General features: G+C 35.4%; 37 protein-coding genes, 2 long non-coding RNA genes, 2 other non-coding genes and 1 pseudogene across 71 annotated transcripts in view; 22 read left to right on the top strand and 20 right to left on the bottom strand.

The window, feature by feature from the left end:
* The first annotated feature begins 7,182 nt into the window (after positions 1-7,182).
* LOC127793741 (glucose-1-phosphate adenylyltransferase large subunit 1-like) lies at positions 7,183-12,223 on the top strand. The gene is made up of 15 exons (XM_052324478.1): positions 7,183-7,513; positions 7,666-7,905; positions 8,213-8,335; positions 8,583-8,753; positions 9,121-9,213; positions 9,302-9,385; positions 9,477-9,532; positions 9,889-9,982; positions 10,335-10,520; positions 10,733-10,813; positions 10,991-11,077; positions 11,170-11,274; positions 11,429-11,535; positions 11,639-11,699; positions 11,804-12,223. Exons 2-15 carry the CDS (start codon positions 7,669-7,671, stop codon positions 11,903-11,905), a joined length of 1,587 nt encoding a protein of 528 aa, XP_052180438.1. The 5' UTR covers positions 7,183-7,513; positions 7,666-7,668; the 3' UTR covers positions 11,906-12,223.
* Positions 12,224-12,996: 773 nt separating this feature from the next.
* LOC127793563 (SNF1-related protein kinase regulatory subunit gamma-1-like) lies at positions 12,997-18,883 on the top strand. Of its 6 annotated transcripts, none has more exons than XM_052324320.1 (11): positions 12,997-13,581; positions 13,673-13,750; positions 14,733-14,833; positions 15,193-15,308; positions 16,131-16,341; positions 16,452-16,636; positions 17,200-17,292; positions 17,543-17,701; positions 17,825-17,907; positions 18,009-18,200; positions 18,356-18,883. In XM_052324320.1, the coding sequence occupies exons 4-11, from the start codon at positions 15,225-15,227 to the stop codon at positions 18,741-18,743; spliced, it is 1,395 nt and encodes a 464-aa protein (XP_052180280.1). In that variant the 5' UTR covers positions 12,997-13,581; positions 13,673-13,750; positions 14,733-14,833; positions 15,193-15,224; the 3' UTR covers positions 18,744-18,883. The 6 variants fall into 6 exon arrangements, with proteins under 6 accessions (XP_052180280.1, XP_052180285.1, XP_052180283.1 ...); XM_052324325.1 differs by having other exon boundaries at positions 16,060-16,341; positions 16,471-16,636; XM_052324323.1 differs by having other exon boundaries at positions 16,060-16,341.
* A 2,104-nt stretch (positions 18,884-20,987) lies between these two features.
* Positions 20,988-30,321, top strand: LOC127803283 (protein RER1A-like). The gene is made up of 4 exons (XM_052339399.1): positions 20,988-21,159; positions 21,628-22,056; positions 29,769-29,949; positions 30,087-30,321. Exons 2-4 carry the CDS (start codon positions 21,707-21,709, stop codon positions 30,138-30,140), a joined length of 585 nt encoding a protein of 194 aa, XP_052195359.1. The 5' UTR covers positions 20,988-21,159; positions 21,628-21,706; the 3' UTR covers positions 30,141-30,321.
* Positions 30,322-33,207: 2,886 nt separating this feature from the next.
* Positions 33,208-36,005, bottom strand: LOC127803265 (probable pinoresinol-lariciresinol reductase 3). 2 transcript variants are annotated; one of them, XM_052339368.1, is made up of 5 exons: positions 35,820-36,005; positions 35,589-35,723; positions 34,774-35,011; positions 34,495-34,698; positions 33,208-33,626 (listed from the first exon to the last, which is right to left on the bottom strand). In XM_052339368.1, exons 1-5 carry the CDS (start codon positions 36,003-36,005, stop codon positions 33,460-33,462), a joined length of 930 nt encoding a protein of 309 aa, XP_052195328.1. In that variant the 3' UTR covers positions 33,208-33,459. The 2 variants fall into 2 exon arrangements, with proteins under 2 accessions (XP_052195328.1, XP_052195336.1); XM_052339376.1 differs by having other exon boundaries at positions 33,480-33,626; positions 34,452-34,698.
* Positions 36,006-36,023: 18 nt separating this feature from the next.
* On the top strand, positions 36,024-38,718 carry LOC127803277 (syntaxin-112-like). The gene is made up of 4 exons (XM_052339386.1): positions 36,024-36,838; positions 36,962-37,352; positions 37,483-37,568; positions 37,649-38,718. The coding sequence occupies exon 4, from the start codon at positions 37,673-37,675 to the stop codon at positions 38,504-38,506; it is 834 nt and encodes a 277-aa protein (XP_052195346.1). The 5' UTR covers positions 36,024-36,838; positions 36,962-37,352; positions 37,483-37,568; positions 37,649-37,672; the 3' UTR covers positions 38,507-38,718.
* A 4,229-nt stretch (positions 38,719-42,947) lies between these two features.
* On the top strand, positions 42,948-44,527 carry LOC127803291 (protein RADIALIS-like 3). The gene is made up of 2 exons (XM_052339411.1): positions 42,948-44,005; positions 44,295-44,527. The coding sequence occupies exons 1-2, from the start codon at positions 43,740-43,742 to the stop codon at positions 44,320-44,322; spliced, it is 294 nt and encodes a 97-aa protein (XP_052195371.1). The 5' UTR covers positions 42,948-43,739; the 3' UTR covers positions 44,323-44,527.
* A 4,797-nt stretch (positions 44,528-49,324) lies between these two features.
* LOC127798527 (transcription factor RADIALIS-like) lies at positions 49,325-51,230 on the bottom strand. Its single transcript, XM_052332150.1, has 2 exons — positions 50,769-51,230; positions 49,325-49,623 (listed from the first exon to the last, which is right to left on the bottom strand). The coding sequence occupies exon 1, from the start codon at positions 51,028-51,030 to the stop codon at positions 50,776-50,778; it is 255 nt and encodes an 84-aa protein (XP_052188110.1). The 5' UTR covers positions 51,031-51,230; the 3' UTR covers positions 49,325-49,623; positions 50,769-50,775.
* A 15,202-nt stretch (positions 51,231-66,432) lies between these two features.
* On the bottom strand, positions 66,433-67,487 carry LOC127786860 (glycine-rich RNA-binding protein GRP2A-like). 2 transcript variants are annotated; one of them, XM_052314568.1, is made up of 2 exons: positions 67,300-67,487; positions 66,433-67,015 (listed from the first exon to the last, which is right to left on the bottom strand). In XM_052314568.1, exons 1-2 carry the CDS (start codon positions 67,408-67,410, stop codon positions 66,659-66,661), a joined length of 468 nt encoding a protein of 155 aa, XP_052170528.1. In that variant the 5' UTR covers positions 67,411-67,487; the 3' UTR covers positions 66,433-66,658. The 2 variants fall into 2 exon arrangements, with proteins under 2 accessions (XP_052170528.1, XP_052170537.1); XM_052314577.1 differs by having other exon boundaries at positions 67,148-67,319.
* A 6,624-nt stretch (positions 67,488-74,111) lies between these two features.
* TRNAQ-CUG (transfer RNA glutamine (anticodon CUG)) lies at positions 74,112-74,183 on the bottom strand. Its single transcript has one exon. It is a non-coding gene; the product is annotated as a tRNA-Gln (tRNA).
* A 668-nt stretch (positions 74,184-74,851) lies between these two features.
* On the bottom strand, positions 74,852-84,427 carry LOC127807188 (uncharacterized). 3 transcript variants are annotated; one of them, XM_052344860.1, is made up of 4 exons: positions 84,235-84,427; positions 75,834-75,963; positions 75,617-75,741; positions 74,852-75,520 (listed from the first exon to the last, which is right to left on the bottom strand). In XM_052344860.1, exons 1-4 carry the CDS (start codon positions 84,415-84,417, stop codon positions 75,287-75,289), a joined length of 672 nt encoding a protein of 223 aa, XP_052200820.1. In that variant the 5' UTR covers positions 84,418-84,427; the 3' UTR covers positions 74,852-75,286. The 3 variants fall into 3 exon arrangements, with proteins under 3 accessions (XP_052200820.1, XP_052200837.1, XP_052200827.1); XM_052344877.1 differs by having other exon boundaries at positions 75,834-75,946; positions 84,235-84,402; XM_052344867.1 differs by having other exon boundaries at positions 75,834-75,958; positions 84,235-84,401.
* An 891-nt stretch (positions 84,428-85,318) lies between these two features.
* On the bottom strand, positions 85,319-90,837 carry LOC127807206 (NADH dehydrogenase [ubiquinone] iron-sulfur protein 8, mitochondrial). The gene is made up of 8 exons (XM_052344885.1): positions 90,652-90,837; positions 89,640-89,736; positions 86,685-86,738; positions 86,499-86,590; positions 86,299-86,412; positions 85,924-85,991; positions 85,730-85,841; positions 85,319-85,619 (listed from the first exon to the last, which is right to left on the bottom strand). Exons 1-8 carry the CDS (start codon positions 90,703-90,705, stop codon positions 85,524-85,526), a joined length of 687 nt encoding a protein of 228 aa, XP_052200845.1. The 5' UTR covers positions 90,706-90,837; the 3' UTR covers positions 85,319-85,523.
* Positions 90,838-92,828: 1,991 nt separating this feature from the next.
* LOC127806141 (protein NONRESPONDING TO OXYLIPINS 2, mitochondrial) lies at positions 92,829-94,940 on the top strand. Of its 2 annotated transcripts, none has more exons than XM_052343236.1 (3): positions 92,829-93,056; positions 93,147-93,265; positions 94,554-94,940. In XM_052343236.1, exons 1-3 carry the CDS (start codon positions 92,899-92,901, stop codon positions 94,571-94,573), a joined length of 297 nt encoding a protein of 98 aa, XP_052199196.1. In that variant the 5' UTR covers positions 92,829-92,898; the 3' UTR covers positions 94,574-94,940. The 2 variants fall into 2 exon arrangements, with proteins under 2 accessions (XP_052199196.1, XP_052199189.1); XM_052343229.1 differs by lacking the exon at positions 94,554-94,940 and adding an exon at positions 93,748-94,017 and having other exon boundaries at positions 92,832-93,056.
* Positions 94,941-95,820: 880 nt separating this feature from the next.
* Positions 95,821-106,491, bottom strand: LOC127806134 (BTB/POZ domain-containing protein At3g05675-like). 2 transcript variants are annotated; one of them, XM_052343215.1, is made up of 3 exons: positions 105,206-106,491; positions 104,942-105,012; positions 96,243-96,391 (listed from the first exon to the last, which is right to left on the bottom strand). In XM_052343215.1, exons 1-3 carry the CDS (start codon positions 106,406-106,408, stop codon positions 96,388-96,390), a joined length of 1,278 nt encoding a protein of 425 aa, XP_052199175.1. In that variant the 5' UTR covers positions 106,409-106,491; the 3' UTR covers positions 96,243-96,387. The 2 variants fall into 2 exon arrangements, with proteins under 2 accessions (XP_052199165.1, XP_052199175.1); XM_052343205.1 differs by lacking the exon at positions 104,942-105,012 and having other exon boundaries at positions 95,821-96,391.
* A 16,072-nt stretch (positions 106,492-122,563) lies between these two features.
* On the top strand, positions 122,564-127,240 carry LOC127795025 (probable receptor-like serine/threonine-protein kinase At4g34500). Its single transcript, XM_052326429.1, has 7 exons — positions 122,564-123,369; positions 124,219-124,323; positions 124,427-124,549; positions 125,115-125,285; positions 125,411-125,540; positions 125,641-125,850; positions 126,522-127,240. Exons 1-7 carry the CDS (start codon positions 122,768-122,770, stop codon positions 126,642-126,644), a joined length of 1,464 nt encoding a protein of 487 aa, XP_052182389.1. The 5' UTR covers positions 122,564-122,767; the 3' UTR covers positions 126,645-127,240.
* Positions 127,241-131,321: 4,081 nt separating this feature from the next.
* Positions 131,322-138,391, top strand: LOC127797634 (cyclase-associated protein 1-like). The gene is made up of 10 exons (XM_052330710.1): positions 131,322-131,774; positions 132,415-132,583; positions 132,670-132,734; positions 133,703-134,012; positions 134,089-134,236; positions 134,329-134,438; positions 134,593-134,648; positions 134,751-134,807; positions 135,023-135,166; positions 138,007-138,391. The coding sequence occupies exons 1-10, from the start codon at positions 131,505-131,507 to the stop codon at positions 138,091-138,093; spliced, it is 1,416 nt and encodes a 471-aa protein (XP_052186670.1). The 5' UTR covers positions 131,322-131,504; the 3' UTR covers positions 138,094-138,391.
* Positions 138,392-138,864: 473 nt separating this feature from the next.
* Positions 138,865-138,936, top strand: TRNAE-UUC (transfer RNA glutamic acid (anticodon UUC)). The gene has a single exon. It is a non-coding gene; the product is annotated as a tRNA-Glu (tRNA).
* Positions 138,937-140,574: 1,638 nt separating this feature from the next.
* LOC127788142 (guanine nucleotide-binding protein subunit beta-2) lies at positions 140,575-147,448 on the top strand. Its single transcript, XM_052316254.1, has 6 exons — positions 140,575-140,942; positions 141,074-141,168; positions 143,724-144,148; positions 145,065-145,422; positions 145,999-146,112; positions 147,107-147,448. Exons 1-6 carry the CDS (start codon positions 140,837-140,839, stop codon positions 147,140-147,142), a joined length of 1,134 nt encoding a protein of 377 aa, XP_052172214.1. The 5' UTR covers positions 140,575-140,836; the 3' UTR covers positions 147,143-147,448.
* Positions 147,449-149,514: 2,066 nt separating this feature from the next.
* On the bottom strand, positions 149,515-152,595 carry LOC127793575 (proline-rich receptor-like protein kinase PERK7). Its single transcript, XM_052324349.1, has 8 exons — positions 151,995-152,595; positions 151,232-151,786; positions 150,939-151,025; positions 150,544-150,614; positions 150,348-150,424; positions 150,104-150,245; positions 149,825-149,986; positions 149,515-149,742 (listed from the first exon to the last, which is right to left on the bottom strand). Exons 1-8 carry the CDS (start codon positions 152,593-152,595, stop codon positions 149,515-149,517), a joined length of 1,923 nt encoding a protein of 640 aa, XP_052180309.1.
* A 1,421-nt stretch (positions 152,596-154,016) lies between these two features.
* Positions 154,017-223,209, top strand: LOC127788462 (ras-related protein Rab7). Of its 2 annotated transcripts, XM_052316757.1 has the most exons (8): positions 154,017-154,258; positions 174,797-174,910; positions 175,157-175,183; positions 175,313-175,412; positions 178,819-178,965; positions 179,490-179,570; positions 179,690-179,835; positions 180,961-181,301. In XM_052316757.1, exons 2-8 carry the CDS (start codon positions 174,858-174,860, stop codon positions 181,025-181,027), a joined length of 621 nt encoding a protein of 206 aa, XP_052172717.1. In that variant the 5' UTR covers positions 154,017-154,258; positions 174,797-174,857; the 3' UTR covers positions 181,028-181,301. The 2 variants fall into 2 exon arrangements, with proteins under 2 accessions (XP_052172717.1, XP_052172710.1); XM_052316750.1 differs by lacking the exons at positions 154,017-154,258; positions 180,961-181,301 and adding an exon at positions 223,097-223,209.
* Positions 154,220-171,006, top strand: LOC127788453 (ras-related protein Rab7-like). 3 transcript variants are annotated; one of them, XM_052316734.1, is made up of 8 exons: positions 154,220-154,369; positions 154,618-154,644; positions 154,773-154,872; positions 166,908-167,054; positions 167,596-167,676; positions 167,798-167,943; positions 169,064-169,152; positions 169,434-171,006. In XM_052316734.1, the coding sequence occupies exons 1-7, from the start codon at positions 154,317-154,319 to the stop codon at positions 169,128-169,130; spliced, it is 621 nt and encodes a 206-aa protein (XP_052172694.1). In that variant the 5' UTR covers positions 154,220-154,316; the 3' UTR covers positions 169,131-169,152; positions 169,434-171,006. The 3 variants fall into 3 exon arrangements, with proteins under 3 accessions (XP_052172694.1, XP_052172685.1, XP_052172705.1); XM_052316725.1 differs by lacking the exon at positions 169,434-171,006 and having other exon boundaries at positions 169,064-169,377; XM_052316745.1 differs by lacking the exons at positions 169,064-169,152; positions 169,434-171,006 and adding an exon at positions 168,585-168,609.
* Positions 181,683-183,251, bottom strand: LOC127788440 (uncharacterized). Its single transcript, XM_052316698.1, has 2 exons — positions 183,061-183,251; positions 181,683-182,914 (listed from the first exon to the last, which is right to left on the bottom strand). The coding sequence occupies exons 1-2, from the start codon at positions 183,100-183,102 to the stop codon at positions 182,093-182,095; spliced, it is 864 nt and encodes a 287-aa protein (XP_052172658.1). The 5' UTR covers positions 183,103-183,251; the 3' UTR covers positions 181,683-182,092.
* LOC127788418 (BURP domain-containing protein BNM2A-like) lies at positions 187,528-262,318 on the top strand. 4 transcript variants are annotated; one of them, XM_052316669.1, is made up of 3 exons: positions 187,528-187,682; positions 187,775-188,035; positions 261,562-262,318. In XM_052316669.1, exons 1-3 carry the CDS (start codon positions 187,617-187,619, stop codon positions 262,162-262,164), a joined length of 930 nt encoding a protein of 309 aa, XP_052172629.1. In that variant the 5' UTR covers positions 187,528-187,616; the 3' UTR covers positions 262,165-262,318. The 4 variants fall into 4 exon arrangements, with proteins under 4 accessions (XP_052172629.1, XP_052172638.1, XP_052172615.1 ...); XM_052316678.1 differs by having other exon boundaries at positions 187,775-188,554; positions 262,081-262,318; XM_052316655.1 differs by lacking the exons at positions 187,528-187,682; positions 187,775-188,035 and adding exons at positions 210,045-210,448; positions 210,541-210,884 and having other exon boundaries at positions 261,645-262,318.
* LOC127788433 (uncharacterized) lies at positions 202,078-203,518 on the bottom strand. The gene is made up of 2 exons (XM_052316688.1): positions 203,408-203,518; positions 202,078-203,229 (listed from the first exon to the last, which is right to left on the bottom strand). The coding sequence occupies exons 1-2, from the start codon at positions 203,447-203,449 to the stop codon at positions 202,309-202,311; spliced, it is 963 nt and encodes a 320-aa protein (XP_052172648.1). The 5' UTR covers positions 203,450-203,518; the 3' UTR covers positions 202,078-202,308.
* LOC127788473 (uncharacterized) lies at positions 211,778-264,476 on the bottom strand. 3 transcript variants are annotated; one of them, XM_052316790.1, is made up of 2 exons: positions 264,372-264,414; positions 211,778-212,562 (listed from the first exon to the last, which is right to left on the bottom strand). In XM_052316790.1, the coding sequence occupies exons 1-2, from the start codon at positions 264,405-264,407 to the stop codon at positions 212,257-212,259; spliced, it is 342 nt and encodes a 113-aa protein (XP_052172750.1). In that variant the 5' UTR covers positions 264,408-264,414; the 3' UTR covers positions 211,778-212,256. The 3 variants fall into 3 exon arrangements, with proteins under 3 accessions (XP_052172750.1, XP_052172730.1, XP_052172741.1); XM_052316770.1 differs by lacking the exon at positions 264,372-264,414 and adding an exon at positions 212,660-212,777 and having other exon boundaries at positions 211,784-212,562; XM_052316781.1 differs by lacking the exon at positions 211,778-212,562 and adding an exon at positions 263,800-264,274 and having other exon boundaries at positions 264,372-264,476.
* On the top strand, positions 226,978-228,630 carry LOC127788478 (uncharacterized). The gene is made up of 3 exons (XR_008020401.1): positions 226,978-227,706; positions 227,915-228,017; positions 228,400-228,630. It is a non-coding gene; the product is annotated as an uncharacterized LOC127788478 (long non-coding RNA).
* On the bottom strand, positions 241,531-251,821 carry LOC127799760 (thylakoid lumenal 19 kDa protein, chloroplastic-like; annotated as a pseudogene).
* Positions 254,112-255,226, bottom strand: LOC127788447 (organ-specific protein S2-like). The gene is made up of 2 exons (XM_052316711.1): positions 255,120-255,226; positions 254,112-254,943 (listed from the first exon to the last, which is right to left on the bottom strand). Exons 1-2 carry the CDS (start codon positions 255,159-255,161, stop codon positions 254,317-254,319), a joined length of 669 nt encoding a protein of 222 aa, XP_052172671.1. The 5' UTR covers positions 255,162-255,226; the 3' UTR covers positions 254,112-254,316.
* A 12,966-nt stretch (positions 264,477-277,442) lies between the features above and the next one.
* Positions 277,443-278,326, top strand: LOC127788181 (uncharacterized). Its single transcript, XR_008020297.1, has 2 exons — positions 277,443-277,691; positions 277,930-278,326. It is a non-coding gene; the product is annotated as an uncharacterized LOC127788181 (long non-coding RNA).
* A 445-nt stretch (positions 278,327-278,771) lies between these two features.
* On the bottom strand, positions 278,772-280,288 carry LOC127788135 (uncharacterized). The gene has a single exon (XM_052316247.1). It carries the CDS (start codon positions 279,914-279,916, stop codon positions 279,386-279,388), a length of 531 nt encoding a protein of 176 aa, XP_052172207.1. The 5' UTR covers positions 279,917-280,288; the 3' UTR covers positions 278,772-279,385.
* Positions 280,289-280,664: 376 nt separating this feature from the next.
* LOC127793569 (BURP domain protein USPL1-like) lies at positions 280,665-281,425 on the top strand (the record flags this gene model as incomplete). Its single annotated transcript, XM_052324336.1, is given in 2 exon segments — positions 280,665-280,860; positions 280,863-281,425. Coding segments are annotated over 2 exon segments (759 nt in total), but the record flags the coding sequence as incomplete, so codon positions are not given.
* Positions 281,426-285,719: 4,294 nt separating this feature from the next.
* On the top strand, positions 285,720-286,415 carry LOC127793562 (uncharacterized). Its single transcript, XM_052324324.1, has one exon. The coding sequence runs from the start codon at positions 285,720-285,722 to the stop codon at positions 286,413-286,415; it is 696 nt and encodes a 231-aa protein (XP_052180284.1).
* Positions 286,416-296,662: 10,247 nt separating this feature from the next.
* LOC127805532 (phosphatidylinositol 4-kinase alpha 1) lies at positions 296,663-344,961 on the top strand. Its single transcript, XM_052342294.1, has 26 exons — positions 296,663-298,104; positions 298,212-298,553; positions 298,645-298,806; positions 299,815-299,985; positions 300,148-300,306; positions 300,406-300,533; positions 300,718-301,024; positions 310,282-310,450; positions 310,658-310,875; positions 322,383-322,541; positions 322,736-322,918; positions 323,536-324,069; positions 324,169-324,528; positions 326,443-326,657; positions 327,824-328,007; positions 328,155-328,291; positions 328,419-328,572; positions 330,641-330,907; positions 332,631-332,708; positions 332,807-332,848; positions 339,734-339,906; positions 339,994-340,189; positions 340,550-340,690; positions 343,321-343,529; positions 343,829-343,990; positions 344,077-344,961. Exons 1-26 carry the CDS (start codon positions 297,106-297,108, stop codon positions 344,333-344,335), a joined length of 6,108 nt encoding a protein of 2,035 aa, XP_052198254.1. The 5' UTR covers positions 296,663-297,105; the 3' UTR covers positions 344,336-344,961.
* Positions 344,962-346,926: 1,965 nt separating this feature from the next.
* Positions 346,927-363,706, top strand: LOC127805511 (putative polyol transporter 1). Of its 2 annotated transcripts, XM_052342276.1 has the most exons (4): positions 346,927-347,067; positions 361,442-361,576; positions 361,799-362,161; positions 362,362-363,706. In XM_052342276.1, exons 2-4 carry the CDS (start codon positions 361,447-361,449, stop codon positions 363,465-363,467), a joined length of 1,599 nt encoding a protein of 532 aa, XP_052198236.1. In that variant the 5' UTR covers positions 346,927-347,067; positions 361,442-361,446; the 3' UTR covers positions 363,468-363,706. The 2 variants fall into 2 exon arrangements, with proteins under 2 accessions (XP_052198236.1, XP_052198242.1); XM_052342282.1 differs by lacking the exon at positions 346,927-347,067 and having other exon boundaries at positions 361,346-361,576; positions 361,687-362,161.
* On the top strand, positions 347,043-349,349 carry LOC127805525 (putative polyol transporter 1). The gene is made up of 3 exons (XM_052342290.1): positions 347,043-347,205; positions 347,423-347,785; positions 347,987-349,349. Exons 1-3 carry the CDS (start codon positions 347,076-347,078, stop codon positions 349,036-349,038), a joined length of 1,545 nt encoding a protein of 514 aa, XP_052198250.1. The 5' UTR covers positions 347,043-347,075; the 3' UTR covers positions 349,039-349,349.
* Positions 363,707-365,085: 1,379 nt separating the features above from the next.
* LOC127793551 (putative polyol transporter 1) lies at positions 365,086-367,245 on the bottom strand. The gene is made up of 3 exons (XM_052324311.1): positions 367,101-367,245; positions 366,440-366,802; positions 365,086-366,221 (listed from the first exon to the last, which is right to left on the bottom strand). The coding sequence occupies exons 1-3, from the start codon at positions 367,243-367,245 to the stop codon at positions 365,086-365,088; spliced, it is 1,644 nt and encodes a 547-aa protein (XP_052180271.1).
* Positions 367,246-374,179: 6,934 nt separating this feature from the next.
* LOC127801825 (polyol transporter 5-like) lies at positions 374,180-452,059 on the bottom strand. Its single transcript, XM_052337264.1, has 4 exons — positions 451,626-452,059; positions 376,234-376,618; positions 375,689-376,051; positions 374,180-375,580 (listed from the first exon to the last, which is right to left on the bottom strand). The coding sequence occupies exons 2-4, from the start codon at positions 376,385-376,387 to the stop codon at positions 374,499-374,501; spliced, it is 1,599 nt and encodes a 532-aa protein (XP_052193224.1). The 5' UTR covers positions 376,388-376,618; positions 451,626-452,059; the 3' UTR covers positions 374,180-374,498.
* LOC127801850 (uncharacterized) lies at positions 384,163-458,953 on the top strand. 3 transcript variants are annotated; one of them, XM_052337327.1, is made up of 4 exons: positions 384,163-384,577; positions 452,470-453,414; positions 453,558-453,615; positions 457,207-458,953. In XM_052337327.1, exons 2-4 carry the CDS (start codon positions 453,370-453,372, stop codon positions 457,464-457,466), a joined length of 363 nt encoding a protein of 120 aa, XP_052193287.1. In that variant the 5' UTR covers positions 384,163-384,577; positions 452,470-453,369; the 3' UTR covers positions 457,467-458,953. The 3 variants fall into 3 exon arrangements, with proteins under 3 accessions (XP_052193287.1, XP_052193304.1, XP_052193297.1); XM_052337344.1 differs by lacking the exons at positions 384,163-384,577; positions 452,470-453,414 and adding an exon at positions 385,124-385,318; XM_052337337.1 differs by lacking the exons at positions 384,163-384,577; positions 452,470-453,414; positions 453,558-453,615 and adding exons at positions 385,125-385,318; positions 385,462-385,519.
* On the bottom strand, positions 449,247-451,569 carry LOC127801817 (polyol transporter 5-like). The gene is made up of 3 exons (XM_052337251.1): positions 451,357-451,569; positions 450,641-451,003; positions 449,247-450,531 (listed from the first exon to the last, which is right to left on the bottom strand). Exons 1-3 carry the CDS (start codon positions 451,508-451,510, stop codon positions 449,450-449,452), a joined length of 1,599 nt encoding a protein of 532 aa, XP_052193211.1. The 5' UTR covers positions 451,511-451,569; the 3' UTR covers positions 449,247-449,449.
* Positions 458,954-473,647: 14,694 nt separating the features above from the next.
* On the bottom strand, positions 473,648-475,920 carry LOC127801812 (polyol transporter 5-like). The gene is made up of 3 exons (XM_052337239.1): positions 475,626-475,920; positions 475,077-475,439; positions 473,648-474,967 (listed from the first exon to the last, which is right to left on the bottom strand). The coding sequence occupies exons 1-3, from the start codon at positions 475,777-475,779 to the stop codon at positions 473,886-473,888; spliced, it is 1,599 nt and encodes a 532-aa protein (XP_052193199.1). The 5' UTR covers positions 475,780-475,920; the 3' UTR covers positions 473,648-473,885.
* Positions 475,921-487,238: 11,318 nt separating this feature from the next.
* On the top strand, positions 487,239-500,516 carry LOC127801833 (pseudouridine kinase). 7 transcript variants are annotated; one of them, XM_052337277.1, is made up of 11 exons: positions 487,245-487,458; positions 487,602-487,727; positions 487,937-488,039; positions 489,818-489,865; positions 491,181-491,278; positions 491,366-491,480; positions 492,472-492,554; positions 492,815-493,379; positions 494,680-494,775; positions 494,890-494,963; positions 500,370-500,516. In XM_052337277.1, the coding sequence occupies exons 1-11, from the start codon at positions 487,414-487,416 to the stop codon at positions 500,409-500,411; spliced, it is 1,395 nt and encodes a 464-aa protein (XP_052193237.1). In that variant the 5' UTR covers positions 487,245-487,413; the 3' UTR covers positions 500,412-500,516. The 7 variants fall into 7 exon arrangements, 4 of the variants coding, with proteins under 4 accessions (XP_052193265.1, XP_052193274.1, XP_052193237.1 ...); XR_008023196.1 differs by having other exon boundaries at positions 487,248-487,458; positions 494,876-494,963; positions 500,370-500,467; XR_008023197.1 differs by having other exon boundaries at positions 487,255-487,458; positions 494,250-494,775; positions 494,876-494,963; positions 500,370-500,467.
* Positions 500,517-504,456: 3,940 nt separating this feature from the next.
* LOC127795350 (aspartyl protease AED3-like) lies at positions 504,457-506,654 on the bottom strand. Its single transcript, XM_052326971.1, has 3 exons — positions 506,016-506,654; positions 505,185-505,659; positions 504,457-505,077 (listed from the first exon to the last, which is right to left on the bottom strand). The coding sequence occupies exons 1-3, from the start codon at positions 506,487-506,489 to the stop codon at positions 504,719-504,721; spliced, it is 1,308 nt and encodes a 435-aa protein (XP_052182931.1). The 5' UTR covers positions 506,490-506,654; the 3' UTR covers positions 504,457-504,718.
* Positions 506,655-508,669: 2,015 nt separating this feature from the next.
* Positions 508,670-512,810, bottom strand: part of LOC127813975 (hydroxyproline O-arabinosyltransferase RDN2) — a 6,902-nt gene continuing 2,761 nt past the window's right edge. For all 3 annotated transcript variants that reach the window (XM_052355164.1, XM_052355173.1, XM_052355181.1), the window contains exons 6-9: positions 512,673-512,742; positions 512,466-512,537; positions 512,240-512,353; positions 508,670-509,333 (exon numbers count right to left, since the gene is read on the bottom strand). In XM_052355164.1, coding sequence (XP_052211124.1) covers positions 509,259-509,333; positions 512,240-512,353; positions 512,466-512,537; positions 512,673-512,742 — 331 coding nt within the window. In that variant the 3' untranslated portion in view covers positions 508,670-509,258. The remainder of the gene's footprint in view (positions 509,334-512,239; positions 512,354-512,465; positions 512,538-512,672; positions 512,743-512,810) is intronic.

The following is a 512,810-nucleotide window of genomic DNA, read 5'->3' as shown; positions in this document are numbered from 1 at the left end:
ATTAATTACAACAATAATTAAACAAGGCGGCAATTGCTTTGTCCCTTGCAGTGATCTAAATTCCAAGTAAGGATATGGAGACGACTTTTATACCCAAATAAAAATTGATACTTTTGTGCACAAAGTTTGGTGCGTGTAGTTTGTTAGTTATTACGTGTTTGGTAAATTTATTTAAAATTCGAAACTTTATAATTGTAAATTCTCATTGACAAAAAAAGAAATATTTACCTTACTTTAGCAATGGGATGATTTAAAAACATCATCTTTTGAATTTAAAATTATAAATATATTAATAGTTTCGTTGGTATTTTGGATGTCGCACGATATATAATTTACGCCTTTAAGAAAAGTCAATGTATTACGGATAAGTCTTTTAATGGGATTAAATTTTGACTAGGTGTGTTATGAGACAAAAAAAAAAAAAAATGTGTTGCTTTTAAGTCCCTTTAGGTTGTTTTTTAACAAAGTGAATTTAAGCCAATTTTTTTATTTTTCATTAAAGAAAAAAAGAGATCAAATTTTATATAGAAGAATACTAGTGAGAGAAGCTTATATGAGAAGAGCCAATGAATAAAAAGAAAAAATTAACCAAAAAAAATAGAATGAGATAAAAAAAAATTTGCAAAATATTTTTTTGTGTGTGATGTAAAATGATATAATTATAAATAAAATAATTGATGAATCTATTTCGTCAATTAAATTAATAGTTAAGACTTTTACTATTCGTTCTCCCACTTCTAAATATCGTATCTTTACCTTATTTTTAAAATTATAATTTAATTTAAACTTTCATTTGTCTCCTAATATTTGAATATCATATATCTATCCCATTTTTTTAGATATTATTTATCAACATCAATACATTAAATAATATAAAAAATATATTACATAAAACTAAAAATATAGTATACACTATTCATATTATATATTAAATATTACATATTTGATACGGCTTGGAATCTGTGCACATAATAGTACAGAAATGTCGGGGAATGATTCGGTTCGGTTCGGTGTCAGGGGGAGGGGAGGTACGGGTTCTCGGTCCTCCTCACGTCAATGTTCTCTTCTCTTCTCTCACAAAGGAAAAAGATAATATTCCAAAACACCAATTCTTTTTTTCTTTTAATGTTTTTTAAAGCTATCTTATGTCGATTGATTCGCATGCCCACGGCTGAATACCGTGGATTGAAGGATGATTGACTCAGATCCACCTGCTTATTCGATCTTCTCTATCCTACTTTTATTCTCATCTTCCCTTTTTTTATAATTTATTTTCTCAAAAATAAGAATACAATTAAGAAAAATAAAAATTAACTTTTACCAACAGTTGTCAAAAGACTTTAAATGCAATTAAGATACATTTATAGTTAGGAGTGTGCAAAAATTCAAATAACTCGAACTAGTTGAATTATTTCACTCGATTCGATTCGCTTCGATTATTTTTGATAAACGATTCGATTCGATTATTAATTTTTCAAAAAATTAGAGTGTCGGTTCAATTCGATTATTGCATTATAAATAACCACAAAAATCGAACCAACTTGTTTGACCCCCCGCATTACACCCTTCCCCAAAACCCGGCACTCAGCCCAACCCCCTGACCCTTTACACCCGAATCCCTAATCTCACCTATGAGAGAATCGATTCAACCCTAATTCCTTTCCTCGTCGTTCGTCGAAAGACTCAAGAACCAATCGATGTCGCCCCCCAACACCCAACCCAACCTTCTTGTACTCGAATCCCACCCGAGAGAGCAAATTGAAACCCTAAGTCCCTAACCTTCGCCATCGTCGTCGGAACCAATCGTTGTTGCAGTCGGCTTCTAAATTGTCACCCATCCTATCGACACCGATAGGTATAGACCCGACACCATTGCCCCTTCATTCCTTCTCCTTGGAACAATCATATTCAGAACACAAAGGGAAAGAAGAGATACAGTATCAAAGCTTTTGTCCGCTTCAATTCCTTAATTGATTTAGACTTTAAGATTAATAGGTACATATATGTGTATATATAAATAGTTGTACACTGCATATATAGATAAATGATATGTATTGCAAGATATATTTTGTATAACTTTTGAGTGAATGATTGTAGAAATCAACTAATGCTATTTTATTATTAACCATGAATGAAATTTATCCAATTTTTCTTCAATTTTAGATTTGGATGCAAATGCTTCTGAAATAAAATAAACATTGATATTTTAGATTGATATTGTGGATTGATGCTCTACGTTTATATTCATATATGTGTGTTTAGATTAATTGATGTTGTGTGTTTGGATGTTGTGCGTTCCAATTTATTCTATTTGAATTTGGATAGATAACTTGTTTTCAGTTCAGTATATTGGTTATTATGTTAATTAGTTTGATTTTTTTGACAATTATATCGGTTCAGTTACCAAAAATTCAAATTCGAGTAGTTCAATTTCAGTTAGTGAATAGGTTCGGCCGGTTCGATTTTATGTCTAAGTTTGGTTAGGTATTTTTGGTTAAATTCGGTTCGATTATAATCGAATGTATACCTCGGTATTTTATTTTTAATATTTTTATTAATAATAAAAATATTTTAAAAGTTAAAAAGAGAAGTCAGCCTGAATAGTCAACCGTGATTTTCTTTAATATTTTAAAAATTAATTGTTCAAATACTTTTTGTCATTGACGGGAAACAAATGAGTTGTGACCAATAAATAATATTTATAAGACTAATCCAGATATCTTTTAATGCTTGACAATTAATTTGTTAAATGTTGAACATAAAATAGCTAGTGTGACACAATGTTTCCTAATACCAAGAATATGGTATTTTGACAAATAGTTTCATTAAAAGAAAATATGCAATTTATTTATTTTATTTTTTTTTATGATTCAGGTGTTCAAATTTTACTTGCCTAGTTATGAAGGAGATCAATTTTCCTTTTGATTCGGCCTTCGAATAAATCAAATGTGGTTGTAAGGTTATACACTCTCAAGCAGACACATTTAATTTCTACAAAATTGAAATTTTTGTTTTCACTAGAAGTTAATCTTTTACCATTTTTAAAAAAAATTAAAAATTTTATCACTTGTATAATGTACTAAGGCGAAATTTATTTATTTTTCTCCAGGTGAGGTTGGAAATGACTTGCAGACGAAATCGGACGATTGATTGGGCCTTCTCGATACAGAAATCAGCCTGTAAATAAAGAGGACGAAGATCCAAACAAACACGGTGGGCCCAGGCCCACAGAATTGGTCAAGCCCAATAACACTTGTGGTCTACATCTTATATGTAACCTTGTCGCAGGAAAGAAAACACTCCTCTCTCACTCCCAGAAAAGAATCTATATTTTATGAAATTTAAGATTAAAAAATGATTTTTTTTTTTTTTTTTTTACTTTTCTTGGGGTTTATTTATTTTGCAAATATCTTCTCATGGATCTTTTTTTGTTTTTATGTGAGAAATCTTGTAATTATAGTCAAATAAAATAATGAAATAAAAACAAGGGGCATGGGGGGGGGGGGGGGGGGGAATCATTGGCGACACGTGTACGGTCGTGCCTGGAATACGGAATTATCTCCGGTTTGTCGCTACATGCCTGGATGAACAGGGCGGACATATTGAACGGTTCCCGAGAGGTCTTCGCCCCATACATCCTCCGACAACTGGTTTCATTTTACAATGATTTCATTCCACCCTCACTCAATCAGTAAATCTTCTCATCATCCATCCTCTCAGCTCGATCTGATTTAGTCTCCACAACGTAGGCCCCACCCTCGCTATGTCAGCCAACCCATCGTCGCCACCAACTTTGTTTTCTGCGGTGCATTGTCCATCGTCCATCGTCCACTTGAAAAATGAAAATCTTATAATAAAGAATCATGCTCAATATATATTATTTTTTTATGTGTAAAAGAATATTATGATCAAAATATCTCTTATTTTTATGTATCTCATTAGGGACATTTTTATTATTAGTACACTTTTGTATAATTTAAAATATACACAAAAATACCCCCACGGACATAGTCCAACGATTGAGACCGTACATGTGTTGGTCTCCAAAAATCTTAAATTTTAACTGTTATATAGTCAGTTACAGGTTCCGTATTCGTGTTCGAATCTTATTGCTGGGTTCCGTGATTTACCTTTACTACTACAGAAATGTTGGGGCTGAGCTGCGGGACCCTTAAAGTGAGGGATTTCACCTTTTGATCCCAACATGTACACAAAAATATAGTAATAGTATTATTCTATAACAAATATTAGAGGATTGTTTAAATTGAAAAATTAATTTGGATCCATCCATCCATCTAGTTTTGGATTTATCGAAATTTGATATACTTAACAGTTCATACTTCATACTTTTATTTTAACCGGCTTTAAACAAAATCAAAAACTGATTAAAAAATAAATAATATTATTTAATAACAATATATAATATTATTAAATTATAAAATAATGTATTCATGTTTAGATTTTTTTTGTTTAAATAATATATATATATAAATTTTAAAGTTTAATATTAAAAACAAAAAAATATTTATGACTAATTAAAACTGAATCCTTGATTAATTAATTAATTTGGTCTTTTGATATGAAATTTTTAAAATTTTTAATCTTAATTTAATTTAATCTAAAACAAATCTAGACCAAATCAATAATCCTAGCTAGTGGCAAGTAAAAAATGAAAGTATCTTCAATATATATATGTATTTTGTTAATCATTTGTAATTTGTGTTCTAAATTTTAGTGGTGTCGGTCGGCCAAATATTAAAACGTGGGGCCCACAGAGAAGAAGCAAATTAAAGACATATAGTCTATTCAGGCCAAGTGGGTGTGAAGGAAAATCAATCGTATGGATAATAATAATAATAATATATTAAAATGTACAAGAAAATAAAAATAATGGGTAAGATTTGATTATCTTTATCACTAAGTAGTTGGTGGATGCTTCATTTTCCATAACCTTCTATGTATTAATTTTTTTTATATTTTTGATAAAAATGATTTTGTATGTATATAATGAAACTCAAGGAGATGATTTCAACTTGATTACTGAAGAGACATGACAATATGTACGGGGTGGATATTTAAAGGAATATAATAATAATAATAATTGATTAATTAATTAATATTTGATTTCTTCTAAAAACTTTTCTGTAGTCTGATCAGAGTTAGACATTACACATAACATATAGGCTTAGTTTGGCTAGGTTTTTTTTTAAGAGTGTTTAAGTTGCCTAGTATTTAAGTTATGTAATAGCATTTAAGTTGAGTAATGTTTAAATTGACAACGTGTTTGGATAAATATGTTTTTAAATTATTAGTGTAAAGTTATGTATTTGATTTATAAAAGCTGATAAACTGTTAAAATTTGATAAAAGACTAAAATAGACGTGACATTGAATAATATAAATAAAATTTAAAAAATATAATTTGTTTTAAAAAAAATTAATTGATATCCAATTGCTAAAATACTTACAATTAAATGTTAATAAATTATAAAATAATTTTAAAAATATATAATTTTTTTACTTTATGTATAAATTTAAATTTAATTCATAAAAAATTCAATATATATGTTAAAATATTATATAAAATTATTTATTTTATTTTATCAATACATAAAATTATTGAAATTGGAAGAGGGCAATTTAAAAGCAAGAGGACGCAACAGCAAACGCGACAGAGGAGAGCTCGGGCGACAGCAACAATGATGGCCGTTTTGGAATCAAGAGGCGACGATGGCAGTTTGCAAGCATAGATGACAACTTGTGGCGCTAGAGGCAATGGTAGCGATGGGCAACGGTGGCGATCATTGTGGGAGGAGATTCGGCAATGGAGGAGGCACAGATTCTTTGGGATAAGAGAGCTTCGTTGAAGGAGAAGATGGGGTCGGGAGATAAGAAGTGTAAATATTAAAATTGAAAGAGAGCAAAATAGTTATTTCTTTGGTCAACTCTAGAAGTTCTCACAAGTTTTTCTATAAAAGTTAATGTCTCAAAGCTTTCTTTAAACACTAATATAAAAGCGTTTAAGTTGGGGAGATTTTAAACTCTTGATAAATTTAAATAAATAATTAAATAAATTTTATAACTTAAACTTTGTACTAACAACTTATAAGCGATTAAATCACATTCACAGACGAAGCCATAATATCTTTGTATTTCGTCAAAACACGCGCGCGCGTATGAAATATGAATCATGTAGTACGTAAGAAGTAGCTGAATGAATGATTGCAGAAAAGCAATAGACGGCGTACACGTGTGCGGCCAAAGAGTATTGATGAGCCAGTCCTCCTTTTACTACCGTAAACAGATCATGACAATAATTAAGAAGCCTCAGAATTTGTCAAATGAAAATCATTCAGCATTAACGCTTCACAATCACAGTTATCAAAATGAAAGAAAATGCTTCACAATCCAATTGGTCGTCCAATTTCAGCCAGGTAAATTTCGCTTGGTTTGGATCATTTTTACAAATATTCCTTTTTTATTTTTATTAATTTTGAGTCATTGTATATACTTTAATTAATTGCTTTTATTTTTTTAGCAGCCCCAGCCCAATTCATTAGATCAAAAATCCTAATAATTAAATTGCCTTTAATGATATATTTAAATATATAATAAATAATGAAAATAAATCGTCAGAGCCAGCCAATAATACTGATTAAAAATAAAATTATAAGATTCAACAGTACTAACTCTTAAGACTTAACTCTTTAAAAGAATAATAATAAACTATATATATAACAATTCACAATTAATATTAATTAAAAGTAGCCATGCATAGAAAGTGTCTCAAAAATAATTCTAAACAACGGGCCGAGGAGTTCTGTAGAACATAGATATATAGATAGTATCGTACCATAGAAATAATTCAAAATTTTATCATTAAAAATAATATTATAATATGCCTAAATGTACAAGTTTCTTTAAGCTCATAATTAAGATTTTAAATTTATCTGGGTAATAATAATCATAATATATATTCTTAATTATTATTTTCTTTATTTTTTGTAGTATAGTATTATAATAATATTCCAGTCCCATACCGTACCCTTCAATATACTGCTCTATGTAACATGATCATTAGTGCATGGGCACATGCACGAAATGCATGCATGCATGCAGAAATTTATGTATATATGAATCCCATATAAATAAATTATACTCTGAAACCTGAAACAGAAAGGTGCTCAATTCATTGCTCAAAAATAATAATGGTTCTTGTTGTCTATATATATGTTTGGAGCGTCCGCATCATATATATAATATGATAGTGTTATATAAGTACCAATATTGCCAACCGCCACCTTCAACTTCAATTCGATCAGCTCTTCACTCGATCTCTTCAATTTCAGACTTCTTTGTGGTATAATATTTGAGCCTTCTCCTATCTGCGGAAATTTTGGTGGTCAAAGCTTCAACACTCATCCAGTACTAGTCAGTCCCCTTCTGTCTTCCCGAGATCTATGCTGCTTTCATCTTCATCATTTCAGGTTGATTAATATTAATCTCATCAACGCGTGAGTTCTCTTAAACCCTTCTCAGCTTCCCTGATTTAATTAGCTCTCAGTTTCTCTGTAATGCATATATATGCTTTGGGGTCTACTAACTGGGATTAATTTATTTTCTTACCGATTGTTGGTTTAACTGAGTATTGGTGAATCAACTGCAGGTAATGGATTCTTGCTGTGCAACTTTGAGGGCCAATTCCTCTTTGGGAAAACTGAGCAAACGTTGCCTCGGCGATGGAGATTATGGGTTTTGCGGGGAGAAAGTAAGAGGGAGTCTGAAGAACAACAATCTTTGGGTTAATCAGTTGGCAAAAGGTTTGAGCATTGAGAAAAGAGCTAGGAATATCAGACCTAGGGTTTCTTGCTCTGTCATTACTTCAGACCATAGCGAAGAAACGTTGGTGAGTTGCTTTCCTTTCTTGAATGGGTAATTGTAATTCCATTCAAATAGGAATTTTGTATAAATTTGGTATGTGGCCATTTTGTATTCATTCCTATCCCATCATAACCACACAAAAATGCCAGGGTCCGTTTTCTACGTAAAATTTCTTGTAAGGATATCATTTTCCCTTCTAAATCAGAGAAAGGGTTGGATGTTTAGGTGAACACTCCTCAGTGCATCTGTTTTGGAATTTGGTGGGGGTGAAATTGGTTGAAAGTGCTTGATGAATATGAAAAAATCTCATTTATGTTTTGCTTTGATGTTAGACCATTGAAAAGCCCCGACTTGAGAGACGAAGAGCCGACCCGAAAAATGTGGCTGCAATCATATTGGGAGGAGGTGCAGGGACTCATCTCTTTCCTCTTACACGTAGAACTGCAACACCTGCTGTAAGAAACTATTCTTGGTTCATCTGCCGAATTATATGACATTATGGCTATTTGGTTCTATACATACAGTTTAAGTCTTCTATTAGAATTACAAGAATTGTGATTTGGCCTGTCAGAAAAGTAGCCCCATTCAGAAGCTAGATTTTCTGATATGGTTCATTGATTATCCAAATGTTGACATGAATTTTTTACCCTTATACAAGGGTTTGGGATTTTCTCATGCCATGAGATGGTATTCAATCTGCAGGTTCCAGTTGGAGGATGCTATAGGCTTATTGACATACCGATGAGCAACAGCATCAACAGCGGCATAAACAAGATTTTTGTATTGACCCAGTTCAACTCTGCTCCCCTCAACCGTCATATTGCTCGGACATATCATGGAAATGGTGTTAACTTTGGGGATGGTTTTGTGGAGGTGCAAGCCCTTAACTGCTCTGTTATTTAGAGATATCGGTATAGAAGTGACATCCCACCCAGTGGCATTAAGGCTTGTGATTGTTGTTGTTCAATCAAGAAGTGATGCCCTTCCTGTGTTGGGATGATTTAGTTGGATAAAACAGTTGAAAAAAACACATTATAAATAAACCTCAAATGAACTTTTCTTGAGGATACATGCAAAAATTTTCTGTGCACACAGAGCGTAAATTGTAGCTGATGGCTGCTTCTTTTTTTCCTCAGCCCTATAAGTGAATAGCCTATAAATCATGCAGAAGAAAGCACATGTTATGATATCCATCTCTTACACCAATTAATCGGCTTCTAAATCTACTCTGTAAAAACAGGTTTTGGCAGCAACGCAAACACCAGGGGAAGCAGGCATGAGGTGGTTCCAAGGGACCGCAGATGCTGTAAGGCAATTTACTTGGGTGTTTGAGGTGAGCTGAATTAATGGATCTTAAGAAGTTACTTCATCCTCTTCCCAACTTGATATAAGAATCTCATGAGTTTTATTTATACCTGCAGGATGCCAGAAACAAGGACATTGACAATATACTAATCCTGTCTGGCGATCATCTTTATCACATGGACTATATGGACTTGGTGCAGGTAGACATTCAGTGATTTTTCAAAGGAGTATTTTTTCATTTTTTTTGCAGTTCAATTTTGCTAATGCATATTGCATGTATTGAACTGACAGAATCACGAGGATAGAAAGGCTGATATTACAGTTTCATGTGTTCCGGTGGGGGATAGGTAAGTCCAGTCTTCTGCTTATCCTTCTTATGAGTTCAAAATTAGATGCATATTGGTTTGTTGTTGTTTTTAGACAGAAAAACACCTCACTCTATTATTGAGATTGTACAAATTTATACTCAAATGATAACTGCTTATATGGTGGCAGTTACACACAAGAAAAAACTGTTATTTAGAAAATAAATAATTATATAATGAATGAAAAACTGTTCTTATAGTTTGCCTAACTACCTGTCTTTATTTCTTGTACATGGTTTTCTACAGTTTTGCTTTTGGAGCCATTTTGAAAGCTCAATTTGATTTAGACCTCATAAATTATAGATTTTAATATAAAGTCGAATTTCACTATTTTCCAGCCGTGCCTCTGATTTTGGATTGACGAAGATAGACCGCAGTGGGCGAATAATCCAATTTGCTGAGAAACCCAAGGGTGCTGATCTCAAAGCAATGGCAAGTTTATTAATCTTTGAATGAGTTATGCTTCATTCAGTTTCCCGGTTAGCATATGAAATTATTAAGCAATGAGGCTGCTCGATCAGTTTAAGAACCAACCCTACTTAAATCCACATGCCACAATTTCAGTGCTAAGATATGCACCATCACTGTATTGCTTACGAAATGTTTGGTAGAAGACGAGGACTAATTCACGATTATATATGCCTATTTCTAGATACTAGAGGCTATCACTATCTGTTAGTCCAGTCTTCTGCTTCTCTCGTTGTTAGACTAATTTTACTTTGCAGTACTGTCTAGATATTTAGAACCCTTTCGACAAATGATATTAGTTTCCTTGACGTTGCAGAGAGTAGATACCACTCTCCTAGGGCTGTCTCCTCAAGATGCTGCAAATGCTCCTTACATCGCTTCAATGGGAGTCTATGTATTTAGGACAGAGATCTTGCTAAAGCTTCTGAGGTGGAGATACCCTACGTCCAATGACTTCGGATCAGAAATCATTCCCGCAGCCGTGATGGAGCATGACGTCCAAGTAAGAAAATACTCTAGAGCTTCGATATTCTTCCATAAAAGATAAAACTTGCTCTGCTCTTGATCCACAAGGAGTGGTTGGTGTTGGATTCACAGCACCTTACTCTGAACCTTTCCCTTTTCGTTCTTAAATTTATGTTTTACTCTTTGCATGCATTGTACTGTATTACTAAGTGATGAGGTGCTTTAATTCTGATGATCTTATTTTGTCAGGCATATATGTTCAGAGACTATTGGGAGGACATTGGAACGCTAAAATGTTTCTTTGATGCTAACTTGGCCCTTACAGACAAGGTCAATTTCACCATTTTTGCTTCTCATATCCCTTTTTGTTCCCCATTTTTGGAACTGATTCAACAAATCTATGTCATGAAATGTAGCGGTCGGCAAGTAACTTTTTCTTATTTTTCAACTACTTATCTCCTATTTAATTTGGTTCTAACACTCCTAAGTTACTTATCCTTTTTACAGTCTCCAAAATTCGAATTTTATGATCCAAAGACACCTTTTTACACGTCCCCTCGGTTCTTACCACCAACCAAAATTGACAAATGCCAGGTGCACTACTTTTCTAGCGATTTTTACCTTATCTTTTCTCCTTTGAAGTGTCTTGCATCTGAGGTTAATTTCAGTTTTTTTGGGTTTTGCAGATTAAGGAGTCAATAATCTCACATGGATGTTTCTTGAGAGAATGTAGAGTTGAACACTCGATTGTGGGTGAACGTTCACGCTTGGACTCTGGCGTTGAGCTTAAGGTTGGAATATAATACCCCCTTAAATACCTATTTTTAACACAACGAAGCCAACTTACAAGTAGATAGATAAAAGAAGATCAGATCAGTGGTTCTCTTTCGAAGAATTTAAGAAAATGCAAAACGGCTTCACTCTCTCTGTAATTCCTTCTTGCAGGATACCTTGATGATGGGGGCAGACTACTATCAAACAGAATCCGAAATCGCATCTCTGTTGGCAGAGGGTAAGGTTCCAATCGGCATTGGAAGGAATACAAAAATAAGGTAAGTGCTTGACCGAAAGAAAACTCATATAAGTTTCAACGGGGAGTTAGTGAATCGCCTTCTGACAAACTATTCCATCCTCTCTTGTTGTCTTAATGCGAAGAAATTGCATCATCGACAAGAACGCAAAGATCGGCGCAGATGTGGTCATCAGGAACAAAGATGTGCGTAAAATCCTTATCCATGCTTGTGATCTGCTTAACCATTTCTATTTCTCCTCTCTCTCTTTGGGGATCAATTCATTTTTAAACGATATGCCATGTCTCAGGGCGTCCAAGAAGCAGACCGACCAGAGGAAGGATTTTACATCCGGTCTGGGATCACCGTCATATTAGAGAAGGCGACAATCGAAAATGGCACGTTTATATAGGTGGACTTTGAAGCTGCCATGCCAAGGAGGTTTTGGAGGAGACAGTTCACTGGAAGGTGATCAAAGCCCGACACTCTGTTCCAGCATGTATGATGGAAAAGCTTCCAACGAACTTTGAGCGTAAAGAAAAAGGAAGCATAAAAGGGGGGCTGGGCTGATGGCTGAGGACAGTTCGAGGCTGCACAGCTGCTTGCTTTTCTTCTTCCCTTGTAGAGAATTCCTTTTTCAACAACTTTTTTAAGTGTCTCAACTGAAGCTTTTATTAAACTCTACTTACTGTAATAAATAATGTTATTATCTATCTTTGTATTTGGACAATATCGGCCCAATCTCAACCCGATTTTGGCTCTACATTAGTCTGCAGCAGTAATATTATCGTTACACGATGGGTACTCTCACGTGTTCTTCAAATTTTATCCTAATTAATGAGGATTTCATCCTTGTTAATGATAAATTCTATCTACATTTAATAAAGGTCTCGTCGGTACTATGTCATCGCCAAGGAGTCCCGTCAACGTCGGATATTTAGTTTCATTACTCTACAACACCTGATATAAGTATGCATGTAATAAGATCTCTCATTTTTTTATATAAACTAATTCTGTCGAGAATTAATGTATATTTTTTTTCAGTCTATCGATAATTAATCATTGTCAGAGTATTTATAGGTTTCAGTTACCCAAAGAATCTTACTCCCTGTCCCTGCAACATGTTTTGGCCAACTTTTGGAAGAGAATTTGTGGAGGAAGAAGCAATGAAGACAGCTCTCTTGCCATTTTTCAAGCCTTTTAAGCCACAGAACATCAGTTAAACCATCGACTGTTAAGATGTTTACACGCATACTGTAGACTTTTTTCTTAAGCTTCAATTGTTTGAACTTAAGATGTTTTACGTTGAAAATCATATTTTAAATGCATACAAATATTAGTTTTCACTTGTATATAATAAAAAATATATATATATATAATATCTATATAATAAAACAGAATGATTTTTGAAAATGTCTTTTGATTCTACGGCTGAGATGAATTTCAGTGTAAATGAATGACTTAAATCAACTTTCACATTTCACTTTCCCGCTCAGTCTACCCTCTACCTGCGCTCCTCTCTCTCTCTTTCTCTCCCCCATAGCCGCCCAAACTTCTCTCTCTCTCTCTCAGTCACCCGTTCGCGCCACCGCCGTCGCCGTCACCCCGCCACCGCTGCTTGCCCTTTCATAGCCTGCAGTATCGCCCACCGTTGCCTCCCCTCGCATCGCCATCGTCCCTCCCTCCGCCGCTCGCACAGCCGTCGCCCCCACCACCGGCCATAGACCGCACGGTTGCCCCCCCACCCCCGTCGTCGCCCCGATCCGCCAACATCCCCGACTCGCGAGGTTCAGCCATGGCCGCCCTCTTCCTCTATTTTTCTGATATATACATATATATCTGTGTTTGTGCATATATGTATGTGTTTTTATTCACCCATTTTCTCTCTCTCTCTCCCCCATAGCCGCCCAAACTTCACCCGTTCTCTCTCTCTCTCTCTCTCACCCTCCATTTCCGAGCACAGCCAGATTCGGCTACCAGCAGCGGCGGCGGCTTCAGCAACGGAAACGGCGGCTGTGGCTCCCTCCTCTAGCATCCGGAGACCGGCCGCTGTCGAGAGCTCGCGCTTCGTCATGCCTCTCTCTCCAGGTTTCCATCTCTACCTTTCTCCAGTTTTTGTATATGTATTCTGTTTCTGGCTCTGTTTTTTATCTCTGCCAGTGGCTTTGTTTTGCTGCAGCGTTTCAAGTCAGCTATTAGGGCAACTGGAAGCTTTTCGTGCCTTCTGGACCACCGGCACACCCACGGCGAAGAATGGGTTTGTGCCACAACTTAGCTAAAGGCTCTTATTTGCTCTAAATTGGCAATAAGCTTTATATTAAACACTTACATATTGACTGTTGCGCATAATCTTTGGCTCTTGGAATGTTGGTATATCAGCGCATCTTATGGCTGCTCCTTATGCTTCTATTTCATTTTACTGCCTCTTTTTCTACTTTAATTTTCCCTTTTTGTTTTGTGAGCAGCATAACCCTGAACCTGGCATTTAAACTATTGCCAGAAATAGACAATATAACCTTGGTCCATACTTCACATATATTTGGTATGAAATAGTTACTGTTTCAAATACTCGAGGAGCTTGATAAGCATGTATTTGTCTGTATCTTTTTTTCCCTCCCTGCTCTGCTTTTTCCTTTTTATTTTGCTTTTATTCAAAGATATTGAAAGTGAATATCATGGAATGTGGATGAATTTGGTGCCTGATCAGCCATCATTGATTTACGCCATGACATGTTTGAGGTCAGTAATTTTATTTTTAAAAGTATAATTGGATTGACCATGTTATGCTTTGCATGATACAAGGAGACGGGAAGTATAACTCCATTTCTGCTAAACTTAAATGTATGGCGTTGGAAAAAAGATTAATCAGGCAATGCCCAATCTGGACATGGGATGCAGAATAGGTTACACGGAAAATATTTCTATTTTATATCCATTTGTAACAATCTGTTGAGCTATTGAGGATAATTGTCACACTACCGGAGGCATTTCATAATTGCCAGTTTTTTTTCCCATTTCGTTTTTCAATTCTGATTTGTGTTATTTGATTCTGGTTGAATTCAGTTCATTTAGCTTATGGTATCTATCTGTTGCTAGGGTATGGAATTATATGAGGAATGCATATTTGTCCGCTTAATAGATTTCTGTAAATGTCCGCTTATTTGTAGTTAGTTTTAGAAGTTTAGAAGAATATAACATTTACAGTCTTGAATTTTGTGTCATTGTATGGATGGGTGCAGATTTCGTTTTGATGATTTAGTGTCTTCTTCTTCTGCCTCCCAACTCAAGCCGTTGGTTAAGAATTTTAATAAGTCGGAGTCCACTCCTAATTATTCTCAAGGTTACTTTCCCCTCTTTTCTAGGGTTTCTTTTTCTTCGTTTATGATTGATCGTCGTTTACTCTGTTTTCAGTCATATTCGTTTTATTTTCTAATTCAAGCTTATTGTTGGGTCATGTCAATTGTTTGATCAGATTATTCTCTCTTTTTTGTTGCCGGCTGGGGGAGGTTTAGTATTTGAATTTAAAAAAAAAAAAGAAATAATACCCAATGATCGATTATTTCCTTATGAATAGGATTGCAATTTTCGTGGGCATTGTATAATCTTCTTCTTTTTGTTTTTTTAGTTTTTGTCAATTTTGGTTTTTGTATGTGATGTGCCCTACGCTGATGAGATGAGATTATGTTGTTGATGATGCAGAAGAAGATGTGCATTTGGGGGTTGCACATTAGATGTGCAAGGCTGGAAATTATAAGCAAGCTCTGGAGCACTGCAATGCTATTTATGAGAGCAACCCACTGCATTTATATTATCAGGTCTCTTAACCTTTTGCATTTTTAATTAGTTTCCAAAACCCAATTTTCTCTTTTCATGGTGTTGCCTAAGTTCTAGAAAGTGATCAACTTCTTTTCTTCAGTTTATTTTCTATCTTTTTATGCAATGCTTTCTTAATATTCCATTTAGTTTGCTCGGACTACAGTTTCTAATGTAATTTATTGTTCATTCAATAATGAAGAAGGATAAATGAAAATCTTATATGTGCAAGCCATTATGTGGACAGATGTCTATTGTATGGAGAGAGGGAGATGCAGGGTTTAGTAGAGAACTAACTAACAAAAGCAGCAGGCTATTAAGTATCAATTAGCCTCAATTAAGGGAACTATAACTAATGTTGTTGTCAATCTTCAATTTTAACACACAACTACTTCTTAGAATTGAGCCACACTTTAAAAGTGCTATGGAAACATGGCAAATGCTTGGAAGGTAGTGTTATACCTAATATAAGTGTTATTATGCTTCGTACAAATAGGCTGAGTTCTTTTTATTATAAAACGTTAATAAGTATACAATAACTTACTTTTATATTTTGATTTGCAATATTGGTGAACATTATAAATTTTATATATTTGTTTTTTATTTAAGTTTTGTAGAGCATTTTAACATAATATGTACAAATTATAACTACATTTTAATCTTAATATTATTTATACCGTGTCTTTAGGCACTGGTATACGCTAGTATATATATATTGTACCAATTGTAAATTAAGGGTATTATTTTTCTTAGGGGAAAATACTAGAAGAATAGGAACTGCCAAATCTGAATGATCCAAACCAACTGGGTGGAAAAATATGCAGAAGCAGAGAGATGATGGATTCGAGAAATGCAGAGAAACGAGGGAGGAAGCACAAGGCGGTGGAACCGCAACGGGGCGACTAATCTCCGATCAGCACCACCACAAAGGCGGAAACAACCCCGCAATGGCGGCGGAGTCGGCCACCGCCCTCCAAGCCTTCCTCGATCGCATTCCCATCAACTCCATCACCGGCCTCAACAACTCTTCAACCGGTGCTTATATATTCATTCTTATTCGTACAGATATTCATTTATTGGATTTCTGTTCCTAAATCTACCTCTTCAATTTCTTCTTCTTCTTTGCTTTTATTTGCATTGCGAAGTGTTGGATCTTAAAACCAGGGACTGTTTGGGAGATGCAATACGTTTGTTGTACGAGAAGAATGTTTTTGGCGCTGCCATAGCAGACGATGGACTGGAGGAGGAAGAGACCACCATTGGCCGGAGACAAGCCGATCGCTATATTGGATTCATTGATTTTTCTAGAATGGTGCTCTGGTCTCTTCGGGTAACTTTTTTCCAAATTGCTCTAAATTGATCGCCATGACGAACTATGGAAATGGTACTTTTCTTGAATTTTGGAAAATCATGCTGGTCCCCCAAGTGAATGATAACAAGACAAGACAGTTTGCGTGAATGTATTCGCAAAACGTTTTGTATGATCTTTTATAGGTATCTTTCCATGATCTTTTCAACAATTCCAGGCCTCCATGGGGAGAAATATTCAATAATAACTAATACAAAACAATTATACAGTATCGTGTTAGGGTAATATCACAGTTCAATATACGTTGTCATTATTCAAGTATGAACATATGAAAGCGGGTAGTTTTTGATAAATTTTAAAATTAAAATAAAGTTTGTTCTCGCGTCATCTCCGTTGACATGTATTCACAATTGAAGTTAATAATAATGTATGATTAGAACGTGATATCATATTAACATGGTGATGTAACATCAAGTTGTATTGAGTATTTTCTCCTCAAGAGCATAAATTGTGAGTTGTCTGGGATGTTGTTATTAAAAATTGGAGGACTCTAATATTAAACTTACCCTAAACTGATTTCCCAGGAATGTGAGAAAACTGATACTTTGGCGGATGATAAGAACAGCAATGGTTTCTTCTCCATGCTAGAACATAATCCCCATATTGCCAAAATTCAGGTACACTTTTCCTCTTTTGGTTGGAATGATAATTTAACAATATATCCACTACCAAATGCAGAAGCTAGATATGTTCCTTCTAGCAATATGTTGCAATATTAGGAGTAACATCAAAATGCTTCAACGGCCTGTTTGTTCTCTGCTGTTGTGGGAATTTTGTATAACCTGACTTTGAATGTGAATAAATTCACTATCTGCTCTGTATTTTCTTGCCTCTAGCTACCATTATGCTAATTGCTCTCCCGAGCAGGTTGGTGATCTAGCCAAGTCATTCCTTTGGGATCCCTTCCTCCCCGTGCGTTCAAGCGATTCCTTATTCCATGTTCTGTTGCTTCTTTCCAAACATCGGCTACATTTTGTGCCAGTTACCGAACCTTCCAGTACGAGGCTTATTGGCTTTGTCACTCAGGTAGTTCAATCTTATCTGCATGCAGTTCCGTATACGAATCGACTTTAATTGCCCTATCCTATCCCTTGAAAGGACATACAAATGCAAGAAAAGAAGGAATAACTGATAGTATACTTCTGGCAGAATGCAGTTATCTCGCTGCTCCTCCAGTCGTCTGGACTCGAATGGTTCGATAATATTGCAGACATGGGTCTATCAGATATCCGGTTGGTACCTGCAGGTTTATTTCATTACAGAAACTTGGACAAGTCCATCTAGTAGCTGCCATGCACACACTGTTTTAAATCATCTTTTATTGTCTGTCTAGCTTTGAAAATGAGGAGCATGCTGTTTTTGTATATGGAGACCAAAGCATTGCAGAGACAATGCACATCCTGTGGGAAAGCCGAATAGGTGCAGCTGCAGTGATGGAAAGGGGGACTAAGAGACTCATCGGGTCCTTGAGCAACAGTGATCTATATATTTTCCTGGACAACAATGATGTTTTTAACAACAGAAAGTAAATTGTTTTCGATTTTACTCTCTTTACAGCAATTACACTGTAAAGAATTCTAACTCGCAAATCATCTCTGTGTGACCACCCCATTTTGTATGACCGTTCTTTCATTCTTCTAGATTCTTGACTAAAAGTAAGCATGCTCGACTCTATTACAGGAGCCTGACAGCTCAGGAACTTATTCGCATGCAAGGCAAGAAGGCAGATTCTGATCCCAGCATTGAGCAAGACCTCGGGGCTTCTCTTCCAACCGGGGTTCTCAATCTGAGAAACAACAGCCTTCCAAGGATTGATTCGCCGGTAACAATCAGGAAAACTGACACTCTCAAGCAAGCCATGGAGAGGTTGACAATTACAAATTGCAGCTTCTGTTTTATAGTGGATGAATTGAGGCAAGTACAAGGTGTGCTTACTCTCAAGGACATTATCTCTCAGTTTGCTCCACCCTGTATAGATTCCAGGATCAATGGAGGAGGGTTTTTTGACACTGCATTGGAACAGACTGGGTGCCACATTGAAGCAGGAACCATGATCTGTGATCACTGATATGTTCTCCAGCTCTTGACCTTTGCTCTTTCATGGGGCTTTGATCAGTTAAGTGAATGCATTCTTGCGTTTGTGTGTAGAGATAAGGCAAAAAACAGAGACTTATTTCCTGTTACATGAAAGAATATGCATATTGCTTTTGTTTGATCTATCACCACTCACTCTTCTCACTCCTTTTTGCTATAAAGTTCTCATTATAGAATTGTGAAAAACAATCTTTTTTCTAAAAATAATGGTAAGGTTTAGGCAGAAAAATTAATGGTAAGATTATGTTTAAAAATCAAATTGTGTCTCAAATCTTGTGAAATGAGAGACTCGTGCTTTAATAATATCTTATGTCATTTACTATTTTTTATACATTTATTTTTTGTAGGTAAATCTATGTAAATGACCCAAAGCCATTAAATTTTTTTTGGGAAAATTAAAATTATTTTTATTAAATAATAGAAAACATTGTATTAATTAATTTGTTATTCATTTTTATTGAAAAATCACATGCATTATTATATAATACAATTTTTTTAAATTCAATAATACCACAAATTATTATTATCTCAAAATTTTGTTGACAAACGAAAAGTTAAAAGTATAAACAAACTTATAATATGCAAAATTATAAATAGCACACTGATATGCATGTACATGTTAAATTATATCTCCATATATATATTCATTTATAATTGTAAATCTTAAAAAATCATGGGCTCTGCTGGGTCGCCTAACCCTAGACATGCAGCGTGACTCAGACCAACCCATACTTAATTGAACATTGGCAGTCGCTTCACATTTACAATTAAAAGCATTAAACAATATCATCCTTCTATTTCTAGCCATTTTTTTAAAAAATAAGGCTCCATTTTTTTTATTGTTTTTAATTTATTTTTAATTTTTAATTTTCTAAAATAATGAAAACACGTTCTCTTTACTGTTTTTAAAAATATATTTTTGAAAATAAAAAAATTTATAAAAAAAACTCAAAATAACAAAAAGTTATTTTAAATGTTTTCATCTAAAACAAACTTTAAATTCAAAATACATTTATTTATTTATTCATATTTTATTATTGTAATGAAAAAAATATTAAAAAAATCATTAACTTTAAAAAAATATTTTTAATAATATATTAACATTAAATATTTTTAATTTACTGAATAATCAAATTTATTAAATAAAATATTATTAAAAAATTATTTTCAAAATTTCAAAGAGAACACATTTTCTAATTTTTATTTTGAGAAATATGTTTTCAAAATGACAAAGAGAACGCGTTTTCAATTTTCTAAAAACAGATTACCAAAATAGAAAACTGAAAACGAATTCAAAAGTCAAAACTAAAAATTGAAAAGTAAAGAAAACGCAGTCTAAAATTCATAACAACAGTAGCAGCCAAATAAGTAATGAATGAAAACTCTTAACATCATTCTGCAAATGTAATTTTGTATAACTCGAAATTTACGCGAAATTTGAGTTTTAAGTTAAATAATGAGTTTGGGTAAAAATAAATTGACACAAAATTAAGAAGAAAATAATTGTGTTAAATAAATAATAACTCTTGAAATACGTTACATTATTATTAAAAAGGTTAATCATATTACCTATACACATTTAAACATTTAATGTGTATGTGTATCTCGTTTAACTCAAGTAATCTATTTAACTTATAATAAATAAATAAATAAAACATAATTAAAATAATAATATAAAAATAAGATATAACTTTGATGCTGCTTTTGTATTGGCTTTGTAATTGTTAATTTGTTTTATTTTTTATGTTAAATTACATTTTATACTAGAAATATATATATATATATATATATTATAAATTAGTCTTATATAGATTAATTGTGTGACGTGATGTTATTATAAATTAGTCTTATACTGATACAAAAACTAAGGATTTTGACAAGAATAAATGGACAATTTATATTATATTATTAGGGAAAGATCCTTTTATCCATAAAATTATTTATAAATACTTGATCAATAAAAGGTCAGTGACTGTCTTAAATTCTAGTGAAAATATTAATATGCAGAGTTTAATTTAGTCAAAGAAATAGAAAATAAAAAATAAAAATAAATAAATTCGAGATATAAATAAACTCACTCATACATTAAATATAAATAACAAAATTTCCACGAAAATTAAGGAGTAAAAAGACGAAAATGTACAGAGGGGGTCATAAAGCATATTCTTGGAGCGTTGAATCGATTCAATTGAATACATACATGCCAAGCGGGCAGTGGGCATACAAAATTACAAAGCAGCGTTATCAACCACTGTTCAGTTTCGAACCCACGTTTATTCTCTCTCTCTCTCTCTCTCTCCAAATCAGATCTCTCTCTCTCCCTCTCTTCGGTTTTGGTCGCCGACAACCCCTCCCTCGACAATCTCTCGCTGGTTGAACAGTCGTCGGAGGTAAGCTTCACTCGACCCTAATTTAGCAATCGATTGATCTCTTCTCAAGTAAAAATCCCCAATCTCTGCAGTTACAGGTTTATTTCTGCATTTATCTATGCATACATTTACGACGGGGGATTAGCGTTTCTTGATGGATCCGTTTTCTGAAATTCTTTGTATTTTTTAGTATTGGGGTTTTCCGTTTTCCTGGCACACAACAAGAAATGGCAATAAGAAACGGCGTCGAATGGTAATAGTGAAAGAAGAAAAGTAAACAAAACAAGGTCTAAACGATATCTTGATATTTTCTTTGGTGTTTGAACAAATGGAACTTTGATAACCTAGCCCAATAGCAGGATTTCGGGAGTCTGAAAATAAAATCGATTTAGCGAGCTAGATTCCATGCCACTTCATGTCTTCAATTTATTGCTCTATTTTTAGCTACCAACAGAGTAAAACTCACAGAGCATATCCGGTGTTTGTTAGGGGGCTATTCATAACTCTACGCGCTTTGAGTTGATTGAAGACTTTGATTGGATCTGTCAGACCTTGGATCTTGTTTTGAATGGCCGGGGTCGGAGGCAATGGTGCCTCAGCAGCTGCACCTCTAAATCAATGGAGGCATGATGGATGGAAGCTTTTCCAGTACTATTTGGATAAAACTACTCCCCACGCTGTCTATAGATGGATTGGAACGTTTGTTGTGGCATCCCTCTATGCTCTGCGGGTTTTTTACATTGAAGGGTTTTACATTATCACATATGGTGTGGGTATCTATATATTAAATTTGTTGATTGGGTTTTTGTCGCCTCTTGTTGACCCTGAACTGGAGCATTCTGATGGGCCAATATTACCGACAACAGATTCAGATGAATTCAAGCCTTTCATTCGGCGCCTTCCAGAGTTCAAATTCTGGTAATTATATGTTGTTATGTTGCATATGATGTTTGTGGTGACTTTGACCTTTGTGATTTTATTCTGCTATAGAGATCTTTCCTCATTTCTCTACATGTTTAGATATGCTCCTTTAGGAGTTGTTTCTATTTCATTCAGTTTTCAATTTCTTAATCCAGGAACAGTTGTCTTATTTTCTTTCTCTGCCTGAACTATAGCATTTTACTTTTTGGTGGTAATGCATTTAACTTGAGCCAATTTCTGCTATTTTTTGTTCTCTTATTCATCAATTAGTGTTTGCTAGAGCATTGCTCTATTGATACCTTTTATTTTCTGCTTATCTGCTACTTTTTGCTGATTCTTGTTTCTCCCTGCCATTTATTCTTTTATCCTAACTTGCATTTTTTTATATGGTTCCTGTTATTTCTGTCATGCTACATCATCTGGTCATTGCCCCTGCCCTTCCTTGATTTGGGTCTGGAACTGGTGGGGTTAGCTTTTTAGGTGTCCGGTTCAGGGTTGGCAAAAGGGTTCCCTGTCCTATCACCACCTCATGTTCTTGCCACTGCATACACTTAGCTTTGAGCTGAAGGTTTTCTTGACTGTCATGGTCTTGAGGTCTTCTAGGTTTCCAAAATGGATGGATATTTCTTATTTCACTAAACAATGACCAATGACACATATTGTACAATTTTGCAGTTGTCTTTGTTTTTATCTGCTCTCATGCACTTTCTTTTCTATTTTCTGTTGTAAATAGTTTAGAAGTAAGCAGTAGGACAATTGTGGGTCGATCTGGTATTGCACTAGAAAATTTAAGTTTATAAAGAGTCTTTGTTTCATGTTTCTGGCCTACTATGATTACTGCATCATTGCTGCTTTGATGTTATGGCTTGTGCCATCAAAACTGCTGAATTCATTCACATCAAGCAGCATGGGGTGTTCTTGGAAGGCTTGATAATGTCTCCAGCTGCAGTTAGCAACTGCAGCTGGGGTTCATACTTTTGACTCTCTAGTCAGTGTTATCCACACCTCTTGTAGCACTTAACAGGTTTGCTTGACATCTGTCCTCATTGTTTTTTTTTTTTTTGGGGGGGGGGGGGGGTGTCATGACCCAAGGGTCTCTTTTGTAATTTTTTTTAAATTCTTGCAAGTAGCCGTGTAACTAACTGATCTGTTGTGGGGGATGAGGACTGTCATACCTCATGTGTAGGCTGTAACCGCCTATGCATGGCCTATAAAAGGCTTATATGCATGAGGATGGGGATTCATTCATGATAATAACATTGAATTCTTTCCCTCTCATTTCTTTCTCTTAATTCTCCCTCCAAATTCTCTCTCTCTTTCCCTCCCTTTTCCCTTTCTCTTTATCTCTTAAACATTGGAAATTCAAGTCTAAATCCAGAGACTTGACAATTGGTATTAGAGCTAGTTGTCCTATGCTGTGACTCTGAATTAGTGGTTGATCATTGGAGGCGACTTGGACGACGGAATTCGGAATGGCTAAGGGAACACAAACGAAGCAACTGGAGAATAGGATGGAAGCGATGGAGTTCGGTCTGACACAAACGCAAGAAGCAGTGACTCAGAGCCGAGAGGAGGTTTGATCCATTAGAGAAGAATTGCGGGAAGACATGGCGGCTTCCCGAGAAGGTGTGATGAGAGAATTGGCCCGGCAAAGGGAGTCAATGGAGCAACGGATTAGCAGTGTGATCAACATGTTGTCCGTGCTTCCTCAATTCAGGCTACCTCCTGAATTTCCTTCCCGATCAGCACCAGAGATGGGAACTTTGGGGCAGGGGATACTTCCTAGGTCTCCAGGAGCGAGAGAGGTTGATAATGTACACATTGAGGAGATATGCGATCAAGTAAAGGATCTTAATTCCCCTAGAGTTAATCATGGGCTCGTACCGAGGCTGGAGGTACCTCTGTTTGAAGGATTTAAACCAAGATGGTGGATCCGGAGGTGTAATAGATACTTCTAATTTTACAGTATCCTTGAGAATTAGCGGATCACGTTAGCTTCGGCTTATCTTAAAGACGTAGCCAATTGTTGGTGCCAAGGTTGGTCGAGATTTAGAGGTATGGGGGCGAGATGGATAGACTTTGCAGAAGAGATGTGTGTGAGGTTTGGGGAGAGAAATATGGCTGATGTAATTGAAGAATTTAATAAGTTGAGGTAGGAGGGAAATGTAACTGAGTACCAAGAGAAGTTTGAGGAGTTGGGATCACTCATGTGGAGTGCTTAACCCACTTAACCGACCAATACTTCGTGTCCTGCTTTATCAGTGGCCTCAAAGACGAATTAAAATCAATGGTGAAGATGATGATGCCAGCCACGATGAGGGAGGCAGCAGAAAAGGCAAGGCTTCAAGAGCTGACGCTTGAAGCCATTTTTAAAAGGAACAAGTCCTTGGCTAAGTCGTCTACTGTGGGAGAGCCCTTCAGTGGGGGTAATTCGAAGGCTATGGTGCCAGTAGTCACCATAGGGGGTCAAAAAGGGGGATTCCATGTAGGGGCAAACAAGAGCACCACTCTAGACCAGAGGAGGATGCTAGGATTATGTTTCAGGTGTGGGGAGAAATATAGCCCAGGAGATAATTGTTTAAGATGGAAGGTGGAGAAGGGAATGAAGAAGAAGAGTCGGATATGGTGGAAGAAGAAGACGAGGAGAAAGAAGAGCATCCATCAGAAACACTGGAGGAAGAACAAGGACCAGAAGGTGGGGAGATCTCCTTCCACGCCCTGAAAGAGGGACCAATGGGAAAGTTCATAAAGTCATGGGCCAGCTGGGGAAAAAGAAATTCATGGTACTAATAAATAGTGGTAGTACCCATAGTTTCCTCAACGAAGCTACAACCAAGGAATTGGGATGTAAGTTGACCCACACTAACCCCTTGACAATAACTATATCCAACAGGCATAAGATGTATAGTCACTGCAAATGTGCGGGTTTCACTTGGATGATGCAGGGTAACGAGTTTAAAGGTGATCTGAGGATCTTAGAGCTGGGCGGTTGTGATATTGTACTAGGGGTGGATTGGATGAGGATGGTTAGCCCCTTAACCTTCGATTTCAACAAGCTAGAAGTCACATTAAAAATAGGCTGCAAACGGTTAACCTTGGTGGGAAGTTTGGAACAAGGGGAGTGCAAAATGATCAAGGGAGACAAGCTACAGAAGTTGTTGATAAAGAAAAGGGGACATATATCTCAATTATACTCAATACATGTCATCGAAGGAGAAGGAGCAGGTCAAACAGAGGAGTACCTACCAGAAAAGAAGGAAGCATCCCACGCCACCCAACAAGATGTAACTACTTTAGATAGCTTGCATGTACTAATGGAAAACTTTAAGGACCTCTTCCAAGAACCTAACTCCCTACCACCCCAAAGGCCTTTGGATCATGCTATACCCCTTAAATCTCATACCACCCCAGTTAATATTAGAGCCTATCGATACTCTCCTACATAAAAGGTAGAGATTGAAAAACAGATCTCTAGCATGCTAGCCACTTCGTTTATACAACCTAGCCAAAGTTCCTTTGCATCCCCTGTTTTATTGGTTAAAAAGAAGGATGGGACTTGGAGATTTTGTGTGGATTACCGCCAACTCAACTCACACACCATCAAAAACAAATTTCCCATTCCCCTCATTGATGATCTACTAGACGAATTGGCCGAGGCCAAGGTTTTTCTAAGCTGGACCTGAGATTCGGATACCATCAGATCTGGATGAAACCAGCAAACATCCCAAAAACTGCATTTCGCACTCAATAGGGACTCTATGAATTTGTTGTTATGCCCTTTGGGCTTACCAATGCCCCAGCCACATTCCAAGCCCTTATGAACCAGATATTTGCTCCCTATCTTCGAAAATTTATTTTAGTCTTCTTTGATGATATCCTCATATATAGCCCAAACCAAGACCAACACCTAAACCACCTTAAAACCGCATTTGAGGTCCTTAGAGCTAACCATTTGTATGTCAAGCTATCCAAATGTATTTTTGCCAAAAATGAGATAAGCTACTTGGGGCACATAATTTCAGGAGAAGGAGTCAAAACCGATCCCAACAAAGTCACAGCAATGGTGAAGTGGCCTAGACCCCAAATAGTGAGAGAATTAAGGGGATTCTTGAGATTAACAGGTTACTATCGCAAGTTCATCAAGCACTACGGATTGATTAGCAAACCCTTGACGAATTTGCTCAAGAAGGAAAGATTTTGCTGGAACCCCCAAGTAGAAGCAACATTCTTAAATCTAAAGAATGCTATGACACAAGCCCCTGTATTAGCCCTGCCAGACTTCAACAAACAATTTGTGGTGGAGACTGGTGCATGTGAAAAGGGGGTTGGGGCAGCCTTAACGCAAGAAGGGAGACCTATCGCGTACATAAGCCAAACTTTGGGGCCTAAGCACTAGGGATGGAGTGTATATGATAAAGAGTTGTTGGCAGTGTTGAAGGCAGTGGATAAATGGAGAGACTATCTAGAGAGCAATCTATTTATAATCAAGACAGACCATGAGAGCCTAAGATTTTTCTCCCAACAGAGGCTACAATCTCAGTTACAAAGAAAAGGGGTGTCTAAACTAATGGGGTTGGACTACACTATCATTTATCGGAAGGGTAAAGAAAATGTAGTAGCTAACGCACTGTCCAGGAGAGAAGTCAAAGAAAATGAGGGCTATTGTTATGGAATAATTGCAATAGTATCGGAATGGGTAAAGGAGGTGAAGCAGAGTTATGAAAACACAGGGTGGGTGTAGTCCCTCTTAACCAAATTGATGGTGCAAACAGGGGAAGAAAAAGGCTACTCCCTATCAAATGGCCTCCTCAGATTCCAAGGACGCCTAGTGATAGGGGATGACAGGGAGTTGAAGATGAAGATTCTGGAATCCCTACACTGCTCACCCCTAGGGGGTCACTTAGGTATCTGGGCTACCTATCACAAAATAAGTCAATTGTTCTTTTGGTCGAGGCAAAAGAAGGATGTAGTAGATTTTGTACTAGCATGTGAACACATGTCAGCAGTGCAAACATGAGCAAGTACCCTACCTGGGCCTACTACAACCTTTGGGAGTATCGAAGCAAGCATGGGAAGATATCTCCATGGACTTTGTGGAGGGCCTACCCAAGTCCGAAGGTAAGGATGTAATACTAGTGATCGTTGACAGATTGACAAAGTTTGGGCACTTCCTCAGTCTAACTCACCCTTTTTCGGCACAAGAAGTGGCCTAGGTGTTCCTCAGTGGTCAAATTGCATGGAGTTCCAAAGACCATTGTGTCCGACAGGAATGGGATCTTTACCAGCCATTTCTGGCAGGAACTCTTCAAGAAATTTGGAGTAGGACTGCACCTGTCAATTGTTTACCACCCTCAATCCGATGGTCAAACGGAGAGGATGAATCAATGCCTAGAAACCTATTTGAAGTGCATGTGCTTCACCAAACCAAAGAGCTAGATCAAATGGTTACCACTGGCCCAATGCTGGTATAACTCCTATTTCCACAGCACAATCAAGAGAAGCCCTTTCGAAGCAATGTTTGGATACAAGCCACCTCTCCTACTGGCTATAGCAAGTGGGTCATCTAATCTAGCGACGGTGGAGTACTACTTACAGCAGAGATAGGAAATGCTATCGACCCTAAAAATGGAGCTAACTAATGCCCAAAACCAAATGAAGCAGGTTGCAGACAGAAAAAGGAGTGATAGAGAACTTGAGGTGGGGGACAAGGTGTTTTTGAAAGTGAAAAGATTCCTGCAACAACCCTTCACGACCACTCCAATATTCAAGCTCAATCCCAAATATTTTGGGTCCTATGTCATAGAAGCTAAAGTAGGGAAGGTAGCTTACAAATTGAAACTACCAGAAGGGATACAGGTGCATCCCGTGTTCCATGTGTCTCTACTAAAGAGGTCCATCGAACCAGGAGCACCCACAAGTCAGCAGCTACCAGAGGTCGAAGATGAATTGGAGGAGTAGAGAGAGCCCTGGGCTATACTAGACTAGAGGGTGGTTTACCAAGGCACAACTCCTCTCATCCAAGTTTTGGTCCAGTGGTCACACCTTCAACTAGACCATACCACTTGGGAATACCTATCCGAATTACTAAAAAAGTTCCCCAAAACGGCAAGCCTACTTTGAAGATTTCTTGAGGACAAGAATGCTATTGAAGGGCAGAGGAGTGTCATGACCCAAGGGTCTTTTTTATAATTTTTTAAAATTCTTGCAAGTAGTCGTGTAACTAACTAATCTGTTGTGGGGTTTGAGGACTGTCATACCTCACGTGTAAGCTGTAACCGCCTATGCATGGCCTATAAAAGGCTTATATGCATGAGGATGGGGATTCATTCATGATAATAACATTGAATTCTTTCCCTCTCATTTCTTTCTCTTAATTCTCCCTCCAAATTCTCTCTCTCTTTCCCTCCCTTTTCCCTTTCACTTTATCTCTTAAACATTGGAAATTCAAGTCTCGATCCAGTGACTTGACAAAGGGAGTGGGAGGTTTCAATCTTTATGCTTCCAAATTTTACTTAAGATGTGGTTTATCAAGAGAATTTTGCCCTCAACCTGTTATCCGTGTGTTCTACACGTTTGTCACGACATAGATAATAGTTAGACATGACTTTCCACAAATGCATGTTTTATGCTCAGTAGGTTTGCACTAGCCATCAAACCAGTTAAGTTTTCTGTTCCTTAGTGTTCAATGGTTCATGCAGTGCCACTTGATAGATTACTGTAACAGTACTTTATGTACATTTGATGGGTAAGTTTTGATTTAAAAAGATGGTTGAAGCTGTGCTTATATAAGAAAATGGTTTGCAGTATTTCTTTAATTTTTAGTTTGTTTATTATGTACATTACATGTGTATTTTTCACCATAAAAGTAACCAAATTGGCAGCTAGGTGGTTTCAAACCAACCAAACATAATGCCTGGGCTCAAGTCTTGTTGCCAGATTTGTTGGTCGTCTTTAACATAGGACACAAAGAATATAATAAAGGCCAAAATTGTCAAGTCCATATTTTGAGCAAAAGCATCAGTTTCTGCTTTGGAGTTTCAGGAACACCGCAGCTTTGTTTGTTTGTTCATAAATTTTTCCTTCACTATTGTGTCTCTTTTTGGGTGATTGGCTCTTTGCTCTGAATTAATGATTTGTTTTGTTATCTAGGATTCAGTTTTTGTGTAGGACAGATTACAGATGTTTGAACTAGTGATATTGATGTTTCAAGAGAAATCTGCTGGTTCGCATTCTAGCCAGGAGGTTTCTGTGATCTATTAACATGACATTGGACATGTGACTTCAGTTGGTTCTGGCATCTGGTCCCATACGTCAGAACCAGACAATAAGTACATAGAGCCTTTGTAATTGTAGTGATTGCTTCATCAATTATTACTTAGCTCTTATATGAAGGACATTAAGTACAGATTGTTTTCCTAAGTAGACCAATAATATAAATATCCCTGCGTAGAATCCTTTTTATTTGTTAACTCAACTAGCTGTCAGCTCATATGGTTCACAGGGTTGTGCATCAACAGCTCCCAGGAATTTGGCTGTGTTAACTTGTATGTTTTTTCTTTTTGGCCAGTTGATGAAGTGCAGACCATTTGATTGATACAACTAAATCTCATCTGAAATGAGACTTTTTCTTGTGGCAACTGAACTAGGTTGTTTCTCATTGTGTGCAAGCATGGAGGATAATTTTCTTCTTTCCTCTTACATGGTTATAGGTACTCCATCACCAAGGCCTTCTGTGTAGCATTTGTCATGACCTTCTTCTCCATGTTTGATGTCCCTGTATTTTGGCCTATATTACTGTGCTACTGGATCGTTCTGTTTATCCTCACAATGAAGCGCCAAATCGTGCACATGATCAAATACAGATACATCCCATTCAGTATTGGGAAGCAGGTGAACTTTCAATTTCTTTTCCCATGTCTGCTGCTAGTACTGTTGTCAATTTTTGTTAGGTTGCAACCGTACATTCTCCATTAGTTATTTCTGATCTGGTTTTAAACTTTTCTCTGCTTTCCCTTTTCTTTTGACAGAAGTACAGCCGCAAGAAATCTTCTGCAAGTAGCAGTGGCTCCCGAGCAGACTGAAGCTTTTGCTGCCTTTGTAACTAGACTTAATGTGAAGGTTGCGGGGAGAAAACAAAACAGTTGAAACTTTCATTTCTTTAGTTTTATTGTAAGCAATGTGTAATTTACCTAATTATGTATTCTACACCAAGTAGTTGCGAACATATAGTAAAGTTTATCCTCACTTCTTTTCCTACCATAATGTTGTATACATAGTAAAATTTGTTTATACGCATCCTATGATAACATGACATGACATGATTCTGTTTTGCAGTGGCTGGCAATTTTAATTGGCTTGAATTTAGCAGAAATATCTCTCTAAGTGTTGCAGTGGCATAAAAAGGTTTTTAAAGACTCGATTCAACTGGAAGTTCATGCCAAATTTCAGGTATATTAATTGAACGAATTGATTGCCTATAGAAGATTTAGTACGATGAGATCCCACCCACCTAGTGAAATTAGAACGTGTGATTAATGCTGCTGTTGTTTGTGGTATGGTCAGATCTGTCACGTTTGAAAATCTAGAGAATTTCTTCTGTTCATTTTGTTTACAACTTCTAAATATCACCTGAAATTTGGTTAATTCATTTTGATGTGTTATAGATGAATATTAGTAAGTAGTAACATCTTTCTAGGTTGGCGTACTTCTAATATTTGTCCTCTTTAGTTCCTTTTTTTTTTTTTTCTTCTTCTAAAAATGTATATGTTACTTCTTTTTCCCACTCATTGGCATTGGCCTCCGTGATTGTTAAACTTTGTAATTATTTTAGAAACCAATGTGTTGTAGCTTCTTTTTTTTTTTTTTACTTTTTGTTGAAGTGTATGTGTTGCTATATTTTGAAATCTAGTAATTTTAATATATGCTTTGATATTTTTAGATACGCTAGACTAATAGATACTCTATGGCACAGTGAACAAACAAGTTTTAGAATTAAGAACAAAACTAAAAAGAATTTTGTGAAAAGCTCTTGTGTGCATAATGTGGGTTATAAAATACAAATTTATGTGGTTTAAGTATACCAAGTCAAAGTGGGATGTTTAGAGCCTCGTTGGTATTGTTTGTTTCACAATATAACGTTGTGTGTTGTGTTTTTATTGTTGCTCCAAGTTTGTTGATAGATAAAAACTTACTTTGGTAGTTGAATGTGGATTGCATAGTTAACATTTTACTGAACTATTTTTAAACTAACATTTCATTTGAAACAACCAAAGGAAAGTTATAAACAAAAAAGTCCATAATGGAAGCTGAACATTTAAAAAAATGACATAGAAATGTGTTAAAAATTGTTTTCCAATTTGAACTACTTTACATTCAAATAAATAGCCTAAATTATTATTCATCCATATGATAAATAAACAAATGAAGTGCGTTTAATTAAAAATGAATTATTTTATAAATAAAAGTAGTATAAAATAACTAATTAATTAAAATTTTTATAAGAATAACTAATTAATAAAAGTAGTATAAAATTTTTATAAGAATTAATTAAAAATAGGGAGTTATGAAAAATTACATAATTGTGAAGAGAAAGATATTATAAAAGTATAAGAAAATGGTCGGTTCACCATAAAGTTATTTTGCTCTTTTAACTTAAAAAAATAAAATAGTGTCAAAATAGGGCTTAAGCGTCTTATTGCTGCTGTTGTTTTTGAAAAATCTAAAAATCCCATTTTTGTAAAACTAATTATAAAAGTTTTAACTTGAATTGTGTGAAAATGATTTTGTACATTGATTAAAAATATGCTACAGCATAATTATGTCCTATACCACTTATGGTGTCATTTATTCTTTCCAACAACCACATCTTCCCTTCTTTAAAAGTCTAGACCCATTTAGGGTGCCGTGTTGAGCCCATCCCCTAGATTTTTATTTTTTTGGTCCCGGTTCCCACTATATTTTTGAGTCGTTTCAACAATAATACGCAGCGAAATTGCATCATTGCCTGCTTTTCAGTGTTTTCTTTAATCTCATTTTAAAAGTGTTGGGACTACAAAAATTCTAACATTATCTATTATTTTTAATCCTCGTTTGTTTAACATTTGAATTATTTGATCTAATAAGATTCGGGTGATATTTCTGTTTATGTTTTTTATTAATTAATTTATTCATTAAAGTAATATTTATTAATTAAAATATAATATAAAAAAAACAATCTTAAATAAATTTATTTAATATTTTACAGATAAATATAAATTACTCATATACCGTTATATAAAATCCTCACTCATTTCTGTTCACATGTTCATATTTTTTCTCGCCACCAAATTTTTCTTCGTTTATCAATTTCTTCATCTTCTTCCTCATCGTCTTCCCCTTCACTTTGTCCCCTTACTTCGCCAATCTTTTCCCTTCGCTTCACCTATACCATTTGACAACGCTAATCTTCTCCTTTGGCTTCATCGTCCAGCCACTCTTCTTTCAAGCTTTTAAATCTTCTTTCCCCTTTCTTTTCCTCTTTGATTTTTTAAATTATTCTATTTAATTTTATATTTTATTATCTAATATGAAAATATATTTTGATAATTTTTAATAATAAAAATATTTTATTTTATTATTATAATTCCATCAATAATTATTTCTAAATTTTTTAAAATATAAAATACTTTTTTATTTTTATTTTTTAACAATTCACATTAATTACAGAACACTATTTTAATCATAAATTTATTATCAATGTTAAGATATAATTTGAATGAATTTAGTAATTGAGATATTTTGATAAAAAATCTTTATCTAGATATTTATTATATATATATTTAACAAATATATATAAAAAATATAATTCTCAATTATTTTAAAAAATTTAAAAAACAATTTGATATAAATTTTAAAATATTTCTCAATCTTATCTTAACTATTCCATATCTTATACCAAAAAACATTCCGATCTTGTCTTGATACTCGCTTATTTTACTCATTTTAATAAACACTATCTCAGTTAATGACTTTATTATTCTTTCTCAACCGAATATATATATATATATATATATCCTTTTGTGATTTGCACATGATAAATGATTTTTTACAATCTGCAACAGATTTAGTTTTTAAAAAATAACAGAATAATGAAAAATAAGCACCATTAGGTTTCAACACTAATATCTAATGTGATTCAAACATTTTTGGGCCGAAGTACAGTGTAAAGCGCGAACACACTATATATAATTATATATTTCATCGAAGGTCCAGGTTTGTGTGCTTTTCGTGCAGTGAGGGATAAAGCATAAACTAGAAGAGGGATTGCAGTTGTGTTCGAATCCATGAATGGGAAAAAGGCAAATAAAAGAAAATGAAGACAAACAGTCTATAATTAGTTCAAGAAGAAGTGAGAGTAAGATCTTACAATAGGGTGTCCAAAAACTCGCTTATGGTAACGTATTTCTGGTTTGGATACAGCCTTGTCCCATCCACGCCACCAGGTGACTCCGTATCAAAGTATGTTTGGTCTCCTTTCACAAAAGCACAATATATGAAAACCATGTCCAAGTTTTCTGGATAGGGAGTCTCTGGAAAGCAACAAGCAAGCTCATCTTAGTACACAAGCCTTGGAACTAATTTCCAAGAATTAGGTAAAAGAAGAAAACTAGAGTTTGTGACTAGGCCAACAAAGTTACAAAATGAAAATTTGGTACAGCATAATTTGTGAGCTATTGCCCCTGCCCATTCAGTTTAACCTATTCACATTTGAAAAGTATTGACTGCAAGTTTTGTATCAATGGCCTAAAATAAAAAAATAAAAAAAAGGAACATAAAATAAAGAAAAGAATGGCAGTTTCTTCTTTGTAAATTAAACTAACAGTTGTCTTTTCTCTACATAAATTGAGAGTTTCCATAATTGAATGGCTGTAGTTAGTAGTCTGCACAGAGTCTGTTGTCAAAACAGAATGTTCAGCATTCACAGATAGTTGTCCAAAGAAAGTAGGAGTGAGATACCAACCAGACCAACCCCAAGCAGTGAGAAAATGTGCAGTCAAGATCTTTTAAATCAATCCTGTGCAGTTACCATCCTGTATTTCTGAATAGCATGTAGAAAAACCATATAAAAATGGACAAACTCTGCCCTTTTGTTTTTTGGTTGAGAAGATCTTTTAAATCAATGGAGATATTTTCTCAAGTCTTAAATACTATTGATAGAAAAGCTAGTAGAGCATCATTTTTTTGTCATAATTTGTTGTAAAACTACTTTCGTGTAAAGTATGGGAGGATAAGGCTATGTAAAAAGACCACACTTTCTCGAGTATTGTAAAATGGAAACTCTCATGCACTAGAAATACCCAATTTTTATTTTTTTTATTAGTTTTAGGGTTTTAGTTCTAAGTAAAAGTTGATACCTGTGTGGACAGTAGGTGTGAATCATCCGACCTACTTACAAACCTTTAATTTTCTTGAGAAGTTCCTCTTCTGAGACAAAGATCTTCTCAAGCTTCTTCCCAATCTTATTCTGCCAAACATCGACCAGCTCATTCATGGAATAAACATTTCCCTGGGGCCTCAGGTGGACAACTTTATTCAGTGTTCGTGGATCATCAGCCGCATTGATGGTAAAGGCAGCAACATCGCTTTCCTTCATGAAAACACCTGCACCAGATCAAATAAAAAGGAATTAAGTTCCAAAAATGAAATGAAGATGAGATAACTGAGGATTAAAGAGACCTTTAACATTTCCATCTCCAAATATCATCACTTTGTCTCTAGGAGGAGTCTTTAAGCCTGGTTGAACTAGTGATGGAAGTAAGTAGCTCGCGAAGAAGTTACAGCATATGCAGGTGTAGGGAATGCCTTCAGCTTCTACAATGCGCCGAATTTCCGCTTTCCTTGCATAGAAATTGTAGTCCAAGCCAGATATTCTAGTTTTATCTGGATCTGTTCCAAATTCAGATGGAATGAATCTCTGCAACAATTGACACGGATAGTTGCCTCACTCGCCAGAAACATCAATAGTGCACAATTGGGCACTTCCATTGCATCCAATATAAATGTTTCTGTCCTTAAAACTAATAGCTTCAAATACAGAATTCAAATTATTTCTAGAACTCTCTTCATATTCCAATGCAAACATGAATACATAACATGACCACTTCATAAGAAGGTTAACCAAAAATGATCGGGAACATTATTTGGATCTTGTGTAAAACCAAAAAAAATGCTATGTTCTGAACTAGGATATATAAATATGATGGCATTCCAAAGGATATAAATAGCAATAGATAGAAATAACCGGAGGTCCAGAATGGCAAGGTTAAGGCTTGTGATTGTTGTTGTTATCGTGCATTTTGTACTAGGAATGATATATTTTTGTTGCAGGGACGCTCTTAAGTCAAAACAGAAAAGCACTTCGACTGTTCCTTATCACACTTGGGGAAGTACAATTCTCTTATGCTACAGTAGCTCCTAAACTTCAATCAACGAAAAAATTCTAATTACAATCCATTCACAGAGCAAGAACAAGATCAGATTAGCATGCTGACCTTGACACCGCCGGCTTCCTTTATAGCAGCAATGAGAGGCTTCTGGTCGAGCACCTGCCTAGACGCAACGGCGCAAATGACGACGTCGACTTGCCGGACAGCTTCGACGAGCGAAATTTGATCTTCTAGCGATCCCTGAGATTCAAGAATTGAGGAAAACTGAAAGTATAGGAAGAAGAGAGATGGTGAAATTGCAGAGATGTGTAAGGGTGAGAGAACTGGGGACGGGACCTTGAGGAGAACGGCGCCGGAAGTGGATAGGACTTGGAGCTTGCTGGATTTGTGAGGATCGGAGAAGGCGGAGTCTCGGACAAGGGCGAAGGTGGGATGGGCGGCTTCGAGGCTGGCTTTGGCTAATTCGAACCCTAGACGTCCGCTCGCTCCCACTATCAGTATCCTGGTCTTCTTCTCCTCCATCGTTTCTAATTTTCAACTCTTTTCTGCTCCGGCTGCTTTCTCAAGTAGGCTTTTAAAGGTTTTTTTTTTCCCGAAAGTTTTTTTTTATTTAATTATTATTATTTTTTAAAAAATAAAATATATTTATTACATTCATACTAATTAATAAAAAATAAACGATGTTTTGTAATAGTTTATTAATTAATAAAATTATTTTTAAATTAAAAATAAGCTTGAACAGTAATTAACATTTCGTCAATAAAATTATAAAATATCTATATAAAAAAATGTGTAATCACCATTTTTTTTTCCCTTGGCTAATAAATAGGCTACAGGGCAGAAACACGCACCTTCAAGTGCGAGTTAACACATTTTTTTTAATTATTTTTATTAAAAATATAATAGAAATTTCGGACTTTCTTTATGTTAGATTCTCTAATCAATTAAAATGTGCTAATCACAAAACTGTAGCTAAACACCAAATAAAGCTTTGGCAAGTGACATCTCTAACTATGAAGGAAAATATTATATTTATGAATAATTTCTTTAAATAATTTTCAAAAAATTACAATAATTTAATAATAATAATAATAAATTTATTATAAAGCTAAACAAATTTTTTTTATATCATATTAATGTATAAAAATTATTTAATGTACCAGTAATATCAAATATGCGTATATATTGGAGTGCATAACATGTGAGAGAATAAATTATATTTTATTTTTAAATTTATGAATACTATAAATCACAATATGTATACTATATACTTGACAACATGCATGTTACATTAAATAATTTCTGTCAAGAGTTTAAGCAAAGGGATCGTTTACATTATTGATGGTACCAAACAGGTATTTTCTCTTGCATGTCAAGAAGATATTTGGAGCCCACTGTGTTAGTTATGGGCTCAAGTTTCTCTTCCATTGTTTGATAACACACTGTATAAGACCGATATTTTCTGTTCCATGCTTCAGATGTTACCCGCTACTATTAATGGGCCATCTGATGAAGCCCATGATGTTAGCCGCTAGCTGGACTGGTGGGCCTGGCAGGAAAACCCCGCGAGCCCAATATTATTCAGCATTTTAAACGGCTAGAAAACTGAAAAGGTGTGATTATGTCGAGAGTAACGGCTCCCTGTGAATAGCACTTCAAGTGTTTGAATTTGGAAACAGAACAGGCGAGAAAACCCACCGCCAAAGGCGTCGCTTCTCATCAACTATGGAATTTAAGTTGCAGAGATAAGAGGCCTTTCTCTCTATGACCCTCTTCTGTCAACCCCTTCGAATCTCTCTCTGCTTCTTCTTCTTCTATCATCATCAATCCATCAACATTTGCCCTAGCCAGAGGCCCCTGTTCTTCAAGGTCCGTTTCTCATCTTTTAACTTCTTTCTCTCAAATTCTCTTTTCTTTTTTCCTTTCTAGAAACTATCCTTCTTCCGATTTGGGTTTGTGGATTTGTTTAATGATCTGTCATCTTTTACTTGATTTATAGGCCTTTTCTTGAAGAGTTTCAATAATTTCCGAATAGATCTAATTCCAGAATCAACAGAACCAGATTTATCTTTTAGCGAATTCCTGGTATAGATTTTCCCCTTTGTTAATGAAATTCAACCTGTCTTGAATTTGAAAGAACTACCTTTAAATTTATTCATATGCAGGTGATACTTGGCACGGTTGTGAAGATGAATGATCTTATGACAAAATCATTTCTTAGTTACGTCGAATTGAAGAAACAGGCCATGAAAGATCTCGAAGCAGGGCCGGACATCGAGACGGGTCAACTCGACCCGGCTGATGAGCGAAACCTATCGCAGTTCTTCGAAGAAGTGGCTGCAGTCAAGGCTGACATGGAAGAGATCACCAGTCTCCTTCTTGATCTCCAAGACCTAAATAAAGAAACCAAATCCACCCACAGTGCCAAAGTTCTTCGGGGCCTCAGAGACCGAATCAGGTCTGACATGGTCACTGTTCTTCGAAAGGCGAGGATCATCAAGACTAGACTGGAATTGCTTGATCAATCCAATGTGGAAAACCGGAGAATTCACAGAGAAGGAAGCCCCATTGATCGAACAAGAATGTCGGTGACCAATGGTCTGAGAATCAAACTGAGAAACATGATGAACGACTTCCAGTCTTTGAGGAAAAAGATTGGTCCAGAGCATAGAGAACCAGGAGAGGAAGTGATCGAAGAAATGGTGAAAAATGGGGATTTGGAGGGGAAGAAGACGGATTTGGTCATGGAGAATGAGGAAACAGAGAAGTCTCTGAAGGAGATACGGAGGAGTTTGGCTGAGCTCCACCAAATCTTTCTTGACATGGCGGTCCTCGTTGAGACACAGGGCGAAAAGATTAACGATGTTGAAGAGAATGTGGCCATTGGCAGAGCTTATACGGGTAGTGGGACAAAGGAGCTTGTTCAGGCTGGGAAGATGGAGAAGAAGAGGAAGTGGGCATGCTGGATTGGTATTGTATTTCTGGTGCTGTTTCTAGCGTGCCTTGTTTTAGTTTTGACCTGAAACTTTGTTGGGCTTTCCTTTTTTGTTTTCAATTGGGTTGTGTTTGTGAAGGTCTGTTTTTGATTGAGTTCAGTGATCTGTGATGGGTAAGGGTTTTCTGCTCTCTCTTGTAGATGTGATTTTGGGGTGATGTGTTGGATTGTTTGTTCCTGTTATCTTACACTGTGTTTCTGTAATTTGAATAAGGTAATGCAAGTAACTAATGATACTTTGGTCGCTTAATTTCTCACCTGTGATTTGGATTGTGCCTTCCATTGAGATTATCACCATCAATTAAATTTTTCTAGATTTTACTCAATTATGATGATTCGCATAAATTAACGCTTATTTTTTAGACAAATTTTAAATAAATCACAAGATGTGTAAAGATTTCAAGTTAAGTCTTTAATTTACACCTTTCAATAGTTAGGTATATTATTTAATTTTATAAATTTAAAATTTATCATTAATTAACATTTTTAAATAAAAATCTTTGATATTACAACTTGATATTATAACCAATTCAAAATAATTATAAAATAGATATGGGCCAGAAAAATATTTTGAGATTTATCTGGATAAAGATTGAAATATAAATTTTTCACCTAATAAAAACATTAAGAACTAAACAAAAGAAATTTGTTACAAATCAATGTATCTTTAATTTATTAAAAGTGAATTATTTAATCTCTCATAAACGAAGAAGAACTAACAACTAAGGCCAACTCCAATGGGGGCAAAATCTGCTCGCCAAGCTAAAAATTGGGGAGTCAAGACGAGAAAATAAATTCCAACAACAATGCTCGCAATAGCTGTTTTTTCTCATAAAAAATTTGGCAAACTTGAAAAGGCTAGTCATAGTTGATGATTGAAATCTTAGTAGCCCTCCTTACCATTTCTCTTTCTCCCCCCTCCCAAAATAGACATCAAAGCCTATCAAATATGGCAAAGGCAAAATCGGCCGAAGAAGAGACGTTGAAGAAATGGCAACAACAAATCTGGAGGAGACGAGTTGCAGACATTAGATCTAGCATGCTACAGCAACGACGACGAGCAGAACGAGGAGTGGTGACCGCGTCTTCTTCGATGAGTCTCAAACTCGAGCCTAGTTTTTGATTTTGTATATTTTGTATTTATTTTTATATTTGATGAATGATATTATGCGTTTGTGTATTTAGTTATTGATTTATATATTTGATTATTAATTTTGTATATGTGCGCATTTGATTATTTTGTATATTTAATTATAAATTTGTGTATTTAATTATTAATTTTATATATATTTGTATCTAATTTTATGTATTTGATTATAATGTAATTTGTATATTTGATAATAGTAGTGAAAATTATGTAGGATAAAATAAATAGAATTAAAATTTATTAATAAATAAATGAAATAAGGAGTGAAATAGAGTTTAGAATAAGAAGTGTGGTTGAAGTAGACTTAATTTTTTAGATAAATTAGAATAAAAAATAAATTATTTATAATATAATAAACAACAAAATATGAATTATTATTGGAGAATAGACACTTCACATAAAACTTGTTAGTTTCACATACTTGTAAACTGTTGGAGAATATCACAAGGTTGAAACGGTCATTTCCATGATTACAATAAGAGTGCGTTTGATAGAGATGAAAAATGATGGTAGAATTCATTTTTCATTTAAATTTCAGGAAATTCTATCAAACAACTTTTCAATTTCATGGAATTCGAATTTCATTTTAGTTCAAAAAGTAAAAATTTTTTTTGAAATCAAGAAATTGAAATTCCTAGAGATTGGGGTGAGAATTAAAATTCCATGAAATTGAAATTATACTCTCATTTTTTATCTCTATCAAACGCACCCTAATTGTGTTGCTGAGCTAGTGATTGTTGTCGAAGCTGCCTCTCAGCTTGTCGATGTTCGTACCATCTTCTGCGAGATTTACTCGTGTCTTATTGTAGTGTAGCATGTGGGGCAAATTGGAATACACTCATTTACTTCATAACCAATATTATTATTATTTATCGATGTCAAATAAAAATTATGTTATATTAAAAATTTTAAACAATTATGCAAGATGTAATAATTATTTTATTAAATCTATAAATTTAGACTACTGAGATAATAGCCTAACAACATATAGTAACTGCTAGTGAGTTAAAGAATATTGAATTTTGAGTCCCATCATTGTCATCATACCATTACTAATTATGTTTAAAGATAAATTACATTTAAAACACTTTAGATTTCTGAAAAAGACATTTTTTTCATCGGTGGACCCAAACTTGTATTTGTTACGTGGTTTCCTCTTCACTTGGTTTAAGTTTATTTTTAGTTAAAAAAATAGTAGGTCAAAGTGTCAAGCCTGAGATTCCATATTCGCATTGGGCTGGATCTTATCTAGTAGATAAAGGCCACTTAATCTGCTTATCATGAATAAGTGTAAAGAAGTGGTGGTCAAGCGAGTCTCATTTTTTTTCTTTTTGCATAGTCTCTATTCACCTCTCATTTGGTATTATCTATATATGTATCTATAGATATAGATACACACTTATTCTATAATTAGACAAACACCAAATTTAGTGTTAAAACTTCAAAGCATTTTGATTTTCTAAAAATACCATTTATATATATATTTCCCTTATCCATATATAGGCCTATTTTTGTCTTTTCTTTGTCCTGCTAAATTATAATGGATTTAAAACGATCTTGTCATTGTATTAATATTGATTTTTATATTTAAAATTTTATTTATTTTTTAATTTATATGTACACATAAAGATAAATCAACGTCTCTCTTGTACGTATATATCATTTTTTAAATAAAATTTGTTAGAGATAATATCTCACCATTATGTAATATAAAGGATACTCACATCATTTCATATCCATTTAATTAATTAGTTGAATTATTATTTAAGATATTTATTTATAATAACATATCATGTCTAATTTTTTTAAATAAACATATCCAACCTAATTTATAGAGGTAGTTACATTTATTGCACATGACACGTCAATTGGATTGCTGTGCCAACTATACAGATGATGACAATTATTGCAGAGAAAAGAAAACAAATTATACATAAAATTGATCTGCAATTTTACTAATGCATGGTGAAGTCAAATTCTTTTGTTAAAATTTCATTCTAATGTCTCAAATATATATGTATACACATATGTTCTCAGAATTTATGGCTAGTCTCTCAAGCATACCATCTTGACGTTTATTCACACCATATTATAGGATTTGGTGTACACTATTTTACTTTTTTTATTATTATTATTATATTCAGAATAGATAAAGTTAATTGTCCATTCAATCAAGTAATTCGTACCCCTCTTCACTGGCAAAGCGACATAAAGTAAAGATAATTTCATTTCCTTCGAACTCTAATCATTCTTGCATTTTCTTCATAATGTAATTAGTAATAGAACTCTTGTAGAGTGACAGTTGATCAACATCTACAACGTACGGTCAAAGTTTCAAGCCTATTGCCTCTTGTTATTGACTGATTCACTGTTCGTTAATTCAAAGTCAGTATTCTCCAAGAAAATTTAGCAACATCATTCCAATTATTTAATCGGGCAACTTAATTCCTGAACGTTCAACTAATAAATTAAGCAAAGATATTTGCCCAACTTTAATCTTTCCACCCCCAGCAGGCACATTCCGCAAATATCCCAGGCTTTTGGAGGATATATATATGTTGATGAGATGATTTGCTGATTCGTTTTCCACCGGCTTATCGCCCACTATGAACAATGATTGCCGAAAGACACCCCAATAGAAGATATTCGAAGGAAGCTCAAGACCCCATATCCCTTGTGCTTGATTGTACGCGCAAGTAGCTACGAAAGAGATTAGAATAGGCTGGACCATGCATGGATGAGTGGTGGAGTTATTAGGTTCTTCAAGAGTCACTGTCCCTAGCTTTATATGTGTATCTGACCACCCACGGAATAATGGAACAACTAGTAAAGGGGAGCCGATCACCATAAAATAGCTAAAGCCATGCGATGCCGATGCGAGATTTGGACCCGGATTCTCGAAAGCGCGTCCACATACAGATTTATGACATCAATGGTAGCGATCTCTCATCATGAGCTCCAACCTAATGGCAAGGGGCCGGCCTTCCAAGTTCCAACTTGTTAACAAGCTAGGACCACTCCCCTGATACCACAATTTGCTTTGCCCCTTTCCTGTTTTCCATAACCATAAAAAGGGTATTACGTAATGGTATATGTACAAATAATTAAAAATTTGCATATCACAGGAATAATATATGTACACAAGTGTGCTCATCTTTAAAGAGATTTGAACTCTTTATCACAAAAGAGATCATCGTAACTTTTTATCATCCACCAACTCTGGAGGTGCATTCATGTATCTATTATTGTTACTAAATGTGAAGTCCAGTTATGAAAAGAACTCGAAAGGATCATATCTTTGAGAAAAAAAGGAGACATATCTGCTGTCTGTACTTTTTAATTTCCAGACTGCAAAGGACTCACAATAAGACAAGTGAATGCAACTGTGCGTTACAGAGTTACAGTAGTTTGAGGTAGCCAGCTATATAGCTATGGCTAGAAGCCTGAAACCCGCAGGAGCCACTTTTGGACTGTAATGCTCAGAAAAAGATCTGAAGCTCCAATTCCAACTATCTCAGATCAGTTCTGGGCACACTATAAGCTGCTCATTGGCTGCTCCTTTGAACCCAAAACACGTGATGACGTCACCTCCCTGCTAGGGCTTGTGTCTGTTGCTTCAGAGAAACACTACACTACAAGTAAGCAAGGCGCCAATAGATGCTGCCAACAACTTGAATCAGATTTTTTTTAACCGTTACAGTGATACCACCACCAATACATACTCAATGTATTATGTAATATATTGTAATACGTGACAGTGTGTGATTGAATTGTGATATAATGTCAACGATACAAGACATGAAAGATGAGGGTTGCATCTGTTGGTATGGATGTAGAGACGCTGATTCCCTGGCCTCGTTGCTTTTTGCTTTGTCTTAGCTCCATCTTGTGGTGGCGAAGGAGACGGGTCACAATTCAGTGCCTCCACCTTTAGCCAAATATAGAGATTCGCCAACTGGCTCGAACCTGTCCTGTTTCATCTTTCCCCTATCGCTTCTTCACTACCTATTAAGCACTCCTGCTCCTTCCTCCTCCTCCATCAATATACATATATATATATATATAAGCTGTGATCTGCAGGCTTCTGTATGTGAAATATACAAGGCGATCAACAATGGCGTCGAGCTCGCTTAGTTCAAGAAGGCCATCGTCATGGACGCCGCAGCAGAACAAGCTGTTTGAGCAGGCGCTGGCTTATTATGACAAGGACACGCCGGACCGGTGGCACAACATAGCCAGGGCGGTCGGTGGCGGCAAGTCGGCCGAGGAAGTGAAGCTGCACTACGACATACTTCTCGAGGATCTCCGGCGGATCGAGTCCGGCCGGGTCCCCATCCCCAATTACAGGTCCGCAGCCATTAATTCCGATGAGGAACAGAGGTACGTATATACTGCGCGCCCTAATTCCCTTCTCAATTGTTCCCCCATTCATTCTTGACCGTTAGCCATCTATCTAAATTCTAATGGCACTTGAAACGGGATAAGATAAGGACATCAATTAATTTTTGTGACATTCACGTACCAAAAATTAGACACGCAAACATTTTGTATAATTTGAAATCTAAGAAGCTCCTTTGGGTTGGGTCAATTTAATTTAGATTCAAAGCTATATATCAACAATAATAAAAATTAAATTTAGGTTCTGGTTTTGGTTTTGGTTGTTTTACAGGCTTCTCAGGTTCCTCAGGCTGCAATGATGGAAGAGGAGATCCAGGCAGCCTCCTCTACTACTGTTTGTTCAAAAGTCTCTAGGGAATTATTAAAATATACATATATATGTTGTCTATATCTGAATTAATATCCAAATCAATCTGTAACTTTGTAAGGTCTTTTGTCCGCGTGTCTGTTTCATCCACTCTACTCTTTATAAATTGTGTACTTTATTAGCCAAGCCTTAAGTTATATGTGTGTACGGAATTTATTTTCAACTTTCTCTTTTCTCGAATAATGTATTGAGATGAGAGCTATGAGTGCAGTGGTGCAATTTTTCCTTTTTTAATCCGCGAATCTTGTCAACTTTCGACGACCAAACATGCAAACCGGATTGGAACAAGAAGTGGTTGATGAATTAGCCCAATAATATAATAATAGTTTTTAAATTTCGAAATGTTATTTGGACACCACTAAACGACATTTAGTGTTACACTTGTGACTTGACAATAAAATGTTATATATTTACTTTCAAATAACATGACTACCGTGGTAACAAATAGCAATTACCGCGTTGACAGTAGATCGAATAGTAGGCCATTATAGTCATTTCCTGTTACGCTAATTCCCTGCTTCAACCTTGTATAATCTTTTTGTTTATTTTTAATTACTTGTATGGCCACATTTATTAAATGTCTTAATTAATAGGTAAACTTTTGTTGTCTTTTAACCGTCACAAAATTATGTTCCGTACTGTTGTGAACAACTTTCACTTAAATTCTTGGAACAATTAGGATTGTTAAGCGCGCAGTTATGTCAAACATAACTAATAGTCGAGAGACATTATCTTAAATGCAGTGAGATCGATGGAAGCATAACATTGCAACAAATATCAAAGATTATATATATATATATGATAAATTGATGAAAAATAAATATTAAAACCCATGAAAAGAATTGATAATAAATTTTGGATCATTTACCCTAAATAAAATAATGTCATATTATTATTATTATATAATTATATCATATATTTTGGCCCGGAGCCTCTATATATCCACAATCCCATCCACTTTTGGAGGAATGACTCCCTTTATCTCCTCCCCTTTCTTTCTTTTTTTGAACGGTGAATGAATCTTTAGAAAAAGGAAAAGAAAAAAATGAATCGGGTTATCCCTCCCCTTTTCTACTTTTGAATGGTGAATCTTAAAAAATTAATTAAATTATTTATTTATATGAATGTATTAACTTATATTGAGGCCACCACAGTAGTGCTCCAAGTGGTTCGGGCATGAAACGGGTATGGGGTTCGAGTCTCCTCTTATATTGAGTTAAATAACATAAATGATTATTAAATTTTACACTTACGAGTTCAGGGTCCTTCCTATTTATTGGATTAAATAATATAGATGATCACTGAATTTTAATTTAATATATAATTTTATAATTATAGTTAAAAAAAAGGTAACAAAATGTTTGCATGGCTAATAACATGGACAACTAAATAATATAAATTGTCATTGAATTTTATACTAAAATATAAAAAAATTATTAAATTTTGTATTAAAGTATAAAAATATTACTGAACTTTGTACGAAAGTATAAAAAATATTAGTATTTCGTTAGTCTCTTTTAACGATAATTGACGATAGTTATAAAATTATATATTAAATTAAACTTTAGTAATCTTTTAGGTACAAATTAAAATTTAATAACTCTTTTTATATCTTAATATAAATTTTAGTAACCATTTATTTTATTTAATTCCTATATTGTCAATGTTGCCTTCTTTGGAACTCAACACAAACAACATAGCAAGAAAAACCCTTGCACAATTGTGTGGACAATTATGAGTAAAAGTGCACTCAAACTTAAGTCGGTTGGATGAAACTCTTATGATTTTTATGTTATTTATAAAAGGATCACTATAATTTACAATATCTCTCTCTCTCTCCTTCTTTTTTTTTTTCGTCATAGTTGAGTCTAAAGGCGGATTCTTGAAACAAAAGTCTCACTTCCAGATTTTGTTTAGATCTCTTTCAAACAAAAGCTTGTAAAGCTTTGTTGATTTTATCTCTTGGAATAAGTCGTCACTCTTCACTCTCCAATTCTTTTCACACAAAACGGCCCGTTGTCTCTCTTGAATTTCATTTATGGATCTCATCTTTTAATTTTAAAGTCTAACTCTAGATATTGAATTCTAGTTGCCGTAGTGGAGAAAGAAAGAGAGAGTTTGTAATCAAAATTAAGGGTTTTTCTGTAAAAAATAAAAGTATCACGGAACATAAATGGAATTTGTACTCCAACTCTCCTTAATGTTACTGGTGGAAGGAATTTTTATACCAAATAAATTAAATTTATCAAATTTTTAAAATTATTTTTAAATCACATGAAATCTTTCCTGTTAATGACTTTATTAACAAAAGATTTACCCGCAATTTATCATTTAATTTTACTATAAAAATAATTTGGTATAGTTTATGGCATGTTTGGTATTATCGGAATTATTACGTTCTCCATATGGGCAGGGGCGGAGCCACATGAACAGTTGCCCCCATTGGGCTAGATTTTTTTTTTTAAATTTTATTTTTTATAATAATTTATAATTAAAAATAAAAAAAATATATTATATTTTATTACTAGAAATAAAAAATATATATAAGTATTGAAGTCAATAGTAACCATCACAACATTTTTTATAATTTGCTCATATATATATATTTTTTTTACAATGATGAAGCATATAAAACTAAGTATTACAGAAAATTGTGAAGCGAATAAAACAAGTATGAAAAAAATTTATATTGAAGAAAATAAATAAACTAACAAAGCAAGTATTGAGTAAATTGATGTTACACAACTTACTATAGATTCCGGATTAAGAACTATAATAATGGATTATAATGTTAATTTTCAAGATCAAATTAGAAGAGTCTACTTGCAAAGAGGTCTGTGTTAGCCTCGAAATCAAGATGATTCATTACAGTTTGGTTCAATGAATTTGGTGATTGGTTGGAATATAGTATAAGTAAAGATGTCGCATTTTACTTATACTGTTATCTTTTTAAAACAAATAATAGAGAACAAGCAAATGGTGATTCTTTCATGAGAGAAGGGTTCAGTAATTTAAAAAAAGATAGACTTTAAATTCATATTAGAAATGCTAATAGTGTATACAATTAATCTCAAAACAACTATGAAACTTTAATAAATCAAGAGTAAAATATTGAGATAGTTTTCTTCAAATAGTTAGAACAAATACTGTGTGATTATTGAATTCGTCTAAATGTATTAATTGATTATGTTCGACTTTTTCTACGGCAAGAACTAATATTTTGTGGCCATGACGAGTCTAAAGATTTAAATAATTAATGTAACTTTTTTGAACAATTGTAATTTCTAGCATGAGAAGTTATAAAGAATAATTGTAAAAAATATATATATTTTTTAATATTATCACTATTATCCTATTTTTAAAATTATATTTTTTATATTTAAATTCGCTCCCATTGAACTAAAATTCTGGCTTCGTTCTTGTATATCGGGCAAATGTTGTGTTTGCCCGACACAGATAAAATTAGAAGGAAAGGGCGGGCAACATAATTTGGTATGGTTTATGGCATGTTTAGTTTTACCGAAATTGTTATGTTGTTCGCATTGAATAATATAACGTTTGCTCAACAAAAACAAAATTAGAGAAAATGCGTGGACAATATAATTTGATATAATTTATGACATATTTGATATTATTAAAATTATTATATTGTCCGTGTCAAGCAGTATGACATTTTCCCGACATTAGTATCAAAGTTCAAAAGTTCCAAGTGTAGCTATCTTCAAAGTATAATTATTTAATTTTTGGCACTGCAACTTGTAGTGAGTGTGACTCACAATTATTAAAAAATTATTTATTTTTTATAATCATTAATTTTCTTTATAAGCAAGTTATTTTCTATTATAACCTAATGCTTTTTATATTTTAATGTATTTTTTAGTCAATAACATTTAACATATTCACAACTTTAATAGTAAAATATTAATTAAATATCTATTACTTTTAATATTAAGTACAATACCAAACTGTATTATCAAATATTAATTTTATTAATATTATTTTTATAACACGATATAATAAAATATAATACAAAATTACTAAATAGACTCTTTAGCAAATTGTAAATTAAATTATAATTTATTTTTAAAACTTTTTTCGGATCTGATCTGACTAAAACAAAGAGCGCACACCCTTTTAAGATGTTCAACCTCAGCTCATATTTTCTATATATATAATTTTTAAAAATTGAAGTTATAACAAAAGTTTTTATTGCAATTAAAGTCGTCATTTCAATTTGTTAGGCCCATGACAGCAGGGCCCTTCCCCACATGAGTAATTAGCATTTATCTTCTTCATACGCTGGTGGGTTCATAAGGCTTAATATCATTTAAAGTTCTTGCTTGAGAAATATTATTCCTTTTCAAACTTTGATATCACCAATAATAATTATAACATAACAAGTAATTAATTTAAAAAGGATGTGTCTTTTGCAATATTTGTCAATAACAAAGCTATGTATATTTATATGTTATTCCAAGCGAAAAAAGAAAAAGCTACATTATATGAAAGTTTAAAAGAAATGATATATTCTTCATTTATTTATTTATTGAAAAAATGGAAGATTTATTCAAATGAAAACAAAACAATTTCCCGCCTTCTTGAATTTCATTTTCACTGAGATAATCACTGTAACCTTCCTCTCTTCTCCATGTATATATATATGTAAATTTTCTAAGCGCTTTATCTCCGAAGCTCAGTTTTCTTCTCACGATTCAAGAGGCTCCAGGAGCCAACATTGATTTTCGAGGTCAGAGCTCGTTAAACCCTAAATCTATGTTTTATTTCACTTCGATTTGTTTGTTTTAACAATATATTCCAATTTCTGTTTATTGTCTTTTGTTTCATCATTTCGATTCTTTGTTTAACTGTATTTCAGTTTCTCATTCACTTTCAATTTCGATTTCATCCGAAAATTGTTCAAGGAACACACTATCAAGTTCAAACGCACACATGAATATATCATTCCGTAGAGAACTGATAATGATATAGAACTGACATTACATGGAACATAATAAAAAGATCAACAGTTGATCATTCGATATCTTTATTTTTACTTCATGGAACGCAAACACACCATTTCAGAAGCTAAATAGTTGTCGACTAGAATAGGATAATAGATCAGAATCATCTGATGTGAATCTTGAATTACTATTCGTATGCAGAAGATAAGTGCTGCTTTATTGTATACGGTACAATTGAGGTTGTAATCCATTGCAGCTCAAGATTTGTCCTCCTGCATATTAGAAATATTATTACCAGGTGTCAGAAAAATCATGAATTAAACTCAAAATTGTGGTTAGTTACTGTTGTCGACACGCAATCATAAACACTAGTGGCTCCATTGTTGAAAATTAGACGATGGAGCGACAGCAGAAGATTCCATTAATTACTGATGAAAACACAATAAATGCTTCGTATTATAAGCTCGAAGGCAACTGGAAATGGCAATGACTGGGGTCTACGGTCGCATTAGGAGAACGTCATTGTTACAGCATAAACTATCAAAACATTCAAAACCAGTACATAACATTTTTGATACGCGAATATAAATTGTGTTGCTTTTTTTGAAACGGAAGGAGTGCATAACAGCATATAAGTGCACCATTTTCGTCAAGTATTCTATAAAATTATGCTTCTATACAGTTGCTAGCTACACAAACTACAAAATCCAAATTTCTAAATTTCTAAAATATATATAATTTTGCTTGCATTATTGTATATTTTATGATCGCATGTTATATAATTCGCCTGCAATTCTATAGGTAGAGAATTATGAAAATAGGCTCATGCATGGGAAGGTATGCTCTAGGCAAATCTAGTTCTTCCCAAATTCAATAACCACGTAAGCTTTGTGCAATGACTTGCCCTATATAAACACGAAATATATATGTATAAAAATTATATACATACTAATGTTGAATTATATATAAGCCTGTTATTTTAGAGGAAATGATATCGATGCATGGTTTTTATACATTTTTGTCATATAAAATGCCACAGCAGCTGTACTAGCATATCAATAGGATGGGTCTGGATATGCAGGCTATAGATTTATGTAATAGAAGTGAAAATGTTTGACCAGGACTAGTGGACTTGAGATAAGCTGGACACCTCGGAAGTAAAGATGGGCTCATGAGCCACTAGAATTTAGAAGGGATCATAAAATATTAAACAGTTTATAAAGTTTACAAAGAAAGAGAACAAGGCAGGCCAAGAAACTCAAGGGTGGACGTGAAATTATGTACTACGTGGTGACTACTTTTCATGGGCCACTTTATAGTTAGTTCTACCAAAGTAGCTAAGGACTCTTTTTCTGGTAATTTCTAAGTGTTCCAGGTGTTATTTATGCTACTAGGCTAGAGGCTTTCGGTAAACTACCTTTCTTCTAGTTTCCTTGGCCACTCCCTCCAGTGGTCCTGTACTTCGGAAAAGGCACTTGTCCCTGCTCGATATGCTTGACGTCCTCCACAAGGATCTCGTAATGCCTCTTCACTTCCTCAGCTGTCTTCCCACCAACAGCCCTGGCAATATTGTACCAACGGTCAGGGGTGTCTTTGTCATACACAGCCAGAGCCTTTTCAAAGGCTTTGTTCTCCTTTGCAGTCCAGGAACTCGAGCCACGGGAGGACATTGATGCCATAGCTATTGTTTGGAGAATAAGATGGGAAGGAGTACTATATCGATAATGTTTGCTAAGCTACGATGCAGAATAACAGGGAAGAAGAATTGGTGAAGTGGCAAATGAAAAGGTGTAGAAATGAATATGGAAAAGCTGGGGGCAAAAGAATAGCGAAGGATGAAGAGTCAACACTGAAAAGGGAAGACTCAAGTCAAGGGCTGATATGTGCGAAGTGGTGGCGATGCCTGCTATTTATAAGCTCCAGGAGTAGAGGGGGCTAGGTGGGGTCTCGGCCAGTTGGCCTTGGAAACTTGCAAAATCGTAGAATTTCCATGATTTGTCTCCTTAAGAACCACAAAATGGAGGAGGACAAAGAAGCACAACAAGGTAAAAGAATCAGCATCTCCCAAAATCATTCCCTTCCTATCCGTTGTGAAAATGTGAATCTTTTCATTTTTTGTTTTGTTTTGTTTAGATGTTAGATTTCGTAAAATTTTCCTTATTAAGATATAAACACGTGAGTTTTTATATTGAGAAATTTTACGAAACTGTTCTGTGAAAAGCGCAAATTATGTAAATATCAATATATTTGGAACACTGGTTCCTCAAATTCTCAAACTCTTTCGGCAAGTCAATTAACAAAATTTGTTGATTGGTTATAGGCTTCTTAACCAATAGACATTAAGAGGTTTCATTGGGTTAGAGCGGTAGGGGATAAGGATGCCCCTTCAGGAAAAAAAAAAATGATATTGAGATTTCACAATCTGTAACAATTATCTTCTTCCCAGAATTAGGTGGCCCAATTAAATGACTGTAAACGATCTCCGGGGTTGCCAAAATCCAATCTTAATAGTTTGGCACTTGAATAGGAAAACAATAGATCATGGCGTTCTCTTCATTAGATGTGATCTTACGTGTTTACCTCGTCCTGAACAACATTCCAAATTTCCTAGCTGGAATATGAGTCCTTACAATCATTATGTGATGCTTTTCTATGATGAAAGATCAACAGTTCAACACGTGCTGCCTACTCTTCCTCAGTCCTTTGCTGAACCTGATGTCCTTCAGAAAGAGGAGTCGTAGCAGATGCAATTAGTTTTCCCTCCAACTGGTGTTTTGTCGTCGGGCACAAAAGTCACTTGTTCTCCGCGGTGTAGAAAATGCTCGTTGCCCCCCGTAACCATCTAGAGTCTTAACAATTACAACGTTACTGTGACTTTTGAAACTAAATTTTAGGTTTGCATATTATCTGATTTTATAAAAGTTGCATGAACTCTGCCTTCTAGCCTTTGCAGTTGATTTGTCAAATTCATGGTTCTGCTTAACGTCAGTCTGAAGTACGAGCGGCTCTTCTTGTTTGTTAATGTTTATTGTTTATTCATTTTCTTCATGGTCGCTTATCTACTATATTGAAACTGAGCATAAGTGCAAACAACAAAAAAACTGTGCTATACATGTTCATAATCCATCAGAACCAAATCGGAATACAGGTCTTAGTTTGGTTGTTGATATTTACTTTACTGTACTTTTTAGAACCATGGTTCTGGTTCCTTCGTTAAGGCACCAGAAAACACAAAAAGTTGATATTAGGGAAATAACAGCGGGAACCCTTTTTTCTTAACCGATGAAACTGGGTCCTTTCATCCTCGAGAATAGATATAGCACATAAAAACAATGTACCATGGCACCAATGTAACAAGCAAATCCATGAATGATATGTTCTCTTGGTTTTTTGGCTATACGTCAAGTCATCATTAACATGGTTAGTTGTAGTAGCCAACTTGTTCTTTAATTATAGCTCATTATAGGATAGGGGAACCATTCTTTTCAATTAACTTTCGTCAGTTTCAAGTGAAGGAAGTGATTAGATTTTTACTTCTATTGACTGCTCATTGGTTGAGCTGGGATTTCACATAAATCTTTTCACCTTCTCACTTGTTTTTTATTTAATCCGACAATGATATACTTGCTAATATTAGGTTACTTGTGGAATACCAAACTGTAATGATGTTATGTATTCTTTCTAGGCCTGGATGCAAATTCAAGTCGGTCCACTTTGTTGACTTTACCATCTGCTCCTTTGCCTTTTGCCTTTTGGAATCTTTAACTCTCATGGAAGAAGAAAATGCTTTGTCACTTTTGGACAGGGCCTTTATTTATTTCCTTTTTCTTTTTGCTATTGCCCCCAATACAAGTTGCTATAAAAGCTATTTCTGCCTGTCGCCTCCTCTTCTGTATCCAGGATAGTTTGTGGCTATGAGGATACTTATATAGTCTTGCAATTGGTCAACAAACCACCTTAATAAGAAGATTCTATGTTAATTTTTGCAAATTTGGCAAGGCAGTTGCTCTCTTGGCACTTGGAATATATGCTACTTACAAAAGAATCCTGTGTCTTAGCCCCCGCGGCCAAGCTAAAAAAAAAAAAAGAAAAAAAGACTACATTAGCACAATGCATTTTTTTTCCTTTTATGTGTGTAGCCGTCTGCTGGACTGTCTTGGAGGCCAGCCACATCATCTTGGTTAGGTTTCTCAGATAGCAGTAAGGAGAACCATATTCATATTCCAAAATATGCTCATTGGAGGAGCGTCTAAATGGAGGAATGGACACAATTTCTTGGAGGAACCTCTAAATATCTGTCTTGGAATGATATCAAAATCTCTTTAAGAGCATCTGATTTCCAAGGGTTGGCGTGCGATACCTATGGCTTTAGGCTGCAAGTGGATAGCTAGGGTAGTCCCAACCTATGGCTCTATATTAGATAAAATCTTGCAAGTAGGCGTCAATCTAGTCCATTTTCTTGTACAATCAATGTACCAAATTCCTTAAAATGAAAAGGTAAAAGGATGAAGTTGGGGTCTAAGAAGCCTCCAGTAATAGAAAAATGCAGGCTGCTTCTCTTTTCGGTAATGTTGCATTTAGGATCTTGTTCTTGTCAATGAGGGTGAAAGCAATATTATTTTTCATTATCCAGCTTGCAACAAACCTATTCCTGGAGAAGAATATAGTTGTCTCTGCTCCTATATACATTGATATTTTATTTTGTATTGGCATGCTTACCTGTTAAATTAACCAATTTCATTCACTTTAGTTACGTAATGAACCATGAAAGAAAATTCTTTTGACTTGTTCTCATATTATTTTTTACTTAATTTTTCTTCATAATCTTAAACATGTGTTTGTAGAGGGAAAGTTTTGAAAATTCTACCATTACTGTTCCAAGATGAAAACTTCTATGCATACTGTAAACCATTCGCTATGAGAAACTACAGCACAATTAGAAAAATTAAGTACCTGTGGTCCTTATAGTCAAGTTGGCACAAGTCATGTCAATGGGGATATAGCCACACGCTAGTGGGGCTGGTGATCATTAGTTGAAAATTACTTCTGCAACTTTTTAGGAATCTGTACGAAGAAAAGTGAAGCTTTGAGAAATGAGATACAACTTCCTACTGATACGTGGAATCCTTATCATCCAATCTCTCTCGTCTGGAAAGTGACATATGTGTTTTCCTTCCTTTCCCGTTTCTTGAGGTCTTCTGCGGGTGGTCCTTCCCTAGTTGGGCACCTTGGATCGTTAATGGTCCAAGGCCATTATTTTGTTTGTGGATTACTAGAAGTTAACATAAATTATGCCTTTAAAATGCTATCAGAAACATTTTTGATATGCAACAAACCTGGAACCACATATCTGACTTTATGGACAGGATATAGAAGTCGGCTACCCGGATATGGCCCTACATTGCAAGTGAAAGCGTAGAATCTGTTTTTAGTCTGAACGATGAGATAAAAAAATGAAATTTGCAAAATAGGGATTTAATTGCTGGATTTAGTAGCATGGGGGAGAAGGTTCTCTTAAGGCATTTTATTCCATGCGGAATAAGCATGGGAACTTGCTGTTTATGTGAATTAGTGCAATTAAGACCTCCAGCCAAATGACAAGCAGTTTTTATTGCTTGTCTTAACTTTTCCTTTATTATATAATTGTTGCACATTTGATTTCACGGGAGCAGTTTGAAGCCATAAATAGAATAGCTTCTAGTTGATAATGCATATGTGGCATATGTCAAGTGTAAAAGATATGGCACTGAATTGGACACGAGCCATCTGGAAAAAGAAAAAAATGAAAATCAGGGATAATAACTGAATGAACACGTACGTTTCTCCATCCCCAATCAGAAATCCTCTCTTGTGGCTGTGCCAATGAAGTTCTTACTCCAAGTTGTTGAAAGATCATGCTCACGTTAATGGACCAGAGCCCAGAGTTTGGCTAGGAATTCAAAATGAGTTAAAATTTGTCAACTACATTTAATCTACCACAGGCTTATCCCCCGTACTAGTATCGTAAGGTTAGAGAAGATTCAGTGCACGATGCCAAGATATCGTTGAGGTATGGATTCTCCTGTCTTTGTGCTGTTGTGTTGTCATTGTCTGAAAAGACCAATATGAAATTGACGTTTCTTTTCTATTACTCTGCTGCATGATCATACAAATCATTGTTTTCTTTTCCTTTCTTTCTTTAGGATTCTCTTATTTCAGTGTCGGGCTATTAACAGAATACCCTTTTTCACTACTTGGGAATAACTAAACCATTAGGCTGTAAGTCTTTACATAATCTTAAAATGACAGCCACATTTCATTTTAACTCCTATGGAATTGTTGGAGGCTGGGATAGTGGAAGCCCTTGGGGTGAAAACTATCTCTAGAAACAGATGATTGAAGTTCATGCAAGAACACCTTTGCTTTCAGTTTTTGGCTATGAGAAATCATGATTTTATTCTAAATGCAATTCAATTTTGTCTGCTAACTTTAAGATATCGTTTCCTTTATAACTCAATCCATTTGAGTAGTGTTTTATATTTGTATTGAAAAATAGTAGTATTATTGCCATGTATAGCAACTCTTGCTATTTTTTTTTTAATTCTTCACATAGAGTAGACTAGAGTTCCTTTTTATATCCAAATAAAACCTGATTTCCATGGTTTACAGTTCATGACATTAAACTGCAGTTGGTTTCAGAAATCCTTTCTTCTTATGAATACAGATCCCCAAAAGATAGAAAAATACAATATGGAAAAACCAAGTGTTCCTATCCCCATGAGGTCCTGGACTGTCGTCTCCAATATAAGATCCAAACAGTTTAGAAATTCTAGCCATCTCACTCTAAAGAAAAAACTTATAGAAATCAAGGAAGTTGATCCTTGAAGATATTTTACTTTTTACTTTCATATTCTTTGGATCAAATCAATTCAAACCATTTACTAGCTGTGAGATCTGAAATGTAAATGTTCCTCTTGCCTTGTGTTTCTCCTAGTTGTCATGTCATATGCAGATCAAATTTGAGGTATTCTTGTTGATAGAGTACAGAATGCTGGTTTAAATTGCACTGAAATGAAAACAGAAAACAAATATGTGAAGTCATTTGTTTTTAGATTAGTTTTTGTTCTTAGTATTCCCTTTGGGAAGTCTGTTAGCATATTTTTCATTTTGTAATTTGTATTAGTTAGTTTGTTTCAAAGCTGCCCGGAAAATGGTTAAATCCGGTCAGGATAAGGGCAGTTAGTTGTAACTGCCTTGCCCGCCTTTATGCTTTATAAATAGGGGCTGAGAGGGCTCGGTTGTGGGTGTGAGATCTCAGGATTATCTTGTAAGGGTTGTGCGGGTGAGCTAGGCTGAGAGATTTTGTATTTCTCTTGGGATTTCTTCTCTTGGTAGTCTAGGGTTTTAGACTAAGGGAAAAGAGAGGGTTTCCTAGTTCATATAGTTACTGTAAAGTTGCCAAGATAGTGGAGATTTCATGGGCCTAAGGCAATCTGGATGTAGGTCTCTTTTTGGAGACTGAACCAGGATAAAATCTTGTTTCTCTTGTTGTGTTTTATTGCTGTGTTCTATTCCTATTTTTGTTTTTCCTATCGAGTGATTGTGTGTTTATTGTTTGGGGGTATAATCAGTGAGTCTTGAGGGGTAGTTTGCTGTAAGAGTGTTGCGATCTTAAGGACTACAATTTGGTATCAGAGCTCCAGGGATCATCTCCAGCAACTCTATCAAGATTTTCAAGATTCTCAAGAAACCAGAATCAGCTTTGGTAGGCGATTATGGCACCCTCATCGGCCACCCGATATGATGTGGAGAAGTTCGACGGCAGCAATGATTTTGGTCTCTGGCGGATCAAAATGGAAGCCCTGCTGTGCAGTCTCAGATTGGAAAAAGCAATCGAACAAGAGGTAACTACCGAGGGAAGCTCTGAAGGTAAGGATCCTAAAACCATATCTTTAGAGGATAAGGAAATTAACAAGAAAGCATTCAGTATGCTTATCTTGAGTCTTGGAGACAAAGTTCTCCGAGAAGTTTCAAAATTAAAAATAGCCACCAAAATCTGGATGAAATTGGAGTCTCTTTATTTAAAGAAGACTTTATCCAGTAGGCTATATTTAAAGGCCAAATTCTTCACATATAAGATGCAAGAAAACCAGAAGCTTCAAGAGCATCTTGATGAATTCAATAAGCTATGTCTTGACTTAGAGAATATAGGAGTAAACTATGAGGATGAAGACAGACAACTAGGAGAAACACAAGATTTGGCAAAACTGTAGCAAAAATGGCCTAAAATTCAAAGGAGAAACAGGGGCCATATCAGTAGCAAAGGGGTCACTTGTCTGCATGAAATCTAAACTGCAAAATGGAATTTATATCTTATAAGCCTCCACCTTAAGTGGTGAGGTTGCAGCAGTAAGTAGCAAATCCCAAGATTTGGCAAAACTGTGGCATCTAAGAATGTCACATATAAGTGAGCAAGGGCTCAAGGAGTTAGCTAAACAAGGGATCTTAGAAAATAACCAAGTCTCAATTTTGTCCAAATATGAGTCTTGCATCTATGGGAAGGCAACAAAACTTAGGTTTAATAAGACTGTCATTCACTCATCTAAGTCTATCTTAGATTATATACACTCGGACTTGTGGGGACCAGTCCAAACCCCAACCCATGGAGGTTTTAGATATTTCCTTTCTATCATAGATGATTATTCTAGAATGTTGTGGGTTTATGTGCTAAAAACTAAAGATCAAACTTATGGGACCTTTAGAAATTGGAAGACAATGGTAGAAGCTCAAATGGGCAAGAAAATTAAAACCATTAGGACAGATAATGGATTGGAATTCTGCAATAAGGAATTCAATGAAATGTGCAAAGAAAATGGCATAATTAGGCACTTAACAGTGCCTGAAAATTCCCAGCAAAACGGGGTGGCTGAGAGAATGAACCGGACAATTTTAGAAATGGTAAGATGTATGTTATTCCACGCTCATTTGCCAAAAAATTTCTGGGGAGAAGCAGTATCCACTGCAGTCCATATTCTCAACTGAACCCCATCTAAAGCCATAGATTTGCAAACTCCTTATGAGAAATGGATAGGTCACAAGCCTAGCCTTTCTCACCTTAGAGTATTTGGGTGCTTAGCCTATGCTCATGTGAAGCAAGGCAAGCTTGAACCCAGGGCTAAGAAATGTCTCTTTATAGGTTACCCAACTGGTGTGAAGGGATATAAACTATGGAACCTTGAACAAGAAGGACCTAGGACAATAATCTCAAGGGATGTGACATTTGATGAGTCAACTACTATGAGTCTAAGCAAAAATGAAACCCAGAAGGACCTAAATAGAAATGAGGACTTTATGAAGATAGATATTCAAGGTATAGAGTTTGAAATAATTGAAATAGAGCCTGAACTAGATCTGGGCCCAAATGATCAAGTCCAAGAAGAAGATCGGGATGCTGAAACCTCTCAATATGAGGAAGAAGAAGCCGACAGTGATGCTGATTCTAGCATTGGTGATCAGCTAAATCCAAACAGGTATAGTGTGGCTAGAGATAGGCAGCTTAGAGTCCGCAGGCCACCTCTTAGGTTTGGCTTCTCAGATTTAGTAGCCTATGCCTTACATAGTGCCTCCAAAATTTCTGATGAAGAGCCTCAATCCTATGACCAAGCTATAGCATCTAAGGATTCCCAAAAATGGATAGAAGCCATGAAATCATAAATATCTTCCCTTAAGAAAAACCAAACCTGGGAACTGGTAGAAAAACCAAAAGGGAAAAGGATTGTAAGCTGCAAATGGCTCTACAAAATAAAAGAAGGAGCTGATGAAAATTCTAAGCCTAGATTCAAAGCTAGGCTAGTTGCTAGAGGGTTTACTCAAGTCCAAGGGGTTGATTACAATGAAGTTTTCTCCCCAGTTGTAAGGCATACATCAATAAGGGTTTTGCTGGCCATCACTGCCCAATTAGACTTGAAATTGGAGCATATGGATGTTACTACAGCTTTCCTTCATGGAAAGCTGGAAGAAAAGATATATATGAACCAACCTAGAGGTTTTGAAGTTAAGGATAAAGTGGAGAAAGTTTGTTTTCTAAAAAAGTCTCTCTATGGGCTCAAACAATCTCCTAGGCAATGGTATCGTCAATTTGATACTGTTATGATAGGTCAAGGATATTCAAGATGTTCCTATGACTGCTATGTGTATCTTAAGCACATATCTCCTAGCATTTCAATATACTTACTGTTATACGTGGATGACATGCTTATTGCAAGTCAATCCCATAGAGAAATTCAGCAACTTAAGCAGAAATTAAAGGCTGAATTTGAAATGAAGGAGCTAGGTGAGGCTAGAAAGATTCTAGGGATGGAAATCTCTAGGGATAGACAGCATAGAAAAATTTTCTTATCCCAAAAATCCTATATAGAAAAATTGCTATCTAGGTTTGGTATGACTGTTTCAAAACTAGTGAGTGTGCCGTTTGCACCTCATTTCAAATTATCTTCAAATCAATCCCCTAAAGATGAGGTGGAGAGAAGAGAAATGGAGAAAATTCCATACTCAAATGCTGTTGGCAGCCTGATGTATGGAATGGTGTGTACCCGCCCCGATCTAGCTCATGCAATGAGTGTAGTCAGCCGCTTCATGGCAAACCCCAGTAGATCCCATTGGATGGCTGTAAAATGGATGCTTAGATACCTAAGGGGCACTAGCAAGAATGTATTGTCCTATGGTGGAGCTAAGATAGGAGAAAATCCTAGTATTTTAGGCTTTTCGGATGCAGATTATGCTGCTGATCTTGATAAACGTAGGTCCACAACTGGTTATGTTTTTAAGTTGTGGAATTCCTCTATTAGTTGGAAATCTAGCCTCCAACATGTGGTAGCTTTATCCACTACCGAGGCAGAATATATAGCTGTTGCTGATGCAATTAAATAGGCTATATGGCTTAAGGGGCTAGTAGGAGAGCTTCTAGGTTTAGAGGTTAAAGTCACCTTGATGTGTGATAGTCAAAGTGCTATACATTTGTCAAAGAACCAGGCTCACCATGAGAGGACAAAACACATAGACATTAGGTATCATTTCGTTAGGGATATTATTGAAAATAAACTTGTTGATCTAATCAAAGTTGCAGGTGAAAATAATGCTGCAGATATATTTACTAAAGTTGTTCCAGTTTCAAAGCTTCAGCATCAAATCAAGCAGCTAAATTTTATTCCAGATCAGAATTGAAGATGGAGCAGGTGTGCAGGAAGCTAAAGTGCAGTGAATCTAATTCAAATGGGTGGAGAATTGTGAAGTCATTTGTTTTTAGATTAGTTTCTGTTCTTAGTATTCCTTTTGGGAAGTCTGTTAGCATATTTTTCATTTTGTAATTTGTATTAGTTAGTTTGTTTCAAAGCTGCTCGAAAAATGGTTAAATCCGGTCAGGATAAGGGCAGTTAGTTGTAACTGTCTTACCTGCCTTTATGCTTTATAAATAGGGGCTGAGAGGACTCGGTTGTGGGTGTGAGATCTCAGGATTATCTTGTAAGGGTTGTGCGAGTGAGCTAGGCTGAGAGATTTTGTATTTCTCTTGGGATTTCTTCTCTTGGTAGTCTAGGGTTTTAGACTAAGGGAAAAGAGAGGGTTTCCTAGTTCATGTAATTGCTGTAAAGTTGTCAAGATAGTGGAGATTTCATGGGCCTAAGGCAGTCTGGATGTAGGTCTCTTTTTGGAGACTGAACTAGGATAAAATCTTGTTTCTCTTGTTGTGTTCTATTGCTGTGTTATATTTCTATTTTTGTTCTTCCTATCGAGTGATTGTGTGTTTATTGTTTGGAGGTATAATCAGTGAGTCTTGAGGGATAGTTTGCCGTAAGAGTGTTGCGATCTTAAGGACTACAAAATACGATACGAAATGAAAATAAAAATAGGGCACATCTTTTTTTAAAAAAAGTAAGAAATGGAAATGTGGAGAAAAACATAAATAAAAAAAATATAAGGGTTATTTTGTAAATATAATTTCTAATATAGAAAATTATAAAAACTAGTTATTTAATCTAAAAATAATCATAAATTTCATAATGTATTTAAATAAATTCTAAAAAAATTAAAAATTTTGAGTTAAAGATAGAAAAAATTTCATCTCTATTCTTGGATGAAAATGAGTTTTTAAATTGAAAATGTATTTTTAATATTTTTTATATTACAAAATAGCCACAAAACTTTTTAAAGTTGCAAAAATAGCCTACAAATATTTCTTGACATTTTAAAAATAAAAATATTTTAAAAATACCAAAACAACGCTCCCACAAATTTGGTATCCTATTTGACATGTATCTTATGAAAGGTCCAATCGTATAACTAATTCTGAGCATTGAAGTCCTGTATCAATTGTTTTCATGTTTCCTCATTTGATTCATCAGCCAATGGTTTGCATGTTTAGCAACAGGAAACTGCTGGCAGTTCAGAAAGACTATTATCGCAAGTGAAATAATTTCACAAAATTCCATTCTAATTGATGATTATGCAAAAAGCATTTGTTAAGTTCAAAGCCAAATTCAGGCCGTTCTGACAAGACACAAAACCTTGTTTTGATTTTTGCTTCGACCTAATTAATGGTACATGATTACTGATTTGAAGGCCTGTTCTGAAACTGAGGTACAGGCGAATTGTACTCGGCAAATGTGGAAGAGGGAGAAATTATTTTGTACCTCCGAAACACCACTTCGGCAAACCACGTTGTCCCAAATCAAATATTTGTTGGCAACTGGTTGCAGGGAGTAGATGAACTGATAAAAGAAAAATTATTGAGATATTATTTTTGTGTCTTCAAGTTCTATGTTCGAGTTCTGCCTAGAAAATAATTCAGTAGATAAAGAGTAATTTTAAAAATAAAAAATACTTGTTATCCTCACGTTTGTGGTTGTGTTAGGGATCGAAATCTACCTGTTAGATTCTCTAATTTACCTCTCTTACTGAAATCGTGAAGCCGAACAGTGGGGGGCGCTCGTGATGGTATGTTAACCAAAAATATTTGCTACCAAATGTAAATAGTGAGGGTAATTCTATAAATTTCCTTTTGATCAAGAATATTTTGATTTTTTAGGCACTACAAGTGCAATTTATGGATTTATCCTCATAATTAAACTCTGAAGTCAAATCACTTGGGATTATCACTCTTATATGATCTCTTGTTGTTCGTGTTCTTGATTTTGACAGAGAAAATCAATTATTGACGAGTCTTTAATTCTTGCTTAGACCGAGTATCAAACTCGTAATTTATTAATATTAATCTCAATTAATCACTTATTTGTCACTTGACTTATATCCCGATCTAGAGATAAATCACTTTGTCGTTGAGGTATCGCCATTTGTTGTTGAAGTGGAGGATCGGCCGTACAAAATAATTGTATAATGCGTTCGGAGCTTGGAACCTATTTAAAGTTATGAACCTAAGCTACACTTTGGGATCGAAAAAGTGAAATCCCTCACCTTAAGGGTCCCCTGCAGTTATTTCTACAGAGAGGTAAATTACGAAATCTATTAGTGAGATTCGAATACGGACCTATGACTGGTTATATAACAATTAGAATCCTAGACTTTTTGAAATTAACACATGTACGATCTCAACTGCTGAATTATACCTGTGGGGGAAATCTAAGCTACACTTGGTTCTCCCTCTGGTTGTGCAGGTAAAAGCTTAATCAAACTCCCACCACCCTTGCTGAAAATTGAGATTTTGGGCCCCCAGTTTTACAATTTCCTGATCTTTACAACCAGTAGCCACATATGGCTAAGAGTAATACTATGAAAACTTTCCACATTAATCACAAATTCATGTTATCATATTTGAATGTATTAGGCGAAGAGGATTCTTTATTGAATTTTCTCTATTGAATTTATTGTCACTGAATATAATAACGTAAACAAATAAAATTCAGGAGACATAACAGTACACGAGTCAGTAGAAGGGAAGAAGTGAAAATGAACATAATAAAAAGTGAATGAAAGAGAGTTCTCTTCATTTGAGAGAGGTAATAGTGAGGGAGCAAATGGAAGAAAAATCAAATTTTGTCTGCACTGTAGTTATTTGTTGTTTAATATGTTTTTTATTTCATCCTTCTATTACTTTACATTTCACTTCACTCTTTTTTTTATTCTATTTACTAATCACTATATCTCAAAACAATGGGCCCTAAGTCTCAAAGAAAGGACAAAAGGATCATTATTCGACCTAAACGCCCAAATTGGAATTTGTATATACCGCAGTTACGGAAATTTAAATATTGGGTTTGGGTATGAACAGCCCAAATTGGATGCCCATTAGGTTTGGGCAGACGTGTTGTGCGCCAATAATAACAACCATTGGCCCGCACTTCATATTCCTTCGAGAGAGAGCTATAAGACATTTTAAATAATTGGTAGTCTGGTAGAGACCTTGGGCCGCTCTAATGCATATATCTATTGTGCTTTTATTGGTTTCTTTCTTCAAATTCGATCCTGAAAAGATATAGAGAGTCCATTACACTAGATCTTACATGGTCTTTGGAAAATTTAAGTGATTTTATTTCTTGCACGGACTTGTTAAATTACTTAGTCCAAATAAATTAAATTTGAATTATAAAAAAATTAATGTAACTCTAATAATTTGTGTGAAAATGGTCAAAATTATAATAAGTCTAGGTAAAACTTAAAAGTAGAACTAATTTTGATTTAAGAGAAGAGTTTTAATAAAAGTGAATTATAACACTCTTTAAAAATATATTCAAACGATAAGAATTTTTTTTAAAAGCAAGGTGTATTTTTATTTGGGCTGTGCAAACATCTCGTAAGAGCAAAAATATTTTAGTTTAGTGGCAGGATAGAGGCCCTGAGAATCATAAATCTGAAATTTAATTGTAAGCTTAGTTGATATGTTGTAAGCTCGTTACAGATATGTCTAATACTTAGAATGGATAATAATTAAAAAAAAAAACAATTAGATTGTGGTCTAGAATAAGTATCAAATATTGTGAACTTTATTTATATTCTTTTATGTTGTTTATAACCTCTTTCTGTGCCTTTTTGGGTTTAAGGGATAAGGATTAATAAAATTGTTATTGAAATCTAATAGAATATTGTTAAATTTATGTGCTATATATGAATATTACCTACTGCTATGAGCTAAAATAGTTTCTAATTACATTATGCTTAGACTTCATAAACGAGGTAAGATGTTGGGCAATATTATCTAATATATGTCTCTGAAGTATAGGTTTAGCGATTAAATAAGTAATATGTCAATATTAATTCGGTAGGTTGCGAATTCGATTATTGCCTTATATAAGAATCAAAGGCCTAACTTGTAATTTATCTTCTTAACGTAATCAATGGTACAATACCAGAAATTACGCAAGAACGGTCATTTCAAAATTACTTAGTATATGCCATGTCTTTATCTAGTTTTATCTCTTTACAAATTCATAAAAAATTAAAAAAAAAGACTTACTAGGAAAGGTTTAGCAAAATTGAAAACGATGATAGTGTTAGATTAGGAAGTATATCTTTTATAATTAGGAATAGTAATAGAAGGGGTCAAGGAGTGAGAAATGGCATCTCCGACTGCAAAACTCATCTCCAAATCTAAATTCAATTAAGGGAAAAAAATTAATTCCAATTTCATTCCCTCTGACTATTTAATACGCTTCATAATCCATTTCAATTTTATCCAAATATATATGTGATCAAAATAATATTAAATTAAAAATTACAGTGTCTAAAATAAGATTATATTATATTTTTTAAGATGATGGAGAGTCTGTCCTTATCTCGATTCAATTCAAATTCAGTCTTTATATTTTATATTTTTAAAATTAAAAAAAAATGAAAAACCCACCGACCCACTTGAACCTAAGACTTTTGGGCAAAGAAAGATATATAAGGCGGATGGACGGACACCTTCGTATGAAATGAGGACGGGGTCGGAAACCGTAGATATAGTTATATCAATGAAAAGGAAAACCAACAAAGAGGAAAATACGACAAATTACAAGTAGATATATATATAATCATTATGGCTACCAAACACCATTCAAGTGAAGGCACGTGTACTAAAGGACCAACAACTTATGGAATCTCATTTTGCGAAAGAAAGAGATGCCGTAGAAAGAATACACTCTTCCAATGGTGAATAATTTAGTATTATTATGCAGTTATTAGATAAAGACATTTTTTTTAATACATTTTTTATATTATATAATTATCTTTTATGTTGTTGGGGAACACTTACATCTTTATATGCTACTATAGAGTTTTCTTGTTTCTCGACATCTGATTTATTATTTTTTTTATTTGAAAATATTATTTTAAGAGGTATCTTTTAATTGATAAAAAAGGGGTATATGAAAAAAATAAATCACAAATTTTTAAAAGTGATGCCACACCAATTAATTCTTCTACACAAAAAGGGTAACAAAGTTTGGGCTTATAATAAACGCACGGGAAATAGAAATGATTTCTCTACTCTAATGGATTTCTTCTACATTCAATCTATTTGGGGGAGAGGGAGGAGACGCATCTACAAATCTACCCAACGATATAGGCATATTTTATGAACTCATGAATTTAACTCCATTATATATTGGACCAAATATTGATAAATTATTCTCAGGTAATATTATTGAATAAAAAATTAATCTTCAACAGTAGTTGACCTAGAATAGAAATGCAGTGTCATTTTAGGTAAATAATTTAAGCGGAAAAATTAATGTACAAAATCTTTAAATTAAATTGAGTACATATATATATATATAAAAACTAAATATCAGCTACTCGGTAAAAATAATAATAAAAAACTAAATATATTTCCCCGTAAATACCAAAACGTGATAAAAACAAGATAAAGAGTAGAAACGGCCCACATTATTTACCTACATTACGAAATCTGAGCCGATTCCGTGAAAGCCTAGTCCTGGAGAAGAGACCATCGCCAAATTGAAACGCAACCCGAATCCTTTCTAAACGCAAAACTTCTAAAGAAAACAATTATCTGGCGTCTCTGTCTCGCCATTCATACCCGTGTCTCGTTGTCATAAAAAACATGTAGCGGACCCATGCCTTTCAGAACAAGGCCGATTTGAAGCCTGAACTTCTGTAAACCCTAAACTTTTATTATCGAACTTTTGTAAATGAAATCAATACATAAGGGTCTCACAGCGAACAACCAGCGGTCAAAAAAGGATAGTAACCACGCGCAACCAAACACAGAAACTTCAATCACAATCAAACATAAGCAACCCCCCACCCCAACCCCCTTGAAACTACCACTAAACCCTAATCTACCCCCACCCCCTTCATTCTGAGAAAGCTTCAGCCCTAACTCCTCCAGTTTCCTTCGGCAGCGCCGCCTCCCCTGGAGTAGCGGGAACCTCCTCTGTTCCCGTACCCACGGTCACGCCCGCTACCGTATCCGCCGCCGCCACCTCCGCCATATCCACCGTTCCCTCCGTATCCACCGCCACCGTAGCCTCCACCACCGCGGTTGTAGCCACCTTCACGACGGCCGCCGCCACCGCCGCCGCTTCCGCGGGACTGCGCCTCGTTGACGGTGATATTGCGGCCGTCGAGCTCCTGGCCGTTCATTCCTTCGATGGCGTCCCTCATCGATTGCTCGTTGTTGAAGGTCACGAATCCGAACCCTCTGGATCTGCCTGTCTCACGGTCATTGATGATCTGAGCGACAGCAAACCACAAAAATCCGATCAGATCCGTTATTAAAACAGGAAGGAGAGATATATTAAGAATTGAACTGAAACTGAAAAGCGATCGATCTCCATCTTTTGAGAAAGAGGAAGATGAACGTACCGTTTCAGGGATCAATAAAAGTAACATATAGAGAGTAGTAGTAACAGAGAACAGTAAAACCAGACAGAGTAGTAGTAACACAGAGAACAGATCAGCCGTCAACAAAGCCGAATCGGATCGGATCCGATCTCTGCGACGTGGATGTAACGGACCTTCGATTCGATGACTTCACCGAACTGAGAAAAGGCCCTCTCCAGGGCATGATCGTCGGTGGCCCAAGCGAGCCCTCCGACGAAGCACCTATACTCCACCTCGGCCGCCATGATTTAGAGAGACAGAAACCCTAGAACCAGTTGACACTAGGAAGAAGAGGGCTAGGACGAGGACGAAGAGCTTTCCCATAGCGCGTTTATATAGATGCGATGCGCCCTAGTTTTACCCTAGGGTTCAGTTAAGTTGAACCGCGTGCGCACTGCGCCACTGCCATTTATGGCTTAACCATAGTTGGGATAGGCTTGTTTCGGCCTCGTTTGGCTGGACTTGCTAGTTATTCCTTTCCGTTCCACTCCCCAGGGTGAACTGAACTCTAATATATAATTATATTGGAAGGGAAGGATCCAAATGTCCACCTTCCAATCCATTGGATTAAATTTAATTTTAATATTATTATTAAAATAAAAATAAAATGAGTATGTTGTCCATTCTCTCTCTCTTTTTTTTTTTTTTTTTTTAAGTATAGACCCATATATAATTAATTAAACACCATAATAAAGAATGTTAAAAGAAAAAAACTAACTAATGAACGAGTCTCCAAATTTGTTAAAAATAGCGTATTATATTTTTATTTTTATTTTTCAACCCAACACATCACCAAGACTTATAATAATATGTCTAGGGCGGCCTTCTCAATCAATCTCATTGTTATTGGCACTAAACTAAATTAATATAATCTCAAACGTATAATAAAGTATCATTATTATTATTATTACTACTAACTACTAGTATGGTTAATTAGTTAAGATTAAGAGGATGCATTGCAGGCCAAGTGGATCGGCGTAACCAAACACGGGGCCCCCCTTCCCTAACCCGGGTTAAAGAACACTGTGGAGCGAGAGATATTTTAAAACCGCGGGTCCCACGCTCACGTGATATGCTTTGATAGCGGTGGATGCGTCGAGGCTGGGGAGGAGATTTTTTTCGCTCTTTTTAAAAGTCATAGTAAACGAAGAAGAGCAAGGAGAAGATGATGATGATGATGATGATGGAGAAGAGGGGGAGTAGTTGGATTCGGATCTTTCCAATCAAAATATCTTAGCGTGTCTTATTACGCCTTTGCCCTTCACTCACATTATTATTGCTCCATGCCCAGAAGCTTCCCAGCTCATGCGGAGGCTACTTTACGCCCATGAGATAATCACGTTCATTTCTCTACGTCACCGGTTTTTAAGATTGTTTATATTTTCTATATATTATATATTATAAAATAAATATTAATTAGTGTCTTTATAAAAAGTGTTATTAGTGTAATTTTTGAAATATAATAAATATATTATTTTTAATTTAAACATTTTTAATAATTAATAATATTACAAATCAAGATGCATTTATCATTATTATCTAATAACATTATTAAAAAATATATTATATAAATAAAAAAAATCCCTACCAAATACTATAACACTTTATTTTTTCATACGTGCTATAACTTGAGATGATTTTGGAATAATAAATTTTTTCTTTCAAAACAATTATCAAACTATATTATTTCTCATATTTATCTTAAAATTTTCATAATCTATCTCGAGAGAGAATAAACATCAAACAGAAGTTAGAATTAAATCTTAATTTTAATATTAACTATAAATAAGTTCATATATCATCATTTCTCAAACGTTAATTATAAATCAAATCTTACATCATGGTCTTTCAAAACGTTCAAAGTTCAAAGTAACAGAACTTAAATATACGGGCTACATATCATACATTCAATTCATCATACACTTTGTTAAGTGTCATTTTATGCCTCATTCATTCTCGTTTCCATTATATTCTCAATCTGAAACGTTTGAATATTTCAGAGGTAAAACCCAAATTAAATGATAAATCATCTAAGTAAGGGGTACAAAAATATATTTTTATGTATGAATGCAATATGCAAAATATCATCATTCAGTTCTAGTTTGAGTCGACCGCACCCAACTGTTGTTCCCCATTTTTACAATCTCCTTACAAGACCGAGATGTATGGGTGCACCCTTGAAGAGTAGCGGTGTCAGTTCATAATCTGAAACCTTATGCAATGTATGACCAATAATATCACCGAGAATGTATACACATTTCATCATCAATACATGTAAATGCAATCTACATGATGCATAGCATATCAAGACAAGTCAATATGATAAAATTGTTCACATAAAATTAGATTTCGAAAAAATCATTTATAGGGGGTAAGACCACTTACCTCGAACGCATCTCACAATATCTTGATTCTGGTGCCAGGCTTCTAAAATACTCAATTTGGAACCTCAACATACCCTAGCCATTATATTTATTCAATAAATATCAATATTCCATTTTTTCTAATTTCATCTATTTCTTCATATTTTTCCTCAATAAATCCAAACTAAATATTTCTCTCTAACAATTCATAAAATAACTTTTCTGATTTTCTAGGAAATTTTACTTATCTTAACTTAACCTATCAAGCTTACTCGGTATGCGTGTCTTGACCTCGAACTACTTGTCCGATCTCAATTATCGTACTGAACCTTGAAATTTGCACGAGTCACTTCATCTCAATCCTAAAGGCAGTCTATCCATCACTTTATTCCATCAAACATCAAAAATCTATTTTTTCTTAATTTTCTATCATTTTTTCTCACTAATATTCTAAAATAAATATCTACACAAATAATCCCCTAAAAATATTCTAAGCATTTTACAAAAAAATTGAAAAATACCTCATAGGCACCCGCCTCCACGCGCCGCCCATGGACTAGGCGAGTGAAACTAGTGCGTGAAGGCCACACTTTGACCTTCTTCTCAAGCGACGGCACATCGACGATGCGGGATTTTTGCACCTCGATGATCCTCTCCCTTGGTTGATCCTAATGATGCGACTTGCTGCTCGAAACAAGCTCCAGAGATGCCTAAATTGGAGGTTTAAAGCCTTGACCAGATCGCCCGCCTTCCTTTTCTAACGAGCTTTGAGACTAGCTCGATTTTACTCATTTGCTCACCAAATTCTCCATAATTGATCTACTATCTCAAAGGATCAAAAGCCCTTCGATTTGAAGCTCCAAACTTGCAAAACCCTTAGCCACACGAGCTTTATTTATAGGTGAAATTGCTCCTCGAAACGCCCATGGCTGCCTAACTCAATGCCTTAAACGCTTTTTGTAACATCTTGCATCGAGCGATAGGAATAATCAAAACAAATTACCCTGATGGATCTACGCGAACTTCTCAGGAGTGCCCCATCCTTGAGCTTCCCCAGCTCAAGCATGCTTAACCCTAGAGTTTTTTACCTACATTCAACCCAAAAGGTATCCAACTGATGTTGTTTCCTTCTTTACTTATTCTCAATATATATTACTTTTCTCTGGGCTCTTGGGGTATTACATTCTCCCCCCTTGAGCACATGATGTCCTCATCATGCGACCTTACAACTGGTCCCAGATTTTCTCCCCTTTAGGGGCTGTCATCCTAGAAGCCTGCTAGGAGTCGTTCCCTGTTCAAGCATTCACGCCCCAGCATCACTCATCTCCTTCATCGAATCGCCTTCACTAAGGGTCGGCTCTGATACCACCCGTAACATCCCGCATCGAGCGATAGAAAGAATCGGAACAACTTATCCTGATAGACCTACGCGAACTTCCTAGGGGATCACCATCTTGAGCTTCCCCAACTTAAGCACGCTTAACCTTCGAGTTTTTTGTCTACATTCATTTCAAAAGTTATTCAACTAGTGTTGTTTCATTCCTTACTTATCCTCGATATATACTACCATTCTCTAAGCTCTTGGGGTATTACACTTCTACCTGCCCTCGGATGACCCAAAAGTATCGACAACCAACCTCGAAAGCCCATTTACAGGGCGTCGACATTCCAACCAAGCCATGGTCGTAAATCTTGAAATTCGGCCACTCTCATGCTCGTCGTCAGTTAAGGCTTGGTCCTTGAGCTTCCCCAACCAGTCTCCTTGAGATCCCAATGGTCAGATGCGCCGATCAGCAATCGGCAGAGGCTGGTCGGCCATGACAGCTTTATCTTTCTGGCTTATTGCACTTTTGCCCCTCCAATTTGACCTTTTACACTTTATCCATTTTCATCTCCAAAGATTCTAGAAAATCATCCTTTTGACCTTATCGGGCAATTTTAAGAAATTACACTTAGGTCTGAATTTACGTTTTGACCGCAAACCCTATCGCTTCAACCCTAAACCACCGAAAGGTTATTCCTCGCACAAAATCGGAGCCCTCTTAGGATTCCATTGACTTCCCGAAAGTCTTCTACGATAATTCAATTTTTCAACCTATATTATAACTGTATCGAAAACTATCTCGATTTCGATTTCTTTTAATACCATAAATCTTATCTCGAAACACTTATCGAGACCATATCATTTTCCATAGACATTTACACTCTGAGACATTCACTACAGTCGATTCAGTACTATAATTGTAAAAAATTATACTTAAACCCTTAATTTCACATATGACACAAGTTAAAATTACTCTTAAGCCCTTTAAAAAATTTGAGATATTACAAATACACTATTTATATTATATATTATATAGTAAGTTGTTTATATTATACAATAATAATATACAACATAACAAACTCACAATAAGACTAACTCCATTGCCAAATTACTCACCAAGCGAAATAAATAGCAAGCCAATCAAAATTGCCTACCTCCAACGTTGCTCGCCATCGCCAAATTGGCTCACCAAACTTTTGTCAAACCCCAATTCCCTCGCTAGATTTGATGATTGATTTTGGCAAGCCAACATCACTATCTCTCCTTCACAACGATCATCTCAATGTCAGAAGAGAGTTAATCAGAAGCGATGGAAGAGAAAATTAGTCAAAGAAGACAAGTAATAGACGTGACGAAACATATGCAAACATAGTAATAACAAGCAACAGACCAAGCAAGACGACAACCACCAAATCCAGTTGCACGAGCAGTTTGTTTGACGATAGGCAGGAACACATTTGAGTTTGTGATTTTAGTGATTTTTTTTTATTTGTGTATTCGATAAGTAATATTATGTATTTAATTATTAATTTTTATGTTTAATTATTGATTTTGTGTATCTGTGTATTTGATTATTGATTTTATGTATGTGTATATTTTATTGTTTTGTGTATTTAATTGTTAATTTTGTGTATGTGTGTATCTGATTAATTTGTGTTTTTAATTATTTATTTTACCTATGTGTGTATCTGATTAATTTATGTATTTAATTATTAGTTTTGTGTATGATTATATTTGATTATTTTGTATATTAAGTCTTTAAAGATAATTTCATAATTAGATTAATTGAATTTTCAAACAAAATATGACCAGCTATCTAAAATATTTATTATTAAATTATAAAATAAATAATAAATTTTAATAGTGGTAAAAATTATAGATAATATAACATAAGTAGACTTCAAGTTTAAATAGAGAGCAGAACAATGAGTCTGGTTAGATTAATTATAATTTTTTTGGATAAAATTAAAATAGAAAAAGAATTGTTTATAATAATAATAATTTATAATAATATATAATAGGAGCAGGAGCGTGGTGACGTCAGCCTAATAGTAAAAGAAGAATTTCTGCTGGGTGGGGTGGGGGTGGGTGACGTCGGGCAGACAGGGGAGGGGGGTGGAGCCCACGCGCTCTCTCTCTCTCTCTCTGATTTTACCTATCTGCGTCGAGCAAACGTTATGGGGTGATGGGACTCCTTCAATCAAAAAGCAACAGCGTGCAGGCCGGGCAACGTTGTCTTGTCTTGTGGCGTTGCCAATATCTCCGTTGAAGTAGGACTTGATTTTGTTTTTCTTTTTTTATTACAATTTAATTATTATGGAGTGACATTTTGATTTACATGTTTAAATTTTAAAAAAAATATTTTTAAATTCTATCTATACTCCCATGTGTATATAAGACAAAAATAAAATAGAATCGTGATACCTCATCAGCAGCAGCAGCAGCAGCAAAATACACATTTGCATTTATCTATCTGACCCAAATTTGCTGGGAAATCATATTTTTGTACAATTTTTATGGAGAAGAAGTAAAGGTGATGTTTTTGTACTTATAAATTATTTTAGGAGGTATTTTCTTTATTAATTGAAGTCATCAGTACATTGATTTGTTTTTTTGTTTTTTTGTTTTTGGGTTCGTATTGGGTGTATGGTTGTCATAATTTGTTGTGTTTATTGTTCAGGCATAGTCCCATATATCGTGTAGAATTCAAGTAAAAAGATTGTGATATTTTCTATGCTATGAACTTCAATTCACTGGTGGATTACTCAATCAACCAAGCCTGGCACTGGCAGCTTGGGAAGTGGGAACCTTTAATTGCAAATTCTATAGTTTACAGGTGTAGAACAGCAAGGCAGGCATGGCAAGAGCCAGAAATCTGCTGCTTAACAGTAACAGGTTCAGCAAAGCAGGAAAGAAACCATGACTAAACAAACAGGGAGGGAGGGAGGGAGGTTGTTAAGGAAATACAGACTTAATAGTCCTTATATTTTTGCTCTAACTTTTAATATTTTGAATAATTAAAGCAGTCACTATTCTCACCATCCATCTGGGTCAATCTCTTCCACAAAGAAATAAGCATTACTAATGTAGAAAAAGTCTTATTATTTCGTCAAGGCGTAATTATGATTTTGAGTTGATTCTTTTGTTAATATTTTTTTAATAATTAGCTGGCTGTCCATTTGTGCCGTGTGCCCCGGTTCCTTTTTATTATGTTTCTTCTGCAGTTAAAACAAAATAAAAAATGGATGCAAAAAAATCAAGGTCCCACCGAGATTTGAACTCGGGTTACTGGATTCAGAGTCCAATGTCCTGACCACTAGACCATGGGACCGCTTGGTATAAGGCCTTCTCATGGTTATTTATATCATATTAATCTTTCCCTCTAAAGTTATGAACTAACGAATTATATCAGAAAAAAAAAAAAAAAGATCATACTATTTTGCATGAAGGCCACTTGCTAGTGGGTTTACAAGAAAGTTGAACAGATAATTTTGTCCCTCTTACTCTTGTCTCAATGACCATTTTACTTTTTTCTATACTCTCTCTCCTCCTTTCTCTCATCTCCTTCCCTTTTAGCACCATCCGCCACAACCTGCCTCGCTCTTGCCGCTCACTGCTCACCGCCTGCCACTCATCTCTCGTTTGGCCGACCACTGCCTTGCCTCTCGCTTGATCAACTGCCACCTCAAGTGACGAGGAAGCCAGACAAAGATGCAGTAAGTATTGAGTGACGGTCGATCAAGCGAAAGGCAAGGCGATGGTCGGCCAGGTGAGGTAGCAGCAAGTGTGAGGCAACAACAATGGTAGCAACGAGATAAAGATTGTGAGAGGCAATACTGAAGGGGAAAGGGGAGAAAGAGAGAGAGAGAGAAGAGAAAATCGCAAATTTATCGCAATAAATTCTCACTTTATCGCGAGAATATCATCCTGTAAACTTACATATAAAACTGTTTCTATACAAATAACATTAACCAACAAATTAACATGCAAGACCAACCATGGATGACAAAGATAAATTCTATTTTAAATGTAATGTATTTATAATTTACATAACAACACATTAACATGGCGTCTCTATTCCGATATTCCTTAAATCTTTCTTAAGCCCAGACCCCAAAAAAACAAAGGCAGCCTCATCCATCTTGAAGAGAGTCTGATCTGAACAGGCAACGGGGCATATGCCACAACACTAAAGCTTTTCAACTGCCTAGCTGGCTAATCTAGGCAGAGAACCTAGTTTCTTTATTATCATAACATCATTTGGTTAAATATGGATATGGTGTGGGAAAAAATTATACCATCCCCCCACCAGAGAAAGGCTCTTATCACAATTTGCCTACAAAATTCAGGCTGCACCTTTGAGTGCCATAAACTCAGCCAGGTTAAGGTTGGTTACAGTGAAAATCTAATTCCAGACGAAAACGGAAAGAAAATTCAGGCAGCTGTCTTCATCTCATTAACTCCAGCAGTTGAGTAGACAGGATGGAGCATATGGCCATCCTTGGGCTCGACGTGCACCCACTTGCGCCCGCTCAGTTTGTGGCGTTCAAATTTGACGAGGCCTTCTTTCAATGCATACAGGGTGTGATCCTTTCCCATTCCAACATAATCACCTGGATGAAAGCGGGTTCCTCTTTGGCGAACAATGATATTCCCGGGTATTACTTTCTGCATGATAATGAGAATGCAAGTGAGCTTGGCAAAACAAACTTATGTATTGGTTCGGGGGCAAAATGCCATCTAAAGAGGCATCCACTCACTCACCTCACCCCCAAATTTCTTCACTCCAAGATTCTTTGGTTTGGAGTCCCGCCCGTTCTTTGTGGATCCGGCTGTCTTTTTAGTAGCCCATCGCCTGAATGTCAAGCTAAGCCCTCCTCCAGTTACATCTAATTAAGACCAATAAACATGTTACACACAGAAATCCCACCAATATTGAAATAGGAGTTCAATTCTCAACAAAGTAACAGGAAGAATTTACCACTTGCACTGCTGTACACAGTAACGGTTTTAACCAGCTCACTGAGATTCGATCTTCTACAAAGTGAAGTCACAAAATTCATTGTGTAACTTTCTTGTATGAGGAGATTGGGCCTGAAAGGTACACTAAGCTACATAATATTATTGAAGAATCCAACACTCTGGAATGCAGAAATAACCAAGGCTCTTTATTTTACAGCTAAAGCTGTTTAAGCAAGAAATTCATGAAAAATAACTTATAATCTCACTCATCTTGTTACTTCTTTATTTATTATTTGTTCACGAAACTATATCATTGTCTTCTATTCCTCAGGGTTCTAGGACACCTAATTTTCGTTTCTTACATTGTCCCCCTTCTTAACTTGAGCTTATCCAGTTAAGCGTTAGGATCAAAACTTGACTATTTCTTCATCAAACCACCTTGATATTTCAGAAAAAAGGAAAATGGGAAGGAGGGGAGGAGGGAGGGGGGGGGGGGGGGGTGTTCCTCTTACCAGTCATACTTCTGTCAACCTGTGAACTATGTGATTAAAATGCTCAAAAGTGGCAAAATATAAACAAAGCATCAAATTTTAATTTTGGTAGGTTAGGTACATGGATTCTGGCGCACCAATCATCTTTATCCATGAACATCTCTCCTGTAAGGTATTATAATGCATGTGATAGTTAAGTGCTTCTCACCAAAACTCCCACTGTCTTGATCTAACTTTTTTCCTGAAAACTTCTTATATTCCATCCATTCTTGTTTGGGGGAGCATCTATCAATATTTTTGTTATAGAACTAAACTACCTTAATTGCAGCACACGTATCATATCTTCAAGAGAAACCACACCAAACTTTATAAAGGATATCATTATTCCTAGTTCTATCCTTTTTTGTAGGGTGCGCATCTAACATGCTCCTCATGGTTACATTCATATTTTGCACACATTGGTGCTTCACTGCCCAACATTCCATGCCAAACAGCAGAACTAGTCTTAATATTGTGAGTAATATCTTCAATAATCTCACCTTATTTTTGAACAATTGACCCGAGATAACCAAACTAGTTTATTCTTTTTTGTTTTGGAATGACTTAATGTTTTAATCTCAACAAAAATCACCTATACTTCTATTTTAATTAAACTTACATTTTATATATTTAATTTTCAATATGCTCAACTGAACTCTTTGTATTCTAAGATGTCCTTTCATATCTCAAGCTTAATGTTCACACTTTTTTTTGTCTTATTCACCAAAACAATGTTATCTGCAAATAACATATACCAAGGCACCTGTTATTAGATGTTTTTAGTGAATTCATCAACCACTAGAGCAAAGAGGAAAGGGCTGAGTAAACATGAATTCACTAGCACACATTTATACTAAATGAGACAAGACTTAATACCTTGTAAACTTTGAATATATTTATATATATTGATGGTTATTACCATTTAATAGTTGTGTTTCATAGAATTGCAACGCATCCAATAAACAATGCAAATGATGATAATATCTATTTTATTTTCTTCACCACCATCATATATGCCGTTAAATTATCTGGACCCCAACATTACAACCATAATCATCACCACCTAAAAAGATAAGAATATTATTTTTGCAAAATAGATATGCAACAGCCTATTAGAGAATGTGATTGTTTCACTTACTTGCTCTTTTCTTAATTGTATAAAACAAAATCAAGTAATGGATCAAATTCATTTTCTAGAAACCCTCAATCAACTAATGCAAGTTAGTGAATGGATACATAGGCATATTATTCTTTTTGCCTTTGGGTAAGTGCACGAAAATATCAATTTTAGTTCTATCATATAGATAAATGAGAAAAGATGATTAATTTGCCTATTTGTAAGGGTAAGGCTATACGTATAAAAAAAATTAAAAATGACCTTCCCCTAACTCACAAAGCAAGAAGCCTTGTACATTTGGGACGTGCTGTATCTCCTTCAAATGTTATGCATCAACATAAGCTCAAGGGGAGCTAAAAGTAGAAAGATACAAGCTGATAAATTTATATATACACTTTATAGATACTGCTATGACAAAAGTAGGGCAACAATATGACTCTAGAATAGCACAAAATTATAAACTAATGACTTACAGATATCATCAGGGGCACACATTGTCATGTACCTAGGAGTATAGGAGGGTCAATACTGTAATAGGAATATAATAAAGGGGATAACCTTGTAATAGGTTTATAATAACTATTAGGATATATTGTTAGCAAGTGGTTAGGCTGTTAAAAGTCAATGACGCCTATATAAGGCTGTTGTTAGGAGTTTGTTGGACATGCTTGAATTGATTAAATGAATTTCTAATTCTCTCTCTACAATTCTCTACAATCTCCCTCTCATTCTCTCTCTATTTCTCTTCCCCATTTCTCTCTATATTCTTTCCCAATTTCTATCCATTTCTTCCTCCCAGCATTATGTTCTTAATTCTATTTATCAGCTCCTTCCAATTGTCATTCCAATCCTAGGCTAAATCCTAGGGTTGTGACAAATGGTATCAGAGCATCGTTCCTCAGTTGTAATTTCAATCTATTCTTGATCGGAATCGAAGACGAGCAAGCCAAGAGGATTCGTGATTAGAGCAAACGACTGGTACGGGAGATTCGCTGAAGTTGGCGACACGGATAGCACCAGAGGCAACGCAAACTGAGGAGCCTTCGCGAGTGGTGTCGAAGTCCATCGAAAGTGATCCAGCAACAGATTCGGAATGGGCAACGCAAGATGTTGACGAACAACAACGAATTTTAATAAGTATTGCTCGGAATTGGCGTGCTAGGGAGAGGTCGACGGTGATACCAAGTGGAATTTGAAGTCCAAATTAGAGTAGCGCAGCAGGTATGGGAAGCTGAGGTATAAGTGATCACAGCTTGTGATCTGGAAGAGTTGTTCGACTTTTCTTGGAAGCGAACAAAAGGTTGACGCTCAGCCGCGAATCGCAGTAAGTTTGTTTAAAGTGGATGGGTGAAGCAACTTAAACGGAATTGGAAGCCAAGTCGTAAGCTACTGCAACCATTGAATTCTTAATTCCGCAGAATTTCGTTGGTTGCATCACAGTCGCTCAAGGAGGGCGAGCAGCCCAGACGATTCTAGTGAGGAAACTTCGGCGATCTGGCAGAATTGATTCCGACGCACAAGGGGAAATGAATCCGGCGCACAAAGAGGTGAGGGCGACTGATGTTTGAGGCTTGGAATTGGAAGACGGCTTGGCCAGTTGATTCCGACGCAAGAAGCTTGACTCTCGAAATTTGAAGGCGATTACGAAAACCAGGATCAGCAGGCGATCTAGACCAGTTCCGTGACTTCGGCGATCTCAGTTGTGAAGGTGACCACTGGAGCGATTGATTCACACTTCGGATGGAGATCTAGGGAACTCTAGAAGGCCGATCAAATTGCAATAAGTGTGCAATTTCTTATGCTGCTAAAATAGACTTACCTTGAAGCATAATAGTGGCTGCAATTTGCCACTTATTGGATCAATTTTAGAGGTGATTGGGTGAGGCAGTTACAAAAGGGAAGCGTGTGGATTTAGGATGGACAGTGCTTCGATTTCGTGGCTTGTGGCTTGTCCAACTCACCAAATTTTTGCCATGACGGGCAAAGCCTGCATGAGATCATGGGAGCCTAACTTACAGCAAAAGAATGCTGCATTTTCAGCTGGAGGTAGACATCAAGGGAAGTTTGGCCAGGAGCCTTATGCATGGGAAAAGAAGTTGGAGAAGGGAATCAACCAATCAGACAAGATAACAAGAAGTGTGGTACATGAATCGAACAAGGAATTCGACTAGATGCTACACGACTAGAATTCTTTGAGGATTATCATGGGAGTTTTAATAAAGAGGATTTCCTTAACATAGAGCAGTCGAAGGAGTACAACTACAAGTTTCCAGCAGAATTCTTCGACAAACTGAGAAGGAATGTTGTAGATGATCATTATGAAAATTCTAACCAAAAGAGGATGGATTCTGACAACCATTTAGTAGGAGTGAATCCCAATAAGCTAAAAGAAGGAGATGTTGCTGATGTGGAGGAGAAAAATGTTGAGAGTGAGCTTAAGAAAAATTCTTATGAATGAGACGAAGATGTTGCAGAATTACCGACAAGGGCAGATGGTTTAATTGTTGGGGAACCTCAATACAATGATAGGAATTACAGCATTGAGGCATCAAAGCCTGGTTATCATGACTCTGTTGGACCTCCTTCATTATCTTGTCAGAAGCTTGGTGTGAAAATGGATGGAAGAATAGGAACAGAAGACAAAAATTCAGTTCCTTCATTGGCCCTAGGAAACCGAGGTCAATGGAATCCCAGATAGTGAAGTTCTTTAAACTTTCTGATTTAGGTAGCCATCCTATTGGTGTTGCAACGTCTCACTATGAGGAAGAGGAACCTTTTGAATCTCTTGAGGGAATTGAGGCACAAACTATTGGAAAACCTTCCCCTAATGGCGATGACTTACTGTCAGGGGTGACTGATGGGGTTGACTTACTAGAAATGATACTAAAGATTTGGATTTTTTTGGCAGTGTTGGAGAATTGGACTTGGGAAAGGATAGCTTCCCTTATTGTCATTTTGGAGGATCTATTAGTTTGATTTATGGAGAACATCCTCAGGGGGAACAACCATCTCGAACTCTATTCATAAGAAACATAGACGACAATGTTGAGGACTCTAAGCTTCGGTCTGCTATTCAAGCACTCAAATTTTAATTTGAAGCCATTGAGGTCAATCAAGTTTCCCCTATTGAAGTGCTAGTCCAAGTTATGCCGGTGATGATTCTTGGAATCCGAAGAACAAAGAAGAAAAGGCCTAGAAGGAGAAAGAGGGAAAAAGAGATTGAACAGAAAATGAAGGTGGGAGTGGGATGAAGAAAGAGCAGCTCAACGATAATAAGTTTCTTGGGGACAAGAAACATTTTAAGGCGGGAGGAATTGTCATGCACCTAGGAGTATAGGAGAGTCAATGTTGTAATAGGAATATAATAAAAGGGGTAACCTTGTAATAGGTTTATAATAATTGTTAGGATATATTGTTAGCAAGTGGTTAGATTGTTAGAAGTCAATGACGCCTATATAAGGCTGTTGTTAGAAGTTTGTTGGACATGCTTGAATTGATTAAATGAATTTCTAATTCTCTCTTTACAATTCTCGACAATCTCCCTCTCATTTTCTCTCTATTTCTCTTCCCCATTTCTCTCTATATTCTTTCCCAATTTCTATCCATTTCTTCCTCCCAACATTTTGTTCTTAATTCTATTCATCACCTCCTTCCAATTGTCATTCCAATCTTAGGCTAAACCCTAGGGTTGTGACAAATGGTATCAGAGCATCATTCCTCGGCTGTGACAAATGGTATCAGGGGCACACATATGTACCGAGTCAATATGAGTTGCAAAACTCTAAACTAATTCTACATCATTTTCTATGCTAACAGCAATGTCTCTAGAGATATAGTGAATTTTAAACAAAAATAAAACAACATAAATAATGGTAGAGTAATATCCTTCACAGCTGCAATAGATCCCTATATATGATAATTGAATACTTCAACTACAAATTAACATCAATCATGATGCCAAACTAGATTGCATTAAAATGGAAATAGGAAATGGGAACGTTTCCCAAACGAAAATGGGGAAACAATATTTTTCAAAAAAGTAAGAAACAAAAATAGAGAAAAAAGCATAAATAAAAAAACATAAAGACTTTTTTTGTAAATATAATTTTCAATATAAAAAAGTATTACTCAATCCAAAAATAAATATAAATTACATAACACATTTTTTGGGAAAAAATAATGAGGGAATTATCTAGGAAAGCAGGGAAAAAAAAATAGGGCAACCTCAAATCAACAACCCTAGCACGAAATGGTTCCAAATCACTTTGAAAAATTATAACAACACAATCATATTATCACAATGAAAGCAAAATCATTAGCTTATGGACAAAAATCATCGAATCAGAGTTGTGAATCGACGACAGCACCAAGCACGGAGTTGTGAACCGTTTTGTGTTGGACGGAAACGGCGGCACCGAGCACGAAAACCTCAATTCGTATAGATGCGACACTAAGCAATCGATGGCGAGGGGAAACCGAGCAATCAGAGTTGGAAACGCAACCACTGGGGGTGACAGTGGCTAATGGGAGTCGAGTGTCGAGTAAGTCAACATGTCTGGGGTTTTGTTGGACAATGCAAGGGGAATCATTCAAAGTTGATCTTAGATTACTTAAATTGGGAGGTTGCCAAATAGTTTTGAGAGTAGACTGGATGAGAGAGGTCAGCCCCATCAGCTTTGACTTTAACAAAATGAAGGTTACGCTGGCAAGGGGAGATAGGAGAATTACGTTACAAGGAAGTGTGGAGACGGGGGTGTGCAAACTAATCAGAGGAAAAATGTTGCACAAGTTATTTAAGTGCAAGATATCTCAGGTGGCACAACTCTTTACAATTGAGGCCTATGATGATCAGGAAGAACAAGGAGGCCAATGTCTAATGACCGACAGTTTCCCAGCTACCACACAATGGAAGGCACATGAATTGTCTTCTCTTGATGCACTACTTATTGAGCTTAGGGACTTGTTTGTAGAACCTAATAGCCTACCCCCTAAAAGACCCTTTGATCACACAATTCCCCTACAGCCAAATACAGAACCAGTCAATATCAGATCGTATAGATACCCTTCGAAATTGAAAACTGAGATTGAAACATTGGTCAAAGAAATGTTGGACCAATCCTTGATCCGCCCCAGCAAAAGCCCTTTTGCATCTCCCATCCTTTTAGTTAAGAAAAATGATGGAACCTGACGATTCTGCATTGATTACTGCCAACTTAACAACATCACCATTAAAAACAAATTCTCTATTCCTATCATTGAAAACCTACTCGATGAACTAACCCATGCCTCAGTGTTTTCTAAGCTTGACCTAAGATCTGGATGAACCCCACTAACATTCATAAGATTGCTTTTAAAACTTACCGTGGGCATTATGAATTCACCGTAATGTCTTTCGGTTTAACCAATGCACTCGCAACTTTCCAAGCTCTTATAAATCATATCTTTGAACCCTACCTCCGCAAATTCGTGTTGGTATTCTTGGACGATATCTTAATCTACAGCCCCTCCTTCACCAAGCACTTAGAACACCTTAGGATTGCATTCCAAGTCCTTAGACTCAATCGGTTGTGCATAAAAAAGTCCAAATGTACCTTTGCTCAGACGCAAGTGGAGTATTTGGGATATGTGATCTCTAGTGCTAGGGTTAGCACTGATCCCAAGAAGATATCTGCTATGTTATCATGGCCTAGACCAAGGAATGTCAGGTCACTGAGGGGATTCTTGGGATTGACCGACTACTATAGGTGGTTCGTAAGGAATTATGGAGTTATAAGAAAGCTTGTTGAATATAGGACCTAACACCACACAAGAAACCCCACTCTCTCACAACTAGCACTCACCCGATAGAACCAGAAATAGAATAACACAAGTTAGAAGAAAAACAAAGCAATAACAGAAAAATAAATGAGACAAGAGACTTATCCTGGTTCAGGCATGAATATGCCTTACATCTAGACAGTCGAAGCCTTTTAGAAATCCACTAGAAAGTAATCAAGATTACAGCACTCCCTCTCACACAACTGGCTATGAATCAATAGCCTCCCTCCGAGAATACAAGGACCGAGCAAGGGTTCTCTCTCAATACTCTCTATAATCTGTGCAAGATGATTCGAAAAAATGAATGCTGGAATTACCCACCCAGAGCCTATCCACCTCTATTTATAAGAGCTAAAGGCGGTTACAAGTTAAGGACCTAAATGCAAATTTAAAGAAATAAAAGGACTACCGATACTAACTCTAAAGAAGTTAGTTCCATTACATTTTAAACTCATAAAACATAAAATACAAACTTATTTCTAACTACATTTAAAATCCTCTACGGAGAATTGATGCTAACTCATGCAAATCCTAACAAAGCCATTATCTGACCTATTGAAGAAAGACAGCTTTAAGTGGGATGAAGAGGCAGAAGCTGCATTTGGGAACCATAAACAAGCCACGAGTGAGGTTCCTATACTCGGCATCCCTGACTTCAACAAACCATTTACCTTCCAGCCACGACAATTCCTAACTAAATGCAGTAGTCAAATAGGTAAATAGGCAAATGCAGTTGACGGGAAAGGTGAAATTTTCTCAAACCCAAATAGTGCAAGAAGACACAAAAGTTCGCAGGAAAATCACTTAACTTAAAACTTGCTGAAAAAAAGGCAGAGACTTCAACAACAAATCAAGCATAAACAGGTAAAAAAAATATGGCCGAAAAGCATAAAAACCGCAAGCCTAATATCTAGATTTAGCTGTCAATCGAGAGAATCAAAGAAGAGAAAACATACCAGTTGTACAGATCCGGGCTCGAATGAAGCAAATCTAGAAGTTCTGGGGGCTAAAACCTGAATCAGAGGGAGCGAGGGCGAGGGCGAGCGAGGGCGAGAGAGAGGCAGAGGGAGAGGGCGAGGGCGAGGTCGTGAGGGGGAGGAGAAGGGTTTGCAGGGAGGTGGGGGTGGGCTGGAAAACATTGGGCGGATCTGAATTGAGGTTGGACTGGGCTGAATTAAAATTGGGCAAAAAAAAATATCTTTTAAATTTAAATTTTTGTGAGCTGCTTTACACATAAATCAGCCCCTGGTAAAGCAAAATTAAAACAACTAAAGTAGAGGCCAAATTTTCCAACCACCCAATCAGACTAAATTTTACCTTTGATACAGAATTGCTGCTATATGCCATTATCAGCAGTTTCTATTTACCAATTGCCTGTCTCTACATGAACTAAACAATCGATCAATTATTATCAAAACTAAATAAACAAATAGATAAAAATATCGTTAGATTTTTGTAATTGCATTCAACGTTTTCAGTAGCTCATAAATGTATTTTTAATGTTTACTAGGCAGTTGGCAGTTGTTTCCTTCGTACCATTTTAAATTTTACTTTCTAGCTTTTATTTTCATTTCTAAAAATAACATTTAATTCCTTGTTTTCGCTCAGAAGTTTTCACGTCTCCCAAAAAAAAAAAAAAAAATCACTACTTTTATTTTACTATGATTTTCTTTGGTTTCCCACCACCTAAAAGTCACCCCAAGGGGGATGTGGAGACAAAAAAAGTAGACGAAGAAAAATAAGTTACACAAATAATGGGGGCAAAATTTAAAAAAAAAAAGACAAATCATAATTATCAAACAATGTATAAAGGTTTCATTTAAAAAAAAATGAAAACAAAGCCTGAACACTACCAAAAAATAAAAACACAAAAATTGAAATATATACCAAATAAGCTTTGTAAATTGTTGATACGTTTTGGCTAAGAAAACCATGCAAAATCATTTTCAGTACTAAATGATGAGCAAAATGCTGAAATCTTTACAATGTGTGATAAGGCATGGAACTACAAAAACCATGCAAACACCAAAAGAATGCATAGAGGAAGGAACTGGTTCAAAATCCAAATAAAAGAGTGCTCCCATAACCAGAGTAGAAAGGACAATCACCAAAAACATAAAATTCTCATACACAGATAGATTTGATCTACTACTTATTCATCAGATTTCTCTTAGAATTTGAGAAAACACAACTGCACGCCAGGCAGGAATTACTGGAACTCATAATGATTAGAGTGAGTGAGGAATCAACGGTAGAGGCTTTCAGATCTCAGGTTCTCTGCAATTTCAGTTTCCCATCGGTCTCCATTCTCAAGCAGCTTCTCCTTATCATAGAGAAGCTCCTGCATGCAACGAGGAGACGGTATACGTACATAAATGAGATGCTGATGCTTACAAGTTACAAAGAAGAGCAAATGAGACTTTTTATTGAATGGTAAAGGCTTGCACAAACCTCGTGAGTCTCTGTTGCAAATTCGAAATTGGGTCCTTCAACAATGGCATCGACAGGGCATGCCTCTTGGCAGAAGCCACAATAGATGCATTTTGTCATGTCAATGTCATACCTAAGGGATTCAAACTAGTGAGATACACGTAAAGATACATGCATACAGAGAGAGAGTAGATCTACCGATAAAGATCATTTACCTGGTTGTTCTACGGCTTCCATCTTCACGTTCCTCAGCCTCGATCGTGATGGCTTGAGCTGGACAAATCTGTCGCAAAGTTAACATTCATAAGACAAATGCAACCTAGCATAACCAAATTTGAAATACATTGAGTGCTTCACTCATAACAGTTTACATATCCTAATTCCACAAATGGATTCCACTGTTTTCCCTTAAGCCAAAATGATTTAAAGCTGAAGGACATTATATATCTCATTTATACGATCAGCCCAGTGGCCACAACTAATTTCAACGTAGTCATTACAAATTGGAAAAATGGCATAGTAGGAAAATCAAATTTCAAGTTAAACATGTTATTTAGTATAAGAAGTTGACAGTTAAAATCAACACTTACAGCTTCACAGAGTTTACAGGCAATGCACCGCTCCTCCCCGGTCGGATAACGTCGGAGTGCATGTTCACCACGGAATCGAGGACTCAAAGGCCCTTTCTCAAATGGATAATTGATCTGTGTAACAAAGAAACATTAAATTTCAAGCCTTCCAGAACTTATTAGCATTATGCAGGACAATGGAGTATTCAAAGAGCACCTACAGTAACTTTTGGTTCAAAGAAGTACTTCAGTGTCAACATCAGACCGCGGACCATTTCAGTGAGGAATAATGTATTTATGCTTTGTTCAAACACTGCGGTTATCAGTGACATTAGGTACTTTTTATTGCATCCAGAAGAAAACATATTAGAAAGCAAATGGCAACATAACTTGTCAAAGATCATTACCAGAATTCCAATCCTTAGAGATCTCTTTTGACAATTTCTCTCTTTCTTCATCATCTGCAGTTCAATGACAAGGGTAAAAGAATATAAAAAATTAAGTAATGAATCATCAAAATATGTTTTTAAATATACAATTAATTCCATCAGGACTCTGAAAGCAACAACCTGCTAGAGTACTATGCAACACTATATTAAAGCTGCATTAAAGACCAGCATTGGTAATATCCCTTTCTAGTAATATGCTAGAAAAAGTAACTTAGAAGACCAAGGTACAGTGGTACTGTATTAAATATAACATGCATGTTGTGTTACCAATTTATACTGGTTCTAAGTTTTGATTTACGAATTTCAATTTTTTAAACATTTCCTACGTCAGCAATTGCCCCTATTAGTCACTTTTCAAGTTCTGATTTACAATTTGAGTTCTCAAACTTTTCCTATCTTAGCAATTCCCATGTGGCAGTAGTTTTACAAGAGTACATGCATCTATGCATACTTTCATGCAAGTATTAGAGAATTAGGACCTCTTTTATGCAAAAATACAAATGAATGGCTTCATATGCAATAGAAAAAAGAATGATAGAACAAGTCTTGTTACCTTAAGTGCGGTTGAAGCTGTATAATATGACTACTTTGCAGAAATATGTTTGTTATAAATTTATTTTGGAATCATTTTGTGTATATGCTATAATTATATGTGTATTCATTTCAGTGAAACTAGCTTCTCATGCCCATCATAACCACTGGTGATCTGATCTACCAAAATTACATTCAGTGGACACTTTAAGCATTAGGAAGCCCTCTCATAATTTGAACACCACATTGTGAAACTGACATGATGATTGGAAGTTCTGGTATGATCTCTATTACCTTGTGGGGCTAGGGAAGAAAACAAGTTGTACATCAAGCAAGGGTTAAATCCTTTCTATAATGAGCAAAACTACAAATATAAAATTTTCAATGAGACTGAGTGCAAATGATCCACATTGAATGCTACAAGACCACATTATTAGGCTAAATATCTTTATATGCATATGCTCATGTTTAGCAAAATATTGCATATGTATCATGCCAGATCAAAAGAGCATTCTCCATCATGTGGCAAAGGCCACAATCATCTTTGATACTAAAACTTCTAAGCAGTAAACTGGAAGTTAATCAGTAGTACATGCCACTGGGAAAAATAATAACTGCCTGATAGCACACTTCAATTCACCATTTTACCCGTAGGAAGAGTAAGAATTCTCTGAAGAATATGTAGCTACAATATGGGCAACCGTCGCTATCCAACAAAGTGAATATGCTCAATAAAATGACCCTTTAATGAAATTAAAGACATCCATGCACATGTAGAAGCATAGTTGTCAAAGGCACAAGGTGCACGGAGGTGCAAATCGGTGCACCTCATCACCATTGAGGCGCAGCACCATGCTTGAGGTGTGTGCCTCATGCAAGACGCAGGGCACACAAGGTGCATGAGGTGCATGCCTTGTATCTATTTGCCATCTTGGATCTTATTTCTTTTTTATTTGATTGCATATTATTGTATATCAGTGACAAATGAACCTAGTGGTGTAAGTTGGAGGTAAGCTAGATCTCCTCCTTGCCAGGATCCTTTGGCAGTGATGCTCCCTCGTTGGAGAACTACTTGACTGCATTTGCCTTCGCTTTTCTTTCTTTCTTCTAATTTGTTTTGCAATTTAGAAGAAACTAATTCTTTGTTGTGTGTTCTAATCTATTTTTTTTCTATCTTCTAATCAGTGTTCTAAAAGGCGGCCACCGTCTCTCATGGACTTGTTGCTTTCTCTCTCTCATTGCCGCCAACCATCTCTTCGCCATTCTCTCCCTGCCGGTTTTTGCTCTTCTTCCTCCAGCATGTATGGCCATCATCTGGGTTTGCAATTCTTCTTCCTCCGATACAAAAAATTGCTACTTGTTGCAGCAACAGAAAAAAAGCAACCGTGCACACGCTTTGTTATTTTGCTCTTATTCATCTTTCTTATTTGTCTATGTTGTATTTTTGCCGTTGGTTTTGTTATTTTTGTTGTCTTTGTTTGATTCTATTGTTTGTAACATCTATAAGTTGTGTTTCACAAAATCTAAACCCTAAACTTAATAATCTATGTTAATGTTTCATAAAGTCGTTAGCTAATTATCTATTTTAATTCAATGTCAATTACTCAATACTAAAGAAAAAAAAAAGTCAAACTTCTTGAACCTAGAACTAATCTAGCAGTTTGTTTTCTCAAGTTTAATTTCATTATTTCACTTGTCTTTCCAACTTTGATTTATCTAAAAATAACATTAAATTACATCAAAAAGTTATAAAAAAAAAACGACGACAATTTTCCTAGTCCCCGCCTAGGCGCTAGCGCCCCAGTCTGGCGCCCAACCTAGTGCCTAGCGCGTTTTAGAACACTATTTCTAATTTTTGTTGTAATTTAGAAAAAACTAATTGCTAAGAAACAAATGCTTTCATTTTTTTTCTCTCTCTTCTAATTTCTTTTGCAATTTAAAAGAAACTAATTGTATAAGAAATTAATTAAATTTCTGTAACTGTTTTTGTTGTGTATTCTGCTATAATTTTTTTTTCTTTCTTATAATTGCAAAAGAAATTAGAAGAAACTAATAATTTTCCTCTAATTGTTTTTTGCAATGTGTTTTGCTATAATTTTTTCTTTCCACTAATCTCTTTTGCAGTTAGAAGAAACTAATTATTTTTCTACAATTACATTTTTGTAGGATTGGTTATTTGTCATTTATGATTTTATGAATTTGCATCTACCTCCTTATAATCATTTTGAATAAATGTGCACCTCATGCGCCTGAGGCTCACGCTTTGCCTTGCGCCTCACACCTAAGCCCCAGGCACTAATTTGTGACTCAGTGTACCTTGTGCCTTTAACAACTATGTGTAGAAGACAAGAGAATGAACAAACTTGTGAGCAAAGCACTAACCTTTATCAGTGGAAAATGAGTGTTTGGTTGCAAATGATCGTGTAGCAAATGCCATCCCATAATGATTTGGACTCTGCAAGGCTTGTCCTGCCAAGATCTATATATTTTTTTGACGAGCAAGGAAGAGAAGTTACCAATCAACACTAGAATGCAGAAGTAGATAGCATCTTAGCATATCATTTGCAGTGATAGTGACAAACGTGAAGGTGAAGATCATCATGACAAATAGAGGCGCAAGCACACAATAACCATAGTATATATGAAACTAAAAGCATTAGCAGCAGGAACAATCATATTAAGTAGTTCACTAAATATTCTTTCCATTCATATGCCATGGTAATCAGCTTAACAAATTCCACAATCCTCTATGTATATATGCAGTTTTCAGTTCATACAAATTTTTAGCACTTCATGCTCTTACAACAATGACAGGATAATCAGATTTCCAGACATATATCATCCATCTTTGGTTCCTTGATAGGCCAAACAAACTCAGGTGCAAGCAATAATTAGCATTTGGCAAATGGACAATGCTTAGACACATCCACCGCACACTGGTTCCCAGTTCACGGAGCGAAAGAAAAGGGAAAGAGAGAAAGAACATAGGAAATAGATATGGCGGAGAGTAACCCGAAATTTCTTTCTTTCAATAAAATGAATGTGTAATAATTAAAGCCGATACAGCCAATTTCACTTGCAAATCGAATATCAAACATCTATTCAGAAAAATAACCCGATGCAAATCAATACATACAGGTAACGAACTTAATCGAAATCGGACGGAAGACTATGGAAACCCTATGCCTACAAAAGCTTTCAAGCCCTAAAGAAGCCAAACCTAAACTCAACGTTAACAGATTTGACAGGGATTCGGTCAGAAAAAACAAAAAATTATGAGGCAAAGTTCAAATTTTAAGAGGCTTCGATCTGGAAATACTGACAAAAATCTATTGCATGTTCCGAAATCACTCAAAATCAAACATATAAATTATATAGACGGAGAACAACTTACAAGCTGACGAGAACGAAGAGCAGATAGTGACTTCCGAGCTAAGATGGCTGCCATTGATGAGCGATGGAAGGTCCTGAACCTGAGTGAGATTTGGAACAGGGCAAGGAGGCCTTTATTCCCACGAAGAAGTCGAAGCGGAAGTCGGCGAGAAATCTCTCGGCCTCAATGGCCCAAATGGAAACAGCACAGCAGTAAATTAAAAATTAATAATGCAATTTATGTTTATAGATGTGTTGTTAATTTTTTTACAAAAAATTTAGGAATTTGTTATAAAAGAATAAAATATTTTAACTATATAGAAAAAATGTGGTATCTATTCTATCGAAAATATTCTATTACCATGTCGAACCTCAAGAAGAGAATAGAATCCAATTACATTCCTTATTAATATGTATCGAGCAACATAAATTACATAATTGTTTTCTGGCATAGATAATAAAATATTTTTTCTATTCTATTATATAAAAAATGTCAAAATTTACCTTCATTTGTTAATAATTTTTAATTAATTATTTTCGTATTAATTTATTTTTATTATTAAACACTTAATATATTTTTATTTAAAATCATCTATTTTGATGTGCATAACAAATGTCATCTCGCTGATATTTATTTTAGGCTTAATATATAATTTAGTTCTTGAACTAATCAAAAAAATAGCTTTAAGAATGTCAATTAAATTGTGCTCATTGTTCATCTTTAGACAAAATAATTTATACATTTTTAGTCATTGACTTAACCGAGATTAACTGAGACGTTAACTTTGCCACGTCACTCTTCAGTACTTCCACGTCACCACGACTTAATGTATTTTTTAGTTATTGAACTAATAAAAAAATGACTTTAAAGATATCAACTAAATTGTGCTCACTATTCATCATTGGATAAAAAAAATTTATACACTTTTAGTCCTTGACTTAACCGACGTTATCTGAGAGGTTAATTTTGACTCATCACGCTACCACGTCACTCATAATATCCACATCTATTGTCCATATTTAAAAAAAAAAAAAAAACAACAACAATGTCTCCACAGTTGGGCTCCCAGACCACGGCCATGGGAAGGTTGGGTTCCTCGACCCAGTCGTGGCTAGGACCGGGAACCTAATGGTCAGGCAACTGGCCGCCATGGCCGTCAGTTGTTGGGGGTCGGGGAACCCCAAAACCTTGGTCCCCGACCCCTAGCCATTCCCTGATTGCTAGGTTTAAGGTCCCCGACCCCTAATTGTTCTAAGGGATCGGCAATGGCTGAATCGACGACGAGTGCAGAGGCAATGGTGGTCCAAAACGAGCAGAGAAGGAGAAAGGGGAAAATGGCTCCCCATGGCCGCCAACAGCCATGGCTGAGTGTGTGTTGAAGTTGTTTTTTAATAGAAATATGGATAGCAAACGTGAATATTATGAGTGACGTGGTAGTGAGGTGGCAGCGTGACGAGATAAAATTAACGTCGGTTAAATTAGGAACTAAAAGTGTATAAAATTATTTTGTTATGTGATAAATAATGAGCACAATTTAGTTGAAATCCTTAAAATCATTTTCTTTATTAGTCCAGGGACTAAAAAATACATTAAGCTGTGGTGACGTGGCAGTGCTGAGGAGTGACGTGTCGATGACGTGGCAGCGTGACGAGTCAAAGTTAACGTCGGTTAAGTCATGGACTAAAAGTGTATAAATTATTTTATCTAGGGATGAACAGTGAACACAATTTAGTTGATATCCTTAAAGTCATTTTTTTTATTAGTTCAAGGACTAAATTATGTATTAAGCCTTTATTTTATTGATTGATTAAATAATTTATCATCAATTAATAAAATTATTTGATTATTAAAATAAAAATAAAATAAATACACTTTATTTAAAAATAAAATGTCATTATTACTATTTAATCATTATCAATAATTAATATTATTTTGGTGTATTTAGATAAATATTATATTCACAAATAAATTTAAAAAATAACTCTTACATTTAAAGTTACACAGCACACATAATTAATTTCATAATAGTAATACATAAAATTAATAATAAATCTACTTATAAATATAAAGTATTATTAATTTCAGATAAATTTATTATAAATTATACTTACATGTTAATTTAATAAAGTTTAAATACGTATGAACAAAAAAGTAACTATCCCTTGTTTTTTCCATGATTTGCTTAGTGGGGATAAATATATCCATTGGAGGACTAGGGTTTAAGCGCTTAGTGAAGATCTCAACGCAATTCCAAGCCCTGAGAGAGGGATGGCGTCGGCGTGCCGATCAGCTCTGGTGGCCGGTGCTCGTTCGGCGGCAGCCAGACCAAAAGCGCTACTTCCCAAAACCCTATTATCTCCGAAACCCACTCCCTCTTCCTCTCCTTTCTCTTCTTCCACGAGAACCAGCCCTTCCGCTGCGTTGAGGTAAGACCGAACTCCTATGTATGTATGTATATGAATGTGCATGCGCGTTTATATTTGTATTTTATGGAAGTGGTTGGATTGGGTTTTCAGGATTGCTGCAGTGCTGGGAAGCGTGGAGACGATGATGCCGCTTCACAGCGCGATTGCTTCAGCTCGTCTCAGATCTAGCATCGCCGTTGATTCCACCTGCTGGAGCTGGCTTTCTCAAGGTTGATTTTCCTCTTTTTTTCCTTTTCCCCCCTGAAAAAAGGGGAATCTTTTTGCATTATTTATTGAGTAATGGAACAGGGTTTAGGTTAACTAAATTGCTCTGTCATCTACCAAAAGCATCTGATGTGAATATTACAAGTCCCGCGTCTTGTTGCTGTAGTTGACTGTTATCTGTTAATGTGGATCTGCTTCATGCTGCCGTCAATGGAGTGTTAATCTTTTTAGCCTGTCATTTATGTTATTCAAAACTATTTGACTTTGTTTAATTCCTGTCGATGTGAATCGAGCATGGATTTTTTACTCTGCAACGTTTGAATTTGAATCAAAAGGTTGAGTATAGTTATCAGTATTTGGTTGTTTAAATGCTTTATATGTTTTTTCAGGCATTCACTAAAATTCACTTTGTTACATGTAATAGTGGGTCGCTCAATTATTCTTGTACAATTGGGTATTCTGACTAGTTTTCTACTTGTTGGTATAGGGCTTGCAACACCGTTGTGACAAGGTTTACTGGATTTATACATGGCAATAAGTGGTTAGGTTTTGATTCCATATCATTTCAAGAAGAGAAATGTCCTTCAAGTTTAGAATTTTATTACTTTAAATCCTGCAGCTTGTGTAAACCCCCTTTTTTTCTCAAGTTATTGAGTAATTCATTTACTTGAACCGTTAGCTGACATTTCAATGTAAGTTTCCTATGAAACTTTTTGACACTGCCGTTATGTTATGAAAGACATCTATATTTAGTTTCCTCAGACTATTCAAATTTGAGTATCGCCCTGTGCTCATCTTAAAAATTCCATCAATTAGTATTGTTTTTGCAGTGTCTTTGCTGGTTGTTTTCTTTTTGAGAGTCGTCACAAAGAGGTGTAACATGAATGATCAGATTTTGTTTCCCAGTTGTTTGTGCGAGTAACTTCTTTCATCTCATTTGTGGTAATAATTCTTTGTTGAGCGAACTGTAATTAGAACTATAATCTGTATGATGTTCAAAATGTAGTACACAGACCAATGTGGCCCAAAAGTACAAGTTAAAATAAACATGATGTGTCCTGTCTCCAATGGATAGACTGCCCAGCAGAAGGCTTGACGGCCTTTTTCCACTCCTATCTGTTACTTATCCCCTTCTCATCTCTTCTGCCTTGGTGATCTCTCTCCTGGGTCAATTAAATTTATGAGGCACTATTTTCATTCCTCGCCATGTCAACAAACTTTGATATTGGATTTTAAATGACACAGTTCTTCCACTGATTATTATTTGTGTGTTTGTTTGTTCACGTACCCTAGACTTTGCTGTTCCTCGGTGATGAAGACTCCAAGTTGCAATCACTTCAAACCGAATCAGCTTGCATTTTGAATGGCCCCTGGTCTCTTCTCCATCTTCTTTGTTAACTATTTGCTTTTTGGTTCAACAGTAAAGAACTAAAGATTGTTATAATTATAGCCACGGGTTTTAGAAGCTAGGACCCACCCACACCCAGCCCTTCATGTATTTCAAGCTGATTGCTGTATTCCTAATCCTTTTGCCTGAATGGAAAGAGGGGCCCCATGGATATGAAAGTGGAGAAATTGAAACTGGTAGAAATTGTTGAATTTCTGGTGTCTAGATGGAAAATGTATGCTGGTGTCTGAACTTGGTCCCTCACCCTCACGCTACAGAAGACGGGAATTTGGGACTTTGTTACATTGAAACAAATGCAGAAAATAAAAAATATTTCCCAAACAATTAATAGGTTTTTTTAATAAACTGATTTCTGCCAGAGCTGAAATGTCATAATCGCTTGGTGTTTTGTTGTTAATATATTCTTATTTATAGAAAAAAGAAATATCATAATAGCAATATCAAACATGTATTCATTAAAAAATCTAATTAAGCTTTTTTAAGAGAATGGAAAATGTTTTTTTTTTCCCTAATATTTCTTAATTTAAAAAGCTATGTATTACTAATAGTTTTGGTTTGAAAGGAATATGCACCAAATGGCAACAAATGCACACAAATCTATATATGAATTTGTCTTAACGTCCAAGTCATATATCTTGTTCTATTTTGTGAGTTTCTATTTTACAATCAAAAAAATTCTAGAGGACGTGATTATAAATTGGTTTCAAGTCTTGTGTTTTGGATTTCCTTCTCTCAAGTCTTAATCTTTTCCTTTTGCTGATTTCGAAAATTACCATGATACCAAAAGTAGAAATAGACACAATAATCGAGTTATTTTTACGATTTTTTAGAATTGTCCATTCCGGAAGCAACAAAATAGAAACATAATCCACAACCAAACCATTCCTTCAATCTGTTTGGATCTATGTTTTATTTTTGTTCCTCATTTGTTTTCTAGCTAAGCAATTAAAGTAACAAGTTCACGTAGCTTTGACTCCTGAAGAACCATATTCCTCCAGGCAGACACGCTTCTTTAAAGCAACGGCGTCACGATAAACGCCTATCTACAACTGTACGTATATCCTTCATCCTATTTGGCGCTGTGATATCATTTATTAACATGCTGTCGCAATTCAATTATATATTAGTCATTATTTAAATCATAAATGCATAACAAGTGTAAAATCTAATCTTTAATTGAACAATAACCATCCACTCTAATATATTCACAATCTAAGTATAAAACACATAATTAGACTGGGACACTAAATTAGCACACACGATAACATGACAGAAGAGATCCCCGGGCTAATAGAACAAGACTGAATTTACACTAAGGGGGGCGACCCCAGGAGGTTTATGGGCACAATTGTCAGCTTCACAAGCAAAACGATGATGGTTAATGTGCACAATGTTTGATAGAAAGTGCCAGTTTACGGTAGAAGAGAAGAATTGTTATGTTTGATGATGATCATTCATCGGGGCGGGGGCGATGAGTTGCACGGCGGAACCAGGTATTGAAGGCAGTTACCAAGTGAGGGCAGTCTTCAACACTTCGAGTTGAGAAGCTGAGGCACTGCTGCAACAACCCCTGTGCATCAGATATGGGCAGCGTAGAGATGATTCTCAGGAATGTTTCTTCAAGCTCCAGATATAGTGATTTCTGGCTGTGTAGCATCGGGGACATATTTTCTTTGCACACAATCAGCACCGGCAGCCAATAATTTACGAGTTTCATCCTTACCTGAGGCATGAAACAGCAAGGACGTTAGACAACTAAACCACCCAATTCAATTTCACAGGAAAATGAATCCTCCTCTTTACAGTCATGAGTGCAGAATTGGATCCTTCAATGAAAAGCAATGGATCAAAGTTCCAGGTAGATGCACTTGTGTCATCATGGTCCCTTGACAACGGGAAAATTATTTACAAGATATAAGAAAGTCATGTCTAGAGTGAAAACTCCTCAGGAGAAGTCTTCTTATGCCATTCTTTTTTTGTTGTTTGCACAAATGCACAGAGAAGCAAATGCTGAATTACTCCATTCTTCTGCTTGTGTTCCTATACTACCAAAACCAACAGCAGAGACAGCTATAACATATTATAATGAGCCATGTTTTCACTAGAATTGTTTTTAAAGAACAAAAAGCCCAAAAATAGCTTACAAGTAAAGAAAAAGGACAAAGATTGCTACACTATCAAACATAATAAATAATCATCCATCCGTGTCCATTAGAAGGGAGTAAGGTGCTAATTGAGCAAGAAACAAAACACATAGACTGCAAGAACTTCAAGTTAAAAGCATGCATATGTATGAATTTGAAGCACAATAGTGCACAAATCAAGAAAGATGCAAGTCAAGATGTAGAGAATGTGAGCGAAGAGGATAAGATAAGATGGATGCACAATCCTTTCAGAATGAATACAAGACAGGAATGCGCTCCAATCCTTTGAGAAAAATGCAAATAAAACAACAGAGCTGGCAATTTTGGCCAGAGACTAGCTAACTTGCCCGATATAAGAAATTGAATGTCTGGTTCTTTTGCTAAAGGCTTAAAAGAGGGAAAAAATGCCAGCGACTTCTAGGTGAAAAACAGGCATCATTAAGGCTATCTATGGAGTGAGGGGATGGAAGGGGGATGTATCATCACCCAAGGATATAGTAATAATTAGATAATAGATGAATTTCCTTTTAGTTGTATTGATTAATTTCCTTTTAGTTGTAGTGGTTTGTACCTAAAGGACAAATGCCTCCACAACTGTACTAATTTGAATATTTGGCAGCCCTATTGGTGCCAAAGCTTAGCTCCTAGATCAATATATAAGGCTGATCCAATCTCATTCAAGGCATAGAAGAATATTTTTGAATGAAATCTGATTTTTATCTCTCAACTTCCCTCTCTTTCTATCGGTTCTCCCTAATCTCCCTTTCTGTTTCTGTTCTTCCCAAATTCCCTCCCATTTCTTCTGATCTAACTTCCCCAATTCCTTATAATTACTTTTTAAAACCTGTCATGAACCCTAGGTCCATGATAGGAGGGAGTTCCGTTCCTTTTCCTAATTAAATATCCAAAAAGAGGAAGGTAACTTCACCCTCCTTTCCTTTCCTTCCCTTTCTTCTATAAATGCTTTCTTCCTCCCCCCTCTAGAACTCCCAAACATAGCCTAAGCTGACTAAGGCCCCGTCTGTTGCAGCTTAATTAAAGAAATTATAGCTTATAACTTCTTAGATTATAGCTTCTAAAACTTAGAATAAATTGTGAACCTGTTTGCTGCAGCTTCTTAGAAGTTGTAGTTAAGCAGTTGTGGTGTTTGATACCATAAGCTGTAAAATAACTTATTTTTATATAATTGTCCATAATACCCTTAGTAGTTATAGAATGATAATTTAAAAATTAATTAGTGTATATGTATAAGTTTCAAGTATTATAAAAAAATTAATTAAAGTATAGAGAGAGAGGAAGAGATTTGAAAATGGAGATGGCGGTGGAGAAGAAAAACCCATGATTGCGTAGACAATAGGGTAATTCTTTGCTAAAAATAAGGGCAAAATTGTCATAAAAATGTAATTATTTAAGCAGAAGTTGTAAAAACTGGGGTACCCCAGCTTTGAAAAAGCCAGCTTCTACCCCTTCTAAAAGCTAATAGAAACTATAAGTTAAAATTCTATAAGCTAAAACAAACACTACATCTCAACTTTTTTGAAGCTAGAAATTAGAAGTTACAGCTTTTAAGCTGTAACAAACAGGGCCTAACTGTTTCAATGTTTACTAACTTCTCTTACCACATACATTATTCCATTTTTGAAGCACAATCTAGGTAACAGACGGACTATATAACCTTTAGGCCATGGGTCAAGCATCCCTAGTTCCTGCTTCCTTGGAGACAACTGGATCATGTATATAAGACAAGCCAGCTGAGCACTGAGCATGACTCACTTTGATCTCTTTACTTTGTCTTGTTTTATTTATTTATTTGGGCGAGTCACTTGAAAGTTTTGTATGCCCTACAATGCCAATAAATAGTCACTTGAAAGTTTTGTCATGATAATAGAATTTGAAATTCATTTCTTATATGCATATTTAAGGGTACTATTTATTTAAATGTCATAGTGAATGATATTTTGTCTTGAGATTGCAAGGTATGAAATCATACAAGTAATAGAGATTATTAATGGAGAGAACATGATTTTATTTTCCTTATAATGTTGAAATTGTTCACAGTCTATGAACATTATAGGGCAAGATGTTCATTCAAAAGGTGGGTCACATGTTGTAGTACGATAAGTGATAGAAAGATGTGTTTCGGTCACTAGGTAGAGACCCTTAGTAACATGTGAGTATTTGTAAAAACAAATATTGGATGGGTCTCTTGACCTTCGAAGTGCAGAAACGGCTCGGAGATACTATTTCGATGTTTCCAAACCATTTCTCGTTTCAAAAATGCAAAAAACAGCCAAGAAACGATTTTTGGACTGTTTCTGTAAATTGCGAAACGTTTCGGAGCCGTTTCGCAATTTACAGAATTTTTTGGAAACACGTTTCTGCCTGGAAACACAATTCTGGCGATTGCCATCAGCCCGCACACGAATCCCAAAGTCCCTTCTTTCTTGATTCTTCTTCTTCTTCTCCTCCTTCCCTGATTTTAGTCAGTTTTCTGCTTCTTCTCCCTCCAATTGTTCCCTCTCTTTCAGAGAAATCCTCGCCGTTCCCTCGCTTCCAGTTCCATTGCCAGTAGTTCCTTCTCGCCCCTGTTGCTTCCTGTTTGGTTCATTCGCCGACGATTGTCAACGCCGCTTGCTTCTAGTTTCCAGTTCTAGCTCCTTCGCTATCAGACGCCAGTCGTTCCTTCTCTAAGTAACCCTCCCTCTCTGTTCATGCATTAACTCTTTGTTGTTGATAGAAAATCCTCAATTTTGCTGATTATTTGTCACACATATACTTAATTATATTCTAATGAATTTGTTGATATGCATTAACTCTTTGTTGTTGATAGAAAATTAGTATTGAATTCCCCACCCATCTTGTGATTCTGCAGTTATTTTTTTGGGCATTGGCAACTAATGGAGTGCATGAAGTCCAATACGTTATATTTTTATATACCAATGACCAATTCCATTTAACCACATGTCTAAATTTCCTTTTCTTCTAGATAGTCTTTCATGTTCATTCAAGATATGGTATTTTGTGAATTTTGCATATTGGACCAAATGTGACAGTTGCAGTTTGATAGAATTATCTAACCCCGTTACCATAACTCAAATATTTGTAAATTGTAGTGAACTAAGAAGATTATTGTTGTACCACTTAGAATGAGGGGAATTCAAAAGTTTTTCTTTTCATTCTTTCTGAAGTAAGATTCTCTCGGGAGGGAGGTTATTTCGAGATAATGGTGTTCTCCGGTGAGTAGACTCTTTAAATCGACCATAATCCTTTTTGGAAAGAGGTTCTCTCCGAAATATAAAATCATTTCCGAAGAGAGCTTCTCTCCGAACTACGTAGAATCCTCTCTAGGCTACTCTCTCCAAACTAAATAGAAACCTTTCCGAAGAGAGTTTGTCTCCAGAATAGTAACTCTGATCTCACATGATGTAAGCCGCGTGCCTCTTGGGATTCGGGATATGTGCCCTATAAATACCCAACTACAAAACTCAGAAGGGAGATCATTTTTTCGGCATTCGGTAAATTGGAGAGACTAAGAGTATTCTTACTATTTTCTTTCAGGTAATTAATTGCTTGCTTCAGGTACTAACTTAGCATCGGAGGGTCTTCGCAAGTGAGTATCCCCCGCGAGACTTCTAATCCCTTTTGTTGGTGTTAACAGCAATACGAAGAGAGCCAATCAAAGTATTATTCCTTCTCGAGAGGATCGTATCCTTTCTGGAAGCCAAATCAATCCTTCCTGAGAGACTCACCAATTCTCAACGAATGCCACCGACACACCTTCCCGAAAGAGCTTCATCCTTCCCGAAAGCCATTCACACCTTCCTGGAAGAGCTTCATCCTTCCCGGAAGAATACTATCTCTTCCCAGAAGCCTCACATCTTAAGACACACCCTTTCCTGATATACATTCTTTCCGGAGACTCATTTCTTCCGAGTGAATCATTTCTTTCAGGAGACTAATTTCTTTCGGGAGACCATGTCTCTCAGGAGACTCATCCTGCATTCTTAACAAGCATTGTCAATCCAGAGATCATTCCCACGTTACAAATCTTGATTGTTATACTTAGGTAACAACAATTATAAAATTAATTTTGCAACTCATAGGAAACTTTGACGTAATGGTGTCAACTCATGAGTTGGTAAACAATGAATAAGACCTAATTGATTATTAAGCCACCGAAAAATTTCAGTGTGAATCAATTGGACAAGCTATAGCCATAAACTTCAGTAGGTGGAAAGCAATTAAACTTTAAGATAAATTTGAATGGATACCAAAGCATCTCCATGCACTTCATTGATCCAATAACACTCATCATATGTCTCTTGATTATTTTTTAAATTCCTAGCTGCACGTATATTCTTCAAAGCAAGATTGAGTGTATGGACAACACAAGGAGTCTAATAAATATGTGGAAACACACCTTCAATGATTTCCCCAGCTCCCTTGCAATTAGCAGCATTATCAATAATGATCTGTACAACTTTTTGGTCACCAACTTCATCTATTACCTCTTTCATCAAATTAGCAATAAATTGTTTATCCTTTACTTCACCTAAACAATTCACATATTTAATAAACATTGGACCACTTTCAGAAACAACCATAAAATTGATCGAGGGCCTTCTTTGTGGGTTGCTCCAACCATCAGTAGCAATGTTAACACCTTTTTTCCAACCTAGTGTTTTTAATAGGTTCCAATAGTTTTTCAACATTTGCCTTTTTTTTGCTGAAGTAATGTGGTCCTCAACTTATTATAATCCAGAGGCACATAACCACCCAATGGAAACGAAGCAGCAATGAATAAGAACTCAAATAATATGAATTTCTAGGAAGATTAAAAATCAAACCCTCAGTATATAACATTCTAGCAATCTCTCTAATTGTGCTCTAGTTTGCATGTCAAAAGCCCTAGCAATAGGTGAATCGAAGGCTTTTCTCTTCTTTAATTGTTCTAAAACTCTTGGTTCATGTACAAACAAAGAAGGGCCCAAATAAACACTACTAGTCGGTAATGGAACTTGCTTATGTTGTAAATTTGACAATCTTTCTGCAACTTCTCCTTCAACTTTTTCCATCTCAAATATAATTTCAGGCCTCACTTTTTTACAAGAAGCAATCCCTTTCCCACTGAGATTTAATAGATGAGCCCTAACTCTTGTGTATGTCCAAAATTTTTGTAAACTACCAAAGTTACAAGTCCATTTCCAACTACCCCCTCCTTCTCCCATTTTCTGAATTTTAGTCACATATTTCCATAATGGACTATCTTCTTCATCCTTATTTTTTTATGCAATAGTGTTGCTAGATACTGAACTTGAAGTTGAATGAGCCATATGACCTATGAGATTTAAAAAGCACTAGATGATATGGAACTAATAAGTGTCATCCCAGTTCAACCTTCAGTAAGATTGCCAATAAATTTCCTTGGTATCCATTTAAATTTATCCTCAAGTTTAATTGCTTTCCACCTACTAAGTTTATGGTTGTAGCTTGTCCAATTGATTCACACTGAAATTTTTCGGTGGCTTCATAATCAATTAGGTCTTATACATCATTTACCAACTCATGAGTTGACACCATTACGTTAAAGTTTCCTATGAGCTGCAAAATTAATTTTATAATCTTTTCAGTTCACTACAATTTAGGAATATTTGAGTTCTGGTAACGAGGTTAGATAATTCTATTAAACTACAACTGTCACATTTGGTCCAATATGCAGAATTCACAAAATACCATTTCAAGAATGAACATGAAAGACTATCTAGAAGAAAATAAAATTTAGGCATGTGGTTAAATGGAATTGGTCATTGGTATATAAATGTATATAAAAATATAACGTATTGAACTTCATGCACTTCATCAGTTGCCAATGCCCAAAAAAATAATTGTAGAATCATAAGATGGGTGGAGAATTCAATACTCATTAGAATATAGTTGAGTATATGTGTGACAAATAATCAGCAAAATTGAGGATTTTTTTATCAACAACAAAGAGTTAATGCATGAAGAGAGAAGAGGGGTTACTTAGAGAATGAACGACAGGCGTCCAACGGGGAGGGAGCTGGAATTGGAAGCAAGCGACGCTGACAATCGTCGGCAAATGAACTGGAATGAGAAGCGACAGAGGCAAGAAAGAATGACCGGCAACGGAATTGGAAGCGAGGGAGTGAGGGAACAACGAGGATTTCTTCGAAAGAGAGGGAACGACGACGAGGGAGAAGAAGAATCGCTGGAAGAAGAAAGAGGAGGAGAAGAAGAAGAAAGTAGACTGAAATCAAGGAAAGAGGAAAAGGAGGAGGAGGAGGAAGAGGAGGAGAAGAAGAATAAGAAGAATCAAGAAAGAAGGGACTTCGGGATTCGTGCATGGGCTGACAACAATCGTCGAAATCGCGTTTCCAAATAATTATGTAAATTGCAAAACGGCTTCGGAACGTTTCGCAATTTGCAGAAACGGCCCGAAAATCATTTCTTGGTTGTTTTTTGCGTTTTCGAAACGGGAAACGGTTCGGAAACACTGAAACGGCATCTCCAAGCCGTTTCCATGTTTCAGAGGCTGGTGGAAGAATTAATATGTAGAAAAAGGTATCACAAGTGAATCTCTATTCCTCTAGCTAAAATTATAAGCCCATCAATGGGCATGATTGGAATCATCAAATTAGTATGGGCAACTTTTAAATAATGGAAAAGATCCAAGGTCCCACACTTCATGCCCTAGTCCCTACCTATATAAACACTAGTAATAAGTTACAAGTTAGAATTTTTTGTTTTCCTAGCCATAAAAACATGAGAAACCCATCAGTTCCAAGACAAGTGAGATGGGATCAAAGGCATTACGTGTGAGTTTTTGGAGGATTTTGCAATTCTCTAAACCCTAATGTGATTAGGGAGACTGAAAGTTCTTCATCACTTTCTACAAATGTAAGCACTAGAAAGACAGACTTGTCCATGGATATGGAGAGATGATGAAAGTAAACTCCTAAAACTGTAATGCGTTGGGATCCCAAAAGAATGTCCAAAAGGAGAACAATATCAGCTTGCTGTCCATGGGTAACTTTCCATAAGGATGTTAGCTTATTGATTATAGCAAGTGCCAGACTCATGGGAAAACTGGTTCCTGCCAAGATGGTATTCCTGACCAACATCTGGCATTTGTGTTGGGCAGATAAAAGGAACAGGAATAGACAAGGCTGATCTCACAATGTTACAATGTGAATTGTGGAATTAGTCCCCATCTTTATCAAATGACCAACAGTTTGTTGCTTACAAATCTGCCACAGAAAGATGAGATGCAGGGTTAGTGACACATGCCAGTTAATGCAAGTTAGCACACTCCAAAAGTCAATATTGAAATCTTGCCCCGGACAGAAATTTGATCCATTGGCCCTCCAACTACCTTTCTTAGACTGTCTCCCCCTGATTTATCAACCTGCCAATGTTCTTTCTTTAAAAATAAATTGTACCAGTTAAACCTCATTGATGGAAAAGATCCTTAATATGCAAGCCTAATGCACCTTTCAAATCTCAAAACAGACAAAATGCTTCATAGATTTTGTGCACTATTGATGTAATCAGCTAGTACTAATGCCCTCAGTAAAGCAAAAAGGGCACCTATTAAATCAAACAGTAATTGGAACAGCATTTCATGATATCAACAATTAATCCATAGAATAATTCAACTAAGAACGTCAGTTATCTTTAGTTACTTAGATAACAGACTTTGTTTCTGTAATTGTTAAATATCGCAACCTGCTCTGATATTAGGCAACACAAGAATTGAAATGCATTCTGATCCTAATTTCACATCCAGCTCAACCAAAAAATTCCTAGAGGTCTGACCTAATCAGTTCGCCACATATCTCCCACCAATCCTTTTTGTTCTAACTGCACACAAGTCTGAATATGCAATATTTGTCCTAATATTTCTCGAATTATCATTCTGGTTTTTCTTTAAAATTCAAGCAAGCAAATATATACATGGCCTGCAAAGTGATGAAGAGCGCAATGAGTCTAGGAGAGCATAGCACTGAAAAACTAGGATGGTAATATATCAGTTAGCAGTGATTCTGTAATCACCCAACAAATGACAAGGTTATGGAATCAAAATTCACTTCAAAAGAGAAAGCACTAACCAAGCAACACAACTTGCCAGCCCTGAGTCCTGAATCAAACAGTCAAGTGTAGAATAATGCAGCAAGTAGACCTCGAATTAAGAAGAATAGTTACAAACATGTATCTTCTAAATCATTTCATTCTCTCAGATTCTAGTGAGCTTATTAAAGTTAAAGGAAAAGCACGCTCAATTCGGAAAATAAGCATCAAATCTTATGAAAATCCATTAAGCAATAAAGGTTTGGACTGAAACAATAAATGTTTTTAAAGTTCAAAAGCAGAACCTCTCTAGCAGCCAAAATGGTTCCAGCTGCGACAGCGTTGGCAAGCTTAAACGTGCAGCGAAGCACAACAGCAGGAAGTCCAGGTACAATATTCCTCCAGGCGTCATCCCGTAATGCCCTCTGCAAATCCGCTGTGAACGAAGCCTGGTTGCTCCACTCCTTCACGGCAGTATCTGCTAACCCCAGTTCAATCATCCTGTCCACCAACCATAACATATGCCTCCCATTCGTCATTGCAGTATGCAAATTCAATCTCTGGATCGCCTCTGTCTCGTTATAGTCCCCCCTAAAAGCAGGACTCGAGTACTCCTCCAAAGACTCTTTCACGACCTTCAGACTCTTCTCAAAAGCCAGATCCAACACTCTCTTCGCCGATTCCTTCGAGGAAAAATCTCTCAAGAGCTTCGCAACAAAAGCTTTCGCGAAGGCCATGTTCGGGTGGTTGTGAATTGCCGTCAGAATCAGCCCCTTAAGCATTTCCTCGGCCGAATCATTTTTAGGAGAAACCCTAGCGAGAAGCTCCCGAGACTCTTCATCATTGAGAAAGGGCACCAAACTCAGAACTCTCTTCTCTTCCTCTTCGCTCCACGGTACCGCCTCCAAGAACCGAACGCAAAAGCTAACACAATCCTCGAATAGTAGTTCGAGGGCCACGGGAAGTATCGAGAGAGCCGTCGAAACGCTATTAATCATGCTCGAGAAATCATTCGTGTAAAGAAGCCTGAGAACAAGCAAATGATTGTCGATCGATCCAGAAGTCGACGAAATCCCCAAATTTAACCGGTAAATTTTCCTAGAGCTGTCAGAGTCCAGAACACCTGAGTCTCTGTGCCACCGCTCGGAGAACAACGCGGCGAAGTATTTCGATTCGCGAAGTACATCCGAGTGTAGGAAGATCTGGACGTCGGAATCGTCCGAGAAGGACTCGGAATCGTCGGAGACGAAGGACGAGGATTGGTCGAGGTAGAAGAGACGGAGAACAACGTCGGAAGTGGAGGGATCGTTGAATCCACCGGATGCGGCTGCGAGAGAAGAGGAGGGGAGTAGTGAGTGAGAGGTGGAGCGGCGGAGACCTGGCGGTTTGCGGGAGGCCTCGGCAATGGTTCCATCGGAACGGGATGAATCGATGGCGGCGAGGCGGCTGTTGCTCCCCACCCGCTGCCTCTTCATCGGCGCGCCACCGCCATTGCCACCTGTTGTCATTCCTGAGAAAGCTTGGGTTTGAATCAGAGAAGAAGAAAGCACGGGTTCACCTCTTTCTCCGAACTCTTATCTAATTCCTGATATAACGAGTAACGACGGCCATTCCCAGGAACCGGCCATTAATTATTTAGGGTAATATTAATTTTGAATTTTAAATTTTTATTATATAATTAAGTATCTCTTTTAATTTTTTATTAAATTTTATTAAAAACTAATATTATATGTATTAACATAAAATTCAGCATTACCTGATTGTGAAATTTATATTAATTTTATTATTGAATTAGTTCTTTTTATTATTATATATTAGATTAATTTTCATTAATAGAATTTGATAAAAATTAAAAGAAATATTGAATTGTAATGAAAAATAAAATTTAGTAATTGTGATAATAAAAATTAAAATATAATGATTAATTTATTACGAGTACAACGTTTAAGGATTTGTAATGTAATATATCTTTTATTTTAAATAATATTAAAATGGTTAAAAATTATTAAATACAACTTATTTTTTGGAATTATATATGTATTATATTTCTTTTAGGTCTATATTAAATAAAAAATATTTGGATTTGAAGATAATATATAATAAATATACATTATCTAATAACAATTGCATTTAATATTTGAAATATTTTAAAATATGTGGTATTTATGGTTAAAAGTTAATAATATTTATTTTGAATTACACCAAATATTTTAAGTCAAAAAAGGTAAAATTCTCGTTGGATCATAATTTTTACACACATATTTTGGGACAAACAATGATAGAGATATTTGATATACTCAGAACCAAATATCTTTAATCAGCAATAAAAAGCCAAATCCCAGGAGACAAACTCAAACCTTAAAATTGCGATATTGTAAAATAAATAATTGATTATGATTTAATAATTTTAAAAATTATTTAAAATGGTGTGATTTGAATTTTACAGGCTAATAAACTACCCAATCACCATTCTAAATAAATTATATTTTTATGACTTAAATTTTATATTTAGTTGCAAAATTATGATTTTAATTAATTATCAAGTAAAACTATAAATTTATAATTGATAGTTTAATAATTTTTTATTAAAGAAAACACATATTTTTCTAAGATGATATTTTCCTTGCGGGAATTTTTGCTTTCAATCCCTTAATTTTGTTAAAAAGGATAAATTACGGGATGTGTCTCGAAAATATTAAGGTTCAAACTCGCAATTCATTGAAATAATACCGACATATCACGGTCCGTTCTTTACCATCTAAATTATATCGAAGGCAAAACACATGTTTTCTTATATTTTATATTGAATGAATAGTAGCTTCACGTGGGTTACTAACAATGAATTGTTGTGACTATGTGAAGGAAAATATATAAAATAAAACAATAGAAAGGCCTCATGATTTTTTTAAAATTTAAAGAAAAATATGTTACCGAAGACTTTTTTATTTTTAAATTTTAAAAAAGTTAAAACTGAAAATTATACAAAATGGACAATATAGCCTGAATAATTTAAGAGTTGAATCGGTTAGCGGCCCGACTCAAGCCCTGACCTTAATCCATACAGAAATGTTTGTTCCCACTTCCCACACCTCAATTCCCAATAAATTGGATAGTGTGCATTCCCGAGGAACATGTAAATTACAATCCAAATTCACAAATGCTACATTTGCATTGCATTGCATTGTGCATCATATAAGGTTATTAGTAATAATCTACAAATTCTGTAAAATTATATTATATATATATAAAAAATATATGTGTGAATTTTTATGGATGTCTTAATCTTAATGATAAAAAGAGAGGTAATATTTGTATTTTGCTTATATTGCTAAAATACCGCTATGGTCGATAATATTGTCAACTAAATACAATTAAAATAAAATTAAATTTAACTTCACTCTAATTGAAGAAAAAAACTAAAAATAAAGAGAAAAAAAAAAAAGGCACATTTGCAGCCCAAGTGGGTTAACAACCGAAACCTCCCCTTGCTAGTTCCAAATAGAACCTAGTGGTAGAGGGAGAGAGGTAGAAAAGAAAAGACTTAAAAGAAAAATAAAATGATTCATCACCTTCACCAAACTTTAAGTCATTGACCACCAGTAGCTCCTTTGTGTTTGCCAACCAACGGAACCCCTTGTTACTGAGAAAGAAAGACAGAGAAATGTGATAATTATGATAATTATGACTTAATTGATTAATTTATTTATTATTAAATTTTTTAATTTAATCATAATTTTGATTTTGAATTTAACTGTAATTAGAATATTATCAAATTCAATTTTATATAAAATTTATTTCATTTGAATGAATATTCCAATGCGTTATTTTCTGATCAGGATATGTACATCCATAGATGATTTTAACTCTATAAATAAGTATCATGGTCACATAAAATTTAACATAGTGTGTGTATTAATATCACTTTTATAGTACCATTTTTGTGTTACCAAACTTTTGTATTATAAATAGGTACTTAGGTCACATGAAATTTTTTTCAATTTGGGTTTTTTACATAAAATTACTAGGGTAAATATTAAATAAAAAATAAAAATTAAAATTATTGTACATTTGTTTCCTTTCTCTTAACATTTTATGTAAAACAAAACGATATGAGTAAAATTATATATTTCAATATTAGACACAGTAATTTACTGATTCCTTTGTGAAGTTAAAGATGTACTTAGCATAGAAAACGAACATATAGAATGACAGGTAACCATTGTTCGTTTTTGTGCCGATTGAGAATCTTCAGTTATTGTTTCTCATTTCAGGCGAGTGAGATCGCGATGAATTGGTATTAAAAAAAATTGTCTTAATTGAACACATTATTCGAATCCATCTTATTCTCGTTGTAAGCATTAAAATTCAAATTATGACTTTTCATTTTTTTCACGCTCTCGTCGTGTACGTTGGGCTAACGCAACTTTTGATATTACATTATCATTTTGTGCCTAAAATGAAAATATTTTATTATTTGTGCAAAATTAAACTATCTTCTTATTTATTTCCTTTCTCTTAATTTTGTTTTATATTTTATTTGTTTTATGCATTTAATAGTGTTATCTTTATTTTGCACATGTATTAATGCAAAATAAAAATAAATAAATTTTAAAAACACATACAAATAATAATAGAAAGTTATAGAAAAATGATAGAAAGTTACGATCATTCTATAAAAATAACATAAAACAACAAATTTATTTTATACCCTTATACACTCATACCACTTGACATGTATTTGTCATTCTCTTGTCAGAAAGAATGATCTTTTCTCATCGCAAGTGTTGCCCCAATTAGTATGCAGAACATGACTTTTGATTCTTTTCACTTTCTCGTTGTGCACGTTGGGCTAATGCAACTTTTGATAACACATTATCATTATATGCCTAAAATGAAAATATTATATAAGTAGATGCATAAAATGTGAAGATTATCCCCTCTCTTACTTTGCTTACATCAAGAATTTTTTCTTCTTTTTAACTGACTTTTTCTCTTCACTCGATTGAGTTGTTAATTATATAAGAAGCAATGCAGGCATTGATGAAATTTAAAAAGGGAGGAAAAAATAATTTAAAAACACATAATGCACAGAAAACTGCAAACTCACTATGCACTACGTTGAAAATATATTGAAGGTAACTATTAGATAATTGGGTAGGTAAAATGTGAATATTAGCATGTAATGTTTTTTACACGCTAATATTCTTTCTGTTATATTCAATTTTATCTTTGTCTTTTTCTTCTTTCTTTCAAAAGTTTCTAACATGTTGTATAAATGCTAACTTTAACATGCTTCAAGAAAACATTTCACATTCAATGAAAAATAACTTTTAAAAAATGTACATAAAAAAGAGTATTAAGGTCATATAATCTATATAAAAAAAGAAATCTATATAATCTCAAAAAATAAAGTTTTAAAAATTGTTGAGAAACCATACCACAGAAAGTGCATTTTTCTTTCCTTTGCTAAAAGGGATGGACTTTGACGTTGCTTTGTCTTTTTCCTTTGTCTTTGTCTATAAAAAATAAGTATAATATATTAAGAAATTATTTTTAAAATGATCAGAACATGAAAATAAGTATAATATATTAAGAAATTATTTTTAAAATAATCAAAAAATGCAAGTAACTTTTAGGCTTACCTCACGAATGCAAATAATATTAAGGTCACGCTCATCGCGGATAACAATATTAATACTTCTTTCTTGAAGAAATCAAACCTATATATACAAACACTTTAGAGTGATAAACCAAACTTTATACACATAAATAAGAAAATTAATAAACGGAGTTAATATTACGGTTTGGTATAAATCTCCATCCACCTATAAAATATAAGCAAAAAAACATTTTATTAGAAGAAAATTAGATATGATAAGTTTTTTTTTTTTTAAAAAAGAGGCCTTGTATTATAATAAGTGTACTTAAATTTATATGAAGAAAAAAAAAAAACTTACTTGACCAAAAATAATGATATTATCAATAACTATTGTACTTCAACCTAATTATATTTGATTATATAATTTTAAATACAAAGATGCAAAAAAATAGCAATATTAAAAGTTAACACGGATTTCAATGACAATTAAATGTTATTTTAAGGTTAATCGAATGTTTAGAATAGATATATTTTAACAATCATATTAAAATAATAAAATTAAAATTAAAGTAGAATAATTGAATTAAATTTCCTAACTGACTTCAATTTTATAGGCATGAAGGTCCAAACACAAATTTATGCCAAAAAAACAAATTCAACAAATATACACAACAAAAAAAACCTAAAATTTCTTGTCATATTAAATGTTAAACTACTAAATCTCTTAAATTATTCTTTTAATTAGAAACTCTATATATTCAAAAAAAATTAAAATTCATGAAAGTTTTTCACGTGAACAATATTTGTATATGTGTGTGATAAAGTTATTTAAAGTTATTTTATGTGTGTGATAAAGATATTTCACATAAACAACTAACCCGTGTGTCTATGATTGAAAAATAATTATTTTAATTTTGCATCCAGTGGATCATTCTCTGTCCACTTGCTTTCCTGCATACACACATATAGATACATCTATATACACACGCAGACAAACACACACACATTTCACTCACACATTCTCTCTCTCTTTCAAACTGCTGCGAGCACAATCCCATCCCTGTCCTCTTACCTCTCGAGCAAACCCACCCACCCTCCCCGCTCTCTCACTCTCACTCTCCCTTGCGCCATTACCTATCTATCTCTCTCGCCTACGCAAACTCACTTTCTCCCCCATCTCTGTTTCTATCACCTCTCGGGCAAACCCGCCCACCCACCATCCCATTTTTTCTCACTATCACTCTCTTATTCATCTCCACCCTCCCTTCTTTCTCGCTCTCACTCTCGCCGGTCACCCCACCGACTTCCCCTCCCCCCCACCGCGACCCAACAACTTCCATCCCCACCCAGTCCATGCCTCTCAATACAAAACTATGTGAACATGACAAAAAAATATAACTAACCGAAAAACTGTGTGTATACAACTAACCCAACACAGAGAAGGAGACGCAGAAACAGAGAGAGAAATGAGGTATCTACAATATATACAACTAACCCAACGCAGAGAGGGAGATGCAAAAACAAAGAGAGAGAAACAGAGAGAGAGAAATGATGAGAGACTTACTGTAAGGCGATGACGTATATTCTATATATACAATATATACAGCTAACCTAACACAGAGAGGGAGATGCAAAAACAGAGAGAAAGAAATAGAGAGAAATAAAGGATGAGAGACTTACTGCAAGGCGATGGCGATGGCGAGCGGCGACGAGAGGGAGAGAGAGAAATAATGAGAGTGAGAAAAAGAAAGAGAGAGGGCTGAGACTGTGAAAAAGATAGAAATTGGCAGGGGGAGGGGGCGTTTGGTTTGCGTGGGCATATATTCTCAGCCATTGACTTTTTATGTAAAATTGATCTCAGCCTTCCAGATGACATCTATCAACATATTTTTGAAAACAATTGTGTCTTATTATATAGATGTGTTCATTTGTGTGGTTGTTAGTTTATTTTTGATCCAATTTCGTAACAAAAAAGTATTAGAGCTGCTGGATCAAACTATCAACCTCTTATAGATCCCAGCATTGGATTTAAAAAATTTTAGTATCATTATTATCTTTCTCAACTGGTCATAGGTTACCCATCCCTAGCCACTGGTCGTCAATTGTCCACGCCTCTGCTATCAAAGTCGTTCGATCGTCTACAGACATGATCGTCTGACCTCGCAATTGTTGTCCGCATCATCGTCGATCTTTATGCGTGTGGTCGTCGTCATCCTCTTGGCCACCTCTGTTTTAATCAATCGTCACCTTCACTGATCCTAATACTCATGGCCACCTCGCCTCATAGATTACCTTTGCCACTATTACCAACAATTGTTTGCCTCTTACTATCAATATCTCAGCTGTCGACTGCCGGCCATCAACCCTTTTGTCATCTATTTCTCCTTTGCCACCAATCACTTAAAAGTTCACTACCTTGCCTGCAAGCTCCTACCATTGAAGAAGCTTCAACAAACCCAGATCTGGTTCTGATCTGACTCGCTTCAGATCCGACCAATCAAATCCAATAGATTTAGATATTTTTTTTTTTTTTTTGGGAGGGGGGGAAATGTGGCCCAGATTCAATATTTTGATATGTTTTCAGTTGGGTTTATTATTTAAATTATTTTGATATTATTCGAGGTTATTTGATGGCTACGTTGAAATACGATATTCCTTTGTTATGCTAGAATATCATATTTTCACTATGACAAGTTAAGATACATGCAATTTTGACACATATGGATTTAGACGATGCACTTTTAGGCTTTGAAAACATGCCAAAATCATGGAATACTACAGAAAAATAGCGTAAGGATTGTAATGTCTTGTCTCATATATATCTACATTTATTGAATCAAATTTTGTAGGATGTTTTGAAAGAATAAATTGATATTGCTCTATGGTCGAAATTAGGACAGTTGTGTATGACAAAAAGCTTAACCAGTAAATTGTATTTGAAACAAATACTATATTTTTATTGAATGACTGAAGATACGTCTATTAAGAGTTATTTAACAGTTTTTAAAGAAATTATTTCTGATTTAGAAATATGGAGATTAAATGTAATGATGAGAATTTGGGTTTAATTTTGTTATGTTCTCTACTGGCCTCGTATTCAACTTTTAGAGATATCATACTCTATAATCAGGATACTCTCACCCTAAATGAAGTTTATGATACTTTAGAAAGAAAAAATTGATAAACAATTATTGGAGACTTTTGAGAATCAAGGGGAGGGTTTATTGATTGGAGAAAAAACACAAGATAAAAATTCTGGTGGTAGAGCGAAAAGTAAATCCAAATCCAAAAATAAAGAAAAAGTTTGTAATTATTGTAAGAAAAAAGAACCCATAAAAAATGAATGTTATAAGCTACAGAACAAATTTAAGAGACATGAAGCTAACTAGAAAGGAAAACAATCCAAAATTTTCAGTAAAACCAATATTGTTGAAAATAACAATAATTATGGGGAACTTATGGGTATCTAATGAGGTTATTCAACCTAGTGAATATTGGATCACTGACATAATATGCATATTTCATAAGTCTCTTAATAAAAATTGATTTTCGACATATAAAATTTTGAATTATGGTGATGTGTTGATGAATAATAATTCTTCTTGTAAAATTGTTAACATTGGAATAGTTAAAATTAAGATATTTAATGGCATTATTCAAACTTTAACTGAGATAAGACATATTTCTGATCTCAATAGAAATCTTATTTTTTTGAGTACTCTTAATTTGAATGGGTACAAGTTCACTGGTGAATGTGGAGTTATTAACGTCAGCAGAAGTGCTCTTGTTGTGATGAAAGGTATAAAACAACATGGTCGATTATATGTTCTACAACGTTCTACCATTACAAATGATGCTTATATTTCTACTTCTTATTTATCTGATACCGATATCACTCAGATATAGCATATCCGTCTTGGACATATGAGTGAAATAGGTACGGCTGAATTTAGTAACAAATGACTTCTTAAAGGGCAGAGTACTGAAAAATTGGAGTTTTGTGAGCACTATATATTCGGTAAGCAAAAACAGACCAGATTTACTAAAGCCATTCACAATATAAAAGGTATATTAGACTATATCCATTATGATCTCTAGGGTGTGACTAGAGTACCCTCTCCATGTGGTGCCAAATACTTGTTGACTTTCATCGATAATTTTTCTATAAAAGTCTGGGTATTCTTCTTGAAATAAAAGACTGATGTTTTTGCTATTTTTAAGCAGTGAAAAATTATGATTGAAAAACAGACTAACAGATAGATTAAGTGTCTCCACACAGATAATTGTTTATAATTTTATTCACATGAATTTAATGATTTATGTAAGAAAAAATGAATTATAAAGCATTTAACAGCTCCAGGTACACTACAACAAAATGACGTAATCGCGTGAATAAATAGAACCTTGATAGAAAAGGTACGATGTATGCTATCTAATTCTGATTTATCTAAATCTTTTTGGGGCAAACCTATTTGTATGACATATTTTTTGGTTAATCGGTCTCCTTCGTTCACTATTGACAATAAAACTCCATAAGAGTTTTGGTTCGGTACTCTTGCTGTAATATGCCCCCCCCCCAAAAAAAATAAAATAATAATAATAAAAATAATAAAAGTGTAAACTAAATTTAGTTAATTAATTTAAATTAATTAATTTGTGTTAAAATTTGAGGCGGTGCGCGTGTGTTGGTGTGCTAAACATCAAATGTGTCTCTCATTGAAGCTTCTGGCCGAATGAAGAAACAAAGGAATGAGGGAGATGGCCGAATCGGCCAAGGCAGCTACTAGTGGCCGAGAGATCAGGTGAGAGAGAGAGAGAGAGAGAGATAGAAGAAGAGAGTGGCTGGCGGCCATGGCAACGATGCGGCAGCAGTCGGTGGGGAGCGACGCGAGCAGCGGCAGTGGTAGTAGGCGCGGTGGCACGCGGAGGCGGGCGAGGGCGGCGTTGGTCGAGGCGGCGGCCGATGGAGCTCAGTCGCGCCACTGGTGCGCTGGTTGCAGGAAGAAGAAGAATGAGGTAGCAGCCGCGGGGAAGAAAGGAAGAAGAAGGAGAAGAAGAAAAGAAGAAGAAAAATGAAAGGAATGGAGAAGAAGAAGCTAGGTGCGCAGGAGTAGGGACGCAGAGAAGAAGAAGAACAAGAAGAAAAGGAAAAGAAAAAAAGAAGAAAGAGAAGAAAAGAAAAATAAGTGAAAAAAAATAATAGAATTTTGGGAGTTTTCGGCAAAGGAAGTGATCAGGTATGTAGGTAAAAATTAGTAGAAGTGTGATATGTTTAAAATTATAAATTTTGCGCGATTAGCATTAATTAATTAATTTGGGTCTTGGTTGTGTTATTTGTTAGGAAATGATTTAATTTGCATCGGGAGCTCGAGTGAGGTCAGAATCAGCTGGTTTCAGGCAAGCTGTCAACCCTCTCTTCTTGATCTTTAATTCCCATGAAAAACCCCGTGATTTCTTGTATTTTATCACATCCCTTACTCTAATTTGACACTTAGCCTTATTTGTTGAATTATTATTCATTTGTTTTAATTTAAATTAAATCCGAGACTTTTAGAATTTTATTCGTTGTGTGCCTATGAGGGTTTGTACCACCCCCACTCCTTTTGGGAATGATGCTAAACCAGCCTGAGAATTAGGTTCCTAGACGTGCGGGTTTATTTATGATTTTATCGGATTTATTTACAGTTTTCTCGGATTTATTTATGGTTTGGTTAGAGCTATCGAGCAGTATGGCAGGGGTCGGTTGTTGGTGACGTTTGGGTAGACTATTGTACGGCCTTGAAGTGGACCGTCGGGTAGACACTCCTTGTCACTGGCCGTTGACCGGTGCCGAGCACTGCTGACTAACTCTGCCAGTATGTGATTTACTGCACGTTTAGATTTATTATATTGTTGTTCATGACTTGATATGCACATGGGTATGAGTTGCATATTGGGATATTCATTTACTGAGTGTGCTTGGACACGGGCATGCTAGCTTGGTTAGGTTGCATCCAGCAAGGGCATATGCATCGCGTGTGGTTTACCATGTGGGCGGAGCATGGCCTGTTGCCTGGATGTATGGGCGCCTTGTATCACGTTGATGCTCACTACGTCATTGCATTTTTATGTGCATTGCATGACTACTGGTAGTTATTAGTTCTCGGACTGGAGTACCGTTCCGAGGGAGCCTATGGCTCGGTTGTCGGGAGTACCGACGGGGACGGGCGATTGGAGTACCGACCCGGGATCGCACGCGCAGGTTTGTGGAGGTATTTGTTGCCTTTCAGGGCAGCGGCAGGTTGGTATGGGACTTGGGTGTCGTGTGTCTTGTGTGGGCCCCAAGGACCAGTATGTACTTTTATTATGCCTTACTATTGTGTTGTAGCGTCTCATGCCTTGTGTGTACCTGGGGGTTTATTTTGGGGAGAGTTTTCTGGTTATGTTCAGCCTTCAGCCTTTCTTTTCTTTATGCTTGCTGAGTCTCTCGACTCACTTTGCTTTCCATCATTCCAGGTAGTGCCAGCGTGGGCCATGGTAAGGGGGTCAGCTCTAGTGGCAGAGTCGGTGCGGTGTACAAGCAGTCCCGTCAATCCCTATCCACTTTGATGTCTAAGTAGAATTTACTTTATTATTTTGTACTGTGCCAGGTCTTTCCTCGAGTCTCGTGTATGTCGGCACAAGAGTCTGTGTTTATTTATTTATCATGTGACCGTTGTGATAGCGGGGTACCCGTAGTGCATGCATATATTTAGCTTTGTTTCCGTTGTTCTTATTTTCATGTATGCATGCCAGGGTGATTCTTGTCTTATGTTTTATTCTTTTTCTCCTCCCGTAGGCGCTCCCGTTCGGGTAGTCCGGGTGGTCGGGGATATCCGGGCAGGGGTGCTTACACTTGCAAATTATTCTGATTGAAAATTATTTGGATATCTTGTATTTGTTTGTGTCGATAATGGTAAACTAGAACCAAGGTCTAAATAATGTCTATTCCTTGGTTATAAGTCTGGTGTTAAGGGTTATAAATTATAGAAGTCAAAAGTGCCTAAAGTTGTGATAAGTATAAATGTTATCTTTGATGAAATTGTTATTGTTGGTCCCTTAGGGTATGGTCACTCAAGATGAGGGATGAATTGAGTGATTAATTTTTTTTTCAATTTTAATAAATATTATTGATTAATGATTTTATTGAAAAATATATATTTGATAAATATAATAAATTATAGTTGAGATTAATAATAAATGTAAGTCACAAAATATAAAAATAAATACAATGAGGTATAAGACAATTTATAGTGGTTCAGTATCTTCACATACACCTAGTTCACTCTCCCAATATCTAACCACCATTGGGTTCCACTAAAATAATTTCACCAAGATTTCCACACTAGCTCATATTGGAAACTAAATACACACCTAGATTACAACGGGTTCTAGGCAACCACTACACCAAGATTTTCTCTTTAACTTATCTTGAAAACTAGATTCACCTAAATTTTAACGGATCTAGGAAACATATACAATTCTCAATAATAATTTAAATGTTTACAAATAATTTTTCCACACTTGGACACAAATAAACAATTAGAACAAATTATATAAAGCAATAATATTTAAATAAATTTGTAACCTCAAATGGAGAAGTTCGGATTTGTCGTAGAAAACTTGAAGAACTTTTCTCCTCTTGCATTGTGGCTCTTCGGTGGATGTGGAATAATATTTCAAGAGTCTTGGATTGTTTGGATGTTTTGCTTGAGAGCATTTGAGAGCTTTCGGATGCTTTGGATATACAATGGAAATATTTAAATTCTCAAAAAATGAGTTTGATGGGGTATTTATAAGTATTTTAGGCACTAAATAAATGGTTAATATGAAATTTAAAATTCAAAAAATGTTTAAACTTTCGTAAACAATAAGAAAACATGTCTCACATTTAAATCAAAATAAATTTACTTTTTGTATGAGAAATCAAAATTTGAAAATTCAAATATAAACTTTTGAGACATAAATGATTAAAACAAGAAAACATGTCTAAAATCAATCTCCTTTAATTCAAATAAATTTATTTTTGTATAAGTAAGAGAAAACATGTCTAAAAACAATTCTCCTTTAAATCAAGATTTGAAAATTCAAATATAAGCTCTTGTGACATAAATGATTAAAACAATAAAACATGTCTAAAAGTAATTCTCCTTTAATTCAAAATAAATTTACTTTTTGTATGAGTAAGAGAAAACATGTTTCAAAATAATTCTTCTTTAATTCAAAATTAATTTACTTTATGCATGAGTAAGAAATGCATTTATCAAGATATGAAAATTTAAACATAAACTTTTGAGACATAAATTATCAAAACAAGGAAACATGTCTAAAGACAATCTATCTTTAATTCAAAATAAATTTATTCTTTGTACCCATTTTTAATTCAAAATAAATTTATATTTTGCATGAATAAAAAATAAATTTATATTATAAAAATATTTTTGTTAATCATCAAAACTTAATTAATATGAGCAAGTTGGCTCAATAGTTATGATTCATGGTTCGTTTGCAACAGAATCTAACCTTATAGGTAACTAGAGTTCTGATATTCAGGTGAAGTTTGAAATCAATAACAGTCAAACATTCGAGCCATCATCATTTTAGACTAAGTCAAGCCTGAAAGAAAGTGTCAGTCCATCATATTGTTGTATTGCTAAGGATAAACCCAGAAGAAATATCAAACACCTTCAAAGATATGTTGAAACTAATCTCATTGCATATGCTTTGAATGTGACTAAAGATATTGACTACAGCGAAGAGTCTTCCACTTATTTTGAAGCAGTTAGTTGTGCTGAATTTGGGAGATGGATTATGGTAATGCATGAAGAGATGGAATTCTTACACAAAAAATGATATTTGAAAATTAATGAAACTACCTGAGTATAAGAAAGCAATTAAATGCAATTGGATATTCAAGGGAAAAAAAGATACACTAGGAGTCAAAAAGGCAATGTACAAAGCTAGATTTGCAGCGAAATGGTATAGTCAGGTTCTAGGTGTGGACTTCATAGATATATTTTTCCTAATTATGAAATACAGTTTCATCTGGACATTACTTGGTATTGTAACTATTCAAGATCTTGAACTGGAACAGTTGAATGTTAAGACAACGTTCTTATATGGAGAATGTGAACGAGGATGTCTATATGCAACAACCATATGGTTTTGAAGTTTCAAGTAAAGAAGACTATGCGTGCTTGTTGAAAAAATCTCTATATGGTCTGAAACATTTTCATTGGCAATGGTATAAAAGGTTTGTTTCCTTTATGATTAAGCACGATTTTGATAGATGTAGTTATGACAGTTGTGTCTATTTTAAAAGGAACAAGAACAGATCTTTCATATATCTAATTTTATTTGTTGATAATATGCTAGAAGCATCGAAAGATAAAGACGAGATAAGGAGATTGAAAGCTCAGTTCAACAAAGAATTTGAGATAAAAGAATTGGGAGCAACGAATAAGATACTTGGAATGCAAATTTCAAAAGATATGAAGACAGATAAATTGTATATAAGTCAAAAGGGATATGTTGAGAAAGTTTTGACTAAATTCAATATGTTAAAGACTAAACTTGTGAGTACTTCGTTGGCTGCACATCTTAAGTTTTCATCGAGTTTATCTCCTTAGTCAAATGATGAAATTGACAAGATGTTGAAAATTTTATACTCTAATGCAGTGAGTTGTTTTATGCATGTTATGATTTATACACATCTTGATTTGGTTCATGCAATAAGCATGATTAGTAGATACATGTTAACTCTAATAAAGAACATTAGAAAACGGTATAATGGATTCTCTGACAACCCATGAACACCAATTGGTTCGTTGAAACCACTTAGTAAGTGAAGAAGGAACTCGTCAACAATATGTACCAAGGGAACCATTGCCATTGAATTTTAAAAAAATCTAATCAATCACCTTTTTACTTCTTGTCAGAAATCTCTACTATTTACTGGACTTGCTTATTTTTCTACCATCATCGTTATTTTACACCAAAGATAAAAGAGCCACCAGATCTCTTTGTCTTGTTAGATTTGTTCTAAATTTTTCGTTATAAAGCCCTTTTGCTGCCACTTCTTGCATTTTGCCTTTCTTGTATCATTTTATATCCTTGTCACAACCAAAAATGGTAGACAAAGATGGCATCATCAAATCAAACAATGGCTCAAATAATCATTAATATTTGTGTTATCACTTAACATATCATTTACAGATTTAAAAGAAAATATTAACTCAAATAATCATTAATATAGTTTTTAAAGTGTCTCACATGATTAATGTATTATGCATTCACATCAACCAAATTAAGAGTCACCATGATGTGTCCCTCCCCCACATGATATTCGGAATACTTAAAAAACTCACTTTCAACCCATAATTTGATAATTTATCACAAGAAAGGATATGAGTAGACTTTTTAATTTTTATCCTTATTTTATAATGATCTGCAATGATTTATGCCACCTAATTATGTATATAGTTTTTTTATATTTATCCATTGTTATATTAGATTTAAGGGTAATGCAACGGTTATTTTGTAATAAGAATATTTATTATATTATTATATTTTAAATTTTTAAATAATTTTATTATTTAACAATAAATTTATTGTGTTCTAAAATATTAAATTAACTAATAATGTGTAATAAACATATTTTATTAAAGAGTTTAAGGTACTTGTTAAAGTACATTTAATACGCTTTATCTTTAATATCAAATAGTTTTATTAATTAATAATAAATACATTATAAAATTAGCAGTGGTGATCGTATAATATATATTTAATGTTATTTACATGGCCACCAACTATAGCTTAAATGTTTAATGAACGATTTGAATTGACCACCAAACCGAGGCTGACACTGACCCCACACCTTAATTTTTGATCCTTGGCCCTGCCTTTGTGTGAAGCAACTCCAAAGCACTTTACCTTATTTGCAGAAACTCATGACAAATTCTTCAACTAATCATTAATGCCCTCGTGTGGGTTTCCGCGACACACTTACTCCCCATTAAGTGTAAATTCCAATGGCCCCCCATTTTCTTACATAATTTACAAAATCCCCCGCCTATAAAACAAGATTTTACATCAAAATTGAATGCAGGATTTTGGGCAATTTTCTCAGGACCCACGCGGCATTTGTACTTTATTACATTGCAAGAAATGTATTTATTTTCATAAAGAGGGATTTAGTGAGAAGTTTTCTCAGTTTTTCAAATAATTGGCGACTCAATTTTAGCACTTCAAATAATATTTTATACTAATATATTATTACATTTTATAACCCATGTAAGTAGAATCTTGGAAGCTAAAACTAAGCATTATTATTATTGTATATTGATTGGACATATTATAATTTTCACTTTACAAACCATTTACCAATTTTGTTTTCATAAATTTTCTTGCAGAAGTTTACTTATTTCTCAATATTATTAGGTGACCTATTTATTTTCAACATGCAAGTGTAAGGTAACTAAGTGAAAAGTCAAAAATTACCGACACTGTCGTGTGTTCTAAGATAAAGACTCATTGACCATTTTCAAGCTTAGATGATTATCCCTTATTTCTCAAGTTCCCATATTTTCGTTCCTCACCCTTCCATTTCAATTTTTTCTTGCTAATTATTATTATTATTATTATTATTATTATTATTATTATTTTGCTAAGTTGCCATGTGATTGGCCTTTATTTTATTGGGTCGACTGATTAATTGTTATTTTTCATGAAAAACACTAATAACTTGATTCAATTATCATTAATTATTTTATAAATTAATTATGAATAATTAATCCTATAAAATAATCCAAAATAATAACACCAGTACATAAAATGTTCAATCATCGTGATGGTAACGTAAAAGGCATATTAAATATTTTATAACAAAAAAAAAACTATTAATTTAAAGTTAAACTAAGTCATGCAATTAAATATTATTGTCATTAATTATAGATGTAGCCTGTAGTAGGGGGCTTCTCGTAATATCATCCTCCCGCTCTACTTTTTGTCTCGCTCTTGTGCGCTTTTTCGTTTTATATCCGTTGAAGGCCCGCTGTCCGTCAAAAAAGCTCCAACATCGGCCTTTTTCCATTTTGCTGAGAGATTTTAGCGTTAAGCCAGGGATACTCCTTCTGCTACCACTGCAGTCTCAGCTTCTCAGTCACTCAACGCTCTCTCTCTCTCTCTCTCTCTCTCTCTCTCTCTCAAGCCTCTTGCAGAAATGCAGATTGCGTAGGTTTCTGCGGAAACAATGGCGGTTTCCGGCCAAGATGCCGGCGGCGGCGGAAGCTCAGGGAGATCCGTCTTTCACAGTCTGGCCTCCAAAACGCCAATTATGGGGCTGAAACTCTACGTCCTGATCGGAATATGCTTTGCGTGCATAATCGTAGTCTTTTTCCTGGTTTTCCTTCGTCTTCGTTCGAATCGAAACTCGAGACGGCGAGGGACGCTGGTTAAGCACGGTTCGGGGTTGTTACCTCTGGTCTCGGAGGAGATCATCCAAATCAAGGGATCGGATCTAGCGGAGAAGGGGAAAATCGATGGACATGAGAAGGAGAGAGGTGCGAATGTCAGGGCGAAGTTGGGGAAAGTGATTGGGGTTGAGATCGGGAAAGGGAGTTCAGGAAGCAACGTCTCCGGCGGGAGCCAAAGCGAAACGACGTCGTCGTCGGCGGTGTCGGCCGACGGACCGAACATCGGGTGGGGCCGGTGGTACAGCTTAAAGGAGCTGGAGGTGGCGACACGAGGATTTTCGGATGAGAATGTGATCGGTGAAGGCGGTTACGGGATTGTATACAGAGGGGTTTTACAGGATGGCTCGGTGGTTGCGGTGAAGAATCTTCTAAATAACAAGTAAGCAAACTTCAATTGCAGCTACATTGTTTTCGTGCTTAATTTTCTTGTTTAGAATTTTCTTTTTTGGTTCCTTTGGTTATGGTGTATATCAACTGGTACGAAATTTGTAGACTAACAGGTCTTCAAGCAGAGATTATCAGAGCTTGGTCGATCTGGAACATGTCGGCGTCGTAAATGACTTTGCTTTCTTGCTAGCTAGCTTGTTGAGGAAAAGTAAAGGATGATTCCTTTGTTCTTTCTTCCTTTTTGTTCTTTCTCATCATCTTCTTTTGACTCTCTTTCTCTCTCTCTCTCTCTCCCCTTTGATTGAATGAATTTTTTTATTTTCCATTATGTACAACTCTCTCTCTCTCTCTCTCTCTACTATGCCTAGCTTTACGTATTAGCTCTGATTTGGTGGTGGATTCAAACACTTTTGATTTTTTTCCCATCTCCCCTTTGATTGAATCACTTTTTTTATCTTCCATTATGTACAGCACTCTCTATCTCGGGAACTCAGTCACATTTTGATTGGACTGTTGAAGTAAGCCATTAGTTATTAACTTATTATGCCGCTTGAAAATAGTCAATCTTACTTCTAATTCTCTGGTAACACTGGAAAACGAGGGACTGAAAATCTTACTTTTATTGCTACATTTTATTAACTTAAATGAGCACATTCATATAAAATTAATGAGACGTTGGGCAACGTTCTCATGGTTAAGAAGTTGGCGTTGTTGTATGCTGAGGTGAATTTGTAGTCAAATAAAATATGATCAAGATTCCGTAGAGTTGCAGTTCTCTTCTAAGAAAAAAAATCCTAATTTGTGGTGCTTTACTTACATTCTATAACCATCTTATATAAAGGGGTCAGGCAGAGAAGGAGTTCAAGGTGGAAGTGGAAGCAATTGGAAAAGTGAGGCACAAGAATCTGGTGGGTCTTATTGGGTATTGTGCAGACGGTGCTAGAAGGTAATTTTCATAATCCCGTTTGCTTCCTATTGTCTACAGAAAATGTGTAAAGAATTCCTTATTATTCTTCTAATGGTGTTGCAACTTAAAACTGCCCAATCAGGTCGCTTGTGTACGAGTACGTTGACAATGGCAACCTGGAGCAATGGCTACATGGTGATGTAGGGCCCGTTAGTCCTCTCACTTGGGATGTTCGGATGAGGATTGCAGTTGGGACGGCAAAAGGGTGGGTTTCATTTTATTGGTGTTAGATTTTTACTTGAGAATGAGTAGTTAAAACTGAAATATGGTTGTTTCTAGTGCTCGTTAACATGCATTTAACCAACCAGTTTGAAGAATAACTGAAAGGATTTTCAATGAGGGATATTTGAATTTAGTTTCATCTTGAAAGGCCTGATTGCAATTTACTAATTGTGTTAAGTTCATGACATATGGGGTTCAAACCCAAACTGCCTTCCAGTTCCCTCTCCAATGCGGCTCCCACCCAAAAGAAAAAGATGATTAAAACAGAAAAAAAAAATATAGTTTTACTCATTGCATCATTCATCAAATGCTGATAGTTTTACTTATTGCATCGTTCATCAAATGCTGTCTTAGTCTTTGATTTTCTGGTTGTGTGGATGTTGACAATGAGAGTAAATCTATCATGTCTTATCTTTCTGTTGTTTTCAAGTAAATTTTATCTTCACTTCCTTTGTTAGATTCTTCCTTTGTCACTTATCTCACAGACAACTGTTCTGTTCTCTTTTGCCTGATCTGCATGTACTTAATATGTCCTGTTCCTATGACAGACTAGCCTATTTACATGAAGGACTAGAACCCAAAGTTGTGCATCGTGATGTGAAATCTAGTAATATTCTTCTGGATAGAAAATGGAATGCTAAAGTGTCAGATTTTGGACTGGCTAAGCTTTTGGGACCCGAGAAGAGTTATGTGACTACGAGAGTAATGGGAACATTCGGGTTTGTTTGTTTCTTTTTTCCCCATAACTCTTGTATATTCAACTTGTCAGTTGCTTCTAGTTGAAGGTGAATAAGACATTTATCAGTCTGTAATATTATTTGCTTATCTCATTTTGCTGCTGCAGCTATGTCTCTCCAGAATATGCAAGTACAGGTATGCTCAATGAGTGGAGCGATGTGTATAGTTTTGGGGTTCTGCTTATGGAATTAATCACAGGAAAGAGCCCAGTTGATTATTCAAGAGCACCTGGAGAGGTGGAAACAAGTTTCCTTTTGTTCATTCCTATCCCAGTTCCTCTTGGGTATTGATATTGACTATATAGCATCATTATCCGTTTCCTTTTCTTGCCTATAGATGAACTTGGTTGATTGGTTCAAAGGAATGGTCGCAAATCGGCGTGGGGAGGAGATGTTGGACCCCCTGATTCGAGTGCAGCCTTCTCCAAGAGCATTGAAGAGAGTGTTGTTGGTCTGCCTTCGCTGTGTGGATTTGGATGCTAAAAAACGACCAAAGATGGGGCAAATAATACACATGCTGGAGGGTGATGAGTTTCCTTTTCGATCTGTAAGTCTTGTTCCGATGCTCTTGTTATGGATTATATTTGATTAGTGTTCTAAACCTTGGTCTGAACAGTTCCGTGACATATTATTGAGCTTGTTATTCAGTCCTAATCTGACACATCGTAAGAAGTACTTTCATGATCAAGCATGAGGCAGGGTCTATCTTGTTAGAGGTGTTAAGATTTTCAATTATTCATAAAGATGACTATTACGGGACAAAACATTGTTAGATGTGGTTACAACAGTAATTTCTTATAATACTTGGTTGAGGCTCAAATTTGAACTTGCAACACCGAAAATTGTAGTATCAATTGATGCTAATTTTGGATATAATTTTCTTACATCTATATAAGAGAGAGCATTTGGGAAAGGGAATTTGATTTGAGCTACCCTGAAAATATTTCACTAGTTAGGAAGAAGGCTTTTGTGGTTAGCAACAGAGCAGTCTTCTGTTAGTATTTCATTATCCTTGTATATATATTCAAATAATGAAAAACTCAAATATCAGTGCTTTTTCCTCATCCATTTGATTGTAATTATCCGGCACAAGAAATTAGATAGAAACTCTTCGTCTTTTCCGTCTCAAGATAAAAACCAAAAAAAATTCCGTAGCAGTTACCAATGCATTTCCACTTTCTCTATTTCTTCCAGCTAAAATCGATTCATATTGCATAGGAACCTCGGACAACCAGAGAAACAGCTCCTCTGCGTTCCCATGCGACTGTTGTTACTGGCAAAGTCTCACGTGCATCCAAGGATGAAGCGGGCGGTGACGGGCTGAGATCAAAATGGAGATAAGTATTTTCTGCTCAAGAAATGCTGCATGGAAAGGTAAAATATTTTTGTAGCGTGTACATAATTTTACATGGATCTACGGAGCGGAATCACATTGTTGCTTATCATTTGTGCTTGAACACAATTGTTGGTTGTCCAATAAGTTGAACTTCATCTTCAAGTCTTACACTTAGCCCTTGTATATTGCTGATTCCCACTATTGACTATTCCCATGATATGTGAAGTATATTTAACAACACAAACCTAAAAGCCCCTTTAGTTGCGGTTTACTACATGACTTCAAATTCTCCATGTGTTATAACTAACTCTTAATTTAAAATCTTTAACTTGATTGAAGGTAAAAAAGAATTGACAAAATTGTTTGTTTTTTTCCTAAGTTACAAAAAATTAGTTACATATTGTTTGTTAGGCAAATTTAAGTTCCTGTTGTAGCATGCCTTTGTAATTTTCATTATTGGTGACCATTCTATTCTATCCATTTTTTGTTGTAATATTTCTGATGGTATTTATTAGGTGCTTTCTCTTTGTGTTATTAAATCATATAAAAAAATTTATCTTCCAATTGAAATTTATTCTATCGATATGTTTATTAAGGGAGCAATTTTACTGGAAGTCTGGAACCTTCATTTCTCATGCAGAATACCATGCTACCCTCAAAATAATCTCAAGGATATTTGCTTTAAGGCTTTTTATTTTTATTTTGTTTTATCCCTTTATTTTCAATGTATGTTTTTACTTTTTATTTTTTATTAAAAAATAAAAACTAACCATTAAATTTGATAATATTGTTTTTCAAAATTTTAAAAATAAAAACTAAAATGACACTCAATATAAGTGGTTGTATATCTTATCAGATAATTAAATACATACAAATTATTTTATATTGACAAAAATTTGCATCCCCTTTGTAGGGTTTAAGTCTATGAATAAAGTATAGCTAGTTCGTGACTAAATTTAGGTAGATGAAGAGTGTGGAAATAAAATATCAGTAAAAAAATATATTTTGTTATTTTTATTTTTTAAAATAAAAATTGTATTCATCAATGTAGTAAATGAAGTTTTCTGTTTATTTTTTCAGTAAGTGAATGAAAATAGAAAATTGAAAATGACCCTAGATTCAAATGGGCTATTAAAGTAAGGCATTGGTTGATTGTTAGAAAGATGTTTTTTTATTATTCCTCATAAATAAGAGGGTAAATTGTAACTACATCTTATAGTTTGTGGTGTTCGTAAAGAGATTATGTGATTTAAAAATATTTTTAAAGTTTTTGTAGTTTTTTTTGCTTAGATAATTTTTTGTCAATTTAAAAATATTTTTGGATGAAATATTAATTTGAGAAAAAATTAAATTATAAAGGCATCTAAAAACATTTATAAACTTCAGATATTTAAAAATGAATCTAAATGAATTGTTTGAATGAAATTTATGCGGAAGTTAATGACATTTAGAGATATTTTTAAATTACAGAATTTAAAATTTTATCTAAATGAGTTTTTTTGAATAAAAAATAAGTTGATGAAATTTAGAGATATTTTTAAATCATGTAGATTTAAAAATTTATCTAAATAAGTTATTTGAATTAAAAAAGTAAGTCAAAGGCATATTGAGGTATTTTTAAACTAGGAGGGATCTTTTTGTAAATAACTCAAATCAAGTGAGGTGTAGGTGTAATTTATGTTAAATAATTTGTTCTTGTGTTTTTGAAATAGAAAATATCAATTTTAGGTCAACTAAAATTAATATTAATTGTACTTATAATAAAAATGAAAAAATGAATTTTAAAACTGATTGATAAAAAATAATATTAAGATATTTAAAATATTAATATTACTTAAAAATATAAATATACAATTTGAATGCATTTTAACCTATTTAACTAATTTGAACACATTTTTTTAGTTTTTACTTTTTAAGATAAGAAAAGAGTTCTTTATTTCAACAGTTGAAATTTGAAAAAAGCTTTTCTGAATTTGTTGCGTGAAAAAAATATGACATTTTTTGGTTAAATTATAAACAAAGTCCCTTAAGTTTAGCTTAATTACAAGTAGTGCCTCCCATTTTAAAGATAAGAGTGGTTGTTCATGTTCTTAAAATATATAATAGGATAAATAGACCCCATTTTTTAAAAGACTCTTTACTTTCTCTCCTTCTCATTTTTTATAAAATGTATTTTAGTGACATAAATACATTTTCTATTATATAAATATAAACATATGTTAGCCCCGAGGTTGAGTCGCATGGCTCAATGGTGAAACTTAATTGCTTGTCGGCCACCCCCAACCAATTGTGTACGGGTTCAATTCCTTGAGTGTTTGGCCTTTTGTGATTTATTTTTTTTACCAGAATCAAGAGATTGAGCTATTGAGACTCTCGTGATGAAGGTCGAGTCGCATGGCTCAATGGTGAAACTTAATTGCTTGTCGAGCACCCCCAACCAGTTGTGCACGGGTTCAATTTCTTGAGTGTTTGACATTTCGTGATTTATTTTTTTTACCAGAATCAAGAGATTTGAGCAATTGAGACTCCCGTGATCATCCATATATATATATATATATATATAGAAACTTATGTTCTAAAGTATAAATATAAACTAATATATATAATATAAAAAAATTATATATAATAAAATATTTAAAAAATATATTTTTAAACTATAACTATTTTCAAATTATATAAATATCTAAAAGAAATAAAAACAGTAAATTTAATATTGGCCACTATTAATCGTTAAAATTGATAATTATTTATTGATAAGAGAAAATAGAAGCTAAATTTATTGAAGTTAAAAGAAGGATAATTTTATTCGGAGAAAGTAACTTATTTTTGTGTGTGGCTTTAATTATTGTATCTATAAAAAGTTCATATTCTTTTTTCGGATGATTCAGTTCTGGATGAATGTACCATTTTGTCCTTTCTTTCATCTTATGTCCATATTAATTTGCATTAGTCTTATGCAAGATTTTTTTATCTATAATAAGATAGATAATAAATAATGCATATAATAATAAAAATAAAAACCCTGCATATGTGCTGTACTTTCTGTAATCATAAATCTTTTAAGAAATTATATATGGTCATTGTAATATATACTTTGTAATGTAAATTTAGAGAAAGAGGAGCTAGACAGACAAAGAAGAGATATAACTATTAAATTGTCTTTTACCGAGTTTTTAGGGGCATGACAAGTCTGTAATTTTTGAAGATGCAGCAATATTATGTGTAATTTTTTTTAATTTAATGACGGTTGAGTGTGGTAATTCTCAAGAATACCAGCCCAATGGCTCGATAAGGTGGATTTGACTAAGCAGTTTAACCACTTATAAGCTATTCAATATTTTTTCTTAAAGTGTTTGGTAACACTAAATAGTTTAAAAATTACACTGTTTAAACACTAATAGAATAGCATTTGAAAAAAGCTTCTATCCCCCAACTTTTGCAAATATGTTATCACTAGTTTATTATATTGATTGAGTCATTTATTATTTTTGTCCTACAATATTTTTAATATTTACATCCATTGTCGTTGCTATTATAACGTTATCTCTTTTTCTTCATTACTATCTATTCTCCCATCTTCCCTTCGCATTTGGCATTATGGTCGTTACCACCGTCGCCCCTCTTCCATTACCATCGTCGCTTAGCTCGGCCACCGCAAATTGCCTTATGTTAATGGGTTCCTTCCTTGGTTGCAACATTGTCGCCTCAAGTCACCCAACGTCGTCACATCTCCTTCTTCTCTAGATTGATAGTCACCTTGTGGGTCTCATCGGTCACACCATTATCGTCTCATGTTTTTGTCGCAAGTCGTCGGGATTCATCTCCAGATCGGGCATCACCTTTATCATTGTTTGGTGGGTCTCATCTTTGGTCACGCCATCTCCGTCTCTGCTTTTAGATCCATCGCCACAAGCTGTTCGTCGCCATTATCGTCTCTTACTACTTCTTTCCTCAAGATTGCTCATCGTAGTTGTTAGTCTCTTTCATTGTTGTCGTCTCCTGTCACCTCATTTATAATTTTGTTTTACTAACCAATTTGTATATATGTGTGAGATAATTAAATTTCAATTCAAATATCATGTGTGATCTAATTTTGAATTTTATAATTATTAATTTTTATTATTATCAATTATTGTATCTTATCTAATCTTGTAATTTTATAATATATAACAAATTTATAGAGGAAATAAATATATATTTAAGTATTAATATTTATTTATATATTTATACTTGATATGTATTGATAAAATATAAAATTTTAAAAAATTATATAATGTCTCAACTTATATATTAAAGATTTGTATGAATTAAATTTAATTTTAAACATAAAATATTATATTAATATATTTTTTAAATAATTATATATAATTTATCAACCGTATTTTATTATACATTAATTTATAAATTTTGTTTGTATTAAAAATTAATATATTTATAAATTTATAATTTTAAATTTTTTTGTTAAGTTCTATAATTTATCTAATTTTATAAATTAATTACATAATTATTAATTTATAATTTAAAAATATATTTATTTAAAAATGTTATTAATTTAAATATTATTTAACTTAAAAACTTTAAATAACTTAAAAGTTGGGTAAGTTAAAGGCTCCTTTAAAAAAAAAAAGGGTTAGCCAAACAGGCCTGCGGAGCGGAATATGGATGGATCTGATAAACGTCAGTCTTACCGTACAGCGGTACAGGTGTCACGGAACGCCATAAACCGCCAAAGTTTACTCTACAACTGACACGTGGCACCCCGCCAAATGTCATGATTTTCTCACATTCACCACGCTTCCACTGAAACGGACGTATAAGAATTAAGAACGAACCAAAACGAGGCATCGGAAAACTCCATATTAGCAATGGAGGAGAAACTGATAGAGAGGCTTGAATCGGCGGTGGTGCGGCTGGAGGCGCTGTCGGCCGGAGGGGCGGTTCCTCAGCAGGGTGGCGGGGATGCCGCCGCGCTGGATCTGTCGATTGTGGCTTTCGACGATCTCGTGGCACAACGCCTTGGTAGGGTTTTGGCTGCTGCGGAGAAGGTTGGGGGACAGGTTTTGGACGTGACCAAGGTTCTGGCCGATGCGTTCTCTGCTCAGCGGGAGCTCCTTATCACGGTCAAGCGGACGCAGGTTAGTTTCTGTTTGAATTCTGTTTTTGCCGGTTATGACAGAATTTGTGTTTGTGTGTGCATTATTCAGATTCTTGCAGTTTAATTTGTGCCATGCTCGTGCCACAGTTGGTCTTGAGGTGTTGAGACTTAAAAGTCCATGTTTGTGATTGATTAATGATGTGTTGATCAACAGTACATTCTTAAGAATGCCATTCTGAATGCTTGTGTTAATTTAGCACGAAATTATTACGAGTATTGGTTGACTTGGCTTTACAATAGATTTTCGAATTGGTTTCATATGTCTTTTAAAGGTTCTTCTCTTATTCTGGAGTTTCTTTTATAATTGATGTAAATTAATTATGGAGACGAACTACTGAGATATAACTGATATATATATATATGTATGTATATATAAATGGAATAGTGTTATTGTCATTAAGACAGGTTATTTCTGATAAATATTGGTGAGTAATTGATGATGTGATTGTTGTTGGGCACGAGCTGAGGCTAAAAGCAATGGGTAATTGATGGAATCTTGTTGCTGTGGCTGAGTTAAAATGTTTATAAAGGAACAAGTTTCGCTTCTGCTATTATATTGTTCCGTCATGTATCTGCAGTGCTAGTAATGCAATAGTGAACGTGATCCTCTTCATTTGCAGAAACCAGACATTGCAGGTTTGGCCGAGTTTCTCAAGCCACTAAATGAAGTGATACTTAAAGCCAACTCAATGACTGAAGGAAGGCGATCAGATTTTTTTAACCACTTGAAAGCTGCTTCTGAAAGTCTTGCAGCTCTAGCCTGGATTGCATATACTGGAAAAAATTGTGGTGAGAGACATTTTTAACCGTAAACACTGAAAAAATATATAATTTTTGGTACATGTTGGTTCCTCAGTCATCTTTCCCTTTTCAAGGTATGAGCATGCCTATTGCACACGTTGAAGAAAGTTGGCAGGCTGCAGAATTTTACAATAACAAGGTAGTTCAAATGTCAGCTGCAAGTTATAGCTCTCTACAGAGCATGCCATTTATAAAAGAAGTACAATATTTTCCTTCCTATTGAACTGGATGAGGCAAGAAAAACTGAAATGCAATAACATATAGTCTTTTTATCCAAGGTTATACTTCAACCAATCCCTTTCTGTTTCATGTTTCTTTTTATTGCTTCTTCTTATTATTTTTAATCCAAGTTCCCCGTGTAAACTAATTTTGGGAAGAAGAAATTGTGTTTGTGTTGATGGATGAGACGGTGAATTCCCATGATTCCTCCATTTCAAACTTCTGGTTCCTTTTGTCTTCGTGTAATGCCTCATAATATATCTCTGTTTGAAAGGCACTTTGTGATTTTACTTCATAAGACTTTTAAATTGGATATATTAATTAACAAAATCTACTTCTAACCAAGTGACTTTGCATTTTTAATAATAAAAAATAGGAGTAGTTCTGGGTGTCTGTCTGCAAACGCATTAGATGATCTCTTCAGAATAAGCTTTATTGCTGGAGAGATTTTATGCATTAGCCAGCAGTTAGTGACTTCCAGTTATAGTTCCCGGGAATGGTTATCCCAATAACAAAAAATGAACTTCCACTTCCCTCCATTTTGGATGCTACAGAATTTTGACAAGTAAATTATTAGTATAGTTGTACTACTGGAGCATTGGTAAATGAAGCTTTCAATGACACTTTGGTATAAAACTGGGGCTAGAAAATAGAGGGTAAATGAAGGAAACAATACAACTAGGGATTGTATATCTGATATATTGATTTTTGCCTTTTCACACTTGATGCTTCCATCTGTCCTTGGAATTATACCATAAGAAAATTTGCATGTAATCACAAACATGTTTCCTGTTTTCAATGAGAATGTGATACCACTTTGTAGATAGCAATTTGGATAAACTGTAATCTATTGATTAGTCTATTATTCTTTCTTTTGTTGTTTTGCAGATTCTTGTTGAGTTCAAAAATAAAGACCCGAGTAATGTGGAGTGGGCCAAAGCTATGAAGGAGCTCTATGTGCCAGGTTTGAGGGATTATGTGAAGAGTCACTATCCTTTGGGCCCTGTTTGGAGTGCCACTGGTAAAAAAATTGTTTCTGCCCCAACAAAAACTACTATGCCAAGCACTCCCGCACCTCCATCCACTCCACCTTCATCACTTTTTACTTCACAATCTCGTCAGTCTTCATCATCACACTCAAAGGAGGGGATGGCTGCTGTTTTTCAAGAAATTAATTCGGGAAAGTCAGTGACTGCAGGTAGTTATTATTTCTTAACAATTTTCTCTTCTTCCAAATGTTCATTGTGTGTTTCAATTGATTTCTTTCCTCCTAGGTTTGAGAAAGGTCACAGATGACATGAAATCTAAGAACCGCACAGATAGGAGTGGCGTTGTTTGTGCTAGTAAGAAAGAAAGTCATGTCAATTCTCCTTCTTTGTCTAAAGTGGGATCTCCAAAACTAGAGCTCCAATTGGGTCGTAAGTGAGTGCATTTTCATGCTTTAATATGCTGCATCAATAACATAAGAGTTTTATTTTAAATTTCTTATTGTTACTACATTGTACATCATGCAGGTGGGTGGTTGAGAATCAAACTGGAAGGAAGGATTTAGTGATTGATGATTGTGATGCAAAGCAGTCAATTTATGTTTTTGGATGCAGAGATTCTGTTTTGCAGATCCAAGGTTTTTTGTTTTTGTTTTTAATCTTATATGTACTTGATTGTTATTATTATTGTTTTAAGTATTATATTTGCTACCAATCAATAGATAGTGTCTTCAAGTAGGATTTCTGTTCAGGAAGTAGGTAGTAGCTTATTGAAAGTCTACCAATGTGCAGGGAAGGTCAACAACATAACAGTTGATAAATGCACCAAGATGGGTGTTGTATTCACAGTCAGTATGAAAATAGACATAGATATGTATATATTTATCTATGCTTCTGTATTATAAGCAGAAGGTAAGGAATATGGCTCACTTAATTCAACTTGAAAACAGGATGTTGTGTCTGCTTTTGAGATTGTGAATTGCAGTAGTCTTGAGGTGCAGTGCCAGGTACCAACTTCTCCCTGTTTATATCTGAGTTCTTGAAAAATCTTCCTGATATTGATCATTCTGTTATCTTGAAGTCCATAATTATGTATTAACTTCCAATTGCATTATGCCTTAATGGTCCATAGAGAATTAGAATTCAGTTGGCACTGGAATGGCCACATAATGTCTGCCATATCACAATAATCCAAGTTAATAATTTTTTATGGCTTTTCCAGGGTTCAGCTCCAACAATTACAGTGGATAATACAGGTGGCTGTCAATTATATCTGAGCAAAGATTCTTTGGAGACATCTATAACGACAGCCAAATCAAGTGAAATCAATGTCTTCATACCTGGTGCTAGGCCAGATGATGATTGGGTATGCTTACATTAAAATTTTCCCAGTTACAACTCTTTCAAGATTATACTAGAAATCTAAAAATAGAGAGAACATATTCTTGTGGTAGTTGCTTGCAATGGTTTATACCTTAATATCAACTATACCTCTTTGAATCCAAGACTATAAAAATATCTACCACGATCATGATAACTAAACATGGGCCAGTCACATATTTTGGCAAGAAATATAAATTTGGGAATCATGATATTTCCTTTTTTGGTTTTATCATCAAAGAAAATACATTGAACATGATGCCATGACTGGAACTAGGATTTATGGAAGGAAAAGCAAATGAAATGAAAATCAACAATCCCATATGCTAATCAGTATTTTTGTCTTCTTTTGATATTTCTTTATGTGATCGTAACATCCCTTTGAAGCTAAAAGAGAAGTTTTATCGGATGACTATAAAAGCATTTTTGTTGTATGGTTCAAAATGTTAGGTAGTTAAATGCCAATATGTGCGTAGGCTGAGGTGAGAATTTTATGGATGTGAGAGATCATAGAGGAAAAATAAGAAACAAAATCCTATGCAATAAAGTTAGGAACACCTACTGAAGATAAGAAGTTAGTCATGCTGAAAATGGTTTGGACAAGTGAGAAGGCCAAAATTGTGGATGAAATGGAGGAACTTTGTAACAAATTGGGAGAGTTAGAGCAATGAAAAACTTGGCAAGAAACCCTTCCACTTGGCATAGAATATATGGCAAGGATATGGTCATGGACAGAAATGACTGGATGTCTATATTTCATGTATCTAACCCCACCTGGTGGAGTTAAGGCTTGTGTTGTTGTTGTACATATTCTTCTATGTTGAAAAATTCTACTTCCAAACATAGGGTTGTTAATACCTCTTTGCAAAAAAAATGAAAAATGTTGACAAGCTCTTAGCAAAAAAAAAAAACGTTATTTTTACATAAAAAATATTTAGAAAAATGTTTATGCTTAAAAAATATTTTACATAATCTTTTTAATGTAAAAAGCTATTCTATGTTACAAAAGCCAGATGCTAGAAGACAATATTTGTATGTATACGTGTGATTCTTTACCAAAATAACAAGATTTTTGTTTCATTTTATATGAATTTTTTTACAAAATTATGTCTATATAATATTAATACTGTTTTTATGTCTGATTTTTTTTTCTTTAAAACTTTATGTTTTTAACATATAGACATTGATAGTTGAAAGGATGTTTGATTACAAAAAAATTAGCCAAGTCGGGTACACATTATTTATGGCATGGATCTAGATTGGACCATGGATTTGTGAGATCTGGTCCAAAATTCAAATAGATCTTGACCAGATTATTTCCTCATCGGATCTGGATTGGATTTGTCCTGGATTGGACTATTGAAAGGCCTAGCTTGAATGTTCTTCCATTCAATACTTAAATTTAAGAAGAAGCAGGCCTAGTTTTGCTGTTTAATCTTACAGTACATATTCTTTTATGCGAGTTATTCTAAACTTTTTGACATTGATAAAGATAAGCTTCACAGCTCACAAGTTTGAAATATCAGATTAATGGAATGGTTATATACAATTGTTAATCTTTTGTTGGGAGGTTGTCTTCTGCTTCATCCTCTAAACTTGCCTCATATTTTGTTCATCGTTTGCCACTTCTATTCCATTTTTTTTCTATTCAATATTTTATTGCCCATGTGTTACTTATCATTAAATTGGTGATACTGATGCTGACAGTAGGTAGCATCTCAAGGATCCTTAACTAATTGGGAACATATGTACCATCTCAAGGGGAGTGGTTAATAAATTGAGACATTTACATTTTGGGAAGATGGATGTTAAAGTGAGCTTTGTCCCTTTTCTAGATTGTGAATTCTAGTTTTGCATAGTGTTATTAGGTCTCTGGGCAGTTCTAGGACATTAAGGGCCATTCCTGTCTGATTAGCCAAGTGACCTAAACTTGACTGGAGGATAGGGAACTACTGTATGTCTAGCTGGGGAGATGTTTGATGGCTTTGAGCAAATACTCTCGGTTGAACCCTTTTCAAAGACTAAATTGTTTTCCTTGACAGTTTAATTGAGTTTTTTGAGTGATTGTACTGAAAGGAGACCGATTAGTCTCCAAATACACTTATTAGGAAGGCAAGTAAAGCTAAGAAAGGAAAAATGATCAGCTTCAGAACTTGGTTCCCCCTTACAAGCAACTCCTTGAACAAAATGGTGACGTTACTCTTTACCAAGGAAGTATTTGGGTGTGGGGTCTCTTTTCTGCCTGTTTTCGCTCAATTAGATGCAGTGATGTCCTTTCTCAGTGTATCTCAATTTTATGAACTTTGAGAAAAGAAGTACATTCTAGAATTTCTTGATGAGCTTGCAGCCCTAAGAACCCCCAAGGAAGAATTCCTACGCTAAGCCTAGTTTTTGTGTGCCAATATTTTGTTTATGATCTGTAGGACCAAGGACAAATACAAGTGCCCACAAACCCCCGAAAATTAGTCTTTACTCGGAAGTTTCACAGGACATGGATTTGAACATTGTGCTAGTTACGGTTTTCTGCATACACTCAATATTTTTGTTTTGGAAGCACATCTACTTTTGATGACACCAGTTATACTCCCTTGCCAGTCAAATGAAAGGCTCTTTCAAGTTGGTCAACTTCTTCAACCTTATCTGATTAAGTTCTTTTGTGGCAATGCTCAAAACATGGATAATTACAGAGTGATAAAATTTTGTGGCCATTGCTCCCACTTGGTTATCATCTTTGGTAAAACCACTAATTAATCAACATTGGTTGGTATAAACTAAACCGAAACTAGAAGGGGGCAATAATTATTGCTATCCTTTCTTGTTCTACAGGGGGAACATGCATTGCCACAGCAGTTTATTCACGTATACAAAGATGGCCAGTTTGTAACTACTCCGCTCTCCCACTCTGGAGCCTAATGCTGGAAAACTCTTCACATTCAACTGCAGTGGGAAACTCGAGACTTCATGGGAAAGATGGCATAAATATCCAAGCCCATGCTTGATTCTACTGTTTAGCTTTTTCGTGTTTCTATTATGGTACGTGTTTGTTCTCCGATCAATGTGTTATCTTTTCTGAGGAGACCACAAATGGAAAACAATGGTTTACAGGGCGCAGAATTTTTTTTGGCAATTTGGATCAATTGTTGTTCATTTGTGCATTATTTATTAATCAATGACATAACATTGTTACTGAATTAACATGTTTTTGCAGTTTTTATTAAAGTGCCAATATAATGTTTCAATGTGGTATAATATTTAAATATTTAAATCTGTTAGTGTAACCACATGTGAACAAAAGAACATTATATTTATAACGGTGTAAACCCAGTACGTTTATATACTGGTAATAGAGAAACTAATAAAGCTCTAGAAGTAGAACTAGTAATAAATTATGTTAGGCTACCCACTAAAATGCATTTATAATGTCCTAATATGTTGGTGAAACAAAATTTCAACAAGAAGATATTTAACTATAATGGAAAACAGTTTGATTGTTCTACGCCACACAAGCCAATACAACACGACTCAATATTCACCAGTTTGCACTGTTTGTTTTTGAGTCCTTTTTGACAGCTAGGTTTATTAGGCGATAGTATTTTGAAGAATTACGGGGTGGACAATATAAAGTTAAACAATCATAAATATATTGATTTATAAAAACGTTTGAAAGAGTACGAGTAATACCCATCCGTTATCGTCCAGCGGTTAGGATATCTGGCTTTCACCCAGGAGACCCGGGTTCGATTCCCGGTAACGGAAATTTTGCTTTTTTTTGCATGTTGTACGCAGTTCTTTTAGCGTAACATTCCAGTCACATAAATATTTATTTTATTTTTTTCTAACCTTATAAGAGTCAAATATGCTCTATAATTGCTCTTAGGACATAGGATAAATGACTGATAAGTGATACGCTGAGTTAATATAGTAGATTACGAGTTTGATATTTAGTTTAGGCAATAGCTAAAGGCTCGTCTGCGTTTTATCTCATCTGTCGAAATCGAAAGCATAAATGACGAGGGACTGTGTAAGGCAATAATCTTAAATATGTTATATAATTTTTGCTAATAATCAAAAATATAATTTTTTTTTTACAAAAACTTATAATTATTACTTTTCAATAATATGTTGAGTTGAGTGAACTCAAATACATATAATGAAGAGCGGAGAAGCCAAGTGAGACGCAATTGCTCCCATTGGGCCAAATTTTATATTTTTTAAAATTTTATATTATCTTTAATTCAAGTTCAATTCTCAAAATCAATCTAAAATTATTGTGTAAAATCTTAGCCTAAATAGGCTAAATGGCCCAAATCCAGTAACTCTTAAATTCTAATCCATTTCATTTCAAATTTATCTTATTTTTTACTTTCTTTCTTGATTTTTACCTAATTTTTTTTTCTTTTCATTACTATGCTTCAGTTGAAATAATATTTTTTATAATGAATATTATAAAGAATCAACAGTGTAATAGAATTAGAGATCAATAGATGAATGATAATTTAATTGTGTGTGTTAAAAATAATATATTTAATAAAATTAATAATGAAATCGTTATGAAAAATTATAAGAAACAATTATAAAGAGTTTTTATATTTTTATATTATTATTATTATCTTTTTTTTGAAATTATGTTTTTTATATTTAAATTCACCTCTATTGAATTAAAATTTTAGTTCTGTCCCTAATAATAACTACTAACAAATTATATATTTTTAAAAAATAAAATAAATTTGTTAAGTTGTGATTGAGCTTATAAATTTAAAAAAAAAAAGAGAGAGAAAAGAGTATATAATTGAAGTGTTGGACCATTTCAATTCATCAGTTTTAACTCCAAATTCCAAGTGAAACAGGAGATGGCATGGCAAACGAGGTTGTCGACTTAGCCATAGCTGAGTGGTAAAGAGGGGGAGTTGTAAAAGTAATGTTGGAGTTTGCCAGCATGGTATTAATTTTTGGGGGAAGAAATTTTTTTTTTTTTGGAAAGGTCTTTAGTAAGTGCCAGTAAATACAGTTTAAAAAAACAAAAAACCTAACCACCCAAACACATATTTAATTTATCTCTTTCGTGATAGTTCTAGGGCGAGCTGAGTGATAGCGTGTAATTAAAAAAAAAAAAAAAAAAGACCCCACCAATGCTAAATGTTATGACTGATGAAGGTCATTACGCCTAGGTGGCAGCATATCATTAGCTGTGCTGCCTTGCCTCATGTGTGAGATGGCAGCACAGCCAATTATGTATTGCCACCTAAGCGTCATGACTGCCATCAGTCAGTCATGACACTTAGATTATTCGACCTAACAAGACCCAGGTGTTGCGTCAACTATGCTTGCCTGACCACTAGGACCCACAAACCAGCGTGTCGCACTCGCACTCCCTCCATCAGCTCCTCACCTGCCACGTCACCCACCCCACCCCATCTGGATCTCTCTCTCTCTCTACAATCTGTACTTCGTCCCTGTTCGATATTCCAATTATCTAACCCTAATCACACAGCCTTTCTCTGAGCTGAAATTCAATTTGTTCCTCGGTTTCATGCGTGTGTATGTATCTGTATTCAGTGCCGGAGCACGGGCTAGGGCTCAAACCGAGCTGATCGCCGACATCTGATGGCCGCCCGTCTTTAGCAGGTTTTTTATTTATTTTTATTTTTTTTCGAGGATGTCCGTAGCAGAGCTGAAGGATCGGCACGCGGCCGCCACCGAGACTGTCAATGCTCTCAGAGAGCGTTTGAAGCAGAAGCGTCTTCTTCTTCTCGACACTGATGGTTTGCAATTCGGATCTCTCGTGGCTTTATACGTTTCTATGCTTTGTCAATCGGTTGATTGTATGTATTAGGTTTGCTCAGATCTGTTGTTGTGTTTTTGTTTATTTGTTTTTCCCGGAACGAATTTTCAGTGGCGGGGTATGCGAGGTCACAAGGTAAGACTCCGGTCAGCTTCGGCCCCACGGATCTTGTTTGCTGTAGGACACTGCAGGGACACACGGGGAAGGTAGGGTTTTGCATTTTCTCCTGGAATTCAAAATTCTGTGTGTGAATGTTTTACAGGATATAGTGAGTGATTTGCGATTTTCTATCTGTGCTTTGATTTTGGCTGTTTCCTATTTGTGCAAACGATTGATTATACTTGAAACATATAATTAGCTGGCGAAGAAGAAGATTCTGGGAATGAGTATGCTAACAGATTTAATCTATTCATTCATTTAAAGACCTGTAGTTTCTTCATGGTTAAAGTTTGACATGGGGTATTTGAATTAGTGGCAGAGTAAAAAAAGGGTAAATTTTTAACTTTTTGTTTTTTGTTTTCAAAATCTCTGAGAGCGTCAATCCTAGAATTAAGATAACAGATTATGCAGCAGTATGTGGCACGCATCACTTAGGGTGCTTTGCAGCAGTATGTTGAGGTTTTCCAATTTTTATCAGCTAAGTTCCACTACAGTTTTGTCCATCATTTATTTTTTAGATAGGAAAATATTTGAGCTTAATGTTAGAGATATTATTAGAGATATGATTAGATTAGGGGGAAATTATTGCATAATTTGCTCCCCAATTTTGTTCCTTGATTTACTCTCATTTCCTTATTTTATTCATTAGCTTATGTATAATTAGATATCACTTATTGTATACTCTGAATCATATTGTATTCAATTTCTCTATTATGTTCCTCCAATTTGAACATGGTATCAGAGTGTCAAGGTTGATTTTTTCTGAGTTTCGTGTTTGAAGACACGAGACTGATTCTAGGCAAAACTCATTGTTGATCCTCCGTTCATCCCATTCTCCGTTGCTGCCATCTGCCAGTCCTGTTGCTGATTTGAGAGACCAGATCTACTGGTGTACCACTGATCTGTCACCGATCATTTTCCAGTGTTGCTTCTCTGTGTCCTTTTTATATCTGTTCTAGCCACAATCCTCCTATGGCATTGTTTGTCATGGTATTCTGCTACCATTTGATGTTCTCCCTTTGATCTCCACCTTGATCACAATTCACCTGTGGTAGTATTTTGATTGTATTCTAATACCATTATCTTAATCTCCGTTTTAACGGTATTTTGACACCATTCTCTTGATTTCCATTTAATGTTATTCTGGTACCATTCTCTTGGTCTCTGTTCTCATGGTATTCTGGCACCATTCTTCTGGTCTCTGTTTTGTTCTCCAATTCTCTCACTAATCTCCTGTGGCAATATTTTATTGTTGATCAATTGTTCTTGATTTCTGAACCAAGTCAATTCTCCTTGGTTTCTAGATTTTTTTTTTCTGTTTTTTTTTTTTTTTCTCATTCTCTGTTCTAAAACTTATCACAGAATTTGTTCCCCTTATTTTGTTCCTTGATTTGCTCTCATTTCTTTAATTTGTTCGTTAGCTTATCTATAAATAGATCTCACTTATTGTTACCTTCGAAGTATATTGAATACATTTTCTCTATTGTGTTTCTCCAATTTTAACACTTAAATAAGTGAAGAAAGTATATGAACAACATAGGAGCAAGAATCTGTTATAAAAGGAGGAAGAAAGTAGAAGTATGCCTGGGCTATGGAGAAGTAAAAAGGTGATACAAGATGAAAGGCGAGTCCTTATAATTTCAAATGTAGTCCTCCTCAGGTGGCGTAAATATGATCCTAAAACATTCCTTGACAAGGAAGAAAAAAGGGTTCCCTATCACTCCTACTGAAAGCTTAGTGTTTAATCATTAGTAATTTCCTTGTTCCCTGTTCTTTGGTTTTGACTCAACCTTTGCATTCTTTCTCCTTCCATTCTCTATCCAATGATAGGCAAGACTACAATGCCTGGGTAAACATCCTGTTTACCAAACAAGACATCTAGAATGTCACTTAACCTTTCCCCTCCTGTAGCCAAAGTGATAGCGGATGAATGAAATGGAGGTGGGGATGTTATGATGGATGTGAGAAGATAAAATTAAAAATGAGGCTATTCATAATAAGGTCGGAGTGGTTCATGCTGAAGATATGTGAGACATGATTAAAATAGTTTGGTTATGTGAGAAGAAAATCAATTGAGGCTCCTACGCATGGATGGAATAGAACAAGTCTTTAGCAAAAGAGGTAGAAGAAGACTTAGAAAAACTTGTTGGGAGAATCTTATTATAATATGAGTTGTAAGAGCCTTACAAAAGATAAGGCCATAGATAGAAATAATAGGTGGGCTAGAATTCATATAGCCAACCCTACATGGTGGGATTAAGGCTTGATATGTTGTTATTGTTTTTCTTTTTTTCAATTGAAGTGTGTTATCATTTAGTCAATGTCCCTGCTAGTCTTTGCTTCTGTTTGATTGGTGAAAATGTAGTGTGATTTCCATAGAAGGAATGTCTAAATGAAATTGACAAGATGTAAATTGTACTCCTGTTGTTTATACCTTACTTAAATATGGGTTGGTAAGCTTTTAATCTCTTCTGCGTTGTTGTTTCTTGACATTATATTTACTCATTAGAAAACATGTGAAAATAATAAATGATTTAACATGGTAACGTTATTCATGATGAAGTCATAATGTGGGGCTTAAATCTCATGAGACATATTGCAGGTTTATTCATTAGACTGGACTCTTGAAAAGAATCGTATTGTCAGTGCCTCTCAGGATGGGAGGCTAATAGTGTGGAATGCTCTAACAAGCCAGAAAACTCATGCTATAAAGTTACCTTGTGCATGGGTCATGACATGTGCTTTCTCTCCAACTGGGCAATCTGTTGCCTGTGGTGGCCTTGATAGTGTCTGCTCCATCTTCAACCTCAACTCTCCTACTGATAAGGATGGGAATCTACCTGTATCAAGAATGCTTAGTGGGCACAAGGGTTATGTTTCTTGTTGTCAGTATGTTCCAGATGAAGATACTCATCTGATAACAAGTTCTGGTGATCATACATGTGTTTTATGGGATATAACTACGGGCCTGAGAACGTCTGTTTTTGGAGGTGAATTTCAATCAGGCCATACTGCTGATGTGCTAAGGTATTTTTTTTCTGAGTTCTACATTGATATTGGTGTGATATCATTTTTTTCTTGATAGAAATGCTTCTACAATATGCTTATGAAAGAATCTTCCAAAACTGAAACCTTTCTTTGTATTACAGCATGATTGAGGAACATTCATATGTAGATGAGTTGCATTTTCAATCTTATATATTTTTGCTAGATCTTATTGAATTTGATGTGAGCTGTCATTTGAAAGTTTTTGTTTTGTGAAGGGAGGTGAACAATCAGTTTTCTGTGGGGCAGATAGATGGCATATAGTAAAGTATTGTCTGGCTGCCTTACATTGATGGCCTATCCCTTTTTTTCTCCTTTTTATATTTTTGGTTTTCTTAATTGGAGCTGCAGAGTCCAAACTTGATTGTTTATGCACCCTGTCAAAATAATGCCAATAGTACCAGCGATTTCCCAAGAACTGCTTATCCAACAATGTTTTCTGCCACTACCATGCCAGAGTGCTTTGAGTAATACATCAGTTAAAAATGACAGCTATTTGCTTCCGTTCATGGCCTTGAAAGTAGAACAGGATAGAAGTCAAGGCCCTGGTATGTGCAGTATATTTTATAAACCTTAAAATGACCGCATTCCGCAGATGCTCTGGTGATTATTCATTGTTCTATTTCTTTCAACTTGATTAAGCCTTTTGCCACCAAGCTAAATCTTTGATACCCCCTTTGATTTATAATCCAGTCCATAAGCTGGTCACAATAAGTTTCACCTTTCAATTATCCATGGAAACAGTGCTGGTGTTTTAAAAAATTTCCCTGAAAATAGAATGTGATTTGGCTGATGATTTTTTGCTTCAGATGTGTTGCATCTCTTTGTTGATAATTATATAGCTTCTGATGAAAAAGCATAATAGTTTGTTTCTTAAATTTTATCGTCATTTTTGCAGTGTCTCTATATGTGGTTCAAGCTCAAGAATGTTCGTGTCTGGTTCTTGTGATGCAACTGCTCGATTATGGGACACTCGTGTTGCTAGTCGAGCAGTGAGGACTTTTCATGGTCATGAGGGTGATGTTAATACTGTGAAGTTCTTCCCAGATGGCAATAGATTTGGAACTGGTTCAGATGATGGAACTTGCAGGTTGTTTGACATTAGGACAGGGCATCAGCTCCAAGTATACTGTCAGCAGCATGATGATAATGAAATTCCTCCTGTGACTTCACTTGCTTTCTCCATATCTGGCCGGCTTCTCTTTGCTGGGTACACCAATGGAGATTGCTATGTATGGGATACTTTACTTGCTAAGGTAAATGATTCTTCCATCATAGGTACAATGTTCGTGCATTTACTTTTGTGCAAAGATACCCTGGCATTCCACTGGTCAATGTAGTCAATGAAAGATTTTTCTTCATGCCTATATATTCCTTGGAAAACATTTCAGTGTGTTCTTTCCTTAGTTCGTTACCATGTGTGCATGGTTTGCATTGTTGCAACTTCAAGATTCCTCTTGTTGAAGTGCTTGGTCATACTTCTGTTTGAATTTATGAGGATGGGTTATGAGTGAACAGTAACAATATTTAGGACCTTTGAAGTGGCAACAAGAGTTTTTGAATTTCCTTTACTGTGGGTTAGAGGTATGTTCCTGCAAAACAGATTTTTCTTGGGAAAGTGTGCAAAATCAATCTTTATTATATATGACACAGAAATTGTGCTTCTTTGTTCGTTTTCCCAATGCAAAATTACCCTACTTATTCAAGAAGCAGGCAATGAATGAATGAATAAATGAAATAAACAATTGAGAGCCTAGCATTTCCATGAATTATCTCGCTTTCCTCTTGGGTCTGTGCGTGTTTGCGATACTTTTCTTTATGTGCTTCTACAGGTGGTTTTGAACTTGGGGACTCTTCAGAACTCACACGAAGGTCGGATCAGCTGTTTAGGTTTGTCAGCTGATGGAAGTGCCTTGTGTACAGGAAGTTGGGATACAAATCTTAAGGTGCATCTATTTTCTTCACTGTCAATATTCATTAGCCTGATATATTGTTGATGTGATTGATAAAAAGATATTGGATTATTTCTTCATTTATATAATATGTGTTGACCTGTGGCTTGACTCAGTTATGTGTTGCTTGATGAATCCATGCAGAAAAGAAACAAAAACTTAAAATAAAGTGTGAATTTGAAGTTCCTTGATGAAATGGATTTGCGTAAGCAAGCCCCAAGATGGGTTCACCTCTACACAAGCAATTGTAGCTACATTTGAATTGAAAAAACTTTATTTGAAATTTCAGCATCAGCCTGCTCTAAATTTTATCACCAGGCATGACAGAAAGTGAATTCTTCCAGTTGAAGTCAAGTCACTCCAGTTAGATGGGGCTTTCCGTCTTGACTGCATTTTAGGTATTTGAGGAGAAAACAGAAAAGAAAGTTACCTTAAAACTAATAAAATAGGATTTTTGAGTAATTATGGCCCTCCCATTATCAAAATGGCTGTGGCGCTATAGAGAATTGACAGTTTAAATGAAATGTGCCAAAATAGCCAGAAATTTAGTATATCAAGCAATGGGTTACTCGACCTTACAAACTTATGATATATAGAGGTGGAGAATTGGTAGTTCACTGAACAACCTCAGCGCGTTCACTGTCTGAATGATCATGTGCATATTGCGGCCAATTTGAAATTATATGCAGTTGACCTCTTACTAATGCATATTGCAACGTTGGTAGCCACTTCAAGATTGCTCCTTTGTGACCTTAGGTTTGAGTTGTGAACACAGCCTATTTGTAAAAAAAAAAAAAAAAAACGAAGGGAAGGCTGAGTACACATACGACCCTCCCTAACTCTCTACAAAGTGGGAAGTGTTGTAAACTGAGAATTCCCTTCCTCTTGGCTCTCGGAGTGAGTGTATGTTGACAATTTCTTTATACGCTAATACTGTAATGGAAACCGTATTTCTTCTTGTTTGGTTTACGTCTCTTTTTGGTTGCAGATTTGGGCTTTTGGTGGGCATAGAAGGGTGGCCTGAAGGTGAAGAGTTGGCGAAGTTGTCTTAGCAATTAACATGAGAAGCCCATGGTTGTTGTCTTCTTTACCATTTTTCAGTAATTGCTTTCTTATCTTCCATTTGTAAAAACCCTTTGTATCTCGTCAATTTACTCCCTTCTGAAACCATAATCATATACTGTTTGTTCTTGAAATACAATTTAGGGTAGGGTAATAGTCTTTGACAAGTTTGATAGGACAACAAACTTGTTCTTTTTTATTTTTATTTTTTTGTTCTTTTTCTTTTCCCCCTGAGCTACATGTTCTTTTCATTTGCCCTTTTCTTCTTCTTCTTCTTATTGTTGTCATTTTATTTTTATTTTTATTTTTATTTTCTTGGTTATCCATTAGAAGCTCCACCACCCCATCTATCAGGCTGTTGCATTAATTAAACTTATAATATGCATAATAATTTATAAATTGTAAATATTAGATAAACATTTAGAAATTTTTATATGGGTTTGCCTCGAGAATATATAGGAGGTCATTGTAACCCACCTCTTTTTAGTAGTCTTAACTCTTGATCGTTGTGTCTTCAAAACTTACTAGCTTGTTATTTTGTGGCAATGAGCTAACTTTTAGAGAGATAAAAGTGGTTGGATGAGTATTTTGGCCATCTTGTGCAGTTGTCTTTAAGGAGGACTATCCAAGAGTTCTTGGAAAATTTGAGTAGGATTATAAAAATTCAATTTATGATAAAAATCTCTTGCAAAACAATAAGAGAAAAATAACTTAGTTACGTTGTATTTTGGGCATATTTTTCAATTTTCTCAAGTAAAAGGAAAGTGTATTGTACATAAAATTTTAAGATTGTTAACTTGTAAAAAATTAGAAAATATCTCTATAGACATAAAAAAATTAAAAACTATATTTAAAATGGTATTTTTTTTTTCTAAATTAGAGTATAAGAAAATAAATTTTCTTATTTTTAAAATTTGTACTATACTTTAAAAACATTTTAATGATGTTTTTTAAAATAAATATACTTTTTTAATTCGAGTCTCACTTTGAATATTGTCAACAACAGTTTTTTTTTTTTTTTTTTTTTTTTTAGTGTTTTATTTACACTCACCTAGTCATTCATCATAACTTTCTCTCTTTTTTCTTGTTGTCCTTTATTGTTTGCCACTGCATAGTGAACAAAACTAACATTTCTCTTGCTATTCTCGTCTTTGCCTCTGTCACTACAATGGAGCCCTTTGCCACTGTGACAACAAGCACCGATCAACAATGTCTTCCTGATCGCTCGTCGTCCTTTTCTCTTAACTAGCACCATTGTGTTTCCCTTTGTCATTCTGGTGGTAACAATTATGTTATTTCTATCAATTCATCTTGACCATTCACCTCTTCTCTCTTGTTATCTTTACATATCTTTTTTTACTTGATGTTGAACACATTCTTTTATAATTTTTAAAATTAATTTTATATTTAATAAAAATAAACGTGTTTTTCATACGGATGAAAAACAAAAAATATTATTCACAAATAAACAAACTATCATATTTTGACACGATTTTTAAATTGTTGTGCAGGAAAAATAAAAATAATGTGTTCCAAAGCTTATATACCTATTGAATGGGTTGGGCCATTGATTGAAGTGGATAATAATAATTGGCCCAGAAGGGTTTACTTCCCAACTGGACTTAAAGATACACAGTCTTACTGGATCGGTTGTATTTTGCACCATCTCCGCGTCACCTCGCTGCTATGTTCCTGTGGCTGTGGGTAGACTAAATAAAAGTGACTTTATCTCAGGAGGATCAAAAAAGAAAAACAAAAGAAAATGGTGATAGAGGTGGACGAGGAAGCCTGCAAAGAAGAGAGTGAGAGGGCTTGTTCACATGGACTGAATCAACAAAACGCATTTCCCTTCCAAATAAGCCACATAGGAAAGAGAGAATCAATTTACTTCTCCATATATTGTGTGTGTGTGTGTATATACACATGTATACGTTGATATATCAGTAAACAGTAAATACAACATAATCGAACAATGAGTACTTGTTAGGAAACATCAAATAAATTAAAAACAAAAAAGAAGCAATGCTATATATATATATATATATATATATATATATATGAAACATAATGATTCAATATATCCTGCGATGATCTTGAATTCTTCTTAAACAGTGCAATGGGCGACGATGTGATCCACCTGAGCAATTAGTCCTCCAAACTGCTGGCAGTGAATGTTTCTGTCCAAAAGTTATCATCATCATCATCTTCATCTTATTCTTCTTCATCAAAATGATGCTTCTTCTGGGCAAGTTCACATGCTTCCTCATCAAATTGGCTCTCAAATTAATTAGGGCTTTAATTGTTGTCTGTGGACTTCTAATTTATTGCGCCGGCCTAGCTGCGAGGGGAAGGATTGGCCAGGAACTCTCCGGTGACGGCGTGCTCGCTGCTGGTGAATTCCTGGCTCGACATCATGCTCTTATTCCTAACCCTCTTCGCTTCCACGCCGCCGTAAGAACCGTCGACGAAGCTGCCGGTTGACCCGAAGACTGAGTTGCTGCCAGTTTTCATACCCTCGTTCAAGTCCTCCAGCGACGCGTCGCCTTCCAGCGCCCGTACAATCTGCCCCGTCAAATGTTGTCGTTATAACTCGATCGTATTATACTTGAATACGTACATGTGTGACGGGACGGGGGTTACGCACCTGACTCATCTTGGGGCGTCGCCGGGCGGAATGGCGAATGCAAGCGGCGGCGGAGGCCACCATGCGCAGCATCTCCTGAGGATTGTAGTTGCCCTCTAGAGTTGGATCCACCAGCTCGTCAAAGCTACCGCCATCAGCTACTTGGTTTAGAATCGGCCTGGCCTGTTCATTGCAAAGCCACGAAATCATTGGACTAATTAATTAATTGAGAATTATATATATATAGCCAGTGAAGGGATGGTTTTCGCAAGGTAAGGACTGATGAGGATCGATTGTTACCCAGTCAACTAAGCTGTCGTCGTCGCTGTGGATGTCGACGGGACGCTTTCCGGTGATCAGTTCCAGGAGCACAATGCCGAAGGAGTAAACATCGGATTTCTCTGTGAGCTTGCCACTCGATGCGTATTCCGGTGCCAAGTACCTGCAATATTCACACACAAACGACATATATATATATATAAGTGCAAATTATGAGTAGTGTAGTGTGAAGAAAAAATTAGAAAGAATATTGTGAGCTTATTACCCGAAAGTTCCCATAATACGTGTTGAAACATGAGTGTGGTTGTCATTGGAAAGCTTGGCCAACCCGAAATCTGCGACCTGATCATATATTATTATATATAAGGAACATTTGAACATCAAACATCAATATTATGTATGGGGGCTCTTTCCTTTTACTTTATTTGGCAAACGAAGAAGAAATTTTGAAGAATACGTACCTTGGCTTCGAAGTGTTCATCAAGAAGAATATTTGCAGCTTTGATGTCTCTATGGATAATGCGAGGGTGGCCTTCAAGCATTCCAAACCCACAGTTTTAATTCATTTGCCATGGAAAGAGAGAGAGAGAGAGAGAGAAGCAACTATATATATATATTATATATATTGTCTCTAACGTGTCAAAACTAGCACAAATTTTTTGTTGCACCAAATTAATGATTTGCTCTCAACTAATCATTATCAAATTAAAAGGTAATCTCTTTAATTAAGATGCACTCTCAACTGATCATGGGGTGATCAATATTTCTATAAAAATATAAAATTTGTTTTCAATATATATATAAAAAAATAAAAAATAAATTACATTTAAACTCCATTTAATTTTGAACAACTTACAATCTTCGTGGAGGTAAGCAAACCCTTTAGCCGATCCCAACGCGATCTTGAGCCTAGTTTGGAAGTCCATGATCGCGTGGCCCTTCCCTGCAAATTTACACCAATATATAAAAACACTTACCAAAATTATTTGGAAAAATAATAATCCCTTGAAATTTTGATCAAATGTCAATATTGTTTATAATTAGAAAAGTATTCTTGTCACGCACCAATTAGAAAAATAATATTTGGAAGGAAGAATGTTGCGAAATTGAGACTGGAATATGTATGTATGTATATATATATATATATACCATGGAGATGATGCTCAAGGGTGTTGTTAGGAACAAATTCATAAACCAGCATTCTCTGAGAATCCAGAATGCAGTAACCCTCAAGCGATACCAGGTGGCGATGGTGGACACGACTGATGATCTCCACCTCCGCCTGAAACTCCCTCTCACCTTGCCCACTGCCCGCTTTCAGGCTCTTCACGGCGATTTCTTTCCCACTGGGTAGCACCCCTTTGTGCACGTACCCGAATCCGCCTTGCCCCAGCAAGTTCTCCCTCGCAAACCCTCTGGTCGCCGCCGCTAGGTCCTCATACATGAATGTGCTCTTGTTGAACCCCACCAGTGCCACGGATGGGTGCGGTGGCGGCATCGGTGCGTGGTGCGCCCCCGAGAAGCCAGTCGAACTCATCTCGCCGCTCATCATCGCCGGCGGTGGCGGGGAAGGTATGGACTGCCATTGGTCTGTTGACATGTAGCCGCCGGGCCCGGGCGGGGGAGGTACATTGTAGGGGCCGTCCTTGCCGTTCCCTTGTGTATTCCAGTTCCCATATTGCTCGTTGTTGTAATAGCCATTAGCTGCTTTTTATTAATTAGCAAAAAAAAAAAAATAGCTATGATCATCCATGAATCTTCCGTTTATATATATATATATATAATTGTTCTCTACATAAAATTTTCCATGTTTGGTCATTTTTGAGTGTGATTGTTGTATCGATCTTATTCTTATGTATGTTCGCTTCTTTGGTGCGATTCGAATCTAAAAGTTTACATGGGAAAGTCTTACTTTTGTTTGGACGAGGAGGACGCTCGTTGTAGTAGTGCATATGTTGTCCCTTTCTCTTCTTCTTTCTACAGCAGCAGCAGAACACCAAGAGTATCATGACAACGAGCAGCAGCACTGCTCCGGCGGCCACTCCCGCAATGGTGGCTTTCTCGGCCACAGAGGTCCCGCTGTCTGAAGAAGACGAATCCGATTTGCTTGACGATGATTTTGACTTGGGGAGAGCCGATGTTGGGGAATCATGTTTCGACGGACTCCCGCTGGACGACGACGGAGGGACCAAAGAAGAACCGGAGGAGTCGTCTTTGCCGTCCTCCCCGGAGGACGGTGGAGAAGGTGATTTCATGGAAGAAGGTGACCCAGATTTACTTGGGGGCGGCGGCGGCGGCGACGATGACTCCGGCGAGGAGGAGACATCTGGAGCCGGTGCAGATTCGGATTCAGATTCCGATGAGGAGTCATCCTGTTCAGGCGGGGGTGGCGACGCAGGTGCAGATGGCGGTGGCGGTGATGAATTAGATGAGGTGGGCGATGGCGAAGTTGAGGATGAGGGTGGTGCCGGCGGAGATGAAGAAGTACTGTTGGAGCTGTCAACAGTAGCCATTTTAATTAGCAGCGGCGTTGGGAATGATCTACGTCAAAATTCGCCAGAAAACCCCCCTGCTCCTCCAAAGAATGAATTCTGCAGTTTCAAGATTCAAAAAACAAAATGAAATTCAAAAACACCAATCTACGAACGTTAATGCTAATTAATGAAACAGACAGAGATTGGACAATGATTTGCCCATCTCTCTCGACATTTGTTTCGAACAATATGTTGAGAGAGAGAGAGAGAGGGGGAGAGAGGGAGGGAGGGAGGAGGGGAAAGGGTGGTAGTGGTACCTTTTGGAGAGGGGCAGGGAGAGAGGGAGAGGGAGAGAGAGAAAAGGGGTGGGGGAAGTTGCATGGTGTGTAATAGTTTCATTCAATCTTCTCCTACAAACATGGATGCTATGCTCCCCAAATTCCTTTCTTTTCCATTTTTGGCTCTCCTATCGCCTGGCCATTCTTGTCATCATTTCAATTTTCATGCAAGTAAATTAAACTTGGGAATGGGGGAGATAACATTAATGTAACAACAGGAGATAAAAAAACGATATAATCTTTGAATAATAATATAAGTAATCGTGTAATTTTAAAGATAAAGTTGGTGATACATTGTGTATTTTTTTTCCTGTTTAAATTAATGAAAATGTTGGTAATGCATTGTAAAACATTAATTATTGATTATTGTAAAAACAGAGTTTTGGAGAGGATATATCAGTGGCATTTGGGGTTGGGTTAGCCATGACGGCAACCTTCTCCACCATTAGCTTTCTTAAACCACACACGATCAAATTCAATAATAGTACGCATCTGGGAAATCAATCAATAAAGCTGATCAATAACGGTTTAATTTTGTAAATATTATTATGTTATGTCATCGTAATGATTATTTTAATTTAAATAAAAAATGCAATCTCATGAATTTTGTTAGTAAGTTGCATATCAGGAAATTCTTGGTCCATCAAAATTAATTTATTGTTTGCATTAAAGCTGATAAGACAACAAATCATTAGAGGAGAGTGAGATTCAATTGAGTTCATGTTTATTATCACTTTACCATGTTATTTGACGTAAATACTACATAAAAATATCTTAGCAAAATTAAGATTTTTTTTTTTTTGTATTGAGTTTTTAAGATTTTTCTTTTACAGCATATATTTATTAGTTTAAATATTACTTATATATACACTAATATCTTAATTCAAAATAACAAGTGAGTTAATTTAACTTTCCATGTTATGTTAGAAATAAATATTTTTTATTAGTGAAAGAGAAGTGAAAATTTCAAATTAAAATTTAATATTAATATTGGTATAATTAAAAATTATACTCAAAATTTAAAGCAAAGTTAAAAGAATTTATTTTCTCCCCTAAAAATATAAAATAATTTTAAAAAAACGAAATCAAAATTCGAGAGAGAGAGACAGAGAGAAGAAATAAAACAACTTTCTCTCTCACGCGGCGGCGGCGGCGAAAACGCAATCCGAAGGCGATTTCAAGGCGATCTCTTCCTTTCATGCGATCCCTCCCGCCAAGCTTCGCCGATTAGATCGCCGTTCAGAGGCCTTTCCACCGATCGGGAAAGGCTCAGCTGGTGGTTTTAAACATCGGTCGAGAGAGAAGAAATCATTAACTACATCTTTATTCAAATCCCCAATTTCCAGTCACAGCTCCTCTCTCTCCCTCTCTCTCTCTCTCTCTTGATCGGTGCTTTCCCCGACGCCGATTTGCGCCCTTACGATGCCTTCCCGAAGAAGAACGCTCCTGAAGGTCATCATCCTCGGCGACAGCGGGTCAGTCGCCAATAAACGTACAAACTTTATATTTCTACACGCGCATATATCTAGGGTTTTCCGGAAACATCTAATCTAGATCTTTCCGAATTTGGTTCAATTGATGTCTTGCCACTTATTTGAATTATGGTTCAGTTGATTTTTATCATGCAGTATGTTGGTATATCTTTGCTTGTAAGTGGTTGTATGTGAATGTTGTTGAAATTATGTAATACAGCTTACTTATTCCTTTTATGCGTGAATTGCAGAGTGGGAAAGACCTCTTTGATGAATCAGTATCCTTCTTAGTTTGTTCAAAGTTCCTGAATCTCCTGACGTTTGTTTCCTGAAGAAAAGTTTTCATATTTTACTGTAAATTTTGTTCCTCTAGTGTGCTGTTACTCGCCTTGAATCCTTATTTTAGATATGTTAACAAGAAGTTTACCAATCAATACAAAGCGACTATAGGAGCTGATTTCTTAACCAAAGAAATGCAGTTTGAAGACAGGCTCTTCACTTTGCAGGTTGGCCATCATGTGCAATTTCTTTCTTCAATTCATTTATGTGCTTTTGTGTGGTTGTGCTTAACTGGATTCTTTCTAGGGTTTCAGTTTGGATCCTTATTATGTTCCTATGCTAAAATTGGTTGATTCGAGAGCAATGTCTGGAATGGGAAATTAAAACGAACTTGGGTAATCAAGTATTTAAAGAAGTCTTTCAGAGTAATGTTCCTTTGTTCGGTCAACCTTTAACATGATACCCATGTGCATATTATGTGAAGGAATATTTTGAACTCACTGCTTTTCAGCACTTGATGTTTGAATGGTGAAAGCACTGACCTGATTAGATGCCATTATCTGTAAGCCTGCATGCTTCATGAAAATAAATTTTCCTCAACTATCTTCTTTTCTTCTGTTACTAATAGTAAAATATTTCCAAAGAAGATGGCATTTTTTTAAAGGAAGTTTGAGATATTGAAGCTGTCCACAGGAGTGCCTATCTACAATTTTCACATTCCAACTACTCATGTTGGTGCTTTAAACTTTATTGCTTGACGATGGCTGTCCCATTTTTACGTATTTTCAGTTATTTTTTGAGATAACGGTGTAGATTTTTCACTACTTGGACCCATACATTTCAAAATTGGAATGAGATAAACCTAGATCTGATAATAATTATACCCTGGAATCCTCTTTCCAGTTAAGTATTTTGCCAATTTGTTTTGATGTTTTCATACTAAGGCTATTTTATACTCATGTATGACACGGTGTAATTTGAATGTTTTGACCTGTTAGCATGAACTTTCCTGCTGAGTAATCAGGCCTGTTAGAGGCAATGTAGGCCTAATATCAATTCTACAGCATGGTGAAGTTATCTTGGCAAAGACAAAGCATTTGTTGATCGATCCTGTGGTATCAGTCAAAATTGTGGATTTGTGAATTCTCAAGTTGAACTTTTGTGTGTAGCTGCAAAGTCTGTTCTCAAGTAGGATTTTATTTTTTTTCTTGGCTTGGATTTGGCACCAAGCCTTGGTGACTCATTTCATGATCTATTGGAAATATTTATTTCTACTTTTTTCTTTAACCCTTCTACTTGAGGCATTTTTCTTGAATATCAGAAGCAGCTATTTTCTTGGATGGGTTGGGGGGGGGGGGGGGGGGTCACTTTCCAACTTTCATAGATGTCAATTGAGTTTTTGATGCATGAATCCTACTTTTTTTTGGCATGATGATGATTCATCTCTATCTAAACATTTTCTCCAATGAAAGAGACTTGCAATTTTAAGTTTTGTATGAAGACAACATGTTGTTTGGCATTCAATAAGATATGCTGGTATCCTTGTCATTCACTATTATGGTTTCTTAATTTTTTTTCGGGGCAGCATCAATTAGTGCAATAATCTAATTGTTTCACAAAGTGCGTGTAAAGAAATATTGTTTCAAGTTGTTCTTGTTCTTGGTTAGTGCAGTGTAGTCGAAGGTGAGAAAGGCACTGTTATGACCCTAGGGTTTGGCTAGGGTTTGAGAAGGGAATTTGGAAGAAATGGAGGGAGTTTAGACTGAAAGAGAGGAAGAGACAGCAAGTATTGGAGAAGATTTACACAGAGAGAGAGAGAGAGAGAGAATGCAGGGAAATTGGAATTCAATTATCATTCATAAGCATGCCAGTCTCTAACTACTCAAGCCTATTTATAAGCTTACAATTGGATATACTAATAGCTATAACAACAATACAATCAAAATAAGAAACCTATAATTCGTATGACTATTATATCCTTGGGGATTCCTTGAAGTCGTGACAATCCCCTCCCCTTCAAACAATTCTTGTCCCCAAGAATTGACAGCTATTGACCTTGTTCTTTAGCCAATTCCAGGCTTAACAATCTAGTTTCTTTTTCACCTTTTCTTGTTCTTATCTCTTATCTTCCTTTTCTTTTGCCTTTTCGTTTCTTTTTCTCCAAAAATAGTAGTACTATGATTTGTTGCAACACCTAGTTTGGCTATCCACCTCTTCCCTATTGCCATTGAAAAGGGTTCCAGTTGATCTATCATTCCTGCAACCATATCATTTCCAATCATAGAAAGGAATCCCAAATTCTCTGTAGGCCAAAATTGGATTTGACGCTGAAAATAGAAGTAAAACACAGTAGAGGGAATTCACAAAACGGAGGCAAATCACATCAAACCTTAACTGAATTGCTACATAATTCATCCATAATCTCCTAAAGTATAGGAACTTATTAACTGAAGAACTTCAATTACAACTAAACAAAAAATAAACCATAATAGAAGCCTTAAACTTAGGACTGTAACTAACTCTTTTATCAACTAAGTTAGCTACTTCTGCTCCTATTTTTCCTCTCCCAAAGCCAGCTGTAAGATAGATTTCCAGATTATCTTCAATTCTGCTTCAACGTTATAACAGTTGCTGAGGTATTTTCAACACTCCTCCTTGCATCAGCAGCTGAACACATCCCTAAATTCGATCTCAGTTGTTCAAACTTGGTTTTAGGTAAAGCCTTTGTTAATATGTCAGCCAACTGGTCTTTTGTTTTGCAATACAGAAGCTTAACATCACCATTCTGTTGCACTTCTCTGAGAAAATGCAATTTGATGTTGAAATGCTTAGCGCCTGTTCTCTTTGTCATTTTCGGGTCGTTTTCTGTTTTCAATTTTTCAAAACACTCAAAACGTGTTCTCTTTGTTATTTTCAAAAACGCATTTTCAAAAACAAGAAAAAAATTTGTAAAAGAAACCCAAAACAACAAAATATTGTTTTGGGTGTTTTCAGTGAAAACATGTCCAGAAATCAAAAACGCGAAAAACGCTGGCGAGACACCCCCCCACCCCCACCCCCACCCCCATCTGCAATCTCACATCTCTCTCTCTTTCTCTCAAGCTTTGGCCAAACATAACCATCACCGCCGCACCACTGCCTAGATCCACCATCGTAATTGCCCAACAACGCTTACCACCGCCATTATCTCTTCCACTACCTATCACCGCCGCACCACTGCCTAGATCCACCACCGCCACCACCTAGATCTACCACCGCCACCGCCCAGTAGTGCCTACCACCACCTATCACCTCCGCACCACCACCTAGATCCACCATCGCCACCGCCTAGATCCGCCATCGCAACCGCCCAGAGTCGTCATCACCGCCTAGATCCGCCATCACAACCGCCTAGCAGTGCCTACCACCGCCATTATCTCTTCCACCGCCTATCACCTCCGCGCCGCCGCCTAGATCCGCCATCACCACCATCGCCACCGCCTAGATCTGCCATCGCAACCGCCCAGAGTCGCCATCACCGCCTAGATCCGCCATGCCCAGATCTGCATACCACCATTGTTTCTTCCTCCTGCCTTCTGCCATTTTCTGCCTTTGCCATTTTTTTTTCAATTATATTTTTATAATTTTGGATAAATTAATATTTATTATTTTATGATTTATAATTTTTTTAATATTTATGTTATGGGTAATTTAAATCTCAAAATTAATGTGTGATTTTAATTTGTAGATAAAAATAAATTTATCATGAATTAAAATATTATAAAATAAATATTTATAATTTAAATTAAATTTATTAACTAAAATATTATAAAATATTTTTTTCAAAATTTTAAAATAAACCCATTTTCTAATTTTCTGTTTTAAGAAACAGTTTTTCAAAATGTCAAAAAGAACACGTTTTCAAAAATATCAAAACACACACTCAAAATACAAAACTCAAAATACAAAACTGAAATACAAAGAGAACACTACCTTAGTTTTGCCATGGAAAACTGGATTGTTGGAGACAACTATAGCTGCTTGGTTGTCCATATAAATTGGTGTACTTTTTTGTTGCACCAAATATAGATCAAATAGAATTTTTCTTAGCCAAAGAGCTTGATTCACAGCTGCAGTTGCTGCTATAAATTCTGCTTCTGCAGTTGATTGGGCTACAACTTCTTGCTTCTTTGAACTCCAAGAGAACACTCTAGAACCCAAAGTAAAACAGTACCCTGAGGTGCTTTTCATATCATCTAAAGATCCTCCCCAATTTGAATCAGAATAACACCTTCCAACTTGAACACTTGATTAGGTTTAAACTGAACACCATAATCAAGAGTTCCCTTAATGTATCCGAGGACTCTTTTTGCAGCCTTGTAATGCTTTACACCAGCACAGTGTAAGAACCTTGAAAGAGCACTTACAGCATGAAGGATGTCAGGTCTTGTTGCAGTCAAATACATGAGACAACCAATAAGACTTCTATAGATTCCTTCTTCAGCCTTCTCAGCACCATCATCCTTACTTAGCTTTTCCTTTTGATTCATTGGAGTGGTGATTGCTTTGCATTCTTCCATATAAAACCTTCTTAGTATTTCCTTTGCATACCTCTTCTGACATATGAAGATTCCTTGTTGATCTTGCTTTATCTCCATTCCCAGAAAGTAAGCCATAGCTCTAAGGTCTGTCATTTCAAAAACTTTCAACATTTCTTGCTTAAATTGATCAACCTGCTTAACATTACTCCCTGTCACCAAGAGGTCGTTTACATACAAAGACACAATCAATATATTAGCATGTGAGTGCTTGATGTACAAGGTTGATTCACTTAAGCTCCTCATGAAGCCAAGACTCTGCAAATGCTCATCTATCTTGCTGTACCAAGTCCTAGGAGCTTGTTTTAACCCATACAAAGCCTTTTTCAACAAATAAACCTTGTCTTCTTGCCCTTGAACAACAAACCCTTCTGGTTGTTCCACAAAAGTCTCCTCTTCCAAGTAGCCATTGAGAAAGGTTGACTTGACATCAAGTTGAAATACAATACACCCTTTCTGAGCTACTATTTCAAGAATTAATCTAATGGTATCTAGGCATGCAACAGGTGCAAAAGTGTCTGAGAAATCTACTCCATACATCAGTGCATAGTCCTGAACCACCAACCTTGCATTGTGTTTGTTGATAGAACCATCAACATTCAGTTTTGTTTTGAACATCCACTTCACTCTTATGACTTTCTTGTGTTGTGGTCTATTAACCAAGTCCTTCTTCTCAATCATCTTCAATTTCTCTTGCATTGCTTCTATCCATTTTGGGATCTGTTGCTGCTTCATTGAAATATCCAGGTTCCACCATAGAAAGATTGCATCTCTAATATACATCAGATAACAATCTTGTACCTCTGATTGGCGAATCATCAACGGTCTCATCCTCAACTAATGGAGGAGTTGCAAATGATGGTGAGACAGCTACTGATGTGCCTTTTTTATCCTCCCAATCCCACTTTTCCTCTTCTACAAAATGGACATCTCGGTTGATCACAATTTTTCCAGACTGTGGCTGAAACACTTTATAGGCTTAGGAGAAATTGCTATAGCCTATAAAGATGCCTGGATCAACTCTCGTATCCAGCTTATCTCTTTTTACCTGTGGCACATGAGTATAACAAATACAACCAAACACATTTAAGTTCTTTACAAGAGGCTTGTAACCATACCATGCTTCAAAAGGTGTTTTCCCTTGCACTGCTTTTGTAGGCAATCTATTTTGTAAAAACACAGTCATGTTAGCTGCTTCAGCCCAAAACTTCTTGGGAAGATCTTTCTCATAAAGCATGCAGCGAGACATCTCCATAATAGTCCTGTTCTTCCTTTCACTCACTCCATTTTGTTGTGGAGTGTAGGGAGTTGAAAATTGGTGCTCAATTCCAGCCTCTTCACAAAATTTGGTAAATTGTTCTGAGGTGTATTCCGTCCTGTTATCTGATCTAATAACCTGAATCTTGCTGCCACTTTGATTCTCAATCCATGCCTTGAATCTCCAAAATACTCCTGCAACTTCAGTTTTGAATCTCAAGAAATAGATCCAACACATTCTAGTAAGATCATCTATAAATGCAATATAATAGTAACTTCGCTTCAAAGATGACTCTAGCTTTGGTCCACTAAGGTCAGTATGAACCAACTGCAGCTTTTGAGTCGCTCTCCAAACTGTTTTGAGTAAAGGGCAGCCTAGTTTGCTTCCCAAATTGGCAGGCTTTACAAACTGATTTAAGATCTTCCAATAGAGGTAATCCTTGCACCATATTCCTTTTCTTGCGATCCTGCAAAACAACCTGATTGCAGTGGCCTAATCTTTTATGCCATAGTTCAGTTGCACTATCAATTACAACATGAGCTGTTTGTTCATTTTTCTTCAGGTCTTAAAGAAAGCATTTACTTTTCATGCTATCATCAAACAACAGTTTAAAGCCTTTTTCAAGCAACTGGCCAACACTAAGCAAATTCTGATCAACTTCAGGCATAAAAAGAACATTTGAAATCATCTTAGTACCTGAAGAGGTTTCCAATGCAATGGTTCCTCCGCCTTTGACCTCCATGTAATCTCCATTGCCTATCTTCACCTTCATGCCCTCGACATCTTCAAGCTCCTTAAATAACTCTAGATTGCTGGTCATATGATTGGAGCAGGCACTGTCTACCAGCCACATTTCCTTTGAACAATTGGCTGAAAGACAATTTGTAGCAAACAATTGCTCCTCCTGCTGATCAGCAACCTGAGCTTCTGTAGCTTGATGAGATTTATTTTTGCATATCTTAGCAATATGTCCCAGTTTCTTGCATTTGTTGCACCTAACATCTGGTCTCTTCCAACATTTGTAAGGTGGATGACCCTTCTTTTTGCAATGTTCACAAGGAGGAAAGTTTGGCTTGCCACTACCTCCTGCCTTGCTGTTAGAACAATCCACTTCCTCTTTCTTCTCTTTCTTCCCTTTCTTCTTTTCTTTACCACCTTGACTAACCTGCAACTTAGCCTGCAATGCTCCCTCAATTGACCCTTCCTGCCTTATAAACCTTCTCTGTTCCTGTGCTTGCAAGGCATTCAAAAGTTCTGCCAAAGTGATGATTGACAGGTCTTTCGAATTCTCCCAGGCTGAGATTGTTGTCTCAAACCTTTCAAGAACTGTCACAAGCAACTTTTGCACTGTCCTTGAATCAGCAAATTCACCTCCCAGCAATCTCACCTTGTTTGCAATTCCCAGAACTTTATCTGAGTATTCTTGAACTGTCTCAGATTCCTTCATCTTCTGCAACTTGAATTCCCTGATTAGATTTAGCTTTTGCATCCCCTTGATCATCTCATCTCCTTCATACTCTTTCTTGAGAAAATCCCAGATCTATTTAGCTGTCTTCAGGGTCATAATTCTGGTGAATATTGCTGGAGAAACAGCAGAGAACAAATAAGACTTGGCCTTCGACTTTCTTTACTTCTTTTCTTTGTGATTCCTTAGTTGAGCTACAGTTGGATTCTCAGGCAAAGGAAGGATGTCATAATCTTCCTCAACAGCTTCCCAGAGGTCATTGGCATCTAGAAAAGCTTCCATTCTTACTGCCCAAACTTGGTAGTTTAGACCATCAAACACTGGAGGAGCTATAGCAGTAAAAGGAGTTTCAGCTTGCATGGTATTTTGTGGTCAAAGATGGGTGTTCTAATATCTGCAACAATACTCTGTTTTTCTCTAAAAAAATTGCTCACAGGTCCCACAAGAAAAGTGGTTCTGATACCAATTTGTTAGTGATAACTAAGAAAACAGAAGTAAAACACAGCAGAGGGAATTCACAAAACGGAGGCAAATCACAGATCCGTTTTTGTTAAGTCTCTAGAATTGTTTAAATACATCAAACCTTAACTGAATTGCTATATAATTCATCCATAATCTCCTAAAGTATAGGAACTAATTAACTGAAGAACTTCAACTACAGCTAAATAAAAATAAACCATAACAGAAGCCTTAAACTTAGGACTGTAACCAACTCTTTTATCAACTAAGTTAGCTACTTCTGCCCTTATTTTTCCTCTCCCAAAGCCAGCTGTAAGATAGATTTCCATATTATCTTTAATTCTGCTTCAACGTTATAACAGTTGCTGAGGCATTTTCAACAGGATACAACCCTTCTCCAATGTCCAAACTCCTGAACCATCTAGTAGCAGCCTCATTTTCCATTATCTTCTAAACCGCATGGCTGTTCTCCTGTTTAGTCAGCTTCAATTGTATGTACTCAGTCTCCCATTTCTTTCTTTGGTCCAAGTCCTCATTGCAAGGCTGTCTTTCATCAGTGGCATGGAACCTATCTGCAACTCCATCCCCATCTTCCATTACTACTTCATCAACTTCGGTGTCAACTCCCTTAGAGCCATTGTAAACGTGTTCAGTATCAACTTCCTTAGTTATATGTGGTCCGTTACAAACTTGCGAGGTGCTCTTACGATAACTTCCCAGTGGTAATCCATGCTTTCTGCAAATGGTTTCTAGTGCCAATTCTTGCAACCTCGCTTTCTCCGTTGCTTGCTCCACCGTAGTAGGGCAGAACATCTTCACACTAAGCCTTAGTGCATTATCAAGACCAGTAATGAATCTTGATACAAAATAATTCTCTGTCAGGGCTGGCTGGTCATTCCTCATTAGGGTTCTTAACTCCTTAAATCTGGCATGATAATCCGTCATCAATCTCTCCTACCTTAATTTGTTGAACTCCTCAATCACAATAATTGTGTTCTTCTCCCCAAATCGGTCATGTAAATTTCCAGCAAAATTAGTCCACCTAACCTCCCCTTCCCTAGGCATTGGGGTATGATTGGGAGTGTGGTAAAATGATCCACTTACCTGAAATTCCAATTCCAAGGCCGGTAGTTCCTCTCTCTTGAAGTCCATAGGTCATAGGGAGGATACCATGGTTGGGCAGAATTGGATCGGTTGCTGCCCGAGGAGGAAAATCTAGTGATAACCAAAATTGAGGTAGCGAAGACAACATGTTGATCATGTTGTTGGTCTGCTGGCCATGTTGCTCTATTGTCTCCCTGTTAATATTTAGGACTGATTACCGAAGCCAACCAAAGAGAATTCCCTTGCGAATTCAAAGCAACTCGCAGAAATAGAAAACCACACAGAACCAGCAACGAAAACAGAATTAGAAAAGATAAAAACAAAAACCAGAAGAGACAAGATATACCCTGGTTCGGAATGCCTTTAGGCAAACCTACATCCAGCAATCAACACCCACTTCAAATAGCCTTTATTAGGATAACAAAGATCAGTACACCAAGCTTCTAAACACTCATCTATCTCCCCGAGTATAAGCATACATTCTCCCAAGAAATACACAAGACTAAACTGCTTTTCTCTCTTTCTCAAGAACGGAACTCCTTACTCGAACATAAACAACCAAAAGCTCTCTCCTAATCAGTCACACGACTGCCTACCTCGCCCTCCTATATATAGAAAATGGCGAGATTCTCAAGGTAACTAACTACTTTGAGAAATTACAATTAGGCCCTCTAAATTACAAAGTAATTACATTTATATTTAAAAAACCTAATTGATCTAAAACTTCCAGCCAATGGACTTCAACATCACTGATCTTCTGCCGCATCAAAACTCTAGGCAAACTTCAACACTCCCGATTCCAAATGCGTCTTCTTTAGATAATTCTTGATCTGGACCTAGCAGTGTGTAACGAACGGCCAGAGCTGCTCCTTGGCCTGATTGCCAATTTTGATCGGAATTGTTGTAGATTAGAAATCGCCTGACCTCTGGAACTGCTTCCAAAGACTACAAGCTGCTTTATGAAAAATATCGATTCCCTTCTCAGCACTTCTGATCGCACCTTCTTTCTTGCCTCAATCTCAATTCAGCATCTGAGGACCTCTGGATTTGTCGCAATCTAAGAATTCACTAACTCTCAGTTTCATTTCTTGACCCGTTTTCGATCCAATACCTGCTGCGCCACTCTGATTTGACTTCAAATTCAACTCGATATCACCGTCGACACTCTCTTGGCCTGCGTCGTCTTCAATTCCAAGCCGAAATTGCTTTGCTTAGCTTCACCACTTGCAACTGATTCGTAATCGACAACCTTCCTTACTCACCGGAATCTCAATTGAAGTCGTTGGGGTTCTACGCTCGCTCAGACCTATTCTGCACCTTTTAAGTTCACCAAAAGTTAATCGAAGGACTCGCCTAGTCTGCTTCCACGCTGTGTCTCTTCCAGTCACGCTCCTTGTCGTCAAGCGTCCCTCCAGTAGGCTTCAATTTCCGAATCATCAGAACAACAACGTCCGCTCCCTACGTACGCTTCAATTTTCGAATCGTTGGAACAACAACGTTCAATTTTGAATCGTCGCCAGAATTGAAGTAATTCAATGATTGCCTTCCAATTTCGAGCCGCCTACTCTCAATTTTGCTATCTTGATACCAACAACTAATCACCGTCTGCTTCGTCCAACACCTCCAATGTCTCACTTCTTAAATCATCCAGAACCAATTCAACAGCTGAGGACCGTCGCCTTCAAAATTCAAGTTGGATTCGATTACAGAATTGGCTTGGCCTACAATTTGCCAAGAATCATTGGCGCCAATCCTTCTCCCTTGTATCTGCTTCAATTATCAGCCAAATTTTACTCACCTCAAGCACCGAAAATCGCCTCTACCTCGTCAGAATCGATTGAAATCACAACCGAGAATCGTCAGCTCTGATACCAATTGTTATGAGTCTAGGGTTTAGGAAGGGAATTTGGAAGAAATGGAGGGAGATTAGATTGAAAGGGAGGAAGAGACAACAAGTATTGGAGAAGATTTACAGAGAGAGAGAGAGAGAGAACGGAGGGAAATTGAGAGAGGGAAAGTAGAATTCAATTATCATTCATAAGCATGCCATTTTCTAACTACTCAAGCCTATTTATAGGCTTACAATTGGATATACTAATAGCTATAACAACAATACAATTAAAATAAGAAACCTATAATTTGTATGACTATTATATCCTTGGAGATTCCTTGGGGTCGTGAGAGGCACTTGCCTAGACACTTGGGTGACCCAAGGCGCCATGGAAGTGCCTTGCATGGTGCTAGGTGAGGCCCCTTTACTCAGGTGCCACCTAGGCAAGTGCGTCTGATGTGGTGTTGAGCATCACAGGGGCTTGCTTAGGCTGGAACCAAGAAAAAATGGAAAAATGCAAGGTTATCGGCTCCTAAGGTCAGAGGAGATTGAGCAATGCCCTAAAAAATCTAATAAGAAGAGGAAAAATGGAATTTGAGTAGAGAGAACTATGCTCGAGCTCGTTTCTCTTTGGCAATGTAAACCGATTCAAAGCACTGTAATTTTCTTTCAATTTCTCCACGTTTCCATATTTGTGGGATGCAAGTTCAAGAGGAGTTGCTGTAGGTTGGTTGGAGTCAACACTTGCTGGTAACTCTTGGCACGTGATGAAGCGTAGCCAACCCTTTTGGTGACTTATCTCAAAACGGCACACTTGCCTTATGACACACAGACCTCCAGTGGTCATCCCCCTCCAATCTAAGTTTTTAGTCTGGTCTACTATGGATCTAGGCTGTTCCCTCACTTTGCTGATTTGATGCTTTTCTGTTGCTGAATAGCCTGCAGGTGTTGTGCAAAGGGGTTGCTGCTGCCTGCTTGTTTTTTGTGTGCTATTGCTACATATTTTATATATTGTTTATTTGTTTTCTGAGTTGAAATACTGGTTGTTGTTATATAATACCGAACATATTGCAGATAACTTATATTACTTAAGTTGATTGTGTGTATTTGAGGGTATTTTAGATGTTCTATTATTATATTTATCATCTGATTGTGTTTTTGCACATTAAATATATATTTTTATTTATTTTCTTGTCAATTTAGCGCCTTGCTTCAAGGGGAGTGTTTTATTGGTGCATTACGCCTCAGGCTATAAGAGTGTCCTAGCGGCCTAAGGGCACCTTTCAGGCCCAACTACCTTGGGTTAGTGTTGGCTTGGTCTCGCTGTTGTACGGTTGGGGGATAGTCTTTTGGTTATTATTATTATTTGTACCAAATTTGTACTTCTAGTTAGTTCAATGGTGTGATACAGGAATGCTATTCTCAAATCTGCTTTCTTTTTCAGTCATGTTCGATTCCCTTGCCATTTCTATCTCTAGGATTTTAGCGTACCTCCTGGGGTTCTTAAACTACTTTGTAACTGAACAAATTTTTCCTTGGATATATCTCATTTTTTTTTGTTTTGACAGATTTGGGATACAGCTGGACAGGAAAGATTCCAAAGTTTAGGTGTTGCTTTCTACCGCGGTGCTGATTGTTGTGTGCTTGTATATGACGTGAATGTGATGAAGTCGTTTGAGAATCTGAATAATTGGAGAGAAGAATTCCTTATTCAGGTAGACGTTGGCTGTATTCTTTTGGAATGTTCCTTATTTGTATATTGCTGGGTCTAGTTGAAGAATTTTTTTATTTTTTTATTTTTTGCTGTCTTTGATTGGACTTTAACTTCATTAAGTTTCATAAGATGTCAACTCTATTTTTTTTGTTTCCAAATGTTCCTTGAAAGTGCTCCTTTTATTGATGCTCCACTAAGCAACTGGTGAAAATGCTGCCTCACTGCAATTCAGAATCCAGCCACGATGTTGGGATATGGCTCCATGCAGAGCTGACTAGTGAAGATGGTTGGTTGGCCAAGCAGAAGCTGTCAGATTAAATGCTTTGTTCATTTACTTTCCTCTATTTTCTATCCCCATTGACAAAAATGACAATGAACTAGAGTTCTCGCCTGTGAAGTTACATATCATGAAGTAAAAGAAATGCTTCTTGTTTTTTATTATGTGAATTTTAATAATGTGAAGTTTGTAATTATTTTCTTTACTTATCAGAAAAAAGAATTGTAAAATCACAGATGAGCTGATATTTTACTCTCTCTTGCAGGCCAGCCCTTCAGATCCAGAAAATTTCCCATTTGTTGTTATAGGAAACAAGATTGATGTGGATGGTGGAAATAGTAGAGTGGTGGGTATTTGTTTGATTATTGGAGATTCACCATGGCTCTTTAGTTTTTATATTTTTGGGAATGATCTGATTTTGTCATAATGTTTGTGTGAGCTTACTGCTTTCACAACTTTTTTTACAGGTTTCTGAGAAAAAAGCTCGGGCTTGGTGTGCATCAAAAGGAAATATTCCCTACTTTGAGACCTCAGCCAAGGAGGGCATAAATGTTGAAGAAGCATTCCAAGTAATTGCACAGAATGCTCTTAAGAGTGGTGAAGAAGAGGAAATGTGAGTGGGAAAATAAAGTAGATTAAAATAAAACTTATTTTTTAACACAGTAAGATCATTACTTTTGCACGCATCCATAGGATGAATTCTGAGTAGTCTGTTTGGCCAATGGAGAATTCAGTTATTGTCACTCCTGAACCGTCTCCATTTTGCATAAATTGCATTATTTATGCAAGTATGACTATTTGTGGATATATGGGTTGCATAATAAGTTTTTTGACTTGCCTATACATTAATCCGCTGGCAGTAGGTGCATTGTGCCATTGAAACTTTTAGAGTATTATCTAGTTTGCCTTTTGGGGGGTGGGCTTATATTTGTATTTATTTTCTCCTGGCACAGAAAGGAGTTGTGCTAACTAGGTGACATATTTGTGCATTTGCCAAGTTCCACTTTTTTGTGATTTTCTTCAAGGTGACGTAAGTAATGCTGTTGAAGAAGCTTATCCTTCTGGTGCTGTAACTTGGAGTGAACTTGTTATACTGGTCGTAATTTTCAAATACTCGAGAGAATTTATTAAACATAATAGCTGAGATATGAAATACATTTTAGTATTTGTATATCATCTTTGAAGGGCTGTGTAAACCCTGTTTTCTGCACGTACTCTTTGTTTGTTTATATTGTTTTCTTTATCTCTCGGCAGGAGCATATAACTCTGTAAAAAAGTGGCTATCCTATATAAAGAAAATTGTAAGTACTGTACATAATCATATAAAAATATTTTCTTACAGCAATCTGGTCTTAAATGTTAATCTTAGTTTTGTGTTTTTGGTTTGGAAGTAAGTCTCAAGGATTTGTCAATCAAAGAAGTCTCTGCTGCAAAATGTTTTGGCTTTGCTCTTCATACAAGTTAACTTTCCTGCTGACCTTGTGAAAAAGTGTCATATCCTTGAATTTCAGATCTTATTCTAGAGTGGTTGCCCACTATGGAAATAATTCCGTTTTGAGTTTAATCAGCTTGTTAGATTTTCTGCAATCGTGTAAATTCTATAATTATTGAAGATGGACTGCAAGGCCCTTTAAATGGGATTAGGGATGAAACTGATTTTACTTGCACAGTATTTGTTATGAATTTATTAACTCAACTTTTTGATGCATGTTGCAATTCTCTATGGCATGAAGATACCTGCCAGACACCATTGATGTTGCAAGTAGCAGTCAACAGACGTCAACTGGATGCGAGTGCTAAATGTATTATGTGATATTTACAGGTAATTACATAAATCCTTGTGAGCGGTATGAAATTTATGGGTATGGTTTAGCCAATCTGATTTCTCATTTGTATGATGTTACACCTGTACGTTAGTGTTTGCGAGAAAACAAATTGGGTCTAGTTCCCGGTTGATATAATGCCTTCTGCTTAACCATTGGTTTTTTTTTTTATCTGATATTTGGTTTACCCTAAGCAATCCGAAGGTTATTATCATTATCTTTTTTTGCTATGGAAAGAGGGCTTGTTGAAGTTTTTTATTTGGCTTTCTTTTTTCTTTAGTGGGCCTGTTAAAGTTATTGTTGGAACACAATGTTGTGATTTTATTCAACTGGTGCCGGTTCGTTTCCAATGCTTGATTTTGAGCTGCGCAAATATTGTCAATGGAGGAATTCGACCAAGTTAGGTCTCTTGAGGATTGTCATTATATTTTTCTTTCTTTTCCAGTCGGATGCTTGATTATGCATGGACCATCTGTGTGTTCATTGTGATGATCAAACATAGAATGTTCGAGCTAAGAATTTGCAGGCAGGAAAATGTTGTACATTGATGGAGGATGATAATGGAATATGTTGCTGTAGAAAGTATTCCATTGGGAGTAAGTGCTTGGAAGGTGGTTGATAACAAAGGTAAGGTTGCTCTTTCGAAATTAGAGCTCACGGGTTTGAGTTGTAGTGTGAGGTGGGATCTAAGTTTGCAACTCTTATGAATGGTAAAATGGTGGATTTAGGATGGGTTTTGCCATGTGTTTGGTAACAATGGTAAGGCTTCTCTTTTTAAATTAGAGGGTTACAAGTTTGAGTTGCAAAAACAATAAAATGAAGGATAGAGTTGAACGCAAGATAATCCCCTAATTCTAAACCCTCAGAGCTGTGAGAGCGTTATGATTTAGGGATGCTGTTAATATTATTATAAATTTAGTATATTATTTTAAATATTGTACATTCGCACTTATTGAAAATTTCTTTACATAATTAAATAGAGATGACAAGGCATAAAAGATAATAAATTAAACATGGTTTTTATTCATTAAACGCCAAAAAGCTTACTTCCAGCTACAAGGATGATTCAATCCACAATCACATAGACGTATGGCACAGTGACACAAACCCCTGACATCAATTTCATTCGATGATAGTCGCTCTAAAGAGCGTCCCTCGACGGCTATATTATTGGTTTCTCTTCCTGACTCGCCTGCTAGATTTCTGCCTCAAAAGATTTTTCTCCCGTCAGTTCAGAAATGGACTGTTCTTTGTAGAATATCTTCGTCTGTAAGTTTGGCGTCATTGCTGTTGACTGACACGTTGGGTATTTGCTCAAAATCTGTCCCAAATAACTTTCCCTTTCCCGAAGATTTCTCTTTCTTCGGTTTGGCATCATCCCGTTGCGGATGATTTTTCTGCCGTTCACCAATATGTTGTTGGGTATTAGGTCAAAATCTCTCACAAAAGGTTTCTCCGCTGAGGCAGATCTTCCTTCCGGGGATTGACTCAAAATCTCTCAACGAAGGCTTTCCCTCATAAGATCTTTTTTCTGTTAATTTTGCGTCATTACTGTAAACCGATACATTGGGTTTTGGCGCAAATTCTCTCACAAAAGGCCTCCCCTTTGCCGAATCATCGGCTATGGCTTTCGCCGGTGTGTGACGACTGTTGGCCTTGCTCTTAGCCATGGACGGTGACGGCGGGTCTGGTCTCATCTGGCATGAACACGAGGACTGCTCGCAAACTGCACAACATGGGATAGTACTCCTTAAGCGTTAAAAATAAAAAATTCACAATAGCACTTGTATTAAGTAAATTTAAAAAAAAAAAAAAAAAAAAAAACTTGTTATTGCTGGCGCTTACCAGAACAAGTGATAAGATGAAGAACGTAAAAAGAGATCCCATCTTAGAATACGTAAAGGCTGCTGCTACTCTTGATTTTGGATAGCAGTTCCATGGTAACCATTTGCTATTTATAATAGATTATGAATAATAATATTACATCTTTGGTGTAAGAACTTCTATTTCATATTGTTGACTATCGAATAATAGATAATAGTTTTTAATTCATTGGCGATCCTCAAACTATAGATATTTTCATATTTATCCCAATAGTTAGCACGGAGTGGTGGTCCGCCTGATTTCTCAGGTTCAAATTTATTCTCTGTGCAATTATTATAAATCAAACTCATATTTATCTCTCATGTCAAAAATTATAAAATCGAGTAGCGAAGAGCCCTACAAAAAAAAGCATTCCAAGAATTGTACGTTGATCAAATTATAATAATTAATAAAAAAAAATCCCTTTATGGAATCAAATCAAATTTACAGTGGCTTGGTGACAATTAACAGATTTACTATCGCAAGATTAGTCACAACCCGTTTGGTTGTATTTTTGTTTTTAATTTATTTTTGGAATAATTATTATGTATCACCCCTAGATTTGACTCAATTAATTTTTGACTATTCTTATATTTCTATAATTAACACCAGTCAGTCTCTCTTTTTGTTAATATATAGGTTAAACAAATTAATTATTTTATCTTATATATTAATTATCATATCTTTCTCTCTCCTATTTTCTTTTTATGTTACATGGGAGTCTCTTCTGCAGCTGCCACTGCTTAAATTAATCATGAATTTATCCATAATTTAATTATTTGCCCACGGGGCCTACAAAAGAATAATATACGCCCACTTCCAAATTTCTCCTATTTTAATTTAGCCCCTAATTGTGCGCTGGCCTAATAATCTGTCTATATCCTCTTCTGCTATTATATGTGGGAAAATTGTACATGATATTTTTAAGGTTTAAAAAAATTACAAAAAAAAATTCTTGAAGTTTGAAAAATATAAATAATATTTCAAAATTTAATTTTATACTATAATTTCTCTCTTCTTGTTAATTAACTATAGTAAATACCCTTATATATAAACTTATTGTCTTATTTTTTATTATTTTTTTCTCTTTTTTTTCCATCTCTTTCGTCATTCTCTCTCTCTTTAGCAAACGAATGACAACAAATAATGAATGGTGAAAACAACGACAATAGAGAGAGCAACTATTCATGGAGACAATTGTTTATTTTTTTTTCTCTCCCTCTTGATTTTGGTTTGTAATAGTGAAGGTTGGTTACTGTGATAACAATAGAGACATTTGGTTAACGCAACAACAATTGAAGTTGTACATGTGACGACATAGTAGCAGTGGCGATGATGACGACAATAAGGGCATTTGCCCTCTTTCTCTAATTTTTTTATTTTCTCTCATCATCATTTTAAGCTCTTCGATTTTTATTTTCTTTGTCATCATCATCATTATCTTTTTTCCTTTTCTCACTCTTATTTGAAGCTAGATCTAAATTTAAGATAATAGGGTTTTACTTATTCACATTCTATCTTTTTTTTTTTTTTTTTTTCTCTTTCTCTTCCTTTTTTAATTTTAACTTACAACTAGTTTTGAGATGATATATTTTACTTATTCACACACACACACACATACACTCTTTCTCCTATATTTCTTCTTCTTTTATCTATTTCTCAATTTCTCTATACACAAATAAACCCAATACATTTCTCTCTTTTTGTGCAATAAATCTAGATTCATTGGGACTTACCCAAGCTTAGCACGATAAACCCAGATCTAGTTTGGGTTGATCTTTTCTTTTTTTTTTTTACAATAAATCTGGATTAATCATGGAAGAATCCAAATAGTCTGCGTCAATAATTTCTTTCTTTCTTTGTTTTAATATCCTTTGGTGTTTTAGTTATTTAGATCAGTGATAAAGAGAAGAAAAATGTTAGAAATGAAGGGTAAAATAATTATTTAGACTTTTTTTTTAACTGGTGGTAATTGCCATTTTTTAAATACCAACAAGTTGCTTACAAGTTGATCAAACTTCGAGGGTGTTGCTTTCAATTTGTATTGAAATAGCATTTTTCCCCCATTGTTCTTGAGGAGTTGAGTTTCCCTTTTAAGAAGTGAAAGTGGACTGGCACGAAAATTGGGTTTTAATGGGCATTCCCTCCATGGATGTTTATATATTATTTTTGGGCAAATTTAACAGATATTCAGAATTTTAAAGACGTAACTATTTATTTATTAAATTTTAAATTATTATTACTTATTCATTCAATTTTATTCGATGTTAACCATTTATCACCCATTACATTTGCTACGGGTATTTTTCGAGCCTTCTTGAGACTATTGTGTGGGTTGTTTTGGATTGGGAATAGTCCAATGATAAAGTCCAACCTCTCGAGGCTCGATGGGCCAAGCCATCTCCGCAAGGTCGCATAGTTGCTAATGCGCGAGTTCTGATCACGATAGCAAGCGAGCTTTTGGCGACGACTCTAACTCGTTGGTTAACTCGATCAGCTCGCAAAGAAAACCACAAAACAAAAATAATTGAATTTGATGTCTACATGTCTTTATTGGTGGAAACACAACCCCCTATATGGTACGGAGATTTTACTTCTTATTTTATGGAGATAATAAGGGCACATTGTCCCTCATGACGTGGCTCTACTGCTTTGAATTTTGTGTAAACTGTCAATATACCGCACTATAAATAGGGGGTCAAAAATTATTGTACATGTATGATAAAAAAATACATACTTATTTTTATCTGTTATTTTAGTTGAGCTTTTGCATCTGCATTGCTTATATAATTGAGGCACTTGAGTAAGCCTTTTTATGGTGATTTTCTAGTTGAGTTTATGCTTCTAATTTGTTTTCAGAATTGAACAACATTTTTATCTATTTCATAGTTTTGGTTTTCCCACCTAGTTTACTTCTAAAGTTCAGTGGATAAGTAATTATATTTTTAAAGTTCAGTAGATGTATGCTAATTTTACTCAAAAGTTCAATAAATAGTTACATTCTTAAATTTTAGTGAGTATATGTTAAATTATTTAGCCATGCGAGCATTTTCGGTTAGCCACTTCGAATTTTATTAGTCACGTGAGCATTTTTCGTTTGTAATATTAGACGGTTATGTTACGGGTAATGGATAGCAGACGTTGAGTAAAATTCAATGAACAAGTAGTAACAATATAAAATTCACTAAGCACATCTTAAATTTATCCTATTATTTTATTGGGGGAATTTTTGTAATATATTATATAATTTATATTTTTAATTATAAATATACAATATTTATTTAAAGTCACGTCAATATTTTAATATAAAATAACAACTCAGCTAATCTAACTTTCTCTGTTAGGATACATTTAACAATTTTTTATTACTGAAAAGGAAATCATAATTTAAAACTAAAGTAAAATTCAAATTAAATACTAATTTTGTTAAAATTAAAAGTTGTACTCAACATTTAAAACAGAGCTAAAAAATAGAGAAATTTTATGTTTATAAATAAAATAAATTTGACGAGTATTCTTTATTAATTGATAAAATTAATAATAATTCAAAATAATAAACAGATTTATTGATAATTTTAGATATGATTATTATGAATTTTAAATAAAATTATTATAAATTTTATGTTTCAGTATAGCATGTTTTAAAAGAATAAAGGTTAATTTCTTTTCACCCTAAAAAATATAAAATAATTTTCGAAAACGAAATCAAACAATGTAAAGAGAGAGGGGAAATCATTAACTACGACTTCATTCAAATCCCCAATTTCCAGTCACGCCTCTTCTCTCTCTCTCTCTCTCTCTCTCGATCGGTGCTTTCCCGACTCCGATTTGCGCCCTTACGATGCCTTCCCGAAGAAGAACGCTCCTGAAGGTCATCATCCTCGGCGACAGCGGGTCAGTCGCCAATAAACGCACAAACTTTATATTTCTGCACGCGCATGTATCTAGGGTTTTCCGGAAACATCTAGTCTAGATCTTTCCGCATTTGATTCAATTGATGCCTTGCCACTTATTTGAATTAGGTTCAGTTGATTTTTATCATGCAGTATGTTGGTATATCCTTGCTTATAAGTGGTTGTATGTGAATGTTGTTGAATTATGTAATATAGCTTACTTATTCCTTTTTTGCGTGAATTGCAGAGTGGGAAAGACCTCTTTGATGAATCAGTATCCTTCTTAGTTTGTTCAAAGTTCCTGAATCTCCTGATGTTTGTTTCCTGAAGACAAAGTTTCCATATTTTACTGAAAATTTTGTTCCTCTAGTGTGCTGTTACTCGCCTTGAATCCTTATTTTAGATATGTTAACAAGAAGTTTACCAATCAATACAAAGCGACTATAGGAGCTGATTTCTTAACCAAAGAAGTGCAGTTTGAAGACAGGCTCTTTACATTGCAGGTTGGCCATCATGTGCAATTTCTTTAATCAATTCATTTATGTGCTTTTGTGTGGTTGTGCTTAGCTGGATTATTTCTAGTGTTTCAGTTTTGGATCCTTGTTATGTTACTATCCTAAAATTGGTTGATTACTAGATTGGAGAATAATGTCTGGAATGTTAAATTAAAACGAATTTGTGTAATCAAGTGTTTAAAGAAGTCTATCAGAGTAAGATTCCCATGTTCGGTCAACCTTTAACGTGACAGTATGACACCCATGTGCATATTTTGTGAAGGAATGTTTTGAACTGACTGCTTGTGGGCACTTGATGTTTGAATGGTAAAAGTACTGACCTGAGTAGCTGCCATTATCTGTAGGCCGGCATGCTTCATGAAAATAATTTTTCTTCAACTATCTGCTTTCCTTATGTTTCTTATAGTAAAATATTTCCAAAGAAGACGACATTTTTTTAAAGGAAGTTTGACATATTGAAGCTGTCCACAGGAGTGCCTATCTACAATTTTCACATTCCAACTACTCATGTTGGTGCTTTAAACTTTATTGCTTGACATGGCTGTCCCATTTTTATGTATTTTCAGTTATTTTTTGAGATAACAGTGTAGATTTCTCATTATTTTGTTCTGGTGATGTGTATGCTTAAGACCCCACATAGTGGGATAAAGGTTGGATATGTTGTTGTTGTAATGTGTATGCTTAAGTAGATTTTTCACTGGACCCATACATTTCAAATTTGGAATGAGATAAACCTAGATCTGATAATAATTATACCCTTGAATCCCTTTTCCAGTTAACATATTTTGCCTATTTTTCTTGCTAATTTTTAATACTAAGGCTATTTTATAATCATGTATGACACGGTGCGATTTAAATGTTTGGACCAGCTTGCATGAACTTTCCTGCTGACTAATCAGGCCTGTTAGCAGCAACGTAGGCCTAATATCAATTCTGCAAAAAGGTGAAATTATCTTGGTGAAGACAGAGCATTTGTTGATCCATCCTGTGGTATCAGTCAAAGTTATGGATTTGTGAATTCTCAAGTTGAGCTGTTGCTGTAGCTGCAAAGTCTGTTGTCATTGGATATTAATTTTTTTTCTTGTCTTGGATGTGGCACCAAGTCTTGATTAATCATTTCATGATCTATTGGAAATATTTATATCTACTTTTTTTTTTTTTTTGGGGGGGGGGGGGGGGGGTGTCACTTACCAATTTTCATGGAGGGCAGTTAGGTTATTGATACATGAAATCCTACTTTGTTTGGCATGATGATACTTCAACTCTGTGTAAACATTTTCTACTATGAAAGAGACTTTCAATTTTAAGTTTTGTGTGGAGAAAGCATGTTGTAAGGCATTCAATTAGATATACTTGTAACTTTGTTATTCACTATTATGGTTTCCTAATTTTTTTTACGGGGCAGCATAACTTATTGCAATAATCTAATTGTTTTACAAAGTGCTTGTAGAAAAATATTTTTTCAAGTTGTTGCTGGTTAGTGCAGTGATGAAGATGAGAGTGCTGCCTCATTCTTGGACCTTTGGGATCGCAACAAAAAAGGAGGGAGGGTGCTATTTAATTAAGGGCTATTTCTGTCTTTTTCTTCATTCTAGGGTTGGGATTTTAGACTATTTAAGACATTTTCTTGTATTATTGAGACTTGGTTGATTGTTATTAGAGTTTTTCATACAATTGAGAAAGGGTTTTCTGTGGGCACTGGCACCACTGTGAGGGCCACGCTGCCACGGTTAGCACTACCACGCACCTCCGGAGCGTCACGCCTCAATTGATTGACGCATTTGTGCCAATTCATCTTCACGATCTCCGTCATCCACACGGGCACCACGACCTCTAGCTCTTCCACGAACCATCTTTAGGAGCGTAACCTGGCTCTGATTCCAACTGGCACAGATTGAAGTGTAAAGATATGAATTCAACACAAGTTGAGAAAACCCTTTCTCAATTGTATGAAAAATTCTAATAGCAATCAACCAAGTCTCAATAATACAAAAAAATGGCTTAAATAGTTTCAAATCCCAACCCTAGAATGAAGAAAAAGACAGAAATAACCCTCAATTAAGAAAAAGACAGAAATAACCCTTAATTAAATAGCACCCTCCCTCCTTTTTTGTTGCAATCCCAATGGTCCAAGAATGAGGCAGCAATCTCATCTTCATCATGCAGTGTAGTAAAAGGTAAGAAAGGCACTCTCCTAAATGCTTGGCTGACGCAAGGCGCCATGGAAATGCCTTTCATAGTGTCAGGTGAGGCCCCTTTACTCAGGTGCCACCTAGGCGAGTGCCTCTGATGTGGCGTTGAGCACCACAGGCACTTGCCAAGGCTGGAACGAAGAAGAAAATGAAAAAAATGCAAAATGAAAATTAAAGGTTATTGGCTCTGAAAGTCGGGGAAGATTGTGGAATGCCCAAAAAAATATAATAAGAAGAGGAAAAATGATAAATTGGAGTAGAGAGAACCGTACTCGACCTCATTTCTCTGTTACAATGTAAACTGATGCACAGCATTGTTATTTTCTTTCAATTTGTCCACGTTTCCATATTTGAGGGATGCGAGTTCGAGTGGAATTGCCATAGGTTGGTTGGAGTCATCATGTGCCGGTAACTCTTGGCACGTGGGCCAATCCTTTCGTTGACTTATATCAAATGGCATGCTAGCCTGTGACACATAGACCTCCAGCAGTCATCCGTCCTCCAATCTAAGTTTTTAGTCTGGTCTACTATGGATCTAGGGTTGTTCCCCCACTTCGCTGATTTGATGCTTTTCTGTTGCCGAAATAGCCTACAGGTGTTATGCAAAGGGGTTGCTGCTGCCTGCTTGTGTTGTGTCTGTTATTGCTATATATTTTATATATTGTTTACTTATTTTCTCTGTTGAAACAGTGGTTATTGTTACATAATACGGAACACATTGCAGATAACCTATTTTACTTAAGCTTGATTCTCTGTATTTGAGGGTATATTAGATGTTTTATCATCTGATTGTGTTTTTCGCATTAAATATTTGTTTTATTGATTTTCTTGTCAATTTAGTGCCTTGCTTCAAGGGGAGCATTTTTTTTTTGGCACGTTACACCTCAGGCTAAAAGAGTGTCTAGGTAAGGGCACCTTTCAGCACTGACTACCTTGGGTTAGTGTTGGCTTGGTCTTGCTGTTGCATGGTTGGGGGATAGTCTTTTGGTTATTGTTATTATTTGTACCAAATTAGTACTTCTAGTTAGTTCAATGGTGTGATACAGGAATGCTATTCTCAAGTCTGTTTTCTTTTTCAGTCTTGTTGGATTGCCTTGCCATTTCTATCTCTAGGATTTTAGCGTACCTCCTGGGGTTCTTAATCTACTGTGTAACTGAACAAATTGTGCCTTGGACATATCTCAATTTTTTGGTTTTGGCAGATTTGGGATACAGCTGGACAGGAAAGATTCCAAAGTTTAGGTGTTGCTTTCTACCGCGGTGCTGATTGTTGTGTGCTTGTATATGACGTGAATGTGATGAAGTCGTTTGAGAATCTGAATAATTGGAGAGAAGAATTCCTTATTCAGGTAGACGTTGGCTGTATTCTTTTGGAATGTTCCTTCTTGGTATATTGCTGGGTCTAGTTGAAGAATTTTATCATTTTATTTGTTTTTGTTGTCTTTGTTTGAACTTTAACTTCATTAGGTTTCATAAGATGTCAACTCTATTTTTCTTGTTTCCAAATGTTCCTTGAAAGTGCTTCTTTTATTGATGCTCCACTAAGCAACTGGTGAAAAGGCTGCCTCACTGCAATTCAGAATCCAGCCACGATGTTGGGATATGGCTCCATGTAGAGCTGACTAGTGAAGATAGTTGGTTGGCCTAGCAGAAGCTGTCAGATTTTATGCTTTGTTCATTTACTTTCCTCTATTTTCTATCCCCATTGACAAAAATGACAATGAACTAGAGTTACATATCATGAAGTAAAAGAAATGCTTTTTGTTTTATTATGTGAATTTTAATAATATGAAGTTTGTAATTGTTTTCTTTAGTTATTAGAAAAAAAATTTGTAAAATCGTAGATGAGCTGATATTTTACTTTTTCTTGCAGGCCAGTCCTTCAGATCCTGAAAATTTCCCATTTGTTGTTATAGGAAACAAGATTGATGTGGATGGTGGAAATAGTAGAGTGGTTGGTATTTATTTGATTAGTGGAGATTCACCACGGCTCTTAGTTTTTATATTTTTGGGAATGATCTGATTTTGTCATAATGTCGGTGTGAGCTTACTGCTTTCACAACTTTTTTACAGGTTTCTGAGAAAAAAGCTCGGGCTTGGTGTGCATCAAAAGGAAATATTCCCTACTTTGAGACCTCAGCCAAGGAGGGCATAAATGTTGAAGAAGCATTCCAAGTAATTGCAAAGAATGCCCTTAAGAGTGGTGAAGAAGAGGAAATGTGAGTGGGACAAAAAAGTAAATGAAAATAAATAATATTATTGAACACAGTAATATCATTACTTTTGCACGCATCCATAGTATGAATTCTGAGTAGTCTGTTTGGCCAATGGAGAATTCAGTTATAGTCGCTCTTGAACTGTCTTCATTTTGCATAAATTGTATTATTTTATGCAAGTATGACTATTTCTAGATATATGGGATGCACAATAAATTTTTTGACTTACCTATGCGTTAATCTGCTGGCAGTAGATGCAGTGTTCCATTGAAACTTTTAGGGTATTCTCTATTTGCCTTTTGGGGGTGGGCTTATATTTGTATTTATTTTCAACTGGCACAGAATGGAGTTGTGCTACCTAGGTGACATATTTGTGCATTTTCCAAGTTCCACTTTTTGTGATTTTCTCCAATGTGACGTAATTAATGCTGTTGAAGAAACTTATCCTTCTGGTGCTATATCTTGGAGTGAACTTGTTATACTGGTCGTAATTTTCAAATACTTAAGAGAACTTATTAAACGTTATAGCTGAGATATGAAATACATTTTCTTATATGTATATCATCTTTGAAGGGCTGTGTAAGCCCTGTCTTCTGCTTGTACTCTTTATTTGTTTATATTGTTTTCTTTATCTCTTGGCAGGAGCATATTTTACTTTCCAAGTCTGTAAAATGGCTATCATATATAAATAAAATAGTAAAGTATTGTACATAAACATAAAAAATGTTGGCTTGCAGCATTCTGGTCTTAAATCTTGATATTAGTTTTTGGTTTTTGGTTTGGAAGTAAGCCTCAAGGATTTGTTGACCAAAGAAGTCTGCTGAAAAATATTTTGGGTTTGCTCTCCATACAAGTTAACTTTCCAGCTGACCTCGTGAAAAGGTGTCATCCTAGAATTTCAGATCTTATTCTAAAGTGATTGCCTACAATGGAAATAATTCCTTTTTGAGTTTTATTGGCTTGTTAGATATTCTGCAATCATGTAAATTCTGTAATTATTGAAGATAGAGTGCAAGCCACTTTAAATGAGATTAGAATTGAAACTAATTTTACTTGCACAGTATTTGTTATTATGAATTTACTAACTCAACTTTTTTATGCGTTGCGGGAATTCTCTATGGCATGAAGATACCTGCCAGACACCATTGATGTTGCAGGTAGCAGTCAACAGAGGCCAACTGGATGCGAGTGCTAAATGTATTATGTAATATTTTCAGGTAATTACATAAATCCTTGTGAGCGGTATAAAGTTTATGGGTATGGTTTATCCATTCTGAGTTCTCATTTGTATGATGTTACACCTGTACATTAATGTTTGTGGGAAAACAAATTGGTCTAGTTCCTAGTTGATACATCAGTTGTATAATGCCTTCCGCTTAACACATTGGTTGATTTGTTTCATCTGATATTTGGTTTACCCTAAGCAACGCTAAAGTTATTGTTGGAACGCAATGTTATGATTTTATGTAGCTGGTGGCTGTTTTTCTCCAATGCTTGATTTTGAGCTGCGGAAGTATTATGAATGGAGGAATGGGACCAGGTTAGGGCTCTTGAGGATTGTGATTATATTTTTCTTTCTTTTCCAGTCGGATGCTTGATTGTGCCTAGACCAGTCTTTGTGTTTGTTGTGATGATCAAACATAGAATGTTCGAGCTAAGAATTTGCAGGCAGCAACATATTGTACATTGATGGAGGATGATAATGGAATATTTTGCTGTAGAAAGTATTCCATTGGTAGTAAGTGCTTGGAAGGTGGTTGATAACAAAGGTAAGGTTGCTTTTTTGAAATTACAGGTAACTGGTTTTAGTTGTAGCATGAGATGGGGTTAAGTGTGCTTGAGTAACAGTTATGAGTGGTAAGAGGGTGGATTTAGGATGGGTTTTGTGCCATGTGTTTGGTAACAATGGTAAGGTTTCATTTTTAAAATTTTAGGTTCATAAGTTTGAGTGGTGAAAATAATATTTTTACAATGCAAATGGTAGGAATGAACGCAAAAACAACTCCGGCCCTAAACCCTTGGAGCTTAGAGTGCTTGTGATGTAGGGATGCCTTTAGTATTATTTATAAACATAGTATGCTATTTTTACAATAGTACATGGTTTTTATTTAAAAAAGAGTAAATTAAACATGGTTTTTATTCAATAAACATCACAAAAACTTACTTCTAGCAACAAGGATGATTCAATCCACAATCATACTGAACTTAGAGCACAATAACACAGACCCTTGACATCAACTGACATTCGATAATAGGAGATCTAAAGAGCCTCGCTTGACGGCTTAGCTTGAAAATCTCCAATAATTGGTTTCTCCTTTGTAGAGTATCTTTCTTCTGTAAGTTTAGCGTCATTGCCATAGGCTGTCGCGGTGGGTATTGGCTCAAAATCTCTCACAAAATAGTTCCCCGTTGCGGAAGATTTTTCTGTGGCTAGTTTAGCATCTTCCCCATAGACTGAAACATTGGGTATTGGCTCAAAATCTCTCACAAAAGGCTTTTTCGGTGTGGAAGATTTTTGTGCCGTTAATTTAGCATCGTCGCCGTACACCGATACGTTGGGTATTGGCTCGAAATCTCTCACAAAAGGTTTTCCCAATGTGGGAGATTTTTGTGCCGTTAATTTAGCGTCGTCGCCGTACACTGATACGTTGGGTATTGGCTCAAAATCTCTCACAAAAGACTTTTCCGGTGTGGTAGATTTTTGTGCCGTTAGTTTAGCATTGTCACCGTACACCGATACATTGGGTATTGGCTCAAAATCTCTCACAAAAGGTTTTTTCAGTGTGGGAGATTTCTGTGCCGTTAGTTTAGCATTGTCACCGTACACCGATACAGTGGGTATTGGCTCAAAATCTCTCACGAAAGGTTTTCCCTCTGCCGAAGATATTTCTTTTGTTATTTTTGCATCGTCGCCGTAAACCGATACATTGGGTATTGGCTCAAAATCTCTCACCAAAGACCTCCCCTTTGCAGAATCATCGGCTATGGCTTTCGCCGGGGTGTGACAACTGGCGGCGTTGCTCTTGGCCATGGGCGGTGGCGGCGGGTCTGGTCTGGCATGAACATGGAGACCATTCGCAAACTGCACACAACATGGGATGGTACTCAACTGTTAACAGTTTGCAAGTCACCTACGCCAAACTAAAAATAAAAAATTCACAGTAGCACTTGCATTAAGTAAATTTAAATTAAAAAAAAAAAAAAAAACGTTTTGTTGGCCACGCTTACCAGAACAAGTGAGAAGATGAAGAAAGTGAAAAGAGATCCCATCTCTTAGAATACGTAAAGGCTGCTGCTACTCTTGATTTTGGATGGCAGCTCCATAGTAACCATTTGCTATTTATAATAGATTATGAATAATAATATTATATCTTTGGTATAAGAACTTCTATTTCATATTGGAAATGATCGACTAGTAGATAATATTTTTTAATTGACGGGCGATCCTTAGACTATATATATTGTCAGATTCGAATCCAATTGAAAGATCAACCCTTGAACAACCTGTAATAATTAATGAAAAAAATCCCTTTATCGAATCAAATGAAATTTACAATAGCTCGGGAGACAATTAACAAATTAACTGTAGCAACATTAGTCGCAACCGGTTTCGTTGTATTTTTTTTTGGAATAAATTTTTTGTATCACCCTTGTGATTTAATTAAATTACTTTGATTATTCCTATATTTTTGTCATTAACACCAACCTCTCTTACTATTAATAAATAAAAAAAATTAATCATTTTAGCTTATTTATAAATTATCTCATCACTCTCTTTCCTCTATTCTCTTTTGTGGTCTTTTCTGTTTCTTTCACCATAGCCTGCCACTCTCGGCTACTCTACTGTCGTGGAGTTACTTTGGTCTTTCTCTTTTCATTTTAAGCAGCGTTCTTACTACGTGCATGTATCTTTTTCTCCATAAAGAATGGTTTGATTTGTAATATAAAAATACCCTAATCGGGATTTCTACAAAATCCAATCGGGCAATGGTGTTTTTTGATACAAATCGAAAGGCGTGTTGAATTTTAGTGGTGGCTTTCAATTTCTATCACTTCATCTCCTTCATTGTGTGCCATGATCGTCGTCGTCGGCATCTCTTTCAACCAGTGCCACCACCATCAACATCTTCCATTAGCGTTCAAAGTTGTAGCACGTAGCCAACTGCCATGGCAGTCAGCATGACACCCAGATCCTATGCTACTAATGGATAGAAGCATGAAATAAACACAATATACAATGTTACCAAACATGTATGTTAAGTTTCCATTTTTCTGGACGTTAAAACGACACTTAAACACAGAAAATTAAAAACTCAAACCAAACAACCTTCGAACAACTAACACTAATTATATATGAAAATTTCAAAGCTATAACGGCAAAAATATAATGTGTGATAAACATAAGCGATAGCATTTGGTTGATTGAAATGAATTGCTTTCATCGATGTTTACAATCAATGATCGTAATTTGGTGAAAGCCGATCGATTCCTTGAGGATTGGCTGATTCAGTCCTAATTCAGAACCCACTCTCATAAATAAAGGGGGAATTGGTTGTGGGATCGAAAACAAAAAAAATCTTCATTTCTTTTTTTTATTAAGACTAAGAGTGAAGTAGAATTACCAATCTTAATTTTATTGTTGAATATGATGTATGAGATGATCACCCGTTACAAGTTAGTGATAGATGATTATCCTTTCTTGTGTTGTGTCCAAAACCCATGAGATTTTCCTGTCTTGTGTTTAATGTTATTATTATTGGCCCAATATTAGTTAAAGATGGCCACAGCTTAATTATTGATCCACAAAGATATCAGATCAGACAGATGACGAGACCTGCTCCAAGACAAGAGATGATCATAAATATTGGGTGGATCGAAACACGCCATATGGGTTCTCTATCATGCATGGGCAGGAGTCACAGGACAATGAGCCCACCTCATTAACATATGTTGAATATATATATAATAATATAATAATATTGCATGGATTCTGCATATACATTGCAGCTTTATATATATATATATATATATTGACGATGTAAAATTGTCTCCAATAATTAACAAAACTGACATGAATCAATGGTGGGAGAGTTTAATTGGGTGTTGAAGTTGAATGTTTGTTGACGGAATGATACCTTCAATTGGATGATTTGTTGGAGCACCCTAATTATGATGCTAAAATCAATAGGAAAAATATGAGAATAAAGGGAAAACAATAGAGAATTCCAAGGGTTGAGAGCATAGTCGAAGGTGACATTTTCTAGCTATGGAGGTCCAACGTATAGGTGACACTCTTTTATCATTGGTGAGTTGCTTCTTCTTATCACAGTGTCTTGATCGAATTGCATCAATTCTCACAGAAATGAAGAAAAATCATGACTGAAAATTTAATATGGTCTGATATCAATATTTATGTGCATGATCTCACAATAGAATAATTTACTTTTTGAAGTTTTACATAAAGAAATTACAAAATTTATCAACAAATTAACTTTCCGATTCTAAATAAATGGGAATTGTAGTTATAACTCATGACATACTCTTTGAGACACGTAATAACAATAACCTCACTACGTTAGTTTCAAATTATTGGTGTAGTAAATCAATAATTGAATTAATTTTTTTTATTTATATATGACAACTCATAACTCTAATAAAAATAAGTCCTTATTCCTTTCAATCAAATTGGGTTTTCAATGCCAATACTATATATATATATATATATATATGATGAATCTCTTGTTGTTATCTTTTATACTCATATTTTGAGACTATGTATGATGTCACATGTTATTATGTTATAGAGTGAAGTATTTTTACTTTATCACACACACCGATAATATATTAGTGAAAGGTTATTTTCTAGTAGAATTTAATTTCTATGTGTTATGCCATATGGCAAGCCTAAGTCTAAGAAAAATTAGTCGACTAACCTTTGTAACCAAGAGACCCTCAAGAGACTTATGTGGACTAAGCGAGTGGCTAATAAGAAGAGGTTAGTCAACTAACTGAAAGACATACTCGAGAGGCATCACCCAGAGATTATTGAGTGAGTGAGAAGGTTAGTTAACTAATTAAAGAAGGTTATTCAAGTAACCTAATGACTGAGTGAGGTTAATCGAGTGACTATATCAAGAGATTGAACAAGACTGAGAATACTTGAATAACACCAAGAAATAATCCACTAATCAAGCGTGACAGACATGATTGAGTGACCCTTTGAAAGTCTCTCTCAAAATATCACTCAGAAACCCTTTCAGAGTATTTCATAAGTCACTCACCCACAAGAAAATATATGGGAGACTCTCGTAAACCACTTAAACTTAGAAGTTTCTCTCTAGACTATGGCCCTGTTTGTTACAGCTTAATTAAAGAAATTATAGTTTCTAACTTCTTAGATTATAGATTCTAAAACTTAGAATAAGTTGTGAACTTGTTTGTTACAACTTCTCAAAAGTTGTAGTTAAACAGTTGTGGTATTTGATATCATAAGCTGTAAAATAACTTATTTTTGTATAATTGTCCATAATATCCTTAATAGTTATAGAATGATAATTTAAAAATTAATTAGTGTATATGTATAAGTTTCAAGTGTTATAAAAAAATTAATTAGTGTATAGAGAAAAAGGGAGATGGCGAGAGAGAAGAAGAGATTTGAAAATGGAGATGACGGTGGAGAAGAGAGACCCTTGATTGCGTGGACAAAAGAGTAATTCTTTGTTAAAAATAGGGGTAAAATTGTCAAAAAAATGTAACTGTTTAATCAGAAATTGTAGAAGTTGGGGTACCTTAGTTTTGAAAAAGTCAGCTTCTACCCCTTCTAAAATTTAGTAGAAGTTATAAGCTAGAATTCTAAAAACTAAAATAAACACTACATACCCACTTTTTTAAAGCTAGAAACTAAAAATTGTAGTTTTTAAGTTACAACAAACAGGCCCTATGTAAGAGAACATTTTGGGAGACTATAAATCCTAATAGATCTGATCTCCAAACATGAGACCGTGAATAATGGGTTACATCGCCGATATGCTTGTTTACAAATCCAGAGTGTCTTATACCTCTGCCTAAGAATGCGGATCCCCTTCTCTATAAATAGGAGGATTCTTTTCTAAGTTAAGATATGCTCGTAACTCTAATACTATTGCAACTCTACTTGCTCTCTTCAAATTTTACACTCATTTGAAGACTAATTTAAGTATCAAAGGGTTTATGTGGGACACTTATCTGCACCCTAACCGACTTCTTTCTTATAGGTCATCTACAAGTAGGTCACTCGCATTAAGATTAATACACTTTTCCGCATAAAAAAATTTATTGTCGTATTCGATGACAACACTATGTTTTGTGGCATGTTTATGTGGGATTCAATAATCTCTCCGAATGTGACAATGGAGTGGTGGGCTAGCCATAATCAATGATCGAATCTGGAGATAAGATACACACACATGGATAATAATCCTACCATACATGTGCAGGATAAGCTTCAGTCCAATACGTCGGCCCTGCTGATCATTCGATGACTGGATTAGAAGATTTGCCAAAATTAATATATATGATAAAGATATTGTGGATCCATTACCTGTTGTTAATTAATTAATTATAGCATCTGTATGTGTACAGAAATGTTATGACACATTATTTATTTTTAACTGTATTTCTTATATATGCAAAAAAATGGCAAATATTATGCACCAGTTTCTCTTGGATCTCCTAATAGTCTACTTCCTCAAGGAGAAACGGGGAAGTAAAAAGAAACAGAGAGAAACCTGAAGGAACGAAGAAAGATGGCTTTCGGCTATGCTCATTATTCTTGGAGCATCTTACTCTATCTTCTTCTTCTTCTGATATTGGTAATTAATCTCAATCTAATTAAGCTTCATCTGATTCCTGATCTGGATATGATTTGTAAGCCATACTTTTTCATGCAATTGTGAATTTGCAGTACTCTAATGGCATTGAGTCCACGGAGATGATAAAAGAACCAGGAAAGGCTGATGATAGTCTTCATCAGCACCGTGAGATGAATGTTTTAAGACTCCATAGCATGGATGATGATGATGATGCTGATATAATGATGCCCACAGATCATGTTCATGCTCATGCTCATCCATCATCACACTTGGACCCTCAACTGATGGTTTTCTTCTTGGTTGAAGACTTAAGGGTTGGAAACACATTGCCCATTTTCTTCCCCAAAAGGAACCTTTCTTCTGCCAAACTCCTACCCAAAGAACTAGCCGACTCCATTCCTTTCTCGCTTGACGAGCTTCCAAACCTTCTTCAGACCTTCTCCTTCTCTAGAGGCTCTCCACAGGCCATGGCCATGGAAGCCACGCTTCGAGCTTGCGAGACAAAGCCCATCAAAGGCGAGACCAAGATCTGCGCCACATCCTTCGGGTCCATGCTTGATTTCGTGCGAGAAATCTTCGGGTTAGAAGTCCAATTCAAGGCGCTATCCACTACCCACCTCACAAAATCAGCCACCACCCTTCTGCAGACATACACAATCTTGGAGGTCTCCCAAGAGACATCACATTATAAGATGGTGGCATGCCACATCATGGCTTATCCTTATGCAGTTTTCTACTGTCACTACCAAGAGAGTACTGAAAGCAAGGTGTTCAGGGTTTTAGTGGAGGGTGAAAATGGAGACAGAGCGGAAGCTGTGGCTGTTTGCCATATGGATACATCTCAGTGGAGCCCTAATCATGTCTCCTTCAAGGTGCTTGGGATTGAGCCTGGTTCTTCCGCAATTTGCCACTTCTTCCCTGCAGATAATCTTGTATGGATCTCAATCCCTACTTAATTAATTTGATCTAACCATAATCACGAAGCTCTCCTATGTTTTTCGTTTAGTACTCTGTAATTTCATATATGGGCTGTACGTATTTAAGTTTGCTTGCATGGACCAGCTGATAGTATAAACATTTTGGTTTTTATATATTTTATATTTTATTCCACTCTGCTTCCATTCCCTTTATATAAACTCTCTCCCAGTCCCACAAAAAGATTTGGGCAAATTATATGAAACTTTTCTACACTTAGGTCATATGCAACTTATTTCCATGTGTTTTCGATTGCACAAAAAAAACCTTATACTTTCAAAATGTTACAATCAGTCACAATTTGTTGTTATTTTACATAATTTTGTATAATAATCTACATACAAAATACATAATTCTACATATATAATTCTAATATATCAAAAATAATCTACACACAAAATACATAATTCTACGTATATAATTCCAATATATCAAAAAAATACAAAATTTTGTATTAATTAACTAGTAAATTGCATAAAATCTTTATATATATAAAAGTAGAATAGTTTTGAAAAAAAAAATTTCTCCCCAAAACTTGCATTAATGATTTGCAATTAATACTTATTGCATTAATAATTTACATTTTATAATTTGCATTAAGAATTTAAATCTTTTAATTGCTTTGAAATAATAAGTAGTAATAAAATTTCCTCTTAAAACTTGCATTAATGATTTACATTTAGTACTTATTGCATTAATAATTTATATTTTATAATTTTTATTAATAATTTAAAATTTTCAATTGTTTTGAAATAATATATACTAATTATTGTAAAATTAATAATGAATTTTAAATACACAAATTTTTCAATGCTAATAATGGATTTTTCAATACATTATTATGTAAATATTAAATATTTAATTAATCCGTCAATCAATCAAAATAAATACTATTTATGAGGAATATGAATAGATACTTAAACTATTAATTAAGTCACAGAAAATTGTTCATTTATATAAAATTCTATCTTTATGTAATATAATATAAATATTATATATTATATATAATATATAATATATAGTAGAATAGTATGTAAATATTTATTTCCTCTAAAAATCTGTCAAACTATTTTTTACATCTAAAATTTGTATTAAACTTGCATGAATTTTTCAATGCTATTAATTAATTAAAAATAAATATTTTTTGTTAGATTTTCTCATTCGTCAATCAATCAAAAATAAATACTATTTATAATAAATATGAATAGATACTTAAAGTATTAACTAAGTCATGGAAAATTATCCATTAAATAAAATCTTATATTTGTATAATATAATAATATATAATATATTATATTAAAGTAGAATAGTTTACAAATTTTTGTTCCCTTCAAAAATCTGCCAAGCTGTTTTTTGCCTCTAAAATTTGTATTAAATTTGCATGGGTTTTATGAGAAATATTAATAGACAACTTAAACTATTAATTAAGTCATAAAAAAATGTTCATTTATTTAAAATATTATATTTATATATTTATTCTATATATTTATATAATATTAAAATATGGTAGTCAAACAAAGTATTTTGCTAATTGTCAATCACTGGTGAATTTTTTCCCAAAAAAATTTGCATTAAAGTAAAGATAGTGATTAATTAATTATTAATTATATTATAGTCTTAAAAATGTGATATCTTAACAAATTCATAAAAAATTATTTAAGGTTGTCAAATGCAAGGGTTTTTCAATGCTAATTAATATTTAAGGTATCACATTTTTAAGATTATGAAAAAAATCAAGATTCATATTTTTAAAATTTTGTTATTATTGAAAAAACTTATTCTTACGCATATTTAAGAGTTTTAATTTATAATATAATAAATAGAAAATAACGAACGTCTTTGAATGAATATATTATAGATTTTATAATATTTATTTATAAATAAATATAATATAATTAATAAAAAATTATAAGTATTTTATTAAATGACCTACTTAATTTGTTAATTATTCTTTAATATATTGAATGGCAGTACATTGAATTAAAAATGTTCTCCATTAGCATATTTAATAGCGAATAATTAATTAAACTTAAATTTTGATAAATGATTTATGATTAAAAATATTATAATTATCAATTTTGTTAAAATTATTTAAAATAACAAGTTTATCTTTTTATTTTTAAATTAAACTCTCCCGTGTATTACACAGGTCATCACTAGTTATGTAAAATAACAATAAATTGTGGCTGATTGCAACATTTTGAAAGTGTAAGGGTTTTTTTTGGTACAATTGAAAGCATAGGGAGGTAAGTTGCACATGATTCTAAGTGCAAGGGGTTTCATATAATTTACCCAAAATCTTTTGCAAGCAGTTGATAAAATAAATTAATACACATGGTATTCATTAAATTGCATCACTATATATGCATATGTAACAGGAAATGATGAATTATATATACTAGTCTTTTAATTGTCATATTGCTATTGCATTTGTATTTGTGGTGGTTAACACCAACACATGGCAAGCATGCCTCCAATTTAAAAGAAATCATTATACACATCTTTCAAACTCAAAAACAAATCAAATGAAAATGGTGAAAGCAAACACAAGAAGAAGAACCAGGGAATTAGGGAAACACCACCCACCCTAAGAACCATTAGTAGGGAATTTTAAAGAGATGAGTTCTTTAGGTCTAGGGTATGATAAAATCAATGTTTTTCTAATCCAGACTTTTTGCTACATAAAACATCGTCAGTTTCACCATTTATTGAGTCTTGAATTAAACCCTAAAATGCCCCTAATTTCTCCCCCAATTTGGCTCTCTCTCTCAGCCTCACCACTCTCCCTTGTTCCCCTATCCACAAGGAGATCAAAAACTTATTTAATGGTGGAGATCTAAGTAAGCAAGCTACCAAGAGCTATATACTTCATATATTTATATGTAAACATCTATTCTTAATCGTCGATGCGGGCAATTTATTACACTCAAGACTTGAAATGCAATCAAATTATTTATTTCCTAATTCTGGAGGTATTGACGAGTTTGGTTTAAGAAACACATGAAAAATAATAATAACATATATTATTAATAACAATCTAATAACTATATAATAATCTAAATACACAACATAACAAATAAGAATACCTGAACAAAATGACAATCATTCACAAAACTAATACTAATAATTCTGTGTTGTAGTGATGAAGGAGGTACTGATCTCAGCGGAAGATAGGTAAGACATTGAAGTTTAGACAAATGGATCAAGACCACATTATACTTTGAAGCGATCAAATATCCCATGTCAGGTAATGCCATCCAGTACTGGGGAGGTGCAACAGATTCAAAGCAAGAGAGTGCATGTATTAACTCATCTACACGCATATTAGATCTGTATAATTGTGAATACTCAACACGAAAAACATGTAACTCTTCAATCAGGTTAAGACGAATATCTCCTCAATTTTGCTCACTCATGCCAAGAATGCCACAATGGCACGAAACCCACAATATCCATCAGAATCTACATTCATAATATTGTGTATGAAATATTATACGTTTGGTGGGAAAAAATCATCATAACCTCGCAATCTATATTTCACATTCACGCGAGATTTTGAAAGTTTACATTCCTTCCCTATCTTACTTGAACTCTGTATTACTGGGGTTGTATTATCATGAGAAGAATGTACTATTTCAAAATACGATGGATCACACATGGTAGAACTATCAAAATGATGTTTTTTCTTTGAGGATGGCTTACCTTTTGTTTTAACTTTAACACTTAGCGACATCAATGAAGTTGTAGTAGGATCAACTAATTCTCTCAACTTTTGTTTCAATACTAATTTACTTGCCTCTAATTTTAACTGAAACTTCTTATATATTGTCTCTATCTCTGGCTCAATCATAAGTAGAGATGAGATATCATCATCACAAGTAGTCTGCATCAAGTGTAATTTTCTCCAATGAGAATGCACAACTGATAAGGGAATTGGTCGTCCTTGAATGATGAACTCTACAACTTCATGTGCACAAGGCAAACCATGTGTACTTCTTATCACACATCCACATGAAATCTTATCCACCCCAATTTTCTAAGCTATATGTGTTTCCTTTAACACCATATTCATTGCATTTCTAGAGATAATACCTCGTAATTCTCTAAAAGTTTCTGGTTTGAAATTATGTTGCACCAATGTTAAGCTCTTCTCAAACGATTCTTTGATCTCAGTATGCTGTAACTCAATAAGAGAGTTGATGATTGTCGATGATGACTCAAAATCACCTTAAGATGATCTAAGATGTCTTTTCAGCTTCGCATGCGCACTCTCAGCCCTTGAACATGTTGGTTCCTAATTATGGTAAATATATCCCAAGATGAGGGATGAATTGGGATTAGGTAAATTATAGGTAATTTAAAACTTTGATGGATGGCAAAACAGTATGTTTCGAAATAAGACTTTCTGCTAAGTAGGTTTCGAAACCTACTATATATGTTTCGAAATACACTTCTCTGTTTTACTTGATTTGAAATCTTTTACCTTATATTTCAAACTAATGATCTTTTGAAAAGATGATTTACATAAGTAAGAGTATACCAAAGATGTTTGTATATCAAAGATAGGTTTTCTATGTATATGTATAAGTTTGTGCTCAAGAAAACTATTTTAGCCTTTGATAACAAATCTTATGATAACATGTGCAATAGGCAATAATGATAAGCAAAAGCTAAAGAACAATTGCACACAAGATATATAGTGGTTCGGCACCCGCCTACTCCACTACCTTCAAGCTTACCCACTTGAAGAATTTGCAATCCCAATCGCTTTTTACTAGTGATCACCACAACAAGGGTTTTTACCACGGTTCACCCCAAAACCTTACAATGTGAGTTTTTACGGACTCAACTCAAACCTAGCACCAAGTGAGTTTTAGGCTCAACTCAAACCTTACACTAAGTGAGTTTTAAGGATAAACTTGAACCTTCAACACAATGAGTTTTAGGCTCAACTCAAACCTTTACACCACAATGAGTTTTAGGCTAAAGTCAAACCTTACAACAATCAAGATAAATAAAGTTTATCTCTTACAACCCAATGAGCAATAAATGCCTTACCACATGGTTGTACAAACCTCTTAACTTGAGGTGAGGAGAGCTGGAGAGATGAGACTCGTTGTTTGCACTTGCTTCTCATTTTTCACATCACAATGCACATCTAGGAATGGATGATTGGATCTTCTTTGAAAGCTTTGTCAGAAGAATGGATTTAGATCATTTGTGCTTGTGTGTGTGTGTCTCTAGTGTGTGTTCACTTGTTCTTGCTTGTGTTCTCTTTTCAATCTCTATCAATCTTTTCTTGTCTTCAAAAACCTGCTATTTATACCAAGAGATGGAAATCTGGCCGTTTATAGCCGTTAGAGACAAGACAGAAAAGTAGGTTTCGAAACATACGTAGTAGATTTCGAAACATCACAATTTAACACATAAGTTTCGAAACATAGACAACAGGTTTCGAAACATACAACACTTTACAGCAGGACAAGCACTTCGAGACAGCAGATAGTGAGAGACAAAGTCTTATGCCCATTTTGAATATTTTATAAGCACTCACATTCAAATTTAAATTTGAATCTCATAGCATGGAGAGTGCATTAAATAAATGATAGAACATACCTCTCTGGAAATGAGGTTTCGAAACATGATATGGAGGTTTCGAAACATGGTTCAAAACCTGAATTGAAAACACATACATTGCATAGATGTTTTGAAATAACATATACTGAAAACATTGAAAACCTTTTCAAAGGGAAACATGCATGGAAACATGACAGATATTCAGAATGATTTGCTTGACAGCACAATCCACAGCATGTATACATCACAGGTTATTTACATTTCTTTAGTTTAAGTAAATGTCCACATTTTCTTTTATTTATATTTTACCTCCATTTACTTTAATACATAAATGTAAATAACGAAGTACCCCCTATTTGGATTCAATAAAAATACTTAGAAAATCAAAATCCAAATAAATAAGAAAGTAGATTTTGGGTTTTAGTACAAACTCAAGTTTTAGCAATAAACCCACCTCCAAAATATATACTTTCTATTTAATGAAAAATTCATTAAAAATCGTTTTAGCACTAATGAATGTTAGCTATCAAAATACCGGGAGTTAGTTTTCTAAAAAGAAAACATTATCTTATACTTCTCCTTATAAGGTGCTAACCTTCTAGACTTAGCCAAAAACAGAGTTTTCATTTTCACACAGTAATACATGATATTGAAATTGATATATATTGAAAACCACATACTTGACTCATGACTTAGGGATTAAACCAATATATGTTTTTTATCATTAAAACTATTGTACAAAAAGTACAGCAATAGAACAAAATCATATTGATATATCAGATATCGTAATTTTTGAGTATATTATAATATAAATAATAAGTAAAGATATATGAGATCTAAGTTTTATAAATAGTACCTGTTAGTAGTAACATTCTCAAAATGCATTATCTTATTTGTCCACACTGCAACAAATTTTTCCTTATAATTATTCAACCATGCCTTTCTCACATAATCAAGTGCATTGTCATATACATGATACTCAACTGTTAAGTCATGAAGTCGACGTTCATATTCATTCTCAGTTGAGGCAAACATAACAAGCTGCCAACCTAATATAAACTTCTCCCATGTCTCTTTTCTATCGAAGAACTTCTTACAATTAGCGAGTATATTTTTTGATATATGCCACCTGCACAATAAGGTGGTAGCATTTGGAAACACTTTTGTATTGCATTTATCAATGCTAATTCTCTGTTCGTAACAACTACTCTCAGAAATATATTAGATCCCATTAAACTCTATAATCTTTCCATTGCCCATGTGTAGTTATCTTCGTATTCATGATCCATGAATGCAAATGCAACAGGAAAAGTCAATTCAGTGGATGTTATACCAACAATCTGAAGTAATGGATATCTGTACCTATTAATTTTGTATGTACAATCCATTATTAAAACTTGGGGGAATACCTTTAATAACTCTATAGCCATCGAATCAGACCAAAATAAATCTGTAATACAATCTGTTGATCTTTCACATCTATGCCATTCCATATAATTACATTCTCCTAATTTCTTCATCAATTATTGCATTTGTGATCAACCACCTTTCTCTATAAGTCTATATCTTTTTCGTGCATTATATATAGTTTTGATAGTAGTAACATTTCTATCGTCCTGTGCCTTTATAGCCATCAAAATATTTCTAGGCTTCGCAAAATTATTAGACATTGTATTCAATATTTTTTTTTCTTCTTCTATACGCCGCTCTGCATATGAATGACCCTCAAGTTGAGCTGATGGTGCATGATTGTGAAATCCACATGTAATCTTCAATGTAATACCCAGAAATGATTTGAGGTCATAAATAATATTTGATGAAGGGTACAAGTGAAATTTTCAGAAAAATAAGGCTACAAGGTACACTATCGCAGTTTTAGGAGATCGAATTAGACAAAAGGAGTACCCTGGACCCTGGATTTTTAAGGGAAATAGTATGGTAATGACGAGTAATATGAGTTATGATTTTAGGCATCAAAAGAAGTTGGATCGAGAACAGTTTCTGGTACAACTATCTACCATGTTGAGAAAATCGAATGATCGTAAGGAATATAATACTCAAGATTTTTAAATTTAAATACTTGAGGAAATAGGATGTTTTAAAGGATTGTGGATGTTTGGAGACAAAAGTTCAATTTCTGAGTTAGGGGCAAAATCATAATTTTTGAGGTTCGGTAAAAGTGTAATTTACCTAAAAATTAGGGGCATTAGCGTAATTAGTCCATTTTTTAGGGACTAAAATGTAATTAAAAATTAGCCCGGGGCCTATGTTGAAAAAGGTCTAAGTGCAATTATCTAAAAGTTAGGGCTAAAGTGTAATTATTGAAACATTTTTACTAGGGACATTTGGGAGATTTAGGAAAAGTCTCATAATGATTTTAGAGACAAGGATGAAGTCTCATGATGACTTTAAGGATAAGATTTGATTGGATAAGATAAGATTTGATTGGATAAAATTTTATTGGATAAAGATTTGATTTAAATAAGATTTGATTCGGATATCAATAATTATATAATATCTTAGAAGATTTAGAATAATTGCGGAATATCTCAGAAGATTTGGTAATGATTATATAATACCTTAGAAGATTTAGAATAATTGCAGAATATCTTAGAAGATTTAGTAATGATTACATAATATCTTGGAAGATTTAGAATGATTGCAGAATATTTTAGAAGATTTGGAAATGATTATATAAAATCTTAGAAGATTTAGAATGATTGCAGAATATCTTAGAAGATTTGGTAATAATTATATAAAATCTTAGAAGATTTGGAATGATTGGAGAATATCTTAGAAGATTTGGTAATGATTATATAATATCTTGGAATATTTACAATGATTGCAGAAAATTTTTAGAAGATTTGGAATGATTGGAAAAGATTTTAGAAGATTTGAAATGATTGCAGAATATATGTTTCTTGGTGGCTAAGTTTCTAAAACCTATAAATAGGAGTTCATGGCCAAAGGTTTCTCATTTGAAATTGTGAGAAGTTCGTGCCAGACAAGAGTGCTTCAGGTTTAGTGGATAGAGGGCTTTTTAAGCATATGCAAAGCATCACAAGCCCAGAGCCCTTGAGCAGCACGTGAGGGCGTGTAAGGAGGTGGTTTGGTCAAAAGACTTGAGGAGTTACACGAAAAGTCGAGGTTGGGAACAAGATTTGAGGTGTTCTGAGTTTCATTCAAGGTGAGTGTTCACCCCCAAAACTTGATTTATTGTTCTTGTTCTGTCTGAACATGTGGTGATTTCATGCAAAATGGTTTTGTGCATTGAAATGGTAACCGGTGACGGTTGGTTTTTATGAGGGAGGTTCGTCCCTAAACGTTTTGAACTTGTGCATTGCATTTTATAAAATGTTGTTTATATGATGCATTGAATTGTGAAACGTGGCATTGTCTTGAGTTTTGTGTGTACGTATGGAATGTCAGCCTCGGATGTTGTCTGGATAGTGTAGCCATAATTCTCCAAGGGCGTGACGGAATAATAGGGGTATTTGATGCTGATGTGTATGCCAGAATAGCCGCTTTGGTTTCCGTGCCAGACCGTTTGGTCAGGGAAGTTGCACTAGGACGACTAGGTGGTCCATATAATGTTGTTCATGTGGGATGTCAGCCTAGGATGTTGTCTGGATAGTGTAGCCGTAATTTTCTAAGGGCGTGACGGAATAATAGGGGTATCTGATGCTAGTGAGCATGTTAGGATAGTCACCTTGATTTTCGTGCTAGGCCGTTTGGCCAGGGAAGTTGCACTAGGATGACTAGGTGCTCCATGTGAAATTTTGGAGTTGGGATTGTATGGTGGTTCCTGGATGCGTAAGGTGGGAACGTAATCTGGTGAGATGCGTTGGCAGCCCCATTTAAGCTAGAATCGCATCGTGTCGTTGAGTTGGTATGGTGGTATAGCTTTTAGAGAGATTGTTCTTTTCCCGTGGTAGGGTTAAGCGCTGGGAATTCTTTTGGGTTAGGGCTTACTGGGTGTATGGGTTTATTTCATGTCTTGCATTCATTCATGAAAAATGTGATTTTGAACTCTCACTTAGATGATTCATCATCTAATTTGAACTATGTCCCTGGAATATTCAAACGTTCCAGGTGAAGACAGCAGTGTGAAGGGAAAAGTAATTACTGAGGGGTGACGGCGATTGGAAGATGTTTTATATTATGTCATTTCAGTTATGTCGTTTATTTTGATGACGTCATGTAAACGTTGGTTGACTTTATATTATAAATAAAGTGGGTTTTCGTTATGACCTGTTAAGGTTTCTATCTAGCTTTCACATTTGAGTTGGTGAACCTGTCTTAGTTTATTGATGGTTCATAATTGATATACTGAGAAGGTGTAACGGGATTTTCGGGGTATGGTTTGTGTTGGGTTTCTGTTGTTGATTGTTTGGAAAAAAAATATATATATTCCTGGAATCTTACATTACGTAACGCCCTCCCGGGATTTGGGGTGTTACATTCAACTTCCACTTTTCGTTCAAAATTTTGAGGCCAACTAATTGAAATGGACAATCACATTTCTTTGAACCCGTACACTTACGTTTTAATTCTTCCCCTGATTCTTCTATCTTTTTTGATGGTCTATATTTTCCATCTCTTTCGCAAACAAAGCGAACTCTAAATGGCCTTCCGGGACCTCCACATTCAGAACCCTTTATCACGATAACAATTTCATTTTCTTTTTCAACTTGTCTAACAGATCCAATAAGTTCTTCTTTACTGCTAAACAACTGATAAAAAAATAGAATTCAAATATTGTTCAAATAATAATGAAATAAAAGTTTAATAAAAATGTATGATACCTCATTGGTAGTAAATGGTTCAATAGTATCAAATGACTATTCAAATGAAAAAAAAATATTTAAATAGAAAACATAAATAATTTGAAAACATTGTTCAAATAATAACTAAATGAAAGTTTAATAATGTATGATACCTGATTGTTAGTAAACGGTTCAACAGCTGACTGATGAAATAAACAAAAAATAAAAATTATGTAAATAAAAAATATAAATAATTTAAAGTAATGAAATATCTCAAATTATTAGATTCGGGGTTACTTGACTCCCCCGAACCGAAGGATTCGGGGCATCCTCGAGTTCCCGAATCCTTCAGTTCGAATACTCAAGAAGTCCCTGAATCGAAGGATTCGAGGCACACTGATTCCCCGAATTCGAGGATTTGGGGTATCCTTCAGAGTTTCTCAACTCTTGCTTATAAATAAATTTAGAAATATAACAAATTTCCAAATACCTCATGTATTTCATCATCTTCTTTCTCGCCAGAACATGAATAGTTATTATCTTCTTTGTAAAACTCCATAAACATTTGTTTATGATAATCTTCCATGCTTAACTTGCCTATCACAAGCAAAACTGTGCTTAGCAATATTTCGTGTTGAGTAATAATTATTCTATAAGGCTTGTTGTATGTTGAATAACAATGGCTATGCGGTGTGAGTGAGTAAATGTGTTCAGATATGGTGAGTAAAGTGGCTGTAGTGATAGTGGGTGAGAAATTGCTTTCATGCGCGCTTGAAAGAGTAAATGTTGGGTGGTTGAGCGTATAACATTCATTAAGGGTAAATATGAGATTTTATCTGAGGGTTTTTTAGAAATATTAAAAATAAGTTGTAAAAAATAAAATTGATAGTTGTAAATAGAATTTTCTTAAAAATTTAGCTGTGAATAAATTTTTTTAATTAATTATTTCGCATTCCGAAGAGAGAAGGCTTGTAGCTCTAGTGGCTACGGGCGCGCGTCTAGGGGCTTCCAACGGGAGAGGTTGCAGCATTAAGGGGCGTCGTTATAAGGGGCGATCGTGAGATGCTCTGCCACGCCACGTGTCATCTGATTTGAGAGGCTATGTGATGAGTTGATAGAGCATTAATTGAGATGTGAGAGCAGCGACATTTATTTGAGATGGATAGATAATTATAACAGCCCGCATGAGATGAGATAGGAAGCTCAAGACGCCTGTAAATACGTGGAGGTGGAGAATAAATAAAAAATGTGTGAAACTAAAAGTCGGGAGAAGCAAGCAGGCGTGAGTGATTAAAGAACAAGGTAGATGCGAAAATGGTTAAAATTGGATGAAAATTAGTTTTAGTTTATTTATTTAAGTAATTTTCTGATTTATTATGTTTAATTTTTGTTCAAAAAATTTTGAGATGTGATATTAGTGTTTTAATACTGTGGAGAAATTTTTCAAAGAAGCTATCAAGGCATAAAAAATTAATTTTGTAAGAATTAATATATTTTTTTGTGTAAATTATATTATCATGACTTGCATACCATCACAAGAAAATATTAAGCATGAGACTATGAATTTTGAGGATTAAACAAAACTCGTGTTAAGTTTATGAAAAATCATATAAGACCACAAAGAGTTCGAGATAGATGAGATGGACCGATCTACATGCATGATTTATTTTATATTTATTATAAATTATAATTTAAATATTGTGTTTACTTAGGACTCACCTTTAGAGATAACTCAAGGCCTAACAAATAAAAGCCAGGATGATGGAAGTATTGTTGGTGAACGCATTTAATAAGCCGTGAGAAGACATTATTTATTTGTGGTTATCTGAGATGGGAGTTTCTTTGGGTTTGTAATAAGTATCTGAATGAAATTTTGAGTTATAAGTATTTTGTTGGAGATTAATTTTGCCTTGGAAAGTTATGCTTCTGTCTCATGACTTCATCTATGTAACAATTTTGAGATTCCAACTGTATAGCCCAATCCATATTCAATTACCATTCATTGTCTTTTTTTTTTTTTTACTCGAGTTTTTTGAGAGCAAAAGTGGTAAAACCTAAATATTCTCACCCAGAGTATCCTAATCATTTTGGATAAAGTCGTCTTTCAAATTCAATTGGTGATTGTTGTTGTTCAAAAAAATATAAGATCAAGACAAAATATAAAACATTAGGTCATTTTTCTCTCTTTTTTGTCATAATCAAACTATGATCTACTCATAAGATGGAGGAGGAGGAGGAAAGTAACTCTCAAGCTTAGTGAGCCGGTCCTCAACTCAGGAAATCCACTCTCGAATTGCCTATAATTCGGTTTACTGGCCCTTTAACTTAGGTCAACCGAAGATGAATAGCGAAACAGGAAAATGAAATAAATTTAAGATAACCAAACACATAGATGATAATAAACTTGAAGAACCATATTACTCGGAAAAATTCAACATTCCTAATTCTCTTCTAATTTTGCAAAATTGATCATCTCCTAAAGGTTTTGCAAAAATATTAACCAATTGATCATTTATGCTTATATATTCTAATTCAATATCTCCCTTTTTTACATATTCTCTAATAAAATGATGTCTAATTTCAATGTGTTTTGTCCTATGATGAATGATAGAATTTTTAGTTAATTGAATTGCACCAGTATTGTCACACTTAATGGGAATATGATTGAACTTGATTTCATAATTTTTCATTTGATGTTTTATCCAAAGGATTTGAGCACAACAACTCACAGCCACTATATATTCAGATCAGCTACTGAGAGTGCAATTGATGTTTATTTCTTACTAAACTAATAAATAAATGAGTTTCCTAAGAATTGGCAAATCTTTTTCTATTAATCTTTCTTTTAGCAAAATCAGTATTTAAATATCCAATTAATTCAAAAAAAATCTTTTTGAATATCAAATATATTATCAACTTAAACATTAGAAGTTTTAAGTTTTACACGCTTTTTAAACAGCTTAAAAGCCATCTTAAAAAAGGTAAGCCCAACTCTTTTCTTAGGGATGCCTTTAGTATTATTTATAAACATGGTATGCTATTTTTACAATAATACATGGTTTTTATTCAAAAAAGAGTAAATTAAACATGATTTTTATTCAATAAACATCACAAAAACTTACTTCTAGCAACAAGGATAATTCAATCCACAATCATACAGGACTTATAGCACAATAACACAAACCATCATAGTAGACTTATAGCACAATAACACAGACCCTTAACATCAACTTACATTCGATGATAGTCCATCTAAAGAGCATTGCTCGACGGCTATGCTTGAAAATATCCAATAATTGTTTTCTTCTTTAGACTGGCGTGCTCGATGCATTGGGTATTGGCTCAAAATCTCTCACAAATGACTTTCTTGATGTGGGAGATTTATGTGCCGTTAGTTTACCGTTGTCGTCGTACACCGATAGGTTGGGTATTGGCTCAAAATCTCTCACAAAAGGCTTTTTCAGTATGGGAGATTTATGTGCTGCTAGTTTAGCGTCATCATCGTACACCGATAGGTTAGGTATTGGCTCAAAATCTCTCACAAAAGGCACTTCCGATGTGGGAGATTTATGTGTCTTTAGTTTAGCGTCGTCGTCGTACACTGATGCGTTGGGTATTGGATCAAAATCTCTCACAAATGGCTTTCTTGATGTGGGAGATTTCTGTACCGTTAGTTTATCGTCGTCGTCGTACACCGATAGGTTGGGTATTGGTTCAAAATCTCTCACAAAAGACTTTTCCAGTGTGGGAGATTTATGTGCTGCTAGTTTAGCGTCGTCGTCATACACCGATAGATTAGGTATTGGCTCAAAATCTCTCACAAAATGCCCTTCTGATGTGGGAGATTTATGTGCCTTTAGTTTAGCGTCGTTGCCGTCCATCGATGCGTTGGGTATTGACTCAAAATCTCTCACAAAATGCCCTTCTGATGTGGGAGATTTATGTGCCATTAGTTTAGCATTATCACCATACACCGATAAGTTGGGTATTGGTTCAAAATCTTTTACAAAAGACTTCCCCTCTGCAAAAGATCTTTCTTTTGTTAATTTTGCATTGTCATCATAAATCGATGCCTTGGGTATTGACTCAAAATCTCTCACAAAAGGCCTCCTCATTGCAGAATCATCAGCTATGACTTTCGTCGGTGTGTGACAATTGGCGGCGTTGCTCTTAGCCATGGGCAGTGACTGCGGGTTTGGTCTGGCATGAACATGGAGACCGCTCGCAAACTGCACACAACATGGGATGGTACTCAACTGTCAACAGTTTTCAAGCCGCCTATGCCAAACTAAAATTAAAAAATTCACTGCAGCACTTGTATTAAGTAAATTAAAAAAAAAAAAAAAAAACGTTTGAAACAATAGATTATGAAGAATAATCTGTAACACGTTTTGGGTATTGGCTTACCAGAACAAGTGAGAAGATGAAGAAAATGAAAAGAGATCCCATCTCTTAGAACACGTAAAGGCTGCTACTCTTGATTTTGGATGGCAGCTCCATATAGTAACCATTTGCTATTTATAATAGATTATGAAGAATAGTCGATCTATAAATAGCAACCTGTAATAAAAAATGAAAAAATGCCTTTATCGAATCAAAACAAATTTGCAATAGCTCAGAGACAATAATGAACACATTTACTGTAACAACATTAGTCACAACCCGTATCGTTGTATTTTTGTTTTTAATTTATTTTGGGATAAATTTTATGTATCATCCTTGAGATTTAATTAAATTACTTTGATTATTTCTATATTTTTGTTATTAATTAGCACCAACCTCTCTTGCTATTAATAAATAAAACAAATTAATCATTTTACCTTATATTAATTATCTCATCATTCTCTCTCGTCTATTCACTTTTGTGTTCCTCTCTGTTTCCCCTTAATTTATTGTTGTTGGGTTCTGAACCCATGGGGCCGGTTGCAATTGCATGCCACATATTTTAGGATTTTTAGTAAAATTAACTTTTGTTATTTAGCAAATACGGGATATATCTGATGCACAAAAATTAACCTCAAGATAAGTTGATGACATTTTTAAAAAACACAAGAATGATGGATATAATAATTTAGTAAAATCTCAAAGAGTACTAATACATTAAATTTTATTGTTGTTTTTCAAAATAAACATACATGCTTGATTAGTCATGTTTGTTTCCAAAAATACAAATCGAAAGGCGTGTTGAATTTTAGTGGTGGGTTTCAATTTCTATCACTTCATGTCCTTCATTGTCTGCAATGATATCGTCGTCGTTGGCACCTCTTTCAACCAGTGCCACCACCATCAACATCTTCCATTAGCGTTCATAGTTGTCGCAGCATTGCCAAGCACGTAGCCAACTGCCATGGCAGTCAGCATGACACCCAGAGATATCAGATCAGACAGACGACGAGACCTGCTCCAAGACAAGAGATGATCATAAAAGGGTGGAAACACGCCACATGGGTTCTCTATCATAAAAGGGTGGAAACACGCCACATGGGTTCTCTATCATAAAAGGGTGGAAACACGCCACATAAGTTCAATAACCTGACTACATTACTTTCAAATTATTGGTGTTGTAAATCAATAATTGAATTAAAACTTTTTATTTATATATGATAACTCATAACTTTAATAAAAATAAGTCTCATGTTCCTTTCAATCAAATTGGGTTTTCAGTGTCAATACTATATATATATATATATATGATGAATCTTCTCTTGTTATTTTTTATCTCCATATTTTCAAGCTATATCACATGTCATAGTATTATAGAGTAAAGTATTTTGATTTCGTCACACACACAAATAATATATTAACGAAAGGCTATTTTCTCGTGGAATTTAATTTTTGCGTGTTATGCCCTATAACAAGTCTAAGTCCAAGGAAAGAAGTTAGTTGACTAACCTTTGTAACTAAGAGACCCTCGAGAGACTTGTGTGGACTAAATAAGTGGCTGATTAGGAGAGGTTAGTCCCCTAACCGATAGACATACCCATACCCAAGAGGTATCACCATGAGATTATTGAGTGAGGGAGAAGGTTAGTTGACTAACTAGAGAAGGTTACTCAAGTAATCAAGAGAGTAAAATGAAATGATGTTAATAGAGTGACTGAGAAGATTAATCAAGTGACTAAGGTGTTAGCCTAGTGATTGAGTGAGATTAATCGAGTGACCATTAAGAGATTGAACAAGACTGAGAATACTCGAATAGCGACAAGAAATAGTCGACTAATTAAGCGAGTGATAGACATGGTCGAGTGACCCTTTGGAAGCCTCTCTCGACAGATCACTAAGAAATCGTTCTAGAGTATTTCATAAGTTACTCACTCACAAGAAAATATATAGGAGACTCTCGTAGATTACCCAGACCTAGAAGATTCTCTCCAAACTATGCGAGAGAACCTTCTAGGAGACTATAAATTCCGATAGATCTTATCTCCAAAAATGAAAATGTGAATAATGAGTCACACTTACGTCCAATATGCTTGTCTATAAATCTAGAATATCATGTATCTCTCTAAGAATGCACATACCATTCTCTAGGAGAATTCTCCTATAACCTAAGATATACTGAGAATTCTAATACTATTGCAACTCTACTTGCTCTCTATAATTTTCATACTCAATTGAAAATTAATTTAAGTATCGAAGAGTCTAAGTGGAACGCTCACCCAAATCTTGACTTCCTTCTTTCTTGTGGATCATTTGCAAATAAGTCATTTCCATTAAAATTATGACACTCTCTTACATAAATAAATTTATTATTATACTGCCAACAACATTATATTTTGTGACATGGTTCTATGGATTCAATGATCTCCCCAAATGTGACAATGGAGTGGTGGGCTAGCCATAATCAATCATCGAATCTGGAGATAAGATTCGCAGGCATGGATAATGAGCCTACCATACAAGTGCAGGATAATCATTCGATGACTGGATTAGAAGATTTGCATATGACAAAGATTGTGAATCCATTACCATTTGTTATTTAGAAAAATACTAAAAAAAAGAAGTGAATTGAATTCTTAAAAAAATAATAAATTTAATTTTTATTAAAAAAAAATTAAATTTATGGTAATTACAATATAAATAAGTACAATAAAATCAAACAACAACAAAGAACAAAAGAATATTTATAGAGATTCAGTTTTAAAGAGTTTATTCCTGTCTCTCAAGACTTACCTAGAGATTCTATTAACAAAAATCAAGATTAAATTTTAATTAAAAATAGAACCAACAATAATAATTTTTAATGAATAAAAATATATGAATTTAAGTTTTTGATACGTTAAAAATGAAACTTGAACACAGAAAATTAAAAACTCAAACCAAACCACAAAAGATGATGTTTAAATATGTTTAATGTTATTATTGGCTCAATATCAGTTAAAGATGACAGCTTAATTATTGATCCACAAAGATATCAAATCAGACAGACGACGAGACCTGCTCCAAGACAAAAGATGATCATAAAAGGGTGGAAACACGCCACTTGGGTTCTCTATCTTGGATGGACATGAGTCCCGTGACAATGAGCCCTAATTATCTCCAATAATTAACAAAACTGACAAGAATCAACGGAATGATACCTTCAATTGGATGATTTGTTGGAGAGCCCTAATTATGATGCTAAAATCAATGGGAAAAATATGAGAATAAAGGGAAAACAATAGAGAATTCCAAGGGTTGAGAGCATAGTCGAAGGTGACATTTTCTAGCCATGGAGGTCCAATGTGTATAGGTTGTCCTCTTTTATCATTGGTGAGTTGCTTTTCTCACTACAATAGTTTTGATTTTTCTTCGCGATGAAAAGTCTGCTAAAAAAAATTGAAAAATCGTCGATAAAAGTTTTTTCGACGGTAATTATAATCGTCGGAAATATCTCCATCGGAAAAAAATTTCGACGGTTAAAAACAGCCGAAAAAGACTCTTTACCAGTTGTTTTCATAAATAACCGGTAAAAATAATCATTACCAACGGTATTTCTAAACCGTTGAAAATTTCTAACGGTTTACAAAAATCGTCGGTCAAAAAACTTTTTCGACTGTTTTTAAACCACCGGAAAAAGGTATTTGCCAGCGGTTTTCAGATACCGCCGACAAAACAAAAAAAACCGTCAGCAATTTAAAAAAACAAGATTTTCAAAAAAACTATATATATAACAATCAATAAATAACTTATATAACAATCAATAACCACGGCAACAAAAAAAAACACCAACAATTTTAAAGGATTCACCCACTACATACAATAAATATAACAACTGTATACAAATCTATTTAAGTACAACACATTTGATCATTTAGAAAGATCGATCTTGTCTCGTTTCATTACACAATATCATACAAAAACACATATAAATCAATCCTAAACTAAAACATATTCAAGTGACCTCAGATAACCCTTGATTACGCCACCATGCCATCCTCCAACCAAAATTGCATATCATTTTTTTTCGATCTGCATTAGAAAACAATAGATCTATTTAAGTATGTACGTTAACTATGGAATTGCATAAAACATGTCCAAAATTACATAACAACTGTATACAATAGATCTATTTAAGTATGTACGTTAACTATGAAATTGCATAAAACATGTCCAAAATTACATAACAATTGTATACAATAGATCTATTTAAGTATAACACATTTGATCATTCATATTTTTTTAAATTTGTATGTACGTTAACTATGAAATTGCATATCATAATAAATGCATATAAGACAAAAACACTTACATTAGAGACCCTCCACGGTATCGTAGTTTTACTATTATTAGCACCCTCAAGACACGCATCCCAGAAAATTGTTGAGGTAATGGATATAAAAGTTTTAACACTTTCTGAATTCTAATTTCAACAAACTCATTACCTAACTCTACTCCCCCTAGATACTTGATCGGAACAATAAACATAATGATTGCTTCAACAACAATGTGGCGAGGTATTCGTCCATTCATCAAGTGAATAAATTCACCAATCTGTGTGTAAACAAGCATAAATAATTTTAAAGTATATTTTACATTTTAATATATTAACTATTTGGTAGCGAATTATCTCTAAATGATGACCACATTCTGGTGTCAATTATCCACTGATAGGATGTTTATCTTTTAAACTAGTATAACTTTCAGTATTTGCAATTAGTAATACTCCACTATTTTGAGTCATTCTTCTCCTTTCTTGACGCCTCGTGTGAAATTTGAATCCATTTATGATGTACCAAGAATACTTCCATGCCCATGAGTGAGACCCAACAGCTAATGTTTTCACTTTATTTGGTATATTGTGACCACTTACTTGCAATTCATAAACCTTTTTTGTAACATGTTTATTATTCGTTATGTAAATAAATAAATGCAAATTCTAAGATAGTTAGATATGGATATTTAGGGTGTGATATCACAGTGTCTGAATCGAATTGCATCAATTCTCACAGAAATGTAGAAAAATCATGACTGAAAATTTAACATGGTTTGATATCAATATCTATGTGCATGATCTCACAATAATAGAATAATTTACTCTTAGAGGTTTTGCATAAAGAAATTATAAAATTTATCAATAAATTAACATTACTATTCTAAATCAATGGGGATTGTAGTTATAACTTATGACATACTTTTTGAGACACATAATAACAATAATCTGACTACATTACTTTCAAATTATTGGTGTTGTAAATCAATAATTGAACTAAATTTTTTTATTTATATATTATAACTCAAACTCTAAAAAAAATAACTTTCATGCTCCTTTCAATCAAATTGGGTTTTCAGTATCAATACTATATATATATATATATATATATGATAAATCTTCTCTTGTTATCTTTTATCTCCATATTTTCAGGCTATGTCACATGTCATCATGTTACAGAATAAAATATTTTGACTTTGTCACACACAAATAATACATTAGTGAAAGACTATTTTCTCATTGAACTTAATTTATATGTGTTATGCCCTATAACAAGCCTATAAGTCTAAAAAAAGAAGTTAGTCGACTAACCTTTGTAACCAAGAGACCCCCAACAGACTTGTGTGGATTGAGCAAGTGGTTGATTGAGAGAAGTTAGTCGACTAATCGAGAGACATACCCACACCCAAGAGGCATCACCATGAGACTATTGAGTGAGTGAGAAGGTTAGTCGACTAACTAGAGAAGGTTACTCAAGTAACCAAGAGAATAAACATGATGGTGTTAGTAGAGTGACAAAGAAGATTAATCAAGTGACTAAGGTGTTAGCCTAGTGATCGAGTGAGGTTAATCAAGTGACCATTAGGAGACTGAACAAGATTGAGAATACTCGAATAACACCAAAAAAGAGTCGACTAATCAAGCGAGTGACAAATATGGTCAAGTAACCCTTTGGAAGCCTCTCTCGACATATCACTAAGAAACCCTTCTAGAGTATTTCATAAGTCACTCACCCACAAAAAAATTCATCTGTGACTTTTATAAATCACCCAAACCTGGAAGATTCCCTCCAAAATATGCGAGAGAACTTTCTGGGAGACTATAAATCTTGATCGATTTGATCTCCAGACATGACACTTAATTACCTCTAATATATGTCTATAAATCAAGAATGTCTTATATCTCTGCTTAAGAATGCGGATACTCTTTTCTATAAATAGGAGGATTCTCCTCCAACCTAAGATATGCACAGAATTTTAATACTATTGTAACTCTATTTATTCTTTACAAATCTTCACACTCGTCTGGAGATTGATTTTAAGTATCAAATGATCTACATGGAACACTCACTCATGCCCTAACCGACTTCTTTCTTACAGGTTATTTGCAAACAAGTGACTTCCATTAAGATCACGACACTTCTCTCGTGTAAATAAATTTATTATTGAAGTGGCCAACAACACTATATTTTGTGACATGTTTCTATGGATTCAATGATCTCCCCGAATGTGGCAATGGAGTGGTGGGCTAGCCATCATCAATCATCGAATCTGGAGATAAAATGATCTCCCTGAATGTGATAACGGAGTGGTGGGCTAGCCATAATCAATCATCGAATCTGGAGAAAAAAATCGCAGGCATGGATAATGAACCTACCATACATGTGCAGGATAAGCTTCAGTTTGATACGTCGGCCTTGCTGATCATTCGATGACTGGATTAGAAGATTTGCCAAAATTAATATATATGATAAAGATTGTGGATCCATTACCTGTTTAGTTAATTCATTATAGCATCTGTATATGTACAGAAATGTTATGACGCATTATTTATTTTTAACTGTATTTCTTATATATACAAAAAAAGGCAAATATTATGCACATATTTCTCGTGGATCTCTTAATTGTCTACTTCCTCAAGGAGAAACGGAGAAGTTAAAGGAAACAGAGAGAAACCTGAAGGAACGAAGAAAGATGGCTTTCGGCTATGCTCATTATTCTTGGAGCATCTTACTCTATCTTCTTCTTCTGATATTGGTAATTAATCTCAATCTAATTAAGCTTCATCTGGTTCCTGATCTGGATATGATTTGTAAGCCATACTGTTTAATGCAATTGTGAATTTGCAGTACTCTAATGGCATTGAGTCCACGGAGATGATAAAAGAACCAGGAAAGGCTGATGATAGTCTTCATCAGCACCGTGAGATGAATGTTTTAAGACTCCATAGCATGGATGATGATGATGATGCTGATATAATGATGCCCACAGATCATGTTCATGCTCATGCTCATCCATCATCACACTTGGACCCTCAACTGATGGTTTTCTTCTTGGTTGAAGACTTAAGGGTTGGAAACACATTGCCCATTTTCTTCCCCAAAAGGAACCCTTCTTCTGCCAAACTCCTACCCAAAGAACTAGCCGACTCCATTCCTTTCTCGCTTGACGAGCTTCCAAACCTTCTTCAGACCTTCTCCTTCTCTAGAGGCTCTCCACAGGCCATGGCCATGGAAGCCACGCTTCGAGCTTGCGAGACAAAGCCCATCAAAGGCGAGACCAAGATCTGCGCCACATCCTTCGGGTCCATGCTTGATTTCGTGCGAGAAATCTTCGGGTTAGAAGTCCAATTCAAGGCGCTATCCACTACCCACCTCACAAAATCAGCCACCACCCTTCTGCAGACATACACAATCTTGGAGGTCTCCCAAGAGACGTCACATTATAAGATGGTGGCATGCCACATCATGGCTTATCCTTATGCAGTTTTCTACTGTCACTACCAAGAGAGTACTGAAAGCAAGGTGTTCAGGGTTTTAGTGGAGGGTGAAAATGGAGACAGAGCGGAAGCTGTGGCTGTTTGCCATATGGATACATCTCAGTGGAGCCCTAATCATGTCTCCTTCAAGGTGCTTGGGATTGAGCCTGGTTCTTCCGCAATTTGCCACTTCTTCCCTGCAGATAATCTTGTATGGATCTCAATCCCTACTTAATTAATTTGATCTAACCATAATTACGAAGCTCTCCTATGTTTTTCGTTTAGTACTCTGTAATTTCATATATGGGCTGTACGTATTTAAGTTTGCTTGCATGAACCTGCTGATAGTATAAACATTTTGGTTTTTATATATTTTATATTTTATTCTACTCTGCTTCCATTCCCTTTATATATACTCTCTCCCACAAAAAGCTTTTGTAGGCAGCTGATGAAATAAATTAATACACATGGTATTCATTAAATTGCATCATTATATATGCATATGTAACAGGAAATAATGAATTATATATACTGGTCTTTTAATTGTCTTATTGCTATTGCATTTGTATCTGTGGTGGTTAACACCAACACATGGCAAGCATGCCTCCAATTTAAAAGAAATCATTATACACATCTTTCAAACTCAAAAACAAATCAAATGGAAATGGCCAAAGCAAACACAAGAAGAAGAACCAGGGAATTAGGGAAACACCACCCACCCTAACAACCATCACCAGGGAATCGTAAAGAGATGAGCTCTTTAGGTCTAGGGTATGATAAAATCAATGTTTTTCGAATCCATACTTTTCTCTACATAAAACATCGTCAGTTTCACCATCTATTGAGTCTTGAATTAAACCCTAAAATGCCTCTAATTTCTCCCCCAATTTGGCTCTCTCTCTCTCTCAGCCTCACCACTCTCCCCTGTTCCCCTACCCACAGCGGAGATAAAAAACTTATTTAATGGTGGAGATCTAAGTAAGCAAGCTACCAAGAGCTATATACTTCATATATTTATATGTAAATATCCATTCTTAATCGTCGATACGGGCTATTTATTACACTCAAGACTTGAAACGCAATCAAATTATTTCTTTCCTTCCGGCTCGGTTTCTCCATGTCCCATGAGCTTCAAGTCCCTGAGAAAAGGCTGGAGCACTTTGTGATGGGGAGCATGGGTGACGTGATAGATTATCCGAACAGGCTTGGTGTCAAAGTCCGTGTTGAATTGGCCCATGTTTATGCTCTCTGAAGATGACGATTTCCACTTCTGAGAGAGAGGCGCTGGATCTCCATGGACGAGTTCTTCGATCGCTTTCGGCATGGCTTCGCCTTTCATTCTTCTGTTCCAGTACTCTGCCGGATCTTTCCTCGCGGCACTAGCCATGGTGACCTGATCGGAGAAGATGATGAGTGATTTATATACATAACAATGAAATGTTACATATAATGTATGGAGAAATTTTGTTGAGTTGGGAATTAATTTTTACCAATAAAATAAGGAAGAAAGCAGATAGAAACTTCATCCCTGCGCCTGCGCTGAGTAACTTTGGCTAGTCGGGTGCAATATACCTGAACCTTTCAGTGGGGGTTGATTTATTATGGGGCTTGTTGAAGCGCAATAAAGTAATTTTACAAATGGCTAATCCTTTAATATTGGTAGGTGGGGGTTGCATGCATGATAATGGGTAAAACAATACTATTTATCTAAATAAGTTTTCACATTAGGGCTTACAGGGACTTAAAATGACTATTTTGTCATTTTCTATCCTCTTATAATGACTATTTTACCCTTTTTTCTCCAATCTTTCCCCTTCCTCCTTCTGTATCGCCTCTCACAACCTTCCTCTCGTTGCTCATTGCTATTTCGCCATTGTCGCCCGTTGTTGCCTCTTGCTATTTCACTTGCGTTGCATCTTGCTTGACCGACTGTTGCCGTCTGCTGCATCCTTGCCTGGTTGACCGTCACCCGCTTTGCCTTCACCCTCGTTGCTTACCTCACCCTCGTCCTCGTTGCTTGTCGACCATCGTCACTGACTGCATCTTTGCCTGGCCGACTGTCACTGTGAAAGGCAAGGATGCAACGGGTGATGAAGGCGAGAGTAAGATGAGTGGTGGCGATAAGTCAGGCAAGGATATAGCAGTGGGCATCAAGCAACGAGTACGAGGTAGCGCGCGGGCGATGGGCAACAAGGTGGAGGCGACGACAAGAAGAACGTTGTGAGAGGCAGTGCTGGAGAGGAAAAAGGGATAGAGACGAGTGATTGCTGAAGGGGGAAGGAGAGAGAGAGGAGTATAGAGAATTGTTATTATACTTTTTGTATATTAGTTTTAATGATGAAAAACATCTATTGGTTTAATCCATAAGTCATGTGTTAAGTGTGTGGTTTTTAACATATATCAATTTCAATATCAAGTATTACTTTGTGAAAATTGACTAAGTTTGAAAGATTAGCACCTTATAAGGAGATATATATGAAAATGTTTTCTTTTTAGAAAACTATTTCTTGGTATTTTGATATCTAACATTCACTAGTACTAAGACGATTTTTAATGAATTTTTCATTAAATAAAAAGTATATATTTTGGAGGTGGTAAAATCGCAAAATCGTAAGTTTGTACTAAAACCCAAAATCTACTTTCTTATTGTTTTAGATTTTGATTTTCTAGATATTTTTATTGAATCCAAATAGGGGGTACTTCGTTATTTACATTTATGTATTAAAGTAAATGGAAGGTAAAATATAAATAAAATAAAATGAGGATATTTACTTGTGATGTATACATGCTGTGGATTGTGCTTTCATGCAAATGTTTCTGAAAATATATCATGTTTCTATGCATGTTTCGAAATCTCTTTGAAAAGGTTTTCAATGTTTTCAAGTGCATATGCTATTTCGAAACATCTATGTATTAGCATTTGTTTCAAGTTTTGAACTATGTTTCGAAACATATATATCATGTTTCGAAACCTCATTTCCAGAGAGGTGTATTTCGAAACCTATGATGGTATGTTTCGAAACCTCATTTCCAGATAAGTATGTTTCAAAACCTGTGATAGTATGTTTCGAAACCTATATCTCTGTCAGCAGAGATCCGAGAGCTTTTTGCTTTGCATTTTTAATATTTATCTAAAAGTTTCTCAAAACATTTTTTAATACATTCTCCATGGCTTGCAAAATTCAAATTCAAATTTGAAGTGGAGATCATTATTATGTGTTAGTGGGGAATAAATTATATCTCCCACTCATTGCTGTCTCTTGGTGCATATCCAGCTGTAAAGTCTGTATGTTTCGAAATCTGTGTGTAAAATTGTGATGTTTTGAAATCTATTAAGTGTGTTTCGAAATCTACTTTTTTGTCTTGTCTCTAACGGCTGTAAAACGGCTAGATTTCTATATCTTGGTATAAATAGCAGGTATTTGAAGACAAAAAGAGATTAATTGAGAGACAACAAGCAAGAACAAGTGAGCACACACTAGAGACACACACTCAAGCACAAGAGGTGATTAAAATGTTTGATTGAGCTTTCAAGAAGATCTACACACATTCTATTCTCGTGCATTGCAAGTGTGAAAAGGAGAAGTAAGCTGAAATTCGAAGTCTCATCCTTCTAGCTCTCCTCACTTCAAGTTAAGAGGTTTGTATAGCCATTTGGTAAGGCATTCTATTGCTATACATTTGTTGGGTTGTAAAGATAAACTTTATTTATCTTGATTGTTGTAAGGTTTGAGTTTAGCCTAAAACTCATTGTGGTGTAAAGGTTTGAGTTGAACCTAAAGCTCATTGTGTCAAAGGTTTGAGTTTAGCCTTAAAACTCACTTGGTATAAGGGTTGAGTTAAACTCGTAAAAACTCACTTGGTGCTAGATTTGAGTTAAGCCCGTAAAAACTCACTTTGTAAGGTTTTGGCGTGAACCGTGGTAAAACCCTTGTTGTGGTTGATCACTAGTAAAAGTGATTGAGATTGACAAATCCTTCAAGTGAGTAAGCTTAAAGGTAGTGAAGTAGGTAGGTGTCGAACCACTATACATCTTGTGTACAAGTGTTCTTTAGCTTTCGCTTATTATTATTACCTATTGCACATGCTTTCATAAGTTTTGTTATCAAAGACTAAAATAGTTTTCTTGAGCATAAACTTATACATATTCATATAAGTATATCTTTGATATACAAACACCTTTGGTATATTCTTACTTATGTAAATCATCTTTGCCAAAGATTATTATTTTAAAATACAAGCTAAAGATTTTTTATTCTAGCAAAACAAACTAATATATTTCGAAACATACTTTCTATATTTCGAAACTAGCTAAAACAGTGAGATATATTTCGAAACATATATAGTAGGTTTTAAAACATACTTAACAGAAAGGTTTATTTTGAAACATATATCCCATATTTCGAAACATAGTGTTTTGCCATCAAACAAAGTTTTAAATTATCGAAAATTACTCAAATCCTAATTCACCCCCCTCTTGAAATTTATTCGCCATCATTAGGAACCAACAATAATATTGCGAATTTATTGCGATAAATCCTCTAATTTATCGTTAGAACATCCACGTGTAAACTTTCATATAAAACTCTCCATGTACGAATAACATAACTCTAATGGGTAACATTAGCATTGTGATGGTTTTTATTAATTAGGATAAATTTCAAGTTGATATTTTGTTAATGTATTAATTATTTTTTATATTTTTAAAAATAACAAGATTTTTATTTGAAATTCATTATAATGCAATAAATATTTTTTTGTTGTTAGGTAAAGAAAGTTAATATTTTTTTGTTGTTGTTATGTTATTTTTAAAAATACAAGAATTAAAGGTGTCTTTCAGCTAAACATCAATGTTGCTGCATGAAATTTTTAATCATTATTGAGAAAAGAAAATTGTTGTTATTATTATTATTATTATTGAAAATGGAAACCTTTTTGCTCCCTTCCAGAATAAGATTCAATAATGGTCCTTCGAGAAAAAATATTTCTTATTCCATTGAACTATATATATGAATTTTTTGTGAATTTATATATGTGTGTATGTTTATTAAATAAATAATTGTAATTTTAATAAATTATTTTCCACATATAATTGAATTTTTAATTAATTTCCTTTTGTGGATATTTTTATATAATTAATTTCTTAAACCTGCTGATACGGAAGGATTGGCATTGCAGGCTTTGGCTCAGAAAGGAAACCAATTAATTAAGATTGTATTTAGATGGGAAAATAAATAAAGAAATGATATTATTTTAATTTTGTTATTTGAAATATTTACATTTTTTATTTCACAAGTACAAAACGATGGCAAATTGAGATCTAAATACTAATGGTTCAATAATTATGAGCAAATATTAGATTTAGAATTTTAAATTTGAAATAATAAAAAATGAGGTCAAATGACCAAAAGAAATATTCAACTGGTTGTTTGGCATAAGGGGGTGTTTGGCGTTCCATTTTGACAGCTTATAACTTGTTATTGAAATTTAAACATTGTACAACTTATTTTATTATATATTTATTAAAAATTAAAAAAAGTTAAACACTGTCAAACTTAAATGCTATTTTAACAACATTTTAAAAAAATTGCCCAAACTTTTGTCATAAAATTGTTGAGAGCTTATTTCGTTCAAGAAGTTAATATAATTTTTTCTTAAAAAAACTCAACTACTTCGAGTCTCTGCCACTAAACATTACTATAGCTTCTACCATTGCTGACTTTTATCATCGTAGCTTCCATCAATCTATATCATCACCAATAAAGGTGTTGTAAAATATTAATATTTCAAATATTATAAAGGATATTATAACAGTCATATTCTCTACTTATATAATATTCTGAGTGCAATTTTATTCATCCTCTTTAACGGGATGATCATCACCCTCAATACTTTTGACTGTTGTTCCGTTATTTTTTACCCTCAAAAACACTGAAGGTTAAAGGGGTGAACAAAATCGCACTCCAACATTCTTACACTTGTCAGATAGAAAATGGAAAAGCCTTCTCTCATTCTTTTCTTTGTTTACGCTCTATCTTGTTGTTATTGTTAACTATTGTTGTGTTTTCGACTTATATCTTGCTCTCCATTTGTTCCCAAATCACTTGAGTGCTCACATATTTGGAAGGACTCGTTGTAATTTGGGGGATAACCACTTTATCTCTTACACCTATTTGAGCAATGAAAATTATCTGGTCAATGATATCTATCACGCCTCGAGTCTTATACATCCTTGTTCCTCGAAGTCCATTATTCCCAACAGGAGCCTCTGTTGTTCCGGAGAAACGACAAGCCCACGGTGCCCTCGAACTCATCGGAAGCTTCGGCTTTGGCCTTCTCGATGGCTCAACCAATCCCTGAACTGAATTCTCCCAATGACGTCTCAGAGTTCAAATCAGGGCCACCAGCCTGAACTTCGCCAATTATCTTCAAATTCTGGGCAAGTACCAAGAGAAACCCATCTTTCCCTTCATCCCAGGCGTCGACTATTCTAGCGTCGTTGAATCGGTCGAACCCGGAGTTTCTATCATCGCAGCCTCCATCTCTAGCTGTTGCCTCCACCGCCACCTCCTTCATCATCGCTAAAATTGTGGATTTGTGAATTCTCAAGTTGAGCTGTTGCCTGTAGCTGCAAAGTCTGTTGTCGTTGGATGTTATTATTTTTTTTTTCTTGTCTTGGGTTTGGCACCAAGTCTTGATTAATCATTTCATGATCTATTGGAAATATTTATATCTACTTGTTTCTTTACCCCTTCTACTCAGAGGCATTTATTTTGAATACCAGGAGCAACTCTTTTTTGGGGAGAGGGGTCACTTACCAATTTTCATGGAGGTCAATTGGGTTATTGATACATGAAATCCTACTTTCTTTGGCATGATTATACTCCAAATCTGTGTAAACATTTTCTACCATGAAAGAAGACTTTCAATTTTAAGTTGTGTGTGGAGAAAGCATGTTGTAAGGCATTCAATTAGATATACTTGTAACTTTGTTATTCACCATTGAGGCTTCCTAATTTTTTTTTTTTTTTTACGGGGTAGCATAGCTTATTACAATAATCTAATTGTTTTACAAAGTGCTTGTAGAAAAATATTTTTTCAAGTTGTTGTTGGTTAGTGCAGTGCAGTAAAAGGTGAGAAAGGCACTCGCCTAGATGCTTGGGCGACACAAAGTGCCATTTATTACTTCATAGTGTTAGGTTATGTTATATGGAAACATCTCATAAGAGCCGTTTTCCTATTTTCGAAATATTTCTGAAATATTTCTCATTCTTATTTCGGATCTTACTTATGTCTATTTTTTTAAAAAAATATCTATTTCTACATTTTCATTTTTGTTTTCGTGTAAGATAGGTGTCAGGCGAAGCCCCTTTACTTAGATGCGGCCTAGGCAACTGCCTCTGATGTGGTGTGGTGTTGAGTACCATAGGCACTTGCCTAAGCTGGAACGAAGAAAAAATGAAAAATGCAAAATTTAAATGAAATGTTATCGGCTTCGAAAGTCGAAGAAGATTGTGGAATGCCCTAAAAAATCTAATAAGAAGAGGAAAAATGATAAATTGAGGAAAGAGAAGCACTGTTATTTTCTTTCAATTTGTCCACGTTTCCATATTTGAGGGATGCGAGTTCGAGTGGAGTTGCCATAGGTTGGCTGGAGTCGTCATGTGTCGGTTAACTCTTGGCACGTGACAAGCGCGTGGGCCAATCCTTCTGGCGACTTATCTCAAATGGCTCGCCCGCCTATGACACATAGCCCTCCAACAGTCATCCCTCATCCAATTTAACTTTTTAGGTTGGTCTACAATGGATCTAGGGTCGTTCCCTCACTTTGTTGACTTGATGCTTTTCTGTTGCCTAAATAGTCTACAGGTGTTATGCAAAGGTAAAATTCTATCCCCATCCGTAAAATTGTTCTTTATAACTCACATCTTGTAAATATTTTTATTAATTTTAAAATTCTCATTCTAGCCTCATAATCCATTATCTCCTCCGACCACCCTTGATCACTACCTCACCTCTCTCTTTTTGTCCCGTACTATATATACACATACACATACAAACACATGTGTACATATATATACACACGAACGATATTCATGACTACCTACCCACTGCTATTAGCTGACCCTCCATACACACATTCTTGCTCTTTTTTCTGTGTTCAATGGTCGCGAACCGTAGCAAAGAGAAGAGAGAAAGAGAAAAGGTCGGCCGCCATGGCTGACCCCCCCCCCCACACACACACGATTCCATGGCCACGGCCATGAAAGCCAACCCACCTAGTGACCATCGTAAAAAGAAAAAGAAAGGGAGAGAGGCCGACCCACTAAGACACACACACATATATATACACACACACGCATGACTACGGCCATGGAACTAGCTTCCTTGACCGTTAGTCGGGGAAGATGGTTTTATTTTAATTAAATTTATTTTATTATAATAAAATAAAATAAAAAATTAAAAATAATAATACAAATAAATAAATTTTAAATATCTATATTTTAAGTAATTATAAATTAACTAATTTTAAATTTTAAATCATCGTAATTAAGTGTTGAATTTTTTATACTTAACAAAATTTAAAATTAATTAATTTATCTTATTGATTTTTTTTAAATTAATTATTTTATTTTATTGAATTAGGTAAAGATACATATATTTAAAAAAATATATTTTAAATGATGATAGGATTTTTAGATATGTGTATCATTAAGTAATTTAATAAGATAAATTAACTAATTTTAAATTTTTTTTAAGTACTAAAAATTCAACACCTAATTACAATATTTAAAATTTAAAATTAGTTAAATTATAATTACTTAAAATGCAGATATTTAAAATTTATTTATTTTGTATTATTTTTTAATTTATGTTATTATAATTAAAAAATAAAAAACATCTTCCCCGATTGCTAGTAGTCGGGGAACCCACCGTTCCCCGGCTCGGGCTAGTCAAGGAACCCTAGGTTCCCCGATTGTTGACATGGCCGCGACCATGCTTTTGTGTGTGTGTGTGAAGAGGGGTCAGCTAATGACGGTGGGTCGACAATCATGGTTGTCGCCTGTGTATATATATATATACATATACATATATGTTTGTGTGTCTATGGTATGGGAGAGAAAGAGAAAGATGAGGCGACAGTCGGGGGTGGTTGGAGGAGATAATAGGCTGTGGGACTAAAATAAGAATTTTAAAATTAATGAAGAATTTTACAAGGTGTGGGCTGTGAAGAGTAATTTTACGGGCTACAGATAGAATTTCGCTATGCAAACGGGTTGGGTTGAGGCTGCCTGCTGCTTGTGTTGTGTCTGTTATTGCTATATATTCTGTTATGGTTAGGGGCGATAGGATCAGTCTAATCTCTACTAAATATAAAATACACTCTCGATAGGATCAGTCTAATCTCAGCTAAATATAAAATACACTCTTACCTAAATTTAAATTAATCAACAGAATTTAAAGCAATAATGAAGATAGAAAAAGAGACAACTAAATCACACAAGTGATAAGAATTTATCCCGGTTAGATTGCTGTGAGCAACCTTACATCCAGCCTTGATTTGAGAACAATTCATTAGAAATCGTTTATAAATTAGTACAAGAAACCCTCACACCTCTCTTCACGAGTACACCATACTTATGAGATTACAAACTTAGTCAAAACAACAAAATCGCTCGAACCCACCTTCTCTACCTCGAATACTCACTTTTTGAGCATCCGACCTGGATGGTTGTGGACCGTGCTAGCCCAGTCTCAGCCCCCAATCCCTTACCCAATCTCAGCTCTTGGCCTGCAGCCTAGTCTCGGCCCTTGACTCGTGACCCAATCTCGACCCCTAGTCTGTGACCAGATCTTGGCCCTTAGCTCTCGGCCCAATCTCGACCCCTAGCCCCTGGCTTGATCTCAACCCTTGACTCGCGGCCCAATCTCGACCCTTAGACAATAGCCTGATCTTACTTCTGCGCCACCTCGCAACAACATCATTACAGCCACACGCTGGATACTCCCATACTCGGTTAAGATCTCATTCTCATTAATGGTAAATCCCATCTCAATTAATGACAGTCTCATCAGCACCATACCGCCATCAAGAAGCTCTAGCACTAGATGTCCAGTCCTATCATTACAAGAAAAATGTATTTTAGTGACATAATTTAGTGATGGAATTATTTAGCAACGGAATTTTCGTCGCTACTTTTTTTAAATATTTTTTTAATTTAGCGATGGAATTAGCGACGGAAACCCTATCACTAAATTTAGCGATGAAAATCCTGTCACTAAAAATAAAAAATATTAAATAAAAAAATTAAAATTTAGCGACGGGCTCAACCCCGTCGCTAAAAGATAAAAAATATTAAATAAAAAATTTAAAATTTAGCGATGGGGTCAACTCGTCACTAAAAAATAAAAAAACTAAAATTTAGTGACAGGTCAACCAATCGCTAAAAAATAAAAAAAAATTAAAAATTTAGCAACGAGGCCAATCTTGTCGCTAAAAAATAAAAAAAAATTAAATAACAATTAAAATTTAGATAAAAAAATTAAAATTTAGCGAAGGGGTATGCCGGTCATAAAAAATTTAAAAATTTAAATAAAAAAATTAAAATTTAGCGACAGAGAGATTCCCATCGCTAAAAAATAAAAAAAATTAAATAAACAATTACAATTTTAGAACAGGACAATCCGTCGCTAAAAAATAAAAAAAATTAAATAAAAAACTAAAAATTTAGTGACGGGTACACCCGTCGCTAAAAAATAAAATAATTAAAATTTAGTCAAGAGGTACTCCCATCGTTAAAAAATAAAAATAAATAAATAAAATAATTTAAATTTAGCGACGGGTCAACCCGTCATTAAAAAATAAAAATAAATAAATAAATGATTTAAATTTAGCGACGAGATTAACTACGTTGCTAAAAATAAAACAAAAATTAAATTAAAAAAATTAAAATTATCGACGGGGCCAATCCTATTGTTAAAAATTAAATAAAATTAAAATTTAGCTAAAAAGAATTTAAATAAAATTAAATAAAAATTAGAAATAAAAAAATTAAAATTTGGCTACAAGTAGCCATTGCTAAAAAATAAAAAAAATAAAAAAATTTAAATAAAAAAATTAAAATTTAGCGACGGGCTCATCCCCGTCGCTAAAAAATAAAATAAAAATTAATAAAAATCATTGATTAGTGATGGGTACAACCCAAATCTCTAATTCCGTCGCTAAAAAATTCCCATCGCTAAATTTCAGCGACGCCGTTTTTAATTACAGAAAGGTTCTTGTCACTAAATCCGTCGCTAAAAAAATTAGCGACGGATTTTGATGTTTTAGCGATGGAATTTTTTGTTTCTAAAATGCTGATTTTTTGTAGTGTATCATCATGTAAACGCACGACGTATGTATGCAGGAGGGCCTCCCCTCCTTCTATATAAACCAACTCTCCCAGAGACAAGGTATATTCTCTTGTAGTCTACTGATACTCTTCTATATAAACCAACTCTCCCATAGGCAATGTATGTTCTCTTGTTGTTTGCTGATACTCTGTCTATTTTACTCTCTTACTCACTTGAGCGTCAGAGTACTTGTAGGTGCCAATCGTCCCCCGATGGATTGATTGTTGGAGCCCATCCCTTGCCGTTGCAAGTTCACGCTCGACCATCCCTTTGGGTTGGAACGAATAGGTGTCGTATCCCAGAATTTCATATCTTATTCTAGAGTGATTGCCTACTAAGGAAATAATTCCTTTTTGAGTTTTATCGGCTTGTCAAATATTCTGCAATCATGTAAATTCTGTAATTATTGAAGATAGAGTGCAAGCCACTTTAAATGAGATTAGGAATGAAACTGATTTTACTTGCACAGTATTTGTTTTGAATTTACTAACTCAACTTTTTGATGCGTTGCGGGAATTCTCTATGGCATGAAGATACCTGCCAGACACCATTGATGTTGCAGGTAGCAGTCAATAGAGGCCAACTGGATGTGAGTGCTAAATGTATTATGTGATATTTTCAGGTAATTACATAAATCCTTGTGAGCGGTATGTATAAAATTTATGGGTATGGGTTTATCCATTCTGATTTCTCATTTGTATGATGTTACACCTGTACGTTAGTGTTTGCGGGAAAACAAATTGGTCTAGTTCCTAGTTGATACATCAGTTGTATAATGCCTTCTGCTTAACCATTGGTTGGTTTGTTTCATCTGATATTGGGTTTACTCTAAGCAATTGTTAAAGTTATTGTTGGAACACAATGTTATGATTTTATGTAGCTGGTGGCTGTTTTTCTCCAATGATTGATTTTGAGCCGCGTAAGTATTATGAATGGAGGAATGGGGGACCAAGTTAGGGCTCTTGAGGATTGTGATTGTATTTTTCCTTCTTTTCCAATCGGATGCTTGATTGTACCTAGACCAGTCTTTGTGTTTGTTGTGATGATCAAACATAGAATGTTCGAGCTAAGAATTTGCAGGCAGGAACATGTTGTACATTGAGGGAGGATGATGATGGAATATGTTGCTGTAGAAAGTATTCCATTGGTAGTAAGTGTTGGTTTTTGGGTCCATTTCTATGTGGAGAAATTCAAAACTTATTTAGCCCATGTGTAAGAAGGCCAAGGCCCTTAGGGGTTTCTAAAATTTCAATATAAAAGGAGAAGAGGTGTGTGTGGGTGGGTGGCCGTGTGTTTTTTAATGAGAGAAGAGAGGAGACTTGGAGAAGAATATGTGGAGTGTGTAGGTTTGATCAAGTGATCGATTGAGATATCATCTATGGTCCAATTTTACTAATTTTTGGTCAATTTTGTAGAAGACATTTGGTTCTTTATTTTGAACGGTCAGATTAACGTTTTGAGATTTGAAGCTCCAGTTATTGGTTTTCAAACAGAGGGTTTGCTGTCTAGAATTTTTTGGATTGAAGAATAGTGAATAGTTTTTGATCATTTACAAATTGGAGCGTCATTCGTGTTCCGATTGGACTGATTTTTGGTCAAAAGATAGAGGACATTTGAAACTTCAATCTAAGTGGTTGGATCATTTATTTGAACTCTACAACTCTATTTTTGTACTCTATAACAATAGCCTAATTTCGGTTATATTTCTCTAGTCTCTCTTTTGTGTTATTCATTGAAGTTATTCATGATAGCTAAGTGATTTGAGATTGTGTACTTGCTATTGTTTGAACAATCACTTGTAGAACCTTATTATTCATAGTGAAGTTTTTTAAAGTGGACCATTAAGTTTCATGGTTTTTACCCTTTCACATTAGAAGGGGCTTTTCACACTAAAAATTGCTTGTCTCATGCGTTGAAGTTTTGTTCTTACTTAATTTACTTTTGTACTCCATATATTATGATATTTGTTGTGTCATTGTATTTACTCCTCAAAGGTTCAATCAAATAGGGAGAATAGGTGAATCTTTGGATACTTTCTCTTCCATCAGTATGTGATTAGAAGGTGGTTGATAACAAAGGTAAGGTTGTTTTTTCGAAATTACAAGTAACTGGTTTTAGTTGTAACATGAGATGGGGTTAAGTGTGCTTGAGTAACAGTTACGAATGGTAAGAGAACAATTATGAATGGTAAGAGGGTGGATTTAGGATGGGTTTTGCTATGTGTTTGGTAACAAAGTTAAAGTTTCTTTTTTAAAATTTGAGGGTCATAAGTTTTAGTTGTGAAATAATACTTTTAAAATGTAAAGGATAGGATTAAGTGTAAAAATAACTCTGGCCCTATACCCTTAGAGCGTAGAGAGCTTTGTGATTTAGGGTGTGTTTGGTTCACTGGTTTGATCGTTTATAAATTGCTCATTTAGTTTAAATGCTAACTTATTTAGTTATACGTTTATTAAAAATTAAAAAAATTAAACGTTATTGAGTTTAAATACTATTTTAACGGTGTCTTAAAAAAGATTCTCTCAATTTTTATCAAAACGTTGTTACTAGCTTATTTTGTTGACAAAATATTTTATGATTTTGCCCTTCATATTTCCAATTCTCTTTGCTCTTAAACATTCTCCAGCCCATTGCAGCCTCCATCCCGTCGTCTCTATTGCCACCTCCTCCATCCGTTGCCTTTCTCATAGTATATATATATATATATATGTTTATATATTTAACACATACACACATATATCTATATAATAAGGGATGACTGTTTTTGAAAATGTCTTTTAATCCTATAGCTGAAATTAATTTTAGTGTAAATGAATGGGTTGGATCAATTTTCAGATTTCAATTTCCCGCCCACTCTCACTACCTTTTGTCTTGCCCCTTTCTCTTTCTCTCTCTTTCACACCCACCCCTCACCCACGCCAGTACTCTGCGATCCCTCTCTCCCATTCCCTCACTCACTACCTCTCTCTTTCCCTCTTCTCCTTCTCCATCTGTCTCTCTCTCCGGTTAGCCTTGCGCCGATCGACCGCCGCTCCACCATCTCCGATCCTCTCTCTGTTCTCCTACAAGCCGGCCACCACCACCATTGTCCCCCACACCGCTTACTTTATCTCTCCTTCCGCCCATCTCATCTCTCCATCTCGAACTAGTAGCCATCACAGACCCACCCACCCACGCCATCGTCGCCCCTCCCTCCGTCGTTCGTTGCACCCCCTCTCGGTCTAGCCCCGCCATCGTTGCCGCAACCCCCTCTCGAGACCACCAAAGAGAAGTTGAAGGACCACTTCGAGATATACATCAAGGTTTAACGGCCGCCACCGCCTTTCGGCCCTGAACTGCTGTCATCGCCCTCCATTTCCACCGTTCGCTACCACCCCCTCTCAGCCCAGAACCGCCATCGGCAGAGTGAAATTTTGTAAGCGAATCTCTCAAATTTTCTCCATTGTAGACTCTCTTTTTGTGTATGTACTTTCAATCTCTTATTTTTCGTGAAGAGATCTCTGTGTCGCCAGTTTTGGTGCCTAATGTAATACCCCATGTTCGTATGAGGCTGCCACGTAATTTCGATAGGTTTAGAATACCGAAAAATTAATTTTATAGCAATTTCAGGTACCGAATCAACTACAGGGAACGCCTCGGAATGAAATTGTCTAAGAAAAATGATAGGGTCTCGATATGCGTTCCAAGTTAGGATTTATGGTATCAAAAGAAATCGGATCGGGAACAGTTTTCGGTACAGCTAAAATACAGCTGCCATTTAGGTTATAAAACCGAATCGTTGTAGGAGACTCCCGAAAAATCAATAGAACCCTAGGAGGGCTCCGATTTTGCATAATGAGCAAACCTTCAGTGGTTTCGGATTAATCAACAGCCTAGCGAGGACATTGGGGCAAAATTGTCCAAATCAAGTAATTTTAAATTTATTAATTTTGAGTTTTCAGTATTATAATGTCAATTAATTCAGAATTTGAGGATATTATTGTAATTAGAAAATTATTCTGATAAATTTATGATAAAATTTGAAGTTTAAATGTATAAAATTGTTATTAATATAGTATAAAATATATAACATTATATATATATGTATATTGATATGTACGTAGCAGTGCTGCAACCTTCATACCTCCACAAATCTCCATGCATTGATAAGTCCATGCCTTATAACTTTTAAGCCCATACCTTGCTGCAATCAGCCATGCCTTGCAATCAGCCATGTCCTTGTAACATTTAGAAAGATTTTCACGCAAAGAAAATGGCCACGCTTCTGCAAGCTTCGCCCATACCCCTACTGCAATCAGCCACGTCTCTACAAACTTTGGTTAGATTTGCACGCTATGAGAAATGGGCAGGGGATTGGCGTTGGCTATAAATAGAGGAGAGTTTGAGAGATTTGGGCAGAGCAAGCAACAAAAAGTTGCAGAGAAAGAGAGAGAGAGCTGGAAGCAACCAGCTTGCAGCAGCCATGGCCGCGAGCATCAAGCCGCGTAGCTGCTGCAAGCGGCAACTTAGGGAGCTAGTGGCAATGCGGAGCAGCAACGCGGAGGCGGTCGAAGGCGACAACGAAGACTATCGGAGGCGGCCGGGATGGCTGGTTTCAGCCATGGCAGCCACGAAGCTGCGTTGCAGCAGCTGGGCCGCAACGCAGTCGGCGTCGATAGGGCGAACAGTAGCCTCCGGAGGGGCCGAGGAAAGCCATTGAGGGCGGCCGCGGCCGAAGGAGGCGGCGGCAGGGCCGGCAGTGAGGCGATGCGGCGACTGGGCAGAGCTCGCCATGCATCCATGGCAGAAGAAAAAGAAATAGAGGAGAAGAAGAAGAAGAAGAAGAATTAAAAAAAAAAAAAGATGAAGCATGGGAGTTGCAGGTCACGCAGGCGGAAAGCAGGGGAGAGAAGAAGAAGAAGAAGAAGAAGAAGAAGAAGAAGAAGAAGAAGAAGAAGAAGAAAAGAAAAGAAAAGAAGGAAGAAAAGAGAAGAAAAATAAAAAAATAAATGGAAAAAATTGTCAAAAAAATCCCAGGAAAATTCTAAAAAATAGAGAATTATGTTTCAGTGATATCTCAGAGATTTTGGTGAGAAAAACAGCTCGGGCAAGGGTTTCAAGGATAGGGCACGCATATCGAGGAAATCTGAGATGCTAAGTTAAGGTAAGTAAAATTTCTTAGAAAATTCTATAAATTCAAGAATATTATTTTATGAATTATCATAGTGAAATATTTGAGAAAATATTTTAGAAATATTTAATCTGGATTTATTGAAGAAAAAATAGGAAGAAATAGAGAGAAAATTATAGAAAATTTCAGAAATTATGAAAAAATAGGTTTTAATGTTTATTTAAATAATTATGGTGATTAGGATACTTTGAGGCTGAAGTTGAAGAGACTCGTGCAAATTTTGAGGTTGGCATGCAAATCGAGGAAAGGCACGGATATCGAGATAGCTTGATAAGCTTGAGAAGGTAAGTGATACTCCTCAATTAAAGTTAGTTTTATGGAAAATACTTAGTTTATGTTCTTCGAAAATGTTTACATCATATTGACATGCCCTGATATGTATCCAACACGTAGACTGCATCCATGACATGACTATGAAATGCATAAATACACGTTGATATCATTGATCACTCGCATTTGAGGCCGTAGGGAGTACGAACTAGCACCCCTACTTTACCAATGGTGCACCCATACACCTCGGTTTCGAAAGAAAGGGGCCGCTAAAATGATAGGTAGCATAAGGGGTGCAGTTGACACCTACGAGGGAAGACATTGCATACACACATGACATAGCATTATGTACCCTTACTTAGATGATTCATCATCTAACTTGGGTTTTGCCCCTAGAATATTCAAACGTTTCAGGTGGAGATTGTAGCAGATTCAAGGATAAATGAGGCATGAAACGGCACTTAGCATAGTGCATGAAGAATGAAATGTATGTAGCTCATGTATTCTGAATGTTTTGAGAAATGTTGAAGATGTAAGATTTGATTTATGATCAACGTTAAGATATCAGGTTTCGATCTTTGCTTCCGCATTTGATGTATATAGTGATTCTCTTACGAGAAAAATGATTGAGAATTCTGGGACGGATTCGAGGTAATGATGTGGTTTAGCCTTAGTGTTTGAAAAAAAAAATTTATTGTCCCGAAATTGTCCCAATTTATAACGCGCCAAAAAAAAATAGGGCGTTACACCTAATCTGTCGGTGGCTTCGTTTTGCTTGAATTTGTGTTTTTAACTAAGCGGTTTGTTTAAGATTCTAGGTTCTATTTGCTAATGTGTGGGTTTGAGTTTTTGTTTGGTTGATTTGAAAAGGAGGTAAGGGAAGTGAGAATGAAGGTCGGATTCTTAACCTGGAAGCTAAAATATTTGTGGGCTCTCTATGTTAATATGTGCATTTGAATTTGCTTAGGGTGAGTTGAAGAATGGAAGTTGATTTGTGGGCTCTCTATTTTCGGTTGTTTTTCCCTTTGGTTTCATTTGAGATTTTGTTGAAAGTTATGTAAACAAGGGAAAAGGAACGAAAAATAAAGTTAAAATCTTTTCCTGGGTTGGAATTTGTAATGGAGTGTGTTGAATTATCCTATTTGGTTCTGTTTTGTGTTGGCTTTTATTGTTTATAAAACATTTTTGTGTTCTAAGTCACCAAATTGGGTTGTAGTGGTTCTCCTTGCTTGGATTTTGCTTATAGGCTGGAAAGAAGAATACAAAGAAAATAAAATAACTAATGGACATACATTTTATGTATATATAAGTACATTTACTGTTGTTTCATTTTCTTGGCTTCCACAATTTTGAAACACAGTGGTAGTGCCATTTTTATAGTTAAATTTTTGAATGGTAGGGCTAATGAATGTGTCCTTCACTAGATCTGATCATTTGTTCTGTTATTGTTATCTGAGCGTCTAAATCGATGCACTTTTTTGTGGTTGTGAAGATTGAATGTTAGAAACGGAAAATGTATATATCAAGTTACCAAATGATTTTATTTATATTTTGTAAATGGAAGAGATTGGAAATTTTTTTTTTTTTATTTCTTATGTTCTGAATTCTAATTTGTTCCTGTTACTTGTGGTTGCTTGCATGTGAGATTTTGGGCACATGTATATATGGATGCTTCAAACAACAAGTTCAGTTGGCATAAGCCTCAGATACTTAATTTTAAATATCAATTAAGTATAAGAAGTGGTTGGTTGGAAATGCAAGCAATGAATAATAAGTCTGTTACATCCGTTTTATTTTTCTCGATTGGTTGGGAAATCTGATATTGTTGCACGAATCAATTTTGTGGAAAGAGTAGGTGGTTTTGTGTTAGAGATTTGGATTTTCAGGGTTTTGGGCAGAGTATTTAAGTGGTTATTCTTTATGTTTTCATTTGCTATATTTAGTTCCGTTCCTTTAGTTGTTGAGAAAAAAAGTGGGAAAGAGATGAAGAATCGTGTCTTAGATTCTGTTTACAAAATAAATTTTGAATTTCTGGTTTTCGATTGAGATTCGAGGATTTTGGTGCGACTTTGCTGGATGTTTTCTGTTAATCTCAGACAAATACCAACGAATTCTTTCATGACATTGAAAAAGGTGAGTGTATTTGGTTCTTTATATAGATTGTAACGAAACAATAATATTTGAGATGATACTTGAACTGTTTGCTGAAGACCCAAAATATATAAAACTGGATGTAATGGGCATATTATTCATTGCTTACATTTCCAACCAACCACTTCTATTCTTTATACTACAAGAATTTCAGATTTTAGCGACGGAATATTTTCGTCGCTAAATCCAAAAATCCGTCGCTAAATCAATTTAGCGACGGATTTTTTCCGTCGCTGAAACAATCGTCGCTATATTTTTCTGCGACAGATTCGTCGCCAATTTAGCGACGGAAAATTTTTCGTCACTAAATGTATTTTTTTTTAAATTTAGTGACAGAAATTTTCGTCGCTATTTTTTAAAAAAAATTATTAAAAAAATTAAAATTTATTTTAACAACAGAATATTCCATCGCTATTTTTAAAATTTAATTTTTTAATAATTTTTTTATTTTTTAAATATAAAATTAAAAATTAAAAAAATGTTAACGACGGAATATAATCCGTCGCTAACTCATATTTATAAATAAAAAATAAAGAAAAATAATAATAATAATTAAAAAATAAAAAAAATATTTACACTACAATCTGACAAATATAAAATTATTAAAAAAAGATAATTAATTAATACTTAAATATTTAAACTTTAAATATAATAAAAAATAGAATAAAATTATAATACTAACAAACACTTCTAATAATTGACTGAAAATAAATAAAATAACACACAAAAAAAAAGAAAAAAGCATACAAAATATATGAACAGCAAAAAAAATCTAAAAAATAAAAAATAAAATAAATATCTAAAAAATAAACATCTGAAAATACTTTAAATTTACTTAAATTAAACTGAGCTGCAAACAAATTTTAAAAATAAAAAATAAAATAAATATCTACAAAATAAAAAATTAAAAATTAACATTTTATTTACAAAATAAAAAATAAAAAATTAACCTGGGCAAGGGCAAGGGCGAGGGGCTGCAATGTGGGCTAGGGCGAGGGGCAGCGAGCGAGGGTGAGTCGCGAGCGAGCAAGCGAGAGACGAGGGTGATGCAGCAAGCTAGAGCGAGAGAGCGATGGCGAGATAGCGAGGGCGAGGCCGCGAGCGAGAGGCGAGATCGAGTGAGGGCGAAGCAGGGACTGAGGGCGAAGCAGCGAGGGAGAGCGAGAGCGAGAGCGATGGCGAGACAGCAAGGGTGAGGGCGCGAGCGAGAGCGAGACAGCGAGCGAAAGGCGAGGTCGAGCGAGGGCGAAGCAGCGACCGAGAACGAGAGCGAGACAGCGAGCGAGAGGCGAGGGCGAAGCAGCGACCCAGAGCGAGAGCGAGACAGCGAGGGCGAGGCCGCGAGCGAGAGGTGAGATCGAGCTAGAGCGGGGGGAAAGCGAGGCAGAGAGCGAAAGTGGGGGCGAGGACGGGGGCGAGAAGCTAGAGAGAGGTAGAGAGAGAGAGGGTTAGAGATTTGGGGGAGGGGGGACTTAGGGTTTTTGGGGGAGAAGGGAGGGGGGATTTGGTTATGAAAGAGACGGGGGAGTTTCCCGCCTCTTCAATTTTTTTTAATATTTATTAATTAAATAAAAATAATATATTTTATAAAAATAATAAAAATAATTATTTAATTGATAAAAATAATGTAATTTAAATAAAATTTTATTATTCAATAATTTAAATAGAATATTATTGTAATTATCTAAAAATTTAATTATATTATAAATCGAATAATTATAATAAATTAATTTTATATATTGAATTATTTATTAATAGTTTGTTATCTTAAAAAATTAATTTTTTTTTATAAATAAAAATTATACTAAACGAATTTCAAATTGCTGAATTTCATCTATATCTCAAAAACAAAATTAAAGAGTATAAATAATAAAGCGATATATTTATTTTTTTCTTGGTCAACATTAATGTTTTATACATAACACTTAAAATTTAAAAATAAAAATTAACCTCTATAATTTTTTTATAGTATAACTATTAAGGAGGAAACCATTCCATATCTTCGTTCGAAAATCATTCCGAACTTATCTTGATACTCTGTTATCTTAATCAATACATTTCACTTCCCTAATTGTTTATTATGAATGACTTAATTGTATATTTAATTGTGTTACAATGTCTATATATTAGATAATGACATATGATATTGTTATAAGACACAATGTCATCCATATATTATGGTTTTAAACTTTTTAGTTTAGCAAAAAATTCTCTTATTTATAAAAAAAAAAAAGAAATTGACAAATAGCTCCTAAACACCTTCTTATATAATGTAATCCCTCAATATTGTTTTATTTTTATGATTTCTAAAATTTAAAATAAAGAAAATTTCAATAATATTATGATTTTTAAACTTTTTATTTATTTTTCAAATATAGTGTTTGTTTACATTTTGAACATATTTAATAAATATTACGGTCTTGTACACAATGTCATTCATATATTATAGTTTTAAACTTTTTAGTTTTGCAAAAAATTCTCCTATTTATAAAAAATAAGAAATTGACAAATAGCTCCTAGACACCTTTTTATATAATGTAATTCCTCAATATTGTTTTATTTTTATGATTTCTAAAATTTAAAATAAAGAAAATTTCAATAATATTATGATTTTTAATTTTTTTATTTATTTTTCAAATGTAGTTTTGTTTATATTTTGTACACATTTAATAAATATTACAAATAATTAATTATTATACATTTAATATATTTTTTATTTTATACACATGAAATATATTAATTGATAAAGTTAGAATTTAGCAATATTATAATTTTTAATATTAATATATTTATTTAAATTTTATAAATTAATTTTTTTATATTCATCTCATGTTTAAATGTATATTTAATTTTTTATAAAATTTAAATATTTAAATTAATATTAAAATTAATTTTTTATTTTTAAATTTTGTGACGGAATATATTTTCCGTCGCTAAAATTAGTGACAGAAAAAAATTCTGTCGCTATATAATTTTTTTTTGTTTTTTTATTATTATTAAAATTTAGCGACGGAAAATTATTTCCGTCGCTAAAATTAGCGACGGATTATTTTTTATGTCGCTAAAAAAATAATTTTTTTTATTTTTTTAGCGACGGAAAAATATTCCGTCGCTAAAATCCGTTGCTAATTCTAAAAAAAAAAAAAAATTAATCCATCGCAAATCCGTTGCAAAATAGCGACGAACATTTCCGTCGCTAAAAATCCGTCGCTAAATCTCGTTTTTCTTGTAGTGTTATCGAGTACAACATTTGAATTTTTTTAAATAAAAAAACACCAAAACTGTAAATTTTAATTTTTTTTTTAAATTTTTACGTGATTTTATTACTACTATTTGTTGCATCGGAATCTGGGGGGCTTGAATTGCTTAATTTAGCCTAAGTTTTAGGGTATGGATGTGGCATGTGTAGCAAGTTCTAATCTTTTGTTTTGTTGTTTGTGGCAAGATTGGGATTTTCTTGGAACTTGCCTTCCCACATTGTGTTGTAAGTTCATGATCTAATATATATGTAATTGTGGTGGAATATATTAGTGATGAAGCAAAGTGAATGAGTATGAGACTGATGTACAATAAAAAAATGACTAACACGGTTTGGTTTCTTGGTTTTATGTGGGTAATGGGTCGTTTGATTTTTGCATAATTCCTTGGATTTTGATTTTATATAGGTTCCAAAGTGGCCTGAAAAGGTTTCTTTAGCTGAATATAGGTTCCAGAGTTCAGGTACGTAATTGATCCACTTTGCTTCATCCGAGCTCTATTATTGTTGTTATTTGTATATATATGACTGTCTATGTTTATGAGGGCATGTGTGTGTATGTGTTTAAGGGGTGTTTTAGATGGAGAAAGCTAAATTTGGGTTCTGAAGTGAGCATTTGATATCCATGCTAAATTTTCTATTGACTTGAATGAATTAGAGCTTATTTACATGACTTAGGAAGTGACCTGATGTTTGAGTCTATCTTGTCATGGGTTGTCGTTGGTGTTCCGCCCAAATTCTATTAAGGGAATAGGAATGCACAAGGTCTCAAGGCCATGAAGATTTGTCTTCAGCTTCACTCTTAACTAATAGAAAAAAAATAATAAAGCATAAAGCATATGTTTAACATCATTACTTACCTATGTATACCAAATGAACAAAAGGCATATTTTCAAGGCAAATATATAATCTTCCCATGGTTGCCTAGAATACATTTGAACCCTATATTCTGTATCATACCATCTGTGCCACACCTCAACATTAAAATAGAGCAAACCTTGGTATAAAATATTGGTCCTCGGAAAAGGGCGGTACTTTTTTTTGTGTCCTTTTGTTATGTATAAATCTTATTTTTGGGTTAAGTAGTTTGTACAAGGGATTTCAAGACATTAATACTTGAGTTGGGCAAGTGAATAAGTATTTCAAGACCTTCGTTCATTGCTATGTGTTGTGATTGAGATATGTTGGTGAAGACTTAGTTGAATGTGTTAAAGTTAAAAGTACTTTTGAGTCTTCCTCCAATTATTACAAGTTTTTATTTGAATATTTAGTACTTATCAAATTATTTTTGTTTATTGCATAAGGAGTGTATTTATCTATTTTTTTTTAACTTGCTTACACGATCGATATTATTACGTTCTTACGCGTATTGATAAATAATTTTGCTAAGGCAAGATTGTGTGGGTAATAGTTTCTATATTTTCAATTGCATGTTTAGTTATTTCTCTGTTTCTTATATTTGTAGCCACCATAGTGTACTAACCACCAATGCAGACTCACAAGATTGAAAAATGAACAATCTCACCACTTTTGGTCATGTAAGTTTAAACCTCTTCTATTTCTTTTTTTTTTTTTTTTTGACACCGCAACATATTCACATATTTATTTCACTTTATTTTCATGCATCTTTTTACAGATTAATGACAACTTAGAACAAATTATAAGATGAGTTTCATTTCATTCATATATTATTCACAGTTTGTTTGTTTATTAGATGGTAGATTGTGTAATTAGTATTTTACTGATTGTCTATGCAGGTTTATTTTTAGGAGAGACCTCTTGAGGTTTATTTAGTATATGTTAAGACTATTTTATTAGTTTAAAAAAGTTTTAGCCTCAGTCTAGAGAGGAAATCAATGAGATTCTGGATTAAACTTAAATCAATGACATCATTAAATTTAACTATTTTTATAAATGCTAGATTGTTGTTCATTCTCCCAGTTGGAAGATGTGAATTTGGATTGATACAATGACATTCAAAGCTGTGAAGAAGAGAGAGAGAGAGAGAGTATTTACAATGACATGTAGATAAATGACCCATTTTAACAAACTAGATTAAAGAATGACCCATTTTGTAAATGTACTTTATATAATTACGTTTTGTGGTCATTCTTTAATTTTATTTATGTTTAGGCACATTTATGAGTTTATTTTGCAATGGTAAATAAATGATAAATAGTTGAAAATAGGCAGAACAATGGTTATTATTATTTTGATGCCCAAAACAATTGGTAAATAGTCATATTTAGGTATGATGATGGTTAATATTACGATGTTTTATGATAATCGGTATGCATATGACATGGTTTGGTTATGATTATAAAATATATAAGTTTTGTAAATAAGTTGATATATTTGTGGTATCATATTTTCAAAGTATATTTTGCCAAAAAATTGAAACTTTTTTACTTTGATTTCAATTTACATTTTCAAAGGATACTCTCTCATTACATGGTTTTTGAATTAAGCAAATTTTTTTAATGACCCAAAATGTAATTATTGACCTCTTGCTTGGTTTTTGTTCATTCATTGAGATAGCGATTGATTTATAAGTAGTTTATATTATTTTATTTTGTGATTAAATTAGTCTGTGATTAAAAAAATTATAGGTTTATTTTGTCTGTCACTTTTACAAGTATTAATATAGTTGTTTGTATAGGAAGAATTGTGTTGTGGTAATTAATACATAGTAAGATTTCAGTGCATATGACATGATTTGATTATGATTATGAAATATATAAATTTTGTAGACAAGTTGATATATTTCTTGCATCTTATTTTTAGAGGATACCCTGTCAAATTTCTAACAGAGTATCCATATTTTGACCATTTTTATTTCACTAAAGTCATGGCATTAAAAATGATCAAATGATTTTCAACTTAATACATGTTTATATTCATTGATTGATTATTTAGGCACGGGTTATCCCTAGTATATATATATATATATTAATGTCTATTATATTAATATATTTAATATTTTCAGAATTAAACTTAAATTTGAACATAAAATATTTTATTAATAAATTTTTTAATAATTATCCATAATTGTAAACATTTAATGAAATTTTTTTTATCAGTTGTACATTATTTATAATTTATTTTTATTTATGTTGTCTAGAAAAATACCGAAAAATGAGTGAATTGAGTTTTTTAAAAAATTATAATTTTAACTCTCGTTGAAAACTCTTAATTTATTATTTTGTTGAATGGTAATTACAATATGAAAAATAATAAAATCAAACAATCACAAAGAATAAGAGAATTTTTATAAAGGTTCGACTCTTAAGAGTCTAGCCCTCTCTCCCAAGACTGAGCTTGAGGTACCATTAGTTGTACATTATTATCTATAATTGTCAACATTTAATGATAAAAATTTTATCAGTTGTACATTATTTATAATTTATTTTTATTTATGTTGTCTAGAAAAATACCGAAGAAATGAGTGAATTGAGTTTTTTAAAAAATTATAATTTTAACTCTTGTTGAAAACTCTTAATTTATTATTTTGTTGAATGGTAATTACAATATGAATAAGAACAATAAAATCAAACAGTCACAAAGAATAGGAGAATTTTTATAAAGGTTCGACTCTCAAAAACCTAGCCCTCTCTCCCACGACTGAGTTTGAGGTATCGTTAGAAAAAATATAACATTAGTTTTTAATTAGAATTAGAACTAACATATAATCAATTATCTAAATAAGAAATGTAACATTCTAGTATTTTGGGAAAAAGCTAATTTATGAGATTAAGATTATTTATTTATAATTTATTGGTGATTTGTGGGTTTGAGAAATTTAATGGGTAGAATTAAAATTATTGCATAGAAAAATACCTAAGAGGGGGGTAAATTAAATTTTTTAAAAATTAATAATTTTAGCTCTTGTTGAAAGCTCTTGAATTTTAAATATTAATATGTGATGATTGCAATATGAATAATTACAATAAAATCAAACAACCACATATAACAAGAGAATATTTATAGAGATTCAATTATAAAAAGTTTACTCCTCTATCTCAATACTTATGTTGAGACTTTCAAGACTTAGTTTAAAATTTCATTAAAAAGAATCAACACTACCTTTTAATTGGAGGTAGAACTAACATATTATCCCTTACAACCATTAGCACACTTCTAGTAAATACAATTCCCTTATACAATAAGTGAGTAAAAATAACAAACTTATAATTAGAGACAATTATAAATAAGTCATTAATAGTTAAGAATTCTACCAGCCTGCACATTTCCAACACTTTGAACCTTTTCACTCATGTCTAAATGCTCTATCAATTTTGTTCTCATTTATGCCTCTATACTTACCATATATATATATATATATCTTTCAAAAAAACTAGTCGTTAACTAGAGGGTTAATATCAAATTTAAAATTCAAAAAAATCTTTAGGCCTTTTCAAACAATGAGGAACAAAACAAAGAAATATGTCTAAAAATAATTTACCTTTAATTTAAAATAAAATTACTTTTTGTATGATTGAGAAATATATTTATCAAAATATGACATAAGTTTTTGAGACATGAATAATTAAAAAAATAAAACATGTCTAAAAGTAACTTACCTTTAATTTAAAATAAATTTACATTTTATATGAGTAAGAAATACATTTATCAAAATATAAAAATTCAAATATAAGATTTTGATACATGAAAAAGTCAAAACAAGAAAACACGTTTAAAAGCAACTTATCTTTAATTCAAAATAAATTTATTTTTTGCATGAGTAAAAATACATTTATTAAGATATGAAAATTCAAACATAACCTTTTGAGATATAAAATATCAAAATAAGGAAATATGTCTAAAAATAACTTATCTTTCATTCAAAATAAATTTATTTTTTGCATAAGTAAAAAAATGTATTTATATTATAAAGATATTTTTGTTATCATCAAAATTTTATTTACTTATATTTGACTTTAAAAAAAATTATTGTGCGGTGATTAAATGTTTTTGGAAATTTTCTAGGTCTAAGTGTAATTTCAGAAATTGGAACTCGAGATTGATATAAAATTAATTATTTCACACATAAATGAGAGAAGACTTGCAGCTTAAGTGGTTGCACGTGTGCGTTCGAGGGCTTCCAACAATGGAGGGCGTGAGTTCGAGCACACGGGCAAGCAGGCGAAGGCTAATTTTTGAGTGCCATTTTGTCAACCCTCTTTAACGGGGGTGAACGTAACCCCCGTCAGTTTAAAAGGGTAAATGTCAAGAAGTCGGTTTTCGGACAATAGAAAATATTTATTTTAATTTCCTTTGCGCGACCCAATGTTTTGTTTACCCGCCCAATAGCTTTTTCCTCAATCATTATCTTTCTCTCTAGCTGTGGTTCTTCACGTTCGTCGTGTCGTCCACCTCTATCTCTAGTGTCGTCTCCTCTTACCGTCGTCGGTCCTCACCAGCAGTAGTATCAGTCCTCCGGCGTCCCCTCCACCTCCTGCTATGTGATTACTTCTTGTTTTTTGTTTTTCTTTGGCCAGAATTGTGTATAGAAGACCATTTGGAATAGAGTTTAAGGAAGGTGTTATGTTTCAGTTGAATTTATGAAATAGATTGATTACAAGTGTTTCTAAGATAATGGATAAAATTGTCACCCTGTGCTTGATAATGGATAAAATAATCAGATAACTACAACTCCTATGTTTAGTTGATTATAAGGGTTCTTGTTACATTTAAGATATGCTGCTTAAACAGAAAAAGATCTAATCAGCAACAGTCTCGTGACATTAATTCATGGAAAATAGATATTTAGGCTGCATTCTTTTTGTTTTTCAATTTTCAGTTTTGACTTTTGAATTCATTTTTAGTTTTCTGTTTTGATAGTATGTTTTTAAAAAATTGAAAACGCGTTCTTTTTATTATTTTGAAAAAATATATCTCAGAATAGAAAATTAGAAAACGCGTTTTTTCAAAATTTTGAAAATAATTTTTAATAATATTTTATTCAATAAATGTGATTATTCAGTAAATTAGAAATATTTAATATTAATATATTATTAAAAAATATAATTTTTAAATTTAATGAATTTTGTAATATTTTTTATTATAATAATAAAATATAAATAAATATGTTTTGAGTTTAGAGTTTATTTTGAATGAAAACTATTAAAATAATTTTTTTGTTGTTTTTAGTTTTTTTTATATTTTTTTTTATTTTTAAAAATAACAAATAGAATATGTTTTTATTATTTTAAAAAATTAAAAATTAAAAATAGCTTGAAAAGAATAATGAGAACGCAGAAGGCTTGTTCGCACTGGCGCCCCCTCGTCATAGGATTGATGAGGATTGATGGAGACTGGAGTGATCAATCAGGAGTAATCGTCTACAAATGGAATAATAAGAGCAATAGACCGAACATGGGAAGATCAAACTGGAAAAAGAGATGGCACGTCTCATATGATGATGGCTTCACGATGTACTAGGCTAATTAGCCCCATGGCTGATCATTTGTATTGCCCAGATATCATTCATTCAGCAGCACCCGGATAAGAGTAAGTTTCCTATAATGTCTCTACGAAGAACAGAGTTGTAAAATTGATTTCTTGAATCCATTGAAGAATTTTGCTACCCCATTATGCATCATTGCTTCTATGGTTAATCAGTTACGAAATACACCATTTGGCCCTTGAAAAATCAATCTGCTGGATCTTTTGCACCTTATTTATCTAGTTCTTGAAATGAGCTCAACGTTTTCTTTTCACTTCTTTAACACTTGGGAAATTTGTTTAAACTCCATACATAAGTTTCTTCACTTGCAGGTTCAATTAAGTTCTTCAAATACATGAACCTTGTAACGGAGCTGGAAACTCTTATAGCCAGAAGCTGTTAGTCTTTTGACAATATTAGTATTTGTGCTACAGCTTTTGCCCCTCTTTTGTTTTTGTTCAATGGAGAGAGTGAAAAGCTCCATTTATACTGTATATTTCTATTCGCAATCGATCCTAAACACAAATAAAGGAGAAGGCTTATGCTAGATAATTGGTGCCAAATTAGGGGTATCATTTAATATTTTAATATTTTTTATCAAATTTTAAATTCAAATAATCAATTAAAATAAATTCTAGCAATTAATTTAAACTCTAACAATTAACTAAAATACTTATTTTAAGTTAAAATCAAAATATATAATTCTAACCTAAAATAATCAATTTAAATTCTAACAATTAACTAAAATAAAAATATTTATTTGTATATATAATTAATTATTAATTATTAATTAACTAAAATAAAAAAAATTATATATGTATAATTGATTATATATACCCTTCTGCCTCTCCAAAAACTTCTTTCCCCTTTTTACGCCTCTCTCTTTTGTCTCCTTCCATCGACGGCTAGCGACTCGCCTTCGCTCGGTCGCTTCTTGCTGCTTTGCCCTTGCCGGCTCTCCCCTCGATTGCTCGTCTCGCTCTCGTTTGCTACCTCTCTTAATTCTTCTCGCTTTGTCGCCGCCTCACCCTCGCCTCTCCGTCTCTCGCTGCCTCTCTAGCTCTCTCTCACTCCATTGCACATCTCACATGAAAACCCTTGCTTCAGGTAATCTGTACTTATTTTATAATATAAATTGAAATAGAGCCGTTGGAAATGACAGTTAGAGTTTACATCTCTTCATTTTTCTCTCTTCAGTGATTGTAAAAATAGCACCCCAAAAGGGTTGTCATTTTGTAACCCCATATGTCACCCCGTTTGAGTGGTTGATTTTTAATCTGGGATGTCATTTCAACAGTTATAAAAATGACATTTAGGTGTCACTCCTCGTTAGAGATGCTCTTAGATCAAACAACATGAGAGACTGAAAGCAACAAGAAAAACTATAGATTAGTTCATTACGGGGCGAGTGCACAGACAAATTTTTGTGTTATGCGAGGTCTATGGTTAATGCTCGTGTGGCTGATGAGTTTACCGTACATTTGAGTCACACTTAAGACACAAATTTTGGATCTCTAATTGATAAAAACAGAAACAAATCCGTCACAAAGACAGAATTTGTAGCATCCCGCAGATCAGCACAACTATTAGTAGAAGATTAGAAATGGCTAAGAGATTGAATTGTATCATTTGAAGTATCAAATATGTACACCCCCCCCCCCCCCCCCCCCCTCAACTAATACGATCCAACTGTTTTGAAGGATTCGTAAAGGCGCCTCAAGGTTTCTTGATCTCTATTCCACTCTAGTGCTGGAGCATTGACGAAATGAGCGTAAAGCTATGAGCAACAATGCCATCAATCTCGTACACATAAAAAACTTGCCCATTCTCGTCTTTCTTCTCTTTCCATCTCACATCATCTGCGCTCGCAATCAGATCTTGAAGATCCACATCCAACAAGGCCAAATTGTTCAAAACAGGGTCTTTCGGGGCCAACTGGGAAACTCAGAGAGGAAAGTCAAGTATTCTTTTTCTGATTTCTTTTTCGGGTTGTAGAATTTGCTATCAGTGCTGCTGGTTCCCTTCTCGACCTTGGAGACGACCTGCTCCTTCCAGTCGTCGGGAACATCGTAAACGTACTCGACTGAGGACCAAAGGCAAGAGGTAGAGGGAACGTCAGAGGATCGATATCGCTGCTAGTGAGGACCGACAATAGAAGGAGGAGACGACGCTTAGGGGTGTCGACGGTTCAGATTAATCCGGTTCTATAAAATTCCAATAACCGAACCAATTTTAACGATTCTGAAAAAATAGGAATCGTAACCGAATCATTACATATATAAAATCAAACCATGACCAACCGTTACATCAGACCAGTTTCGATTCTATCCAATTAACATTTAGTTTCTAAATATTTTCGTAAAATATGAAATTACATACAAATTTGTTAATTAAAATAAACCCATAACTTTATTAATGCTTCAAGCCTTGAAGTAAAAATATAACAAAATAATTCATCAACTACCTCATCAAATGAGATTACATACATCGACCATTTAATATAACAATAACATATAAAAGTTTAGAAATAAAAGAGTTCATGAATTTCGCTTGTTTTATAGGAAGTGATACTATTTTTCCATATATATATATTCAAAAAAATTATAATATATATAAGTATAATATCGGTTTCGGTTCGGTTTGAACCACGGTTTGAACAAAAAACTTAGTAACAAAATCAAATATATTGGTTTTTAATTTTTTAGAAATCAGAACCTAATTATTGAACCATAAAACCAATGTAAAAGGCACAATTCAATTCAATTTATTCTGATTCATCAATTTTCAAATATTTTTTACAACCCTAATGAATTTGAAGATGGAGGTGGACATAAATAAACGACGGGAGAGAGGTGAAGGACCACAGCTGGAGAGAGAGAGAGAGAAAGAAAGAATGAATGAGGAAGAAACTCTTGTGCGGGTAAACAAAACATTCGGTTAAAATAATATTTTTTCTTGTCTCTGTCCTAACGTTCACCCCCTTTAAACAAATGGGGTTAAGTTCACCCCCGTTAAAGGGGTGAACAAAATTGCACTCTTAATTTTTGGCTAGAAGTAGAGGTGAGCAAAAGTTCGATTAAATTGAACTAATCGAACCGAACCGAAAAGTTCAGTTCGGTTCGGTTCGATTTTTCAAAAATAGTGGTTCGGTTTGGTTATATTTTTGTTTAAAAATTGGTTATTCGGTTCGATTCGGTTATTTTGATAAAAATACCAAAAAAATTGAACCGAACCGAACTTGTAAAAAATAGCCTCACTCACTTGAACTGAACCGGCCACAACCCCTCCTCGCGCGAACCGAACTGCCCCTCTCACGAATCAAGCACGCGGGCACGACATTTCATTTTCTCTGTTCTTCGTTCTTCTCTCTCTCTATCTCACTCTCGCGTCTCGGCATTTCATCTTCTCTTCGATTCGATTTCGAGTTCACAGATCTAGCGGTGGCGAATACGAAGAAGAAGGCGAAGGCGAAGATGAAGGCTCTTCGATGGTGATGGCGAAGACGAAGGCTCTTCGAAGCTTCGTAGATTAGGCACTGGCCGAAGGCTTTTTAACTTCAACTCTTCATCTGTTCTCTCTCCCTCCACCATCCGTCGTCGATGCCAAAGAAGATGACGAAGGTCGGAGACGAAGACTACGCTGATGGTTTTTCAGTAAATTTGCACTTTATTTCTCTTTTACATTGAAATTTTGAAACCTAGATCTACTAAAATTCCACCATTAGATGCTTTTAGTTTTTGGGTATGTGGGCCACCGTGGTTGGGGGAATTCAATGATCGGTTCCGATCATCGAAATCGTCGACCGACTAGGTGGTCGGCAGCAACAGCAAAGCCGATCTCTTGGTTAGTTTATTTTCAGTTCGATTTTTGGTTTTAGTTCAATTAACACGGTTTAGGTTTCGATTAGATCAGTTTGTTGGGGTTGATTGGTCGGTTCGATTATTACATTTAATTCGATTCGATTCGATTATAAACGATTGTATACCTACCTAGTTGAAAGCAGCACTCGGGTGAAAATGGCGTCGTTATAAGGGGGGCGACCGGGAGATGCTCTGCCACGCCACGTGTCAGCTGAGTTGAGAAGCCATGTAATGATTTGATAGAGCATTAATTGAGATGTGAGAGCAGCGGCATTTATTTGAGATGGGATAGGTAATTATAACAGCACACATGAGATGGAGTTGGAATTGCGATTGCGAATTGCTCTCTAAAAATTTGTGGTGAATTAAGAACACACGTGGAATTTATTTGATTAGATGGCTTTACAGACTTAGTGATGTCAGCACGCGGAGTCTTTATAAGAAATGTTGAGATAGGAAGCTCAGGGCGCCTGTATATTTTAGTTTACTTCTTTAAATATTTTTTTAATTTATGTTAAAAAATTTTGAGACGTGATATTGATATTTTAATATTATAGATAAATCTTTTCAAAGGGACTATCAAAGCATAAGCAGCAAATTTTATAAGAGTTAATATATTTTTTTTGTACAAATTATATTATCATATCTTGTATATGATGATAAGCGAGTGTTTAGACATAAAATTATGAATTTCAAAAACTAAACAAAGTTCGTGTTAGGGTATCTGAAAAACCATATGGGGCCACAAAGAGTCCATGATTCATTTTATATATTTTTATATTTATTATGAACTGTAATTTACTATTTCACATATTATTTTTACTGAATCTTAGAACTCACGTTCCTAATAGCTAACCTTACGGATAACTGTAAGTTACAATCATATTGTCTGAGATATATAAGATACAATTAACCATTATGTCCATAATCGTAAAACTTATGTAAATTACATAAAATTATAAATAAATACGTACCTGAATCCATAAAAAAATATATCGTAACGAGAAATACTAGTTGATACGAAATACTAAAATCTGATTTCTCCCTCTTGACCTCAAGCATAATGATGGAACAATATAACTGTAATTGCTTTGATTGTGTCGAGTAGAGAGATGAGCAAACCCCTTATTTATAATAGTGGAAGTAGTCTCCCAGCAAGACTTTTAGGAGTTATCATCATCATCATCTTCTAAACTAAATAGAATTAGGATTAACTATTATCTTATTAAATCCTTATATTTATCTCATCACATTAACACAATCATATCTGATATTGGATTTGATTACTTTATCAAATAAATACCATTGTAAGCACCCCCGCTCGAATATCCCCAATCACCCGGACTATCCAAACCTGAACGCCTACGGAAAGAGAAAGAATGAACACAAGACCAAAAATCACCCTGGCATGTATACACAAAAATAAGAACAACGGAAGCGAACCTAAACACATGCATGCACTACGGGTACTCCGCTAACACAGCGGTCACATGATAAATAAATAAACAAAGACTCCTGTGCCAACATACACGAGACTCGAGAAACCACTTGGCACAGTAAAAATAATAGAGTAAATTCTACTCAACTATCAGAGTTGACCGGGATTGACGGGACTGCCTATACACTATACCGACTCTGCCGCTAAAAAATGGCTCCTTGCCATGGCTCACGCTGCCACTACCTGGAATGATGGAAAAACAAAGTGAGTCGAGAGACTCAGCAAGCATAAGAGAAGAAAGGCTGAAGACTGCACAAAACCAGAAAACTCTCCCCAAAATAAACCATCGGGTACACACAAGCCATGAGACGCTACAACACAATAGCATAACATAGTAAAAGCACATACCGGTCCTTGGGACCCACATAAGACACTTGGCACCCAAGTTCCAAACCAACCTGTCGCTGCCCTGGACGGTAACAAATACCTCCAGCAAATCTGTGCGCGCCATCCCGGGTCGATACTCCCGTCACCCGTCCATGTCGGTACTCCCGACACCCGAGCCATAGGCTCCCTCAGAACGGTACTCCCGTCCGAGAACTAAATACTACTAGTAACAATGCAATGCACATAACAATGCAATGGTGTAGTGAGCATCAACGTGATACATAGCGCCCATACATCCAGGCATCAGGCCATACTCTACCCACATAGTAAACCACACGCGATGCATATGCCCGTGCTGGATGCAACTTGACCAAGCTAGCATGTTCGTGTCCAAGTATACTCAATAAATGAATATCCCAACATGTAACCCGTACCCATGTGCATATCAAATCATGAACAACAAGATAATGAATCTAAACGTGCAGTAAATCACATACTGGCAGAGCTAGTCAGCAGTGCCCGGCACCGGTCAACAGCCAGTGATTAGGAGTGTCCACCCGACGGTCCATTTCAGGGCCGTACAATAGTCTACCCCAATGTCACCAACAACCGACCCCTGTCCTACTGCTTGATAGCTCTAACCGAACCATAAATAAATCCGAGAAAAAAACGTAAATAAACCCGCACGTTTAGAAACCTAACCCCAAGCTGGTTCAGCAACATTTTCAAGAGGAGTGGGGGCGGTACAAACCCCCGTAGGCTCACAACAAATAAAGTTCAAGAAGTTTCGAATTTAATTTAAAACAAATGAATAATAATTCAACAAATAAAGATAGGTGCCGAATTAAAGTAAGGGAGGTGATAAATACAAGAAATCACGGGATCTTTTACAGGAATTAAAGAACAGGAGGAGAATGTTAGGAACTTACCTTTACATGGCCGTTTCCTGCCCTTCTTGCACTCCCGCTACGAAGTAAAACGTTTAATAACGATTAATAAAACTATAGCTCGCATTAATTCAATCTAACCGTATAATATAAAAAATTTAACCCTTTAAAATCCTACGTAGGCGTACCTCAAATAAAATCTCAATAAATCTCATATTTATTTTAAATTAAATAACGCCAATAACATCCTCCATTTATATATATAATTAATACGCGATACCGAAACGAGTTAAGAGAAGACGAGGGGATCATAAAAGGGAAAGAAATTATAATGGTAGATGAGAACTTGTCTGTATCTAGTCGTTTATAGCGTTTCCACGCTTAAACACTACAAAATTAATACACGCTGGCTAATTAAACGAAATTTTTCCACCATTTCCTTTGGATTTCCCCCCCGATTTTCACCCTCGGCGTTGTTCTTCTTCACTGTAATTTCCTCTCCTGCTTGCAGTTAAAACACCATGCGACACTTGCTAAAATCGGCCTTTAAAAAGGCAAAAGAGAAAGCCACCAGCGCAAGCCGCGTGGCAGCCAAGGGCTACCCACTGCCTTGCCCCAAAACGACGTCGTTTTGGGGCTAGGCTTTGCTGAAAAATAAGAATTTTCCGCACCGCGCGTGCGACGGCCTCCCAGCCCGAACCCGCGACTTGCTGTTCACCCTCCTCGCGCGCATGCCATCTCGCCTAGCAGCTCCCTCAACAAACCTATGCACTTCATTAATTTTAACATGAACTTTCCACAATTTTTCGGATATTACAACCATAATATTTGATAAATATTAATTATTATAATATATTAAATAATATTACTGATTTATCTGATGAGATAAATTCTTAATTATTATGTGACACATAAGAAGATAATTCTTACAATAACTCGAGGCCTAACAAATAGAAGGCAATGATGATGGAAGTATTGTCAGTGAACACATTTAATGAGCCGTGAGAAGACATTGTTTATATGTGGTTATTTGAGATGTGAGTTTCTTTGAGTTTGTAATAAGCATGTGTGAAATAAATGAAATTTTGAGTTATAAGTATTTTGTTGGAGATTAATTTTGCCATGAAAGGTTATGCTTTTGTCCCATGACTTCAACATGCCTATGTAACAGATTTGAGATTCTAAATGTATAGCCCAATCTAGATTCGTGTACTATCCACTATTTTTTTTTGCTCAAGTTCTCAACGAGCGAAAGTGATGAAACCTAGATCCCACTCAAGGCGCCCTAACCATTTGGGGCATATCTGTCTTTCAAATTCAGCTAGTGGTTGTTGTTGCCCAAAAAAATATAAGATCAAAACAAAATATAAAATATTAGGTCATTTATCCCTCTTTTTTGTCATAATTTGTAATATTCTGGTATTTTGAGAATAATAATAATTTTTTTTTTGTATTTAAAATATTTTTTGACATCCATTAGAAATTATAATTGAGAAAACTAATGGGTTTATAGTTAGTGGGCTAAATTAAAAAATGAAAAGCTAAGTAAATGGGCTAAGTTGAAAAAAAAAGGAAAGATTAAGTAAATAGACTTAGAAAGTGAGCTTAAAATTAATGAATTAAATGAAAGAATAAAAGAAGATTTAGTGAAAAATAATTAAGGTGACAAAATAATTAAAAATAATGGGTAAAATAATTAAGAAATGTGGGAGACAAAGTAGGGTGTGGATAAATAATTAAATATTATGGGTGAGATTTAATAAAAAATAATTAAGAAATGTGACAAATAATTAAAGATAATGGGTGAAATAATTAAAAAATATGGGAGACAAAATAGGGTGTGGACAAATAATTAAAGATAGTGGGTGAAATAATTCAGAAATATGGAAGACAAATTAGGGTGTGGACAAATAATTAAAGATTATGATTGAGATTTAGTAGAAAATAATTAAGAAATGTGACAGAATAATTAAAGATAATGGGTGAAATAATTGAGAAATATGATAGGCAAAGTATGGTATAGATAAATAATCAAAGATAATAAGTAAAATAATTGAGAAATGTAGGAAACAAAGTAGGATGTGAACAAATAATTAAAGAGTATGAATGAGATTTAGTGGAAAATAATTAAAAAATGTGACAAAATAATTAAAGATAATGGGTCACTATAATTATGCTAAGTTTAATACAACCTACAACCTTCTATAAATAGAAAACACTTGAAAGGTTAGAGGATTTAGATTTGAAAGAGAAATGTTGTAAGAAAGAAAGATTTGACAGTGAGAGAGAGATTTGAAAAAGAGAAAGAAAGAAATAGAAAAACAAAATATATAGAGAAAAATACCAAAAAAATGCTAGGAAAAACCCTATAGGTTGTGTTTAGTAGTTCATGTGAAAATTTGTGTTAGAAGGCATTGTTGAATACACAAATCGAGACTTCGTCGCAGTATAGAAGAATACCGAATCGCTCCACGGGAATATGAGTTATTTTCACAAATTTCTTCAAAAATTTTAGAAATATGAAAATGATATTTTAGAATTGTTGATGATAAAATTGGAAGAGAAATACATGATTGGTATTTATTATGGATTTTTGAGGCAATAGATGTTTGAAAATCAAAGCGAAAATGAGAAATAAATAGAACATGAATTTTGAAAATTATGAGAAAATTTTTACGGCTTAGGAATATTGTTTTAGGAATTATTGTGAAAAGAAATTGAGAAAATTTTATGAGAAAGTATTTATTTCATAATCTTGAAAAAATAATATAAGGAAATGTGAGAAATTAGGAAAATTAGAGAAAATTAGAAATTTTATTTTTTTAAGTAATTATGATGCCCAAGGTATGTCAAGGTTCATAATTGAGTACGATTGGAAATCCGATGCGAATTTTGAAGCGAAATTATGCTAGGGGCAAAATTGTCTTTTTATAAAGTAAGTGATACTATTCAACTAAATTTAGTTTATGAAAATGGCTTGTAAGTGATACTTCCCAACTGAATTTAATTTTATGAAAATATTTGGTTTATAAGTTGTTCAACCCAAAAATCTGATTTTATGTAAAATGATTTTATCATGTTGTCATGCCTTGATATGAGTATGTCATGTAGATTGCATTTACATGTTTTGATTTATGAAATATTCATATGAGCATGATGAGATTCACGTGATATTTTACTCTTGAGTAATAAAATGGTTTTGATAATGACTATATGAAAATCAATATATGAAAATCAATCTATATGGATTTTGTGAATGAGAAAATGAATTTTTAATATATGAGTTTTGAAGCAAGGTATGAAAACCTATAGAATAAATATTGAGTATGGTTGAGTGTGATTTATTTCAAAATCATACTTTTGATAATCTCAACTTGCTTGTCAAGATTGATTTGTTTCAAATTTTAAATTTTGATTAATTTGTTTCAAATTATAACTTTTGATAATCTCAACTTGCTTTAAAGATAATCAAAATGAGTTTCTAACATCACGGTCATACGTTACATGGATTTGGGATTAGGTTCTGGCTCCGTTGCCTTGCCAAGGGTGTACCTATACACCCCGGTCTGGCAAGGAGACTGAAAAAATGGCGGGTAATCTTAAGGTGCAGTCGATCCAAATATGAGAGTTATGATGTTATGTGCACTGCATACATACATGAGTATTAAATATTTTGTTCCCTTACTTAGATGCTTCATCATCTAATTTGGGTTTTACCCCTGGAATATTCAAACGTTCCAAATGGAGATTGTAGCAGAAACGAGGATGAATGAGACATGAAATGGTAGTTAGCAAAATGCATGATGAGTTGAATGTATGTTATGTAGCCTATGTATTTAAGTTCTGCTAGTTCGAATTCTGAACGTTTTGAGGAATGATAATGTAGAACTGTAACAGCCCACTTCTTCAAGGCATGTTATGCCTTAGGAAATTTGGACTATATATATTTTTTTTTTCATTATCTCGAAATTCCCTAAGACCGTATCTAATGCTAGACGAGATATCTACACTAGAAAATAAATACAAAGCGGAAGCTGAATCGAACCTACTCATATAATAATAACTAGACATGACATTCATTACAAAATTAATTCATAAGCGTCTGACAATACAATGTACATAATTCTTAAACTACTCAACATAACATGATACATTTACTCGCTTCTTGACATCTCACGTCACTACATATCACCATTCTCGGAATCATCTCTGCAAGTCCGACGGGAACGTTGAATGTTCCAGGAGCAAAACCCAAATTAGATGATGAATCATTTAAGTAAAGGTACATAATGCTATATCATGTGTGTATGCAGTGTCTTGCCTCGTAGGTGTCAACTGCACCCCTTATGCTACCTACCATTTTAGCGGCCCCCTTCTTTCGAAGTCGAGGTGTATGGGTGCACCCTTGGTAAAGTAGCGATGCTAGTTCGTACTCCCTACGGTCTCAAATGCGAGTGATCAATGATATCGACATGTATTTATGCATTTCATAGTCATGTCATGGATGCAATCTACGTGTTGGATACATATCAGGGCATGTCAATATGATGTAAACATTTTCGAGGAACATAAATCAAGCATTTTCCATAAAACTAATTTTAATTGGGGAGTATCACTTACCTTCTCAAGCTTATCGGGCTATCTCGATATTCGTACCTTGCCTCGATTTGCATGCCAACCTTAAAATTTGCACGAGTCTCTTCAACTTCAGCCTCAAAGTATCCTAATCACCATAATTATTTAAATAAACATTAAAACCTATTTTTTCATAATTTCTGGAATTTTCTATAATTTTCTCTCTATTTATTCCTATTTTTTTTCCTCAATAAATCTAAATTAAATATTTCTAAAATATTTTCTCAAATATTTCACTACGATAATTCATAAAATAATATTTTTGAATTTCTGGAACTTTCTATGAAATTTTACTTACCTTAACTTAGCATTTCTGGCTTTCTCGATATGCGTGCTCTATCCTTGAAACGGGTGCCCAGGCTGTTTTTCTCACCAAAATCTCCGGGATATCATCGAAACATAATTTCCTACTTTTTTGGGATTTTCTAGGATTTTTACCATTATTTTCCTTTTTTTTCTTTTTTTTTCTTCATTTTCTTTCTTTTTTTCCTCTTTTCTTTTCTTTTTTTTTCTTTTCCCTCCACTTCATCATCTTCTTCCTCCCGCCCCTACCATGCTTGCAACTTTCTTTTCTTCTTCCTTCTTTTCTTTCATTTTTTCTTCTTCTTCTTCTTCTTCTCTTTTCTTCTTTCTTCTTCTTCTTCTTTTTCTTCTTCTTCTTCTTCTTTTTCTTCTTCCTCTGCCTCCCGCGTGACCACCTGCAACTCTCGGCTTCAGCTCGTCGCCGCCGGGAGCCACTGCCAGCGCCGTCCGCGCCATGCCTTCCGCCGCGGGCCGTCGCCGCCGCAGCCTCCTCCGCGCACTACAGCGCCTGCGCGCCACCCCTGCCGCTGCTGCTTGCAGCGGCTGCCATGGCCGCCGCTGCCGTGCGGCTGGCTTGGCCGCCTTCGGCCACTTCGGCCGGTGCCTGCTGATCTCGTCCGCGCCACTCCCCTCGCCTTTCGTCGCAGCTTTGCTGCTGCTGCCATGGCCGATTTCGACCCTCCCTCTCACACACTCTCTCTCTCTCGAATTGCCCAGCTCGAGCTCGATCTCACACTGCCCCTCGATCTCGCACTGCCTCTCCTTCGGCCACGATCACTGCCAATTTATAGGCAATGGCTTCACATAAATATCACTATTACAAGCTTGCCTACCACGCACTTAATCAGAAAATCCCACAAATCTTGCTGTTTCTTTTCCCTCAAATCTCGCTGCCTCTTCCTTAATTCTAGCTGCCATAATCCTGCTGCCATTCCACAAATCTCGTTGGCGCAATCTCTCCAATTGCAGCCAAAATCGTGGCCATTAAAGCTTCTCAGAAGCTGGCCACTGCTCATTCACGCCCACACGCATATTTGGATATATATATATATATACTATATATTATATATTACATTTAATATATATAAAAATTATGCATTAACCCCAAATTTTATCTTAAATTCATTAGAATAATTATCTAATTACAATAATATCCTCAAACACTGAATTAATTGACATTACGATACTGAAAACACAACATTAATAACTTGAAGCCTAGTTAAAAAGGACGATTTCGCCCCAGTGTCCTTATCGAGCTGTCGATTGATCCCAAAACCATTGAAGGGTTGCTCATTAAGCAAAATCGGAGCCCCCCTAGGGTTCCGTTGATTTTTTGGGAGTCTCCTACAACGATTCGATTTTTTAGCCTAAATGATGGTTGTATTTTAGCTGTACCGAAAATTGTTCCCGATTCGATTTCTTTTGATACCGTAAATCCTATTTCGGAACGCTCGTCGAAACCATATCATTTTTCTTAGATAATTCTATCCTGAGACACTCCCTGCAGTTGATTCAGTACTTGAAAATGTTATAAAATTAATTTTTTTGGTATCCTAAACTCATCGAAATTACGTGGCAACTTCATACGAACATGGGGTATTACAAGAACCCTATTTAGGGTTATTGTTAGTTGAAAACTTATGTTATGTATTAAGTCATGTTGAGAAATTTATATCCTCTTAATGTAAGAACCGATTTATAATTAATGTTAAGATGTTAGGTTCGATTCTAGCTTCCGCATTTGATGTTTATGTTGATTCTCTTTCGAGATAAATATATAAAAATTTTGGGATGGATAAGAGCAATGATATGATTTAGTCGTAGTTTTAAGTAAAAATAAATTTATTATCCCAGAATTGTCTTGAGTTTTAACGCACTCAAAAAACGGGGGGTTACATAATCAAACTAAGATCTACTCATACGATGGAAGAGGAGAAGGAAAGTAACTCTCGAGCCTAGTGAGTTGGTCCTCAACTCAAGTAATCCACCATTGAACCGCCTATAATTCGGTCTACTAGCCCTTTAACTTAGGTCAACTGAAAATGGATAGCGGAACAGATAAATGAAATAAACTTAAATAACCAAACACATAAATGATAATAAACTTGAAGAACCACATTATTCAAAAAAATTCAACATTCCTAATTCTCTTCTAGTTTTGCAAAATTGGTCATCTCCTAAAGGTTTTGTGAAAATATTAGTTAATTGATCATTTATGCTTACATATTCTAATTCAATGTCTCTCTCTTTTATATGTTCTCTAATAAAATGATGGCTAATTTTAACGTGTTTTGTTCTAGGGTGAATGATGAAATTTTTAGTTAATTGAATTGCACTAGTTTTGTCACACCTAATAGGAATATGATTGAACTTGAATTCATAATCTTCTATTTGATACTTTATCCAAAGGATTTGAGCACAACTCACAGCTGCTATATATTTGGTTCAGCTGATGAGAGTGCAATTGATATTTGTTTTTTACTAAACCAAAAAATAAGTGAGTTTCCTAAAAATTGGCAAGTCTCATTTGTGCTTTTTTCTATCAATTTTACTTCCAGCAAAATCAATTAATTCAAAAAAAATCTTTTTAAATACCAAATATATTATCAACTTAAACAATAGAGAGGTTTAAAGTTTAAAGTTTTTAAGCAGCTTAAAAGCCATCCCTTTTCTTAGGGATGCCTTTAGTATTATTTATAAACATGGTATGCTATTTTTACAATAGTACATGGTTTTTATTCAAAAAAAAAGTAAATTAAACATGATTTTTATTCAATAAACATCACAAAAACTTACTTCTAGCAACAAGGATGATTCAATCCACAATCATACTAGACTTATAGCACAATAACACAAACCATCATATATAGTAGACTTATAGCATAATAACACAGACCCTTAACATCAACTTACATTTGATGATAGTCCATCTAAAGAGCATCGCTCGACGGCTATGCTTGAAAATATCTAATAATTATTTTTTTCCTTAGACTAGTGTGCTTGATGTCTGTCTGACCCTTAACATCAACGTCATTGTCGTACACCGATGCATTGGGTATTGGCTCAAAATCTCTCACAAAAGGCTTTTCCAATATGGGAGATTTATGTGCTGTTAGTTTAACGTCGTCGCCGTACACCGTTAAATCGGGTATTGGCTCAAAATATCTCACAAAAGACTTTTCCAATATGGGAGATTTATGTGCTGTTAGTTTAACGTCGTCGCCGTACACCGTTGCATCGGGTATTGGCTCAAAATCTCTCACGAAAGGCTCTTCCGATGTGGGAGATTTCTGTGCCATTAGTTTAGCGTCGTCGCCGTACACTGATGCGTTGGGTATTGGCTCAAAATCTCTCACAAAAGGCTCTCCTGATGTGGAAGATTTCTGTGTTGTTAATTTAGTTTCGTCGCCGTACGCTGATGCATTAGGTATTGGCTCAAAATCTCTCACGAAAGGCCCCCTCTTTGCAGAATCATCGGCTATGACTTTCGTCGGTGTGTGACAACTGGCGGCGTTGCTCTTAGCCATGGACAGTGACTGCGGGTTTGGTCTGGCATGAACATGGAGACCGCTCGCAAACTGCACACAACATGGGACGGTACTCAACTGTCAACAGTTTTCAAGTCGCCTATGCCAAACTAAAAATAAAAAATTCACTGTAGCACTTGTATTAAGTAAATTAAAAATAAAAAAAAACGTTTTGAGACAATAGATTATGAAGAATAATCTATAACACGTTTTGGGTATTGGCTTACCAGAACAAGTGAGAAGATGAAGAAAATGAAAAGAGATCCCATCTCTTAGAACACGTAAAGGCTGCTACTCTTGATTTTGGATGGCAGCTCCATATAGTAACCATTTGCTATTTATAATAGATTATGAAGAATAATTGATCTATAAATAGCAACCTGTAATAATAAATGAAAAAAACCCTTTATCGAATCAAAACAAATTTTCCCTTTGTTTGCCCTTTGTTGTTGATGGGTTCTGAACCCATGGGGCCGGTTGCAATTGCATGCCACATATTTTAGGATTTTTAGTAAAATTAACTTTTGTTATTTAGCAAATACGGGATATATCTGATGCACAAAAATTAACCTCAAGATAAGTTGATGACATTTTTAAAAAACACAAGAATGATGGATATAATAATTTAGTAAAATCTCAAAGAGTACTAATACATTAAATTTTATTGTTGTTTTTCAAAATAAACATACATGCTTGATTAGTCATGTTTGTTTCCAAAAATACAAATCGAAAGGCGTGTTGAATTTTAGTGGTGGGTTTCAATTTCTATCACTTCATGTCCTTCATTGTCTGCAATGATATCGTCGTCGGCATCTCTTTCAACCAGTGCCACCACCGTCAACATCTTCCATTAGCGTTCATAGTTGTCGCAGCATTGCCAAGCACGTAGCCAACTGCCATGGCAGTCAGCATGACACCCAGATCCTATGCTACTAATGGATATATAGAAGCCTGAAATAAACAAAATACAATGTTACCAAACATGCATGCTAAGTTTCTGGACGTTAAAAGGAAACTTGAACGCAGAAAATTAAAAACTCAAACCAAACCACAAAAGATGATGTTTAATTATGTTTAATGTTATTATTGGCTCAATATCAGTTAAAGATGACAGTTTAATTATGATCCACAGAGATATCAGATCAGACAGACGACGAGACCTGCTCCAAGACAAGAGATGATCATAAAAGGGTGAAAACACGCCACATGGGCTCTCTGTTATGCATGGACATGAGTCAGGGGACAGTGAGCCCTAATTTTGTCCAATAATTAACAAAACTGACATGAATCAATGGTGGGAGAGTTTAATTGGGTGTTGAAGTTGAATGCTTGCTGACGGAATGATACCTTCAATTCGATGATTTGTTGGAGCGCCCTAATTATATATGATGCTAAAATCAATGGGAAAAATATGAGAATAAATTAAGGGAAAACAATAGAGAATTACAAGGGTTGAGAGCATCGTCGAAGGTAACATTTTCTGGCTATGGAGGCCCAATGTATAGATGACACTCTTTTATCTTTGGTGAGTTGCTTCCTCTTTTCGCATAGTGTTAGGATCGAATTGCATCAATTCTCACAGAAATGAAGAAAAATCATGACTGAAAATTTAACATGGTTTGATATCAATATCTATGTGCATGATCTCACAATAATAGAATATTTTACTCTTAGAAGTTTTGCATAAAGAAAGTATAAAATTTATCAACAAATTAACATTACTATTCTAAATAAATGGGGATTGTAGTTATAACTTATGACATACCCTTTGAGACACATAATAACAATAACCTGACTACATTACTTTCAAATTATTGGTGTTGTAAATAAATAATTGAATTAAATTTTTTTATTTATATATAATAACTCATAATTTTAATAAAAATAAGTCTCATGTTCCTTTCAAACAAATTGAGTTTTTAGTGTCAATACAATATATATATATATGATGAATATTCTCTTGTTATCTTTTATCTTCATATTTTCAGGCTATGTCACATGTCATCGTGTTATAGAGTAAAGTATTTTAATTTCGTCACACACGCAAATAATATAAAGGCTATTTTCTCGTGGAACTTAATTTTTGCGTGTTATGCCCTATAACAAGTCTAAGTCGAAGGAAAGAAGTTAGTCGACTAACCTCTGTAACCAAGAGACCCTCAAGAGACACGTGTAGACTAAGTGGCTAATTAGAAGAGGTTAGTCGACTAACTGATAGATATACCCATACCCAAGAGACATCACCATGAGACTATTTAGTGAGTGAGAAGGTTAGTCAACTAATTAGAGAATGTTACTCAAATAACCAAGAGAGTAAAATGGAATAATGTTAATAGAGTGACAGGGAAGATTAATCAAGTGACTAAGGTGTTAGCCTAGTGATCAAGTGAGGTTAATCGAGTGATCATTAAGAGACTGAACAAAACTGAGAATACTCGAATAACAACAAGAAATAGTCGACTAATCAAGCGAGTGATAGACATGGTCAAGTAATCCTTTGAAAGCCTCTCTCGACAGATCACTAAGAAATTCTTCTAGAGTATTTCATAAGTCACTCACCCACAAGAAAATATATTGGAGACTCTCGTAGATCATCCAAACCTAGAAGATTCTCTCCAAATTATGCGAGAGAACCTTCTAGGAGACTATAAATTTCGATAGATCTGATCTCCAGACATGAGAACGTGAATAATGGGTCACACTTACGTCCAATGTACTTGTCTATAGATTCAGAATGTCACGTATCTTTGCCTAAGAATGTAGATACCATTCTCTATAAATAGGAGAATTCTCTTACAACCTAAGATATGATCAGAATTTTAATACTATTACAACTCTACTTGCTCTCTACAATCTTTATACTCAATTGGAGATTGATTTTTAAGTATCGAAAGATCTAGATGGAATGCTCACCCAAATCTTGACTTCCTTCTTTCTTGCAGATTATTTGCAAATAAGTCACTCCCATTAAAATCATGACACTCTCTCACATAAATAAATTTATTATTGTACTGCCAACAACATTATATTTTGTGACATGTTTCTATGGATTCAATGATCTCACCAAATGTGACAATGGAGTGGTGGGCTAGCCATAATCAATCATCGAGTCTGGAGATAAGATTTGCAGGCATGGATAATGAGCCTACCATACATGTATGATCTCCCCAAATGTGACAATGGAGTGGTGGGCTAGCCATATAATCAATCATCGAGTCTGGAGATAAGATTTGCAGGCATGGATAATGAGCCTACCATACATGTATGATCTCCCCAAATGTGACAATGGAGTCGTGGGCTAGCCATAATCAATCATCGAGTCTGGAGATAAGATTTGCAGGCATGGATAATGAACCTACCATACATGTGCAGGATAATCATTAGAAGATTTGTCAAAATTAATATATATGATAAAGATGGTGAATCCATTACCATTTAGGGCATAGTCATCCTTCAAATTTGGCCGGTGATTGTTGTCGTTTAGAAAAAATACTCAAAAAAGAAGTGAATTGAATTTTTTAAAAATTAATAAATTTAATTTTTATTAAAAAAATTTAAATTTATGATCTTGATATGTAGTGATTGTAATATAAATAAGTACAATAAAATCAAACAATCACAAAGAACAAGAAAATATTTATAAAGATTCAGTTTTAAAGAGTCTATTCCTTTCTCTCAAAACCTATCTTAGGATTCTATTAGGGAGAATCAACATTAACTTTTAATTGGAGATAGAACCAACAATAATAACTTTTAATGAATAGAAATATATGAATTTAAGTTTCTGGTACGTTAAAATGAAACTTGAACACAGAAAATTAAAAACTCAAACCAAACCACAAAAGATGAAGTTTAATCATGTTTAATATTATTATTAGCTCAATATCAGTTAAAGATGATAGCTTAATTATTGATCCACAAAGATATCAGATCAGACAGACGACGAGACCTGCTCTAAAACAAGAGATGATCATAAAAGGGTGGAAACCTGCCACTTGGGTTCTCTATCTTGGATGGACATGAGCCCCGGCCCTAATTATCTCCAATAATTAACAAAACTGACATAAATCAATGGTGGGAGAGTTTAATTGGGTGTTGAAGTTGAATGCTTGTTGACGGAATGATACCTTCAATTGGATGATTTGTTGGAGAGCCCTAATTATGATGCTAAAATCAATGGGAAAAATATGAGAATAAAGGGAAAACAATAGAGAATTCCAAGGGTTGAGAGCATAGTCGAAGGTGACATTTTCTAGCCATGGAGATCCAATGTGTATAGGTGACAGTCTTCTATCATTGGTGAGTTGCTTCTTCTTATCACAGTGTCTGGATCGAATTGCATCAATTCTCACAGAAATGAAGAAAAATCATGACTGAAAATTTAACATGGTTTGATATCAATATCTATGTGCATGATCTCACAATAATAGAATAATTTACTCTTACAAATTTTGCATAAAGAAATTATAAAATTTATCAACAAATTAACATTACTATTCTAAATAAATGGGGATTGTAGTTATAACTTATGACATACTCTTTGAGACACATAATAACAATAATAATCTGACTACATTACTTTTAAATTATTGGTGATGTAAATCAATAATTGAACTAAATTTTTTTATTTATATGTTATAACTCATAACTCTAATAAAAATAAGTCTCATGCTCCTTTCAATCAAATTAGATTTTCAGTATTAATACTATATATATATGATGAATCTTCTCTTGTTATATATATACTATGTCATCGTGTTACAGAATAAAATATTTTAACTTTGTCACACACACCAATAATATACTAGTGAAAGACTATTTTCTCATTGAACTTAATTTATATGTGTTTTGCTCTATAACAAGCCTAGAAATCTAAAGAAAGAAGTTAGTCGACTAACCTTTGTAACCAAGAGACCCTCAAAAGACTTGTGTGGCCTAAGCAAGTGGTTAATTGAGAAAGATTAGTCGACTAATCAAGAGACATACCCATACCCAAGAGGCATCACCATGAGACTATTTAGTGAGTGAGAAGGTTAGTCGACTAACTAGAGAAAGTTACTCAAGAAACCAAGAGAATAAACATGATGATGTTAGTAGAGTGACAAAGAAGATTAATCAAGTGACTAAGGTGTTAGCCTAGTGACCGAGTGAGGTTAATCAAGTGACCATTAAGAGACTGAACAAGACTGAGAATACTCAAATAACACCAAAAAAGAGTCGACTAATCAAGCGAGTGACAGACATGGTCGAGTAACCCTTTGGAAGCCTCTCTCGACATATCACTAAGAAACCCTTTCTAGTGTATTTCACAAGTCACTCACCCACAAGAAAATACATATGAGACTCTTGTAAATCACCCAAACCTGGAAGATTATCTCCAAATTATGCAAGAGAATCTTCTGGGAGACTATAAATCTCAATCGACACTTAATTACCTCTAATATATTTGTCTATAAATCAAGAATATCTTATATCTCTCCTTAAGAATGCGGATATTCTTTTCTATAAATAAGATGATTCTACTCCAACATAAGATATGCTTAGAATTTTAATACTATTGTAACTCTACTTTTTCTTTACAAATCTTCATACTCATCCAGAAAATGATTTAAGTATCGAAGGATCTACGTGGAACGCTCACTCATGCCCTAACCGACTTCTTTCTTTCAGATTATTTGCAAACAAGTCACTCCCATTAAGATCATGACACTCTCTCATATAAATAAATTTATTATTGTATTGGCCAACAATACTATATTTTGTGACATGTTTCTATGGATTCAATGATCTCCCCGAATGTGACACTGGAGTGGTGGGCTAGCCATAATCAATCATCGAATCTGGAGATAAAATGATGTCCCCGAATGTGATAACGGAGTGGTGGGCTAGCCATAATCAATCATCGAATCTAGAGAAAAGATTAGCAGGGATGGATAATGAACCTACCAACATGTGAAGGATAAGCTTCAGTCCGATACGTCGGCCTTGCTGATCGTTCGATGACTGGATTAGAAGATTTGCCAAAATTAATATATATGATAAAGATTGTGGATCCATTACCTGTTTAGTTAATTCATTATAGCATCTGTATATCTACAGAAATGTTATGACACATTATTTATTTCTTATATATACAAAAAAATGGCAAATATTATGCACATGTTTCTCGTGGATCTCCTAATTGTCTACTTCCTCAAGGAGAAACGGAGAAGTAAAAAGAAACAGGAGAAACCTGAAGGAACGAAGAAAGATGGGTTTCGGCTATGCTCATTATTCTTGGAGCATCTTACTCTATCTTCTTCTTCTTCTGATATTGGTAATTAATCTCAATCTAATTAAGCTTCATCTGATTCCTGATCTTGATATGATTTGTAAGCCATACTTTTTCATGCAATTGTGAATTTGCAGTACTCTAATGGCATTGAGTCCACGGAGATGATAAAAGAACCAGGAAAGGCTGATGATGGTCTACATCAGCACCGTGAGATGAATGTTTTAAGACTCCATAGCATGGATGATGATGATGGTGCTGATATAATGATGCCCACAGATCATGTTCATGCTCATGCTCATCCATCATCACACTTGGACCCTCAACTGATGGTTTTCTTCTTGGTTGAAGACTTAAGGGTTGGAAACACATTCCCCATTTTCTTCCCCAAAAGGAACCCTTCTTCTGCCAAACTCCTACCCAAAGAACTAGCCGACTCCATTCCTTTCTCGCTTGACGAGCTTCCAAACCTTCTTCAGACCTTCTCCTTCTCTAGAGGCTCTCCACAGGCCATGGCCATGGAAGCCACGCTTCGAGCTTGCGAGACAAAGCCCATCAAAGGCGAGATCAAGATCTGCGCCACATCCTTCGGGTCCATGCTTGATTTCGTGCGAGAAATCTTCGGGTTAGAAGTCCAATTCAAGGCGCTATCCACTACCCACCTCACAAAATCAGCCACCACCCTTCTGCAGACATACACAATCTTGGAGGTCTCCCAAGAGATATCACATGATAAGATGGTGGCATGCCACATCATGGCTTATCCTTATGCAGTTTTCTACTGTCACTACCAAGAGAGTACTGAAAGCAAGGTGTTCAGGGTTTTAGTGGAGGGTGAAAATGGAGACAGAGCGGAAGCTGTGGCTGTTTGCCATATGGATACATCTCAGTGGAGCCCTAATCATGTCTCCTTCAAGGTGCTTGGGATTGAGCCCGGTTCTTCCGCAATTTGCCACTTCTTCCCTGCAGATAATCTTGTATGGATCTCAATCCCTACTTAATTAATTTGATCTAACCATAATTACGAAGCTCTCCTATGTTTTTCGTTTAGTACTCTGTAATTTCATATATGGGCTGTAAGTATTTAAGTTTGCTTGCATGGACCGGCTGATAGTATAAACATTTTGGTTTTTATATATTTTATAGTTTATTCTACTCTGCTTCCATTCCCTTTATATAAACTCTCTCCCACAAAAAGCTTTTGTAGGCAGCTGATGAAATAAATTAATACACATGGTATTCATTAAATTGCATCATTATATATGCATATGTAACAGGAAATGATGAATTATATATACTAGTCTTTTAATTGTCTTATTGCTATTGCATTTGTATTTGCGCGCGGTTACCACCAACATATGCCTCCAATTTAAAAGAAATCATTATATATATATATATATCTTTCAAACTCAAAAACAAATCAAATGGAGATGGCCAAAGCAAACACAAGAAGAAGAACCAGGGAATTAGGGAAACACCACCCACCCTAACAACCAGTGGCGGAGCCACATACAGCCAAGGGTGGGCAGTTGCCCACCCTAGATTTTAAAAAAATATATATTATATATAATAATTTAATATTTTTTTTCTAAATTTCCATACTGAATTTTCAAAAAATTATGGATTTTTGGTATATTGGTTGATAAGGATAAGGGTGTTCAATGATTGCCTCTGATTGTCGAAAACCACCGACCACTTTGGACGGTGGCAATTGCCAATGCGTTTACGCACATTGAGTTTGGCCAGAAGTTTAAGCTTAAATCTACGAAATTTGACCATTAGATTTTATTGATTTTTGGGTATGTTGGTTGATAAGAATAAAGGTGTCGAGTAGTTGCCTCTTATCGCTGAAAATCACCTATTATGGTAGTTGGTGGCGACTGTCAGTATTTTTTTCAGTATTAGCTGAAAATTAAAAATAAGATATATGAAAATTTGACTCACTTTTCTTTTGTGTATGTTAATCTTTTTTTGACTATTTCTTTAACTATTTTTAATTAGAGGGATTAATTTTTTTCTTTTTTTATTACAAATTTATCAATTACATATTTGAAATTATGGCAAAAAATATATTTTCTATCATGAAATTTGTCAAGACTATATAATTGAATTAGAGATCAATAATTGAACGAGAGTCTATCATAAAGCTTATCACGACTTGGCTGCACAATCAAATTGAAAATTAATGATTGAACAATAATTTAGTTATATATTCAAAAATAGATATTTAATAAAATTGATAATGATATTATTATGCAATGTTATTAAAATATAAAAATATGTCAATTGTATAATTTATTGATATATATTTTTTAATATTATATTATTTTAATTTTATTATATTATTTAATTTTAGATAGAATTTAAAGTTTGAGGTTTAATTTTTAGCCACCCTAATTAAAATTTCTAGCTCCGCCGCGGCTAACAACCATCACTAGGGAATCGTAAAGAGATGAGCTTTTTGGGTCTGGCGTATGATGAAATCAATGTTATTCGAATCCATACTTTTCGCTCCATAGAACGTCGTCGGTTTCACCATCTCTTGAGTCTTGAATTAAACCCTAAAATATGCCTCTAATTTCTCCCCCAATTTTGGCTCTCTCTCTCTCTCTCTCTCTCTCTCACAGCCTCACCACTCTCCCCTGTTCCCCTATCCAGAGCGGAGATCAAAGACTTATTTAATGGTAGAGATCTAAGTAAGCAAGCTACCAAGAGCTATATACTTCATATATTTATATGTAAATATCCATTCTTAATCGTCGATGCGGGCAATTTATTACACTCAAGACTTGAAACGCAATCAAATTATTTCTTTCCTTCCGGCTCGGTTTCTCCATGTCCCATGAGCTTCAAGTCCCTGAGAAAAGGCTGGAGCACTCTGTGGTGGGGAGCATGGGTGACGTGATAGATTATCCGAACAGGCTTGGTGTCAAAGTCCTTGTTGAATTGGCCCATGTTTATGCTCTTTGAAGATGACGATTTCCACTTCTGAGAGAGAGGCGCTGGATCTCCATGGACGAGTTCTTCGATCGCTTTCGGCATGGCTTCGCCTTTCATTCTTCTGTTCCAGTACTCTGCCAGATCTTTCCTTGCGTCACTGGCCATGGTGACCTGATCGGAGAAGATGACGAGTGATTTATATACATAACAATGAAATTTTATATATAATGTATGGAGAAATTTTGTTGAGTTGGGAATTAATTTTTACCAAGAAAATAAGGAAGAAAGCAGATAGAAACTTCATCCCTGCGCCTGCGCCTGCGCTCTGTAACTTTGGCTAGTCGGGTGCAATAGTGCCTGACCTTTCACTGGGGGTTGATTTATTATTATGAGGCTTGTTGAAGGGAAATAAAATAATTTCACAAATGGCTTATCCTTTAATATTGGTAGGTGGGGGGGGTGGGTGCATGCATGATAATGGGTAACGTTAGCGTTGAGATAGTTTTTATTAATTAGGGTAAATTTCAAGTTGATATTTGGTTAATGTATTAATTATTTTATGTATTTTTAAAAACAGCAAGATTTTTTTTTTTAAATTCATTATAATTTTTTGTTGTTAGGTAAAGAAATTTAATTTTATAAAAATACCATCTTTTTTTTTTTCTCTCCTCTCTCATTTCTTTATCCTTCTTTTAAAATTATAAAAAAAAAAAAAAATACAGTTGATGGTCGATATGAATGCCATTTGGGTTCCATCTAAGAACCCACCTGTATGGCTTCCTTCGTAGAACTCAACACACATTTAGTTTGGTACTTAGATGCATGATGGGTTCGAATATATATATAAACTAGTGGATCACCCATGCAATGCATGGATATTGTAAAAAAAACAAAATCGTTAAAGCAAAAGTTGTATAATTTAGTAGTTACAATAAATGAAAATCACAATAAAGAAGTAAAAAATAAACAAAATAATCGTGTTACAATCATGAGAATACAACAAAAGGATTACAAATTTTGAAAAATTTCCTTATATACATTCAAGGGTAGATGAACAATAAAAAGCACATAACTCTATCCCGAAATCATGTAAAAAATAAACCTAAATTAACATGTAATACAATAAGCAATGCGTAAAAAAATACAAAAATTACACGATAACATGAAAAAAGAATAAACGATAACCAACCTCTTTATTCTAAAATATGCATTCAAGAGTAGACTTTTTTTTTTTTTAATTTTCACGTGTATTTGTCTTATATGTGCGTACCACACGAATCCTCAAGGCTTAATTTTTCCTAGTTATATTCATATCACTCACTTGACAGAATAGTGGTGCTATGTTACACCAGAAGACCAAACTGGATAAAAAAACACAGTTAAAATTTACTAAATAAAAGTAAAGAAGAAGAGAAAATTTAAGAAGAAGAATTGAGAAAGGAGAAGAGAGGAAATGAAAGTGTTGAACGGGAATGAAGAAGAAGAAAAGAGAGAGATATTTGTTTTTTTTTATTATTTTTTCTTCCTTCAAATTCTCTTATTTCTCTCAATTTATCAAATCACATGTCACCATTAAGTTTCCCTTTTTTTTCCCACGCTTTGCCACACAATCCGAATCTTATTTAACATAATTTTCAAAACACAAATTTAATTTGTATTTAATTTTTCCAAGTCCAATATATAGCACATCTTCGGAGTAGACCAATGGGAAAAAGGAGAATTAAATAAATGACATTAATCAATTAAATTGAAAAATAAAATTATGATATTTAAAATTATAAAAAATAAATTTAAATTAATTAAATTGTATGTAAAATAAAGATAATTTAAATAATCAATTAATTATAGAAATAATAATAATCAAATTTTCAAAATTGATTATCCATACATGACTTTATATATTTCTCCTAATAATTAATTACAACATTTAAGATAGATCAAATTTTTAAAGAAGTAAAAAAAAATTAAGAAATAAAATTATAACATTTAAGTTATATTTAAAATTATAAGAAAATAAATTTAAATTAATTAAACTATATATAAAATAAAGATAATTTAAATAATTAATTAATTATAAATGGTAATAATCAAATTTTTAAAATTGATTATCCATGACTTTACATGTTTCTCCTGACAATCAATTACCACATTTAAGATAGGTCAAATTTTAAGAAAGTAATAAAAAATAAAGTTAAAAAGTAAAATTATAATATTTAAATTATATATAAAATTATAATATTTAAAAATATAAAAAATAAATTTAAATTAATTAAACTATATATAAAATAAGAATAATTTAAATAATCAATTAATTATATAAATGATAATAATTACCACATTTAAAATAGATTAAATTTTTAAGAAAAAAAAAATAAAGTTAAAAAATAAAATTATAATATTTAAGTTATATATAAAATTATAACATTTAAAATTATAAGAAAATAAATTTAAATTAATTAAACTACATAAAATAAAGATAATTTAAATAATTAATTAATTATATAAATGATAATAATAAAATTTTCAAAATTAATTATACATATATGACTTTATATATTTCTCCTAACAATTAATTATCACATTTAAGACATGTCACATTTTTAAGAAAATAAAAAATAAAAATAAAGTTAAAAAATAAAATTATAACATTTAAGCTATATATAAAATTATAACATTTAAAAATATATAAAAATAAATTTAAAATAATTAAACTATATATAAAATAAGAATAATTTAAATAATCAATTAATTATATAAATGATAATAATCAATTTTCAAAACTGATTATCCATATATGACTTTACATATTTCTCTTGACAATCAATTACTACATTTAAGACAGATCAAATTTTTAAGAAAGTAACAAAAAAAATAAAGTTAAAAAATAATATTATAATATTTAAGTTATATATAAAATTATAACATTTAAAATTATAAGAAAATAAATTTAAATTAATTAATTATATAAATGATAATAATCAAATTTTCAAAATTAATTATACATACATGACTTTACATATTTCTCCTAGCAATTAATTACCACATTTAAGACATGTCACATTTTTAAGAAAATAATAAATAAAAATAAAGTTATAATATTTAAGTTATATATAAAATTATAACATTTAAAATTATAAAAAAATAAATTTAAAATAATTAAACTATATATAAAATAAAGATAATGTAAATAATCCATTAATTATATAAATAATAATAATCAAAATTTTAAAATTAATTATTCATATATGACTTTACGTATTCCCTCTAACAATCAATTATCACATTTAAAACATGTCACATTTTTAAGAAAATAATAAAAAAAATAAAGTTAAAAAATAAAATTATAACATTTAAAATTATAAAAAAATAAATTTAAATTAATTAAACTATATATAAAATAAAAATAAAATAAAAAATTTACTTGACAGTCGGTATTCGACAGTATTACCTGATATCTCAAAATTTCTCCCGATTTAAAAAAGTTTCATTTTTCTGTAATTTATTTCAATTAAAATTTTATGTTAATATTTAAAAATTAATAATATAAATTAGATCTTGTCTCTTCATATACCAGCATATTTACACATTCTCCAAATATTATTCAACCATAAAAAAATCATTTACGTATTCCAAGAACTACACGTTTTTCATAAATATAGACTTAATTAATAACCTATAAAAATTCTATTTCGGATAAGCAAAAAAATTAAAAAATATAATAAAATATCAAAATAGTAACTGGAAATGGGGGGAAAAAATTTTGGCGGTTGTTTAAGTTATATATAAAATTATAACATTTAAAATTATAAAAAAATAAATTTAAAATAATTAAACTATATATAAAATAAAGATAATTTAAATAATCAATTAATTATATAAATAATAATAATCAAGATTTTAAAATTGATTATTCATATATGACTTTACATATTCCCTCTAGGAATCAATTATCACATGTAAGACATGTCACATTTTTAAGAAAATAATAAAAAAAATAAAGTTAAAAAATAAAATTATAACATTTAAAATTATAAAAAAATAAATTTAAATTAATTAAACTATATATAAAATAAAAATAAAATAAAAAATTTACTTGGCAGTCGGTATTCGGCAGTATTACCTGATATCTCAAGATTTCTCCCGATTTAAAAAAGTCTCATTTTTCTATAATTTATTTCAATTAAAATTTTAAGTTAATATTTAAAAATTAATAATATAGATTAGATCTTGTCTCTTCATATATCAGTATACTTACACATTCTCCAAATATTATTCAACCATAAAAAAATCATTTACGTGTTCCAAGAATTACATGTTTTTCATAAATCTAGATTTAATTAATAACCTATAAAAATTCTATTTCGAGTAAGTAAAAAAAATTAAAAAATATAATAAAATATCAAAATAGTAACTGAAAATTGGCGGGAAAAATTTTGACGGCTGTTTTGTTATAATATATAATATAGATTCACTCATATCACATAACAAGTCTTCATTTTCCACCATCGTCGTTGATGACATGAGAAAGACCAGTAGGATAAAAAAATAATAGGGAAGTGGGACAGGAGAAAGAACGAAATGGCAAAAGAGGAAAGCAAATGAAAAAAAAATAATAGTAATTTCTTGTAATTTTAATTAATTAATTTCCACATATAATTGAATTTTTAATTAATTAATTAATTAATTCCCTTTTGTCGATATTTTTATATAGTTAATTTCTTAAACCTGCTGATACGGAAGGATTGGCATTGCAGGCTTTGTCTCAAAAAGGAAACCAATTAATTAAGATTGTATTTAGATGGGAAAATAAATAAATAAATGATATTGTTTTAATTTTTCTTATTTGAAATATTTACATTTTTTATTTCACAGGTGGTTGTTCATAAGTACATTGGAATTTAAGGACGTAGAACTCATAATAATTTATTCTAAATTTACCATTTTAAAGTAATTAATTATATAAATATTAGGTTCAACTGATTATATATCTGTTTTAATCATTAATAATCTAACCATACCCAAAGTGATAAATTTATTTATTAAAAATATTATTTTATAAATCTCAATAACTCAATGCCAAACAAGCCCTCACTGGATAATTATGAAAGTCGAGAAAAGTAATTTACCAAACGTGCATGGTTTTTTCCAATTTATATAAATTACTAATAACCATTTGGCTAATTAATTTTTTTTTTTCTAATAAAATGAAACCAAGGAATTTTTATGTCGTCCCTTAATTAGTTAATGTTAAAAAAAATAAATAAAATGAATAACTTCTTGACTTAATGACCAAGAAATTCAAATCTTCTTGTTGGCATAATTAATTTTCTCTGAATTGTAATTGTTTTATTTGATTTGTGCTTGGATTTATATATCATCATTTTGGGTATGTTTGATCTAAAGAATATATATCAAACAAGGTTGTTAATAAAATCATGACTTACGAATCTTAAATCACAAGTAATTAATTAATTAATTGCATAATTAAGGTTGATTGATTTAATCCCGTGTATATATCTCTTGAACCCTTAACCAGTTTAATTACCATTTTTCATTCAAAAAACAAAATAAATAAAAGAAGTTGGACACATCTTTGAGTCTCCATCGGCTTATATATATACCTGAGTTTGAAATGCATAAATTAAATGATAATTTTTGGTTCAATTAATGTTAAAGTTGCTATTTGATTCATTATGATAAGAACTAATTAAGAAGGTCACAAGTTCTAATTCTTGGGTGGGTGTGTGTGTGTGTGTTTTAAAGCAAAATATTTGATAGGCAGTTTTGAAAATAAAAGAATTTTGATAGATTTTTAAACGTTAAAATAGATTGATTATTTATATAACAAAATAGTATAATTCCATGCATGATAAATATAAACTATTATTACGTGGCACCACTAGTTAGAATGATAGTGTAGTGATAATTAGGTGCATTGGTGAGCATTGCGATCTTGAGTTTTGGTTTCCTTGGGATGCACCACAAGCTAGCTAGCTAGGTTTATTGGGTGCCCCTTACCATGTTTCCTTGGGTTTTAATTAGGAGTGAAGGGCTAATAATATTAATTAATTGTCACAAAAGTCAAATAGATTATTTTGATATTTGAGTAATTAAAACTTTTTAATTTTACTTTTGAATCCTATAAATTTAAAATAAAATTGTGAATTATATCATGAATATAATTATATTTTTACTTTTATTTTTTATTCTTACTACTTTAATTAGTTTGTTGTTCTTTCAATCAAGGGACAAAATGTGTGCTACATACATGTGCAGGAGTTGTCATAGAGTTGTGCAAAGTGATTGGACAAAATATGCTTTTGATGGAAAATAGATGTACTGTACGTACTAAAAAGTAATGATCCATATATAAACGAACATTCCTAATTGAACTGCATGCATGTAGAGATGCAAATAGGACGAGTGACCCATGGGCCGGGCTGCTCACAGGTCGGCCTGGCCTGGCCCGGCCTCATATTGTAGTAGACAGGTTGGGTCGGCCCGCAGCTCAGCCTGGTTCACCAAAAAATAAAAAAATATATTTAAAAAATTATGTTTTTAATTAGTAATTAGTAATTACAAACATAAACATATTTTAAAAAAAACGTATTTTAAACTAATTACTTATAAATATATTTTAAAAAATATTTATTACATTTGAGAAAAAATAAAAAATATATTTAAAAAATTAAAAATAAATGACTCATGCCCAGCCCAGACAACTAGACCCACGGGTCGGGTCGGGTCGTCTTGGCCCATTTATTAAAGGCCATAGGACCGTGTCAGGTCTCAATTTTCATTGCCCGACTCCCTCGCGAGCTGAATTCGGCTCGATCCACCAAATGAGTGTGCCGAGTGAGATGTCCCGGTCCGTCGATTTACCATCTCTGCCCATCAATTATATATATATATTCACCATGTGTTGATTCAATAGCTGAAGCTCCTTGGTTTGGTTTTCCTTTTCAGGAGCTTCCTTTGGCTCTGCAGGTTACATCATTTGTACGTGCTGGCAAGCAAGCATACATATAGCAACCCAAGATAATAGTAATAATGCAAAAATATTGCCCCCCCAGGTGGAGTGGCAAACCCCGCCGTAGGCTAAAAGTTTGTTTTAGGACTCTTAGTGTGGATTCAATGGATAATGCAATCTTACAGGTAAGTTTTATTTTTGCATTTCCAACCCCCCCCCCCCCCCAAAATACTCTCCCGCCCACTAAATTTTCCCTCCTCCCTCCCCCCTCTCTCTCTCTCACTTTCTTTTTCTTTTCTTTCTCACTCTCTCTCTCCCTTCGGCCAAGGCTGTCGTTGCCCCCCACCGCCGCTCCCGCTCTGGCCGTCAGCCGCCCCCTAGTCGCCCGACTCCTACCGTCGCTAGCCCCGCCGCACTCACCTGCCACCACCGCCGCACCCACCTTGTGTTATCGCTTTCTCTATTTGTGACATATTTGCAGCAGCTGCTTTACAATTCAATGGTTTGAAACCCATCTCTTTGTCTTCATCCTTAATCATTGTAGTCTTGAAATTTAAGCTACAAATTGAAGTCACTTTTGGAACGGGAACACTTTAAAAACAGATTGATTTCTTATTATTTTACTAAAAAATTGAAAATGATGTCACCAATCCTAAGTTAGAAGTCCACTACCCACCCGATAAATTCAAAGAAAAGTGAGAAATTTCAAGCATTTCAATCCTTCTGAAAATCCAGCAATCAATACAAGCACAGAAACTAAAAGAGAAACTCTCTCCTCCTCACCCAAATCACCATTAAAGAAACTCAGAAAGTATAGAATACTTATGTATTATATTGTCAAACACAAATGAAATCTTTACATCTCCAAAAAAATCTCTAGAAAATCAAACCAAACCAGACCAAAGAACAAAAGAACTCATTAACGAGAAAGAAAAATTTCTAACGAAACCGAGGATCAAAAAGAACTCATTAGCTCTTCCTCGCCATCAGGCCGCCGATTCTCTTTTCAGCCAAGTTCGCCGACTTACTACCCCGATTTCGCATACAACTTCGCATTCTTCAAAGTCGCCGAAGGCGTTAGAGATTTTTCCCTCATCAGCGGCAGCGTGTTCGCCAGCTTCCTATTCTACTTGCGCAGAGCCATGGAGAAGTCAGGCATCGACTGGGGCAGAATGGAAGACCCTTTCCGTCGGCTGGGTGGCGCCGGAAAGCTGCCCTGGAACTTGACTTGTTTCTTGGGCGGGGATAGAATGGTGAAAATAAAAGTGAGAGAACCTTGACATTATTGATGAAAATAGAAGCTTTGGTTTATTTCCTTTGTTGCAGAGAGGCTTGAAGACTGGTGGGTTCTTGGACTAGTCGTACTAAAGCGAGAGAGGAGAGAGAGGGGGGGGATTCAGTGGGCGGGAGAGTTTGGGCAGGGGGGTGTAAATGCAAAAAAAATAAACTTCCTGTAAGCCATTCTGGACGTGCAGCATTATTAGGATTCAATTTAGAGTAATGCTATTCGGCCCACCTCTCACCTCTCAGTGCGACCCTCAAAGCCACTCTCAGTTAAATTACAAATTTATCCATTGAGCAAATTACTAACATACTCTCAATTCACCATCCCCCCTCTCTTACTCTCTTTGCTCTCTCTCTCTCGCTATCTCCTGCGCGACCCTTCATCTCATTCCCCTCTCTCTCTCTCTCTCTCTCTCTCATTTCCTCTCGTTCCTCTCTTTCCCACCCGTACGTCTCGTTCCTTTCCTCCATTGCAGTTTCTTCGTCTCCTCCATTACAACAGCTCCAGCCGTCTCTCTCTCTCTCTCTCCCCCGTCCGTCACACGTCTCCATTGGCCCTGATGGAGAAGGAGGTAAGTCTTTTAAAGTGATATATACGTATATACTCGCTATTTGGGTTTGGTCAAAAGTTTAAACTTAGATCTAAGGAGATTCAGCCGTTGGATCTTGCTGGTTTTGGGGTATGTTGGTCGATGGGGATAGGGGTGTTGGGTGGTTGCCTCTGATCGCCGGAAACCACCGGCCACGGTGGCCGGTGGCGACTGGCAGTGCATATATACGCTCTATGGGTTTGGCCGAAACTTTAAGTATAGATCTACTTTTCAACGATCATCGTTAGTTGAGAAATCAAGACAAAAGCCTCAAGAACGGATGAGAGTATTAAGTGATGTATGTGTCTTCTGTGGACACTTGATTCAAGTCATTTTCTGCAAGTGCTAAATTGTTTTGTTTTGCAGGCTCTAAAAATTAACAAGTACAATTTTGAGCCTATGCTGCGGTCCTGTGGTATTTCAATTGGAAGTAACTTCACACAGGCTGAAAGGCGCTTTCTTCCAGCTCCAAGGGTATCCGATGTTTTTTGCGTTAATCATGATCTTTGTTTTTAATCTGTTTTCTCCCGTATAATTACAATTAGCTACTTTACTGATGTTTAGGCTAACTGTAGTTTTGACTGTTCCAGTTGAAAATAGGAAGTGGAGAAGACTTATTTCCATGCAATGGCAGGTGGAATTTTAATAATAAAGGGATCTTTATATCTCCTATCTGCAAGGCTTCCCTTTCATTTTCTAAAATATCTCATTCTTAGGCGCTATGGTTCACGAAACCTTCTTTGTTTTATGGTGTAGAAACTAGTGGACCCAAACAAAATAGAGCGGTGGGTTGTTGATGTGAAAGTAGTAAGGCTAGTATGGATATGCAAATAGTCAACATACAACTGATGGATAAAAGACGTCCTAAGAGATGATATGCCAACAGTTTTGTATATTATTTGCCATTTCTTTGCTTATTATAGGATTTGTTTGAGCTAAGATGATGAGCAACTTACAGAATGATGTGAAAATATAAGCAGTCTTAAGTTATTACAACCTTGGCCGGTATTATTATCTTTAGGAGGTAGGGATAAGGAATTATTATTGTTAGAGGCAAGGTAATGCTGACAACCTAAAACCTTGACCAAGAACTTTATGGTTTGGTTTGGAGGCTTTGGGCAAAAGTTTGCCATGACATTTCACCTGAACAGTTCATTCATTGCCTTGAGGCCAGCTTGCCTTGGAGAGGGAGATATCTTGTCTTGTCACTTATCAAAAGTGAATTATAAGAAATGGCATATTTGAGTATACTTAATGCTTATCCCCATAAGAGATTGTTTTCTGAGGTAAACTATTGGTGTAGGTTTTATACGCTCCAAATTTCAGTAAGATAGCCTTGTGAGAAGTTGCTCTGTTCAACACTCATATATCTATCACACTCAAGTTGCTATTCTGACATGTTTAATTGATCTGTTGGTTTATTGGAAGCCAAATTTGCCTTCTAAACTACATTTGACCCTTTGAATCCTTCTAGTCGGAGGGAGTACCTCGAACCCTAGATGGCCAAGGAAAATTGTATAGAAATGACAAGTGATTTAAATTATGACTTTTAGTGAAAAAAGAAATGAGATCGGGAAGAATTTTCGGTACAGCAAAAGTACAGCTACCAATAAGCTCGTATTACCGAATTGCTATAAACGATGTCAAAAAAGTCAACGAAGAATGTCAAGGACTAGTATTCGATGCGTAGAACAACCCTTAAGTTGTTTCAAGTAGAATCGAATGGCTTTGAGATTAAATCAATCAATCGGGCCTAAGTGTAATTTTCTAAAAATACCCGAGGGAGGTCAAAACGGTAAATTTTCAGAAATTTCAAGGGAGAAATGAGAAGTTCTAATCTTGAGGGTCTTAGTGATGGTGCTAGAGAGATCAGGGGCTTGAGGGTAAGGGCCAAAATGCAAAAGAGAAATTTCAAAGGGCCAAAGTGCAATTTTCAAAAAATTGTACAAGCATGGCCGATTTGGCCATAGATTTGGCCGAAAAATCCGGCCATTTGGCAGCCTAGGACCGTCAGGGAGTGGCCTAGGGAGGTCTAGGAGGCGTGGGGAAGAAGCTTTGGCCGGAAATTGGCCACGTGGGGGTCGAATTTTGGCTATAAATAGCCAAGGGTTTCGGCCGAATTTGAATCATCAAATCGCTCAAGTTTGAGAGCAAATCGAGGGAAACCAATAAGGGGCTTTTGATCCTTGAGGGAAGAGGATCATTTCTAGAGAGTTTCAGAATTTTTGGAGCTGTGTAGAGGTGTTTTTGCATTCGGCCACATGTATATATATATATATATCGAGTGAAGGTGAAATCGGGTTGTAGAGTGATCGATTGAGCGATCTAATAAGGGGATTTTGGTCGCAAGGCGATGGGTAATTGATCTGAAAAGTTTCGTGTCAATCGGAGTTCAAATCGAAGGTCAATTTGGCTCGCCGGAAAACGCAAAGCTTCGTCGGAGCAAGACTGTAAATCGTCAAATCAGGCAACTTTCGGTAAGTTTTTCGGCCATGTGAGGGTTCCATTGTGATCGAATTGAAGAGGGCTTCAAGATGGTGTCTTCAGATCAGCCATCGGAGAAGGTCGCCGGTCGCCGTCGCCTGAGAAGATGACCGGAGGTATTTTCTGTATTTTTTTAAATACTGAAAATATAAAAAATTTGATAAAAAAATAGAATTAAAGGAATTAAAATTCTTGAAAAATATCCAGAAATTCTAGAAAGATGAATAGTTTATTTTGATGAATTTTTATCTTGGAAATTTCTTGAGAAAATTATTATTTTTGATTTTTGAAAGGAAATGTAAATAGAAAATAAATAGGAGGAATTTTTATAAAATTCTGAAAAAATTCCATAAGTATAAGGAATTTATTTTATGAGTTTTTGTGATTTTTCCTGAAGTATATTCGAATTAAATTGATGAGAAATAAATTTTCTCAAGAAAAAGTAATTATGGAAATTTGAGAAAATAGGAGAAAAATATGAAAATTTTCCATAAAATCCAAGAGGATTATAAATATTGTTTTATGAATTATTATGTAAAAATATTTGATAAAATAGTTGTGTAGATATTTATTTTGGATTACTAGAGAAGAAAATGGGAGAAAAATAGGAAAATTGTGAGAAAATTAAGGAAAATTATAATTGTTGGATAAATGTGATGATTAGGGTGCCTTGAGGGTTGAGACGAAGTGACTCATGCGAAGTTCAAAGAAGGCACGCAAATCGAGACAGGCACACAAATCGAGGTGTACCGCGCTTGTCGAGAAGAATTTGAATTTAGCCCAAGGTGAGTGTTCGCCCCCAACCTTGTTTTGACTTGTGAGTGGTTCTACCTGAAAAGACTTTAAGTGACATGTGAATGGTTTACTGTGAATGTTCATCCCTATGGCTTAATTTATTATGGTTGTCCAAACAATTATTTACTCATGCATTGAATTTCATACGGTAAATTGCATACATTGAGATGTTGATTTTATGCATGTTATGATTTTCGGCATTGGCTTGTTTTGTGTCGTCCATGTGGGACGTGGGTTGGTAACCTGTGACGTAGCCCAAAGTGACAGCACTCGGGATGCGTACCTAGGATTAATGCTAGGTGACCTACTTGGGACGGGGCTGAAACGGACTTCACCCTACGGGACCCAAGTGGCGGGGCTGAGAGTGGACACCACCCCGGTTGTTGGCTCAAGTGGCGGGGCTGCGAGTGGACACCAGCCCAGGTTCCTTTGAGCGATAGCATGAATGCCGAGGTGACGTCGATTCCGAGGATAGTGCTGATGTGACACTCTTGGGGCCAGGGTTGCGTTGGGTTTTGGAATGTTTTTGAGTTGGAGCGTAAAGCCTAACAATGACAATGGGGTGATTCCTGAGTTCATATGTCGAGGTTGTCCCTCTTAAGCAGGATTGTTTTGCCAATGGGCCGAAGTGGTCGTGTCGCCTTTAGAGAAATTGCATTTTCCCCGATTAAGGTTAAGTGCTATGTGGGATTCTCTTAGGCTGGTGCATGTCGGGATTTATCGATTTTGTATATGATTTTTCATATCTGCATGAAAACGTTTTTGAACTCTCACTTAGATGATTCAGCATCTAATTTGGACTATGTCCTTAGAATATTCAAACGTTCCAGGTGAAAGTAGTGGTGCCAAGAGAAAGAATGTCATCGAGATGTAGCTGCTATGTTTTCGTAGGTTTTGTCTATGACTACGATGTTCAGAGGTTGTGTAATATTTTGATATTTTCATGTGAAACATCGATTTGGATATTGTAAAGGAATTGTCGGTTATATATATTTGAGGTTTCGATCTTGCTTCCGTTGATGTGATTGATATTACCTGTCTTAGTCTATTAATTCTTAAATTTTGATATGCTAAGAAGGTACGATCGGGATTGTCGGGAAATGACTATGATGAAGGTATGTATGTCGAGAGGCTTGTGTTGTGATGTGAAAAAAAAAAAAATTCCCGAAATCTCGAGGTAATGCACGTTGTGGGAAAACGGGGCGTTACAATATGTGTTTTCTATTAGGGCACAACAAGACTTTCCCATTGCCATGTTCTATATGATGAGGTTGGTTTTTCAACAGATGATCTCCAGGAATTAGTTCATTTGCTGTCCCGTGTGTAAGTGCACATTGTACAGGCATAAATGAGTAGCCTCCTTTCAGTTGGTTGTGTGGGCAGAGTTTTAAACACTGTAGATACTTCTAAATATTGTTTTTATTTTGTTTTAGGTATCAAAGAAGCACCACTGCAATTTCTGTAGGTGAGCCGGTCTTCCAATTCAAATCCATTTTACCTTCTAACTTAGAGATGCCACTGGTTTTTTAGTAAAAAAATTTATTGTAAAGGGAGTGTAGTATGAGACTAAAGTCTTATTATGATCCAATAGTTTAGAAAAAAAAAATGCTCCTATGTTTTGGTGCACAATTTCATGCAATTTGTTATATGAAACCCTGAAACTTCTTTAACACACTCTTCTTTTCTTTCGCTTCTGTTTGCAGTTGCTCCATTATGCGATGCCCACTTGGCAGCAACCCAGGTGGGACAATTTATGAAGTTTGACAAAGGGTTTGAGACATTGTCGAGCATTGGCGGCACATCTACTGGGCCTGTCCCAATTTTGCAGTTGCCCTGATTACAAGAGAATGTGTTGAGTTCCATGTTCTTTTGTTAGATGGCCCTATGGTTGTGTATATTGGCTTGGTCTTTTGGTTATGTGAAGAGCACTGAATTAGAAAATTCGGATCCTCCTATGGTAGTTGAATGTAATTTAACTTATTTGTGGCCTTTTTGGCGTCTTGTTCTGTTTGGTCGACAGTGGTTAGGTTGCTTGGTCATATACCTTCGATATTTGCCATAATTTTATGATCAGAGATTGCTATTGATACTTCTTGTGCCCCAATTGGTGTCTATTTTGGGCGATAGTTGTGGAGGCTCTAAATTGTTCATCTCTTAATTTGTTCATATCGAATGAGGTTATGATAGATTTTGTAGTGCAGCATCATTACATACCACCTCTTGGAAGATTGAGTTGAAATCAAATATTACATTTAACAAATGCCTTTAAGTTTATTTGGAATTAGATTGGGGAATGACATCATCAATGTTGTCAATCTTGAGGTTCTGATTTGTAGAAAAAAATGCGCCCCCCTCTTGCGTTGGGAAAATTTGACGCCAACAAGAGAATAGACCTGACCATAATAATGCAAATATATAATGTAATTTAACTTCTTGTTGTTTAGTAATAAAATAAGTAGTTTCCAACAACTGACTAAAAAGTTTTACCAAAAATAATCTAAGAAATAATTTCTTATTGCTCCCATTGTCTGAATTCAATCTTCAACATCTTATTGCTCAAAACATGATAAAAGTTTTAGACTTTTACAAGGTAATGAAATTTTGCCATATGTTTACACCGCACAGAATAAGATAAAGATGGCAGAGCCTAAAGCCAAAATTCTTCAGCCATCACCCATTAACAATCAACAATGCTCAAACCTTGCATGCATACACCATTCCTGTCTTTGCTATAAATACAATATAATATAGAATGGTGGAATGTCCTGCCACAAATAAACAAAAGAAAGGTTAATAACATTTACTACTGTTTTGTAAATTCGAACAAGACTTATGGGTTGTCAAAGGAAAGATCCGGCAAGGGGGGCATATTACAAGATGAAGAAAGTAACACAATTTGGCATTTTTGGCACTACAATTTCATGAGTTAAAATGAATTCTTTTCAGCCTAAAAATTCACTTCATAATTGGAAGAACCCATTTTAAATTTGCATCAATAGTCACACAGAAAGACTACTAATTTAAAAGCCTAGAAACCCAATTCATAATTTCCTCTAAGTAACGAGCTTTGCAGATAACTCTCCAACAAACAAAGCATGGAAACACTAATTAAGAAGTTTTCAGAGCAAGCCAACTATAAATTAAGCAATTTTAAGACATTTAAAGAGATGACACACCAGGACTGGAAATCTTCCAGTTGGCAATCGGCCCCCACGGGGACGAGCATGTCTCGGTGGCCGACGACGGGGAGTCTGCAGACTTCTGGTGGTCATCAAGAAACCTCTGGCTCATTGAATAGCAAAGCTCAAGAGCCAGCAAGGTGTTACAGAGCTCAGGGATTTCTTCATAGCTAAATCCAAACCCTAAATCCAGACATCCTTTCAACTCATCCAGATCCTCACCAGTCAAGCTCTTCCCCCTCTCCAGATCAAGCTCATTAGCCGCCTCTACATAGCCTTGAAGAAACACATGTTTCTTCTCCTTATTCTTCTTGCTCATCACCCATGTCTCCTCGTCGTCGTCTTCGTCGATCCTCCACAGCCCAACTATTAGGTTGCTCTTCGTCGTCTCCTTTTCTTCCTTTTCCATTGTTTCCTCTACAAGTTCAAAAATTTCATCCTCTGGCTCTCTCCTTTCCCGGCCAAAGCTCTCCAAACAACTGGATCTTGTTTCATACGAGAGGCCCTCCATCGCTTTATCTTCTTCTTCAGTTGCTTTTTCTCTCCAAAAGAGTGCTTCTTGTTGAAAAAAAAAAAACGAGAGAAACAGAATTTCTTCACGGCCGGAAAGGGAAGGGAGAAGTAGTGGGTTTGTAGCACGGGAGAGAGAGAGAGAGAGAGAGAGAGAGGCAGTGGGTTTACAACCGGAAGGGGAAGAAGGCACGGTCGGAAGAGGAAGGGAGAGGCAGTGGGTTTGCAGCGCGAGAGAGAAAGTGATGGGCAGTGGGTTTGCAGTCGGAAGGGGAAGAAGCCACGGTCAGAAGGGGAAGGAAAAGGGAAGAAGGGAGAGGCAGTGGGTTTGCAGCGCGCGAGAGAGAGAGAAGGGCAGTGGGTTTGCAGCGCGGGAGAGAGAGACACAGGGGTTAGAGAGAGAAAGGGATTTCAAAAATTTGAATTTCGTAGGAGGAAAGCCTGCTGTTTTGTTCGTGATATATCGCGATATTTTGGTAGCGATATATCGCGATATATCGTAGAATGGCACTGAGGGTGGCATTGAGGCTGACCGAATAGCATTACTCTTCAATTTATGGGGGAAGTAAAATATTAGTTTTAAATTTGACATAAAAAATTATTTGTGTTCATCTTGTTGCAGTGCAGTGGCGGCTATGGAATAAGGAAGAAAAACGAGGAAAGCTTGCAAGGAAACCATCACATGCAATCCAGTCATTCGCCCTCAATGGAGACTTCAGAGCTGGGATTCTTCACCTTGAACGATCTGTTTCCTTGGAAAACAATGCTCATTCATTTTCCCAGAAAATTGGACCCTTCATCCTCACTTTTTGAGCAGGGAAGAAGCCAGCTCCATTCCTTTCTCACTAAAACAGCTTCCAGACATCCTCAACCTATTCTCAATACCTCAAGGATCTCTCCAAGCCAAATCCATGGAAGGAACCCTAGTTCAATGCGAGCAAGAACCCATAAGGGGGAGAGAAAAGCTTGTGTTACTTCATTAGAATCCATGCTTGATTTCGTAAGCTCTGTCTTCGGATTAGAAGGAAATACCCATTTCAAAGCTCTAACCACCCAGCTCCCAAATTCATCAATTTCATGTCTTTTCCAAAACTACACCATATTGGAAATTTCTTCATCCGAGAAAATGGTGGTTTGTCACATATTAGCTTATCCTTATGCAGTGTTGTATTGCCACAGCCAAGAGAGTGGGAATAAAGCATTCAAGGTTGTACTTGTTGGGGATGATGATGGTAGCAGGGTGGGAGCAGTTGCTGTTTGCCACGGGGACACGTCGGAATGGAGCGCCGACCACATGGCATTCCGGCTGGCCGGAATGAGGCCAGGAATGCCGATTTGTCATTGCTTCTCAGCCAACAATGTTATAGGGTTTCTGCGACTACCACTAAAAATTAATATAATGTCTATATATGCTTGCTTGCTATTAAAAGGTTATGTAATATTAAAGCTCAAAAGGAATCTCTGGAGAGTGCTGGATTTTTCTCTGTTTTTGGTTCCTTTCCTGGGTTGATAATAAAATATATTTTATTTATCAATTAATATGATTATTTTAAAACTAAAAACAATGTAATTTATCTAAAAATAAGATATATTTATTAATGATTAATCATTACACTAAATACAATCCTTACCATTAATTATCCTTATTTCAAAAGAAATTTTATATTTTTAACAACCCGAGGCATACATTACAACGGAATATTTTTAACATGTCAAATTAAACTCGTCTGTTATAATAGAAAAATACACCCAAAAAACTGACAATAGTATATAATTTCAAGGTTTTAAAAGGCTATATAGATGTTAGTGTTGAAAAATTTTACAAGTTATTCTAAATTTGAAAATGTGATTTTTTTTAATTTATCCTATAAACAAAAATACCACTATTTTGGATGACAATTGTTGTATTTAAGAAAGTGAGCTGATGCCCAAAAATAAGCCCGAACTCGAAGAAAAATGCCCAAAAACTTATCAGAAGAAAAAATTCATATAAACAAGTCACAGGTGCATTAGATCATTGGAGGTGCATGAGATCATTGGATGACCGAGTGATCAAGAGGCTAAGACCGATTGACCAAGAGACATCAATTGAGAGATTAAACAATAGAAATTGAGAGATATCGGTCGAGTGACCTCACTTAAGAGATTTTCTCAAGGTCTTCGAGAGACCCTCTCGAAAATTCGTGCATCACTTGGCCACTATTGTTCAACAGATTATCGTGGGCCATTTAGACTCGAAAAGCCTTTCTCCCAATTGCATAAGAAACCTTTCCGGTAGACTACAAGCCCCGACAGACTTAACCTCTGAACACTACTCACATGAGATTGCGAATGATGAAATCAATCATACCTTCAAAATGCTCGCCTACAAATCTAAGAGAGAGCTCAAGATGCTCACTAGAGATTGGGGAACTTTCTCTATCTGTCAGTCTTTTCCATTTCTATAAATAGGAGATTTTTCTTTTAGTAAAGGTACTCTCACAATTCTACACATATTGTACATACCTCTATTTTCTTTGTATTCTACACTCTCATTGGTAGGTTGATTTAAACATCGGAGGGCCCATGTGAAATGTAATACTTGAAAATTTTTATGGGGCTTAAATATTATAATTTTTATTGAAGCAAAAGTATAATATTTCAAAGTTATGGGATTAAAGTATAATTTTTGAAAACTAAAGGACTTGGGGGCAAGGGGTCAAAGTGAAAGAGGGAAAAATTGAGGGGCAAAAATGCAAAATGTAGTGTGAACACTGCAAACAAGCTGACAGTCACATTGTGGCTGCCGGCAACACGTCTTATCGACGTCCCGGGGAAGGGCTAGGCCATCAAGGCCTAGGGGAAGATGACCGAGGCAAGGAAACAACTGGATTGGCCAAAAAATCGGCCGAAAATGACTATAAATAGGTGGGTTATGGCCAAGGGGTTTCACCAAATTTCAACCAAGAAATTCAAGCATTCGGGGAAAAATTAAGGAAAATGAATAGAGGGGTTTTATTCTCTAAGTAAAGGAGAGAATTTTTGGAGAGTTTGAGGGATTTTAATATTGGTTTGAGGGTGTTTCAAGCATCGTCGAAAAATCAAAAGAACTGTTGGAAACGCGCTGTAATCGGCTGATTTGAAGGTGCTTTGGCCGGATTTTCGAGCCACCAGTAAGCCCATGATGTTCGGATGGAAGAATAGAGCAAGAAAGAAGAAGAAAAATCAAGAAATCAAAGTAAAATCAATGGTTGACGACAAGAGGACAATAAGAGAAGATGACTGGAGAAGGCGCGTGGGTATGGGTGTGTGAGGTAAGGAAAAATGGAAAAAAAAATGAAAAAATTATGGGAAAATTTTGAAAATTAGGGAATTTAATTTAATTTTTAAAAAAAATTAGTTAGAAAAAATATCAGGGCACAAGTCTCGAGACAAGACACAAAATTCGAGAAAGCTTAAGTAGATAGATCAAAGTGAGTGATTTCTTTTCTGAAAATTATACGTGAAATGATTTGCCTAAATTGAGCGTGAATTTCACGAGGGTTTGCCAAAATATATGTGATTTATAAACATCTTGTTATATATATGCATGTTATGTTGCCTCGGTAATTGTGATATTGCATTGAATGTGAAATTATTAATATATCGATAATTGTGTCATCCATGTTAATCATGGTGGGATGAGATATTGATCTAGTAGCAAGGCCTGCATTTTTTTTAAGTGAGTTTTGTCTAAATTATTGTAGAAGTATCTCGTGTCGTGTGTGATTGCCTGGATGACTGTCAAGGGTTCCGTGCCGAGACTAGAATGTAAACGAAAGCTATTCTAAGGTGTCGGTTGATTCATGTCCATGTATCATTCATTCATGAAAATTATTTTAAATTTTCACTTAGAAGATTCATCTTTTAATTGGGACTTCGTCACTAAAATATTCAAGTTTTCAGGTGAGACGAGCAATAGGAAAGGATAGGAGATTACTAAGATGTGATTGTATTGATAGTTATATAATAGTCTTACACTTATACAATGAAAAGTTGTGAGAATCTTCGTAATAGGTGGCATGTTATATATAGTTATTATATGTTGATATGTCTGTTAGATATATTGTAATTTTTATAGTTATTGAGAACAATATTATTTGGTTTGAATTCATTTGTGATTATAATATCCCATTAAGTTTCAATTTTGCTTCCGCAAGTATTTAATTTATTATTTCTTAGCTTATCATTTGGAATGCTAAATATATATGTCTTAAGGATTTTTAAATGTTGTATTTTGAAAATTTAGAGATGGTATTAGGAGTAAAATATATATATATATATATAAATCCCAAAATAGTGACACGCCTTGAGAAGATAAGTTGGTAAACGAGGAGTCACCCATGCCCTTAGCTAACCGATTTCTTTCTTGCAAGTCATCTGTAGATTGGTCACTCGCAAGTTCAGTGAGACGCATAAAAAAAATATTATTATACTTAGACAACAACAACCATTAATAAGTTATATTTATAATAAGTCTCAGGGCATAGACCAAATGACTGGACCATAATAAGTTGAAATTCGAACTAATAAATCGTGAGTTCGACTCTTTACCCTACACAATGAGACAAAATCTACACATGTAATTTAGCTCATCTGTTGAAATCGAGAGCACAAGCGATGGAGGACCACGCAAGAGTGATATTTATCTCAAGGTATATTTATATAATAAGATACATTTATAATATAGTTTGACCAATAATGCTCTAGACATATGAAATTTTTTTTTGTAAAAATACGATAAACTAAATTGTATTTGCTTTTATCTAATAATTAATAATTAGAATTAGATAAACTAACTAATTTTCTTTTGTTAAAACTAGTTAAAAAATTATTGACCAGGTTGTGGGTGTCAATGCGGACATTGGGAAGGAAGAGGAGGGGGGTGAGCAGTCCCTGGGATGGCGGGCATAATAATAATAATAATAATTAAATTAAAATGCCTGATTGGGGACACCTTGAAAATGAAAATTCAAGAAATTAATTATTGCAGCACCACAATGAAGTGGTTTTAACTTTTAATTAATATTAATTTGGAGAGACGGAGTAGGAAGTGATGATGAGGTTTGTAATTTCTTAGGCAGGACTCCCGATTTGATCGCAGTGCTGTTATAATCAAGTAACCTTCAAAATTTCAAAATTTTAGTTAAGATAAATCATTATTTAATTTAATTTATGGAATCAATCAAAATATATATATATATAAGAATTATAATAAAAAAAAATACACTACTACTATCTTACTCATATATATATTTATTAACCCACCCAGTTCGTTCCAGTTGTCTTTTAATTAATCAAGCTTAATTAATTAGTCCTTTAATTTTCTAATTAAGGTTGATGATCCGATTTGAGAATATTAATGTAATATGTTGCTTGCATGATGATTTAATGAATGAATGGGATGGAGAAATATTTGGTAACGGGGGGGTTGGTGGGTGGGTGGGTATGCATATAAGTGCACGAAATTTGCGAATTCAAAGGGCATTTCATGGTTTCTGTCGTATCAAAGACCAGTCGCCTCAAAACCCTAAAAGTAGCTAGAGAGTAAAGAGAAGGAATTTGAATGGACACTTTTGAATTCGAAAGAACTCTAATTTCAACTAACCCAATCCCTTTCTCCTATTCATCCCCTATCTCCTCGCTTCGCATCATCCTCTCATCATCTATAAATATATATACGTTGTAATCTTTTTCCTCCAATTTTCTTTCATTTTCTTCCTCTTTCTCATCCTCCCCTGGCCCTATTTTCTCTCCCCTGCAACTGCATGCACAAGAAAGACACCATGGCCGGCCACAGAGAATTAGACCAAATGAGGCTGCACAGCCAGGACGTCCGACAACTCTGCCAAGTCGGCGAAGACGACGACGACACGGATTTTCTTGCTCTGAGCCTCTCTTCCCACCATCCCTCCCGGCCGCCGCCTGAAATCCCTCAACCCGTCCCTCCGCGGACCGGCCGTGGCCGCCGCAGCAGCGCCCAACTGCCGGTGAACGAGACCGTGCCGGCTCCGTATCCGTGGGCCACCAACCGACGCGCCGCCGTCCAGAGCCTCAACCAGTTGATCGAAAGACAAATCTTCGCCATCTCCGGCAGAGTCCAGTGCAAGCGCTGCGAGCGGCTCTACGAGATCGAGTACGATGTCCGGGAGAAGTTTATTGAAGTTGGAACATTCGTCGTCAAGAACAAGGACGCCATGCACGATCGTGCTCCCGACGTTTGGATGAATCCAATCCTTCCGAAATGCCGATTCTGCGAGCAAGAAAACTGCGTCAAGCCCGTGCTTTCGGAGAAAAAGAAAACGATCAACTGGCTTTTCTTGTTTCTTGGCCAGATGCTTGGTTGCTGCACGCTTGAGCAGTTGAAGTACTTCTGCAAGCACACCGGAAATCATCGGACCGGCGCGAAAGATCGGGTTCTTTACCTTACTTACCTCAATCTCTGCAAACAGCTCGATCCCACCGGACCGTTCGATCGCTGAGATCGATCAACTTCCATGCGCATGATCTCTACATTTGATCTAGTCTTTTTCTTCCTTAATCTCCTTTTGTTTCAATGGTTTGTGTTGCTTTAGATTTGTAGTTTCGGGTTCTTAGGGTTGGTTTGGAACTTGATTCGATGATATTGGTTTCTCTCTATGATCTGGTTCTGTGGCTGATGAACTTGTTTTCATGTCATCTTGAATCCTTATGCATTGAACAAGACAACAATTTTCTGGGTCTCGATCATTTATTGTGGATGCTACTTTATTAAACCTTTGTTATATATTAAACTGGCCATTAATGTTTGTTCTTGACTGGAACATGATTTATTTTGATTTCATTAATTATATATGTAGATGATTTCTTAAGTTCGTGTTTGTTTGTCAATCAATGTGGTCCTGTGTTCTTGCATGCATGGCTTTCTAGTTAGCTGTAAAAAGTGAAGTCGACGAACGATTCTGCCATGTTTGGAGCTTGAACTTTTTAACAAAAATTAAGAAAAACGAAAACTACTCTTGATCATATATTAATATTGGATTTATGTAATTTGCACAGTTTTCCTTTTGAAACTCGATCGATCTTTTGATGTCATCGATCTTAACATAATCAATGATGTTTACGCTTCTGCTTTCCAGTTGCCTTTCATTATCTGCTTTCAAACTCACTGATCGTATATATATATATATATATATGGTTTCGTAAATTTGATTATTTACTCTGTAAATTCAGGTTGATGTGTCAAACCATTTGATATTTGAATTTGATTTTTCAAATTTCAAATATCATTATTTAGAAACATTTATCCAAAAACTTTGAATTCAGCTCCAAATTAATTATGAATTTCTAATTAATTAACTAATGTGTATATCTTGACTCAATTTATTTTTTTTATTTTCTTTATTTTAACACGAAATTGTTACAGTGCACTTACTTTAATAGGAATAACCTTACATATATAGAGTTGTTTACTATGAAAGTAAATTATAGTGCATCGATGTAAAATTTATACAAAATGAATAACTAACTATATATATATATATATATATACTCTCATTGCTGAATGACACAAAATATAATAATTTTATTTTTAAAGAACATTCTCGTTGTTTATTTTTATGGATACATATTCCAATCAAAACAACTCAGCTATATATATATAAATTAATTAATATGTTCAATTGCTACTAGCTATATTGTCTCTTTATCCAGCTTAATTAAGATCACTAAGTATATGTTTTACGGTAATGCTAATTATTATTATTAGGACAATAATTAAGGGATAATAAGTGCATATTATTTTTAAATTATAACATATATTTATTACACATTATTTTTATTAGTCAAACAATCTAATTGATTTTTTAAATGCTAAAAACTGAGTATAATAAATGCACATAGTTACACCTATTATCTCTTAATCCATACCCTATTTTTTTATAATTATTACATTTATTTATTTAAGTTGAGGTATATTCTGCATAAAAAAAGACCCACCCCCACCGCAACGCAGTTGAATTGTTTGATTTGTTTTCCTTAATATCCGTATTAGGCAGCTTGCCTCGGATACTCCTTCCGAGACAGTAACTGATCGGGTAGTCTAAAGGGATACTGGGCCTATGTGCATCAACATTTTTAAGGAGGGCGTTTTCCAATCGAGTAACGCGCCGGTGGGGTGGGGTGGGGTGCAATCTCTTTTCCTTTTCACAAGGACCATAGGGCAGAGGCTTGTGCATGTATTTTTAATGTTCTTGTACAAAACCATGTAGTCAATTTATATTTTATATCCTTGAAAGTAAAATTACAATTATTAATCTCACTATCTTACCATTTTGTATTCTTTTACATAAAAAATACTTATAAAAATTAAGACGCTATTCTCTTTATTGTTTTTAAATTATTTTTAATTTTTAATTTTATAAACAGTGAAAACGTGTTTATTTTTATATTTTTAAAAATATTTTTTAAAATATAAAAAAAAACTCAAAATAATAAAATTCATTTTGATTATTTTTATCACAAATATAGAAAACGCTACAAATAAAAATAACGCATTTTCAATAATTTTAAAATAGATACTTAAAATATAAAATAAAAAATAAATTTAAAATTAAAAACTAAAAATTGAAATACGGAAACAAGAGCCCTAAACTTCTCATATTGATGGTCTCTGATAATACTAGTTGATATTGGATTGGTTTTTTTTTTCATTATGTGTCTTATAACATGGGATGCTCTTTTTTGACATTATAAATAAATTATTGTACCTGAAAAATTAAACTAGAGTTCGAGATTGCGTTTAATGTCTTATGTTAATCTGGATTTGTGTCCGTGTTTAGTCTATTATTTTTGGATTAAAAAATTAGATTTGGTGAAATTACATCAAGTGCTTTTATGTTTTAAAAAATATCATGCATTTTCTTATAATTAACTAATAAAATAAAATTTGTTGAGCCAAATTACTCCAATCAACTTATTGTGTATTTTGATGTTTAACAAAATATAATTTTAGTAAAACTATTTTTGATATATTTAAATCCCTTAATGTATTTTTAATATATCTTATAGTGGAAAATATATTTTAAGTATTATAGTATTTTGTGTATCAATAAATGTTATTTTTTTAAATCTAAAAAATTAACGCATTATAAGGAGACATATAAGAAAATATTTTCTTTTTGAAAAACTATCTCCTGATATTTTGATAGGTAATATTCATTGTTGTTAAAATAATTTTTAATAAATTTTTTAAGAAATAGAAAGTGTGTCTTTAGAGGTGGGAAAATCACTAAATCCCGAGTTAATTTATACTAAAACCAAAATTATATTTTCTTATTGTTATAAATTTTGATTTTTTAGATATTTTTATTAAATTCAAATGGGGGTACTTTCCTATTTACACTTATGTATTAAAGTAAATGTCTATAATTTCTTTAATTTATATTTTATCTTTCATTTACTTAAACTAAATAAATGTAAATATGTTATAATGTATATATGCTATTGATTTTATTATCAAGTAAATCTAATTTTTTTTTTTTAAATATGGTCTAAGTGTCCACTCCCGATCATGAACGGTTGACTGTGAGTTATGCAGTCGACTCAGTTGGAAACAAGTTATGTAGAGTCGACCTGATAGTATTAGTGTATTTCGAATAGTCAACTCTAACAGTGGATAAATTAACTCTTATATAACTAAAATTGGCTTACATTTAAAATGGAAGTCGACTCCTGTTTTAGAACAGTTAAGTTCAAAACTCCAATTGTCAATTTTTTCTAACCGTTACAGATTGGTTAAAAGCTTAAGTATATATATTAAGAAGAGTTTTTTGGAGAAGTTAATACACAATCAAGATCTATCATCACCCAAGCTCTCATTCAAAGTAATCCAAGGCTCAAGCTAGAAAGATCAATCCATTTGGAGCCTAAGGCAAATAAGAAGTTTTATTCTTGTTGGTATTTTTTGTATCATTTGTATATTTGCCTTGTAATATATGTTCTTATATTCATATTCATATTAATTCGAGTTTGTTGGACATAAGATTGTTTATTTGTATTAATTGTGGATTGTGAGTAGTATCCTAGAGTCCATTATAATCTAGGTGGGTTGTATTAGTTTTTGGGGTGAGTTATGTGAAAAATTTCGATATGGTGTAAAAGTTTCCTAGGTGAACTTATTGGGAAACCTTGGTGTGATTATAGTGGAACGTCAAGTGTCGAGTTGATTTTTTGAGATAGTGGATGTAGATGTTGGAGATACCGAACCATTATATGTCTTGTGTTAATATTATAATTGTTTGTGTATTTATATTATTATCATTCTCAAACAACATATATATTTATAACAAATATTTTATTTGTATAAGAAAAGCTTAAGAATTTAAAAAGGAAAGAATTCAATTTAATAAATTTTTTTTACTCAATTCACTACCTTTTTAGTGGCTATTGACTAACCCATATTTTTAATTTGAACATTTCTTCAAATAGTTTTTATTTTTGTCATTTTCTATCAACTAGGGTTTTCAATGAGATTTTATTAGAAACTTGTAAACTCTCTTCACAGGAAAAATCTCATTTGTTTCTCAAAAGTTTTCTTTACTACTAATTGGGGTTTTGATTTTTTTCTTGCTACACAAAAACTAGTTCCAACCTAGAAAATTGGGTTCATCAAGCATTGAGATATAATAGGGGTTTTACGAACTTAGCTAAAAATTGCTTGAAAAATGTGCAAGTAGGGTATATGAAGAGACAATAATATCTAATTCATATTATTAATTCTTAAAAATTAATATAAAATTTTAATTAAAATAAATTATAAAAAAATGAGATTTTTTTAAATCGAAAGAAATTTTGAAATATCAAGTAATACTATCGGGTGCCAAGTAAATTTTTTTAAAAAATAAATTAATTTTTTTATTTTATTTCCCATAATTTATCTCTCATTCTCTCTCAATAAAGCCACCATTCAAAACTCTAAAACCCTTAATTAGTTTCAAAATCATGCAAAAAAAAGTACAAATCATATATATTTTTATGTTATTACTTAATTTTAAAAAATAATTAGTTGGTAGGTTATGTTAAATTAGTTATTTAGGCAAAATTAGATTATTTTAATAAGTCGTTTAAGTTATTTTGACAAAATTAATATTTTGTATAGGCTATTTATATTTATCACATATTGTCATATTTCTTTTGAAAAATTTATTATGTTTTATATTTTTATTATTGCTAGGAGAAATATGTAAAGTCATGTATGGATAATAAATTTCAAAAATTTTATTATTGTCATTTATATAATTAATTAATTATTTAAATTATCTTTATTTTATATATAATTTAATTAATTTAAATTTATTTTATTATAATTTTATATATAACTTAATTAATTATTATCATTTATTTAATTAGTTTAACCATATTTTCTTATTTTCAACCAATTAGTTTTAACCATATTTATGGTTTGTCAATGTAAACGGATTTTGTGTAATAATTTAATTGTTTGGAAGTCATCCCAACATTAAAATTTATAATTAATAGTTATTTTTTAACTTTAAGCTTTCTAAGAGGAATATGTAAAATCATGTATGGATAATTAATTTTAAAATTTTGATTATTATCATTTATATAATTAATTGATTATTTAAATTATCTTTATTTTATATATAGTTTAATTATTTTATTTTTTTTACAATTTTAAATGTTATAGTTTTATATAATTTTACATTTTAATTAATTTAATTTAATTTTAAATTTTAAATGTTATAATTTTATATATAACTTAATTGATTATTATCATTTATTTAATTAGTTTAACCATGCTTTTGGTTTTCAATCAATTAATTTTAATCGTGTTTCTGGTTTGTCAATATGAACAGGTTTTGTGTAACAATTTAATGTTTTGAAAGTCGTCATAGCATTAAGCTTTCCAGTTAATAGTTATTTTTTAACTTTATTTTTTTGTTACTTTCAAAAAAATTTGACCTATCTTAAACATGGTAATTAATTGTCAGGGAGAAGATGTGAAATCAGATATAGATAATTAATTTTGAATATTATAATTTATATAATTAGTTAATTATCTTTATTTTTTATATGTTAGTTAATTAATTTAAATTTATTTTTTTAAATAAGTCATTTAAGTTATTTTGATAAAATTAATATTTTGCTATATATTATAACAAAACAGCCGCAAAATTCTTTTCTTGCCCATTTTCAGTTTCTATTTTGATATTTTATTATGTTTTGTTTATTTTTTTTCTTACCCAAAATAGAATTTTCATAGATCATTAATTAAGTCTAAATTTATGAAAAACGTATAATTCTTGGAACCTGTACATAATTGTTTTTAGCTTAAAAGTGCTTGGAGAATGTGTAAGCATGGTATATGAAAAGACAATAATATCTAATCCATATTATTAATTCTTAAAAATTAATATAAAATTTTAATTAAAATAAATTACAGAAAAATGAGATTTTTTTAAATCGGAAGAAATTTTGAGATATCAAGTAATACCATCGGGTACAAAGTAATTTTTTTAAAAAAATAAATTTAATTTTATTATGTTTTATATTTTTATTATTGGCACGAGGAATATGTGAAGTCACATATGAATAATTAATTTTAAAATTTTGATCATTATCATTTATATAATTAATTGATTATTTAAATTATCTTTATTTATATATAGTTTAATTAATTTAAATATATTTTTTATAATTTTAAATGTTATAATTTTATATATAGCTTAAATATTATAATTTTATTTTTTAACCTTTTTTTTTTGTTATTTTCTTAAAAAGTTGACTCATGTATGTATAATGAATATGTAAAGTTATGTCAAAGTGAACAGATTTTGTATAACAACTTAATTTTTTACAAGTTGTTTTAACATTAAGACTGTGTTCTCTTTATTTTTCAATTTTTAGTTTTGAATTTTGAATTAATTTTTAGTTTTCTATTTTGATAATTTATTTTTAAAAAATTAAAAACACGTTCTCTTTATTATTTTAAAAAAATTATTTCTCAAAATAAAAAATTAGAAAACGCGTTACTTTTAAAATTTTAAAAATATTTTTTAATAATATTTTATTCAATAAATTTGATTATTCAATAAATTTGAAATATTTAATATTAATATATTATTAAAAATATATATACATTTTAAAGTTAATGAATTTTGTAATATTTTTTTTCATTATAATAATAAAATATGAATAAATAAATATGTTTTAAGTTTAGAGTTTATTTTGGATGAATTCAAAATAACTTTTTGTTGTTTTGAGTTTTCTTTACAATTTTTTTTTATTTTCAAAAATATATTTTTAAAAACAGTAAAAAAAACGCGTTTTCATCATTTTAGAAATCGAAAATAAAAAATGATTTGAAAACAACAAAGAAAACGCAGCCTAAGTTTTTCAGTTAATAGTTTTTTTTTTTTTTTTGTTACTTTCTAAAAATTTTGACTTATCTTGAATGTTGTAATTAATTATCAGGAAGAAGATGTGAAATCATGTATAGATAATCAATTTTGAAAATTTGATTATTATAATTAATTGATTATTTAAATTATCTTTATTATATATATATAATTTAATTAATTTAAATTTTTTTTATAATTTTAAATGTTATAATTTTATATATAACTTAAATGTTATAATTTTATTTTTTAATTTTTTTGGTTGATTTTTTAAAAATTTGACATGTTTTGAATGTGATAATTGATTGTTAGGAGAAATATGTGAAGTCATGTATGGATAATCAATGTTGAAATTTTGATTATTATCATTCATATAATTAATTAATTATTTAAATTATCTTTATTTTATATATAGTTTTATTAGTTTAAATTTATTTTTTTGTAATTTTAAATGTTATAATTTTAAGGTTTTAAGGTTTGCAATGTGTTAAAAACAAGTCAAGTTAGTATAGTGTTTAAGGTTTTAAGGTTTGTAATGTGTTAAGAATGGCTATGTGCTAAAACATGTTCTAACGTGTTATGCTCATATTTCTCAACAGTAAAAGTCTGATATTTATTGAAAATTTGAAAAGACTGAAATTGAGGAGAAAAATATGTTTCATCAATTTTTAGAATTTAATATCTATATTTGTAAAATAAGTTTGAGGGTTCCTAATATGTATGATATAAGTACTAATTAATGATATTATATTCTAGATTTCTTCATCTAATGATGAGGTTACTACGTCGCTGAAGTCGAGTCGTGAGTTATAGATACATTGGAAAACTATGAAGGGTGTTTTGCCAAAAGGGCTCTCTTTGGCAATTTGTTGACTAATGCAACTAAGAAGATTCGATTGATGATCAAGAAGGAAGATACCTGAAAAAAATTTATCTAATTGGTTTCGAATTATAATGTTTTTTTTTTATTATTATTATGACCTATTTCTATAAAACTTTTGAGGTTGTTTTGTTAATTGCTACTAATTTTATTTGTTGGCTTTTGTTACAATTTCTTATGCAAGATAAACTTGGTTTGCAGATTTTTTATTTCTAAATATTTTGGTTGTTGCTGGATTTATATCTAGGCAATTTGTTTGATCTACATTTTTTTGTTTTCTTTTATTATTTATTTTTTTCTTTTTCTTTTTTACTGATTCACACTTATGTATTTGCTTATTTCTTTTTCTATTTAACGTTCCTAGGTACATTATTACCCTCATTCTTTTTTTTTTTCACTGAACAAATTATTCTTTTCAGTATATTGCACAAGAATTTATCATAATTGAGCGATATTTTAATAACATACATAATATTGAAATCATAACGAACGAGAAACATCTTCAATCAAATAATTAATAAAATAGATCAAGAAATCACCATTTATACGAAGTAATTACCTTGCTACTGAGAGTTTAGAATAAGACATGCCACATTTTTAGTGTTTTGTGTATCAAAGTGAAAATAGTGTATTAGAAATAGTAGACGTTAATCTCACTCTAATAAGTCACAAATACTATAAACGTTGGATACAATATTTTGTTAAAGACATATATATGTGTTAGTAGAAAGACCATGATAAAAGTATAAAAAAAGTCAAAAAAAAAAATGTCAGACAAAAAGGGGCATACATATTCCGGAATAATTGAATAATTAATTTTGTTATATGTTTGTTCATTTCTCATGATTATAATATGATTATTTTGTTTATTTTTTACTTTTTTATTATGATGTTCATTTGTTATAACTACTAAATTATGTAACTTCTACTTTAACGATTATTTTTTTCCTTGTGATATTCGTGCATCACACGGGTGATGCAATAGTTTTTTAATTATAATAGAAGAGACGAAAATATTTTGAGAATTTAAAAAAAAATAATAGGTGTTAATTAATGATAAGAGTTAAGTGGTTCACATTTATAAAATTGAAGGGATGTCCGTACCATTTCTAAAAACATAAAGATAATCAATGTAATTTAGTTGAACTTTAAGAATGATACATGAAATTTATTTTAAAAAAAAATAAAAATGCTACTTATATATTTAATTTTAACACACGTCCATTAATATATTGTTGGAGAGATTTTCAAAAAAATGGTTGCAACCTTTCACTTGTTTGAGAATATATCAAAGTCAAGGAATTAGAGGTTGTAACTTTTTAAATTTTATTTACACACATTAATGGTTGTAATATTTAATAAAGAATTGTGTCTCATTTGTTTTAAATTTAATTTAAGTTATTATAATATTTGGTGAAAGGATGTACATTTGGTAAAAGAATTGTAATACACAATAATTAGTTATATCATTTTGTGAAGGATTGTAATATATGTGAATGATTGTACATTTGGTGAAGGGTTGTAACATTTTCTATAAATAAATTAGGGTGTTGTTGGATGAAAATACTTTAAGAATTCATATGATTTCTCTCTCCTTATTTTTCTCCTACATTCTTACATAAAATTTCATAATATTTATACATATAAAAACTTATTTTTTGTATTCTTTTACTGCATAATTAGAATACAAAGTTTCTTGTGTTTGTTATTAATTCCGTATGTTCGAGTTTGTTTTTAGAAATTGCATATTCATCAACAAATATTATTTTTTATTCAATTATATATTAGAGGTTTGTTTGGATCCCTTGCGCATTGTATTTTGAGACAAACAAAATTTTAAGAAAAACGAGTTTTCGTGCCTTGAAATCTTTGAGTCATTGCAACATAGTTATCATTATATCACCATAATTTTTTTCTATATATATTGTACTATTTATTATATTAATAATGTAGAATATAATCTCAAACGTCAAAATTAAGCGTTTGCATAGTATTTTTATTTAAAAATATAAAATAAAAGACAGCGCGTGACTAATTTTGTTTTCCAAACAAAATAGTTATTTAATTTTGTTCGGGTCTCATAAGTTGTCTTACTTGTCCCTCTATAAAGTGATTTTCCTGATTCTTAAATATTTACAAAGAAGAGGCCTTTATGCAGGCTTACAGACAACTGGCGTGTGATGGGACAATTATGATATTAACGAGGATTATCAAATTATATAAAATAATAAATATTACTTCCATATTAAAAAAGTTAAAAACATATTGAAGGGGATCTAGTTTTAGTTTGGGTTTGGGGAGGGTAATAAATAACCGTAAGTCCTAGGGTGACGGACAGACACGGACAAGAGAAGGCGGTTACAAATAGAGGTCAAAGGCCAAAACTCGAAGAAAAAACACAGAAAAGAAAAGAAAAAACAGATAAAAAAAAAAAAAAGAAAGAATGTGGGAGAGGCAATGCAGACGCAGCAGAAACCAGAAAATACTACACATGCCACCCGTATGCCTTCATAATAAGAAAGGGGAGAAGAACACGAGACATAGAGATAGAGAAAGAGAAACAGAAATGGCTCTCGCCCGAAGGACCACCGCCACCTGTACAGACTCGACGATCATCGTCAAATTGAAACCCTAATCCCACCGTTGGCTGTCACCATCTCTAATTTTTATGTGCAGCATCAGTCTCTCTCTCTCTCTCTCTCTCTCTCTCTTTGGATTTCGCATTTGGGGAACGTAGCTGGTGTTGAGCTGCGATTTTGATTCTAGATTTGTCTGCATTGTTTGTCTTAGTATGGCGGAGGAAGTGTGGTTGATCGGCCTTTGACCTACTGGTCGTTAAGGAAAGGTTTTTGTCCTCTCTTTCTTGCCGATCCTCTGTAGATTTGGGGATTGGGGATGGGGTTGGGGACGGGGATGGAGCCTCTGATGGAGCTCTGCGACTTGATCGCGCAGAATCCCGACCAATGCGCCGATAAGCTCTCATGGATGTGCGGCAGATGCCCGCCCCCGGAGGCTCTGCTCGTCGAATCTCCTAGGGTTACCAGGACGCAGCTCCATGCCGTGATCGCAGTCGCCAGATTTCTCTCCAAATGCCCCGACCACGCCGATCACCGCCCCCAGTCGCTGGTTCTCGCTTTTGTCCGCGCGATTCCGGCGTCCTTCAACCCGCCCTTCTGGCCGCAAGCGTTCGGGATCGACTCGATTGCGTTGTTTTATGGGGATTTCCTGGGTTATGTCTCCAAGGCCACGGAATTGTCGTCCGATTTGGCGACCGACGTTGCGGGGTTCATGGGAGAGATTGCGATCTCCGCAATTGGTAATGTGGACGGAGATTCGGGGATTCTTAGGGCTTTTTTGCGGGCTCTATCACAGAATTTCCTACCCGTTGTTACTTCTGACGCCGACAATTTGGTTTCGTGTCTGTTAAATCAATTTTTGAGTTTCGCCCCAAGTTCGCCCCGGGAACTTGTTCCGACGACCCCCGATGCATCTTCTTCTCGGAGTTCGCCTGCTACTGCAAATCATTACCAACCGAATGAGAGTTCGAGTCCAGGAAATGGAGTGACCAATGCTTCGGGTTCCTCTAGCAGTTCCGCGTCAAGAGGGTCTGTGTCTGTGATGAATGGGGGCAGCGTTGCGTGGAAGAGCAGCGTCGACCAGTTGGTTACAGGTATAGCAAGTGCTGGGTCGAATGATGCAGGAGGGAGTGCCGCGGCCCTCAAGCGGCTTGTTCTCTCCTTCGAGGAGGAACGAGTGGAGAGCCTTGAGAAACAAGAAATTGCATTCAAATTGATTACGTTCATTTTGGATAAATCACACATTGATCCGAAGCTGTTGGAGCAGGTTAGGATAATAGCCAAGGAACAGCTCCAGTCCATGTCTGCTTTTCTAAAGGTAAAAAATGCATTGCCACGCCATGTTCAGTTGTAGCCTAATATTTCTAAAGAGATGGTTCAATTGAAAATGAAGGTGGTGATTCAGTTGTTTCGTTTTGTGGGCAGATAAGGAAGCGGGACTGGACAGAACAAGGGCCGCTACTAAAAGCTAGAATCAATACAAAACTATCCGTTTTCCAAGCTGCTGCTAGGTTAAAACTTAAGAGTCTTGCATCCATTGATTCTGATGGGAAGTCTTCAAAAAAGTTGTTGCTCAGTACTCTTAGCCTGTTGGTTGATGCTGCTGAAGCATGCTTGTTTTCGGGTTGGCGAAAATTGAGAATAAGTGAAGAGCTTTTCAGCTCTTTGCTTTCTGGAATTGTCCAAATTGCCATCACCCGTGGAGGCCAGTTGCTGAGGGTTTTGCTCATTCGACTTAAACCCCTTGTCCTAGCCACTTGTGCACAGGTATCTCCCTTGGATTGGTTGAGAGCTGGCTTTTCTGTTCAATGCACAGTGCGGTAAACTGGTTACATACAATGTTTCGTTTTCCAAACAGGCTGACACGTGGGCCAACAGCCAGGGGGCCATGTTTGATAGTGTCTTGAGAGCAAGCTGTGAGATAATTGAATTTGGTTGGAGCAAGGACCGGTCTCCTGTGGACACTTTTATCATGGGACTAGCTACAAGTGTTCGTGAAAGAAGTGATTGTGAGGAAGAGGTTTGCGTTGCATTGCTAATTAATGAATAATAAACGTAGAAGATATTCAAATGTTCAGATGTGCTCATGCATATCGCATGTGTGCCATAGATGCTTGTCCCCTCAAATGATTTTTTATTTTTATTTTTGGGACTTACAACTTTGCCCACACTTTTCTCTACCTCTGAGAACTGTGTTAACAATTTTTTTTTTTTTTAGAATTTTCCTATGAAGGTCTAAACATAGGTTGGAAATGGTTTCAGTAGGTTTCTGTTAGGTTAATAGTAAGTATAAGGGATAGTAAATTTTATGGCAAACTTCAGGTGTGTTATGTAATTATACCATGAATAAATAAACTCAAATGAATGATCAACAGAGTGAAATATGGGGCACGTCCTCTGCACGGATGGGAAATATCTTAAGTTTGAGACGTGGTATACTTCAGCTTCTTTGGAAGTTTGTTGCCTTTCTAGTTGATTGAAATGAGGTGGTGGATCAATGTTTAAAGCTCAAGTTTCTTGATAGGACACTTACCATTTGTGCCTAACTCTTGGAATTGATATCCATAGACCCATGTGTTGTTTAATCTGGTGCTGGATGGTTGTACTAAATATTCTACATTTTATCTTCTTTGGAAGTGTGTTTGTCTTTTAAGTTTACCTGAAGTGAGGTGGTGGATCTATGCTCTTTTTTTTTTTTTTTTTAATTTTATGTAAATGGTGGATCAATGCTTAAAGCTCAAGTTTCTTGATAGCACACTTATCATTTGTGTTTAACTTTTGGACTTGATATCCATATAACTGTATTTTACATAATTAGTGCTGCATAGTTGTACTGAATATTCTACTCATTATAATTGTGTGCATAATTTTTTTGTTGCATATTAACTCCCAGATTAGGTTTTAAATCTTATAGTTCTAATAGTGTCTTACTTTTATCTTATTCGGAAAAATGACAAATGTTACCTTTTAGTTTTCTCAATTTGCTCAGCGTTATAAAAGCTGTTGCTTTCTTTGAAATTATCATAAGGATGGGAAGCAGAAGCAGCCGGTTCCTGCAATTCAGCTTAACATTATACGCTTGCTAGCTGATCTGAATGTAACTGTTAAAAAGCCTGAAGTAGTAGACATGATATTGCCACTATTCATTGAGAGTTTAGAAGAGGGTGATGCTTCAACTCCTGGCTTGTTACGATTACGAGTATGGAACTTTCACTTTATATGATAAATTAAGTATATCCATGTTTATGACATTTTATACTTGACTTTTTTTTTTCTTTAATGTTGTTAAACTTGAAAATATCTATCTCATGTTAATTGCTCTTTCGTAGTTTCTGAACCCATGCTTGTTGACCTCCTGCAGCTTCTTGATGCGGTTTCTCGCATTGCAACTTTAGGTTTTGAGAAGTCATACCGTGAAACTGTTGTTCTGATGACAAGGAGCTATTTGAACAAACTCTCAAGTGTTGGCTCAGCTGAAAGTAAAACCCAGGCACCAGAAGCCAATACTGAACGTGTTGAGGTATGCTAATTTTTTTTATACATGAGCACTATTTCAGAGCATCAAGTTCAGTGAAATTCATTATACTAAAGAGGATGCTCACTGGTTCAATCATTCTAGACTCTTCCTGCAGGATTTCTTTTAATTGCTAGTTCACTTTCCAATGCTAAATTGCGGGTAGACTATCGTCATCGTCTACTATCTTTGTGCTCGGATGTTGGATTGGCTGCAGAGTCTAAAAGTGGAAGGTGCACTTCTATCACATAGTGTGGTTGATGTTTTATCATGCTTTTATATTTTTAATCAATGTACTAATAGTTGTGCTGCTTTTGACTTTTTTTCTCTTTTTATGTTTTCCTTTCTGCTTTGATTTGATTATTCTGATCCGCCATATGTGTTTAACTCTTTCTCGACTTTGACATGCACCTACAGGAGTGGAGCGGATTTTCTTGGACCTCTGCTTCCTGCTGTTGCAGAAATATGTTCAGATTTTGTTCCTAGCGTAGATGTGGAGCCTTCACTTTTAAAGTTGTTTCGCAACCTTTGGTTCTATGTTGCTCTTTTTGGACTGGCCCCTCCCATACAGAAAAATCCATCTCCAACAAAGTCTGTTTCTACTACACTGAATAGTGTAGGGAGTATGGGTGCAATGGCCCTTCAAGCTGTGGGAGGACCATACATGTTTAATACTCAATGGTGTTCTGCTGTAGAGCGTATTTCTCAAGGGACCCCACCCCTTGTAAGTTTAATCAGCACAAGTGATTTTAGGTTCTGTTTAGCTCTTTACTTACTCTTCAGATCATTTCATTATTCATCATGTGATTGAAACTAACGTTCCATCCAGTTTGATAATTTTACTTGTGTACCTGCAGAACTAGGTTGGTGCTTGAAAGATTGATGTTCTCAAATTGATTTCATTATACTCTTGAATGTTTTTATGTTGTGGACATGCATACGTCTTATGTACTTGTTCTTTTAGTGGGGGTTATTTCATGTTGTAAGATAGGGATTTCAACTGTGATGGAGCAGGCTTCAAATAAAGCTGGGGGATTGTTAGTAATCTAGTGAATAGAACAACGAAAGGGCATGCATGGGCTTCTGCGTGGCTTGGGGTTATGCCTAATGTAGTGGCTTAATTTTGTGTTTTCAATTTACCCATTTATAGTTGATGTTTTTCTCTTTGTTTTTCTAGTTTACATAAGTGTCAGTTTGCTATTAAGTGGGTTTGCTCTAGCAGCACAGAAATTTTAACCACTCAGGGAAGGAGGCTGAAGTGGGGCAGAGGAGGACTTACAGAGCTTATGTCTAACAAACCCTTGGCTTTAGTTGGCAGTTTATTTTACTTTTGCACAATGTTCATCAGAAATCTCATTTTGCCATGTTGGAGCTGCAATTTCTGTTGATGCTCTGTTTGTCTATCAGTCTATGTACTCATGGGTGCATGTGCTTTTGTTGACTAATTCATAGATTTCTATGTGCCCACTGTTGATCATTATTGTTGGACAAGATTAGAAGATCCAAATGAAGAAGGATTCAAAGTTGAAAAGGAGTGTGATAGAGATTGAGGATAAAGCAAGAATCAGCACACAGTATAGTTTAAATTAGATAGATAATCCTAATTTTTTTTTTAGTTATATTTTAAGTTGTAAAGTTTGTTGTAAGTGTGGTATATCTCCTAAGTTTTAGGAGATGACTCACCCTAGTTTCTAGGGGATAGATTATCTAAATTTTTTTCTACTTTATAGGGGAAAAACTAGGATGTAACCTGTATTTATTCTCACACGCATTCAATAGAAATTAAGCAAGCATTCTTGTTCTCCTAAGCTTGTTTCATAGTGTATCAGAGCTACTGTTTCGATCATAAACAATAGTAACGAGTTAGTTGTTTCGATCATGGCCAAAACATACCAAAACCCTACCCTAACTAAAGCCTCAGCCACAAGCTCTCCAAGCACCCTTCCTCCATCTCCTTCTCCATCAAATTTTTCCACAACCCTTATTGATAATCACCTTCTACAAGTTACTCTAACACAAATTAAATGAGGGTAATTTTGGAGAGCGATTTTAATCGGTAATGCTGGTGATTAAAAGGCAAGCGTAAAGCAGACTATGTAACCGGTTCAGTCCCCACTCCACCAACTACGGTAGCCACCTATGGCATTTGGGAGGCAAAAAATTCTACTATCATGGCATGGTTAATCAACTCTATGGAGCTGAAAATTGGAAGAACATACGTACTCTACGAGACAACAAAGGAGATCTGGGATTCAGTTCAAGAGATGTATTCTGACCTGGAAAACTCCTCTCAAAGCTTTGAACTCAGGTCAACCATTAGAACAACAAAACAAGGTATGATCAGTTTGACTGAATATTTTAATATTTTGGTGGAATTATGGCATGAAATGGATATGTTTTATTCTGTCAGTTGGGAATGTCCAGCTGATAGTAACAAATACAACAAGATGGTAGAAAATGATCGTATCTTTGATTTTTTACGTAGCCTTAACCCTGATTTGGATGAAGTTAGGGGAAGGGTTTTGGGCACAAAGCCCTTACGCTTAGAGAAGTATTTGCAGAAGTAAGGAGGAAGGAAATCAGGCATAAAGTAATGCTCCAACACCTAAATAATCCTGTTTTAAATCATCAAAATTCGGCCCTTGCCTTTATCAAACAGGGAGATTTTCTATTTAAAAATCAAGGAAGGCAAAAAATGTTGTGTGACCATTGTAAGAAAGCCTACCACACAAAGGAGACTTGCTGGAAGATCCATGGCAAACTAGCAAATTGGAAGCCACGACGCCAGAAGGAAGCCCCAAGATCAGCTTATGCTGCAGAGGTGTCCAATGAAACCAGAAACAACCCAAGTTTGAATCTATCCGAAGATCAGATCCAAGCCTTATACAGGCTGCTCAATCAAGGTACAACCTAATCAACTTCACCTAATCCTCAGTCCACAACATCTATAGCCTTGCAAGGTAACTCTCAACACTATTCCTTAATTTCAAAGAGGCTTCCTAAGAATGCGTGGATAGTTGATACTGGCGCATCGTATCATATGTCAAATTCTGAATGTTTAATGACTGAGTATACACCTTGTAACTCCTCTATTGATATATCTACAGCCGATGGCACAACCTCCCCTGCCTTGGGAATTGGAACAATATGTATCTCAAAACTAAGGCTCAAATTTGTACCTATATGTTCCTGGTTTGGAACACAATTTACCATCAATTAGTAGAGTTACCAAGGATATGAACTGCAGTGTAATCTTTTACCCTTCCTATTGTTTATTTCAGGATCAAGTATTGGGGAGGATGATTGATAGTGCTAAGGCAATAGATGGTATTTTTCTATATGGCAAGGGATCTCCCAAATACCTCTTCAAATAAAGCTGTCCTAAATGAGACAACCAATGACAAAGTCTTGTTATGGCTTAAACGTTTAGGGCACCCTAGCTTTCCTTAAAATCCTTGTATACTGAAATTTTCATCAATAAAAAGGAAGTTTTTTCATGTGAACAGTGCACTCTTGTAAGACAACCTAGATCACACCATTCTATTCAACCATATAAGCCCTCAAAACCATTTTATTTGATACATAGTGATATTTGGGGTCCTTCTAAATGTCCTAATATCACTGGTTCTAGATGGTTTATAACCCTCATTGATGATCATTTTGAATATGTTTCAAACTTCTATTCAAATCCTTCGAACTGACAATGACTGAGAGTATTTTTCTCATGATTTCACAAACTATTTGGCCGAACGTGGTATTTTTCATCAAAGCTTTTGTCTATATACACCCCAACAAAATGGGGTGGCTGAAAGGAAAAATAGACATCTCCTAGAAGTGGTTAGAGCTATGATGTTTACTATCAATGTTCCTCATTTCTGTTGGGGAGAAGCTGTTCTTACAACAACTTATTTGATGAACCGTTTTCTTTCTAAATCCTTGCAATTCCAAACCCTTTGTACTTTATATCCAAATGCTCCCTATATATCTTCAATTGATCCTAAGGTATTTGTATGCATTGTGTATATTCACAACAATGCTCTCTCTTGAACTAGATTAGACCCCAAGGCTCACAATTGTATCTTTATTGGGTATTCTCCCTCCCAAAAGGGATACAAGTGCTATTCTCCTACCAATTGCAAATTCTTTGTGTCTATTGATGTCATTTTCTATGAGGATCTCCCATTTTATCCCTGTCACGCTTCTCATAAAGTAACTAATGATCTCCTTTCTGTTTTTCTTCTTGATCCTACACTGCTAGTATGTTCTCAGTGGGGAACATCCTCAGCATCACCTCGTGACAACACACTGACAGAACCCATTGAACCTATTGCCTTTAATTCCTCTAATTCTCATGCTTCTAATTCCTCTCTTGACTCTTAAGCATGAGATAACAGGTTCTAGCCCTCATTTTCCCCCACATACAACAGTTGACAAGCCTCTGTTTGTCTATTCTAGACGACCTAAAGGTCAACCTAAACCTCAGCAAAGTCAACTATCACTCCCAGATGCTAGTCCATCAGAGGAGAATATTGCTGCTCACAATATTGAGGGGACATGAGGAGACAATACTGACAGTAGTACTACATAGGGGGATGGTTTGGATTTGGTTGTTCCTATAGCTTTATGAAAAGGGGTAAGATCATGTGTCAAGTACCCTATTTCTAACCATTAAACGTATGCAAAATTATCTCCCCAGTTCAGAGAATTTGTTGCAAAAATTGACAGCATTGAAGTTCCAAAAAATATTCAAAGTGCCATGAGTGATCCTAAATGGAGAGTTGTTGTGATGGAAGAAATGAATGCCCTAGTGGGAAATAAGATTTGAGAGATTGTAACACTACCCCCAAACAAGGAATTAGTTGGATGTAAATGGGTATTTACTGTGAAACATAATGCAAATGGAAGTGTTGAAAGACATAAGGCTAGATTGGTTGCCCAAGACACAAACCTATGAGATTGATTATGAGGAGACATTTGCTCCGGTTGCCAAGTTGAATTCCATTTGGGTGTTAACTATCTGTTGCTGTGAACTTAGATTTTTCTCTATTTCAATTTGACATTAAAAATGCCTTCCTTAATGGTGATTTGGATGAGAAGATTTATATGAAGATTCTCCTAGGTTTTGAGCATGGAGTTGGCAGTGAAAATGTGTGTAAACTAAAAAGGTCCGTATACGGATTAAAATAGTCCCCAAGGGTTTGGTTCAAGAAGTTTGGCATGACTCTCGACCAATTAGGGTATAAACAAGGACAAGCTAGTCATACTTTATTTATAAAACTCACTGGAAATGGAAAGAAAGCTATATTAATTGTATATGTTGATGATATCATTGTGACAGGGGATGATTTATAGGAAATTGAAAACTTGAAGAAGCAATTGAAGACTGAATTTGAAGTATACATAGGAATCATGAGATATTTCCTAGGAATGGAAATGGCTCGGAGCAAAGAAGGCCTATTCATTTCACAACAGAAATATACACTTGATCTACTTAAGGATACATGAATGCTAGCTTGCAGACTTGGGACTCCCTTAGAAAAAGGCTGAAAAGTAGAAAAAGATGATGATACTCTGGTAGAAAAAGAAAGGTACCAAAGATAGGTTGGGAGATTGATTTATCTATCACTTACTAGGCTAGACATAGCCTATGTCGTAAGTGTAATCAGTTAGTACATGCATTCTCCTACTCAAAGGCACATGAAGGCTGTGTTTCATGTCTTAAGATACCTTAAAGGGACATTTGGGAAGGGATTAATGTTCCAAAAAACTACAAAAAGGGGAATTGAGGGCTTTGTTGATGCAGATTGGGTAGGTTCTAGAGAGGACAGCTGGTTAGGGTATTGTACCAAGGTATGGGGAAATGTGGTTACATGGAGGAGTAAGAAGCAATCGGTGGTGGCTCGCAACAGTGCTGAAGTAGAATTCTGAGTCATAGCTCAAGGAATTTGTGAGGTAATCTGGTTAGAAAGGCTAATGGAAGACTTGGGGATACCTTTATCTTAACCAACAAAGGTATTTAGTGATAGCAAATAAGCTATTAGTATTGTGAAAAATCCGGTTCAGCATGACCGGATAAAACATGTGAGAATAAATTGAAGTTTCATAAAGAGGGAGATTGAAGAAGGAGTGATAAGTTTATCCTATATTCCTTCCACTAATCAAGTATTCACAAAAGCTGTTACAAGACCAGGGTTTGAATCCTTAATTGGCAAGTTGGGAATGACTTGTATCTATTCTCCAACTTGAGGGGGAGTGTTGGACAAGATTAGAAGATCTAAATGAAGAAGGATTCAAAGTTAAAAAGGACTGTGATAGAGGTTGAGGATTAAGGAAGAATCGACACACAAGTATAGTTTAAATTAGATAGATAATCCTAAAGTTTTTTTGAGTCATATTTTAAGTTATAAAGTTTACTATAAAGTGTGGTATATCTCCTAAGTTTTAGGAGATGACTCACCCTAGTTTCTAGGGGATAGATTACCTAAATTTTCTCCTACTTTATAGGAGAAAAACTAGGATGTGACCTGTATTTATTCTCACATGCGTTCAATAGAAATTAAGCAAGCATTCATGTTCTCCTAAGCTTGTTTCAATTATAATATATATTGAGTGGGAAGATACAATTTTTCATGATTGTGCCATGGAAATTTTCTCTTAAAGAATTGGCCCCCTATCTAACAACTTAAGCCTTTAGATGAGATGATTGTTAACAATACAACATATGGTATCAAAGCAGGCAAAGGTCCTCAGTTCAAATCTTATTGCTAGTCCAATAGTCAAATAGTTGCATATGTTTGGACCAATTGTGTAGTGAAGCTTAGCCACACATTAGGAGGCATGTTGAGAGTTAAAATAATAATATAAAGGGTAAATTACACCCAACCAAGGTTGTTAAAATCGTAAAATCGTAAGAGGATTTTCGACATGTAAAATCGTAAAATCGAGTGCGATTCAACTTCTAAATCGTAAAATCCTAAGGGTTTTTCGGTACAAAAAATCGTAAAATTGTACTCGTAAAATCGAGAGTTTAACAACCATGCACCCAACACCCTTGAGGTTTGGGGAAAAGATGACAACATCCTTGACATTGAGAAATGATAGTGATCTCTCTTGACTTTACAACTCCTGCTACATTTTTCCCCTGTCATTGTTAAAATTGTTAATATGAAGAAAATGCCATCACATTTTATCTCCTTCTCCCTTTATCCTCTTCCTATGTCCAATGAACTGGCTAGAATTCAATAGTTTGTTGATCTCTTTTACTCTTTTTGGTTCGACAATGGCTAAACCATCTCATAATTGGAGAGAAAAAGACCAACAAAGAAACGGATTTCAGTTAGCTTGCCATACGAGGAGAAGGGAGGAAGAGGGAGAGAAAAACGTGAGGGTATTTTCGTTGTGTTAAAAATTTTTAATATCTAGGAAGTAACGGTAGGGGAGAAAGGTGTAGCTAGAGTTGTAAAGTTAGAGGAGGTATTTATCATTTCTCAAATGTTAGGGGAGTGGCTTTTTATCAAACCTCAGGGGTTAATTTACCCTAATATAAAATATAACTCTTTATCTAACAATTTAAGTTTTTAAATGAGATGGTGATTAACAATTCTAAAGTGCCTAATGGAAATATATTGAGATAGACAAAATGGATTTTCAAATAGTGTTTATGGATTTACAAAGAGATTATGACAGAGTTTCATGAGATGTCTTATGGAGGATCTCAAAGAATAAAGGAATTCTAATTGATAGCATATAAATTATTAAAGGCATGTATCATAGAGTAGAAATATGTGTCACAACATGTGAAGGAGATATTGAGGATTTTTGAATTACAATTGGATTAGTTCAAGGATTTGCATTAATCCCTCGTCTTTTCCCTAGTAATGGATGAACTCACTAAGGTACCTTGGGTTTATGTTATTTGTAGATATCATTGTCTTAATGGATGAGACAAAAGGTGTAGATTTGCTTGAAATATGGAGGAACACTTTAGAATCGAGAGGTTTTAAATTAAGTAGATTGAAAATAGAGTATATAGAATGTAAGTTTAGTAAAAAATACAAGTGTGGATGATCTAACGGTAAAATTTAATGATCAAGTCGTCCCAAGAAAATACAAATTCATATATCTTGGATTGATCATTCAAAAAGATGTGGAAATTAATGAGGATGTTACTAATAGAAGTAGGGCATGATGATTGAAATGAAAAAGTGCATCTGCGATGTGGAGATTAACGAGGATGTTACTAATAGAAGTAGGGCATTATGATTGAAATGAAAAAGTGCATCTGACTTTTTATTTGATAGAAAAATTCCATTAGACCTAGAAGGAAAACTTTATAAGCCAATTGTATGATTATCTTTGTTGTATGACATAGAATGTTTGGCAGTAAATCACCAATATATGCAACATATGAGCATAATGAACATATTATAATGGATATTGACCATACAAGAAATGACAAAATTAGAAATGAGGTTATTTATAATAAGGTAGGAATGGCTACAATTGAAGATAAGATACATGAGATTTGAGACATGATTACGGGGGTTTTGTCATAGGAGGAGAAGACCAATAGAGACTCCCATGGGTAGAGGTAGATTGAGAAAAACTTGGTGAAAGACTTTTAGGCATATTATGAGATACAAGTGCTTTACATATGATAATACTAGAAATGATGGGTGAGTTAGGATTTATGTAGCTAACCTCGTATTGTGGGATGGCTTTGATATGTTGTTATATTGATGATACGACCTTAAAATGTTTGGGGCTCTGTATAGTTTCCTGTTGTAATCTTGAGAGTAGCACACTAAACCGAAGCAGAATAAAGAAATATAAGGTGAACCTAATGCATAACGATGCTCCTGCATTGTAGGCTTTGGGGAAAGGTAAGGCAATTGTACGTAGCCTTACCTTTGCTTAGTAAGGAGGGTTGTTTCTTGAAACCTCCTGTTGTGCCAAGGCTCACCTATAAAAATAAATAAATAAATAACAAAAAATAAAGAAGCACTTATTTGCAAATGTGTGTAGCTTGCTAGTCAGTTTGTACAAAGTTTAGTTCTCTACCAACTAGTGGAGTGTGATCCTGTATAAGTACACAATTATTTGGAAACAACTGTATTTGAGGAAACAGTATGGATCCTGCTCAACTAAACACACAAATTGTGAAGGAAAGCAATGACATGTCTTTTAGATTTTCCTTCTGGTCACTTAATGTCAGGTTATGATTCATTAGATCGTGTTGACCATGGCATGTGCCATGGCTATAGACATGGGGTATGGGCACAAGACAATATATAGATTAGCTGACTTTATTAAAATGATAATTTTAGAAGACTAATGATTTTGATCAATTCTGGTATCAATGGTGCTAGAGGAAGACTAAAGAAACTTGGTGGGAAACTTGTAGGAATGGTATGTGATATATTGGCTTGGTAGAAGATATGGTTATGGTCCTTCCGGATGGATAGAGACAATTGGTGAGCCAGAATCAATTTATAATTTTGTGGGGAACTCTTGGGCTTGGAATGGCATATATCGACCTTATAGAAGGTATGGTCATGGATAGAGATAATAGGTGCTAGAATCAATGAAGCCGGTCCCACCTAGTGGAATTAAGACTTGCATTCTTGTTATTGCCATCTTCTTTCTGTAACTGACATATGTTACAGTTTTTTATGCCTTCTGATTTTGTCTCTCTTGTACTAGCTGGACTTGTTTCAGGAATGTCTACAACAGCAGTTTTTTTTGTTCTTCTGTTTTCCTGAAATTTTTCATTATTCTCCTTTAAACATTGGTTGCGAGGTGTCTAATAACAGGGATTTCATAAAGTGTACCTGTAAAATCATCACTAAAACTCTAGTGTTTTAAAACGTGATACACGGTATTGTTTCTGCTGGTATTGTAAAAATACTTTGACAATCCGTATTGATTATATTAGTAAATGTACAACTTGTGATTTTGAGGAAACAATCTGTTTCACTCCAGGTTGTTAGTTCTGTGAAATGGCTTGAAGATGAATTAGAACTTAATGCTCTTCATAATCCTGGTAGCCGTAGAGGAAGTGGCAATGAGAAAGCTGCTGTAACCCAAAGAACTGCTCTTTCTGCTGCTTTAGGAGGGCGAGTAGAGGTTCCTGCAATGAGTAGCATTTCAGGTTGGTAAATTCCTGGGTATTTATGCATGCAACAGGTGCATATTTCTTTATATTGTGGTTGTTTCTTTAGATATTGGGCAAAGATTGTGGTTTTGAACTTCACTTGATAGGCTTGCTTTTATCAATATCTTAAATTGAACTCATAAAAGAAAACCTTAGATTAAATTGTGTCTGAAACATTAGCTTCTGTCTTTATTCCTTCTGCAGGTGTGAAGGCAACTTACCTCCTTGCAGTGGCTTTTCTTGAGATAATTCGATTTAGCAGCAATGGTGGTATTCTTAATGGTGATCCTAGTTTCACTGATTCTAGAAGTGCCTTCAGCTGTGTGTTTGAGTACCTTAAAACTCCAAATCTCATGCCAGCTGTCTTCCAGTGCTTGACTGCAATTGTCCACCAGGCTTTTGAAGCAGCAGTATCGTGGCTGGTAGGCTTGTTACTACTTACTAATGGCTTGCTTCTTTTATTTCTTTATTTTTCTCGGAGTAAATTGATCGTACACCGCTTGAGCTTTGGGCCTGTTGGCTTGGACACCCCCTGAACTTTATTTTTTTGCCAAATCGGTTTCTAAGCTTTCTTGAAATGACCATAACACCTCCTCCTTTACTAACGACATTAGGTAAATTGACTGTACCATACACCCCTTGTACTTTGAAGCTCTGGCTTAGACACCCCGGCACTTTATATTTTGCCAAATCAAATATAAACTTTCCTGAAATGGCCACAACATTCCATCTGTAATAAGCAACGTTAATTGAACTAAAATTAGGTTAAATTTATACCTAATCTCTGTTTAATTAAGTTAAATTAGAACACATTTAATACAAAATTAAAAAATAAAATGTACCAAACACCATCTCTGGGGGATGGTATTGATTCCAGGAACCACAGAGAGAGAGAGAGAGAGAGAGAGAGAGGGAGTAGAAGAAGAAGACAACCAGCTATTGAGGATGGATTCCAACAAACTCATTGGCAGATGACTTTCTTTTTAATTTTTTTGAACTTTGTTTTTTATTTTCTATTAATTAAATAGAGAGTAAGGATAATTTAACTTAATTTTAGTTTAATTAACATTGTTTATAATAAAGGGGTGTCATGGCCATTTTGGGAAAGTTCAGGGACCAAAAACCCAAAATATAGGGTATTTACAGGTAATTTGCCTTTTTTCTTATTAATGCTCTTGTTATTGCCATCTTTCATGAAAGTTTATACTCAGATTATAAGCTTAATTTGTTTTAAGTCTTTTGTCCTTAGCTACTTAACATTTAAAAAGTCACGAGTTGGACCAAATTTTCTCTCATTAAAAGAAGTTTGTGCTCGGTGTGGGATGATTGTGACTCAAATATATGTCTACTTTTCAACAGTTTATTCCTTCAGTCAGAATCTGTACAAATAGAGTTAAAAACTATTTTATCTTTTACCAAATGGCATTCTTGGCGAAGTTTGTTGTAAACACCAGACTGTAGATCTGATCCTTATAGAGTGAAATGGCAGCAGGCAGCTAATTAAATTAGCAACTGCTTGCTGATGGATGTTGTCTTCAATTGCCTAGGGGAATTGATCACCTTTTTGTGGGAAACCTAAACAGACAGAACACTATTTGCAGCAGAAGGTTATGCCAATAGCTTGCCAGCCCCCCCCCCCCCCCCCCCCCCTCTTTTTTGGAATAAATAACTACTCTGAGGATGGCGTGCTACTTTCTTTATGTTGATCTTCTTTCATAAGGACCAAGAAATGAGTAGGCTTTTTTTCTTCAGTGTGAACCAACTTGAAAATTGAAAATTACCTGCATAATACAACAACAACATATCTATCCTTTATCCCACTATATGGGGTCGGCTACATGAATTCTAGACTTCTATGTGGGTTACGTCCCAACAAATAGTTTGTCTAGAATTCATATTTGGATCCAACTAAGTTTTATGCTGGTTGTCGACTACCTAACGCAACCCTCCTCCTTTATCCGGGCTTGGGACCGGCAGTGGATAACATCCCCTGGCAGAGTAATAATGAAAATTACCTGCATAATAAGAAGGAAAAAAAATCCTTGAGTTTGTTTGGGTGCCTAAGAAGCATGGATGAGGACATTGAATATAAACAGATATGGCAGGGACATTGCCCATATGAGTTTTCAACTAATTAGAAAACAATAATAATATGGTATGGACATTCAAATAAGTGTATAGTTTATATATACAAATAATAACTATTGCTTCATTTATTTTATATACAAATACATTTAGAATTTATTATATGAAGACGATGAGAAATATTAGATGTATTTGTAAAATGAATGAAAAACCGGTTATTGTTTTAGGAGTATAAAAAATGTCCAATTGAAGCTTCATGTTTGCCGCCTAGTTTGGCAAAAATTCATTTTCTATCTTTGTGTCTGAAGATATTTCTTAAACCTACCTCTGTTGCTTCTTTCATGTTTGTCCCTCTTATGAAAGTTATAATCATTATATTTCTTTTCTATTTTAAGAAATATAATGATTATAATGAAATAAGTCATCTTTATTGCTTCTACTTGTTTCTAGGGACACATTAAAGATTTTGATAAATTAATTTCAGTCTTTAGTTATAGAATTTTTGTTCCATTATTACTTTTATAAAGGCATCAAAATTTAAAGTTTTAAGAAAAAAATTTAAAGCAAAAATTAGGGATACATATTTCAATGTATGCCCACTAATAACTAAAACAATAATTCATTAAATTAGAAATATATCTAGAAGCAAATTTTACTATGACCACTATTTTTTTTTTTTTTTTGTTATTAGTATTTGTTGGTCCCTTAGGGGTATGGCCACTCAAGAGAGGGGGGTGAATTGAGTGATTAAAATTTTTCTTAATTTTAATAAATATTCTCGATTAATGATTTTATTGAAAAATATATATTTGATAAATATAATAAATTATATTTGAGATTAATAATAAATGTAAGCCACAAGATATAATAAAAATAAATACAATGAGGCACAAGACAATTTATAATGGTTTGGTGTCTTCACATACATCTAGTCCACTCTTCTAAGATTTAACCACCCTTGGGGTTCCACTAAAATAATTTCACCAAGGTTTCCACACTAGTTCACCTTGGAAACTAGATACACACCTAGATTACAACGGATTTTAGGCAATCACTACACTAAGGTTTTCTTTCTAGCTTGTCTTGGAAACTAGATTCACCTAGATTTTAATGGTTCTAGGAAACCTATACAATCCACAATAGTAATTTAAATGTTACAAATAATTTGTTCACACTTGGACACAAATAAGCAATTAAGAACAAATTATACAAGGCAATAATATTTAAATAAATAAATAAATTTGTAACCTTAAATGGAGAAGTTTGGATTTGTTGTAGAAGACTTGAAGAACTTTTCTCCTCTTGCCTTGTGGCTCTTCGGTGGATGTGCAATAATATTTCGAGAGCCTTGGATTGCTTGGATACTCTGCTTGAGAGTGTTCGGGTGTTTTGGATATGCAATGAAAGTACTTGGATACTCAAAAAATGAGTTTGGGGGGTATTTATAAGCATTTTAGCCACTAAAGAAAGGGTTAATATGAAGTTTGAAATTCAAAACATGTTTAGGCTTTCTCTAACAATAAGAAAACATGTCTCACCTTTAATTCAAAATAAATTTACTTTTTGCATAAGAAATCAAGACTTAAAAATTCAAATATAAGCTTTTGAGACATAAATGATTAAAATAAAAAAACATGTCAAAAAGCAATCTCCTTTAATTCAAAATAAATTTAATTTTTGTATGAGTAAGAGAAAATATATCTAAAAACAATTCTCCTTTAATTCAAAATTTGAAAATTCAAATATAACTTTTGAGACATAAATGATTATGTCCAGCTCTAAAATGAGCTGGAGTTGAATCGGAATTTTTGAGAAATTTCGTTAGAACAGAGTTTTAGGGAGAGAGAAGAGAGAGATAGAGAGATGAGAGAAGAGAATTGAGAAAGAAGAGAGTTGTTATTTCATTCCAAAAATTGCCTTTTTGTTTCAGCCTTCCTCTATTTATTCATAGGTAGGTAGGTTAGTTAGTTCTAACCCCCTCTCCCGCCTTCCATTCTCCTTCTACTTATTACAATAATACCCCTCAAGTCCTAACAATTCCCCCCCCCCCCGATGAATTAATTATTATCCTCAAGAATTTAGAGCAAGCTGATAGCATGGGGAAATCTTGTCAACACATCTAGCAGGTATTCCCAAGTCGACTGGTCTGGCGGTAAATGAGACCATCGAATCAACACTTGAGTAATAAGGGTAGTTCCTCTATAGATCACCCTTTTATCTAGAATTGCCTGAGGTTCAATGGGCTCTTTTGATTCCTCCTCTATAAGTGGTAAGACAGCAGGTGATAGGCCTTCATTTCCTTCCTCTACTGGTGGCAGTGAAATCCCATTAGTGGCTATTACTCTAGCCTTTTTTAATAAAGATACGTGAAATATCGAATGTTTTCTCATATCTTCTGGTAGTTGCAACCGATAGGCCACCTCCCTACCTTCTCTACAACTGCATAAGGCCCAAAATATTTTGGATTGAATTTGCATACTGCTCTCTTAGTAAAAGCAGGCTGCAAAAATCTTCTGACCTTCAAAAACACTGCAACCCCCACATTGAACTTCTGCTCACTTCTCTTTTTATTTGCATAGTGAACCATCCTACTCTTGACAGTTGCTAATTCCCTTTTAAGCTCTGCTAAGACTTCTCTTCTTTTCTGAAAGTATTGTTCTACATCTATCATTGTAGCAGTAGAACTGGAAATGGTAGGAAGTAATGGTGGATTGTACCCAAACACAGCTTCAAAAGGGGTTCGTTTAATAGCTGTATGATATGTAGAATTGTACTACCATTGAGCAAGTGATAGCCAACAGTGCCTACTCCTAGGCCTAGCAAAACACATACAACGAAGGTAGGCATCTAAACACTGATTTACTCTCTCCGTTTGTCCGTCCATTTCCGAATGATATACTGTAGATAAGTGTAGACCCACTCCCAAATTCTTGAATAATTCCTGCCAAAATTTACTGGTGAATATCTTGTCTCTATCGGACACAATGGTCTTGGGAATTCCATGAATTTTAAAGACTGAATCCATCAATAATTTGGTAACTTCTGAAGCTGTAAAGGGGTGTGTCAAACTGAGGAAATGAGCAAACTTAGTTAAACGGTCCACAATCACTAAAATTGTATCCTTGCCTTCTGATTTTGGTAAGCCTTCTATGAAATCCATTGAGATGTCCTCCCATGCTTGATCTGGAATTGGTAGTGGCTGTAATAACCCTGGTAGAGCTACTGTTTCATGCTTGCATCTTTGGCACACTTCACATTCCAGCACATATTTCACCACTGTTTTTTTTAATCCTGGCCAATAGAAAAAACGTCTTACCTGATGATAAGTGGCTCTTACCCCAGAATGTTCGCCTACTGCTGATTCGTGCATGGCCCTCAAAATCTGTAACTTCAGCTGGTCATCCACCCCTACCACAATTCGTCCTTTGAACCAAATGAGTCCGCCAACAAGGTATAGCCCTGCTGTCCGTTAGTCGTTATTGCTAACTACTGTAACAATGTCTGCAACTAAGGTGTCTGGTCATAGCTCCTCACCACTTCCTTCACCCATTCGGGAGTTACAGCTGATATGGCTTGGCATACCCCTTTTTCCTCTCTTCTGGACAGCGCATCTGCCACCAAATTCTCCTTTCCTCTTCGGTATTGGATTGTATAATCCAATCCCAAGAATTTAGAAACTCCTTTCCTCTGTAAATGAGTGTGTAACCGCTGTTGAAGCAGAAATTGAAGGCTTTCGTGGTCTGTTTTAATCACAAACTGATTATTCTCCAAGTAATGGCGCCACTTTTCAACAGCTACCAAGACTGCTATCAACTCTTTATCATACACACTTAAGCCTAGATGTTTAGGAGCTAAACCTTGGCTTATGTAAGCCAAAGGTTTCCCTTCTTGCATGAGGACAACACCCACTCCACTATCACACGCATCTGTTTCAACAACAAACTGTTTTGAGAAATCTGGAAGAGCTAAAACAGGGGCTTGAGTCATGGCCTATTTAAGGATTCCAAAGGCTGCTTCAGCTTTAGGATTCCAACGGAAATTGTCCTTCCGCAATAGCTCTGTCAAAGGCCGACTAATCACTCCATAATTTTTGACAAATTTTCTATAATATCCGGTCAAACCCAAAAAAACCCCTTAACTCCTTCCCATTCTTAGGCCGTGGCCAATTTACCATTGCCTCTATTTTTTTAGGATCTGTACTCACCCCCTTAGCTGAAATTACATGGCCTAGATATTCCACCTCTCCTCGAGCAAATGTACACTTAGACATCTTGACATATAATTGATGAATTCGCAAGACCTCAAAAGTGGTTCAGACGGTGAGATAGGTGGGTTTGTAGGGTTGGGCTGTACATAAGAATATCGTCAAAGAAAACAAGTATAAATTTGCGAAGGTATGGACTGAAAATCTGGTTCATTAAAGCTTGAAAAGTGGCAGGAGCGCTTGTCAAACCGAAGGGGCATGACAGTGAATTCATAAAGCCCTTGGTGTGTTCTGAAAGCAGTTTTAGGGATATCGGCTGGTCTCATCCTAATTTGGTGATAACTAGCCCGTAAATCTAGTTTAGAGAAGATGGCAGCTCCATTGAGTTCATCTAATAAATCCTCAATGATAGGAATAGGAAATTTATTCTTTATAATAAGGGAATTGAGCTGCCTATAGTCTATACAAAATCTCCAAGTGCCATCTTTTTTCTTGACAAGAAGGACTGGAGAGGCAAAGGGACTTTGGGTAGGTTGTATGATTGAATTAATTAGCATGTGCTTTACCTGTTTCTCAATTCCAGTTTTCTGGGCAAGGGTTATAGCGGTATGAACGAATATTTACAGGTTCTGCATTTGGTTTAAGATGGATAGCATGGTCTAAAGGTCTTGGAATTCATGCAAAAATAAGTGCAAGGGATCATAAGTGTTTACCTCTGTTAGTAGTTGCATTGTAGCTGCTGTTCCCGTAGATTGTGGTTTGTCCCCTTCTTCCTCCTCATTCTCCATTGCATGAATAGAGTATAATTCTGCAATCTGCTCACTTTTCCGGTTTATTAGCTTGTGTAACCTCCTTCCTGATATTACTTTGCATTCCCCTTGATCTAGGCTTCCCATCAGCTTTTGGCCTTCAACCTCCACTGTCACCTCCAGCTTCTTGAAATCAAAGATTAGAGGGCTTACATTCTTCATCCAATCTACCCCAGCACGATATCACACCCTCCTAACTCCAAGACCCTGAAGTCCGCCACAAACTCTACTCCTTGCATTACCCACTTGAAATTCAAACATTTATGGTTGTTGTACATTCAGTCCCCATTAGCGACTGTCACTGATAGTGGGTTGGTTTTGGTCATTTCACACTTGAGATCTTGGGCTGTTTTCTTGTTCACAAAACTATGGGTGCTTTCGCTGTCAATCAACACTGCTAACCTTCGTCTTCCCACCTATCCTTTAACTTGTATGATTTTCCTCGTAGGACCCCCTTTCAACACATGAAAGGAGATTTGTCCTCCATGATCTTCTGCTCTTCCCCAGCATGGGGCTCTTCCTCTGTATCTTCTTCTTCTGCCTTTTCATCATCGGAAGCCTCCATCTTCAACATTAACTTCCTACATTGATGGCCAGGTCCATATTTTTCCCCACATTTGAAGCATAGGCCTAATTGGCGCCTCTGCTCCAATGTCGTATTCTTGCTTGTTCCTATTCCATTTCCACTCTTGACGCCTCCTTGGTTTGTTCCTCCCACACTCGGTTTGAAACTACTTCCTCCGGAAGGAGTTCCCCCTTTATTGACAGGCCGACCCTCCTTGTGGCCATGGCCTATTCTTCTTGAATATTGCCTCCCATGTTACTTCTTGGAGACGTGCTTTTTCTGCTGCTTGTCTTACTGACACTGGCCCCAACATCTTTACTACGGATCGTAAATCGTCTCTGAGTTCGCTGATGAAACTCGAGACGAAGTAGGACTCGAGCAAGCTCAGATGAGCTGCTCCTATCAATGCCTTTAATTCCTCGAATCGCCTCAGATAATCTTCGACCGATCCTTGCTGTTTCAATTCGTTAAATTCTTCAACTGTGTTCACTAGATTTCGTTCGCCAAAACGACCACACAGTTCGTTGGCAAAATTGGTCCACGACACCCATCCCCCTTCTAATTGCCTCCAACTCTGGTACCAGGCATCCGCGATATCATCCAAATAGGCTGCTGCCATCGTCACCCTTTGTTCTTCTCCTATCCAGTACAATTCAAAGAATCTTTCACAGCGTCGTACCCACTAGAGTGGTTTAGATCCATCGAAGACTGAAATTTCCAATCTTGGCGTTGGTGGGTGTCCCCCATCCAATCTTGGCCCAGAATTCCTGCCATGGATTTCACGTTCCCATGCAGTCCTTTCCTCCGTTCCCCTCGGGCTCTTGGTCTCGGTAATATTCCATCACCCCTTACAGTCTGTCTCCATTCTTGGAACAGACTCTTCTTGCGATCAGAATTGTGGCCATGTCGACATGATCGCAAACGTGCGATCTATCTTTTGTCCATAAAAGTCAGCCCATTCTTGACCATTTTCCAGTTCTCGTATACTGTCTTTGATGGCAGCTAAATCTTCCCTCTGGATCGCCATATCCTCCCTTTGGATTGCCATGTCTTCTCTGTTGGGCCCTCACATTTTCTTGCGTCTGGCCCGTTAATCCATCAATATTCTCCAAGCGAAGCTCTAGTTGTTTTAGGCGTGTTCCTTCTGCCATGCCTTCGTGGTTGCTGAATCGGACCTTCCGTCACCTTCTAATCGCGCGCCAAAAGCCATCGAAGAAGGCTTAGCTTTGATACCACTTGTCCAGCCCTAAAATGGGCTGGAGTTGAATTGGAATTTTTGGGAAATTCGTTAGAACAGAGTTTTAGGGAGAGAGAAGAGAGAGATAGAGAGACAAGAGAAGAGAATTGAGAAAGAAGAGAGTTGTTATTTCATTCCAAAAACTGTCTTTCTGTTTCAGCCTTCCCCTATTTATTCATAGGTAGGTAGATTAGTTAGTTCTAACCCCCTCTCCCGCCTTCCATTCTCCTTCTACTTATTACAATAATACCCCTCAAGTCCTAACAGATTAAAACACGAAAACATGTCTAAAAGCAATTATCTTTTAATTCAAAATAAATTTACTTTTTGCACGAGTAAGAAAAAATATTTATATCATATTTTTTTTTTTGTTAATAATCAAAATTTAATTAATATGAACAAGTTGGCTAAACAGTATTGTTGCTCTTACTATCTTTTTTTTACCTTCATGTACGAACTAGAAACTAAAATAGAATATTTGTTTGCCCCTTGCCAAAAGGGGGGGTATTTGATGATATGATTATAAGGCTTGAGTGAAGAGGGGGGAATGATAAAAAAGGGGAGTATTAAACTAAATGTTGTGCTAAGATTTGAGGGTTTCCCCAAGTCCTGATAGCTATTTCTGGAAGCTTTATTCATAAATAAGTCTAGTTCATATTGTTTTATTTTATAAATGTTTTCAATTTATTTTGTCTTAATTTTATTCTTGGATAGAATGTACACCTAAGCTTAAATACTTAGGTTGAATCGAACTTAGGAAAAATATTCCTCGTTAGAATGCATTAAACCATAGGCAATTCTTTTATACAAGAGGTATCCTACTTATGTTAGAATTCTACTTAGCTACAACACTGAAAATATTTTCAGATTCTAAGATATATACACTGTTATCTCTATTATTAAGGAACTTATCTTCTTATCTCCTATAATTCCTCCAGCTTATCCAGAGACTTCTTCCGCATTATCTTGTCTTCATTATCCGCATTGCTCGGCTTCATCTCTATCTCTAGTTGCATACCTTGTTGATGTCCTCATCTTCTCACACGGATTCTCAACAATTCTAATTTGAGTAATAGATATGCATATATTCCTGCTTTGGACAAGCACACCTTACAAGTGTGCAAGAAATGTTTGGTCCTACGTAGACTAAACATAGCAGGGCTTGTTTTGGATGAGCTTTTGATATGTTTTCTAAGCATTCAATGAACGTTAGTATTTGATATCAGATGATGCCTTCCGAGAAGCTTGTTTTGGATGAGCTTTTGATATGTTTTCTAAGCATTCAATGAAGGTTAGTATTTGATATCAGATGATGCCTTCTGAGAAGTGTGCATGCTTCTTGGATTAGTCTTTCTGAAAGCTTCATAGGTGTGATGTCTTGTTAGATGTGGTACTAAGGTCCTAAAATTAATAGTATCAACTGAAGGCATTTGATAAATTAATAGTATTTAATTCTATTATTTGATTTTTCTAATTTGTACTTGTCAGAATGCAATTCTACATTGGTAGTTTATTGGGAAGGTCTTGGCTCTTGGGTATATTACTTGGTCTCATGAACCTGTAAATCAGCTTCAGCTAGCATTTTTTTAGTGAGATTCATAGTGTTGCAAGTGATGTCAAAGCCAACCTAAAAACTAGTATCAAGTGGGTGCTTCACCCATAGTGTTACGAGTGATATTTGAGCTAACTCAGGACAACTATTGAGCTGATGTAGACCTAGAAAATGTTCCAAGCTGACTTAGGTTAGATTGAGATCTGAGGTTTTTGTCTTGGTGAGGACACTAGGAATTAGGGGAGTATTTCACAACCAATTCCACATTAGTAATCTTCTAGGGAGGCCATGAATACATCACTTGGTTTTGGGAAGTCATATGTCACCTTCAATTTGCTTCTTTGGCTGAGGACTTGTGGTATCACAATATTAGATTTACTTATTGAAGGAAGAACTTAATGTGTTTGGACATTTGTTTATATCTCTGCTCAGTTTCTGATTGAAGCACCCAGTTCTATTTCTTTTAAGAAGTTTAAAATATGAGCTTATTTGGTGAGGGGGTTGGGAGTGATATTGCAATTATGGCAAGGCTGTTGCTGTATTTTTTCTCAGAAGAAAATTGGCATGACATTCTACTGATTGATCATTTAACCTTTTCATCTCTAGGAACTGGTGATTCCTACCAGATGACTGCAGTTTAAGTATGCAAATTATGAATTTGGTTAGTACTTTTGATCACTGTTACCAGAGAAATACCCTCTGAAATTGCATTTTGGAATGTATGTTCTTAACATGGTACTGTTTTTGTTCAAAGATGAATTTAGTGATTTGAGTTATCCAGATACTTTCCAATTGATTTCTTTACAATGAAAATTAGATATAATAAAGGAAAATTATAGAGAATGGTGTTTTGATGGGTCAAGTTGGTCACTAGTGCTCTTAGATGTGTGATTAGCATGGAAAATAGTAAAAATCAATATTCTAGCATAGACTTGAAGGGTTCTCTCTTAAGAAAACTCTAGATGCAATTGCAATTTATATCAATTTGTAAGTACTTCTACTACCTTCTTTTGCCTGACTTTATGGTGTTTAGGTCCTGGATGTCTGTGGAAAATGGACAACTGTACTTAAGAGTAGGAAACTGCATAGCCTTTCATGTTAGATCTTCTATTGTGCCATGTTTGGCCTTGCTGTCCTTGAAGTGATCTTTTTTTTTTTTTTTGTTAAGTTGTCCAAGATAGAGAGTTAAGACCAAAACACTCTAAACTTGTGCTATTTAAATTTGAAAATACTGAATTAAATGTAATATCAATTTCTTGGGATTCTATTCTTGTTTTTCCTCTGTTTATATTCTTTTTTCTTTTTCTGTTTATTTTGTTGTGTTGCTTTGTGCCCTTTTCTTTTTGGTTTATTGAGGGCTTTCTCGAAGGTGGTGTTTATACATATGTATATAATTTTGTCATTCCTGCACCTCAACTATTTTTCTTTTGGGCTTTTCTTGTGAACCTCACTGATCTTTAGGAGTGGGTGGGTGCAGGAGGATCGAACAACTGGGACTGGCAATGAAGCTGAGGTTAGAGAGTTCACTCTATCTGCACATGCTTGTTTTCTCATAAAAAGTATGTCTCAGAGGGAGGATCATATTCGTGATATATCTGTTAACTTGTTGAATCGGCTTAGAGATAGGTTTCCACAGGTAAAGATTCTAATTTCTTCTACTTATCTTTTGGCTGGCAAATCTATGGTCAGTTTTATTGGCAATTACATTGCCTTTGGGCTCTTGTTCTTTCCCTTCTTTAGCTTTTCCTTTTCAGTTTTGCCAAGTTAAACATAATTCTCTGTTGGTTTAACGTCTTAAGTACAGCTAAACAACTGGATATAATCATGCAGATCCTTTGGAACTCTTCCTGTGTGGATTCCCTGCTATTTTCAGTGCATAATGACCCACCTTCAAGTGTGGTTCATGATCCTGCATGGATAGCAAATGTTCGCTCTTTGTACCAAAGAATTGTTCGAGAATGGATCATTATTTCACTTTCATATGCTCCATGCACTAGCCAGGGTCTTCTTCAGGTATGTTGACCCTTAGCAGTTCAAAATCAGTTTTCAATTACCTGTTTGTCTCTTTTCTTCCCAATACTTTTGAAGATTTTGGCAGTAGGCTGGGCCCTCATTAAGCACTTGGAAGTCAAGATTACTTTCTTGCATGATATCTCTCTTATCAACACAAGAAGTATGCTATTTTTTTTTTTCATCCACAAAATGGTATGTTAGTGGATGATGATTTTCTGTTTCTCTCAGGATGTACCTTCATTTTTTGGAACAGTCTCTTCACTTCTTTTGAGAGGATCCCAGAAATAGTTTGGGTCATTTTGGACAAATGAATAGACTCTTCATAATATTTTGCATATTTGGTCTCTGAAACATAATAAATTTTATTTGTGGTGAACTGTCCTAGTGACCTTATTTAGTTGTTGAGGCTGGCCTTATTGATGTTTTACATTGTCATATGGACTCTGGGCTCGTCTAGTGCCTAATGTTGATTTTATCATTGCCTCTTGTGATCTGTGAGACACCATGGTTCTGGCTGATCCTTTTCATTTCAATGTTTGTCATTTCCCTAAAAATAATAATTTTTTTCAATTGATTTGCTCTTGTTTTCTCATTCCTTTTCTGAATTACATCACCAGGAAAAGCTTTGTAAAGCAAACACATGGCAAAAGGCGCAACCTGCCAGTGATATTGTTTCTCTCTTGTCTGAGATACGGATTGGTACTGGTAAAAATGATTGTTGGACTGGAACAAAAACTGCAAATGTTCCTGCAGTCATGGCAGCTGCTGCTGCTGCATCTGGAGCTAACTTTAAATTGATGGAGGCTTTTAACTTGGAGGTGCTTAGTACTGGCGTAGTTAGTGCAACGGTCAAGAGTAACCACGCTGGAGAAATTGCAGGCATGAGAAGGTTATATGAAAGCATTGGTGGAATTCAGCCTGGCACTTCACAAACTGGCCAAGGGCTTGGTATTAGCCTTCAAAAATTGAAATCTGGAGTGTTTTCTCAGCAACCATCTCCGCAACATGATCCTTTTAATGAGATTATGCTGACCAAGTTTGTGCGCCTACTTCAGCAGTTTGTTAATGTTGCAGAGAAAGATGGGGAAGTGGATAAATCATCATTTCGTGAAACTTGTGCCCAGGCTACTGCGCTACTGCTTTCAAATCTTGTAAGCATACATCTCATCATCATGATTGTATTTTGTTACTACTGAAATTTTTATTTAATCCTATTATTTGTTTTGTTTAACATGGTGGGTGACCTTCAGGGTTCTGATTCAAGGTCTAACATAGAGAGCTTCTCACAACTTTTACGTCTTCTTTGCTGGTGCCCGGCTTACATTTCCACACTCGACGCAATGGAGACTGGTGTATTTGTTTGGACATGGTTAGTTTCTGCTGCTCCTCAATTGGGATCTCTTGTTCTTGCCGAGCTTGTTGATGCATGGTTGTGGACAATTGATACCAAAAGGGGACTTTTTGCATCAGAAGTGAGATATTCTGGTCCTGCTGCAAAACTAAGGCCTCACCTTGCCCCTGGAGAGCCAGAGATGCTTCCAGAGAAGGACCCTGTTGAGCAAATAATAGCTCATAGACTTTGGCTTGGATTTTTTATAGATCGTTTTGAGGTTAGAATATCTCAACTTTTAACACCTTCTAAATCACAAAAATGCAGACACAGCTTTGATTTGTTTACCATAGATACTGTTGGATTACTAAGAAATGGTTCTTACTATTTCCACACTTTTTGCATTCCCCGCATTATATGGTAGAGTTGAGGTAATCCATCATTGCATTCTACAATTATGAAATTCTTTTATTTTTCAGGTATAATCTGTCAGAAAATTCTGAAGATCAATCTTTTCCTTATGAGGTCTAGTTCAGGAACTAGGATAAATTGTTTTAGTGAATGCTACCTTTATTGATTGTCTTCCACTGATGGATTTTGTCCATTTTCATTTTTCATCCACAACACATCCGATCTGTGTCTGGTATAACATTGGTAAATTTATAAGCAGATTGAATTATTCTACTGCAGATATTAATACTTAAATGATTTTTCTAGTGTAGACATGGGTGCTCATGAGGATGTCACGTATAGAATTAAGGCAGGTTGGCTAAAATGGAAAAATGCATCGGGGGTGTTATGTGATGGTAAAATCTCATTAAAACTGAAAGGAAAATTCTATAGGACATCCATAAGACTAGTCTTGTTGTATGAGTCAGAATGTTGGGCAGTCAAATACCAGCATGAACAAAAGACGAGCGTAGCGGAGATGAGGATGCTAAAATGGATGTGTGGCCATACAAGAAAAGATAAAATCAGAAATGAGGTTATTCGTAATAAGGTAGGAGTAATGCCAATTGAGGAGAAGATGAGAGAGATTAGAGTAAGATGGTTTGGTCATGTGAGAAGGAAACTAAGAGACGCTCCTGTGAGGAGAGTTGATGAAATGGAACAATTAGTCAAAAAAAGTTATAGAGACAGATCCAAGAAGACTTTGGGAGAGATATTAAAGTTTGATATGAAGTGTATGAGCCTAAATGAAGATATGACAAAATACAGAAATACATGTTAGTCTATAATTCATGTAGCTGACCCCACATAGTGGGATAAAGGCTGAATATGTTGTTGTTGTTGTAGACATGGGTGCTCATGCTTGACAAGGTCAGGTTATCATAAAAGTTGCTTTCTCCTTGACAATTTTGTGAACTTAATAAAATATTGTGCCTGCTAGATTAAATGGATGTCAAAATATGGAGCTGTTAATGTTGGAGAATGCCAATTCTATTTGTTTTTGATAAGTTGATTTCTGTTTGCTAGTGCATAACGTTGCCTTAGATATTGACAATGGACACAGAGATACAGCAGTAATCCTTTAGCCCCATCAGAATGTGATAACTTATATGGTTCATTAGCCTGAGCTGAACCTGCACTACCTTCGAACATGAGAAACAAGAAAATAAATTTGCTTTTTATAAAGTAAGGAATCACTCTGTTCAATATTTGTTTTAGAGATTCTTTTTGCATTCACTGTTGATTACATTTAATATTGAATATCTCTTAAAACCTATGGATTAAATGTGTAAATTTGGTTAAATTATTCATGGACCTTCAGTTTTCTTGCCCTGTCCTGGACAAATAAAGCTACTTGCATCAGACTTTTAACCTGCACAGTGATAGAGCTGTATTGTCAACCTGATCACTTTAGATATTCCCTGACTTGCCTTTATTTATTTATTTTTTCGGCGAGGGGGCTTTATTTGGCATTGGTGATGCTTTTACTTCTTTCACTTTGAGCTTTGTAGCATTCTGGCATCTCAACATAAAAAGCCTAAGTTATGTATTTTATCTTTTAATTACTTAAGACATGTTTCAGGAAATTTCCTATCTTGTAATGTCTTTTGTATTGAAATTGCACTGGCTTTTGATTTATAACTAAATTAAACTTTAATTTTTCTAATGAGTTGGTTACCTTCTTCCTGTGCCCCCCTTCCTCCCCCCAAAAAAGGAAAACTAAAATATTTGTTCTCTTGCACAGGTAGTCCGGCATGATAGTGTTGAGCAACTCTTACTTCTTGGTCGGATGTTGCAAGGGACCACTAAGTTTCCCTGGAACTTTTCACAACATCCAGCTGCTACTGGAACTTTTTTCACCTTGATGCTGCTTGGGCTCAAGTTTTGCTCCTGCCAGTCCCAGGGCAATCTCCAAAGTTTCAGAACAGGGCTTCAGCTGCTGGAAGACCGTATATATCGGTTGTTAATTTTTTATCTACAATTAGCTTAAGCATCTCCAATGCATTTTCTGTACATGTCTTAACTTATGGGTTGAGTTTTCCAATTATGTTTTGCATTATCTCTGTCACAATTTGCCATTTTCTCCTGTCATTATCCCTTGTGGCCATGTACTCATAAACCAGAATTTGTCCACATCCAATGGGACTATTATGATGGACTCCCTGATAGTTGTGCATGTATCCACATGCATATTTGGATGGATATGCTTTCTGTCCACAGATTATGGCATGTGCATTTGCAGCCATTGGTTTTTGCATCTTCTTTGAATCTTTTGCCTGTTCACCTAACCATATATTGATGCTCAATGTTGCAGCCTTTGGTTTTTGCATCTTCTTTGAATCTTTTGCCTGTTCACCTAACCATATATTGATGCTCAATCACATTGAACGTAATCCAATCAACATGTATAACTTTTGTCATTGCTTGAAATGTTATTTGTTTCTGTTTTACTTGCACTCTGATTACTTAAATGTGCTCACACGCATGCGCTTATGTATATATGTTCACGTATTTGTTTGAATGTGACAAGAAGTTGGCTGTGAGCTATTCTTGTTAACTTTTGTCATTACTTGAAATGTTATTTGTTTCTGTTTTACTTGCACTCAGATTACTTAAATGTGCTCACACGCATGCGCTTATGTATATATGTTCATGTATTTGTTTGAATGTGACAAGAAGTTGGCTGTAAGCGATTCTTGTTATCCATACATATTTTTTCTTTTTTGAGTCAATTGCTAAGTTGTGTGGCTAGATCTCTTTCTACTTGTGGGATGTGTGGTGTGTCATCATTTGGTTATCATGCCAAATATACCATGTTTGGCTTAATAGTGTAATTGTTTTCCCAACAAAATGTTCTTGATATAAGAAAATTTCCAATGTAGTTATCGCTTTCTTCTTTGGAATTGCAGTTGTCCAAAACATATGAATTTTAGACCAAAATACAGACTTTTTTTCTGATTGATGTCTTCAACCACATTTCCCTTTTCTTCTCTCTCTCTCTCTCTCTCTCTCTCTCTTCTTTTTAACATCACTAACATTCACTTTTATGCTTGTTTCTAATTTTGTTTTATGAAATATTATTTTATGTCTGAAAATTGAGACAGGTCCTTGTGTCCATGTTACAGGGCCTCTTTAGGGTGGTTTGCTCATGAGCCTGAGTGGTATGATCTAAACAACGGAAATTTTGCCCAGAGCGAGGCTCAGTCTGTTTCTATATTTGTTCACCATCTTTCAAATGACCATATGGAGGCTTCTCAACTTGATCCAAAGGGCCGGGGACGTGAAAATGGGAGTTCTTTGATTGATTTGGTAAGAATCTATCAGTACACGTGGAACCTACAGCTAATACTGTTTTAAGATGTGTCCGTCCAGAAGTGGTCTTATTTATTCTCCAGATATTTTCATTTTCCATTAGCGTATCCTGTTTATCCATAATAACTTGTTGATTATCTGCAGAAGGACCAATATCACCCTGTTTGGGGTCACATGGACAACTATGCCATGGGGAGAGAAAAACGGAAACAATTACTTTTGATGCTATGCCAGCACGAGGCTGATAGACTTGAAGTTTGGTCACAACCTGCGAACTCCAAGTAACCATCATAAATGCCACATTCTTCTTTTCTTTCTTGTTTTTATTTAAATTGAACTTATTGATCTTATGTTCAAGGATGATAATACAATGTATTCACACTGTGTCATTGCATTCACATGTTTCAGGGAAAGTGCATCTTCTCGCCCTAAAATTACCTCAGAAAAATGGATTGAATATGCCCAAACAGCATTTTCTGTTGACCCTCGAATAGCTTTATGCTTGGCCTCAAGGTTCCCTACAAATACTTTCTTAAAGGCTGAAATTACTCAGCTGGTTCAGGTATGCTGTTCTGTCTTGACTTAATTGCTGCAATTTGGAAATTTAAAAGTAAAAGATCATAAATTAAAATTTAGTGATACAGAGGTCAAGAGAGTGGCAAAATCTTTAAAAGTAAATTTGATGCAGGAAATATGTGAGGGCAAGCATTGTTAACAATGGTAAGTTTCTATTTTGTGAGTTGAGATCATGGGTTTGAGTTATGGAAACAGACTCTTTACAAAAAGCAAGGCTAAAGCTGCATATGAAAGATCAATCTCCTAAAACCACTATTGCTACTTCCTTCCCTCTCATCCATGAATAACCGAAAACCACCTCCTGTTTATTGCCCCTATGATATAAATTTGTCCAGCATCATTGCCAAGCAATGGTAGAACCATCAATAACCATCCACAAAGCACACCCGTCAACAGTTCCATATCAAAATTCAACACCACCACATCCATCTTCCCAAATGCCTGGATATAGAGGCAACAATTCTGATTTTAGTTCTCAAATTAAAATGCTCAGACTTGAAGTTACATGGAAATTCTTAAAATGAAGCAATCACGAGAATAAGTGTTATCAGGATCCTCCCAATAGATATTGGAAACTCTATACATGTCTCTTGTTTAAGTAATTTTAGGGCTGAAATACTGACGAGGAATGTAATCTAGCTGCTGATGGGATTATTGTTGCTCTGACTTATTTACGGTCAGTGAATGAGTGTGTACTCTGGCACTTGAAGCAAGTCCTTTCTTGTTTGTCGTATGAAAAGAATAATATTCTTTATCAATTGTTGGTTTTGTTTAGCCTACCATTTTTTGATTTGTATATCCATATTTGTGTTGAACAGAAGGCTTTATTTTAAGTTATAACAATTTAGAATTGGCTACATGATACTTTTTCTAATTCTTCATTGGAGGCCATAATTAATTAATCTATTATCATCATTCCTGAGTTTACTGTCCTCAATTTCACATTTTGTGAGTGTATAACTCAGCTTCTGTTGATTATTCAAGTTGAACATGACACTGTATCCCAATGTTGGCAGCACTTTTGTACTAATTTGTTCTTGCTGCAGCAAACCAACCGCCTTTCTTACATCTTCTCTTGAAATGCTCTGCCTAGATCCAGAATTCCACCATTGTTTGCATTGTAACTCAGGCTGTTCGTCTGCCCTTCCGTCTTGATTTTTGCCCCTCCTCTTTATGCTCATTTGGTTAATTTGTATGCATCATACTTCTGCATATACATGTTTATATATAATTGTTGCTTAACAGTGAATATCTTTGAGCATGCGTCCATCAAAAACACTGCATCTTTTAGTGACTCCATTAGCACTTTACTACAATTTTACTCCATTATTATTGTTGCTCTTGTGCTATCTCTATTTATCTTTTCTTCTTATTTCTTCTCCACCCCCTAAATGATGGCAAACAAAAATACAACTCAATCAGATACTTTGTCAAACAATATTAAATCAAGAATGCTAAGGGCCTGTTAAGTTGTAGAAAACATTTTCTAATTTTTAAACTCCAATTTTCTATTGAATGGTTGAATCTCCAATTAGCAAATGGAAAACTTCATTTTCTAATTTTTCAACTTTATACTATGAATTGGAAAATATCATAAAGATGTTTTCTAAATTTTCTAAAAATGAATGTTATTGCTTTTTGAAACATAAAATGTTAGTAAATGTTTAGTTGTAAAATTGGAGTTGCAAACTAGAAAATGTTTTCTACAACTCAACAGAGCCTAAATATCTTCAGACTCCAATGTTCAATTTTGAAATATTTCTTTCATTATAGGTGCTTTAATGTTTGGAGTGTTACTGCAGCCCATTGCCAAGCGTTTTTGAGTGGTTTTCCACTTTGAATTAATCCAACTTTAGTCACCATCTCGTCAATCAGTTTTTCATATGAATTGATGGAGGGATAATACTTGTCAAGATCCTTACATCATTATCTAATTTGAAAACACACCTTTTGCCTTTCTTTTATTAGATTCTGTGCCCTCACTTTTTTTGGGGTCTTATATTCACTTAAGTGGACCTTATTCATTGGGCTAACTGAGGGATTATCTATTTCAGTCACATATATTGGAGCTCCGTTGCATACCTGAGGCATTACCATATTTTGTTAACCCAAAAGCTGTTGATGAAAATTCACCTCTCTTGCAACAACTGCCGCACTGGGCTCCTTGTTCAATCACACAGGCCCTTGAGTTTCTTACTCCAGCATATAAAGGTCATCCACGTGTGATGGCTTATGTTCTCAGAGTTTTAGAGTCTTATCCTCCTGAGCGAGTAACCTTTTTCATGCCACAGCTAGTACAGGCTCTACGGTATGATGAAGAGGTGCGTTGTCTTGTAAACAAGATATTTGTATTTATACATAATATGCTCCCCTGTATCTGTTGTCCCCTTTAGTATACTCCATCTTTATCTCATTTACTCATATTACAGCTACTAACAGTAACCTGTTAGAATGAGCCCTATAGCTACATGGGCTCAGGTATGGGTCAGTGTGGACATGTGCTCATGTGTTAAGACTTATCTAATTCTCTCGTTACGGGACAAACATATGGATAAATTATGGAGTACAAAATACTGTGTTTTATTCAACATAAAATGTGCTTATGAAGTAGTAGAAAACCTCTTATGCATAGAATGGGACACTTTAGTTTTATAGAAAAATTTACTACACATACTTTCTGAGTATGTATCCAACAGACCTTGTAGGGACTATCCTGTTTTCTATCCAAAGTAACATGTCTGCGACATGGGTACTTGTACAAATTAGAAGAGTTCATGCAACATAGATTTTGCCTATATCATCCATGGATGGGCTTAGCCAAGAGGATTGGTGCTTACACTCGGTCATATAATGTTCCTTGTAACTGTTTCATCTGGAGTTATTTGGTATTTCCATTACAGGCTAATTTTGAGAAAATTTGAGGTTAATTTTCTATCAATTGTATTCAATAATGTAGCAATCTATTTCTCAAAACTGAAAATCTACTCAAAAACATATCAAAATTATAAGTCAATGTCTCAGTTTATCAGTTGATGCTGAATACTGTGGTGGAACATGGTTTTAGTTATTACAACTATTCACTGCTAAATTACAGTTTCAAAATTCGGATTTATCAAAAAGACACTTAATTGAAAGATTGTAATTGTTTCTTTTAATGTGCTTTCCACTATAGGACAAATTTAACTTTGCAGACAGAGCAAGATCTAAAAGGGGCAAAATGAAAATTTTAGCATTTTAAATGTTTGTGGATAAGGGCATACACCAATCTAATGCTGTGCCTTTTTATTAGGTTTAAGTTGTCTTGGGCTTTGTATTATGATCCATTGAAGGGTCAAATGTGCTGACATGCAACCTTACCGAACTTGTTAAGCAATTCCTAGAGATTCTTCATTGTAGATTAGGGTGGTTTGCTAGAGTAGGTAATAGTGATGTCAGAGTTTTAGAAAATGATGCAATGAAGAGTAAGTACCTGGCATAAAGGAAGAAATGTACCACGAAAATCAACAACATGAAATATCACCAGTCTTTGAGCTCATAACATATGCTTTTTGATCTACTTTACATTAGTAAAGAAGGGTGCGATCAAATTCAGTGATGGGAATTCACAGAAATGGTTGGAACGGTAAACATCCGACAGTCCAACTTCTTGTATTCAGACACCTAGATAGTCATAATAGCTGTTGATGTGGCTATTTTCTTCTCTAGGAGGTATTAAGAACAAATATTGGAATCATCATTTCTAAGGGTTGAATTGTTGGGCTATAAGAGAACTGCAGTGGAATATTTAACCTCCTACATGCCTGTGCCTTATTCTTTTGTAGGAGCTGATATTGACCTCACTACCCAACCAGTCATAATCTGATATGATGCTATGCCCCTTTCTTAAGTTTGGACTCATCAGGCTCTATAAAGCCATTTTGTGATTGCTTTTAATTAGGTTCCAACCTAGTCTAGCACCTAGGTCACAGTTACTTATACAACCATTACTGTAGTTGCTTTCTTTATGCTGTGTAAGTTTCTGATGGGTAATTTCTCTATTTACAGATGTTGGTAAGAGGTTACTTGCTTAGAGCTGCTCAACGAAGTGATATATTCTCTCATATTCTGATATGGCATTTACAGGTGGTTTCAATTTTTGTTTGGTTGTGTAACTACAAAAAATGGCTGGGTTTCTTGTTATGGTTGGTAATAGTGTTCTATAAAATCTTTTGCATGAATAGGGTGAGCAAGTAGAACCAGGAAAAGATGCAACTGCAGGGAAGGTACGTCTACGCAGAAAATACTAAAAAATCATCATTATCCGGTGCTATGGAAAATTGTTAATTGTGTTTTCTGTGCGTGCACTTTTTCAACGTTGTCCCTTTCTTTTGTTTGTGTTATATATAATTTGCTACCGATTTATGAGTCATGCATGATGATGTTAATGGGGGTATTCTTCTCTAAGCTAAGTTTCTCCACTGATCAATGTTTTACTAAGCTAGGATGCTTATCATAAAAATAAAACAAATTAAGTTATGAAGGTTATGGCTATCAATGGATCAAATCTGTTTCAAATCCAACCCACAAAATCCAGTTCGTTTATTTGCAGATTGAATCCAGATTCAAGATGGACTAGATCCATTATAATTGGGTTGGATTTGGATCAACCCAATCAAATTTTGTATTACACCAAATCCATTATGTAAATACCTTACTAGAAAGATATTCTCATAACCACTAGCTACTTGTAGAAAATCAAAACAAAGTCATATATTTTTAAATTTTAATATTTAATTTCGGATATTATATATTAAAAATATTTTTATATTTTTTTTTATTAAAAGTGTTGTATCTAAAAAATCAATTTTTATATTATTGTTTAGAAAAATGTTTATGCTTAAAAAATATTTTATATAAAAATATGTTTATTTAAAAAAAAATTTATGCTTTAAAAAGGTAAACTAAAAAAAATAGCAATTCTTATAAGTATGTTTTTTTGCCAGAATGGTGAAATTTTAGTTCTAGTCTCAAAGCAAAAAATGATTTACCAAAATCTTTTAGGTAACTCGTTTCTTTACATGTTGATGTAAAGATTTTTTTCTTTAACAATATTTTATTTATTTTTTATATTTAAACACTGAAAAATAAATAAAAAATTATACATTCAAACAAATGGAACCTTTATTTTATGATTTTTTTCATTCTGCATTTATGGGTACAAATGGCTCATTATTTTATATGAATTTTTGTACAAAAATTATGTCTATATGTTGTTTTTATCTCCCATTGTTCTCCAAAAACTTTACTTTTTTAACATATATAAGTTGATGGTTGAAAAGATGATTTATTACCAAAAATAAGACTAAGTCAGGTAGTGTTGTCTATAGCATGGATCTGGATTGGATCATGGATCCAAATTAAAGGTTGTCGGGCAAATCTTGAAATCTTTTGTCTAGTGCTCCCTGAAATAGATTTAAGTTGTCACGGATGAATAGAATAGGCAAGTGTGAAGACAGGGAACTACTGGTACAAGGCACCAATGGGAAAGGGAAGGAAAAAAGCACACATCACTCTCTCTCTCTCTCTCTTTCTCAATATCCAATATCCCTACAAATTATTTATATGACTTGTTTCATCATTCACAATTAACTTGTACAACCAGGAAATTCAAACGGAATCTTTTGAATATCATTTTATACCTACCATAGTTATTGATTTATGTCTTAACAAGAAAACTGCTAGACCATTCCATCTCCAGTAATCCAATACGTGGGCATTTTCAAGTTCTTCTACAATTTATTTGTTTAGCCAATACATGGAGACTTGTTTATGCCAGATCTTATGCATGCTTTGAATTGATGATATTTGTGATGTATGGCATAAAATTATATGCATGCTCCTTTAAAAAAAAAATCCAAAAGAATAAAGGAAGAAGGAATAATGCTTTCAGAGATACAGGAGGTTATTGCTAGAGAATTCACAATTACATCTACTTTTATCATATTAACCAACTTTAAGGTCTGTCTGTACACTGTCACCATTTGGATTGCCAGCTTCAAATTACTCAAATGTAATTTGTTAGAATTATTAGTATAATTGTAATTATTATATATGTGTGTTATTTGTAATTAGGTTAAGCCCATAGATGTTTAAGACCCATTATGCCTATTATAAATAACAAGGTAAGAGAGACTGGTCTCTTAGGTTTTTCTCTCATAATTATTTTCTCACATGGTATCAGAGCCATCGGTGAGAAAAACCCTAGTCATCACTGTGTATCTTTTTCCAGCGACCATCAAGCTCTAGCCGTCATCGTCACCGTCATTGCCCATACTAGAACCCCACTATCTGGCCACCACTTGATAACACCGCCACCACCCTAGGGTTCACCGCCACCAATTCGACCGACTGCAGAAGAATCGTCGTCGTTGGATCACCCACGTGCTGCCTCCGCCTCCATGCGTCGGTGCGTGACAGCGTATCCACCTGTTGTTTTTCTCCAGCTTCTCCAGATCTGACCTCTAACGACCCCTAAAGCTACTTCCGGTGGCAAAGTCCTTGTCATGTTTGATCTCAGTGACGCAATTTCTGCTGGTGCTACTCCTGCTCCGATTTTTGCCTTTGTCGTTGCCTCTATTGCCTCTCAATCCTTTACTGTCTCCAATCTTGAGGCGGCCAATATTACCACTGTCAAGTTGATAGGGTCTGCCAATTATCTCTCATGGGAAGCCTCTGTCAGAATGTGGTTCAAAGGACAAGGCCAAACGGATCATCTTACCACAAAGGCTGAAAGTGTGTCAGAAGCTAATTGGGCTAGATGGGAACAAGTTAATGCCCAGTTATGTAGCCTTTTATGACAGTCTATTGATCCGTCCATCATGCAACTCTTTTGCCCCTTTGAAACTTGTGTTGATGTCCAGTTATTTATCCAACGTTTGTATGTTGTGGTCTCTAATATCAAGAATCTCAAGCAGGAGTCGTCCATGGAATCTTATCTGGGGCAGGTTCGGGCTCTCATGCAAGAATTTGATGTTCTTCTTCCTCTCACTACGACCCACATCGAACAGATTGCTCAACGTGAAAAGTTTTTTATGGTTGTTGCTCTCTCTGGGCTGAAACCAGAGTTTGAGGCTATCAGCCATCAAATTTTGACCAGCTCCGCTAGTCCTACAATGAAGGACTCTTTTAAACGATTGTTGAATATGATAGGTGCGCATGATATGTCCTCTTCTTCTCATGTTGTTCTTCCAACTGAATCTTCAACTTTTGTGTCTCAAGCTTTCACCATAAGAGGAACTAGAGGACGCAATAATGGTCGCCCACGTCCACAGTGTATCTTTTGTAAGAAACTGGGTTATCTTGAGGACAAATGTTAGAAGAAACATGGTCGGGCAGCTGCTCCACCTACATTATCTACCAGTGCAACTTATGTATTTTAGAGCGATCCTAGTCCTGCTCAATCTCCACCAGGTTTGCAATTGGTACCTGTGTCTACAGCTGAGTATGATGCCTTCTTGAAGTTCCAGGCCACCCAGCAGTCTCATCCTGGTAATCTCGTTGCTTGTGTTACTCAAGTCTAGTATGTTAATCCTTAGATTATATATTCTAGCGCCACTGACCACTTGTGTGGTAATGAACTTTTTTTCTCCTCACTCATTCTGATATCTTGCCTACTGTTACCCTAGCTGATTGTACCAGAACTATAGTTAAAGGGATCAAGCAAATCACACCCACCTCGTCTTTCTCATTAGATTCTGTTTTATATGCTCTTGATAGTCCTTTTAATTTGATTTCAGTTAGTCAACTCATCAGAACCCTTAACTGTTCTGTTATCTTTACTCCTACCTCTGTTCGTGTTCAGGACCAGGGTACGGGGCAGACGATTGGCGTCGGGCGTGAGTCAAAGGTTCACTATCATCTTGTTGTGCCTAGTTTGTCGGTAGCTTGCACTAGTGTCGCTTCTCCAGTTCTTCTCCACTATCGTCTCGGTCATCCCAACCTCTCCAAGCTGAAGAAATTAGTTCTTAGTTTGTCTTCATTGTCCATGTTTAATTGTGAGTCGTGTTAGCGTGGTAAACACACTCGTAATTCTTTTTCTCGTCGAGTTCATAATAGGACTGAGGCTCCCTTTTTCCTTGTGCACTCTGATATATGGGGGTCCAGTCGCATCAATTCTACTCTTTGTCTTTCATATTTTGTTACTTTCATTGATGACTTTTCTTGTTGCACTTGATTGTTTCTTATGAAGAGTCGGTCCGAGTTGTTTTTATCTTTCAAACATTTACTGTTGAAATAAAAGCACAGTTTGAAGTTTCTATACATGCCTTACGTAGTGATAATACCCCCGAGTATTTTTCTTCTCAATTTACTACATTTATGACTGCTAATGGCATGCTGCATCAATCCTTTTGTCCTTACACACCTTAACAAAATGGTGTTATTGAGCGTAAGAATCGTCATCTTATTGAGACTGCACGGACGCTCCTTTTACATGCCAATCTTCCCACCAAATTTTGGGGCAATGTTGTTCTAACTGCATGTTATCTAATCAATCGCATGCATTTTCAGCATTACAGGATCAAATTCCTCATTCCCTTTTGTTCCCTACACAACCGCTTTATTCTGTTCCTCTTCATGTTTTTGGATGTATCTGTTTTGTGCATTCTTTTTCACCTGGATAGGATAAGCTTGTTACAAAATCTTTCAAGTGTATCTTTCTCGACTATTCCCGATTGCAGAAAGGCTATAAGTGTTACTTTCTTGACCTGAACTATTATCTTTTGTTTGCTGATGTCACATTCTTTGAACAACAGTCTTTCGATTCGATTACTCAGCCTGATTCACAGTCTTCACCAGGTTTTGTCTGTTCCTTTTTCTTTTCTTCCGCTGTCCTCATCAGGTCTGTCTGTCTCCTTTGTGGCGCCCACCGTGGCACCAACCCTACCATTTTTCGGTCCACCTTTCACTGCTCTTCCACTTCTTACATATCACTGTCATCCTCTTCGTGGTACCGACGCCAGCATTCCTCTAGCTCAGACTCTCCAGACTCGCTCTCTTCGTCTGTGGTCTCTCCTACTCTGGATCCTGAGCCCAACAATCTCCGTGTTGCTCTTCGCAAAGGTACACGATCTACTCATAATCCCCATCCTATTTGTAACTTTTTATGCTATGACCATTTGTCTCCTTATAGTGTCTTTGTTTCGAGTCTTTCATCTGTTTCTATTCCTAAAACCATAGGTGAAGTTCTGTCCCATCCTGGTTGGCACCAGGCTATATTAGATAAGATTGATGCCTTATATTGATGCCTTACATTCGAATGGTACTTGGGATTTGGTGCATTTATCACCACGAAAGACTCCCGTTGGTTGTCGGTGGGTATTCATTCCCAAAGTGGGTCCTGATGGTCAGGTGGAACGTCTTAAGGCCCGCTTGGTTGCCAAAGACTTTGCATAGATCTATGAGTTGGATTATAGTGATACCTTCTCTCATGTTGCGAAAATGGCCTCTGTTCATCTCTTTCTCTCTCTGGCTGCCACGCGTCATTGGCCACTCTATTAGCTTGACATTAAAAATGCCTTTCTTCATGGTGATTTGTAGGAAGAGGTATATATGGAGCAACCACTTGATTTTGTTGCTCAGGAGGAGTCCAATGCAGTCTGCAAACTCAAGAAGTCTCTCTATAGTCTAAAACAATCTCCACGAGCGTGGTTTGGCAGGTTCAACACTGTGGTTCAAACCTTTGATCTCACTCGAAGTGAAGCTGATCATTCAGTTTTCTATCGTCATTCTTCTTTCGTATGTATCTACCTTATTTATGTCGATGCCATTGTTATCACAAGGAGTGATCAGGTTGGAATACAGAAGTTGAAGGAACATCTACATCAGCACTTTCAAACCAAAGACCCAAGTCGACTTCGGTATTTCTTGGGTATTGAAGTTGCTCAGTCAGGAGATGATATCTCAATTTCTCAGAGGAAGTATGCCCTTGACATCTTAGAAAAAACTAGTACGGTGAACTGCAAACTAGTTGACACCCCAATGGATCCGAATGTCCAACTTTTGCCGAGACAAGGGGAGCTTTATTCAAATCCTAGAAGGTATAGGAGACTAATAGGCAAATTGAACTATCTCACAGTCACTTGTTCCGACATTGCTTTTACTGTGAGTGTAATTAGTCAGTTCCTCAGTTCTTCATATAATTCTCACTGGGATGCTGTTATTTGGATTTTGAGATATATCAAAAGAGTGCCAAGTAAAGGGCTACTCTATGAGAATAAGGGACACACAAATATTTGTTGTTATACAAATGCAGATTGGGCAGGATCTCCTTCTGATCGTCAATCAACCTTTGGGTATTGTGTTATTGTGGGAGGAAATCTGGTTTCTTGGAAAAGTAGGAAACAAAATATAATAGCTAGATCTAGTGCAGATGTAGAGTATTGGGCTATGAGTAATGCAACTTGTGAGTTCATCTAGCTTAAACAATTTCTGCAGGAACTTAAGTTTTGTGAAGTGTCCCCTATGAAGTTTGTTTGTGATAATCAAATTGCTTTACACATTACTTCTAATCCAGTGTTCCATAAGCGGACTAAGCATATTGAAATCGACTGTCACTTTATTAGAAAAAATTTGGTTGAAGGTGTTACTGTTATAGAGTTTGTTAACTCCAATGATCAACTTGCAGATGTCTTCACCAAGTCTCTAAAGGGTCCTCGAGTGGAATATATTTGTAATAAATTTGGTGCATATGATATCTATGTTCCAGTTTGAGGGGAAGTGTTAAAATTATTAGTATAATTGTAATTATTATATGTGTGTTTTATTTGTAATTAAGTTAAATTCGTAGGTTAAACCCATAGATGTTTAAGACTCGTTATACCTATTATAAATAACAAGTTAAGAGAGCCTAATCTCTTAGGTTTTTCTCTCATAATTATTTTCTCACATAATTCATTTGATCATTTATATCTACAGTTTTTTGGAAGGAGTCTTGCTTGGCTACATATCTTAGGATTTCCATTGCATTATCTATTTCTGCTATCAGTCTTCATAACTTGCAAGACAATATATCTTTTTTATTTTGTACTGAAATCATTTTGGCTTCATGAGGTTTCTCCAATATTAAACTATTCGCTTTAATCACTTCAATAAATATTTCTTCTTTTCAGAATAGTTCATTTCAAGCGCTATTGCCTGATGTTAGGAAACAAATAGTTGACGGGTTCACTCCCAAGGCTCTTGACGTGTTTAAAAGAGAATTTGATTTCTTTGACAAAGTGACTTCTATATCCGGTGTGTTATATCCACTGCCAAAGGAGGAACGACGTGCTGGCATCCGGAGGTAAAGTTTCTACCTTGTGAATGTGTGTGGAAATTTTACTATTTCTATGTGACTAGAGGATAGATTTTGATCTTCCTTTGAAAATAGGGAGTTAGAGAAAATTGAAATGGACGGAGAAGACCTTTACCTGCCTACTGCTCCAAGTAAATTTGTCAGAGGTATTCAGGTTGACAGTGGAATACCCCTACAATCAGCAGCAAAAGTTCCTATCATGATTACTTTTAATGTGGTAGATCGGTATGGGGACTTAAATGATATAAAGCCCCAAGCTTGCATTTTCAAGGTAACTCTTTTTAGCTATTTGTTGACATCATTCTTTTGAAGTAAAATAATGGTGACCTTAAGAGGAGAGACTTATCAGATCAACCAAATTTGCTGAACTGGTTCTTTCTTATATCTTGTAAACTAGATGAAAATGAAAAATTGTTTGTTTCGTTGGTATCGTTTAATAAATTGCCAACAATCTACAAGGATGCAGGTTGAACAATCAAATAGCTAGAAGCCTACAATTTCTGAATTCTGATGTTTTTAATAGGAATTTTTGAAGTAGAAGAAATTGAATACTCCCTTCTCAAAAGTGTACCAGCTTTTGCTTCTGCCTTTTTATCACATATATGGGTAAACTGAGTTGTATCTGGTGTAGGTTGGAGATGATTGCCGACAAGATGTTCTTGCTTTGCAAGTAATATCACTCCTCAAAGACATATTTCAAGCAGTTGGACTTAACCTCTATTTGTTTCCTTACGGAGTTCTTCCTACTGGCCCTGAGCGAGGAATAATTGAGGTGAGTTGTTTTACTAGATTTGAAGTTAGAAATCTGTTTATGTAGATCCTTGGAAACTTCCAGATCACATATTGTATTTGAATCACACAAATGTACTACATGGAAGATTATATTTTTCTGAGTTATCTTCATTACCGGGACCAAAGTTTTACACTCTTATATCATCACGGTACCTAAAGAATTTAAAGTTAAAAGGTTAGATCTGTGCTATTTAATTTAACTACAGTATGTGGTATGCTTTGGTATGTGTGACACATGCTCATTTGCAGATAGGCTAATGGCAACTATAGAAATTTCACATGCTGATTTAGATTTGAATGAAGTATAATTGTTCTATCAACCTGTATTTTGATACCTCCAAAACAACTGTTTTTCTTTGCTGAGTTTATTGTCCCACTATTCCAGTACTTGCGTGGAAATCTATGTATACTTCTATAGTTATATGACGCCAATTCCCAGGTTTCATGAACCCATGTCATCTTTTCACTTTTCACCATCCTTAAATTATGTAGTCAGTTAATGTCTTCTACACTTTTAGTTATCCTTTGGTTTGATTAAAAGGTTAAAGCAGTAAAATCATAAAAAAGGAACTTATTCCAATAACCATCTATTAGCTGTTATCGGCAGTTTCTTGCAATTCAGGTGCAGTGCACCCACATTATTGGTAGTCCTCATGTAGTTTTTTCTTTTTCTTGATTTCTAATAAATATATGTTAAATTCTCATTCATAGCATATAATGATACTGATCGTTAATCAAAGAGTAATATGATTGATTTGAATTTTTATTTTTGTTAGGATTAGGAATTTAAATTTAATCATGTCCTTGTTTCTATTTTTAATGGACTTGGCCTGTTTGCACGTATATATGAATTGATTAAATGAACCTTTCCAACTCTGTAGGATTTGTTTTGAACATGGAATATTGAAGTTCTCTTTGTACTGGTTTCCGCTGCCTCTAGTTCTCTTTCCCCCCCCCCCCCCCTCAAATTCTCTTCTTTCTTCCTTCTCTACATCTCATCCTTTTTTATTTCTCCATTATCCTTATTCTATATCCCTCGATCACGCATATGCCCTGTTACTTGAGTATTAATCCATCAAAATTGCAGTTTACATTAAAATTATTAACTTCCATTAGATAGCAATTTCAAACAGTACGTATGTGTCACAAACCTGGAAGTGACAAAGTATGCAGCCTACTAATTCGGTATGAATTAGAAGGTTAGTAGGGATCTTAGGAGAAGACGAAGCAAAGGAGAGAGAAATTTGAGAGAGAGAGAGAGAGAGAGAGGAGTAGCCGAGAAAGAGAATAAGATTCTTCTGATTTTTCATAGCCTCTACAAGCTGGGTCTAGAGGGTATATAAGCCTCTAGCTTGGGGTGCTGCCACAGCAGATCCCACCTCTAATAACTAACTCTTTTTGTCTTTTCCCAGGCCCTTTACACGTGGACCCTGCCTCTAAAATATCCTATCTTCTTACAGCTATCATATTCCAACAACTACAATTGCATAAAGTAAATAAAAATATAACAACATATAAAAGGAAAGACCACTAAACAGATTCACATCGGCTGATGTCATGCCATTGTCACCGTGTGCGTGTCTGTCACTTGTGCACTCACCTGTAGTATTGAAAATCAAGCTTCTAGCTTTTGTATTGAGAAAGCCAACTCCCCTACCGATTTACCGAGACAAATTAATAACTAACTACAACTTTGGTTTTCAGGAAGGTTTGGTTATTTAAATAATAAAAAAGAACATTGTTTTCTTGGTTGGTGCCCTAGGTGTCACGGTCAGACACTTACCATCTAACTCAAAATGTTAGGTTGTAATGTAGTGTTGTCCACCTCCCTTATATGATCCAAGCTCTCTCCTTTCTTGTCCAACTTGGGTCTGACAATCTCCTACTCAAATTTGCTCCACCTTAAAGTTTGTCAGATCACCTTGTTTACTCCCTTGGAGGGCTTTTATGAAATCAAATCAAGAATTAGATCATTCCAATACTACTTTTATCATGGATCAAGCACTTAACGTCCTAACCAAAAACTTGAAGTGGTTCTATCTACTTCCTTTTCATGGCTCAAGATTGCTCTGTGACAATAGGACTTTTAAGAAATTGGTCCTGCATGGAAACTTTGGATGAATATCTTTTAGGATTCAGCACATTGCTATGGGAGTATGGAGGATTCACATATTCAGTTGTTTGAGCAAAGAAATTCTAAGCCAGAAATCAATGTGAGTTAGGCCTTAACGAGAAGGTAATCTTCTGTGGAAGACACCAGAAAATTGAATATTATTGGATGAAGGATGAAGGAATCTAAAAGAGAGAAACAATGAAGGATAGATACTCTTTATTTCATTAAGGGGAAATAATTAATCTTGGTAATCATGTGCACTCCGTGGTTAAAGCAATTTGATTGCTACCTCTACCTTATATTTCCCATATCTATCTGGTGGGAAATATATGAATAAAGAGCAGTCATATGAGTGGAGCAGGCATTGCCTCAAGTTAATGCTATGACATAATTTTGCTCTTTGTGGATCTGATAATAAGAAATGTTTCTGCATGGTTAGCAATTTGTTTCATACTTAGCTGCTTGTCCTGAGATCTAAGAGGGCATTTTATCCACAGGTTGTGCCAAATGCTAGGAGCAGAAGTCAGATGGGTGAAACCACTGATGGTGGCTTATATGAGATTTTTCAGCAGGATTATGGACCTGTTGGCTCTCCTAACTTTGAAGCTGCTCGTGAAAACTTCATCATTAGCAGCGCTGGTTATGCAGTCGCTAGCCTCCTGCTTCAACCAAAGGATAGACACAATGGAAATCTTCTGTTTGACAAGTATGCTTAATGAGTTTTTGGATGATTTATGCTAACAGAATCGTTGGTGCAGCTTTGAAACTGACTTGGTGCCAATTTTAGATCTTACTTCTTGTTGCCAGAGATCACTGTTTCAACCAGTGCTATTGCCACAAATGTTTAAAAATTTTGTTTATGGTTTAAACTAAAACGCAGAGAAACTTTTATTTATGTCTAATTCTATTGGCAACATTTAATTGTATGGAACTCTGGGTCAAACGTAATCTGGTTGATTTTAGTAAATTTTGCTGTAAATAATGGCATTGTTTATGTTATTGCAGTATGGGCAGGCTTGTTCACATTGATTTTGGTTTTATCCTGGAAACTTCACCGGGTGGCAATATGCGATTTGAAAGTGCCCATTTTAAGTTGAGTCATGAGATGACTCAATTGCTTGACCCATCTGGGGTGATGAAAAGCGACACTTGGTACCTGTTTGTGAGGTAAAGGGAGGTTGTTTTCTCCAGAATCACTTGTTTTCTGGTGTCTACATGTCAATTCTCTAATGTTTTGTTATGCTTCTTCATAGCTTATGTGTGAAGGGTTACCTTGCCGCACGTCGCTATATGGATGGCATTATCAACACGGTGTTGATGATGATGGACAGTGGATTGCCTTGCTTTAGCAGGGGGGACCCCATTGGAAATCTTCGCAAGAGATTTCATCCTGAAATGAGCGAGCGTGAGGCAGCCAACTTCATGATCCGCACCTGCACTGATGCCTACAACAAGTGGACAACCGCTGGATATGATTTGATACAGTATTTACAGCAGGGGATTGAGAAGTGAAGGGAGTTCCAGTGTCTCTTCACATGCTATGTTGATTTATTGTTCATATGCCATAGCTGCAATTTTTCCCGAGGGATTACCACCACAAAAGCATGGAGAGAGTGGTATAGTCGGCGAACATGGAAATCGGTTGTTTGTAGCGGTGCTGTGGGATTCCTTGTGAGGCTTTGTAAAAAAAAAGAAAAGAAAAGAAAAATTAGTCTGTCTGTAGATCCCTACTTAGCAATGAAATTTATGTTGAGTTGCAGCCAGTAAATTTGTTATTTTCGGGTTGTTAATATTCAATGGTTTTAGGAGCAAATAGGTGCTAAAACTTTGAAGTGGAGATTTAGGTTTGCCAATATTGGAGACGGCAGGCTTCGTATCGTTTTATGGGCGCATGGTTTGCATCATATGGTATCAGTGTTCATTGCATTTGATTTTGGGGAGTTTGGTTAGAAAATTCTTTGTTGACTGAATATATAGCCCATACGGCAAGATTTGCATCACGATTTGGGTATGATCCACAAATATATCCGTCATATATGATACCATGTATTAACTTTGACATAACAGCGTGAGACCTAACTAGTTACAATGTACCCATTGAATAATGCAGTTTGGTATGGTACTTTAATATCGAGAAATATTTTGTTGTAATTATGTTTACCATAATATGGTGGGTGGGGATCATGGGCAAATTCTAGGGTTGCATTTGCAGTGTTCGTGTTTTGCATTGCCCCGTATTCTTGGTTACCGTAGAAATCTCGTAAATTTAGTGATCGGATAATGGTGCTAAATCTCTTGTGCATTTTGGTGCTCATCTACTTCACATCTCTAGGAATTTTGGGAAGTTGTCAAATTTGTATGCCTGGACAATGATAGTACTTTTGAATGGCAGCGTGACAATTGTCCAAAATGAAGCCCCAAAAGTTGGTTCTGCAGTTAGAGAAAAGAAAACTCTTTTACCTTGCCGGCAATTATGTTGGACGAGAAATATGTCGGCCACTCTAGAGAACGCAAATGGAGGCGGTACCCAAAAGAAGGGAAAACAAGAAGCAGCCGCAGCAGCAGCAAACAAAAGTGATAACAGTGACAATGGACCAAGGACCACCCATTACAACTTTTGGAAATATCAGCATGAAGCTCATTAGATGTATGGCCTTTTGCCCAAGTCCTTGGTCCACTTTGCTACGACACCATGCATCACGTCAGGGCCAAAGTTGAGCTGCTGACCATTCATTCCCCTCCTCTTTCTTCGTATAGATCATAACCTATAAACTTCAGTTAAGAGATTCCGTAGTAATTTAGGACTTTTATAAGTATTTTTGTAATTTACTCTTAAAATTTAGGAGTCTTATAATTTAATTTTTGAAGACGTTATACAAAATAGATACTATAATTATTATTTGAAAAACGAAAAATTGCGGACAAAGAGAACTTATGTGTATTAAACTATTAATTCAATTTAGAATGAATTCTTCCACAGAATAACATGAATTCAAAATAATAATAATAATAATAAAAACAATCCATCGCTGTTGCATAATCTCAAATTGTAGTATATGCATTGAAAAGGAAATTGAAATAATGAATATGATGATGATGGTTGGTTGGTTTATTTTGTTGGGGGCATGCATGCATTCACCCAGAAATCAGATAGATAGATTATACACCATACTTACTTGTTATGGTCAAAGTCATTAACCATAAATTCTCCAACTTTTTTCCTCTTAATGCAAATGGCATTAATTAGTAGAAATTTGATGAAGCAAAAATATACCATTTTAAATTATCCTGATTAATTTGGATTATCTAAAACACTACCCAGTACCCACAAAGATAGATAACAAAATCATTCTTTGATCAAAATTTATTAAAAGAGCCTTCTTAGTACAAATTACTTCTAGCTTTGTAACGAGAACAGGGGAACAGCCGTACTAAATAGACATTGCTAACTAATCTCTGCGGATGCTTTGACAATAAACAAAAAAAATCAAATGCAATATTAAATTTTGAGAATAATTAAAGAAATGATATGTTTTCAAATTTCAAATAAGAATATAATAATACTGTTAACAATTAAGAAAGTGTTGAAACATGAGAATTTATACAAGACAAATTTCTATGATTACCAACATAGATAGATATTTATACAAAAATTTACACAAAATAAAGATAAGTCAAATCAACCTACCTAATCGTGACTTAGAACTTATAAAAATTAAATATGTACATGGACACCAGAGCAAACCCAAATCGATTTTGATTTGGTCTTTAGTTGGTGCAACAGAGATGATGCATCAACATCATGAGCATGAGCAAGAGCACGTGTGTCCTTGTGCTCTATGTGATGAGGTCCCTAGCCTCTAGCCTCTGCCCACCCTTCCTGTTTAATATTTAAAATTAATATTTCATTCTAAGTCTAAGCACGGTTCAGTTATAATTGAAAATACATATCATGCTTACTTCTTATGCATCCTTTATTTATCTTTTCCTTCAGTTAAAGTGAATTTTATGGCAAGGGAAAGATCAAAGAAAGGATGATGTCAGTGTCCTAGGCTCTCATACTATTTAAAGGGCTGCAAAAGTAGCCAGTTTGCTCACCCCACCACCACACCCAACCCAACTCTCTCTCTCTCTCTCTCTCTCTCTCTCTCTCCCCCAATATCTTCCATGACACCTCCTCCTCCTCCTCCTTAGACCCAACCAACCGCCATTTCATCTCTCTCTCTCTCTCTCTCTCTCTCTCTCTCTCGGCATGGTTTCTGGAGTGCGGACTGATGTTAATCGTATTCCAGATTTCGATCCCCCACAGAGACCAAAACGAAACAAGTATGCCTCTGCCTGTGCCATTTTGGCCTCCATGACTTCTATCTTAATGGGCTATGGTATGTAGTTTCTCTATGGTCTTTCATCTTCGTTTTTCTATTATGGATTTGGATGATTTTTTGCTAAATATATGGAAGTAACTCTACCGTGCTGGATTCCATGGTTCTGGGATAAACCTGGATTTTGTTGGGTGTGACATGGGAAGAATTTCCCGGAAATGTTTCCTTTATTTTCTCAAGAAAAAGTTAAGAAAACTTACGGGGTGATGATGCGCAGATATTGGGGTGATGAGCGGAGCCGGAATTTTCATCCAGGACGACCTAAAGATCTCCGACGTGCAGCTCGAAATCCTGATGGGCATCATCAACCTGTACTCCCTGCTTGGTTCCGCCGCCGCCGGCCGGACCTCCGACTGGGTGGGCCGCCGCTACACCATCGTGATAGCGTCCGCTATCTTCTTCGTGGGAGCGCTCCTCATGGGCTTCGCCACCAACTACGCCTTCCTCATGGTCGGCCGATTCGTCGCAGGCATTGGCGTCGGCTACGCCCTCCTCATTGCCCCCGTCTACACCGCCGAGGTCTCGCCGGCGTCTTGCCGGGGCTTCCTCACCTCCTTCCCGGAAGTCTTCGTCAACATCGGTAATTCCTCTGATCAACTCTGCTAGCATTCTTATAAAAAAAAAAGATCAATCCCACGATCGAATTACTTCTTCCGTTTCAAGGCTACCTTGATTACAGGGGTTCCTTACTAAAACTGTCTATTGATATTGTTATAGTAATTTCACATGATGTTTACCATAAGAGTATTTGCATTGATATTTATCACATTCGTCGTTTCAGGAGTTCTGCTTGGATATGTATCAAACTATGCGTTCTCGAAGCTCCCGTTGGACCTAGGATGGCGATTCATGCTCGGAGTCGGCGCGATTCCTTCGGTGTTCTTGGCCGTCGGTGTGTTGGCGATGCCGGAATCGCCGCGTTGGCTAGTTTTACAAGGCCGACTCGGCGATGCAAGGCGAGTTCTCGACAAGACGTCGGATTCCAAAGAGGAGGCTCAACTCCGGCTGGCTGACATCAAGGAAGCCGCCGGCATTCCGGAGGATTGCAACGAGGACGTGGTTCGGATGACAAAGCGTAGCACCGGCCAGGGCGTATGGAAAGAGCTCTTCCTTCACCCGACGCCGACCGTCCTTCACATCCTCATCGCCGGCGTCGGCATCCACTTCTTCCAGCAAGCATCCGGCATTGACACCATCGTGCTCTACAGTCCTAAGATCTTCGAGAAGGCCGGCATCACAAGCAAGTCCGATAAGCTCCTCGCCACGGTTGCCGTCGGGTTCTCAAAGACCATCTTCATCCTCGTCTCCACCTTCTTGCTGGATCGGGTCGGGCGGAGGCCATTGCTTTTAAGCAGCGTGGGGGGAACGATCGTGTGCCTCGGGGGTCTAGGAACTTCCCTGACGATCATAGATCACTCAGAGCAGAAGTTGATCTGGGCCACCGCTTTGGCAATTCTTGCGACGCTATCATACGTGGCCTGTTTCTCGATCGGCATGGGGCCCATCCCGTGGGTGTACAGCTCAGAGATTTTTCCGCTGCGGCTGCGCGCACAGGGGACTAGCATGGGGACGGGCATGAACCGGTTGATCAGCGGGATCATATCAATGACGTTCCTCTCGCTCTCTCACGCAATCACGATGGGGGGGGCCTTCTTTCTCTTCACGGGAATGGCTATGATCAGCTGGGTATTCTTTTTTACGCTACTCCCTGAAACACAAGGCAAAACCCTTGAAGAAATGCAGGGCTTGTTTGGGACCTTCTTCAAGTGGAGGTCCACGGCGTGGGAATTGGAGATGAAGAAGCAGAAGCGACCCCTATTAGCAGCTGAATAATAATACGTGAATTACTAATAAGGGAAGCGACTTAACAATGAGAGTAAAGTTAAGGCTCAAGCTTAGGCTCAGGTTCAAGTGGGAAGTAGTAGCATTGAAAGGGTTATGGGTGTCCAGGGGATGAAGGGACGACAATCCTTTGACATTTAACCAAACTTATTATTAGCATTTAATTGGTGCCATGTGTTGAAATTTGATTTGAGAATGATAGGCGTATGCAACGCATTGCTTCTGGTAGCCGCTGCTCCATCTAAATTATCAATTACTTGTACAATTCATTCAACAAGTACGGTGTCAATTTCTTTTTTAAATCACACACTATCACTTGCGTCCCTACTAACCCTCTCTAAAGTCATCACTCTCCATTAACTCGCTCTAGAGTCATTACGAGAGACCCTCTCTAAAGTCATCACTCTCCATTAACTCGCTCTAGAGTCATTACGAGAGAGATAAATCAAGATGTGTCTGGACGATTAAAATTTTTATTTTATTTTAAGTGGAGGAAAGGGACCCTCAAGGCTCAAATGTTTTAAACAATATCACTAACACGCTATTGTTATAAACTTTAAAATGAAGAGAGTTATATCATTTAATTAGTAAAATAAATAAATAAAAATATTGATATTAAACGATTAAATCATTATGGTATTTGAACTATTTAACACCACCCATCAGATTCCGAAGAAGTGAACCAAAGTAGTGAATTGAATTTCGGAGCCAGGAGAAGCCCTAATCAACCAAGAACATGACAAAGAGATCGGACTTAAAAGATAGCCCTTTTACTCTTGAGGATCAAGATGGTGGATGCGTACAGAGAATGTGAGGCTGAGGCGCTTCTAGTTCTAGCTTAGCTGGCTTTGCTTGCGCCCGCCCGCCCGCCCGCCTCCATGCCCAAAAGCGCCGTGAGTGGCGGAGATGGCGGGGACAAGGAAAGAAATCCACGCAATTTGCATTTATTCATGCCATGGTTGCTTGGATTAGAATTTTGGACATTGATTCAGGAATTGATTTAGACCGATGTAATTGAATCCAATCCGGATCGATTTGGTTTGAAATCTTTTTCCTCTTAATGCAAATGTCATTAATTAGTAGTGATTTGTCGAAGCAAAGATATACCATTTTAAATTATCCTAATTAATTTGGATTATCTAAAATAATATCTAATAGTGATGTCGAAGATAATATATAGTAACCAGAAACTAATTCTGATTATTATTTTTTTTATTGTGTTCTTTGTCTATTTATAAATATCACATAAATATAAATATATACATACATATCTCTTTAAAATTCAAACGCTTAAGAATTCGAATTCTATTGACTTACCCCATTATTTTGTTAAAATTCAAATGTGGATGAATTTGAAACAAATTCAAATTCTAACAACTTATCTTTATCACTAAGAAATTTATCTTATAGCAATTGCAATTCTAACAATCTCTTATTCGGGTACATAGGATAATACTCAACTCATTTTCTCATACAGAACGCCAATAGGTGCGATCTCGATGACAATAATAAGAGTACTATATCAAACAATCACCAATGTCAACCCAACATAGTACTTCGCTGCAAAAAATAAACAATGGCAATGTCATCTATGCCTTACATAATATTTAACACGTCAATTAAATGCTTCTAATCTCTCGAAAAAACTCTGAACAACATTTGATCATCATTCAAAGTTCTTGCACTCATAATCATCAAACAAATAATCGTTCAGACTATGAGATGCAAAACTTACATGACATGATATAAATTATCTTTCTTAAAATTTGAATTAATCCATCTATTGGTTCAACCACTTGCCCAGTCATGGCCCGCCTAGCTGCTTATTTGTTGGCTAATTGGGTAACATGTTAAAGTAGTGTAATTGAATCTCAACTTTATGAAACAATCTAGGTCAAAAGACATATGTAAATAGGGTCATACACAGTGACAGGATAGAGAAAGAACAATCTTGTCACTTCCCTGTAACGATCGAACAAACGCATATTGTATGGCGTGCATGCTATGGTAGAGCTCCCACTAATTAGGGATGTCACGCTCGAAAACACCGTACAAATGTCGGCCTAATCATTACATAGGCACCAACCTGAGTCCCTCAATTCATGAGTGCTCACATCTAGTTATTCTCAGGCTTAATATAAAATTCGAGATAGATCCATAGCTAACTAATTCAAATAAGCCTCATCTTAACCGTGCTAATGTGACCATAACGACCTTGATTACCCCTCATGTATCAAGGCACTTACACTGACCACATAGTTCCAAGAGTAAGTTGTCTTATCCTGCACACCACACAGGTGTCAAGGCGATCGTTTGTGTGAGAGGGCTGATCCAAACCTGGAGACATTCATGAACATGTACAACTATTTCAATGTTTTTCATTTCAACAACACAATGTTATATCATGAAAATAGAAAGAAGATAACAAATATTATTCAACATAAATCAATATGAATGTCATAAATAATGATTAAACGTGGAATTCAAATTGTACTTAATCCCATACACCTCACATGGGATTCAAACACATTTCTACTAAGTGGCTTTATCAATAAGTCAACCAACATTTCAGCGCTAGGAATATAATTGAAGATCATTTCCTTGTTCCTTACTAATCCTTTAATCACGGGTACTATGTAAATATCTCATGATTTCTTGACAACTTTCCAATGTTTCTCACCTGAATTGCTTTGGTATCTATTTACTAGCTTAATAGCGAAACAGATATCAAGGCGAGTAGACTTCATTAGATACATGAGACTTTCAACAGCACTGGTGTGTTGTTTCATTTTCATTTGTTTATTTTCCTCTTCTGTTTTAGGGCACTAACTAAGACTCAAGATACAACTCTTATCATCTAGAGTATCAACAGGCTTTGAGTTATCCATATTAAATCGTTCAAGGATCATTGGAAGGTAGGTCTTTTAAGACAGACTCAAAAACCTCCTTGAACGATCTCTCGAGATCTTAACTCCGAGGATATAACTCGATTCCCTAAATCATTCATCTCAAAGAAAGAAGATAGCCATTCCTTAATGGCATTGAACATCTCCAAGTTGTTTACAATCAATAAGATGACATCTACATATAAGAACAAAATCAAGAACCCATCTTTTGTCCATTGGACATACACACAATGGTCTACCTCCATCATGGTCAAACCAATGGAGGTAACAGCTTCATGAAATCTTAGATATCATTGTCTAGACGACTGCTTGAGACCATATATGGATCATCTGAGATGACATTCTTTGCCCTCTTACCCTTTAGTAACAAAATCGATGGGTAGATCCATGTATATCTCCTTGTCTAGTTCTCTATTGACAAATGTTATCTTGACATCGATCTGATATAGCTCAAGATCTAAATGAATGATGATGGTTAGAATCACTTGAATAGAGTTAAATCTCACCACAAGAGAAAATGTCTCTAATAAATCTATACCATTCATTTGGGTGTAGCCTTTCAAACCAAATGGGCCTTATACTTGTCAATCAGTCCATCAGCTTGGTGTTTGACTTTCAAGACCCACTTATTATCAATCGCCTTTCTATTTGGTGGAAGATCAACAATTTTCCATACCATGTTCTTATTCATTGAGTCTATTTCTTCCCTCATAGCGATCAACCATGGATCTCGATTTGGGGAGGTTAAGACTTCTTCATAGGAAGTTGGCTCAATATCATCCGATATGGCACACATAAGCACATTTCCCTCAACATCATCAAAATGACAACAAAGGATAAGCCCACATTGGTTGCGTCAAATTGATTGAGTCTCTAAAGTATTGTTTATAGGTTCACTCTCACTAATTGTAAGAATCCTCCCATTGACTAAAGGCATTTCTATGACGCCCCTCTCTTAGGGCCCGAAAGAAATTTAGATAAGGTTATAAATAAAGTGATATACATATCCCTTCGCTTAAATACATATACATATAAGTATTATTTTTTTTCGTAAAAGATAGTTAATAACAAGTCCAATCATACACCCAATACCCCTTACTATATATGACTAGATTTGTTATTAAATATCCCAAAATAGCGTTATCCACTCATGAATAAAAAACTCTTCAGGGCTCATCGATCGCACTCGGGAGCGATACTTCTACTAATATTAATTTTTCTTTACTAAGGCCCAAACTATTTGTATGGTTAGTTAGAGGAAGAGTGAGTCCTAAGACTCAGCAAAGATAATATATATAAAATAACAAATCACAGTTCATAATAAGTAGGGAAAAAAATGAAGTGATTTATGCATGCAGGTTCGTCCACCTCATCCATCCTGGGCTCTTGGTGGTCCCTATATAATTTTTCGTGGACCTCAACATGAGCTTTGTTTTGTTTCTAAAATTTATAGTCTCATATCTAGGCACTTCCCTATTATCACATATAAGTTATGATCACAAAATTTGTACATAAAATATATATTAACACTTATTAATTACCTTGATAAATCTCTTTGACTAGATTCTTTAAATGTTGAAAACACCGTTGTCACGTGTTAAAATTCTTCTAACAAAATTCAACATAATAAGTTAAAAAAATTATTTTAACTAAATATTATTAAACTATTTTTAAATTTAATATTGGACCTCATATCTTATGATTTCAATAATCTTACTTGCTCCATTGCTAACTCTCAATTCTTCCTTTAAATCTCTGCCTGTGCTCTTAACTTTCACTGAAATGCTCTATTTATAGAGCCTTTCCTCCCTTTTAATTTCAAAATTTTAATTAATATTTTTATTTTCATTCTTCTCCCTTTCTTCTTCTTCTCATGTGCTATTATCATGTAATTGCATAACCATCAAATCAATTTAAATGTACACTCATTGCATGCTACGTGCCATTGCTTGGCAAGATAAGTTGGTAGCCAAACTTGAATTTCATAACTACATGCGCGCTTTCACCATTTATCCATCTCATCACAATAAATATCTCATTTAATGGGTTGTGCCTTGCATTTAATGGCTGGAAAAATTTCTAGCAAAATCTGCCCAGCAATTGCGCCGGATCGAACCCGCGCCCACTACTTGGCTCTCTCACGCGCAAACCTTCCAGCATAGCCAACTTCTCACTTATTTATGTGCAATTCATTATATTTATGCTAATATCGATTCTGAGTTTCCAAACTTTCGCCAAAACCCCCAAAACTTTCAAAAGCTCCTCAATCCTCCCCACATTCCAAAAATAAAAATTTTAATTTCTTCCATTTAATTTCTCAAATCCAAAATCACCAATAAATTGTAAATAATTCATCTCAATTATAAAAAATATTTTTTCCCAAAATACTAGGATATTGCAACTTCTTCCTATAACTCGTATAGTTGAAAATTCTTATCAACCTTACTAATTCTTGGGAACTAATCCTGAAGAAACTCTACATTCTGAGATTCTATCTCAGTCAAACCCCATTAGGATGTTCACCATACATGACATATCATTTTGAGCCCGCAAGATACCATATGAACACCTTCTTCCTAGTTCTTGATCCAAGTTTACTATATTTGCGGGACGTGCTATGAACATAACAAACTGACCCCCAAGGTCATAAATGATCCAAGTTTGGAATTCTATCAGTCTATAACTCATAAGGGGTAGAAGAAATAAACTTGCTTGGAGCATGATTAAGAATGTAGACTGCAATCAACAATGCATCTCCCCATAAACTAATCGACAGATTCGCCTGCACTAACATCGATCTAACAATTTCCAACAAAGATCTATTATAGCATTCTGCAATACCATTTTGTTGTGGAGTGTTAAGAATTGTCAGGTGTTGAACTATACATTTTTTCTCACATAGACTTTTGAACTGATTATAAAGATATTTATAGCCTTTATCAATTCGAAAAGTATTTAAGCTCTTCTCCATCTGATTATTAATCTCATGCACAAAGTATCTAAAACAATCTAAAGCTTCTAACTTGTGAGAAATCATGCGCATGTAACTAAAATGTGAATAATCATTTATGAAAGTTGTTGGTCCCTTAGGGTATGGCCACTCAAGATAGGGGGTAAATTAAGTGATTAAATTTTTTCTCAATTTTAATAAATATTTTTGATTAATGATTTTATTAAAAAATATATATTTGATAAATAAAATAAATTATATTTGAGATTAATAATAAATATAAATTACAAGATATAAGAAAAATAAATAATATGAAGCACAACACAATTTATAGTGGTTCGGTGTTTTCAGATACACCTAATCCACTCTCCCAAGCTCTAACCACCCTCAGGGTTCCACTAAATCAAAATCACCAAGGTTTTCACATTAGCTCACCTTAGAAACTAGATACACACTTAGATTACAATGGGTTCTAGGCAATCACTACACCAATAATTTCTCCCTAACTTACTTTGGAAACTAGATTCCCCTAAATTTTAACGGATCCAGAAAACCTATACAATCCTCAATAATAATTTAAATGTTTACAAATAATTTGTCTATACTTGGACACAAATAAGCAATTAAGAACAAATTATACAAGGTAATAATATTAAAATAAATAAATAAATTTGTAACGTCAAATGGAGAAGTTCAGATTTGTCATAGAAGACTTGAAGAACTTTTCTCCTCTTGCCTTGTGGCTCTTCGATAGATGTGTAATAATGTTTCGAGAGGCTCAGATTGGTTGGATGTTTTGCTTAAGAGTGTTTGAGAGCTTTCGGGCGCTTTGGATATGCAATGGAAGTACTTGTATTATCAAAAAATGAGTTTGGGGGGTATTTATAAGCATTTTAGTCACTAAAGAAAGGGTTAACATGAAGTTTGAAATTCAAAAAATATTTAGACTTTCTCAAACAATAAGAAAACATGTCTCACATTTAATTCAAAATAAATTTATTTTTTGCATGAGAAATTAAGATTTGAAAATTCATATATAAGTTTTTGAAACATAAATGATTAAAATAAGAAAACATGTCTAAAAACAATCTCATTTAATTCAAAATAAATTTACTTTTTGTATGAATAAGAGAAAATATGTCTAAAAATAATTCTTCTTTAATTCAAAATTTGAAAATTCAAATATAACCTTTTGAGACATAAATGATTAAAATAAAAAAAACATATCTAAAAGCAATTCTCTTTTAATTCAAAATAATTTTATTTTTTGTATGAGTAAGAGAAAATATTTATATCATAAAATATTTTTATTAATCATCAAAACTTAATTAATATGAACAAGTTGGCTCAACAAAAGTAATGAAGTATGATGCACCATGACATGCCCTTACATTCATAGGACCGCATATGTTGGAATGTATTAACTTTAAATGGCAAGATGCATGAGAAGCCTTACTAAAAGGTTTCCTCTTGGCCTTGCTAGCTCAACAAGGCTCACACCATGAGTCTCACTTTACTAAGAGATCTCGATAGACTTTTTCGCGCCAGCCTTGCCATCCTATCTTGGCCCACATGGCCAAATTTTTTGTGTCATAAATCACAATTAACATTCATGATAGAAGAAGTAGAAGAAGCTAAAGTTATGGAATGATTATCATAAACATGGTCTAAATTCAGCTTGAAAAAACCATTCACTAAGAAGTCACAACCAAAGAACGTACCATTTAAATAGATATTCATACCAGTAGCACAAAAAAGAAAAGAATAATCTTGTCCTAATAAACATGCTACTGATAAAAGATTACACCAGACCCCAAGAGCATACATAACGTCATTCAAGAGTAGACTTTTGTCATTCTTCATTTTGAGTTGGAACGAACTAACTCCAAGAACCTCTTCTTATGTGTTATTCCCAAGTATGACATATTGTGTCCTCATTGGCACTCGATGGTAATCCACAAAGCCTTTTTTTCTCAACACTTATGTGTAGCGTTGCTTTTGTATCCACAATCCACCCAGGACGTCAGTATGTAACTAATGCATGTGAGTAAACATAAACCAAAGGGGAAATAGAAGAACAATATACCTTTTCTCGGCTCTGGACAATCTCGAGAGAGAATTAACCATTTTTCTTCTAACTGTAGCATTTTAGTTTGGACAACCATTTCTTTCCACGTGTCCCTCTTTCGGCTTTCTTGCTCTTGCCATTCTTAGGTATAGGGCTTAATGCCCTTAATCCTTGCCTTTTACAATTGAGCCTGAAGCCCTCATGCCTGTTGACCTTGGCTACAAAAGCTACCACTCGGTTCACTTCGATGCGCTTTGCCTTAAGTTTCAAGTGACGTGAAATATCATCAAAAGTTTTGATATTTTCACTATATGTCATTAGGAGCTTCATCTGGGACCACTTAGCTAGGGTCAAGAAAGGATCTAATCACCTACTAGAGTTGCTACTCATCAGTAAGCGCTACTCCCGCATTCTAAAATCTCTAATGAGTGAACTCATAATTCTCATATGCTCAGCCATTTTGTGCCTCAGGTCTTTGACATACTGTTGAAATTTCAATTGTAAAGCACAAAACTTTGTTGTAGATGTTTGACCAAATGTGATCTTCAACTTCTGTCACATTTCCATGGCAGTCTGGCAAGGCTCAAACTGGCCCATAAGGTCACTCTGCATGCTAACAAGCATCGTAAGACGAGCATGATGGTCCATTTCGAGCCATTTCTCATAGACTCATTGTGTCGCAAAGGAAACATTTTCCCTCTGAGGCACAGCGTGGGAAGTCTCTAAAGAGTTCCATAATTTTTCCATCTGAGGCAAAAACTGAATTTGCTTTTTCCATGTTAGTTGGACCCATCCAACTTTTCTATCTTAGTCAAGCTTCTAGCAATTAAACTGGTGGCTATGATTACTCAGACGAAGGACAATAAAAGACATTCAGTGCATTTGTTCAAAAACAAACAATTACATCAAACATTTAGCTATGTACTCTGGGATCAATAGATCACCAGACTTCAAAGTCATCACTCATGATGCACAACTAAAATGTTTTTATTGGTCTATTAGGATATGGCTACTCAAGACGAGAGGTGAACTGAATGATTAAAGTTTTTCACAATTTTAATTAATATTTGTGATTAATGATTTTATTCAAGAATATATATTTGATAAATATAATAAATTATTTTTTAGATTAATAATTAATGCAAGCCACAAGGTATAACAAGAATAAATAAAATTATGCACAAAACAATTTATAGTGGTTCGGTGTTTCCACACACATCTAGTCCACTCTCCAAAACTTTAACTATCTTTGGGGTTTCACTAAATCAATTTTACCAAGATTTGCACACTAAGTCAAATTGAAAACTAGTTATACATCTAGATTACAACAGGTTCTAGGCAACCAGTATACCAAGGTTTCCATCCTACCTTATTTTAGAAACTAGATTCACCTAGATTTTAATGATTCTAAGAAATCTATACAATCATCAATGATAATTTAAATATTTACAAATAATTTGTCCACACTTGAACACAAATAAGCAATTAAGTACAAATTATATAAGGTAATAATAAATAAATAAATAAATTAGCGATCTCAGAAAAATTCGGAGTAGACTTGAAAATCTTTTTATTCTCTTGCCTTGTGGCTCTTTGATTGATGTATAATAATACTTCATGAGTCTTGGATTGTTTTGATGATAGTTTGAGAGTGTTTGGGATTTTTTAGGTACTTTGGATTTGCAATGGAAGCACTTTAATTTTTCAAAAATGAGTTTAAAAAGGTATTTATAAGCATTTTGAACACTATTCCAACGGTCAAGAAACTGATTGTTAGGCCGAAAGTTGAGTTTTCAAAATGGAAAAATCGACTCTCATTCTAATTAGAGCAACGATAAAAAATCTGACCATTTGCATTGAAAGTTAATTTTCGAAAATTGAAGAGTCGACTCTCAAAAATCAAAAAGTCAACTTTCGAAAATCAAAGAATCGACTTTCAATGTAGCAAGAGTTAACTTTCTGAACTTAAAAAGATGACTTTATTGTAACGTTACTGTAACAACAGTCAAGTGTTGACTTTTAGCATGCCAAGAGTCGACTTTTAATTTAATATCTACAAAACAAATATTTTTATACATTTTAAATTATTTATTAAATATTTTTAATAAAAAATAATAATTTTGGTAATACATATGCTATGAAAAATATTTTATAAATTAATTAAAAATAATTCAATACTTTAATTAATATATTTAAAAGAAATACTCTTTTTATTAATAATTAAAACTTAATTAATATGAGCAAAATTGGCTCAACAATTTTGACTCAATTACTTATATGGAATCGATCCACAAAATCCAACAGTAGCTTAAGACCTACACAAGACCTAAAATTGGTATTAAACCAAAACTTGATACAAATAAATTATGATTGAGCAAATAAAATTAAATATTTACAGTAAACAAATAATTAATAATATAATTTTCAATAAAACAAAATATGCCACATCATATTTATTTATAATTTTAGATTTAAAAGTAAATTTATTAATTTATGGCCTAAAAATATATTCCAAACAATTATCATGACTAAAAATTAAAACACATAATAAATGTCATAAACATAATATCACTAATTACAAAAATTAGTACTTCAAAATTGGATATTTTAAAAAAATCTGAATTTTTTTATCTCAAAATAGATTTATTATTTGATTTATAATTTTAGACTTCAAAATTAAACTTATTAACTTATAACCTAAACATATAATTTAAATAATTAAATAAAATTCATAATATAAAAATGACCTGAGATAACAAAACGAGGCCCAAATAATTTTAATTAAAGCTGGTTCATTTGATAAGAAAACAAATGGCTCACGCCCAGCCCAATTGGAACAAGTCAATCGGCCATGGATATGCAGGTCCATATCTTTTCATGGATCTTTTGACGGATTTAGATCTGACTCAATGGGTCGCGACCCAACACATAATGGGTCAAGACCCCTCTTCATCAGTTAGGGTTTGCTGGATTCAACCTTGTGCCGCCGCCGGCCACCTACTTCTTCTTCCCCAACAATCGCCATCGACCGCCAGTGACTCTAGCACTGCAAACTTCGGCCGATGGCTTGACAACCATGGGATGCACGAAAACCCCATGGCCATTGCAAGCACCAGACCAAGGCAGAAGCGGTCGGACGGCCGTGGCGTCGAATCCCGAGGACCAGGGGTCATCGGCCATGGCTGTAGGGAGAAGAAGGCAAAACGATGGCGGAAGCAAAGCATAGGCCAATCGATCGACGGCCATGGCGTCGTCGGCCACGGCGAACCCACGAGGAGAAGGCGGCCTCGGTTACGGCGAGCGAGGAAGACCCACGAGCAGCAAGCCCAGCGGCAATATGTATAGATATATTTTTTTAAAATTTAAATTCTAGTCACTTTTTTTATTATCTTATTAAAATTTAAATGTATAAAAATTTAAAATAAATTCAAATTCTAATAATTTATTTTTATCAGTAATAAACTTATTGATAGACACGGAACAAACCCAAATCAATTTTTGATTTGGTCTTGAGTTGGTGCAACTGATAGATGGATCAACATCATGAGCACGAGCAAGAGCATGTGTGTCCTTGTGGAAGAATATGGGATGAGGTCCCCCCCACCCCCAAGCCTCGCCTCTGGACTCTGCCCACCCTTCCCGTTTAATATTTAAAAGTAATATTTCATTCTAAGTATAAGCAAGGTTCAGTTATAAATGAAAATATATATATATATATATATCATGCTTACCTCTTATGCATCCTTCATTTCTCTTTTCACTATCTTCCCTTTACTGCTAATAGGAATTTCATGTGTTAAATGATATTTACAAGCCAATTAATATCAAAATGGTAAATTAGCACTAATTAATCCTCGTCACTTGTTCAAAACAGCATGGAAATAGACACACAATTAAAGGGGTATGTGTGTGAGAGAGAGAGAGAGAGATATAATAATAGAATAGAAATGTAATCCAAATTTGCAATAGAAAGATATAATAGAATTCGATCTGCCTGCATTCCAAAAGGAAATTAAGGAGATGATAAGGTGTGTGTAATTAATTAATTGGGAATTTATTTAGAGAAAGGAAGGAGAATCAAAAAGTAATTTTCAAAATATAAATGTAATATTATGGAATCCAAATTTGCAGTAGAAAGATATAAAATAGAATTCTGCCGGCATTACAAAGGGAGATGATAAGGTGTGTGTAATTAATTAATTGGGAATTTATTTAGAGAAAGGAAGGAGAGTCAAAGTGATTTTTATGGCAAGGGAAAGTTCAAAGAAGGGGGATGATGTCAGAGTCCCAGGCTCTCAGCCTATTTAAAGGGCTGCAAAAGTAGCCAGTTTGCTCACCACACCAAACCCTCTCTCTCTCTCTCTCCACCACATATCTTTCATGACACCACCTCCTCCTCCTCCTCCTCCTCCTCATCCTTAGACCCAAACAACCGCCATTTCATCTCTCTCTCTCTCTCTCTCTCTCTCTGAAGCATGGATGCTGGAGTTCGGACTGATGTTAATCATATTCTAGATTTCGATCCCCCAAAGAAACCAAAACGAAACAAGTATGCCTTTGCCTGTGCCATTTTGGCCTCCATGACTTCTATCTTATTGGGCTATGGTATGCAGTTTCTCTTTGATCTTTCATCTTCGTTTTTCTATCATGGATTTGGATGATTTTTTCCTAAATATATGGAAGTAACTCTACCGTGCTGGATTCCATGCTTCTAGGATATAACTGGATTTTGTTGGGTGCATGTGACATGGGAAGAATTTCCCGGAAATGTTTCCTTTATTTTCTCGAGAAAAAATAAAGAAAACTTACGGGGGTGATGATGCGCAGATATTGGGGTGATGAGCGGAGCCGGAATTTTCATCCAGGACGACCTAAAGATCTCCGACGTGCAGCTCGAAATCCTGATGGGCATCATCAACCTGTACTCCCTGCTTGGTGCCGCCGCCGCCGGCCGGACCTCCGACTGGGTGGGCCGCCGATACACCATCGTGATAGCGTCCGCTATCTTCTTCGTGGGAGCGCTCCTCATGGGCTTCGCCACCAACTACGCCTTCCTCATGGTCGGCCGCTTCGTCGCAGGTATTGGCGTCGGCTACGCCCTCCTTATCGCCCCCGTCTACACCGCCGAGGTCTCGCCCGCGTCGTGCCGGGGCTTCCTCACCTCCTTCCCGGAAGTCTTCATCAACGCCGGTAATTCCTCTGATCAACTCTGCTAGCATTCTTATAAAAAAAAAATGAGATCAATCCCACGAATTACTTCTTCCGTTTCAAGGTTACCTTGATTACAGGGATTCCTTACTAAAACTGTCTATTAATATTGTTATAGTAATTTCACATGATGTCTACCATAAGAGTATTTGCATTGATATTTATCGCATTCGTCGTTTCAGGACTTCTGGTTGGATATGTATCGAACTATGCGTTCTCGAAGCTCCCGGTGGAGCTCGGATGGCGATTCATGCTCGGAGTCGGCGCGATTCCTCCGGTGTTCTTGGCCGTCGGTGTGTTGGCGATGCCTGAATCGCCGCGTTGGCTAGTTTTACAAGGCCGACTCGGAGATGCAAGGCGAGTTCTCGACAAGACGTCGGATTCCAAAGAGGAGGCTCAACTCCGGCTGGCTGACATCAAGGAAGCCGCCGGCATTCCGGAGGATTGCAACGACGACGTGATTCAGGTGACAAAGCGTAGCACCGGCCAGGGCGTATGGAAAGAGCTCTTCCTTCACCCGACGCCGACCGTCCTTCACATCCTCATCGCCGGCGTTGGCATCCACTTCTTCCAGCAAGCATCTGGCATTGACGCTGTCGTGCTCTACAGTCCTAAGATCTTCGAGAAGGCCGGCATCAAAAGCAAGTCCGATAAGCTCCTCGCCACGATCGCCGTCGGGTTCTCGAAAACCATCTTCATCCTCGTCTCCACCTTCTTGCTGGATCGGGTCGGGCGGAGGCCATTGCTTTTAAGCAGCGTGGGGGGAATGATCGTGTCCCTCGGGGGTCTAGGAATATCCCTGATGATCATAGATCACACAGAGCAGAGGTTGACCTGGGCCATCGCTTTGGCAATTCTTGCGACGCTATCATTCGTGGCCTGTTTCTCGATCGGCATGGGCCCCATCGCGTGGGTGTACAGCTCAGAGATTTTTCCGCTGCGGCTGCGCGCACAGGGGACTAGCATGGGGACGGGCATGAACCGGTTGATCAGCGGGACCATATCAATGACGTTCCTCTCGCTCTCTAAAGCAATGACGATCGGGGGGGCCTTCTTTCTCTTCATGGGAGTGGCTATGATCAGCTGGGTATTCTTTTTTACGCTACTCCCTGAAACACAAGGCAAAACCCTTGAAGAAATGCAGGTCTTGTTTGGGACCTTCTTCAAGTGGAGGTCCACGGCCAGGGAATTGGAGAAGAAGAAGCGACTTAACAATGAGGGAAAGCGTAAGGCTCAGGCTCAGGCTCAGGCTCAGGCTCAAGTGGAATTAACTAATACCGAGCATTAAAAGGGTTATGGGTGTCTAGGGTATGGACTTAGTTTTTTTTGCGTCCATCTATCTTCGATGTCGGATAATGGTTTTTAGATATGTTGCTTCTTGCTGGGATTGGATGGTTATATATATAACGCTTGCTTGGCCAGTTGGGAGGAGGAAAGAAATGGCAACGCATAGGCAGAATTGGTGGGAAAATACAAAAGGAAATAAAAATAATGAAAGGATAACAATCCTTTCCAAATTTATTAGCATTTAATTGGTGCCATGTGTTGAAATTTGATTTGGGAATGATAGGCGTACGTACGCAACGCATTATTGCTGCTGGTGGTCGCTCGCTGCAGCCAAATAATTGAATTCATCTAATTAAATTATTAATTACTTGTACAATTCATTCCATACATTTTCCCGCTTACAATTTAAGTTTTTAAATACAATATCAGTGACACGCTATATATATTATTATTATGAACTTTAAAAATGAAGAGAGTTATACCATTTAGTAAAATAAATAAAAAAGTTGATATTAAAGGACTAGCTAAATCATTCTGCTACTTGGAACTATATATATATATTTAACACCACGTACCCATCATCATCAGATCCAGAAGAAGTGAACCAAAGTAGTGAACAATCATGGCAGCGAAGACGATTACTGAAATGAATTGAATTTCGGAGCCAGGAGCCGCAATCAAGCAAGAAAATGACAAAGAGAGTGGACTTAAAAAGATAGCCCTTTTACTTTTGATCAGGACGTATCGATCAAAGATGGTTGATGTGCCCAAAGAGTGTGAGACCCTCCCTTAATAATAGTTCTAGCTAGCTAGCCAAAAGCTCCGTCAGTGGCAATCAATGAATTGGAGATGAGATGGCGGGGACAATAGGAAAGAAATCCACTAGCTAGCTCTAGGTTTGCATTTATTCATGCCATGGTTGTTTGGAATAATATTAGAATTGGACATAATTGATTCAGGAATTGATTTAAACCGACATATATAATTGAATCCAATCCGGATTGATTAATTTGGTTTGAAATCTTTTTTCTCAATTTGGTTCAATTCTAAAAATTTGATCATGGGAACATCAAATTGAGTTCAATTTTACCAGCCGATGGATCTTAACGGTAAAGGGAAGGGCATAAATAATAATAATAGATAAAAAAAAGGGGAATGAAAAGATATGGGCCGGGGAGGGGAACTGCACCCTCCTCAATAATTGGATGGGAGGAATCTTTTTTTTTTCTTTCTTAGTCCTTGCTACAGAGGGCGGCAGTGCACATGAAAAAATTATAAAGTAAAAAGCACGTGTCAATTCTCAAGTAATGGTCCAATCAAATGTCGGAGCTCAATAGCTTACCAAAGCCGTGCTTGCTGGTAATTCCAATTTTCATTTTTGGGATGGAGATGCGTCAACGTCACTCATGCTTCAAACCAAACAGACCACGAAATAGGGGTTCATACAATTAGTATGATAATAATCATTTAAATGGCATTAGGGCATTAGATTAAAGCCCCCCCCTTCAATAAGAAATCTAAGAAAGCTCTATTCCTAACCTAATTAAGAAACCTAAACTTCAAACCAAGAAAGAAAAAATACACACATACGGACACACACAGAAACCTTAATTATTAATTTAACCATTAATTGTTTCCATTTGAATTTGACCATTGTCATTATCATTGTTACAATCGTTATGGTTATGATTATGATTATTAATATTACCATCACCGCTTACTACTCTATCTCGCTTGTTATTCTCTAGTTCCCTCACGATGGACCTCCATTTGAAAAATGTGCCAAACAGGGCTTGAATCTCCTCAAGACTCTTGCCCTGTGTTTCGGGGAGCAGTGTATAAACGAAAGTCCAAGTAATGACGGCCACTGCCATGAAGATAAAGAAGGCCCCACCTATCGTGACCGCCTTATAGAGCGATATGAAACTCATCCCAATCAATCCGCTAATCGTGCGGTTCACAGCCACGCCCATGCTAACTCCCTGCGCCCGCAGCCGTAGTGGAAAAATCTCAGAGCTGTAGACCCACGTGATGGGCCCCATCCCGATCGAGAACGACGCAACGTACGTTAGCACCGATGTGATTGCCAAGGCAATGGCCCAAATCAGTTTCTTCCCCGAGTGATCGATGATCGTCAAGGTTATTCCGAGAGTCGCGAGAGACGCAATCATGCCCCCAGCACTGCTTAGAAGCAATGGTCTTCGCCCGATCCGATCCAACAAAAAGGTGGCCACTAGGATGAACGAAGTCTTCACAAATCCAACGGCGACAGTGGCGAGTAGCTTCTGGGAGTTGCTGGTTATGCCGGCCTTTTCAAATATCTTCGGGCTATATAAAACAACGGCATCAATGCCGGATGTTTGTTGGAAGAAGTGAATTCCGATGCCGGCAATGAGGATGTGTCGGACGGTGGGTGTCGGATGCAGGAGGAGCTCCCTCCAAACGCCCTCCCCACGGTTGCGTTTCTGTATCTGAACGACGTCGTCATTGCACTCCTGCGGGATTCCGGCAACTTCCTTGATGTCGGCGAGCCGGAGTTGAGCCTCTTCTTTGGAATCTGAGGTCCTGTCGAGAATTCGCTTGGCGTCGCCTAGCCGGCCTTGTAAAACCAGCCACCGAGGGGATTCCGGCATGCTTAACAGTCCCACTGCCAAGAACACTGATGGAATAGCTGCGACGCCAAGCATGAATCTCCATCCCAAGTGCAATGGAAGCTTCGAGAATGCAACGTTTGATACGTAACCCAGTAATATGCCTAAAACGATGGACATGTACAACACAACGTTAGAAGAAACTAGGAACTCGAAAGAAAGAAATTTGTATTATACTTTGAATATATATATATATATATTTTATAGTTGTGGTACGTTGTCATGCAAAACTATTAATTTATATATAAACCATTAAAAAATATATATATATATTTATAAATGAGAGTTGAAAATCCTAATTAATTTTAATGGCTTATAATACCAAAGTTGACGAACACTTCAGGGAATGACGTGAGAAAGCCTCGGATAGAGGCCGGTGAGACCTCAGTAGTGTAGACAGGAGCAATCATGAGGCCGTAGCCAACGCCGATGCCCGCCACAAAGCGGCCGACCATGAGAAATGTGTAGTTGGTGGCGAACCCCATGAGGAGGGATCCGAAAAAGAAGATTGTAGAGGCGAGAACGAGAGTGTAGCGGCGACCGATCCAATCAGAGGTGCGACCAGCAAGGGCGGAGCCGACGAGGGAGTAAACGTTGAGGATTCCCATCAGGATCTCGAGCTGGAGGTCAGATATCTTGAGATCATGTTGGATGTACATTCCTGCTCCGCTCATCACACCAATATCTGCACGATTATCACCCATATAACTAACTATCTTCTTTCCCAATTTATTTTTTCAGAAATAATAAAATATTGTTTTTAATTATATATATATATATTTGCTAATAAAATTTTTAAAAAAAAAATACTTGCAACTAGAAAATGGAAACATTATTTTATGTTTAAGAAAGAGATCTTTGAAAATGCAAACCCCTCATTTTTGGAGAATCATATTTCAGATCTCCATTTCTATTCTAAAAATTAAAAATTACAACTTTCTTTGGAGATTGTTATAAGCTGTAATGAAATTAATTAAACTTACCGTAACCCAGCACCACGGCATTCATGGAAGCTAAAGCTGCCAAAGCAAAAGCATATCTATTCCGCTTTGGTTTCGGTGGGGGAGCCAAAGCCTCCGGAGCTTGGCCGGAAACTCCGTTAATGTTCTGAGCCTCCCGATCACCCATTCTCAGGCAGAGACCCAAACCAAAACCAAAAAATAATAATATAATAATAATAATAACAAAGAGAATCAAATATACATATATATATCTATGGAGATGATAAGTTCGTCTTTCATCTTCGTCTTCTCGTACAGTTTGGCTTCTGCAAATTAACCTTTTATATATATATATATATATAAGCAGGCCGATCGATCGATCGATCGAGATGATGCATGAATCGATCTCATGGTGCATGCATCAGCCTTCATCTCCTTCGCATTCTACGACCTTTTCGGATGGATAAGACCAAGAAACAATCTTATCTTTACCGTTAACATTTTCCTTTTTACTGAATTAATTTTCAATTATCTTAGGAGATTAATTAAATTAAATCATGTGGTAACGATCTCTTCACCCAATCCATTCTAACTTGAAGTTAGGATAGACACGTGTCCGCAACACTTGTAATGTATCTAAAAACGGTAATTAATATGGACATTTTTATGTTAAAAAACTGTAACTAATTTCTCGAATAAATTAAATTTTCTATCTGTATCGGATTGAGTTGCAAATTAATAGGTGGATCAGGATAGTAACTAAAGTTACACGCGTTCATCATGTCAATGAAGGCCAATTAAAAAAGTGAACTTTAATGTGCAATCTTCTTTTGCAGATAATAATAGTACTAATAATAACAATGTTGAAAAGCAAGAAGATGAGATTGAATGTAAAGAATTTCATTAAAAGCTATATATGGAGAAAATATTTTCACTGTATTGTATATTTTATTTATAATTGATCACCTATATATATATAAAAAGAGGTTCTAGACTAATTACCTTAAATATGATCTATTATAAAAAATCAAGAATATTTATAAAATGGGAAAACTATATTACAACATAAGAAAAGAAACATATCAAGAAAAAAAGAAAAAAATATTAATACTTTCCCTCAAGTTGGAGAGTGAACGTTGTGAAATCCCAACTTTGTTGCATGGTGTGTGAAATTAATCTCTGCCCAACACTTTGGTGAACACATTTGCCAACTATAAGCGGGTAGGTATATACAAGGGGGTGATTAGGCTTACTTGAATCTTTTCTTGAACAATGTGACAATCAATCTTGATGTGTTTTGTTCGTTCGTGAAATACTAGATTAGTTGCGATGTATATAATGTTGCTTGATTGTCATAGAACAGAAGTATGGGAGAAGATGTGTCACACTCAGGTCTTGTAAGATGTATTGTAACTAGGTCAATTCTAAGTAAATGTTTGTCATGACCAAATACTCTGCCTCTGCAGATAATCTTGAGACATTTGTTTGTTTCTTGGATTTTCATGAAATGAGAGAATCCCTGAAGAAAATGCAATACCCTGTAACTGATCTCCTTGTGGCAGTGCAACCTGCCCAATCTAAATCACAAAAGGCCTTGAGAGCAAGATTGTTTGTGGAAGGGAATAATAAACCTTGACTCGGTGTACCTTTGACATGTCTAAGAACCTGCAAAGTAGCATCCTAATGTGATTTTTTAGGCTTATATGCATGAATTGGCTTAATGTCCAAATGAAATACACTATGTCTGGTCTTATGACAGTGAGATATATCAATCTTCGTACCAATCTTTTGTATTTGCTCGAATCAAAATAGTTAAAATTAAGATTTTAAGTGAGATTGAAAAATGATCCATAAAATCATATCGTAAAATCGTAAGATTTTAGATATAATTAAAAATACCCTTTAATTTTTATAAATATATGTTTATAATAACATAATTTTATAAAAATAAGTTAATATTATTTAATAACCTGATTATTTCTTATTATAAATAAAATGCATATATCTATTTCAAAATTACTTCATATATCAATTTTAAAAATACTTAATAATATGAAATTTCTAAATATTAAGTCCATCATTTATCATCATTCATCCATCCATAATAAAAAATCTAAATATAATTAGTTCATATACTGTAAATTCTCATAAATCATAATTTAATATTAATAAAAACAATAATTCTAATTTTGTGATTTTATATACCGATTTTATGCGATTTTACCCCAATTCTGATTTTGCATGCGATTTGAATCATTTGGGAGTCTCCGATGCGTAAAATTATACGTGTTGAATGGGTCGAATCATTCAATAATAGGCCATCCATGGGAGTAAGCTTCAAATTATGTTCCATTGGAAAATAATTTGGTCATGGACCAAGAAGTCCTGAATCTTCTAATATGTCCGGTGAATATTTCCTTTTAGACATGAAAATTCCTTTCTTGGACCTGGGGAATTCAATGCCGAGGAAATATTTCAAATTGCCAAGGTCTTTCACGTGAAAGTGTTTGAGGAGAAACTATTTGAGACACTTCATTTGTTGGAGTTTATTCCTTGTGAGGAGTATATCGTCAACATAAACGAGGACTACAGTTAAAGAGTACCTTAGACTTTGGTAAAAAGTGAGTAGTCGACTTTTGATTGCAGATCACCATCTTTCTAAAAGGTGTCTGAAAATGTGGAGAACCAGTTTCGTGAAGCTTGTTCGAGTCCATATAGGGATTTATTGAGCCGACACACTAGATTCTCCCCCTTGTCGGCGAAAATCAAAAGGAGGTTCCATATACACATCCCCATATAAATTCCCGTGGAGGAAGGCATTTTAGACATCAAGTTGATGAATAAACCAATTTCAAGCAACTGCAACAGCGAGCAAACAACAGAGAGTAGTAAGCGTACTAGTAGACAAGAAGTTCTCATGATAGTCAATCTCCTCAATTTAAGTATAACCCTTAGTGACAAGATGGACATTGTAACGTTCAATGGTACCATCAAAACAATATTTGATCTTGTAGACCAATTTGCAGCCAATGGGTTTGTGACCAGGTGGTAGAGAAAACCAGAGTCCATGTCTTGTTCTTTTCCAATGCCTGCAATTCAAGTGCCATAGCCTCTTGCCAATTTGGATCAAGGTTAGCTTGAACATAAGATTGAGGTTCTTTTTTTACTGGAAATAGTAGCTAAGAAAGAATAGTGTGGTGAAGAAAAACGTGAATATGAAATGAAATTAGATAGAGGATAGAGTGTACCGGTCACTGAACTTGGCGATGAGGTGGATTGATTGGCGTGAGTAGACATAATGTAGTCTTTATGCCATGCCGGAGGTTATCAAATTCGAGTGGAGTGGCAGTGGATTGCATCAAAAGGTTCGGGTATGGAGATATCTGAAGTAGATATAATGCCTAGAGGTTTGGTGTCAACAGATTGTTGAGTGGTGTTTGTGTCATCATTGGGAGACGCAACAGTGATATCATAATAGTTAAGATCGAGTAATGTGTCCAGAAAGTGTGGTTGGTTAATTTGCAGGTGAGGTGATTGTAAGTGATCATTAGATTATGGAGTTATTTCAGAGGAAAAATGAAATATTGTTTCGTGAAATTGGACATCCCTGCTAGTGAAGAAGGTGTGTGCTTCCAGATCATAAAGCATCATTTGGCACATGACTCAAATTTGGAACTGGCGTGCACATTTGTGGCATGACACAAGTAACTGAAGACCTTTAAATGGTTAAGTGATGAAGGTCGGTGACAAAGTATTTCAAAAGGAGATTGCTTGGATAGTAGTGGTGACGGAAGACAATTAATAAGGTAGATAGCGATACAAACACACTCACCTTAAAAGTAAAGTGGTACTTGAGATTGGAAACGAAGTGCTCGTGTAATTGTGAGTATATGGCGATGTTTGCGTTCAAAAACTCCATTTTGTTGGAGCGTATGAACACAAGTCCGCCGAAGTTCTATGCCATGGTTAATTTGCAGGCGAGGTGACTATGAGGGATCATAATTATATTGTGGAGTTGTATTAGAGAAAAAAAAGAAATATTGTTTTGCAAAATTAGACATCCCGGCTAGTGAAGAAGATGTGTGCTTTCAAATCATAAAGTACCATTTGACAAGAGACTCAAATTTGGAACTGGGGTGCACATTTGTGGAATGACACAAGCAATCGAAGACCTTTAAATGGCTGAGTGATGGAGGTTAGTGACAAAATATTTCAAAAGAAGATTGGTTGGATAATAGTGGTGACAAAAGACGATTGATGAGGTAGATAGTGATAGAGACACTCACCCCAAAAGTAAAGTGGTACTTGAGATGGGAAACGAAGTGCTCGTGCAATTGTGAGTATATGGTGATGTTTGCGTTCAACGACTCCATTTTGTTGGGGCATATGGACACAAGTTTGTCGAAGTTTTATGCCATGGGATTGAAAATATTTGGGTATTGAGAATTCTAGGCCATTATTTACTCAAATTGTTTTGACGAAAGCATGAAATTGTGTTTTTGCAATTTTATGAAAGATTGCAGTATTGTTCGTGTCTCCAATTTGTATTGCATAAGGAAAACCCACATGAATCTATTAAACTCGTCAACAATTGTAAGAAAAAATCGCACTCCAGAATGAGTTGGAACTTTATGTAAACTCTAAATATCATAGTGCAATAAATCAAAAATATAGTTTGATGTTATTGAACTTGAAGGAAAAGGTAAACGAGTTTGCTTAGCCATAGGGCAAACCATATAATTATTGTCAAAAAAGAAATTAAATTTGAGGGTAATAAAGAAGAGTTAATTTGAGCCGTGTGGTGATAGATGTCAAAGCCGCATGTGCCACAGGTTTGGGGGATTGAGAAACTTGGTATGAAGTAGGTGATTGTTGTGTAAGAGACATGAAGTAAAGATCACATTTCTCTTTACCTGAGCCAATTATTCTCCCCGAAGCCAAGTCCTGCAAGACACAGGAGTTAGGGAAGAAAACAACACAGCATTTCAATGCATTGATAGGTTTGCTAACAGACATTAAGTTTAGACAAAAGGAAGGTACAGATAACACATTAATGTTGAGGGTGATATCAGAATTAAATGGGATGTTCCCAATGGATGAAATTGGGGCTGAAGAGCCTGTAGGCAAGTTAACAGATGGTGTGGAAAATGCTTCTATTAATTGTGAAAAAAGTGTGGAGTCTGAAGTGATGTGGTATATGTTGCTCCGCTATCCAAAATCCAAGACTTAAAGACTACATAATTGATTGAGGTAGTAAAAAAGTTGGACAAACCTATAGCATTTGCAAAAGCATTACTATTACCGTTTGCATTTTGTCTATAGGCATCCAACTCATCCCACAAGCCCTTGAGTTTAATTAGTATAATATGCTGAGATAGTCATGGTTTATTGAGATAGTGATGTCAAGGGCTTTTGAATATTCTGGTATATTGCACGTGCATTCTATTGAGATCGAAAATTGATCTTTAAAATCCTCCCAAACTTGAAAAGTTGTTTTACCATGAATAACGCCTTTTGCCAAATCTAGTTCCATAGAATGTGGAAGCCACGATAAAATCATATATTGTTGCATTGATTCCATAAGGCAAACTCGACTGATTGCTCTGTCTCTGAAGGGGGTTTGATGGAGCCCTGAATGAACCCTATCTTGTTTTTTGCAGTAAGGGCATCATGTATCATGGATTTGCTCCATGATTGATAATTGGCTCCTTTTAACTAATTTGTTGGAACAAGCATGATTCCTGGATTATCAAAATGATGAACAAGTATGGACTTGAAAATCCATACTGGTTGTTGAGGATGTTTATGGAGATTGAGTACTAGTTTTAGTGATTTGATCTTCATGCTCTAATACCATGTTGAAAAACGAAGAAGATCAAATTGAATGTAAAGAATTTGATGAAAAGCTATGAAAAAAATATTTTTACTGTATTATATATTTTCTTTACAATTGATCACCTATATATATATACAAGAGATTCTAGACTAATTATCTTAAATCTCATCTATTACAATAAATCAAGAATATTAACGGGTTAAAAATGGAAAAATTATATTACAACATAAGGAAAGAAATATATTAAGAAAAAGGGAAAATAATAATAATAATATGTTGTTGGAACTTCGTTAAAAATTTCCCATCAAAATGGCATGGGTTCAAAACAAATAATTTTTATTGAAATGAGATTAAGAGATATGTAAGCCTTTAAAGTCAGGGATAATTGCAGGTAAGACTTATTCAAAACTTGGTGATAACATTAATTTTTTATTAAATTAAATTTAATGTCACATTTAAAAATTTTATTTAAATCAAATTTAAATTAAGAGTGTTATAGATATAAGTTAGGAGAGGAGGGAAAGTTATAGAATCTAGAAACAATATAAATAAAGAAAAAAAATGATGTTAGAGACTAATATTATATTTATTAATTAAGATATAGATAAAAAAATTAAATATAAAAAGTATTCTAATTAAAATTATTTTTTATTATATTTGTTACATTTATTTTAAAAAAATTATGTAACTTTTTATCTTAAATTTTTTAGATAAATTTATATCTCTATTATTTAGATAAATTATTTAAATTTTATAAATAAATTATTTTAATATAATTTTATATTAATCATCTTACTAAACACTACTTAAAAAAAATGACAAAATAGGTTCCTGCATCTGAGATGGTCCCAATAATAGGTTTTTGTAAAGTGATAAAAAATTTAGTTAGGGGGAAGGAATCGTTTACAGTGCTTCGGGTGCTAGGGTTTTTGGTTTTTGATGCGACCTCATGAATAATGATGATGACGATGATAATAATAATAATAATAATAAAGCACATCTCAAATCCAAAGTCACGATCCATGTCGGCGGAAAAGGCCAAAGCATACCAATTCCCAAAATGCTGGGGAAGATGCCAATCTTTTTCCCATTTGCATAACCCACGTCATGCTTCAAAGTTCAAAGTTCAGAGAGCGAATCCAGTGTATCTCGGTTTTGTTTATATATGGCCCATGCCTATGCCTATGCCTATGAATGTATGTATGATAACAACAGAGAGATTGAAGCCTAGTTATCCATTATAACAATAATAATAATGTCCTAATTAAACCAAAGCTTCATAAAGTACATAAGCCAGCCAGCCAGCCCCAACCGAGATGTCTAGCAATTTGCATGTCATTCATCAAGACTTTGGCGTTTAATAATTACCACTAGTTCTGTCCTTTTTCAACACATATATATATTGGGAGCCCATCTCTTGCTTTTTCAAGTCCTATATATCACATTGACATTGCTAAATTCTCAGAAGGCCAGGATATGGGAGCTCAAACAGATAGCTGCAGCAGTAGCACAGCAATCCTCCAAATGACTTTATTGCCCTTCGTAATTGCCAAACTAAATTAAAAAAACTACCCCTCACAATACAAAAACCTAATATGTACTAATCAGCCATTAGTGGTTCCCATTTGGATATGGCCGTTACCGGTACCATCGCCGCCAACTCTCCTGTTCTTCTCCAGTTCCCTGGCGGTGGATCGCCACTTAAAGAAGGATCCGAACAGGTGCTGCATCTCCTCGAGGGTTTTGCCTTGTGTTTCTGGAAGCAGCGTATAAAAGAAAATCCAACCAATTATGGCCACTCCCATGAAGAGAAAGAAGACCCCACCGATCGTGACCGCCTTGTAGAGCGAGATGAACGTCATCGAGATCACACCACTCATCACGCGGTTCACGGCCACCCCAATGCTAGTCCCTTGTGCTCGCAACCGCAGCGGAAAAATCTCCGAGTTGTAGACCCACGTAATGGGCCCCAACCCGATCGAGAACGTCGCCACATAGGCTAGCACCATGACGATCGCCAGGGCGACGGCCCACGGCACCTTCTTTGAGGAATGGTCAATGACCGTCAACGCTACTCCGAGGGTGGCGACGGAGGCAATCATTCCCCCCACGCTGCTTAGGAGCAACGGTCTTCGCCCGACCCGATCCACCAAAAACGTGGCCACCAGGATGAATACGGTCTTCACGAATCCGACGGCTATTGTGGCGAGTAGCTTGTCAGTGTCATCGTTTATACCAGCTTTCTCGAATATCTTCGGGCTATACAACACAACGGCATCAATGCCGGAGGTTTGTTGGAAGAAATGGATTCCGACGCCGCATATGAGGATGTGTCGAACAGCGGGAGTCGGGTGGAGGAGGAGCTCCTTCCAGACGGCATCCTTGTGGCTCCGTTTCGGCACCTTAACGACGTCGTCGTTCCACTCTGGCGGGATCCCAGCGGCTTCCTTGATATCGCCTAGCCGGAGCTGAGCCTCCTCTTTAGAGTCGGACGTCTTGTCGAGAACTTTCCTGGCATCACCAAGCCGGCCTTTTAGGACCAGCCACCGAGGGGATTCCGGCATGGCTAAAACACCCACGGCCAAGAACACCGCTGGAATAGCTCCGACGCCGAGCATGAACCGCCACCCCAAGTTTAACCGAAGCTTTGAGAATCCATAGTTCGAAACATAACCCAACAATATACCTAAAACGATTGAGAACACAATGTTAAAACAAAGCAGAGATTCAAAATAATGAATTTTGTATTATTTCGAATAAATATCATTAAGAATTTGAACTCAAAAGAACGTACCGGCGTTGATGAAAACTTCAGGGAAGGAGGTGAGAAAGCCGCGGGAGGAGGCGGGGGAGACCTCAGCGGTGTAGACGGGGGCAATCATGAGAGCATAACCGACGCCGATGCCAGCAACGAAGCGACCAACCATGAGGAATGCATAGTTGGTGGCGAAGCCCATGAGAAGGGCTCCTATGAAGAAGATTGCGGAGGCAAGAACGATGGTGTAGCGACGACCAATCCAATCGGAAGTCCGACCGGCGGCGGCTGAGCCGAAAAGGGAGTAGACGTTGAGGATTCCCATCAAGATCTCGAGCTTGAGATCCGAGATCTTGAGATCACGTTGGATGTAGATTCCTGCTCCGCTCATAACACCAATATCTGCACGTCATGATGACCCATTAAAACTTTGGTTACCATTTTCTCGGAAAATTAAAGAACTGGAAAGAAAACACTTGTCGATTCGGTAAAAATAAAAAAAAGATAGGCCTCAAAAAGGAGAACACAAAGGCACGTTTGTGATTAGTCAATTGTGTGTATGAAATGAAATTAAAGAAACTCACCGTAACCCAGCAAGATGGAAGTCATGGATGCCAAAAAAGCACAAGCAAAGGCGAACTTGTTCCGCTTCGGCTTCTGCGGAGGTGCCAAGGCCGGCGGAATGTCCATCGGAGGCTGGCCGGAAACTCCAATGTTCTGGGTCTTCCGGTCACCCATCCCTCAGGCAGAGAGAAAGAAAGAGAAGCAACTAAATATATATATATATGCACGTGTGGGTGCGCGGGTCAATTGGAGATTCAATCAATTAGACATGATGGGAGAAAAGCTGCTGTTTGGGGGTTAAGGAAATTAAAGATGCTGGATTGATGCAAAGTAGTTATGTTTCTGAGAAGCCAGGATGGGTTTGGAGCTTACTTAAGTAGGCTGAGCCCTGACCCTGAGGCTTACCTCATCACTCTCCCAGATGATGCTTTATATTATGGGCCACTGGGTAAATATCTGCCTTCTCCATCGGCTACTTACGGATAAGATTGAAAATTTTCCCAAGCAAAGACTCCCTTTTTTATCCTGAAATCTTCTTCTTCTTAGCAATTTTAAGTATTTCTACGGTCATAAAACACTAAAACTGAGCAGCCTTCTTCTTCTTCCGCCTTTCTTCAGATAACAAAAAAAAAAAAAAAAAAAATAGAATGTCATCATCAACATATCATCATCATTATTATTATTATTATTATCGAGATTTGAGACTCGTTTTTTATGGATTAAAAGTAACTTCACTCTTGCTATATTTGGGTTTGATTTTTACTATGAAATCCTAATTTTAAAATTAAGTTAGAAAGAGTATCAAAAATTTATCCTTGGAATTATGGATAGAAACCCAACAAAAAAAAAAAAAAAAGAATCTAAATACTATTAGCCTATTACAAAAATTTTAAATAGATTTTTTTCCAAATTAATGTGGGTACTCAATGAATGAAAATATCTATGAAATGGTGGGAGAGACTGTTATTTTCATAATATATTTTTGATATTGTCGGCCTGTGAATTGGTTGTGTAGTTGGTTGGCGCAAGAGAACACTAATTTAACTAGTTAAACAAATATAAAGATAATCTCCATCAGAGTGAATTGAAGGTAAGAAAGTCGTCAAAGTTACATATGATAATCATTTCACTTTAAAACCACTTTGATAAGTGGACTTTGTTGTTCAATCTTCTTACGCAAGTTCGCTTTCACATTGCTGCCAATGGCAGCCAACCATCTTTTATTTTTATTATTATTGCAAATTATTTCATTAGATAATAGGCAATAAAATTTGCAGGAACAATTATAATATACAATTATATTTATATATATTTTTCTCTAATTTCTGTATGTTTGAATTATTATAAAAATAACATAATATAGAGATTGGTGACAACGAGATAAAATAATCTCAATCTTACAAAAATATAATCTCAAATTAACTAATGTTTATATCAAAGTTGGAATAGTAGCGAGTGAGATTGTCGTATGGAATTATAATCAATAAGAATGAGCGGCGTGGCTTTGCAACGGACAAGCATTTGCGCGTAAGTCGTTTGCGGTGGCAATGGCATGCCAAGGAAGGCCTGCCTTGGACTAATGTGAAGCAAGTAATTTACGTAACACTTACAACTTTTTTCGCACAAGGAACGTACAGCGCGACAGTTATCCATGTAATGGCCGACATATTTCAACGGGACACATAATAATCTCCTACATCTACGAGTGCGGTTTTTGTTTATCCAGGGTGACTTTATTTGAGAGTAAAAGATCATTTTGAACTTCCCTCTCTACTCACTCTTTTTCTCTCATTCCTTCCACCGCTAACTTGCCAACCACTGTCTCACTGTCGTGTTGCCTCACCTTGTCGTTGTTTGGTGACCTGCCACCTCGCCTCACCGTTTCTCTCTCTTCTCTCTCTTTCCTCTTGTCGCTCTGTCTCACCGCCTTGTCTCGTGGCACAAGGTGAGGCAGCGATGCAGTGGTTGGCGAGTTTGTTGCCTCGCATTGTCGATCATTGTTGCTTACCATCTTGCCTCACCAAGGCAAAGATGCAGCGGTTGGTGAGTTAGTGGCGAGAGGGGAGAGGGGAAAGAAAAATGAGGTGATGGATATGGAGAAAGACCAAAATGATGCTTTACCTTAGGATAATGTCATTCCAGAGTGAACAAAATCACACTCTACATCCATCACGAGACTTTGTATTAAATCATTTTTTATTTAAGCGGAGGCCTAGAGAGATGAAATACTATAATATAATTAAAATCAATTAATTATAAACTAAGGGCACACGTATTGTCCTTTTTACGTACATTAATCAGTGTTCAAATGTTTTCGGAATAAATTTATATACAATTTTTTATATATTTATTTAATATATATCGTCTCTAGATTATTATATTTGTATAATAATTTAGTTATAATTAAAAAGCATCTTACTGAAATATTGACATTAGTATAATAATTAAACCCACACCTAAAACTATTTCCAATTCGTCGCTATTTCCCTCGATAAGCTAAATTTTTAGAAAGAGGGATGATCGCTACCTACTCTAACGCAACTCGTTATATCCTATATATTGCTCGTGCATCCAAATAGTGAATGATAAAATCCTCGTCTTTTTTGGCTTAGTTTGGTGTCCATAGCATCTCTCACTATCCCTTCCCACAAGAGTCACTGCCATGACAGGCATCATCGTCGTCATGAGCAAATTAAGCACGAAACCCCATTGGAGAGGACGAAGAGGCATCACCATTATTGTCAAAACACGTTGCAATCGATTTGTCGTTGACTGATGACATCACCCACGATCGGAGAAGACAAAGAGTTGTCATCGCCTAGGGCTAGAGAAAACAAATAAGGATGGTAGGCCTTTGATTTCTACAATTGCAGTTATTAATTTCAATTGTGGTTGTTTGATAAATCCGATCAGTCACAACGGATATTGAATGAAAATAGAGTTTCGGTCATTTATGGAGACAATTGGATTATGGCTGGGTTGTAATTGTGTTTTTCAATTTCAATTGTGTTTGTGTTTTTTTTTTTTTTTTATTTGTGTTTTTTTAGCATATTTGGGCTAGTGGTGTATTGTGTTTAATTTGAATATTAATTTAGCATATTTAGGCTATTGGTGTATTATTTTTGTGTATAATTTGAATTGATTTAGCATATTTGGATTATTGATGTATTATTTTTGTATCTAAATTGAATTGATTTGTATTTTAGTCTCCGTGGCCCTTGTTTTTGGCGACTGTTTTGGAAAACGCCACCGATGAACAGAACAAGTGGGATATTATTGTTAGATTATACTAATGAGAACTGAGAAGCGAAGACAAGAAAAGAAGAGAAGCGAAGACAAGGGAGAACAATAATGACCCGACACCATTGCTGTTGAATTTTCTGAGATATTGATTTATTTTGATTCCCTTCCCTCCCCATCTCTCTTTAATTATTAGGGAAAGAACTTTGAAGACACAAAGAGACAGACAGAGAGGGGGGGGGGGGGAGGGATTGGCATCCAGCATGACATGAGCATGGGCACGGAGGAGTTGTTACGTTGAAGAAGACAGAATGTATGTAAATATACCCCAATGGGGAGGGATTGGCATCGAACCTAAATATACCCCAATCGAAAGGAAATAACCCCAACCCGAGAATGAATACCAACGGTCACTCGTTTTCTCCTCTGTGACTATCTCTATCACTCTCTCTCTTTTTTCTTGTCCCCTTAAAAAACCACCCCTATAAACACTGTATGTAAATAATCATCGAAGAACCAGATAGCATTTCACGAAAATAAGGATAAACTCCCTAGGTATTTGAAAGAGATGAGATAAAGGTGAGAAAAAAAAGAGAGAACAAACCTATATTTGAATGACTTGGACGACCAAGTCTTCAACATCTTCAAATAAACTAGATCAAATAAGATGAATAATGAACTAATAGGCTAAATAAAGATAAGGAGAATAATGAACTTTAGAAAGGGGAGTTAATGGGCTTAGATCAAAATGAGTTGGGTATAGTTCTTATTTGAGCAACTAGGTCATGTTTGTTTTTCTTAAAAAAAATAAGATAAACTTACTTGAACAATCTTCTTATTGAGTTTTCTATAAGTGGATTTGGACATTTTTTTAAGCCTATTAATGCTGATTCGAAATCTATGATAGTTTTATATTTACCCGATGTTATTATCATTGCCTTTAACTTATTATTAGTAAGATCGTCTCAATTAACGTGTAATTTTGTTTAAATATATATATATATATATTTTTTGTCGTATTTGCCATTAAAGATTTACGGGAAGGAGAGATGGAGTTGATGTGCAACAATAACAAAGCATCAACCGTTCGGATGTCAAATGCAATGCATCCAACCTTATCTTCCAATTCTCTCTTAAAATTGTTTCTTGCTTGTTTCGTCTCTTCAACTTAATTTAATTTAGTTCTCAGCTGTGATTTTTAGATCCCTTTAATATTGGGTTTAGGGCGGTTGAACCTGAATTAAACCACCACCACATACACACACACACATACAGATGTTAAAGTGGGTTTGGTGTTCTCTGTGAGGAAGATGTAACTATCTATCCATCATCTCTCTTCAAGCATTGTTGTCCCAACTTACTGCCACGGTTCAAACCTGCCCCAGCCCCCCTCCTCGCCTATCGGCCATCGGCTAATCATCGCCTTTGCTGCAGTGCATATATGCAGTACAAAGAAATAAAATATTAAAAGATTAAAGGTAGGCACCTCAAGTCCACGTCACTTTAGTTTAAATCTCGATAATTAGGTCTACCCGTTTGATCCAACAGGGCCGGACCGTATGTTAGGCCCATGAGGCGGGTGCCTCAAGGCCCATAATTTTGTCGATTTTGGAGGGGGCCACAATTTTTTTGCTGCTACTCGGGCCCAGTTTCTTCCGCCTGTTCTTGCTCTTCCTGTTACAATTCTCCCTTCACTCTCATTCTTTTCCAAAAGCACTGATTTTGTAAAATTTGGTCGTCCGATCTTATATTTGACCACATTTTCATTATAAAAATAGCCCCAGTTTATAAGAAAGTAAGTCTTTTAGTTTTATTAACTTTATTTTCAATATAGATCAATGATATATATATGTATATACGTGCAGTTAAATTTGACTAAAAGTTTAAGTTTAGATCTATGGAAATTCGACTGTTGGATTTTCTTGATTTTTTGGTATGTTGGTTGATGGGGATAAGAGTGTCAGGTACCTACCTCTAATTATTGGAAACCATCGTCCATGGCTGCCGGTGGCGACTGCTAGTGTGTTCTGTAGTTCTAACCAAAAATTAAAAATCAGATATGTGAAAATTCAGTTGTTAAATCTGTCCTATTTTTATGTATATTAACTATTTTGACTTAATGTTTCTAATGACAGGCTTTGATCATAGAAATATCTAACCGGCAGTAGTCATTGGGCCGCCGATTGTCACTGATGGCGACAATAATAACTGGTTTAGGCTTTTTTTTTTTAGATGAGTTTGAACTAATTATGGCAGTCTTTATGTCGGTGCCCTAATTTGCTAAGATTGAAAATTTTTGTTTTAATTTTTGTGTTAATAGTATATATGTTTCTTTTAAGTGAATGAGATTTCTTGATTTTTTTTTTAATTTGTAAATTGTTCTTGATTATTAATGAATTTTTATCTTTTTTTTTTTTATAGTTTTTAGAATTTAAAAATTAAATTTAACATATTATTACTTAAGTGTGCCGTGTATTATCATAATATTTTTTCGTTTTGTTAGGTTTAACCAATAGTCGCAAATTATGTCTCCTAAACATGTCTAGAACTCAAAAAAAAAAAAAAAATTGAAAATAGAGGTAAGAATCATTAATTCAATGTCAAGTCGATGATATGTTTAAATACTTTAATAACAACAAAAATTTTTGGTGAAACTTAGATGAAACTTTGGTGAAATAACAAAAATTTTGGAATGACAATGCCAAGAAATTTCGAGGGGGCCATTTTTACATTTTGACTCAAGGTCTCAAAATCTCATATACGACACTAATGATCCAACTCAACTTATACAAGTATATACACTACAACAAAAAATACTTATTGAGACATTCTTTTTAGGGAATTTTTAAAAAAAGTGTCTTATAAAATATTATTTTAAGGCACAATTTAAAAAAGTGTTTTAATAAAATAATTCTAATGAGACATACCGATGTAGTGCCCTAATAGAAAAATTTAATAGAGCTGAATTTTTGAAGTCTCCTAATAAAATAATTCTTATAAGACATTTTGATGAAGTGCCCTAATAGAAAAATCTAATAAGGCATAATTTTTTAAATGTCCCAATAAAATAATTTTAATGAGATACTTTGATGAAGTGTTTTAGCAGAAAAATCTAATAAAGCAGAATTTTTGAAGTGACCTATTAAAATAATTCTAATAAAACATTTTCGTGAAGTTTCCTAATAGAGTTAATTTATTATAAAATTAATATGCGCACATGTATTAATGAGAAAGCTTTCAAATTAAGTGGTCACACACGCACATGAGGAAGGAAAGGTCCAGGGTTCAAGTCAATGGGAAAGTGAGCACATAACGTTAGAGTTGTTTTCAACTTGTCACGCGATCGTTTCATGAGGCGTCAAGTGGTCATGTGCGGAGAGAAAGCCTTGCAAGAAAAATCAAGCGGGAAAAGGGCATCATGTGTCGCGAAAAGAGAGATCGTGTGGAAAGGAATGTCTTACGGCCTCAAGACAATTAGAACCACATTTGTTTTTGAAGCATTTTTAAATATCATTATATGTTTAAATTTACAGTTATTTTTAAGACATTTTTAAATGTCGCTACATGTCAAATTAAGAGAGATATCTTAATGGATTTATATAACATTTATAAGCGTTTCAATAAGCTTTTGAGACATAATTACATGCTATACTTTTATTAGCATCCTAATAACTAAAATACCTCAATAAACTACATATTGAGGTATTTTTAAATGTCTCTCAATCTTAAAATTGTTGTAGTGACAAGTCAATTTAAAAGTTGATGCCAAATCATATATTATTTTCTAAGTGGATACCAAACCATTATTACCCATCTTTATTAAGAAAAATTATATTAACAACACATAACTTAATTGCATATATATTAAAAAAATCGATTGAATACACTTAATACTACACCAACCAACCATGAGACAAGTACTGCCGTTAGGATCTGTTAAATCATATAAATATTTATATGAGTTATACAGTTTATAAACTTTTTATTAGAACAAGTTGATTAATAAGTTATTAAAATATTTAAATAAAAGAACTTGATTCAATCAAAAAGGTATCAATAAAAGAGAACAAGTTTTTAAAGAAGATATTTAAAAACATTAGGGTGACGTCTTTTTGCATGGATTTTTTAATATTATAAAATAAGATGTTTGGAGATTACTTATTTGAACTAACTTTGTATAATAAAGATTAAAATTAAAATGTATGGTTTACCATTCTACAACTGCAAGAATAAGACGGAGGAAGAAGGAAGGACGGTGGAGAAAGGCGTTTGTGAGAGACCCACAAGCTTTAAATTCTAACTTATAAAAGAGTTTGAAAGTGGCACTCAAACACACTACACATATTACTTAGTCCAATGCACGTGCCTTTGAATTTTATTTTCTAGCTCTCTACCTGTGTGACTGTGAGACACTGACACTGACAACCCTCACCACCACCACCACCACCGCCACCTCAATCCAAATCTTTTGAGTATTTGGTTTGAAACAAAGAAGCCACGGCGCATTCAAGGCACGAAAGCTACTTCCTACCAAATAGATTCAACAAATTATTTGAAAGATTCGACTATGGTTTACATTCATCTGCCCCACCCCATTTGAAAGTTCTTCCTTTTCTTATTTTAAATTTAAAATTAAAACAACAAACAAGACCGAATAAACCAAATTCATCAGGATTAAGATATATTTTTTTAAGAAATTTTATTCGATTAAACTTGAATTCGAGCTTATTTATTCAAAATTTTATCAGGTTCAAACCCAGCATATTTATATTAAACATTCTTTAAATTAGTCTTTTTACTTAGCTCTACATCTAAAACTTCAATTCAAGTTTGTTTATGTAAAATATATATAAAATTTAGAGTGTAGTTAAATTTTAAATAATATAATAAATATGACCAAAAAAAAAATATCAATTATGATGTATAAAAAGAACACATAATTTCAAGATAAACCACAAAGAAGTCTAAATTTGGATACTTAATTAAAACAAGCTAAATGTTCTCAAACTCAACCTCATCTCATTTGCTGGACGAGCTTTAAAGTTGGGATGATAAAAAGCATGCGGTGGGAACGGAAGTTGGAAGGGCAAAATTAGGCGTATTTTGGGTGGTTTTGGAAGGAAGGTGTGAGGGTGGTGGGGACAGTGGGAGCGGTCTACGTTGGTTGCTGTGGACTTGGCTCTCTTCTTCAGTGGCCACATGCTGAAACTCACTCTGGCCCACCAAACTTTGTCTATTAATGTGACATTTCATCGTCGATATTGACCCCAACCTGCTTCTTCTTGTCCACTTTCCCATGTTAACTCCCATAAAATATTAATTAATTGAAATATCTGGTTATTTACAAAATACTCCTAGTTTGTGAATTTAGCTAATTATATTAAAAATGGGTGAATCAAAATTTCTAAATTTCTTTTTGTGAATGGATAGGCATGAAGATGATTGGTGTAGTGAGTTATGGATTAGTGTCTTATTGTTGTTTGGGCCTTGAAATTAAAAAAGGAAGAAGATGAAAAGATAACAAATGGGCCCAGAGGCCCACTTTAGTTCTCCAGCCCAGTCTGTGTTCTCGCGGCTTCAGAAGATTACTACTAGTTTGTTTAACCAGGGCCCATGTCAAACTAGTTAAGTCATTGTAGAAGTTCTCTTTGATCGGTTTGAGCCCAAATCAAAATCTGCATCTCTGCGCCCAAACCAAACAAATATTAGTTCACAGCCCAACTCGTGGTTCTCTGCTGCTGCATCACACTCAACAGTGTTCGCTTCCATTTGAGAATCGCCTCGGCGAGAAAGGGGGACGCCGCTGATCGGAGAACATAAATGAAGCTGCCGCCTCCATCTGAACCTTCGCGGCCTCTTCACTCCGTAAGATTTCATGGCGTTTTCCTATATATAATTATTATTTCTGATATATAGAACTGAAGAAATTCATTGATCAAGGTTTTCCTCCCATTCTGCACATTTTTGTAGATCGTATTCATATGAAGTTTGTGTTGTGTTGTTTCTAGGTTTTTGTTAAAGGTGGAGAAGTGAAAGATGCTGAGGGAGAGCCAGTGATAATCGGAGGTATGGTTTTGGATATTCACGCCACCCAAGCTCAAGGCAGTGGCCAGATCTGACTAGTTTTTGGCATTTTAAGGTACTTTTGAGTGTTGTTTCGGGCCAAGAAGGGTACCAATGTGATCAACCGGAGAAGGGCTTTTAAGAGCCGTAAAAAAATTCAAAATTGGAGCATCACTAGCGACCAGAGTAAGATAGAAGACGATCGGGGCGTAGCTGTCACACGCCAACCGATTTTTCAGACTACATGCTAGCGTGTGGGTGGGCATGCCAGGTCAGTTTTTTTGAAATTTTTTTATTTATTTTCAGAATATTATTTTATAATTTATGGTTTAGAAAAATTGAAAAAAATACTCAAGTATGTATTTATTTGGGAATTTTTTTTTGAAGAAAAGAGGAGGAAAAATATGAGAAAATTATGAAAAATAGATTATTGAAAATTTTGAAATAAATGTGATGGCCAAGGGTTATTGAGGTGTTAAGATTTGATCAAGAGTGTGGTTATTAGATCTCAACACGTAAATCAAGATCACCGCAAATTTTGAAGTTTCAGTGATAAATTGCTTTTAAAGGTGAGTGGTCCTATTAATTTAAATGTAGATTTCATGCGAAATGATATGATTTGAAAATAGTGCAACCCTGCACCGGTTTTATGTAAATAATTTTATCATGTTGTCATGTCTAACGTCCCATCTTTCCAAGGCATTATGTTTATATATATTAGGATTATATATATATATATACGAATCATGTTAAAATCCTCAACATATCTTATAAGAATAACACTCTCAAAATAGAACTAAGAAAATGATATAATACTTAAACATAAATAGAAACAAGATTAGAATCTTAAGAAGTCTCGAAAGTCATAACAAATATAAGTTCATACATATTATTTGCCCATAATATTACAATAACAGTTAAAAACCATACGACAATAGGTACAAATTAAATACAAAGCCATATGATACATGATCCTGGCCTTGTCATAGGACCCACAAAACCTCCATCATACTCATGCCTCGATCACCCTTTGTCTTTCTAGCCATTAGTCTCGTCTGGAACGTGGAATATTCCAAGGGACAGATGTCCAACATTAGAAGATGAATCTTTTAAGAGAGGGTTAAGATAATCATGAATGAATAATGCATGGACATAAACAAATATATGTCATAGTGTAACTTTCCTGACCCACCAGCCTGACACAGAACCTGTAACGACCCGTTAGTGGGTCTAGGTGTTATGGGTATTTTAGTTTGCACATTAGAGTTGTTGTCTTTATTAATTAATTGTTAAGAATATTATATGAGTTGGTAATGGGGATAAATTAATGAAAATAATATTTGGTGTGAAAAAGTCTCAAAGTTGTGGGCTAAATGGGTTTGGGCCTTATTTGAATTAGACCATTGATAAATAATTAAATCTTAAGTGTAAATGAATTGGGTTGAACCCAAATCTCAAGAAAAGTCCATTGGGCCTTAATTGGATTGGGCCATATATTTTGACTTGGGCTTAGGCTATATATTTTGACTTGGGCTTGGGCCATGGGCATAGAGAATGGTATCTTAATTAAAAAGAAAAAAAGATTAAGAGAATGGTAAAATGACCAAAATGGGTAAGAAATATATGAATTGTGTGTATTAGTACGAGGGGCAAATTAGGAAAAATGAAAAGGGAGATGGATTGGAAGGAGTTGGGAGACAAGTTTCCCACATTTTTCCTTCCTTTTCTTTCTTCTTACTTTCTTGTTCCCTTCTTCTTCTCCCTCTCCCGATTGTCTCTTCTTCCTCCATTGTTCTTCTTCATTAGAGCTTCAAGTGGAGAATTTCCAATTTGAAGGGTGTCTTCATCTCTTTGGATTTTGCAACCATCTAAGGCAAGTTCCTTTCCTTCTTGTTTCATACGCAAGATCTTCTTCTTCTTCTTCTTCTTCTCCTTATGATTGTGTAAGTTCTTCTTCTCTTGTTTATCTTTTAATGCAAGTTCTTCAACCTTGTTTCCATCTTAGAAGACTTGTTTCCTTCATTTTTAAGTTGTTGCTCTTAAATTCTTATTCTCGGATTCACAGACCATGTTATGTTCTTTGGTCTATAACTCCTTGTGTTTATATCCAAATTGAGATCCGTTTGTTGGGTTGTATACTAGACATCTTAAGCTTCATTTTAGACACAAGAATCGAATTTTTTGACTAAGATTTGATCATGTTATAGCCTTGTAAATCCCTGCTAAGATCTGGAAATTTTACTACTTTCGAGTAAACTGACCTTGTTGTACTCTTTAGGGTATAACTCTCTGTGGTTATATCCGATTCAAGATCCGTTTGTTTCTGTATAAACTAGACTTGATAATCTTCATTTGGTAAATTTTTTAGAATTTTTGGCTATGTTTTGAGCCTACATTATCCTTGTAAATTCTTGCCCAGAATCTGGAAATTTTCTGCTCTGTTTTTGAATAATCTGTTCTTGCTTCGGTTTTTGGGGTATAATGCTCTGTGGTTATATCCAAATTGTGATCCATTTATATTTTCTATAAAATAGACTTCATGGGCTTCGATTCGGTATAAGATTTGAAATTTTTGGTTATGATTTGTACCCATAACAACCTTGTTGAATTCTATGTAGAATTCTGTAAATTACTGTTACAAATTCTGCCTTGTTTCGGTTTTTGTGGAATATCTCCTTGTGGTTATTTCCGATTTCAAATCCAGTTGATGTTCCAGAAACTAGACTCATTAGGCTTTGATTTGGTATATCGTTTGTGGTATTTGAACAAATATTGAGCCCAGATTGGATTTTTGAAAATATGCTTGAAATCTGGAAATTTCTGAAATATGTTGTTATTCAACTCTTCCTATGTAGTCTATCCTTCCTACGTTTAAAATTATGATTTTTGTATAGTTCTTCCATTGTTTTTTTGAATTATTCTGGATAACCCTCACTGTTGGATAAAAGGGTTTTATTTTCCTTATTTCGATAAATCTTGCAATATTAATTCGTTTTCTTGTTGAACATTGCAAAAATCTAAATACGGTTTTGTGTCACCCTACATTTCTTAAGGAATGACATTTATTCATTAGGGTCTAGTGTCATGCAAGATTTAGTGTTTCTTGCATGTATAAATTTTGATTCCTTGCGATTATTATTGGGGTAAAAATATACCGTAAATATTGGTTTGGGCATTTCTATAAGTATGAGTAAATAAATGTATTAAAATTTACCCTGTGATCATAAGATAGTGCACACTTTAATTTATGTAATTGTGCATGTTAAGCATGATTTGAGATTTTTCTTAATCATTGAGGATTGACATGAAATGGGGATATGCATATGTGATGCATGATTATACTGATTTGCGCACCTATTATTTTGCGCGACCGCTAAGTCCGTGGATGAGAAAGGATATCCTATGAGCGCTTGACGCGGGTGAGGTGACCATCAATCCAGAAGGCGTGGCTCAATTTGTTATCATTTGTTCATGTATTTTCATGATGCATATATATTCATGAATGGATATATATATATATATATAGGCCGTGAGAGCCTTGAGAATTATGCGGAAAAATTCCCTACTATTGGTGCATATGCATGAGCATGGGAACGAGTGCATAATATATGTAATAATCACGGCATGGGAAATTAATGTAAACGGAGAACTTATGAGTCGCGTTATACTAATATCTTCTCATAGAGTTGTTTATTCTATCTTGATTATCCCTGGCTTTGATTCTATATCTCCATGCTTTATAAATACACTTGCTGAGCCTTGTGGCTCACCTTGTTTCCTCTCATGTCATTCCAGGTACAAGTAGAGCAGTGGTTGAGGGCGAGCCCAGTGGGGCTAAAGCCCAGGGTTAGAAGTGTACAGAGACCTTCCAAATTAGATGGTCTATGTTAGCATTTGTGATGAGGGCAAGTGTGAGGAAATTTTATGTTGTAAAATTTGTTAGTGCCCTTGTATTTCATTTTGTTTAGACTATGGTCTAAGATGTTGTAAACCTTTATGTTAGCTTCCGCTGAGTTTATCTAAGGATAGTATTATGGTGTTGTATGTTATTGTTCTATATCACACTTGTGATGACCTCCTTTCGGATATCCTATGCTAGCGGGACTATCCGGTAGTGGGCCACTACAGAACCTTAGTCAGAATCCCGACATACTTTCAAGATAATCCTAACGTTGCTCAATTAATTGTCTTTGGGGAATTGCGACTACACTATCAGAACGACATCACATCCCGACACAAGTATCGATATGCCAATAATATCATGCCGAATAAAATATCACAATAACGATGCAACAACACATGCATAGATTCAACATAGGCAAGATATAACATATATAAGTTTTTTTGAAAAAACTACTCACATTTTCAAACTAGATTCAAAACACTTTTGTTGGTTCTTTAGAGTATGACTACTCAAGATGGGGTGAATTGAGTAATTAAAATTTTTTTTCCTTTCAATAAATATTTATTATTAATAATTATTTAAGAATATATATTTGATAAGTATAAAAAATTATATTTGAGATTAATAATTAATACAACCCACAAAATATAACAAGAATAAATAATATGAGGCACAATACAATTTATAGTGGTTCGGTATTTCTATACGCACCTAACCACTCTCATAAGGTCTAACCACTCTTGGGTTCCACTAAATCAAAATTACCAAAATTTTCACACTGGCTCACCTTGAAAACTAGATACATATCTAGATTACAATGAGTTCTAGGCAACTACTACACCAATATTTTCTTCCTAACTTACCTTGGAAACTAGATTCACTTAGATTTTAATGATTTTAAGAAACCTATATAATTCACAATGATAATTTAAATGTTACAAATAATTTGTCCACACTTGTACACAAATAAGCAATTAAGAACAAATTATATAAGGCAATAGTATTTAAATAAATAATTAAATTTGTAATCTCAAATGGAGAAGTTCGGATTTGTCGTAGAAGACTTGAAAGACTTTTCTTGTTTTGCCTTGTGACTCTTCGGTAGATGTGCAATAATACTTCGAGAGTCTCGGATTGCTTGGATGCTTTGCTTGAGAGTGTTTGTGTAATACCTGAAAATTTTTAAAGGGTTCAAAAGTAATTTATCCGGGAGCAAAAATGAAATTATTAGAAGTTTTGGGGTTTTAAATATAATTTTTTAGAGTTATAAACAACCGAATCAATTGAAGGAAATGCCCTATATCATAAGTATCTCTGGAAGAAAAAGTATGTTGTGGATGATATAATATCCCATGTTTTCGTTTGATTGTCACGTTGTTTGAATGAGTTTGGGATACCAAAAAATGGGTGTAATAGCAAAATAAGTCGTCGAATCAGCGACAGGAAATGCCTCAGGACTTAGATGTCTAAAAGAAAGGGTATAAAGTTATCAAGCATATCAAAACGTGATTTATGACATTGAAAGAAGTCAAAACAAAAACAGTTTTTGGTATAGCGTCGATTCAGCCTAAATTACCGAATTGTCGTACGAAACCTCCAGGAAATCAACGGAACCTTGAGGGGGCTCCGATTTTTCGTAATGAACAACTCTGAGATGATTTCGGGACAAAACAATAGCCCGGTGAGGACGCTGAGGTGAAATCGTCTTTATCAAGTAATCTTGGAGTTATTAATTTAGCGTTTTCGATATTGTAAATGCAAATTAATTTGAGGTTTGAGGATGTAATTGGAATTAGAGATTTTCTCAAGTGAAATTAAGATGAAAATTGGGGTTTAATGTGTGGCTGCACTCCCACCCTGCAATTAAAACACAAAACAAAACACAATAAAAATTTTATATTTTTTTTTCTTTGTTTAGGTGAGAGGTTTATACTCGTCAGTGTACGAGTGCAGTTGTAGTCCAAATTTAAATTTATATTTTCTGAATGAGTCCAGGTCGTCCACTGAGAGATTTATTTATGGCAAAATAAAAAGAATGTCACACAAGCACACACGCATTTGGATAAATTGGCAACAAGGTTTTTTATGGTTTTTTAAACAACAGATACTAGGAAATAAATTAAGGCAGTAATTGAAATAAATACTTTAAGTGAGAATATAAAATTGGATAGTACTTGAGTTAAAACAATTTCAGTGCCAACCCGTTGATTCCCAAATTTTAGCATAAAAGATTAGCAACATTAATTTAATTTCAGATATGAGGGTTTGTTATTAAATGCAATTAGAGATGATGATAGTTCTAGTTTAAGCAATCCCCATACATGATATGCGGGATTCTAATTTAAGAAACTACCATAAATTCAATTACAATTAATACACAAAACAACTAAATTAATCATCCGGGTTTGGGTATGATAGCATTTCCAGTTCTAGTAACTCTCATGCGTGACATGAAAGCTCTAAGTTAGGCTTACGCTCCAATCCAAACCTAGTGATTTTTCAATAATCAAAACACACTCATATTGAAGTTTAAACCAATGTTACTCATTTAAAGCGTAGCTTTCTTTGGGAATCATTGGCGTTAGACACTGTCATTGTCTTAACCCAAGATTAGATTTAGCTACTCATCTCTATTAAATTAATTGACAACAATTTAAATGACATAATTTAAATAACAGAATTTAAATGACAGGAATTAAAATAGAAGAAACTAACCGGCCATTTAGGCGGTAGATAATTAAAATACAAGAATTAAAATTGCAAGAATTTAAAGGCAAGAAACTAACCGTCCATTTAGGCGGTGAACAATTAAATGACAAGAATGAAAATTGCAGAAATTTAAAGGCACAAATTAATCGGCCATTTAGGCGGTGAATAATAAAGTAATAATAAATGACATAAGAATTTAAAAGAAGAAAGGAAGGAAGTAAGATCACAAGAGAGAATACTAAAGAAAAGGGGAAAGAACAAGAACAATTCTCAAAGAGAGAATTATAAGGAAACAACTAAACTTTGATTCAAGAATAATAATCACACTTACAAATGCAATCAAGTGATCTATTTATAGGCCACAAGATGCAATACAAACCACACAATTTCAATTATTCAACTAGACATAATTATATCTAATGGGCACTCACACACTTAAAGTTAAATGGATTTTAGCTATAATACACACCTAATATTAAATGGATTTTAGCTAAAATACATACCTAATAAAGCATTCATAAAGTTAAATGGATTTTAGCTATAATATCCACCTAATAGTTAAGTGGATTTTAGCTAAAAAACACACCTAATAAAGTTCTCACATAAAAAATAAAAATAGATTTCTATAAATTGATTTTTAATCTTCATTAGGATTAAAAATAATCCTTGAGCCTTCTCCAAATAATATCTTCCATGGGTTGCTCAAATTGGGCCTTAATTCTTCATGGGCTTAAATTCTTCATGGACTTTAATTTTTCATGTGCTTGATTTCTTCATGGACTTGAATTCTTCATGGGCTTGATTTCTCCATGGGTTTGATTTCTTCATGGACTTTAAGTCTTCATGGGCTTTAATTCTTCATGCCTAAAAAAAAAATAAAAATAATTTAATATTATTAATAAATTATATATTATATATATGTATTACACATGGCACATATATATATTATATTATATTATATATATTACATGAATGCATATAATGATGTATATGTATTATATATAATTTTATATATTATTATTATTATTATTAAATTTTACTTTAAAATTTCATTTCATTCATTTTTCAATTTAAACTTGCATATAACCATAATATATATATTAATATCTAATTTAAACTATTTTTAAGATCAAAAGAAGGATATAATTATAACAAAATTTTTATAAAATTAACCACTAATCATACCCCCCAACTTAAACATTGCTAGTCCCTTAGCAATCAGATTATACACCTGCCAAACTTTATTCACAATAACTGTATGAATGTAAAAATTTCAAATTCGAAACCGAAATGCATAAAATTAAATAAATAATTTAGCATTCTAAATCAGATTTTTGGTTAAAGGTCATACAATCTCAGGAATGGAAATTAGGATAACCAACACACAGACTTACTCCCTCGAAGTTTTGACTTCAAATCTTACTATGGATTTTCTCTCCAATAAAAAGGATTCCTCAGGTGTACACACAAGGGGGTGCACCGTTATAAGAGTAAATGCAGAACAAGTTCAAAACTCGGTGCCATCCCAAATACAAGGAACGTATTTTCATGAAAGAATAAGGAAATTGACATAGCTTCATGATTGGAATAATGCTCTAGATGAGTAACTTCTGAATTTAAACATGATTCCCTACTCCAAACTCGAATTCTGAGATCACATGATTTATAGCATCAAAAGGGACCAGACTGGGTTGTAATGGGGCTATAAGGTTAATACGGGTTGTCAAAGAAAAGGTAGAGTGTGCAAAAGGTGTGTCGGGATTTTTTTTTTTTTTTTTTTTTTTTTTTTTAGCATTCATTTTGAAACAGTTATGCTGAATAACTAAGAGAATTTTTTTTCACTTTTTTTTTTCTTCTCTTTTTTTTTTCTCTTTTTTTTTCTTTTTTTTTCTTTTTAAATATGAAAATAGATAAACAGATTAATTCCCAAAATCACACCAGGTTTGATAAAATTCATATGGTTATGGGTTAAACAAGGGTAACGAAAGAAGTTGTACTACAAATGGCTCAAATGGGCTAACAAGAGGTTGATTTAAAGAAAAAAAAATAGGCTCAAAATGAAAGAAATTGATCCCCCTATCATGCTTCTCAGTCATCTAATTCATAGTTTGAAACCAGTCAAATTCATCCGCTATCATACTAGACATTCAAATCGAATTGATATTTTGAAGCCATTGAAAAGATAAGATAAACAAGAGAGCATATTTAGAGTAAGTGTTATTTCACTCAGAATTAACGGTTATTAGGCTCAAACACTTGCTTGGGTAATAGTCTCCACTTCTGTTGAGGGATCATACAATGTACTAATCAGCTAATTACTATTACCTTTGACTTTATGACCGATAACCAATTTCTAAATTTTGAATCCCTGATGAATGTAAATTACTTATTCTCATGCATAAACGTTTTCAAATGAGAAATCAATGCATTCATGTTTCGTATTGCAAACTTAACCGGCTATCAGTGCATAACTTCAAAACTTTAGGAATAGTATTATTTAAAACACATAATAATTTTTTTTTTTTTATAAGAGTAGATAAAGACAATCAATTCCCACAAGACTACAAACTAGTAATTATAAACTCACAGTTAAATATAAACCAGATGATTCATGACTAGACCTTACACCCCCCAACTTGAATTGCAGTAATAAATCAGGGTTGTTAGGAATACCTGTAACTCCACAAGTCTATAGATTTGCTGTGAACTGCTAAAACTTAAACAACAAATGAGCACACCATATAGATATATATTTATATTTTCACCCCAAAATAAAAATTTCATGCAAGTCATAAGATAAGCAAAATGCGTCTCAAGAGTACAAAAAGTACTCCTTACTCAGCCACCTTATCAAAGACTTTGCTAACAACATTCCACAGTTTTGTTTTTTTTTTTTTTTTTTTTGTTTTTTTTTTTTTTCAAGAACACAACCAAAAAAATCCTGCAAGTTGTACAATAACTAGATGCGTCTCAAGAGTACAAAAAGTACTCCTTACTCAGCCATCTTAATAAAGAGCATTTCTCACAGTGATAAATCTAAATTAATCGGACCCCTTGGGCGCTTGTTACTTGCCTTAGACCAGTCTATCCGAGGCTCATGAGGATCGTACTGTGGAACATAAGCATGTAATTTCTCTAACAGCTTATCAATGGTGGATGCAGAAATGAGAATCTTTCTTGCTGAACGAGAAATGAACTGTTGGTCCACAGCCTGATCAAGAAAAGAGAGTAACCCATCGAAAAAATGGTTAACATTTAAAAGTCCAATGGGTTTGGTATGGAGATTACTCTTGGCCCAGGAGATTATACAAAAGATTTCTTCAAGTGTTCCAAAACCTCCTGGTAAAGCAATGAAGGCATCTGACTGATAAATCTTACAAGCCATGCGCTCAGACATAGAAGTCGTTTCTATAAGTTGACCGCGTGTAATCCCGGAAATATGTGGTTCAGCTAAAGGGATTGGCATTATACCTACCACAGATGAATTTCCAAGATGTACAGCTTGTGAAACATAACCATTCAATCCACGACTTCCCCCTCCATATACCAAATTAATTTTTTTCTCTCCTAATTTTTTACCAAGTTCATTCGCTGCAAGTGCGTAACAAATATCACTCCCAAGTTGAGAGCCACAAAGTACACATATGGTTTTAATTTGACGAACGAACTGCCCTTCCATGTTTGTTTCTTTTGTATGTCCTGAAAAGAAGTTTGGAGATCAAAAGTAGCTATACAACAATTCAACAAGAAATATATACAAACAAAAATCATGCGTATGTATAAGTAGTTGTGATTGTGGCTCACATCTTCCTCTGGTTTTACGTCCAGAAACGGCTTAAACACTTTCTATGAAGCGGGGATAAGCTTCCCATCCAATTTTCTTATAGATTGGCAAACAGGGTCGTTTTTAGTCAGATTCCCAAGACTATAGCGTTGGTGGTCACTTCTGAACTGGGTCCATAAAGCAAGAAGTTCTCTTTGCACTATTCCACATGGATGCGTCTCAAGAGTCAATCGGATATCATCCAAAGACTCCTTACTCAGTCCATCCTTTATGAAACTAATTTTATCTTCTCGATTTATGGACGTAAACCCCACAGATTTGCATCGTGTGTTATAGGTCCATCGAGCACATTTGTAACAACCATTCACTCTTTTCGCTCTTCTTTTCTTCGCAAAACCACTCTTCCCTAAGCCTGGAAAATGCTTAAAACTAGGTGAAGTTTCACCAGCTAATCGAACTTTTGCTTCGATCAGCCAACGAATATCTTCAGGGATGTTATTAAGCATCAACAACCTAAGTCTTTCACACCTAGCAACATAAATTTTTTTCAAATCATTCTGCGGGAGAGATGGATAGTACTTGTGAATTTTTGAGAGATAAAGATCCATTTTTTTTTTTTTAACTATACTAAGAAAAAAAAAAGTAAAGAACTATAAACTTTACAAAAGGGATGAGAGTACCTGATCGGAGAATAACACAAAAGAGAGAAGACTGAGCTCAAGAAGGGTGGCTTGCCTTATACAGATATGGAGTCTCTTATAGAGCAATGACCATCACTATTTTACACTCGGCTCGAGGCATGCCATAATTACAGGGTTATGCTTGGCGTCTCTTTTTCAACGCTTGGTGCCTCATTTTTCAACATTTGGCAGTGTGCCTTATCTTTTATAGGGCAGTGTGATTGCACTGCCCAAGAAAAGATAGCTACCACCAGCGTCAATTCTGTCTCTCTCAATTCAAATTTTTTTTTTATTTTATTTTATTATTTTTTTATTTTTTTTATTCTTATTCTTATTATTATTATTATTATTTTTTTGATTTTTTTTTTAATAAATGTTTTGTTTTAGGGGCCCAATAAAATCATACATACCACACAAGACAATATTATCGAGTCTAACAAAATTATTTGCACAATAGATCAGTTTCAAACACCAATAAAATCAAGTACACCTTACCCCCCAACTTAAATTGCGCATTGTCCTCAATCGACAATAAAAGGATAGAAGATAGGCATACCTGGTGGTCTTCAATGCATGAACTCGTATGCAAAAAAAAAATTTATTTAGACTGCACACAGAGAAACACTATTTGAATCAAAGTTAATTAAGTAATGCAGAAAATGAACAACTTATATATATAATTCTTTATTATTTTATTTTATTTTTATTTTATTTTATTTTTTTCTTTTTTATTTATTTATTTTTATTTATTTTTTTTATTTTTTTTTTCAGATCTATAAACATCCATTTAACCTAAATGGAAAGGTGGTCTTTTAACGTCAGATTCCCAGACGATAGGAAACTTTCCCTACTCATCAGATGATGATGGATCATCTAAATCCACAACTCCTTCATTCTCCTCAACACTACCCTGGTATGGTTTCTACCTATGACCATTGACTGTTAGAAGCTGTCCTGACTCCGGATTTTCTATCTCAAATGCCCCATATCCTGAGATGGACTTGATTACAAAGGGGCCGACCCATCGAGACTTCAATTTTCCTGGGAATAGATGCAATCGAGAATCATACAAGAGTACCCGTTGCCCTACCTGAAAGCTTTTTCGAATGATGTGCCGATCATGTAACTCTTTCATGCGAACCTTGGCCAATCGTGCATTTTCAAATGCTTCATTCCGAATTTCCTCAAGTTCATTCAATTGGAGCTTCCTGGATAAGCCTGCTTCAGTTAGACTCTTGTTGATCTTATGAATTGCTCAATATGCTTTATGCTCAATTTCCACCGGCAGATGACAAGATTTACCGTATACTAGCCTATAGGGAGACATTCCCAAAATTATTTTGTAAACTGTTCTGTATGCCCAAAGAGCGTCTACTAGTCTTAAGGACCAATCCTTACGATTAGCAGCAACAGTCTTTTCTAATATGCGCTTAATCTCCCTATTGGCTAGCTCGGCTTGACCATTGGTTTGGGGATGGTATGGTGTTGCAACTTTATGCAGTACACCATATTTCTTCATTAATCCTGCCACTACTTTATTACAAAAATGGGAACCCCCATCACTGATGATTGCTCGTGGCATCCCAAATCGACTGAATATGTTTTCTTTCAAAAATTTCACGACAGTCCTATGGTCATTTGTTCTGGCCGGGATTGCTTCTACCCATTTGGACACATAGTCAACAGCAAGTAAGATGTATTCATGACCAAATGAATTGACAAATGGGCCCATAAAATCCATACCCCAACAGTCAAAAACTTCTAACACTTGGATCGGATGTAATGGCATCATGTTTCTCCTTGACAGACTTCCTAACCTTTGACATCGATCACAATTTGAACAGAACTTGTACACATCCTTGAACAGTGTCAGCCAATAAAATCCACTCTGAAAAATTTTTGCAACTGTTTTCTTGACAGAAAAATGGCCTCCACATGTAAGAGTATGACTGAAATTGATGACACTTTGTTGCTCATGATCGGGTATGCATCTACGGATGATTTGGTCAGGACAATACTTGAAGAGGTAGGGCTCATCCCAAAAGAAGGTTCTGACTTTTCTGAAGAATTTATGCCTATCTTGCTTACTCCAATGGTCTGGGATCAGACCAGTTGCCAGGTAGTTCGCAATGTCGGCATACCAAGGGACAACAGATGATGCACGAATAACATTCACTTTAAACAGTTGCTCATCAGGGAAATTGTCATGAATTGGTTCATCAAATTGTGTGAGATCTTGACTTGGAATCCTTGACAAATGGTCAGCCACCACATTTTCTACTCCCTTCTTGTCTCTGATTTCAATGTTGAACTCTTGCAGGAGTAAGATCCATCGGAGCAGACGGGGTTTTGCATCTTGCTTTGTGAACAAATACTTCAGAGCAGCGTGATCAGTAAAAATGATCACTAGTGACCCTATGAGGTAAGATCGAAACTTGTCCAGGGCAAAGACAACTGCTAATAACTCTTTCTCTGTAGTGGTGTAATTCTTTGTGCCTCATTAAGAGTTTTGCTAGCATAATATATCACATGAGGTTTCTTATCCTTCCTCTGCCCTAACACAGCTCCTACCGCATAATCACTAGCATCGCACATAAGTTCAAACAGGAGGGACCAATCAGGGGACTGAATGATAGGTGCTGAAATGAGTGCATCTTTCAATTTATCAAAAGCATTTTGACAGGCAGGACTCCATTCAAACGGAACATCTTGAGACAACAAATGGCACAAGGGTCTTGTTATGGTGCTAAAGGAAGCAATGAATCTCCTATAAAACCCTGCATGTCCCAAAAAACTTCTGATGTCTTTCACATTCCTAGGGATGGGGAGTTTTTGAATTGTTTCAATTTTTGACCTGTCTACCTCCATCCCCCTAGATGAAACGATGTGCCCCAAGACTATGCCCTGTTTCACCATGAAGTGACATTTTTCCCAATTGAGTATCAGATTTGTTTCCTCACATCTTGCTAAAACCTTTTTCAGATTCTCCAAACAGGCCTCAAAGTTACTTCCATAAACAGAAAAGTCATCCATAAATACTTCAACAATCTGCTCAACCATTTCACTGAAAATGCTCATCATACACCTTTGAAAGGTGGCTGGAGCATTGCATAACCCAAATGGCATGCGCCTGTATGCAAATGTCCCAAATGGACATGTGAAAGTTGTCTTCTCTTGATCTTCTAGTGCAATTTCTATCTGATTGTACCCTGAGTAGCCATCTAAGAAACAATAGTAGGCTTGGCCTGCTATTCTCTCCAGAACTTGATCCAAGAAAGGCAAAGGAAAATGATCTTTCCTTGTCACAGAATTGAGCTTTCTATAATCAATGCACATACGCGCATCCTGTCTGGATGCGCGTGGGAATCAGTTCATTGTTCTCATTTTTTACAACAGTGACTCCAGACTTTTTGGGTACTACCTGTGTTGGACTTACCCACTTAGAATCAGAGATTGGGTAAATTATTTCAGCATCCAATAGCTTAAGCACTTCTTTTCTGACAACTTCTTTCATGTTGGGATTTAATCTCCTTTGCATTTGCCTAACTGGTTTTGCTCCTTCTTCCAAGAATATCTTATGAGTACAGATCAAAGGGCTAATACCTTGCAAATCTGAAATGGTCCATCCTAATGACTTCCTGTGTGCTTTTAGAACTTTTATCAGTTGTTGCTCTTGCTGAGGTGTCAAACTTGAAGAGATCACCACTGGGAATGCTTCCCCTTCTCCTAGAAAGACATACTTCAAATCACTGGGCAATGGCTTTCTCTCAGGCGTGGACTGATGGCTATCAGGAGCCATGAGCTTACTGTCCAAGTTCCTTAATGGCTCTAAACCAGGCATCCATGTAGGCTTCTCACTTTCTTTGCTTATGACTTCCACTTCTTTTATTTCTTCGAGATCTTGATTTCCTTCTTTGGGTCTTCTCATGAACTCTTCAAAACAGTCATTGGTCAGTGTTTGGATCAAGTCTACCTCCTCCACTTCACTCTCAGTGTCCTGATGTTTGGCTACCCTGAAGATATTCATTTCTACAGTCATGTTCCCAAAAGATAGCTTTAACACACCATTCATACAGTTGATGATGGCATTTGATGTGGCAAGGAATGGTCGACCTAAGATGACTGGCACAGGAGGTTGAGGCCCCTGATGCGGCTGGGTGTCCAAAACGATGAAGTCCACTGGAAAGTAGAACTTATCGATTTGTACCAGAACATCCTCCACAATTCCTCATGGAACTTTGACTGATCGATCAGCCAACTGAAGGGTCACTCTAGTGGGTTTAAGCTCACCTAATCCCAACTGTTGATACACACTGTATGGCAACAAATTGACACTAGCTCCTAAATCCAAGAGTGCCCGATCAACCTTTTGACTTCCTATGATGCATGTAATGGTTGGACAGCCTGGATCTTTGTATTTGGGAGGAGTTTTCAATTGGAGAATGGCGCTGACTTGTTCAGTCAAGAATGCCTTTTCATGCACATTTGTTTTCCTTTTGACAGTGCACAGATCTTTCAAAAACTTTGCATATGAAGGTGTTTGTTTGATTGCATCCAACAGCGGGATGTTGATTCTCACTTGCTTAAACACTTCATATATATCTGCATTTTGTTGCTCTTTTTTCAAATGATTCAACCTTTGTGGAAAAGGTGGTTTGGGCCTGTATTGAATTTCTTTCTCATCTTCTTTTTGTTTTTCATTTTTTTCATTTTTCTCATTCTTCTCATTTTTTTCATTTTTTTCCACGGTGGATTCATGATCTTTTGGTTCTTTTTCTTCATCAACATGTTGGTTTATCCTAGGATCAGTTGGTTTCTCAATTATTCTTCCACTTCTTAGGGCAGTCACTGACTGCACTCTCACCCTGCAATTAAAACACAATAAAAACAAATCATAATAAAACTTTTATATTTTTTTTATTTTAGTGAGAGGTTTATACTCGCCAGTGTACGAGTGCAGTTGTAGTCCAAATTTATATTTATATTTTCTGGATGAATCCAGGTCGTCCACTGAGAGATTTATTTATGGCAAAAGAAAAAGAATGTCACACACACGCACACGCATTTGGACAAATTGACAACAAGATTTTTTATGGTTTTGTTTTTAGACAACAGATACTAGAAAATAAAGTAAGTCAAAAATTAAAATAAACATTAAACGTAAAAATATGAATTTGGATAGTGCTTGAGTTAAGACAATTTCAGTACCAACCCGTTGATTCCCAAATTTTAGCATATAAGATTAGCAACATTAATTTAATTTCAGATATGAGGGTTTGTTATTAAATGCAATTAGAGATGATGATAGTTCTAGGTTAAGCAATCCCCATACATGATATGCGGGATTCTAATTTAAGCAACTACCATAAATCCAATTACAATTAATATACAAAACAACTAAATTAATCATCCGGATTTGGGTATGATAGCGTTTCCAGTTCTAGTAACTCTCATACATGGCATGAAAGCTCTAAGTTAGGCTTACGCTCCAATCCAAACCTAGTGATTTTTTAATAATTAATACACACTCATACTGAAATTTAAATTAATGTTACTTATTTAAAGCGCAGCTTTCTTTGGGAATCATTGGCGTTGGACACTGTCCTTGCCTTAACCCAAGATTAGATTTAGCTACTCATTTTTATTTGAAAGTTAATTGACATAAATTTAAATGACGTAATTTAAATAACATAATTTAAATGACAAGAAATTTAAAGGCATAAACTAACCGGCCATTTAGGCGGTGAATAATTAAATGACAAGAATTAAAATTGCAGAAATTTAAAAGCACAAATTAACCGGCCATTTAGGCGGTGAATAATTAAATGACAAGAATTAAAATTGCAGAAATTTAAAGGCACAAATTAACCGGCCATTTAGGCGGTGAATAATAAAGTAATAATAAATGACATAAGAATTTAAAAGAAGAAAGAAAAAAGTAAGATTATAAGAGAAAGTACTAAAGAAAATGAGAAAGAACAAGAACAATTCTCAAAGAGAGAATTATAAGGAAACAACTAAACTTTTATTCAAGAATAATAATCACACTTACAAATGCAATCAAGTGAGCTATTTATAGGCCACAAGATGCAATACAAACCACACAATTTCAATTATTCAATTAGACATAATTATATCTAATGGGCACTCACACACTTAAAGTTAAATGGATTTTAGCTATAATACACACCTAATATTAAATGGATTTTAGCTAAAATACATACCTAATAAAGCATTCATAAAGTTAAATGGATTTTAGCTATAACATCCACCTAATAGTTAAATGGATTTTAGCTAAAAAACACACCTAATAAAGCTCTCATATAAAAAATAAAAATAGATTTCTATAAATTGGTTTTTAATCTTCATTAGGATTAAAAATAATCCTTGGGCCTTCTCAAAATAATATTTTCCATGGGTTGTTCAAATTGGGCATTAATTCTTCATGGGCTTGAATTCTTCATGGACTTGATTTCTTCATGGATTTGATTTCTTCATGGATTTGAATTCTTCATGGGCTTTAAGTCTTCATGGGCTTGAATTCTTCATGCCTAAAAAAAAAAAAATAATAATAATAATTTAATGTTATTAATAAATTATATATTATATATATGTATTACACATGGCACATATATATATTAGATTATATTATATATATATATATATTACATGCATGCATATAATGATGTATATGTATTATATATAATTTTATATATTATTATTATTATTATTAAATTTTACTTTAAAATTTCATTTCATTCATTTTTCAATTTAAACTTGCATATAACCATAAAATATATATTAATATCTAATTTAAACCATTTTTAAGATCAAACGAAGGGTATAATTATAACAAATTTTTTACAAAATTAACCACTAATCATACCCCCCAACTTAAACATTGCTAGTCCCTTAGCAATCAGATTATACACATGCCAAGCTTTAATAACTGTATGAATGTAAAAATTTTAAATTCGAAACCGAAATGCATAAAATTGAATAAATAATTTAGCATTCTAAATCAGATTTTTGGTTAAAGGTCATATAATCTCAGGAATGGAAATTAGGATAACCAACACACAGACTTACTCCCTCGAAGTTTTGACTTCAAATCTTACTATGGATTTTCTCTCCAATAAAAAGGATTCCTCAGGTGTACACACAAGGGGGTGCACCGTTATAAGAGTAAATGCAGAACAAGTTCAAAACTCGGTGCCATCCCAAATACAAGGAACGTATTTTCATGAAAGAACAGGGAAATTGACATAGCTTCATGATTGGAATAATGCTCTAGACGAGTAACTTCTGAATTTAAACATGATTCCCTACTCCAAACTCGAATTCTGAGATCACATGATTTATAGCATCAACAGGGACCAGACTGGTTGTAATGGGGCTATAAGGTTAATACGAGTTGTCAAAGAAAATGTAGAGTGTGCAAAGGGTGTGTCGGGATTTTTTTTTTTTTTTAGCATTTATTTTGAAACAGTTATGCTGAATAGCTAAGAGAATTTGCCCTTTTTTTTTTTTTTTTTTCTTTTTCTTCTTTTTTTTTTCTCTTTTTTTTTTCTTTTTCTCTTTAAATATGAAAATAGAAAGACAGATTAATTCCCAAAATCACACCAGGTTGGATAAAATTCGTATGGTTATGGGTTAACCGAGAGTAACAAAAGAAATTGTACTACAAATGGCTCAAATGGGATAGCAAGGGAGGTTAATTTAAAGAAAGAAAAAGGTTTAATAGGCTCAAATTGAAAGAAATTGATCCCCCTATCATGGTTCTCAGTCATCTAAGTCAAAGTTTGAAACCAGTCAAATTCATCCGCTATCATACTAGACATTCAAAGCGAATTGATATTTTGAAGCCATTGAAAAGATAAGATAAACAAGAGAGCATATTTAGAGTAAGTGTTATTTCACTCAGAATTAACGGTTATTAGGCTCAAACACTTGCTTGGGTAATAGTCTCCACTTCTGTTGAGGGATCATTCAATGTACTAATCAGCTAATTACTGTTACCTTTGACTTTATGACCGATAACCAATTTTTAAATTTTGAATCCCCGATGAATGCAAATTACTTATTCTCATGCATAAACGTTTTCAAATAAGAAATCAATGCATCCATGTTTCGTATTGCAAACTTAACCGGCTATCAGTGCATAACTTTAAAGCTTTAGGAATAGCATTATTTAAAACACAATTTTTTTTTTTTATAAGAGCAGATAAAGATAATCAATTCCCACAAGACAACAAACTAGCAATAGCAAACTCACAGTTAAATATGAACCAAATAATTCATGACTAGACCTTACACCCCCCAACTTGAATTGCAGTAATAAATCAGGGTTGTTAGGAATACCTGTAACTCCACAAGTCCATAGATTTGCTGTGAACTGCTAAAACTTAAACAACAAATGAACACACCATATATATATATTTATATTTTCACACCAAAATAAAAATTTCATGCAAGTCATAAGATAAGCAAAATGCGTCTCAAGAGTACAAAAAGTACTCCTTACTCAGCCACCTTATCATAGACTTTGCTAACAACATTCCACAGTTTTGTTTTTTTTTTTTTTTTTTGTTTTTTTTTTTTAAAGAACACAACCAAGAAAAATCCTGCAAGGTGTACAATAACTAGATGCGTCTCAAGAGTACAAAAAGTACTCCTTACTCAGCCATCTTAATAAAGAGCATTTCTCACAGTGATAAATCTAAATTAATCGGACCCCTTTGGCGCTTGTTACTAATTGCCTTAGACCAGTCTATCCGAGGCTCATGAGGATCGTACTGTGGAACATAAGCATGTAATTTCTCTAGCAGCTTATCAATGGTGGATGCAGAAATGAGAATCTTTCTTGCTGAACGAGAAATGAACTGTTGGTCCACAGCCTGATCAAGAAAAGAGAGTAACCCATCGAAAAAATGGTTAACATTTAAAAGTCCAATGGGTTTGGTATGGAGATTACTCTTGGCCCAGGAGATTATACAAAAGATTTCTTCAAGTGTTCCAAAACCTCCTGGTAAAGCAATGAAGGCATCTGACTGATAAATCTTACAAGCCATGCGCTCAGACATAGAAGTCGTTTCTATAAGTTGACCGCGTGTAATCCCGGAAATATGTGGTTCAGCTAAAGGGATTGGCATTACACCTACCACAGATGAATTTCCAAGATGTACAGCTTGTGAAACATAACCATTCAATCCACGACTCCCCCCCCATATACCAAATTAATTTTTTTCTCTCCTAATTTTTTACCAAGTTCGCTCGCTGCAAGTGCGTAACAAATATCGCTCCCAAGTTGAGAGCCACAAAGTACACATATGGTATTGATTCGACGAACTAACTGGCCTTCCATGTTTGTTCCTTTTGTATATCCTGAAAAGAAGTTTGGCTATCAAAAGTAGCTATACAACAATTCAACAAGAAATATATACAAACAAAAATCATGCGTATGTATAAGTAGTTGTGATTGTGGCTCACATCTTCCTCTGGTTTTACGTCCAGAAACGGCTTAAACACTTTCTATGAAGCGGGGATAAGCTTCCCATCCAATTTTCTTATAGATTGGCAAACAGGGTCGTTTTTAGTCAGATTCCCAAGACTATAGCGTTGGTGGTCACTTCTGAACTGGGTCCATAAAGCAAGAAGTTCTCTTTGCACTATTCCACATGGATGCGTCTCAAGAGTCAATCGGATATCATCCAGAGACTCCTTACTCAGTCCATCCTTTATGAAACTAATTTTATCTTCTCGATTTATGGACGTAAACCCCACAGATTTGCATCGTGTGTTACAGGTCCATCGAGCACATTTGTAACAACCATTCACTCTTTTCGCTCTTCTTTTCTTCGCAAAACTACTCTTCCCTAAGCCTGGAAAATGCTTAAAACTAGGTGAAGTTTCACCAGCTAATCGAACTTTTGCTTCGATCAGCCAACGAATATCTTCAGGGATGTTATTAAGCATCAACAACCTAAGTCTTTCACACCTAGCAACATAAATTTTTTTCAAATCATTCTGCGGGAGAGATGGATAGTACTTGTGAATTTTTGAGAGATAAAGATCTATTTTTTTTTTAAAAAAAAAAAAAAATTATACTAAGAAGAAAGTAAAGAACTATAAACTTTACAAAAGGGATGAGAGTACCTGATCGGAGAATAACACAAAGGAGAGAAGATTGAGCTCAAGAGGGGTGACTTGCCTCATACAGATATGGAGTCTCTTATAGAGCAATGGGCATCACTATTCTACACTCGACTCGAGGCATGCCATAATTGCACCGTCAGACTTGACGTCGTTTAGCGTCTCATTTTTCAACATTTGGCAGTGTGCCCTTTTTTTTTTCAACGCTCGGCGCCTCTGTTTTCAACATTTGGCAGTGTGCCTTCTTTCTTTATAGGGCAGTGTGATTGCACTGCCCAAGAAAAGATGGCTACCACCAGCGTCAATTCTGTCTCTCTCAATTCAATTTTTTTTTTAATTAATTTTGTTTTAATTTTTTTTTTTTTAGGTAAAATTTTGTAGACACCTTACCCCCCAACTTAAATTGCGTATTGTCCTCAATTGGCAATAAAAGGATAGAAGATAGGCATACCTGGCGGTCTTCAATACATAAACTCGTATGGAGAAATTTTATTTAGACTGCACATAGAGAAACACTAGTTAAGTAATGAAGAAAAGGAACAACTTATATGTATATATATATATAAAATTATTTTATTATATTTTTATTTATTTTTTTTTTAGAATTTTTTTTTCTTTTCTTCCAATTAAGGATCAAATGAGTGGTTGCCCACCTAATCGTATAATATCTCCCATTCACTACACCACTTTTAAAGTTATTTTCAAAATTATATAAATTGATTTTTCTCATGAATGCACATATATATTTTGAAAATATATCGTCCGAAGGTGTTGGTTTTATTATATCTGCGTATGGCACATTAATTTGCACAAACATCTCACACGTGTTTGGTTTAATTTGATCCTCAATAATATCGACTAACCTAAAAGATAGAAATTGAGGGGTAAATGTGGATAAACTTATGATTTTTTCACATTTTGGCTCTCGAATTTTATCCTCTTCTTCCTCCCAGGTTTCTTCTTTTCTTACATCATTTTGGTCTTTTTCTTCCTCCAAGGCTTCATTGACATCTACCTCACTGTGATCAACCACTCTCTCTTCTTGCACCAAAGGGTGTACTGTCCTAGGGGCATCAAGTTTCTCAATTATTTCTCCATTCCTTAAGACAGTCACTCCTATGTCCTGCTCCTGACTTTCACTTTTGATGATGGGTTTTATTAATGGGATTTGGAGTGAGTTGGGATGGACAGGCTCTGACATGCTCAAAGTTTGTGTTAGCTGTGTCAATTGGTTCCTAATGTCCTCTGTAACTCTAATGGTATGTTCTTGACATTTGGACATTTGTGTACAAATTTCCATTTGGCCTTGCATAAATAGATTGAAGGTATCTTCTAATGAACTCCCATGAGGGGGTTGATATGCATCGAATGTAGACCCTTCATTCGTTTGAAATGATTGAGGCTGGGAAAGGAAGTGCTCATGTGGTTGGGCTACAAAATCATTTTCCCATGAGAAATTTGGATGAAAGTGTGAATTAAGGTGATATGCATCAAAGTCCGAATGGTAGTTTTCCTCATGGTTCTGGTAATACATTCTCTCATAGTTGTGTGTGTGTGTGTAATTGGATTGACCATACAATACCTCCTTAAAAGCAGGTATTATAGGGCAGTCATCCGTTAAATGAGCTGAAGTCTCACACACAGCACACCAAACCTCAATTTCATGGTAAGTGGGTAACAAATGGGTAGTGTCTGATTGCAAATCAAAAGTGGTTTGCCTAAGAGGGTATAGATAATCCTTAAGAGGTCTAGACAAATCAGATTCAAAATGATAATTTTCATCATGATAAGTATCTTGTGCAGACAGATTGTAGTAATTTTGAGACATGAGTGTAAAGTTGACAATCCAATTGCAGGTAAAGACTCAGAATGATATGAAAATACTGTTTCAAAATTCTACCTGATCTCAGTCTCATATACAATGCACAAACAAAAATAAAGTAAAAGAGAAATAGAGTTACCGATTTTATCAAGAGATGCTTATTCTTTCTTTTTTTTTATTTTATTTATTTTTTTCTTTTTGTTTTTGCCTTAATCTCCCCGGCAACGGCGCCAAAATTTGACTGCACTCTCACCCTGCAATTAAAATACAATAAAAACAAATCATAATAAAACTTTTATATTTTTTTTATTTTAGTGAGAGGTTTATACTCGCCAGTGTACGAGTGCAGTTGTAGTCCAAATTTATATTTATATTTTCTGGATGAATCCAGATCGTCCACTGAGAGATTTATTTATGGCAAAAGAAAAAGAATGTCACACACACGCACACGCATTTGGACAAATTGACAACAAGATTTTTTATGGTTTTGTTTTTAGACAACAGATACTAGAAAATAAAGTAAGGCAAAAATTAAAATAAACATTAAACGTAAAAATATGAATTTGGATAGTGCTTGAGTTAAGACAGTTTCAGTACCAACCCGTTGATTCCCAAATTTTAGCATATAAGATTAGCAACATTAATTTAATTTCAGATATGAGGGTTTGTTATTAAATGCAATTAGAGATGATGATAGTTCTAGGTTAAGCAATCCCCATACATGATATGCGGGATTCTAATTTAAGCAACTACCATAAATCCAATTACAATTAATATACAAAACAACTAAATTAATCATCCGGATTTGGGTATGATAGCGTTTCCAGTTCTAGTAACTCTCATACATGGCATGAAAGCTCTAAGTTAGGCTTACGCTCCAATCCAAACCTAGTGATTTTTTAATAATTAATACACACTCATACTGAAATTTAAATTAATGTTACTTATTTAAAGCGCAGCTTTCTTTGGGAATCATTGGCGTTGGACACTGTCCTTGCCTTAACCCAAGATTAGATTTAGCTACTCATTTTTATTTGAAAGTTAATTGACATAAATTTAAATGACGTAATTTAAATAACATAATTTAAATGACAAGAAATTTAAAGGCATAAACTAACCGGCCATTTAGGCGGTGAATAATTAAATGACAAGAATTAAAATTGCAGAAATTTAAAAGCACAAATTAACCGGCCATTTAGGCGGTGAATAATTAAATGACAAGAATTAAAATTGCAGAAATTTAAAGGCACAAATTAACCGGCCATTTAGGCGGTGAATAATAAAGTAATAATAAATGACATAAGAATTTAAAAGAAGAAAGAAAAAAGTAAGATTATAAGAGAAAGTACTAAAGAAAATGAGAAAGAACAAGAACAATTCTCAAAGAGAGAATTATAAGGAAACAACTAAACTTTTATTCAAGAATAATAATCACACTTACAAATGCAATCAAGTGAGCTATTTATAGGCCACAAGATGCAATACAAACCACACAATTTCAATTATTCAATTAGACATAATTATATCTAATGGGCACTCACACACTTAAAGTTAAATGGATTTTAGCTATAATACACACCTAATATTAAATGGATTTTAGCTAAAATACATACCTAATAAAGCACTCATAAAGTTAAATGGATTTTAGCTATAACATCCACCTAATAGTTAAATGGATTTTAGCTAAAAAACACACCTAATAAAGCTCTCATATAAAAAATAAAAATAGATTTCTATAAATTGGTTTTTAATCTTCATTAGGATTAAAAATAATCCTTGGGCCTTCTCAAAATAATATTTTCCATGGGTTGTTCAAATTGGGCCTTAATTCTTCATGGGCTTGAATTCTTCATGGACTTGATTTCTTCATGGATTTGATTTCTTCATGGATTTGAATTCTTCATGGGCTTTAAGTCTTCATGGGCTTGAATTCTTCATGCCTAAAAAAAAAAAAAAATAATAATAATAATTTAATGTTATTAATAAATTATATATTATATATATGTATTACACATGGCACATATATATATTAGATTATATTATATATATATATATATTACATGCATGCATATAATGATGTATATGTATTATATATAATTTTATATATTATTATTATTATTATTAAATTTTACTTTAAAATTTCATTTCATTCATTTTTCAATTTAAACTTGCATATAACCATAAAATATATATTAATATCTAATTTAAACCATTTTTAAGATCAAAAGAAGGGTATAATTATAACAAATTTTTTACAAAATTAACCACTAATCAGTCACTGCTTACACTTGTTCATGAGTGTTGGTTTCACTATTTGAAGCTTCTACCTGGTTGGTTTGCCTAATTGGGTTAGGATTAGTTTGGGATGGAAACCTCCCGGGTTCTCTCACACTCAATGTTTGTGTTATCTTGGTCAACTGGCTCCTAATGTCTTCTATGGCTCTGTTTGTTTGGTCTTGATTTTTGACAAGCTGAGCAACCTGATTGTTGATACCTGTTTGACTTTGGATGAACTGGTGCAAGGTATCTTCCAAAGATCTTCTATGAGGAGGTTGGTAAGTATTGGATGAAGAACCTTGATTTTGTTGGAAGGTATGTTGTTGTGTAGGGAAGGGAGGTTGAGAATGATTTCCAGAATCATTTCTCCAAGAAAAATTGGGGTGATTTCTATTATTGGGATGGTATGAATTGTAGTTCTGATTATTCCCATAATAGGCTCCACTCTGATTTTGATTTTGTCTCCCCTCAAAGTTGTGTGAATGATTGTTATTAGTCTGCCCATACAATACCTCCTTGAAAGCAGGTAGGGTAGGACATTCTTCAGTTGAATGATCTGTTGCATCACACACAGCACACTTTACTTCCACTTGATTAACAGATTGCACCTTTTTGGGTTGCATGTTTTCAACTTTCTTTGTTAAAGCAGTTAATCTTGCATTTAAATCGTCACTCTCACTCAGTTGGTATCTCCCTCTAGGTTGTGGATTTTCTCTTGAATCAAGAGCAGATGTTGGACCAACTTCTCAGTTCCTTGTATTCTCAGCCAATGTGTCAAAGAAGTGGAAAGCTTCTTCTGGAGTCTTCTCATAGAATTCTCCATTGCACATTGTAGAAACTAGCATTTTCAATTGGGGAGTGAGTGAATCATGAAAGAAACTTACCACTCTCCATTGCTCAAAAGCATGGTGCGGACAAGTGTGAAGAAAGTCTTTAAACCTTTCCCACGCTTGCGCAAAATTCTCATTTGGTTTACAGGCAAAGTTCATGATTTGTCTTTGAAGAGTAGCAGTTCTGTTGGCAGGGAAGTATTTTTTTAAGAAAGTTGTTTGCATTTCTCTCCAAGTTCCTATAGATCTAGGTGGGAGAGTGCTTAACCATATTTTTGCCTTATCTTTCAGTGAGAATGGAAAGAGTTTTAATCTTATGACATCCTCATTTGCTGTATGGTCCATGCAAGTGCTACATACTTCCTCAAATTCTTTCATATGAGTATATGGATTTTCAGAATCCATGCCATGAAAAGTTGGCAACAATTGGATCGTGCCAGGTTTGAAGTTAAACCTATGATGATTGATGGGAAGAATAATGCATGAGGGGGTTGTCTGCCTAGGAGGATGAAGATACTCCCTAAGGGGTCTGATCATCTCCTGATCAATGGGATCAGGGTCACCGTGGTCACTACCACGTGCAGACATGTTCTGTGGAAGTGGCATGTTCTCATTGTGTTGAGACATGAGTGACTGATTTTCTACAGTTTTATCTGACCTAAGTATCATACACTATGCAAAAATAAAGTAAAAAGAAACAGAGTTACCGAATTTATCAGGAGATGCTTCTTCTTATATTTTGTTTTTCCTTTTTGTTTTTGCCTCAATCTCCCCGGCAACGGCGCCAAAATTTGGCTGCACTCCCACCCTGCAATTAAAACACAAAACAAAACACAATAAAAATTTTATATTTTTTTTTTCTTTGTTTAGGTGAGAGGTTTATACTCGTCAGTGTACGAGTGCAGTTGTAGTCCAAATTTAAATTTATATTTTCTGAATGAGTCCAGGTCGTCCACTGAGAGATTTATTTATGGCAAAATAAAAAGAATGTCACACAAGCACACACGCATTTGGATAAATTGGCAACAAGGTTTTTTATGGTTTTTTAAACAACAGATACTAGGAAATAAATTAAGGCAGTAATTGAAATAAATACTTTAAGTGAGAATATAAAATTGGATAGTACTTGAGTTAAAACAATTTCAGTGCCAACCCGTTGATTCCCAAATTTTGGCATAAAAGATTAGCAACATTAATTTAATTTCAGATATGAGGGTTTGTTATTAAATGCAATTAGAGATGATGATAGTTCTAGTTTAAGCAATCCCCATACATGATATGCGGGATTCTAATTTAAGAAACTACCATAAATTCAATTACAATTAATACACAAAACAACTAAATTAATCATCCGGGTTTGGGTATGATAGCGTTTCCAGTTCTAGTAACTCTCATGCGTGACATGAAAGCTCTAAGTTAGGCTTACGCTCCAATCCAAACCTAGTGATTTTTCAATAATCAAAACACACTCATATTGAAGTTTAAACCAATGTTACTCATTTAAAGCGTAGCTTTCTTTGGGAATCATTGGCGTTAGACACTGTCCTTGCCTTAACCCAAGATTAGATTTAGCTATTCATCTCTATTAAATTAATTGACAACAATTTAAATGACATAATTTAAATAACAGAATTTAAATGACAGGAATTAAAATAGAAGAAACTAACCGACCATTTAGGCGGTAGATAATTAAAATACAAGAATTAAAATTGCAAGAATTTAAAGGCAAGAAACTAACTGTCCATTTAGGCGGTGAACAATTAAATGACAAGAATGAAAATTGCAGAAATTTAAAAGCACAAATTAACCGGCCATTTAGGCGGTGAATAATAAAGTAATAATAAATGACATAAGAATTTAAAAGAAGAAATGAAGGAAGTAAGATCACAAGAGAGAATACTAAAGAAAAGGGGAAAGAACAAGAACAATTCTCAAAGAGAGAATTATAAGGAAACAACTAAACTTTGATTCAAGAATAATAATCAAACTTACAAATGCAATCAAGTGATCTATTTATAGGCCACAAGATGCAATACAAACCACACAATTTCAATTATTCAACTAGACATAATTATATCTAATGGGCACTCACACACTTAAAGTTAAATGGATTTTAGCTATAATACACACCTAATATTAAATGAATTTTAGCTAAAATACATACCTAATAAAGCATTCATAAAGTTAAATGGATTTTAGCTATAATATCCACCTAATAGTTAAGTGGATTTTAGCTAAAAAACACACATAATAAAGCTCTCACATAAAAAATAAAAATAGATTTCTATAAATTGATTTTTAATCTTCATTAGGATTAAAAATAATCTTTGGGCCTTCTCCAAATAATATCTTCCATGGGTTGCTCAAATTGGGCCTTAATTCTTCATGGGCTTAAATTTTTCATGGACTTTAATTTTTCATGTGCTTGATTTCTTCATGGACTTGAATTCTTCATGGGCTTGATTTCTCCATGGGTTTGATTTCTTCATGGACTTTAAGTCTTCATGGGCTTTAATTCTTCATGCCTAAAAAAAAAATAAAAATAATTTAATATTATTAATAAATTATATATTATATATATGTATTACACATGGCACATATATATATATATATTATATTATATTATATATATTACATGAATGCATATAATGATGTATATGTATTATATATAATTTTATATATTATTATTATTATTATTAAATTTTACTTTAAAATTTCATTTCATTCATTTTTCAATTTAAACTTGCATATAACCATAATATATATATTAATATCTAATTTAAACTATTTTTAAGATCAAAAGAAGGATATAATTATAACAAAATTTTTATAAAATTAACCACTAATCAATGTGTAATTTCTTTTAGTTTAAAGGGTAATATATAAGTTATATATATTTATATACAATACATATGTACGTGTGTGCTGTGGCAGCTTCCAAGAAGCTTCATAGCCGAATTGCTTGGAGTAGTGGCTAAGTCTCGCTAGAAGAATGGTGGCCAAGCCAACTAAAGGCAGTGGGGCGGTGTAGAGGCTATAAATAGATGGAGAAGTGAAGCAAAAATATGGAAGTGAGATGGAAGGGAAGCTAGTCGAGAAAAACTGGGAGAAATGGCGGAAATGGAAGCTGAAGCTGGGCGAGCAAGTGGCCGGGAGGTCAAGGGTGAGCTGGAAGCAATGTTGGAGGCTGGAGGAAGCCCGGAAGCGACCGGAGCAGGCTATAATAGCAAGTCGCGGCCATAGTCACGAGCTTGCTGTGACTGGGCAGCATCCATGAAGGTCGGAGCAGCCGCGATGACAACTACTAGAACGTAAGGCAGCGATCAGCGAGGTCGGGGAACGCCGGCCATAGCAGTAGCAGCTGGCGGATGGTGCATGCAGAGGGTGGCAATAAGGTCGTTCGTGCGTATGAGGCTGAAGGAAGAAGATGAAGAAAAAAAAAAGAAAAGAAAAAAGAATAAATGAAAAAGGAAAAAGAAAAAAAAGGAAAATGGAAGAAATGGAGAAAAATGAAAGGAAAATAGGAAAAAATATGGAAAAGCTTTCAGAAAATGCTAGAAAATTCTGAGGATTAGTTTGAGGCTGAAGGAGCATGCCAAAGGCAGAAAATTATTCAGACGCGCATTTTGAGGCTTAGCACGCATTACGAGGCACAAATCGACTTTTCAAATAAGGTGAGTGATTCTATCCCAAAAGCTTAATTTGGTTTTGTATAAATGTTTTGTCGAAGTTACTCTTGATTCATTAGCATGTTATGCATATCAAATTTCTTGAATATTGCATTAACTGGTTATGTTTACAAAATGCATGGCGTGTGGATTTTTCATGACATTATTATATCTAAAATCTTGTCATTGTTATGATATTTGGGGGGACGGGATAAGGTCTTCTTGAGAATGAGGCAAGATTAATCCCGGTGATTGGGTGACACGGTAGGGCACTCGGGGATTAAGTATGTTGCGACAAGGTCAACCCGAAAAGTGCGTGGAATGGATTTTCCACAAGAGGTTGAGTATGCTAGAGAGATTTCTCAAATTAAATGTGTTGCATGTTGTCGTCGTCTGTATATGCCATGTTCGTAATCATTCATACATTCAGTAAATTGTATTATGCCATCACTTAGATGTTTTATCATCTAATCTGGGTTATGCCCCTAGAACATTTAATGTTCCAGTTAAGGACTGCTGCGAAGGGGAGGACGTGGCTAGTTGAGGGTCAACGGTGTTTAGTATGATAGTTGTTGTGTCATTTTGAGACGATAGTACTTATTTTGATATATGTATGAACGGTTGCATGATAATGTTGTTATTATTTGGTAGCGTTGTAATACATATTTTGTTATGGAAGTACTATATAAAAACCTCGTAGTAGGCCACGGTATTTTGATGTTATTATATTCGCTGCGTTATTTTATGACTCGTTTAGTTTAAAATTATTGATCTTGTTAGTTAAACGGGCAAGACTGGGGTTTCCGGGATCTTGTGTGCATGTGAAGATTGTTCTGGATGTACCACGTGTGATGAACTTGAAAGAAAAAAAAATTCTCGAGAATTCCCTTATAGTGACACGCCTGGCGAGGCGAGGTGTTACAGTTTGAGAGCTTTAGATATGCAATGGAAGCATTTGAATACTTAAAAAATGAATTTGGGAGTATTTATAGAAATTTTTAAACACTTTTTCAACGGTAAAAAATTTGACCATTATAGGTAAAAAAGTTTAGTATAACTTAAATTTAATATGTGCACACATATGACTAAAAAAATTTGTAGATCAACTGATAAGGGAAGGCAAGGAATAAGGCGGAGATCTTGGATTCAAATCCAAGCCCATGCACCTAGTTGTTAAAATATTTTTTAAGACACATATGTTATAAAAATATTATATAAATTAATCTAAAATATATTTAAAAAATATTTTTAATAGAAAATAATATTTTTGATATTACATATAATATATAAAAAATATTTAATAAATTAATATTAGAAATATATTTAAAAAAATAATATTTTTAACAGAAAATACTATTTTTGGTAATACATATGCTATGAAAAAAATATTTTATAAATTACTAAAAAATAATTTGATATTATAATTAATATATTTAAGAAAAATATTTTTTTATTAATCAACAAAAATACTATAATTTGTATATTAATTTTTTTTTTGTTAATCATCAAAACTTAATTAATATGAGTAAGTTGGCTCAACTACCTTGAAAAACGTACATTATCTCGATTTGTGTGCTAAGCCTCAAAAAGTCATTCCACACTAAATCTTGAGCCACGAGCACCTTATTCATTATATTTATTCAAATAAATATTAAATCTTATTTTTCAATAATTTCTTTCTATTTTTCTTCAATTTTATTCTATAATATTTCAAAATAAATATCTACTCAAATATTTTTGCACCAAAAATCCCAAAATAATTTTCTAGGAATTTAAAAAAAAATTCAAAAAATACCTAGGCCCCAAGTGCCAGCACCCGTCGCGTGTGAGATGAGGATGAAGACTAGCGCGTGAGCTTCAGGCGCTAGTTGTTTGGTGCCCGTACACTGGCGACGCTGGTTCTTCTTCTCACCTTGCTCTACACCCTTAGTCGATCTTCACGGTGTATCTCTTGGCCTAAAAACACCATTAGAAGACTTTCAACCATCCATTTATAGGTTCGGTCCTGACACCAGCCTCCATTTTTCGGCCAACCCTAGAACCCTACTCAAAACCTCATGAAACTTCACCAAACTTACCAAAATTGATCCTCAGTACATCGAGAGGAAAAACCCCTTATCTATTTCGCTCAATTCATCCCAAAATGAGGGCAATTTGAGTCCAAATTTCCTAAAAACCCTCGGCTGAACTTTCCCCTATTTGTAATCAAATTCGAGCCTCCAACAATCACCCAAGGTCGTTAACACATTTACCTATCCCATATCAATCCAAAATCCTCAAAAACAACCCCCAAAACCCTATTATAATGGCCCGATTTTTCGGTTACTTTTCAGCCATGTTGCCAACAATATGGTTGCCTAACCTTGAGGCCTCTCAGCCCATTCCCTTGACAAATCTCGGCCGAAATCAAGGATGGCCAGTAGCTTGGTCGGCCATGGCTATCAAGCTTTTTGCAAAAATTCCACTACAGCCCCTTCTTATTTTTGAAATTTCATTTGGCACCCCTCCAAGCAACCCTTTGAGTTTTCAAAAATTTCATGACAACCTATATGTTTTAAACTTCTCATTTAACCCCCAAAAATTCAAAAATAACGTCATTTCGACCTCCCTCAGGCAATTTTAAAAAATTACACTTTGCCTTAGAATTACGCTTTGATTGCGAAATCTCCTTGTTTCATCTTGAGACCACTTAAGGGTTATTTTTTATACACTATTTGACTTCTTTGAAGGTTCTGTTGACTTTCTAGAACCCGCTTACGTTAATTCAATTTTTTAGCTTGAAGCAAAGCTATACCGAAAATCGCTTCTGATCTTATTTCTTTCGATATTAAAAATCATTCCTTAAGATATTTGTCGACCTTGTACCATTTTTCGTAGGTATCTAATCTCTAGAGTATACCTTGTAGTCGATTCGGTCAATTTTTTGGGTTTTTTAGATACTAATCTTCCATGAAACTCATATTTTTCTTAAATTAACCATTCCTAAGGTAACCCAAACTTTCTGGGTGTTACATCATGCCCTGATTATGCCATATATCATGTAGATCGCATTTACATGTCTTGATGATGAGTTTTGCATATGTGCATGATGATATTATTAGTCATGCATTGCATAGGGTTTGGGATTAGGGACTGGCACCGTTGGTCTATCAAGGGTGCCCTTATACACCTCGACCTGGTAAAGAGGCTATAAAATAGAGAGCATCAGTTGGGTGCGGTTGACTCAAACTAAAGAAAATGAGATTATGCGTATCGCATCTATACACGAAATATGATTTTGTACCTTCAGATGATTCACCATCTAACTTGGGCTTTGCCCCTGTAATATTCAAATGTTCTAGATGAAAATGTAGCAGATGCAAATACAGAAGAAGCATGTGACGGCACTTAGCATATGCATGATGTTATGATTATGAAATTTATGTATTTTAGCTCTGTTGCTTGGATTTTGAACGCTTTGAACGTCAATGATGTATGAACTAATTTGCGATAAATGTTAATGATAGGTTCGATCTTACTTCCACTAATGTTAAAGTACCTAGTCTAGCGTAATTGATATATGAAATTTCATGCTAGTTAGGTAAATGGGAAATTTTGAGAGTTGGTATTATGATGAGCCTATTTATCTAAAAAAAAAAAGATTAAAATTTCCTAAGTTATAACATGGCCGAGAAAATGGGGTGTTACAAACTATATTTGTCAAAGAGGTTATTGAGATGATGTATCATGCTCGCAATACTCATAAAGTGGTCAAGCTAACTCTGCAAATCATTGACATCAATGGAATAATATAATTACGAGCTCTCATGTCATATTCTTTCAAAATCTCCCAAGTGACAATCTCTTTCTCAGTTGCACTTAGAAAAAGATCATATCACGCACCTTCTCTCGTCGTCCTCTCACCACCAGCCACTGATTTTTACTCCAAACTTTTTGATTTCTTCTTTTATTTTGCTCAATTCTTCTTTCCCGACACAATAGAATCACTTGTTGCTCAAAAAATTGGCCAAAATCCCCTTGATTTGGTCGATTAATTATTGGCTTCAGCGATACCCAATTTTTTGGCGAAGCTTCGAATCACCCTCAAACTTATACCAAAATTTCTCAAATTCTCCAAAAATTTTCACCCTCACTTGGAGAACAAAAGCTCTCTATCCATTTCTCTCAATTTCTCTTTAAATACACAAATTTTCAATTGAAAAATTAATGAAACCCTCGACCAAAATTTGACTATTTATAGCCTTTTTTAGCCGTTCATTTGGCCAATCAAGGCACTTCTTTGCGCTAAACAACCTAGTCAGGCCATGATAGCCTCTTCCTAGACGTCGATTCGACATCTGTTGCCAGCGACCATAGTAAGGCTATCGGCAACTTACAGTGTGTTCACACTGCTTATTGCAATTCAATTCCCTAACTTTTATCTTCTTTCACTTTGGCCCCTTACCCTCAAGTTTTCAAAAATTATGTTTTAGTCTTATAACTTTGAAAAATTATATTTTTTACCCTAATAACTTTGAAAAATTACACTTTTACCCAATAAAAATTACACATAAGTAAACAAAAATTTTTGAGTATTGCATTGCTTATAGAATAAATTTGAGCCTCCTGAATTTAAACTATACCATACATCAACTCCTTGATGAATTGTTGCTTCATCGTTTTTATTGCGATCAACTCCTTAACGCCGTTTTTAATTTACAACTTTTGTAAAATAAAGACTAAAAAAGCTATTAGAGGTTTATGTCTCAATACATATATGATTGAATTAATTATTACAAATTTGAATTAAATCAAATGAAACCCTGTAAAATACATTCATTCATTTATTCCAAACTCATGCTCATCCTGAACACACATTCATTTTCATTGTTTTAAAATATTTTTTTTAAAATATTTATCCTACATATGTCATATAATACAATTGGACATCCAAACAAGTATATCTCCCAATATTAATATGCAATATAAATTATCACACAAACATAAAAAACAAAGCAATTAGAACATGTTGTCTGGCTATCAAAATCGGCATGTCGATTAAATGCAATATTTAACACATACATTTGCGTATATGCATTAAATACCAAGTTAAAGCTTTGATACCATTGAAGGGAATCACTAGTACGGTGGTACAGGCAAAAATAAATTTTTTACCATGTATCAAATACACGCAGCTAAATATAATATACACGACATACAGAGCTTGGGTATTTAATCAACACACATATTCAATAATTAAATACCTAAATAAATCTCATACTTATTGTCTAATGTAAGGATGCAACATAGAAATGATTTTTGTACTGAGATTGAATCCACCTTAAGATGTGGTGGGTCTTAGTCGGTTCACACCTAGTATGCAATAATGTACCATTTCGATCACATCTTCTGGTGCTAAACACAGAGGATCTATGTATCACTTACATACAATAATTATACGTATAATTTCTATAATTTTTTAGAGAAAGAAGAAGAGAAAATAGAAACATGTGAGAGAGTGAGAGAGAGAAGGCAGAGGCCCTGCCTCTGCATTATTTAAAACATTTTCTCCTCCCTTACCATTTTTCTTTTTCTTCTCCTGATTTCTTCTCACGTCCGTCACCCCACCATCTCAATAATTCAATTCAATCAACCAATTTTACCATACACAATGCACTATACATTATGCATTATTTGTCAAAGCGTGCAATCAATAATTAATTTTATACTATATATTATGCATTATGCATTATTATTATGCACTATGCACAAGAGGGTCAATGGTCAACTTTTGATCAGTTATTTTTAAAGACATTTTGGGCATACGATGTCGATATTAAGCGCAATACTATATAGTGTATAATTTTTTAGATTCATTACTTGCTAACAATTAGATAACACCGACATTCTTTTCAGTATCGGTTAACTCTTTGTCATTAAATAGCAACAATTAATTTTTTAAAAGTCCTCAAAACGCCCATCCTCCTCTATCTCTTCTAAAATTATAAAAATAAAGGTAAGAAAAAAAAATTAAAAATTTAGGTGGTTGCCAGCATCGACCGACCACAACTTGACACCTATAAAGATTGAAGTTTCTTACTTAGGACATTCAAAATTGCCGACAAAGAAAGATATACAAAGAGAAAGAATTATATGATGGAGAAGAAATAGCATTGTTCACCTTTTTTTGTTATTGGTTGACAATAAAAAAAAAAAAAAATCCTATTCCCACTGATGGCGATAGAGGCGATACCCTTGACTCATCATTATGTAATGGTTTCAACTATAACTATGTTGTTGATCGAGGTTTAGCAATGGGTCCTAAAAAGAGAGGGGGAAATAAAAAAATAGAACAAATATCTTAAAATATAATTAGGTGGAGTGAAATAGTCAACTAGTTAAATCTATTAACAATAAAAAATATATATCATATTTAAAATCATAAAATATTTGCAGCACGTGGACTTGATAAAGAAAAGGTGAAACTCAAAAAAGGGGTAAACCTTGCACAAGAACTATAAAGCATTAGCATTACAATCAGACTCTATGGCTTCAATCAATACAGATGATAGATCAGATTATTCTTTCCCTAACATAACAATCAGCCGTAATAAAACAAAAACAAGCTGCAGAGAAACGACAAAGACTTTAACAAATTAAGATCCAACACAAATGTTCCTTCACTGAGAACTCCCAACCAATTAATTAATTAATTAAACACAAGCCATTGCATTGTCGATTTAGGTGCAGAGCTCGCGGGCGACGCCGAGCCTGGAGTTGGGGACGTCGAAGAGCACCCGGCGGTTCTGTTGCTGCATGCTCGCGATCACGTTCAGCACAGAGTTCACGTTGTCCGGCGTCGCCGCCATGGCCAGGCACGTTATCTTCCCGGGCCTGCTGTGGATCAGGAAGTTCTCCGGCGCCGGCGTCACGTTCATGCCCCTGAACATGAACGTTATCGTCGGCGACACCACCGGGTGGGCGTAGCACGTGTCGAACCCCCCCCCCCCCCCCCCCCAGGGACGACACCGTCTTGTTCACGCCCACCCGCCGACGGAAGGAGTCTCCCACCGCTTCGTACGCTGCCGGCACCAGCCGCGCGAACACCGTCCCTGATATTTATTCGCACAATATTATTATTATCATTAACGTCAGACAACTCGATCCAAATTTTTAACGAAGTGATGAATATGCATGTGTAGAAGGAAAATTACCAGAGTCAAAAAATGGTGCCGTCGCCGGAGGCCGAAGTGATGAATCTTTTTTCCATTTGCATCTGGGATGGATGCATCCACGTCATGCTTCAGGGTTCAGAGAGCGAATCCAGTGTATCTGTTTTGCACGAAAATATCTCATAGGTGCTGTTTTCTTATTTTTGAAAACGTTTTTTACTCTCGTTTTGGATCTTATTTATGTTTATTTTTTTATAAAAACATCCGTTTCCACGTTTCCATTTCTTATCGAAAACGTTTTCGATTTCTATTTCCGTACAACATAAGTTTTGCTGATGGCCTATGCTTATGCCTATGAATGTCTGTATGATAACAACAGGGGTATTGAAGTATAACAATAATAATGTCCTGATTAAACCAAAGCTTAATAAAGTACTTAAAGCCAGCCAGACCCAGCCGAGATGTCTAGCAATTTGCATGTCATTGATCAAGACTTTGGCAACTCCCTTGACAACTTTGTTGACAACTCATGCCAAAATTACATATCTACCCCCAAGTTGCAATTACAATTCCCTTCAATCTACTTGTAGTGATGGATAATGTAATTTACAGATTTTTAGACTCAAAATATTTGAGAAAATAAGATATTTCAAAGGATTATGAAATCTCAGATACAAAAGTTTAATTTTTGAATTAGGGACAAAATCATAATTTTGAAGTTCGATAGAAGTGCAATTTTTGAAAAAAATTCAGGAACAAGTGCAATTTACTAAAAGACCTGAATTGGTGAGATTCAAGGATAGAATTTCAAACTTCTTTCCATTATGATTTTAAATCATTTTGGATTTCAAAACTTGTTAAATATGACTTTGGATTTCAAATTCTATTTAAATCCAATTTTGGGACAAGTGACAAGAATTCATTAGTCATTTGGGGATAAGATTGAAGCCTCATAATGAACCCCCCGAGATAACAATATGTGATTGGCCCAAGATTTTTATAAATAGGACCAAAGGTTAGCCAAGCCAATTCAAATGAGTTCGGGCCAAATTTGGGTTAGGGTTGAAAGGTGGTGAGGTATGGATTGTATTATTAAGTTAGAGATGGAAATTCTGCAAAAAGAATGAGTAGAATTGGTGGAGAAACGAGGGAGAGCGAGCTTCGCTGGAAATTGGAGTTCATGCTAAACAATTAGAAAAAATGTCAGGTAAGTCCAGTTTTTTGTTATATTCCTGTAAGCACCCCCGCCTGAATATCCCCAATCACCCGGACTACCCGAATGAGAGCGCTTACAGAAGGAGAAAGAAGGAAACAGTAGACAAAAACTACCTTGGCATGCATACACAAGAATGAAAACAACGGAAGCAAAAGCTATATACATGCATGCACTACGGGAACACCGCTAGCACAATGGTCACAAGATAAATGAATGAATTCAGACTCCTGTGCCGACATACATAAGACACGAGGAAAGACCTGTCACAGTAAAAATAATAGAGTAAATCCTACTGAACTATCAAAGTTGACTGGAACTGAAGGGATTGCCTGTACACCACACCGACATTGCTGCTAGAAGCTGACTCCCTTGCCATGGCCTACGCTACCACTACCTAGAATGATGAAAAATAAAGTGAGTCGAGAGACTCAGCAAGTATAAAGAAAGAAAGGCTGAAGGCTGTATAGATCTAATAAGCTTTCCCCCTGAACACCAATCCCCAAGTACACACAAGCCATGAGATGCACAACACAGCATAAAAGCGTAAATAAAGCATGTACCGGTCCTTGGGGCCCACACAAGACACATAGCACCCAAGTCTCATACCAACCTGCTGCTGTCCTAAAAGGCAACATAAATCTCCAACAAACCTGTGCGTGCTGTCCCGGGTCGGTGCTCCCATCACCCGTGTCTCTGTGTCGGTACTCCCGACACCTGAACCATAGGCTCCCTCAGAACGATCCTCCCGTCCGAGAATTAATAACTACTAGTAACCATGCAATGCACATAAAAAAATAATGGCGTAATGAGCATCAACGTGATACACTAGAGCCCATACATCCAGGCATTAGGCCATGCTCCGCCCACATAGTAAACCACACGCGATACATATGCCCGTGCTGGATGCAACCTAACCAAGATAGAATGTCCGTGTCCAAGCATACTCAATAAATGAATATCCCAACATGCAACTCGTACCCATGTGCATATCAAATCATGAACAGTAATATAACAAATCTAATCGCGCAGTAAATCACATACTGGTAGAACTAGTCAGCAGTGCCCGACACCGGTCAACAGCCAGTGACTAGGAGTGTCCACCCGACAGTCCATTTCAAGGCCGTACAATAGTTTACCCCAACGTCACCAAACAGTTGACCCCTGCCCTACTGCTAGATAGCTCTATCCAAACCATAAATAAACTTGAGAAAACAGTAAATAATTCCGCACGTCTAGGAACCTAGTCCCCAAGCTAGGTTCAGCATCATTTTGAAAGGAATGAGAGCGGTACAAACCCCCGTAGGCATACTGTTGTTGCCAAAATACAACAATTAAAATTTGTGATGTGTGGGGTCCACTCGAGCTTGATGTCGGGTGAAGTTGGGTTGTCGTTAGAGATGCTGTCACAAGGGAGTTTGCTGTTAAGATGCTCGCCACAAGGATTCGTCTGAAGTTTTCGCCGCCACTAGCCTTTGCCACAAGCTCTTGCCACTAGCCCTTTGCCACAAGCCCTTGCCACAAGCTCTTGCCTTTAGCCCTTTGCCGCAAGCTCTTGCCACTAACCTTTGCCACAAGCTCTTGCCACTAGCCTTGGCCACAAGCTCTTGCCACTAGCTCTTGCCATTAGCCCTTTGCCACAAGCCCTTGCCACAAGCTTCGTCACAAGGTTCGCCACAAGGTTTCGCCACAAGACTTTGCCACAAGCTTCGCCACAAGGTTTTGCCACAAGCTTCGAGCTTCGCCACAAGGTTTCGCCTTCGCCGCTAGGTTTGCCGCAAGACTTTGCCTTCGCCGCTAGGATCGCCGCAAGACTTTGCCTTCGCCGCTAGGTTCGCCGCAAGACTTCGCCTTCGTCGCTAGGTTCGCCGCAAGACTTTGACCCTGTTGATGCTCAAAAAATGTGTTAGAAGGCTCGCGGGAATCTTCTCCCGTGAAGGCCCTCCGATGCCAAAGTCAGTCTCGGATCCCAATGACTATTCAGGAAAATAGTAAAAATGTATTCAAAGTGACTAGTTTTACCGAAGTTGGAAGTCCTCATTAATGTCCTGTAGTTGGGTATTTATAAGGCACGGATCTCAAGAGTGTCTAGTGCCGACACGTGGCATTTTCTCAATGGGTTAAAGCCAAAGAAAATGGAGGGAGCTGCTACGATGTAGCCGCAGGCACCCGAGCCTTACGGTAGTGTACCTTGCGGCCAACACTGTCGCAAGGCAGTAACTTCTTGCGGCTGATTGCTGCGAGGCACCTCGCGGCACGCAGCCGCAAGGCTGTGCCTCGCGGCAAACAGCCGCGAGGAACCTCACGGTAAATTGTCGCGAGACTTTATCTCGCAGCATGCAGCCACGAGGCTGCTATGCCTCGCAGCAGGTAGCCGCGAGGCTGCTGTGCCTCGCGGCTACATGCCGCGAGGCCGAGCTAGCCGCTAGGTTGCACCTCGTAGCTGCTGCTTTGCAGCCGCAAGTCTTGCCAGTTGGCAGCAACAAATTGCTGCCAGCTTTCTTCCATTTCACTCTTTTTTGATTTTTTGATTTTTATTCTTTTTATATGGCACAACACATACATATGTTAAATATATATAAATACATAACAGAGAGTTATGAAATTAAAATAATTATCTCAAGTAACGTAAGATATCTACTGATGCTCTTCACCTCTCGTTTACTCGCAATGCTAAGCTGTCTATATAAATATGCTAGACACGCAGCTCCCCATGCATAACTACCAATCATACTCAAATCATCCAACAATATCAGATAGTCCACTGGAACTAATGTACCACTCTTATCTACAAATAAGGTACAGCTTAATAAAAATAACAGATATGTTCTACTAACATGTTGGATTTCTTCATTGGAAACTGAATCTGGTATATTGATTAGTGGTTAATTTTATAAAAATTTTGTTATAATTATACCCTTCTTTTGATCTTAAAAATAGTTTAAATTAGATATTAATATATATTTTATGGTTATATGCAAGTTTAAATTGAAAAATGAATGAAAAGAAATTTTAAAGTAAAATTTAATAATAATAATAATAATATATAAAATTATATATAATACATATACATCATTATATGCATGCATGTAATATATATATATATATATAATATAATCTAATATATATATGTGCCATGTGTAATACATATATATAATATATAATTTATTAATAACATTAAATTATTTTTTTTTAGGCATGAAGAATTCAAGCCCATGAAGACTTAAAGTCCATGAAGAATTCAAATCCATGAAGAAATCAAGTCCATGAAGAATTCAAGTCCATGAAGAAATCAAACCCATGAAGAAATCAAGCCCATGAAAAATTAAAGTCCATGAAGAATTCAAGCCCATGAAGAATTAAGGCCCAATTTGAGCAACCCATGGAAGATATTATTTGGAGAAAGCCCAAGGATTATTTTTAATCCTAATGAAGATTAAAAAATCAATTTATAGAAATCTATTTTTATTTTTTATGTGAGAGCTTTATTAGGTGTGTTTTTTAGCTAAAATCCATTTAACTATTAGGTGGATATTATAGCTAAAATTCATTTAACTTTATGAGTGCTTTATTAGGTATGTATTTTAGCTAAAATCCATTTAATATTAGGTGTGAATTATAGCTAAAATCCATTTAACTTTAAGTGTGTGAGTGCCCATTAGATATAATTATGTCTAATTGAATAATTGAAATTATGTGGTTTGTATTGCATCTTGTGTCCTATAAATAGCTCACTTGATTGCATTTATAAGTGTGATTATTATTCTTGAATAAAAGTTTAGTTGTTTCCTTATAATTCTCTATTTGAGAATTGTTCTTGTTCTTTCTCATTTTCTTTAGTACTTTCTCTTATAATCTTACTTTTTTCTTTCTTCTTTTAAATTCTTATGTCATTTATTATTACTTTATTATTCACCGCCTAAATGGCCGGTTAATTTGTGCCTTTAAATTTCTGTAATTTTAATTCTTGTTATTTAATTATTCACCGCCTAAATGGCCGGTTAGTTTATGCCTTTAAATTTCTGTAATTTTAATTCTTGTCATTTAATTATCCACCGCCTAAATAGCCGGTTAGTTTATGCCTTTAAATTTCTTGTCATTTAAATTCTGTTATTTAAATTACGTCATTTAAATTTATGTCAATTAACTTTCAAATAAAAATGAGTAGTTAAATCTAATCTTGGGTTAAGGCAAGGACAGTGTCCAACGCCAATGATTCCCAAAGAAAGCTGCGCTTTAAATAAGTAACATTAATTTAAATTTCAGTATGAGTGTGTATTAATTATTAAAAAATCACTAGGTTTGGATTGGAGCGTAAGCCTAACTTAGAGCTTTCATGCCATGTATGAGAGTTACTAGAACTGGAAACGCTATCATACCTAAACCCAGATGATTAATTTAGTTATTTTGTGTATTAATTGCAATTGGATTTATGGTGGTTGCTTAAATTAGAATCTCGCATATCATGTATGGGGATTGCTTAACCTAGAACTATCATCATCTCTAATTGCATTTAATAACAAACCCTCATATCTGAAATTAAATTAATGTTGCTAATTTTTTATGCTAAAATTTGGGAATCAACGGGTTGGTACTGAAATTGTCTTAACTCAAGCACTATCCAAATTCATATTTTTACGTTTAATGTTTATTTCAATTTCTGCCTTACTTTATTTTCTAGTATCTGTTGTCTAAAAAAAACTCATAAAAAAAACCTTGTTGCCAATTTGTCCAAATGCGTGTGCGTGTGTGTGACATTCTTTTTCTTTTGCCATAAATAAATCTCTCAGTGGACGACCTGGATTCATCCAGAAAATATAAATTTAAATTTGGACTACAACTGCACTCGTACACTGGCGAGTATAAACCTCTCACTAAAATAAAAAAAATATAAAAGTTTTATTATGATTTGTTCTTATTATGTTTTAATTGCAGGGTGAGAGTGCAGTCATATATGCATGAATGTTTTTCTCAACCAATCTAACTTTACAAATGGTCATCTATTTTCTACTATCTATGTAAACTAGATAATAAATCACGAGCTTCATTACCACTCAAATGATAAGGGATAGTGATGAAGGATTTTCGGAAGTGGTAGCCGCACGTTCCCTTCTTGCCTCTCTGAATGTACCTGCAATGGAGACGGGGCTTGCTCCCCCGGTCGATCTCCGATGATTAAGTTAGTCTTTGATCTAGGGTTCCTTGTCCCCTTTTAAACTATGTTAATTGATGGAAAGATCAGGAGAATCTCCCACCTTCTTCGCTTACCTTTTCTCGGGATAGGGATCATGAGGGATCTTCGGGATCTTCCTCCCGCCTTCTTCGGGACTTTCCCGATAAGGGTTTCGCGATAGCCTCCGCCTTCGAGGAGTTCGGGATAACTGTTGCCTCCGTGATCTTCGGTGGGATAGCCTGTTCCCGAGATCTCGGGGGTTTCTCTATTGAGTGCTTATCTGATTGACGTGGCTATGCCTATCTGCTGTGTATCTTTTGACCGCTATTAGGTATTCGTCTCGGCGTAATTATGGGACCGAGGGCGTTCCCCTCATCACTTGCCCCCCTACTCCTTGAGCTCTTCGGTTTGAAGGGCCCGAGGAGTAGTAAGGCCCCTGAGGCTCTTCACTTTAACTCCCCCTTTTTTTTTTTTTTTTTTTTTTTGGTGTCTGGCAGACGCGAAAATCAATCGGTTTTGACGGCGGTATCCCTTCCCTATGCGCTGTCCGAGGCCGTTTCGTCTTTCGAGTTCTGTCAGTGCGGGGTGATCAATGCTCATTATTGCTCGTCCTTTGGTCTCTTATCCCCGCAGTTTAATCTTTTAAAATGGGAACCCTTAAGTCCCTCTACTTCTCTTTTCGTGCGACTTTCCTTCAGTTTTAGCTTTTCTTGTGCCCGCAAGTGTTTTCCTCCTCTTTCGCCTCTCTTTCTCCTAGCTTTTTGCCATGGCGATAATCGGTTCTGGAAGGTTTAATCCCGCTGGTGCAGAGCTTATTGAGTGGGAAAAACATCCTGCTGCGTCGATTCCATGTCAATGGATGAGCCAAGCGGAATGTCAACAGTTTAGAGAAAAGTACAACGTCCCCGAAGAGTGGGAGGTAGAGTTCAACAGCCATCTACGAGCATGTCATCCCGTCGCCGGCCGCCTTTGCATTTATAAGTGTGCTTTTGACAGGGGCTTTCGGCTCCCTCCCCGGAGAAGAGTGATGACCCTACTTCAACATCTTACTATCGCTCCCGCCCAGCTGTCCCCCTTCGGATGGCGATACTTGATGGGGTTCCTCCTTATTTGTCATTCTGGCAAGATTGAGCCAACTGGAGACCTCTTCGACTATTTCTTCACGACCAACCGCGACCCCGGAGGGTGGATCTCCATCTCCCCTCGGATCGTGAAAGATAGCCGTCTTCTCGCCTGCAAGGGATACTCTAATCTTGAGATTTCTGCTTCGACTCTCATGCAATCCGGCGGGTCGAAAGATTCTGATGATTGGAAGGAGCGTTTTGTCTTCGTCCGCCCCAGGCCATCCGGCTCTTCTCAAGAGATCTGGTCTGTCAGTAATGAGTGGACTCTGGACACTAAGCATAAGCGTCCGAGTGTCGAGACCATTGAAGATTTCGCCTGCCGACTTATGAAGAACAGTCGGAACTGGGAAGAAGGATGGCTCTCCAATCCCAGCCTTTCCCAAGCGGGTTTGGACGGCGAGAACTGTGAGCTCTTTTTCCTTCATCTTCTTCTTTTTCTCTCTCTTTTTCCTTTGTCTGTATTTGATTTTCGTTGTTGTCTCTTTCTTAGATGAAGAGGTCTGGGAAATATCTTATTCTGCTATCACCAAAGGAATGATTTTGGACTTCCCCGGGAGTAAAGGCCCTTCGGCACCTTCCGGCAGCCAGAGGGTGTTGGAGAGGACTGCGCCTTCCGAGCGAATTCCAAAGAGCAAGAAGAGTAACAAGAAGAGCTCATTACCGTCCAGGTCGCGAAGGGCGGTGGAGGAAGACCCCGGGACCTTCCAAGAGGCTTCCAAGGGGAGCATGGCTGGGGGTTCGGGGGACCCATCTTCCCCGCTTCTCCTTTCTCAAACCAGAGGCTCTCCGACCGCCCGGCGAGAAGCCTCCACCATGCCTGCGCGTTTGCCGATCTCTCCCGAAGACGATTCGACGACCATCGCTCAGGTGCTTGCTGTAGCTCGCGCAGAGGCCCAGAAAAGGCAAACCATGGCAGGTACGGAGTCCAGTGCTACGCCTCCCAGCGTCCCTATCAGTTCGATTTTTAAACGAATTTTAACGCCATTGGCACCAGCGGGGCGTTCGGAGCTGACGGGAGAGGCTTCGCTGGAGGAGGCTTCGGTGTTGTCGGCGAAGGAGATTTTAGCGCGCCGAACGAAGCGTCGCAGGGTGGAAACCGCCTCCCCAGCTGCTGCTCCCTCCGAGCCTTCGGCTCCTGAAGCCACCAATGCTCCTTCAACGGCTTTAGTCTTACCGGAGACTCTACGAACTCCGAACGAGATCGACTATTGCGCTGAAATTCTAAGGGTGCGACCGTACTCCTTCTTCTTTTGTCTTTTCGCTTTTTCTGTGCGAGTAGGTCTTAATCTGTACTCTGCTTTTACTTCCTCAGAACCTTACGGAGTTCCAAGGTTTGGTCTCTCGACGAGAGTCCGAACTTCAAACTCGGATCATCTCCCTGGAGTCTGAAGTGGAAAGGCTTCGAGGGTTGGAATCTCTTTCTTCCCAACTGTCGGGTTTCGAGCATCGTGTTCATATTTTGACCAAGTCTGTGGAGCTGGCGCAAGAAGATGCCCGACTTGCCAACGAAGTCGAAGCTCAAGCTCGGGAGGATTTGGAGTTGGTTCAGAAGAACATGCTTGAGGCTAACCAGGCCAATTCCCGACTTGGGGAGGAGCTGGATTCCATTAAGGTTGTTAATCGCCAGCTTCAGGAGGATATAAAAAGACTCACTCTAGAGCTGAAGGAGGCCAAGAAGGGACAGGTTGAAGCGTTGGAGTCTTATTCCCGGTGCAAAGAAGACCTTCGTACTGCTCATGCCCAACTTCAATCTGCCCTCAAGGATGCCCAAGTGGCTTTTCAGAATGGTCGAGAGGATTTCCGAAGCTCTGAAGCTTATGCCGCAGAATTAGAAGGATTTCTTCGGGGTGGGTTTGAGCATATGAGAAAACTCATCAAAGAGCGCTTCCCGAACTTGGATGTAGACTCCATCCCCTTCGATGTTGTCGCCGCCTTGTCTTCTTTAGAGTAGTCATTTTTTGTATTAAAACCTGTTGTCGTAATAATAAAAGTGTTGGGATCAGGCTTGATTCTTCCCTTTTTTTTTTTTTTTACCCTTCCTGCTCATCGCAAGACTTGGTCTTCGTCGCTTGCTCAAAAGGAAAAGGGTTCGGCCTCCGGCCCCCCAAGGATCGCGCCTGATCCTCGCAATCTTAAGCCTTTCGAGGATTCGGGACCCTCCAAGGATCACATCTGATCTTTTGCTTTTGCTGGAGGTTCGGGCCTCCCAGGATCATATTTGACCCTTTGTTTTTGTCGGGATCATATTTGATCCCTTGTTTTTGTCGGGGGTTCGGGCCCCCCGAGGATCACATCTGATCCTTTGCTTTTGTCGGGGGTTCGGGCCCCCCGAGGATCATATCAGATCCTTTGTTTTTGCTGGAGGTTCGGGCCTCCTAGGATCATATTTGATCCTTTGCTTTCGGGGGTTCGGGCCCTCCGAGGATCATATCTGATCCTTTGTTTTTGTCGGGGGTTCGGGCCCCCCGAGGATCATATTTGATCCTTTGTTTTAGTTGAGGGGTCTAGCCCCGTTGAAGGTATGTCAATTCCTTCCCTTCGCGCTGATGTGCCTTTCCGGATAGATTGATGAGATTTTACGCATAGGAGAAAAAATGAATTTATTCCTGGATAGCATACGTAAAGCAATAAAAAAGAAAAGGTGCCAAGACATATAATGTAAAATTATTACTAACAGATCATATGAAGATAAAAGAGCTATCATTGATAGAACTTCCTCAAGTTCTGCACGTTCCATGCGTTTTTCACCGGTGTACCTTCGAGGGTCTGTATTTTGTATGCCCCCGGGCTGAGGACTTCTGTTACCTTGTAAGGACCTTCCCAATTTGGTGTTAACTTATCTGTTTCTCGGGCTCCCTGAACGTCTGCTCGCCTTAGTACCAAATCTCCTGGTAGAAAGTTTCGTGCTCTTACTCGTCGATTGTAGTATCTCTCTATGCGCTGATTATAAGCAGCTTGTCGAATCTTCGCCTGGTCACGAAATTCATCAAGGAAATCTAGGTTGTCCCTCAAACTCTGCTCATTGGATTCAGGGTCGAATAGCTCTACTCGTAGCGTAGGTACTCCAATTTCAACTGGGATTAATGCTTCCGAGCCGTAGCATAGACTGAAAGGAGTCTCTCCCGTGGAGACCTTCGCCGTAGTCCGGTAAGACCACAGAATGCTCGATAGTTCTTCTACCCAGCTACCCTTCGCCTTATCTACTCTTGTTTTTAACCCACGCAACAGAGTTCTGTTAGCGAGTTCAATTTGGCCATTAGCCTGGGGGTGAGCTACCGAGGTGAATTGTTGCTTGATTCCCAACTCCTGGCACCATTCCCGAACGGATCGATCAGAAAATTGAGTGCCGTTGTCTGAGATCAGCACCCGAGGAACTCCGAAGCGACAGACTACATTCTTCCATAGAAACTGTTTCACCCGGCGAGAAGTAATAGAGGCCACTGCTTCAGCTTCAACCCACTTTGTGAAGTAATCTATAGCGGCCATGATGTACTTGACCTGTTGATTAGTGGTTAATTTTGTAAAAATTTTGTTATAATTATACCCTTCTTTTGATCTTAAAAATGGTTTAAATTAGATATTAATATATATTTTATGGTTATATGCAAGTTTAAATTGAAAAATGAATGAAATGAAATTTTAAAGTAAAATTTAATAATAATAATAATAATATATAAAATTATATATAATACATATACATCATTATATGCATGCATGTAATATATATATATATATATAATATAATCTAATATATATATGTGCCATGTGTAATACATATATATAATATATAATTTATTAATAACATTAAATTATTATTATTATTATTATTATTATTTTTTTTTAGGCATGAAGAATTCAAGCCCATGAAGACTTAAAGTCCATGAAGAATTCAAATCCATGAAGAAATCAAACCCATGAAGAAATCAAGCCCATGAAGAATTTAAATCCATGAAGAAATCAAATCCATGAAGAAATCAAGTCCATGAAGAATTCAAGCCCATGAAGAATTAAGGCCCAATTTGAACAACCCATGGAAAATATTATTTTGAGAAGGCCCAAGGATTATTTTTAATCCTAATGAAGATTAAAAACCAATTTATAGAAATCTATTTTTATTTTTTATGTGAGAGCTTTATTAGGTGTGTTTTTTAGCTAAAATCCATTTAACTATTAGGTGGATGTTATAGCTAAAATCCATTTAACTTTATGAGTGCTTTATTAGGTATGTATTTTAGCTAAAATCCATTTAATATTAGGTGTGTATTATAGCTAAAATCCATTTAACTTTAAGTGTGTGAGTGCCCATTAGATATAATTATGTCTAATTGAATAATTGAAATTGTGTGGTTTGTATTGCATCTTGTGGCCTATAAATAGCTCACTTGATTGCATTTGTAAGTGTGATTATTATTCTTGAATAAAAGTTTAGTTGTTTCCTTATAATTCTCTCTTTGAGAATTGTTCTTTTTCTTTCTCATTTTCTTTAGTACTTTCTCTTATAATCTTACTTTTTTCTTTCTTCTTTTAAATTCTTATGTCATTTATTATTACTTTATTATTCACCGCCTAAATGGCCGGTTAATTTGTGCCTTTAAATTTCTGCAATTTTAATTCTTGTCATTTAATTATTCACCGCCTAAATGGCCGGTTAATTTGTGCTTTTAAATTTCTGCAATTTTAATTCTTGTCATTTAATTATTCACCGCCTAAATGGCCGGTTAGTTTATGCCTTTAAATTTCTTGTCATTTAAATTCTGTTATTTAAATTACGTCATTTAAATTTATGTCAATTAACTTTCAAATAAAAATGAGTAGCTAAATCTAATCTTGGGTTAAGGCAAGGACAGTGTCCAACGCCAATGATTCCCAAAGAAAGCTGCGCTTTAAATAAGTAACATTAATTTAAATTTCAGTATGAGTGTGTATTAATTATTAAAAAATCACTAGGTTTGGATTGGAGCGTAAGCCTAACTTAGAGCTTTCATGCCATGTATGAGAGTTACTAGAACTGGAAACGCTATCATACCCAAATCCGGATGATTAATTTAGTTGTTTTGTGTATTAATTGCAATTGGATTTATGGTGGTTGCTTAAATTAGAATCCCGCATATCATGTATGGGGATTGCTTAACCTAGAACTATCATCATCTCTAACTGCATTTAATAACAAACCCTCATATCTGAAATTAAATTAATGTTGCTAATCTTTTATGCTAAAATTTGGGAATCAACGGGTTGGTACTGAAATTGTCTTAACTCAAGCACTATCCAAATTCATATTTTTACGTTTAATGTTTATTTTAATTTTTGCCTTACTTTATTTTCTAGTATCTGTTGTCTAAAAACAAAACCATAAAAAATCTTGTTGTCAATTTGTCCAAATGCGTGTGCGTGTGTGTGACATTCTTTTTCTTTTGCCATAAATAAATCTCTCAGTGGACGACCTGGATTCATCCAGAAAATATAAATATAAATTTGGACTACAACTGCACTCGTACACTGGCGAGTATAAACCTCTCACTAAAATAAAAAAAATATAAAAGTTTTATTATGATTTGTTTTTATTGTGTTTTAATTGCAGGGTGAGAGTGCAGTCAAATTTTGGCGCCGTTGCCGGGGAGATTAAGGCAAAAACAAAAAGAAAAAAATAAATAAAAAAAAAAAAAGAAAGAATAAGCATCTCTTGATAAAATCGGTAACTCTATTTCTCTTTTACTTTATTTTTGTTTGTGCATTGTATATGAGACTGAGATCAGGTAGAATTTTGAAACAGTATTTTCATATCATTCTGAGTCTTTACCTGCAATTGGATTGTCAACTTTACACTCATGTCTCAAAATTACTACAATCTGTCTGCACAAGATACTTATCATGATGAAAATTATCATTTTGAATCTGATTTGTCTAGACCTCTTAAGGATTATTTATACCCTCTTAGGCAAACCACTTTTGATTTGCAATCAGACACTACCCATTTGTTACCCACTTACCATGAAATTGAGGTTTGGTGTGCTGTGTGTGAGACTTCAGCTCATTTAACGGATGACTGCCCTATAATACCTGCTTTTAAGGAGGTATTGTATGGTCAATCCAATTACACACACACACACAACTATGAGAGAATGTATTACCAGAACCATGAGGAAAACTACCATTCGGACTTTGATGCATATCACCTTAATTCACACTTTCATCCAAATTTCTCATGGGAAAATGATTTTGTAGCCCAACCACATGAGCACTTCCTTTCCCAGCCTCAATCATTTCAAACGAATGAAGGGTCTACATTCGATGCATATCAACCCCCTCATGGGAGTTCATTAGAAGATACCTTCAATCTATTTATGCAAGGCCAAATGGAAATTTTTACACAAATGTCCAAATGTCAAGAACATACCATTAGAGTTAAAGAGGACATTAGGAACCAATTGACACAGCTAACACAAACTTTGAGCATGTCAGAGCCTGTCCATCCCAACTCACTCCAAATCCCATTAATAAAACCCATCATCAAAAGTGAAAGTCAGGAGCAGGACATAGGAGTGACTGTCTTAAGGAATGGAGAAATAATTGAGAAACTTGATGCCCCTAGGACAGTACACCCTTTGGTGCAAGAAGAGAGAGTGGTTGATCACAGTGAGATAGATGTCAATGAAGCCTTGGAGGAAGAAAAAGACCAAAATGATGTAAGAAAAGAAGAAACCTGGGAGGAAGAAGAGGATAAAATTCGAGAGCCAAAATGTGAAAAAATCATAAGTTTATCCACATTTACCCCTCAATTTCTATCTTTTAGGTTAGTCGATATTATTGAGGATCAAATTAAACCAAACACGTGTGAGATGTTTGTGCAAATTAATGTGCCATACGCGGATATAATAAAACCAACACCTCCGGACGATATATTTTCAAAATATATATGTGCATTCATGAGAAAAATCAATTTATATAATTTTGAAAATAACTTTAAAAGTGGTGTAGTGAATGGGAGATATTATACGATTAGGTGGGCAACCACTCATTTGATCCTTAATTGGAAGAAAAGAAAAAAAAAATTCTAAAAAAAAATAAATAAAAATATAATAAAATAATTATATATATATATATATACATATAAGTTGTTCCTTTTTTTCATTACTTAACTAGTGTTTCTCTATGTGCAGTCTAAATAAAATTTCTCCATACGAGTTTATGTATTGAAGACCGCCAGGTATGCCTATCTTCTATCCTTTTATTGCCAATTGAGGACAATACGCAATTTAAGTTGGGGGGTAAGGTGTCTACAAAATTTTACCTAAAAAAAAAAAAATTAAAACAAAATTAATTAAAAAAAAAAAAAAATTGAATTGAGAGAGACAGAATTGACGCTGGTGGTAGCCATCTTTTCTTGGGCAGTGCAATCACACTGCCCTATAAAGAAAGAAGGCACACTGCCAAATGTTGAAAACAGAGGCGCCGAGCGTTGAAAAAAAAAAAGGCACACTGCCAAATGTTGAAAAATGAGACGCTAAACGACGTCAAGTCTGACGGTGCAATTATGGCATGCCTCGAGTTGAGTGTAGAATAGTGATGTCCATTGCTCTATAAGAGACTCCATATCTGTATGAGGCAAGTCACCCCTCTTGAGCTCAATCTTCTCTCCTTTGTGTTATTCTCCGATCAGGTACTCTCATCCCTTTTGTAAAGTTTATAGTTCTTTACTTCCTTCTTAGTATAATTTTTTTTTTTTTTTTTTAAAAAAAAAATGGATCTTTATCTCTCAAAAATTCACAAGTACTATCCATCTCTCCCGCAGAATGATTTGAAAAAAATTTATGTTGCTAGGTGTGAAAGACTTAGGTTGTTGATGCTTAATAACATCCCTGAAGATATTCGTTGGCTGATCGAAGCAAAAGTTCGATTAGCTGGTGAAACTTCACCTAGTTTTAAGCATTTTCCAGGCTTAGGGAAGAGTAGTTTTGCGAAGAAAAGAAGAGCAAAAAGAGTGAATGGTTGTTACAAATGTGCTCGATGGACCTGTAACACACGATGCAAATCTGTGGGGTTTACGTCCATAAATCGAGAAGATAAAATTAGTTTCATAAAGGATGGACTGAGTAAGGAGTCTCTGGATGATATCCGATTGACTCTTGAGACGCATCCATGTGGAATAGTGCAAAGAGAACTTCTTGCTTTATGGACCCAGTTCAGAAGTGACCACCAACGCTATAGTCTTGGGAATCTGACTAAAAACGACCCTGTTTGCCAATCTATAAGAAAATTGGATGGGAAGCTTATCCCCGCTTCATAGAAAGTGTTTAAGCCGTTTCTGGACGTAAAACCAGAGGAAGATGTGAGCCACAATCACAACTACTTATACATACGCATGATTTTTGTTTGTATTTATTTCTTGTTGAATTGTTGTATAGCTACTTTTGATAGCCAAACTTCTTTTCAGGACATACAAAAGGAACAAACATGGAAGGCCAGTTAGTTCGTCGAATCAATACCATATGTGTACTTTGTGGCTCTCAACTTGGGAGCGATATTTGTTACGCACTTGCAGCGAGCGAACTTGGTAAAAAATTAGGAGAGAAAAAAATTAATTTGGTATATGGGGGGGGGAGTCGTGGATTGAATGGTTATGTTTCACAAGCTGTACATCTTGGAAATTCATCTGTGGTAGGTGTAATGCCAATCCCTTTAGCTGAACCACATATTTCCGGGATTACACGCGGTCAACTTATAGAAACGACTTCTATGTCTGAGCGCATGGCTTGTAAGATTTATCAGTCAGATGCCTTCATTGCTTTACCAGGAGGTTTTGGAACACTTGAAGAAATCTTTTGTATAATCTCCTGGGCCAAGAGTAATCTCCATACCAAACCCATTGGACTTTTAAATGTTAACCATTTTTTCGATGGGTTACTCTCTTTTCTTGATCAGGCTGTGGACCAACAGTTCATTTCTCGTTCAGCAAGAAAGATTCTCATTTCTGCATCCACCATTGATAAGCTGCTAGAGAAATTACATGCTTATGTTCCACAGTACGATCCTCATGAGCCTCGGATAGACTGGTCTAAGGCAATTAGTAACAAGCGCCAAAGGGGTCCGATTAATTTAGATTTATCACTGTGAGAAATGCTCTTTATTAAGATGGCTGAGTAAGGAGTACTTTTTGTACTCTTGAGACGCATCTAGTTATTGTACACCTTGCAGGATTTTTCTTGGTTGTGTTCTTTAAAAAAAAAAAAAAAAAAAAAAAAAAAAAAAAAAAACTGTGGAATGTTGTTAGCAAAGTCTATGATAAGGTGGCTGAGTAAGGAGTACTTTTTGTACTCTTGAGACGCATTTTGCTTATCTTATGACTTGCATGAAATTTTTATTTTGGTGTGAAAATATAAATATATATATATATATGGTGTGTTCATTTGTTGTTTAAGTTTTAGCAGTTCACAGCAAATCTATGGACTTGTGGAGTTACAGGTATTTCTAACAACCCTGATTTATTACTGCAATTCAAGTTGGGGGGTGTAAGGTCTAGTCATGAATTATTTGGTTCATATTTAACTGTGAGTTTGCTATTGCTAGTTTGTTGTCTTGTGGGAATTGATTATCTTTATCTGCTCTTATAAAAAAAAAAAAAAATTGTGTTTTAAATAATGCTATTCCTAAAGCTTTAAAGTTATGCACTGATAGCCGGTTAAGTTTGCAATACGAAACATGGATGCATTGATTTCTTATTTGAAAACGTTTATGCATGAGAATAAGTAATTTGCATTCATCGGGGATTCAAAATTTAAAAATTGGTTATCGGTCATAAAGTCAAAGGTAACAGTAATTAGCTGATTAGTACATTGTATGATCCCTCAACAGAAGTGGAGACTATTACCCAAGTAAGTGTTTGAGCCTAATAACCATTAATTCTGAGTGAAATAACACTTACTCTAAATATGCTCTCTTGTTTATCTTATCTTTTCAATGGCTTCAAAATATCAATTCGCTTTGAATGTCTAGTATGATAGCGGATGAATTTGACTGGTTTCAAACTTTGACTTAGATGACTGAGAACCATGATAGGGGGATCAATTTCTTTCAGTTTGAGCCTATTAAACCTTTTTCTTTCTTTAAATTAACCTCCCTTGCTATCCCATTTGAGCCATTTGTAGTACAATTTCTTTCGTTACTCTCGGTTAACCCATAACCATATGAATTTTATCCAACCTGGTGTGATTTTGGGAATTAATCTGTCTTTCTATTTTCATATTTAAAGAGAAAAAGAAAAAAAAAAGAGAAAAAAAAAAGAAGAAAAAGAAAAAAAAAAAAAAAAAAAGGGCAAATTCTCTTAGCTATTCAGCATAACTGTTTCAAAATAAATGCTAAAAAAAAAAAAAAAAAATCCCGACACACCCTTTGCACACTCTACATTTTCTTTGACAACTCGTATTAACCTTATAGCCCCATTACAAACAGTCTGGTCCCTGTTGATGCTATAAATCATGTGATCTCAGAATTCGAGTTTGGAGTAGGGAATCATGTTTAAATTCAGAAGTTACTCGTCTAGAGCATTATTCCAATCATGAAGCTATGTCAATTTCCCTGTTCTTTCATGAAAATACGTTCCTTGTATTTGGGATGGCACCGAGTTTTGAACTTGTTCTGCATTTACTCTTATAACGGTGCACCCCATTGTGTGTACACCTGAGGAATCCTTTTTATTGGAGAGAAAATTCATAGTAAGATTTGAAGTCAAAACTTCGAGGGAGTAAGTCTGTGTGTTGGTTATCCTAATTTCCATTCCTGAGATTATATGACCTTTAACCAAAAATCTGATTTAGAATGCTAAATTATTTATTCAATTTTATGCATTTCGGTTTCGAATTTAAAATTTTTACATTCATACAGTTATTAAAGCTTGGCATGTGTATAATCTGATTGCTAAGGGACTAGCAATGTTTAAGTTGGGGGGTATGATTAGTGGTTAATTTTGTAAAAATTTTGTTATAATTATACCCTTCTTTTGATCTTAAAAATGGTTTAAATTAGATATTAATATATATTTTATGGTTATATGCAAGTTTAAATTGAAAAATGAATGAAATGAAATTTTAAAGTAAAATTTAATAATAATAATAATAATATATAAAATTATATATAATACATATACATCATTATATGCATGCATGTAATATATATATATATATATATAATATAATCTAATATATATATGTGCCATGTGTAATACATATATATAATATATAATTTATTAATAACATTAAATTATTATTATTATTATTATTATTATTTTTTTTTAGGCATGAAGAATTCAAGCCCATGAAGACTTAAAGTCCATGAAGAATTCAAATCCATGAAGAAATCAAACCCATGAAGAAATCAAGCCCATGAAGAATTTAAATCCATGAAGAAATCAAATCCATGAAGAAATCAAGTCCATGAAGAATTCAAGCCCATGAAGAATTAAGGCCCAATTTGAACAACCCATGGAAAATATTATTTTGAGAAGGCCCAAGGATTATTTTTAATCCTAATGAAGATTAAAAACCAATTTATAGAAATCTATTTTTATTTTTTATGTGAGAGCTTTATTAGGTGTGTTTTTTAGCTAAAATCCATTTAACTATTAGGTGGATGTTATAGCTAAAATCCATTTAACTTTATGAGTGCTTTATTAGGTATGTATTTTAGCTAAAATCCATTTAATATTAGGTGTGTATTATAGCTAAAATCCATTTAACTTTAAGTGTGTGAGTGCCCATTAGATATAATTATGTCTAATTGAATAATTGAAATTGTGTGGTTTGTATTGCATCTTGTGGCCTATAAATAGCTCACTTGATTGCATTTGTAAGTGTGATTATTATTCTTGAATAAAAGTTTAGTTGTTTCCTTATAATTCTCTCTTTGAGAATTGTTCTTTTTCTTTCTCATTTTCTTTAGTACTTTCTCTTATAATCTTACTTTTTTCTTTCTTCTTTTAAATTCTTATGTCATTTATTATTACTTTATTATTCACCGCCTAAATGGCCGGTTAATTTGTGCCTTTAAATTTCTGCAATTTTAATTCTTGTCATTTAATTATTCACCGCCTAAATGGCCGGTTAATTTGTGCTTTTAAATTTCTGCAATTTTAATTCTTGTCATTTAATTATTCACCGCCTAAATGGCCGGTTAGTTTATGCCTTTAAATTTCTTGTCATTTAAATTCTGTTATTTAAATTACGTCATTTAAATTTATGTCAATTAACTTTCAAATAAAAATGAGTAGCTAAATCTAATCTTGGGTTAAGGCAAGGACAGTGTCCAACGCCAATGATTCCCAAAGAAAGCTGCGCTTTAAATAAGTAACATTAATTTAAATTTCAGTATGAGTGTGTATTAATTATTAAAAAATCACTAGGTTTGGATTGGAGCGTAAGCCTAACTTAGAGCTTTCATGCCATGTATGAGAGTTACTAGAACTGGAAACGCTATCATACCCAAATCCGGATGATTAATTTAGTTGTTTTGTGTATTAATTGCAATTGGATTTATGGTGGTTGCTTAAATTAGAATCCCGCATATCATGTATGGGGATTGCTTAACCTAGAACTATCATCATCTCTAACTGCATTTAATAACAAACCCTCATATCTGAAATTAAATTAATGTTGCTAATCTTTTATGCTAAAATTTGGGAATCAACGGGTTGGTACTGAAATTGTCTTAACTCAAGCACTATCCAAATTCATATTTTTACGTTTAATGTTTATTTTAATTTTTGCCTTACTTTATTTTCTAGTATCTGTTGTCTAAAAACAAAACCATAAAAAATCTTGTTGTCAATTTGTCCAAATGCGTGTGCGTGTGTGTGACATTCTTTTTCTTTTGCCATAAATAAATCTCTCAGTGGACGACCTGGATTCATCCAGAAAATATAAATATAAATTTGGACTACAACTGCACTCGTACACTGGCGAGTATAAACCTCTCACTAAAATAAAAAAAATATAAAAGTTTTATTATGATTTGTTTTTATTGTGTTTTAATTGCAGGGTGAGAGTGCAGTCACCTGTCCAGCTGCTGGGGGAAAAGGTCCCAGGATGTCTATACCCCATTGGGCGAAGGGGCATGGTGTGGCGAGATGAGTTAGCGCGACTGCCGGCACATGGACCAAGTTAGACGTTTTCTGGCACCGGTCGCAAGTTCTAACCCGCTGTTCGGAATCTCGTACCATTGTTGGCCAATAATATCCCTGTCGTAGGGCCTTTTGACTAAGCGCCCGAGCCCCGATGTGGTTTCCACATATTCCTTCATGAATTTCCCGTAGGATGTAGTCTGCTTCGCGAGGTCGGATACACTTGAGCAGGGGTTGTGAAAAAGACCTTCTGTATAGTTCCCCCCCGACTATCACGAAATTTCGGGCTTTTCGTTTGACCTCCCGTGCCTCCGAGTCGTCTTCCGGAAGCTTTTCCTCTCTTAAATATGACAACAGGGGGTCCATCCAGCTAGGCTCGTCATTGATACAAAATTGGTCTGCGGCTTCTTCGATACTCTTTTGCGGAAGAGATTCGATCCGAATTTCCCGAGAGCTTGTAGGGAAAGAAGAAGAGGCGATTCGGGACAGCAAGTCCGCCTCTGTATTCATGGCTCGAGGGACGTATTCCACCTTTACGTGTTGGAAACGCGCCATTAGTTCTTTGGCTAGGGTCAAGTATTGCGCCATGTGACTTTCTTGGGCTTCATATTCTCCATTCACCTGCTGCACCACTAAGTTAGAATCTGAACTCACCTCGACGTTTTGAGCCCCCAACTGTTCAGCCAACCTCAGCCCAGCCAATAAGGCCTCATATTCTGCTTCGTTGTTAGATGCTCGGAATTCAAAATGTAGCGCGTAAGGCCATATTTGCCCTTCGGGACTCTTTATCATTAATCCTGCCCCACCGCCGCCCGAGGTCGAGCTTCCGTCTACCGCCACTAACCATGGCTTCTGGTTTTCTTCGGGACCTTCGGGAGCTCCTATCCCTTCGGCGATGAAGTCTGCTAGCGACTGCGCCTTAATGGCCGGTCGCGGCCTATACTCAATGTCGAAGGCGGTGAGCTCTACTGCCCACTTCAACATCCGGCCTGAAAGCTCTGGCTTGCTAAGAACCTGCTTCAAAGGTTGGTTGGTAAGCACTATAATCGTATGAGCTTGAAAGTAGGGTCGGAGTTTCCTCGCCGATGTTATTAAGGCGAACGCCAGTTTTTCCATAGGAAGATACCGAACCTCGGCTCCCGATAATCGTTTACTCGCATAATAAACGGGCCTCTGGATCCTATTTTCTTCTCGGATCAACACTGAGCTGACGGCCTCGTTGGCCACCGCCAGATATATGTATAATGGTTCTCCGGGCTTCGGTTTGGTAAGAACCGGAGGCGTGGCTAGGTGCTCCTTAAGCTTTTCGAAAGCTCGCTGGCATTCAGAATTCCATTCGAAGTTGTTTGCTTTCGATAAGACCTTGTAGAAAGGAAGACCTTTTTCTGCCAAACGAGAAAGGAATCTGCCCAAGGCTGTCATCCTACCCGTAAGGCTCTGTACCTCTTTCACATTCCTCGGGGCCGGCATATCCATGATAGCTTTGACCTTCGCAGGGTTTACCTCGATCCCTCGGTGGTGTACTATGTAGCCTAGGAACTTTCCTGCAGAAACGCCGAAAGCACATTTGACAGGATTAAGTTTCATATGGAACTTACGAAGGGTTTTGAAGCATTCCTCCAGGTCCTCCGGATGACATTCGGCTACCATACTTTTTACCAGCATGTCGTCGACGTAAGCCTCCATATTTCTCCCGAGTTGTTGGTGAAAAAGCTTATTTACCAGGCGCTGGTAAGTGGCTCCTGCGTTCTTTAATCCGAAAGGCATTACGGTGTAGCAGTAGGTTGCCTTGTTGGTGATGAATGCTGTTTTCTCCTGGTCCTCCGGGTGCAATGGAATCTGGTGATATCCCTGAAAAGCATCTAGGAAACTCATGAGCGAACATCCAGCAGTTCCATCAATTAGGGCGTCAATCCTCGGGAGTGGGTAGCTATCTTTTGGGCAGGCTTTGTTAAGATCGGTGAAATCGATGCAAAGTCTCCACTTGCTCTGCCCTTTGGGAACCAGCACAACATTCGCTAGCCAATCTGGATAATCCACCTCCCGAATGTGGCGCGCAGCTGCTAACTTTGCGATCTCCTCCTCGATCGCCCTTGCCCTATCAGGAGCGAAGCTTCGTTTTTTCTGTCTGACAGGCTGAAAGCCTGATCGGACCCCCAGCCTGTGTGTCATTACCTCTGGATTTACTCCTGGCATATCCCGGGCTGTCCACGCGAAGATATCTGCATATTGTCTAAGGAGTGATATTATTTGACTCCTTAGCGGATCTTTTAACTCCATACTTACCCTTACACATCGACTTGGGCAATTTTCTTCCAGAGGTACTTCTTCCAATTCATCCACCGGCTCCGCTGTTTTGGGATCTTCAGGTCCTTCTAGTAGAAAACTGACCTCCTTCGGGGGGTCAGCATCCTTCTGCAACCCTGCTTCTTTACTCTTCGCTATGCCTATAGAGGCCATGTAACATTCACGGGCTAAGCGCAAATCTCCCCGCACTTCGCCCGTCCCCCTATCCGTGGGAAACTTCATCATCATATGATACGTGCTTGGGATGGCTCGAAGGGCATTGAGACCCGATCTTCCCAGAATCATGTTGTAAGCCGAAGGCACGTCTGCTACCAGGATATCCAGCATAACACGAGAAGTTCGGGAACCTCTCCCTACCGTCAACGGGAGTTGAATAATCCCTTCTGAATATACGGCTTCACCATCAAATCCCACCAAAGGGACCCTCGCTGCCCTTAGCTGTGTCATTTCATACCCCATGCCTAAGAAGGCTTGCCGATACAAGATTTCTGAAGAGCTTCCTGGATCCACAAGGATCCGCCGAAGTTCCCACTTCCCGAGTTCAGCTGTTATTACCAGTGGGTCATTTTGAGTCGGGTACCCCGGGAGGTCGCTATCTGAAAAAGAGATTGGATCCACGTTCCTCGATCTTTTCAGCCGGGTCGTATTACTTTTTTCGTCCTTCATGACTGGGACCTCCCCCGCCGCGAGTGTGTGGAATATCGGAGGCTGAGGATGATCATCTTCTCTTCGATGTGATCTCTCCCGCTGGGCCCGATGTCGATCCTCCGCGCGGTCTCTCTTGGGGGGGCTTCTTGATCGCGACCGTCGATCCTTTCTCCCCTGAGAATCACCTGTTTTTGCCACGTAGCTCCTCAGAAAACCCCGATTGATAAGTTCCTGAATCTCCTCCTTTAATTGGTGACACTCTTCCGTGTCATGACCATGATCTCGGTGGAATCGGCAATATTTACTTCTGTTCCTTTTGTCAGATGGTGCCTTCATCGGTCGAGGCTTTTTCAAGTAATCTTTTCCCTCAATAGTAGCGAGGATTTCTGCCCTCGGGGCGTTCAGAGGAGTGAAACCCGCCGAATCCCACCGAGGGCGATGCTTTTCTCTTCGGTCGTCACTCCTCCTTTCCTCGGGATGCTTCTTTTTATCCTTCTTCTCCACATGCTCCGCCCTCTTAGCCTGCATGACCTCTTCGGCATTTATGTACTTCGTGGCCCGGCCCAATATGTCCGTGAACGCGCTGGGAGGCGTTTTGGCTAATGATTGGGCGAAAGGGCCGGGCCTCAGGGCGTTCTGGAATGCCACCATAGCAACATTGTGGTCAAAGTTCTCGATGCTCAGGGCTTCCATATTAAATCGTGAAACGAAATCCTTCAAGGGCTCTCCTTGGTTCTGCTTCATACTCACCAAGGCCATGGTGGACCTTCGGTGTCTTCGGAGAGGTGCAAAGTGCGCCAGAAAGCTGCTCCGGAGTTGCGCAAAACTTATGATGGAATGATGAGCCAGGTTTGAGTACCACGCCCGTGCGTGCCCCTCCAGAGTGGCCAAGAAAACTCTACACCACATCGCGTCTGAGGCGTCCTGTACCATCATGTGCGAGGTAAAGAGATCCAGGTGATCCATCGGGTCGGTGGTCCCCGCGTAGGGCTTAATGGCCGGGATACGGAGACGTTCTGGTGGTATGGCCGCCATGATTTCTGGGCCAAGGGGCTGATTTATCCTTGGTCCCTGAGCCTCTCCGGTCCTTGGCTTTAGGGCGGCCATCTCCTCCTCCAACTGCCGCAGTCTTCTTTCCTGCCGCTGCTGCACAAACGACAAGTCAAGAGACTCGGCCGCCTCGCCGTCATCTGGCCCTGGCCTCTGCGGATTCTCGTCCCGTCGATAAGATTCCTCTTCTCTTGGGGGCTCGCGCCTTTCCTCCGCCCGAGAGTGCTGGGCTTGCTGATGCTGGCCATCTAGAAAACCCATGAGTAACTCCGTCAATCGTTGTACTTGACCCTCCAGAAGTGCTATCCGATCAGGAGGAGGCGGAGGGCCCTCCGGACTCCGAGCCCTCCCCGGCGGGCTTCGGGGAGGATTCTGCTGACTCGGTTCCGGAACGGGGTTGCTCCCCACGGCCCTAGACGGCTGTCTTCTGGTCGCCATTCACGGTTGAGAAGATTGTCTGCTGCGCTGGAAAGACAGAAGAGAAGAATGTCGGCCCCACGGTGGGCGCCAATTGATGAAGGATTTTCGGAAGTGGTAGCCGCACGTTCCCTTCTTGCCTCTCTGAATGTACCTGCAATGGAGACGGGGCTTGCTCCCCCGGTCGATCTCCGATGATTAAGTTAGTCTTTGATCTAGGGTTCCTTGTCCCCTTTTAAACTATGTTAATTGATGGAAAGATCAGGAGAATCTCCCACCTTCTTCGCTTACCTTTTCTCGGGATAGGGATCATGAGGGATCTTCGGGATCTTCCTCCCGCCTTCTTCGGGACTTTCCCGATAAGGGTTTTGCGATAGCCTCCGCCTCCGAGGAGTTCGGGATAACTGTTGCCTCCGTGATCTTCGGTGGGATAGCCTGTTCCCGAGATCTCGGGGGTTTCTCTATTGAGTGCTTATCTGATTGACGTGGCTATGCCTATCTGCTGTGTATCTTTTGACCGCTATTAGGTATTCGTCTCGGCGTAATTATGGGACCGAGGGCGTTCCCCTCATCAGATAGATACAGGCCTTCCAGTGACTGGAATCTTCAAAATAGACGACACATCATATAATGTTATACTCAGCTCTCCAAATGATAAATGAAATATATTCGTCTATGGCTACCATCTTTCTGTAAATGCTGACACAATCGTAGGATTTGTAAAACAATACGTGCAATCTATCAAAGGTGATAAACTAGAGCCCATAACGATATCACGAACACGTTGATTATTTAATGGCTATTCGGGAATTTTTAATCCATGACTTCTACATTTTAATACACCTCTTTCCTGTTAAAATAATAAAATACTTAATTATTTCAATTATAATAATAACATTGGTGTAACAAAAAAATAAATATAACTTACCTCTCCTGACCATATTGCAAACGCAACGTGATTTTTAAAGCTTTTTAAAATGGATGGATCCTGAGGGCCTCTAGGTAATGGTCCAACAGAAATATCATCCTGATCGGATGATTGCTCTTGCTGACTGGCACTGTACTCAGGAGCATCAAGAGCAGCAATAATAGATGGTGAGGCATCTGGCTCTAAAAGAGATGGATCTACTGCCTTTAATACATCTAGTGGCTCACTAGTACCCTCAACTCTTCTCCTTCTCCTCGATGCAGTAGGACGCTGTCGAGCTGAAGAAGGAAAGCTCGTTCTACTTCATTTCTTCTGCCGTGTACCATATCTATACAATATAACACACAAATTATTAATATTTTCTAAAACACAAGATTAATTAAAAATTAATATTAATTAAAAAATTAATTAGGCACCCTTGAACAACGAGTTTTGGGGGGGTTGGGGGTTCCCCGAACCTCGTGGTTTGGGGAACCCCCAACCCCTCGAACCCTGAGGTTCAGGGGAACCCCCACCCCTCGAATGCCCAAGTTCAGGCTGTAACCAGGCATTGACCGGCGTCTGGGAGTTCAGCAAACTCCCACGAGTCCCAACACTACCGCATTTGCCATCAAATCAAATTAGATGGTAAAATTTTTACCTGGTTATGTGATTTCAGGGACTCCAACGAACAGGCTAGACGAGGCAAGCAAAGTTAGCGGCGTTGTGACCGGTGGTCTGAAGAAGAAGAAGAAGAAAAATAGGGTTTGATGCGCGTGGGTGTATTTTTTTGTAGAAAGTAATAAGTGTGGCTGTAAATAGTAAAATTTAATATTTTAATTACAATGATTGCGAAAAACAAATTCTATGATTACAAATAGAATTTCCCAATAGATAGTCGTGACAGGGTCACAAGAATCATCTAAATGACTTTAATACCCTTCTTGGTTGCCAAACTAAATTAAGAAAACTGTCATTCACAATACAAAAACCTAATATGTACTAATCAACCATTAGTGGTTCCCATTTGGATCTGGCCGTTACCAGTACCATCGCCGCCAACTCGCCTGTTCTTCTCCAGTTCCCTGGCGGCGGACCGCCACTTGAAGAAGGATCCGAACAGGTGCTGCATCTCCTCGAGGGTTTTGCCTTGTGTTTCTGGGAGCAGCGTATAAAAGAAAATCCAACCAATCATGGCCACTCCCATGAAGAGAAAGAAGGCCCCACCGATCGTGATCGCCTTGTAGAGCGAGATGAACGTCATCGAGATCACACCACTCATCACACGGTTCACGGCCACCCCTACGCTAAACCCTTGTGCCCGCAACCGCAGCGGAAAAATCTCCGAGCTGTAGACCCCAGTGATGGGCCCCATCCCGATCGAGAACGTCGCCACATAGGCTAGCACCATGATGATCGCTAAGGCGACGACCCACGACGCCTTCTTTTCGGAGTGGTCAATGACCGTCAACGCTACTCCGAGGGTGGCAACGGAGGCAATCATTCCCCCCACGCTGCTTAGGAGCAACGGTCTTCGCCCGACTCGATCCAGCAAAAACGTGGCCACCAGGATGAATAAGGTCTTCACGAATCCGACGGCTACTGTGGCGAGTAGCTTGTCAGTGTCATCGGTTATACCAGCTTTCTCGAAAATCTTCGGGCTATACAACACAACGGCGTCAATGCCAGAGGTTTGTTGGAAGAAGTGGATTCCGACGCCGCATATGAGGATGTGTCGAACAACGGGAGTCGGGTGGAGGAGGAGCTCCTTCCAGACGGCATCGTTGCGGCTCCGTTTCGGCACCTTAACAACGTCGTCGTTCCACTCTGGCGGGATCCCAGCGGCTTCCTTGATGTCACCGAGCCGGAGCTGAGCCTCCTCTTTAGAGTTGGATGTCTTGTCGAGAACTTTCCTGGCATCACCAAGCCGGCCTTGTAGGACCAGCCACCGGGGGGATTCCGGCATGGCTAAAACTCCCACAGCCAAGAACACCGATGGAATAGCTCCGACGCCGAGCATGAACCGCCACCCCAAGCTTAACCGAAGCTTTGAGAATCCATAGTTCGAAATATAACCCAATAATATACCTAAAACGATTGATGAACACAATGTTAAAACAAAGCAGAGATTCAAAATAATGAATTTTGTATTATTTCGAATAAATATCATTGAGAATTTGAACTGAAAAGAACGTACCGGCGTTGATGAAAACTTCGGGGAAGGAGGCGAGAGAGCCGCGGGTGGAGGCGGGGGAGATCTCAGCGGTGTAGACGGGGGCAATCATGAGAGCAAAACCGACGCCGATGCCAGCAACGAAGCGACTAACCATGAGGAAGGCATAGTCGGTGGCGAAGCCCATGAGAAGGGCTCCCATGAAGAAGATTACGGAGGCAAGAAGGATGGTGTAGCGACGACCAATCCAATCGGAAGTCCGACCGGCGGCGGCTGAGCCAATAAGGGAGTAGACATTGAGGATTCCCATCAAGATCTCGAGCTGGAGATCCGAGATCTTGAGATCACGTTGGATGTAGATTCCTGCTCCGCTCATAACACCAATATCTGCGCATCATGATGACCCATTAAAACTTTGGTTACCATTTTCTCGAAAAATTAAAGAACTGGCAAGAAAACACTTGTGGTCGATTCGGTAAAAATCCAAAAAGATGGGCCTCAAAAAAGAGAACACAAAGGCACGTTTGTTCCTAGTCAATTGTGGGTTGCTAGATGTACATCCATTTTGTACATATTGGATTATATAAGGGATATTATGATCAAAATATTCTGTGCCTCACATGTGACTCACGTGTCTTTATGCGCCTTATGAGAAATTTTTTTATTATAATACCCTCTTATATAGCACAAAATGTACAAAATAAATGTATCAATAACATTGTGAAATTCAAGAAGCTCACCGTAACCCAGCAAGATGGAAGTCATGGACGCCAAAATGGCACAAGCAAAGGCGAACTTGTTCCTCTTCGGCTTCTGCGGAGGTGCCAAGGCCGGCGGAATGTCCACCGGAGGCTGGCCGGAAACTCCAATGTTCTGAGTCTTCCGGTCACCCATCCCTCAGGCAGAGAGAGAGAGAAAGAGAAGCTGATGGAAAGTAGTTATGTTTCTGAGAAGCCAGGATGGGTTTGGAGCTTACTTAAGTAGGCTGAGCCGTGACCCTGAGGCTTACCTCATCACTCTCCCAGATGATGCTTTATACTGGTAAATATCTGCCTTCTCCATCGGCTACTTAAGGATAAGATTGAAAATCTTCCCAAGCAAAGACTCCATTTTTTATCCTGAAATCTTCTTCTTCTCAGCAATTTTAAGTATTTCTACTGTCCTAAAACACTAAAACTGAGCAGCCTGCTTCTTCTTCTTCTTCCGCCTTTCTTCGGATAACAAAGAATCTCATCATCAACAATATCATCATCATCATCATTATTATTATTGAGATCTGAGACTCGTTTTTCATGGCGCAAGAAAACAGTAATTTAACTAGTTAAACAAATATAAAGAAAATCTCCATCAGACTTTGTTGTCCAATCTTCTTACCCAAGTTCGCTTTCACATTGCTGGGTAACCGAATAAACCAAATTCATCAGGATTAAGATATACTTTTTAAGAAATTTTATTCGATTAAACTTGAATTCGAGCTTATTTATTCAAAATTTTATCAGGTTCAAACCCAGCATATTTATATTAAACATTCTTTAAATTAGTCTTTTTACTTAGCTCTACATCTAAAACTTCAATTGAAGTTTGTTTATGTAAAATATATATAAAATTTAGTGTATAGTTAAATATGACAAAAAAAATCTCAATTATGATGTATAAAAAGAACACATAATTTCAAGATAAACCACAAAGAACTCTAAATTTGGATACTTAATTAAAACAAGCTAAATGTTTTCAAACTCAACCTCATCTCATTTGCTGGACGAGCTTTAAAGTTGGGATGATAAAAAGCTTGCGGTGGGAACGGAAGGTGGAAGGGCAAAATTAGGCGTATTTTGGGTGGTTTTGGAAGGAAGGTGTGAGCTGTCTACGTTGTCTATTAATAGACAAAGTCTGGCCCACCAAACTTTGTCTATTAATGTGACATTTCATCGTCCATATCGACCCCAACCTGCTTCTTCTTGTCCACTTTCGCATGTTAACTCCCATAAAATATTAATTAATTAAAATATCTGGTTATTTACAAAATATTCATAGTTTGTGAATTTAGCTAATTATATTAAAAATGGGTGAATCATAATTTCTAAATTTCTCTTTGTGAATGGATAGGCATGAAGATGATTGGTGTAGTGAATTATGGATTAGTGTCTTATTGTTGTTTGGGCCTTGAAATTAAAAAAGGAAGAAGATGAAAACAAATGGGCCTAGAGGCCTACTTTAGTTCTCCAGCCCAGTCTGTGTTCTCGCGGCTTCAGAAGATTACTACTAGTTTGTTTAACAAGGGCCCATGTCTAAACTAGTTGAGTCATTGTAGCCCTAGAAGTTCTCTTTGATCAGTTTGAGCCCAAATCAAAATCTGCATCTCTCTGCCCAAACCAAACAAATATGTGCGTTTGATTGATAGAATTGAGAGAAGAGGGTGAAATTTGAATTTTAATTAAAATTTTAAAAAATTCTATCAAATAACTTTTTATATCATTTCGATTTTAGTTTAAAAAGTAAAATTTTTTTTTGAAATCAAAAAATTAAAATTCATTATATTCTGATCTTAGTTTAAAAAATAAATTTTCTTTTTAAAATCAAAAAATTAAAATTCTTAATAAATGAAATGAGAATTAAAATTCCATAAAATTAAAATTTCAGTCCCATTTTCCACCTCTACCAAACCAAACGTACTCTTACTTCACAGCCCAAATCGTGGTTCTCTGCTGCCGCATCACCCTCAACAGGGGGCCGCCGCTGATCGGAGAACATAAATGAAGCTGCCGCCTCCATCTGACCCTTCGCGGCCCCTTCACTCCGTAAGATTTCATGGCGTTTTCCTATATATAATTATTATTTCTAATAAATAGAACTGAAGAAATTCATTGATCAAGGTTTTCCTCCCATTCTGCACATTTTTGTAGATTGTATTCATAAGAAGTTTGTGTTGTGTATTTTCTAGGTTTTTGTTAAAGGTGGAGAAGTGAAAGATGCTGAGGGAGAGCCAGTGATAATCGGAGGTATGGTTTTGGATATTCACGCCACCCTTTCTATGCCTACAAATTCAAGGACCACCACTCCTGGCAAGTTTTGCCTCGATCCTCTGTTTTCTTTTCCTTCTGTATGTCCGTGACTCGATATTGTGAGCATTGTACACTGTATTGGATACTGGTGTACTGTTGCACTGCTTGACGAGTGTACTCAGAACAGACGTACGATTAGACAGACTGTAAGACAAAAGGTTTGACAATAAAATTGGAAATTTACAAAATTTCTTTCGTCTGCCTATACACCAGGTGTATCATATACCAGGTGGAGTAGCGAGGAACGTGGCTGAGTGCATGTCAAAGCTTGGAATAAGGCCTTATAAGATAAGTGCCATGGGACTTGATATGGCAGGTGAATACTTAAATAAGATGTATCCTGCCATTAGTTACATTAACATTTATCCTTGTCGAGGGATTCATTCACAATAACATAACATTACTCTTGACTCATCATGCCATATTTATTGCATGGGTAAAGTGCCAAATAAACTACTATACTTTGACCCCAGGGCCAAATAAACCATTGTATTTTTAGACTTGGGGTCAAATTGGCCCTTGTACTTTAAAAAAGGGTCAAATAAGCCACCATACTTTTGGATCCAAGGCCAAGTTAGCCGTTAGGGTAGATGTCTGTCAAGAGCTTGGGTGTACACTTACAGGAGAGTAGTGGTTGTAGCAGATTAGTTCTCAAGTGAATAACAGTTAGCAGTTATTTTTGTTATAATTGAAAAACTATACAAGGAGTTGCTATAGATATGAGATAGCAGAATGTAGTTGAAGTTGTTTCAACTGCAATCATTACAGTTACAATAGCTGGTAATAAACTACTGCAATTGTTATAAGCTGTTGGTAAAATTAGTTATAAATCTAACTAATTTAACTACTGAGGATAGCCATATATAGGGCCATACCATATTGTACTGAGACATTATAAATCAATACTTGAATTCAGATTCTCATTTCTCTCTCAATTCTCTCTCTTTTTTTTTTTTCTCTATTTCTCCCTTATTTCTCTCTTTTTTCTCCCTCTTCTTTCTCTTTTCCTCTCTCGTTCTACATTTTGTTCTTCATCAAAACCTAAGTTAGGATAGGATCCTGACAATGTCGTCATCACATCATCCAACGACCTTTTAATTCTATTAATATGGTCAACTCTATCCCCAATTAACCTCACACAATTACAAATGTCCAAATTAAACCCCAAATTGTGATTCAAAAAGACCCCCAAATAGTTGTAGTTTGTGTCTTTCTTAAAGTATAGAAGCCAATTTGGCACAGATTCTTGAAGTATAGTGGCTTCTTTGGGCCTTTTTAAAGTGCAATGGCCAATTTGGCCCCCAATACTAAAGTACAGTGGCTTATTTGGCACTTTGCTCTTATTGAATTGATGAGAAAGAAAGTGGTGGCTTGTCAAACATATAATTCAATATTCAGAAGGTAGAATGTTATGATTTCATTTTTTAAAAATAAATTTGACCATTAAAATGAGAGGTGATACCTCTCAATGAAAATCATAATTTTCTTTGCATTTGGATAGACGGAAATGGTTGCATTTCCAATTCTTCTATTTTTTTGGTTCAAATCCAGGGTGGATTTAGACCAAAATCCAAATGCTTTCAAAGTTTCAATAAAAGTGTATCCAGACGAAGAATTTGGAATTTCAAGTCCCAAATGATTGGGTCAAATGACCCTATTCAAACAACTGTTAGAGAATTCCTGAGAGTCTCCAAATCCCATTCTGTTTTTTCTTTTTTATTCAGTTCCATTTCACTTAAATGATATACGATTCTGTTTACAAGGGATGTCCAAATGTGTGGACATATACACATTTAATTTTTCACCGTTCTTTGATTTTTGCAAGTGGGCAATAGTGTTTACCATACATACCGCAATCTGTCCATTGTCTTGATTCAATAACAGATTAGTTCAGTTCTATGTCCAAATAATATTGATCCACCAGAATTACTTCTGTCCTTTAATTATATAACGGATCCATTGATGTGCCTTGTTGCTAGACTAGCAGACTTCATCTAATTCTTTATATGAGAAAGGCACAATTCTTTTTTGTTTCCGTAGGAGGAAGCAAATGAAAAAAGAATAAAATTAATTAATCCTGAAACTGTTGGATGCTCTTTCTCTTCAAAACGGAATTTGCTGCTGGATTACTGGAAATCTGCTGGACTGTCTATGGAAGGTAGATTTTTTAGTCTTGTTGACTTATATAGGTTGGAGTCATTCGTCTGGGTGAGCAATTGTTGTCTTCGTCCATGATATCAAGTTCGTGAATCAAAATAAAAACTACTCATGTGGTTTTCTATTCAAAAAGCTTCTTTGGGTCATTTTTATTGGATCAACTTGCGAGTTTTTGGCTTCTCCATGATCCATTGTATAAATGATGCCCCTGACTGATTTTCTAATCATGCTAGAACAATGACATTTTTTTCCATTCTATTTGATTCTGGTAATTATTCTGAAGCCTGCTATCAGTCAGGAGTGTGCCCCTACTATTTCATGTAGTTGGCCATAGCAGCAAACCTCTGAAAAAATGTTACGTGCAAAAGAGTAGAATATTTTTATCTGTTATTCTGTGTAATGTGCACATTGGGACAGATAAAACTTAACTTCCCTAAGTACATTTCTTTAATGACTGTTAACTTTGTGCTACATAGTCACCAAACTGAGCTGTAATTTATTCATTTGTGTTATTCATTTACTGTGTCTGTGCACATTGAGATGGATAAAACATGCTTTGACTGGAATATTTTTATTAATGTGAAAATACTAGCTGCTTCTCTAAAAAACTCTTCTGTTTATTTGTTTAATTGGTTATAATTAAATTTATAATAGTTCACCTGTTTGTTCTATCTGATGTTCCTGTGTGGTTTGAGCCCATCTCAGTGGTAAAATCCAGAAGAGTTGTTTTCAGTTGTAGAGTCTGTAAGTGCCAAAGCTTACTTGTGTTGTGCTGCTTAAGGTAGTTGTTTAGCTCTAATCATTTGGTTGTTGATATTCCCTCGACTTTTATTAATGGCTTGTGCTCAATATTAGAGTTCAACTTTGAACAAACATTCAAACATAGATTAACAGATATAACTTTGGAAGGGTGGAATAACAGGATCAGTATTTAATAATACCACTGATTTATGCATTTCATTTTGCATATGTGCTTACTGATCTGAGGGTTTTACAAATAACGTTTGCTTCACCTAATGAAGATGAACTTGTTGCCATGGCAAATGCTCTGTCTTGCGGCGATGTTTTTCATCCAATTCACAAAAACAATAGGAATATTGGATGTTCAATAGAATCCTTGTTCCAAATGCTCAGACTAGCAATCTGGGTTTTACTTGAGAAAGGTTTTAAAGTTGTCATTGTGACTCTTGGATCAGACAGGGTGTTTTATGTTCTAGAGGACCCCCCTGGATTCAAGAAAAATGGTTTGATGAAAAGTAAGCTTCATGATTCCAGCAGCCTGTGAATTCATGCTGTCCTCCAAATCAGTTTTTTGGAGCTAGAGAGCATGAGACAAGCTCTAATGTATTCGCTGTGCACTTCCTGCCTCAGTTGTAAGGCTTACAGGGGCTGGGGATTGCTTGGTTGGTGCAACACTTGCTTGCATCTCTGCAGGGTTGGTTGTTATCCAGAGTTTGGCTGTTGGTATAGCAGCCGCCAAAGCTGCTGTCGAGGCAGAGACCAATGTGCCTGCAGATTATAGTTTGGCCAAGGTTGCAGGTATGGAATTTATTTGCAGTTTGCAGGCTCATATGAACATATCAAGTAATAATTTTTTCAATAAAAGTGGTATGAAACAAAGGGGATTCTGAATGAGATCCTTCTATTTACCAAGGTGAATGGTTGCGTTGACTGGCTTGTTACACTGAGTGATGTTACAGTTAACTGATGTAAATAATCAACGACAGCATATTTATTCTCTCATATCTTATGTATCAACAAAAAAAGAAAGAAGAAGAAGTATCCTTTCTCATTGTATAATAATTGGATCTTATGATAACTTTGTTAGGGAACGAATTAAGTGATAAAAAAAATTTGGAACAAAATCGTGCGTTCAGACACAAGGCATTTTATGTGGTTCGACAAAGAATGCCTACCTCCACAAGTGCACTAGATGTTTTCACTATTTCAGAAGGTTACAATTAGAAGAATTATGCCCATATATTTATAGACAAAAATTAGGGCAAATAGAACTCTTAATTTGGATAGGTTTCTTAATCCATTTTGGTTTGGAAACAATTTCCTGCTTAGGGTTTGGGGGCATAAGGGCCGCTGCCCCCTTGACCACCAATAGTTGACCACGCAATGAGACCCCGGGCTAACTAGGCATAGGTATCATAAATTGAATCAGCCTCCACGTTTCGAACAAACTTGAACTAGTTTTAGATGCTAAGAAAGACAAAAAGGATTTTTGTCCATTATGTGAAGTAGGCCTTGGCAAAATTTCGTTTTGCCGTGACCTCTAGTACCCCTGCACTATGAGGATGTTTGTTAGCTTCAATTATGGTATCTTCTTGTTATCCTATTTACTCTCCGACACTGGAAGTGTCAATTTTCCATGCAGATGATGATGCCAGATCTGTTTACTCTGCTGCCAAAATGATGTTCCATCGATCTATGCTTTAAATCAATGTACAATTGTACGAGGAGATTCTTCCAACAGTAGTTGATCTGGCCAGGCTGCTAGGCTGATTTTTTTCTTCAAGCAAGATAAACAAGTTTTAAGTTGATTGAGAATCATGCTTGCCTTTCACTGGGTTCTCCGTTCATAATGCAATTTGGGGCTGAAAATTTGTCTACTATATGTCTTCTTGTGTTGTACCTTCTACCCGTGACAGTTCTGTACATGTCGAGGAAAGCTTCTTGAACTGTCAGTTGAATGCACGGCTAAGGCTGACGCTCCTGCTTGCTTTTGTGAGTTAGTATCTAGAATGAGAAGGTTGAGCACTTCCTATTTGGAGTCTGCCTAAAGGCAAAATTTTTCTCCATGGTGCCAGTTTTTACTCCTTGGTGGATTATTAAAAGCTCAGATGTGAGAGCATCCCAGATGTGTGTTGAATTTGTCGAGTTCACCAGTGGAGATCATATCAATCGTAAAAGCTTTCCTTTTTTTGTCTTTTTCTCTAATAATTTGTTAAAATAAATTTAATTAGCTATCATAGATGTCAATGACTTGTCAATTAGTTCTTATTTTTAAGAGTAAATTCTTGTACATTCCTCCTATAAAATGTAAATGAAGAGGCTAGATCTCAATTAAGTTCTCTGATTTAACATTGTATCAGAGTCTACCATTACCAAACTGTAGTTGTTGTCACCACCTCCTTCAGATGTAACGTTTATTTAAAAAAATATGATGATTAGGGTTCTTTAAGGTCTAAGTTGAAGTGACTTATGCAAATTTTGATGTTGGCACGTAAATATAGACGATGCACGTATTTTGAGGCAATGCATGAATATCGATGTAGCCTGATAAGTTTGAGAAGGTAAGTGGTTCAACCCAAAAAACTTAATTTTAAATATATGGTTTATCATGTTGTCATGTCTTGACGTGAGTATATCATATAGATTGCATTTACATGTATTGATGATGAAATATGCATATATACACGATGATATTATTGATCATGCATTCACATAAGAGTTTGAGAGTACGGGCCGGGACCGCAGCTCTTCCAAGGATGCATCCATACACATCAGCCTGGAAAATAGGTTATAAAAATGTGGAGTAGCAATAAGGTACGGTCGACTCAAATCGAAATGAAATGGAAAATGATATTTTGTATCCATGCACGAAATATGTTTATTGTTCTTGTAATACCTCATGTTCGTATAAAGTTGCCACATAATTTCGATGACTTTAGAATACCGAAAAATGGGTTTGATAGCAATTATACGTACTGAATCGACTGTAGAGAATGCCTCGGAGTGAAATTATCTAAGAAAAATTATCTGGTCTCGACGAGCGTATCAAGATAGGATTTATGGTATCGAAAGAAATCGAATCCGGAAAGATTTTCGGTACAACTAAAATACAACTGTAATTTATGTTGTAAAATCGAATCGTTGTAGGAGACTTTCGAAAAATCAATGGAACCCTAGGGGGGCTCTGGTTTTGCGTAATAAGCAACCCTTCAGTGGTTTTAGGATTAAATAACAGTCCGGTAAGGACACTGGGGCGAAATCGTCCTTTTCAACTAAGAATTGGATTATTAATTTTGCGCTTTCAGTATTAAAATGCAAATTTAATCGATATTTGAGAACATGGTTGCAATAAGGAAAAATTCTCAAGTGAGATTATGAGAAAATTAGAATTTAATACATAATTTTATATATGTTAATGTAATGTATGATATATAAATATATATATGTGTGTACACGCATGGCAGAGGCCTCTGTTAAACGTAATTGGCCATGCCCTGCCACTCCAAACTTCAAATCCCATGCCTTGTAAATCGGCCATGCTTTTTGCACTCGTGATTTGCGCAAATCCCACGCCTCTACAAATCCATGGCAGCCAGTTGAGTGTGTCAGACGCAATGGGGTGTGGCCAATGAGGTGAAAGAGCAGTCGAGCGCCTATAAATAGGCATAAAGCTTAGCTGTTTAAGAGCAGCAAGGAAGCGAGAGTTCGCTGAAGAGAGAGAGAGAGAGAGGGTAAGCGGCCGAGAGTGGCCACTTCCAGCAGCCATGGCCGCGAAGCAGAGCTTCGATGCTCAGCCATGGTGGTCAAGGAAGAAGGGGCAGCCGGTCGTGCGATGGCCGAGGCAGCAAGGTGAGGTGCGGAGGCGATCGGTGGGCCGAGAAACGACCTGAAGCAGCGGAGCCGCGGCCATGGCAGCCATGGCCGCAAGCTCCAACAAGCTGGACGCGAGGCAGAGGAGCTGCCGCGATGGCAACTCACAGTGGCAGGCGACGTTGCGGTCGGTACAGCGGCTGGGAGAGGCGGAAGTCGCTGGCGACGGAGGCGCGCGGGGGCGCTGGCAGCAGCGACGGCCGCGGGCAGTGCTGGTTTGGCCATGGAGGAAATAAGAGAAAAGAAGAAGAAGAAGAAGAAGAAGAAGAAAGGAGAGGAAGAAGAAGAGAAGAGAAGGAAGAAGAAGAAGATGAGGAGGAGAAGGAAGAAGAAAGGAAGAAAAAAAAATGGAGTTGCATGTGGCGCAAGAGGGAGGAGGAAGAAGAAGAAAGGGAAAAAGAAAAGAAAAAGAAAAAGAAAAAGAAATAAAAGAAAAGGAAAAATAAATGGGAAAATGTCGAAAAAAATTCCAAAAAAATCCCAAAAGATAGGAAATTATATTTCAGTAATATCCTGGAGATTTTGGCAGGAAAAATTGTCCGGACACGCTTTTCGAGATCAAGGCACGCATACCGAGGAAATTGGAGAGGCTAAATCAAGTTAAGTAAAATTCCCTAAAAATTTCAGAAATTTAAGAATATTATTTTATGAATTTTCGTCGTGAAATATTTGAGAAAATATTTTTAGAAATATTTAGTTTGGATTTATTGAGGAAAATTAGGAAGAAATAGAGAAAAAATTATGGAAAAATAGAATTTAATAAATAATTATGGTAATTGAGATGCTTTGAGGAATAAGTTGAAGTGACTTGTCAAAATTTGAGGTTGACACACAAATCGAGGCGATGCACGAGGCAAGGCACAGATATCAAGGTAGCCTGACAAGCTCTAGAAGGTAAGTGGTACTCTCCAATTAAAGTCAGTTTTATGGAAAATGCTTGGTTTATGTTCCTCGAAAATGTTTTCATCATATTGACATACTATGATATGTACCCATCACGTAGATTACATACATGACATGACTATGAAATGCATAAATACACATTGATATCATTGATCACTCGCATTTGAGGCCGTAGGGAGTACGAACTGACACCACTACTTTACCAAGGGTGCACCCATACACCTCGGCTTCGATAGAGGGGGCCGCTAAAATGGTAGGTAGTATGAGGGGTGCAGTTGACACCTACGAGGTAAGACATTGCATACACACATGACATAACATTATGTACCCTTACTTAGATGATTCATCATCTAACTTGAGTTTCGCCCCTGGAATATTCAAACGTTCCAATTGGAGATTGTAGCAGATACGGGGATAAATGAGGCATGAAATGACACTTATCAGAGTGCGTGAAGAATAAAATGTATATTACGTAGCCCTTGTATTTTAGTTCTGTTATTTTAGATTCTGAACGTTTTGAGGAATGTTGAAGATGTAAGCATTTATGATTAATGTTAAGATATCAGGTTTCGATCTTTGCTTCCGCATTTGATGTGTATAGTGACTCTTTTTCGAGATAAAATGTATGGAAATTCTAGGACGAATTCGAGGAATGAGGTGGTTTAGCTTTTGAAAGAAAAAAAAATTATTGTCCCGGAATTGTCTCAAGTCCGAAAAAGCGGGGCATTACAGTTCTCTTAGATGATTCACCATCTAACCTGGGTTTTGCCTCTGAAATATTCAAACGTTCCAAATGGAGATTATAGTAGAAACGAAAATGAATAAGGCATGAAATGACACTTAGCAAAGTGTATGATGAATTGAATGTATATTATATAGCCCATGTATTTAAGTTCTGTTACTTTGAATTCTGAACGTTTTGAGGAATGATAATGTATAACCTCATTTATGGTTAATGATGATGTATAACCTTATTTGTGATTAATATTAAGATGTTATGTTTGATAATTAAGATGTTAAGATGTGATTAATATTAAGATGTTATGAAATCTTAATTAAGTTTTGATAATTAACAAAAATATTTTTATAATATAAATATTTTCTCTTATTCATGCAAAAAGTAAATTTATTTTGAATTAAAAGAGAATTATTTTTAAACATGTTTTCTTGTTTTAATCATTTATGTCTCAAAAGCTTATATTTGAATTTTTAAATTTTGAATTAAAGGAGAATTATTTTTAAACATGTTTTCAAATTTTGTCTCAAAATCTTATATGCTCACAACACATGACTAGTGAAGAGATATATAGATCTCATTTCCAAAAAAGAAAGGTCTCTCACCTTCTAGACATAATGTCTAATAGTAAAGAATTATAATATTATTTCTATGGCATAAAAGACATATTAGGTCATTCAAATCCAAACCTAATAAAAAAAAATTGATCTAGTTGTCGGGCTTCTTAAAATGAAAATTAATGGAAAAAAAAAAATTGTGATGCTTGGATTATGCTTTTGACTTCAAATGATGAAGTTTTTCAGAACTTTGTAAAGAAAGCTAAAAAAGTTCAAAGAGAGCTAAATGATAAAATTGTCTCTTCAAGAAATGATTAGAACTATGTTTTTGAAGAATAAATTGCCTACCTATTTTTGAGCCGAAACAGTTAATATCATTTGTTACACTTTAAATAGATTTATTTTAAGGCAAGGTATAAAAAAGACACCATTTGAGATACATTAGAAGCCTATTGTATCCTATTTTAGAGCCTTTGGATGTAAATATTTTATTTTGAATACAAATGACAATATAGGAAAATTTGAGACTAAAAGTGACTAAGGAATCTTCCTTCGATATTCAAATACTAGTAAGGCTTATAAAATGTATAATCTTAGGACAAACTCTTTAGAAGAATCTATTTATATTAAATTTAATAAATCCTTTGAGGCAAAGAGAAATAATGAAGATGAGGTAACAATAGATTCATTTAAGGAGATTTAGATGAGCTTCCTAAGAATACAAATTTGTAATCATCCTATGGATCAATATTGCAACAATGTGGCCTTCATATCTAATGATTGAGCTAACTTGCATGGATTAAGCTTTAAAAGATGAATTTTGGATCAATGTTGTCTAAGAAAAATGAATATTGAAAATTAGTTCTAATACCAAAAGATTTTTTATATATTTGGAATACAATGAATTTTCAAGAATAAATTAGAAGAGAATTAAGGATAATAAATCCCTTTGGATAGTTTAGAATATTGAAGTGGAAAAATCTTTTGTGCAAATTTCGTTTATATTCTTAAAATAAATAAATAAATAAAAGTGCTGACCTAGATAAGGTTGAACCCTCTCTCTGTCATCTCTCTCTCCCTCTTCATCTCTCAATCTCTTCCAAAAACATTGTTGTAAATCACCAATTTCTTCAAAATCAAACCGTCTAATCTTGAATCCAACCGAATTTTCACCGTGAAAGCAGTCTTCTCCCTCAAATCTCTTCATCTCCGGCATCTCCCTCGTTCGTCGCCTCCTCTTCACCTTTGCTATCTCCCTCAATATCCCCCTCGTTCGCCGTCGCCTTTCCCCTTCTAGTATCTCCCTCGTTCACTGTCGCATCTCCGTTGTGCAATCGATCAGATCCACGTGTCCTGAGTTTCCCTCATTTGACTTCATGATAAGCTCCATTTCATTTGCAATTTTTTTTTCATTTTTTTGTCTTTGTGATTGTTTTTATTAGGGTTTCACGATTATTCATTGTTCATTTTTGTTTGTGCTTGTTTGTTTGTTTGTTCTGTTGCCCAACGTCCGTCGCGTTTACAGTCATCAACATCCTTGCTACTGTCACCGTCGCTCGCGGCCTGCTCACCAATCCCCAAATTCCTTGTCTCTCGTTCTGTCACTCACTGCCTCTCTCTCCTCTCATTGCTCTGTCTTATTCTTGTCCTCGCTCTCTTGCTCTCACCCTCGCTCTCACCTTCACCCTCTCGCCTCTGTTGATCGAAACCCTAAAAACAGTGACAAGTCATTGTTTTAAAAATTAATAATAATAATAATAAAATAATAAATAAATAAATAAAACTATAAAATCATGTCAAGACCCAATTCTCCGTCCTGCAAAGTATTAAGAATAAAGTGTACTCAATCATGCATCTTTGCCCTTTACTTCTGTCATGAAAAAGAACCTACTGATTTTGTAGATATCCATAAAGTTTTTGGTGTTAGTAATACCTCAAAACTCTTGGCCTAACTTCCGGTTAGTGACTGTTATGGGACTGTCACTACACTCTTGTATGAAGATCAAGTTAGACTTCAAGATCCTATTTAAGGTTGTGTTTCCTACATTTTTGCCCTCCAATTGCAAGTCGTCGATCTTCAATTTCATCTAGCTTTATTAGAGCAATTACTATTTGCAAAATCTTATGCAAACCCTTTCAATGTTCAAAATTGGTTTCACCCAGAAACCAACTCAAACCCATATTTTGACAATGGATCTTTCCTCATGGATGATCCAAACTCTATTTGAAATTTTGAAAACCCAATCATCCAAGAAAAAAATATATTGTTTCCTTATTTCAATAGGATAGTTCGCAACATTACCCAGTCAAAACTAGCAGCAACTAGTGGTCATTCTCAGGTGATATTGATGAACTTGGATCCGTCGTGTTCGGCAACCATCATCAGCACTAAGCATTAGCGAAATCCAAAGCTATCAACGTGGATGACTTAGATTATTGCTTTGTAGATTCTGTAATGCTACTGTACCCCTTGACTATTCTATGATTGCTTTCTTTGTAGATATATTATATGTTGTGTAATCTTAAATCTATGGTTAGAATGGTTAGCGCAAAATTCCATAATGGATATGTTGTACTGTTTTTAATACTTAACGTTACATCTATATTGTCAGTACTTTTTGTTTATCATCCATCATATTATTTATGTGGATTATTCTTGATAAATTTTTCTTATGGACTGTATTGTTTAAATCTTTATTTTCTTCGTTAACAATGTATTTTTGATTATGACAAGAGGGAGAAGAATAAGATGTTATAAGATTAGAAATTGTATGTATGAGAATGTGAAATGTGTATTATTTTTGTATAGGGGAGAAAAATGTATTATGATATTTTTTCGTGTATATGAGGAAATAGTATATCTGAGAGATAGGACATCAAGCAGGTGCAATCAAGGCAATCAGATTTGGCAATCAGGTTTGGTCTTTAAAACTCCTAAAAATTATTTTATCTATTAAGGTATATCCAAAACATTTTTATACTATTAGTGTTTTTGAAAGAGGGAGCTTATAGTATAAAATTAAGGGGGAGTTTAAAAATATTTTATCATATTAATCACCTCATAAATCATGTTTTTTGTCATCATAAAAAAGGGGGAGAATATTGACCCAACTTGCTCAAATTAATTAAGTTTTGATGATTAACAAAAATATTTCTATGATATAAATGATTTCTCTTATTCATACACAAATTAAATTTATTTTGAATTAAAAGATAATTGATTTTAGACACATTTTCTTGTTTTAATCATTTATATCTCAAAAGTTTATATTTGAATTTTCAAATTTTGAATTAAATGAGAAGTGTTTTTAGACATGTTTTCTCTTACTTATACAAAAAGTAAATTTATTTTGAATTAAATAAGATTTTTTTTAGACATGTTTTCTTATTTTAATCATTTATATCTCAAAAACTTATATTTGAAATTTCAAATCTTGATTTTTCATGCAAAAAGTAAATTTATTTTGAATTAAAGATGAAACATGTTTTCTTATTGTTTGAGAAAACCTAAACATTTTTTGAATTTCAAACTTCATATTAACTTTTTCTTTAGTGGTTAAAATGCTTATAAATACCCTCAAACTCATTTTTTAATTATCCAAATAATTTTATTGCATATTCAAAGCACCTGAAAGCTTTCAAACGCACTCAAGCAAAGCATCCAAGCAATCTGAAGCTCTCGAAATATTATTGCATGTCCACCGAAGAGCTACAAGGCAAAAGGAGAAAAGTTCTTCAAGTTTTCTACGACAAATCCGAACTTCTCCATTTGAGGTTATAAATTTATTTATTTAAATATTATTACCTTGTATAATTTATTCTTAATTGTTTATTTGTGTCCAAATGTGGACAAATTATTTGTAACATTTAAATTACCATTGTGAATTGTATAGATTTCCTAGAATCATTAAAATCTAGATTAATATAGTTTTCAAGGTAAGCTAGGAAGAAAACCTTAATGTAGTGGTTACCTAAAATCCGTTGTAATCTAAGTGTGTATCTAGTTTCCAATGTGAACTAGTGTGGAAAGTTTGGTGAAATTATTTTAGTGGAACCCCAAGGATGGTTAAAACTTGAGAAAGTGGACTAGGTGTATGTAAAGACACTGAACCATTATAAATTGTCTTGTGCCTCATTGTATTTATTTTTGTTATATTTTTTTATTTACATTTATTATTAATCTAAAACATAATTTATTATACTTATCAAATATATTTTCCAATAAAATCTTTAATCAATAATATTTATTAAAATTAAAAAAAAATTAATCACTCAATTCACCCCCCTCTTGAATGGTCATACCCTAAGGGACCAACATATCTAATTTAGATGTTTCATATCCTTGGGATATTCAACATCCCAAGTATATCTGACATACCGAATATCCTGAAGACAAACAAGGGAAAAGGCAAAGCGGTGGTCGAAGCTTGATTTAGTTTTCTATTGTTATAGTACTACAGACCTTGTATTAAAGAGAAGTTATTGTAACATTTGGGTTTTTTGTCTATTTCTAATTAGATGTTGTATAAAAAGTTTACTATTGTGGGTTTATTGTGAAACATGAGTATCACAGTTGTATAAACAAAGGTTACAATAGGGCTTGGGTTTGCCTTTATTTCAATTGAGAGTTATGTCGTACAATGGACATTATAGGAGTTTATTTGTTGAAATTTGAGGATTTATGTTTCACAGTTGTATTTGTACCAAAACTATATAGTGAAAATCCTTGTTATAAAGTTTTTAGTTAGCTTTTAGGTTCGATTATTCGCTTCCGTTGGTAAAAAAATTCATAACGCTCATGGGTGATATTAGCTTGTATTTAATATCATTCTATATTTAAAAAACGGGACGTTACAGACAATTTTCTGAAGGCCACCCATTTTCACTCTCTCTCTCACTCCCTCTTTCACTATCTCTCCCATATTCTCTCTCTCAAACCCACTACTCATTTGATTTTAGAAACACTCCTTTCAATTTCATGAATTGTAACTTTTAAGTACATTACACAATATAAAATTAATTACATAAATTCTAATTTTGTAAAGACTAAATTTACACTCAAATAACAAATTTTAATCAAAATTACGAGAACTTAAATAATTACAAACAAAGTAATATTTAGATATTCTCGCCTTCCTCAACATCGTCTTTAACTCTTTTCTGATTACATTTGCTAACAGGTAAATTTCATTTTCCGACCACATCATATAAGCTTGATACTCCATATACTCGAACCCCAAACTCACACAACCAAATAAAAAAATAAATTATATTCTTTTACAACTCAAAGCAAATCATGTTTTTTATTTTCCATTTTCACAATCAAATCATCATCATCATCACCACATAAAAAAATAATAGAAGCAAATAGAAAAATTAAAGCAGAAAAAAGAAAACTATATAAATGTATGTGCAAATCGTAGGAGGGGCGACGACGGTGTGGTGCGAGTGGCGGTGGGGGGGGGCCATCGTGGTGCGGTGTAGGAGGGGCGAAGTAGTTGCTCACAAGTGGCGGGAAGGGCGATGGCAATTTGAGCGGCAGTGGGGGAGGCGACGACGATCTGTGGCCAGTGGTAGGGGTAAGGCGATGCAGTACTCGCAACGATAGGGGGCGAAGATGGACAGTGGTGGGGGGCAACGAAGGTGGCGAAGCGATGGGGGCGACAACGGACAATGCTTGTAGTTGTGGTGGGTTTGAGAGAGAGTGTGGGAAAGATAAAGAAAGTGGGAGAAGAAGAAAGAGAGAGTGAGTGAAATAATTTTATTTTTTGGATTTAATTTATCGCAATATTTTGATGTCAAAATTCTGCGATAAATTAAAGTTGTCAAGTAACTTGGCTAAGAGAGTGTTTTGTCTAGCATTGTCCTTAATAATTATTGGATAATGTTAGGTGAACAAACACTTTGAAAACTTTGTTGACAACTCATGCCAAAATTTCATATTTATCCCAAACCTTAATTATAGGTCTACCTCTACCAAGCCCTTTTTGTCATTTTCTCTCTCTCCATCAAAAAGTTTTGAATACTCACCCACTTCTTTCTCTTTCTCTCTCTCACCTACTTGAATGCCCAAGCCTTTTTTATCGCTGGCGTACTCTTTTTTTCTCTCTCTCACTTTCTATCGTTCTCGTTCTAGCTTGCAACTAGTCAGACCTTCATTGCGCAGGGCTTGACCAGACCTCCCTCGTGGCCGACAAACCTCCATCGTTGGAGTTGCTGCCATTCACCACCGACGTAGTCGCCACGGACGCAGCAGCTATCGCCGTTGTTGAAGCTGTCCACTACAAAAAATTTAGCATTTAGTGACAGAAAATTCTATCGCTAAATGTTAAATTTTCGTCACTAAATAATTTAGCGACAGATTTAGTAACAAACAAATTATGTCTCTAAAATTGGCATTGCTAAATTTTAGCGATGGAATTTAGCGACAGATTAAATTTAGCGATAAAAAATTTCCATCGCTGAAATCAACAATTTAGCGACGGATTCATTTCCGTCGCTAAATTCAGCAACGAAATTATTTTCTGTCTTTCGTCGCTGATTTCAGTGACAAAATTCCTGTTGCTAATCAGTGCATGCTCGTAAAATCAAAAAATAACACTAGCCTTCTTGCACGCACGCCAGCCCCCGCACGCGTTCACACTCCCCTTATGCCTACGTGTGCGTGGTAATGCTGGGATAATAATCCCAACAATAATCCCAAGCACTAAACCTAGGAACCGAACCCCCAACCTCCAAGGACCAAGCACCTATATGCGTGTGCGCGAGTCAGCACTACAAGTAAAACAGTTTTTAGGAACAGGATTTAGTGATGGAACTATTATGTCGTTAATATTCTTAAATAATTTTTAATTTAGCAACAGAAACCCATTACTAAAAAAGAAAAAAATTAAATTAAAAATTTAAACTTTAGCGATGGAACAAATTCGTAAAAAAAAAAATTTAATTCAAAATTTAAAATTTAGCAATAGAACAAATCTGTCGCTTAAAAATAAAAAATTTTAAATAAAAAATACAAAACTTTAGCAATGGGGGTTATACCTGTCGCTAAAAAAGAAAAAAAATTAAATTCAAAATTTAGCAACGAAACAAATCCCTTGCTAAAAAGAAAAAAAATTAAATTAAAATTTAAAATTTTAGTGACTCGTTTATACCCGTCGATAAAAAAGAGAAAAATTAATTAAAAAATTCAAAATTTAGCAACAAGGTTATACTCGTCGCTAAAAAAAATTAAATTAAAAACTTAAAATTTAATGACAGAACAAATTCCTCACTTAAAAAGGAAAAAATAAATTAAAATCTAAAAAATTAAATTAAAAAAAATTTAAAATATTAGCGATGGAACAGATTCGTCACTAAAAATAAAAAATTAAATTAAAAATTTAATGTGAAATTCATAAAATAATTAAATTAAATTTAAAATATGATTTGATAAAATAAAAAATTTCATAATTAAATATAAAATTTATAAAAATTAAAATTAAATTCAAAATTAGTGACGAAAAATTTCATCGTTAAGTTACAAAATTAATAAAATATAAAATTATAAATTAAAATCAAAATAAGAATAGAATCTTTTGCTGCTAATAATAATTTATAAACTTCTATTTGAATTAGTAATGAAATAAAATTAGTAAATATTAAATTAAAATTAATATTCATGTTTCTCTATTAACATTGATATTAAAATTAATATTTCATTAAATAAGTTTTGAAATTTTTGGAGTGTAATATAATTCTGGAAAGTTTGAATGAAAATACTATAAATATAATTTATATACATTAATAGTCAAAAAGGCTTCCAAATTGGCTGGTTCGCACGCGCAATATAAGCACTTGGTCCTTGGAGGTTGGGATTTGATTCCAAGATGCAGCATTTGGGATTATTGTTGGGATTATTATCCTAGCGCTACCACATGGCGAGTAGAGGTGCTGCTAGGAGTGTTTGCGGTGCGATTTAGCTAATCTGAATCATTTTCAGCACGCCAAACCGCTAGTGCGGTTTTTCAACCAAACCAGACGCGGTCTGGTTTGGGTTCGGCCAAACCGCACCAAACCAGACTGCATTTTTGGTCTGGTTTGGTGCGGTTTACCGTGGTTTGAAATGCTATTTAAAATCACTAAAAAATATATTTAAAAATGGTAAATAAAAACACAAATATTGGTAAATAAAGACAATTAAATATAAATAAATAGTAGCAAAAAATAAAGATAAAATAGTGTAAAAAATAAATAGGATGGGCTGCCAATTATTAAATTTTTATAATAATAATTTTGTTTATTAATTTCTTAGGCGGTTTGGTTTAAAACCGAACCGCAAACTGTCCAAACCGCAAACCGTGCAGTTTGGACAGAATCCAAATAGTTTTCAACCACCAAAAAAAAAATCGATCAGATCGGTTTGGTTCGGTTTGGCCGGTTTCCGCGGTGCACCGATTTTTTTGAACACTCCTAGGTGCGGCCATGCGACGTGCGCATGAGTGGAAGGTGGGCAAGGGCAGGCGCACGTTGATTTTGCGGGCATGCGCTACCGTCGCTGAATTCAACGACAACATTTTGATTCATCGTTAAAAAAAATCCGTCACTAACCTTGTTGCTAAATTTCAGCAACACTTTTTTTAGCAATAGAAAGATACCCGTCATTAAATCCGTCGCTAAATTTAAATATGTTGTTAAAAAATTTAACGACAAAATTTGATGTTTTAAGGATAGAATTTTTCGTAGCTAAAAAGTTGATTTTTTTGTAATACAGTCAATCTTGAAGCCTTCTTAACTATTCATGTGTATAAAATATATTTATAGTATTTTTTTTCAAACTTTTTAGAATTATATTTATACTCCAAAATTTTTTAAATTTATTTAATGAATATTAATTTTAATATTAATTTTAGTAGAGGAAAATGAATATTAATTTTAATTTTAATATTTATTAATTTTATTTCGTTACTAATTCAAATAAAACTTTATAAATTATTATATTAGCAACGAAAAATTATATTCTTATTTTGATTTTAATTTGTAATTTTATATTTTATTAATTTTGCAACTTAAAGACGAAATTTTTCGTCACTAATTTTGGATTTAAATGAAATTTTTATAAATTCTATATTTAACTATAATTTTTTTTATCAAATCAGAATTTAAATTTAATTTAAATATTTTATGAATTTCACATTAAATTTTTATAAATATTTTGTTAAAAATTATTTTGAGTAATATTACTAAATTTCTGTGCAAACTCCTGAATTATGTTTGAAGAAACAAATATAGAATTTATGTATGAGTTAGATTTTAGCTCATAATATATGTTTTTTGGGTAGTTCGACCAGACGGTCACAACACCCATTTTTGCTACTACTAACTATGTATTTTTGCCATTTGAATTTATTCTTTATGTTTAAATATAATTTTTAATTATTTTAGAGTCTTTTATTTTGAGTCAAGTCACTGAAGAGCCTGTAACCCGTTAGGGTTATTATTTAAATACTTTTCTATCATTGTCGGGTTTTAAATTTTCTTTTAGTTGGTTACTGTACTCTTCTTGGTTAGGTTGGTTAAATTGATTCAAAAATATAAATTTAATTGCTAAAATATAAAATTAAAGTATGAATTACATATTAAATATAAACTCTATTTAATTTAATTTTTTTTTAATTTTTTAAGTGTAAATTATTTTTTTATTTAATTTTTATTTTTTATTTAATTTTTTTATTTTTAGCGATGGATCTCTTCTGCCTTTAAAGTTTTAAATTTTTTATTTAAACCTTTTCTTTTTAATTTAATTTTCTTTTTACTTTAAATTTAATTTTTTTAATTTTTAATTTAATTTTTTTTCATTTTTTGCGATAAATTCGTGCCGTCGCTAAAGTTTTAAATTTTTAGTTTAATTTTTTTTATTTGTTAACGACAAATTTTGTTCTGTTGCTAAAGTTTGAATTTTTAATTTAATTTTTTTCTTTTATAGCTATGGATTTGTTTCGTCGCTAAATTTTGAATTTTGAATTTTTTTTTTATTTAATGATAGATTTGTACCGTCGTTAAAGTTTTAAATTCTTTATTTTTTTTTATTTTTTAGAGACGAATTTTGTTTTGTCGCTATTGTTTGAATTTTTAATTTTTTTTCTTTTTTAGCGACAAATTTGTTTCGTAGCTAAAATTTTAAATTTATTAAAAATATTAAAAATTATTTAGTGACGGGATTTCCGTTGTCAATTCTATCACTAATTCCTTCGCTAAATTAAAAAAATATTTAAAAATATTAGCGACAAAATATTCATTGCTAATCAGGAACGAAATAATTTCGTTGCTAAAAACTATTTTTCTAATAATGTCCTCTGTCACCGTTATGAGAAAGGGCGGGTGAGAATAGAAGACCCAGAGAGAGAGAAAGAGACATTGAGTATCGAGCACCAACCATCGGCCACCGACATAAGTGACCTCGCCGACGACTGATTTCTTTCATCTTCGAGCTCACTGACAACGTATGCGGTGACAGTCATGGAGTAGATGCACGTTAAGTCCTGACGTCCCTGTTGGTGGAGATCCGATGACGGCAAGAATGAGCACCGAATCGTCAAAGGTGGAGAAGACGCAATGAAGAGAAAGAGAATGAGACATTGAGTATCGAGCACCAACCATCGACGTAAGTGATCTTGCCGACGACCAATTTCCTTCATCTTTGAGCTTACTGGTGACGTATGTGGCGATAGTCATGGAGTAGATGCATGTTAATGCTCGACATCGTGAAGGTCTGACGACGACAAGAATGAGCATCGAACGATCAAAGGTGGAAGAGACGCACTGAAGAGAGAGACACTGTGGAGAGAGAAAAAAAAAAAGGGTAGAGTATGAAAAAAAAAACTCCAATTTTGGGCGATTCTTCAAATAATTTAATTTCAATTTATCATGATATTTTGATATTAAAATATCATGATAAATTAATATTGTCAACCCTTAATTACTAAGTAGTTCTGTCCTTTCTCAACACATATTGGGAGGCCGTCTCTTGCTTTTTCAAGTCCTATAAGTCACGTTGCCATTGCTAAATTCTCACCCTTTTCTTTTATGGTCTTGCTTTTCCCACCAACATTTTCCTGCATTCCAAACAGGCCAGGATATGGGAGCTCAAACAGATAGCCGTAGCAGGGTCACAGGAATCATCTAAATGACTTTAATACCTTCTTGGTTGCCAAACTAAATTAAGAAAACTGCCCCTCACAATACAAAATCCTAATATGTACTAATCAGCCATTAGTTGTTCCCATTTGGATTTGGCCGTTACCAGTACCATCGCCGCCAACTCGCCTGTTCTTCTCCAGTTCCCTGGCGGTGGACCGCCACTTGAAGAAGGATCCGAACAGACGCTGCATCTCCTCGAGGGTTTTGCCTTGTGTTTCTGGGAGCAGCGTATAAAAGAAAATCCAACCAATCATCGCCACTCCCATGAAGAGAAAGAAGGCCCCACCGATCGTGATCGCCTTGTAGAGCGAGATGAACGTCATCGAGATCACACCACTCATCACACGGTTCACGGCCACCCCCATGCTAGTCCCCTGTGCCCGCAACCGCAGCGGAAAAATCTCCGAGCTGTAGACCCAAGTGATGGGCCCCATCCCGATCGAGAACGTCGCCACATAGGCTAGGACCATGATGATCGCCAGGACGACCGCCCACGGCACCTTCTTTTCGGAGTGGTCAATCACCGTCAACGCCATTCCGAGGGTGGCCACGGAGGCAATCATTCCCCCCACGCTGCTTAGGAGCAACGGTCTTCGCCCGACCCGATCCAGCAAAAACGTGGCCACCAGGATGAATAAGGTCTTCACGAATCCGACGGCTACTGTGGCGAGTAGCTTGTAAGTGTCATCGGTTATTCCAGCTTTCTCGAATATCTTCGGGCTATACAACACAACGGCGTCAATGCCGGAGGTTTGTTGGAAGAAGTGGATTCCGACGCCGCATATGAGGATGTGTCGAACAGCGGGAGTCGGGTGGAGGAGGAGCTCCTTCCAGACGGCATCGTTGTGGCTCCGTTTCGGCACCTTAACGACGTCGTCGTTCCACTCTGGCGGGATCCCAGCGGCTTCCTTGATGTCGCCGAGCCGGAGCTGAGCCTCCTCTTTAGAATCGGACGTCTTGTCGAGAACTTTCCGGGCATCACCAAGCCGGCCTTGTAGGACCAGCCACCGGGGGGATTCCGGCATGGCTAAAACTCCCACAGCCAAGAACACCGATGGAATAGCTCCGACGCCGAGCATGAACCGCCACCCCAAGCCTGACCGAAGCTTTGAGAATCCATAGTTCGAAATATAACCCAATAATATACCTAAAACGATTGATGAACACAATGTTAAAACAAAGCAGAGATTCAAAATGATGAATTTTGTATTATTTCGAATAAATATCATTAAGAATTTGAACTGAAAAGAACGTACCGGCGTTGATGAAAACTTCGGGGAAGGAGGTGAGAAAGCCGCGGGTGGAGGCGGGGGACACCTCAGCGGTGTAGACGGGGGCAATCATGAGAGCATAACCGACGCCGATGCCAGCAACGAAGCGACCAACCATGAGGAAGGCATAGTCCGTGGCGAAGCCCATGACAAGGGCTCCCATGAAGAAGATTACGGAGGCAAGAACGATGGTGTAGCGACGACCAATCCAATCGGAAGTCCGACCGGCGGCGGCTGAGCCGATAAGGGAGTAGACATTGAGGATTCCCATCAAGATCTCGAGCTGGAGATCGGAGATCTTGAGATCACGTTGGATGTAGATTCCTGCTCCGCTCATAACACCAATATCTGCACGTCATGATGACCCATTAAAACTTTGGTTACCATTTTCTCGGAAAATTAAAGAACTGGCAAGAAAACACTTGTCGTCGATTCGGTAAAAATCCAAAAAGATGGGCCTCAAAAAGGAGAACACAAAGGCACGTTTGTGGTTAGTCAATTGTGTGTTCATGATATGAAATTAAAGAAACTCACCGTAACCCAGCAAGATGGAAGTCATGGACGCCAAAATGGCACAAGCAAAGGCGAACTTGTTCCTCTTCGGCTTCTGCGGAGGTGCCAAGGCCGGCGGAATGTCCACCGGAGGCTGGCCGGAAACTCCAATGTTCTGAGTCTTCCGGTCACCCATCCCTTAGGCAGAGAGAGAGAAAGAGAAACTGATGGAAAGTAGTTATGTTTCTGAGAAGCCAGGATGGGTTTGGAGCTTACTTAAGTAGGCTGAGCCCTGACCCTGAGGCTCACCTCATCACTCTCCCAGATGATGTTTTATATTATGAGCCACTGGGTAAATATCTGCCTTCTCCTTCGGCTACTTATGGATAAGATTGAAAATCTTCCCAAGCAAAAACTCGCTTTTTTATCCTGAAATCTTCTTCTTCTTAGCAATTTTAAGTATTTCTACTGTCCTAAAACACTAAAACTGAGCAGCCTGCTTCTTCTTCTTCTTCCGCCTTTCTTCGGATAACAAAGAATCTCATCATCAACAATATCATCATCATCATCATCATCATCATCATCATTATTATTATTATTATTATTGAGATTTGAGACTCGTTTTTTATGGCGCAAGAAAACACTAATTTAACTAGTTAAACAAATATAAAGAAAATCTCCATCAGATTGAAATTGAAGATAAGAAAGTCGTAAAAGTTACATATGATAATCATTTCACTTTAAAACCACTTAAATAAGTAGACTTTGTTGTCCAATCTTCTTACCCAAGTTCGCTTTCACATTGCTGGCAGTGGCAGCCAACCATCTTTTATTTTTATTATTGCAAATTATTTCATTAGACAATAGGCAATAAAATTTGCATGAATAATTAAAATATACAATTATATTTATTTATATATATATATTCTCTAATTTCTGTATGCTTGAATTATAAAAATAACAGAATATATAGAGATTGGTGACAATGAGATAAAATAATCTCAATCTTACAAAAATATAAGCTCAAATTAACAAATGTTTTATCAAAGTTGGAATAGCAGTGACTGAGATTGTCCTGTGGAATTATAATCAATAAGAATGCGCGGCGTGGCTTTGCAATGGACAAGAAAGCCACGCCGCGCATTTGCGCGTATGTCGTTTGCGGTGGCAATGGAATGCTAAGGACGGCCTTGCTTTGGACTAATGTGAAGCAAGTAATTTATGCAACACTTCACAACATTTTTCACACAAGGAACGTAGAATGCGACAGTTATCCATGTAATTACCGACATGTTTCAACGTGACACATAGTAATCTCCTACACCTCTCACGGGGCTCTGCAGTAGATCATTTATTTATTTAAGCGGAGGCCAAGAGAGATGAAATACAATTGTACAGTTAAAATCAATTAAATATAAACTATCTTATGCATCGCTCACTTTTAAATTTTTAATTATTAATTAATTTTTTAATAATATATATAACAATTATATATTAAATATATTAATTATATATTAATTAATAATAACATTTCTCATAATAATATATAGAATATTAGTATTTCAAATATATATTTAATATATATTATTTAATTATAAAATATATATGACATCATTTAGTTGGACTACTCTAGTCTAATCGGTCGGACCAACTGATCCGTGACCCAATTAATAGGCCGATTCGTTGTCTGGTCCGATTTGACAAAATCCTTAGCTTTTTTGGCTAGCCCGACGTCCATAGCATCCCTCGCTACCATGAGCAAAGCACAAAACTCCGTTGGAGAAGACGAAGAGGCATCACTACTGTCGTTGAAGCATGTTGCAATCGATTTGTCATCGGCCGATGCCATCGCCCATAGTCGAAGAAAATCTTCTACGAATTGTCATCGCCCACGACTAGAGAGAAGACAAAGAGTCACTATCGCCCATGTCCAAAAAAGATGAAATGTTGCCACCGCCTAAGACTGGGATGAGACGAACAAATATGATATGCCTTTGATTTTTGCAACTGCAATTTCTAATTTCAATTGTGGTTGTTGGATAAATCCGATCAATCACAATGAAAATCGGATGAAAAGAGGGTTTTCGATCAGTTACGGTGACGATTGGATTATGGCTGGGTTTCAATTGCGTTTTTTAATTTTAGTTGTGTTTGTGTTTTTTTAGCATATTTGGCCAACTATTGGTATATTGTGTTTAATTTGAATTGATTTGAATATTGATTTAGCATATTTAGGCTATTGGTGTACTGTTTTGTGTTTAATTTGAATTGATTTAAGTATTGATTATAATTTGAATTGATTTGAATATTGATTTAGCATATTTGGACTATTGGTGTATTATTTTTGTGTTTAAATTGAATTCATTTGAGTATTAACGATGGAATATAGCTTTTGAAATATTATTTTTAATATTTTAAATTTTAAATTTATTATTATGGAATTAATTTGACTAAATTTGTTAAATAATTTTATTTAAAATATTAATAAATTGATTTTTAAAATATATTAATAATATTAAATTTCAATAAAATAATATTTATTATTAAATTAAAAAATAAATATTAATTTTTTATAATATTAAAAATTATAGGTAAGATAAAATAAATTAGAATTGAAGTTTATTAATAAATAAATAAAATAAGAAGACAAATAGAGAGTGGAATAGGGAGTATGGTTGGAGTAAATATAGATTTTAAAATAAAATAAAAAAAAAATAAGTTATTTATAATATAATAAAAAATAAATTAAAAAATATGATTGGAAATAACCTAATCATGCCATTTCATTTCATAGCATAATAATACAAAATTTATAGACAAAAGCTGTGTCTCAATTCTTGGGGCAGTATTTATGTAAGCGGGTGAGTGGTTATGTGTGCAAATGAAGGCAGTAGTCCAACTTCATGTGACATAGCTCGCTGTCTGCTCTGCCCATTAATTATTGCCATCAATTGTAATGAATTATTATATGTGTCACCATTATATTATTATTATTGGCAATAATTGACTATGAATGTTCTGTTATCCAAAATTACACCTTTTTTTAAGTAAGTATGCTTCTTATGATTTGGAGTTAGAAAGTCTTTTTGGTGGGTGGGCGGGGAATCCCAGGCTGGTTGATTTCAACTACAAGCAAATGACTTGGAAAATGGAGATCAGTTGAAATTTGAAAAGGACAAAAATGTAAATTTGTAAGAATTTTTTTATATATATTTCTCAACAACAATAATGTAAACAGTGATATTTAATTATATTTTGTAATTTAAATTAGTGATTTTACTTAAGCAAAATGTTTAGTGTGTTATTGTATTGATTTGTAACAATGCTTAATATTACAAGTCTTACTCACAAGATTGAAGTTAACTCTAATTTTAATTTAAGAATAAATTACTTTCATGATTAGAAATTTTAAGGTGCCTTCTCTTTATTTTTAATTTTTAATTTTAATTTTTTATTTTAATAGTTTATTTTTAAAAAATTAAAAATACATATTCTTTATTATTTTAAAAATTATTTTTTAAAATAAAAAATTAAAAAATTCGTTCTCTTTAAAATTTTAAAAATAACTTTTTAATGATATTTTATTTAATAAATTTGATTATTCAGTAAATTAGAAATATTTAATGTTAATATATTATTAAAAAATATATACATTTTAAAGTTAATGAATTTTGTAATTTTTTTCATTATAATAATAAAATATAAATAAATAAATATATTTTGAATTAAAACACTCAAAAACTTTTTATTATTTTGAATTTTTTTATTTTTAAAATTATATTTTTAAAAATAATAAAGATAACGTGTTTACAAAGAAAAGAGGAAGAAGATCTGATCTTAGATGGGTCATGGGTGACCTAAAATTAAAATAAAATAAAAAAGAAGAGAAAATGGCGTGTCACAATTATAATAAGCCAAGCCCATTCAACCAAAATAAACATTAAAAAAACAAAGTGAAAAGGGGCTGAATCATTTTTTTTATTATAGTTAATTAACTATTTATGGCAAGCACGGCCTGGCCTGGCGACATGTGAAGAAGGTTGTATTATTCGTTGGGTCAACTGCGATGGCTAATGTACCCATCAAATTAAATTATTATTTATTGCAAAATGGCCCCCACCTTTCTCTCTCGTTCACGTCCTTATCCCGCCCGCCCCCTTTCCCTCCCCCAATCGGCTTGCACTTTTGTGTCCGTTTGGTCGTGCAAATTGCACCCTCCTCAATTATTCTTCAGGTTAAAAATATTCACCGCGAATGATTAGAACCTTATTTTATAAAATACACATAAATAATTGTTAACAATATAAAGGTTTCTATGAATACTTTGGAATTCTACAGTTGTTGTACAATTAAAATTGAATCAAATGAACAACTTATGAAATGAAATGATATAAATCCAATTACTAGGATTGTCCACAAAATAACACACACAGCTGGCGAAGTCGAAGGAGAAGGCCCGGGGAGGGGTCTGGGTGGCCCTTGTTTTTGGCGACTGTTTTGGAAAACGCCACCGATGAACAGAACAAGTGGGATATTATTATTAGATTATACTATCAACTTGGTATCAGTTTATGTTCTGTGTTTTATAATTTTATTAATTAATATTCGGTAATAAAATAAATTTGGCAAGGGGGAAGATATATATTGTAAAAAAGAATGAGAACTGAGAAGAGAAAGACAAGCGAGAACAATAATAGCTGGCAAGTGTGGAAAAAAGAGTTTCGAAGTTTGACTGATTCAAGTCCACCTTCAGTCCCCGATTTGACCCGACACCATTGCTGCTGAATTTTCTGAGATATTGATTTATTTTGATTTCCCCCCCCCCCGGGCCCCCCCCCCAATCTCTCTTTCATTATCAGGGAAAGAACTTTGAAGACACACAGAGACAGCCAGAGAGAGGGGGTTCACTGTTTTGAAAGAATTGGCATCATCAGCATCAGCATGACATGAGCATGGGCATGGAGGAGTTTGTTACGTTGAAGAAGACAGGGACAACTCAATATGCATATAAATTGTACATTATTTGTCTGTGCCACTGGCGGCGACAACAATATTTACCTCCGGGCTACTGCATTTGTACATTTTTAATACATATTGATGAGAAAATACCTCACAAAATTAATGAAAAAAAAATATAGAATAGTGAGTTAAAATCAAAACAAGAAATGGCAAAAAATCAAAGCAAAAGAACTCTCTGTTGTGCTCTGATGAATCGCCGGCAATGGAGGAGATGAAGGTGGAGTTTCAAGATTCAGATCAATCAATCCAAGATCCACTAAGATCAAATCAAGAATCGGTCCAAGAAAAATCCAAAACTAGCCTTAAATCAAACTCAAATCTGCCCCAATAGAAAGAAAATACCTCCAACCTGAAAATTAATACCAACAACCACTCATTTTTTCCTCTTTGACTATCTCTATCACTCTCTCTCTCTCTCTTTTTTTTCCCTTCAAAAACCACTGCCATAAATACAATATATGTAAATAACCATCGAAGAACCAAATAACATTTCACCAAGATGAGGATAAACTCTCTAGATATATGAAAAAAATAGATGAGGGTGAGGAAAAAAGGGGAGAACAAACCTAGATTTGAATGGTTTGGACAACCAAGTCTTCAACATCTTCAAATAAACTAGATCAAATAAGATGAGTAATGGGTTAATAGGCTAAATAAAGATAAGGAGCATAATGGACTTTAAATAGGGCAATTAATAGGCTTAGATCAAAATGGGTTGGGGTTGGTTCTTGTTTGAGCAATTAGGCCATGCCTGTTTTTCTTAAAAAATAAGATAAACTTACTTGAGCAATCTTCTTAGATAGCGTTTGTTAAAATGAGCAAGATAAGGGATAATCAAAATAAGTTCGGAATGATTTTCGAATCAAGATATGGAATGGTCAAGATAAAGTTGGGAAGCATTCAAAGATTTTTATCAAGTTGTTTGTTAAATTTTTTAAAATACACTAAATGACACAAATGTCATTTTTTTCTTATCTATAAAGACCAATATATGTTTATCTTGAGGGATAAACATATGTTGAAAGATCAAGATAAGAGGTCATTAATGATTTTTTCAAAAATGGTTAGATAAACTTAACAAACATGTTGGAAATGATAGAAGTCCAAGATACATTACATATCTTGACTTTTCTAACTCATATCTTGATTAACAAATGCTCACTTATCGAGTTTTCTATAAATAAGTTTAGACTTTTTTTTAAATCTATTAATCCCGAGTCAAAACCTATGATAATTTTATACTTACCCGATCTTATCATCATCGTCTTGAACTTGTTGGATATCACACCCCAACACATACTATTCAGCTATGTTGCACAGAAATGGAAATGGGAAACGCGGAAACGGAAACGCGAAAACGGTATTTTTCAAAAAAGTTAAGAAACGGAAATGCGGGATAAATTGTAATTTTAAAAAATATAGAGGTATATGTGAAATTAATATATAATTTATATACTATAAATAATATTAAGTTATAATTTTGCAAACTCTAGATATACTATTACAGTATTACCCTAGACTATTACCCGCAAACTCTCAGAGACCCACGCCGCTTGCTGTCAATGGTTGACTACGCCGCTTCCTCCATCTACCACCGTCGCTGACTTGCCGCCTCTCTTGCCGTCGACGCGTCTGTTGCCTTTGCCCTCGCCCTCGCCCTCGCCGTCGATCTCACCTCTCTCATAGTCGATCTCTGCCATCGTTGCTGTCTTTCTCGGTCACCATCGACGAGTCTCTTGCCCTCAACCTCGTCTTCGTCTCACCTCTCTCACAATCGAAGTGTCTCTGCCACCATCATTCGCCTTTCTCGCCATCGACAAGTCTCTTGCCCTCACAATCACGTTCGATCTCACCTCTCTCACAGTCGAAGCGTTTCTGCCACCGTCACTCGTCTCTCACTCTCATCGCCGCCCACCGCCGTACACCATCTCTCGCCTTGACCATCGCTACATACTCCATATTTTGCCTCGCCGCCAACTGTCGCCGCCTCGCCTCTCGGTGACCATTGTCTTTCTCGCTACAGGTGAGTGACCGTGGTCGCTGGAAACGCGTTTTAAGTGTGAAGCATGTTTCCCACATTTTCTGTAAATTGCGAAACGGCCCCCAGAACGTTTTGCAATTTACAGAAACGTTTCGAAGGCTGTTTCGAGCTGTCTTCGCGTTTTCGAAATGGGAAACGGTTCGGAAACACCGAAACGGCGCCTTTGAGCCGTTTCCATGTTTTATAGCTATTCAATATGAAAATAATTTGTTATTATTAAGAATGTCTCAATTAACGTGCAATTTTGATTATAAACAATTTTTGTTTTTTGGTCGTATTTGCCATTAAAGATTTACGGGAAGGAGAGATGGAGTTGATGTGCAACAATAACAAAGCGTCAACCGTTGGGATGTCAAATGCAATGCATCCAACCTAATCCTCCAATTCTCTCTTAATTTTGTTTCTTGCTTGTTTCGTCTCATCAACTTAATTTAATTTAATTCTCAGCTGTAATTTTCAGATTCCTTTAATATTGGGTTTAGGGCGGTTGAACCTGAATTAAACCACCACCACATACACACACACACATACAGATGTTAAAGTGGGTTTGGCTCTCTCTCTGTGTGGAAGATGCAACTATCTATCCATCATCTCTTCAAGCAGTGTTGTCCCACCCCAGCCCCCTCCTCGCCTATCCTGTATCGGCTAATCGTCGCCTTTGCTGCATTGCATATATGCAGTACAAAGAAATTAAAAAAAAAAAAAAAAACTACATATATGAAATAAAATATTAAAAGATTAAAGGTAGGCACCTGATCAAGTCCACATCACTTTAGTTTAAATCTCTATGATTAGGTCTACCCGTTTGTTTGATCCAATTCAACTTATATAACTACACAAGCCAATTTAAAAGTTGATGCCAAATCATATATTACTGTCTAAGTCGATATCAAACCATTATTATTCTTCTTTATTAAGAAAAATAATTATATTAACAACACATAACTTGATTGCGCATTAAATAAATCGATTGAATACACTTGATAATACACAAACCAACCATGAGTTAAGTACTGCATGCCGTTAGGATTTGTTAAATTATATAAATATTTATATGAGTTGTAGAGCTTATAAACTTTTTATTAGAACAAGTTTATTAATAAGTTACTAAAATATTTTAATAAAAGAACTTAATTCAATCAAAAAGGTATCAATCAAAGAGAACAAGTTTTTAAAGAAGATGTTTAAAAACATTAGGGTCGCGTCTTTTTGCATGAATTTTTTGAATAAAAATTTAGGTTGTAAGGAAATGAAAATGAAAAAATAAATACAATATAAAATAAAAATATGAAAATATTTTTTTTTTAAATAAGAAATAAAATTGTTGATAAATACTTTAAAAAAATATAAGGGTGTTTTTATAAATATAAAAATTAAAAATTATAAAAAAATAATAATTTTTATTATTCATTCAAGTAAACATATATATAAATACATATTGCTTTTATCTTTAATATTGTCGACGTTCAATTTTAGCCGACCTTAATTCGTTTTAGGTCGCAGTGAGTAAGTTCAAAGTGCCAAGAAAAAGAATATGAAAGTTTTAGATATGAGTCAACACCGGAATTTTTACGTGGTTCGGCCAGAACGATATCTACTCCACAACCGCACTCTGATTATTTTCTCAGAATAGCGATGTCTGATTATTCTCTCCGTCCCTCATGATATCTATGATTCTTATTTATACTGAGGGGGCATTTACAATTTAAATAACATATAGAAATACAATGATTACATAATGGGGGACAAACAACCCTTATCATCTACACAAAATCGAGAGTGGGATCCTCATTACGAGGGGCATGAGCTGTTGCAGATAAAATGAATAGTCCCTATCTCTGACTTCTCAGCAACTTTACCATTTATGCGAGTTAACTATTTTAGGCCAGCGACCTCGGCGGTCAAGCGAACTGAGGGTTTTATTGGGAGCTCGTTAGTCGATCGCTAGGGGATTTTACCAGGAGCTTGCAAGGTGTTTGCTTTACAGGCTTCGAGTTTCGGTGGTGTATGGACTTCTTTTGACGAGAGACTTTCTAGGCTCTGAATGATTGGGCCGGCCCATTAGACTGATCTCGGCCCACGAAGAGTGAAGCGGAAATGGCGTACAACAAATATGATTATCGAGATAATAGAGACGTAATTATTTTTATCTTTAACGTGATTGTAAAATATAAATATGTTATCATATCAAAAATGATTTTCAATATTTTTCCAACACCACGAAATGATCTCGAAATCATTTATGTCCTGAAATCATTTTCAGCTAATATTTGAAAGCTAATTATTCTTATAGATAGAGTTGGATCGCGTGTATATATAGCACATCAACCAAGTATATCATAAAAATGTTGTTCCTTGGCCAATGGAGTGTTTAGCAGTCACACCTACCAGACATCGACGAGTCAAAAGTGAAATTAATTTAAAATTAGTGAATCAGGCAGGGTGTGAATTGATCTTAAAAAGATGCAGATTTTGATGACGAAAGAGATTAATATTATTATAAAATAAGATGTTTGAAGATATGTATGGTTTACCATTCTACAACTACGAGAATAGGAGGGAGGGAGAAGGAAGGACGGTGGAGAAAGGCCTTTGTGAGGTAGACCCAATACAAGCATTAAATTCTAACTTATAAAAGAGTTTGAAAGTGGCACTCCAAACACACCACACATATTACGTAGTCCAATGCACGTGCCTTTGAATTTTATTTTCTAGCTCTCTACTTGTCTGACTGTGAGACACTGACACTGACACTGACACCCTCGCCACCACCTCCTCAACCCAAATCTTTGAGTATTTGGGTTGAAACGAAGAAGCCATGGCACATTCAAAGCACGAAAGCTACTTCCTACCAAATAGATTCAACAAATTATTTGAAAACTTCGACTGCGGTTTACATTCATCCGCCCCACCCCATTTGAAAGTGATCTTTTTTTTTTTTCTAGATTTAAAATTAAAACCACCCGAATAAGCCAAATCCGTTAATGTTAAAGATATACATTTTAAAAAAATTTGTCGGGTTAAATTTGAATTCAAGCTTATTTATTCAAAATTTTATCGGTTCGAACCTAACTTATTTATATTAAACATACTTCAAATGAGTCTTTTCACTTAGCTGTACATTTAGGGCTTCAATTCAAGCTTGTTTATGTAAAATACATCTAAAATTTAGTGTATAGTTAAATTTTAAATAATATAATAAATATGACAAAAGATTAATCTCAATTATGATGTATAAAAAGAACACATAATTTTAAAATAAACCACAAAGAACTCTAAATTTGAATACTTAATTAAAAGAAACTAAGAGTGCGTTCTCTTTGCTTTTTAATTTTCAGTTTTGAGTTTTGAATTCATTTTTAATTTTCTGTTTTGATAGTCTGTTTTTAGAAAATTGAAAACGTGTTCTCTTTGTCATTTTGAAAAACTATTTCTCAAAACAGAAAATTAGAAAATGCGTTCTCTTTGAAATTTTGAAAATAAAATTTTAATAATATTTTATTCAATAAATTTGATTATTTAGTAAATTAAAAATATTTAATGTTTATAAATTATTAAAAAAATATCTACATTTTAAAGTTAATGAATTTTATAATATTTTTTATTATAATAATAAAATATAAATAAATAAATGTATTTTGAGTTTTGATTTTGTTTTGGATAAAAATACTCAAAACAACTTTTAGTTGTTTTGAGTTTTCTTTACAATTTTTTTTATTTTCAAAAATATATTTTTAAAAACAATAAAAAGAATATGTTTTTATTATTTTAAAAAATTAAAAATTAAAAATAATTTAAAAACAACAAAAATAACGCAACCTAAATGTTCTCAAACTCAACCTCATCTCATTTACTGGATGAGCTTTAAAGTTGGGATGATAAAAAACTTGCGGTGGAAACGGAAGTTGGAAGGGCAAAATTAGGCGTATTTTGGGTGGTTTTGGAAGAAAGGTGTGAGGGTGGGGGCAGTGGGGCGGTCTACGTTGGTAGCTGTGGACTTGGCTCACTTCTTCCTTGGCCACTGGCCACTGGCCACATGCTGAAACTCGCTCTGGCCCACCAAGCTTTGTCTATTGTTGTGACATTTCATTGTCGATATTGACCCCAACCTGCTTCCCATGTTAACTCTCATAAAATATTGATTAATTGAAATATATGGTTATTTACAAAATACTCCTTCTAGCTTTTTTTTTTATATATATATAATACATAAGAAATAATAAAAAATGTTTATTCTAAAAAGTATAATAAGGTTTGAACTCACAATCTCATGCATACACGAGAGGACTTTATTATAACTTTGTGAATTTAGCTAATTGTATTAAAAATGGGTGAATCAAAATTTCTAAATTTCTCTTTGTGAATGGATAGGCATGAAGATGATTGGTGTAGTGAGTTATGGATTAGTGTCTTATTGTTGTTTGGGCCTTGAAATTAAAAAAGGAAGAAGATGAAAAGATAACAAATGGGCCCAGAGGCCCACTTTAGTTCTCCAGCCCAGTCTGTGTTCTCGCGGCTTCAGAAGATTTCTACTAGTTTGTTTAACCAGGGCCCATGTCAAACTAGTTAAGTCATTGTAGCCCTAGAAGTTCTCTTTGATCGGTTTGAGCCCAAATCAAAATCTGCATCTCTGCGCCCAAACCAAACAAATATTAGTTCACAGCCCAACTCGTGGTTCTCTGCTGCTGCTGCATCACACTCAACAGTGTTCGCTTCCATTTGAGAATCGCCTCGGCGAGAAAGGGGGACGCCGCTGATCGGAGAACATAAATGAAGCTGCCGCCTCCATCTGAACCTTCGCGGCCTCTTCACTCCGTAAGATTTCATGGCGTTTTCCTATATATAATTATTATTTCTGATATATAGAACTGAAGAAATTCATTGATCAAGGTTTTCCTCCCATTCTGCACATTTTTGTAGACTGTATTCATATGAAGTTTGTGTTGTGTTGTTTCTAGGTTTTTGTTAAAGGTGGAGAAGTGAAAGATGCTGAGGGAGAGCCAGTGATAATCGGAGGTATGGTTTTGGATGTTCACGCCACCCCTTCTATGCCTGCAAATCCAAGGACCACCACTCCTGGCAAGGTATGCCTCGATCCTCTGTTTTCTTTTCCTTCTGTATGTCCGTGACACGATATTGTGAGCAGTGTATACTGTATTGGATACTGGTGTACTGTAAGCACTGCTTGACGAGTGTACTCAGAACAGACGTAAAATTGGACATACTGTAAGACAAAAGGTTTAACAATAAAATTGGAAATTTACAAAATTTCATTCGTCTGCCTATACACCAGGTGTACCATATACCAGGTGGTGTAGCGAGGAATGTGGCTGAGTGCATGTCAAAGCTTGGAATAAGGCCTTATATGATAAGTGCCATGGGACTTGATATGGCAGGTGAATACTTAAATAAGATGTATCCTGACATTAGTTACATTAACATTTATCCTTATCGAGGGATTCATTCACAATAACATAACATTACTCTTGACTCATCATACCATATTTATTGCACGGGAAAGTGCCAAAGAAACTACTATACTTTGACCCCAAGGCTAAATTGGCCACTATAGAAGGGCCAAATAAACCATTGTATTTTTAGACTTGGGGCCAAATTGGCCCTTGTACTTTAGAAAAGGGTCAAATAAGCCACCATACTTTTGGATCCGAGGCCAAGTTAGCCATTAGGGTAGATGTCTGTCAAGACCTTGGGTGTACACTTACAAGAGAGTGGTGGTTGTAGCAGAGTAGTTCTCAAGTGAATAACAGTTAGTAGTTATTTTTGTTATAATTGAAAAACTATATAAAGAGTAGCTATAGATATGAAGTAGCAAAAAGTAGTTGAAGTTGTTTCAACTGCAATCATTACAGTTACATTAGTTAGTAATAAACTACTGCAACTGTTATAAGCTGTTAGTAAAATTAGTTATAAATGTAACCAATTAACTGTTGAGGGTAGCCATATATAAGGCCATACCACGTTGTATTGAGACATTATAAATCAATACTTGAATTCAGATTCTCATTTCTCTCTCTGTTTCTCCCTAATTTCTCTCTTTTTTCTCCCTCTTCTTTCTCTTTCCCTCTCTCGTTCTACATTTTGTTCTTCATCAAAACCTAAGTTAGGATAGGATCCTGACAATGTCGTCTTCACATCTTCCAACGACCTTTTAATTCTATTAATATGGTCAACTCTATGCCCAATTAACCTCACACAATTACAAATGTCCAAATTAAACCCCAAATTGTGATTCAAAAAGACCCCCAAATAGTTGTAGTTTGTGTCTTTTTTAAAGTGTAGAAGCCAATTTGGCACAGATTCTTGAAGTATAGTGGCTTCTTTGGGCCTTTTTAAAGTACAGTGGCCAATTTGGCCCCCAATACTAAAGTACAGTGCCTTATTTGGAACTTTGCTCTTATTGAATTGATGAGAAAGAAAGTGGTGCCTTGTCAAACATATAATTCACTATACTTTAGTATTGGGGGCCAATGAGAGGTGATAACTCTCAATGAAAATCATAATTTTCTTTGCATTTGGATAGAGGGATTTCAGATGATATCATTTGAAATTTGTAATTTGAAATGCTTGCATTTCCAATTCTTCTATTTTTGGATTCAAATCCAGGGTGGATTTAGACCAAAATCCAAATGCTTTCAATAAAAGTGTATCCAGACGATGAATTTGGAATTTCAAGTCCCAAATGATTTGGTCAAATGACCTATCCAAACAACTGTTAGAGAATTCCTGAGAGTCTCCAAATCCCATTCTGTTTTTTCTTTTTTATTCAGTTCCATTTCACTTAAAAATGATATACGATTCTGTTTACAAGGGATGTCCAAATGTGTGGACATATACACATGTAATTTTTCACCTTTCTTTGATTTTTGCAAGTAGGCAATAGTGTTTACCATACATACCACAATCTGTCCATTGTCTTGATTCAATAACAGATTAATAGGTCTATGTCCAAATAATATTGATGCACCAGAATTACTTCTGTCCTTTAATTATATAACAGATCCATTGATGTGCCTTGTTGCTAGACTAGCAGACTTCGTCTAATTCTTTATTTGAGAAAGGCACAATTCTTTTTTGTTTCTGTAGGAGGAAGCAAATGAAAAAAGAATAAAATTAATTAATCCTGAAACTGACAGATGCTCTTTCTCTTCAAAAGGGAATTTGCTGCTGGAGTACTGGAAATCTGCTGGACTGTCTATGGGAGGTACATTTTTTAGTCTTGTTGACTGATATAGGTTGAACTCATTCGTCTGGCTGAGCAAATGTTGTCTTCATCCATGCTATCAAGTTCGTGAATCAAAATAAAAACTAATGTGGTTTTCTATTCAAAAAAGCTTCTATGGGTAATTTTTATTGGATCAACTTGCGAGTTTTTGGTTTCTCCATGATCCATTGCATAAATGATGCCCCTGACTGATTTTCTAATCATGCTAGGACAATGACATTTTTTGCCATTCTATTTGATTCTGGTAATTATTCCGAAGCCTGCTAATCAATCAGGAGTGTGCCCCTACTATTTCATGGAGTTGGCCATAGTAGCAAACCTCTGAAAAAATGTTAAAGTGCAAAAGAGTAGAATGACCCAACAATGGAACCAAAGCAGTGGAAATGCTGTTTAGGAAGAGGGAGAAGCCCTGCATGAGTTGTGGATTATTTGTGTAAATTGATGGGGTTTTCTTTTATGTTTTTGGAACTTATTTCCCTGAACATGGATCATTATGACTTATGTTTCATAACCTATTTACTTATTCATCAGTAAGGAAATGTGCATATTTGGTTTTGGGGATAGAATTTGTAGATAAAATGATAAGTAAGAAAAGACTTATAATCTATGTTAACCAGGGTGCTGTTTTCATTATGGTACATGGTACAGGAACAACTATGCAATTGGATATTTTATTGGACAAAATATGGGGCTAGGACTAATTAGAGCACTATTTGGTGTCATGGTTCTGTTTTAGGAGCAGGAAGTTTGCTAATTTCTCTTTGCAGATTTATGCTATTCGATGGTATTTAGTATTTATCTACTCGAAATTGTGATTTTGGTTGGGTTCAAGGCAACCCAGGGCAAGATTTCACTGGGGTTAAGAGTCACAGGTATCCCATAATACCACCTATAATTTACACCACTTAAACCTCATTTGGGATTGAGGCCAGGTGAGGTGGGGTAAGTGAAGTGAGTTTGATTACATAAAACTACTTGGTAAAAATACCACCTGTAATTTACTCCACTGAAGCCTCATTTGGGATTGAGGTGAGGTGAGGTGAGGTATGTAAGGTGGGTTTGATTACATAAAACTTTTTGGTAAATTGGTCAACTTGAGTTGAGTTTCACTTATAATTGTTTTGTAAAACACTTGAACTCACCTAACACACCAAAAATTTACAGTTGAACTTGAGTTGAAGGAAAATTGTGGCTACAAAACACCTTTTTTATCGTGTTTGGCACATTCTTCTTTCAGATGACAAGTACCATTAGAAGTATCTCATGTCCTACTGAAATATTAAGTTTTGATTAGGGATTCAAAGGCGCCAGGATATTGAGACTTCTGTTGTATGCAACGTCTTTGATGTTAAAGGAGAGGTCGCAGCTGGGGTTGCTAGTGTAGAAGCAATTGTAAGTTCTTTTTTAAAAGAGTGATTGGGCATTACAGGTTGGATGATGATTTGCCAACTTCAAGTGTTTTTTGTTACCATGACGCAGGAAAAATTTCTTACACCTGAATGGATTCAATTATTCAATTACAATATAAGCTCTGCTCCTGTTGTGATGGTGGATGCAAACTTACATCCTTCTGCTTTGGAAGCGTCTTGCAGAAGTACCTTTTTTTTTCCATTTCCTCTCTCAGAATATTGTCGTCATTGTCCATATCAATGAAAGACGTGATTATGCAAGTTTCAACCTGAAAGGCTATTTTTTTGTACTAATAATTAAATTATAATTTCACGGTCCTTATTTTGGTTTGTTGATTAATATTCTGATATATGTCCATATTTATGTGGAATAAAGGAAAAAAGAAACCAAAGTAGCTTTGGTTTTTGTCACTTTTACATATTGTGATATATACTTCTGGGTCCACTTTTGTAGAATCAAATGAAAATATTGTTAAATGAGGCATATGCCATTGTAGGTTGAAAAACTGTATTTCAGATAGCTGATACAAGGAGTTTCTGAAAAAATGGACAAGTCACTGACTGCAGAAACGAATAGTGCAAGGTGCCCATTATTCATAGACATGCACTAGTGCTGTACACCAATATAATTCGGTATATTGATTTATTTGCTTGTGTTATGTGCGTGTCTCTCTTCTTAAAGTACAATTCTTTAATTACTTACTGTGTTAACTTTATATACTTAGCCACCAAACTGAGCTGCAATTTGTTCATTTATCTGTTATCCTGCGTCTCTGTCTATGCTCATTGAGATAAGATTAAACATAACTTCTTATAGTACAATTCTTTGTTGACTGTGTAACTTCGTTCTACATAGCCATCAAACTGAGCTGTAATGTGTTCTTTTTTATCTGTTAGATGTAATATGTGCACATTGGGACAGATAAAACTTAACTTCCCAAAGTACATTTCTTTAATGACTCTGTTAACTTTGTGCTACATAGTCACCAAACTGAGCTGTAATTTATTCATTTATGTGTTAATTCATTTACTCTGTGTCTGTGCACATTGAGATGGATAAAACATGACTTGACTGGAATATTTTGATTAATGTTGAAAATACTCTAAAAAACTCTTCTGTTTATTTGCTTAATTGGTTATAATTAAATTTATAATAGTTCACCTGTTTGTTCTCAGTGGCTGTTCAATCCGATGTCCCTGTGTGGTTTGAGCCCGTCTCAGTGGTAAAATCCAGAAGAGTTGTTTCAGTTGTAGAGTCTGTAAGTGCCAAAGCTTACTTGTGGTGTGCATGTTAAGGTAGTTTAGCTCTAATCATTTGGTTGTTGATATTCCCTCGACTTTTATTAATGGCTTGTGCTCGGCATTAGAGTTCAACTTTGATGAACAAACATTCAAACATAGATTAACAGATATAACTTTGGAAGGGTGGAATAACAGGATCAGTATTCAATAATACCACTGATTTATGCATTTCATTTTGCATATGTGCTTACTGCTTACTGATCTGAGGGTTTTACAGATAACGTTTGCTTCACCTAATGAAGATGAACTTATTGCCATGGCAAATGCTCTGTCTTGCGGTGATGTTTTTCATCCAATTCACAAAAATAATAGGAATATTGGATGTTCAATAGAATCCTTGTTCCAAATGCTCAGACCAGCAATCTGGGTTTTACTTGAGAAAGGTATTAAAGTTGTCATTGTGACTCTTGGATCAGACGGGGTGTTTTTATGTTCTAGAGGACCCCCTGGATTCAAGAAAAATGGTTCGAAGAAAAGCAAGCTTCATGATTCCAGCAGCCTGTTATACAGATATGTGAATTCAAGCTGTCCTCCAAATCAGTTTTTTGGAGCTACAGAGCATGAGACAAGCTCTAATCTATTCGCTGTGCACTTCCCTGCACTTCCTGCCTCAGTTGTAAGGCTTACAGGGGCTGGGGATTGCTTGGTTGGTGCAACACTTGCTTGCATCTCTGCAGGGTTGGATGTTATCCAGAGTTTGGCTGTTGGTATAGCAGCTGCCAAAGCTGCTGTTGAGGCAGAGACCAATGTGCCTGCAGATTATAGTTTGGCCAAGGTTGCAGGTATGGAATTTATTTTCAGTTTGCAGGCTCATATGAACATATCAAGTAATAATTTTTTCAATTAAAGTGGTGTGAAACATAGGGGATTCTCATTGAGATCCTTCTATTTACCTAGGTGAATGGTTGCATTGACTGGCTTGTTACACTGGGTGATGTTACAGTTAATTGATGTAAATAATCAACGACAGCATGTTTATTCTCTCATATCTTATGTATCAAAAAGAAAAGAAAGAAGAAGAAGAAAAAGAAAAAAAGAAGTATCCCTTCTCATTGTATAACAATTGGATCTTAAGATAAGTTTGTTAGGGAATGAATCAAGTGATAAAAAATTTGGAACAAAATCATGCGCCCACACACGACAAAATTTATGTGGTTCAGCAAACAATTCCTACATCCACAACTGCACTAAATGTTTTCACTATTTCAGAAGGTTACAATTAGAAGCATTATGCCCATATATTTGTAGATGAAAACTAGGGCAAATAGAACTCTTAATTTGGATAGGTTTCCTAATCCATTTAGGTTTTGGAAACAATTTCCTGCTTAGGGTTTGGGGGCGTAAGGGGCGCTGCCCCCTTGACCACCAATAGTTGACCACGCAGCGAGACTCTGGGCTAGCTAGGCATAGGTATCATAAATTGAATCAGCCTCCACGTTTCCCACAAACTTAAACTAGTTTTAGATACAAAGAAAGACAAAAAGGATTTTTGTCCATTATGTGAAGTAGGCCTTGGCAAAATTTCGTTTTGCCGTGACCTCTAGTACCCCTGCACTATGAGGATGTTTGTGTGCTTCAATTATGGTGTCATCTTGTTGTCCTATTTACTCTCCGACACTGGAAGTGTCAATTCATGTCAATTTTCCACGCAGATGATGCCAGATCTGTTTACTCTGCTGCCAAAATGATGTTCTGTCGGTCAATGCTTTAAATCAATGTACAATTGTACGAGGAGATTCTTCCAACAGTAGTTGATCTGGCCAGGCTGCTAGGCTGATTTTTTTCTTCAAGCAAGATAAACAACTTTTAAGTTGATTGAGAATCATGCTTGCCTTTCACTGGGTTCTCCGTTCATAATGCAATTTGGGGCTGAAAATTTGTCTACTATATGTCTTCTTGTGTTGTACCTTCTACCCGTGACAGTTCTGTACATGTCGAGGAAAGCTTCTTGAACTGTCAGTTGAATGCACGGCTAAGGCTGACGCTCCTGCTTGCTTTTGTGAGTTAGTATCTAGAATGAGAAGGTTGAGCACTTCCTATTTGGAGTTTGCCTAAAGGCAAAATTTTTCTCCATGGTGCCAGTTTTTACTCCTTGGTGGATTATTAAAAGCTCAGATGTGAGAGCATCACAGATGTGTGTTGAATTTGTCGAGTTCACCAGTGGAGATCATATCAATCGTAAAAACTCTTTCCTTTTCTTTGTCTTTTTCTCAGTAATTGTAATAGTTATTTCATTACACTGGATACTGTATCGTAATCCTCATTAATGAAGCTGCAGTTGTTTAAAGCCAGCCAATCCAAGAGGTATTAAGGATACAACATCAGCTGTTAATGGTTTGAGCTGCTTTCGGCTAGATCAGCATCCGGTATGCAACACTATTGACTTTTTTTTATTAATTATTTAATTAATTTTTTCCGTGAGGAATAGAGTTTGGTTCTTTACCCAAATCTTAAGTCAGTATGCGAGGATTAAGCTTCGTCAAATGAACTATAATTGTGCACTTAATTTCAACTGAAAATACAAATGGAATAAGACACCCTTAATATGGTGTTCGGCATAAATTAGTGACAACTGAATTAGTCTAGCAAAATTGAACATGTTTAAAAAAAAAAAAATTAGCATTCAACGAGCAATTTTATAGTTATGGATAGAAATGAATAGAATTTTTGTAGTCGGCTTCATCTAATGGAATTACTACTTAATACTAGTGTTTGTATGTTGTATTCAACTAACTATTTTTAAGACTCGCAAGTGAAAAAAAAAAAACAATTTTCAGGATTAGCAGATGGCCCACCAGTTGGGTGGAGGTAGAGGCATCTAGAGTCTATAGAGTTGAATGGTAGTTTGCATCTCTATCCATTTCCAGTTTCCTCAGCACTTAGAATTATAGGTGTCAAAAGGGCCGGGCCGACCCGAGTCGGCCCACGGACTTTTTAAACGGGTCGGGCCGGCTCTTTTACTAAAAGGTCGAGTCGGGCTCGGACTCTTTTGTCATGGATAGGGCCCGGCCCAGCCCACGGCCCCCTACAAAGGGGCCGGGCCCTTAGCCCACAGGGCCTAGCGGGTCGGGCCGATGGGCCTGACCCTTTTTTTTTTTTTTTAAATAATTTTTTTAAAAATAATACATATAATATATACATGTATAAATATCAAAATAATACATATATAAAAATTAATTTTTTTCTTTTAAAAATATTTTCTATCTTAATTCTTAAGTTTTAAATATTATTTTATTATTTTATATTTCAAAATTCTATATGCCTTATAATTTTTTTTGTGAATTGATATGAAAAATAATGTACATATAAAAAGGAGAATATTTATTTATAATTTAAATATATAAAAAATTTAACTTAAAAATTTTAAATAAATTGATGGTTATTATTTATATATATTACGAAATTAAATTTTTTAGTATCCAATATCAATAATTATTAAAGAATAACAAAATTAAAAAAAAAAATGAGTAAGGGCCTTACTGGCCCATAAAAGCCTCATGGGCCCGGCCCATAAGGGCCATGGGTCGGGTCGGGCCTAGTCGTGGGCCCAATTTCTTTGGCCCAGCCTGGCCCCTAAAGCCCGGCCCATCACGGGCTAGGCCGGCCGGCCCGCGGGCCAGCCGGTTCTTTTGACACCTCTACTTAGAATGCAGTTTTTTTAGTCCACACTTCCTATTTTATTCTCTATTATATTATAAATAATTCACTTTTTATTCTAATTTTGTCTAAAGGATTATGTGTGCTCCAACCACACTCTTTATTCTACTTATTTATTAATAAATTTTAATTCTATTTATTTTATCTCATTTATAATTTTTATTACTATAAAATTTATTATTTATGATAATTTAATAATAAATATGACGATATTAGATTTTTATAATATTTAATATATTTATAAATAAATTTACTAATATTTTTTAAAATGATTATTTAACAAAATTAGGATTAATTTCAAAATATTATATTAAAATTATGCGATACACATATATATAATTAATAATTATATGTACAAAATAATCAAATACATATAAAATAAATAATTAAATACACAAAATAATAAAATACATCACTCACAAAATCTAAACATTCTTTTAGTCGACCAAACACATTTTAATTTAAAATCAAGCAAGATAAGAAATAATTAAGAATTATTCAAAATGTTCTTAACATTAGAAAATAAACAAATAAAACAAAAACACTGAAAATTTCAATTACTATATAAAAAATACAATTCATATAAGTTACTATTAATTTGATTAATAAAAAACAAAAGTAACAATATAAAAACACAAACCCACAACCAAAGGAGAGGAGGAGGACCCGTCGCTGCTGCTAGAGCAGGAAGCATCGCTACCGTCGCCGCCGTCGTCATTGTTGTTGTTGGTTGTTGCCATCACCGTTGCTTGTCGCTGACGATTTCTTCAAATCTCATAAGCTCACACAGAGCTATTGGAGGCTTTTCTTCAAATCTCATAACCCCAAGAAAGTCGTTGGAGATTTTTATGAAGCAAAACATGACTCCTCAATTGTAGGGAGCCATTTCAAGCTCCACAAAAATTTGAGGAGTGACTTGATAGGTAGGGAGCAGCGTTGGAACAAAAATTTTTTGAAATGCTCTTCAAATTTTGGCATAGCAAGGATGAACTACGTGGAGATGGCCTTATGAAATATCTCATAAAGACATATTGGATCAAGCAGTCTGGCAGGAGAGAGCATTTGGGGGTATTGCCCATGCTACTTTCAGAGACCAGAAATAGCAGAGTAGTTTAAAATTCAATATTTCCATGTTCTGCTGCTGGACTCTCCCATCATGTGTTATCTAAAATATACTCGGTCCATGCTGTATAAACCTACCTTTTTTAATTATCACTGGAAAGTTAACCAACAGATTTAAGTTGAAAATTGGAGTAACCATGGGAGGAATATATGACATAGATCTGTAGCACCACCAAGTACCATAGCAAATATTATCACTTTGGACACCAGATATTTGATCTTACCATGAATTTACACTTTTGTTCTTGTTTGTTTTTAATCACTAAAGTAAACAAGGGCAAAAATGTAAATTTACTAAGCCAGCCTACCTAGTCGACCAACCGGGTAAAGCTAAAAATCATTATCATATCACTTTAAAATAAAATACACATCAAGGCAAATGAATTTACATGCAAAGAAATTGTTACAAAAATCTATTTGTGAATGTACACATTTAATTTCTAGCACAGATGCATGGTGGGATATAGCGGAACTCAATCTTGGCAATTTGGATATTCATGTTTTAAGTTGGCAGGAGGTGAGTTTGGTATAGTGGTAAAATTGTTTTTAAATTTATTGACAATAGATAAAAATGAATGAAAATTTAAAATTTATGTAGTCAACCCTACATGATGACAGAAATACAGTAAAAACGGCGATACAAGAAGAAAGATAATTGCAGAAATAATATAAAATAGTAGCGAGAATTGTTGTTCCCACCCAGTCTGAGTTTAATCAATTTAATGCCTCTATGTTTTGATTGGAAATTGAATTGCATTTGAGGACTCTTCACTGTGGCTTTTCCTTCAATCGGAAACAGATTGATCGACACAATTCGGATCCATCTTCAAAGGAAGATATGACACCTCGTTTACACTTTCATCTTAGCTCCTCCTGTGTCAAGGAAAAATCATTTTAAGTACTAGAAGTAACTGGATTAGATGGTTCAGAACAAACAAATGAAGGTGTGTTTATCCAAAAGGAAGTTTCCTAAAAAGACTGAATGGAGGCATTTCATCCTTGTGTCCAGTGTCAGCACAAAATTACTACCAGCGTGACAAAATTACAAAGCGCATGATGCAATTATAAATTTGAAATTAAGAAAACATAAAGAGTATGGACAATACTCACTACCACAATAATTTCACTTTTGTCTTTGTTTATCTTCCTTTTCTTCCCCTTGATGGGGCAGTGTTTGAAGTTGCTGCCTATGACAAGAGGGAACATTGAGTTGTGGGTATCAGATACAAGTGCAGGGAGGCTGAAAAGTAGTAAGAGAATAAGAATCGTTTCTTTACACCTATAACAAATATTAATATATAATGCACTATTTATGAACAAGCATCACTACAGAAGGAGGGCATTCAGCGTTATTGAATTTATGGAAAAAAACGCTGTGAAAATATTTCTCGGTGTTTGTTTAGATATTTAGGTAAAAAAGTGTCGGTGACAAGAAAGTTTCTGGCGTTTAGAACCATGGGGAGAAATGTTCTGTTTCTATTGTTCACTAAACCGAACTTTTGGAACAGAAAATCTCGCAGTTACACACACTGCCCTAGATACCTTAAACGCCGGCAATTTCCTCCCGTTTGTTTCTTTTTCTTTTTTTTAGGGTTTCCAAAAATCTCTAATAACGGGCAAGTTTAAACCCCAAAAAGGATTACTAAAAATGCTGGGAAATCCATTGAAAACACCAGGAATGGTTGCCTAGATCCCAGCAAACCCACTCTGTTTTGGTCTATTCCGATAAGGAGGTTTTCTGTTTTCTGAGCTCTAGGCACATCCTTGAATGTGTTAGTTAAGTTTGATTCCATAGTCCTTTCACGTAGGCTTGGAATCCTTCATGTTCTCACTGGAGGAAAACAAAGCAAATCAAAATTTTGTAGGGACTGAACTCCAATATACTAAAGGTGTTTGTTCAATGTTTACCGACCTACTTTATTATGGAAGATTAATCAAGTTCGTCAAATTTTCTAGGTGGGTGGACACCATTCTATGGTTCCCCTTTTTGTTCCTTTCCATTAATATAGAGGCCAAAAAGTCAAATTCAAAATACCTAGAGTAACATGTCTAAGACAAATATGTACATAAAAGACAGCAATAACTCCAATGTAGTACCTACTGAAGGGGGAAAAAAGTGACCCCTATGTAATGGCAGTAAACATGAAAATCAGTTGTCAATTATTGCACGTGCTCAACAAGTTATCCAGTGCGCATTTAAAGAGTAATGAATGCATATTCTCATTGACAACAAGCATAACAAAAGGATAATGGAACATTATATCAACTAGTCATGCCCAAACAAACCAATGGAGTTCCGAAACACAAAGAAAGGGATGAATCCAAACAGGTTCAGAAATGTTGGGTTTTATGCCTATGTCTTTCTTTTATAGGGTGTCTAAATTTCCGATTCACTACTTTTTTTGAGTCTAAAAACGAATTTTGATAGGACATTCGTTTCACCAAGTGGATGTAATTATGTAAACCTTCTTATAAAGTGATGGTTAACTACTAAAGAATATAAAAAAATTCAAACCCACAATCTAATACTTAACATGAAATATAAATTACTACTTAAACCATGCTTTGTAATTTGCCAATGTCTTTCACTTTCTTGTTTCTGAGGATGCATCTTCTAATTCATCAATATAGTTGCCATACAAAGTGCATTGTCATTCTCATATTACTTTCTCTGACCTAACAATAATTTACTCATCTACTGTATAATTGGGGCCGATCTAGAACACAGTTTCTTTCTTGGCAAAAGAATTACACATCTGTCAACATCAGGGCTAAAGAGATTTGATATAATTATACTTTACCTTTGATTTATCTAATGCTACAAGAAGATGTGCTATATTTACACTTTTAGCATATGCAACAAGCTAAGATGCTGCTAATTTTTTTCTTCTTTTATGTCGTTTCTGTCCTTGTGTCTGGAGTGAATTCTCCGTACAAAAGGAAACCCATTTACAAGTTACATTAAATTCTGACACAATATTTCCGTTGATCAGGCCACAACTCACAACGCATTATGCAACATCTTGGAAGCTTGAGAAGATAGAAGTACCTAAAATCCTAATTTCTGATTCTGGGGAAGTGGAACGTGCAAACTTGTGGCAATTAGATGCAGACCTTTCAGTGAATTCTATGCCTTCTAGCTACCTCTTGCTTGGGCAGTTTTCTCCTTTCTTCCCTCACTTCATCTACAACCTGTCAAAGGAAAAATCAAGCCAGTAAAAGGAGCAGAGCAATAACATGGAAGGTGCATTAACAAATATCAACTGAGAATCTGAAGCCGAGTGGCAGATGGGAGGTGGTAGCAATAATAAACTTGAGGTCTTGTGAGTCACTTTTGCTCCCCTTCTGAATTTCTGAGTGGCATAATCTTACTTATTGAAAAACAGGATGTTGAAACTATAAAAAAAAAAAAGGTCTAAGGTATGCAGAAAATCATGCAAAGTGCAACTAGAAAGCATGAATCGAGTACAAGTAGAGTTAATAACATCAATCACATGCTCGGACATTTATTAATGTTTCACATGGAAAAGAACACCAAAATAAATAAAACTAGACCACATCTGCAATACTACTAGAAGGGGAAAAAATAACAATTAGGTGAGAAGGGGAAATGAGGAATGGCATGGCTGTTGTCCAAATCGCATTCTAGAGAGTACTTGTATGGGTAATGTTAGAAGTGAAATTTGCTTTGTTAAATAAAATCCCAAGACATGGATCCATGATTAACTATGGTGCCAAATTAATTTACAAATATTAATGCATCAATCAACACTGAAATCAGAGTTTAGTAGTTGGTGTAGCAGTATGTACAAGTGAGCTACATGCATGTTTTCCAGTATTCCTCAACACAGAGTGAGTGCACTGCAATTAAGTTGAAGTAGTTATGTCATTCACTGATGAAAAAGACTTGACAGAGAAGCAATTGTTCATTTCTGATGCATACAAACACACATGCGCGCGCGCGCGCGCGCTCACACAGAGACAGAGAGCGGGAGAGCTGTCAAAGACCTGACAGATATTTTGTCTTTCTGCTCCAGTTCTCACTTCTCAGCAGGTGAAACAACAACCTCATTTGCTATTTAGCTCACTTAGCGTGTGAAATGGGCAAGTTCAAGTTTAAGTTCAATAGGACAAGAAACACTTCTCTAGATAGATAGATGATAATCTAATTAATTGAAGTGATGTACATACATTTAACAGCTCGAGTAACGAAAATAGACTAATAATAATGTAAGAGAGAGCCATAATCTCTTGTTTCCCTCCACAAGGCTACAGGCAATTCCGTAGATTATTACATAAAAAATAAAAAGGAATCTTTTTTCATGTACCCCAAAAGCACTCATAGAGAGAGTATTCAAACAATAACGGTGAATGGTGGCAGTAATCTCGTAACGGTCCAATGCCAATGCAGTGAAATTCCTTGCCAACAGAAGCCATAACCGCATATGTAAATATATTATTCAGCGTAGACAAGTCAGTCACTTAGTTGAAGTTGTGAAACAATGTTCTTATACAGCAAAAATTTAAGATTGCAAACAAAAACAATTCCCCTTTGATTTTCGTACTGTTATCCTCCAAATACAAAATAATAATAATAATAATAATAATAATAATAATAATAATAATAATAAACAGTTAACGAACTGATGAAAGCCGTTTGGTATCCAGTACTTATCTATTGACAGTGAACAACTAGTGGGTCCAAAATCTTGTTCATCAATGCCTAGCTAGCTCTTTAATTACCATTGATAGATTTAAACAAAGAGGAAATGGCAGCTTGGATACCAAATGCATTCCCATAATGATGAATTTTAATTAAAAACGACGGGGCAGGTCAAAGATTCATGAATGAAAATGCTCCTAATCAGGGGCGGATGCAGAGGGGGGCTTGGGACTGGACTGTGTCGGGAGTTTATATATTTATATATATATATTACTATTTATTATATATTCTTTTTACTGTTTAATTGGGGCTGGCACGGGCTCCCCCTATATCCGCCCCTGCTCCTAATAAAAAAGATGGAAGAAGACAAACCGACTACACACACATATATATATGTATATAGACGATCAATCCGCAAAACGCGAGCCCTAAATTCAGAGAGAGAGAGAGAGGGGGAGAATTACGGTAGCAAAACAGCTGGCTTACATGCTTATATACATAAGGCTTAATCAACTAGTTTATCTAAATTATTGTAATTTTATTCAATCTTTATTTTAATTTGATCATTAAACTTTAATTTTAATTTTAATTTTATCCTCAGTTAATCAGATGTGTAGCATGTTGATAATTGACACATAAGCAAAATGTCATTTTGTCTTACTTTTGTCACAAATCATAAGATAAAACAATATCATTTTAGTTAAATTAATAATCAAATACACAAACTCAATAATCAATAATCAAATATACAAAATAATCAGATACAGATGCATAAAATTAATAATCAAATACACAAATCTTTAACCAAATACACAAACACAAAATCAATAACTAAATATAGAAATCAAAAATTACAAACCCAAAATCACAAAAACTGAGATTCCATAAACGTGGCCAAGAAAAGCTGGGATTCCCTTCTCAATCTGTCGTTCGAATCACCAGCGGCCGTGTACGTCAGGCCAGTGGGATTCTCGTTCAAATCGTCGGCGAGCGGTGGGATGCACACATCGTGGTCGTGGTCGCGTTCTCCTCGTGAGTTCGTCGTAGCCGTGGCTGCCTTCTCCTTGTGGGTTTGCCATGGCTGTGGCCGTGGTCGACGACCTCTAGTTACTACCATGGCCAAGAACTTGGTGCTCGACATGGCTGTCGTGACTAAAGGCTATGGGCTTCGACGCCATGGCCATCATTAATGAAATCCAGTCGGTGGCCAAAGTCACTAATGATGAAGAGTGAAGAAAGAGGCAGCCGGTAGCAGTGGCGGCAACGGCGCAAGGTGGAAGGCAGAAACTCTAGCTCATTTGCGGGAAGAAGATGGATTTTGACCGATCTACTACTAGGCTAGATTTAGGTCGGGTTGACCCGATGTAGTATATTTCACCAAAATAACGTTTTGTTTTGTTTTATGGTTTGCGATAAAAGTAAAGGCAAAATGATGTAATTTTGTTGATGCGTCAATTATCACACACATTACTTTTCATCTCAACTGTCACGTTAACTAAGTCACAACACACACCTGATCAATTGAGAATAAAATTAAAATTAAAATTCAATAACCAAATTGAAGCAAAAGTTAAAATTGAATAAAATTATAAAATGGCCTTAACTTCAGAATAAACTAAGTCAATTAAGCCATATTATTAATTTAGTATTATTATATCTTTCACCTATAAGTTAAAGATAATTTTAAAGTGGACTAAAAATTAACTTTAATGAGTTAACAACAAATTAAAACTCATAAAAGTAGAATAAATTGCTTGTGATATACTTAAATTTGAAATCTTTATCTAAACAGGTCAATTCTCATGTCACTTGCCATTTTATATTAATCATAATTCAAAATTTAAAGAATAAATTTCACACCATACCATTGAAGTTTGGCTAAAAATGTTTAACCACTCATAAATATATATGACACTAACACAAATCTACTTTTGAGGTTAATTATCTATTATCGTTGAATTAATTTTGTGAAAGCTCTCAAAATGCCTTTCCTCTTCTCTCTTCTCTCTCACTCTTCTAAAATTATAAAAAGAAAGATAAGAAAAAAAATTTATGGGTGGTTGCCAACATCGACCAACCACAACTTGATACCTAGAGAGATGGAAGTTCGTTACTTAGAACATCAATTGCTGACGAAGAGATATATATATAAAAAAGGTGTTATATGATAGAAATGAAAAGCATTATCCATCTCTTTTGTTGTTGGTTGCCAACAAAAAAAAAGACCCTATTCCCGACCAATGGTGATAGGGGCCATGTAGTTGACTCATCATCATGCAACGATTTCAACGTGTTGATCGAGATTTAGCAGTGGATCTTAAAAAAAAAAAAAGTAAAATAAATATCTTTAACAATAAAAAATATATATCATATTTAAAATCATAAAATATTTGCAGCACGTGGACTTGATAAAGAAAAGGTGAAACTCAAAAAAGGGGTAAACCTTGCACAAGAACTATAAAGCATTAGCATTACAATCAGACTCTATGGCTTCAATCAATACAGATGATAGATCAGATTATTCTTTCCTAACATAACAATCAGCCGTAATAAAACAAAAACACGCTGCAGAGAAACGACAAAGACTTTAACAAATTAAGATCCAACACAAATGTTCCTTCACTAAGAACTCCCAACCAATTAATTAATTAATTAAACACAAGCCATTGCATTGTCGATTTAGGTGCAGAGCTCGCGGGCGACGCCGAGCCTGGAGTTGGGGACGTCGAAGAGCACCCGGTGGTTCTGCTGCTGCATGCTTGCGATCACGTTCAGCACAGAGTTCACGTTGTCCGGCGTCGCCGCCATGGCCAGGCACGTTATCTTCCCGACCCTACTGTGGATCAGGAAGTTCTCCGGCACCAGCGTCACGTTCATGCCCCTGAACATGAACGTTATCGTCGGCGACACCACCGGGTCGGCGTAGCACGTGTCGAACCCCCCCAGCGACGACACCGTCTTGTTCACGCCCACCCGCCGACGGAAGGCGTCTCTCACCGCTTCGTACGCTGCCGGCACCAGCCGCGTGAACACCGTCCCTGATATTTATTTTCACATTATTATTATTATCATTAACGTCAGACAACTCGATCCAAATTTTTAACGAAGTGATGAATATGCATTGCATGTGTAGAAGGAAAATTACCAGAGTCAAAAATCGTCCCGGCGCCGGAGGTCGAATTAAATGCCAAGGCGGTCGGCGGAATGTCGACAACTCGCCGCCCGACGCGAATTCCGATCATGTTGACATAGTACAGAGAGGATCGGCTGGGGTTCCTGAGCAGCTGCGTGTACTTGATCCTTTTGGGCTGGCCGATGGGCCCAAGTCTAAGCGACCCGGAAAAATCTCTGGACCTGAAGTTGGGCAGGCAGTAAGAGAAGGTGGACTGATAGAGGCCATACGTCTGGGACATCAGAGACAACGGGCCCCGGCCCAGGCCTAAAAGACCCTGAGCAGGCGCTGATTTGCCCGTGACTTTGCTGATGCAGCCGAAGGTGTACGCCGGCACGACGTCGGCGGCGAGCTTCACGGCGTCTTGGGAGAGGTTCGCGGCGATGGAGGAGGTGCCGTACGTCATGTTGAAGCTGCAAGACCTTAACCCGCAGGTGGGGTTCGGTACCTGAAAATAATTCATCTTTTAGAATAATGTGTAATGAAAAGTGTACTTTTTTCCAGACCCATCTTCTTTCATTTCTGTATTGCTTTGCAAAATGTAACCTTTTTTTAAGGGAAAGGGATCAACCAACGGCAAACACTGTATAAACAGTGGCTGTGCCGGCACACTGTTACTGTTACAAATTTTCGCCGGCACACTGTTACTGTTACAAATTTTTCTTATCATTTATTTATTTATTTTTTGGTTACGTTACATTGTTGTTTTGTAGATTTGATTTTAAAAATTTATTTTAGGATTAGCCTAAACATGGTTTAAGGTAAGGTAGAGCTAATGATATGATTAATGCGCGGGTCGATTACCTGCTTGCATTGTGGGGCGTGGCAAGGAACTGGTCGGAAAGTGGTGGACTTGGCCGGGGCAAACACGCTGGAGGAGCAGCCGACGCAGCCAGTGCAGGGCAGCCAAGCGGCGTCGTTGCTGGTGTCCATGGCCATGAGGAGAGTCTGCGGCGGCGTCCCGATCTTAACCCTAACAAGATAAGTTGGCGTTTGCAGTATCTGCCGGCCGGAGGCGAGAGGCACCACCGACTTGCCGGCCACGAGGCTGGCCAGGTACTGGAGCCTGGCCTGATCCTCCGACTGCATTTGGAGCACACTCTCTTCCCATGAAAGATGTTTCGTCGACGGCTGCCGGAACGGAGAGCAGGGGCTGGACACGTGGAGGACCCGGAGGTCGGAGCCGCTGTCCGGCGCGTCGCAGGAGGGGCTTCGCCGCCCTTCGGCGGCAAACACAAGGAGGAGACCTAGCGAGAAGAGAAGAAGGAAGCTGTTCATGGCTCTCTTCCGGGTTCAGGCGGCCACTCTCACTCTGCTGAACATATATATATATATATATAGAGAGAGAGAGAGAGAGAGAGAGAGAGAGAAAAGCAATCTTGAAATCAGCGGCTTTTCTTGGCCGACAGACTGTAATCCATTTTCTTTTGTTTGTATAATATTCATAGCTTGCGGTGCGCTTTCTGGTTGATATATTTATGGAAGGAATTGAATAGAATTATTATTATTATTACATTTACATGCATTGAACAGCAGGGACGGGTAGGTTGGCTTGGCTTAGTGGTTCTTAACGCCAACACAGATCTCAATATATATATATATATATATATTCTCAATTCAGTAACGAACAGACAGAAAATCAAATCTAGCTTAACATTCTCTCTTACAATTGTAATCTTATTTTTTATTTTCTCGGAAAACCGTACCACCTACTTTTTCCGGGAAAATCAATACGAGGAAGTGTTCTAGCTAGCTAGTTGGAGGATAAGTTAAGAAGCGTTGATGTTAGGGATAGAGAAGTCAATTCAGTCACTAGGGATGGATGGATTACTCTACTACTGTGGATCTGACTTTGGGTGAAATTCTCAATTCTGTGGCGCTTGGCTTGGAATCCTAGGGAATGTACTGCTTTTTCCCTAAAAGTCATCTTGCTTTAATTCGTATATATATATATATATAATAACCCTTTTTTTCTTGTATGATTGTATTATTATATTAAAAAGTATAAGTTACTAAAATAAGTTATAATTATAAAAATAAAAAAAAGAGAGAGTATATTTTTGGAATCCAAAAAGTGCTCAGCAAAGCAACCCACAACAAATAATGACAGTTTAGGTGGCACAATTTAGGTGGCAATAGACATAGGTAACATTAGATTAGAGTACCCATAAAAATCACAAATTAGGAATTTTTTACAATAGAAATTTAACTTGCAAACATCTAAAAAAAAAAAAATGAAATTTATCTTACTCTCTCCCATCTTCTTTTTAATTACAAATAATAATAATAAAAACAATGTTGGTTGTGGTTGAAACTCCACGACAATTGAACTTTTAAAAAATCTCATCATTAGATGGGATTCTCCATAAAACTCATCAACCCCATGGTGATACTAGAAAGTACCCATATTTTTCGACAGCCCACCATAAAACTCATCAACCCCATGGTAATAATAGAAAGTACCCATATTTTTCGACAAATGCAATAACAATGCCCAATTTTCTTCAACAACATGATAACTCCTCTCTCTCTCTCTCTCTCTCTCCTTGAATCCATATATCTCTTTTTCTTTGTAGAGAACCATCAGGGTAGGATCCTGCATGAGCCCACAAGCAAGAGTTTTAATATTAATTCACGTAACATGTTAATAGCATGGGAGAATTGTTATTTTTTAAATGTTAGATTGTGTCACTTTGTCAAGAAAAAAAGTGGGGGGAAAAGTCAAATAGTTATAGGAGTAACACAGAGACTTGTAGTACGTAGTATGAGAAAAGGAAGAAGAGCTGGGTGGTTGAATTGCCAGTTTCAGAAATGGGATTGGAATCGTAAGAAAGAAGCGTCAAAAACAAGTCTCTAATAAAACCCCTCTCGTTCTCGTCACCTATTATTATTCTTGAAGATGAAAACCCTTAGCTAACTAACTAATCAGGCATCTTTCCTGGGGGAGGGGGGAGAGAGAGAGAGTAGGACTACTACTTGCCGACAGTCACAAAAGCCACCGCCAATTAATTCATTTCACTTAAAAAGGACGACGACACCACATGATCTGCGTACAAGACCTAAATTTCAAGTAACTCACGTGAAGAGAGAGACAGAGAGAGAAAAGGAAGAATACTGGGCCATCCGAATAAGACACCAAAAAAAGCAGCATATGCGCAAGTCATGGGGTTGCGGTCTTGCTGCGACTGCTGTGAGGAAGAAAGGGTTTGTCACTTTATAATCAGAAGCAGATGATATGCTTAGCACTTAGCAGAGAGAGAGAGAGATAAAGAGTTTTTTAGTGTCCTTTTTCCAGTCAGTGCTACTGCCGCTGCACTTACCTGTCATAAAAAGCAATATGTGTATATACCTATTTAGTTGCATGGGGCTGGGGCTGGGGCTGGGGCTGGGGCTTTCACTCCCCCACAACAACCCCCCTCCTTAACGCGGGCTCCCTCCTTCCATTACAAGGATCATCATACTCGAACCCAATGTTTATTATAATCAAATACAGCACATAATTTGTTTATGCTCATCAATGTTCAAATTGAAAACCCAACCCAACCCCCAAAATCAACCACGTGAGAGAGAGAGAGAGAGGATAAAAGGTCAATGGTCCCACTGGAGTCAAGCCCTAAGCTCCATTCAGCTCATGACCAAACCTGCTTGCTCGCAATGTTTCCTGATCATACATTCCAGTGCTACAGTAACAAGATACAAATTACTCCATCTCATCCCCCACCCCTTTCCCTTCTTAATTTTGGTAGAGGAATTCTCCCAATATCAATAATAAATACAACAAAATCAAATACGGGAAACCTACTAACAAATTTGAAAATTTTACTTATCGGGACTGAATAAGTAATCAAAAATTAACTACCTTTGCTATGGTTTCCTTTTCCTCTCCCAATGGAGGTGTGGCGTACCCTAGTTTAGAGCAAAACCATAGTTTTTCTTTCTGTATGTATGTTCTTACAAGAATCAAGTATGAGCTTTGTCTTTGTGTGCATGAATGGCCAAACAAAAAACAGGATTCTCATTTTTTTCTGTGACCAGGTTTTTGAGGGTTTACGATGACTTCCTATCTGGTTCCCATCCTGGAATGTTGGCTGTAGCTTCATTCACCATCTTTACAAGAGTGACCTGCAAATGTGTCAAGCAATATAGTAAAAAATAACAAATGAAGTTTAAATTCACATTCAGAAATGCAATCAATTTCTCTAAGCTTCATGCATTGCTTCCCTTGGCTTAGGAGATACAACTCAATTGGTAGAGTTCCTCAGTTGCAATAACGGGTTGAATGTTAATTGCCTATATGGTAATGATAATATCTTGCACCTCAGCTGGTGGCTCACTTTTTTTTTTTTTCTTTCCTTTTTTTTTTTTTTTTTTGGCTGAGTAAAGTTAATTGGGAAAGGGGGAACCCACATGACATGGACGTTCATAAAATTGGGTTTTAAATCTACCAAAGAGGGAAGGTAACGGTAAGCCTGAGAGCTGTCAGGGACGGCGCCAAGCATCTCTGCTTCTAAGACAAAGATGGGTAGTCTCATTTATTATCCACGAACCACCAAAATATTGGAAAAAGTAACAGGGTGAACATGAATTTGTCATCCAGACCATAAATATAAAAACATTTTGTTAATAAAAGTAAAACTGCTTTATCCATCATATGCTATTGTACCACAAGCATAAAAAAGTAGAAGACAGTGAGTCATTCAAAAGAAGAGAAAAACTATAGATACAGTCACGGGTCAAAAAAAACCAATTACCATGCAACTTCCATGACAAGATTACAAAGAAGAAAAAGTAGTAGACTCAATTTCAACCAAGTTATCATCACGGGATATTCCCTCTTGAGTTTAAGAGAGAAATAAAAGGAAAGGAGAGCATTACATAATATAAAAGAGAACTATACAATAGTCGCATTTTGTGAAGGCAATAATTAAAACACAGGTAATAAGAAAATAAATTCTGGAACCCTTTAAATGAAAAGAAGAAATAGGAATATAAGATGTTTGAAGTTTTATAGACGATTGTGATTGAGAAAAAGGGAAGAAAAATGAAAAGAAAAGAGAGAATAAATTTTAAATAAACTGATAAAATAATACTTCGGGAAATACAAAAGAAGAGAGTGGAAAGAAAAGGTTATTTTTAGCTATTTCATAAGTTGGAAAAAGAAAAGAAAATGAATAAAAACTGAACGATATCCTGCTTGCTTGTGGCCATGAGAGAGGGGAAGAGAGGGGATTCATGAAATATTGTTAGAGTTTATTAGGCAAGGGAACAGGATTAAGATGCTTGAATTGAGACTTCATCCCTTCAACAGTTAACCTTTTTTTTTTTTTTTTCTCTTAATATTGAAATGTATAACTGCAGATAAGGAATTTTAATAACTGAATCTATTAGAATCAAGATCCCACAATCTAATGTCATCCTACAACTAAACCACAAGGTCCTACCACCAATAGATATTTTTTCTGTAAATCACCAATAGATAGTTTACACGATCCAGATCAAGTTTGCCAAAATGAATGGTAAGACATGGATCAAGATTCTGATTACCATAAATTGTCCCATAAATAATCAGTATTGGACTCTGGCAATATCACTCATGTATTTTAAATTGCTCAACAAGTATCTGTGCGCAATACTTGTGAGGGACAAATGTGACATCCATTTCAAAATAACCATACTTCTGTGCATAACATGTGAGTGATACAACGATACAATAGAAGATTATCGTATATGTAAAAGCGCACACATTCATGAGCACTGTCCACCTCCCCCATTCCTGACGTTCATACACTGGGATAGAAAGATAAATACCAAGCTAAACCACAGTTCACTTGGACATGTGACTGCATCATATGCCTCAACTCCTATAAATAAGATAAAAGGAAAAAAACAAACCATGTGCATGTGTCTAGATACTGTACAACTGTGCAACATCTAATTATGATGGCACAAAAAGTTCAATATAGGAAATTGCAATCTATGTTAGATCTAGAAAAAAAAAAAAAAAAAAAGGAAGAAACAGTATTGGAGGCAAGTGTTCTATTTAAGTATCTGATGAACCTATTTTCATATCTTAGAACACAGAGGAAGTGAATAAATTTCATGTTTCTTCAATTTTTTTTTTTATTTATACAAGCTAGCATAGAAATTAGCATGCATGGATCAGAGTTTTACGCATCATTTCCAAGAAAAAGTTTCTATTTTGATATATTTTATGAGTGAAAGTCCAATCAGAGATATTGGAAGCATATTTCATGCCCTACGTAATGGGCCATGCAACGTGCATTGCAATTGGCCTGTGTCATACATGTGCATTTCCTTCTCGGGTAATATCACTAACATAAAATCAAACTAGCACCCTATAAATGTGCTAACTAATATTTGCTATCCAAAGCTCAAAGCCTGGCTCTAATATAGAATTCCCGAAGTTAACTTGGTTAAAGCTCAAAGCATATAGAAGTCTAAGAAATCAAGTTCCAAAACTTATCAAAAGAAGAAAGCTCCAATTTCCATGCTAGAGAATGTTTGTAGAACTACTTATTTAATTTTACAATAGTTTACCTGAATTTTATAGTAGAATTATGCTTGATTTATTTCAGGTTTAAATTATTTTATGTTTCAATAGTTTAATGATAATTCAAAAAAAAAAAAAAAGCCTGACTGAACTCATGACTCTTCTGATATGGAATGTAGTGGAACCCCTCATGTTGAACCCAGGAACCCAGTCCTAGCTGGCTTGGGTGGCCAAATACTCACACCACAAATAAGGACCAAAATCATGAGTGCGGGTTAACTCCCCCCCTCCTTCCTTCTCCATCAGCAGGCAGGGCAGGCCAATATAATTAAACCACTATTAAGGACCTAGCTTACGAGTGCATGTCAAACACTGCCATACAAGATTTACATGACGTTTAACAAAATCAAATCATATCAAAAGAACTTAAAATATCTAGGTAGCATGAAAAGAAAATCATAATAGAATATTAGAGAAAGCTTAAAGACTTTCCAGCTTATGGTAGGAATCACAATACCACACTTTCAGGAACTCCTGGAGGGGGCAATGGGAGATTTCTAGGTGGAGGTCCACGGAGAAACGATCTCTTGTCAAATCGCCACTCTCCAATTTTTCCATATGTTAGCTCACCCTGGGCATTCAAGATTTTCAGCATACATGTATAACAAGAAGACAAGTTCCACAGTTTGCCCAAAATGTAAAGAAACAAGAGACCCAGAGGAAAATGTAAGAACGAACTATACCTTCATGTTATAGTCACACCCATAAGTGTAATGGATAATAAACCTGCCCGTAGTTTCCAAATCCCATGGAGGCTGAAAAGTTCACAGCAAGAATTAGTAAGAAAAGGTATTATGTGTGGACAATAAATATTTTATTTATGATACATAAGATCCACTAAATTGAATGACCTGCTGCAACATCAAAGCATAATATCAAGAGTTAAAAACCTGTAGCATAAAGTCTTTCCGAAGAATATGCTGTACACCATGTAAAGCTGAGGCCACAGCATATGCATACCTTAGTTCAGCAAGGCAAGATAAAAAAAATGTCAAAAGAAGTTATCATGCAACGACAAACAACAATAA

Source organism: Diospyros lotus, chromosome 1, assembly GCF_014633365.1.
Source record: "Diospyros lotus cultivar Yz01 chromosome 1, ASM1463336v1, whole genome shotgun sequence".
Classification (NCBI taxonomy): Eukaryota; Viridiplantae; Streptophyta; class Magnoliopsida; order Ericales; family Ebenaceae; genus Diospyros; species Diospyros lotus.
Note: the sequence above shows the minus strand (reverse complement) of the source record. Positions and strands in the feature narration are given on the sequence as shown.

What these genes read in the sequence shown, in the direction of transcription:
- LOC127793741 (XM_052324478.1), top strand. Translation starts at nt 7,669, where the DNA reads ATGGATTCTTGCTGTGCAACTTTGAGGGCCAATTCCTCTTTGGGAAAA. An exon ending in TTGGGGATGGTTTTGTGGAG is followed by an intron (nt 8,754 to 9,120) that starts GTGCAAGCCCTT and finishes CTGTAAAAACAG; the next exon opens with GTTTTGGCAGCAACGCAAAC. An exon ending in TGGTCATCAGGAACAAAGAT is followed by an intron (nt 11,700 to 11,803) that starts GTGCGTAAAATC and finishes GCCATGTCTCAG; the next exon opens with GGCGTCCAAGAAGCAGACCG.
- LOC127793563 (XM_052324321.1), top strand. Translation starts at nt 15,225, where the DNA reads ATGTGCAAGGCTGGAAATTATAAGCAAGCTCTGGAGCACTGCAATGCT. An exon ending in CACTGCATTTATATTATCAG is followed by an intron (nt 15,309 to 16,130) that starts GTCTCTTAACCT and finishes AAAAATATGCAG; the next exon opens with AAGCAGAGAGATGATGGATT. An exon ending in TTATTGGCTTTGTCACTCAG is followed by an intron (nt 17,702 to 17,824) that starts GTAGTTCAATCT and finishes TACTTCTGGCAG; the next exon opens with AATGCAGTTATCTCGCTGCT.
- LOC127803283 (XM_052339399.1), top strand. Translation starts at nt 21,707, where the DNA reads ATGGCCGGGGTCGGAGGCAATGGTGCCTCAGCAGCTGCACCTCTAAAT. An exon ending in CTTCCAGAGTTCAAATTCTG is followed by an intron (nt 22,057 to 29,768) that starts GTAATTATATGT and finishes ACATGGTTATAG; the next exon opens with GTACTCCATCACCAAGGCCT. An exon ending in CATTCAGTATTGGGAAGCAG is followed by an intron (nt 29,950 to 30,086) that starts GTGAACTTTCAA and finishes TTCTTTTGACAG; the next exon opens with AAGTACAGCCGCAAGAAATC.
- LOC127803265 (XM_052339368.1), bottom strand. Translation starts at nt 36,005, where the DNA reads ATGGAGGAGAAGAAGACCAGGATACTGATAGTGGGAGCGAGCGGACGT. An exon ending in CCGGCGCCGTTCTCCTCAAG is followed by an intron (nt 35,724 to 35,819) that starts GTCCCGTCCCCA and finishes CTTGAATCTCAG; the next exon opens with GGATCGCTAGAAGATCAAAT. An exon ending in ACTTCTCAAGAAAATTAAAG is followed by an intron (nt 33,627 to 34,494) that starts GTTTGTAAGTAG and finishes GTTGCTTTCCAG; the next exon opens with AGACTCCCTATCCAGAAAAC.
- LOC127803277 (XM_052339386.1), top strand. Translation starts at nt 37,673, where the DNA reads ATGAATGATCTTATGACAAAATCATTTCTTAGTTACGTCGAATTGAAG.
- LOC127803291 (XM_052339411.1), top strand. Translation starts at nt 43,740, where the DNA reads ATGGCGTCGAGCTCGCTTAGTTCAAGAAGGCCATCGTCATGGACGCCG. An exon ending in AATTCCGATGAGGAACAGAG is followed by an intron (nt 44,006 to 44,294) that starts GTACGTATATAC and finishes GTTGTTTTACAG; the next exon opens with GCTTCTCAGGTTCCTCAGGC.
- LOC127798527 (XM_052332150.1), bottom strand. Translation starts at nt 51,030, where the DNA reads ATGGCATCAATGTCCTCCCGTGGCTCGAGTTCCTGGACTGCAAAGGAG.
- LOC127786860 (XM_052314568.1), bottom strand. Translation starts at nt 67,410, where the DNA reads ATGGCGGCCGAGGTGGAGTATAGGTGCTTCGTCGGAGGGCTCGCTTGG. An exon ending in GTGAAGTCATCGAATCGAAG is followed by an intron (nt 67,016 to 67,299) that starts GTCCGTTACATC and finishes GCTGTCGCTCAG; the next exon opens with ATCATCAATGACCGTGAGAC.
- LOC127807188 (XM_052344860.1), bottom strand. Translation starts at nt 84,417, where the DNA reads ATGTTTTCCAGCCCACCCCCACCTCCCTGCAAACCCTTCTCCTCCCCC. An exon ending in AGCCCGGATCTGTACAACTG is followed by an intron (nt 75,964 to 84,234) that starts GTATGTTTTCTC and finishes AATATTATGTAG; the next exon opens with CTTAGTGTACCTTTCAGGCC. An exon ending in TGAAGAAATTTGGGGGTGAG is followed by an intron (nt 75,521 to 75,616) that starts GTGAGTGAGTGG and finishes ATTATCATGCAG; the next exon opens with AAAGTAATACCCGGGAATAT.
- LOC127807206 (XM_052344885.1), bottom strand. Translation starts at nt 90,705, where the DNA reads ATGGCAGCCATCTTAGCTCGGAAGTCACTATCTGCTCTTCGTTCTCGT. An exon ending in CTCTTCGTTCTCGTCAGCTT is followed by an intron (nt 89,737 to 90,651) that starts GTAAGTTGTTCT and finishes AAAAATATATAG; the next exon opens with ATCTTGGCAGGACAAGCCTT. An exon ending in TTGCAACAGAGACTCACGAG is followed by an intron (nt 85,620 to 85,729) that starts GTTTGTGCAAGC and finishes CGTTGCATGCAG; the next exon opens with GAGCTTCTCTATGATAAGGA.
- LOC127806141 (XM_052343236.1), top strand. Translation starts at nt 92,899, where the DNA reads ATGGCGTCGGCGTGCCGATCAGCTCTGGTGGCCGGTGCTCGTTCGGCG. An exon ending in AGCCCTTCCGCTGCGTTGAG is followed by an intron (nt 93,057 to 93,146) that starts GTAAGACCGAAC and finishes TTGGGTTTTCAG; the next exon opens with GATTGCTGCAGTGCTGGGAA. An exon ending in CTGGAGCTGGCTTTCTCAAG is followed by an intron (nt 93,266 to 94,553) that starts GTTGATTTTCCT and finishes CACGTACCCTAG; the next exon opens with ACTTTGCTGTTCCTCGGTGA.
- LOC127806134 (XM_052343205.1), bottom strand. Translation starts at nt 106,408, where the DNA reads ATGACAACAGGTGGCAATGGCGGTGGCGCGCCGATGAAGAGGCAGCGG. An exon ending in CCATTTTGGCTGCTAGAGAG is followed by an intron (nt 96,392 to 105,205) that starts GTTCTGCTTTTG and finishes TTCATGCCTCAG; the next exon opens with GTAAGGATGAAACTCGTAAA.
- LOC127795025 (XM_052326429.1), top strand. Translation starts at nt 122,768, where the DNA reads ATGGCGGTTTCCGGCCAAGATGCCGGCGGCGGCGGAAGCTCAGGGAGA. An exon ending in AGAGTAATGGGAACATTCGG is followed by an intron (nt 125,286 to 125,410) that starts GTTTGTTTGTTT and finishes TTGCTGCTGCAG; the next exon opens with CTATGTCTCTCCAGAATATG. An exon ending in ATTCAAGAGCACCTGGAGAG is followed by an intron (nt 125,541 to 125,640) that starts GTGGAAACAAGT and finishes TCTTGCCTATAG; the next exon opens with ATGAACTTGGTTGATTGGTT.
- LOC127797634 (XM_052330710.1), top strand. Translation starts at nt 131,505, where the DNA reads ATGGAGGAGAAACTGATAGAGAGGCTTGAATCGGCGGTGGTGCGGCTG. An exon ending in CAGAATTTTACAATAACAAG is followed by an intron (nt 132,735 to 133,702) that starts GTAGTTCAAATG and finishes GTTGTTTTGCAG; the next exon opens with ATTCTTGTTGAGTTCAAAAA. An exon ending in GGGAAAGTCAGTGACTGCAG is followed by an intron (nt 134,013 to 134,088) that starts GTAGTTATTATT and finishes CTTTCCTCCTAG; the next exon opens with GTTTGAGAAAGGTCACAGAT.
- LOC127788142 (XM_052316254.1), top strand. Translation starts at nt 140,837, where the DNA reads ATGTCCGTAGCAGAGCTGAAGGATCGGCACGCGGCCGCCACCGAGACT. An exon ending in TGCAGGGACACACGGGGAAG is followed by an intron (nt 141,169 to 143,723) that starts GTAGGGTTTTGC and finishes GACATATTGCAG; the next exon opens with GTTTATTCATTAGACTGGAC. An exon ending in GTTGGGATACAAATCTTAAG is followed by an intron (nt 146,113 to 147,106) that starts GTGCATCTATTT and finishes TTTTGGTTGCAG; the next exon opens with ATTTGGGCTTTTGGTGGGCA.
- LOC127793575 (XM_052324349.1), bottom strand. Translation starts at nt 152,595, where the DNA reads ATGGCTACTGTTGACAGCTCCAACAGTACTTCTTCATCTCCGCCGGCA. An exon ending in TCCTCCTCGTCCAAACAAAA is followed by an intron (nt 151,787 to 151,994) that starts GTAAGACTTTCC and finishes AATAAAAAGCAG; the next exon opens with CTAATGGCTATTACAACAAC. An exon ending in GACGCCCCAAGATGAGTCAG is followed by an intron (nt 149,743 to 149,824) that starts GTGCGTAACCCC and finishes TTGACGGGGCAG; the next exon opens with ATTGTACGGGCGCTGGAAGG.
- LOC127788453 (XM_052316734.1), top strand. Translation starts at nt 154,317, where the DNA reads ATGCCTTCCCGAAGAAGAACGCTCCTGAAGGTCATCATCCTCGGCGAC. An exon ending in ATCATCCTCGGCGACAGCGG is followed by an intron (nt 154,370 to 154,617) that starts GTCAGTCGCCAA and finishes CGTGAATTGCAG; the next exon opens with AGTGGGAAAGACCTCTTTGA. An exon ending in ACAGGCTCTTCACTTTGCAG is followed by an intron (nt 154,873 to 166,907) that starts GTTGGCCATCAT and finishes TTGTTTTGACAG; the next exon opens with ATTTGGGATACAGCTGGACA.
- LOC127788462 (XM_052316757.1), top strand. Translation starts at nt 174,858, where the DNA reads ATGCCTTCCCGAAGAAGAACGCTCCTGAAGGTCATCATCCTCGGCGAC. An exon ending in ACAGGCTCTTTACATTGCAG is followed by an intron (nt 175,413 to 178,818) that starts GTTGGCCATCAT and finishes TGGTTTTGGCAG; the next exon opens with ATTTGGGATACAGCTGGACA. An exon ending in AGTGGTGAAGAAGAGGAAAT is followed by an intron (nt 179,836 to 180,960) that starts GTGAGTGGGACA and finishes TATGGCATGAAG; the next exon opens with ATACCTGCCAGACACCATTG.
- LOC127788440 (XM_052316698.1), bottom strand. Translation starts at nt 183,102, where the DNA reads ATGGGATCTCTTTTCACTTTCTTCATCTTCTCACTTGTTCTG. An exon ending in TCATCTTCTCACTTGTTCTG is followed by an intron (nt 182,915 to 183,060) that starts GTAAGCGTGGCC and finishes TGTTGTGTGCAG; the next exon opens with TTTGCGAATGGTCTCCATGT.
- LOC127788433 (XM_052316688.1), bottom strand. Translation starts at nt 203,449, where the DNA reads ATGGGATCTCTTTTCATTTTCTTCATCTTCTCACTTGTTCTG. An exon ending in TCATCTTCTCACTTGTTCTG is followed by an intron (nt 203,230 to 203,407) that starts GTAAGCCAATAC and finishes TGTTGTGTGCAG; the next exon opens with TTTGCGAGCGGTCTCCATGT.
- LOC127788418 (XM_052316655.1), top strand. Translation starts at nt 210,215, where the DNA reads ATGTACAGAAATGTTATGACGCATTATTTATTTTTAACTGTATTTCTT. An exon ending in ATCTTCTTCTTCTGATATTG is followed by an intron (nt 210,449 to 210,540) that starts GTAATTAATCTC and finishes GTGAATTTGCAG; the next exon opens with TACTCTAATGGCATTGAGTC. An exon ending in CTTCCAAACCTTCTTCAGAC is followed by an intron (nt 210,885 to 261,644) that starts CTTCTCCTTCTC and finishes CCTTCTTCAGAC; the next exon opens with CTTCTCCTTCTCTAGAGGCT.
- LOC127788447 (XM_052316711.1), bottom strand. Translation starts at nt 255,161, where the DNA reads ATGGGATCTCTTTTCATTTTCTTCATCTTCTCACTTGTTCTG. An exon ending in TCATCTTCTCACTTGTTCTG is followed by an intron (nt 254,944 to 255,119) that starts GTAAGCCAATAC and finishes TGTTGTGTGCAG; the next exon opens with TTTGCGAGCGGTCTCCATGT.
- LOC127788473 (XM_052316781.1), bottom strand. Translation starts at nt 264,407, where the DNA reads ATGAAGTTTCTATCTGCTTTCTTCCTTATTTTCTTG. An exon ending in CTTTCTTCCTTATTTTCTTG is followed by an intron (nt 264,275 to 264,371) that starts GTAAAAATTAAT and finishes TTCTCCGATCAG; the next exon opens with GTCACCATGGCCAGTGACGC.
- LOC127788135 (XM_052316247.1), bottom strand. Translation starts at nt 279,916, where the DNA reads ATGGAGGGCCTCTCGTATGAAACAAGATCCAGTTGTTTGGAGAGCTTT.
- LOC127793562 (XM_052324324.1), top strand. Translation starts at nt 285,720, where the DNA reads ATGGCCGGCCACAGAGAATTAGACCAAATGAGGCTGCACAGCCAGGAC.
- LOC127805532 (XM_052342294.1), top strand. Translation starts at nt 297,106, where the DNA reads ATGGGGTTGGGGACGGGGATGGAGCCTCTGATGGAGCTCTGCGACTTG. An exon ending in CCCAAGCTTGCATTTTCAAG is followed by an intron (nt 340,190 to 340,549) that starts GTAACTCTTTTT and finishes TATCTGGTGTAG; the next exon opens with GTTGGAGATGATTGCCGACA. An exon ending in CTGAGCGAGGAATAATTGAG is followed by an intron (nt 340,691 to 343,320) that starts GTGAGTTGTTTT and finishes TTTTATCCACAG; the next exon opens with GTTGTGCCAAATGCTAGGAG.
- LOC127805525 (XM_052342290.1), top strand. Translation starts at nt 347,076, where the DNA reads ATGGTTTCTGGAGTGCGGACTGATGTTAATCGTATTCCAGATTTCGAT. An exon ending in TTCTATCTTAATGGGCTATG is followed by an intron (nt 347,206 to 347,422) that starts GTATGTAGTTTC and finishes GATGATGCGCAG; the next exon opens with ATATTGGGGTGATGAGCGGA. An exon ending in GGAAGTCTTCGTCAACATCG is followed by an intron (nt 347,786 to 347,986) that starts GTAATTCCTCTG and finishes TCGTCGTTTCAG; the next exon opens with GAGTTCTGCTTGGATATGTA.
- LOC127805511 (XM_052342276.1), top strand. Translation starts at nt 361,447, where the DNA reads ATGGATGCTGGAGTTCGGACTGATGTTAATCATATTCTAGATTTCGAT. An exon ending in TTCTATCTTATTGGGCTATG is followed by an intron (nt 361,577 to 361,798) that starts GTATGCAGTTTC and finishes GATGATGCGCAG; the next exon opens with ATATTGGGGTGATGAGCGGA. An exon ending in GGAAGTCTTCATCAACGCCG is followed by an intron (nt 362,162 to 362,361) that starts GTAATTCCTCTG and finishes TCGTCGTTTCAG; the next exon opens with GACTTCTGGTTGGATATGTA.
- LOC127793551 (XM_052324311.1), bottom strand. Translation starts at nt 367,245, where the DNA reads ATGGGTGATCGGGAGGCTCAGAACATTAACGGAGTTTCCGGCCAAGCT. An exon ending in TGCCGTGGTGCTGGGTTACG is followed by an intron (nt 366,803 to 367,100) that starts GTAAGTTTAATT and finishes ATAATCGTGCAG; the next exon opens with ATATTGGTGTGATGAGCGGA. An exon ending in TGAAGTGTTCGTCAACTTTG is followed by an intron (nt 366,222 to 366,439) that starts GTATTATAAGCC and finishes CCATCGTTTTAG; the next exon opens with GCATATTACTGGGTTACGTA.
- LOC127801825 (XM_052337264.1), bottom strand. Translation starts at nt 376,387, where the DNA reads ATGGGTGACCGGAAGACCCAGAACATTGGAGTTTCCGGCCAGCCTCCG. An exon ending in TTCCATCTTGCTGGGTTACG is followed by an intron (nt 376,052 to 376,233) that starts GTGAGTTTCTTT and finishes CATGACGTGCAG; the next exon opens with ATATTGGTGTTATGAGCGGA. An exon ending in TGAAGTTTTCATCAACGCCG is followed by an intron (nt 375,581 to 375,688) that starts GTACGTTCTTTT and finishes CAATCGTTTTAG; the next exon opens with GTATATTGTTGGGTTATGTT.
- LOC127801817 (XM_052337251.1), bottom strand. Translation starts at nt 451,510, where the DNA reads ATGGGTGACCGGAAGACTCAGAACATTGGAGTTTCCGGCCAGCCTCCG. An exon ending in TTCCATCTTGCTGGGTTACG is followed by an intron (nt 451,004 to 451,356) that starts GTGAGCTTCTTG and finishes CATGATGCGCAG; the next exon opens with ATATTGGTGTTATGAGCGGA. An exon ending in CGAAGTTTTCATCAACGCCG is followed by an intron (nt 450,532 to 450,640) that starts GTACGTTCTTTT and finishes CAATCGTTTTAG; the next exon opens with GTATATTATTGGGTTATATT.
- LOC127801850 (XM_052337327.1), top strand. Translation starts at nt 453,370, where the DNA reads ATGAAGCTGCCGCCTCCATCTGACCCTTCGCGGCCCCTTCACTCC. An exon ending in CTTCGCGGCCCCTTCACTCC is followed by an intron (nt 453,415 to 453,557) that starts GTAAGATTTCAT and finishes TGTATTTTCTAG; the next exon opens with GTTTTTGTTAAAGGTGGAGA. An exon ending in AGAGCCAGTGATAATCGGAG is followed by an intron (nt 453,616 to 457,206) that starts GTATGGTTTTGG and finishes TTCCTGCCTCAG; the next exon opens with TTGTAAGGCTTACAGGGGCT.
- LOC127801812 (XM_052337239.1), bottom strand. Translation starts at nt 475,779, where the DNA reads ATGGGTGACCGGAAGACTCAGAACATTGGAGTTTCCGGCCAGCCTCCG. An exon ending in TTCCATCTTGCTGGGTTACG is followed by an intron (nt 475,440 to 475,625) that starts GTGAGTTTCTTT and finishes CATGACGTGCAG; the next exon opens with ATATTGGTGTTATGAGCGGA. An exon ending in CGAAGTTTTCATCAACGCCG is followed by an intron (nt 474,968 to 475,076) that starts GTACGTTCTTTT and finishes CAATCGTTTTAG; the next exon opens with GTATATTATTGGGTTATATT.
- LOC127801833 (XM_052337277.1), top strand. Translation starts at nt 487,414, where the DNA reads ATGAAGCTGCCGCCTCCATCTGAACCTTCGCGGCCTCTTCACTCC. An exon ending in TGCTGGACTGTCTATGGGAG is followed by an intron (nt 489,866 to 491,180) that starts GTACATTTTTTA and finishes AGTTTTGATTAG; the next exon opens with GGATTCAAAGGCGCCAGGAT. An exon ending in TTGTTTCAGTTGTAGAGTCT is followed by an intron (nt 492,555 to 492,814) that starts GTAAGTGCCAAA and finishes AGGGTTTTACAG; the next exon opens with ATAACGTTTGCTTCACCTAA.
- LOC127795350 (XM_052326971.1), bottom strand. Translation starts at nt 506,489, where the DNA reads ATGAACAGCTTCCTTCTTCTCTTCTCGCTAGGTCTCCTCCTTGTGTTT. An exon ending in ACGCCCCACAATGCAAGCAG is followed by an intron (nt 505,660 to 506,015) that starts GTAATCGACCCG and finishes AATTATTTTCAG; the next exon opens with GTACCGAACCCCACCTGCGG. An exon ending in CGGGACGATTTTTGACTCTG is followed by an intron (nt 505,078 to 505,184) that starts GTAATTTTCCTT and finishes AATAAATATCAG; the next exon opens with GGACGGTGTTCACGCGGCTG.